Genomic DNA, 474,096 nt, shown 5'->3' with positions numbered 1-474,096 from the left:
GAACAAGTAAAATGTCTAAGAAAAGAGGACTTAGTGCTGAAGAGAAGAGGACTAAGATGTTGGAGATATTTCATAATAGCAAGGACTTCTTTCAGTTGAAGGTATTTATTTTATACTAAATAAATAATAAAATAACATAGTAATAATCATCTTGGATACTTTTCATTCTGTGAAAACTTCATACAAATAAGTGAGTTCTATGAAAAAGCTGGGAATTATTGTCAATATCACCTTCCCCCTTTAATTTTCGAATTACAATAGGCACTATTAATGTTAATTCCATATTTATCCACTAACAAACAAAACTATACCAACTAAACATTTTTAGAAGTAATAGAACAAGTTAACAGAAAATTTATATAGAAAACTATTCTAAGTCTCAATCAATATCAATCATAATCGGGTTTAAATATTTTAATATTTTTTTAGGAGTTGGAAAAAATAGCACCGAAAGAGAAAGGTATCACCATGCAGTCAGTGAAAGAGGTGGTGCAGAGTTTGGTTGATGACCACTTGGTTGACTCGGAGAAGATAGGAACTTCCATTTACTTTTGGTCTTTCCCGAGGTATGGCACTTTGTAAAAAAATTGTCTTAATAATTTTTATAAAGCAATACATTATAGGTGTATGGTTGGCCTTTGTAATAAGTTTTAGTTTAAGTATGAATATTTTGCTTCAATTATTGTGCAAACTCTTTATGTAAAAATATAGATCTAACTTAGCAATAGCGAACTGTATGCTGTTCACTAACTAAATAATGTATGGAATTCAATGTTCTGAAATATTTTTTTTTTGATAGTGGCACCAGTGACCGACAGGAACCAGTAACACATTTTTGGTTTTTATCCATGAAAAAGCTGTGTGACAACACCGACACTGTGCAAGCTGCAAGGACAGGACTGCAATAAGACTGCTTCTTGGATAAAAATAGAAGTGTTGGTTACTGGTTCCTGTCGGTCACTGATGCTATGTTATCTTGGACACGGGACATTTTTAATGAATTAAATCTGTGTTTTCAGCAAAGTCAAGAATGCAAAGAAAAGAAAACTCAATGACATGCAGAATGAGCTTGCAGAATACACAAAGAAACTGAAAAAGACAGAAGAAGCCATTGCAAGTGAATCTGTGAGTATTTAAAAAATATAAAATATCATGATTAAATTGACCTAAACTTTTAAAAGATGTAACAATTAGCTATGTCATTAGTAGCAGGGTCTGCACAGATTGAGCATATGCGCGAGGCGATTTCTTCGTGCACAAAACGGCCAGTGTAGACGTGCCTCGGCCGAGGCGGCGCGCGTGAGGCTCAACTACACTGGCCGTTTTGTGTGCGAGGTAATTGCCTCGCGTGTATGCTCGCTCTGTGTGGACCCGGCTAGTGTCTACATTTTTTAAGTGTATTTGTTTCTACTAAGACCTTTTATTTACTTTCATTTTTAAGACCCAATCCAAACTATAAAGGTAATGTATAAATATAGTTAATATTTTGTTTATTAAAGTTTAATGCTGTTTTGCATAAATGAACTCCAATTCATAGGTTGGGCGTGAAGCAACTGAAGAAAGAACAGCAGTATTGAAATCTTTAGAAGAGATGAAAAAACAGGAAGAGGCTTTAAAGAAAGAATTACAGAAATATAGAGACTCTGATCCCGAGTACATAGCTCAATTAAAGACTGAAATTGAGGTAAGAGCAACATGAATGCCAGCATTGAGGTAAAATTTGCTAAAAAGTCTGATGTTCACTACCTAAGTGCATTTTTATGTTCAGGATTTGAAGACTGCGGCCAACCGATGGACAGAGAACATTTACATTCTGAAATCCTACATGAAGAATACATTTCAGTGTGAAAACGAAGTTATAGATCAAATGTTCAACATTCCTCAGGATTTAGATTACATTGAATAGTTATTTGTTAATGTTATGTTACCTAAATTTATTTGCTTTGGTGTTATATATTTATGTTAATGTTTGGGTCAATCTCGAGTAAGGTTATGATTATCAGAAAAAATACCAACCATTCCACGAGCACTCCTTTCATAACATTCACCATTGTTAATAAATAAATTCCATAATACGGAGAAATCAAATAAGTCGATTGTTTTACTTCTATTGATTATAATTATTTCAGAAAATACTACTGAATGATAGCGTCGTCTCCGATAGACATTTAGACAATAATGAATGACAGATGCCTGCCTGCACTGTCATACTGTCAATGTCATGTCTCAGATGTTCTGTTCCTACCTACGCAATCTACGCATTACCCAAAACCTCCCTTAAACAAATAGAATCAAACCCCCACGGTCAAGACGTCACTCCCAACGCTATTCTAGAACTAAATCCTACAAGTGAATTGTATTTAGCTTTATCTTGTCTTACAGTGATTGATAATTATATTCTGCAATGTTTTTATTGTGCGTCCGTCTGTTTTCTGTTTTGCTTTTAGCGTAAAATGGAATTCCGGCTACTGTCATCTGTGACGCGCTCGTTTGTCGTTGCCCGTTGGTTGTATTGGCATTTAGTTATTCTGTGGTATTGCTTAAGTTTTATTTATTTTGTAATAACAAGGTTTATATTCTTAAATTCAAAGCTATTATAGCTAAATTTACATCGTCAACTAATTACAGAATACAGTGTCGCACGTCATCGTACGGGGTCATCCATTAATTACGTCACACGAATTTCTAGGTTTTTTGACCCCTCCCCCCCTTGTCACATTTGGCAAACCCCTCCCCCCTAGTGTGACGTCACATTTTTTCTACGAAATCGCCAAATCGAATTAAGTAAGTACCTAAGTATTATTAATATTTTATCAAAATATTTTTGACGATATAAATATTAGTAATTTTATAACCCAAAACTGCTTAGGAAAGAAAATTAAAAGAATAAAAACGATTATCGTTTTAAAAACTTGTTATTTAAATGTACAGCGAATAAAATAATCAAAAAAAAAATTCGGTTACTGATGAAGTTAAAGTGACGTCACAAAGTTTGTGTCTCCCCCCTCCCCCATGTCACAATATGTCACATTTTCTGGACCCCCTCCCCCCCCCCTAAACGTGTGACGTAATTAATGGATGACCCCTACTACGTCGACCTAGGACTAAAATATTCGCCAATGTTAGTGAATCGTGACGGTCAACGTTTTGTGTATTCTCTTCTCGGATGGAAAGGTCCCGTCAAGACCTGGCTGGGATAACTAACGGCAGTATGATGTCTGTAGAGGCTCCATTAGTCAAGCAGGAGCCTGACGACGAGAATAACGGGGGCTTGTGCGGTGTGAACGGGACGCCTGATGTATTTACTGACGAAGGTGAGTGGCATTTTACAAGCCTTTGCTTGCAATATATTGCAAGCAAAACAGATTAAACAAAATTAATACAGAAAATAAATTCATTAGTATAGATAAAAAAAACAAGAATTAAGGCTCAAAATATGAGGTTATAGGGAAGTAATTTTTACAATTATTATATCCAACTGTGTTCTATAAAACGTTAATTTAGACTTAATTATTTCAGTGCCCGTTAAAGAAGAGTTGAACACTGAAGACCATGTGAAAGAGGAGCCCACTTGCTCAGACAGCACAGACCCTAGTGCCGCACTGTACGAGGACCACCTTGTTAAGGATGAGCTTGTGCTGGGCCCTGAGCTTTTTCACCAACCTCATGTAGCATCGCTTCCAAGTCAGTTCAACATTTATAAAATTGATCCTAGTAACAGTGCTGCTTTTTTAGGGTTCCATACCCAAAGGGTAAAAACGGGGCCCTATTACTAAGACTCCGCTGTCCATCTGTCCGTCCGTCCATCCGTCTGTCTGTCACCAGGCTGTAACTCATGAATCGTGATAGCTAGACAGTTCAAATTTTCACAGATGATGTATTTCTGTTGCCGCTATAACAACAAATACTAAAAACAGAATTAAATTAAATAATTAAATAGTGAGGCTCCCATACAAGAAATGTGATTTTTTTGCCTATTTTTGCGTAATGGTACGGAATCCTTCGTGCGCGAGTCCAACTCGCACTTGGCTGGTATTTTTATAGTTCAGTAGCTTGTTTCCACAACTTCACCTGCATAGATTAGTATTCCATATACCAAGTAAATTTTACCATCTGTTTCATCCTGGATGTTTCCATCTGAAATTCCAAAAGAGATTCTAGTATTTTTTTTTAAGTAAAATGGTCCGTATTGCTGATGAATCATAAGGCCTCTGATGGAAAGCCACAATTTGTAAAACTAAAGGTTAACCCATTGTATAGTAACATTGTTTGGGTAGATATTTTACAAACTATAAAATATTATAAATTGTCTTGCAGCACTTGAAGCGGGTTCCGCGCAATGGCTGAGCTGCACTGTCAGACTGGAGCGCCTGCTGGTTGACACGGAGCGCCGCACTTGCCGAGTCGGGCGCCGCAACTACAAGCTTCACACCAAGCAACCAAATACTAAATATGAATGCAATGATTGCGGCAAAAAATTCAAATACCTCGCAGTTTATAAGAAACACATACACATTCATTCTTTAACTTCACTTAATTCCCGCAAGAATGTTGAGTCAAACAGAAAAAGTAAGATTAAAAGTGACTATTGTGACATCAACCTTAAAAAATCAGACTTACGAGCTCATGAAGGCATACCTACTATTGAAAAACTTTACAAATGTAAGAATTGCGATTATAACTGTATTCGCAAAGGACACTTGTTAAAACATCAGAAGATACACATTGGTGAAAAGCCATTTAAATGTTCCGAGTGTAATTTTGCGTGCAGTCTGAAAGTCAACCTTGGACGTCACCAACGAACACATACTAGCGAGACACCTTACGGATGTAGATACTGCGGTTTCAAATGCAAGGATAGAACCACGTTAAAAAGTCATGAGATGATACACACGGATGAAAAGCCTTTTAAGTGTAGGTATTGCGATCACAAATGTAGAACGAAAGGAAACTTACGGAGTCACGAGAGAATACACAATAGAGAGAAGCCAAATAAACGAAATTTAAAAATACATGAGATGATACACACAGATGAAAAGCCTTTGGAATGCAAATATTGTGATTACAAATGCAGTAGGAAACAAGACTTACGAATTCACAAACTAGTACACACCATGGAGAAATCGGAGAACTGTAGCTATTGCGATTTCAAGTGTAGAGATAAAAGGAATTTAAAAAGACATGAGAGGATACACGGGGATGCGAAACCCCTTAAATGTGGCAAATGCGATTATAACAGTATTCGGAAAAGGGATTTCCACAAACACCAGAAGACACACACCGGTGGAAATCTATTAAAGTTCAGCTTATGTGATTACAAATCGGATAAAAGAAGTATAAAAATACGGGATATAACACACAGGGATTCCAAGCCTTTTAAATGTAGTGACTCTGATTACAAGAGTACACGAAAAAATGATTTCCGAAAACACCAAGTGACACACATTAATAACCGCTTTCATAAATGTGACTATTGTGATTATACATGTCGTAAGGCATGTAATTTACGCCGTCACCAAATGATACACACCGGCGAGAACCCCTTTGAATGTAAACACTGTGATTTCAAATGCAATCAAAAAACCGTCTTGATTAATCACGAGAAAATACACACTGGGGATAAACCATTCAAATGCAGCTATTGTGATTTCAGATGCAGTGTTAAAACAAACTTACGCAGTCACGAGAAAGTACACACTAGGGAAAAGCCATATCAATGTGATGATTGCGATTTCAAGTGTATAATGAAATCAGATTTACGACTACACCAAATGATACACACGGGTGATAAACCTTTTAAATGTAGTCACTGTACTTATGAATGTTCCAAGAAATGTAATTTAAAGAGACACGAGTTGATTCACAATGAAGAAAAGAGTTTTAAGTGTGGTAACTGCGCGTACGAGTGTAGACAGAAGGCAGCCTTACGCAGACATCAGCAGGCGTACGGTGGACGCTGTTTTCGGCGTGATAAAGCAGATCTCGCTTTATAACATCGCGCGAGTGAAACGAGCTTTACTTTTTGACGTTCTAAAATAAAACTTGCAGTTTATCATTACTATGTCATTGATAGCGTCCATCATATGCCAGCATGGTTCTTAAGTCAATGATGTGAAAATAAAAGTCGCATATATCTCGAATTTAATTTATATGTACAATTATAATTATTTCACATGGAACTTTTTTCCATTAGTCTCTCGATTAGACATACTGTAAGCATGATTTATTCCTACTTAGACAAAATTATACAAAATCACCTTATCCTAGCTTTGAACACTCTTTTACAAGTTGGTAAAAAATCAGGAAACTTATTGTTAAAGAATTTACTTATAACCAGATATTGTTGTCTTGTTAATTTGGCCTTTTCAACAAGATCCACCATTTCTTCGGCAACGATATTTGTGAAACTCGTATTGGACAGTGTCTCCTTAGAATTTTTATGATCTATTAGCAGCTCTCTATGCTCAAAAATGTCTTTGCCGCGACATCTATCACATCCACTAGATGGATCAGATGGACTTGCTATATTTTGTTCGAGTGTGCACTGTTCCATTTTGTAACATGGTAAGCGTATTGTCACGACTTTATTTAACCAATGTGCATATTTTACTAAAACCGTTTTTTTACTACGACTTACTTTGTTCCAATATGCCCTTAAATTCGTGCATAAATTATGTACACACCTTTCTAGACCAGTAAAATCTATGTTCTCGGTATTCTCGAAGTAAGACTTAAGAACTTTAAACATGTGGCGTTTTCGTTTATAATCGGAAGCACCGCGAAGATCTGAGTGCCAAATATTGAAGAAGTGCATCCTAGAAAAGGAACATTCAATAAAAGTACCTGAAAATAATACAAACAATGCATTAGAATATTTTTCAGATTTACTAAACCAGGGTAGGGTAATTCTTCAATACTGGCCACTGTTTAGTAACTGGCTACCTTAAACTAAAAGTGAATTCTATTCACCTATAAACAGAATTCATTTTAGTATAATGTGGCTAGTTAAAATGTCATGAATGTTGCTACATGTGTGATCCTGTAATTGGCTTTCCATCTCTTATTAATTGTGAATACTCTGTATAGATAGCTGTTGGATCTCCATAACATAAATAAATAAATAAATTTTAATATAATAAATAATTTATAATAAGAAAACTTTCAAGAATAAGTACATAGTATTTTGTATTATAGTGCCCACAGATAACAATGGTTCCAATTGCAACACTAGTAATCTATGATATATATTTGTTCTCGTTGTTTTTTGATTCTTGACACAAGTATGGAACTGACAAGAAATAAAAAAATGCATATTAGAGAAGTTTACTGCCACGAGCTATGAGTTCTGAATTCTATAAAACAAGAAATAGTTTTTTTTAGTGATTGCACGTGCACGAGCTAAGTTTTAGTTTGCACGTGCGCATCGTAGTCGTACACGGCGGATTTCGGGCGGGCTTCGGCGTATTTTATTTAAGCAACGATGTCCACATACGGTAAAGTCATGACGTCTACGGCGCTACGTCACTGCGATTCCGCACCACAGCGTATTTTGAGCAGCAGTGTGGAGGGCATGCGATAAAATCGTGACGCTTATAGCACGTCACTGCGATTCCGTACAGTCACCGTATTTTGAGCAATGGTTTTATAGGTACTCATTGCGTTATCATTATTATTGCTGCATTTAAAATTCTATCTAATATACTCACTTTTCTGTCGGAGCAGAACCTCTGGGCCTACCACTACTTCATCTTTAACTTGATGGTCTTCATACAGGCGAGCCCTTGCCATTTCGCTGATGCTAGCAACTGCACTGTTCTTCCAGTCTTTATCCTCATTGCATCTCACTTGTTCAAATTCATTTTTAACATGTTGGTCTTCATACAGGCGAGCCTGTACTTCATCTTTAACTTGATGGTCTTCGTACAGACGAGCCTTTGCCACTTCGCTGATGCTAGCAACTGCACTGTTCATCCAGTCTTTATCCCCATTGCATCTCACTTGTTCAAATTCATTTTTAACATGTTGGTCTTCATACAGGCGAGCCTGTGCTGCTTCGCTGAGGCCAGCAACTATTCTGTTCTTCCAGTCCATATCCCCATTGCATGTTGTGTGTTCAGATATCTCATTCTTTACAATGACTTCTTCTAACTTTATACACTTTGTTTCTGGTGCGAATTCTGCTTCCTCCTTTATATGTACTGTAAATTAATAATTTATTTATTAAAAATAATATATATACCTACAGCGTTACAGACGCTTATGCTTTCATATATCTGTCCCATTGTTCTCTACAAATGGTATTTCTCAACTGATTCACATGGAATTTTGGGAGTATATATAGAATTAATTTGTTAGCCATGTTTAATCAGTTTTAAGCTATGGACTGACAGACTCGGAAAGTCTAGCTCATGAGAGCCACTAGTTTTAGTATCATTATAAAAACAAATCTTAGACGTGCATAGCCATAAGGTGGAAAACTGCAACCAAATAACAATCACAGTACAGTTGGTTCCATAACATACATCCACTTTTCTAGACAATTTGTATGGTAACTTGGGTACTTCAGTTGGGGCATCAACCGTACGTGTGGGTTGGCAGCTACATAAAGGTAACTCACTTAATTAAGTAAGGTAAGTCACTTATTAAACGAAGTCGTATAATATGTGTGTGGCACAGCGCACAGTTGTAGGTGACAGGCGAGGCCTACTTTACCAATGTTACACATAATTGAGATAAGACTAGAATGTATTACTGGTTCACCTAACTCGCCACTCACTTCATGAATGTGTATTTGATGTGCCCTTACTCCCTTACTTGTGTAATAATAGTGAGCCCTTTAATAGTGAACCCAGCATTTAAGTAGTACCTTTATTTGCAGCTTTCATGATGGCGGAACAGCTATCAAACCAGCTAAAGAGCAGGAATGTATCCAATAGATAAAATACTATAAACAACGAGACGAGAAAATGGTAGAAACAAGATTTACAAACAAAAGAATTAAAACAATCCTCGCGAGTCGCGTCAAATAAATACAAGTGAAATACAACAACATGACATGAACGTCAATGTCAAAAACTATGCTAGACGTTCCCATTTACGCATGAAACTACAATCTACACGCTAATGCAGTCTTCGAAACGTCGTAGGTATAGTTGGTCAAACCAATTTGTCAGTCAGTAAGAACCAGAAAAACTATACTCCTCCTTTTCTTTTGGGTGCTAGTAAGACAAGGATAGTATGATTCTCCCTGTCTATGATTGAAATGAGACAGTCCTTAGCTTATTATACAAATTACAATAGAAACAGACCAAGATAACTCTGCATAGGGTTACCAGATGACAGGAATTTTCCTGATATAGATGGTCAAGCAAATCTTGTCAGTAGAAAAAGGCGCGAAATTCAAATTTTCTATGAGATAATATCCCTTCGCGCCTACATTTTTCAAATTTGCCGCCTTTTTCTACTGACAAGATCTGCTTGACCAACTATATATGTCAGGAATTTTAGCCTTTTGTCAGGAATGGGGACGGAACACGAAAATGTCAGGAATTTTTTGCATTGATAAACTTTTTTTTAAAGTACCTTTTTATTTACATAAATTAATCCAAAATCATTGTAAAACATAGAGGTACAATAATATAGAGATGAAACGGGGGAGGGGCCAAACGACCGAACGAGATGCACTTATGGAACTTTCGGTAGGAGTAGCAGAGAAGGCGGTATTATTGCTTACCTTCTATGTTGTAAAAAAATTATAAATGAGATCCACTCAACTTAATAACTTCGTAATTATTAATTAACAAATCTTTACTCAAGCATACATATTTAGATGTTTTAGAAATTGAAATCATGATTGTCTAATATTCGCATTTGCAAAGATAACAATATAATAAGAAGTATCCTCTGCCTCTGTGATTAAAAATAATGTAGGTAAAACATCTTCGGTTCTAGACCCAAAAGAATTGTAATATTTTGTATTGTATTGTATACATATTTCTTATACTTTATTTGTCCTATTTACCAAATGTGTGAATTTTGATTATTATTTGCCTTTTTAACAATACATACTGCCGTCCTAGTCTAAAAGGCAGTTTTTCGACAAAAGCTAGTTTCGAGATAATCGCAAAAAACCAACCCAAACATCTTTCTTGAATTTCTACGAAACGGAAAAACTTTTTCCATTTTTTCTTTTTGTATGTGGTAGGTATATATATGTATTTATTTTAGGTATTTATAGTATGTTTCTAAACAGCTCAGTTTTTTTTATTTTATAAAAAACTTTAGATTAGTATTAGGCTTAAAAATGTGTAGGTCGTACTAGTCAAGAAGGCGGTAAACATGCGTTATGCGGCGTTCTAACTTAGTTACGAAGTAGAAACTAGGTTAAAACGCCGTATATGTCACATGCTGCCTTTTTGCTTAGTAACAATGTATAATTCGCACTCAAGTGCGAATTAAGGTCTTAGGTCATAAGGTCTTTTAACTTAGGATTTCAAAATCCTAAGTTAAAAGACCTTATAGCAGCTATTCGGCCTTTTTGGTTAGTATACTAGGAAAAATTAAGATTTTGTCCAGATTTTCGACTAGCGTGCTAGTGTAAAAAAACGTATACCACCAAAAACACCGAATATACGGTTTTATAGATTAGTATTTATGGAAGAAATGGGAATAAAAAACAGTCACGTAGTTTAAATGTTTTTTTTTTTTTTCTTTTTTTTTGTGTTGTGTTTGTGTTTAATGTTTATTTATATACGAACAAAAAACGCCATACTACTAGGCTATTAATAAAAAAACCCGGGCAAGTGCGAGTCGGACTCGCGCACGAAGGGTTCCGTACCATAATGCAAAAAAAAACGAAAAAAAAAGCAAAAAAAAAACGTTCACCCATCCAAGTACTGACCACTCCCGACGTTGCTTAACTTTGGTCAAAAATCACGTTTGTTGTATTGTTGGACGGACGGACAGCGAAGTCTTAGTAATAGGGTCCCGTTTTACCCTTTGGGTACGGAACCCTAAAAACGAGATCCAGCGATTACTTTTTGGATTATAATCTTAATTACCATACAAAATTAACACATAAATTGGGTTATTCCCACTAGTTACCATCAAGTTTTTACCAGTGGTAACTAATGGGACTTGTTTCCCAGTAGTTACCACTGGTAAAAGGTGGGATATTTTTCCCAGTAGTTACCACTACAATTTTGTTAGGGTTCAATAAAGCCTATTTTTATAGTATTCTACTTATACTGTTTTTATTACTATTGAACTGTAACAACTTGATGGTAACTAGTGGGAATAACCCGATTTATGTGTTAATTTTGTATGGTAATTAAGATTATAATCCAAAAAGTAATCGCTGGACCTCGTTTTTTTTAATAATAGCCTAGTAGTGTAGTGTTTTTTGTTCATATAATGAAAGACATTTAAACTGTACGGTAGAAAAATGCTGGTGGTAACTACTAGGAAAAAAATCCCACCTTTTACCAGTGGTAACTACTGGAAAAAAAATTCCCAGTAGTTACCACAAAACCTAGTTGGTGGTAGCTACTGGGAAGAAAGGTGGGAAATAAATTCCCAGTAGTTACCACTGGTAACAACTTGGTGGTACCTAACTAGTGGGAATAACCCCATAATATGTAACAAATTTTTAAAGTGTACGGTCTTTCTGATTTTATTTGTATCATAGGCTAGATTTACTCGACTCTACTAATGACATTACATGTACTTCTAATGAGCATGAGCAACGAAACTTAAAAGAGTCCGCAATAAGCTCAGCCGAATTTTTACTTCCCATAAAAACGGAGATTCGTACTCATTTTAAAACAATGAACATGGACAAGACGAAACTTATGTCAAATGCCAATGTTGTGCCCATCCCAGTCTCTGTTGGGAACTCGGTACTCGAAGTTGTTGACTCGTACATCTACCTAGGACAAGTAGTCCAATTAGGTAGGTCCAACTTCGAGAAAGAGGTCAACCGCCGAATCCAACTCGGTTGGGCAGCGTTCGGGAAACTACGTAATGTCTTTTCGTCCGACATACCTCAGTGCCTCAAGACGAAAGTCTTTAATCAATGTGTGTTACCAGTGATGACTTACGGCTCCGAAACGTGGTCTTTCACTATCGGCCTCATCTCAAAACTCAAAGTCGCTCAACGAGCTATGGAGAGGGCTATGCTCGGAGTTTCTCTGCGTGATCGAATCAGAAATGAGGAGATCCGTAGACAAACTAAAGTCACCGATATAGCCCACCGGATTAGCAAGCTGAAGTGGCAATGGGCAGGCCATATTGCACGCAGAGAAGATGGCCGATGGGGTCGAAAAGTGCTCGAGTGGAGACCACGGACTAGCAAGCGCAGCGTAGGACGTCCACCCACAAGATGCACAGACGACCTTGTTAAGGCCGCCGGAAGTCGCTGAATGCGGGTCGCTTCCAACCGGTACGAATGGAGGTCCAAGGGGGAGGCCTATGTTAAGCAGTGGACGTCTTATGGCTGAGATGATGATGATGATTAGTCAAAGCGTCGAATGAAAAAAGAAAACTCAAACAACGTTTGCTGTAGAAAAGTACGTATGAACAATTTAACCATCACAAACTACGCTAGAAAGACGTATTTGCTGGCGAGTGTAAGTATTTGCGAGGCAGTTTTAAAGTATATACCTTGATAAAAATGATAATACTCGAAGGTACTAATTGTAAACACTACATGTTATTGATAACATATGATGGTAATGCAATAATAAAGTATTTTTCTTAATTTGGCGTTCGGTCAATATTTCGCGCGCAAAATGCCACCTACGATCGCATACCGGCAGCCACAAGCCTGCGCTTGCGGCTGACGGCTTTTACTTAGCATAAGGGTGTCTTTGGGCGCGCGGGGAGCATGACGAGGGTTAGAGCATATACTGCGTTATAGACTAGTTAGACGCACTTTCAACCATTTTAAAAGTTTGTTTGCATTTAATACGACGTCCATAGAAAATAAGAAGAACGTATAACATTTATACGTTTCTAAAGACTATTATGGTGACGTAAAAAAGTTAAGTGATACTAGGCTTAAATGACGTATGAGACATTTAAACTAAAAAATATATTATACGATTTTTTTATACTAGTATCAGATCTAAAATTTTGCTAAAGATCCTAATCTTAAAGCGCGTATAGCGTCTTTTACGTATTTTTAGCCTAGTTTTTGGCTTATACGTTATTTTAGGCTAGACATAGTGGATAAGATTTTACGCAAACCAGAGCGTAAAAAAACGTATAGCTGCATATACGTTGTTTTAGCCTGGGTTTGTCAAATAGTCACTTTTTAGACTAGGAAAGCTTAGAACATTAGTGCAAATACGGTCTTTTTACGATATTTTTCTCGAAAACTAAGCCACTTATCGGAAAACGGGCCAAAGTGGTCGATGCATCTCGATCTCTACATTACGAATATCACAAAAAGTCAATTTTGGCAAAATGTCGAAAAACTGCCTTTTAGACTATGACGGCAGACAACCCTTGCCTTGTTTAATACCTATACAGTTAAAGTAGAAGAGATAAAAGAGTTCACTCATGGTTCACTCACTTTCTTCAGAAAGTGTATTTGTAACTACTTTTAAGTTATTACTTATTTCGCTTTTACTTAACTGTGACGCGGTGGGCAAAGTTATATTCAAGAGCAAAGTTTTATGTAGTTTTACTTTTACGGTAGAGTATAACAATAACAATGCCTTGTTACCGGAAACACGCATACATATTTCCGGACGGCTCGTATACCTCGATGTTATCTCAGTAAATAATAACGCTTGCTATCATAATAGCTCGGATATGAGGATAGGGGTGACAAGTTTCAGGAAATGGATGTTTCGGTATTGTTAATCTAAAGATCCCTCTCTATTTGAACATCGCCTCCGATTTTGGCGCTTTACACATAATGCTAAATAAATAGTAAGTATATTTCTTTGGGATACCTAATAATTACCTGCATATTTGAGATAGATATACATAAATTGATAATGTACCTATCCTTTTGGATGTCTTTTCCAAATCATTAACACATTTTAAGGAAGACTGAACTTTTATCATGGCAATCTATAATTCTATACTGTATAATAGAGGGTACGTGCATGAATTATAGGCAGTGGCGGATTTGTAAATCTTGGCCGTCATAGGCCCCAGGTCCTGTATTAGCTACTATTAGCCGCCCCTTTCTCTGCACTCATCTTGCTTGCTGCCGCCACTGACTATAGGGGGCAGCACAGAAGCCCTTTGATTATTGGCGCAAAGTGTAAACGGAATTCGATGAAATTTGGCACACAGATAAACCTTTTACTCAAGTGGGGACACGATGCGTTATACTTCGGCTTCATAGACTAAAATGCCTTTAGGTTGTAGGCATACACAATTGCGGGATTTGCAGGGTGGAATCGCGATTTAGTACGTTGATTATCAAACAAATTAATTTTGAAGCTACGCCCTTACGCCGTTTAGCATGGTAATGGTAATGTAGCCATGATAGAGTCAGACCGTGAAAAGTCTGCAGCGATTTTGATATCCCATGCAGATATGACGTATAAATAACACTTACACTGCGTGGGCTATCAAATCCGCTGCAGACTTTTCTTGGTGCGACTCTAGGTAAGTTATCAAGCCTTAACAGACTACCGCACCGCCCCGCGACTTTGGTGCAGTGCGGCGCACGTATCGATAGTGTGTAAAGCCCTATGGATAGTTGCCGTACGTGCGATAACGACGCAGCTATAAGTTAGAGCGAGAAAGAGATAATTATGTTGACCACACCAAAGTCGCGATGCGGTGCGGTAGTCTGTTACGGCGTTTAGCGTGGTAATGGTAGCCATGATAGGATAGGTATAGTTTTAGAGCTGCTTAATTTTGAATTCTCATTAATTTAGGTCTGTTATAAAAGAAATGGCGCCCTTATTGTCCATGATCAAACGATATATTATAGTTGATTGTATATTGCAGTTTTAAACGGTAACTTATGTTATAATTAATAAATGAAAGCTTCATAATGTACACGAATGCTGACAACAATACATAAATTAGTGGCATTTGAAATTAACCCACTAAGATCAAAGAGCCCTTTAGTGAAACTGTCTTTGTTGCCCTTACAGGGATAAGGCGGATATCCGGCATAGCTGTGATAATTAATAACATACCTATTATTCATAACGGGCTTGAGAGTAACCCTCCCTGATTGTTTTCATACAACTAGTACAGTCAATATCAAAGAGGCACTTATACATTTCTTCAACAACCCGTAACTGCGCTACAGGTTATTTCCAATAGTTACCATCCAGTTGCTACCAGTGGTCATCGTCATCATCATAATTTTAAGAGCCTGGCACTTGTCCGTGGAGTAATCGCCATTCAGTTCTTCATGTTCTCTTTAGCCTGGTCCAAAAACGCACGTCTCGGCCTTCTTCTGCCTCTCTTTTTTTCTATTCTTCCTTCATTCAATTATAGTCTTTATGTAGGTAAGTATAATATCGTGCCGTATCAGGTGCCCCAACATGTTTTCCCTTCTGTTTTCAATCGTTTTCAGCAATGTTTTTTTTAGTTAGGTACCAGTGGTAAAACGTGAGAAAAAAATTCTTAGTTTATTAATTTTATCCAATAATCGAACGAAGTACATATTTAACTGTAAAGTACCTAATCCATTCGCAGATTTAATTTGTACTTTATTGTGAAAGATCTAAGATATGTTCTGTATTTTCTGTTCCATGAAAAATTCCATAAAATGTAGGGATCTCGTGAACCGTGAGTAGATACAGGAAGGGACGGTTCGCTTTGAACACTTCGCCGGTCCAAAAACGTTCGCAACAGTCTTGAAGCACCATCAGTGCTGGAAATAATAAGTATACTTTTTATAACATTTACCGTAAAAGTATAAATCTTTGCGCTTTAACATAACTTTTCCCACCGCGTCACAGTTCAGTAAAAGCGAAATAACTTAAAAGTAGTTACAGATACCCTTTCTTTAGAAAGTGTAGTTACAGATAAACTTTCTTCAGAATGTGTATCTGTTACTACTTTTAAGTTATTTCGCTTTTACTAAACTGTGACGCGGTCAACAAAGTTATGTTAAAGGCCAATGTTTTATACGTTTACGGTATTATTAGTTTAAAAGATAGAGTTTAGGGCTTATTAGCCGCCCGACACTTTGTAGGAAAGAAGGAGAGGAACGGTCAATAGATTCTACTGTCCTAGTAATTCTAGTAAAGCGCTTATTACATCCAAATGACATCTATCATTATTCAAGTCCTTTTCTAAAGGCCGGTGCCTAAAAAAAGGATGGATTTCTTTAGAAAGTGACTTGTAAAAGGAAAGATGTAATAAATACCTTTTGATTTGTATAGGTATACCAAGCTAACTCTGCGCCGACTTTGGCGTGACAAAATGTGCAAACGGGGAGGTCCTTAGAAAACAAAAGAAAAATCTGATTCTTAGTTTAAATGTATTTTAATCTGCTAGATAAAGTTTTACATAGTAAATGGAACGAATTATTTAAAAGGAAAGTAGGTAATTTTGAAAGAGTAATAAGTACCTATTAGGGATGTGCCGACTAGTCGCCGACTAGTCGGGAAAGCCGACTATCCGGCCACATTTGTAGTCGGCGATTAGTCGGCGACTAGTCGGCAAAAATGGCCGATTAGTCGGCACTTTATTAGTGAAAGAAAACAGAAAAAAAGAAATAAACAGTCAATATTTGCCATATGTTTTATGTCTATTTTACCAAAATACCTATTCAGGGTGCAGACGAAAACATTTGTTCATATAATTGACCGTTTGATCGTTATCGTATGTTGGTGGGCTAGTGTTTTCCTCTACAGGTCGATCTTAACTGATTCTCGTGTAATTTCATGGCCAAGTTCTATAGTTAAATGATTTTATTATTATTCAGTTTTTGCTTTTTTTTTATGGTGGAGCCATGGGAAACTGTTAATGTTATTGCAAAATTTAGAGACTTATAAACAGGGCACGTTGCTCGTAAAGACGCTGACCACGGGGGATAGGTTCTTAACTGGCGACTATGTACGGGAAATAGAGCCTTCGAAATACCTCCTACAAGTTGTACTGACGGTCTGCTCAGGATCGCAAAATAAAAGAAAGACAGAAATTGAATAAGGATTCTTGTGATCGGTCTTTGAACCTGTAGAGAGCACCTTGTAGCCAAGCTAATATGATGAATAGCGCAACCAAAGGAGCAAAACTATTTCACCTGAAATTATTCGAAACTAATGATCTGGCCGACTAGCCGAATAGTCGGCCGACTAATCGGCCATTCGAGCGCCGATTAGTCGGCTAGTCGGCCAAATCAATAGTCGGTACATCACTAGTACCTATCGTAAAATCAGGTAACTATAAACAACTAAAGTGTCATTCTATAGAACTTGCTAACTATGTAAACAAACCGCCATATTGAAACTGTCACTGCATGATGATTTCAGTATAGCGGTTTGTTTACATAGTTAGCAAGTTCCATAGAATGACACTTTAAGTACAACTATAATCCAGATTTTAACGTTGATTTTTAACGAGCGTTAACATGATTTGTACTTGTTACATTTATTTTGGATACACTAATGCTCTTTCTATATTATATACTCAGCATAATATGAAAAATACTTGTACATAATAATATACATAACATAACATAATAGGTATACAATATTTTGTGAATTTGGACTATAGTTGTAAGTTGTGGACTAAAGTTACCAGATTTTACGATCACAAATTAAATATATTCAGATTTTTCTCAATTTTCTGTTCCATTGTAGATTCCATAAAATATAGGGATGTGGTGAGCTGTGACTGTGAGTAGGTAGAGAAAGGGATGGTCTGCTGTAAACTTCTCGTCGGTCCAAATCCCACAAAGTTCTCGTTCCATAATTTGTGCTGAAATGAATATTATAGTTGTCTAAATCGTTATATAATGAATATTTCAGTTCACTTAACTAGTTTTGAATTTATTTTATACGTATTGTGTGTTATACCTTTTTAAACACCTACCTACTACTTACACCATTTTATTATATAGGTAGGTACAGTCATCTGCAATAATATGTTACACAACGAAGCCCGCAAAAATATCTGACACGATTTTATTTGTAGAGTGATAAGAGCGTGTCACATGTTTTTACGGCCTTCGAAGAGTAACATATTGCAGGCTGTACCTCTTAGGCCAAATTCATCCCTATAACTGATTTATGTCATTTAGCCGTGTCGTTAGATTTTGCTAACAAATTTTAATCTACTCGTGGTTTCAGTATTAGTAGTGGTAGGCAAATACATAAAAAGTCTGAATCTTAGAGCGTTTTCACACTGTCCGATCCGATATCGGATGTAGGAGGATCCTACATCCCCGTAGCCAGGCCGCGGGGGCGCGCCCGGGCGCCGTCTTTAGCGGTCACGGTCACGCACACTACAACAAGCATTATGCCTAGTACACATACGCAAACAAACAAATATTATCGGTCCGACAGCTGACGAGGGGGCTCCGACATGGCTGAATTTATCGGAAGCGCCTTTCCGATATCGGATGTCGGAAGGTGCCTGTGACAAAAACAGCTGCAGGAGAGTGCCATTGGCAGTTAGTCCGCCTTTTATGCGTTATTTATCGTTTTTTAGTAATAATGATTTATTTAATGTATAAATAAATACAGAGAAACACATATATCTTACATTTTACTTCCTTCCAACATCCGATATCGGATCGGACAATGTGAAAACGCTCTTAGTTTAAATGTATATTTATTTATGTAAAAAACAATACTTACATTATAAAATGATTATAAATGGAACTAATTATTTAACAGGCACGGCAATTTCTGGCGGTAGAACACTGTTGTAATGGATATTAGTATAGAAAAAGATATTCTCAATCATACAAGACTAGGTATTATGAATTTTCGTTTCCATGAAAAGCTCCATAAAATACAGGTATCTCGTGAGCCACGAGTAGATAGATGAAGGGGCGGTCAGCGACGAATTCGTCCGTCCAATACGGGGCACAACAGTAACGCTCTCCCATAGAAGCTGGAAACAATAATAAAAGAAAAAATAATACAAAAAGAAATGAAGCACTCGGCAATATTAAATAAATTTAACGGAATCGGAAAGGTAAATTCTGACGGTACAACGCAATATTAATGGGTATTATGATACCTACACGTTACCTTATAATAAAACAAAGTTCCTCGCTGCGTCTGTCTGTATGTATGTAGGTATGTTCGCGATAAACTCAAAAACTACTGAACGGATTTTCTTGTAGTTTTCACCTATCAATAGAGTGATTCTTGAGGAAGCTTCAGGTGTATAATTTGTTAAGGTTTTGTGTAACCCGTGCAAAGCCGGGGCGGGTCGCTAGTTAACTTTAAATAAATCGACTCTCAGCCAAACAACACACACAAGACAATTAGAGCATGTCAGGATGAATTCCCGCTTCCATGAAAAGCTTCATAAAATATAGGAATCTCGTGAGCCGTGAGAAGATAGAGGAAAGGGCGGTCTGCAATGAACCCGTCCGTCCATAACCCCTCGTCATGCTTCCACATTGGCTGTTATATGATGTTATATTATATAACATCGTGTAACAGGGACAGCATCATAGTATTAAATAAATAGTACTGATATTGTTTTATTGTGTTAGTCATCCCTGTCACACAATGTTATATAACATTTTATAACAGCCAATGTGGGAGCACCATAAGGGAAGACAGCCGCATATGTTTACACAAAACGCCAATAAAATGTAAAGACAATACTTAGGTACCTAAGTTATTTTCTAATTTTTCTTATTGTTAAAAATATACCTCTGTCACGGTCACATACAATTTTAAATAATTTAGTTTTAAATTTTTTTTAATTTTGATGCAGCTTCCGTCTACGTAGAAAGTGTACTCGTAATGGCTCCTCTACACGATGGCCCGGCGATGGACTAGCGAGATGCGATGGTTGAGTGCACACACTATGAAATTGGCCACGTGTGGATGCGTACGCACTATCGCGGTGGCCCGCTGACCTTTGATGTGCGGACGAAAAACCGACACCGTGGCTGTCCCATCGCCATCCCGCCGCGCCATAAGCCATCCAATACCACTACCCTCTCTACAGTCTTTACACGCTGGCTCATCTTAGTGGACCAGTATGAGAGCATTGTGAGCAGTATGAGGAGTCATAAGAATAATAAACTTACAGGCTGCTGCCGCTTCCGTGCCCAGTTCGTCCACCGCTATGAAGGCTTTCTGAATGGCTTCGGATACAAACTGTCGATCATTACTTGACAACATGTTGACATCTGACTTTTTTGGATCAAAAATTGCCTTGATACCCATCTGAAATAATAACATTGCGAATGTTTATGGAACTAACATAAATAAATAAATAGTCTTTATCTATTTTTTTGACAATTATTTTAGGGGGGGGGGGGGGTCTATTTTTGTCGTCTTTCTCTTATAATTTTCTTATCTTTCTCTTTCGTGATTTGATTCTCAAATCAGAACATACTTCTCTTACAATAAATAATCAAATATATACCTTAGGTAACAGTTCCTTCAGATTGATCTCAGATTCAACTTTAAACTTAGGCATGATTACTTGAAGTGGTTTCTTTTTTAGACTGTTGACCTCTGCCATCAGATCATACCCGGCTACCAGTTGTTTCATCACATTACTCAGACCCTCGATTTCATCTGGCAGAACTATCACCATACTGGCTTTACCTCCAACGTAGAACATCTGCAATATCTGAAATAGAAGGATGTAAGTACTTAAGTATCAAAAAGAAACTTGGCTATTTTTGACCTTATAATATTTTTTTGTATAAATCACCGTATCAATTGATTACACTCATATTATGCTTAGAGTCAGACCGAGATAAGTCGCAACGATTTTGTCAGCACACGCAGTGTTATTTAAATGTCAAACTTCTATGAAGTTATGACGTAATAACACTTGCACTGCGTGTGCTATCAAAATCGTTGCAGACTTACCTCGGTCTAACTCTATCAGCTTGCCTTCCTTTGACCCAGTAAAAAAAACCCACACTATCAGTTTGATTCAGAACATTCTTTTCACGGATGGATGGATACCTTTGAATAGTCTCATTATAGCCATACATTACGGAAAAGGTAGACTCCAGTAATGGCGGACGAGGAACCAATTTTGGGAAATCATTTTTATACTTATTTTTTTACTTATGTTGAAACAGATTGGAGTAGCTAACAATAAACACATCAGAATTATACAAAAGTAAAGACAGGAGATTACACTTAATATACCGTAAACACTATAACATTGCCCTTTCAATATAGCTTTGCCCAGCGCGTTACAGTCCGTACAAGTGTATCTATGTACTACTTTTAAGTTATTTTATTTCGCTTTTACTGAACTGTGACGCGGTGGGCAAAGTTATGTTGAAAGGGCAAAGTTATAGCGTTTTACGGTATGAGAGGTAAGCGTTGATTGTAGAATACTAGTATGTCAGCAAAAATTGCCTATTCCACATTTTTGAGAGCGTAATTTTTTTTGATGAAGGTTAAAATTATGTCTTAAACTTACTTTAGCCTTTAACTCCGGACTGTGTTTGTAATTAAAAGGTTTACCCTGTAAACTCATGTGTTTAATATCGATTTTCTTGGATTTATTAACGTGAAATACTCTGGTGTATGTATCGTCGGCCTCAAATTGATACTCCCAGAAAGCCTGTAACGGATACCAACGTTATGATTAATATTTACGTTCTATAGCCTCGTGCTGCCCAGTGTACATAGGATGTACACTCAGTTTCGATGGAATGTCAACCTTAATTAAAAATAAAGTAGGTAGCATTTCATTTGTCTCGTAAAATTTTCGAACAATTGAAATTCAACCTAATTGAAAATACGACAAGATTCTAACTTCCTTGGCTATAATTTTGTATGGTGGGCGGCACGAGGAATAAAATATGCATTGAGTATAAGGTATAAGCTTACTATTTTATAATGTAAACGTCGTAGTACAGTCACCTGCAATAATATATTATGTTATTTGGCTCTACAAATAAGATCGTGTCATGGCTCCTCTACACGATGGGCCAGCGCCGGCCACTCCAAGGGACGCATTTATGCGTTAGAGGGAGCAAGTGATATTGCTATCTCATTCTACCGCATGGCTGCGTCCCTTGGAGTGGCCGGCGCTGGCCCATCGTATAGAGGAGCCATCAGCTATTTTTGCGGCCTTTGTTGTGTAACATATTATTGCAGGTGACTGTACTTGACATTTTAATTCCAATAGTTGACAGCCGGTTCGTCACCTCTATTGCTTGGAATTATGACTTGAGGGTGTAACTATTGGAACATTGTCCAGCACTGGGACATTTAGGATTGATTTATTTGAATTTAATATTTGTAGATTCAAATACACATAATGAGGTAGAGTTAGACCAAGAAAAGTCTGCAGCGATTTTGATAGCCCACGCAGTGCAAGTGTTATTTATACGTCATAATGTCATGGAAGTTTGACGTTTAAAATAACACTTGCACTGCGTGGGGTATCAAAATCTCTGCAGACTTTTCTTGGTCTAACTCTAAGAATATTGTAAACAGCATTCTATTAGTAAAAAGCAAGTAGGTATGTAATTGAACATTTTCTTACGTGGAAGTAGATGGCGTTGATGAGTACAAGTCGTGTGTCTTTATCGAGCATGTCGGCAGAAACAATGTCTCTAATTGTGTTGTTGGTTTGATTGTTCACCTGTAATTACATAAAACCAAAATTTAAATACAGTTTACGACTCAAATCGTATTTTACATAATCTAATATTTTTTAATAGCTAGTCTATGACGGCTGATCGGTGATCCTGTAGTGCTTTCCATAGAAAACGAAGCTCCGGAGAACTATTATATAATCTGTGGCTCCGGGAGCTCCGGCCCGGCTACGGCCCGGTTTAATGGCTCCTCTACACGATGGGCCAACGCCAGCCACTCCAAGGGACGCATTTATGCGTTAGAGGGAGCAAGTGATATTGCTATCTCATTCTACCGCATGGCTGCGTCCCTTGGACTGGCCGGCGTTGGCCCATCGTGTAGAGGAGCCATAACGTGAGTCATCCTTTACGCAAGTGTAATACCTATGGTGTCAGGTATGTAGGTTGAATGAAATAACTCCGATACCACAGTTCTACGTGATAATACTTACAAAATGTACGTTTGTTTGCTGGGAACTTACCCATTTATTAATGGCATTCGCAGCATTATCACTTTGGGTAAAATCTATTTGTTCCAAACTGGCTTGGAAGACTTCTTCTGCGTCCTTCTTAAGGGTCACCTTTAGTGCTGCCCCCTGTTTCACGTAGATTTTGTTTGCGATTTTTAACGTAACATCGTTGGATGTTTCATGTTTTGAAGGCTTCGAAGCTAGACTTGTTTTCAGGGATATGAATGTGGAAAAGAGCTGTAAATGTAAAAAATATAAGTTAAAAATTGTAGGTATACGATAGGTAAGTGTAGTAGCTCTATAAGAGCAGTGGCGTATCGTGAACTAATCTAGCCGTGGGCGTAGTCGCATCTGCGAGGCCCTTTTCTTTCACTGTGCCCGAAGGGGCCTCGACGGCCCACTTCGCCCACGCCTAACTACGCCACTGTATAAGAGAAGACCGTCTACAAGCTCTTTCGTCGTTTTTAATTCACTTGCGTTTGTACACATTCACCCACACCGTTAACTGACACTTATGGACAGTTAGGAGTGAGTGGTGCTGTTTGTACCTAAATATTCAACTTACGGCAGGTCGGTAGAGCAGAAGGAGCGAAGCTTCTTTTAGGGGGGTCTGAGCGACGTATTTATGTCGTAGGCCGATCGTAATGTTCCTGTGTAATGTTTTGACGATAGTCACATTAAACCAATACATAGGTATGATAGGTTCGTTAGGTTGCTTCAGATGCCCGAAGGGCAAACTGCCCAGAAATAGGAGCCCCGCGTAGCGGGGCTCCGTCTACTTAGGGAACGAGTCAAAGATTTTTACGTTTCACGATATGCCTAGGAATTTCACGATATGCCTGATCTTACGATCGGCCACCGACATTTATACAAATACGAGAATTATTGTCCTATGACGGTCTCCGGTCTTCGCCACATTAAGCTTACAGGTAGGTGCTTGTCTATTCTATAGGCTCAATCCTCCCAGCCATTTCATGATTGCAAATAAAATAATATTTACCTCGTCTTCATTAGGAATGGCGAGGACTTTGAATATTTCTGCGCGAGATTCGTTGCTGCTGCCGAGGGCCACTAGCGCCAGCACCATCTCCGCGGACAGAGGAGAGCAGATTAAGTTTTTGTTGTTGTCCAGTTCCTAAAAACAGATGTAAAGTAAAGATTGTACTATTTTTCACCAATTTGCACTTTTTTCTGTTTTTTTTTTAAAGAACGCAGAAGCATGATTTGTTTCCAACACTCCGTCTACGATCTTACGGTCTTGGCGTAAGCGATATCTAATATGTATGCTTGAAACATTGGGCCCGGTTCGGATTTTGAAATAGACATCACCAATATACGATAACGATATGTTTAAGATCTATCTACCCTGTCAAATTTGACATTTGCGCGATACTGAAGATACTGTTGAACGATTTCCACAGGATATGACTTAGAGATCCAATTCACATCTTATAGATATCTTACTCTATCTAACGTAATTAAGTGACATTGGTTGCCCGAATTGCGCTGCAAAAGAGAACTAGTCGATATCTAAACTATAACGTATCTAGAATGGATCTAGTACGTGTCGTCTCTTGTGAATATCTTGAAGTTCGAATACGGCAGATTGTTTCAATTTAATTTGTTTTGGATTTATGGATTCCTCAAAGGGGCAAGTTCGCCTTTGTACTTCTACTACTTACTCATTTTATGTTATTTTTTTAACAAGTTAAAAAGTTTAAGTATTAGTACCTACTCATGTACCTACTAGTGTCCGACCGAAGGTTCGGTTTCGGTTTCGGTTTCGGCCAGTTTCGGCCAAAAAAACATGTTTCGGCTGTAGTTTCGGTTTCGGCCAAAAAACGGCCGAACCTTTCGGCCGGGCCGAAACTTACGAAATGGTACTTCGGACTAAGACCAAAAGTTGGGGAATAAGTAGGACAACAATAGTAATAACCTACATATACTGATTCATGTATAGGTACAGAAATTAATTGATTTATTATTATAAAACACAATTCCATTATGAGGGCGCCACTGGACGGTCGACTCAGTCTTAAGAGGCTGTCAATACCTATAACGCGCACACTGTCTAATTTTATCGGAGTGAATGAGATAGCACTGTCGGACGTAGCCGTTGGCCGAGTATCAGCTCGGCCCGAGTCGAACGATGTCTTCGCTCTTATTCACTCACTTATTCAGTCATTTCCTATCTACCTCTAATGGCAAATTTTAAGCGAGGCTAAAGGCTACGCTCAAGTAGTGCCGCAAAGTTGATTTTCTGTACAGTTTATATTTTGCGAGGCTGAAAAGCTGACTATTGTTTAAAATAAAAAAAAAAAACCCTTAAAAGTGTCCCCAGTACAATTTTTCATACGAATGCTCGACCTTAGCCTATTTTTTTAGTCTTTACCTCAATTTACCATTGGTTTGTATTCCACATGTCCTCTACTTCAGCTTAGCCTTCCTCCCTGCGCCGTGCTCGGCCTACGGTCTCGCTTTTTAATACAATGGACATTGGTTGGAGTCTGTGCTCAACTACTTATCCTGAAGCCTGAAGCACGGCTTTGACTTCGCATGAAAGTTTGCCTCACTGGGGCACTTCGGACTTTTAGGCCCAGGTGAAGATCGGTACGCGGTCTTGCGATCATCATCATTCACTTGCCCATTCATTTGGGGTCGGCGCAGTATGTTTTTTTCGTCCATACCTCTCTCTCGCCCGTCATCTCATCATTCACTTGCGTTCGTTTCATATCATCTCTCACACAGTCCATCCACCTTTTTCTCGGTTTTCCACTCCCGCTACTTCCCTTGCGATATTGCTAACAAAAAAATTCGCGCTCGCTGCGCTCGCGTTTTTGGCTGGTTTTTTGGTTGACCCTATATCTAATCTACATGTTAGCTTGACTGATGAGTTAGACCAAGAAAATTCTGCAATGATTTTGATAGCATACGTAGTGCTACTAGTGCAAATGTTATTACTACGTCATAATTTCATAGAAGTTTTGACGTTTAAAATAACACTTGCACTGCGTGTATCAAAATCATTGCAGAATTATCTTGGTCTAACTCCAGTAATTTTCTTAAAATACTGCTTAATTAACATCAATTTCAAGGACATTGGGTGTTGACAGCCCCATAATATATGTGTAAAAGCGGTTTTATGACATTTTTTCAACGATTTTAGCAAGTCAACAAAAGTTTCGGTTTCGGTTTCGGTTTCGGCCGAAACTAGAGCCAAAGCCGAACATTCGGTTTCGGTTTCGGTTTCGGCAAAAAAACATGTTTCGGTCGGACACTAGTACCTACCACCTTTATAACTGGTTTGTGATCTATACATCTATACATATAATAAAGCTGAAGACGGTCGAAAGTCTGTACATGGAAGATATTTGAAAAAAAGTTGGCTGGGGATACTTAGAATCGATAACAGAACACATTCCAAAAGTTTTTAGAATTTTTGTCTGTTTGTCTGTTTATCTGTTTATCTGTTTGTCTGTTTATTTGAACGCGCATCACGTGAAAACGGCTGAACGGATTTTGATGCAAACTTTACTAATCTGTCGAGAACAACCCCGGCCAGGTTATAGGCTATAAAAATTCAACCCCTAAAAGGGGGGGCAGCCACAACACTCGATTGACTTAAGTTTGCCCCTGAATCTTATGGCGCTACTTAGGAAGGAGGGTCAAACTTTTTTCAAATATGTGCTACCACTATAGAGTACCCTGGTAAACTAACAGATGGCGCTGAATTTAATACGTTGTGACATGAAAAATCCACCGAGGTAAGATTTTGCCAAATTAACTCTAAGTTCAGAAGAGGGGGTACGGATATCAACAAAAATAATTGAATAAATATGTTGATTTAATAAATTAATAATACAACAAAATTAAACGACAGTAAATTAATTGCCCCTCATTGCACAGTGCCATAGTTTGGGGAACTGAGTAAACTTTAAGTAATCAAGAAAACTAAAAATGAGTTTACATAGTTACGTAGTGGTAAAATAAACACACATATCAACACGCGTATAATTGCATAATTATTTAAAATTATACATTTTCTCCATCATGAATTATACCTAATCGTAATTACATCGCACCCATATCAAATCCATATTCATATGTAGGTATCGCCTCCTTTATGCACTTAATAATGGCCACGAACGTGGGTACTTCGAAAAAAAAACATTGACCTCTGTCATTTGCAGTGCCGGATTAACCCTTTTAGAGTTTTAAGCAAAATAAGCACTTGCTTAGGGCACCACGTCTAGGGGGCACCAAAACCGTAGGCAAAAAAACGCGCAGGCTGCATCAGCATTGCAGTCGTCGTGGAGTACATGAAACTTTTATACGTGTATAAGTACCCATATAATAACGAAGGGTCGGAGGGATCAAGTAAGAGAGTGAGGGTACGTAAGAACATCTCCAACGTAGGCTTTCGATTTGACCTTACGCGGAGGCCCTTAAAGTCATGGAAAAAAATCTTGCTTTCGGGCTTGCGGCCAGCCAGCGGGATTTTTTTGACATAGGTTACCGATTTTATAGCGAATTTTGCTCTTTTGCACGCCAGATTTGTCGGCCAAGCCGAGTTGCTCCTTAGCCGCGATCCTGAGACCTAACTGTCAAAGTGTTATAAGGGGCCCCGTGAAAGCCGAAAACTAAAAGCATCCTATCAAGTAGCGCTTTCGAGTGAAGCCAAAGAGCAAGCAGTAGAAGAGTCGTGATTACATGCATAGATGCCATAGATTCGACTTCAAGCCACTCTTTTGCAGTTCGGCGTAAGGTCTTATGCGAGGGCTTCTGCCTTATGGCAAAGTTGATCTTCTGCCTTAATTACACATGGGCGTGGATCCAAATCCAAGCTTTCCTCTTTCGCAGCTGGGCCTTCTGCCTTGCTCACTTCACATTCACTTGGTCCATTCCAAGCTCTGCTTTCTTGCATCTTTTCTGTATGAGAACAACCTCGCTGAGACCTCTAAATATCGAGCCCTATGCGAAGCTAGGCTGATAGAAAACTGTCCCATCCCTTCTCTGTATGAAATCCTGGATTCGCGCCTGGTTGGGACTAAAAGTAAAAATGTACAACTGTCTATCAAATTGCGTTTCTATATCGAAAAATTTTCGTGCTCGCTTCGCTCGCGTTTTCAATAACTTTCTAAGATATGGCGACTGCAGCAGCATTACTCTGTTGCAACGTTACTGCTGCAGCACTGTCAATTTTCGTGATAAAATTATGTGACTGATTTCCATACTAAAAGAAAAAATGTACAACTGTCTATCAAATTGCGTTTTTTATATCGAAAAATTTTCGCGCTCGCTTCGCTCGCGTTTTCAATAACGTTATAAAATATTTTAAAGGTGACATTCGGGTGGCGACTGCAGTAGCATTACTCTGTTGCAACGTTACTGCTGCAGCACTGTCAATTTTCGTGATAAACTGATGTGACTGATTTCCATCCTAAAAGGAAAAATATACAACTGTCTATCAAATTGCGTTTTTTATATCGAAAAATTTTCGCGCTCGCTTCGCTCGCGTTTTCAATAACGTTATAAAATATTATAAAGGTGACATTCGGGAGGCGACTGCAGTAGCATTACTCTGTTGCAACGTTACTGCTGCAGTACTGTCAATTTTCGTGATAAACTGATGTGACTGATTTCCATCCTAAAAGGAAAAATATACAACTGTCTATCAAATTGCGTTTTTATATCGAACAATTTTCGCACTTGCTTCGCTCGCGTTTTCAATCACTTTCTAAGATATAGCGACTGCAGCAGCATTACTCTGTTCCAACGTTACTGCTGCAGCACTATCAATTTTCGTGATAAAATTATGTGACTGATTTCCATACTAAAAGAAAAAATGTACAACTGTCTATCAAATTGCGTTTTTTATATCGAAAAGTTTTCGCGCTCGCTTCGCTCGCGTTTTCAATAACATTATAAAATATGATAAAGATGACATTCGGGTGGCGACTGCAGTAGCATTACTCTGTTGCAACGTTACTGCTGCAGCACTGTCAATTTTCGCGATAAACTGATGTGACTGATTTCCATACTAAAAGTAGAAATGTACAACTGTCTATCAAATTGCGTTTTTATATCGAAAAATTTTCGCGCTCGCTTCGCTCGCCTTTTCAATCAGTGTCTAAGATATGGCGACTGCAACAGCATTACTCTGTTGCAACGTTACTGCTGCAGCACTGTCAATTTTTGTGATAAAATTATGTGACTGATTTCCATCCTAAAAGAAAAAAATGTACTACTGTCTATCAAATTGCGTTTTTATATCGAACAATTTTCGGGCTCGCTTCGCTCGCGTTTTCAATTACTTTCTAAGATATAGCGACTGCAGCAGCATTACTCTGTTCCAACGTTACTGCTGCAGCACTATCAATTTTCGTGATAAAATTATGTGACTGATTTCCATACTAAAAGAAAAAATGTACAAATGTCTATCAAATTGCGTTTGTATATCGAAAAGTTTTCGCGCTCACTTCGCTCGCGTTTTCAATCACTTTCTATGATATGGCGACTGCAGCAGCATTACTCTGTTGCAACGTTACTGCTGCAGCACTGTCAATTTTCGTGATAAAATTATGTGACTGATTTCCATACTAAAAGTAAAAATGTACAACTGTCTATCAAATTGCGTTTTTATTACGAAATTTTTTCGCGCTCGCTTCGTTCGCGTTTTCAATAACTTTCCAAGATATGGCGACTGCAGCAGCATTACTCTGTTGCAACGTTACTGCTGCAGCACTGTCAATTTTCGTGATAAAATTATGTGACTGATTTCCATTCACAGCTGTAATGCGGCAATGAACGTCACTCAACTTACCAAAAAAAAATCAATGTATCAAAATCGATGTCCCTAGAGAGAGGGGACCCAAGCACCATGGTCTAGAAATGCTTAGGGCATCAAAATATCTTAATCCGGCACTGGTCGTTTGCGGAGTCAAACGATTTGGGACTCGCATTTTATACGCATTACCATGCCTTCCCGAAAAAAATAGAATCATTCGCGAAAGTCTCGCAACGCATTGAGGTTACAAGGGGCACGTGATCTTCCTCAGGAATCTGAAGAAGACCACGGTGAGTGGCCTGCCTGGCGCTCTAGCCAGGCAGGCCGCTTCGCTTTCGCTCGCGCGCGTGTACCTTGCTGTATCGTCCGATATACATCTACTACTCTGTCGTTTAAATCACGTGTAAAATTAGAATAAAGGCGAAAAAAACTATTAATTTTGGAGTGTAGTTTTATTTAGTGGTACCTAATTGTAAAATATTTTATCTGGACTACAGTCCTCCAGCATATCCATCTGTCAACTTAACTTCAAGTTCCGCCTCCAGGGGAGAGGGAGAGAAATTAGGATTAGAAATTAGCCGCTTACTGACACAGACCGAATTCCACGCGGGCGGAGCCGCGGGCACAGCTAGTATACAATAAATGATTCTATTCTATTCTACCTTTTTAGGTACCTACAAAATAGAAAAGTCTGTTAATTCACTAAAATTCCTGACATTTTCGTCATCATCATCATCAGCCTACTCTCGTCCACTCCTGGACATAGGCCTCTCCTATTGCACGCCATTGAGCACGATTTGCGGCAACTCTGATCCAGCTCTTGCCAGCCGCCATTTTTGACATTTTCGTATTCCGGCCGCATTCCTGACAAACGGCCGAAATTCCTGATATGTCAGGAAAATTCCTGACGTAACCCTAAGTACGGCGAACGGGCGAACCACCTTCCACTCGATCGAACAGAACTCGGACTTTACCACAGAATAATTAATAGTACTACCGTACAGAAAGGAAACTTCCTACAAAAACGAAGTTTGACAGCGGTTCAGGGTCGAATCATGCTGGCCCTTTCTAATATATGACACTATCCCTTTCGGCTATTTAGGGTTGTCAAAAATCAAGTGATTATCTTATCTGTGGTCGTGCACGCAAAAGGAAGTCAAGTGGTGCCAACCCTAATAATTGCTCGGAGCAATGCTGAGCCGAGCGGAGCCGAGTTTGACCGAAGTCAGGAGTTTCGCACCCCTGACTTTACCACAAGGTCGCGGTTCGGTACGCCCGTCTGCCCTCTACAATTCCTAGAGTATTTTCACATGTTACCTCAAGTCGTTACCATCACAATAGTTACCACTTTCGAAAAAATACACTTTGAATGTCCTTGTGGTTAAAACTGGTAGATAAAAGACAGAAAAAAATATTCTATGGACGGGAACTGCACATGTGACACTGAAGTTACAAAGCGCCCATAAGCAACGGTGTCAGCTTAGCCTTCAGTTACGCTTAGGTATAATTACGTCGCCGGTGTTGTTGGTGTATGCACTTGTTACCTTGAAAATGAGACCGATATCGTACACCGCTCGCTTTAATCAAAATAAACTCTATTTCCTAAATAATAAAGTCTACTCACATTGCAGAACCGCGCCGCGAAATTCGCTACGTGAGAAACCGATGTCATCTCTACCACGTATGTTTTTATACTGAGTCACAATTTCTGTCTAGCCTTCTTTTATACCCAATGTCAGAGCAGGCAGGGAAACCCCGAAAAACAACGCATCGGGAAACAACGTCTGGACGAAAACAAGTGAAAGGAGTTTGGAAATGAAACTCAACGCTGTAGTACTTAGAGTCTAATTTAGAATGATAGTAGTAGAGTATGCAATCTTATGCAAAACGCATGCAAAACGTCGCTGGTACCTATTCAAAAAGTAACCTAGTGATACTGAGTTAAAGTCTAATTTCGAAGAAAACCTACCACTGATAAAATGTGTTTACAACCTAAAATATTGCACTGGAACTGGAATCATTGTGGAATTTTTGTGTTGTTGCAAAAATAATATAACTATATAGATGGTCAAGCAAATCTGGTCAGTAGAAAAAGGCGCGAAATTCAAATTGTCTATAAGATGATATCCCTTCGCGCCTACATTTTTCAAATTTGCCGCCGTTTTCTACTGACAAGATCTGCTTGACCATCTATAGTTAGGTAATCATCTTCCTCTCATTTCCCGGTTTTTTGCCACGGCTCATGAGAGACCTTCCAAGTCTTCCAACCCAAAGGGGAAACTAGGTCTTATTGTTTAAATAAAATAAAAAAGAACCAAGAATCAACCAAGTCATTTAATTATCTATGCATTTTTAATTAATTATTGTAGCTTAATACGTTCACTCCAATAGGCGTCCGTTATCTATAACATTGATGCTCCCAGTGATACTGTTAGCCTTATCACTCGCGAGATACAGCACCATGTCAGCTATGTCGCGGCTGACACATATTTTGCCCAGAAGACTGGACTTTTCCCAATTATTCACAATAGCAGCTTCGTCTAAGCCAGCATGGACTAAAATATCGGTTTTCACCGGACCTGGACTGACCGCATTGGCTCTAACTCCACTAGGAGCTAGTTCTTTAGCTAAACCCTTTGTAAGCATGTCCAGAGCAGCTTTCGACATGCAGTAGACAGTCGCATTTGGAAAAAGTTTCTGCCCAGCAACACTGGAAATGTTCACAATGTTGCCTTTAGTTTTGATCAAGTGAGGCACTGCAAGGCTGGTCAAAAGATACACGCTTCTTAGGTTTGTACTGAACACTCTGTCGAAATCGTCCACCCCGTTTTGGATTTTCGTATGTGCTACTATACCAGCGTTGTTCACGAGTACATCGATCTGTCCGAAATGTTTAATAGTTTCTTCTACGATGTTTTTGACTTCAGAATCATTGGTAAGATCAGCTTTGACTATAAGCGGTTTGATGCCTTGAGCTTCGTAGCATTGTTCTGCGACTTTCTTCAGTTTCTCTTCGTTTCTTCCAACGATGACCACTTTAGCTGACAGTTTGGCGAACTGAATTGCCGTATCAGCCCCGATTCCTGAGCTGCCTCCGGTTATTATCACTACTTTGTTTGTAAAATCCATTATAATTGCGGTTACGTAATATTGATCCCGAGTTTACTCACAGTGAACTCGTTGAAAACGGAGACGAACTGAGAGATAATTAATCGCCACTCGCTAATGATACCTATTTATGCGTGCGTGAGCCAGTCAGAATGAGTATTTAAGTAGCAGTAGGTATCTACTTAATTTTATTTACCATGTAAACTTCTCCCGACATTAGGCCCGATTAAATTAAATCTACACGTATGAAAAATGATTTTTAATAAGTTTCTTTCATACTTATGATATTTATAACTATAGATGGTCTTGTCAGTAGAAAAAGGCGGCAAATTTGAAAAATGTAGGCTTGAAGGGATATCGTCTCATAGAAAATTTGAATTTCGCGCCTTTTTCTAGTGACAAGATTTGCTTGACCATCTATACAATATATTACTGCGTAGGTATTTCATTGTTTTGTCTACGTAATAGTTAATAAATTACGAAGAAACACTAACGAGCTTCTACTTTACCTACATTTGATTTACATAGTCTTATCGAGTCTCCAAGTTTTATCAGACAAACATTTAATAGTGCCTATTCTATATTTATTATGTACAACCAACATCATAATATTAAGATAATAACAGTCTCGCAGATATTATTAACAATTTCTACCTGTGTAAACATTACTATTTATAGGATTGGAATAGAAACAGATTATAGCTGGAACAACAAGCGATATTAGATCAGTTAAATCTACTCTTATTACCTTTGCCTCGGGCCGTTTTGGTCATAATGGTATCTAGGGCGCTTAGGCACTCTAAATTCTATAAAATTATCGGTTATTGGTTAATATTATGTAACCGCTAAATAAACCTATAAATAAAAAATGTATTTTAACTTAAGCCCCCCATTCACCCGTCCTACCATTTAGCCGTTTGTAGGACGGCTCGTAGTCCGCAACCCCCATACACAATCCTACCCAACGAGGCGGACTACAAGGTAGGAGTGTGAATGGGGGGCTTTAGGAGGCGAATCAAACAGCGAGCGGGACGCACTATAATTGAAATATGTAATCATTACTTACTTTAAAACCTAATGAAATTTTTGCCATTATCTATTCCATTATCTATTGAAAATTAGATGTTTTATAATAAAATTGTAATATTCTACCATTTAACAAGTGGTAAACTCATGGTAAATGTAAATGTTGAAACAAAGTGTTTACTTTCAACATTTACCACGAGTTTAACACTTGTTACCTAACTTTCTGAACGTACCCTCGCAAACTGTCGTTGTCACTTTGAGTTTGACAAGTTTGACATTCCTTTTCGTGTCAATTCAATAGATTCTTAACGATCTTGGCATTTTTGCAGTTAAACTACTGTATCTGAAAGGGAAATCGCCCTGATTTTTACTAAAATTTAATAAAAAAGTCATCAACAACCATGACTAAACAAGAGAAGTTCTTCGGCCCGTTAACACTGCACCAGAAAAGCGAGAAACCAACGATTTTCAAGGATAACGAGACCCGTGAATGCCAGTGCGTTTTGTGTGAAGAGAAGTTCACGTTGCCTGATGCTGAGAAAGCTTTGCTGACACATTTTTTCATGGAACATAGGCTGGTTATAGCCGACGTGAACCAAATAGCGGACTTGTTTGAATACTTGAGATACTGGCGATTGAGGTTTAGAGGTTAGTTTAGGTCAATTTATTTTTGAAATTGTAAGGTTTTTGTGAGTTTTAATCGACAATAATGTAGTAAGCAGTTCAAGAATGCAATTTATTTATTATTTTGAAAGAGAACCGGTCGATTGCACTTAACTTTTGCAATGAAATGAAATGAAATATTGCAATATTGTATTGGCATAATGATCCTTTTCCAGAAAGGTAGAAGTTTACTCATGAAATTTTTTAAACTTACGTATAACTATGAATAAAATGCTATCCACTAATAAATAAATAAATAAATATTAGAGGACATCTTACACAGATCAACCTAGCCCCAAACTAATAATGGAGTTATTTCTTCTACTTTTTTTATTTAAGTATCTTTAAGTAGTTTCTTATGTTCTGTTACAGATGAAAGTCTTCCTTACTTCTGTACTACAATGTTATTGGACAGCAAACCCGATGGAACAAAATCTAAAGACGAGCAATACTACTTGCTCAGTGATGTTCTACCCGAGGACAAAGAGTTACGCTCAAACTTGCAACAAACTAAACTAGAAAAACTATTACAACGACACCAGTTTGAACGGGAAGATAAAAATTACGAAAAAGAATGCCTATTTTGTAGACATGTCTCTAAAGATACTAGAGCAGGTTATTTGAATCATTTGTTTGAAAAACACAACTTTCATATAGCTAAACCGGACAATCTTATTTTCATAGATGATCTCATAGACACCGTAGCGTCCAAGCTAGATAATCTACAATGTATTTACTGCGAGGGTTCTTTCAAAGACCGGATTATTCTTAAAGAACACATGAGGAAAAAAGGACACAAAAGAATCAATCCGGAAAATAAGGAGTATGATAAATTCTTCATGGTTAATTACATAGGTGATAAACAAATTAAGCATAAATATCAGAAACACCATAATCAGAAACAAAGTCATCAAAGAATACCAAACCCTCCACAGGAAAATGACCGTGATTCCAATGTGGATAGTGATCCAGAGTGGTCAGAATGGACCGAAGAGAACGGCCCACAGATAACTTGTCTCCTTTGCGAGCATACAGAAATGGAATATGAGAACATACTAGACCACATGGAACGTAAACATGATTTTTCATTCACAAAATCTACCGCAGGCTTAGATTTCTACCACAAAATCAAGATAGTCAACTACATTCGACGGCAGATACATTTGAAACAGTGTTTATCATGTGAAACCGTTTTTGATGATTCGTCAAATTTAGAGAAACATTTGAAAGAAATGAAACACTGGGAACTTAAGAAAGAAAAATGGGATCAGCCAGAATATTATTTTCCGACATATGAAGATGATTTGTTCTTGTGCTTTATCCATGATGATGATGAGAGCTGGTGGGACACAGATCAACAGGAATCTGAGAGGACTGATAACAGTTTTTCTGATTCCATTTCTAAAGAGATGGCTATGGCTGTTTTAAATGAGTAAAAGCATCAGTTCAAGTGATAAAATCTATTCATCATCATCATCATCTCGAGCCATAAGACGTCCACTGCTGAACATAGGCCTCCCCCTTGGACCTCCATACGTACCGAGTATCAGTTGGAAGCGACCCGCATCCAGCGTCTTCCTTCCAGATTAAATCTATTATGTTCAGGTAATAAAATCTATCCTCCTAAGGCTCAGCCATACAAATTGAAAATCCAAAACTTGCCATTGAAATTTGAACCTATAGTGTAGGAAATAGAGTTGATTTAGCGTTGGAAAATTGAACGAAACAGACCAATAGCGACTCTGTTCCAATTGAATAGGATTTAAATTTCATCGAACTGAAGAGGTGCTATAGGTAGGACCTTGGACCTTAGGAGGCTATAATTTTTTAAATCATATCAATAAGAGATTTTAATACTAGCACGTTTTTTGAAGTTGGGTGTAATATTAGTGGGGAGACACTCCTCCTTTTGGGCAACTCGGCTCTGTTGGGCTCAGCATTGCTCCAAGCAATTATTAGGGTAGGCACCACTTGATGTCCTTTTGTGTGCACGATAAGATATATAATGATAAGAAATGAAATATAATGTATAGTATTAACTTTTCTTCTGGTCGGAATATGTATGCGTCCTGTAAATAAAATATGTATTACATATATTTTCTATTATATTCGTTTGAAGATGTAACTTAACTACTATTGTCTAATTTCTTAATTCCTGATTTAAATGACCTTACCTTGCTATTGGCTACGTGCGCTACAGAGGCGCCCACTTGGTGGCCATCGGACACAACAGTTATTTACATACCCCCTTATTCATAAACGTCTACTAAACTTGACAAGCCGATAATAATCGTTTGTCCCTTGCCGACGTATTGGTATGATGGAAAGGGACAAACGATTATTATCGGCTTGTCAACTTTAGTAAATGTTTATGAATAAGGCGGTTAAAAGTTAAAAGGTTTCTATTAGGTATAAGTACAGTCGCCGTCTGATATATCGGAGCGGCCAAGGTGTTCACAATATCTGAACACGCGCTCTAACGCCCTGACAATAGAGGCGTGTTCAGTTCTATAAATTTATATTTCACCAAACTTCGAAACGTAATATATAGCCAAAAGGGGTTTGCCTACCAGGCGGCTTAGCACCGTCGCGTTTCTATCCCTTGTCACCATGCCTGTCACGTTCTAACAAGTATGTAAGTGCGAAAGGGACGCGCATAGTGATAGTCGATAAAAATGGAACCGTGCTGAGCCCGCAGTACGGATATGATGGTAGTTCTTGTCTACGTGACAGCGTGATAAAACGGTGACCGTCACTTTTTATCCCACGATGTTAAAAAGTGACAGTTATTTTATCACGTGGATAAAGATGGATAAAGCTATCCATAATACGCCGGCTGGGGCCATTTCGACATGTACAACTGTCAGATTTCGCATCCACGTCAAATCAACAGATGATTTTTTTTGACATTGTACGTAAGTATATAGAAATAGTTTAGTTTAGTTTATTCGTGGCATAAAAAATTGGTAACAGACAAAAGAGAAAAAAAGAAGAACGAAAATTAAAATTTACACTTAACATTACATAACAGAACAAGTAAATAGCCACGAAATGGTCCCGACTCAGCATGGTGTTAGCCTTGATGGGCCAACGCTGGTCTTCCGTCGGGGCCATGGACGAGTGAATCACGGAAACGGAAAGTACACAACATTTAAATAATGAACAGTGGCAAAAAAACAAACGAGTTGGAAATAAATAAATAACAGTAATTCATTAATATTACTTATAAAATAATTACATTTTATGGAAATAAAATAAAAACCAAAAGAAATAATGGCCAAAGACTAAAATGTGAACGCGACCAATTGTGACATAAGTGTCGAGCAGTTGGCGCCATCTGTTACAACACAGCAAGGATTAAAACGCGTTAAGCAAAAACACGTACGTAACAAATATACGTGTTGGAAAGTTTTATAAGCGATAATAATACATACTAACTACAATTAAAGCCTGACAACAGTTTATTTAACCCTGAGATAGTGTCGCTGCAAACAGCTTACGTATGGCAATAATGTGCGTACGTCATGTATAGTCGGGGTAGTGGGCATTGGCTTCATGTTGATATAATGTCAGAAACATTGCTTACAGAAAATTCGGTTCATTCAATTTACCTATTCGTCAATATCTGATTCTAAATATTCAATATATATATATATATATTCTTCGTTTTCTGACTCTGACGAAGTCTGATTTTCATCAGATGTTGTGTCGCTTTCAACCACCAACCTCGATTATAAAACGTTCAGTTTCCAATTCGATTATAGGATTTTTATCGTCGATCTACATAAACCTTAAATGAAATATTAAAGTTTAAGGCGCGGTGTGTAGTAAAATGCGCGTTTTTGTCACCATATTTACAGACTTTTACAAGGATTTCATGCATTATTTTCTAGTATGTATAACTTCAGTCCTTGAACTACGTTATTGCTTGTCAGGAACACGACGGCTCATAATTTTCTCGATAGAATCTTAAGTTGAAAACATGCCTACCACTGTCTTTATTTCCTTATGTTAGAAGTACTACGACGAAAATGTTTATGAAACTTACTTCAGTCGATAGCTTTTAAGTAAATCTTCATTATTGCTTGTCCTTTTATCGAAACGTTAATGTTTTCATTCATCATTTGATGAATTCAACATTTTGCTTACTAAATTACACCCTACGTGGCAATACCTTGCGCCCATTCCTCACGCCAGTACGCCCGTGACCACTGTCGGCGTCGGACCTATGCTAGTTTAGCGAACGTTTCATAAAATGGGTAATCACAGTATAAATATGCAAATATGTTATACACACAATGTTTTTCAACATGCTTACGAAGAAAAGCAAAATAATTCTTAAATACGGTGACATTTCAGACATTCGTCCGTCATATTGTCATTGTATAACAAGTTGGGCAGCAAAGGCACACACCCATCTAACCAATCCGGAATTCAGTCACGATTGATAAATTGTGTAAACATATTTTAAAAGGCTATAAAATTAATCAAATTGAATAATTTTTAAACATAGATATACAGGATTCAAATATTTTAGACTGGTCATATTTTTCATAATATCGATTTCGACTGGCAAATCGTATTACTTTTTGGCAACCGGGTTTTTTAACCTAATTAGACCCCGCTGAATCCGAATTTGCCGGTTGCTTGATCGAATTCTTGACCAGAAGTGAGATATTTGATATTAAAGGACCCTTTTTCTAGTTTTTCGTAAATAACTCTTAAACGGTGGCGCATAGCAAAACATATTCTATTACATAAGTAATCTGCATAAATGCGCGTTTTTGTCACCATATTTACAGACTTTTACAAGGATTTCATGCATTATTTTCTAGTATGTATAACTTCAGTCCTTGAACTACGTTATTGCTTGTCAGGAACACGACGGCTCATAATTTTCTCGATAGAATCTTAAGTTGAAAACATGCCTACCACTGTCTTTATTTCCTTATGTTAGAAGTACTACGACGAAAATGTTTATGAAACTTACTTCAGTCGATAGCTTTTAAGTAAATCTTCATTATTGCTTGTCCTTTTATCGAAACGTTAATGTTTTCATTCATCATTTGATGAATTCAACATTTTGCTTACTAAATTACACCCTACGCGGCAATACCTTGCGCCCATTCCTCACGCCAGTACGCCCGTGACCACTGTCGGCGTCGGACCTATGCTAGTTTAGCGAACGTTTCATAAAATGGGTAATCACAGTATAAATATGCAAATATGTTATACACACAATGTTTTTCAACATGCTTACGAAGAAAAGCAAAATAATTCTTAAATACGGTGACATTTCAGACATTCGTCCGTCATATTGTCATTGTATAACAAGTTGGGCAGCAAAGGCACACACCCATCTAACCAATCCGGAATTCAGTCACGATTGATAAATTGTGTAAACATATTTTAAAAGGCTATAAAATTAATCAAATTGAATAATTTTTAAACATAGATATACAGGATTCAAATATTTTAGACTGGTCATATTTTTCATAATATCGATTTCGACTGGCAAATCGTATTACTTTTTGGCAACCGGGTTTTTTAACCTAATTAGACCCCGCTGAATCCGAATTTGCCGGTTGCTTGATCGAATTCTTGACCAGAAGTGAGATATTTGATATTAAAGGACCCTTTTTCTAGTTTTTCGTAAATAACTCTTAAACGGTGGCGCATAGCAAAACATATTCTATTACATAAGTAATCTGCATAAAATTGCCTACAAGAAAGATTTAGTACAATTTTTTGCTAGGATCAATATTCAAAGAGATATTAACGCGGGAAATTCAATTATAATCACTTCTAAGGTCCCTTTTTTTAGTTTTTCGTAAATAACTCGTAAACGGTGGCCAATATCAAAAAATGTTGTAAAACGTTAATAATCTACACAAAATTTTGTACAAAAAAGATTCAGTACACTTTTCGCAGGGATCAATATTTAAAAAGATAATAAAGAAGGAAAGTTAATTATAATAAATTCTAAGGTTCCTTGTTTGTATTTTTTCGTTAATAATTTGAAAAGTATGACTCATTGCAAAAAAAATCTTATACATAAATAACAACTTACCCGCTGCTTTGTCTTTTTAGGGTTCCGTACCCAAAGGGTAAAACGGGACCCTATTACTAAGACTTCGCTGTCCGTCCGTCCGTCCGTCCGTCCGTCTACCACCAGGCTGTATCTCACGAACCGTGATAGCTAGACAGTTGAAATTTTCACAGATGATGTATTTCTGTTGCCGCTATAACAACAAATACTAAAAACAGAATAAAATAAAGATTTAAGTGGGGCTCCGATACAGCAAACGTGATTTTTGACCAAAGTTGAGCAACGTCGGGCGTGGTCAGTACTTGGATGGGTGACCGTTTTCTTTTTGCATTTTTTTTCCGTTTTTTTTTTGCATTATGGTACGGAACCCTTCGTGCGCGAGTCCGACTCGCACTTGCCCGGTTTTTTTAATATTGATCCTAGCGAAAAGTGTCCTACATGTTTCTTGTAGGAAATTTTATGTTTATTATTTATGTATAAGATTTTTTTTGCTATGAGTCATACTTTTCAAATTATTAACGAAAAAATAAAAACAAGGAACCTTAGAATTTAATATAATTAAAATCTCTCTTTATTATCTTTTTAAATATTGATCCCTGCTAAAAGTGTACTGAATCTTTTTTGTACAAAATTTTGTGTAGATTATTAACGTTTAATAAGATTTTTTTATATTGGCCACCATTTACGAGTTATTTACGAAAAACTAAAAAAGGGACCTTCACCCCCCTCCCCCTACACCCTCAGCACACCCGCTAAGCTCGAGGACATTAAGTATGGTTATCTGGACACCACAAGGTATAACTGTACCAATTTTCAAAATTATACGAATTATTTCCGCAGATTTTTTTTATTTTCTTGAGCTATTAACTAACTCGAATGTCGAAGTAGAAGTGTTTTTTGTCATTACAATCTTTAAATGCTTGACTTTTACTCGTCAATTCAAAATTAGAAAAATAGTAAGTATTACAGTTAGAGTTATAAATTGTTATAATTCTTTCTTGTGAAGACAGCTAATTTTATGTACTTATTGGAGCTATGCATAACTCAATAGTCCCACAAATTATCTTAGATTTGCTAGTCTTCCTTATTTTCACTACCTACTTGCCCGAAATTGACTGCTAGAGTTAGACCAAGTCTGCAACGATTTTGATAGCATAGGCAGTGCAAGTATTATTCATAATTTCATAGAAGATTGACGTTTAAAATAACACTTGCACTGCGTGTGCAATCAAAATCGTTGCAGATTTTTCTTGGTTTAGCTCTATTACATTTTTAATGTCTATTAGTAAGTACTATTTTTTGTCTCATAATAATTTGGTATAATTTGATTAGATTCTCAGTTTGTCGCGGTATACACTTATATTGTATATAATTAATAATTATTTACACTCACCGTCTTACCTACCATTTTAAATTTCATTAAGTACTCATCAAAATTCGAATTTGCTAATAAATCTTATTCAATATTAATTGCCGGAAAAAATCCCGGAACTGACAATTCAGAATACCGATGTCGTCAGAATAAGGACGTAGACGTGCTGCGCGGGAATGGTGCGGTGCGCCGCGCGGGGCGCCCGCCTGCCCGTTCTACCACGCGTCTGCTTCACCCCCTTGAAAATGTAAAACTCGAGTATAAGAGCGCCTTAAACCAAACAACTAACCAGTTCAATAAAACCGCACTATAAAATGTCAATACCGGTCATGTCAACAACCAACTTCAAAACATTGTTTATTGGAATGCTTGTAATCCTTCGTCTTTTTTAAGCTGTAAGTATTTGATTGCATTCACTACAATTTTTTCGCATCTTTGGTATTTTTTTTTTTGCATTTTTGTAATAAAACCGTTTATATTTGAATATATTCGTAGATATTTTCCGTTTGTTTACATCGGTGACATTCGATGACATCCAACGTTCGTTGTCAAAGAGTACTTGTTGCCAGTAAAAGAAATTAGTACCATTGAAAATCCGCAAAATGGCGAGGGTCAAATAAACTGTTGTCAGGCTTTACTAGAACTACGACAAAACATACTGAGAATTAAATTAAGAACTACGTAAAACAATAAAAATGAGTTTGAATGGCAGTTGCGGAAGGGACAGAAAAAGATGGTAAGTACTTATACATACATGAATATTTAAATTTAAGTATTCGAAACTAAATAAGTATTCGAGAACTTATGATTTTTCTCACATCAACGGGACATCAACACGATACGTCAAACGTCGCTTATCGAATGGGGGTCCTGATAATAGCGCTGGGGAGACACTCCTCACTTCGGTCGAACCCGGCTCCGGTCGGCTTCGGCTCAGCATTGCTCCGAGCAATTATTAGGGTTGGCACCACTTGACTTCCTGTTGCGTGCACGACCACAGATAAGATAATCACTTGAATTTTGACAACCCTAAATAGCCGAAAGGGATTAGTGTCATATATTAGAAAGGGATAGCATGATTCGCCCCCTAAACCGCTGTCAAACTTCGGGTTTGTAGGAAGTGTCCTTTCTGTACCTACGGTAGTACTATTATTTATTATGTGATAATAGAGATAATAAATGATATAAAGCGTCATTTGACTATTTAATTTACAGTTTAGTCTACAAATTTCTGTGATCGCTGTAATCCGATAAAAATGACTTGGATGGTCACAACAGTCTTTCAAATTAATGCCCCAACTAGGCAAGTGCCTTCGAAATGAAGTGCGAAAATGTAGAATATAGCAAAAAAGTATATGTAAGTACTTAACTCACTATTTTACTGCCAGTATTCAATTTATATCCTTAGTTTAATCTTTGTACCTAATATAATAAATAAATAAATAAATCAAACATATATAGTCTGTGCGGAAAGAGAAGAGTCCTGAAATGTATGGGATCCAATACATTCTACGACTTTCTCTTTTTGTAAAAGCCGTAACAGACTACCGCACGGGACAGCGACCTTGGTGCGTTCAAAATATCTCTTTCTTGCTCTAACTTATAGCTGTGTCTTTAACGCACGTATAACGACCACCTTACACACTATCGATACGTGTGTCGCACGCACCGCACCAATGTCGCGGGGGTGCGTCCCATGAGATATAACTACATAATATATAATTTCAAAGATGGACACGTGTTTTCATATGCAGATGACACGGTTTTGGTGTTTAAAGGAAATTCTTGGGATAAAGTCTACAGTAGCGCTGAAATTGGCTTAAGCAAAGTATCAAATTGGCTAAAATGTAATCTCCTAACTTTAAACACCACAAAAACAACCTATACCTGCTTTACGAAAACCATAAGCTCTCAACCATCTAATAGCAACACTCTAAAAATACACACGTGTAATCTTATTAATATGACTGATTGTAATTGCACGCAAATAGAAAAAGTTAGCTCTACTAAATACCTTGGCATTATAATTGACCAACGCCTATCATGGCACTCACACATTGAATATGTAAATAATAGAATTAGGAAACTCAACTGGATTTTTAAAACTCTAAGACACGTAGCTTCTAGACCTTTACTCAACCAACTATATACTGCTCTAGCCCAATCTATAATGTGCTACTGTATTGCTGTTTGGGGAGGGGCAGCAAAAACAAAATTCCTTGAAGTAGAGAGAGGACAGAGAAGCTTAATTAAGGTCATGTATTTCAAACCTTACAGATACCCTAATGAGCTTTACAAAATTTCCGAATTACTTTCCATTAGAAAACTATTTGTCCTACAATCAATTTTAAAATTACATAAGGCCTTACCGTACAACCCTAATCTCATAACTACAGGGAGGCGTAAACAAAATGTAGCACCGATACCTCCTACCAAATCACGATTTGCCAAGATTCAGTTCAGTAAAGTTTCAGCTCACCTATATAACAAAATTAATAAAAAACTAGATATCTATCCTTTACAGCTATTTAAATGTAAAAAAGTTGTGACAGATTGGTTAAAAACACAAAGTTATGATGAAATTGAGTCTCTCTTATTATAACACATAACTATAACATATAACATATAACTATATACCCACCAAATATAAAATAGACGTACATTTGCTCACACTCTCACACACACACACACACACACACACACACACACACACACACATTTTTAGGATATTTTGTACTAGATTATAATTTATTCAAAACAAAACTAATTAAATTGTATTAGAAATAGCAGTAGCTAATTAGTTAATATTCCCAATAATAAGTTAATTATATTATTTTTTCTTAGATAACAATATTGTATATTACCTATATTTGTTAATTAAGTTCTAAGCCCTAGATATTATGGAAGAGCGGAGTCTTCTGTCACAAGTATTTTATACTTACTAGAAGACTTCAACCTTTACACCTGTACCCTCTGTGTTAACAAATAAACATTTTTTTCATTTTCATTTTCATTTTTTTTCATATTAATAACGTTCACAAGATATAATGAACGTTTGCTATAACATCAAAATCAATATTTTTATTAGGTATAACGGTCATTTAACATAATACTCATTTTGTATAATGATTTTTTATATAACACTCAAATCCTATAAATTCAGTTTATATAACATACATAACGTATATCGATCATAGTATATACTAGTTTTTAGTATAATGATTATAAAATATAATAGCGTATGATATACTAAAAAGGTTATAACTGCTACCCCTATACAAAACAAGGTGTTGCCAGAAAAGTAGGTTAGGTTAGGTTAAAACTGCGACCCCTACAGAATACAAACTGCTGCTAGAAAAGTAGGTTAGGTTAGAACTGCGACCCCTACAGAAAACAAACTGCTGCATGCTGCCAGAAAAGTAGGTTAGGTTAGGTTAGAACTGCGACCCCTACAGAAAACAAACTGCTACCAGAAAAGTAGTTAGGTTAGGTTAGAACTGCGACCCCTACAGAAAACAAACTGCTGCCAGAAAAGTAGGTTAGGTTAGGTTAGAACTGCGACCCCTACAGAAAACAAACTGCTACCAGAAAAGTAGTTAGGTTAGGTTAGAACTGCGACCCCTACAGAAAACAAACAGTTGCCAAAAAAGTGGGTTAGGTTAGGTTAGAACTGTGACCCCTACAAAAAACAAACTGCTGCCAGAAAAGTAGGTTAGGTTAGGTTAGAACTGCGATCCCTACAGAAAACAAACTGCTGCCAGAAAAGTTAAGCCTAGGTTAGGTTACGTTATTCTATACGAGCATTATGCATTTTGGTGTTAGATGTATTGAGTAATATACATTATAAATCTGAGATATTATGAACGTTATTATACATAATGATCGTTATATACCTACAATGATATTATACTTAAATAATGTTATACTTAACAAAAATAGATATTTTGATGTTATATCTAACGTTCGTTATACACCTTGAACGGTATACAAAACAAACTTATACAATATGAGCGTATATAATATGAATATTATAGTATAAGTTCTTATGTCTTATATTACTTACCCATGTCGCGGTACGGTAGTCTGACACAGCTTTAATAATCACTACATTTTATAAATCAGTAACTACAAGATTAGATACCTGCTTACTAAACAATACAAACAAAGAACAGCTGTCGTAGGTACCTATTATCATGGTACACATCACATCTCCTGCTCCAATGCCATACTTCAGACCGAGACAGTTACGGCACTCCGTAGTATATAAATAGGGGCTTTTAGCTTTTAAATTTCGAAGTGCCTACGTGTTGTCGTAGGTAAGTATGCGTACCTAATGGAAGTACAGTCGAGCTCGTATGTGTTTTTCACTTTACCGTTTTTGCCAGGTGAAGGAAAAATGCATCTTAGACACATATTAATTTCCTGTAGGTAGATAGCCCAAATATGGTAGCGTTCATAGCCTAGAAGGTAAGCAGGGTTGGGCAAAATACTGGCTTCCACGTATTTCAAATACAAATTACAAAATACATTCAAAAAAATACAAACTACTGACATGACATAAATTTATTAATTTCCGCTACCTAAAGGTTGTCTGGAAGAGATCGCTTTTTAGCGATAAGACCGCCTGTTGTTTAACCTCTTCTTCCTGTATTATTTGTATTGTTTTCTGTAATGAGGTGTGCAATAAAGAGTATTTGTATTGTATTGTACATTTTTAAAAGTATTTGAAATACCAAATACAAATTACTTTGGTGACGGGTATTTGAAATACAAAATACAAATTACAGTGTTTAAAATAATGTATTTCAAATACAAAATACTTTTCATTTTTTTGTTTAATCATTTAGTTTTTTAACGAATATCCTTTCCTAAAAACTTATTGGGTCATTGCGCTTGTTTTCGTCCAGCTCTAGTTTTCGTCCACTTGACGAAATTTGAATATAAATCTACATTGCTGCACAAATTTGGACTGATTTCAATCCTTAGCTAAACAATATATCTGTCCACATATAAAAATTATATTTCGCAAATAGTAAATTAACACTGAAATATATTATTTGCTAATCTGTCAAGTGGTCGAAAACTAGAGCATGGACGGAAACTACTGCAATGACCCTATCCCCTGGCTGTTGACGAAAAGTTCCGCGCAGAATAGCTCGCTCGCGCATGTACCTATTTGCCCTCGTACAAGTTGTACATTATATTTAAAAAAAAAACGTTCAATTTTAGGATCATAGAATTTAATAAAATGTATTTCGTAGAAATGTATTTTGATGCTTGAAGTATTTGAAATACAAAATACTAAATACATGTGAGTTCAGTATTTGAAATACCAAATCTATACATATAATAAAGCTGAAGACGGTCGAAAGTCTGTACATGGAAGATATTTGAAAAAAAGTTGGCTAGGGATACTTAGAATCGATAACAGAACACATTCCAAAAGTTTTTAGAATTTTTGTCTGTTTGTCTGTTTATCTGTTTATCTGTTTGTCTGTTTATTTGAACGCGCATCACGTGAAAACGGCTGAACAGATTTTGATGAAAACTTTACTAATCTGTCGAGAAAATCCCCGGCCAGGTTATAGGCTATAAAAATTCAACCCTAAAAAGGGGGGGTAGCCACAATACTCGATTGACTTAAGTTTGCCCCTGAATCGTATGGCGCTACTTAGGAAGGAGGGGCAAACTTTTTTCAAATATGTGCTACCACTATTGAGTACACTGGTAAACTAACAGATGGAGCTGAATTTAATACGTTGTGACATGAATAAGCCACCGAGGAAAGATTTTGCCAAATTAACTCTAAGTTTAGAAGACACGGATATCAACAAAAATAATTGAATAATTATGTTGATTTAATAAATTAATAATATATCGAAAACTGTTCGCGCTCGCTTCGCTCGCGTTTTCAATAACTTTCTAAGATATGGCGACTGCAGCAGCATTACTCTGTTGCAACGTTGCTGCTGCAGCACTGTCAATTTTCGTGATAAAATGATGTGACTGACTTCCATACTAAAAGTAAAAATGTACAACTGTCTAACTGACTATCAAATTGGGTTTTTATATAGAAAAATGTTCGCGCTCGCTTCGCTCGCGTTTCAATAACTTTCTAAGATATGACGACTGCAGCAGCATTACTCTGTTGCAACGTTACTGCTGTAGCACTGTCAATTTTCGTGATAAAATTATGTGACTGATTTCCATACTAAAAGTAAAAATGTACAACTGTCTATCAAATTGCGTTTTTATATCGAAAAATGTTCGCGCTCGCTTCGCTCGCGTTTTTAATCACTTTCTAATATATGGCGACTGCAGCAGCATTACTGTCTTGCAACGTTACTGCTGCAGCACTGTCAATTTTCGTGATAAAATGATGTAACTGATTTCCATACTAAAAGTAAAAATGTGCAATTGTCTATCAAATTGCGTTTTTATATCGAAAAATGTTCGCGCTCGCTTCGCTCGCGTTTCAATAACTTTCTAAGATATGGCGACTGCAGCAGCATTACTCTTGGTTACTGTTGTAGCACTGTCAATTTTCGTGATAAAATTATGTGACTGATTTCCATACTAAAAGTAAAAATGTACAACTGTCTATCAAATTGCGTTTTTATATCGAAAAATGTTCGCGCTCGCTTCGCTCGCGTTTTTAATCACTTTCTAATATATGGCGACTGCAGCAGCATTACTCTGTTGCAACGTTACTGCTGCAGCACTGTCAATTTTCGTGATAAAACTATGTGACTGATTTCCATACTAAAAGTAAAAATGTGCAACTGTCTATCAAATTGCGTTTTTATATCGAAAAATTTTCGCGCTCGCTTCGCTCGCGTTTCAGTAACTTTCTAAGATATGGCGACTGCAGCAGCATTACTCTGTTGCAACGTTGCTGCTGCAGCACTGTCAATTTTCGTGATAAAAAATGATGTGACTGATTTCCATACTAAAAGTAAAAATGTACAACTGTCTATCAAATTGCCTATTTATATCGAAAAAGTTTCGCGCTCGCTTCGCTCGCGTTTTCGATCACTTTCTAAGATATGGCGACTGCAGCAGCATTACTCCGTTGCAACGTTACTGCTGTAGCACTGTCAATTTTCGTGATATAATGATGTGACTGATTTCCATACTAAAAGTAAAAATGTACAACTCTGTCTATCAAATTGCGTTTTTATATCGAAAAATTTTCGCGCTCGCTTCGCTCGCGTTTTCAATCACTTTCTAAGCTATAGCGACTGCACCAGTATTACTCTGTTGCAACGTTATTGCTGCAGCACTGTCAATTTTCGTGATAAAATGATGTGACTGATTTCCATACTAAAAGTAAAAATGTACAACTGTCTATAAAATTGCGTTTTTATATCGAAAAATTTTCGCGCTCGCTTCGCTCGCGTTTTCAATGACATTCTAAGTTGTGATAAAGGTGACATTCGGGTGGCGACTGCAGCAGCATTAGGTCCCCTGTTGCAACGTTACTGCTGCGGCACTGTCAATTGTCGTGATAAAATGATGTGATTAATTTCCATTCTCAGCTGTAATGCGGCAATGAACGTCACTCAATTTACCAAAAAAATTCAATGTAATCTTGATGACCCTAGGAGAGGGGGCACCATGGTCTAGAAATGCTTAGGGTATCAAGATATCTTAATCCGGGACTGGTCGTTTGCGGAGTCAAATGATTTGGGACTCGCATTTTATACGCATTACCATGCACTCCCGAAAACAATCGAATTATTCCCGAAAGTCTCGCAACGCATTGAGGTTACACGGGGCACGTGTCTTCCTCAGGAGTCTGAAGAAGACCACGGTGAGTGGCGGTCTAGCCACAGGCAGGCCGCTTCGCTTTCGCTCGCGCGCTTATACCTTACTGTATCGTCCGATATACACCTACTACCTACTCTGTCGTTTAAATCACGTGTAAAATTTGAATAAGGGCGAAAAAACTATTGACTTTGGAGTGTAGTTTTATTTAGTGGTACCTAATTGTAAAATATTTTATCTGGACTACAGTCCTCTAGCATATCCATTTACCTACTTCAAGTTCCGCCTCCAGGGGTGAGGGAGAGAAATCGGGATTAGAAATTAGCCGCTTACTGACACAGACCGAATTCCACGCGGGCGGAGCCGCGGGCACAGCTAGTACAAAATACTTTTCCAGGTAGTATTTGAAATACAAATACAAAATACTAAAATGTATTTCAAATACGTATTTCAAATACATGTAATTGAAATACTGCCCAACCCTGAAGGTAAGGATGGTATTCCACCTGTCCAATTGCTTGGTACAATGTGTATTTGCGTCTCACATTTTGCTTAATGAGAGAGTGAGACGCGATGGCATTGGACCAAGAAATTGGTCCTTAGGCATGCTACTTTCAAACCGCAGGTTGCGGGTTCGAATTCGAATCTTGACTCGTAGATGATACCGATAAGTTTCTTGGATTTTAGTAATCGGAACAATATTTACTTAAGCACCATCTCTTTCATTGCCTAGTGTGGAGGTCAGTAAATAAAACTGTAGGTATCCATGAGAATAATTTTCTGAAATAAGTACTTATTAGGTATACTTAAAATTTTTTTTAAGGCCTAGTTTCGCCTCCGGATAGAAAGGTCTTATCTTATATATATAATACATACATTAAGTACATTTATACTTATACTAGCTGTGCCCGCGGCTCCGCCCGCGTGGAATTCGGTCTGTGTCAGTAAGCGGCTAATTACTAATCCTAATTTCTCTCCCTCTCCCCTGGAGGCGGAACTTGAAGTAAAGTTCACAGATGGATATGCTAGAGGACTGCAGTCCAGATAAAATATTTTACAATTAGGTACCACTAAATAAAACTACACTCCAAAATCAATAGCTTTTTCGCCCTTATTCAAATTTTACTCGTGATTTAAACGACAAAGTAGTAGATGTATATCGGACGATACAGTAAGGTACACGCGCGCGAGCGAAAGCGAAGCGGCCTGCCTGGCTAGAGCGCCACTCACTGTGGTCTTCTTGAGACTCCTGAGGAAGACCACGTGCCCCTTGTAACCTCAATGCGTTGCGAGACTTTCGCGAATGATTGGATTTTTTTCTGGAAGGCATGGTAATGCGTATTAAATGCGAGTCCCAAATCGTTTGACTCCGCAAACGACCAGTGCCGTTTTGATGCCCTAAGCATTTCTAGACCATGGTGCCCCCTCTCCCTAGGGTCATCGAGATTACATAGAATTTTTTTGGTTAGTTGAGTGACGTTCATTGCCGCATTACAGCGGAGAATGGAAATTAGTCACATCATTTTATCACGAAAATTGACAGTACTGCAGCAGTAACGTTGCAACAGAGTAATGCTGCTGCAGTCGCCATACCTCAGGAAGGTATCGAAAACGCGAGCGAAGCGAGCGCGAAAATTTTTCGATTTAAAAACGCAATTTGATAGACAGTTGTACATTTTTACTTTTAGTATGGAAATCAGTCACATCATTGTATCACGAAAATTGACAGTGCTGCAGCAGTAACGTTGCAATAGAGTAATGCTGCTATAGTAGCCATACCTTAGAAAGTTATTGAAAACGCGAGCGAAGAGAGCGCGAAAATTTTTCGATATAAAAACGCAATTTGGTAAACAGTTGTACATTTTTACTTTTAGTATGGAAATCAGTCATATCATTTTATCACGAAAATTGACAGAGCTGCAGCAGTAACGTTGCAACAGAGTAATGCTGCTGCAGTCGCCATATCTTAGAAAGTGATTGAAAACGCGAGCGAAGCGAGCGCGAAATTTTTTCGATATAAAAACGCAATTTCATAGACAGTTGTACATTTCTACTTTTAGTATGGAAATCAGTCACATCATTTTATCACGCAAATTGACAGTACTGCAGCAGTAACGTTGCAACAGTGTAATGCTACTGCAGTCGCCACCCGAATGTCACCTTTATTTCTCATTATCTTAGAATGTTACTGAAAACGCGAGCGAAGCAAGAGCGAAAATTTTTCGATATAAAAACACAATTTGATAGACAGTTGTACATTTTTATTTTTAGTATGGAAATCAGTCACATCATTTTATCACGAAAATTAACAGTGCTGCAGCAGTAACGTTACAACAGAGTGATTCTGCTGCAGTCGCCACTCGAATGTCACTTTTATCATATCTTATAATGTTATTGCGTAAAAATTGTTCGATATAAAAAACGCAGTTTGATAGACAGTTGTACATTTTAACTTTTAGTCCCAACCAGGCGCGAATCCAGGATTTCATACAGAGAAGGGATGGGACGTTATTAGATGGGTACTTGTACACGTATAAAAGTTTCATGTAGGTACCTACTCCACGACGATTGCAATGCTGATGCAGCCTGCGCTTTTCTTGCCTACGGTTTTGTTGCCCCCTAGACGTGGTGCCCTAAGCAAGTGCTTTTGCCTAAAAGGTTTAATCCGGCACTGCAAATGACAGAGGTCAATGTTTTGTTTTTCCAAAGTACCCACCATGTATGAATATGGATTTGATATGGGTGCGATATAATTACGATTAGGTATAATTCATGATGGAGAAAATTAATAATTTTAAAGAATTATGCAATTATACGCGTCTCGATAATTATGTGTGTTTATTTTACCACTATGTAACTATGTAAACAAATTTTTAGTTTTCTTTATTAATTAATGTTTACTCAGTTCCCCAAAAGACTGTGCAATGAGGGGCAATTAATTTACTGTCGTTTAATTTTGTTGTATTATTAATTTATTAAATCAACATAATTATTCAATTATTTTTGTTGATATCCGTACCCCCTGTTCTAAACTTAGAGTTAATTTGGTAAAATCTTTCCTCGGTGGCTTATTCATGTCACAACGTATTAAATTCAGCGCCATCTGTTAGTTTACCAGGGTACTCAATAGTGCAGTGGTGGGCAAAGTACGGCCCGCGGGCCATCTCCGGCCCGCGTATGGATTTTATCCGGCCCGCCGCCGGTCGTATGAAATAATTAGAATATGGGCTATATGGCATTGGCACGCGATTATCACAAATCAAAATAAAGTTTGGCTACAATTCTGGCCCTCCACTTAAATATCCTAAACTTTCTGGCCCCCCATGAAGAAAGTTTGCCCACCACTGCAATAGTGGTAGCACATATTTGAAAAAAGTTTGCCCCTCCTTCCTAAGTAGCGCCATAAGATTCAGGGGCAAACTTAAGTCAATCGAGTGTTGTGGCTACCCCCCTTTTTAGGGGTTGAATTTTTATAGCCATTTACTGGGCCGGCAATTTTCTCGACAGATTAGTAAAGTTTTCATCGAAATCCGTTCAGCCGTTTTCACGTGATGCGCGTTCAAATAAACAGACAAACAGACAAAAATTCTAAAAACTTTTGGAACGTGTTCTGTTATTGATTCTAAGTATCCCTAGCCAACTTTTTTTCAAATATCTTCCATGTACAGACTTTCGACCGTCTTCAGCTTTATTACATGTATATAGATAGAAGATAAATGTCTATGGAAAAAATGTACAGAGTGCTAAAATGGAGTCGACTGTACGCGTATAGGTTAAACAGCTTGATAAGAACGCACACACACTCAGACATCAGTGTGATATGATATTGATATGGCTCGTTATGAAGATATTTGCACCAATAGTACAGTCGATATGGAATCCTCTAGACTCTCTAGAGATTTCAATCAAATACTTAGGTATCCCAAATGTTTTTACTCATTTTTGGCCTTAAATGTAAATGATCTCATTTTATTTCGATTTAAATTCGTTTTTAGAAGGTTTTTTCTGGATTACGAATAAGAATTAGGAAACGCATAGTCTAATAAAACATGGCCTTCTATTCCCAGAGTGACACAGGCCTACGCCACAATAACATGGCCGCTATATATAGCGCTATCGCATATTATCATATAGCGCTGTCGCACGATGACGTAGGCTTGTGTCACTTAGGTGACCTAGAAAAGACGGGAATGGAGTACCAGGCGGAGTATATTATTATACCATGAGGAAACGTAGGTAGTATAAAAAGACACGTAAAATATCTGTTCAGTATCCTTTATTTACTTCTTGATTAGTATTATATATTTACAGATGTAGTGCATAATTATTTTCCATCGTATTTTCACGGAAACGTACGATAATGTCTTGGTATTTCAGCCAGTCTCGGTACAAAAAGTAATTACTGAGGTTGACTGAAGTAGCATGACAAATACGAACGTTTTCGAGAAAATACGATGGAAAAAATTATGCACTGCATAAGTAGATCTGTACATTAGTACACTTTAGTACAATCTATACTTATAAAATATATGTAACTTCAACATAGAACAGAATTAAGCAGTTATTTTATCTTAACAAGATATATACATCTATACATACACACATACACAAGTGTCACTCTAGGCTAGTATAAATATTTTCACCACACCAGCTCGGAAAGGCTTACTTTGCACTTCAAAAACTGATAGCAAAGATGCATTTTATTCACATGTGATGTGAGGCAAAGTAATCAAATGCAAATTCGTTTTCTTATGTTTGCTGGTAGAATTAACTTTTATATGATTAAAATTTAATAACATTCAGTTAGTATTTTTCTTGTGCTGGTGTGGTGAAATTTTTTGTCTTTCACTAGGTGGCAAAACTACCGCTCCCGCCAAAGAATCATAAGCTCATTCTCACTTCCTCGACACGTGGCAAACTGAGAACAAGCGGGCATCTCGCTCAATTTTGCCCGTTTTTTAGTCAGCCGCATTCGAGGGAAGCCAGTGCTGTCAAACTGGTTTAACTTGACAGACTTTCAGACGACCTATGAGTAACTACTGTTGAAACTCTCGTACACATTGTGAGAACGTGCAAGTTTTGTACACACAAATCACATCGATAGCAGTTTAGAGTCACATGATTGATTGCAAAACTTAGAACGGTTACCTGGAAATTTCGGATTAAAACATTTGCATAATATCGACTATTTGACGTGTATTAATTGCTGGTGACTTCGCGTTAATACCAACATTGGATGAAGGAAACTTTGAGGAACGTAAACAAGGTCTGTAAACAAATAATTTGTACATTTTCGGGTAGTTATAACATTTATTGATTAACCAACCAATACAAAACCACCTGGTTCTGACACTGAACGACCTGACTTTATCCTACATTATTTGATCATGTAATGTTTTCATCTACCTTCAACTGGCTTAAGAAGCCATTTGAGGGTAGATTTTGTTTACTCTTTTTAAAATACCTAAAGATACCGACATGAGATAAGGGGGGGGGGGGGGTAAGACTAACATAGTTTATTTTGCTCGGGGCAAGACAAGCAGTATGGGGATTTGATATTCGCACGCCAGAAAAGGCGTAATATGTAGAACAATTTTGTACCTACTTAACCACTATGTAACCATATTACTGCGAATAAACTATTTGTATTTGTGATTCCATACAAGTGATATTCTTATCCCGGTAATAGTCTTAGCCCAATTTACGTTGATTCAAACTCCATTAATTTGCGTTTCGCACGAATTTGCTACATGAAAACTTAAATTTATACATAATTATGTATCTACATGTTAACATCGGGGTTAGCATTGATTTAGCTGTTCACCAAGTTTATCATAAAAATTATACACACAGGCTAACATTTTCAAATACTTAAAATATACACGGTGTAACAAAAGTAGTAGGGATCCGTTTACCGACACGACATCTTTGTTAATTTTAATGTACCTATTCCTAAAAAACTTATGCCTTTAAGCGCAATCGTACCTATGTTTATAAAATCTATCATACGGAACACAACCGTTAGATAAATATATAAAATATTCAACATAACAGGTACTAATTTATTTCATTTTAAATTACTTAATTCTAATGTTTTGCCTATGTAAGTAAAAAGCAATAAATAAATGAACTTGTCTCAACATATTTTTTTCAATATCACATTTGCATTATGATGGGGGCATATAAATATTCTTCTATATACATTATAAACCGGACATTACAGATAAAAAAGATAAAAGATAAAAAATAGTTTATTCAAGTAGGCATATTACAATGCGCTTATGAACGTCAAATAAACCTTTACCGGCAGGATTGATAAACGTACTTAAAATTAAATAAGTCATACATATTTACAAAGTTAGACCATCAAACATATCTACATACACAATACTTACTTTACACCTACTTATATTTAATTTTAGTACTTACATTTTCTTACTTTATACTTAGTTGTAATATTAAGTAATAAGATAGGAACGAAATACTTTACTTTAGGAAGGCCTTTGAAGATACGAGTGTGTAGCTTTTGGCCGAGGCATTACGTACGTACTAGGTACCTAGTGCTTTTCACGACTTTTTTGCGAGGAAAAGTAGTAGAGTAGTTTCACATACAAAACTTTTACTTGCTCTATTTTCTTCGTATGTATAACTATTTTTAGCAACGAACCTAGTACCAGACATAGATATATGTTACGTAAATGTTCATGCCAAGTTGAATTTAATATAAGTATGTATACACGGGCAAATACTTATACTCGTACATTGAACAATTTAATTGAAGGATAGAAAGGGGGTTTCAATCGATGTGTGGAAGGGCGGCACCGTCGTCGAATCCAAGCCACCTGGCAGTGGACTTAAAGCGGTGGCTTGTGCCTCGGATGCACATGCTGGTGGCGCGTATAACGGCGATACTGATCCTGCATCTCAGCCAGCCCAGTATGGTGCTTAGTGAGCGGTTCCACCGTTGAGATATAGTTTCTGCCATATGTTTGATAAAGGAGGACATTTGGGGTGCATAGACGCTGCCCAGTTTCATGTAATAAGCATACCTATAGTTTTCAAATGAGAGCTTAACTGATGTAATTGTGTATGGGAGTGTTTTTGGCGGGTGACTCTTAATATGCTCTATCTTCTAATTAAAGTAATATGTGGGGCTAATGCACCTGTCTAGCCCGCTACTTAACTGTAGAATAGTTAATAGATTGCCGAAGACCATTAATAACTCGAAACTGCGGTGGCCGTAAGGGACTGACTACCTATAAGTTTAACCCTTAAACAGGCCTGACGCATTTTTTACTTTTTATTACTGATTCGGGTAGGTAATAGCTTAAAAAGAAAAGTAATTTCTTGATTTTTTTTTATTACCCCTAATTCAATAAAAAAAACCCGGTGGTTTTTATATGCCCACTGCTCGTGACCAATGGTGCTACGTGGTCCTTATATGGCCACTGCCTTGTTAGCCATACAGAGTATTTTTAAGGGTAAGTCATGTGCAGTGTGCACATCACATTTACACTTGCGTCACAAAATGCACTAACTGCCAGCACTTTCTTGGCTCGCATGGATGTCGTGGCTCGTAAGATTGACCGTTGAATAAATATTTAATTTAAAAACCAAAGGAAACTATATTACTTTTGTACTATGAGGGTTCATTCATAGTAATGAATCTTGCCCTTAAATGTCATGTAAACTCCCTGCAGGGCAGAGGCCACTTATAAACCACTCGAACTTGCCCCAGACGGGCAGAGGTCTCATACGAACCACAAACTTTTAGATCGAATATTTTATCAGAAAACAATAACTAAGGTAAGTTATGACTTACTACACATTACATTATCTAATAATCTACCATAAAAATATAAAACAAAATGCTTACAGTACTTTTTTTGGGCGTAGCGAACTTATACAGCGGGAGAAACGTATAAAAACTGCCATTTGTTGTCGATTTGAACTTGACAACTAAATTTTCAAAGAAATTTGTTTTGACGCCTGTCATTTTTTTACGTTCCGATATCACCCATTTAATAGACTTTACGGCAATAACATTTTGCGGTCGTTGTATTTACTCAGCTCGCCAAAAAAAAATCATTTGCTATGTGGTACTTATAGATACACAACCTGTTTAAGGGTTAAAGCCCTCAAGTCAGTCATAAATGTTAAAATAGCCAAAGTGAAGTACAAATTTACTTGTTGCATAGGGACCATCTGTGTAGTTAAAACTATATTTATTATGTTATAGAAAATAAGCCCATATAACCATAATATAATACGCCCTTAGGAGATTGCATAATTTTCATATAAGTACTTGAGAAAATTCGACCCATATGCCGCGATGGCCCGGGCGTCCGAGTGGTCTAGGCATCTGCCGCGAATGCTGAGGTCGCTGGTCCGTTTCCAACCCTGGGCACTGGAGGCCTTGGTCACTCACACTCGTATATGACATCTTTTTCAGTTTAAAATAAGCCGTTTTCCACCGACTTTCGAGTGACGAAATCGAGCGATCGAAATTCATAAATCGCCCCCCAGACTAAGTTGTGTTATTTTAAATTCAAGAGGCATAAAAAAAAGGAAATGACTTATGTAATTAAAACAGACGGCCATGATGAAAGCGGGACCATCATACACTTAATCGTGAATATTCTTATGGTATACCTATTTATAATAGAGTACCTAATCTTAGCTGCCGAATTGATTCCGATGAGTACTTATATGGGATTATTTACAGCATTTATGTACAAAAAGTTACATAAGTAGGTATTTAAAAAGTTGTCATGTTTACAATAATTTACAACAGAACTTAGAAATAGTTATATACATTAATCTAATATTTCTAGAAGTTATAGCTTGTTAACATTGCGATTTGTATAGGTATATTTATATATAAGCATATATTATATTTACAATCTATAGGTATAACAGAACTGGATAGCAAATACTAATAGTACTTAGTGTGAATTAGGTTCCCGACGAGAGGACCTTTAGCCTTTTGAACGCCACAGACGGCAATTGACGTCAACGCAAAATCGTGATAACGACGCCAAAGACGGCATTTGACGTCGATCGTTTTTTGGAAAACACCCCACTTATAGGTTGGCATTATTTATTCACAAAACTTTACCCCCGTGGCGTCAGTGGCACGGCAAATGGATGCGCCGTTTGGCGTTCAAAAGGTGCCTTTTAGCGACTCAGTAAAATTATTATAAGTACTTGTGTTTCTTGTAAACGATGAGACTAATGTAAAATAGGATAAGTTGTAATTTCGAAAGATATATCCATATAATGTTCGAGATATTTGCTTTAAACTTTAAACCCTACTACGGTAACTTGTTTAGGGTCAAACCGGGTTTCAACACCTATGCCAGAACCTGACTAAGTTCATACTACCTTACGATACATAAAAATAAAAAACCGGCCAAGTGCGAGTCGGACTCGCGTTCCAAGGGTTCCGTATATTACACAATTTTTAACAATCAGTGCCGGATTAAGATATTTTGATGCCCTAAGCATTTCTAGGTGCCCCCTCTCCCTAGGGTCATCAAGATTACATTGATTTTTTGGTAAATTGAGAGAAGTTCATTGCCGCATTACAGCTGAGAATGGAAATCAGTCACATCATTTTATCACGAAAATTGACAGTGCCGCAGCAGTAATGTTGCAACAGAGTACCTAATGCTGTTGCAGTCGCTACCCGAATGTCACCTTTATCATAGCGTAGAAAGTAATAGAAACGCGAGCGAAGCGAGCGCGGAAATTTTTCGATATAAAAACGCAATATGATAGACAGTTGTACATTTTTACTTTTAGTATGGAAATCAGTCACATCATTTTATCACGGAAGTTGACAGTACTGCAGCAGTAACGTTGCAACAGAGTAATGTTGCTGCAGTCGCCACCCGAATGTCACCTTTATCATATATCCTTATAAAGTAATTGAAAACGCGAGCGAAGCGAGCGCGAAAATTTTTCGATATAAAAACGCAATTTTAATTTTAGTCCCAACCAGGCGCGAATCCAGGATTTCATACAGAGAAGGGATGGGACAGTTTTCTATCAGCCTAGCTTCACATAGGGCTCGATATTTAAGGGTCTCAGCGAGGTTGTTTTCATGCATAAAATATGCAAGAAAGCAGAGAGCTTGGAATTGAATTGGCGAAGTGTGAGAAAGGCAGTAGGCCCAGCTGCGAAAGAGGAAAGCTTGGATTTGGATCCACGCCCAAGTGTAATTAAGGCAGAAGATCAACTTTGCCGTAAGGCAGAAGGCCTCGCATAAGACCTAACGCCGAACCGCAAAAGAGTGGGTTGAAATCGAATCTATGCATGTAATCACGACTCTTCTACTGCTACCGATTGTTTCCCAAAGAATTACGCGCCATTATTTTTGCAAATTAGCTTTTGGACAGCTAAAAAAATCGTGTGGTAAAAACGATGTGTCTGTCCCTAATTTTAAAATTTGTTCACCTTTTTCAACCTGGCATTTTGGTGCCCTCCCTGAACGTGGTGCCGTAAGCACGTGCTTGTTTTGCTTATTGGTTACAAAGTCTTTATTAATTCAACCATTAAAGTCGACGAGTACAAAAAACTTTAAGCTAGCTCTCAATTTAACATTTTTTTTAAACATTATTTTTAATTTGACCTTACAATTACTCGTAAGTAGGTAAGACCGTTAAATATTTAAAATGATTATCTTATCAGAAAATTATCACCAATTACTCTAAGAAAACTACTACTCTAAGTAATCCGGCACTGTTAACAATGTATTTTTTATGTGAAACGTGAGTGAAATCTCTTTAAAAAATCCGTAGGGGTCGGATTAAAAACTGTAATTAAGTCCGACTCACGCTTGACTGTACATTTCTAATAGGTTTTCCTGTCATCTATAGGTATAGACCTATTTTATGTATTTTTTTCAAAATTTTAGACCTAGTAGTTTCGGAGATAAGGGGGGGGGAATGGTCATTTTTTGCCTATTTTCTTGAATAACTTCTAAACTGTTGATTCGAAAATTATAAAAAAAAAGTATTTGAAATCCTTACAATAAGCTCTTTCATTTGATATGTAACATGATATAGTTTGAAAAAATTTTTTTTTCATTTTTTCATTTACCCCCCAAAAGTGGCCCCCATGTTTAAAATTCATTTGTTTACGTTACATGTCCGTATTCGGGTCACAAACTTACATATGTGTACCAAATTTCAACTTGATTGGTCCAGTAGTTCCGGAGAAAATCGGCTGTGACAGACGGACAGACAGACAGACAGACAGACAGACAGACAGACGCACGAGTGATCCTATAAGGGTTCCGTTTTTTCCTTTTGAGGTACGGAACCCTAAAAAAGTACCTAAGTATAATAAAACATCCCGGAAACTATAAAGAGGATGTACAATTGTACAGTGTTCCTGGATTTCTTGGAAAAGGCCGGGACTCTTAGTGCTAACACTTTTATCTGGACGTCCTAAAATAAAATCGGGTTTTCATTTGCCAGTATCTGACTATAGTCTATACTATCCTAGGACATTTTAAAAATCTATAACAAAGCCCGGAAACTATAAAAAGGACAATCTCGGCATTTTCAACATTTATCTGGACCTCCTAAAATCCGCAGGCATGTAAAAGCTCTCGGTACTGCTTTTCGCGTCCACATTGGTTTCCATATGCCGCATATGCGTCCCGTTCTCGTTCTCGCAACACTTAGGGAACGGCGCGAGACTGTCGCTCTTGAAGTAGTTCTTTAACGTGAGGAACGCCTCACGTTATTTTTGAAAATTAAAGTACGATAAGCTGTAATTTCTTAACATTTACTCACTTGGTTAGCTAGTATAAAACCGGGTTTTTATTTGCCAGTATCTGACTATAGTGCATACTATCCTAGGACATTTTAAAAATCTATAATTAAACGTAGCCCGTAAACTATAAAAAGGACAATCTCGGAATTTTCAACGACGTTTATCTGGACCTCCTAAAATCCGCAGGCATGTAAAAGCTTTCGGTGCTGCTTTTCGCATCCACATTGGTTTCTATATGCGTCCCGTTTTCGTTCTCGCAACACTTAGGGAACGGCGCGAGACTGTCGCTCTTGAAGTAGTTCTTGAAGTCGTTCCTCACATTGTTGTTGGCCGGGGGCCGGCCGGTCCTTCCTCAGAGCTTCGAGGAGCCGTTGCTGATGAGACGGATGCTGCTGTCACGGTTGACGCTGGTCCTGGGATAAAAACTTTACATTACTACAAAATATGAGATTTAAACGACCTCCTAGCTAGATGTAGTGCATAATTAATTTTCCATCGTATTTTCACGGAAACGTACGAACATATATGTCTTGGTACTTCAGTCAGTCTCGGTAAAAAGTACTGAGGTTAACTGAAGTAGCGTGACAAATACGAACGTTTACGAGAAAATACGATGGAAAACAATTAGGTATGCACTACATTTGTAGTTAGTAGTGGTTCTGCCTACGAAGAAGATGTTCAGTCTTTCTTGATATTTCTTAACAATAATATTTCCTAACACGATAGAAAAAATCGGCAGTAAATGAAATTGTTTTAACATAAAATGTTTAATTTTGTTATACTTTGTAAATAGTTTTTAAATAAATACCTAAATCGGCATTAACAGATCTTTCTACAAAAACAACTTCTCTCGCATTTAATGGCGAACGAAATTCTTTAAATAAACATCTCACGTTCATTCATCGCAATCCAGAAGATCGAAATTCATTCCCATTCCCATTCAATGCCACAGCACTGCAAAATTGAGTCAATGTATAGAATAAAATGCAAGACAATACCAGGAGATGCAGGTAGGTAAGTATACAATGCAACGTTTCCAATTTAGTCTTCAGCTATTTTCCACTCCGTTAACGGTCCATATGTGGTGGAACCTATTTGAATGCATTGCCTGAGCTCCTATTTCTGCCGTATAAGAATGCAAATTGAAGAAGGCAATGAGTATTGCGAGCCCATTGGTTACTAAGTATTTACTGTACCAGGCTACGAACAAGACAAGACATATTAAATAAGAATTTTTTCACTTGTCATGCTCAAAAAGTGCACCTTTATGTCGTGCATAGACGACATAAAATCGCATTTTATGCTCTAGAGCATAAAAGTAAAATTTTCTTCTAAGACTAAGGTAATCGGTCTCAACAGCCAAACAGTTAAAACATATTGCACAATTTTACTGAGCAACAAAATTGTGTAGATGACAAAACTTGTTATATTATTTTATTTTTGCTACAATTTATTAGAAATCCGTATTTTCTGTCATTAAATTTAGTAAATCACATAAAATAGGAGTCGATTATCGTTCAAAAATGCTCCGAAATGTTTGACTTGGCAGAAAACCAAGCGTCTGAAACTCTGAACACATGTTGAAAATTAAAAATAAAAATTAAAAAGTTAGTTGGCGGGAATTGGTTATGTATTATGTTCTTTCGCTTTACGACAATTTCGTGGTGTAAATTGCCGTGAAAAATATAATTTTCTCGGAATCGAAGTGAAAAGCAGAGTGTACAAGGGCATAAATGTCCATTTTTACCCTCGTCTACTATTTTGGTCTTCGCTTCGCTCAGACCAAAAATTGCCTCGGGTAAAAATGGGTCACTTTATGCCCTTGTTGCACAATCTACTATTACTGTTTCTTTTGACTTTATTTAAACATGCTTTGAGATGGAAATAAGTTTATTTTTCTCCCCATAGCAATTTGCGTGAAAGCGCGATCGCTTAGTTTAGTTGTGTACCTAATCTAGCTAGGGGTAATCATGAGATAATGTTATATCTATTAATATGGTTTAGAGCAACAGGGCAGTGCAGCTAGTGTTCGTACATACTTCACAAACAAATTTTTTTGAAGTGAAAACTTCTTTAGCGGTGCTGTGCTCTTTTTGAGGTGGGAAAAAATTATAAACTCGAGACAGCGTAAGGCGTAAGGCGTCTCTCCTCTCTTTCTACCGCACGGCGAAAATGTATACCTGAGCCTGCTGTTTCGTTTTTATTCACCAAAGAACTTTAGTCATAACGTATCATAATCAGGTCAATTATTTAAAACTGGAGTTTTATATCAAGCAATAAAGCTCAATGTTCTAATCTTGTACGGGCTGAAATACGAGGATCTCACAGTTAATCCAGTAACTTTGTCGAATTTTGTAACCTGGCTCTTTTGCGTCAAATCCGGTAGTTCTGATTTTTTGCAGACTTGTTTATGATGTTGGCCCAATGAATAATCCAAGTTTGTGACTTCGAGCGCCGAACGCAACTTTGTCAAAAATCGAATAAACCGCATTTTTTTTTAGATTTGGGCGATTATAACCCTAAAGTACTAGTTTTTGGTAGTAACTTCCTAGGGCGTTTTTAAAGTAGACTAAATTTGCTACAATAAGAGACTAGAATTGTCTCTGTACATCTAATATTTTCCGAGATAAAGCCTTTCAAAATTTTATAATTTTACATCAGTTCTTAAGCGTAATATAAGGGTTAGGCAGGTAATTTATATGGAATTCATCACCGCCACGTTCTACAAAATATTTATTTTCCTTAAAAAAAATTTTTTTTCGAAATGCACTCATACATTTTTTTATAAGATGCGAGGTCTGCAATGCAAGGTAACTTTACAATTTCTATTCGAATTTTAAACTACAGAATTTCGAATTTTAAACAAGCTCACTGACCAGCAATTTCGGAACTAAAGTTTTTCAATAGAAAGGAGGATGGGTCAATTATACATAGTGCTGCAGACATTTTGGACTAGTCATTGAGTTTTCACTTCTGTCGGTACTCCCGGAGTGCAACCCGTTGTTTTTTTTTTAGGGTTCCGTACCTCAAAAGGAAAAAACGGAACCCTTATAGGATCACTCGTGCGTCTGTCTGTCTGTCTGTCTGTCCGTGTGTCACAGCCGATTTTCTCCGGAACTACTGGACCAATCAAGTTGAAATTTAAGTTTAACATATGTAAGTTTGTGACCCAAATACGGACATGTAAAGTAAACAAATGAATTTTAAACATGGGGGCCACTTTTGGGGGGTAAATGAAAAAATGAAAAAATTTAATTTTTCAAACTATATCATGTTACATATCAAATGAAAGAAATTATTGTAAGGATCTCAAATATATTTTTTTTATAATTTTGGAATTAACAGTTTAGAAGTTATTCAAGAAAATAGGCAAAAAATGACCATTCCCCCCCCTTATCTCCGAAACTACTAAGTCTTAAATTTTAAAAAAAATACATAAAATAGGTCTATACCTATAGATGACAGGAAAACCTATTAGAAATGTACAGTCAAGCGTGAGTCGGACTTAATTACAGTTTTTGATCCGACCCCTACGGATTTTTTAAAGAGATTTCACTCACGTTTCACATAAAAAATACATTGTTAACAGTGCCGGATTACTTAGAGTAGTAGTTTTCTTAGAGTAATTGGTGATAATTATCTTATCAGAAAATCATTTTAAATATTTAACGGTCTTACCTACTTACGAGTAATTGTAAGGTCAAATTAAAAATAATGTTTAAAAAAAAATGTTAAATTGAGAGCTAGCTCAAAGTTTTTTGTACTCGTCGGCTTTAATGGTTGAATTAATAAAGACTTTGTAACCAATAAGCAAAACAAGCACGTGCTTACGGCACCACGTTCAGGGGGGGCACCAAAATGCCAGGATGAAAAAGGTGAACAAATTTTAAAATTATGGACAGACACATCGTTTTTACCACACGATTTTTTTAGCTGTCCAAAAACTAATTTGCAAAAATAATGGCGCGTAATTCTTTGGGAAACAATCGGTAGCAGTAGAAGAGTCGTGATTACATGCATAGATTCGATTTCAACCCACTCTTTTGCGGTTCGGCGTTAGGTCTTATGCGAGGCCTTCTGCCTTACGGCAAAGTTGATCTTCTGCCTTAATTACACTGGGGCGTGGATCCAAATCCAAGCTTTCCTCTTTCGCAGCTGGGCCTACTGCCTTTCTCACACTTCGCCAATTCAATTCCAAGCTCTGCTTTCTTGCATATTTTATGCATGAAAACAACCTCGCTGAGACCCTTAAATATCGAGCCCTATGCGAAGCTAGGCTGATAGAAAACTGTCCCATCCCTTCTCTGTATGAAATCCTGGATTCGCGCCTGGTTGGGACTAAAACTAAAATTGCGTTTTTATATCGAAAAATTTTCGCGCTCGCTTCGCTCGTGTTTTCAATAACTTTATAAGGTATGATAAAGGTGACAATCGGGTGGCGACTGCAGCAACATTACTCTGTTGCAACGTTACTGCTGCAGTACTGTCAACTTCCGTGATAAAATGATGTGACTGATTTCCATACTAAAAGTAAAAATGTACAACTGTCTATCATATTGCGTTTTTATATCGAAAAATTTCCGCGCTCGCTTCGCTCGCGTTTCTATTACTTTCTAAGCTATGATAAAGGTGACATTCGGGTGGCGACTGCAACAGCATTAGGTACTCTGTTGCAACATTACTGCTGCGGCACTGTCAATTTTCGTGATAAAATGATGTGACTGATTTCCATTCTCAGCTGTAATGCGGCAATGAACTTCTCTCAATTTACCAAAAAATCAATGTAATCTTGACGACCCTAGGGAGAGGGGGCACCTAGAAATGCTTAGGGCATCAAAATATCTTAATCCGGCACTGATTGTTAAAAATTGTGTAATATACGGAGCCCTTGGAACGCGAGTCCGACTCGCACTTGGCCGGTTTTTTATTTATTATCACTTCAACTCAATTATATGACGGCTTTAAGATAACTCGCTGTCACCACACATAGGCGCTCCCTTAGGTACTAATTTAGCATAACACTAACGCCTATTTAAATTGTGTTCTACATTTACTTAGTTTACTTATGTATATTCCCCAGGCGATGTGATTTTATATTACAACTTTGAAAGAGATTTACGAAAGGGTTAGCCTAGCGATTAAGTCAATCATGTCGCACCCAAAATATCACTAAGGCCGCCATCTCTCCCTAGATTATTATGTTTTCGTTGAATAGCTAAGCTAATTCAAACTTTTCAAATGAATATTCCGAAGCATCGACAAGGGACGTCGATTCTGATTTCACTATTTGTTAAGGTTTTGATCTTGTTTTATGACCTTGACAATCGCTCACGTTGATAGATCGCCGCGCGCGCCGTAGTTTCGTGACTTTCGTCATAGAGAAATATAGTAAGAATAGAGTGCTCCATACATCAATTTTGGTACCAAAAAGACTATTATCTTCGTAGTTGACATCTAGCATCGAGTAGCGGAATTATCAGTACCGCCATGGTATAATAATATACTCCGCCTGGTACTCCATTCCCGTCTTTTCTAGGTCACCTAACTGACACGGGCCTACGTCATCATGCGACAGCGCTATATGATAATATGCGATAGCGCTATATATAGCGGCCATGTTGTTGTGACGTAGGCCCGTGTCACTCTGGGAATGGAAGACCATGTTTTATTAGACTATGAGTACCGCTACTTGATACTAGGTACATGTCTCGTGAATCGCGAGTCACGAAAATTGTATTGAACAACAACTTACAACTAATCATAATGTGGCATATGACAGGCAAGCCAATATACTGTATGTAGATATAGTATCTGTGATGTCCTGTATATATACTAACCTTAGTTGTAGGACATTAATTTAATGATTTCATACTGTTACTAACACATGTAATGTATTAATGTAATGTAATGTTATAATTTAATTTAATTTAATTTTAATTTTATTTATTTTAATTTTTAATTTTATATGGACCTGTGGGCTCAGCACGGTTCCATTTTTATCGTCTATCACTATGCGCGTCCCTTTCGCACTTACATACTTGTGAGAACGTGACAGGCATGGTGACAAGGGATAAAAACGCGACCGTGCTAAGCCGCCTGGTCTGAAATAAAGTATATTCATTCATTCATTCATTCAATATTAAAGCAGAAGGAGTTGAAAATAGAGTTCCGGTTAATCCGGTTATAATATGTATTAGCTGAAAATTGTTGAGCATTAGAGTTTTCGGTCGGTGCAACATCTATTGTCAAGTAGCAGTACTGATAATTCCGCTACTCGATGCTAGATCTCGACTATGAAAATAATAGTCTTTATGGTACCGAAACTGATGTATGGAGTGAGCACTCTATTCTTACTATATTTCTCTATGCTTTCGTGTATAGGGGAGAGGGGGGTAGCTATCACTGGAGGCAGCTTAGAACATATGAGTTTAAAAATGTATTTTTGATGCAATAATGATCCAAATCCATATTTTGGGCTTGCAACATCGACCCACACAACTGTCACCTGACATATTTGAAGTTTGACAGAACATGAACGAACCAGTAGCTTAGTTCGTTTTCGATGCTACCCGTTAGCGTTATTTGTGCAGATTTGTAAGGTTTCTCAAGCTGTATTTGAAGGAAGTGGTTAGTGACACTTAATTTAATAGATATGTTTTATCTATTATGTTTAGTGACGAAGGATGAATAATCAAAATTTGCAATGTTTCTACAAAATAACGACGTTTATTTTTTTAAGTAGGTGTTGGGGTAGTTATGAAAAAAAAATAGGAGGCAGTTTTGATTAGCTGTCTGTTCAAATCTACCCCGGCCATAAGAAATGTTCATATCTGCCCCGATATTGACTGGCATTTAGTATGTAAATTGAAACCGTAATAATATGTATTTTAGTTATTTTAGTAAATGCTAATAATGCATTTACCTAAATTCCATGAACTAAGTGGTTCTGTACTTAATACGATTAGTCTTGTTTAATATAATATTTATTAGAATTTTGTATTTCAGTACAATATTACAAAATATTAAATTAGTACAATTCAATAAATAATTAAAACATTGCAGTTTATTGATAAAGAACAAGTAAAAATGGTACGGAATTATGAAAAAAGGAGAATCACAGAGAACCAAAATATAATAAATATTAAATACTCATATAATCCGTTGCTGCAACATTATTGAGGTAGTTTTGAACAATGTTATGTTCAAAACTGCCTCAAGGGGGTAGCTTTTGTAAGATTTCAATACTTTTCAAAGGTACCCCCACTGAGGTACCTTTGAACACTCCAAAAAACATTAACGTACAAAACTACCCCATCTTTGTTCTAACTGCAAATTATACGAGTAAAATGTTAACACGATTATTTCTAGTGACAAACTGTGCCAAGTACAGATAAAAAAAACGCGTACATCTCGATATTATTGCCGTTACAGCCCATTTTTCAAATCTGCCCCACGTAAGTTCAAAGCTACCCACTCTTGGGGCAGTATCGAACATTATTCCTTGAGTAGCAAAAATCTAATTTGTACTTTTTTCTTTAGCTTTATATATGTGCAAATGCAGTAATTACATAGGTTAATAATGTAGGTTGTTGTGTAGAGGCTTAAAACTGGATTCAATAGGTAATATTTTGAACTATGACAATTAATGTAAAAAGTGTACCAGGCTACCCCCCTCTCCCCTACTCATTAGTAGTATAGTAGAGGTGTGTACTCGATAGGCATTTCGCTCGCACTTATTGGTGGACGTGCACGTGCAAAACGCGTCTAAGTCGTGTCGTAATAATATCAAACCTATAATAAATTATTAAGGCGCGGTGTATAGTAAAATGCGCTCAAAAAAAATGGTTCCAAAATTGAAACCGTATTTACAGACTTTTACAAGGATTTTTAGTAGGTATATAAGAGCGCCATTAGAATCAGCCTCCCGAATTCTCTTTTGTTCCCAAAGGCAAAGGCAAGCGAAGTTAGAGGCTTTAGTGTCTGTCTGACTTTAATTTGATAATCCGCAAAGTTAAACTAACTATTATTAATTGTTCTTTAAACTTTGAGTAGAAATGATTTCATCGGTCTGAATCTTTTGGTGATTTCGAAGAACTACAATAATAGAGCTTAACAACGAACAAGTTAAATACTTACGTAAATTTTAAAGTGAACTAGAATTTTCGAGTAATTGATAGGTATTTGAACTTGGTGGATGGAACAATCATTTTTAACGTTGCAGACTCAAAGAGCTTCAATAATAAAATAACGACAAATAAGTTAAATACCTACGTAAATTATAAACTGAAAAAGATATCATATATTAACAAAAAGTGAAGATCCCCACCAGTGGTGAAGGTCGTATTTGAACCGGTCTTTAGCTATCTGCGGTACTATCCGGGTAAGACTAGGCGTCTTTGACCAACTCTAAGGGGGTGAGGCGTCTTAAGCCCCCCATTCACACTCCTACCTTGTAGTCCGCCTCGTAGTCCGCCTCATTGGGTAGGATTGTGTATGGGAGTCGCGGACTCCGTGCCGTCCTACAACACCAAGTAGGATGCCTCTTGGGTCCTACAAATCCTGCAAGCCCCGCCCACCGCTGTAGTCCGCCGCGTAGGATTGTGTGTGGGTTGTCGTCCTACGTTGCGGGCTACCGTGTTTGACGTATGATAACAATGCGCGCCATTTTTTTGAACTCCAACAAACAATGGAGGAATAGGCATTGCAACAATTATTACCAATACTTAAGAAATATGGCGAATTTTTAGCAGTTTCTATTCCCACACTCTTTTTTATTTTTATCCAATAACAAGAAAATACATAGCAGAAAAGCTATTTTCTTTTTTTAATTGCACGTAACATTTTCAAGAGTAAGTAGACCGACACTTCTGAGAAACGAAGCAGTACCGGTGATGGACGGCAAAACAGTACCGTGTGTGAGCTATTTCTTGCTCCGTTGTCCTGCAAGGCGTACTACAATATAGGAGGGTGTGTGAGCTATATCCTATGCCGTAGTCCTGCGAGGCGGACTACAAGGTAGGAGTGTGAATGGGGCTTTACTAAGATGGCATATAGTCGAGAAATTGGGACCGGTTTATGGCGTTAGCGCGGATAGCTAAAGACGGCGGCTCTCGTATCCGGCATCCACCACCACTGGAGGGCTTCATTACTTTTTCCTTAAGATATGTAATGTTTCAGTTTATAATTTACATAGCTGGTTAGGTTAGTTCGATACTTACGTCCTAGGCACCATGCTGATGTTGGTCTTCCTGCTGGAGGTAAGTCTCCGGGACGTGGAGAGAGACATGGAGCCCCGAGTACCACGGGCCGAGCCGCCGCGGCACAACAGGTATCTAGAACAAATAATATTTTATGTAATACTAGCGACCCGGCTTCGCACGGGTTAACAAACCTGTGGCCCTAGTGAAAAAGGGTACAAGTCACGCGCAGCTTAGGTGTAAAAGGGCATAAGTGTTACGTGGAACTTACGCCCTTTTACAACTGCGCTGCCTGAGACTTGTACCTTTATTCACTAGGGCCACAGAAACATTCCTCAAGAATCACTTTATTGATAGGTGAAAACCACATGAAAATCCATTAAGTAGTTTTCAGTTTATCGCGATTATACAAACAAACACACAAACAGACAGACGCGGCGGGGGACGTTGTTTTATAAGGTGTAGTGATAATATGTGACGTTCCACGGCAAAAGGTACTTTATGGCGGCTGGCGCTTACGTCGCATAGCGCCGCAATAATATTGGAGCGGCGTTAATAATAGCGTAAGCGCCAACCGCCATAAGGTACCTTTACCCGTCGGACGTAACATATATCGTCAAGGTATCCAATTTTATAAGTAGGTAACATATCAATTTATTCTGTCTCGGCACTACTCAGCAGGGTATAATATTAAAGGGTACCTATTTTAATTAAACTACTGTAGAATAAATTAAGCTGGATTTATTTGCTTCAATGGGTTCGCAATCCGCAACCCCTAGGTTCAGTGTCACTAGTGCCCTACTTGTACTGGTGACATCTTTAACATATTACCAAAGATTGTAATTCCGCATAAGATAAATAAAGTCTAAGGAAAAAACGTGCCTCGGAAATCAAGAAAGTCATTATCGAGTAGATGGTGTCACACCTTTGGCCTATACTCGGCTAGATGGCGTTGACGACACCGTTTGATATTTAACAATTTTAACACATTGAACAGTGAAAGAAGTGGGTCAAAGTCATTATGGCTTTCTAAAAAAAAAAACGTTTATCCATACATATATTCATTTTTTGATATTTTTATACATTTTCAATTTTAGTTTTAATCGAGTGTCGATAGATGGCAGTAAATTTACAGTGACTACAAAATTTACTATGACAATAACTCTATACATACTATCTAATTACCTAGGTAAACGTAGCCATCTAAGTAACACTAGACTAGGCATCCATATATTATGTCCTTGGACTGATGGCAAGCTATTGTGTCACAGTGATAGTAGTCAGACTCGACACGAACGCAAAAAACCGGCCAAGTGAGAGTCGGACTCGCGCACAAAGGGTTCCGTCCCATTACGCAAAAAACGTAAAAAAAACTTTTTATATTGATTTAAACTAACATGATCTTCATTCATACTTTTGTAACTAACACGGGACTTAATCGCGTAAAACTTCCGTCGCGATTAAGTCCCGTGTTAAAATCACTTTTGTTGTATAAGAGTCCCACTTAAATATTTATTTTATTTTGTTTTTAGTATTTGTTGTTATAGCGGCAATAGAAATACATAATCTGTGAAAATTTCAACTGCCTAGCTATCACGGTTCATGCTCTATCTCCTGGTGACAGACAGACAGACGGACAGCGGAGTCTTAGTAATAGGGTCCCGTTTTTACCCTTTGGGTACGGAACCCTAATAACGTTGTTTACGTCATCTGATACAGACGTAGGGTTTTGCTTCCGAGAGTAATGGACACTTTACCACGTACGATATTTGCAATTGTCATACTTTGCCGACGTGCTTGTATCATCATCCCGAAACTACAACGGAAAAAACACTCTAATACTTACAGCCTTAAGACTATGTTACTATGAAGCATGTCTAACATTAACATCTATCAGATTTGCAAAGTGCTCTCTGGCGGGAGTGAAAATGTTTTTCACCTCAGCAGCTCGAACAAGGGTACTTTGCATCTTAAAAACAGTGAGCAAAATGCGATTTTGCTACGCTCGTGAATCTATTATAGAATCTTTCGCTTGCACGGTACTCAAAATAAGCACTCGAAGAAATATCAAACTTTGATATCTTGTTGTACAAATAACTATTGTAAAGATAAAGAGGAACAGATTCCATCGAAATATCGTGGAAAAGTCGACCATATTATGAACGACATACGTGGCATAATGGTTTGAGCTGTCATGTTGGAAAATTGACGGGCTTATAAGTTGTACAGACGTTTTACTCTCATGGGTGTGTCAGGACAAATTAGATACAGTGAAACCTGGTTAATTGGCACCTGGATAAATGGAAAACCTCAATAATTGCAACCAAAAGTCCGGTCCCGGTCCCTTGAGACCAAAAGGCCTCTATAATTAAAAGTTTGGAACCTCTATAATTGCAATTTACATTTTAGTGCTTTTCGTAATTTTGCCTCTGTAATTGACGACATCGCAAGTAAGACCTCTATAATTGACACTGTGCTAAAAAAATCCGTTATGTTTGCTTTTCTTTTTACCTCTATTATTGAAACGAGTCTTACTTATTACCTCTGTAATTGAAATAATGTAGTTGTAGACAGCAGAAACAATATTTTAATAGTTATGATCATTTTATTTATATCTTCATCCAGAATTCAATTTATTTATTGGGTATCTATCACAGCCTGTAGTAGGTGAAATAGTTTTGATTTAATCAAAAACAAAGTATGCTTTTTACATTCTAATAAGACTTTCTTCTACAATTCAAGGGAATTTTTAAACCCAAATGATTAATAAGATAATAAAGTAGTAATTAATGTAGTGCAAAAGTACAAGTATAGACAGAAGCAATATAAAGAACAGAAACCCAGAATTTAAGCGTGTAAATCTACTTTCAATGGTTATTTGCACCTCCATAAAAGAAATTTGTCAGAACGCAACCTCTATTAATGAAAACCTCTATAATTGACACAACGATTTCTTGAACCTCGTTAATTGACACGACCTGCTTAAATGAAAAACCTGGTTAATTGACAAAAAATGGCCGGTCCCTTGAGATTGCAATTATCCAGGTTCCACTGTAATAAGAAACCTCTTACTTACATTAATAGATGTCGTTAATTGCTATGAGAGCGCGAGTGTTACAGAATAGATGTAGTGCATAATTGAAGGGATGTTTACAAAAACAACATACATGAACTGACTACACTGGTTGACACCTGAAACGATTAACAATGTTCTTAAAAAAGTGTCAACCGCTCTAAGCAGTTATGTTGTTTTTGTAAACATCCCTTCAATTATACTCCTTCGTATTTTCTCGGAAACATTCGTGTTTGTCATGTTACTTCAGTCAATCTTAGTAATTTTTGTACCGGCACTGACTGAAATAGCAAGACACGTTCGTACGTTTCCGTGAAAATACGATGGAAAACAATTATGCACTATATCTGAAACACTCGCACTCTCATAGCAATTAACGAGTAATTTTAGTAATATGACCATTAGGTACACAAACAATCATTTATTCAGTGCCTAAGTAGGCTTTAATATCCTTCATAAATAAATAATTATATAGCTCCAAGAAATATGCGTCTAAGTGCCTTGAATCGAAATGAGGCGTTTGTTTTCATTATCGGGAAAACTTTCTCACAAGTTCCTACAAGTTAATTTACTAGTTCTGTTTATAAATAGCTTTGTTGGCTTTATATTCCTACAAATTTTATATTAAGGGAAAAATGAAAAAAAATCACTGCTTCCGGCAAGACTTGATCCTGCGACCTCTGCAACGAGGAAAGGAAAGAATGGAAAGTTTCGCGCGCTTCTGGTAGGCTTCCGTAGTTTAGTTGACTAAGAGCGATGCACGTATTGCAGAGGTCGCAGGTTCAAGTCCTGCCGGAAGTCGCCATATGTTATAATTTTGTGCTGTGAGGCTGAGATATTCAAGTCAATAACAATATACATAGTATCGTATCTGTTGAAGTGCTTCCTGAAAATGCCACTGGTGCAGTAACGGGCAATGGTGTTGACGCAGCTGTTGAGAAACAACCGATTGCAAATACTTCTCTAGTCATTATAGTCCTCACGGGATCAGTGGCGTAGTGTGAACTAATCTAGCCGTGGGCGAAATCACATCTGCGAGGCCTTTTTCTTTCACTGTGCCCGATAGGGCCTCGCGCTAGGCCCCCCTTGGGGCGCGAGGCCGTGGGCGACGGCCCACTTCGCCCACGCCTAGCTACGCTACTGCACGGGATGTGAGGCAATTGATAATCAAATAAATAACAAGAATGATAGTGACGCGCCTATTGAAGTGCTCCCTGAAAATGCCACTTATGCAGCAACGGGCAATGGGGTAAACATGGCTGTTAAGGATAAATCAAAATCCCACGATTCATCATTCGTTGTAATCCTGTGCTGTAAGGATGTAGATAGAGTCAACAATATAACTAATAGTGACGTACCTATTGAAGTGTTTCCTGAAAATGCCACTGGTGCAGTAAAGGGCGATGGGGTTGACGCAGCTGTTGAGGAAGGAGAAGCAGAAGCCGATGATGCGCAGAGCGTGCCACCAGCCGTTGTAGTCCTCCTGGGCTGTAGGGCTGTGGATGAAAAAAATATTAATACACCAGATGAAACGAATTAACTCTTCTAACTTGTTAATCTTTAGAACTAGACTTTTCAGTAGAATCACATAATTAATGTTTTTAGAATGTATCAGCAAATTGACTTAACTGTAAAGCTGCTAAATGTTAGGGACTAATAAAACAATAACTATTATAACAGTAGTTAAAATGGGGAGAGAGCATAAGTTTGTACTTTAAACTTTGAAAGAAGTCGCGGGTAGCACAGTCAAAGGTTTTAATTTCGGACCCATTTTGTAACTTGTCACAGTGTAAATAGTATGAGGTCTCTAGCGACTTTCATATTGATTGTCACTGTGACAAGGTACGAAATGGGTCATAAATTAAAATCTTCGACCGTACAGTCTAGGTCACAACAATCTTTATAAGCCAACGTTTCTAAAATATATTAACACGCCTCTAAGATACTGACAATAAGCTCGTGTAAATATATTTTTGAAACGATAGCTTGTAATTGTGAAGATATATGTGATCTCAAGCGTACCACAACAAATCCAAACTAGCAGTCCGGAAGAAGTTAACTTACTTACGGTTGATATCATAGAAGTTCAGTATAATATTCCGAAACTTCGCGAATTTTAACTTTAGTTCAACTCGTAAAACTTAAACTAATATTGACGTAGGCTACAATGTTACTCATGTCTGACATTACAATTTTGGGCTTGACTAAAATCAAACAACGTAGTGAAGATATATTTAAAAGGGGTAACTCTAATTTTGTTAAAATGTTTATTCAATGTTAATAATCGCTATTGTTACATTTGGAAACTTTTAACGTAATAACGTAATCAATTCATCAGAATCAGCCTACTGGAAGCAAAATTTCAGAATTTGTATTAAATACAATCAAATAGTCTAAAGAGTTAGAATTTTATTGACAATATTCATGAAATTTCATTGTCGCTTCAACTTATTAGATGGTTTAAATTACTTAAGTATTTGGCGATAAGAGGATTGCTAAGTATTCATTGCCTTCCTAGAGTACAAGTACATCAACAATAATATTGTAATGATGAAAATAAGAGACAAGTTCTTTACGTAATTCATCTTGAACTTTACAAATCGCCTTCAATTTCATATCTGTCTGTCACATCTTTCTTTCTGGATCGCATCTAAAGATAAGATGATAGGCAGATTACAATGCGCTTATCGGAAGAATAACGCCCAGTTTAATGATATTATATAGGTAACTATAGACAGGTTATACTCATACATCAGGAGCAAAAAATACTTCCATATTTATTTATTTATTTATACCTACGAAGAAAACTGTATTTTTTTATAATTCGCATTCCATTCATCTTTGTCATATTCGTTGTTAAACATAAGCTTGTCTCTTTCTCTTTCGGTGAGCGGGAGTTCGTTAGCACGTCCACATTTCTTGCTTGCCCAGGTGCGACTAAGGGCAATTTGTACAATTTGTCACAAGGTAAGCGCTTCAATTTTGGAACGCCTATAACATATCTTGAGTTATAATCTATACATATAATAAAGCTGAAGAGGGTCGAAAGTCTGTACATGGAAGATATTCGAAAAAAAGTTGGCTGGGGATACTTAGAATCGATAACAGAACACGTTCCAACGGTTTTTAGAATTTTTGTCTGTTTGTCTGTTTATCTGTTTATCTGTTTGTCTGTTTATTTGAACGCGCATCACGTGAAAACGGCTGAACGGATTTTGATGCAAACTTTACTAATTTGTCGAGAACATCCCCGGCCAGGTTATAGGCTATAAAAATTCAACCCCTAAAAGGGGGGGTAACCACAACACTCGATTGACTTAAGTTTGCCCCTGAATCTTATGGCGCTACTTAGGAAGGAGGGGCAATCTTTTTTCAAATATGTGCTACCACTATAGAGTACCCTGGTAAACTAACAGATATCTTGCTTTCGGGCTTGCGGCCAGCCGATTTTTCCGACATAGGTTACCGATTTTCTAGCGAATTTTGCTCTCTTGCACCCCAGATTTGTCGGCCAAGCCGAGTTGCTCCTTAGCCGCGATCCTGAGACCTAACTGTCAAAGTGTTATAAGGGGCCCCGTGAAAGCCGAAAACTAAAAGAATCCTATCAAGTAGCGCTTTCAAGTGAAGCCAAAGAGCGAGCAGTAGAAGAGTCGTGATTACATGTATAGATTCGATTTCAAGCCACTCTTTTGCAGTTCGGCGTTAGGTCTTATGCGAGGCCTTCTGCCTTACGGCAAAGTTGATCTTCTGCCTTAATTACACTTGGGCGTGGATCCAAATCCAAGCTTTCCTCTTTCGCAGCTGGGCCTTCTGCCTTGCTCACACTTCGCCAATTCAATTCACTTGGTCAATTCCAAGCTCTGTTTTCTTGCATCTTTTCACCTCTCTTGCATCAAACAACCTCGCTGAGACCCTTAAATATCGAGCCCTATGCGAAGCTAGGCTGATAAAAAACTGTCCCATCCCTTCTCTGTATGAAATCCTGGATTCGCGCCTGGTTAGGACTAAAAGTAAAAATTTACAACTGTCTATCAAATTGTGTTTTTTATATCGAAAAATGTTCGCGTTCGCTTCGCTCACGTTTTCAATTACTTTCTAAGATATGACAAAGGTGACATTCGGGTGGCGACTGCAGCAGCATTACTCTGTTGCAACGTTACTGCTGCAGCACTGTAAATTTTCGTGATAAAATGATTTAAGTGATTTCCATACTAAAAGTAAAAATGTACAACTGTCTATCAAATTGTATCTTTTATATCGAAAAATTTTCGCGCTCGCTTCGCTCGCGTTTTCAATTACTTTCTAAGATATGACAAAGGTGACATTCAGGTGGCGACTGCAGCAGCATTACTCTGTTGCTAAGTTACTGCTGCAGCACTGTCAATTTTCGTGATAAAATGATGTAACTGATTTCCATACTAAAAGTAAAAATGTACAACTGTCTATCAACTTGCGCTTTTTATATCGAAAAATTTTCGCGCTCGCTTCGCTCGCGTTTTCAATTTCTTTCTAAGATATGACAAAGATGACATTCAGGTGGCGACTGCAGCAGCATTACTCTGTTGCACAGACCAACCCCTGTAGACCGAGCTTATAGGACGACTCGCGGTCACCACCCGTATGGTGTATAGGTCAAATATAAGATTGTTCGCGCGCCGCTCCGATCAGTTGCGCCCAACGTAACGACCTGTTAGCAGTGTGCACGAGTCTAAGAAAATAAATCGTAAACTATTGAATTCATTGGGAAATCATGGGATATTGCAGCGTAAAATGGTGTGGCAAGTCATCTAAGACATCTACTTACGAAACAGATGGAATAACATCCCACAGGAAAGTCAAATTCATTATTTCATTGAATAATGTTTCTTGTCCGCGGGGTTCATTTTATACTGGTCAGTAAGCAGAGGCGAAGTATGTCCGTCCCTTTTCGTCAACTTGAAAATGCAATGCGCTATCCCTTTCCCTTTCGACTAGTGATGTGACGATGATGGTTTTTCAGTTGCGGAAACTTCGTGCTTCGTCATACCGTATTGTACCATTTTAGACATAATATATAGGAAATATGTTGTGTAAGTTTTTTAGAATCCTCTAGGCCAGCGGAGCAGTTAGGCCGCATGTCACGAGATGGACCTGATGATGAACTTCAAAGAAGTGCGAGGGCACTCGGTGTTGGTTTGTGATAGACATATGTTGTATGGGTTTTTTAGAATCCTCTAGGTGAGCAGTTAGCTCTCATGTCACGAGATGGACCTGATGATGAACTCCAAAGAAGTGCGAGGGAACTCGGTGTTGGTTTGTGATAGACATATGTTGTATGAGTTTTTTAGAATCCTCTAGGTGAGCAGTTAGGTCTCATGTCACGAGATAGACCTGATGATGAACTTCAAAGAAGTGCGAGGGAACTCGGTGTTGGTTTGTGATAGACATATGTTGTATGGGTTTTTTAGAATCCTGTAGGTGAGCAGTTAGGTCTCATGTCTCGAGATGGACCTGATGATGAACTTCAAATAAGTGCGAGAGAACTCGGAGTTGATTTGTAATAGGCATATGTTATTAGTCCATTTGAATATGTTTTCAATACAACCTTCTATGACCTTAATAAAACGGACAAAAGAAAATAATTGTATGAGATTTCGGCGACACTTTTTTCTCGTATCAAAAGAGATTGCGATTCTGAGTGGAAATAATATAAAAATTCTAAACTTTAAAATTCATGTTCTGGGTACTTTAAGCAGAAATGCCCTAATATGTTAAGTAAAAATTTCAGGTACATTGTTAAATTACTTAATGAAATATTAAATTAATCAATATAATTATTAAGTAAGTTTACTCTAAGTAAACTAAATTGGTAACAATTTTACCACAATACATTTCGGTATCACTGGTAGCAGTACCCACTACCTGTAATGAACATGTCCCATCCCTACGCTTGCACGTGTCAGCGCGCCATGTTTGAAACGACCAATCGCAACGCCGTGAGCACCCCTCCCGCACCTCACAGTTTGGTGATTTGCGTCGGGAACAAAATGGCCAATATTAGGTTTCTAGAGGCGGTGTTCTGTGCTCTGTTGCTACGTTACTGCTGCAGCATTGTCAATTTACGTGATGAAATGATGTAACTGATTTCCATACTAAAAGTAAAAATGTACAACTGTCTATCAAATTGCGTTTTTTATAACAAAAATATTCGCGCTCGCTTCGCTCGCGTTTTCAATAACTTTCTAAGATATGATAAAGGTGACATTCGGGTGGCGACTGCAGCAGCATTACTCTGTTGCTAAGTTACTGCTGCAGCACCGTCAATTTTCGTGATAAAATGGTGTAACTGATTTCCATACTAAAAGTAAAAATGTACAACTGTCTATCAAATTGCGTTTTTTATATCAAAAATTTTCGCGCTCGCTTCGCTCGCGTTTTCAATAACTTTCTAAGATATGATAAAGGTGACATTCGGGTGGCGACTGCAATAGCATTACTCTGTTGCAACGTTACTGCTGCAGCACTGTCAATTTTCGTGATAAAATGATGCGACTGATTTCCTTACTAAAAGTAAAAATGTACAACTGTCTATCAACTTGCGTTTTTTATATCGAAAAATTTTCGCGCTCGCTTCGCTCGCGTTTTCAATTACTTTCTAAGATATGACAAAGATGACATTCGGGTGGCGACTGCAGCAGCATTACTCTGTTGCTACGTTACTGCTGCAGCACTGTCAATTTACGTGATAAAATGATGTAACTGATTTTCTTTAGTATGGAAATCAGTTACATCATTTTATAGTAAAAATGTACAACTGTCTATCAACTTGCGTTTTTTATATCGAAAAATTTTCGATATAAAAAACAGTCAGGGAGGGAGACGGGCCACCATGGTCTAGAAATGCTTAGGGCATCAAAATATCTTAATCCGGCACTGGTCGTTTGGGATTGGGAACGATTTGGGACTCGCATTTTATACGCATTTTCATGCCTTCCCAAAAAAAATAGAATCATTCGCGAAAGTCTCGCAACGCATTGAGTTTACAAGGGGCACGTGGTCTTCCTCAGGAGTCTGAAGAAGACCACGGTGAGTGGCGCTCTAGCCAGGGAGGCCGCTTCGCTTTCGCTCGCGCGCGTATACCTTACTGTATCGTCCGATATACACCTACTACTCTGTCGTTAAAATCACGTGTAAAATTTTAATAAGGGCGAAAAAAACTATTGATTTTGGAGTGTACTTTTATTAAGAGGTACCTAACTGTAAAATATTTTATCTGGACTACAGTCCTCTAGCATATCCATCTGTCAACTTTACTTCAAGTTCCGCCTCCAGGGGAGAGGGAGAGAAATTAGGATTAGAAATTAGCCGCTTACTGACACAGACCGAATTCCACGCGGGCGGAGCCGCGGGCACAGCTAGTCTTATAATAAATCATTGCCCCAGTTTGGGCATAGAGAAAAAAAATACATAGAGTGCTCACTCCATACTTCAGTTTTAGTACCAAAAAGACTATTATTTTCATAGTCGACATCTAGCACCGAGTAGCGGAATTATCAGTACTGCTTCTTCTTCTTCTGCGACTTCTGCTTTTAATAATAGTTGCAAATTGTTGTTCAATACAATTTTCGTGAGTCGACACTAGAGAATTCTAGTATCGAGTATTGATAATTCCGCTACTCGATGCTAGATGTCGACTGCGAAAATAATAGTCGATTTGATACCAAAACTGATATATGGAGTGAGCACTCTCTTCTTACTATTTCTCTATGGTTTGGGTAAACTTACCAGTAATAAAACCACATCATGAAGACGTGCGAGGGTAGGAAGCAGGCTGCGAACACCATCACGAAAGCGAGGACTGTCAGCGCCACTTTCCTCCGGGCTCGCATCTGTAAAGACATATTATTTTAAGTCTAAGTAAGTACAGGTACTACAATGCACGTGCAGCATAATATGATTGACAAATTGTGGTGTTGGTGATTCAATCTTAGAGCATTTAATAACCGGAGTAGGTAGCCTTTAAGAGCTTAACCCCTCTGCCGAAAACCTTGCACAATTTTATTGTGCAAACTTTTGTATGGACTGACGTTTATCTGACATGGCTATTTGTACGTTACGTACAAATCATGTAGAAATAGCCATACATTTGACGCGCCCCTCCCCCGCAAAAATCGGCAGACTGTTATGTACAAAAATGACAGCCAAGACGTCTCTAGTTGCTAAATGCTCTAAGGATTCAATTTACGCTGTCATTCAAACTACATATTTTTATTAAGAGCGCTCTTACAAGAAAAGTCGAAATAATGCAAAATTGATGATACTAGTCGACGAAATTCAGGACTTTGCGCTCATTATTAGAAACAATGAGTACTTGTTCCAGTAAAAGCGTCTTCTTATCTTTATAAATGTCGTTGTAAATATTAGAAAAAGGACTTATTAAATTAGTAATGATTTTTTTTCTGATGGTCGTTTCCGAAAAACCCCGTGAAGCACTGAATGGCGAGCTCTTATTTGGAAATGTTGAGAATTTTACTCTGCTAAACCTGGCTATTTTGTATTACTAATACCCTGTACTTTAGGCATATCAAACTATATTTTTCCTACATACCTTTGAGAAAGAGAAAATCAAAGTAAAACGAACTCGATTTTCTCTCCGAAACAAGTGTCAATTCCTACGAAAATCTACTTAATATCGAAGTCATTTTCATACTCAAGCAATCTGCAACGTTTGCTTATACTGTTGGTATACATTAGTGTTTATGAAATTCTACTATAATTTTTTGGCAATTTTTTGAAAACTACTCTATATTACCGATGACGCGCGCTGCGCCAGCTCAGTGCCGCGGCAGAGCTTGTAGAGGCAGGACGTGTGTCGGTCGGCTCCGCACATTTTCAACGGCGACGACGAGGTTTTATATCATTGTGTGCGGCGGGCGCCGTGTAAAACGCTATACTGTGTGCGTGTAAACCGCAACGAGAGACTTTGATCCTAGCACCGTTTTTATAGTATTATAATTTATAATGGTACAGTTTAATAAACTACCGGACAGGATTAAAAATATTTGAAACGACCTGACATTCTATATGTATTTATTTGACTCAAGATAGTACTCAGGGTCTGATGATGGAGCCGGAAGGTGGGCACCGGTACCAATCAACCATGCAACTAAACCACTTTGTGTTTAGGCTCGTTTTATTCATCTCAACAAGATCTTTGACACAAGATAGTACTCAGGGTCTGATGATGGAGCCGGAAGGTGGTCACCGGTACCAATCAACCATGCAACTAAACCACTTCGTGTTTGGGCTCGTTTGATTCGGCTCAACAAGATCTTTGACTTAAGATAGTACTCAGGGTCTGATGATGGAGCCGGAAGGTGGTCACCAGTACCAATCAACAATGCAACTAAACCACTTCGTGTTTAGGCTCGTTTTATTCGTCTCAACAAGATCTTTGACTTAAGATAGTACTCAGGGTCTGATGATGGAGCCGGAAGGTGGTCACCGGTACCAATCAACCATGCAACTAAACCGCTTCGTGTTTGGGCTCGTTTGATTCGTCTCAACAAGATCTTTGGCACAAGATAATACTCAGGGTCTGATGATGGAGCCGGAAGGTAGTCACCGGTACCAATCAACCATGCAACTAAACCACTTCGTGTTTAGGCTCGTTTGATTCGTCTCAACAAGATCTTTGACACAAGATAGTACTCAGGGTCTGATGATGGAGCCGGCAGGTGGTCACCGGTACCAATCAACCATGCCACTAAACCACTTCGTGTTTAGGCTCGTTTTATTCGTTTCTATAAGATCTTTGACACAAGATAGTACTCAGGGTCTGATGTTGGAGCCGGAAGGGGGTCACCGGTACCAATCAACCATGCAACTAAACCACTTCGTGTTTAGGCTCGTTTGATTCGTCTCAACAAGACCTTGGACACAAGATAGTACTCAGGATCTGATGATGGAGCTGGAAGGTGGCCACGGGTACCAGTCTACCATGTAACTGAACCACTTCGTGTTTGGGCTCGTTTGATTTGTCGCAACAAGATCTTTGACACAAGGTAGTACTGAGGGTCTGATGATGGATCCGGAAGGTGGTGACCGGTACCAATCAACCATGCAACTAAACCACTTCGTGTTTGGCTTCGTTCGATTCGTCGCAACAAGATCTTTGACACAAGTTAGTACTCAGGGTCTGATGATGGAGCTGGACTGTGGCCACGGGTACCAGTCTACCATGTAACTGAACCACTTCGTGTTTGGGCTCGTTTGATTTGTCGCAACAAGATCTTTGACACAAGGTAGTACTGAGGGTCTGATGATGGATCCGGAAGGTGGTCACCGGTACCAATCAACCATGCAACTAAACCACTTCGTGTTTGGCTTCGTTCGATTCGTCGCAACAAGATCTTTGACACAAGTTAGTACTCAGGGTCTGATGATGGAGCTGGACTGTGGCCACGGGTACCAGTCTACCATGTAACTGAACCACTTCGTGTTTGGGCTCATTTGATTCGTCGCAATAAGATGTTTGACACAAGATACTACTCAGGGTCTGATGATGGAGCTGATGATGATAGACAGGTACCCGTCGCCACCTTCGCGCTCCATCATCAGACCCTGAGTACTACCTTGTGTCAAAGATCTTGTTGAGATGAATAAAACGTGCCTAAACACGAAATGGTTTAGTTGCATGGTTGATTGGTACCGGTGACCATCTTCCGGCTCCAACATCAGACCCTGAGTACTATCTTGTGTCAAAGATCTTGTTGAAACGAATAAAACGAGCCTAAACACGAAGTGGTTTAGTTGCATGGTTGATTGGTACCGGTGACCACCTTCCAGCTCCATCATCAGACTCTGAGTATCACCTAGTGTCAAAGATCTTGTTGAGACGAATCAAACGATCCTAAACACGATGTGGTTTAGTTGCATGGTTGATTGGTAATGGTACCTTCCAGCTCCATCATCAGACCCTGAGTACTGTCTTGTGCCAAAGACCTTGTTGAGACGAATCAAACGAGCCCAAACACGAAGTTGTTTAGTTACATGATAGACTGGTACCCGTGGCCACCTTCCGGCTCCAACATCAGACCCTGAGTACTATCTTGTGTCAAAGATCTTGTTGAAACGAATAAAACGAGCCTAAACACGAAGTGGTTTAGTTGCATGGTTGATTGGTACCGGTGACCACCTTCCAGCTCCATCATCAGACTCTGAGTATCACATAGTGTCAAAGATCTTGTTGAGACGAATCAAACGATCCTAAACACGATGTGGTTTAGTTGCATGGTTGATTGGTAATGGTACCTTCCAGCTCCATCATCAGACCCTGAGTACTGTCTTGTGCCAAAGATCTTGTTGAGACGAATCAAACGAGCCCAAACACGAAGTTGTTTAGTTACATGATAGACTGGTACCCGTGGCCACCTTCCAGCTCCATCATCAGACCCTGTGTATCTTCAGTGTCAAAGATCTTGTTGAGACGAATCAAACGAGCCTAATCATGTTACTACATGGTTGATTGGTATCCGTGACCACCTTAATCATCATCAGATCCTCAGTACCAGTTCGTTTTTAAACCCTCGTTGATACAAACTTTACAACCTATAGGTACCAAATGCAATGACGAAACATGTAAATAAGCGAGTAGGTACCTATAATTTCTTTCGAGTAATATACCTTCATAAGTACAAGTATGGGGCTATTCATAAATTACGTCGTTTCAAATGGGAGGAGTGGGGGGGGGGGGGTCTGGACATCGGATGATGGTAACATGACGTAGGAGCAAACAGATTCATCCGAAGCTTGATTTTTGGATGATTTGAGGGGTGGGGGGGGGTCAAAAATCGTCAAAAATAGATGACGTAATTTATGAACAGCCCCTATGTACATTTGCACTGCATTTAGTATTTTCGTACTTACCAAATAACAGTTTTAGAACTTTAAAAGTTAATTACAGTTAGTGTTGTTATGGTTGATTTCAATATGCTTCGCGAAGGATCAAGAATGTTTAATCCATCATTGTAGTGCGAGTGTGGTAGAAGGGATCGGCGTACTGAGCTCGCACGGCCTGCCGCAGCGCGTAAAATACCTAAACTCGCTCAACGCCGAAATGTAATAGCGCTCTTAACCCCTGACGCGAAAAGGGGGTATTAGGTATATGTTTGACGTCAATGTCTGTCTGTGTGTCTGTGTGGTATCGTAGTTCTCCAACGATTTCGATGCGTTTTTTTTTACGTGAAAGCGAGTTTCCTTGCGGTGGTTCTTAGCTATGTTTGATAGCAATCGATCGAACATTTGAAGAGTATCAGCACTTTTCCACAATGAATATTTTTGGAATATAGCGTAGGGGTTTCTTTTAGTTTTGAATCAAGCAGATAAGTCTGCAAGCGATACTACAAAATTTTAAATTAAAGGAGAAATTTACCGCTTTTGGCAATAGGTACTCGAACGTTTTGGTATTCCAAACTGAAAAGAAAACGATGCGGTGCGATTGGACCGGAACACGGTTAGTGAACTGAGCTACCGAAGCTTACCAGAAGGGTGTGCGAATCTTCCCATTCCCTATACTAGTGCCTAAATATACTTTAAATTAGACTTGCACAACTTTAACACAAAAAGTCTAAGCGGTTAAATCGTAAACACAATATAAATAAACTTCAACGCTAAAAAAACTAGGTCTATAATTCATAGCATACTTACCTACTTTCTACGTAGGTATTTGATATTTACCGACTGTGCAAAAACACCAACATGTTAAAGTTACGTGGATTGCCGTTTTTCACGATAGGTACATCGCTGTTTTCCAATCAAGTAATCAGTGCTAATGGATTGTAGAAAACACTAGTACACTACAGAGCAATAAAAATAGTTCAGTTTGTATTAGAAGATCTATAATAATAATGCTATTATCAAATCCGTCTGCGGAAAATTCCGTACACGAGCGTTTCTTCAAACAATATTAGTACTATCACGCTCCACGATTATTGCGCCATTTAGGGTCCCAGCAAAATTGGTTGTTCCATACTTACGCTATGGAACCTCCAATTTAGCTAGAACCCTGAATGGCGTAACAATCACGGAGCGTGACTGTAGGCAGGTACATAATATTACACTATTGTCAATTTCATCCATAAGTAGAGATTGCTTTTAGTTCCAGCAGTTGAAACAAATACGCACGTATTTATACGGATTTGGCCGCGTTGACCTTACAAAGTGACTTATTTTCTTTGCTCTCAAGTGTACAATACTTACAACGTACGCCCAGACCTGAGGCAATACATACGCAACACATTAGCAAAATGGGAAACAATAGGTAAGTTCGAGGAGGCCATTCGCTTTATTGTATAAGTTTTGGGTTAGTTGGTTTTGGCTTCGGATGTCAGTTTTAAGGGTTTTGTATCACTGGGTATTCCAATAGAGCAGTGGTTCCCAAAGTTGACTGGGATTTGACATCTGACCCACCTAACAAAAACCAGGCGTGGCTCACTCCGCGATTTCGTCGCTTTACTACAGGTAGCTAAAAGTACATCGGTTCCACACCAATTTTGGGGAAAGCCATAAGCCGCGCGTGGCGCTGTTGCCACCTAGTGGCCATATCTGTGCTGATCGTAACAGACGCGTTTTGTTAGAGAGTGAGTCTTCTGTACCTAGTACTATTATTTATTCTGTGCAAAAACTGCCGAATTCGGGACCCATCTCTTGGCCGGCTTAAAAAGGGGGCATACAATATTATGTATAGGTCACATTGGTAACGCTCAGATTCCATAGTTGTTTCGGGACCCACTTAATTCTTGCTCGCGACCCACCAATGGGTCGCGACCCCATAGTTTGGGAAATGCTCCAATAGGGAGTTCTACGCAAAACTTAACCTTTCAGTGAAAACTACTTGATAATACCTATTTTTTGCCAAGGACTATCAACTGTTTGGAAGATTAAAGCCAACAAAGGTGACGTTTTCAACCACATTGTTGGTTGTCGAAAATGTAAATTAGATGTAACGATCTTAATATTAATTCATGTAGATTAATTTAGGATAATTTATGTTGTAATTTTATATTATGAGAATAGGGGCCCGATTCGGATTTTGAAATAGACATCTATTAGACATCTTTTAGACATCACCAAGATACGATAACGATATGTTTAAGATTTAACCTGTCAAATTTGACATTTGCGTGATTCTGGAGATACTGTTGAACGATTTCCACAGGATATGACTTAGAGATCCAATTCACATCAATAGATATCTTACTCTATCTAACGTAAAAGTGACATTGGTTGCCCGAATTGCGCTGCAAAAGAGAACTAGTTGATATCTAAACTATGACGTATCTAGAATGGATCTAGTACGTGTCGTCTCTTGTGAATATCTTGAAGTTCGAATACGGCAGTAAATATCTAAATCTATACCTTGGTAAAATTTTCATAATTTCAATTCAATGTTCGTATTCATACGAAAACAGACGTAATTACTGCTCATTTCAGATATTTTTTATTACCGGTAGCTCGCTTAGAAAGGCGAATAATAGAAGATCCCTATTCATCAGTTAGGTACATATTTATTTTGCAAATATATAGTCCGTGCCTTTCACAAAAAGATATTCGGCTCATTTACGAAATAAGCTGTATTCAAAACATCATCCATTCAAGCATTTAAATTGGACTACAAACATTATCCAACTCCTATTTAGAATACAAATAAAAACGCGTATAACTCAGACTACATTTAAAAAGTTTTGTTTGAAAACTCAAACAGTGTATAATGGGTACCAAAATACAATTTTATCTCGGGCCAACAATTTTCTGAGGCCGATATTGTTTTAAAAATTTATAAGGTTTTGATCGGTGGAGCGGCAGCGCACGCTCACTCAAGGCAAAGAGAAAAAAGTTCATAAAGTGCTCACTAAATATGTACTCCAGTTTTGGTACCAAAACGACTATTATTTTCGTAGTCTACATCTAGTAGTAGTAGCGGAATTATCAGTACTGCTACTTGACAATAAATGTTGCACCGACCGAAAAGTCTAATGCTCAACAATTTTCAGCTTAACAGATTAACCCGAACTCTATTTTCAACGACTTCTGCTTTTAATACTAGTGTAAATTGGTGTTCAATACAATTTTCGTGAGTCATCGCGACACTAGAGAATTCTAGTATCGAATAGCGGTACTGATAATTCCGCTACTCGATGCTAGAATAATAGTCTTTTTGGTACCAAAACTGATGTACGGAGTGAGCACTCTATTCTTACTAGAGTTCGACCAAGAAAAGTCTGCAGCGCTTTTGATAGCCCACGCAGTGCAAGTGTTATTTTAAACGTCAAACTTCTATGAAATGATGACGTATAAATAACACTCGCACTGAAGCGCTGCAGACTTTTCTTGGTCTAACTTTATATTTCTCTATGCTCAAGGTATCAGAATAAGAGGAAACTCGGCTTGGCTTGACTCCTTGGTGCTGCGTAGACACTGGGGACGTGTGGCCTCGCTCGACATTTTCTATCGTATGTATATCGGGCAATGCTCCGAGGAATTGTTCGGATTAAACCCTGCCGCTTCTTTCCGTCATCGCTCTACACGACAGCATTTCCATCTTCACCCATGAATCCAGTATATAACTGGATCAGGCATGAGGGGTGGAGAGAAATGACCGAACGGGATAGTCTTATGTATCTTTCAGTGGGAGTAGCACCGAACGCGCTATTGTTGTTTGTCCTTGTCACAGTCTCACATTTTTTTTATTCCCCACCGTAAATTTAGTATGGATTATGGTGGGCAACAAATAAATTCGACCAATCATAGTGTCGCATTGCGTATGTTTTGTCCCTCACGGAGGCACGCGTATAGCACATCTATAGGATCCTACCATCTATATCTTCACCACTTAGATGGTTGGCAGTCCTTCACTGTGCGTTTCTCCATAAACTCCCTGTCTTGCACAGCTAAACTGTTGAATGAACTGTCACCTGCAGTATTTCCGGACCGATAGGTATTATGATCTTCAAACCTTCAACAAAAGCGCACTTTCGTCTCATAGTCCGGCAACGCAGTTATAACCCCTTTGGTGTTGCGGATGACCATAGGCTTCGGTTATCGCTTACCATCAGGCGAAACGTCTGCCCGTTTGCCTCTTATATCATGAATAAAACGAAATCCATATCGAATTGTTAAAACAGAATAGGCCCCTGTGTTCTGAAAGTTGAGTTAACATATTTCGGCACTTAAAAATAAAAGTGACTGGAGTGGAGTTTACGAGTATAAATACAGTAAGTAAGAAAAAAGATCAGCAAACAGGATAAATGGTTTCTAAAGTTTTCGGGCTAATATTAGGGCTCCTGTTTTCTGGAATTTAGTTCAACGGCCGATTAAGCTAGGGCGGAATTATATAAAACTGGGGTAGACTTTTTCCGGCTTTAGAAGTTTAATTGATGTCAAAAAGTTTAAGCTTTATCTCGACAGTCTTTTCCACGTATTAATCCCATTTTTTGCATAATTCACAATTTTTAGGGTTCCGTACCCAAAGGGTAAAACGGGACCCTATTACTAAGACTCCGCTGTCCGTCCGTCCATCCGTCCGTCCGTCCGTCCGTCCGTCCGTCCGTCCGTCCGTACGTCCATCCGTCCGTCCGTCCCGCCGTCCGTCCGTCTGTCACCGGGCTGTATCTCAAGAACCGTGATTTTCACAGTTGAAATTTTCACAGATGATGTATTTCTGTTGCCGCTATAACAACAAATACTAAAAACAGAATAAAATAAAGATTTAAGTGGGGCTCCCAATCCCATACAACAAACGTGATTTTTGACCGAAGTTAAGCAACGTCGGGCGGGGTCAGTACTTGGAATGGTGACCGTTTTTTTTGCCGTTTTTTGCATTATGGTACGGAACGGACTCGCACTTGCCCGGTTTTTAGAGCACCGTACAAAACTTTGTTCACGGTGCTCTTATATATGGGATCACTTCGGTCTTGCAAATCGGTTAAATGCGTTTTTCTCAAAGACCGTTTGATGTAGGTACCTGAAATTTGGAATAGTTATGGCAAGTACCATCACTAACACTGTGAATAAGTCGAAACTGCTTATTTCTGATTTTAGGGGGAAATTTAGGGGGTTAGAGGGTTAGGCTGAATTTTATTTTCAATTGTAAGAATCGTGTGAGGTACCATTAGAAAGCTTGCAAAAAATTGAGTCGATGGACTGATTTTGACTTCATTTTAGAATGCAATAGTTTCGATAAAAAATGCATTTAAAGTTGCAAGTTTTCATACAAAAATTTTCACCTCTGTCCTGTCGATTTTCGCGAAAACTATAGCTAACAGGCAGCTGACCAGTCAATATCCAACTAAAACAAGTATGGAGACGGCGGGAAAATTATCAGGTTAACTCTATCTTTATTAGTTTTTAAACTGCAGCCTGATCTTTGGTTGCTTAGGGCTAGCTAACTGATGCTTACACTGGTCATTCATATTAGGAAGTAGTTTTAGTGAGAAAGATCCTTACTTAAAACTTTGGCATTGAAATTTATGACTTATGTCTTTGATACAAAGTTTTATTCTACTTACTTACTTTTGTGAGATATTTCATTTATTTTCTGAATAGCCTACTATAAGTATGAGAGAGTAAAAGATCTGCAAAATGCAACCTTGTAATAAAGCAAATAAGTTTAAATTTTGAACGGGCTTTCCAACCAATAGACTATCGCAGTGTGCTCAGTAAGAATCATATTTATTATTGGAGTTTATCAGTACAAATTTAAATTAAGAATTCCGTTCTTCACTGTCGTTGTGTTTTTTTTTCACATTAGCGCACATAGAGTTATTAAAGCGTATAGAGAGTCATTTAATATTTATTAACAGCTATGGCGTCATCTACCTATAGATTTTACTGAGAGTATCTGATTCGTCGAAACAGTATTCCTTCTCATTAAGTACCATTACATTTATTAATTGTATACAGTATGTATATTTTGGAACAGATCGGTGAGAGCAGCATCTAGATACTGTTCTGTTACGAAAAAATAATTTTGGAAGACCGGGCGCAGCACGGTTCCATTTTTATCGACTATCACTATGCGCGTCCCTTTTGCACTAACATACTTGTTAGAACGTGACAGGCATGGTGACAAGCGATAAAAACGCGACCGTGCTACGCCGCCTGTATTGTATATGACAGTTAAAATTCACAGGTTTTGGAAACAAAGGTAAAGTTGACGAAATATAAAGTAAGCCGATCTTGATCAAACTTGTTTGAGTGACAAAGATGTCAGTTAAGATTTGGTACTCATGAATTCCAGTTCTACTAAAATATTTTTTCTTTTAAAAGCTGACTTACAATAAGTCCAAAATTGTGCGGTAAGTTAGGTTTATATTCAAATTATACGCAATTCTTTGTAGCAACTCCGCCAAGTGGACGGAAACAGGTACTGGACGGCAAACTGACGCAGTTACCCTACTTGTACTAAAACTTAGACATTTATTAATACTTATTTCTGTGACTTATATGAAACATGAGCAAATTGATTAATACTTTACGTTAATTACATTTTGTGTAAAGCCCCCTCCACACTCGTGCGCGAATTGCGGCGCGAAGCCGCGAACGCGAGTGTGGCGTCGATTTTCGTAGACAGCGAAATCGACTCCACACTCACGTTCGCGGCTTCGCCCGCGATTCACGCCCATAGTCTGGAGGGGGCTTCAGAAACAAGCCTAAACGTCAAAAACCGAGAAATGCCGAATCACAGACTTAATTGTAATATTATTCCTTTTTGAGTCGTGCCTGCCCAGTCTACAAGTTTAAAATACAACAATTGCGACTATATCAAAGATTATCATGAGGTCGTATGTATGTCGTAGTCAGATCGTATAATCCGCTGTATTACATTACGGCTAGCCGTTTTCAAAAACAGGGGCGTTTTGAAATGCGGCGGTTCGACGATTAGCCGGATTGTCATTGCGATACGTTCTTCAATAAGGCGGCCTACGTTTAGCCGCATCGTACTACTATTTTAGATTGTAGAGTGACCAGTTCTTTCGGTCGCCTACGTAACCGGAGTTTGACAATGTTTGCAATTTAATTTATTTTTACCATGGTCCCACCGCACTACACGTGTTTCTTTTCCAAAACATTTCCTTCACAACTTAAATAGACGGAGCCCCGCAAGCGGGGCTCCTATTTCTGGGCGGTTTGCCCTTCGGGCATCTGAAGCTACCTAACGAACCTAACCTACTTACCTACCTACGCTTTTTTCCTCAAAGTGTAATGTTTTCACGGACGTCTCACTAAATCAATAGGTAGGTAGGTTAGGTTCGTTAGGTCGCTTCAGATGCCCGAAGGGCAAACCGCTCAGAAATAGGAGCCCCGCGAAGCGGGGCTCCGTCTAGTTAAGTTGCGAAGGAAATGTTTTTTGAAAAGAAACAGTCCGACGAACTCCAGATTTGATGGACACCCCAGCGTTTGTCAGGCAGCGCCACAGGTGTTAAAAATGGGAACTAAAAACTGTCAAAGCGGCGGCTAATGACTCGCTGTATTACATTACGGCTAGCCGTGTTGAAGAACGTATGACGCCGAATACATTCCGGCGGATTCTCATTCAGCCGCATTCAATCCGGCTAATCGTTAAACCGCCGCATTTCAAAACGCCCCTGTTTTTGAAAACGGCTAGCCGTAATGTAATACGGCGGATTATACGATCCGACTGCGACATGTATACCCAGTATTTTTGACTGATTTAGTTTTTCATGCTCGAAGTTGCCTGTCAACTCTGACGTATATAAAATTGTCAACTATTTTGGTGTTTGAAAGAATCAATAATTAGCAAAGTGCCCTGGCAGAAAAAGCCATTCTCACAAAAAAAGAATCAATAATAATGAAAATGTTCAGAAAAGTGGAAGAATATACTTCAATATATTATGGATGCTAGTAAGATGTAAAAAAACCGGGCAAGTGCGAGTCGGACTCGCGCACGAAGGGTTCCGTACCATAATGCAAAAAAAAAACGAAAAAAAGAGCAAAAAAAAACGGTCACCCATCCAAGTACTGACTAGACGTGTGCGCCGATTAATAAATGATCGGCGGCGGCGTTTGCCAAAAAATCGGCGGCGGCGGCGTGTTTTCGGCGTGAAATCGGCGTGACCTTGACTTTCAGGTTTCTTAAGAAAAATCATTAATTTGTTCTTTTTCTTGAAAATTTGATCTATGCAGGTTGCTGGTCAGTGAACTACCTACGTATTATATTTCGAATATGCTGTGAGTAAAATAGGGTTTGTAAATGAATATTCTTCTTCTTACTCGTTCCCTCAATGCTGAGGATCGCGACCACATGCAACATGTCCCCACTGATTGCGGTCATAAGCCAAGTGAACTGCACGGTGCAGGCTGCCGCCACTCGCCTTCTTCATGGCGTCAGACCATCTCTTACGAGCCCCACCCCGAGCGCGTTTACCATTCATTCGCCCCAAGATGATACACTTCTCCATATCATGCATTGATGATCTCATAATGTGTCCGAAAAATCTAAGGGTTCGTTCATGGCATGCTTCGGAGAGCCGTGTGGTAATACTGAGTTCTTCCAAAATAGAGATGTTAGTTCTTCTAGCTGTCCAAGGTATACGCAGCAGTCTTCGCCAACACCATATTTCAAAAGCGTCAATCTTAGCCACATCACAGCTTTTCAGGCTCCAAGTTTCGGCACCGTACATAAATATCGAGAAGACAAGGGCAATGAATATAGGATAGGTATAATAACTTGAATTCCCTAGTGATTGGCTTGCATTAAGAGTTACCTCGTCCCAATGACCTTCGAACCGATTCGTAACTCTCCGTTTTCTCAAGCTTTCCATGACTTATACTATTAAAAATGACGTACTGTAACAAAACAGAACTCCACATATCCTTGAAATTTGCTTGACATGGTGGACTGCTATGGTTTCTTTTTATGGTTTTCTTGTTGTACAAGCACCAGACTCACTGAGACGTATCTTCTTTCTCGTTTTCTCATTGCTGAGGATCGCGACCACATGTAATTTGTCTCTATTTCGTGTGGTAACACGTTCGACCTCTTCATAGCGATCGACCATCTAACACATAAATTTAAATAAAAGTGGAAAAATTACTGTCTTGGGTGAGACTTGAACTCACGGCCTCTGGATCGATACTCCAGCGCTCTGCTATCTGAGCCACCAAGACCTCATCCATAGCCAGCAAATCTTTCCACCATATTACAGGTCAAGGGGACCCTTAGCGACATCTACCGAAAGAGTGTTACACTTCTTAAACGGCTACCGGAGTTCTATGTCAAGGACAGCCTGACAAAGTAATAGGGTCCCGTTTTACCCTTTGGGTACGGAACCCTAACAACAGTTTAGCGGAATGTCAGTTTACGAAATGGTTTGTACAAATTACAGAGAAATTCATAATAATTTGTTTCTACTAGAAATGTGCTTTCACCAAACGTTTTAGATAAACGGTAGGCCTATATTATATAAACGTTCTTGATTTCGGTTGGCCGAAATGGGACTTACGATTTTTCCTCTTTTCACCTCCAAGATGAGGTTGATTGTTAGTGTTAGAAAGCTGTAATTTGTTATGGATATACAATCAACGCGACAAGGTGGTAAATAAAATCTTTAATCTCTAAAAAATATATCTAAGGTAGAAGCTTTATAACTTCTACATTACCTATACTAGCCCAGAGGCCTTTAATAAAAGTCCAAACTCCAAGGTCCCAGAGCTCCCAGACATTACCTTCTTATTTCCTAATCTATCTATCTTCTATACATATAATAAAGCTGAAGAGGGTCGAAAGTCTGTACATGGAAGATATTTGAAAAAAAGTTGGCTGGGATACTTAGAATTGATAACAGAACACGTTCCAACAGTTTTTAGAATTTTTGTCTGTTTGTCTGTTTATCTGTTTATCTGTTTGTCTGTTTATTTGAACGCGCATCACGTGAAAACGGCTGAACGGATTTTGATGAAAACTTTACTAATCTGTCGAGAAAATCCCCGGCCAGGTTATAGGCTATAAAAATTCAACCCCTAAAATGGGGGGTAGCCACAACACTCGATTGACTTAAGTTTGCCCCTGAATCGTATGGCGCTACTTAGGAAGGAGGGGCAAACTTTTTTCAAATATGTGTTAACACTATAGAGTAGCCTGGTAAACTAACAGATGACGCTGAATTTAATTCGATGTGACATAAATAAGCCACCATTCTAAGTTTAGACGACCCCTCTTCTAAAATTTCAATTAATCGTACGGATATCAACAAATTTAATTGAATAATTGTGTTGATTTAATAATACAACAAAATTAAACGACAGTAAATTAATTGCCCCTCATTGCACAGTGCCATCTTTTGGGGAGCTGAGTAAACATTAAGTAACCAAGAAAACTAAAAATGAGTTTACATAGTTACGTAGTGGTAAAATAAACACACATATCAACACACGTATAATTGCATAAAATTATTTAAAATTATTTATTTTCTCCGTCATGAATTATACCTAATCGTAATTATATCGCATCCATATCAAATCCATATTCATACGTATCGCCTCCTTAAGCACTTACCTAATAATGGCCACGAAGGTGGGTACTTTGAAAAAAAAAAACATTGACGTCTGTCATTTGCAGTGCCGGATTTTCTTTTAAGCAAAATAAGCACTTGCTTAGGGCACCATTGTCTAGGGGCACCAAAAATTATCGAAAAATTTACGCGTTCGCTTCGCTCGCGTTTTCAATAACTTTCTAAGATATGATAAATGTGACATTCGGTTGGCGACTGCAGCAGCATTACTCTGCTGCAACGTTAAGTACTGCTGCAGGACTGTCAATTTTCGTGATAAAATAATGTGTCCACACTAAAAATAAAAATGTACACCTGTCTATCAAATTGCGTTTTTTTTATATCGAAAAATTGTCGCGCTCGCTTCGCTCGCGTTTTCAATAACTTTCTAAGGTATGATAAAGGTGACATTCGGGTGGCGACTGCAGCACCATTAGGTAATCTGTTGCAACGTTACTGGTGCGGCACTGTCAATTTTCGTGATAAAATGATGTGACTGATTTCCATACTAAAAGTAAAAATGTACAACTGTCTATCAAAATGCGTTTTTTATATCAAAAAATTTTCGCGCTCGCTTCTCTCGCGTTTTCAATGACTTCCTAACATATGATAAAGGTGACATTCGGGTGGCGACTGCAGCACCATTAGGTAATCTGTTGCAACGTTACTGGTGCGGCACTGTCAATTTTCGTGATAAAATGATGTGACTGATTCGTCTGATTCCCATACTAAAAGTAAAAATGTACAACTGTCTATCAAAATGCGTTTTTTATATCGAAAAATTTTCGCGCTCGCTTCGCTCGCGTTTTCAATAACTTTCTAAGCTATGATAAAAGTGACATTCGGGTGGCGACTGCAGCAGCATTAGGTACTCTGCTGCAACGTTACTGCTGCGGCACTGTCAATTTTCGTGATAAAATGATGTGACTGATTTCCATACTAAAAGTAAAAATGTACAACTGTCTATCAAAATGCGTTTTTTATATCAAAAAATTTTCGCGCTCGCTTCGCTCGCGTTTTCAATGACTTCCTAACATATGATAAAGGTGACATTCAATTTTCGTGACATAATGATGTGACTGATTTCCATACTAAAAGTAAACATGTACAACTGTCTATCTAATTGCGTTTTCTTAAATCGAAAATTTGTCTCGCTCGCTTCGCTCGCGTTTTCAATAACTTTCTAAGATATAATAAAGGTGACATTCGGGTGGCGACTGCAGCAGCATTAGGTACTCTGTTGCAACGTTACTGTTGCGGCACTGTAAATTTTCGTGATAAAATGATGTGACTGATTTCCGTACTAAAAGTAAAAATGTACAACTGTCCATCAAATTGCGTTTTTTTTATAACGAAAAATTTTGGCGCTCGCTTCGCTCGCGTTTTCAATAACTTTCTAAGATATGATAAAGGTGATATTCGGTCAGGGACTGCAGCAGCATTACTCTGTTGCAACGTTACTGCTGCGGCACTGTCAATTTTCGTGATAAAATGATGTGACTGATTTCCGTACTAAAAGTAAAAATGTACAACTGTCTATCAAATTGCGTTTTTTTATATCGAAAAATTTTCGCGCTCGCTTCGCTCGCGTTTTTAATGACTTTCTAACATATGATAAAGGTGACATTCAATTTTCGTGATATAATGATGTGACTGATTTCCATACTAAAAGTAAACATGTACAACTGTCTATCCAATTGCGTTTTCTTAAATCGAAAATTTGTCGCGCTCGCTTCGCTCGCGTTTTCAATAACTTTCTAAGATATGATAAAGGTGACATTCGGGTGGCGACTGCAGCAGCATTAGGTACTCTGTTGCAACGTTACTGTTGCGGCACTGTAAATTTTCGTGATAAAATGATGTGACTGATTTCCGTACTAAAAGTAAAAATGTACAACTGTCTATCTAATTGCGTTTTCTTAAATCGAAAATTTGTCTCGCTCGCTTCGCTCGCGTTTTCAATAACTTTCTAAGATATAATAAAGGTGACATTCGGGTGGCGACTGCAGCAGCATTAGGTACTCTGTTGCAACGTTACTGTTGCGGCACTGTAAATTTTCGTGATAAAATGATGTGACTGATTTCCGTACTAAAAGTAAAAATGTACAACTGTCCATCAAATTGCGTTTTTTTTATAACGAAAAATTTTGGCGCTCGCTTCGCTCGCGTTTTCAATAACTTTCTAAGATATGATAAAGGTGATATTCGGTCAGGGACTGCAGCAGCATTACTCTGTTGCAACGTTACTGCTGCGGCACTGTCAATTTTCGTGATAAAATGATGTGACTGATTTCCGTACTAAAAGTAAAAATGTACAACTGTCTATCAAATTGCGTTGTTTTATATCGAAAAATTTTCGCGCTCGCTTCGCTCGCGTTTTTAATGACTTTCTAACATATGATAAAGGTGACATTCAATTTTCGTGATATAATGATGTGACTGATTTCCATACTAAAAGTAAACATGTACAACTGTCTATCCAATTGCGTTTTCTTAAATCGAAAATTTGTCGCGCTCGCTTCGCTCGCGTTTTCAATAACTTTCTAAGATATGATAAAGGTGACATTCGGGTGGCGACTGCAGCAGCATTAGGTACTCTGTTGCAACGTTACTGCTGCGGCACTATCAATTTTCGTGATAAAATGATGTGACTGATTTCCATACTAAAAGTAAAAATGTACAACTGCTATCAAAATGCGTTTTTTATATCGAAACATTTTCGCGCTCGCTTCGCTCGCGTTTTCAATTACTTTCTATCATATGATAAAGGTGACATTCAATTTTCGTGATATAATGATGTGACTGATTTCCATACTAAAAGTAAACATGTACAACTGTCTATCCAATTGCGTTTTTTTATATCGAAAAATTTTCGCGCTCGCTTCGCTCGCGGTTTCAATAACTTTCTAAGATATGATAAAGGTGACATTCAATTTTCGTGATATAATGATGTGACTGATTTCCATACTAAAAGTAAACATGTACAACTGTCTATCGAATTGCGTTTTTTTACATCGAAAAATTGTCGCGCTCGTTCGCTCGCGTTTTCAATGACTTTCTAACATATGATAAAGGTAGTGATCCAAAGGACTCGAGCCTTTTAGCTCTTTTTTTAGGGCTCGCCTCATCTCTTGACGCCTAAAAGGCTATTTAGCTCTTTAGCCCCCGAGCCTAATTCTATTTAAGAGCCTGGACTCTTGGGGCTTAATAAGGTAGTTGTAAAATACTTTATCCGGACACAGTGGATACAGTCCTCTAGCATATCCATCTGTCAACTTTACTTCAAGTTCCGCCTCCAGGGGAGAGGGAGAGAAAATAGGATTAGAAATTAGCCGCTTACCGACACAGACCGAATTCCACGCGGGCGGAGCCGCGGGCACAGCTAGTAGTGAATAAAATGTACTTATGGGATAAATTAGTATAAGTATCCAAACTTAAAACCACCTAGGGATGTGTCGTACGGTGCTCTGAACACCGTAGTCTTGACTTCGTGCTTGGCCAATTATTTATTTATTGAAACCATGGTAGTGGTATAGTATAGATGTCAAATATAGGTAACATACATTGTTTCACATGAACACTATAGAGGCACCTTACAGGGCACAGCCTTTGAATTGTACTTAGCATTGATTTATTAGGAAATTCATTTGCTTAAGCTTAAGCTTTTATGTCGTTAGATAAGTCTAGATCTAGATTAGTACACCAAAGAGAATAGATAGTATAGAGGGCTCCTGTCATAGTAAATTTTGTAGTCACAGTAAATTTACTGCCATCTATCGACACACCTACAAAAACTCAAAATGAAAACGTATAAAACTATCGAAAATTTTATGTATATGGATAAATGATTTTATTATTTTTATATCATTTTGACCCAAGTTCATTCACTGATACCTATGTGTTAAAATTGTTAAATATAAAACGGTGTCGTCAACGCCATCTAGCCGACCATAGGCCAAAGGTGTGTGCGCCATCTGTCCGAGAATGACTTTTTCTTGATTTCCGAGGCACGTTTTTTTCTTAGACTTTATTCATCTTATACGGAGTTACGAGTACATATGTCTTTGGTACACATGTAATCATGCGAAGTGTACTAAACAACAACTCTCTAAATTAACAATCGGTGTGCCTTATATCTTAGCAATAAGGTCGAATGTCAGTTAACAGACGATGGTACCGTTGGCAGCTGCGTCACCTTGCTATTTGCGTCATTTTAAACACACTGTGCATTTGATCGTACCGACAGCATAGACATCATATTGACAGATTGCGTAGCACTTATCTGCACTGTATGTAGCTGTGTTGAGCGGAGGTGGGAGAGGAAATGGTTTGATGTTATGAATCTTGTATGAATACGAAAATACATAGATGTATGTATTGTGTAAGTGCGGCTTGGTGGCCTAGCCGTTAGAGCGTCCGACTTTCAATCTGGAGGTCGCGGGTTCAAACCCCCGGCTCGTACCAATGTGTTTTTCAGAACTTCCGTACGAAATATCATTTGATATTATTTTAGGTGAAGAAAAACATCGTGAGGGAACCTGACTAATCCCAATAGGGTCTAGTATACCCTCTGGGTTGGAAGGTCAGATGGCAGTCGCTTTCGCAAAAACTAGTGCCTACGGCAATTTTTTTCGTACAAATACAAATACAATTATTTAGCCAATCTGTATAGTTACGTAGAAAAGACGAAAGTGACGTACCAAATATTTTAGATACAAACAAGTAGTGTGAGAGCAATTTTGGGTGACAGTCATGATGAATCGATATGGCCCGACGAGTAAATGAATTTGGCAAAAAATTTGAGTTTATTTTTATTAGTGTCGTTGAGCTCGCTAAGTAACAAAATAAAACGATCTACTGGTAAGTATAGGGAGTATTACTGCAATGTTCTGCCGCCAGAGTGTAGAACTAATTTGTTTAGTAAAGCATAGAGTAACTTATGGGGCTATTCATAAATTACGTCATTTCAAATTAGGGGGGGGGGGGGGTCTGGACATCGGATGACGGTAGCATGAAGTAGGAGGAAATGGGGTCATTTGATGCATGATTTTTGGATGATTATAGGGGGGGGGGGGGGTCCAAAATCGTCAAAAATCGATGACGTAATTTATGGACAGCCCCTATACGAACTAGGCCTTACACAGTTTTTTGGCAAGTTTTCACTATGACATTGATGCACCAAGGCGGTTTGTTTACAGGTGGCCTACCATGAAACGCGACAATCGAAATTTCTTTATCTGCCTCTCTATCGATCGAATAAGCAAAAGTGATAGAGATGCAGAAACCGAACTTTCGATTGTCGTGTTTCACGGTAGGCCATGTGATTGACCTAGTGACGCATGATGTGTCATTGATGTCAATGAGGTTTGTTTACTATGTGCTAGTGGTACCTACCACCTACGCAGAGCTTTGCCTAATATTCCCTATTTAAGCGCCTTAAATAAGTAAATAGTGCTGTCAAGCGATAACGTGACACTTTTAACGATTTTCCCCCATTTCCATTAGTATTCCAAAGGTCTTTCTTGCGCTCGATAAGACTTTTTAAGGATTTCATTGATAAAAGAACCTTTCCATTAAAATGAAGACCTTAAGAACCGTAGTACAATTGGTAGAGATCGGTTGAACACCTTGAATTGTATTGGTTTAAGTGGGTTGCAAAAGTTTGTTGTAAGAGTACCTAATTAAAAGTTTTATTCACCATTAAGAATCGTTTTTTAAGCTATCAATGGTTTTGAATCGGAATATTTAATGGGTAATGCATTAATAAATTAGGTATTTTACTTTCATTAAGGGACATAAAGCTATTTACTAAACTAAAACATAATTAAACTTGTCCGTGAAACAAAATTCAAGACAGTACTGAATTTTGGGTGCACGTTATCAAATGAAATGATATGAGCTGTAATTCAGTAATTTAGTAACTACCCTAGTATATTCGTTTTCTCCATTAATTTCTAAAGACTGGCAAAGCCTAATTATGTATTTATACTGTACTAAAAATGTACCATGTCTATAACGAATCAAAGCGTTTCAGTCTAAAAATGAAATTACTATAACGTTCCATATCTCTGTCCGGGGTTACATCGAATTGACAAGCCTTGGGATATTTTAGGCATCAGGGTCCGCAGCCAACATGCTAATCGATTACGCTCCGTAGCGAACGAAACGCAACTGTCATTGTCGCACTAATATGAAAGAGTGATGGAGAGAGATGACTACGCTATGTTGGCTAAGCACCCAGGTCAATAGGTATAGGTAAATAGAGTGTAGGGCATCCTTAGGTCTTTAAACACGATTCCTAAAGGACTGACTATAGTCTGTATCTTTAGGTACATATTTAAATAAAAGTAAACATACAATTTGTACATTTTCGAGTAGTTATAACATTTATTGGCTAACCAACCAAATACAAAAGCGCCTGGATCTATCACTGAACGACCTGACTTTAACGTACATTATTTGATCATGTAATGTTTTCATCTACCCTCAACTGGCTTAAGGAGCCATTTGAGGGTAGATTTTGTTTACTTTTATTTAAATACCTAAAGATACAGACTAAAGGTATAGACAAATAAGAAATAGTTTCCAGTGAACCAGAAAAAGGGATACCTTCTCCATTGTCAATTCCAGAAGGTTTATTTATATTTTTAACGACGTGTCTACACGACAGTCGTAAACGCGGGTGGGTCGTGTTCGTTTTTCAACAGTTGTGATAACATCAGTGACGTAAGTATTATGTACGTACATCAAAGAAATTTACGTAATAGGATAAAAATATTTTATAGATATTACAGAAAAGTTGTTACAAGTACTTGAATACTTTCTTTTCATAATATTATATATTATTTAAAGTGACCGAGAGGCCGATTCTGATTTAAAATTTTGGTATAAATATGAATAAATATATAAAATTGACTCAAGCACCACAATAACCTCAAGCTTGTGTTGTGGATACTCAGACACCGATATATACTTATACATAATTATAATATACAAATACTTAAATACATAGAAAAACTCAGGAACAAATATCTGTACTCATCACACAAATAAATGTCCTCCAAGCATATTCAGTACTCACAAAAATGCTTGTACCGCACAGTATAAATAGTTGTAAATACACATAAATTATATAAAATACTTTTCTAGTTTTAAGATATTGACATGTAAACTTTACTTTATGTTTATAAATAAAAAATCTGAATCTGAAAGTTCCGCACACTGGTGGAATTTCGCCTTTATAATGCCCAAACAAACCCCGAACGCTAACCATTTTATTGTAATCGATTGGTTTTTAGTAAAATTAGCTTTGGAGCACTTATTCCACATAATCGTTTGGCTCCACTCCAACGCTCTTATAGACCATATGGGCCTGTCTGATATTGCTTGTAGCGTGGTTGCGATTTAGTAGGCGGTTAAAAAGAAAATAAAGTTTATCCGGCAAGGAAATGGTTATTATTTTAACAGTCTATGTAAATGCATAAATAATGCATTTTTTTCTCAGGCGAAGCCACTTGGTGCGATTGTTCCTTAGCCTCCTAAGTCCCTGCGTACATTTTTTTGTACATATTCCAAAATCTATTTTGAACTTGAATTGTGTAATTAAGGGTTCCAATTTCAAAAACAGAACAAATGCTCTGGGACAATCTCTAACTCTAACCTCTGACCTCAGGAGGTTAGGTCAAAAAAAGCTGGTTTGAACTTGACTTTGACTGTCATTTCTTTTTGAAAATTTGACTTTGACTGTCATTTCTTTTGTATTGCTTTAATGCAATGGGACATTTGATCCTCAAAACAAACATCTAGTACGTTATGGGTCTCTATTGTTTCCCAAATAGTTTTAAGTCATAACATTGTTTGTCCGAATTTTCGTTAGTCATTAATTGGTTTTTCTCAGAAACGCGTAACTTTTCAGGATTGCCATAAAACAAACCTAACCTAACCTATCTATAGAATAACCTTACGAAAATCCTGAAAAGTTAGCGGTTTCAGTTTTATGACTAGAGTCAGACCAAGAATAGTCTGCAGCGGATTTGATAGCCCACGTAGTGCAAGTGTTATTTTTAACGTCAAACTTCTATGAAATTATGACGTATAAATGACACTTGCACTGCGTGGGCTATCAAATCCGCTGCAGCCTTTTTCTGGTCCGACTCTAACGATAATATGACAAACAATACATTATGACTTAAAACTTAATGGGAAACAAACGGACCTAGTACAATTATACTTAGATATTATGATAGTAGGTGTATGTGTGTCACATACTCACGTATCTAGTGGGAGGTGAATTGTCGGGGGTTGTTCTTTACGTCATACTCTACACATACGAGTACGTCATCGGGTTTCCTTATGTACATTGAACTTGTTATTCTATTTTTGTTTAGCTTTTTGTTATTAAAAAAACATCAGTAAATAACGCGTCGCAAAGGTCGTTGAACTTTCACATTTGAAGCATTTAATGAGGTAGGTACTTAGTAGGTAATATATTTTGTTTCAATTTCAATTTTATTATTGCCATGTAGGTATACAAATGTACACTTATGTCCGTCAATTATTGCACGTTGTTTCCTTAAAACCATTATATATTTAATTACTTGACTAATACAATACAAGTAATAAATACAATCATCCGATTCATCCTTTTCTTCCAAATAATCTGACACATTATACCTAGTACGATTTTTCTATTCAAATTTGGCAAATTAGGAATTTTGTTGTAGAAATATACTGCTTGTCCAGTAAATGATTTTCGAGCTTTAGCAAGTACCTAGTAAATAAGCGGCACACATCAAGTTTATCTTTGTTTCTTGTGTTCATGTAGACACTGGCTAACCCTAACCTTACTAAGGATTTTTATGTTGTCTACTTAGTAAATTTAACGTAGTTCCACGGTTGGTATGTTTCTAATTGTCGACTCAAAGGATAAACTGGGTATGTTGGTGTCAATGTCAAATCGTGCATTCGAGGGACACCGTTTTATCTCGCTGTCAGGTAGATAATCTAAGAACGACCATCATGTCCGCACTGATTCACCTAAAACTAGAAAAGGGAGCTATAGAAGTGCTTTTTTCCTGATGATTCATACTTTAAGACTGAGGCCAAGTCTTAAAAAATAATACTGTATCTACAATGTAAATCCCGTTTACAACCCAGCATGTTGCTGTACGAATTCTTGGCAGGATCGCAGCCTGCTTTGCCAAAACTATTATGGCTTCTGGTTCATTTTAGGGATCCATAAATGAAACTGTTACTTGTTACCTTTTCTTAAGTTGTTAGCTTAAGAAAACCAATTAAAAAAGAGATTTTGTTTTTAATATTTTTATTCAATCTATTTTTTTATTTATTAATTTATCTTAGTCTAATTAAGTAAATCAATGTTCTAGAAAAAAGTGTTTCTAAATGTAATTTCTTGTCATAACATAAATAATTTTTAAAGAATTTCACCTACTGCTAAAATAATTTTAGGAACGTATATGACGGTTTTCTTTAATAGTAATATTAGTAATGATATGTTTGAACAGTTTCTACCATTAGGAACAGTCCACTATGTTAATGTATTATCTATAAAAAAAAACTTCTTGATTTAATGGAAGCATTAACAGAAAGTACCTACACCTACGCATACAAAAATTAATACCTAAATCGTTTTTTAACGACCATCAACGATGTTACTCAAATTGTATATAAAAATGACACGTCTTCATACTTATACAAATGAACGTTAGATAATAACTTCAACCGAAAAAGGCAGTGCACACACCTCTAAAGTAGATGTCGAACTAAACAAAGCCATTGCGAGTCATATCCGGGGCGCTCCGATCTACTCCTTGCCACTGGCTCCCTGTGCTGTCACGGATTGCCCCGCCAGATCCTAGGAGGAAGGACGCCTTGCTTCGGGAAGTGTCTAAGATCCAAAACAACCGTAACCTACCATGTTACACGGAGTTTTTAAAGCCAACCAAGCAACACCTCAAATCCAGAAATCCTTCGTGTAGCATCGCCAAAAACCTGGTCGATACCCATTTTAATATAAAACACGAGTGGACGAAATCTTGGGGCTTGTTAATGGCAGGGAAACTAGGATATGAAATTACGCCTGGCTCCGTACTGGCCACGGTCGTTGCGCCTATTACAAACACCGCTGTGGGTGGGTGGACTCCCCGGCCTGCGGCTGCGGTGCGGAAGCCCAAACCATCCAGCATATAATCCAAGACTGCCCTATAACGCGCTATGTCGCCGGTCCTCCCGAAGACCTGATCACCCTGAGCGACGAAGCCATAAAGTGGCTGAATGGTCTTAGTGTAGACATCTGATTGTATTTGTTTCTATTTTTATAATATGTTTGCCATACGATTAAAAAAAAAAACCGAAAAAGGAATACTGGCAGTCCGCCAATACCTACTGTAGGTGTGGTTTGAGTTCACAATCATCTTTGCAAGCCAACGTTCCAAAAATATATTTACACTACCTTATTGTCAGTGTCTTATGGTTTCTCTACACGATGGCCCATCATATTGGCCCACTGTGATCGGCCATCATGTTAAACGTGTAGTGAGGGGTGTGGGATGGCTTATGGCGCGGCGATTGGCAATGGGATGGCCGCGGTGTCGGTTTTTCGTCCGCACATCAAAGGTAGTGGGCCAGCGATGGCTGTACGCATCTACACGTGGCGCAATCCACAGTGCGTGCTTGCGAACGCGGTCGAGTGTGGACTTTTGTGCTCAGTATCAATTTTTTTTAATCATTTTCAATCAAACGGTTTTTTTAATCATTTTCATTCAAATATTCATTTTTTTTCGGGAAGTAGGTATCATCAAAAAACTCCTGCAGCTTCAACGCCATTTTTTTTAATTGAAGAATATATTGGTAGGTACGTGGTGTATAGATAAATTTCTGCAACGGCTAATGCTCCCACGTCCATCTTGGCAACCGGATAGATCACAACTGAATGCCGCCATCGTGTAGTTGCGTTCCAACCATCGCATGGCCATCTCGCTGGCCCAGCGGTGGAGCTGCACTGGGCCATTGTGTAGAGGAGCCATTAGGCGTGTAAATATACTTTGGGAACGTTGGCTTGTAAAGATGTTTGTGAAGTCGACTGCACTGTAACTTTTACACGACACGTATTGTCCTCTCTTCCCCAATGGCGTAACAGTGTTGGTTGCCGTAACAGAATGTGACCTTTTATGTGATCGTTGAAAATGTAGCCAATGTAGGTATGTATGGTCGACGTCAAAGATATGTTTACATTTTTCGCCTTATTACAAAGGAGTACGGTGCAAAAGTGTAAAGATATCTTTGACGTCGACGTACAGATAAAATTGCCAAGTGACGCCTTGTTGTAAATAGTTGAAGTGTTGGCAAGAGACATGACAAGTTTGTACAAAGGTCAGACTATCTTTTGAATCTTCGAAAGCTTTGTCGATAATAACCTTTTGTTGAAAGTAGTTTCAATGAAAATACATAGAAATGACACATAATTGTATCATCAGCGTACTTACTGATGGTAGTTATTTACATAGGTAATGATAATACATTATTTCCGATAAGTAACTAGGTTTTTTTCAACTACTTGTCCGGATTGACACGACCTTAGAGTATTTAATAACTGGAGTCGCCTTTAAGACCTTACCCCTTCGAAAACCTTGAAGCACAATTGTGCAAACTTTTGTATGGACCAACGTGACATGGCTATTTGTACGTTACGTATAAATAGCCTACATTTGACGTGCCCCTCCCTCGCAAAAATCCAGCTACTTTTTTTCTTAAAGTATAAAATTAAAATATGAAATTTATACATGGGATACGTTAGTTTACAATTGTCAAATTGGGCCCCTTAATAATAGTGGAATTTCTGCATTCAAATAATAAAAATCAAAATATTGTCTAAATGGACGGAAAATTCTACAAGAGAAAATGTTGCTTTCCATACAGAAGGGTCACAACTTACAAATTGACAAGATCCACCCACCTGTCTCTGCGTGCCCTGCATCTCCCCCGGCATGTTCTGAGTGCTGAGCACCAGATGGCGCGCCATCAGGATGTAGAACAGCGCGATGACGGCCAGCGGTAGCGAGTAGTACACGAGGAAACGGAGGAGCACCATCGTGGGGGGGTACGTCTCGCCCCTACCTTTCCATCACATGGACCATAAGTACCCTTTTCTGATGGAAAGGTCCTTATGTACATGACGTATTATAAGGACCTTTCTCTGATGGAAAGCCACAAATTGCAAATTGCCAATATCCACCCACCTGTCTCTGCGTGCCCTGCATCTCCCCCGGCATGTTTTGCGTGCTCAGCACCAGATGGCGCGCCATCAGTATGTAGAACAGCGCGATGACGGCCAGCGGCAGCGAGTAGTACACCAGGAAACGGAGGAGCACCATCATGGAGGGGTACGTCTCGCCCCAGTCTGGGGGGTATGGGTAGCATACCAGGAACTGGAAAAAAAGATACTTTAAATGTGAATATGTGGAAAAAATCGGCATAGTGGGATAAATACTGCGTCTAAGAGATTCTGAAATTGAATTAAGAGCGAACCGAGTGGTTCGAAAAGTGGAATCTAGAGCGTTGCGAGTGTTTCGAGGCACGAGGCTTAAACAAACTTTGCTCCCGAGTGAAATAAGTTAAATTCAGCGTTGCGGCTTACCGTAGCATTACGCTGAATGGGAGTCCTTTTTAACGTCCATCTTATATATGTCTTGTTTGTAAATTACATGGTTTGGTTTGATGTAAATAAATGCAATTTTTCTTTCTAAAACAAAGTTTTCACCACAACAACACGACTGAAAATACCGATTGTAAAACATTACAAATTGAATCTAAATAAACGTTATTAAATATTTATCATAAAAAAATATCACTTAGCGCCACTTGCACCATCCCACAAACCCGGGGTTAACCGGCTAAACCTGGAGTAGGTACCATGGTTACTAGTACAATTTGAAACTGGGTTAACGGTTTAACGGGTTACCCCGGGTTAGTGGCGCTTAGAAATTAATCTTATTAGCCAGCATGAGGAAAGAACTCAAAATTTTCATTAGACTACTTTGCAACCCTTGTAGATAAAATGTAACTTTCTCATCCGTTTTTAGGGTTCCGTACCCAAAGGGTAAAACGGGACCCTATTACTAAGACTCCGCTGTCCGTCCGTCCGTCCGTCCGTCCGTCCGTCCATCCGTCCGTCTGTCCGTCCGTCTGTCACCAGGCTGTATCTCACGAACCGTGATAGCTAAACAGTTGAAATTTTCACACATGATGTATTTCTGTTGCCGCTATAACAACAAATACTAAAAAGTACGGAACCCTCGGTGGGCGAGTCCGACTCGCACTTGTCCGGTTTTTGAATGACATAGAGAGCTTTAATGTGCTGTACGGATATGATGGTCGTTCTTGTCCACTTGACAGTGTGATAAAACGGTATCCGTCACTTTCAATCGCGCTCTGTTAAAAAGTGACGGATGTTTTGTCACGTGTATAAAGCTATCCATAATAGGCCTGCTGGTGTGATGAAAAATACATTGTGGCGAGATTTCAACCCATAACCATCTGTGTTAATGTACCTAAGTACCTTGTTCTTCTAGTCTAACACCTAATAAATAACCAATGAAAACATACCATTTGACCTTTTAGCAGGATCCATTCGGCAATAAAAGTTTTATGAGCCCAAATGTTTGCAAATACGACTTCTGTCCGGACTTTATCATGGAGTCATTAAATTAACAGCTACTATTTATTAAAACAGTAAAAACGGCCACATTGTGTTTTCTCATGCGGTGTTTACTTGACAGTTCAGGTTTTTATTGAGTTAGAGTTGCATTCACAAATTTAAACGAAGTATTTTTAACACTGTCTGGGTAAATCAGGCTCCAATAAAATGTATTGTGTAACTTTATTACTCTGATGAAAATAACTACAGGTTATCCGTTTTTTGTGAAATCTCTCGATGGAAACATTGAAGCTTGCATTTGTAGTTCAATGTATAAACTCATGGATACTTTAAAATGGACTAACTAACTTTTCATTGGACTAAAATGGACTAATGGACTAAATTTTTAATGGACTTTAACTAGTGCCTACGTCAATTCTTGGGATTAGTTGCCAACCGGACCCCAGGTTCCCATGAGCCGGGACAACGCGAGGATTTTTAAAATGGACATAAAGAAAAACAAATTGAAAGCTGCCTATGTTTTTGCTCCAATAAGGTCGATAGTGTAGAGAGTATGTTTATGTTTTCAAAATAAAAGACTCTATGTAGTTAGGGGCTGTCCATAATTTTTTTGATAAATACGATTTTTGACCCCCCCCCCCCCACCCCTAAAATCATCTAATAAAAATCATGCTTCGAATGACCCCGTTTCCTCCTACGTCATGCTAGCATCATCCGATGTCCAGACCCCCCTCCCCTAATTTGAAATGACGTAATTTATGAATAGCCCCCTACAAAATAATAATTTACGGTAACTTGATACTAACAAAAATATTATAACAGCAAATATTTTAAGTGCTTATTCATGCCTAAGCTTTGACAAATGTTTGACAACATAAAATTTCTACTTCGTTGGCTAATTTGTTGACTTATCCCAGGATCCCTGAATCTAGCCAGGCGTAATGTTCACTTGATATTATTCTAGACCCAAGGGAAATACCAGTCTGATAAATACGAAACATGTGCCATGAGACTCAAGAGCATTATATATTACGCAGCGTACTACGTAGGCGAACAACACGCGAACGCGAAGCGAAGTGATGCGGCGCGGGGTGAATTAATCCGTTGATACCTATAGAAGTGTCCTACGTGTGACGTGGGCGATCTCGTTGCGAACGCGAACGCCTTGGGCCCGCCGCGCCGCGCCGCGTCGTTTTCGCGAATTTCGCGAGTTGTTCGCTTACGAATGACGCAGCGTTATCCTAGCTAGTCCATCTAGGGTCCTAGCGCGGGCTATTTTTCAGTAGAGTATCCCCTTTATTATGAAAAGCTAGGTTACGTAATATTCCTCTTGAAAACGCCTTTATCATTAGATGGAGGAAAATTGGGTTAGCGTGAGTAAATTGATTTTAGTACTTTGTATAGCCTCGTGCCACTCAATCTACATTAGGATGTACACTCAGATTCGATGGAATGTCAACCTTAATTAAAAACAAAGTAGGTAGAATTCATTTGTCTCGTAAAATTTTCGAATAAATGAAATTGAACCTAATTGAAAAAACAACAAGATTCTAACTTCCTTGGCTATAATTTTGTATGGTGGGCGGCACGAGGATAGATGTTTAACTATCTAGCGAATTTCATAGCTTTCGCGGATCATGCTGTCGGTCCCTATACCTCGTTTTTTTAGCATTAGAAAAATGGTAAACAATCTTGACAAGTCTTTTTATTGAAAAAAGCTTTTAAAAAATTAGTAACCATTACTTTATGAAACCAAAAGAATGTAAATATATATCCTTGCTATAAGTACCTAACTGTTATATAATATTTGCTGTAATTTATTTTTCAACAGTCTTTCTTAATAAAAATACACGTCAAGATTGTTTATACTTTATCACCACATCAGCTCGGAAAGGCTTACGTTGCACTTCAAAAACTGATAGCAAAGTTGCATTTTATTCACATGTGAGGCAAAGTAATCTAATGCAAATTTTGAGTTGTTTTCTTATGTTTGCTGGTAGAATTGACTGGTAGAATGATGATTTTGGATGATAAATTACATTGATTTGGATTTGATTTGGTTTGATTTTGTTTGATATTTTCCATTTAATATTTGTTTCGGGTTGGTGTGGTGAAAAATTTTGTATTTCAGTTGGGGGCAAATTTTGTTTAACCCTCGTGCTTTGAAACCCTCGCAACGCTCAAGATTCCATTTTTCGAACCACTCGCTACGCTCGTGGTTCAATTTTGGAATCTTTCGCTTGCTCGGGTATCAATATTATCACGAGCGGTTAAACAACAACTTTGGGCAAAACAAATAACTATTTCTTATGCTAAAAAAAACGCGGTAGGTATAAAGTTTTACACGTGTTCTTTACTAGAGGAAATGTTGTTTCTATTCTCTTGCCTTGTCAATTTTATTATACCCTTGTCACCTCGTGCCACTTTATCTTTATAAAAGATTTCGGATTGAATAATGTTATCGTAGATATTTTATGGAAAATATTTCATTTGTTTGAGTCATTTTTTGTGGTACCTCGTGTTAAAGGAAGCCTTAGGGTTATTCTTTAAAAGTCATATTCAATTGCACCGCAACATGAATTAACCATATCACTAATCGCCCCAAGGCACCTTTATATACCTACAAAACTAACGACCAAGGACCGGAAAACCCCTCTTTACGCTTAATCCTATCAATTCGGTAACCCAATCGATTCGGTTACCGTATCATTCGGTAACCCTATCATACTGTTACCTGATTGTAATGGTAACCTTATTGAAACGGTAACCCTAACCTTTAACCGAGTTAATCTCAAAACCCCATCGCGATAGGGTTTTTGTTAAGGGTTTTTAACAGGTTTTCATTCAGTTATGGTAACCTTTATTATCGGTTGCTTACTGGTTTGCTACATTAAAGTAGTTTTAGTGATGTGCCGTCAGAACTAAAAAAAATACTAAACAATTTGTTTATTTTATTTACTTTATTTATATTTTGTTGATTTTATTGATTTTACTTATTAAATTTATTTAATTTAATTTATTTATTTAATTGATTTAATTTATTGAATTTGTTGAATTTTTTTTTTAATTTATATAATTTATTTAATTTAATTAATTTATTTAACTTATTTCATTTATTTAATTAGTTTAATTTGTTATATTTGTTTAATTAATTTAATTATTTTATTTAATTTATTTAATTTATTTAATTTATTCAATTTATTTAACTTATTTAACTTATTTAACTTATTTAACTTATTTAATTTATTTAATTTATTTAATTTATTTAATTTATTTAATTTATTTAATTTATTTAATTTATTTAATTTATTTAATTTATTTAATTTATTTAATTTATTTAATTTATTTAATTTATTTAATTTATTTAATTTATTTAATTTATTTAATTTATTTAATTTATTTAATTTATTTAATTTATTTAATTTATTTAATTTATTTAATTTATTTAATTTATTTAATTTATTTAATTTATTTAATTTATTTAATTTATTTAATTTATTTAATTTATTTAATTTATTTAATTTATTTAATTTATTTAATTTATTTAATTTATTTAATTTATTTAATTTATTTAATTTATTTAATTTATTTAATTTATTTAATTTATTTAATTTATTTAATTTATTTAATTTATTTAATTTATTTAATTTATTTAATTTATTTAATTTATATAATTTATTTAATTTATATAATTAATTTAATTTATTTAATTTAATTAATTCAATTAATTAATTTAATTTATTTAATTTATTAGACTTATTTAATTTATTTATTTTAGTTATAATATAATAATATTTATAATAAGAACACACCACACAAGTAGGTATAAAGATAAACAAAGGAAAGGCAAAAAAACTTGTTTGTGCTGGAGGCTTCATAGACCGCCCATGCCAACCTCGGTTATTCAATAATAAGTTGAATTTAAGTGTGCGTAAAGATTACAATCGTTTAAACTGGTCAAAAACCTCATAATGAGGTAACTGAATAGACTGGGTTTTTATTTCGGTTACCGGTAACAGAGGTTAACTCGATCTGATACGGTTACCGAATCAAAGTGTTACCTTATTAAGCGGTTACCGTTATGGTAGGGGTTTTTATAAACACCTCTAAAATAACCCTATGAAAAACCCCGGTTAAGGTAACCGGTTCCTGTCCCTGCTAACGACTAATAGCTTTAAAAATATATATCTCTACAATTTGCATTCAAAAATATCAGCTAAGTACATTCCGTGATCTCTAATTGTTTTAATACATAGAGATAACTATAATCTTTCTTTTGTCGTGCTATTGGAGAATACTTTTGACGCAAAATTGCATGGACACGTTATTAATGAATTCATTCATAAATTTGCCAGGCAATTTTGCTACTTAGTGTACATAAATATAAGTCGATATTACCCATTGACATATTATATCTAAGGACGGGCCTTACATACTCGTACACTAAGAATGGTGCTAGTTCAGCGGTGTGACTCACGAATTCGAGCCAATCGTGCAGTCTAACGCAACTAGTTGCGACCAATCGCGCGCGTGATGCGAACTCATCAACCAATCGCGTTGTGGCGTAAGACTGCACGATTGGCTCGAATTCGCGTGCGGCACTGTACTGTCCCCATTCTTATTGCCCGTAAGACCTGTCTTTAGATATATCCTCTAGCCGCCCAGAGACCTATAAAAAGGTCTCCTGTTCCATTCTCATTTGAACCTTATTTTCGAATTTTTCGACATATCAAAATTGCATTTTTCTTGGCAAGTTTTCACGTCTGAGTTGAAGTTTGAGTCAATGATGTTACCTGTGTAGTAGGGTTGACGACAAAGGCTCTCACATACGAGCCCACATAAGCCGGGGTGGCGAGCAGCGCTGCCAGCAACCAGATACCGATCGCTGTGGCCACCGTCAGTCTGGTAGCACGTTTGCTACCACCTGGAACAAAAAAAAACCAATTAAATGACGATCGGTCTGGCCTAGTGGGTGGTGACCCTGCCTGCGTAGCCGATGGTCCTGGGTTCGGTGGATAGAACGAACGTTTGGAAACAATACGTCATCTCTTGCCGATTTAGCGTGAAAGAGTTTAATATTGTAAACAAACTGAACATTTCACTAACAAATTCTTATTTCAACACGCGCAAAATCCTCTCATCACAATAAAACTACCCTTTTAAAAGCTTATAGGTGTTAGCTAACCTGTTTAAACGATATAAAAGTTTTCGTCCGTGCCAAAGCATAAAAGAGTCCATATTCGTAGTTTGTACCTGGATTTGACACCTGATGCGCGATCAATATAAAAGCATAATATTCAACTATTCGGTCCAGTGAATTTTTGAATCGGTTCGCTTGGCCGTGACTAAATAGCGAAGAAAAAATATGACTTCCCCAGTCAAAAAAATAAATTGAATGGTAAGATATTGGACGGTTAGCCTTTTATTTATTGTGTGCAGGTTCATCGACAATCAGTCCCGATTTAAGCTGATTGGTTGACTTATGGTCTATACAGGATGATTTCGGGGTCGTGAGCCAGAACCACTTTTTCTGACTCTGTAAATGATCCACATTATCATATGGTAGTATTTGATTAAAATAGAATTAGTTAAATTTTTCTTATTCTTCAAGTAAAATTAAAGTTATACAAAGTAATTATGGTCACCCTATGACTTTTGACATACGCTGTATGGAAAGCGACGTCACATTGAGTAGGGTGACCAAATTGTATGCAAAAATGTTTTTTCCTACTTGTCATCTGGAAAATAATCATCATTATTGGTGATAAACAATAATTAACAACATCATTAGGCTCAACTTTGAATTCTGTATGATGTCTGGCTCGCTTGCTCCACGACCCCGAAATCACCCTGTATAGTATATAATATATTATTATGGTCGCTGAAATCTGAAACTGATATGACAAGGCTTGGTCACAATATACTTACTTAGGAGACATATCAGTCAGTTAATCGCAAAAGGTGACAGTTCCGAACTGACAGGCTGACATCGTCCGGCGAACTGGTAATCTGTGGACCCCTTAACGAAAGTTCAAGAACCTATTTCAATAGGCTATTAATTACCGTATAGAGTATATAATTCTTCCAGGGAATACAATATTCTTATTTATCCACATTTGTTAGTACCTATCGCATTAATTACTGTTGCCGTCTGCCTGTTCCTTGAACCTTGTATATCTACAATTCTTATTTGTGCGATAAATAGGCAAACAGCGGTGAATTAGCGGCCAATTCCGGTAACTCTATAGGATTTTCTTAGCTTTTATATCGTTCCAGAGTAACAAGGAGGTCGTAATTTACTCTTATTTATTGCTTTGTAGCTCTGTTCAGACAAATGTAAACTACTGGGTTGATGTTCCCTTCACTTCCAGACTATCTATGTCGCCTGACCATTTTTGTATCTATCTGCTGTATAATGACCGCGTGTTGCCTGCTTTATAATATATATTTATGTCTGCCTTATGTATATTCTATTAAGGACCAATGAGTACGCCCGTTTAAGGACATGTCCACTCCATCTATGCTGTCGTTGCATGATATTAAGGTCTTCTACACCGTTCATCTGCGACGCAGAAACCGCCGCTTAAAAAGCAAAAAAAAAGTGTATTTTCTCCATTTAGGCACACATCGAGTAATTGACAAAAGTCAAACGAAAAGTAGAAATATAAGGCGGCCTACAGATAGATGACAGGTGAACACTTCCAATTATTTAAGTTTCGATCGGCATTTTCTACCAACGATTGCCACTTATGTACAGTGAAATTATTCTAACATCATATATTTGACAGTTATGAATTCACCCTTATAGATATAATGCTAAGATCTACCGTTTAACTGATAGCCTTAAAGTCATATATAAGGGTCAATTTGTAACTGTCAAATATGTGATGTTAGAATAATTTCACTGTAGCTAGGTAGGCCCTCTGAAGAGATGAGGTTGCGAAGCGTTAGGAATAATACACCAGGAATCATTAACATCATGTTTAATTTATGACTACAGTGTAAGCAACTGTATAAGAAATAAGAGAAACTTTATTTTGGATAGTATAGTACCTACAGTCGACGTCTAAGACAATGTAAACATGTCATATTTACATTTTTCTCCTTACGAGTATTACAAAGGAGTAAGGTGCAAAAGTTTAGACATATCTTTGACGTCGACTGTACCTATTATGAAATAAATAAATAATCTACATAAATATCCTCGCACTGGGAATTGATTCCTTAAAAACGTTTGCAGTAATAAGTCGGACAAACGCTCTATCCCGAGACGGCAAATTGTATACATTTGGCAGAATCTTATAATTATCTTATATCGCATATCGTTTGATGTTTGCATTAGTATGACGCCGTTAAAAGGTTAAACGTCAGTGCCATAAATTCTATACAGTTGTAGTGTAGTAATTATTTTCCACCGTATTTTCTCGGAAACGTTCGTATTTGTCATGCTACTTCAGTCAACCTCAGTACTTTTTGTACCGAGACTGACTGAAATAGCAAAACACGTTCGTACGTTTCCGTGAAAATACGATAGAAAATAAATTATCCACTACATTTGTAATTCAATTGAAACAGCAATAAGTTTACTGCCCATATATTTAGGGCTGCGAATCAAGCAATAAATGAAATAGATAAGCTTTATTACTGGCCGATACCGATTACGAGTGGTTACTAAACTTGATGAGTAGCTCCGCTAATAAAATATTAACTATCATATATATTCAGCACATTTATAAGCACTGGTCAGCGGCTGGTGGCCTAGCGGCAAGAGCGTGCGGCTTGCAATCCGGAGGTCGCGGGTTCAAAATCGGCCCGGCTCGTACCAATGAGTTTAAATTTCGGAACTTATGTATTTACCAGTCGCTTTTCGGTGAAGGAAAACATCGTGAGGAAACCGGACTAATCCCAATGAGGCCTTGTTTACCCTCTGAGTTGGAAGGTCAGATGGCAGTCGCTTTCGTAAAAAATAGTGCCTACGCCAATTCTTGGGATTAGTTGCCAAGCGGACCGCAGACTCCCATGAGCCGTGGCAAAATGCCGGGACAACGCGAGGAAGATGACGATCTATTAAGCACATTTGTTACATCTCAGAATAGATAATAAAATGACATTTCAATTGGCACATTCACTACCCATAAAAAGTAAGTAATATGAATTTACCTTTGTGCCAATGTTAGACTGAAACAACTGATCGATTGCTCCAATTAGGGTAACCAATCTGTCATTTTCATGACACAAAGTGGCGAATTTTGTGCATTTAAAAATTTATATTACAACACGAAAATCAATATCACATTTTACACACTTACAGAGATACAATATCAGTGAGCTTCTTACATTTATGAATGTTGTTTCCAGATTTAAATATTATCAAGAATATCTTATTTCCTATAGGTATACTCAAAGCATTTATTTTCCTACCCATTTTTTTACTTTGTCACATTGTCAATGAGGTCTCTAGAGACTTTCATATTAATTGACACTGAGACAAGCTGACAAGGTACGAAATGGGTCGAAATTTAAATTCTTTGTGTGTATTAAGCTTATTAAAGCACTAATGAGCGTCCTTTTGTCCCGAAAACAGAACGTTACCTAAAGAAACTAAACTCCATCTAAAAATACATTTGCTCGTTACGGTCGACGTTACTTGAAACGAAACAAGCCGACCTCTATTGACGAAGGCGGTACGTAGGACAAAAGGCTTAATTAATTATGGTAATGATACCTCGTACAAAGGTGCCTCCAATGAAGTTGTGATGTTTTGGGTGGGTGAGGCCGGATTTGATTTTGATTGAAGGATTAGCTTATAAGACACAATGTACATTAGTAGTACTTTATTGCCATACGATTAATACAAATAATTAGTAGTTCCAAAATGTTCCACCCTGTTTAGTAGGTAAATAAGGTTCCGAAAAACTCAACGATTGGTACGAGTCGGGGTTTGAACCCTCAACCTCCGGCGGATTGAAAGTCGCTTCTACTGTATAAGTACCTAATTCTCACAGTATTTACTTAAAGGAAAGCCAAAATGATTAATAATTGACACAATCACCATGTGTCCCTGTAAAACTATGTATATAGCAACATACATGTATAGTGTATACCTACCTGATGTTTATTAGTTTTATTACTTACATTCTGTGAACTATCGACCACCATAATTAACAGTTTAAAAAAGTTCAACGGCATATAAATCCATCTCATCTATACTACCCATCCTCCAAAACACACACATTTTCACATTCATCACCATATCATCATCATCCAACATAACACAACATCAAGTGTTACATTTTATACATACATACATATAATCACGCCTATTTCCCGGAGGGGTAGGCAGAGACCACGGATTTCCACTTGCTACGATCCTGACATACCTGTTTCGCTTCCTTCACTTTCATAACATTCCTTATACACGCTCGCCGGTTTAGAGTGCTCTTGACCTGGCCTTTCTTCAGGATTTCCCCGATCTGATCAGAGAAAGTCCGCCGAGGTCTATTACCCCTTCCAACTCCCACGTCTACTTCTCCCTTATACACTCTCTTTGTTAGCCTTCTTTGACTCATTCTTTCCACGTGTCCAAACCATCTCAACATACCTTTCTCAATTTTATAACAGTTATATATAAAATCTAGCAGACCTTATGTATCCAGCCCATGTCCAGCCCGCAAAACTTCGCGGGGACTGGACCCGAAATTTGAAATGCAAAAAAAAAACATGAGACTGCCGACTGCCGAGATTATACGTGTGTTAATTAATGTGTTACCTCACATTATTACTTAGGTACAGTCACTGAGTCACCTGCAATAATATGTTACTCTCCGAAGGCTGCAAAAATATGTGACACGCTCTTATGGCTCCACAAATAAGATCGTGTCAGATATTTTTGCGGCCTTCGTTTAGTAACATATTATTGCAGGTGACTGTACTTGCTGTATTAGAACTTCCATGGCCCATCGAATTGGGTGTGTTGACAATATTGACACACATGTCAATGCCTACTCTTTGCTGATTGGATGTCCCATTTAATTTCGTTTCATCTAAAATTAATTGTTTCTAGGTTGGTGAACTGTTTTATTTCAAGAGACCAAGGACGGGTGTGAGCCTAAAGTGATCAGTATAGTACTAGCGATCCACCCTGGCTTCGCACAAGTAAACCTTAACAAATTATACATCTAAACCTTCCTCAAGAATTACTTTATTGATAGGTGAAAACTGCATGAAAATCCGTTCAGTAGTTTTTGAGTTTATCGCGAACATACATACAGACGCTAAGGTTTTTGTTTTATAAGGTATAGTGATAGATGTATATCGTAATAGGTATCGAATAAAAGTGTACTAATGTACAAACTATACTTTAGTATTACCTACTTGTTTTGCCGTCCCTAAAAGCTCTTTGACTTTCAAAAACACTGTATCGGTACTATGTAAATGCGCACCATCTGGAAATTCAGATCCTTTCACCTTCAGAACTTAGTTTGTAGTACCAACTTAGTTTGACAGAGGTCGCTCTACGTATACAGGTCTACAGGACGGCTAAGCTTTTTTGTGTTGAACTTTCTTTGGTAAGTACATTATTTTCTCTCTCTTAAACTCCCTTTTAAACTTTAACGTAAAAGACGATTAAAATCTACTTGTGAGGTTTACTTTATTTTTGATGTTTTAGCCCCCCGTACCGCTAGTGTACATTTCATTCCATAGCGTGACGTGACGTGACGTAGTTTGCGTTAAGACGAAACAGGAGCTGAGTTTTAAATATTTTAGGTAAATATACCCGTCTCGCTAACGGAAGCGGCACCTAAAAGTACGATAAGGACAAGGCGAAAAATCCTGCGTAAAAATCTCAAAAATCGAGGTTTCGTACTCCTCTGTTTCCTCCTCCAAAACTTAAACAATCGTAACCAAATTTGGAAATCTAAATGATTATGAAATTATCTGTGTCGGACCGTTTTGCTATTTTGGCTAATTGATATCAGTTTTGAATGCCACGCCTCTCATTGCGGCATAGTCAATTAGGCCATTTGAATAAAACATTGAAAAAATCATTGCTCTAGCTTCAAAAACCACGGAGGAAAACGAGGAGTACGTTTGTATGGAGAAATGACCACTCCCGTTGGCTCTTAAGTCACATTTTGTATGAGATTTTGAGTTTCCAAAACGTCCCGCTTGGCGCGCTGTTCAAAATCCCATACAGATTGAAACTTAACGCAAACGCGTATTACGTCCGTCACGCTAAGTGTCGAATGAAATTTATTACACTAGGGAATCTAGGGGTTGGGAAAACTACTTTTGTATGGTGTAGACAATTACAATTCACATCTTAAAGTTACCTACAGGCATGTTCGAAGTAAAATATGGCTTCAATATATGTGCGAGCGAGATACAAAGATATCAATTCTTAAGGCCGTAACAGACTATCGCACCGCACCGCGACCTTGGAGCGGTTCTAGGAATAGCTCGTACTGGCGTGGGCTTCCACACTATCGCACCGAACCGTCAAAACTGAGTCAAATCAAAATAAACCGAACCGTCAAAATAAATATTATTCATTCATTCATTCATTCAAAACGGTGCGATCCTAGCTTACAGACTGCCGCACACGTGCGCCAGTGTTGCCAAGTGTCCCATATTTCCGTGTTCTTCAACGTATTTTTGCAATGGAATCCTTTAAGATTGAATTTCAATTAATGTGGTTCCGCTTTTTAGAGGTAGATGAAGGGCGTGAGGTAATATAATGCACCTTTAACCATGAAAATCTTAAAAAATCTGTGTCTTTTTAAAGCACTGCTTCCGCATTTTTTTATTTCATCGACTGGCTACATTGCCGTCCACTGTCATAATTTGAAAATGACAGCTGTCAATCGGTGCGATGGAGCTTACACACTAGGAAAAATGGTGCGGAGCGCACCAGTATTATTATTCCACTGTCATAATTTGAAAATGACAGCTGTTAATAGGTGCGATGCTGCTTACACACTAGGGAAATTGGTGCGGAGCAGTATTATTATTACCTGTCAGTTGGTGCGACGTGCAGGCCCACCGCACCGCTATTAATAATAATTATGTGCGATGGAAGCTTACAGACTATCGATAAATGCTCCGCACCGCACCAAGGTCGCGGTCCGGTGCGATAGTCTGTTATCACTTTTACAGTTTGAAATAGGTCTTCTAAGACAGCTAGGCAGAACGTTGTTTACAATCTGAAAATATCTTGTATATTGAAACCAGGGATGTTGCGGATGCAGATTTTGACATCTGCGGATGCGGATATTTAAAGGCTCACATCCGCGGATGCGGATGTGGATGTCAAGATTAGTTAGTTAAAAACGTCAAATATTACATTTTAGTAAATTTATAAAAAAAACGAAACGTTTATTAGTATTTGAGCAAGAATATAGGTGCGTTATATTTAAGAGCCAACGGGAGTGGTCATTTCTCCATACAAACGTACTCCTCGTTTTCCTCCGTGGTTTTTGAAGCTAGAGCAATGATTTTTTCAACACAGATTAATATTGTCAATATCTGTGTCAGACCGTTTTGCTTTTTTTGATATTTTTGTTTTTTAAGGCGCTAGAGCCCTTCATAAATGGCCAAAATGGCCTAATTGACTATGCCGCAATGGGAGGCGTGGCATTCAAAACTGATATCAATTAGCCATAAAAGCAAAACGGTCCGACACAGATAATTTCATAATCATTTAGATTTCCAAATTTGGTTACGATTGGTTAAGTTTTGGAGGAGGAAACAGAGGAGTACGAAACCTCGATTTTAGAGATTTTTACGCAGGATTTTTCGCCTTGTCCTTATCGCACTACTTTTAGGTGCCGCTTCCGTTAGCGATGACGGGTATATTTACCTAAAATATTTAAAATTCAGCTCTTGTTTCGTCTTAATTAACAGTAACTTGGCCGACTTTTCTGGATTTAGACCATTTCGTTATAGGTAATGACGAAATTACCCAGCACTTACGCCGCCGCTAAGACGTGTACCGACTTGTTAGACATCTGCATCCGCATTAAGCTCCGTATCGATTTTATGCGGATGCGGATTTTTAAAAATAATGCCGAAGTTCTGCGGTTGCGGATGCGGATGCGAATATTCGCAACATCCCTGGTGGAAACAATGTAAAGTCAACATGAATCGATGTACGACAAAAATGTACTCTATTTTTGCATCGGTAAAATGAAGTGTAGGTAAACATTTCCTGTGGGCAAAAAGAATAGATAGTATAGAGGGGTCCTGTCATTGTAAATTTTGTAGTCACTGTAAATTTACTGCCATCTATCGACACACGACTAAAACTGAAAATGAAAACGTATAAAGTTATCAAAAAATGTATATATATGGATAAATGATTTTATTATTTTTATATCTTTTTGATCCATGTTCATTCACTGATATCTATGTGTTAAAATTGTTAAATATGAAACGGTGTCGTCACGCCATCTAGCCGAGGATAGGCTAAAGGTGTGTGCGCCATCTATTCGAGAATGACTTTTGCTTGAATTTCGAGGCACGTTTTTTCCTTAGACTTTATTCGTCTTATACGAAGTTACATATGTCTTTGCTGTGGGTATATAGAAATTGTAGACAACATAGATAGAACGTTCTAGCAAAGAGAATAGAGTGTATAGAGGCGGATTGTCAAAGTAAATTATGTGGCCTTTGTAAATTTACTGCCACCTTTCGACAGAAGATTAAACCTGTTAGAACGCCATTTGACTTTGATCATTATTCTTTCACTGATATGTGTTAACTTGTTAAATATTAATCTTAACGCCATCTACTCGAGAGTAGGCCAAAGGTATGGTGCAATCTTTTCGAGCGTTGGCGCCATAACCTTTGGCCTATAGTCGATGAGATGGCGTCAATTTCAATATTTAACAAGTTAACACATATCAGTGAAAGAATAAGGATCAAAGTGAAATGGCGTTCTAATAGTTTTAATGACGACCGGTCTGGCCTAGTGGATAGTGACCCTGTCTGCTAAGCCGATGGTCCTGGGTTCGAATCCCAGTAAGGGCATTTATTTGTGTGATGAACACTAATATTTGTTCCCGAGTCATGGTTGTTTTCTATGTATATAAGTATGTATTTATCTATACAAGTATGTATATCGTCGCCTAGTACCCATAGTACAAGCTTTGCTTAGTTTGGGGCTAGGTTTGATCTGTGTAAGATGTCCCCTAATATTTATTTATTTATTTATTTATTTATTTCATCTTCTGTCGAAAGATGGCAGTAAATGTACTGTAGCTACATAATTTACTTTGACAATCCGCCTCTGTACACTCTATTCTCTTTGCCTGTATATTGAAATTGTAGACAACATAGATAGAACGTCCTAGTTTCGCCATGTGACGACAGAAGCACTCTAGTATAATGCACAGAGTACATTCAAGTGGTGGCTGTCGTTGCTTATCATTGTGACGTTTAGATTGGACTCTTATCTGCCCGCCCTACCGTACGCCCTAGGTACCGCTGGAGAGACGAAGTTCAGAAAGACCTTAGCGAACTCGGCGCCGTCGACTGGACAGAAACGGCTTTGGAGAGAGTAGCATGGCGGTCTTTGGTGTCGGAGGCCAAGATCCACTTCGGGTCGTTGCGCCACAGCAGTAAGTATGTGAGATAGCTGCATTTAATCTTAATAGGAACTACGATCTTTGTTATCAAAGACTACGCCACTTCAAGCAATTTTTGAACTATTTGCATATTTATTAGCACAAAAAATAACATAAAACAGACCAAGAAAATAAATATTTTGTGCTAAATAGTCCTCGCTCAGCTACTTGTCAGATTAGGGGTTTGTACAGTTTTTGCGTACCGTAAAATGGGGTGAGTAGGGAATGCGTGGAGAGTTGGGTTATGAATGGGGAGAGAAGGAATGCCAGGTGGGGTGAGATGGATTTTAAAGGTTACTGCTACCTAAATAATGTAGTCGTATTACAAATGGAGCTATAGTGATATTCATTACAAAAAATAAAACAACGGGTTGCACTCCGGGAGTGCCGACAGAAGTGAAAACTCAATGACTAGTCCAAAATGTCTGCAGCACTATGTATAATTGACCCATCCTCCTTTCTATTGAAAAACTTTAGTTCCGAAATTGCTGGCCAATGAGCTTAAATTTGTAGCGTTAATTGTTTATAATTCGAATAGAAATTGTAAAGTTACCTTGCAGACCTCGCATCTAAATATATTTGGTCATGATATTTTGAGTTTTATTCATCAGTACTAGAGTTCACTTTTATTAGCGATTTCATCAAGATGTAGCTTTATTGAATTATATCGGAGTGATATAAAGTTAGAATGTAACTATGAGATCCTCGTATTTCAGCCCGTACAAGATTAAAACATTGAGCTTTATTGCTTAATATAAAAGTCCAGTTTTGAATAATTGACCTGATTATGATACGTTATGACTAAAGTTCTTTGGTGAATAAAAACGAAACAGCAGGCTCAGGCATACATTTTCGCCGTGCGGTAAAAAGAGAGGGTTACGCCTTACGCCTTACGCTGTCTCGAGTTTAACATTTTTTCCCCACCTCAAAAAGTGCACAGCGCCGCTAAAGAAGTTGTCACTTCACTTCAAAAAATCGAACCAACAATGTTCCAAAATCACCTTTGCATGAAATCCCATCTCACCCCAACTACGAGGTAAGTTATGAAATGGAACTACCCAAAATCATAAAAAACTAAAATACAAACGTCCGGAACATTTATTATGTATACTTATACCATTCAGTTTACATATGCAAAAATAAAATGTTATCGAGGTTTGAATGTCAGTTTTCTCCCTACTCACCCCATTTTACGGTATACAAAAGCTAATCCAGTTCAGTTCGCGCAGAAATGCTATCGCAACTGGTATGTAGCATTGTAGCATAAATGTTGCTCCAGATGCTATGCTATGCACTGTTTGATTTGGAAATTTCAAACTTGTAATTTAATCAACAGCTGCCAATATTCGCAATTCAAATGTGCTCTGCAGAATGCGATTGGGACTGCATATGTGGCGCAATTGCATCGAATTTTGGGCTGAAATAATTTGAGGGCCTACTGCGAACTCCGTTTGACGTATTGCCTCTCTATCGCACTTGTAAATTCGTACGTAAGTGTGACAGGAAGGCCACACGTCGAACGTGGTTCTCTGGCCGATGTTTCGAATAGCTCAAATTAGTGACGGTTTAATGATGGTTGACGTTTCGAGCGTTAACTAGAATGTAATAGAGTGCCCACTTCGCATGACACCCGAATTCACAGATCAAGAATGATGCTTATGCGCGCGGTTGTTGTATGCCACAAACGCAGCGTTAATAGATGTTGCACCGACCGAAAAGTCTAATGTTCAACAATTTTCAGCTAATATTATAACTGGATTAACCGGAACTCTATATTCAACGCCTTCTGCTTTAAATATTAGTTGTAAATTGTTGTTCAATACAATTTTCGTGAGTCGCGACACTCGAGAATTCTAGTATAGTTGAATCATCGAGAGCGTGGAATTGCATATGTAGTAGTATTGTTTGTTTACAGGCATTCTATATTTGAATTTTCTATTTTCTTGTACTATCAGCATACAACCACTACAAATGCAATTCCATCTTCTCGATAATTCAACTATATCAAGTAGCGGTACTGTTAATTCCGCTACTCGATGCTAGATGCCGACTGCGAAAATAATAGTCGTTTTGGTACCAAAACTGATGTATGGAGTGAGCACTATTCTCACTATATTTCTCCATGAACGCGTAGAACAATGTTTGTAGTGTCATTAGATTATAAAATATGATGTAGAATGGCATTGCGTTTAACGCTGCGTTTATCGCATGAAGGTCTACCGCAAAAATCTAAAATTGAAATTTCATTACCTATCTACCTTTCTATTAGTTTCTATTACTCTTGCATGTTCGGGCGATGGACAGTCAGATAAGTTTCCGATTTTCGATTTTTGCGGTAGATCCCCTCCTCTGTCTAGCTCACACTCCTGAGCGGCGTGTGTTTCTGCATCAGTGTGATAACCTCGTAAGCGTGCAATAAATGTTCAGTTCCGATAGATGATAAAGCCTAAATCAACATGAATACCTAATTAATATCGAACTCGTCGTACCTATTTTCGATTATACATAGATAAATATCTCCTTTGCATTGCAAGTAATAGAAGCCCTCAAGAACCGTAATTTTCCTCCTAGTTCCCATGGGTGCACCATATTTTCCGCCGATGGGAGGATCGGCAAATTTATTGTTATAAAAGTTAGGACGGGACACAGGGACGCATTTATTGGCCTGGACCTGATATGGATTCGATATTCCATTAAAATAATTCGATTACTTTTTAAAAGCTTTTATTTAACTTGCCCTGTTAGTATAAAATATATAAATAAATAAAATAATAAATAAATAAATATTAAGGACATTTTTACACAAATTGACTAAGCCCCACGGTAAGCTTAAGAAAGCTTGTGTTGTGGGTACTCAGATAACGATATATATAATATATAAATACTTAAATACATAGAAAACAACCATGACTCAGGAACAAATATCTGTATCATCATACAAATAAATGCCCTTACCAGGACTCGAACCCGGGACCATCGGCTTCATAGGCAGGGTTACTACCCACTAGGTCAAACCGGTCGTCAAAAATAAAAATAAAAATATTAAAGGACTATTTTCAAATCTTGGAAGTAAAATTAGACCCACTTTCCGATTTCCGATTGAGCTGAAATTTGCACACATATGTAAATTGGATGACAATGCAATATTATGATGGCACAGAGCTGATCTGATGATGGAGACAGGAGGTAGCTATGGGAACTCTACTACTTGTGTTTGGGGTTGTTAGAATTGTCTTGATGAGTATCAGTATTAAGATCAAATAATATATCATTATATTTTTATCATTGTTACAAGGCTATTACTTATACTCCAAAACGTAATTCAAGACCAAAAAAAGTAAGGAAATGTTGCCACTGCAATAATTTGTTTGTAAAATAGTAAATTCCTTTTGATAAATAATCACGCTAAGATAATTTATTTATTAGTAATTTTACTCCTACTATTTAAAAAAGTACTTTTATTTACTTAATTTTACTTAAATACAAGACGCACTAGTAAAAAGTAGCAGGGTCAATTTTCAAATAGGCATTTTTTGCTGTCCCAGGGCTAAAACTCGAAGTCCATAAGACTAAAAGACTGGGTATGTATATATTTTCATTAAATGTATTATACGCTTTAAAAATCATGCACAACTGTACCTAAAATATTATTTGTATCTGACAAAATCGCATTTGAAGTTCCAAAAACGGCGAAATTTGCCGTTTTTCGCGTGTCCCAGTGGCGGCATAGCGCAATAAAAAAAATCATAACTTTGGATGTAGGCAACGTATTACAAACAACTTTGTATTTTTATAAAGAGCATTTTCTAGAGAATTGATTTAATCATATTGATAAATTAATGCTTTATTTAGTAAAACAAGGGAAGCCTTTTTATCGCTGTCCCGCGCGGCACCTGTTTTGTTATGACTTAAATATACCCCCTATAATCTTCTTTGTCTATTGAATAACGGTTAGATTAAATTTACGACGCAATAGTGCGGTTAGTTGGGCATTGATTGACATCGAATGTAGACGCGGAAATAGTTTAATTTATTTAAAAACAGGTAAGAATCTCTTTCAATATATTTTGGTACGACTACAAAGACATTTGTATGGACGCTTAATAAGTTGGTACATAGTTGAAATAAAAATGTTTATTTTATAATAATAGTTGCAAATATAGTGTTAAAATATATAGTAAAATAAATAAGTGAATCGGTTTTATTGTGTAGGAAATATCGGTAAAAAATATTATTGGCGACATGTCGCGACATTTGTATGGCGACATTTATACGGCTATTTTGACCGTAGAAATGTCAATTGTGGCATACAAATGTCGACACAGTGTCATACAGATGTCGAGAAGGTGCCATACAAATGTCGTCAGGGTCTTATAAATGCAACAAAAATAATAAATAGTGGCATATACATGTTGATACTGCCATACAATGTCGAAAAAATGCCTTATACATGTCAAAAGAGCCTTACAAATGGCTAAATAGTGCCATACAAATGTCGATCTTTAAACGTCCATATCTAGCTAACTATAAAAAGTACAGAGGTGCCTCGTACAGTATATTTTTTGTTGTTAAGAGCCCTTTCTAAAACCATGATTATAAATCAGATTTTTCAAAAATGAAAAATTGCCATACTAATGTCGAAAAATCACACTCTTCAAAAATTGACCCGGCAACATTTTCTTACTTTTTTTGGTCTTGAATTACTTTTTGCAGTATAGGTGTCATAACTGTCTTGGTACTTAGTTAGGTACTTTCTTATTATTACGAGTCCTTAAGTTATTATTTTTTCTATGTACATATGTCGAGATATAATGTTGCCGAGGAAGACTTCTTCATAATTGTTGTACTTAGCTCTTTTCCTACTGGGTTAACAGTTTAACCGGTTAACCCCGGGTTAGTGGGTTGGTGCAAGTTGCGCTAAGGATGTTATACTTGAGTTTGAGAAAAATAAATTTAATATTTCTGTTAACCTGTTTTTTTCTGTAGCCTACGTCAGACATTTTGTTTTTGTATAATTGAGATAAATAAATAAAATAAATAAATAAACATTATTACACGAATTGACTAAGTCCCACAGTAAGCTCAATAAGGCTTGTGTTGTGGGTACTTAGACAACGATATACAGGGTGATTCAGGAGACGTGAGCAGGACTAACACTGCGCATATCGTTCATTATAAGCAACTGTTTCGTATCAGTATTAGTGAGGTTAACGTTAATTTTCTAGTCGTGTTGAAAAAAAAAAGTTACTTATTAATTTTTTACGACATGCATGGTCACCCTAAAATTAGAATACTAAACTACCGATATCTGTATCAAATTGATTGTCATTACTGTCATCACGGTCTGGTTACTTTTGAAAACTAGTGTCCGACCGAAGGTTCGGTTTCAATTTCGGTTTCGGCCAGTTTCGGCCAAAAAATCATGTTACGGCTGTAGTTTCGGTTTCGGCCAAAAAACGGCCGAACCTTCGGCCCGGCCGAAACTTACGAAATGGTACTTCGTACTATGAAACTAAACTATGTGACAAAGACCAAAAGTTGGGGAATAAGTAGGACAACAATATTAATATGTACCTACATATACTGATTCATGTATAGGTATAGAAATGAATTGGTTAATTATTATTATTAATTGTATAAAACACAATTCCACTAATGAGGGCGCCACTAGACGGTCGACGCAGTCTTAAGAGGCTGTTAATACCTATAACGCGCACACTGTCTAATTGTATCGGAGTAAATGAGATAGCACTGTCGCATGTTACTGGGCCTGGGCAAAGGAATAATAAGAAAACTCATCATCTTCCTCGCGTAATCCCGGAATTTTTGCCACGGCTCATGGGAGCCTGGGGTCAAATTGACAACTAATCCCAAGAATTGGCGTAGGCACTAGCACCCAGAGAGTAAACTAGGCCTTTTCGGGACTAGTCCGGCTTCCTCACGATGTTTTTCCTTCACCGAAAAGAAAATAGTAAATATCAAATGATATTTCGTATATAACTTTCGAAAAACTTATTGGTACGAGCCGGGATTTGTACCTGCGACCTTCGGATTAAAAGTCGCACGATCTTACCGCTAGGCCACCAGCGCTCAAGGAAATATGTATCTCGCTTTTTAATACAATGGACATTGGTTGGAGTCTGTGCTCAACTACTTATCCTGAAGCCTGAAGCACGGCTTTGACTTCGCATGAAAGTTCGCCTCACTGGGGCACTTCGGACGTTTAGGCCCAGGTGAAGATCGGTAGCCGGCCTTGTGATATTGTCAACAAAAAATTCGCGCTCGCTGCGCTCGCGTTTTTGTTTGACCCTGTATCTACATGTTGGCTTGACTGGTGAATGAATAGAGTTAGACCAAGAAAATTCTGCAATCATTTTGATAGCATACGCACTGATTACGCAGTGAAACTAGTGCAAATGTTATTTATACGTCATAATTTCATAGAAGTTTTGACGTTTAAAATAAAATAATCGTTGCAGAATTATCTTGGTCTAACTCTAGTAATTTTCTTAAAAAACTGCTTAAGTAACATCAATTTCAAGGACATTGGGTATTGACAGCCCCATAATATGTGTGTAAAAGCGGTTTTATGACATTTTTTCAACGATTTTAACAAGTCTACAAAAGGTTCGGTTTCGGATTCGGTTTCGGCCGAAACTAGAGCCAATAGGGCTACCGCCAATACCGAAAATCGTCAATTGCGGGCATTTTTCTCTGTCACTCTAATTACGCCGTCATTGGAGTAAAAGAGTAAGATCCCCGCAATTTGCGAATTTCGGTTTTCTCGGTAGCCCCTCAAAGCCGAACATTCGGTTTCGGTTTCGGTTTCGGCAAAAAAACATGTTTCGGTCGGACACTATTGAAAACTCGTATCTCACTCAAGTTTGACAGTTTATTTTCTTCGTAATCAAAATGCCATTACGGTTAAAGAGGTTTTATGTTTATTATTAATTAGGTCCTGTAGGGTGACCATGATTGTTGAAAATTAAATTTGCCCTCACCAAAAAGTAAAAAAAATAGGAAAAAGTGTTGTTGTTTCTACTAAATACGACGGTGATCGATCAATTATCAGTTACTGAGTGTGCAGGATTAGTCCTGCTCACGTCTCATGAATCATCCTGTATATATAATATACATATTTATAAATACTTAAATACATAGAATACACCCATGACTCGGGAACAAATATCTGTGTTCATCACACAAATAAATGCCCTTACCGGGATTCGAACCCAGGACCATCGGCTTCACAGGCGGGGTTACTACCCTCTAGGCCAGACCAGTCGTCGAAGATAAATTTTACTTAAATGTTATAAGTAAATAAGCAGGCAGCATGCACATTGCCTGCCTAGGGACGATAATTTAAGAGTATATTTGAGAAAAACCGGCCAAGTGCGAGTCGGACTCGCACACGAAGGGTTTCCGTACCAATATCTATAAAAACGGTCACCCATCCAAGTACTGGCCCCGCCCTACCTTGCTTAACTTCGGTCAAAAATCACGTTTGTTGTATGGGAGCCCCACTTAAATCTTTATTTTATTCTGTTTTTAGTATTTGTTGTTATAGCGGCAACAGAAATACATCATCTGTGAAAATTTCAACTGTCTAGGTATCACGGTTCGTGAGATACAGCCTGATGACAGACGGACGGACGGACGGACGGACGGACGGACGGACGGACAGCGGAGTCTTAGTAATAGGGTCCCGTTTTAGCCTTTGGGTACGGAACCCTAAAACAGCAATTTAATATTTCAGTCTGCCAAGCAAGGCATCGCTCATTACATTACATCCTGCAAAATTACTATAAAGGTGACGTTCCAATTCAGACTGCACCAGCATTAGTACTGCTGCATTATTGCAACGTAACAATACTGCTGTGGATGTCAAAATGCCGAGCAGCAACATCGATTTAGACATTTGCGGCAGTAATGTTGCGCTGCAATACTGCTGCAGTCGAGACGAGTGCATTAGGCTAACATTCCATTTCTGACCTCAGCTGCACTACTAGTACGAACTCGTCGGTGTTATTGTCAATTCCTATAGCAAAGACATATGTAACTCCGTATAAGATGAATAAAGTCTAAGAAAAAAACGTGCCTCGGAAATCAAGAAAAAGTCATTCTCGGATAGATGGCGCACACACCTTTGGCCCATGGTCGGCTAGATGGCGTTGACGACACCGTTTCATATTTAACAATTTTAACACAAAGGTATGAACATGGGTCAGAATGATATAAAAATGATAAAATCATTTATCCATATATGTACATATATACAATTTTTCGATAGTTTTATACGTTTTCATTTTGAGTTTTAGTCGTGTGTCGATAGATGGCAGTAAATTTACTACGACTACAAAACTTACTATGACAGGACCACTCTATACTATCTATTCTCTTTGCCTATAGTAAAATGGATGGTAGTGCTGCTGTCGTTGGAAATGGACTGTCACCTTTACTATGACAGCGTCAAAACCCAATGTAAATTAAATTTGACGTTTCCTGCAGTAATGTCGCGCTGCAGTACTGCTGCAGTCGACTGCCGCTAATGTCAAAATTTCCTGAAATTTCGACATTTTGCGGCAGCAATGCGGTCGGCAGTAATGTCGCGCTGCAATACTGCAGCAGTAATGCTGGTCCAGTCTGAATTCGAACGTCACCTTTACAGTAATAATTTTGCAGGATTTTGCAGGCTGGCGCAGAGTGAATCCGCATGTCACCTTAAGTTAGACGCCAGAGGCTGCCAAGTAGCAATTTATTTTCCCTGCTCCACTCTAAGGGATCATAATTTCCTCACTGTAATGGATGGAAGACAAATGTGACTTACGAAATTAGGGGCATTTCTGTAAATAAGAGCTGCGGATTCCCTTCGTTTTACACGCGATAAAACTCCTAATTAGTAATGGAATATGACCTAAAATGGCGTACATTTGTCAGAATTTGAGCCTGGCTCTTAACACCAAAGTTCGCAAATTGTGGGCATCTTTCTCTGTCAATCAAATTGCGCCTTAACTGGAGTAAAAGAGAAAGTTGCCCGCAATTTGCGTTTACAAATTTGCGGCGTAAAGTAAATTATTTTTAGAAGTAATCAGTAGGTAAATTATATTTAATTTTTATTTATTACTTTAGGTAACAATTTTATTAAGGTATTGTTTCATTACTTGGGTAAACTTAATAATCTAATTTTCTTGTAGGTTAATTACTTACCACTTCGTACAAATCTTTTAATTCAAAGCTCAAACAATCATCTAAGTTATGATTGGTTTCTGATTAGCAAATTAATTGAATGCCAATAGCATTATCTCTTATCAAAGATGAAATCAGCAGATTTCAAACTGCCTTTGTATAAGACAGAGCAATTTTATCCATATATGTACATATGTATATCCATATATGTATATCCATATATGTCATATATGTATTTTATTATGCATCTTAGAGGATATATATTATATATGTCTTTCCCATCACGGAACAATGGTATTCCGGACCTTTGGGAGGCGTTTGCGGAGCCGAAGCCAACACGTAGAAGCCCTTTTGACACTTTAATGAAATGTAAGGGGTACACCGAGCGGATGCTGCCCTTACCCGTGTCATGGGACGCACGCAGAGGCAGCACCCGCCAGGGTGTAAGGGCTATTGAGAGTTGATGGAATCTAAAATGAACTAGGTTATTAGGTGAAAGCGATGGACTAAGTACTGAGCTATGGGGTAAAAAACCGAACGCCTGCCTAATAAAACGGCATGCAATTTTATTTCCGGCAGACGGTGACTCGCCCTAACAAGATGGGCCCCCACAAAAAGCGACATCTAGGATGGCTCAAGGACAACACCGGTGTGAGCGACTCAGGGGTGTCGAGAGGTGTGCGCCGCTTTCTACACAGTGGCTGTTAACAGCCACTGTGCCAACTCGCGTCTACGTCTTATGCATATTTCACTTCCACCCCTGGAGCTTATAGCTCTAACGACTCCACTCTGGCCGGCCGGCTAAGGCAAGCCAGAGGCTGAGAATCCTGTCCCACCCACCCTCCTTGCGGGTAACAGGACTCCCCAGGAGCACTCGGGTACGTGAGGTCGCTAATCGCCACAAGCTGCCCTGCGTTGACTGATTGCACTGGTAAAACCAGCGGGCGAGGGGGTCGTCACATCCCTACGCCCTATATTATATTATTATTACTTAGAGGATATAACCGAACGGTGTAGCCATTAACAGGCGTTCCCCTCTGTCGAAAATAGGCGGCCAATGGTCATACACATCGCATTGTATGGACTGATGTTTATCTGACATGGCTATTTTTACGTTATGTATACCTACATTTGACATGCCCCTCCCCCGCAAAAATCAGCAGACTGTTTTGTACCGAAAATTACAGATAAGGCGTCTCCGTTTGGCTATATCCTCTAAGTTATGAATAGTGAATAGATTATTCATTATAAAGAGTGATTTCAGGGTCGTAGAACAAGAAAACAAGACATCATACAGAATTCAAATATGAGCCTAATGATGTTGTTAATTATTGTGTATCACCAATAATGATATATGATTATTTTTCAGAAGACAAGTAGCAAAAAACATTTTTGTTTAAAATTTTGTCATAGTTTCTTTATTTATCTAATACCTTTAAACAAGCAATTCTTGTATATTTATTTATATATATATTTCGTGGATCTCGGAAACCGCTCTAACGATTTCGATGAAATTTGCTATATGGGGGTTTTCGGGGGCGATAAATCGATCTAGATATGATCCCTGAGAAAACGCGCATTTTTAAATTTTTATATATTTTCCGAGCAAGGCTCAGTCTTCCAGATATTTTTATTTAAATAGGTAACCCCCCAACCCCCCTCCCCAATCTTAAAAAAAAACGACAAAATTAATTAAGCAGCATTGCTCCATTTTCACTCCATGAGCGTTCCAAACTCAACGATTCCTGTTTGAGTTGGAATCTAGTTCCAAAATGGCGCGTGGGACGGGAGCGTGTTGATTCGGCAAACATACCTAGTTCCGTGATTGAAACATCGTCATTGAAATGGGAATTTTTAGTTTCATTCCTACTTCATTTCAGTGTGGCGCAATACGTACATTTGTTTTGCATCCCTGCAATGCCTTATGCCTTTTTGATGTCCCTACGAACCCGGCAAATTCGCATGGTTAAATTTTTTTCAATGTGACAGTTTTTTTTATGATATAGGAGGAAAACGAGTAAGTAGACGAATCGCAACACCAAAGAGTTGTAAGTACGTGCCAGCCTTTAAGATTACGCTCTTTTCTTGAAAGTTTCAAGGTTGTATCGGTCCGGAAATACCGCTTCATTGTACACTTTATCTTGGTTTACCATACAAAAGTCAGATAACGTCGGAAATATATCTTAGCAGATGAGATTCTATTCCTTGTATATCAGTACGGCTACCACCAGTTTGAGACTGACATATACGTTAACGTCTGCTTAACTTACTTTCTGTATATCTCGCTCGCACTAATATTGCCAGTACGAGCGAGGTGCATAGATAGTAAGTTACGCACACGCTAGCGAATATATATTATCTCAGTGGAGTCAGTGGCACTACTGGCAGGTCAAGCTCGAGGTTAGCGTATAGTTCGTCAGAGAGCTCGACTCGCGCTCGATATGAAGTCGGTATGTAATCGCAATACGTATACGAGATGGAATTATCTTCGTCGCCAGAACACTGGCTAATGAAATTTCAATCTTAATTCTCCGGTTTTCAGTTGAACAATTCGCAAGCGAGTTCGTATTCCATTGATCTTTTGGAAGTTAATTAAAATTGCTTTGTTTCCGCGATTCATCCTTTATTTGAGATTGTATTTATTTAATCACAAGCTTTGAATAATATCAAGGGTTTGTATTGTGTAACTTCGTTGTCGCGTATTCGTTTTATACATTGTATTTAAATTAACCGACAATCTGCGATGTTTAAGAGAGAGACAAAGGGGCAAAATAGCTAGTTTGTAATAGCTACAACCAAATCTGCCCTGCTTATCGTACGTGCAGTACTTGCATGAAAAACATGGTTTAAATAAAGAACTTATTCAAAGAGACCAAGATAAACAATTGCATGACTTTTCAACTGCAGATGTTATTAGCATGCATTTAATGCAGACTAACCAAGTCTACCAAAACCAGCTATGTAATCGGTCCGAAAATCTACAATGCCATCCCAAAGAACCAAATGACATACAAAACGTAGAAAATAATAACTCATTTTATAGGAAATTAAAGAAATGGTTAATTAATAATGCATTTTATGATATTCGTGAATTTTGTGACATTTCATTTGAATTTACCTACTTTAGTAATATTGTTAAATTTATTGTTATTTATTATTCTGTTTAATCTGACATTGTATGATTTGAATGTTTTCCTTTTGCCCATAATCAATGATGGAAAATGTAATTAATAATAAGTGCTAATCTTATCTTTAAAATGTTTTGACGTGTAATGTATCCGTGCATATACGAAATAAATAAATCGTCGGGTGACAAGCGAAAGTAACTAACTAACACCATTGAAATTATTGGACAATAAACCGTGTTACAAGTGTAATAAAGTGCATTGTTACTTTAATTTTTTGATAGTACTTATCACTTTTGCTTGTCACCCGACGAAATATGAAATAACCGGAAATGTAAACATTCACTTTCCATAAATGGGATTATTCAAAATCGGATTATCCATATCATTCCCTTGGCGATTTTTAATTGAACAGCAACACTCATAACTGTACATGGGTGGACCTTATTAAAAAATACATAAGGTCCACCGATGTACAGTTAACAGCGTGGGTGATGGTACTAATTCTGACCAAGTTTTAATTAAAAATGAAATTAGTAGTATAAATGGTCAAGCAAATCTTGTCAGTAGAAAAAGGCCCGAAATTCAAATTTTCTATGGGACGATATCCTTGCGCGCCTACATATTTCAAATTTGCCGCCTTTTTCTACTGACAAGATCTGCTTGATCCCATTGTAATGCTCAGCCAAGGTATGGTCGGACCGGATCGATACAGCAATTGCGAGCACGATGCTTGTTTTATGTATTAAATAATATTTTTTTTTTAATGATAATAATGATTTATTTACATACAATATATATACAGTGGTACTACTAAACGAAATTAATAACTAGCTTAAATCTAAAATAGGCCCTTGAGGCATTGTACCAAGGATGCTGGCGGCATTTCCTCGCTGTATCGCAATGCTGATACGTTGTGCGAGGTAGCCGCCAGCTCTTCGGTCACCAGTTACGTCAACCAGACGCTTCGCGATTTCTGCGAACAACTTATTAAATAATATTAGTTGTAAATAGTCGTTATGTTGTAACTTCTTGCTGTGTAACTTTTCTCTTATTTAACTATTTGTTTACTGTATGTTATTTGATTATTTCTGTCTTTTTTTCTTCTTGTCTGTTACCTCCCGTGATTATTCTCACTTGATGGTCTCATCGGAAGATCAGCGCTGGAAGCCACCAGCAACATGCTGAGATGGGGGCATTTCGTGGCACTTTCATCGTATTTTGTGTTTTCTTTTATATAATGTATTGTACCGATTGTTTGTGCTTACGGTTAAATCAATTGTATTCTATTATATTTAGGGATTGCAAATCCGAATCTATTTTACAAAATCCGGATTTTCGGATAATTTTCACGCCGAAATCCGAACTTCGCATAAAATCCGGATTTAGGGAATGTTTTCTTGGTACCAGGAATAAATAAAAAAAAAACGACTTTCTAATAAGAAATTAGTATTTTTATTTACTGTAATAGTATTATGATCAAATAACAAGTTATATTAATTACACAGTTATATTATATCAATAACAAAAGCAACTTGGAAACAAAAAAATATCTTGTTTAATAATTTTAATTAAGAATCCTACAGTCACAAAGTGTTGTAAAATCTCAGTGGAGATCAAAATTTATTGGGGGTTTTAGCACATCTCCACTGCGGAAGTTGCGGAACCTAAGTCAAAGTCAAAGTCAAAATATTCTTTATTGAGTAGGCTTAGCATTCTTGGCAACAAGCACTTTCGAATCGTCAGTTACAAATATTATCTTATACTAGGCGGGCCCGCAGCTCCGCTCGCGTAAGTGAAATAAAGAGTTTGTCTTAAATTTAGTTAAATACCGATATTATTATGTATTCAACCCTACCAGGGTTTATAACTGTGATAGGGATTTCTTATTTGTAGCCGTTATTTGGATAACTTAATTCGCAAATTTCTCATTGCGAAAAGGCAAGATGGTATTTTTTCATCTACGTAGGTATTTATTTAAACTTGATTCAACAAAAAAAAAATATATTTTTATAAGCCTTGTTGCAAAAACATTTATTAGATTAATTTCCGCCTTAAGACAAATATGGACGACCACCGCCGATAAATCGCCTTTTAATACAAACGTAGGTAGTCCCCATTTCCCTTTCTGGATATTAACATTAGGTACTTACTACGGCTACGGTGACGCAACGACCCAAAGTGAGTCCTAGCCTCCGACACCAGATCACGCCATGTTTCTCGGTCTTGCAATTAGCTCTCGCCAGTCGCCATGGCCGAGGTTGAGCAGGTCTTGAGCAACTACGTCGTTTCAGCGGTACCTAGGACGTCCACTCGGGCGTCTCCCATTTTGTTGTCCCAAGTACGCTCTCTTCACGGCACGGTCCTCTCCCATTATCTCTAAGTGTCCGAGCCACTGAAGCTGCCGCTTTGGTCTCTCAATATTTCGCCACTATATCGTAACACATCCTTATTTCTATGGCAACAAAGTTATATTACGATATTTGGCTGACTGCTGACTGTACATTTGCTTATTTGCAGTAATCAGAACATTTTAACGGTGCAAAAGGCAATTGTATAATAGTTTAACAAAAAATCCGAAAATTCGGATTTGGGTTTAAAAATCCGGATTTAGAAACGGATTGAAAAATTGGCGGATAATCCGGATTTTCGAAGTTCGAATAATCCGGATTGCAATCCCTAATTATATTCTATTTAATTTTAATATAAGCTCATCAATCGAATAGGCATCACTTTTTTATCAATTCGCCAGGGTTCTGAGGTTTTGGCCCTTTGTATTTTTTTTAACAAATTGTTTATAACATTACAATACCTATATTACTAGATCCGAGAATTCCCAATTCCGGTACTGATTTTGTATACCTACATTTGCCGTAAAATACGGTAGCAAAATATTTTGCTGCGCTGCGGCATTTTGTTAATAATTTTGACAAACGGTTGCGTTTGTGTATCAAAGCTGAAGGATAATATTTTGAAGATATTACGTTTTGTTTCAGTTAAATGATTGTAGTTTTAATTTTAATGACATTTTGTAAAATATGTGTGAGTAAGTAAAATATTCTTAAAAAAATTGTCAACGTCCTTTGGACAACCCTGTATAAAGTTACTTATTTTATACAGGGAGCACACCCTACTTAATAGGATAAATCAACATATCTCAAGTCTCATATTGCAATGCATAGGGCACAATATTTGCGTGAGAGGAAGCACGACTAGCACCTCTATCTAGCGATTCATTTACCTCGCAATACGCTACACAAATATTGCTATGAAATACAGATTCTATTTATCGAACAAACTGTTTTGAGAACGTTTTCACCGTAGAACGCATTCACAGTATCATAAGAATTTCACTTTTTAAATCAATGCGAATGACATAGTAAATGTAAATAGGTTTCACAGTGGGGTAGGCAGGAGTCAAGTCGATCGATAGTTTATAGCTAAATTCTTAAAAACAATAGGTATTTTAGGTAATACAATCATCGTTCACTCAATAATAAAAAAAATCCTCCCAGCTCTCCGAAAACTTTGACACGGCCGCTCTGAAAACTTACCTAATTGTTTTTTAAAGCAATTAGAGCACATTTTTCATTGAGCTCTGCCGCACCAAGCTTAAAAACCGGCCAAGTGCGAGTCGGACTCGTACACGAAGGGTTCCGTACCATTATCTATAAAAACGGTCACCCATCCAAGTACTGACCCCGGCCGACGTTGCTTAACTTCGGTCAAAAATCAGGTTTGTTGTATGGGAGCCCCAATTAAATCTTTATTTTATTCTGTTTTTAGTATTTGTTGTTATAGCGGCAACAGAAATACATCATCTGTGAAAATTTCAGCTGTCTAGCTATCACAGATCACGAGATACAGCCTGGTGACAGACGGACGGACGGACAGCGGAGTCTTAGTAATAGGATCCCTCGCAATAAAGTACACATTGATATGCGCGGCCCAGTATTTACTCACTAAAACCACTTCCACACATTAAGATCACATCCAGATCTATGCCAATTTTCCAAATCCCAACGAGTTCGTAAATTGTGTAACACTCACGTGGAATGTATGCTCGTTTGTATGTATGAATCTATTCCCGTTCTGAGGTTAAGCATGTGCAGTGCATGAACATTAAATGGGCTATCAATTCAGTATTGCTTATTTATGTTACACGTTTTATGTGTTGTATTGTATCAATCGATTCAATTTATGACATTATCACGTATGGTACGCGCATAGCGTTGTCTCTCTCAAACTTCGGAGTGAAGTGTGAATTTGACGCAGTGTAACATGTCACCATTTTGTCGGGGCATGAACTATGACCTTGAACGCATTAATCAAAAAATGTATGCATGCATACTTAATTATTATTAATCCTACTTAAATATCAGTGCATTTAATAATTGTGAATGACGCAAATATACACGGTGGCCAAAAAATAAGGGCATTCCCGTTGCCAGGGAGGTTTTGGGATTATACTGAGCAACTTGTACTATTGGACCAACCTCGAATTAGCGAAAAAATTACCCTCCTAAAGAAAATGGAGCAGCCAAAATGTATGCAACAGTCAATTTTTTTTTCGCGATTTCGGGTCTGGTCCCATAGTAAAAGTTGCTCAGTATAATCCCAAAACCTCTGGCAACGGGAATGCACTTATTTTTTGGCACCCTGTATAATATCAAATGACGCAATAATATCAAATAAATAATATAAACTTCCATTTCACCTGACATGGATCCGTGACATACATACAGTGTCAGGGACCAGGGTACACTCGTCTAACTAAACCTGGGATTAGGACCGGCCAGCCATGGACTACCACCAACAGACTACACTGAATGTAAACCCTGACATGTAAAATTATATTTTTATCAATAAAGAATTGAATTGAATTGAATTGAATGAAGAGTCTTGTACACTTTTTCCAAGGGTGAATCCATTTTTTGTCACTCGTTGCGATAGTCATGGTATTTAAAATAATAAGACATAGTTTAACTAGTGTAGGTACCTACATTTTTATGACAGTTATAACGCGTAGATATTACGATATGTTAGGTACCTACAAGATCTGAGAGCCTACCGCGAATCACGTTCGACGTGTTGCCTCCCTGTCACACTTACGTACGAATTTACGAGTGCGACAGAGAGGCAACACGTCGAACGTGGTTCGCGGTAGCCCCTCTGAACCCCTAGTGTTTCATTCGATAGCGTGACGAGTAGCGTATGCGTTTCATCATCATCTCAGCCATAAGACGTCCACTGCTGAACATAGGCCTCCCCCTTGTACCTCCATACGTGCCGGTTGGAAGCGACCCGCATCCAGCGTCTTCCGGCGACCTTAACAAGATCGTCTGTCCATCTTGTGGGTGGACGTCCTACGCTGCGCTTGCTAGTCCGTGGTCTCCACTCGAGCACTTTTCGACCCCATCGGCCATCTTCTCTGCGTGCAATGTGGCCTGTCCATTGCCACTTCAGCTTGCTAATCCGGTGGGCTATGTCGGTGACTTTAGTTCGTCTACGGATCTCCTCATTTCTGATTCGATCACGTAGAGAAACTCCGAGCATAGCCCTCTCCATAGCTCGTTGAGCGACTTTGAGTTTTGAGATGAGGCCTTTAGTGAAAGACCACGTTTCGGAGCCGTAAGTCATCACTGGTAACACACACTGATTAAAGACTTTCGTCTTGAGGCACTGAGGTATGTCGGACGAAAAGACATTACGTAGTTTCCCGAACGCTGCCCAACCGAGTTGGATTCGGCGGTTGACCTCTTTCTCGAAGTTGGACCTACCTAATTGGACTACTTGTCCTAGGTAGATGTACGAGTCAACAACTTCGAGTACCGAGTTCCCAACAGAGACTGGGATAGGCACAACATTGGCATTTGACATAAGTTTCATCTTGTCCATGTTCATTTTCAAGCCCACCCGTTGTGAAACGCGGTTGAGGTCATCGAGCATCATGCTGAGTTCCTCCATCGACTTTGCCATGACTACGATATCGTCGGCAAACCGAAGGTGAGTGATGTATTCGCCGTTGATGTTGATGCCAAGTCCTTCCCATTCCAGGAGCTTGAAGGCGCCATTACGGCAGTAAACAGTTTCGGAGAGATAACGTCTCCCTGCCTTACGCCTCTTCGCAATGGAATCGCCCTCGTGCTCTGCTCCTGTACTCGGACCGACATGGTGGCGTTACTATACAAACACTTCAACACTTCGATGTACCGATAGTCAATATGGCATCGCTGAAGAGACTCAAGCACCGCCCATGTTTCCACCGAATCGAAGGCTTTCTCATAGTCCACAAACGCTAAGCATAATGGCAAGTTATACTCTTCGGTCTTCTGTATAACTTGCCGCAGCGTATGGATGTGGTCTATGGTACTATAGCCTTTTCGGAAACCGGCTTGTTCGGGAGGCTGGAAGTCATCAAGTCTGTGTTCGAGACGGTTCGTGATGACCCTTGAAAACAGCTTATAGACATGGCTCAGAAGCGTGATGGGTCTGTAGTTCTTCAATAGGTTGTTATCACCTTTTTTGAAGAACAGCACCACCTCGCCTCTATTCCATGTTTCAGGCGTTATGCCCTCGGACAATACGGAATTAAAGAGCTTCTGGAGGACTTTAAGTACCGGTGTTCCACCCGCTCTCAGAAGCTCTGAAGTGATTCCGTCTTTGCCCGGCGCCTTGTTGTTCTTAAGCTGCTTCAGGGCCATCCTAATCTCGTACAGACTGATGTCCGGGATATCTTCGGTATAATGTCGGGACAGCTTGGCTCTTGGATCTCCTACCAAGCTGTCAACGGGCTTTGCGATCGAAGTGTATAACAGTTATACATCTTCCCGTTTCAGCTTTGTCAGCTGGCTTTGCCCAATAGACTTGTCCTTTGCGAACACTTTGGAGCCTTGGTGTCGCTCAATAGTCTCTTTAATACGGTTAGTATTAAAGAGACGCAGATCATGTCGCAAGGACTTAGATATACGTCTATTGAGCTGCCTATATGACTCCGCGTCATCGGGAGACTGCAACTGTAGCGAGCGTCGTTCAGCCATGAGGTTTAAGGTTTGCTCGGTCAATTTCTGAGGTCTATCTTTACGGCGGGGTCTAAAAAACTTAGACCCTACTGTGTGGACAGTTTCCACTAGCCCGTCGTTGATTTCGTCCACTGAAGCCAAGTTCTCTAGGCAAGCAAAGCGGTTAGAGAGCTCGAGTTGAAAGCTTTCGGGGTTTTGAACATGGGCTCGAGTAGGTCGGAGCGTAGACTTCATCAGGCTGGACCTTTCAAGTTTAATATTGATATTCAGTGTGCCTCTTACGATTCGGTGATCACTACCGGTCTTTACCCTGTTGATCACAGAGACATCACTGAATATCCGTTTCTTGTCGGTCATGATGAAGTCTATCTCGTTTCTCGTGGAACCGTCAGGACTCATCCAGGTCCATTTCCTGTGAGGCGGCTTCTGGAAGAAAGAGTTCATCATGAAGAGTTCCTCTCTCTCCAGAAAGTCGGCCAGCCTCTGACCCCTAGGGTTCCGTTGCCCATACCCAAATTGCCCCACTCTCAACTCATCCCCGCTTCTCTTGCCCAACTTTGCGTTGAAGTCCCCCATAACAACAGTAAAGTAGGTTTTAGAAGTATGTATGGCCCTACTTACGTCCTCATACATAGCTTCTACTTCATCATCGGAGTGTGACGAAGTCGGTGCGTATACCTGAATGACCTTCAGCGAATATCTTTTGGATATTCTGAGTATTAGGTATACCACCCTGCTCGACACACTGTCGATGGTTATTATGTTGTTTACGAGGGACTTGTGAACGAGAAACCCGACACCACCTTGGGACTGTTGGTCGCCCTCCCGGTGGTAGAGCAAGTTACCAGACTTCAGGGTTGTCGTGTCCTCCCCCTCTCTACGGACTTCGCATAACCCTACAATGTCCCAGTGTAACCTGCTCAGTTCCTCTTCCAGCTCGCAGATCTTTTCGTCAGTCCTCATAGTGCGTATGTTGTGTATTACCAGGGCAAGTCGTCGTCGGGGCGGGTAGCCGGATCTTTGCCGGAGATTCTTAGCACCCCTGACCCCGCTAATGCCCTGACCGCTACCATAGCCAGAGCACCGGGGGTCGCCGGAACCTCGGGGCCATGGTTTTATTGTGCTCATCATGATGGGGGGTGAATGCCATAATCGCCACGCTTGGCAGGCGGGTTGGCGATCGCAGTCGAGTACACCGAATTTGAGGGACGCTGCTGCCCGTCCACCGGTGGTCTTGGACGTAGTTTAAGGACATACCCGGGTCCGGGTCTTTTTTTTTGGTATGGGATTTTGAACAGCGCGCCAAACGTTTTGGCAACTCAAAATCCCATACTAAATGACACTTAACGCGTTTGGGTTGCGTTATTTTCAATAATGTTAATAATATCCAGAGAGAAAAATGAGGACTACTTTTGTGCGAAAAGGCAATTTCGCGCGGGTCCTCCACTTTCGTCTTAAAAGCAAACGTAAAAATCTATTGCTAGTCTAACATATTATTTATTAGGTGCCTACTTGTGTGTGGTCTGTGGGACCGGCAAATCCCCCACGTGAATTGGTAAAATCTACGATTTCCAGGGAGTGCACGAGTGTGAGCTTTGCGATAGGTGACAGGTGGGGTACGCCGAAGTAGGGCGAGATTGATTGGACGAAGGATTTACGCAATAAACAATGTGAAGTATAGGTACTTTTTTCATACAATTTCCATTTCGGAAGAAAACGGTTTCCACTAACTAAATCTTAACATATCACTTTGATTTTGATGCAGGGACCGTTATCGTTACCGGTATAACCAAAAATCTGATATATTTAGATTTTTGGTCATAGAATTCACAATATTCCTTGATATTATTCAATAGTATTTAGATAAACATAATGATTGATCATATTAGCTAAATTAAGTGCAAAAATATAGGTACATAAACAACCGTGATACCAAAATTGAATACCGATTAGTTTCTATGAAAAATATACCGGTATTCGTTCCCTGTTTTGATGTCGATCGCTTCAGCATAATATATTCTAGGTTTATGGATGACTCGCGTTAGACCAGGCCGTGTCCGACCCGGAGCTTCCGGCGCATCATTTTCTATGGAAAGCATCATGTGATCGCCTGTCATGTCATAGAAAAGTCAGCGCCGTAACCTCCGGCCCGGACACGGCGCGGTCTAACGCGAGTCATTCTTTATAGGTTTCGCTGTAAAAAAAAATGCTGTATTGCATACTTTGAAAAACGAAAAACCTATAGGTAAACCTCATTTTTCATTTTTCATTGTGTCAAAAACATACAAAAAAATCATGGAGAGTGGAAAATATTACGAAGTGAAAAAACGTTTTCTATTTTTGTGTTATAATTCCCTCTTAATCATTGAAATGACCGGTGCTAACATTTTGTTTGCCTATACGTGACGTAACAAGCACAATGACATTATTACCATAATGTAAGCTGCTTGTAGCGACACAATCTCAGGGCAAAATAGAATCTTGTCAGGCTTTAAAGTGTTATATTTCGACAAATTCCGCGAAAAAGCAACTTATCGATAACAATATAAATCGGTTTATCGGTAAGCCGACGGGAGCTCGATAATTGACAAATTCGATCACTCCCGGAATGTTATAATGAAATTTCTATGACTTTTAACGCGTGTGTAAGTTTAAATTTCTAGGAACTCGTTGCTAATTTTTTTTTCTTAGTTTATAAGGGCCCCCCTTTTTACTGAGAATATTCTAAGTGAAAGCTATCCAAAAATTAAGAAAAATGAGGTTGACAGGAGATTTAAACACACTACAAATTTAAAACGATACCATATACCTATACATATATAACTGATACCTAAAAAGCAGCTCTAGCACAAAATAACAATCTAACGACGCTTCAAATCTCAGTTTCTGACAGCTCTATCAACAATCCTTCAATGTTTAACCAAAATGTCACATCTTCATATAATTTCCACAGTCATTAAGTCCTTTTGACTTCAGACCGTAGAACCTAATCATGTTAACCCTAAATCAACGCAATTTCAATCTTAGCTCCATATACTTAAAGTCTTTTCTATACTGTTGTATCGTAGCATAAACAAAGCCTGACCAGAGAAAACGGATGCTGTTTATCGACATTTTTATTCGTTTTTCCGATCAAAGTGTTATCGAGACGATGTTTACGAAGTCGGACATCTGGCGTAGATTCCCTTTTGCCTGGTCAAGGCAAAAGTTTCAGCTCACCATTGTTTGAGAGGTAAGTTCATGGTAAGGATATAAAAGGGCAACATAAATTTAAAATTTAAAACCACCACCAACCACCGCTAAAAACCTGTTTTCAAATAAAAAAAACCGCATCCACAGCTACCTGTTTTAGAGCTACGGTGCCACAGAAATGGTGTGTTAAAAATTGCCTACACTAGAATTAATCCGATTTAAGCGCCATATTTTCCTTTACCGATCAGCAACTGATAGACTACCTATATGTACATTCTACGACGCTTCTCTTTTCGTACAGACTCCGTCGTTATGTTGTATCTTCTTGCTGTGTAACTTTTTTCTTATTTAAGTATTTGTTTACTGTATGTTATTTTTTGTCTTTTTCTTCTTGTCTGTTACCTTCTGTGATTCTTCTCACTTAATTGATGGTCTCATCAGAAGATCAGCGCTGGAAGCCACCAGCAACATGCTGAGATGGGGCCATTTCGTGGCACTTTAATGTTATTTTGTGTTTTCTTTTATTTTATATTATGTATTCTATGTTATTATCCGATCACAATGTAAACCAACTAGATATGTAGTAGCGATATGGTAACACCTAACAATTTATAGTATTTGGACGATAGCCCGGACGGATAGTTATTAAACGTACCGACATTAAATACATGTTTGTTGTTCTAGTTATTTATTTAACTTTGCAACACTAAACAACAAACATATACAATACAATAAACATTTATTCTATTCTATTCTATTCTATACTGTGGAAATAGCGGAGTTCATTTCTGAAGTATGCCAGGAGACATCTGTGCAAGCAATAAGAGAGAAATATAATATTATTTACCTACTCTACTAAATATAAACTAATATCAGATTTTAGTATTTTGAAAAAATAATAAAAATAGCAACAAGTTTTTATGGCGTGCAATACGCCGTGGAATGCGGTGATGCAAAAAACCACGGCTACTGGTTCGCTTTTGCCATTTAATCAATATTGTATCAATAACAGCCTGTATCGGGCTTTTAAAATACAGGCTGTGAGAAGAGAAAAAAAAACGATTGAACGATATTGGTATTATAAACTGAAATAGACAGTTTGAACGATGCACGGTTAGTTTCACTAGACTTATATCAAAGAGAATTTAGACTAGAGGAATATTGTAAAAGTAAATTATGTAGTCAGTATATTTACTGCCATCTTTCGACACAAATTATTAAAACTTAGAACGCCATTTGACTTTGATCCTTATTTTTTCACTGATAAGTGTTAGATTTGTTAAATGTCAAAAAGTATCGCCATCTACTCGAGGATAGGCCAAAGGTATTAATTGTATTTATATCGTTAGGCACGTTTTATCGTTCTCAAAAACGGCTCTTCACGAGAACGAAGTTTCAAAGAAATTCACAATTGCTCAAATTCGACAAATTAATGAAACTACATGTCAAATTTCTTCAAATTTCAAATTTTTCACGCGCAAAAAAGTACGCCAAGGTCTAATCCTATTAAAATAAATCCATTACTGGCAAGTTCTTTAATTGAGCCTTATTTTAGTTCCTTAAGCCACGTATAAATCCATTACTGGCAAGTTCTTTAATTGAGCCTTATTTTAGTTCCTTAAGCCACGTATAAAATCTTGAGCTAAATGAAAGCTTGTAAATAACAAAGCGTAGGTCCAAATTAGTCTACATAAAATTAAAATTAGCTCAAGCGAGCATCCGCAGAATCCGTTTAGGAAAAGCTTTTAATCTGCAAATCTCATCATCTTAAAAAGTGGTTCAGCTTTCTGGAAAGCCTAGAATACAAAGTATAGGCAGTATTTCGGAGAGACCAAAAAAAAGTGAGTTAAATTGTAAAATTGGCTTAAAGTTAGTATTACTCAAAAGTTAAAATTCGAATGGAGCTTTAGATAAAAGTCGTGTTTACAAGCGGTTAATTAAAAAAAGGCTAAGAAAATAATGGGACAGTTTAGACAACGCAACGTGCAGACATTAAGAGACAAACATTCTGGCGGATCTTTTAAAACGTCTGTAACAGAGCAAAAAGTAATGTACCTACCTAATTTAATTAATTCTAACACCTGTACGGATATGATGGTCGTTCTTGTCTACGTGACAGCGTGATAAAACGGTGTCCGTCACTTTCTATCCCACGGTGTTAAAAAGTGACAGTTATTTTATCACATGGATAAAGATGGATAAAGTCATCCATAATACGCCGGCTGAGGCTCTACCGTGAATCTGTAAGAGCGATAGAGAAGCAGATAATGAAATTTTATGTATTTCGCGGGCCCTCTGTTTTTACAACTTGAATAAAACATTTACAGAGAGACATACATACATACGTGTGACAATTATTTGATTTTTTTAATTGATTAATTATGTTTTTACAAAAACAATTGACGCATTATTTTCATGTTAGTTGATTGCTTAAAAAATTGTTTTACATCTCACTTCCCTGTAGTAGGCTTTACACGTAGGCGATGCGGTGCAAAAATCCTAAATTCAACCTTGGGCTGTAATTTATTTTTTCATCACACTTGCTACGCGATGCGCGTAAATTATAAATTTAGCCTCCAGGACCACAAAGTTGAATGAATGTAATTTTAATTTATATGTAAAAAAATTATTTCATAATTAAAATAATACATTAACTAAACATAAAACTAATTAAAAACTAAACTTAAATATAAATATAAACTAAATAAGTATAAAAAATTGCCTACTGAAGCCCGTCCCGGGCTGCCCCCGACGCAAAGGTGCCCATCACGCCCAAGTTGAATTCCTAAAATGTTGGATTTGCAAAAAGTTGAATTTGCAGCATGTTGAATGTTAAAATGTTGAATTTGCATAAAGTTGAATTCTCTATAAGTCCAAATTGCATAAAGTTGAATTTGCAGAAAGTTGATTTTGCGGTATGTTGAATCCCAAAATGTTGAATTTGCATAAGATTGAATTTGCGTTACCTATAGGCTGTAGCAAGGGTCCCGAGCGATACTTTAACAGCTGATAGGGTCAATGACCCTAACTGCGATGCAAGTGGAAAAAAAACGAAATTCGAAAAAAAAAGTCACTTTGTAATACTTTGTATGGAGATAGGTGCATTTTCGATCAGCTGTTCCATACAAGGTAAAAAAAATCCAGTTTTAGATTTTTTTCCGCTTCCATAGCAATCAGGGTATTGACCTTGTCGGCTGTTGAAGTATCGTTCGGGTCTTTTGTTACATCCTGTATAGCTTCGGGGCATAAGTTCTAAGACTCCAGTCGCGACTGATGAGCGTTTTCGTAGCATAATGGCAAGCTAATTTTGCTGAAATTACTGAAGTAATGTTACCACATATTTTGTTTAACATTATATATCTTAAAAGAATTCTAGTTATATTTCTGTTCTATGTTATCTAAAGAAGTTTTGCAGTACTTCTTGTTCATCTTTAGTCATCATAAATAGTATAGTATAGGAAGATATACAAACTATATTTAGTTGTGTTTTTGTGAAAGTGAGTAAAGTGTCTTGGATCATTTTAAATTAATACCTATTTGGGCCATTTTTTATAGTTCTCCCCACACTTTTTTATTTGGTCATTTTAATGTGATTTCTTCTTAGAATCGCGGGCTCTTCCGATCCTGATAGGAGAAAGGAAGTGTCCCAAGATTTGTTTTCCATTCCGTTACCATTTTTTCATATTTATAGCGGTAATGGGAAGGACAGTCCGAAAATATATGGAAATTTTTTGGAAATTTTTTTCTCCTATTAGGATCGAAAGAGCTCGCGATTCTGAGTAGAAATCATATAAAAAATACCCATGTTAAAAAAAAGCGTCCAGGAACAGAAAGTTGAATTCCTAAAATGTTGACTTTCCCAGTATGTTGACTTTCCCAGTATGTTGAAAGTATACATTTTGAGAATTCAACTTTTTAATATTTCAAAGTTATAAGAATTCAACATTTTGCGAAACTAAAAAAAAAACAACATTCTGGGAAAGTCAACATTTTGGGATTTCAACATTTTAGGAATTCAACTTTGTGGTCCTGGAGGAAATTTAGATCTAGAGCTGTAATGTACGTCAGAAATTATAGGCAGAAGTTTTTTTTCTTTTTTATTCCCTCACAAGTGTGATGAAAAATATAGTGTGAACCACCGTCACAGGCATAACGAACTCGTGTTAGTTAAGCCCTCGGCTTCGGGCTTCAATTCACACTCGTTCGTAAATTCTTGTTTACTGCCCTTAATACTCAATGTACCTACTATTATTGTAACTACCTATGTTTAGCTATTTAAGAAATGCCTGCGAGCCTCAGAGGGTCGCGCTGTTATTGTATGTCATCATGGTCATTACTTTTAAACCAGTAGCGTGCCTAGGGTTTCGGAGTAAGGCAAGCCGAAAGATATGTTTTCGTAATAAATGTCCAATCTCACTCTTTGGGCTCAAATGAATTTGCTAGCGTATCGCGGCGAGCTATCATAGCACACAGGGCATACTAGGTACTACTATAACTAATAGATAGAATTTTACAAACATATCAGAGGGCCTACCGCGAACACTGAAGTTTGCAAATTGCATGCTTCGTTCTCTGTCACTCTAATTACGCCTTAATTGGAGTAAACCAACAATCCTTGTGTTTTATAAACGGCCGTACAAAATTTTCTCTTAATGCGACTGACTTATCTGAGAATACACAAGTTGGGTGTTGGAAATGATATCTCGTTTTTCTACAAAGTTTAACGATTTTACCTTGTCTTCGTTGAGTAATAAGTGGACGCATCTCATACCGTCACAAGGAACAACTTCATCCATTGTTAACACTTATAAACGTCACAACCACAACAAACAAACAAATCCACATTCACTACCTAATTCAAATTCACTAAAATAAATTGAGCTTTCGTTACTTTCGACTCGACTAAATAATAATAAACTTGAAGTAAACGCGTGCCCGTGCGAACTTATGCAGCTAACTTCACACCAAAAGCCAGGCTTTAAATCGCCTTATGAAATTGCTATACATACCAACAAATAGTTACATCGTTCTATGGCGTTTGTAGGCTTAGACGGCCAAGAGCGGGACGAAAAAGCAAGCCCGGTTGCAAGCCGACGAGTGCGAGCAGGATAGCTAGAATATCCTACGCCTGATTTCTTTCGCGCGGACGAGGCGCCACCACGGCAAAAATTTGCCACACGCTGGCGCCGCGGTCCGCGTGCTTTGGCTTGAATTTAATAATACGTGGATTCATTTGGCGCGCGGTTTAAAAATAATCTATATTAATTATTGATTTTATCACTACGTAATTTCGGTAAGGCAACTAAGGCAAGCCCGGCTTTTAGGCTTGTATGGAAGTACGGCCACTGTTTTAAACAAGTTATGTCAATGCGACACGATATCATAACTCATAACACAATAAACGATAAAAATGTAACCATCATAATACGAGTATTGGTGGAGAAGTAAATTCGAATGTAGGATAAAAGATCATAATCAATTCTTGGTATTCCCTACAGATTTTTTAAGTTTAAATGAGTACAGCATGAACGCTGACAAGGGCGTGGCAACATGTTAGATCAGAACTCAACTCTACTAATTTACTGGTTTCCTATTAAAATAACGAGGCTTTGTGGTTTTCAACGAATAAACATTGCATTTATTTCGAGTTCGAGGAATTATTAACACATAGTATATTCAAGTGGGTAAAATTTCTGCTTAAAATACTTAACTAAAAGCTCAATCTTTAGCAATCGTCATAACTCGACATATTTAAAGTAAATATAATAAAGTAGATGCCTAAGTGGAGGGTACCTATTCCTTCCAGATTCAATTTGGTCGGGGTCGAACCAAAATGGATTAAAGTCAAAGTGTCACAGATAATATGATTGACTTAAATTATGAGATGTTGGCTCGCCCTAGACGGTAAAGAATTTGGTGGCTCACTTAAGCTTTTTGCATAAAAATCACATTGCGTTCATGACTTTGCCAAATGGATAGTCTGTCAGTGAAGATAACTTAGGTATGGGGTAGGTACATATATACACACATGCTCCTCGCTTTACAAGATCTACGATCTGAGATTATGTATGTATGTATGTATGTATAAACTCTTTATTGTACAAAACACAAAACACAAATTTATGGCACAGGATAGGCAGTACAAAGGCGAACTTATCCCTATTAGGTATGTTGGGAGTAAGTATAATATTTTCAAAGTGGGGTTACTTGTTTGAAATTAGTTTATTAACATTAGGTACAGGTCACTTTTGATTCACCGACTTACCTATGAGTATTGTGTATCAAATTTTAACTGAATCGGTCCATTCGTTTCAGGGAAAGTTGACGCAAAAATGTATTATTACACATTTGAAACAATGCTATAAAAACATAAATTTTCATTGCCTTTAAATAATTATAATAAATCTATCTACATATAAACTCACGCGAGGCATGCAGCTTCCGCGAATCCACGATCGCAAAATACCGGTTCGCCGACAACGCCGTCAGCGTGAACACCGAAACGCCGATGCTGACATCTATCTCCGCCTCCGATATGCACCCTATCCCAACACTACTCCATCGTTTGTAGATGACTCGTCAATGCGATGCACGATATGGTTATAGTTACTTTGGATAGCGAAGTTTAAGGCTTATTTCTAAGTTTTCTATAGGTACGGCAACGTACCGATTAAATATGAAAACAGATTCATTGGAAGGTTTTTTGTCAATAAGCGTAACTTACATATAATTTTGCCTAGATAACTATGCCTTTCATTGTGCTATTGTCACTAGGTATCTTGCTTAGTTTAAATAGTAAAATATAGCGTTCAGTACTAGTGTAATTTGCTTATTTATTGCACTTTTGTTTGTACTAATTGTAAAACATCACTCACCCGTGGCATGGAGCTTCCTGAGCGGGTCCACGATCGCGAAATACCGGTCCGCTGACAACGCCGTCAGCGTGAACACGGACACGCCGATGCTGACATCTTTCGCCGCCTCCGACACGCGGCACACCGTCACGCCCCACGGCCAGGATTCCACCGTGTACACGATTGATGTGAATGGCACGCAGGTTATGATCACGAGAAGGTCGGCAAGGGCTAGGGAGAGGATATACCTGTAAAGAAGAAATTTAGTTTTAAAATTAGTGAGTCTTAGTCATCGTATCATAAAATTCGGTCTTTTAAATAATATCTACATGCATTATGAACCATCCGACAAAGTTTATGATACATGTGGTACGATGGTACAGTCAGCAGCAGAAGTTGCTAAGCGGGCGAGGTGTTCAAACTTACCTTGACACGCTCTTATTCTCTTAACAAATAAAGTCGCGTCAAGGTAATTTTGAACACCTGGCCCGCTTAGCAACTTCTGCTGCTGACTGTACGAGTAAGTCATCATCATCCTGGCGTCAATCCCGGCTGTGCCCCCGCGCGGGGCGCGAGGACCCGGGGTCCGCCTTCCGCTTCCTTCGTGACCACTTTGCCCGATCTTCGGCATCCCTGGTAGTGAGTCCGTTGGCACGCATGTCCTCCTTGACGACATCAAGCCATCGCTTCTTGGGCCGGCCTCTTCTTCCCGTACCGGGAGGAGGCGGCATGGCCAGGCATTTGTTACCCACGTAACTTCCCGGTCTGCGCGAGACGTGGCCATACCAACGAAGGCGACACTCTTGCAGTTTGTCTGCAATGTCACGGACGCCAAGACTACCCCGAATGTGGGCGTTTCGGACGCGATCCTTGCGTGAAACTCCGCACATCCACCGTAGCATCTTCATTTCCGTGACACGCAGTTCCTGCTTGTGCCGCTCTAGTAAAGGCCAAGTCTCGCTGCCGTACAGAAGGGCAGGTCTAATGATGGTCTTATAGACCTGTCCCTTCAACTTAATCGGCATTTTGGGGTCACAAATAACCCCAGTCATCTCCCGCCATTTGACCCAAGCAGCGGAAATTCGGGCTTTGACGTCGCTGTCGATGTCCCCGGTAGTGCTAAGTACAGATCCTAGGTACTTAACTTGATCCGTGCGCTCGACCATGTCCACGCCTATGCGGACGGGTAGAGGATCTGTACTATTGCAGGCCATGTACTCTGTCTTCGCCACATTTAGTTTAAGACCGCCGTTTTCCAGCGACCCCCTCCATCTGTTCACACGCTGGACAAGTCGGCCCTTATCAGAGTCTGTCAGCGCGATATCATCAGCATACATGAATAGCCACGGTGGCTGCTCATGGTAGTCTCGGATGCTGGCTGACAGGGCGTCTAATATCACGCTAAACAGAAACGGGCTGAGCACAGAGCCCTGATGTACTCCAACAGTGACAGAGAAGGGGTTGGTGTCACCAACAGCGGTCCTGACTATTGAATCAGAATCGTGGTACATGTCCCGGATAGTGTCAATATAGGCCTCAGGTACAGCCTTGGACCGCAGCGCCCACCAGATCATCTCACGAGGGACACAGTCAAAGGCCTTTTCCATGTCCAGAAACAGGACTGTACGAGTAAGTATCTATAATAAATGTACGGTAAGGCGCCAAGTAAACGAGATTTTCGGAATAATTTAAACCCAGACTTTAACTGGTGCCGCCGACTCCGTTAAATAACGTACTATGTATGTAGTTTTTTCTTCATATGTAATACCTATATTTTTGTATTATGTCAGTGTTGCTATGTTATAGTATCAGGTACGCATGCTGTAGGAAATATTTGGCATACATTTGAATTTATTTGCAACTTTTTAATAAGTAATGAAATGACAGTCAAATATTCTAAAATAATAATATACTAACACGCTAGAAATACTCAAAACGAAAACAACCGTAACAAATTGAGATCAGACATAAGATTCAAATGAACTCTCAAAAACAAATGAATACTTAAGTTAATTAGAAGCCGAATGAGGCTGCGTCAGCGAAATAGAAACGGCCGACGGCCGACCTTTGCCATGCCGTGTTACTAATTAGCTTTGACAGCTGAAACGGGTTAATATTAACTATGCTCTAACGATGCGCGTACTAAAACAAAGGTCTCAATTTGTATTTTATTTTTAAGCTTGCTTTAAAAAATGCTACAAATTTTCTTGGTTAGTTACTCTCAATTTTAAAGATTTTTTAAAATTTATTTGTCCTTATTTATTTTTATTTTATCTTTACGTGTCATGTAAAGTAAACAAACGTGCCGTCAAAGTGTCATTCCAACAATACGATTCATAGACAATCTAGACATAGCGCATTGTAATGTCCGATGTTTTTGAGGTGATCCGTTCGTTACTGCGATTATTGATGAAAATTGTATTAGAAATGATATTTTTCAGTGGTTATTTGGTTGATTTTAATACTTTGTGAGTTTGTTTGAGTATACAATAACATTTTAGGTGATGATTATTGTGTAATTCCAGATAAAAGTGTAATAATGTCTTAAAGTGTTTGTTTACAGGATAGGACAAGTTTAGTAAAGATGAATACACTTTAATTGCCATTTGTATTGTTTGCCTATAGTTGTCTACTAGAGCTAGGGTTATCAGATCCAAATTTGGGATTTCCTGACAAAATTTCTGATTTGCGAATATTTTTCCTGACACTCATATCGGTGACGGGGATACTAACCGTAAGCGATATCTATGTATGCTTGATACATTCTTTAAATTTGAATAATTTTCCTTTTTAGGTACTTAATAGAAAAGTCTGTGTTTTCACTAAAATTCGTGACATTTTCGTATTCCGGCCGCATTCCTGACAAACGGCAGAAATTCCTGACATGCCAGGAAAATTCCTGACATCTGGTAACCCTAACTAGAGCCTGCTATTTTTCGAAATTAAATATTCTCAAGAGTTCACGTTCTGGTGTATGGTGCTAAAATCGAAATACATAAGATTTTCTAAAATGAAAATTATAAAGTTTACTTTGGTAATATAATACGTACCTACCTATTCCTAATTACTTAACTAAAATTGATTTATTTTATTAGAAACTTATATTATATAAAAGAAACATAGATTAGTGACCGCTTTCGTAGGCAAAATGACACTAGATGTCAAACGCAAACGGATATTACTTCGGTCATTTGAGGTTTAATAATTAAAACATGTATTTATAGTATAGCTAGTATAGTATACCTACGTCTAAATTAATTTGAACTAAGAACACAAATTTTTGATATCGTGTAGATAAATACCTACAGTTCGTTTTTTTAGCATTAGAAAGAACTTGAAAGAAGTTAAGCGAATTTGACATGTCTTTTAATTGAAAAACGCTTTTTAAAAATCAAAAACTATTACTTATGAAAGCAGAAGAATATAAATGAACGTATTAGATTCATAATTGTGACATATTTGCTGTAACTTATTTTTAAAATGTGTTTTTCAATTAAAAGACACATCAAGATTGTTTACCTTATTTCTAATGCTAAAAAAAACGAACTATACGCAAAGATTTCTCGAACCATATGCAAATTGAAACCCACACACTATGTCGTTGAGTCGGGGACTAATTTAGATGCCGCTGTAGGATAAATTAATTAGTCATAAGTGCACTCATTGCACAGGATTCATCCTCGTCCCCGTCGGCTGTCCTATTCGAAAACGTAGGAAAGAGATTTGCAAGGAACGCACCCTAAATGCATTGGTATGCGAAAGACTACGCAGCTACGGCGCGATTCGGGAAATGAATTAGAGATTCACTAGATATGAAATAGTAAAGATAGGTATGTAACGTTCCACGACAAAAAGTACCATTGCCCCGGCTGAATATTGGAGCGGCGTTGATAATAGCGTAAGCGCCAGCCGCCATAAGGTACCTTTTGCCGTGGTACGTCAGATATCTTTACTATTTCATATCTAGTAAATCTCTAATTCATTTCCCGAATCGCGCCGTTGCTACTAAACAACGAGAGGCGTAACTGGCGTGCTAGAGCAGCGGCGGAATATATAAAAGACGAACTTATAGACGAAGCTCTTGATTGACCTGATCTGACATGACCGACCCTTATCTGACGCGTATCAATGACAGTTGTTATCCCTTCTTCATATTAGCCCGCCCGCAATTTGAATATTACGAATACATACACAATTTCCCGCTATAAAAAAAGTTCTGATTGGTCACTAAAAGTTGGCTAACATGAAATTCTAAATGTCAAATATCTTACGCGGCATTACAGTATTTGACGTCGTCAAACCGCGCGAGAAAAAAAGTAGCAATTATTTTTAAGTTTTAGTCTTTTGGAATCATTTTTAGGGTTCCGTACCTAAAAAGAAAAAAAGCCCTTATAGGATCACACGTGCGTCTGTCTGTCTGTCTGTCCGACCATCCCCCCCCCCTTTATCTCCTAAACTATTGGGTCTAAAATTTTGAAAAAAAATACACAAAATAGTTCTTTACCTATAGATGACAGGAAAACCTATTAGAAATGTGCAGTCAAGCGTGAGTCGGACTTAATTACTTAGTTTTTGATCCGACCCCTACGGGTTTTTTAAAGACATTGAATACACGTTCCACATAAAAACACATTGTTAAAAATTTTGTAATGTACGGAACCCTTGGAACGCGAGTCCGGCTCGCACTTGACCTGTTTTTTATTAAACCATATGTATACCTATAGTATCTTCGAGCAACACGGAAGGGAGGCGGCATATTCGCACTATTTCCCCTCTGCCGAGGTACAAGATTAGCGCGTCAATCTAATCTAGCGCGGGTAATAAAACTAGTTGCACTTGGATTTTTCACTAGACCGAGTCTAGACGCGCGCGTGAACACTGCTGCACAAAAATGCCTGTTTGCTCGGTTTTTTGTTATAAAAAGAGGTCGGGAACATCAAATTTACAAAAAGAAAGTGTTACATTTCACATGTAATATTTTTTTTTACATATCATACGTTTAATTACATTCAAACACAATTATTATACTTTAGTCTCATGTAATTGTTGGATTTATCGATTTTGCTCGCTCAGTACAAATTGCGGATCGGTCGAGCGACAAATCCGACTTCTCATCTCTCATAATACAATACATACTTCAACGAAAATGTGTTAGTGTGCGTATAGTTCGTTTTTTTTAGCAATAGAATATAAAGTATATACCCTAAGTACTACGTATAATATGTTGCCACGCCCTTGTAGGGTCCATGCTGTACCCAATATATTTTTTTAACACCTTTGTAAACCATGGATGCAATAAATGATTATGATTATGATTATGATTATTATGTTGTGACACTTGTCACTCGTCCGTACACAAAAAGAGATCGAGGTTTGCAAGATTTTGTCTTTGACGTGTGTCATTTTCTATGTATTTGTGTCGTCATTACAGATTGGATTTTGTATGTAAGTGTGTGAGAAGTGCGACTGTGTGCACCTTTCCCCCCGCGAAAAATGGCAGAAAGATTTGTACGGTAAGATATCGCTTGGGCCCCTCCCTTCCGATGTGTCGGAAGCCGGTGTTGCTCGAAGTATAGTATACATATAATAGACATGTAAGTGATTTGAATTCTATGTCGCTCAAAACCAATATAATAAAAAATATTAGACTGATGCCAGGTTTTGCTTAACAACAGCCGTTGTTTTGTTCAAGATTTCTGTGGGATTTCTGCGAGAATCCCCTTTATTGGGACTAATTATGGTAATTGAGCGACTGATTAATCGCATTAGGATTCGGTGACATTGACGTAGCGGTCGGGCTTTGCATAAATGATAACCCTGGAGCTTAGAAACCTGGAGTACTATTTTTAAGCATTGAGTTATTATTACTACAGAGAGGCCATACCAATATCACCGCTGGTTAATACGTAATAAATTAAATAAGTAAAGTAATTACTAGTTAATTTTCCATGTATTTCATGTGTCAGATGTGACACGTCACTATGTAACTATGTATAATGAGTGTAATTTCAGTCAAATCAATACGAAAACAATCACTTTTTAATAGAGTTAGACCAAGAAAAGTCTGCAGTGATTTTGATAGCCCACGCAGTGCAAGTGTCATTTAAAAATACGTCATCCTGCCGTATTCGAACTTCAAGATATTCACAAGAGACGACACGTACTAGATCCATTATAGATACGTTATAGTTTAGATATCAACTAGTTCTCTTTTGAAGCGCAATTCGGGCAACCAATGTCACTTTGACGTTAGATAGAGTAAGATATCTATTAGATGTGAATTGGATCTCTAAGTCATATCTTGTGGAAATCGTTCAAGAGTATCTCCAGGATCGAGCAAATGTCAAATTTGACAGGTTAGATCTTAAACATATCGTTATCGTATCTTGGTGATGTCTAAAAAATATCTAATAGATATCTATTTCAAAATCCGAATCGGGCCCATCATTTCTTAGAAGTTTGTCATCTAAAATAACACTTGCACTGCGTGGGCTATCTAAATCGCTGCAGACTTTTCTTGGTCTAACTCTATTAAAAAGTTATTGTTTTTATATTGATTTCACTGATATTACACTCATTATATACAGTATGTAACTGAACGAAAAGCAATTACTCAAACCCGTTAATGTTTAGGTCCTTCGAGCAACACCGGCTTCCGACACATCGGAAGGGAGGGGCCCAAGCGATATCTCACCGTACAAATCTTTCTGCCATTTTTCGCGGGGGGAAAGGTGCACACAGTCGCACTTCTCACACACTTGCATACAAAATCCAATCTGTAATGACGACACAAATACATAGAAAATGACACATGTCAAAGACAAATCTTGCAAACCTCGATCTCTTTTTGTGTACGGATGAGTGACAAGTGTCACAACACGCACACTAACACATTTTCGCTGAAGTATGTTATTGTATTCTGAGAGATGAGAAGTCGGATTTGTCGCGCGACCGATCCGCAATTTGTACTGAGCGAGCAAAATCGATAAATCCAACAATTACATGAGACTAAAATATAATAATTGTGTTTGAATGTAATTAAACGTATGATATGTAAAAAAAAATTACGTGTGAAATGTAACACTTTCTTTTTGTAAATTTGATGTCCCCGACCTCTTTTTATAACAAAAAACCGAGCAAACAGGCATTTTTGTGCAGCAGTGTTCACGCGCGCGTCTGGACTCGGTCTAGTGAAAAATCCAAGTGCAACTAGTTTTATTACCCGCGCTAGATTAGATTGACGCGCTAATCTTGTACCTCGGCAGAGGGGAAATAGTGCGAATGCCGCCTCCCTTCCGTGTTGCTCGAAGTTTAGGTCATACTGAGCAACTTTTACTATGGGACCAACCCCGAAAACGCGGAAATAAAATTGGATGTTTCATACATTTTGCTGGTCTGATGTTGACATTTCCTATTGGAGAGACATTTTTTTTTTCGCGATTTCGGGGTTGGTCCCGTAGTAAAAGTTGCTTAGTATGACCTAAACATTAACGGGTTTGAGTAATTGCTTTTCGTTCAGTTACCTACTGTATACGTCATACAAAGACAATAATAATTTTTTCCTTTTTTGTGAGTAGATATATACTTACTTGTAGCATGTAGGCACTAACTCCTAAATTGTATGTACCTCTAAATGTAATATACTAACATTTTTATGGACCCCAGTCTGAAATAGAATTGAATGAAATAAATTGAATTGAATATTCCCAGTTAAAATGTGTCTGAATTTTAGTCAGATTTTCTGAACAAGCTTGTTGATGCATACATATTTTGGACAAGTATTTTTCATATCTGCTTACCCCGCTTGCATATAGGGACACGGACGGGTCAGGCCCGGTCTAGCGTGAGTCATCCTTAGCAGGCGGTCCCGGTCGATGGCCTCTCCAGACGACCATTGTAATATGAGAGATTTTTCAATATTTCTCGAGTAACTATTGAGAACGTAGAAACTGGTCTGTGAATGCACTTGGGATTCGAAGTAATATGATGGAACTTGAATACATAATGTAACCAAGAATATACTAGGTACCTACTTACTATAATACATAGACGTATTCTGGTAATATTATGGTCTAATAAGCTAAGGCGATAGTGGAAGATAGCTCAACTACGTACGATGGTAATAATAATTAACTTAATAAGCTAGATGACAAATTTTCATTTATGGTATCAATCAATCAGGTTTGTTTTTAGGATCAAATGTATATATAGGACCCATCAGAAATGATAGTCAAAGTCCGACAGTCGTACTTCACTCGCGAAACGCCCTGATAGTCCATCTTGAAGTATGGACAAAACAAGAAAATTTTGCGTTTTTGTCGGTGAAATATTGTTTTTATGTATATAGTTGCCATACAATCTTTTTTTGGATAAAATGTGAGAAATCGAATGGCATCCTCACTTATTTCGTTTTTGGAAGTTATAAAAAAACTTAAATTTTGAAACTTTCCGGTGCTGTACAGGTCTATTTTTGTATTATTTCCATATATTTTTTAATATCCACAACATTGTGATAAATTGCTTATTTGCAATCTGTTTTACTAGATTTTGTTATAAAATTCAACATGTGTCATCATCCCTATTGCCTCTACTCTACTTACATCACCGATAACGCATACGATTTGAGATACATTGCGGCATTTGATTGATCGATTCAATTATTTGCTCATACCAAAGAGAATAGATAGTATAGAGGGGTCCTGTCATAGTAAATTTTGTAGTCACAGTAAATTTACTGCAATCTATCGACACACGACTAAAACTCAAAATGAAAACGTATAAAATTATCAAAGATATGTATACAGGGTGGAAAGGCACGACGATCCTTCCCGGAAGAATTAGGTCGTTTAAGTGATACAGAGACTATTGGTAATGGTAAGAATCGTTAATTGAGTAAAAAATAAAAATTGCAAAAATACTACTTTTTAACTGTGGTGATAACCCTATAGCATGTGCACATGACGGCTAGATTAAGGATCTCCGTCGGGAAAGCTCGGGACTTTACACTTTTTTCCGATCGTTGACAGTATCGCAATGATGTATGAATGACGCATAAATGTCAATTAAATCAAATGCATGCAAAAATATTACAAACAATTTTATTACTTTCTTAGATAATTACTTTTTTTCCAATATTTAATACTATCTTCTTTTCACATACGGTGTTCAAATGTACCTCCGTGTATTACAACGCCGCCGCAGCCCGTACCCGAGTATGTCGATGCACATGCGATATAGTGTATGCTCTTCGTCATTTATCCTCCGCAGAAAGCACCAATTAGCCTTTGTCTCATTTCGTCCGCAGTTTCACATTCCGTTTGGTTTGGTACACCGTATCTTTTACACAGCCCCACAAATTTAAATAGCCACGAGCATCTAACATTTTTATTTGAAGAATATGACATTCAATAAGTATAGTTCAATGAAAATTTAATTTCAAACATCAGACGTCTTGTCTATTTCCTGCCACGCAAGAAGGTTTGTTAGTTTGGTATTGAAGAAGTATTTATTCTTGATTTATTCTTAGTATTTCATTTTTGCAAGTTCATTTGGTGCAACTAACACAACCTACTTGTTATTTTTAATTATTTTAGGTAGTTTCCAATTATTCGAAAATAATTTTGTGAAACGTGTTAAGAAACTAAAACCTTTTTATCAGTCAAGGAAACCAGAGATATTTATAAGACGATTGCGTACTTTTGAGTGGTTGTCAATGTCACCATTTGAACTGTCGTTGTAAACAATGTTGTGGTTAGTATTATTAATATTAAGGAATAACATAACTATTTCATTCAAGTATTGAACAAGTGGAACCACTAAGAAAGCGAAAATCCTGCAATGATTCTTACCGTGCTGTAAGCAGACCTAAAAATGGTTAGATGGCAACAAATTAGCATAATTTCCTGTCGAATACTGATTGTTTACAAGTAAGTTCATTGACCCTGTCACCTGTTAGGGTTAGAACAAAGTAGTTTTTTGCGTGGATGTTTAAAAGGTCATAATTTAGAAACGGTTACCCATATTAACATAGTTTCTATGGAGAAAATATAGAGCTTAGGCTAAACTATCTCCCATTTCCGGAAAGGATCGTCGTGCCTTTCCACCCTGTATATATGGATAAATGATTTTATTATTTTTATATCATTTTGACCCATGTTCATTCACTGATATTTATGTGTTAAAATTGTTAAATATGAAACGGTGTCATCACGCCATCTAGCTGAGCATAGGCTAAAGGTGTGTGCGCCATCTATCCGAGAATGACTTTTTCTTGATTTCCGAGGCACGTTTGTGGACTTTATTCATCTTATACGAAGTTACATATGTCTTTGCTCATACTTAGCCGGCAATTATCTAAAATCGCATGCCATTTGTTGCAACGTTTGTAGAAGCCTTAAATACATATTAGCGCCACTTGCACTAATCCACTAAGCGCCACTTGCACCATCCCACTAACCGAGGGTTAACCGGTTCAACCTGAAGTTACCATGGTTACCAGTAAGAATTGACACTGGGTTAACGGTTTAACCGCTTAACCCCGGGTTAGTGGGATGGTGCAAATGCGGCTAACCCGGTTAACTGTGAGTCAAAATTGCCCCCTGCACCTTAGGTAAAAATTACAACTTGTTTTTGACACATCAATCAATATCAAAGTTGTGTTATTGACTGTCTATGTGACTGTTCATCGTGTATCGTAGTCGTAAAATATCAACAAAACTTTTTCGACGACTCAACGGTTATTAAATTAACGTGACTACGCATTGGAAACGGTTACTACACGTGACTGCAACGGTTATTACGTGCACGCGTTGAAATATTACTGAGAAATCGAAGTTAAGCACGCGCAAAGCACGTGAAAGAGGATCTCACGTTGTTTCAAACGTTTGTACGCAGTCCGGTAGCTTCAAGCTATGTTCAAACTTTGCAACTGTGTATGGTCGGATGGTTTTACAATGTCGGTATCCACTTGAGAGATTACCTAACGATGAATGGCTTTGTTATCTGTTGTTAAACCAAACCGCTAATTACCTGTGCAAAATGAAATGCAATGACAACAAAAAATTCTAAACAGATAACATCTTTACCGCTTGAAGGATAGAGTTAGGTTTACTAATGTGTTGCAGAAAGTTTTTTGACATATTTTTGTATTACATAATGTTACTTGGCAGAAATATCGTTTGGCAGAATTAACTTTCGCATATATCATTTAGCATACAATCACTTCTAATCATCATAATCATAATCATTTATTGCAGCCATGGTATTATTACAAGGTGTTCCTATTTAAGCCAGTACATATGTCGTAGTCAGATCGTATAATCCGCCGTATTACATTACGGCTAGCCGTTATCAAAAACAGGGGCGTTTTGAAATGCGGCGGTTCGACGATTAGCCGGATTGTCATTGCGATACGTTCTTCAATAAGGCGGCCAACGTTTAGCCGCATCGTACTACTATTTTAGATTGTAGAGTGACCAGTTCTTTCGGTCGCCCACGTAACCGGAGTTTGACAATGTTTGCAATTTAATTTATTTTTACCATGGTCCCACCGCACTACATGTGTTTCTTTTCCAAAACATTTCCTTCACAACTTAAATAGACGGAGCCCCGCAAGCGGGGCTCCTATTTCTGGGCGGTTTGCCCTTCGGGCATCTGAAGCTACCTAACGAACCTAACCTACTTACCTACCTACGCTTTTTTCCCCAAAGTGTAATGTTTTCACGGACGTCTCACTAAATCAATAGGTAGGTAGGTTAGGTTCGTTAGGTAGCTTCAGATGCCCGAAGGGCAAACCGCTCAGAAATAGGAGCCCCGCGAAGCGGGGCTCCGTCTAGTTAAGTTGCGAAAGAAATGTTTTTTGAAAAGAAACAGTCCGACGAACTCCATTTTTGATGGACACCCCAGCGTTTGTCAGGCAGCGCCACGGGTGTTAAAAATGGGAACTAAAAACTGTCAAAGCGGCGGCTAATGACTCGCTGTATTACATTACGGCTAGCCGTGTTGAAGAACGTATGGCGCCGAACACATTCCGGCGGATTCTCATTCAGCCGCATTCAATCCGGCTAATCGTTAAACCGCCGCATTTCAAAACGCCCCTGTTTTTGAAAACGGCTAGCCGTAATGTAATACGGCGGATTATACGATCCGACTGCGACACATACATGGACCCTACTAGGGCGTGGCAATATTTAAAACTATAACTAATCTAAGACTAAGTTGTAACAAACGTAGGATAAAGATAGAATATAACATATTCGGACAATACACATAATAATTATAACAGTTGAGCATCGTCTTTACTAGTATTTGGGCTAACTGTCCATGAACTCTTGTAGAGTATATGGACATTCAATTGTTAGGTAAGATTTTAGTTTGTTTACGAAGGTTGGGTAGTTGGTTATGTTCTTTATGTTCTGAGGTATACGGTTATATATTTTAATTGACATTGAGTAGGGGCCTCTGTTAAACATTTTCAGGTTGGCGGGGATAGCTTGGACTAGTTTGTTACGATGGCGTAGATTATGGATTGGCGGGTTGGGATTTTCAGGATTGTCAAATATTTTTTTATATTTTCGCACAAACTTGCAGGTCTCCAGTATGTATAGTGATGTGAGGGTGAGTATATTTAATTTTGAGAAGTATGGTCTGCAACTTACGTCGTTTCTTATGTTACAGATAACCCTTATACATCTTTTTTGCAGGAGAAATAAATTGTTGATATTTACACTATTGCCCCACAAAATTATTCCATACTGGAGCCAAGATTGGGCAAAAGCATGATATGCGCAGGTAGCGGTCTTTATGTTTGTATTTATAAGTATTTGTCTAAGGGCATAGGCAAATCTCGACAACTTAGTAGAAATTTTTTCAATATGGGCTTTCCAATTAACATTTTCATCGATATTAAATCCGAGGAGGGAGCAAGTGTTTGTAAGTTGTAGTTTGTCATTTCGGTAGGTATAATTAATTTCTAAGGCTAATCTCTGATGTGGTCTGAATTGAATTAGGTTAGTTTTTAGTTCGCAGAGTTTTAAAATCCAGAACCATATTTTGGCATACTGTTGATGTTCATAATAGTCTTTTAAAGTTTTTAAACGAATATTGTTTTCGCAGATAAATGTATTGCATAATATTTAGGTAGCATAAAGTTATCAATTTGAGTCTTCGTCTACGAGGAATGGTGTTCAAGATTTAATAAAACTACCCTTTGTCCTTCGACGGGTCTCAAACTATTTGCATACCAAGTTCCATCTAAATCACTTTAGCGGTTAACGCGTGAAGAGGTAACATACAGACGGATAGAGTTATGATGGAATTGCTGTTTGCTAGTTGTTAAAGTATGTTTATAAGATAATATAATCAGTACCTAACTATAAGGTCCGTCGGGTAAAGATATTATGAAATGAATTTCATAATCTACTGACAGGTATCTCAATGTTATGCTCTATCTAACCTAATCTATTTTTTTTAGCATTTGTTCGTTTTTGTTGAGGTCGCAGTTCTAACCTAACCTACTTTGATTGCAGCCGTTCGTTTTTGTATGAGGTCGCAGTTCTAACCTAACCTAACCTACTTTTCTGGCAGCTATTCGTTTATGTAGGGGATCGCAGTTCTAACCTAACCTAACCTATTTTTCCAGCAGCCGTTCGTGTTTTTATAGGAGGCCGCAGTTCCAACCTCATATAAGCTTCTTTTCTGGCACAGGTTCAATTTTGTTGGGGTCACAGTTCTTACTTAACTTAACCCACTTTTCTGCTAGCAGAAAATATCACTATGCCATAATAAGAGAATGCTGCAGGATGATTATGGTAGATAAAATTAATTATGCTATACTAAAGTCGGCGAAAGTAACCTTCTGCTAAATAATATGCTGCAAAATGTATTGTTTGCGTAGTAATAGTAATGCCAAGCAATAGTTATGCAAAATTATCATTCGACTAAAAATGTTTCTGCGATACATGTTATGCGAAGTGTATTTCTTGACAAACAATATTATGCCAGATGAGGGGAACCCATAGAGTTAAATTACAATAGCAGAAAGCTATTTTAATTTAGAGATATTTGCAATTTTTTGAAGAGAAAGCTTCTTTAGCGGCGCTGTGCAGTTTTTGTGATGGGGAAAAAATGTTAAACTCGTAACAGGTGTCACGTGACCGTAAGACGTAAGACGGACACGTGAACTGATCGAAAAACTGTTACAATGAGTTTTTCTGTATTGATTTAAATGCCATCTAGTGGGTTTCCCTCTAACTGGTACTATAATCGAGTACTAACAGTGATGTGCTTAGGGGTTTCAAGTAATGCGACGAAATAACGCTAGATGGCCTAGTCATTGAGCCTAGGCTAGTCATTGAGTTTTCACTTCTGCCGGCACTCCCGGAGTGCAACCCATTGTTTTTTTTCAAACTATTCCGCTTCTAAAGTTAAGTATGCAAATGCCCAATAATATGATTGAATGTATACTCTTTTCTTACTAAACCTGCATAGTTAAAACAAAAAAAAAATGTGTAATAAAACAACCTTTGACAACTGTATTGGGCCAAGGAACCACTTCGTAAAAATTGGCTGTTCATCTTTTTTTATTTGCTCTGGATACCTAGTTAGTCAGTTGCAAGCCACTTGTCAACTATTGTTAGACAGTAGTATAAATTCTGTGCTTCTGCGTTGTGTTAAGGATGACTCACGCTAGACCGGGCCGGGGCCGGGCCGGAGCTTCCGGCGCTACGTTTTCTATGGTAAGCACCACGTGATACCCAATCAGCCGTCATAGAAAAGGACATGTCGGACGCCTCGACCCGGGCCCGGCCCGGTCTAGCGTGAGTCATCCTTTAATTGTATAACGGACACTACAGATTCTAGCACTCAAAATTTTTATTTCCGCACCCACAACGCCCTCCACAACTTTTTTAATTTAGCTCAATTATGAATGAAAAAATTGGATCCCATTCTCAGCACTGGCAGGGGCCCAACTCTTAATTAAATCTGGTACAGTTCTAGTGATGAAAAAGGGGTCAGAAATTTTGCCGTTTTTATAAAATTAAAGGTCTTAAACTATGTGCTTTATTAAAATACATACACCCTTTTAAAGGTAAGGTAGTATACGGCTTGACATAAATCTGATCATTGGTTATTGTAATTGTGGCCTTAAAATTAATTGCGGGTTATTTTTTGGTAGCTTATGTATAAATTATTTCTATTTGGGGACACCATTCGGTTCAGAGACAACTTTTAATACAGATTGAAAAGGTTGACTGGTAGAGAATGCCGTGTAGCATTAAGTCCGCCTTTTGTCACTGTATATTTTTTACTGTGTTTATTGCACAAAAAAAAAAAAAAAAAAAAAAAAAATAAAGTGACATTCGAATGACGATAACTGCTAAGACGTTGAAACGGGAGCTGTAACTGTAAATTTCCTTTATAAAATGAGTGACGTTCTTAACTGCATTACTGTCGAGACTACAACGCTCAAACCTTCACTCATTGTATAAAGGAAATTGATATTGACAATTTAACAGGCCCGGTGTCAACGCCGGCGCCGCAGCAGTAACGTTACAACCGTACAGATCTTCTTCTTCTTCCTCGCGTTATCCCGGCATTTTTGCCACGGCTCATGGGAGCCTGGGGTCCGCTTGACAACTAATCCCATGATTTGACGTAGGCACTAGTTTTTACGAAAGCGACTGCCATCTGACCTTCCAACCCAGAGGGGAAACTAGGCCTTATTTGGGATTAGTCCGGTTTCCTCACGATGTTTTCCTTCACCGAAAAGCGACTGGTAAATATCAAATGATATTTCGTACATAAGTTCCGAAAAACTCAATTGGTACGAGCCGGGGTTTGAACCCGCGACCTCCAGATTGCAAGTCGCACGCTCTTACCGCTAGGCCACCAGCGCTTCTACACCGTACAGATGTAGAGCATAATTGTTTTCCATCGTACTTTCTCGGAATCGTTCGTATTTGTCAATGCTACTTCGGTCAACCTCAGTAGTTTTTGTACCGAAACTGACTGAAATAACAAGACACGTTCGTACGTTTCCGTGAAAATACGATGGAAAATAATTATGCACTGCTGTGGCCGTGATCGGTCAGGAGAAGAGAGAGAGAGAGAGAGACTTGTTTGTACGATACATGAGTGTACTCTCTGTAGAACTAATTATCTTCAAGTTCTATTTTCATAACAAGCACCAATTAAAACGCAACGGGTTTTAATATTGAAACTTTTGACGAGAATTTAAATAGGACTCGGACCCGTCGAAACACAATGACGTCGCTAACGAGCTTAATTCAGCTTTACAGGAATGATACGATGTCATCCCGCCTTCGGATCTCAAAAACTTTCGCTGACGTGGAGTTGGGAAAGTAGGGTTATTGTTATTACCCTATTGGTCTTGACATCGTTGGTGAAATAATCGCTAATAGAATTGGTCATAATATAATAAATTAACATACTTAATATAATAAAAATAAAATAACCCGCCCCTCCTTATTTAATACAGTCAGAAAAGACCGGTAGTCTATCTCGCGGCGAGATACTGTCGCGCCAATCATGTGCTAGGACTACTGGTTGTTCAAATGTGTTAAAAAAATGAATTGAATTAGTTCACGACTATTGTTTCAAGTTGAAAGCTTAGTACTAAAACTGATGTTACATCTGAGTACTAATATGACGGTATCGTAAAAGGGTCATTCCAAATCTCATTCCCCTGACCATACCCATTCGCAAATTCCCAGGAGATCGTACTACTTACTTACTTGGTTGGTGCGATGACCCAAAATGAGTCTTGGCCTCCAACACAAGAGCACGCCACTTTGCTCGGTCCAGACCGGTATCCCGCCAGCTTTCGCTGACGCCGAGCTCACGGAGATCTGCCTCCACTCTATCTGCCCAACGTTATTTAGGATGACCTACAGGACAGCATCCAGTTGGTCGACCCAAGTAGGCCCTTTTGGCTGCCCGATCTTCACCCATCCTTTCGAGGTGGCCAAGCCAGCGGAGACGATGCGCTTTGGTCTCACCTATTATATTCGGCTCGGCTATCAGATGTTCTATTTCGGCATTCTTAAGAATGCCCAGGAGATCGTATGGCATGTTTTTAGAAAATAGGCAATTACATCAGATATTTGCATCTCATTTTTGGTGACTGTGTAACCCGTGCCAAGTTCCATCTACAACCAAAATTGGTTAGCGGAATCTCTTGGGAATTTGAGAATAGGTATAGCCAGGGGAATGAGATTGGTTGAGGAATGACCCTAAACAATCGACCTATCGAAGCAAGGACTTAAGGTCAACTAGGAATGTACTTTAAATACGTAGTTGAAATTGTATTTACCTATGTACGAGTACCAAATATTTGTTAGACGATGTATAAATATTATTGAATGAATATGAATTCGGAAAGCAATGTAGTTGATGAAAACATATTTTTATTGGTATCTCTTCTATTTCACTTTTTTTTTAGATTGCAATCCCATTTTTAATAATTTGCACGAATATTATATTTCCCACGAGATTTTCTCATTTTCAGCTTGGTAAGATTAAATTAGATCCTTAATAAATCCAATTTCAAAATATCTGCAAAAACTTGTTGCGGGTTTGAAACCCTACCGACTGCGCCACTATTGTAAGTATAAAAATTAAACACCAATCATTATTTATAACTCGTGTTTTGTCTAATAAACGATTATCTTATCTTATCCTAATATCCTCGTAAGACCCAAGGCAGTTTTTACGCTTTTGAATTTGGAACTTTCTTTTATTTCTAGAGTCAGTCCGTGAAAAGTCTGCAGCGATTTTGATAGCCCACGCAGTGCAAGTGTCATTTTAAACGTCAAACTTCTATGAAATTATGACGTATAAATAACACTCACACTGCGTGGGCTATCAAATCTGTGTGCGACTCTATAAGAGTTCATAAATTTTATTTGTACTTGTAGTACGCGGGGACTTACGAGGCTATAGCATCTCACAGTACTAACACTGGCACAAATTACCCCCAATGAAATTTAAATCATTATTAAATGGAACAGTGTCTTTTGTTTTGTTTCATTCGATATTCAAACGACACAAATTAAATTATCACTATCTACACCTTATAAAACTAAGTCCCTCGCCGCGTCTGTCTGTTTGTGTGTTTGTATGTTCACGTTAAACTCAAAAACTACTGAACGGATTTTCATGCTTTTTTCACCTATCATATAGGGTGATTCTTGAGGAAGGATTAGGTGTATAATTTGTTAACCTGTGCGAAGCCAGGGCGGGTCGCCAGGATTTTATAATACCATTGATTCTGACTGGCATTTATTTTTGTACAGTGAGCCGTGAATAATTTCCTTAACCTGACAACTTAGTGAACTCTTTTAATATATAAGACGGACTGTACGTTTGTTTGCCTTAGTCGTGTTATAAAAAAATCTCGCCAGTGCCCGGAAAGCCAATGGAATGCACTACCAATAGTGTGAATGAACGAATCACGAATAAAATATGCGTGGGAGTACTTTCCGCCGCGTGTACCCATATCATACGTCGAAGTAATGTAAACCTTTTAAGCTGTATTATAATGGTAGTGCAACATTGTAGATATTTAATATCGATTGATATTCTAATATATGGCGATGACGTCAAAGGTTTTGATTGCATCTAATGCAATTTGTTAATAAATATGTCAGGTTTGACTTGAATATCTACTTCTCAGCCAAGAGAATAATGCGATGCTTAGAAACAACTTACATAACATGCGGTTCAACTTATCAAATACCTAGTTTGTCCATTTTGTACACTTACACAGTTTATATTTCACAAGTAATGGCTACAAAGAAAAAAAACCGGCCAAGTGCGAGTCGGACTCGCGCACGAGGAGTTTCGTATACCATTACGTAAAAAACGGCAAAAAAAACACTTTTGTTATATGGGAGCTCCACTTAAATATTAATTTTATTCTGTTTTTAGTATTTGTTATTATAGCAGCAACAGAAATACATCATCTGTGAAAATTCCAACTGCCTAGCTATCACGGTTCATGAGATACAGCCTGGTGATAGGCAGACAGAATGATGGACAGCGGAGTCTTAGTAATATTAGGGTCCCGTTTTTACCTTTTGGGTATGGAACCCTAAAAAATAATGACGACGAGGAGAGGTTCAACGATGGTTAAACAAGATAAACGTACTTGTTACGTCCATACGTATAAATGTTCCGCAATACAGATTTCCCCTGAATGTATAGAAGCCCGAATTAGCTTTATCCACTTCAAGGGGCAAAGGTAAAACCATTAATCTTACATCATTATATTAGCTGAAAAATGTTCGCTGGCTGGACGAAGGGCTACTCCAAATAATATATAAGACGACCGTTTTCCTGCGAAATTGTTGGCCCTTCTCGTTGTTGGAGGGTTCGGATCATATTCATTCACAAATACTTATGTATTAAAAACATTTCGCACACAGTCATCATAGTAAATCATTTATTGTGACGACATCGATTAAGAAAATGAGAGCAAAAATTACAAGCAGGAATGATAACGATTATAAGGGCTGATTTAGACGGCGCGCAAACTCGTATGCGATTTTAGTTACATTGCGGACTGTTGATTACGTCCAATTCAACCGACCGATCAAAACCCGCAATGTAATGAAACTCGTATGCGAGTTCTCACATCGTCTAAATGGGCCCTAAGGGTTCATTTAGATGGTACGAAAGCTCGAATGCGAGTTTCATTACATTGCGGTGTGTGATCGGATGTAGCCTCAATAAACTGCAATGTAACGTCTAAAGTGCCGTCTAAATGAGCCCTTACGATTAGCAGCTAAGCAACAACAGGCTTAAATTCTACACACACCGAGTTGTCTTATTTATGGAATACCTAATGTGACAATACCAGGAGGTCATTGCTGTTGGTTACTTGTTTCTGACGCCACAGGTACTTAAGGCCGCTTGGGCGCCCGGTGTTTTCACCGTACAACTGTCCGGGTTTGGCGACGATGTCTTGTTTTCTTGGCTGCAGCTGTCGGTAGCCACATACAAAACTGGACGTAGTCGTGTACCACGGCCTGTTATCCGGCGAAAACATCGGACGTCTACAAGCGGCCTAACGGTAATTATATAAAGTGAACAGAAGCATGAACATGATGGCGTTTGTAGTACAGTCGCCATCAGATATATCGGAGCGGCCAAGGTATTCACAAAATCTGGCGGCTTAGCACGGTCGCGTTTTTATCCCTTGTCACCATGCCTGTCACGTTCTAACAAGTATGTAAGTGCGAAAGGGACGCGCATAGTGATAGTCGATAAAAATGGAACCGTGCTGAGCCCGCTGAACACGCACTCTAACGCCTTGACAATGGAGGCTTGTTCAGATATTTGTGAGCACCTTGGCCGCTCCGATATATCTGATGGCGACTGTACAAACAGCAACACTCTTAACTGACCATCGGTAGACCTTATGCCTTTAGTAATAAGGTTTAAGGTGTAGAGAAGTTATGTCCCTGCCCTTTGCCCTGCCATCAGCCTTTATTGTAAACCACCTGCCGCACCTGCGTCCCATTTCCAATGACACGGATCAGAAAGATGAGCGCGAATATAATTGGCACTGTTGGCACTACGTAGGTAAGTTATAGACCGCTTATAGCAAGTCTGATATCAATTTATGGGTAGGTTACACTAATACTTATTTTCATACTCAAATGCAAATAATTTATGTTATTACTTACGTATTAGGCACATTCCTCATAGCCTTATGCCTCACAAAAACTGCGACCAGCGTCCCATTGCCAACAACACCAATCACAAAGATGAGCGCGAATATGGTCGGCACTATGTAAGTCTCAGGCCGTTGGTAGTAGGGCTGGTAGGGCTCTGAGCCGTTCATCAGCTCTTCCATGGATATGTTGTAGTCTTCCATGGTGCATGTTATCTGGAACAAGGAGAATTGTATTGTTATTTTGTAATTTCTCTCTTTTATTGTGTTGGTTAATGTAATCTGTGTTTAACGTGTGTGTTGTCACTCGTTTAGTTTTAGTTTAGGTGTAGCTTAGTTTTAAGTCAGGTACCCACTGAAAATCAGCGTCATGGCTTGCCGTGGCATTATGCTGAGTGGGGATCCTGTTTAGCATCTAGTTTGTGTAATTTGTGTGTTGTATGTGTTATTTTTTATACTCAATTAAGATGTTAAATAAATGTATTTCTTCTTTTTCTTAATTTTATACTCGTAGTAAGAGGGGGCATGGAGCCAGGAAATTAGAAGGCAACAAAAGATATGACGCATCGCCGTAACTTGCGACAGAAGATATGGCCGTCCGCGGGTTTTTCTCTCAATTACTCGGAAAAATACTTATTTTGCTAATCACATACCCTCGGCAATGTCACAAGCTATATTATTTATACAGACAGGTCATACCCATAACACATTTAAATCAAATTCTTAACTTTTTATTTTACATAGTATTATTCAAACTCGATGGGTACCTAGGTTGACAGGTGACCTCCATATAATTTATAACATAAAAATGCCAAATTTGCCAAAATTATATTGAAATCACTCCAGTCATGCATCGTACCCATCGAATTTGAAAAAATACTATACTATCGGTCAAAAGTGACGTTTCTTCAAACAAAAACGTCAGTATTTTAACAAAATAAATTCTGCAATAGATGACATATCGCATTTCTGCCATGAACTTTTGAAAGTGTCCTTAAACGGCTTAAACGAACCAATTTAGCATTCCCTCGGCGCTAAAACTTTTATCAAGTGTTTGGCCAATTACAGTGTATTTTAGCGTTAAAATTTAAATGTTTATTGGTAGTTATTTATTTATTTATCGTATGGCATTATACACTGTGTTTTTAAATATTAACATGCATATCATAACTTAAATTTAGCATTCCGTAAGTAGTCGATAGCGTCGCTCGTGAGGTCTTTGAAATCCATGGGTGACCCGTCATACTTGGTTATGGGGCATTCGAAAACCATGTGGTGCACGGTTTGTTTAGGGTCTCCGCAGTCGCATTTCTCAGCGTCAGTCCAGCCCCATTTTTTACGCAGGTAGGCGCAGTGACCTATTCCGGTTCTTATACGGTTTAAAGAACACCAGATACGACGGGCCTCTTTGAAACCACGCGGGAATTTACGGGGATCGAGGTGAAATAGATCTGCGGTTTCGTCTTTTGCTGCCCACTCCTCTATCCAGGCGGTTTGGACGTTCCAATCAGTCGAGGGCTCGTGCACGAGTAAGGCTGGTGGATTTCGGGACTTAAGTCTTGGCGATCTGAAAGTTCTTAAGTCTGTATTAATGGGCAGGTCGGGCCTTGCACGAATTTTGTCGACTTCTTTTTGGAGGTGTTGGCGGCGTCGGAGGTGTGGTGGGGCAATGCTGCTGAGAGCCTATTATTTAAGAGTAGTATTATTTAACGATAAGCCATGGGAGCGATAAAATGGGAAGCTGGTTCTAAAAAAATATATATTTGGGGATAATATTATTATTTAGATATCATTCATAACTCAGGAAGAAATATCAGTGAATCTAAGAGTCTTTATTAAGCGTTACCCTCACGATTTTTTTCCATATTTTTCAGACCCATATTTCGAAAGTTCTTTTCTTTCAGAGCGATTATTTCCGAACAACTTCACTATGATTAATGTTGAATAAAAATGATTTTTGAAGACCTCTATTGGTTTTAAAAGACCCATCCAACTGTACCCCAAACCATAGGGTTGTAGCGGAAAAAAAGCGTCCCCATTTCACGTGACATACCTACAGATGTATTGAATAATTGTTTTCCATCGTATTTTCTCAGAAACGTTCGTATTTGTCATGCTACTTCAGTCAGCCTAAGTACTTTTTGTACTGAGACTGACTGAAATAGACTGACTGAAACACGTTCGTACTTTTCCGTGAAAATACGATGGAAAATAATTGATGAAGATGATGATGTTCTCCTAACCGGTTTCGGCCACAGGGACTGTGTGCTCTGGAGAAGACAATTTTTAACTTGTGTTATTAGAGTGTAGCTGATCCACTCTCTGGTGCGCCCTTAGGTGGCTCACATACCCTATCTTCTTGTTAAATACTCGAGCGCATTTTGGGCAAGTCAGCGCAACAATATATAGTTGGAAAATAATTATACACCACATCGGTATCAAATTTTAAATACAGAATCGGCCTAGTACTATAAAACGGGTTTCGTGTTGTCGTACATTTTACGGTTTCCTAGATGTAGTCGTAAAATGGGCCGACTTTTAAAAATGGCTACTGTGTTTTCCTAGGGATTTATTGAACTGATGTTTTTTTAGGCACGGGCTGATTTTTCTATTTTAAACGAATATTTTGAAACGTTAGTAGTCTTCTTTGGCCACTAACGGCGGATATCAACGTCAAGATATATTTTAAATTCATAATATAAATGTAGTGCAAAATTGTTTTCGTATTTGTCATGCTACTTCAGTCAATCTGAGTACTTGTTGTACCGAGACTGACTGAAATAACAAGACACGTTTGTTCCGTGAAAATACGATGGAAAATAATCATGCACTACAACTGCACGCGATATAATCTGTTTGAATGGTTTTATTTCTGTACCTGCCAGCTAACTGAGTATGATTACAAAATCATTCTAATATTGGTTTGATTTCAGTGCACGTTTGAATTGGCCTGAGAGTGTTGCATTATAATGCAACTGATTATTGTATAAAATATTGCTTATGCTGTAGCTAAGCGCAGCAGTCGGCCTCGGCTTGTATTCGGAGGCTTTTTCTAAAGCACCAATAGCTGTGCACCACATATTATGTTGTATCGCGTCGCGACCAATGAGAGGCGCCAAATTTCAAAAACTATTTTAGTAACTGATCGAATATTTCAAATCACTCTTTCATCACTACCACCACTTTCTGCACTTAACCATTTTGGCAAGAACCCTTTGTAAGCCAGTACATATTGGAAGAATATCTGATCAGTTTACTACAAATCGAAGCTTTTTATTTGAGTCGTCGTGATTCTGACCTGCACGGCGGCTTCAGAGTTATTTTCGCATTTATAATATAGTAGTAGGGATGAAAAAAAACGTAACTTACATAGAAAAACCAGTTAGCCAAATGTACTAATGCCAAAGAAAGGGCGCACAAAAGCAAACCACGTGAAGGGTGTGATAAGGACCGTATCATTGACTTACATCCCCCGAGGGCTTATCTTCGGGACTCGGAGGAATGTCGCATACGTGTGTACTGTGAAGGGATAGGGACGTACAGATTACTTAGTAGATGGAGCAAGGATAAGAGCGGTATAGCGTTGGGCTAGGACCACATTAGCACCCCGCGGTGCTAATGTGGTAATAATGCGGTGCGGAGGTGCCCGTCAAGATGCATTGATACCGGTATTATACTTGCCACCGTGCACCAAGTGACGAGTCGGGCAATAAATGTCAGTACCTATTATGCACTAATGCGAATCCCGGTCTATAAGACCGTGCGAGTTACGAGTGCGAAAGAGATAACATGATTCCGATGATTTACGACCTGGATCGCCACTTATTTTTGCGGCAAGTATAGTACGCCCTACGAACCATGTGGCGCGATGTGGGTACAGAATAGATGTGCAATGTGCGACGTGCGTGTTGAAGTTTCCAAAAAGTTGGAAAAGTTCTCAGAAATTTCAGGAAAATTTTACAGGAAGCAAAGGAAACGTTCATTTTGGAAATGGAAAATTTCGATTCCCATACATATTAAGCTTAAGTATTTACTTAAATTAATAAGATAAAAAATAATGAGTAACAGGAACGTAAAACAAAAAAAAACTGTGAGACGATGTTATTTTGAATTAACTAGGAATCTGCGTATCCAATATTTAAAATACTCTCTAAGGGAGGGAAGTCTATGCTAAGGATAGAAATCCTTTGTATTATTATATGGAGGAGAAAGTTATTTGGCTGTAAGAAAAGGTATTCTGTGGAAATCCTTCGTTCAGTGACTCGCCTCGGGGTGGCTTTTGGCAATTTTGTTTTTGCCCGATTGTGCTACGAAATGCTCATAGGTTTATTACACTTCAATAGTGTGTATAAAAACCCGGCAAATTCGCACATTTTTTAGGGTTCCGTACCCAAAGGGTAAAAACGGGACCCTATTACTAAGACTCCGCTGTCCGTCCGTCCATCCGTCCGTCTGTCACCAGGCTGTATCTCATGAACCGTGATAGCTAGGCAGTTGAAATTTTCACAGATGATGTATTTCTGTTGCCGCTATAACAACAAATACTAAAAAGTACGGAACCCTCGGTGGGCGAGTCTGACTCGCACTTGTCCGGTTTTTTAACAATGTTTTTTTTTCTTAAGTCCGACTCACGCTTGACTGCAGACTACTTATAGGTGTTGCTGTAATCAACACGTTAGGTAAAAAAACTATATTGTGTATTATTTTCAAAATTTATGACCCAGCAGTTTCGGAGATAAAGAATAAAATAAATGTTCATTTTTTTATTTATTTTCTTAAATAACTTCTAAGCAATTTTTCTTCAAAATTAACACGATGTAATTAGTTTGCAAAATGTTGTTTTTAACGCTGATATAATCACCTTCCAAATGTCACCTTATTTCTTGTGCAAAGTCTTGTTCAAAGTCAGTGAAGGATGAACCTGCTTACAATAACTTACAGTAAGCTTTTAGCTTATACTTAAAATATTTTCAAGACCAGAACTATAACTCTGTGTCTTTAGGTATTTAAATAAAAGTAAACAAATAATTTGTACATTTTCGTGTACCTAGTTATAACATTTATTGGTTAACCAACCAAATAAAAAATAACCATGGATCAACACCAAATCCATGGCATCAGGACTGAACAGAGCAGGAAAGGTACTAATCTACGAAAAAGGAACAAAACCGAGAGCCTGCATCGTATTTAACAAAAATATTAACTTCTTGCCTGTTACAGAACTATGCAGTGAAGATCAAGTAGCTGCCTACGTCGATCTCAAAGGGAGAGGAGCACTCAAGGTAATAGTCTGCTCCGCCTACCTGCCCGGAGAGAAGCAAGATCCCACAGAAGAACTGACTAAAGTGCTAGAGTACGCTCAGGCACAAAAGGCAGAACTTATTGTGGGATGTGACGCCAACGCCCACCACACCATCTGGGGGAGCACTGGAATTAACAAAAGGGGTGAGTTACTATCCCAATTCATCTTTACTAATTGTCTGCACTTGTTGAATAAGGGCAACACGCCCACCTTCGTAACTAGGGCTAGGCAAGAAGTATTAGATATAACCTTCGCGACTGAAAAGGCGGCAAACTGCCTAGCCGACTGGCGGGTCAGTAGCGAAAACTCAATGTCGGACCACAGACATATTTTGTTCAGTGTTAAAGGCTCTCTAGGTAGGGAACCACTTACACGCAGAAATCCAAAAGAAACGTCATGGGAAGCCTATAAGGCAGACCTCGAAAACCGTCTAAAGGATGTCCCAAAATATGTAAAAACACAAGACTCTCTCAACATGGCAGTTAACTTAATATCAGAAGGCATACGTAGGGCCTACGAACAAGCCTGCCCGCTGAAAGAGGCAAAAACTACTAACACAACGACGTGGTGGAATAAAAAGCTAGAAAACCTTCGCAGGTCCACACGTCGCATATTCAATCACTCGACCACTCCGAATGGGTGGGAAAGGTATGGTAAAGCGTTGACTGAATATAATAAACAAATCAGGAAAGCAAAAAGAAGGTCATGGAGAAGGTTCTGTGAAGAGATTGCCCAAACTCATAAAGGTGCGAGAATTCACAAAATACTCTCCAAGACACCAACCAACTATCTTGGTCTTCTCAAAAGACCAGATGGCTCATTTACGAACACAGAAGAGGAAACTCTGGACTTGCTCAGAGGCACCCACTTCCCCGGTTCGTACTCAACCAGTAATACACAACTATGCGCCCAAAGGAACCCTCGAATCCATAGGGTACGCAATACCGACTGGAATTTGGCAACTAACATCTTTAGACCAAACAAAATTAAATGGGCATTAGGAAAATTCAAACCATTTAAATCAGCGGGAGAAGATGGAGTGTTTCCGGCGCTCTTACAGCAGGGACAAGACCTCCTCCTCCCGCATCTGGCCAGAATATTCCGAGCAAGCTTCGCGTGGGGAATTATACCAGATAAATGGACTCGGGTCAAGGTACGCTTTATACCAAAGGCAGGGAAAAAGGACTACTCACAGCCTAAATCCTTCAGACCAATTAGTCTAACATCGTTCTTACTTAAAACGATGGAAAGAATCATTGATCAGCACATTAGAGCCAATTACCTTGTGGAAAGACCACTAAGTGTAAACCAACATGCTTACCAAAAGGGAAAATCTACGGAGACTGCCCTACTTGACCTGGTTGACAAGGTGCAGAAAACCCTAGAGGATAAGCAAACCGCTCTATGTGCGTTCCTTGATGTCGAGGGTGCTTTCGACAATACGCCCACAGAGACCATACTCAATGGTATGAAATCAAAGGGAGTAGACGAAACCACCACCAGATGGGTACATAGCATGCTCTCGAATAGAGTAGCCACTCTAACCCTCAACACTGTAGAGCATGAATTTTATACCACAAAAGGGTGCCCACAAGGAGGCGTTCTATCCCCACTCTTATGGACCCTAGCAGTGGATCAACTTCTTGCAATTATGTCAGGCCAAGACTATGACACACAAGGATATGCCGACGACCTTGTAGTCATCATCAAAGGCCCATGCCTCCACACGATATCCAACCTAATGCAAGGAGCTCTAAACACCATATTCAAATGGTGTCGAGAAAATGACTTGTCCATTAATCCGAGCAAGACCGTGATAGTACCATTCACACGAAAACGCAAGCTCGAAAAGCTCACAGAACCAAGACTTAATGGACAAATAATATCATTCTCAGACGAGGTCAAGTACCTGGGGGTCACCTTCGACCAAAAGTTAACTTGGAACCCTCACCTGAGGAACATCATACAAAAAGCAAAAATGGCCATGTGGTCATGCTGTCGCATGGCAGGAGCGAGATGGGGCATAAGACCCAAAATTGCTATGTGGTTATACACAGCTGTAGTGAGGCCAATTATCACCTACGCTTCCGCAGTCTGGTGTAACAAAACCAACCAAAAGACGGCAATAGACACATTAAACAGCCTGCAACGCACGGCTTGTTTAACAGCAACAGGCGCCTTCTCCTCGACACCGGGAGCGGCCCTAGATGCACTGCTGGATATTATACCACTCCACTTGCAGGTGCAAAAGGAGGCCAAGCAGTGCGTCTACAGAATCTGCACGCTAAACAGGCCAAAATGGCGCTCTCAAGCATTAACCAAACTAAAGGCCTGGGTTTTTGAAAATAGAACCCTTAGCATGCCCACAGATGACACGCACACTCAATGTCACTTTACCAAACTGTACACAGTAGAAATACCTCCTAGAGACAAATGGACTAACGACCAAATGTTCGTCGAAGAGGGAAGCCTTATTTGGTATACGGATGGTTCCAAGAAAGGCAATGATGTAGGATGTGGGATCTATGGTGAGAGACCTAAGCTCAGAGCTAGCGTCAGCATGGGCACACAGGCCTCAATCTTCCAGGCAGAAGTCTTCGCCATCAACAAATGTGCGGAGATCAACCTGGATAGAAACCTAAGACACCAGCATATCTACATCAACTCAGACAGCCAGGCTGCTCTGCTGGCACTAGAATCTCTTGAGTCAAACTCAAAACTAGTCCAGAACTGTAAATCAAACCCAAATGCACTGGCTTATTCCAACAAAGTCATACTTAGATGGGTACCAGGGCACTCCGACATTAACGGAAACGAAGAAGCGGATGAACTTGCTAGAAAGGGCGCGGACACACCCCTGGTCGGCCCAGAACCGTTTTGTGGAACCACAAAACGGGATGCATATTCTCTGCTCAACAACATAGAAAAAACGAGAGCAATCGATTGGTGGAAGTTCGTAAAAGGACAAGAACACTCGAAAGCTCTAATCAAAGGGTTCAACAGCAAAACTGCTAAGGAGCTTCTAGGGCTCAAAAGACACAAAACTTGTGCGGTGACTAGAATTTTGACTGGACACTGCAAGTTGAACAAACACATGTTTCAAATAGGGAAAAAACAAGATGCGACATGCAGGTTCTGCCAAGAGTCAGAGGAGACTGCTATGCACATCCTCTGCTCCTGCGGACCACTAATGTCCAAAAGAAGTACCTACCTAGGGCGACATATACTGGAACCCTATGAGGTACAGAGCATTACGGCCCAAAGAATCTGGAATTTCCTGGATTCAACGGGCATTAGTAATGAACTTTAAAGGGCCGTCACAATAGATCACAGCTTGGTCGAAGCGACAGTCAAAGGCCCACATAAACATAATAATAATAATAATAGGCGTAGGGATGTGAATAGGCGTAGGGATGTGAATAGGCGTAGGGATGTGACGACCCCATCGCCCGCTGGTTTTACCAGTGCAATCAGTCAACGCAGGGCAGCTTGTGGCGAGCTGTTGGGGATTAGCGACCTCACGTACCCGAGTGCTCCTGGAGAGTTCTGTTACCCGCAAGGAGGGTGGGTGGGACAGGATTCTCTGCCTCTGGCTTGCCTTAGCCGGCCGGCCAGAGTGGAGTCGTTAGAGCTATAAGCTCCAGGGGTGGAAGTGAAATATGCATAAGACGCGAGTTGGCACAGTGGCTGTTAACAGCCACTGGGTAGAAAGCGGCGCACACCTCTCGACACCCCTGAGCCGCTCACACCGGTGTTGCCCTTGAGCCATCCTAGATGTCGCTTTTTGTGGGGGCCCATCTTGTGAGGGCGAGTCACCGTCTGCCGGAAATAAAATTGCATACCGTTTTATTAGGCAGGCGTCCGGTTTTTTACCCCATAGCTCAGTTCTTAGTCCATCGCTTTCACCCAATAACCTAGTTCATTTTAGATTCCATCAACTCTCAATAGTCCTTACATCCTGGCGGGTGCTGCCTCTGCGTGCGTCCCATGACACGGGCAAGGGCAGCCTCCGCTCGGTGTACCCCTTACATTTCATTAAAGTGTCAAAAGGGCCTCTACGTGTTGGCTTCGGCTCCGCGCACGCCTCCCAAAGGTCCGGAACACCATTGTTCCGTGATGGGAAAGACATACAAAATATAATAATAATAACCAACCAAATACAAAACCGTCTGGATCTGTCACTGAACGACCTGACGTTAACCTACATTATTTGATCGTGTAATGTTTTCATCTACCCTCAAGTGGCTTAAGGAGCCATTTGAGGGCAGATTTTGTTTACTTTTATTTAAATACCTAAAGTTACAGACTTTACATTTAAAATGCTACAATATTCAGTGAAATCTGTAAAAAAATTGCAATTACTTTACTTTGTGGCCGTGCGCTACACACGCCGATGGAGTTAGATTCCGTCAGAGACAAGTTATCACTACACCTTAAAATCGATTGCAAGATTTGAAGCACACATATATGTATGTATATACAAAGAAGATACGGGGTCAAGCTAAATAAAACCGTTTAATAAAACCATAGTCTAATAAAACATGGTCTTCCATTCCCAGAGTGACACGGGCCTACGTCACAACAACATGGCCGCTATATATAGCGCTATCGCATATTATCATATAGCGCTGTCGCATGATGACGTAGGCCCGTGTCAGTTAGGTGACCTAGAAAAGACGGGAATGGAGTACCAGGCGGAGTATATTATTATACCATGAATAAAACAAAGTCCCCTGCCGCGTCTCTCCGTTTGTGTGTTTACTGTATGTTCGCGATAAACTCAAAAACTACTGAACGGATTTTTATGCGGTTTCACTTATCAATAGAGTAATTCTTGAGGAGGGTTTAATTGTATAATTTGTTAAGAGTAACCCGTGCGTAGCTGGGGCGGGCCGCTAGACAAAAATAAAGAAACATTATAAGGACAATCTTACACAAACATTGAATAATTTTACGGTTTAGATTCACTTGTTTTTGTGTTTTGTTTGTTTTATCACTTGTTGTTGTGTACGAAATACACGGCCGTCGTGAACGCTGCTCGCACTGTTAGTGCTTGAGAAAGGAGACCTAGGCTCTCCGAAACATGTCGCGCGAGTGACTAAAAACAAGTGAGTCTAAACCGTAAGATTATTCAATCTTACACAAAATGACTTTAGTCCCACAGTAAGCTTAGCAGTAAGGCTTATGTATAAATACTATAAGTAATAGGTGTGGCCTTTAACACGAACAAAAAATTAAACTGTAGGATTTACTCCTCAAACTCACCAACGTTTGTTCAGTGACTATTAGGTTAGACCGGCTACCTCCCGATATTTTCCTTCACCGAAAGCCGACTGGTAAATATCAAATGATATAATATCAATAATATCATACATAAGTTCCGAAAATTCATTGGTACGAGCTTTAAAGGTAGCAGGTAGACGCAAAAGGTGACAGTTCCGAACAACTGACACGCTGATATCGTCCGGCGAACTGGTAATCTGGGGGCCCCTTTAGACCTGTCACTATTTTTTATTGTCTCTGGTTTTTGCTAAGAACAAAGGGATTCCAATTGTGAACTTGTCTGTCGGTTTAATCCGATCTAATTGCAATTTTCCGCTGTTCACTTCTTGTTTATTTATACAAATAGCTTAGGGTGGAATTGCCTATTGTTGGTATGTTTAAATTTGGGAAAAGAAATGTTTATTCTTTTTGATTTGTGTAATTTTGTCAGGTATAAGTAAATTTATTTAATATATGATGTAGACATATCAATCGGTGTAGTCGACGCTATCTGAGGAGCTTAAATTCAAAACCTGATTTGTCACCGTAATGTCAAACTGAGATAAATGGAAAAAAACTATTATTTCGTATTACATTCAGACAACTGAAACTTTGCTCCGTTAATTAAAAAGAATATTGTAGACTACTTCTATTTTAAAATTATTCGGAATATTATAAGTTCCCATACAAATTAACTTAGAATTTTGAGATTTAAAAATGGACAAATCGTGTTTTGCTTGGATATTTTGGATAAAACCTTTTATGCACGAACTCACACAACAACAGCAACAAATCATATTTTGTTCGCAACCCCAGAGGTTTGACGTAAGAAACTTTACATCAAACCAAACTAAAAGTGTTTTCTCCTTAGGTAAAATGGCGGCAAAATAGACTAGCGATTGGCTAAAGTGACAAATCACTTTTTGAATGGCAAATTCTTGTGGACAAAACTCTTTTTGCATATGATCCCGCTATACAACATTATAATACTATAGGAAAATAAGATTTATACACTAAGGAAACATTTTATATAGGTGCTATTTTTTATTTAATGTTCTATAGAGTGATAACATTAACTCAATTTTTTTGTGACAAATCAGGTTTTGAATTTAAGCTCCTCATCTAGCCGATCATAGGGCCAAAGGTGTGGTGCCATTTATCTTATGACTTTTCTTGATTTCTGAGGCACGTTTTTTCCTTAAACTTTAATCATCCTATACGGAGTTACATTATGTCTTTGACTGAACTAAAGCTCCATTCCGGTCACGTCTTTCCCGATATAATCAGGGCAGCGTAATAATACTGAATTTGCCAGTTTGAAATAAACTGCTTATCAATGAAAGACGGTTTTATTGTGAATCGATAAGCCTGACTACAAAGATCGGGCAATAGGATTGCCGGCCGAGTGTGGTAAACGGGTATGCGAGCGAAGCGAAGCAGGCAATTCCCGTTTTGACCTGGGTATATTCTTATTCTCAAACTCGCACTGTACGAACTTTTTTCCTATTATTTTTTCAATGAACTGTGTAACTATAGCGTAGCTTGACGATGTTTGATCGCACATATATAAAACACATTTTTAAAGTAATATAATAATGTTTAGTAATAAAACAAATATTTTATTACTAAACATTACAGTTTCATATGCTACTATTGATAGTGACTAAGTATACCATACCTTTCCGTAATTTGTTAAATGAAGCATAATACCTACTAAGTATAAAACATAAGGCAAGGAATAGCAAAAACCTATTACCTAGTTTCCCGAAACTCATAAATGAATTTCAGTAAACTCCGAAAACTTTCTGTGGAACTGCTGAAAGTTATTTCGAGACCAGTAATTACTTTCTAATGGATATCTTTTCAGGCAGGTAATCCATTCTGTGGTAACTTTCAGCTGGCTAATAAAATAAACGTTCCAAAAGTTGACACTCTTTTCCGACAATTGGCAACTTTTTAGCTATAAATAATGCCAACCATAGAATTGTGCCTAACACATTTGTGGTAGGTACCTCTACCTTCTCTCATTTTGTTTACCTATAAGGAGAAATAGGTTCAGTGAAGGACCCACCGCAAAAAATACCACAGTGAGACACAGACATATTATGTACCTATATACATTGAGGCTCGAAAAAAAGCGCTGTTGGCCTAGCGGTAAGAGCGTGTGACTTTCAATCTGGAGGTCGCGGGTTCAAACCCCGGCTCGTACCAATGAGTTTTTCGGAACTTATGTACGAAATATCATTTGATATTTACCAGTTGCTTTTCGGTGAAGGAAAACATCGTGAGGAAACCGGACTAATCCCAATAAGGCCTAGTTCCCCCTCTGGGTTGGAAGGTCAGGTGGCAGTCGCTTTCGTAAAAACTAGTGCCTACGTCAAATCATGGGATAGTTGTCAAGCGGACCCCAGGCTCCTCCCATGAGCTGTGGCAAAATGCCGGGATAACGCGAGGAAGAAGAAGATACATTGAGGCTCGAAAATAAAACAAAAAATTCACAGATTTCGTGCCTCACACGACTATCGAGCACATTGGAAATGAATCTACGGAATTCGAAAAAATATTGTAGCTGAGCGACGAGAAAGTCTGGATAAGGAAAAAGTTACAAAATAAAACTACAACGTTGAATGATAATTATTTTATTCTTAGAGTAACACAAGTATCCTGCGGGCTCAGCACGGTTCCATTTTTATCGACTATCACTATGCGCGTCCCTTTCGCACTTACATACTTGTTAGAACGTGACAGGCATGGTGACAAGGGATAAAAACGCGACCGTGCTAAGCCTCCTGGACATAACGCATGTGAACAAACAAATTGCAAAATTTCCACACGCGTATCCAAGTTTGAATAATTGTCGCCGTGGCGCATAAGTATAGGTACATATTTCATTTTTCGATTAATAAGCAGGATATATTAATGTTCAAAGTACAAGAAAATTATTACACGGCAAATCCGTAGTCAACTCGAGAAGTGGTGATCGGCAGCGGCCCATTTGCTGCAAGATATGAAATTTTCTTGACAGCAGTTTGACGCGACGAGAGATGACCATAACAGCGTTTGTCTATGTTGCACCAAACCTGAGTTCCAATAGGTACTACCAGGGTTCAGCATCAGCTATCTTGGGTAATGCTCTACCATGTGCTCATCATGACGAATCGGGTGTCCAAAACAGCGTGTGCCTATGTTGCACCAAACTTTGTTATTTTGTGTTTCTCCCTCTCCCTCTCCCTCTCCCTCTCCCTCTCCCTCTCCCTCTCCCTCTCCCTCTCCCTCTCCCTCTCCCTCTCCCTCTCCCTCTCCCTCTCCCTCTCCCTCTCCCTCTCCCTCTCCCTCTCCCTCTCCCTCTCCCTCTCCCTCTCCCTCTCCCTCTCCCTCTCCCTCTCCCTCTCCCTCTCCCTCTCCCTCTCCCTCTCCCTCTCCCTCTCCCTCTCCCTCTCCCTCTCCCTCTCCCTCTCCCTCTCCCTCTCCCTCTCCCTCTCCCTCTCCCTCTCCCTCTCCCTCTCCCTCTCCCTCTCCCTCTCCCTCTCCCTCTCCCTCTCCCTCTCCCTCTCCCTCTCCCTCTCCCTCTCCCTCTCCCTCTCCCTCTCCCTCTCCCTCTCCCTCTCCCTCTCCCTCTCCCTCTCCCTCTCCCTCTCCCTCTCCCTCTCCCTCTCCCTCTCCCTCTCGCTCTCGCTCTCCCTCTCCCTCTCCCTCTCCCTCTCCCTCTCCCTCTCCCTCTCCCTCTCCCTCTCCCTCTCCCTCTCCCTCTCCCTCTCCCTCTCCCTCTCCCTCTCCCTCTCCCTCTCCCTCTCCCTCTCCCTCTCCCTCTCCCTCTCCCTCTCCCTCTCCCTCTCCCTCTCCCTCTCCCTCTCCCTCTCCCTCTCCCTCTCCCTCTCCCTCTCCCTCTCCCTCTCCCTCTCCCTCTCCCTCTCCCTCTCCCTCTCCCTCTCCCTCTCCCTCTCCCTCTCCCTCTCCCTCTCCCTCTCCCTCTCCCTCTCCCTCTCCCTCTCCCTCTCCCTCTCCCTCTCCCTCTCCCTCTCCCTCTCCCTCTCCCTCTCCCTCTCCCTCTCCCTCTCCCTCTCCCTCTCCCTCTCCCTCTCCCTCTCCCTCTCCCTCTCCCTCTCCCTCTCCCTCTCCCTCTCCCTCTCCCTCTCCCTCTCCCTCTCCCTCTCCCTCTCCCTCTCCCTCTCCCTCTCCCTCTCCCTCTCCCTCTCCCTCTCCCTCTCCCTCTCCCTCTCCCTCTCCCTCTCCCTCTCCCTCTCCCTCTCCCTCTCCCTCTCCCTCTCCCTCTCCCTCTCCCTCTCCCTCTCCCTCTCCCTCTCCCTCTCCCTCTCCCTCTCCCTCTCCCTCTCCCTCTCCCTCTCCCTCTCCCTCTCCTCTCCCTCTCCCTCTCCCTCTCCCTCTCCCTCTCCCTCTCCCTCTCCCTCTCCCTCTCCCTCTCCTCTCCCTCTCCTCTGCCTCTGCATGTCTCTATTTCTATTTCCACCACCACAAGAATGCATAGATTGTCGAATAGTGCGTTATCTACGCCCGTCTCAACAGGATAGATAGAGTTAGACCAAGAAAAATCTGCAGCGATTTTGAAAGCCCACGCAGTGCAAGTGTTATTCTGCCGTCATAATCCCGATAATTCACAACAAACACCGATAACGAACTCTGCGAAACATGAAGTCATAAATGTCCTGTGAAAAATGTCGTTCTGACTTTTTGACTATTTTAAGGTTAGGCTACAGGGCAAACCCTTAACCCGATCGTCTTTGTTTTAGGTTCAAATTGTAGCTGACTAAATTGTCCAGAGTCGTTTTTCTCAAATTTTTGATATCATTTTTCGTTTCCAAATTATCGAGCACCAAAATCAAAAATTCGGAAAAAATTGAATTTTATTTTCACTATTTCGACCATAACTTTTTTTGTTTTTGACTTTCTCGAATAATTATTTTTGCACCTTACAGCTCTCGTGATTATGCGTCTTTTGAGCTATTTTTTAATATCATATCTTCACAACTTTCCGAGATATAAGGGGATCGCACTTTTTCGTGAAATCGGACCGTATACTGGAGCGAACGAAAAGACATTTCCAATGTCAAAACAATATTGCACTCTGTTAATTAGTGTATGCATGGGGTCAGCTTAAAAAAATTTACCTTTTTATCGCTGTATTCGAACCCGTGTAAACCTCTTACCATACCTACTTTAATAAAACTACCGCAATTACATGCAGTGGTCGGACTCAATGCGATAGGACGTAGTCTAGGCATCCGATACGAGTTCCATTAAGTATTGGCGCTTACACATTCTGATCACGAGCCGTGCGTGGGATGTACAAGGCACTCGGCATTTATTTTATACTGTGAAAAAAAGGCGTACCTATTCCATTTATAGTAAAATAAAAAAATATTTAGGTATTTACCTAATAAAACAATGAGTTGCAAGTGCAATCAAAAATCTGGTAGAATTTACAAATATTTGTGCAGTAAAATGGGTGAGACCGCCGCTTTTATCAGAAAATTTTATGTAAGTATTTGCAATAACCCAACCAGCTGGATGGTTGAGTTAATCTTTTTGGGCAGAATATAGGTTGTCAGTAATTTTATAATTCAATTTTAAATCGCAAACACATTAAAAAAACTAGCTATCACAGTTCATTAGTTACAGCTTGGTGACAGTCAGACAGAGGGATAGCGGAGTCTTAGTACAAGGGTCCCGTTTTTACCCTTTGGGTACGGAACCCTAAAAACCATTATTTATGGTTTTTTTAATGTTTTTGCGATTTAAAACTGAATTATAAAATTGTTGAAATTTTCACAGATGATGTATTTCTGTTGCTGTATAACAACAAATACTAAAAACAAAATAAAATAAATATTTAAGTGGGGTTCCCATACAACAAACGTTATTTGCTTAATGGTACGGAACCCTTCGTGCGCGAGTTCGACTCGTTACACAATACCACAGACCAGAGTCCGACTCGCACTTGGCCGGTTTTTTAGATTACTTTCACTTGTAAGATTTGATTAATATATAAATGTGTAATATATATACTGAGACTATAATATTATAATACTAGCTGTGCCCGCGGCTCCGCCCGCGTGTAATTCGGTCTGTGTCAGTAAGCGGCTAATTTCTAATCCTATTAATTTCTCTCCCTCTACCCTGGAGGCGGAACTTGAAGTAAAGTTGGCTGATGGATATGCTAGAGGACTGTAGTCCAGATAAAATATTTTACAATTAGGTACCACTAAATAAAACTACACTCCAAAGTCAATAGTTTTTTCGCCCTTATTCAAATTTTACACGTGATTTAAACGACAGAGTAGGTAGTAGGTGTATATCGGACGATACAGTAAGCCGTAAGGTATAAGCGCGCGAGCGAAAGCGAAGCGGCCTGCCTGTGGCTAGACCGCCACTCACCGTGGTCTTCTTCAGACTCCTGAGGAAGACACGTGCCCCTTGTAACCTCAATGCGCGGCGAGACTTTCGGGAATAATTCGATTGTTTTCGGGAATGCATGGTAATGCGTATAAAATGCGAGTCCCAAATCATTTGACTCCGCAAACGACCAGTCCCGGCTTAAGATATCTTGATGCCCTAAGCATTTCTAGACCATGGTGCCCCCTCTCCCTAGGGTCATCAAGATTACATTGAATTTTTTTGGTAAATTGAGTGACGTTCATTGCCGCATTACAGCTGAGAATGGAAATTAATCACATCATTTTATCACGACGATTGACAGTGCAGCTGCTGCAGTCGCCACCCGAATGTCACCTTTATCATATCTTAGAATGTCATTGAAAACGCGAGCGAAGCGAGCGCGAAAATTTTTCAATATAAAAACGCAATTTTATAGACAGTTGTACATTATTACTTTTAGTATGGAAATCAGTCACATCATTTTATCACGAAAATTGACAGTGCTGCAGCAATAACGTTGCAACAGAGTAATACTGCTGCAGTCGCCATAGCTTAGAAAGTGATTGAAAACGCGAGCGAAGCGAGCGCGAAAATTTTTCGATATAAAAACGCAATTTGATAGACAGAGTTGTACATTTTTACTTTTAGTATGGAAATCAGTCACATCATTATATCACGAAAATTGACAGTGCTACAGCAGTAACGTTGCAACGGAGTAATGCTGCTGCAGTCGCCATATCTTAGAAAGTGATCGAAAACGCGAGTGAAGCGAGCGCGAAACTTTTTCGATATAAATAGGCAATTTGATAGAAAGTTGTACATTTTTACTTTTTAGTATGAAAATTAGTCACATCATTTTATCACGAAAATTGACAGTGCTGCAGCAGCAACGTTGCAACAGAGTAATGCTGCTGCAGTCGCCATATTTTAGAAAGTAATTAAAAACGCGAGCGAAGCGAGCGCGAACATTTTTCGATATAAAAACGCAATTTGATAGACAGTTGTACATTTTTACTTTTAGTATGGAAATCAGTCACATAATTTTATCACGAAAATTGACAGTGCTACAGCAGTAACGTTGCAACAGAGTAATGCTGCTGCAGTCGCCATATCTTAGAAAGCAATAGAAAACGCGAGCGAAGCGAGCGCGAAAATTTTTCTATATAAAAACCCAATTTGATAGACAGTTGTACATTTTTACTTTTAGTATGGAAGTCAGTCAGATCATTTTATCACGAAAATTGACAGTGCTGCAGCAGCAACGTTGCAACAGAGTAATGCTGCTGCAGTCGCCATATCTTAGAAAGTTATTGAAAACGCGAGCGAAGCGAGCGCGAACATTTTTCGATATATTATTAATTTATTAAATCAACATAATTATTCAATTATTTTTGTTGATATCCGTGTCTTCTAAACTTAGAGTTAATTTGGCAAAATCTTTCCTCGGTGGCTTATTCATGTCACAACGTATTAAATTCAGCTCCATCTGTTAGTTTACCAGGGTACTCAATAGTGGTAGCACATATTTGAAAAAAGTTTGCCCCTCCTTCCTAAGTAGCGCCATACGATTCAGGGGCAAACTTAAGTCAATCGAGTATTGTGGCTACCCCCCCTTTTTAGGGTTGAATTTTTATATCCTATAACCTGGCCGGGGATTTTCTCGACAGATTAGTAAAGTTTTCATCAAAATCCGTTCAGCCGTTTTCACGTGATGCGCGTTCAAATAAACAGACAAACAGATAAACAGATAAACAGACAAACAGACAAAAATTCTAATAACTTTTGGAACGTGTTCTGTTATCGATTCTAAGTATCCCTAGCCAACTTTTTTTCAAATATCTTCCATGTACAGACTTTCGACCGTCTTCAGCTTTATTATATGTATAGATAATCTATAGACACCAAATCAACATATTATTTACGGATTTTTGTTTAATAAATTATTGAAGGCTGTTTTCTATGAATGTCATGTAATATATCAGTTACTTTTAATCGACTGTTCAAGTTTAAGTAGAAACACATTGTATCATTCATCCCAAATATAAATACGTTTTCAATTCATCCAACTAAAAGGCTTTGAAATCAAGAGACCGAGAAGCTCGGAATGAAAATGAAAATTGAAATAACTGTTTTCCCAAGATCATTAACTTTCGTATTAAGTGAATGGGACAGAGAATGAGATAATTTAACTGGACCAATCCAATTAAATGATATGCAAATATTTAATTGATGGCGCCAACAAGTTACGGTACAGTGAAGTATCCAATTGGTTAAATCGTATTAACCTATAGCCGCCCAGAGGCCTATTAAAAGGTCTCCCGTTCCATTCCAATTTGAATCTTTATTTTGACAAATCAAAATTGCATTTGACTTGGCACGTTTTGACGTCTGGGCAGCTAGAGGTTATGCCGGGGTAAACTTCTCACTCGTAAGACCCACCATACAAAGTTTTCCTATTTTTAATTTGAACCTTGTTGTATAGTAGATTAGGGTGACTTTCGTTTGTTTTAGAAACGATGGAACAAAAGAAATGCAACTAAGTATATTAAGTTTTTGAAAGGTTCGAATTAGATTGAAACAGAATGTACATTTTAATGCACATTGGGCCTTACGAGGTTATACCGAAAATTATTAGGGTTCCGTACCCAAAGGGTAAAAACGGGACCCTATTACTAAGACTCTGCTGTCCGTCTGTCTGTCACCAGGCTATATCTAATGAACCGTGATAGCTAAGTAGTTGAAATTTTCAGAGATGATGTATTTGTGTTGCCGCTATAACAAGAAAATACTATAAAAAGAATATAATAAATTTTTAAATGGGGCTCCCATACAACCAACGTGATTTTTTTTGCCGTTTTTTGCGTAATGGTACGGAACCCTTCGTGCGCGAGTTCGACTCGTTACACAATACCACAGACCTTCTGTGTTTGAAAGGTATGTAATCAGTCAAATGGATTATAAATATTATCGAAATATTAATAACATGTGAGTAACCGGTTTAAAATAATTTCAATATGTCACCGATATGATTGCAGCGGATTATTAACATTTGACACGTTTAAATTTACATAAAAGCATTACAGGCAACGAACCGCGAATAAAATCTGCACTAAATGCAGGTTTTAATAGATATTAACAGCTTCGGAATGAAATTAATGGATGGATGAATGAAAAGCTGCCGGGCGACTAATTAGTTTGATTAAAAGTGTTTCTCGCTAGTATTGTGTACAGAGTTTTTCATCCAAATGGGATAGTTGTGTAACAGGTTTTCTTGTGTTTTTATAGTGTTTCCTTAGCTCTATCCATCCATCCATCCATCCCATCCATCCAAATCCATCCCATCCATCCATCCATCTTCCATCTTTATGCAAATTGACATGTTAATTGTTTTTTAGTTAATTCTATATTATCCTTAGTTCATTAAGTGAATTGTATATATAAATGACAATGTATAACTATTACTGAATAAATGATAATGATATGATATGATATGATATGTTATAACCTCCTGAGTCCCTGAGGCCTTTATAAAGGGTTTAATTCAAATGGAATTTTGAATTAAAATGGAATATAAGAAGGTTCATTATCAGGAAGATAAAAACACAAGAAAACAATGTATTCGATTTTTTAGGAATTTCACAGACATATAGTGTGACAGCAAAGCGTCAAACCCACGAACCCTGATGAAACCACTGATAGTCCATAGCTCTATAAAAACACAAGAAAACCTGTTACAGTTGTAATCTAATCAAATAAAAATATAGATATTTATTTATTTTAAAAGTCTTTTACAATATGACAATAAGGTGGAGACTAATAAATAATACCTGTGCTTATCAGGAAGTCCCGCTCCTCCATAACGATTAATAACTAGTCAAAAACAAAAGAAATTACATTTCTTGAGAACAACGAGGGATTTACTCTAATTCTAATTCATATCTCTTGCACAGCAATTTATTTAGGACTTAGGAAAGTCGATTATAGTGAGCTAGGATTACAGGTAAGTTCGCCATTTGAACCCATCAACACTTGTAGTGCCAATCACCCCATTTCCAATACAAAATGAACCCACCAAGCGGGCCAAAGGCCAAAGGTATGGTGCAATCTTTTCAAGCGATGGCGCCATAACCTTCAGCCTACTCTCGAGTAGATGGCGTTAATATTAATATTTAATAAGTTAACACATATCAGTGAAAGAATAAGGATCAAAGTCAAATGGCGTTCTAACAGTTTTAATCTTCTGTCGAAAGATGGCAGTAAATATACTGTGGCTACATCATTTACCATGACAGTAACTCTCTATACACTCTTTTCTCTTTGCCGGAATTCAAACCCAGAACAACTAGCATCGCTAGCAGGATAAGATAACAAATAACAATCCGCACCGCAACTAAGCCGGTCATTAAATACGACTTTAAACCATAAATCAATCTTGTATTACGTATTTCCCTTTTGGGTTTTCGATGCGAGTCGCGAAACTAATGAGCCAATCAAATTGCGAGGATTAAGCAGAAAACCCGGCCTATCTGCGATCTTTGATGAATTGGTAACAACAAGTCATCCATTTTAGTGAGTGATGGAGTGACTAGCACTTTGAGTACATGTTTGTGATGTTTGTATTTAGGCATGTAGAGGCACAATACAGTTTGAAAATATAATGAATTTACTAAAGTATTTGAACAAATTAAATTATTTCAGAAAAATATTTTAATTTGTTTTTATCAACTAGAAACACTACTATATAAATTATAAACTGAAATAAATGTCATATACTAAGAAAAAGTGACCAAGGCATCTAGTGCCCCAGGCTGGAATCGAGCCAGCGTCCTCTGCTATCGCGGCAGGTGCCTAAACCACTCGGCCACCGGGCCACAGCGGCATAGGTCAAATTTTCCAAGTATATGCACTTCTTACTGAAGGCTTATGGCGCCCCCTGGCCATCTCTAAGGTAGAACAGTATGGTTCGGATCTTTTAACTAGATCACTCATGTGATACCGAGTTAGCGAGAGAGATGGCGCTGCCATCAATACTAAAGTATTTGAACAAATTAAATTATTTCAGAAAAATATTTACTTCACCTATTAATAGAGTGCTTCTTGAGGAAGGGTTAGATGTATCATTAGTTTAGTGTACCTAATCCGTGCAAAGCCGCGGTGGGTCGCTAGTAATTAAGTAAGGTGTGGTTAGACTTCTGTCCATTTGTGCAGCACGAAGCTACAGCGCATAATGTACAGGTTAAACACGGGTAGTTTATCGAGTCTATTCCTGTTGTTTGGCAAACAACTCGCAAGCGACAGCAGATGCTGTAAACAAAGATATTTACAGTCTATTGGTAGGTTTTCAAACGGAGCGGTAACGCATGTTGTTGGAAAAATTGTGTGGACACCATTTGAACCGTTTTTTAGGGTTCCGTATCTCAAACGAAAAAACGGAACCCTTATAGGATCACTCGTGCGTTTGGCTGTCCGTCTGTCACAGCCTTTTTTTTGACGAATAAATATCGTAAATTTTTGATAAAATGGAGGTAGCTTCTCATTCTGGTCGGAATAAATATGAAATCACAATTTTTCTCAAAAAAAGTGACATTACTAAAGTGAGTAAAATTTTATGTAGGTAGTACACAGGGAACCACTGTATACTCTGACAAAAAAGAGTAGAAATTCAAATTAATCTATATAAGAAAACGGGACGCCACTACATTATTGCCACTTTTTAATTTCTACTCTTTTTTGTCAGACTGTACTTACAGTATTATTAATAAAAAGGAAATACATATCACAAAAATATTGCGATAATTTCAAACAAGCTGGATAATAAATTAAGCAAAACATAAATCCCTTTAGATTAGATGATTATTTACAATTATTATCTGTTCAATCACAGGCGCGCACACTGTATCATTCCTATCTCGGGGTTGTAATTAATCTGTATTGTCTGGCCCTTGATAAAGGAAAATTCAGTGAATGTAAATATGATAAATGAGTACCAGGGTAGCCCTAAAATACGTTGACAAAGGATTTTTAGGAATATTTTACGTCTTTAACAAAATTTAACTAGTAGTTCGCCCCGAACTGAGAACTCGCGGTTAACCAAAAATTATATAGCGATTGACTTTGTTGCACCTACTTAGATACTCGTATAGTGCAACATAAACTAATAGAAAATAAACTTTCTATGTAACTGTCACATTTTTGACGTAAAATGCTTACACATGGCAACAATTTAGTATGGACATTTTTGAGTTCCATTTTATTTAATTTCTACTATTTTATGACGCTCTATAGGCGGCAATGGATCAAAGATCGCGTGGATTTATTGCAAGGTCTGTGGAGCCCTTAACAGATAGATTTAAGCACCACCATAGAGATTAAAATAAACTGTATCTGTGCTAAGCCGAAATATTTCCTGTCAAATGTCAAATACATATATTATGTTTATTCTATTTTATTTTTATCTTGCTAATTATTTCAAAATGGTAAATTTAAAAACGATGTTATAAAAGTGTAAGCCGAGCTCTTTCATTTGATACTAAACTCGACCATGTTTCTTGCAAAAAAATGTCCAGAATAGCAAGACCTCTCACAAACAGCTTTATGGCCTTCTAAGCTCTTCTAGCTCAATAACCCCTTGATCGGGCCTGCTCATAATTTAATGACTAAAATATAATGCCCTCGACTACACGTTTACCCAATTTCATTTAAATTAGAATAAATTTACTTAAGTTATTGAGTATCAAACTATCTTCTGACAGTTCAGCTTAAAAATGCGAAATGCCGGGACGTGCCGCTAGCCAGCCGCGTGTTCAAAGTCGAATGTAAGAACTTCGCTTCGCTTCGCTTCGCTTCGCTCGCTCGTTCGATGAATAATAAAATAAAAAGGCACCCTTTAGGTTAGGTTTTTTATAATGTGTTTATATTTATTGTTATTATTTTTTACGTGTTTTTAATTTAATTTTATTTTTATACGCATTTTGTAAGTAACCTAAGCTAAGAGTTAAAATGAATAAAGAGGAAATTAAAAATAAGTAATGGGATAATGGGATAATTGACGACTGGTCGGGCCTAGTGGGTAGTGAGCATGCCTGTGAAGCCGATGGTCCTGGGTTCGAATCCCAGTAAGGGCATTTATTTGTGTGATGAACACAGATATTTATTCCTGAGTCATGACTGTTTTCTATGTACAATAACCTATATAAGTAAGTATGTATTTATCTATATAAGTTTGTATTGTCTTCTTCTTTTATTGAGGTGTATTGTATTGTATTTGTATTGTATAAGTTGATATAAGTATGTATATCGTCGCCTAGCACCCATAGTACAAGCTTTGCTTAGTTTTGAGCTAGGTTGATCTGTGTAAGATGCCCCCTAATATTTATTATTATTTATTTATTAATATCTTCGGTAACTCAAGCGAGTTATACAGTGAGTGATGTCAAAACTAAATTAATTAGTAAAGTCCGAATAGGCCCCCCTCACTCTCCCTATTACTACTGACCCCGAGTATTTACGCAGCCTAAGTCACGTATCAAATCTAACTCATCGGGATGCCGGCACGAAGTGCATTAACTCATAACTCACAGGATTAGTTTATTTCTTGCTACGTCACATTGGATTACCCACGTACCAGGCGGCCTAGCCAAGGTGACGATCGCTTACGATTCGCCATCGAATAGCTTTGTGTCTCTCTATCACATAGTGTGATATCTTCATGTCACATAGTGTGACAGTGACAGTTGCGTTTCGTTCGCTATGCAGCGTAGTCTACGGGGCCAGGCGGACTAGCCAAGGTGACAATCGCTTACGCTTCGCCACCGAGTCGCTTTGTCTCTCTCTATCACTCTTCCATATTAGTGTGACAGTGACAGTTGCGTTTCGTTCGCTAAGATTGGCATGTTGTCTACGGAGCCTGTGTAGATTCCGGACTGAGTACTTGTGAACGAAAATTCTTTTTCACATGAATAATAAAATCTCTGTTCTTCCGTTAAAACCAACACACCGTAACCTCGACACGTCGGACTCCTGGTTGGACCTTATTCTTACGTCATCCGTTGACCATGTGAATAAAGTGGGACAGTTATTAGCCCCAGGTTTTTCTCGGCATGACCTTGTTTATGTTTGCTATAGAGTACGACCTCCTAGACCACAAGCAATCAGTATTAAATTACGCAGCTTTGCACGGTTGGACACTGACGCGCTTATGAGAGACGCGCGCGCGATTGACTGGGTACCCACACTTACGGCGTCAACTGTTGACGAGGCGGTAGTTGCACTTAACACAGCGGTCTTAAAACTGTTTGACACTCACGCGCCCGTTCGTGATGTGAAACTAAAGCGTCCGCCTGCGCCCTGGATTACCCACGCGGTCCGTACTGCGATGACGAGGCGAGATCGTGCATTTCGTAAATATAAACGCGACCGCTGTGATGATAACTGGGATGCTTTTAAAATTGCCAGAAATCGATGCAACAAGATTATTAGGGACGCTAAGCGTAGTCATATTCACAAAAATGTTGTTTCATGTTCACCAGCGGACACCTGGAAATTTCTTAAAACTATTGGCATAGGGAAATCGTCAACTAATTTTAACAATTTCTCATCATTTTCTTTAAACGATTTAAACATGCATTTTTCAAAATCATTTTCGCTAGACCCTGCCACTACATCTAAAAGTATCTCGTACCTCCGTGCCCTACCTTCCTCCTCTCGTTCTACGTTCACTTTCACACCGGCCTCTGATGATGAAATTCGTAAAATAATTAATTCTGTTAAATCAAATGCAATCGGGCATGACGAGCTAAGCAGGATCATGATATTGCGCATCCTTGAATGCATTGTGCCTATTATAACGCATGTTGTCAATCTTTCCATGCTTACAGGTGTTTTTCCTTCCTTGTGGCGTAGTGCTTTCGTAATCCCTCTCCCAAAAGTACCCAACCCTTCATTACTCAAAGAATTTCGCCCAATTTCAATTCTCCCGTTTTTGTCTAAGGTCCTGGAAGCCATAGTGCACAAGCAACTGTCCACTCACATCTCCAATAACCATATTCTTTCGCCATTTCAGTCAGGCTTTCGTTCAGGGCATAGTACAACTACCGCTTTACTTAAGGTTCTTGAAGATGTGCGGCTGGGCATAGAGGAATCCCTTGTCACTGTTCTCGTTTTAATAGATTTTTCGAACGCGTTTAATGCCGTAAATCATGAGCTTCTCCTTGCCGCTCTAGACCATCTCAATATTTCATCATCAGCGGCCGAGTGGTTTGCCTCCTACCTTTGCGGTCGTCGACAGGCCACCCGAGCCAATCGGACACTATCTGATTGGTGCGATCTTTCTTCCGGTGTTCCACAGGGCGGTATACTCTCTCCACTGCTTTTCTCTATTTTTGTTAATTTAATTACCCCCTTCATAAATTGGTCATATCACCTGTACGCCGATGACTTGCAATTGTACACTCAAGTCAAGATCGATGATATAGACGAGGCTGTATTGCGCCTAAATAACGATCTTTCTAGCATAGCATCCTGGTCGAATGATTTCGGGATCGCTGTCAACCCGTCTAAGTGTCAGGCTATCGTTCTTGGGAGCCCACGTTCAGTCTCACTCTCTGACTTCGCACATGTAAGACCGATTCTCTTTGAGGGCACCGTAATACCACTATCATCCCAAGTGAGAAACCTGGGGTTGATCATGGATCGGGGCCTAACTTGGGAGCCACAGGTTTCTGACGTGTGTCGCAGAGTTACAAATACCCTGAGAGCATTGTACAGGTTTAAACATTTCCTGCCGGCCAGTACTAAAACTTTACTCATTCAGGCTCTTGTGCTTCCAGTCATAGATTATAGTGATGTGTGCCTTACCAACCTTTCACAAGGACTCTTAGACAGACTGGATAGACTTTTAAACAGCTGTATTAGATTTATCTTCGGCCTCCGCAAGTACGACCATGTCTCTGCCTTTCGACGGAAACTTAATTGGCTTCGTGTACGGGAACGCAGGTGCCTCAGGGTGCTGTGTATGCTCTACAGTATATTAAACGACCCAGCGATACCGGAGTACCTGCGTTCTAAATTCCAGTTTGTTACCGCACAGCCAGGCCGTGAGCTACGTTCCTCCCGAAAACTAACTCTGTCAGTTCCATTGTATCGCTCCGGATCCATGACCAACTCCTTCACCATGTATGCGATTCGTCTTTGGAATTCCCTCCCTCTCGAGATAAGGCAAAGTCAGACTAAAACTCTGTTTAAATACAAGTTGCGCAGACATCTTTTAGAAAAGTCTCTTAGTTAAGTAAATCTCATAAAAATCTGAAAGCAGGTATATAGATATATATGTATATATTTATATATATATATTGTATTATATGTACACATATGTATATTAGTATTTTATGTATGTAAGTATAAGTAAGTATATTATAGCAGTATGTATATTTGAAATAGTATGTTGTTCAACATAAAATTTATGCTTAATATTAAATTTTTCGTACTTTTAATTTTTCTTGCACCTATTACGACTTGTTCTCTGTTTGGCTCGAGGGTTAACTGGTAGAGAATGCCTTCTGGCATTAAGTTCGCCTTTTGTACAATTTTTACTGTGCAATAAAGTTTAAATAAATAAAAAAATAAATAAAATTACTACAAAAATTGTGAACGAAAGAGAAGTCAAACTAGAGGATAGCATCTCGTTTTGATTCAGGGAGCAATGACGTCATTAGCTTAGTCTTTGGGCAAAAAACGCCCCTGCCCGGAGGTCTCCAGACACGTCAATAAGTTTCTGCGAAATTTCTTTCACTAGTTTTTTGCTGTCTGACGACCAAGGCCCAAATGTCTCAACCGCCAGTGCTACAAATACGTTGTTTTTCAAACATTGTTTTTTATTGAATATTTTAGGAAGTTCAAATCAACTGCGTAGGTAATACTTACGAATATTCCTTATTTTCATCAGAAACTCGATATATTTTCCAACATTGTAGATACCCGATACCAAACAAACTTGGAAATTCATTATCATAAAAGTAAGTTAGTAAGTACGAAACCTTCCTTAGCTCGCATTATCTATTTTGAGCTCTATTTAATTATGAGCAAGGTAGTTTTTTGCGTGTGCTTTGTTGGACTAAGGTTTGAAATTTCTTGGAAACATCTGGGAGTTTGTGATATCATATTACAAGGCCTGGACGGTTATTCTAAAAGCTTACTTAAGCTTGCTTTAGCTCCGTGCAAGCCAGTATAACGACTCGGCCACGACATTGCGCAACTGGCGACGGCGGCGGCGGCAACCATAGGGTGGAGCGATACACAGCGATCGGACCTTTCGTTCCCACCTATAGTTGCCGCCGCCGTCGCCAGTCGCGCAATGTCGTGGCCAAGCCGTGAGGGTGAGTAGAATCGCACATGATGCATAAATCCTTTTAGATTAGATGATTATTTACAATTAATTATTATCTGTTCAATCACAGGCGGCAACACACACACACACTCACACACACACCACAGGCAGGCAGGCAGGGGTTCAATACGAATCCCGAAATCAAGTTGTACTAGAAATAGTAAATTGTTAAGTTGTTAACCAAGGGATTACTGGATTACTGCGGTGCGGTCCCTGTAACTGTCTAGGCAGAGGGCCTATGATGACGGCCGGTGGGGTTGCCATTGCTGGCTGGCGCGGCGACGGCGTGGTGGCCACGAGGATGACCACCTCCATAAAAATCGCTAAGGCAACCAGAGGGGATGGAACCTGGGGTTTTGCCGTCTCCTCCCGGCGTGGAGGTTATCATGAGGGACCACTGGGACCAGTGTGTGGTGTCGCCCTACATTCTCACTTACCTACTGTTCGAAGTAAGTTTTTTTTGTCTTGTATATGACACCGTAAGATTGTGAACCCGTTAGTTTATAATCTAACGTACCTAGGTTAGGTTAGGGTAGATTGTAATCTCCCTACCGTCAGTTTATAATTTAACTAGCGATATTATAAACTGACGAGTGTTTACAATTTTACGGTGACATATACACCTACCTAATGTAATATTATTAATATTTAGTATTTCAACTTATAAAACAGTTTTACTTTGGGAGCTACAAGTAATAGTTATTTGTACAACAAGAGATCAAAGTTTGATATTTCTTCGAGTGCTTATTTTGAGTCCCGTGCAAGCGAAAGATTCTATAATCTAATTTAGAATCTTGAGCGTAGTAAGGGATTCAAAAGCGCACGAGATGTAAATAACTTTGATCTCGTGTAGTACACAAAATTTTTCACCCTAAGCAGTGAGAACATACCTAGAGGGACAGAGATAATATAACCCAAGTATATCGAACTTGTATTAGACCCCTCATGTTGAAATGACATTTGACTATAAAGGTCACTTGAATGTCATTTTGTCTCACTCAGTGAGCAAAATGCGATTTTGCTCACTGAGTGAGACAAAATGACTCAGTGAGCAAAATCGCATTTTGCTCACTGTTTTTAAGAAGCAAAGTACCCTTGTTCGAGCTGCTGAGGTGAAAATTATATTGAGTAACTCGGGGGAATGCTGTTGACTAGGTATATATAATGTAACACATATCTTCAGTAACATTTAGAGTAATTTATATTGTAGTTTGTTTGATTACCCTTAGTTACAACGGAGTTTCGTCATCATCACTGGGAAAATGGTCTCAACTGAATGTTTTGTGAATATCCAGTAAGCAATACAATAGGACATCCAAGTCACGTGGTCGAAACTTGGAATAGTTGGAAACATGATAGTCACAGACTAAGTGTGAGAGACACGGCAGCTGTACAGAATACGGAATTGTACGAATGTGTCATGCTATTTCAGTCAGTCTAGGTTGACTGAACAAATACGAACGCTTCCGAGAAAATACGATGGAAAACAATTATGCACTACATTTGTACCGTAAAGGGTCAACAGAAATCACGGGGTGAATAGAGAAATTTTGAACTTTTTCTTTCAAGTTGTTATATTTAAAAACGTACATCTCTAAAATTAGATTTTTTTAAATGCGTATATAGTAGACTATTTATTCTGTACCTTGATACCAAAAGACCTTAATTAACTTGCCTAAAAGTTAGATTTTTTTGACTCTAAAGTAAGGTCTCGCCTAGGTAAGAAATTAAGCCTGTCTGAACTTTGTTCTAGCGGTAAATGTTTTGACATTAACTAAGTAAAAGTTAGCTAACCTGGTAATATAGTATCTGTAGTATCTAAATAATAAATAATATCACTAATTTTCTCTATAATGAAGCATTATTTTTGCAAAAAACTAATAACAAGCAATTTTACATGATAAAGGGGTCAGTAGACACGCATATGGGGTGAATAGATACGCCATAGGGGGTGATTAGATACAACAAAGGGGTGTAAAGACACGCCTTGAGGGTTAAAAGACACGAAAAAATAATTTTGTGTCAAATAGCTGTTTAAAAGATATATATACCCTTTGCCAATAGAGTATCAACATAATAATATGACAACTAAAACTTAATATTTCTATTTACCCCTTTCTTGTGTCTATCAACCCCGTTTTAAGGATATGGAGAAAACAGGTAATTTTCTTTGATTTTCTCTGAATTGGGTAGGTAAAAATTTATTTCACAAATGCAAAATTGAAGAACTAACCAAGACTCAAAAAATGATATCAAAATTTTTACTTTTATCATCATCATTATCCTTGCCTTATCCCATTTACTTGGGGTCGGCACATCTAACACTCTGGCGCCATTTTTGGCGGTCATTTGTCATATCCGGCGTCAAGCCGTGCGTCAGTAGATCTTTTTTGATGGTCGAAGCCCAGTTTGTCAGCGGTCGGCCCCTTCCCCTTGAGACCCTTTCGGTGGTTACACTCTTTGTAATATGGTCGTCGCTACGGCGTTGGACATGTCCGAACCATCGCAATCTGCTTTCGCGCATTTTGCGCAAAATTTTTACTTTTATCATTTGGATTATTGGCGAAAATCGTCCTTGAAGTTGAAAATCGTGTCTTTTCACCCCGTTTTACGGTACAAGAAGTTGATTGACATTTGTCTGTCTCTCTTCATCAGCAGACAAACTTGATGGTAATTTTATTTTTATTTTATTTAAAAGGTCTGCCAACAGCGGCTACAATGAAACATTGTTAGGTATACTCGTAGGTACATTCGATACGTATCTTAAGTTTATTGCACAGCTAATTATAGGCAAACACCACTTGTGTTAACTTAAAGTTAAATTAAGATTAATAAATTAAATAGTAAACGGAAATACGTTGTAATTCTACGGTTTTACCGATGTGGATGATGAGAAGTTGCTGTGGTTGGCCACAAAGTGGCTGAATGCTTGGCTATATAAATTAAATATAAGACTTTTCTTCGAAAACAAATAGGTTCCAATTTCGGAAAAATTGGTAACACTGTCCACTTTTACGGTGTCTCATCATCATCTTCGAGTTATTCCGGCATTTTTGCCACGGCTCATGCCTGGGAGCCTGAGGTCCGCTTGGCAACTAATCCCGAGAATAGGCGTAGGCACTAGTTTTTACGAAAGCGACTGCAATCTGACCTTCGAACCCAGAGGGTAAACAAGGCCTTATTGGGACCACTTACGCCACTAGGCCACTTTTACGGGGTCTATAAATGTTAAAAGTCTGTGTAGTTAAGAGATTCCGAACAGGAAACCTCCATCGGGTCCCAAGGGCCACTTTGATTAGTCTTCGTATTTAGATTGCCGGGTGCTTAGTTTGATAGCTTTCTAACATGAAGATGTTTAGGTATCGGTTTTAGTCTGTCCTTGATAGACGGATAGAGTCGGAACACGCATGGCTTCGGTTACGGACCTGCATGACCTTTGCAATGATAAAGTATGGAAATGTCATCATGTTAATATTGATACAGGCGGCCTAGCCAAGGTGACAGTCGCTTGCGCTTCGCCATCGAATCACTTTGTGTCTCTCTAACACTCTTCCATGTAAATGTGACAGTGACAGTTGCGTTTCGTTCGCTACGGAGCGTTAGCGATTGGCATGTAGCTCCTAACATTCCGATGTCTAACTATATCTTTGACAGGGACTCAGTCAAGTGGATCCGACAGTACCTACTACTACTACTACTTAATGGCGCAGCGACCCAAAATGAGTCTTGGCCTCCGACACGAGTACACGCCAATTGTCTCGATCCTGTGCCATCTCCCGCCAGTTATCGGCATGGAGATCGCGCAAGTCAGCTTCAACCGCATCGTCCCAGCGATACCTGAGGGCCTACCGCGAACCACATTCGACGTGTTGCCTCTCTGTCGCACTTCTAAAGTCGTACGTAAGTGTGACAGGAAGGCAACACGTCGAACGTGGTTCGCGGTAGGCCCTCAGCAGCGTCCGATCGGCCTCCGCACTACCGGTCGTCCCAGGTATGCCCATTTAGCGCCGCGATCCTCCTCCATTCTCAAAACGTGGCCGAGCCAACGAAGACGGTGAGCCTTTGTCTCGCCTATAATATTGGGTGCCGCCACGAGATCTTCAAATTCGACGTTTTTGCGCAGGCTAAAACTGTAGAAGTAATGTCTGACAGTACCTACCGCTAGTGTAAATTTCATTCGATAGCGTGACGTGATGTACGCGTTTGCGTTAAGTCTTATTTTGTACGGGATTATGAGTTTCCAAAACATCCCGCTTGGCGCGCTGTTCAAAATCCCATTCAAAATGAGACTTACGTTACGTCACGTTATCGAAAAGTTATCATATTACCAAGTTGTTTTAGCATTGTTTTAACCTTGTTAAGCTGTACGTTCTTAATGCAATTTTGTTACAAAGTACAGCATAGTTGAAGTTTAGTCTAAAGTGGATAGTTCACTTCAGAGGATTTATTACCCTGGCATGTTGATGTTGGGCCAACGTCGGCGGCGATTTTAACTTAATTTACATTTTACATTGTCTTATTGTGAACTGGCTGAGATTACTGATGCGAGATGTTCCAGTATTTGATACATACTATAGGTCACAGATCTAAAATGAAGCTTAAGGTGACAGTCCATTTCCAACGACAGCAGCACTACCATTCATTTTACTATGGAAATTGACAATAACCCCGACGCGTTCGTACTAGTAGTGCAGTTACGGTCAAAAATGGAATGTTACCCTTACGCTTAAAGATAATAAATGAAGATCCCCTCCTCGCGTCGGTTTCCTCAATGCTGAGGGTCTTGACCATCTCGTCGAAATAGTTTTGAGCGGACCACTCGGCGCCATACACTTCTATCTGCTGCCTCGTGGAGAGCGTCGTGTACGGTGGTGTCGAGGGTGGTGCGGACCTGGTCAGTCCAACGTATCGGGCTTCTGCCCCTAGGTCTGTTTCCTTCCACTTTGCCAGTGACCACAAATTTTTCGAGATTATCGCTGCTTTTCCTGGCTATGTGTCCGAAGTACTCCAGAATCCTTCGTAGGCAGGTGGTAGAAAGCCTCGTCTGGATCTTGAGCTCAGAATAAATAAATGAAGATAATGATTGAATTAACTGAATAGTAGGTAATTAAGTTACTAAACGTACAATATATTACGGTAGTTTTTTTTTACATAGTTTTAAATCTAGGCTTAATATTTTCACGTTTTATGGCTTCAGGCAAACTATTAAGTATGGAATTATTTTCCTAAGGGTCCTATCCCCGTAGTAGTTATTAATTCTAGGAACGGATAGTTTGCCTGAAGTCACAGCCTTAAAGGGGAAACCCTTAGAAAGTTCCCGTTCAAATTACAAATTATCACATTACATTAAGAAAGAGAATTTTCTCATGAAAATTTCTAGAAATTCTCGGAAATTTTGAGAATATACCGCAACTTGTACATTGCTTAATATTAAGGAGCCCACAGATTACCAGTTCGCCGGACGATATCAGTATGTCAGTTGTTCGGAGCCGTCCAATTTATGCGTTTAACTGACCTCAGGCGGATATCGTCCGGCGAACTGGTAATCTGTGGGGCCGTTTAGAAGTATATTTTATTTTCTAATTACTTAAAAACCGGACAAGTGCGAGTCGGACTCGCCCACCGAGGGTTCCGTACTTTTTTGTATTTGTTGTTATAGCGACAACAAAAATACATCATCTGTGAAAATTTCAACTGTCTAGCTATCACGGTTCGTGAGATACAGCCTGGTGACAGACGGACGGACGGACGGACGGACGGACGGACAGCGGAGTCTTAGTAATAGGGTCCCGTTTTACCCTTTGGGTACGGAACCCTAAAAAAGGTTATTAAAACGCATACCTCTCAAATAACAAATAATAATTTAAGGATTCAGTATACCTGAAATATGCACAGTGAAATGAATAATAGAAACCCAGAAATGATTGCTGACCTCCATGAGAAATATTAAATTTAAATTTGATAGCACACGCGTAGAGTACAATAAAATAAAGAGATACGCCACTCTCGAAACATAAAAAACTTAGATACCGTAAAAAGGTTATGAATGGGGAGAGAAGGTTTGAGAGGGGGGTGAGAAGGGATTTTAAGGCTACTGCTACAAAATAATGTATTCCAATTTAAAATGGAGCTATGGTAATACGCATAATAGATCCAACAATCTTCCAAAATCACCTTTGTATGAAAACCCCTCTCACCCCAAATACGAGGCACTACGGGGTGAGGTGGGTTTTCCTCTTTACCGTCAAAGTTATCAAATGGAACTACCCAAAATAAAATAAAAACTAAAATACAAACGTCCGGAACACTTATTATATACACGATTCAGTTTTCATATGTAAAAATAAAATGGTATCGAGGTTTGAATTTCAGTTTTGACCCTACTCACCCGCCTTGAGGCCATCACATTAGTTGAACTGTAGGCCTTATTATTTCAATCTGGGGACACGGTAGTGCCTCCGCCAAGACGAGCGAAGCGAAGCGCAAGGGCACTAGAGTCGCACCAAACAAAGTCTGCAGCGGATTTGATAGCCCACGCAGTGTAAGTGTTATGTATACGTCATAATTTCATAGAAGTTTGAAGTTTAAAATGACACTTGCACTGCGTGGGCTATCAAAATCGCTGCAGACTTTTTACGGTCTGACTATACCTACCTTTTCTCGAAACGCTACGTCGTTTTTTGCACCCTCTTAAATTGGGTTTGGATTTTGCCAAGGTTGAAGAAGGGATAGGTTTACATGGCGGTCAACATCTGTATCTATTGTATCTGATTGTATAGTGCGGACGTGTTATACTCTGTTTTAAATTGGCTTTTCATTGATTACTTGGCTCGTCTTGTCTGAGCACCCATGGATCTTCTTTTGTCCCATCCATTTGCATACAAAAGTGCAAAAGAGAAGGCGCTAATAGTTCGTCTCGTTAAATGAGGTTGTGATTTAATCTGTGGCAGAGGTCAAACAATACGGTGGCTTGAGAGGTTACCCAAATAATCTGCGGGTCGAGATTCCATTTCAAACGGTCGGATGGAAATTGGCATCTTTTAGTGAAAATACGTCTAAATTTGGGTGGTACGGGAATGGCGAACGTCGAATTTAATTGCTGAGAATAATTAACTATTAATAATTACATAAGGGAAATCCTCGAAAGGAAATGGCGCTGGATCGGACACGTACTCCGTAGGCCGGACAGCCATCTGGCCAAGCAGGGTCTCCGCTGGCATGCGGCCGGCAGTAGGCGGTCGGGGAGGCCTTGTACTACATGGAGGCGATCAGTTGAGAAAGAGGCTGGCTCAACTGGACTCGGCTGGAAAGAGCTGGAAGAAGCCGCTCAGGATCGTGACAAATGGAGAATTCTTCTGCGAGCCCTATGTCCCTAATGAGGGATAACAGGAACGCATCATCATCATCATCAATAATTACATAACTACTTGAAATTGGTGTTCCCATGGCTGTTTGTGACAGTCGGGTTTTATGGTTTAATAGGGTTCCGTACCCAAAGGGTAAAAACGGGACCCTATTACTAAGATTCCACTGTACTGTCCGTCTGTCTGTCTGTCACCAGGCTGTATCTCTTGCACCGTGATAGATCCGTTTTTACAGATGATGTATTTCTCTTGCCGCTATAACAAAAAATACAAAAAAGTACGGAACCCTCGGTAGGCGAGTCCGACTCGCACTTGTCCGGCTTTTTACCCGTATCGCCACCACAAAAGTTAAGTCACAAATTATTTTAATTACAAAACAGACATCATTCGTATTACATTTCTCACTTAATTTTGAACAAAATTTTGACAGTTCCGAACAACTGACAGACCGAGACCGTCCGGCGGACTGTTAATCATTGGGCCCCTTACAGCTCTCAGTGGCTTAGTTCGGTTGCCTTATAATATCATTATTTGTTGAGATAATTGAGTTGAGTCGCAAATTACGTTTGTTCTTGAGATAAAACAGAGTGACTGAACTGGCAATGTTTTACAATCATAATAAGTATAGGTATTCCGTACACGGCGGGAAGAAGTTGATAACTCGAGATATTCTATTGAAGGAATTTGAACTTAAAATAAAACTGCACAAGGTTCCAATTTCTTCATTTTTTTCCGCCGGTTATCATCTTCTTCCCGCCGTGTACGGATTTAAAAGCAATTGGAATTTCTAAACAAGTCACTTTGTATAGGAATTTTAATAAATAACACACTTATTATTTCACAGAGAGAGAATTTGGGTACTTAACTCTCATACCTATTTATTGAGGTATGTACTGTAAAGTGTAAAATGATTCTACTTTGTTCCCCTGTGGGTAATTATGCTCGCACTCTGTAAAATTGTTTGATGTTTATATTATGTATGTACTCAGATAAACTTATATATGTTTAATTTTGTGCCCCTAAATAAACTGTAGATAGGTAAATAATATTTATTATTTAGGTAGATACTTCAATTGGAATAAATGTTAGAGCAGTAGGTATTTCTGTACCTACACTTAAAATTATTTTTATCAGTAAACACAATAGTTAAATCTGTATTACCAAGAATTTTACTACACAAACCGTAACATTTTCATCACATTTCACATTCCCCCGTACACCAAAGCGGCAGTTTAAATGAAAAATCTGCCCTCAAATGAAAAGGTCCTCATACCGAAATATACTTCATAATCATTTCGTTCATAAGGAGAATTTTTATCGCGCCTTTATGGACTAGTGACGTCACGGTAAAATGATGATTACGTCATAAAGAGGCAGTTTTAGGGTTTTATGCGAGAGCAGTGTGTAAATGAGGTTTTTCGCAGTTACTCTTTATGTTCGCGTGAAGTCGAGTACAGGTATGTGAGTGCTCAGTTGAGTTCCATAGAATGACACTTTACGTTGACCCTCGTTACACGCGCATATTGCTGCCACGCCCATGATGCCGGTTGTCAATGTCACTGTGTGAGCTTGACAGCAATATAATTATGCGAGTGCAATAGAGATATCAATAGGCGGCTCAATGTACGAAAATCTATCTGCAAAACGTCTCTGCTTTAATCATACGACTCTAGATATGTCAAGTGAATTTTTCGCTGGCAACAATAAGGGTGTGTGATTGTGAATGTCGTATCAAAACAGTAACAAAACCTTAACAAATTGTAAACTCAGAATCAGTCCCCAGTTTGAATAGATTCGGCCTGATTCGGCAAATGTATTGTTCTCGGGATTTGATCATGTTCATTACTTACGAATTTGGTTCCGATTTACGTGATTTGCGTAGACAATGTATGAATGTATGTGGATATTGGCAACTTGAAAATATATACGATGCTAGATGTTGAACGGCCTAGCCTAGTCGGTAGTGTTCTTGCCTACGAAGGAGGAGGTCCTTGGTTCGAGTCCCGGTAAGGACATTTATTTGTGTTAAACGGGTCAAAATTCTTGCCATTGTCTGTTTCTGACCATTCTATCACGTTTCTATTTTTGTCTTTTATCAAATAAATAAAAAAAGTTGAGTGCTATTGCATGTCTTTCTGACTGTATTAGTTCTTTTGAAAAAAGTTAAGAATTATAACTCTTTTGAGAAAAATTTAAAACTAAATTTCACCCCACACAAAACGCTCCACTCCGTCAGAAAAAAAAGACAACGAAAATAATTTTGTATTCCCAAGTTAAAGTGTATATCTATAAAAGCAAGGATGATTTGAGTATGTATATCGTCGCCTAATACCCATAATACGTAAATTTACAACAACCAATACAATAAAAACTTTTTACAAAAAAAAGCAAACCGACTTCAAAAAGGATAAAATAAAATATTATCCTTTTTGAAGTCTATGCGTTACCAACTGATAAGTTTGAAGTCGGTGCCAAGCCAAATTTTGAAGCGTACCATGATTTTGGTGCGATTCGATAAGAATGTACCTACGTTGGATTGCTTTACACGACGACAATGAACGTACTTTCTGTAGGTACAGTCAACGATAAAAATATGTTTACACTTTTCGCCTTATTACAAAGGAGTAAGGTGCAAAAGTGTAAAAAAATATCTTTGACGTCGATTGTATCTAAGAACACACCTCAGAACACACGATCAAACCTTCTTGGCGCAGTCTGTACCATGTTTGTCGGCACATTAGTGGAAATCCAATTCTTACTAATGCTCGAACAGTCTATAGCACGCAAGTGTGAGATTGGGGCTGAGTAATTTCCCGTCCCTTATCCAGAGGACTACATTTCAAAATATAAAACAATTCAAGAAATTTACCTTCTTGCCAAATTTCACCTGATGGCGGTTCAGTTGTTTAGCTATGAAAAGGCGACAAAGAGGCAGACAGAATTACTTACACATTTGTAATAGTTATTAGTACAATTCTAATGGGATTTATAGTCATAAAGCTGATTATTTTTGACTGGTATTGTTACTACTTGGCTTGGCACCGACTTCAAACATATCAGTTGGTAACGCATAGACTTCAAAAAGGATAATATTTTATTTCATCCTTTTTGAAGTCGGTTTGCTTTTTTTTGTAAAAAGTTTTTATTTTTCCATTTTTAGTTTTAACGCATTGTTAAGAGCGCGACGCATGAATGAAAAACAAGATCATGTTTAACACTAAATTCGTGTACCTATTACTTTAATAAATATGTAATCAGGAATTTTCTCGAGTCCGTCTGGGAAATTATAATTCCTGTCACTACTACACTAAATCCATCTTCCGCCCCGCCACTGACCCAATCCCTCAACGCCCCGATCACTCAACCTCACAGCGCATCAACCCCTGATCCAGGAACCTCTCGACCCTGAACCAGGAATTTTCTCGAGTCCGTCTGGGAAATTATAATTCCTGTCAATTAAATCCATCCGCCCGCCCCGCCACTGACCCAATCCCTCAGCCCCCGATCACTCAACCTCACAGCACATCAACCCCTGATCCAGGAACCCGTCGATCCTGAACCAGCAACCCTTCAACCGCCATTCCCCGACCCCTTAATCCCTGACCCCTTAACAGGTGCCGAAGTAATCGCTGAACATACTTACATTTAAAGAAATCATCATCATTATCATCAAAATAATCATCATCATCAGGTCTACTTCATCAAATTGGTAGTTTTCGGGAGAAAATGCTCGATTTGCTTAAGAAAACGCCCAAAACACCATGCATGTGCCTTTAAAAATTGAGGAGTTCCCTCAATTCCTCATGGATCCCATCATCAGAACAGAACCAAATTAAAATGGGACCAACTCGAAGGTAGCTCCTTTCAAACAAAAAAAGAATTATTCAAATCGGACTACGGATGCCGGAGTAATCGGTGAACGTACATAGCCACAACCGATCACAGAACCTCCTCCTTCTATGAAATTGAAGTCGGTTAAAAATACACGCGAAGGAAGTCGCGGGCAATACTGATCAAACACGCTTGTTTTGTATTTCTAAGAAAAGTTGTTTAATTACTTCAAATTAACGCTTATTTGAATCATAAAATATTTTCGCAGGGAGAACAGCAAATTTAAACTCATTTGACGAAAGTTAACGAAAATCAAATTATTTGACGAAAGTTAACAAAATTTAAATTATTTGACTAAAGTTGGGAAGCTTTTAAAGCAAGAAATACTTCGAGTGTGACAGGCTCTTGTCTACCGCCAATATTAAGGATGACTCACGTCTCACGTTAGACCGGGCCGTGTCCGAGCCGTGTCCGGGCCGGAGCTTCCGGTGCATCGTTTTCTATGGAAAGCATCAATTATTGTCGATTTAAACATGACAACTAAAACGTCAATGACATTTTGTGGTCGTTAAGTATTTACTTATTTATTACCCATACAACCATTTCCAGTCGCCGTTACGACGCGGTGTTGACACATCTTGTGTCGACACCGTCTGTTTCGGTCACAATTCCAGTCGCAGAGTCGTCGCCGTGTCGACACAGTTACCAGAAATGGGGAAGGGTCGACACATGACACAAAGTGACATAAAGTGTGGTCGCCGTGTGCACACATTGTTTCGGGTTTGCGACTACTTTATGCCAAAATCATTCGTTCATTCGTTCATTTTGTTCCTGTCAAATGGAAACTGTCAGATGGAAAAATACTTAAATAAAAATAAGTGACATTAATACGCCATCTCTAAAACGGATTACAAGACGTAATTATATATTGTTTGCATTTATATTACAATAGGACTTAAATTATTATGGGGAATTAAAATGCTCGAGTGATTTGATAAACTAAGTGTAATATAATCAACGCGCCACCACATTGTTTTAGTTTAGCCGGAAATGAAATTGTTTACTTCTCAGTGCCTGTGTTCATAACTATATTATTTGAAGCATTTTTAGTACTTCGATGCGTATACTATACTTAAATAACAGAAATAACGCTTTACATACTACGAAACTTGTTAATTATGATGTATAAATATGGTTTAAGGCTGAGAAATATTGCAGTCACAAAGTAGTTGCAATGTTTCGACTTTGTGTCGACTCTGTGTTGACACATGACACGCGCTGTCAAAAGTAATAACAAAGTTACTGGATTTGCAAATGGCTCCTTGTGTTGATTTGTTTTCAGATATTCTCAAAGTGTAAAAATGCCGTGGTCAGAGATGGGCATTAATCGATTAACTGTTTATTCGACTAATTAATGGAATAAAAAAAGTTAATTCTCAAATTTTAATCGCGATTAGTTTAGTCGACCTAACATAGATTGAAATTGAATTAATCTGAATATTAATCGAATAAATTATCGATTAAATCTCGATTGAAAGTTGACAGGGGGCCATTTTTGTACGTAAAAATAATAGAAATGTCTTGCATGCAGATGGTAGCAAAACACTTTGTCATAAAAGTCGAGATGGGTGTCGATATATAGGTTTTAGGGAGTGCCGATTTCGAAAATAATGACCATTTTGGAATCCGAAATGGCGGCCATGCACTGTGTCATAAAAGTCGTCATGGATGTCGTTTTATACGTTTTAGGGGGCCCCAATTTTGAAAATGATGACCATTTTGGAATCCAAAATGGCGGCCATGCACTATGCCATAGAAGTCGTCATGGGTGTCGTTTTATAGGTTTTGGGGGGCGCAGATTTAGAAAATGATAACCATTTTGGATTCCAAAATGGCGGCCATGCACTATGTCATAAAAGTCGTCATGGGTGTCGTTTTATAGGTTTTAGGGGGCGCAGATTTCGAAAATGATGACCATTTTGGATTCCAAGATGGCGGCCATGCACTATGTCATAAAAGTCGTCATGTATGTCGTTTTATAGGTTTTAGGGGGCCGCGCTTTCGAAAATGATGACCATTTTGGAATCCAAAATGGCGGCCATGCACTATGTCATAAAAGTCGTCATGGGTGTCGTTTTATAGGTTTTGGGGGGCGCAGATTTCGAAAATGATAACATTTTCAATTTAAAAATGGCGGCAATGCACTATGTCATAAAAGTCGTCATGGATATCGTTTTATAGGTTTTAGGGGGCGCAGATTTCGAAAATGATGACTATTTTGGATTCCAAGATGGCGGCCATGCACTATGTCATAAAAGTCGTCATGGATGTCGTTTTATAGGTTTTAGGGGGCGCAGATTTCGAAAATGATAACATTTTCAATTTCAAAATGGCGGCAATGCACTATGTCATAAAAGTCGTCATGGATATCGTTTTATAGGTTTTAGGGGGCGCAGATTTCGAAAATGATGACTATTTTGGATTCCACTTTTATGACAAAATACGTAGCCGCCATCTTGGATTATAAAATGATCATCGTTTTCGAATTCTGCACTCCCTAAAACCTATAAATCGACATCCGTGACGACGCAAGTTATCTTTATTTTCAGATCTAACAAATTGCTACAGAATACAAAGGACAAAAAAAAAGCGAGGAGGTAATGAAACAAGCAAAAATACAGATGATTCCTCGACGCAATTGGGTGATTCTTAAATTGTGTCCAGATTTTTTTTGTCATAAAAGTTTTTATTTTTCACATATTACTCTCACAAGTTCCGTGACATTTCGACCTTGTAATTTTTTAAGTAAATGTTTTTGTTTATCTATGAGGATCTCACTAGAATAGTATAATCAAGGTATGTTTATATTTGATGAATGAAATAGTAACGCAAAAAAAAAATATATTTGTGTCTTATATTCCTGCCGAAGACTTTTATTTTACCTTTTCCTTCTACACAAGTTTGGCCAAGTAATAAGAATTTAGGGCTCTCAATTTTATTTTGACTTCTACAACAGTAAAGCTACGAGGCCATGTTTGGTATCGTTTTCGTATAAATTCGCAGTACCAAATTTAGTTAAGGTATCACATTGAGACCATTCCGAAGTAAAAACATATAAACTTATTAAAATACTTTCTTTTAAACTCCTCTTCACGCTTAAACTGCTGAACAGTTTTAATTTAAATGTGGTACACATATATTTTGAGTCCCGAGACAGGATATAATAAGTTATCTCAAAAATCATCCTTTAAAGGGTGTGAAATGAGGTGTAGGGGGGAATTCAGAATTGACTTCTTGAAGTTAATACTGTTTAAGTTTAGGTTTGAAGTCATGTTTTTTCATCATTTTTAACTAAATCAAAGATGTAGACCATCCCAAATTTCATATAAATCGGTTCAGCGGTTATTGATTTCCCGTACAAATTTCCACGCCACTTTTCACACCTTCAAAAGATGATTTTGGTTATAAGATCTATCCTATGTCCTGTTCCGGGACGCAAACTATTTCTATACCAAATTTCAACGAAATCGGTTCAGCGGTTAAGCGTCAAGAAGAGTTTCAAAAAAACCGGCCAAGTGCGAGTCGGACTCGCATATTAAGGGTTCCGTACATTAAGTCCGACTCGCGTTTGACTGCACATTTCTAATAGGTTTTCCTGTCATCTATAGGTAAAGAACTATTTTGTGTATTCAGACGGACATACATACAGACGCACGAGTGATCCTATAAGGGTTCCGTTTTTTCCTTTTGAGGTACGGAACCCTAAAAAGATTTATTTTTATTTTGTGGAATGGTGTCAATGTGATATCTTAAATGGATTCAGCACCCCAGATTTATACAAAACACGGCCTAGCACCTTCACTGATATAGATATATCAAGATAAAATTGAGAGCCCTAAATAAACTTTCAAGAGCGGATATCTCAAAAACTATTCAACATATCGAAAAAATTGATTGAATAAACTTGTAACAAATTAAATTAACTTTCATTTTGTATAAGTGGCCATGTCGCTGAGATGCATAGTTTCCGAGATATAATCGAAAAACGGGAAAATGGGACCTTCAAAGCCCCCTCTCTCCCCCCCGCTCAAGGGCTACGGCCGGGGACTTTTGATATGTTCACCTCCTAACTTGTCAAACCGAGTTACGGAGTTAAAAATTGTGTTCCGAGCATTTCCCTCTACAACTTTTGGAGCATTCGTTGCCTGAGCTAAGTAGCTTATTGAATTTCTTTAATAACTTTTCTGTAAAAGGTTGACGGGTGTTGGGTGTTTATATGGTTTCGGTCGATTATTATCATTTGCATTGCCCATGATGACTTACTAGAATTACGAGCACACGAGACACTAATAGTAGTTTGACAAACCTTGGTTTTCAAGAGGTATTTTATATTGACATTTGCTGTCACAAATTTGCTGTCAGATTTAGTCGCAAACCGCACGCAAAGTGCACACAAATGTGTCGACACCTTGTTACGGAAAAGTGTAGACACGGCGACGACACTTTGTTTCGAAACAATTCTAGACACATTGTGTGGACTCTGTTACGACACAGCTGACATTTAGTTACCACTTTGTGATTCTGCGACTGGAATGGTTATATGGGTAGCTGATCCAAAAACCGAAATATTTTACGATTTCTAAGCCTCAACGGTCAAAATTAATCCCACAAAGTGTTACACAAATAATGACAAATAGTGGCAAAGCAATTTTATTATGTTAATGTATACGAACGAAGATTAACTGATCCATTCGTATAATTCACACCTGTTATTTGTTGACGTACAAACGTTAATGGTCACGAAAATTATGGTTCTAAAAATGACCACATTATTACAACATAATTGTCGACTAATGTAAGTACACACACGTGCTACGGCGAAGCTCATTATAACTTTGTCTCGCTTTGTAGCGAAAATTGAAGCTTTTCTCTTTGGGATTTTATTTAATGAAATTGAAAGCCTGATAAAATTAAAAGCTCTCCATACCTAATAAATTTAGCTAGTTTTTTTTGAAACACACGGCGTCCGTTCTGCGACAAATAAAATAATTCATTTATTCAGTGCAATGATACCAAATTCTGATTTATATGATAATTTGTTAAGGTTTTGATATTGTGTCATTAGACATCTCACTCGCACTTCTTGGCGCGCATGAGATGGATAATAACATCAATAACAAAGTGTTAATGATAAATCGGTGTTACTGTCCCAGTCTAGGGGTCAAACGGAACGGACGTGGTCTCATCGGAAGATCAGCGCTGGAAGCCACCAGCAACATGCTGAGATGGGGCCATTTCGTGGCACTTTAATCTTATTTTGTGTTTTCTTTTATACTATGTACTGTTCCGATTGTTTGTGCTTACGAATAAATCTATTCTATTCTATTCTATTCTATTCTATTCTAAACGTATTTTAGACAAAGCTCACTCCGTCGGACAATACGATAAAAGTTATCGACTCTAATACATACCGTCGAGCCTGTAACACGAATAAATAATAACTTAAACATACATTGTACTCCTCAAGCGATGACACTTGTTTTTCAATAACTCTCATAAATTATGTGTTTAGACTTCCTATTTTTCATACAAATTATACAGGTTGGCTAAAAAATAACTGCATTACCGTTGCTAGGCAGGTTTTGGGATTATACTGAGCAACTTTTACTAAGGCCCGAAATCACGAAAAAAAAATATGTTTCATATTTTTTGGCTGGTCTATTTTATATAGGAAGGTAAATTTTTTTTTGCGATTTCATGGTTGATTTCATAGTAAAACTTGCTCAGTATAAGCCCAAAACCTCCCTAGTGACGGGAATTCATGCATCAGTTATTTTTTATCCACCGTATATACTACATTCAATGTAAGTTATCATCAGTATAATTGACGTTGCTGGTCACGCTTTAAGGGGCCCACTGATTAACAGTCCGCCGGACGGTATCGGCCTGTCAGTTGTTCGGAACTGTCAAAATTTTGTTCTAACTGACAGGCCGATACCGTCCGGCGGACTGTTAATCAGTGGTCCCCTTTAAACATAACAAAATTCTATACATTGCGTCTTAGAATAAATTTTTAAGCGTGCTAAAATCAAAACACATTTTCAAAAAGTCGCTGAACAAATATTGGTCGGTAGTAGTGGTAGTAAATTCTTTATTGTACAAAAAGTCATATTAAAGATAACATAAAATTAGTAAGAAGTACAAAGGCGAACTTATCCCTTTGAGGGATCTCTTCCAGTTAACGTTTGAGTAGAGTACAGAGCAGTTTGAGGAGTACAGCCTACAGTTTAATTGTATAGTCTTGTTACAGGCCCCAACCGGTATATATCCCGTTTCTAAGATTCTCAAGTACTGAAAAAAATATATCTAGCTTGTAAGGGTGCAATGTAGAAATTAACTTAGGATTCCCTTAACTTTGCAATGCCTACTGTATTGTTCTTTAATAACACAAGGTCTGAGGTCTTCAATTGCTAGTTCATTTTATAAAAATATAAGTAAGTAAGTAAAGTAAATACACTTTATTGCTCCACAAAGAAAAAAAAATACAAAACCAGATTTACAGTGTAAATAAAGGTAGCAACAGGCGGTCTTATCGCTGTAAGCGATCTCTTCCAGACAACCTTGGGGTAGCAGGATATAAAGAATAGAAAACTTTTAAAACAGGTAGTGCACGAAATAAATTACAGGAATAAGAAGATTACCCATTCGATCATATACAATTATATAAAAATAAATATATACCAATAGGTACAACCAAATAGTTTAATATATATCACATACATATATAAATACATAGAAAAATACAAACAATATATATATATATGTTAGCGGCTTTCCAAAAATAAGAGTAATAATACCGCATTCTTATTTACTTGTGTTCATTTATAAAAAGTAAGGTGATTGAACTTCCCAATTTTACTTTAGTTAAAATAATTAAACAATTGTGACGTCACTACCGGTCAGCCCACCTCACCTGACGAACAGGTGGAAGTGGTCGAGATTGGAGGGGCGATGGTCTAATAAAAGGCCTTGCACCTCATTAAAGCGACCATTATTATCTGAGCAACCTTAGGAGTAAGACCTTAACAGCCTATGCTGACAAAAAGTGTCCTAAAAGTGTATTATTGTCATTTATTGTACGATGGTGCTACTAATATTACTGTAAATAGCTAAAGTGCTGATAGTTTAAAAAGTGTGCTGTGTAAAGTTATAAATAAACGATAAATATGAGTATTTTACAACGAAGTTTCTTTTCTACAACGAAGACCTCAGCCTTCCTACTACGAGTTACCACGATTAGCGCTCAAAAGGAAGCCGAGCCCTAACATCAGAAGTGCGCAAGAGAACCTGAAACGCCATGTGGATTGGATGAGCAACAAGTTATATTTGCTGCATACATTAAAACACAATTCAACAACCGAAGAAGAATCAACGTGTTGCCAATTATCGGTGGCCAATTTACGACACGAGCAGTAACTCATTTGGTTAACGTTTTAGTAAATGTTGTTGTACACAATATTATCTGGTGAGACGCTTTCATTTTGACAAATTTTAAGTTTGAATTGATTTATTTTAGAAAAAAAAAAATGCATGTGCGATGAGCGTTGTGATTAAATATACTTAAAGTAACCACAAAAATGGTACTGGGACATCTTAATACTTATCTATACAAAGAAAACTTACTAAAATCATCGCCAGTGGTTGTTATTCTTGTAATGCATTCTAAATTCCGTATAAACACAATAAGTCACACAGTAATCGAGTAATAAAAGCAATCAAAATCTTTCACAACAAAGCAAAAACTAATGATAAAAAGAGATAATGTAACTTTATATCACTACATCGCCAGCCACTCACATTTAAGTAAACATTTAACATGGAATTATGAAGGCACATAGCTCAAACAAGTTATCTACCCACATAATCCTAGAATTGCTAACTTGAATGATAATAGTAAAGTAATACCTATTCAATCTTATTTGTAACCGTGATTACAAGCTTTTTGATTTTTAGGGTTCCGTACCTCAAAAGGAAAAAACGGAACCCTTATAGGATCACTCGTGCGTCTGTCTGTCTGTCTGTCTGTCTGTCTGTCTGTCTGTCCGTCTGTCACAGCCGATTTTCTCCGGAACTACTGGACCAATCAAGTTGAAATTTGGTACACATATGTAAGTTTGTGACCCAAATACGGACATGTAACGTAAACAAATGAATTTTAAACATGGGGGCCACTTTTGGGGGGTAAATGAAAAAATGAAAAAAATTAAGATTTCAAACTATATCATGTTACATATCAAATAAAAGAGCTTATTGTAAGGATCTCAAATATATTTTTTTTATAATTTTCGAATAAACAGTTTAGAAGTTATTCAAGAAAATAGGCAAAAAATGACCATTCCCCCCCCCTTATCTCCGAAACTACTAGGTCTTAAATTAAAAAAAAAATACATAAAATTGGTCTATACCTATAGATGACAGGAAAACCTATTAGAAATGTACAGTCAAGCGTGAGTCGGACTTAATTACAGTTTTTGATCCGACCCCTACGGATTTTTTAAAGAGATTTCACTCACGTTTCACATAAAAAATACATTGTTAACAGTGCCGGATTACTTAGAGTAGTAGTTTTCTTAGAGTAATTGGTGATAATTTTCTGATAAGATAATCATTTTAAATATTTAACGGTCTTACCTACTTACGAGTAATTGTAAGGTCAAATTAAAAATAATGTTTAAAAAAAAATGTTAAATTGAGAGCTAGCTCAAAGTTTTTTGTACTCGTCGACTTTAATGGTTGAATTAATAAAGACTTTGTAACCAATAAGCAAAACAAGCACGTGCTTACGGCACCACGTTCAGGGGGGAGGCACCAAAATGCCAGGTTGAAAAAGGTGAACAAATTTTAAAATTAGGGACAGACACATCGTTTTTACCACACGATTTTTTGCAATAGTACAGATCCTCTACCCGTCCGCATAGGCGTGGACATGGTCGAGCGCACGGATCAAGTTAAGTACCTAGGATCTGTACTTAGCACTACCGGGGACATCGACAGCGACGTCAAAGCCCGAATTTCCGCTGCTTGGGTCAAATGGCGGGAGATGACTGGGGTTATTTGTGACCCCAAAATGCCGATTAAGTTGAAGGGACAGGTCTATAAGACCATCATTAGACCTGCCCTTCTGTACGGCAGCGAGACTTGGCCTTTACTAGAGTGGCACAAGCAGGAACTGCGTGTCACGGAAATGAAGATGCTACGGTGGATGTGCGGAGTTTCACGCAAGGATCGCGTCCGAAACGCCCACATTCGGGGTAGTCTTGGCGTCCGTGACATTGCAGACAAACTGCAAGAGTGTCGCCTTCGTTGGTATGGCCACGTCTCGCGCAGACCGGCAAGTTACGTGGGTAACAAATGCCTGGCCATGCCGCCTCCTCCCGGTACGGAAAGAAGAGGCCGGCCCAAGAAGCGATGGCTTGATGTCGTCAAGGAGGACATGCGTGCCAACGGACTCACTACCAGGGATGCCGAAGATCGGGCAAAGTGGTCACGAAGGAGTCGGAAGGCGGACCCCGGGTCCTCGCGCCCCGCGCGGGGGCACAGCCGGGATTGACGCCAGGATGATGATGATGATGACATCGTTTTTACCACACGATTTTTTTAGCTGTCCAAAAGCTAATTTGCAAAAATAATGGCGCGTAATTCTTTGGGAAACAATCGGTCGCAGTAGAAGAGTCGTGATTACATGCATAGATTCGATTTCAACCCACTCTTTTGCGGTTCGGCGTTAGGTCTTATGCGAGGCCTTCTGCCTTACGGCAAAGTTGATCTTCTGCCTTAATTACACTTGGGCGTGGATCCAAATCCAAGCTTTCCTCTTTCGCAGCTGGGCCTACTGCCTTTCTCACACTTCGCCAATTCAATGCCAAGCTCTGCTTTCTTGCATATTTTATGCATGAAAACAACCTCGCTGAGACCCTTAAATATCGAGCCCTATGCGAAGCTAGGCTGATAGAAAACTGTCCCATCCCTTCTCTGTATGAAATCCTGGATTCGCGCCTGGTTGGGACTAAAACTAAAATTGCGTTTTTATATCGAAAAATTTTCGCGCTCGCTTCGCTCGCGTTTTCAATAACTTTATAAGGTATGATAAAGGTGATATTCGGGTGGCGACTGCAGCAACATTACTGTGTTGCAACGTTACTGCTGCAGTACTGTCAACTTCCGTGATAAAATGATGTGACTGATTTCCATACTAAAAGTAAAAATGTACAACTGTCTATCATATTGCGTTTTTATATCGAAAAATTTCCGCGCTCGCTTCGCTCGCGTTTCTATTACTTTCTAAGCTATGGTAAAGGTGACATTCGGGTGGCGACTGCAACAGCATTAGGTACTCTGTTGCAACATTACTGCTGCGGCACTGTCAATTTTCGTGATAATATGATGTGACTGATTTCTATTCTCAGCTGTAATGCGGCAATGAACTTCTCTCAATTTACCAAAAAATCAATGTAATCTTGATGATCCTAGGGAGAGGGGGCACCTAGAAATGCTTAGGGCATCAAAATATCTTAATCCGGCACTGATTGTTAAAAATTGTGTAATATACGGAACCCTTAGAACGCGAGTCCGACTCGCACTTGGCCGGTTTTTTTTTTATGAATGACATTAAGATAATTTAAAGGACAACTTTTAAACATTTATTTCGAAACCAGTTTTAGAATACATTAAATATGTGGGCGATAAATGGCTGATATTATGATGAGGGTGATGAAGAAATTAAACATATTTTCTTGTTAATAAATATCATTTATTCTATACAACGCTAACAAAATATTTATTCTACGTGAATTAATATATTACGTTTATTAGTAATTCGCCATACTTTACGAGCGAAATCGTTGCATAATTATCAAATTTTTATCGCATATTTTCGAATCAATTTATTAAGTATGAAGTTTGAAAATTAATCCACAATAAGTAACATTTTAATATCAAATTACATAACTGATGCACATTTAGTATACCGCGTAAATCAATATCTCTCAGTAAAATCCATCAGAATACAGCTTGAAAGTCAAACGTTTAAATAAAACGGTACAACCAAAACGTCCGTAGAAATGTCAAAATTCTGCTTATTTTATTTTGCTCAACTACGATCCATTTCACGGTGTAAGTAGCTGTACTGTTGTTAAAAGTTATCACCTCCAAATACATTTACTTTAATATATGGCAATGTTATGAATATCATTATGCATTTCATTCATATATATAAACAAAATTAAAAAAAAATATATAGGTACATGTGATCAGTATTAATCATACTTTATTTGTATGTACTGTAATAACATTAGTTGTACGTTAAGCAAATAATTAATATTTTATTAATAGAAATAACATGTGTGATAAATAGTAGCCTCACATTTCTGTGTTTTGTTGTAGAAGTACGTGTTGTTGTGGCGCCGCCCTGCTTTTGGATTCTAACACACATCAGGATTTACAACAGGAGGAAACCGATTTAAATACAAAGATGCAAAAGAGACATTAATTTACGAGTGTTTAAACTTAACGTTATGTAAGTACGTATTTAAGTAGCAATGATTCAAGTGATCAGAGGAGACATAATGATATGTTGTAGGTACTTGTGATTTATGATTACTTATCTCGTATTAGTCAACTACACTAGGTACTAAATAGTTACTTATCAAGTTACAAATTATCATGAAGCCAATCCAAATCTGACAGATGTCCTTTACATGGTAACACAAAATGACAAATCATAAATCGATTCATTAAGGACAAAGTACAAAACCACAATATTGTCATCTCTTTAAAACAGCCAATATTTTGCTATAATGATACTTATTACAAAAAAAAATGTAGAGACCATTTAATGAAGAATACCGTTTATTACCAATCCAACCACATAATGATTTTTTTTTTGGAAAAACCCTTTAGCATGCCATAGGTAATATTCAGTCATGAATGAAAATATGAAAATTCCACACAAGATAAAAATCCGAACAGAGTGATTGAGTGAATATCGCTTTTTGAACTTTTACTATTGTATAGTTTTTGCAAATTCAATTTAAGATCCTACGTGAACAACTATCTATAAAAACAACCACGTTAAGTAATGTGTGTGCCACTTACTTAGATTCATCAGAAGGATCTAGTCTAGTAACTGGGCTATTGAAAGATTTGAAAGTATAAACAGTTGCCACTTGTTTGGATGGTTCAGAGGGACTACTCCAACAAATGGGCCATTAAAAGGATAAAAGTTGCCACTTATATGGATGGTTCAGAGGGATTAATCCAATAACTGGGCCGTTCAATAAATGGGAACCATAGTCTGCCGGCCACTTGCTGTAACGAATCTGAAGGGCTTCAGTGACTGGGCCGTCCAACTAACTGGTTCCCTAAGCTCAGACTTTATTTTATCTGCCACTTGTTTGGATCGGTCATACAGATTTAGTACAACAACTGGGCTGGTAAATTAACTGAGCATTCCTTATTTTTAAACCGATTACTCGAGCACGAGTTTCGGCTCATCAATTGATCCTTCTCATCCTAAATTCAAGTTAATCTTTGTTTAGCAACGTTCAAGACAGGTTCAACTTCGTGTTTGGTCTTCATGTGTAATATGAGTTAAGAAATAAAGTACAGAAATTTAAATAGTATAAACAATAATACAAACAATTTATCATTCCAAACATCAAAGAAATACTATAGCTTTAATTTGAACTTAAACAAATTAATAACAGCTTCTATTAGAAAATATTTAAAATAGCTTTTATGATAATATAATATTAAATTAAAAGCACTTAAACTACCCCATCGTGCAAATCCATTGTGTAGTGTTGTGTTTCTCTTCTTATTTTTTAAATTGATCATTAACGCTTTTTGGATGAGGTGGAGACTTTAAACCACAGTTTTTTTTTAGTATTCTCATCTCATGTAAAGCTTATGATGCTTACTTAGTCTTTGTTTAGAAGCGTTAAACTTCATGGTTGGTTCTCATATATTAATGAGTTATATTGAATCAATAAATTCCATAAACAAATTATGATCATTTAATCACTTTAGGGTCATTCCACCGTTTCGGGTGTTACACTTGAACTCTTAAAATAAGGTTTTATTCGATATTGTAACAGGAACTAGGAGGTTATAACTATTGATTCATCTACTACTTTGATAATATTTTCTTTTCCTGTACACACATAATTAAAGTATAAGAGCAATAACGAGAGAATCACTAAAAAGTAGCTGTTTCGGGCGTTACAGGAATTGGCCTATACCTTCTGACCATCAGTACCAAAATGCATAATTTAGCGAATTTTGTCAAGTAACCTCCAGTTTTATTTATGTCAAGTAATAATAGTTAGTATAGTCTACTGAAACACTGAAGTAACACTTAGTATCACTTTTCAATTAATTTTAATAAAATAAATTACCTGTTTCGGGTGTTACTCATGGTTCGTTTCGGGTGTTACGAGTACGAAATTAAGACAGATTTATACGAAATTATGGCTCATTTTATTGAAATTATTGTCGTTTTAATAAATTCGATGAAAAACATAAGTAATAAATACTGAATTATTATAAAATACATTAATCTTAACAATAAAAACTGTTTCTCGAAGATATCATAATTATTTTTCTTTCGATGCGAATATTACCGAAAATATTCACTTAATCAAAAAATGGTTGATGGTGACACCTATTCATTTTGAAAGATCTATCCAACGACATCCCACATCACAGGATTAAAGTCGCAAAAAAATTAAAAATATTTTGTACAGGAGCAAACCTAAAAAAAAAATATTTTTGTAGTTTTTGTGTTACTACTTTGTCGCCATGATTGATTTATGTATCCATGCCAAATTGCAGCTTTCTAGCACTAACCATCACGGAGAAAAGCCGGGGAATGACAGGCGGACGATCAACACGTTTCGGGTGTTACACAACTTCAAACTTTAAAACATACGACTAAAGCAGACGCTAAAACAACAACTATTACACATTTGCATAGGTTCACATCATAGCCTTTCTTTGGCAAAACATGTTTGGCTATAGTTAATTACGGGAAAAGTTACACATACTTTTATCTCTTTTTCGTTTCGGGTGTTACTTTGAGACCACAGTCTAGAATACTCTTCTAAACACCGATTAATCCATGCTTTTTAATATTTTTAAAGACAAATTATAAAATTACGATATTTTACCTGAAATAACTGCGGGAAATTTGTAACAGTTTACAGTTACTTTCTTTTTAATTAGTCTTGCCAATATCGCTGTATAAAATTAGTTTTACGCCTATCATTTAAACGTTGCGATCAAGTACATGAAAAATATGTAAAAATTGATTTTTTTCCGGTTTTTTTTTCTGACATGAAGGTTTGGTATGTTTTCTATGGAAATAGGTTAGTGTTGACTTCTTAAACTATTTTTCATTTTTGAACCCTTGGTAGCGTTTATTATGGAATGACCCTTTAGATACCAAAGAACTAATTTTAATAGAATTTCACTTACCTTTAGTAAATAGGAAGTATGCTGCGTAGTGTCACTAAATATAACTAAACCCAAGATTTACAATTCAGCAAATTTAATCAATCGTAATAATCGGTATTAACCGACAAAAGATGTCAAAAAAACTACACTTAGGTACATAAAAACTTAACTAAATGCATTATAAAAGAAGGCAACCGGGAGGTTTTTCTTGGCGCTTCTTTTCCACCAGAGCCTTTCCGAAGCGTCGGTAAACTCATTTTTCCTTTGGCAAAAATAAAAACATACAAAAAAATATTAAAAATAAAAAACCAACATTAATTTAAAGGTACAAGCAAGTAAATTTCTTTTTTAAAGTACTTGTGAATTAAAATGGATTGAAAATAATTAAAACATTCAAACCCCTAGGATCAATTCTATTATTGAATTATCACTTGATGTCAGAATGACCGAAGCAAAAGTCATAAATAGCCGTGTTAGCGGGAACTAAACAATAATTTTATTACACTGTTTAAAATACATTTAATTTTTATTTCCAAGTGTAATTCATTTACAGTTAAATGTAACATTAATCTAAAATCATAAGAAAAAATCATGATCGTACATAAGACAGAAACATTAATTATGTTGAATCTTTGTTAACATAAGTTAAAATAATCGATAATTCATAAAAAAAAAAATAACAATATGATACCTGCTGTATCTGACATACAAATCAAGCAGCCGTTGTAATTGTTTTAAATCAATCTGTACTTTTACTAGTTACAACTTAATTAATACGAACACTAAGTGTCTCTGAGCACGAGCCACTGGTCAGTATGGCCGTGTTAGCGGCTTTCCAAAAATAAGAGTAATAATACCGCATTCTTATTTACTTGTGTTCATTTATAAAAAGTAAGGTGATTGAACTTCCCAATTTTACTTTAGTTAAAATAATTAAACAATTGTGACGTCACTACCGGTCAGCCCACCTCACCTGACGAACAGGTGGAAGTGGTCGAGATTGGAGGGGCGATGGTCTAATAAAAGGCCTTGCACCTCATTAAAGCGACCATTATTATCTGAGCAACCTTAGGAGTAAGACCTTAACAGCCTATGCTGACAAAAAGTGTCCTAAAAGTGTATTATTGTCATTTATTGTACGATGGTGCTACTAATATTACTGTAAATAGCTAAAGTGCTGATAGTTTAAAAAGTGTGCTGTGTAAAGTTATAAATAAACGATAAATATGAGTATTTTACAACGAAGTTTCTTTTCTACAACGAAGACCTCAGCCTTCCTACTACGAGTTACCACGATTAGCGCTCAAAAGGAAGCCGAGCCCTAACATATATATATATATATATATATATATATATATATATATATATATATATATATATATATATATATATATATATATATATATATATACATAATATATACACAGCGGCACATTAAGGAAGAGATAAGTAATGATTCTTTAGAAGGTATACCACTTTATATTTAGTTAACATTTCAGTTACCGAGCTAGATCCTATCCTCGTAGCTGTCATTAGTAGAAGAGGGCGGGGCTAGAAGTCATAGGTGTCAGGCTAGTCTTGTTAAGGCAGCGTTACACATATCACTGTTTAGGTTCCTTTACACTCTACTTTTAAATAAACAAAATTTATTTATCACTCAATTGCACAGAAGAACTTTTACATTGTTCAGTCTTGCGATACTAATACTTAAACTTTCAGTTATTACGCGAACAAATCAAGCATAGGTACTATAAAATTTATATGACCTCTTTTGGGTTCAGTATTTTTTCAGTTTCAGCGAAACCGTAAAAGCGGCAAATATTGGCCATAATACTTTAACGACGCCTGCTTATAACGACCCATAAGGCTCACTTAGTGTCGTTCATTAAAATTTAATTGTAATTAATGTACTTGACGGAAAACTGGCCTTATTGCAGATGTCATAAAGATATTTTAACTGGCCTCAGATGAGCGATTTCACGGTTCGGTTATGGATGACTCACGTTAGACCGGGCCGTGTCCGGGCCTGAGCTTCCGGCGCTAACTTTTCTATGACATGATAGGCGATCACGTGATGCTTTCCATAGAAAGCGATGCGCAGGAAGCTCCGGCCCGTACACGGCCCGGTCTAACGTGAGTATCCTTTATGCATCTATGTATGGCTATTAAGGTACCGTTCGAATCCAGACTACACCAGCATTACTGTTGCAGTAGGTATTACAGTGTGACATTAACGGCGACCGCATTGCTGCTACAAATCGATGTGAACTGCATCGCAACCATAATGTGATTTTCTAGTGTTTAGTTTTAAAATATATTTTTATAATATGTATGCTAGTTTTTAAGTTATTTTACTATTTATGTATGGGCCACTAGTTGCCTGAAATAGATTTTCATTCTCGTCGATCTAGGAACTCAAAACAAAAACGGCCGTTTTAACTTTGGACGCATAGATTGACGACTCCAGCAACATAAAAACTAGTTTGATGTATTCAAAAGGTACTTATATACACAATACAGTACGTAGCGGCCCCCTTTTTTCAATATCTTTCGTTAAATTTAAATAATTACGGTTATTTAGCTGTGGCGCTAGCGTGCACGTTGAAGGGCTCTTAAATAAACCCTCGCCTTCTTCAGCTTCGGGCTTCAACTTGTAAATTGGTACACTTTGTTCGTAAATTCTTGTTAACCGCCCTTCATACACAATGTAATATTATAAAGCATAAAGCATTGTAAAAGATTTTGGATGAGCACTTATAATGTAGTAAATAAAGGTAGTGGACCCCGCAGTAATTCCTCAGCCAGAAAAAACTTTACAGTATGATAAAGTATCAATAAATAAAAAGTATTGTATAAATTTCCAAAGAAAAATAATAATAGAATTAAAGTAAATACCTAAAGTTTTAAATCGTTAATATCTTTTTACGGAAAAATGCTCCGTTCAAACTTTCTTCACCAGACATATTCATGTAACGTATTGCAACAATATATGAAATATCAAAAAAATATCCCAGCAGAAATACCAGTATTAAAAAAATAAAATTTTTTGGCGTGTCTTGGACCGGAAAATTGCTCAGTCTAATTTTTTCACTGGAATGCCATTTTATTGCCGTTTTATACCTACAAAATGAAAATCTAAAAATTTTCCACTCTCAGTTTTTAATAGTTCTATAATGCATACATTTCGATACGCATTTTTTTTGGATTTATTTACCCACTGCGCCAAATTATATTCTAAGATCATATAAGAAGAAAAAAATGACAGAGCAATTTTCCGATCAAAATGAGCGTCAAAAAAATGAAGTATCATAAAAAAATATTCTCATGTTTGACAAAACTTTTAGATTTTTTTCTAGTATCACATACTGATACAAATAACTTATTTTGTAAAATAATTTTGGACTGAGGAATTACTCGGTTCAATATATAATCAGATTTGTGTTTTTACCTAACTTAGGAGTGTTTTTTTTTGGATATTTATAATGTTAGTCTCGGCTCATACTATACAATAACCAAGCTAAATTTCATCGACTGAGAAATTAATGCATGGGTCTCCATACAACAACTTGCTTCATTTACTACACTATTACTAGACTAGAGTCAGTCCATGAAAAGCCTGCAGCCGATTTGATAGCCCACGCAGCGCACGTGTTATTTTAAACGTCAAACTTCTATGAAATTATGACGTATAAATGACACTGCGTGGGCTATCAAATCCGCTGCAGACTTTTCTTGGTCCGACTCTATTCATTTCATCATTGTAGAGCGCAATGTAAAAAGAAAATGAATACCAAGTACTATGTATAGTTGAAATGAACCATCATGATTTCACATCTCTCTTTGCGTCACAATAAAAAAAAAATTACAACAAAAATGTACTCAAGTTAGCTTAAACAAACAAATTTTAGGCAATTATATAAGTTTTAATTGGCTTAAAAGTGTACAAAGTAAAATTATAAAAGAACAATTAACTAAACCAATCCAATTTAAACTTTTTTTAATGAGCTATGCTTTATTACAAGGCCGAACGCTACATAATAATATTTGTTTAACGCAATAGGGAATATTAGGCAAAGCTCTGCGTAGATGGCACCTTTGTGGCACATACAGTAAACAAACCACATTGACACATGGCCTACCGCGAAACAAGAAAATCGAAATTTCGTTATCTAACCTCTCTATCACTCTTGCATATTCGAGCGATAAAGAGGCAGATAACTAAATTTAGATTTTCGCGTTTACCGGTAGGCCCTTGTTAACAAACCGCCTTGATGCATCAATGTCATATTTTATTGTCTGTGAAAACTTGTCAAAAATCAGTTTAAGGCACAGTATGTATAAGTTAGTCTATGAATTTACTGAGTCGGTAGTGCTGCACTCTGGCGACAGAACATTGCAGTAATATCCCCTATTACTGTGAAATAAAGCATACCTATATAGAATAGAATCGATTTATTCGTAAGCACAAACAATCGGAACAGTACATAGTATAAAAGAAAACACAAAATAAGATTAAAGTGCCACGAAATGGCCCCATCTCAGCATGTTGCTGGTGGCTTCCAGCGCTGATCTTCCGATGAGACCATCAAGTGAGAAGAATCACGGAAGGTAACAGACAGGAAGAAAAAAGACAGAAATAACATACAGTAAACAGTTAGTTAAATAAAATATAAACGGTCAAACAACTTTGTCAGTAGAAAAAGGCACGACAAGCCTTCGTGCCTACATTTTTTAAATTTGCCTTTTTTTTCAACTGACGGAAACGGTTTGACAGACTTTATAAGGAAGTCACAGAAAAACTAATAATCTAAAAGTGCAAAAATTCAGGTTACGTGACAAAATGCTATTTTGTATTCGAGGAAGCGTTCTTACAACTAATAAAAATTGTAATGTTCGGATAAAATTTACAAAGTATCCTTAATGATGTCATTAATGATACTTTGAACTTTTATCTTAATTATGTAATTACATGCATGATTTTAAGGGTGAGTAGTTGTTTTTCTTTTATTTGTAAAATCAGAACTGTGCCACTTTGTCACAAATAAAATAAGTGATTTATATTTATGAAGTTTGTATGTATAAATACTTATATTTAAATAATTTACTTATGTATCGGTATGAGTTGTATTTATTATTAAATTTGTTGTTATCTCTGATAAAATAATGACTAATAAGTTATAATTAAGATCAAATATCAGCCATTTAAAACTGTTTGGTATGATTCAAGTTTACAATTTTAATACGGTAGAAGACAAGTAGGGACCTACTCTTATACAGACAATTGAGTTGCCAATTATGAAAACAGTCCAATTATAATACCTTCAACTTGACCACTGACCAAAGTCCAATGCCTACATGCAAAATAAAAATACGGAGCTATATTTGAACTACATACTCAGTTTGAACTAGATTTTATTTTGTTATGAACATCTAAAAAGTTTTAATGCAAGTACATTGAAGGTATTTAAAAGTATTTTCATTCATTCTGACTACCATTTATTTAAGCCTTTTCCATTTTATTATGTCGCATAGCTTTGTCCGAGCATTGGCTAGTGAAAATTCGTTGATAACTATCTTTAAGGACGATTCCGAATAAAAAAAATGGTTCTAATCTTGTTTTGAGACGGACGACTTTAACGAGCGCTTACGAATGATGCGTCCTAAATGCAATGGGGTTGGCCGGTGGAAGTTTTTAGCAGATGGCGCCATCATAGCTTGCCCTGTTAATCCCTAGAATTGTGTCAAATTTTTGTTTTTTTAATATCCTGGATGCCAGCCCTTTAAGCCAAATCTCATAGAAAAAGGGGCAAGTTATGATGGCGCCATCTAGGCAAACCTTTGACAGTTGCCAACCCCATTCTGCACTACTATGCAAATAGCGGTATCTTAAATGAAAATAGAATATCAGTGCCAAACATGTATTACCTTAAAATTCCTAATCTGAAAGTCGCATTTTCTAGTTCATTTGTTTTTGACATAACACCTTTTAGCTTTTGTTGGTAATCAAAACCATACCAAATTGTTTGATAAGATTCAGACTCTTTATTTTGAAACATCGTGCTTATGACATGTAATTAGAGCCCTTGAGGCACCACAGGGACCTTTAGCGAAAACTTATCGAGGGTCGAACGGGGAAAGTTTGTACCCAGTTGCCCAGACCTCAATACATTTTTATAAGCTCTTATTTTAAGTGGTTAGTTTTATTTAATGTTTATTCAACTAATATTATAACAAGTACGAATAATAAAGGCGGTTTGCCTTTGAAATTATATTATAACAAATGAATATAAGACGTTTACATCTGATTACATATTATATTAAAATTGATTCAATGTGGTTACTGGAAATAACTTCGTTGTCGATATTAATTCGATTTTGTAATTAATTTTACCTCCATTTTCAAGTACTACACACTTCATAATTGCTATCCAAATTAAATTAAATATAGTATGCTTCAAACCACCAGACCAACTAACTCCAATTTACTTAATAAAGACGCTTGTTCATTGAACGAATGATTGAATTGTTTAAAGTGAATGGAATGCAGATTCCAATCAGCATATACATTTCACTCGTTTTATATGGCTGTACGGATCAAAGGGAATATAAGGATGTGTATGTGTACTTATAAAATATTAATAAACAAAGGCAAACAGAATTTAGACTAGAGGAATATTGTCAAAGTAAATTTTGTAGTCAGTACATTTACTGCCATCTTTCGACACAAACGATTAATACTTTAGAACGCTATTTGACTTTGATCCTTATTTTTTAAAATTTCAAAAAAATTCAAAATTCAAAATTCTTTATTTCATTAAAAACCATTACATATTTTTAACAATGGCTGGTGTCTCCCTGTAAGTTATTTACAAAATAACATATCCATTCCATATCTAATTTACAATTTATTTAGTATTATATACATAATTAATATGTGTGTGTGTGTGTGTGTGTGTGTGTGTGTGTGTGTGTGTGTGTGTGTGTGTGTGTGTGTGTGTGTATGTGTGTGTGTGTGTGTGTGTGTGTGTGTGTGTGTGTGTATGTGTGTGAGTGTGAGTGTATGCTTGTGTGTCTTGGCTAGGCTACATATCCTAGCAAGTCTTCCACCTGATCGTAATTTTTATCTTCTAACCAATTTATTATCTTATTTTTTACATCGTATTGTAGCTAAATGTTTTTCAGTGATATGTGTTTTTATTTTATTTCATTTTATTTGTGTTCAACTCTTGCTGCTTACAGGTGACCCCAAAACGCTCACATGATAATACAACATAAAATTACCATACAAACAATGTCAACTTACTTAATAAATAACTTGAATGAGTGTTAAATTTGTTAAATGACAAAAAGTATCGCCATCTACTCGAGAGTAGGCCTAAGGTATGGTGCCATCTTTTCGTGCGATGGCGCCATACCTTTGGCCTACTCGCGAGTAGACGGCGATACTTTTAGACAATTAACAAAATTTGACATTTGACAATATTCCTCTATTTCAAATTCTCTTTGACAAAGGTAATGTAAGTATAAACAAATCTCAACTTTAGGGTTTCGAACAACTTCCACTAAACTAATTGCCAATTCAACATGTTATTGCCATTACTCCACTAGCCCCAACCCCTCAACTTTCATCAACAGGTAAAACAGACACAAATTAAAAAGTTTTGCATTATAAGGTTATCTGGGCTAGAGGCTTATTCAGATTCTAAAAATACAATACTTAAAAAATCAGCACCGCACCAATACACCGGCATTATAAACTTTCCAAATGAAATATTATCTTACCTATCCATTTTTCATTATAATTGACGGTGCTTGTCACGCCTTAAACATAATAAAATTCGCAATACATTGCGTCTTAGAATAAACTTTAATGTGTACTACAAATTAAAACACAAGTTATTTTTAAAAGTCGCTGAACAAATGTTGATCAGATTGAGGAGTACAGTCTACAGTTTATTTTTTTGCTTCTGTTATAGGCCACACCCGGTGTAGTCAAATTGCCGTCGCGGGGTGAGGTAATTCCATTCGGGGTGGGGTGGTATGTGGCCATTTTGTTTAATATACTATTACAGTCAAACCAACCTAACTCTGCATGGCATTTATAACGACAAAGAATGAGAATGTTTACATAAATGTTAAATTTATATGATGAAGTTTATGACAGCCCATATTTCGTTGTATTAAAATCAGTGCAGAGTTAGCTTAGACGGACTCTACGTATTCTGTACTCTTGTTTAAAAAAATGTCTAGAGTCAAACCAAGACAAGTCAGCACCGATTTTGATGGCACACGCAGTGCAAGTGTCATTTATACTTCATATTTTTATAGAAGTTTGACGTTTAATATAACACTTGCACTGTGTGTGCTATCATAATCGTTGCAGACTTATCTTGTTCTGACTCTAATATGGTTTGCATTAGGATTAGAATCGTGGATGTGGAAAATTCGAGCTAGATTAATGTTAGAGGAAAATCCATTAACTTTCGTTTCGGTCTATCCATTTTAACTTTATTAAGGCCAAACTTAAATAAACCTGCTGTAAATTTTATGCTACGAATTTTTGCTTATGCAAGGCTGGTTTTAACCAGATGAAGTTAATCCATTCAATAAAAAAAATACTTGAAAATAGTGTTACTACTACCACAGAATAAATAATAGTACTAGGTACAGAAGACTCACTCTCTAACAAAACGCGTCTGTTACGATCAGGACGGATATGGCCGCTAGGTGGCGACAGCGCCACGCGCGGCTTATGGCTAACCACCAAAATTGGTGTGGAACGGATGTACTTTTAGCTACCTGTAGCAAAGCGACGAAATCGTGGCCACGCCTGCTACTACAACGTACTTCACTGGCTCAGTGACCCTAAAAGGTCTTGGCCTCTGACACAAGCGCCACTCTGGCCTATCTGCGCCACTTCACGCCAGTTGGGTATTCCGAGGGTGGACACTTGGACAGGTCTTTTAGGTCAGTTTCAGTATTCTTAATCTACATTTTGTTAGAATAATCTGCAAGGTAACACCTAAATGTTTACTATTGAAAATACTGTCTGAATAATATCATATTTAGAGGTACCATCACGCTCCGGCCGCTCCGCGATTGTTGCGCCATTTATGATCCTAGCTAAATTGGTTGTTCAATACCTACGGCTATAGAATTTCCAATTTAGCAAGAACCTTAAATGGCATAACATTCCCGTGTGGGACCACTGTACATTAAAATCATATAATATATTATCGACAGCATCTTTCTTACACAGAAATAGATATCATACACTAAAGAAAAAGTTGGTTGACTGGTAGAGAATGCCTTAAGGCATTAAGTCCGCTATTTGTACCTAATATATGGGATTTTATTGATAAACACAAAGAAAGAAATAAACAAACATAATAAAACTTAAAAATCTATAGATAAAAAATTTGGCCCAGATCGCCGTCAACGGGCAAGGTACCCAGAAGGCTGGCCGTATTTCCCCGCTGTATGGCGATACTAATACGCTGGGCGAAATAGTGGCCAGCCCTCTGGTCACCAGAAGCCTCTATTAGGCGCGCCGAAAAGTCTTTGTACAGTCGACGCGCACTTGGCCCCCACGGCCCCAAAGTTTCGACACCAAACGCCGCAAATATGTAGCTGCATATTTGCGGCGCCAGCAGAATCTTTGGTGCTTGGAACATGGGACGGTGCCAGGGTATCAACGCAAGTAGCGTCCCAAACTAGCGGCCGACCCATGCTCCAAGGCACCAGTGTCATTCCGTCGGGCCTCTTGCCAGACCTCCCGCTCTCCTCCAGGCCAGACCGCTGGGCTCGAGAACTGCAGGTACTTTATGGCACTAACAGGAGCCCGAAGGATGACATAATTTATACTGGCATGGCGGGGGACCCTGCCAGCGCTTCGAACACATGAGAGGCCATGGTGGCCAAGAATGTCCACCGTGGTGCCACATTGACAGCGATGTGGCTGATTGGTAGATGCCCCTAAACGTAAGCTAGCTGCTAGGCGGAAGGTAGTGTTGTCCAGAAAAGTCCCAATGTTTGGAGAGGGTAGCGCCTGCAGCCACAGATTTGTACCTTCATGTATTGTGCAATAAAGATTAAAATAATAATAAAAAAAAAGAAAAATTTACCAAGTCTTTCCGAGTAATAACTTATATTGCGTTGGGAAAATTTCCGGGAACGAAAATAACCGCAACACTATTCTTACAGATATTGAACGTGAGTTGGGATTGGAAAATGTAAGATTTCTTTTCATAATGGCTTTAAATCCCCGGATAGAGGTGGTGAACGACGGAATAGTATATTACTGCAAAGGTTGGAAAATATTAACCTTTAGCACAGAATAAATATTATTACTAGGTACAGAAGGTTCACTCTCTAACAAACTGCGTCTATTACGAGAGATAAAAGCGCATGCGCGAGCAGACGTCCGTCCCATAGGCAACAACTACTGCTATACACCAAAATTGGTGTGGCCGCATGTACTTGTAGCGACCCCTGCCTTTAGTATGCTTAAGCATTGATCCAGGATACACGGATACATTAAATTTAAGCATGTTAACATTACCTACCTTAGTTCGCGATTTGAAATTTGTACAGACAACATTTGACAGTAGCATACAAAAGGTTAAAAACGAACAAATCGTGGCTGTTTAGAAACACAAACCACCTGAGCCTCTACCATCAGTTTTAACATTGACATAACGCTCACGTCTACGTAATTTACTTTCTGTACATCTCGCTTCCACTATTGCTCGCATATGCGAGTACGAGCGAGATGCATAGAAAGTAAGTTACGTAAACGTGAGCGTTATGTCAATGTCAAAACTGGTGGTAGCCGTACTGGTATACATCATATGAGGAAGCAGGTGTTTTCTAAAAAAAATGTAATTCGAAAAGGGAATATTACGCAAAACTCTGCGTAGAGGGCGTCACTAACTCAATCGCATGGCCTACCGTGAAACACGACAATCAAAAGTTCGGTTTCTGCCTCTATATCACTCTTGCTTATTCGATCGATAGAGAGGCAGATAACGAAATTACGATTTTCGCATTTCGCGGTAGGCCACCTATAAACAAACCGCCTTGATGCATCAATGTATTCAATGTCATAGCAAAAAGAATAGATAGTATAGAGGGGTCCTGTCATTGTAAATTTTGTAGTCACTGTAAATTTATTGCCATCTATCGACACACGACTAAAACTCAAAATGAAAACGTATAAAGTTATCAAAAAATTTATATATATGGATAAATGATTTTATTATTTTTATATCATTTTGATCGATGTTCATTCACTGATATCTATGTGTTAAAATTGTTAAATATGAAACGGTGTCGTCACGCCATCTAGCCGAGGATAGGCTAAAGGTGTGTGCGCCATCTATTCGAGAATGACTTTTACTTGAATTCCGAAGGCACGTTTTGTCCTTAGACTTTATTCGTCTTATACGAAGTTACATATGTCTTTGGTCATAGTAAAAACTTGTCAAAAAATTGTTTAAGGCGTAGTATGTATAAGTTACTCTATGGTTTACTAAACAAATTAGTGCTGCACTCTGGCGGCAGAGCATTGCAGTAATACTCCCTATAAGTAAAACCATAATAAAACCTTTCAGTATCGTGTAATCATGTCAATTGGTCGTTTGAAAAATGCTGATGTTTATTTTCGATTAAATTTTTATGTTTGAAGTCGACTGTACATATTTGAAGTCGATATTGGACTTGTTCAAAATGTTCAATTCAAAACGTTATGTACCTAGGTATTTCAATTCCAACCGTAACGAAAACCAATATCTGCTAAACACGTATTTGCTGGCATCAAATAAATAAATATGAGCAAATACAGCCTCACTCATATCTCATGTGTCATCTTCAAATATATATGTTTACGTTATTTTTTCCGTCGGAATGGAAATTTCGTTGGCTATATAATAAAGGGATTGAATTATGTAAAAATCCTTTATACAAGCTTTTATTTACTTTCACCTGTCCCGTTGTCGGTCTGTAATCAAATCTTGCAAGTTAAATTTGATCCACTTCCCGGTTTCCGCATTGAGCTGAAATTTTGCATGCATGTATAAATCGGATGACAATGCAATATTATAGTACCATCGAGCTGATCTGATGATAGAGACAGGAGGTGGCCATAGGAACTCTGTGATGACACAACGCAACCTAATTGTGTTAGGGGTTTTTAGAATTGTCTCGATGAGTATTAGTTGTCTGTCGTAAGAAAAGTACAGTCAGCGATAAAAGCTTGTACCAAAAATGAAATGTTTGCCAAAAACATATTATTTTGTAGGTAGGTACCACGTAGGTACGGTCGAAAGTAATGACCCATTTGGTACCTTGTCACAGTGACAATCAATATGAAAGTCGCTATTAGAGACCGCATACTATTATCACTGTGACAAGGTAGAAAATGGGTCATATTAAAACTTTGGACTGTACCTAATTGAAGTATTATAATATCATTTATATTGTATCAAAAGGAGAGTAGACAATTTATAAAACAGTCAAGGAAAAAATGCCAAGTAAATGCCTAAATTTATCTCATAATATTTTGCAGATGAAGAAGAATTACTCGTATAGTTTGTCAAAGGACTGTCTCATTTCAAACATAGACTGAGAGAATCATCTATCTTTGTCTTATACTATTAGTACTATAGTTCGTTTTTTTTAGCATTAGAAATAAGGTAAACAATCTTGATGTGTCTTTTAATTAAGAAACACATTTTAAAAATAAGTTACGGCAAATTTGTAACAATTATGAATCTAAGACGATCATTTTAGTAAACATTTATTTACATACAATATATATACAGTGGTACTACTAAACGAAATTAATAACTAGCTTAAATCTAAAATAGGCCCTTGAGGCATTGTACCAAGGATGCTGGCGGCATTTCCTCGCTGTATCGCAATGCTGATACGTTGTGCGAGGTAGCCGCCAGCTCTTCGGTCACCAGTTACGTCAACCAGACGCTTCGCGATTTCTGCGAACAACTTATGCGCGCTGGGACCCCATGGACCTAGAGTTTCAACACCAAATGGTACAAAATGGTACTCTCTACCGAGGCTCTTATATTTGTTACGTTTTAGAATTTCGGCGCTTTCCGCCGCTCCGCCCGCTTTTACAGTAGTCCGTTGGAGGTGGGACGGTGCCAGTGTGTCTACGCAGGTAGCATCCCACACCAACATCCGTCCCAAGCTCCAAGGAACTAAGGACACTCCATCGGGCCTCTTGCCATCATCTCTGATAATGCCAGTCGGCTCAAGAAGAGCAGGCACATTGATGGTGGCAAGAGACCGACGGACTATGTCAGACGATCATTTATATTCTTCTGCTTTCATAAGTAATATTTACTGATTATTAAAAAGCGTTTTTCAATTAAAAGACATGTGAAAATCGCTTACCTTCTTTCAAGTTCTTTCTAATGCTAAAAAAAACGAACTATAGCACCCAAAACAAAAGGATGAGTAGGTATAGTTTTTTTGTTCTTATTTACTGACAAATTTGGTTTGACCAACTATATGTACATTTTTATTATTGATTTTAATTAATTATGTCCGAGACGTTAATTATAAATAAATATATAACCGAGATACATATCCGGTTTTATATTTTTATGCCATCTGTATTAATTTAGAGGTATAATCTCTATACACCTCTCGTTTATTTTTTGTTGGAAAAAAGACAATATAATAAATCTTCATATTTCAGCCCTTTATCGCCCACTGCTGAGCATAGGCCTCTCTTCGAGTACGCCACTTGTCCCGGAGCTAATCTCATCCAGAAGTGACGCGCAATTTTCCGGATGTCGTCCACCCAACGAGCCAGCGGACGCCAGGCGCATTTTTCATCCGAAAGCGGCCACCATTCTGTTAACATTTTAGTCCACCTGCCATCACTCTGCCTAGCAACATGTCCCGCCCAATTCCATAGTTTGGTAATGACGCAACTACGTCATGCACCTTGGTGCGGCGACGGATCTCGACATATAATAAATGCCATTCTTTAGACAACATTTGAAAAGGACTGCCCCGAGGCGAGTAGGCACTAAGGCCCACGCTGCCGCCTTAAGAAAAAAAACCATAAGTGACAATTTTTGCGAAATTGAGTTATTGACACCCTCGAAATCAGGAAGAAAAAGGTGATTTTTCTATCTAGCAGTTATTTCTTTATCTCTAACAGGTCACGATTTAGACAAGCATAACTACACGCCATTTTGGTAAAATTACTGCCTTTTTGAGAAAGAAAAAGCATAAGTATATATTCATAGACAGAAAAGTACTAAATTGACGACTTGTGTTTTTTTCCTTTGTCTTGAATTTGAGCCCAATAATTATTTCACAAGGAGAAAAACCATATATTGGTATTATATAAAATTTCTATGTAAAAAAACCATAAGTTGACAGAGGTGTTCATTCTTGTTAATATAAAATAATGATTAGTCATATCTCTCGGAATCTGAAAAAACATAAGTTGCACGTTATGTTTTTTCTATCTCGTAAGACTCTTCCTTATGCTTTTTCTGCCTGGTGTCGGTTTCAAAAATGTAAACTTGTGCTTTATTTATTAAACGTTGTGGTCAGTTATGCTTTATCAGGCTAGTAGGTAGTCCCCCTCCGGTCCCCTAAAGGACAGATTTCGGCCGTCACTCCTGGTTACTTTACTTCGGAAGAGGTTGCGCATACGACGCACGTATTAATTACTCCTGTGCCTACTTCAAAAAATATTAGAAGTAAATTTAAAAGTGGAAAAATTACTGTCTTGGGTGAGACTTGAACTCACGGCCTCTGGATCCACTTTTAAATTTATTCTAAGCTTAGTAGCATCGTTAGCAGACGTTTCTGCTTGTTAAAAATTAAAATATTAGAAAGTGTTATTTGTGTATACGTGATTGTAATAAGTGTGAAAAATTATTCGTAAGTATACTTATATTTATATCCATGTTACGTTTCTCACCTTGTCGCGTATTCCAGATTTTGCACGCGTATTCAAATGTAAGTACACCTATGCATATCTGGAATTAACATTATCTATTTATTTATATTGGTGTTAAGTAACTTGTCTATTGGGACTGCTGTTGAATAACTACCTAAAACATATTATAACATAACCTAACGACGAATTTAAGGTACAATGGTTTAAAATAACGTGGCTTTAAGTTTCGGTCCTATGTATAAATAAACACGTACAGTTTTACATTGGAAAATGGCTTAATTTTAGTACAGGATACAGCGCCCAAAGTCATGCTTGTTCATGAAACAGGCTTTTCCCAACTATTTATTTTTCATTATGTTTGTTTCATGAGTATCGCTTTGTTGTTATTTTTGTGATTGCATGTTTTGTTATAATAAAATATAATTGATAGTTTTCTGAGTGTTTGAGCTGTATCTAATATTCTAATTCTAACCATATTTTATTCTAAAATTCAAAGGCTGTTTGCGCTTGCTTCTTGGCTGTGTTTTGTTTATCAGATTACTAACAATGCGGCAGTCGTCCAGGAGCAGACGGTTGCTTCTTATGGCCAGAGGTGAAATTCAAGAAAATAATGTCGAGCCACAAACATCAGCAGCATCTCAATAAATTAAGGACTAGTAATTAGTACAATCTACTAGTACCTCATTTCAGTTTTGTATTACATTATGACATTTTAAAGGCCTCTAATAGCATTTTCACTTCTCATGCTCAAAAAGTGCACCTTTATGTCGTGCGTAGACGACATAAAATCGCATTTTATGCTCTAGAGCATAAAGTAAAATCATCTATTACGACCCTTATTGACTTAGCAATAAAGTCCAAATTCTGCCATACAAACTGCCAGCCCTGCCGGCGCGCCCCCGACCGGCGCTCTCCCGATCGGCGTGCCCCGCGCCTCCGACCGGCCCAAGAACAATTTTCTTTAGTCTTGAATAAATACGTTAAAATAACCTAAAAGTATTTGATTTTTTGTATATTTTCCTCGCAATCGAAGTGAAAAGCAGAGTGTACAACAAGGGCATAAATGTCCATTTTTACTCTCGTCTACTATTTTGCGCTCAGACCAAAAAATTGCCTCGGGTAAAAATGGGTCACTTTATGCCCTTGTTGTACAATCTACTATTGTACTTAGGTAGTGCAATCTAATTGTGCAATTTTTTAGTTTCATACTACATTATTAATCAAATATATCTAAAAATATCTCATTTGTTTTCTTTTAATAAATAATCCCGAATCTTCATTGTATTTTTATAAATTCCTTTGACGAGATAAATCATAATTTGATAACATTAACTAAGCAAAAAAAACATAAAGTACATAATTGTACTTTTTTAGCTTCGAGATCGGTCAGTAACATGAGCACAACTCTGTACTTGTATTTTTATTTCTTAGACATCGTAGTGCAAAACTAACACAAAAACCATAAGTACACACTTATGTCATTTAATGTTAGTAAAGATATTTTTATTTTATTTATATCACGAGGCAGTAACTATTTTTTCTAAATAACTTATTTAAATAAATAGATAATCGAATAATTTAAAACGCATAAATATTCTACACTATTACTTTGTTCATTAACAGAAGTTTCATCTTTGTACTTTGAATTTAACCTATTTGAACAGGAGTGCAAAGTTTTTTGGCTTTTTCTCGAAACTTACTTTTTGTCAGTTATGGTTTTTTTTCTTAAGGCGGCAGCACGCTATACTATATAAATAAATAAAATAAAATAAAATATCTTTATTTCAGAATATATATAAAAAAAGAAGTATATATATACATCTATGCCAAATGTCTGGACCATCGTGCTGTTGACCCTTTAATTTTCGTGATTCTTGACATGTATGGGGCACAGGCATTACACCATAGATAACAGATGATATAGCAAGTTTAAAGATATCATCGTTTTTTAAAGAATTAAGCTAGATAAATTTAATATCACTTTATTCACGGTAAGTAACTAAAAATATCCTAGTGTTCTAAGAACAAATTAAATTACTTCCTTATGAAAACATTTTAATTTGTGTTTTTTTTTAAGTAGTAGTTTTCCTTTGTATATGACATTTATTTCGTTTATATCATAGTATCAAAGAATCTGGTCTAATCTTAACAATTAGAAGACTTAAGGGGCCCACTGATTAACAGTCCGCCGGACGGTGTCGGCCTGTCAGTTAGAAAAAAAAATTGACAGTTCCGAACAACTGACAGGCCGATACCGTCCGGCGAACTGTTAATCAGTGGGCCCCTTTAGATTAGAAGACAATGGATAGTCTAATTTGTAAAATATAGTACTCTACTTGTGTTTCCACAATTTCTTGTTTTTAGGATACCTTTAATTACCTCTCTGTATTGCCGGCGATATAATGGTTGGATATGTTTTTTTTTCTCATTTTAATAAATTGTGATAAGAAAGGTACCTTATATCCTGTAACTCTCGTACTTGTTAGAACGTGATAAAGACGATAAAGAGGCGGCCATCGTAGCCCCTGAATCCCGGTTTGGTGAGGTGAAAAGAGGTATACTAGCTACCTTCCCGCTACCTCTCATGACTTGACACGTCAGCCCACTTATTATGCAGCCGCCCCGCGTCAGACGTATTGGCGATTATCGCTAACGCCCTCTGTCGTAAATGCCAGCCTGAACTTATCAACCTTTGGTCTGAATATTTAGCAGCATGGCACACAGACTAATAATAATATTGATTAGTACTCTCACTCAGAAGATTAGGCTACACAAAGTATCTACAGTCGATTTCATAAATATGTACCTATAAATTGTTCACCATAATCAACAAAATGATTTGTGTTAGATTACTCAGTGAATCAACTTTTTCTTTTAACTCGTCGCCATGGTTAAGATCGCCTGGGTCAATTTTTAAATCTTTCATGAAATTTAATCAAATTTTTCAAGTGGGCATATTGCAATGCACTTATGAACGTCAAATAAAGCTACACCGACTCTAACCCTACAGAAAAGATTTAAACCTCTCCTAAATTGAATTAGGGTATCCCAATATGGGACCGGCAAGATGCCAGTCACAGTGTAAGTTAATCAGTCACAGTATCATTACCTTCCTGTTGTGATAACATCGAACCCTGCTTTATCATCACTCCCGGTTTCATCTTCAAAGGTCAACGCACTTAATCAAAGGGTCGCGTTACGGAGATTTAACAGGAAATGTCCCGTATTTCCATCGTTATCGGCACAGGCGAGGGTTCGCCTCAGTGAAACCAGAAATGAGGGGTTGTGAAGGAATAAAGGCTTTGAAGCTGAAATTTATTTAAGCTGTGATAAAAACAAGTCAACTAATGGTTCGAAAATATTTCGCATTCATACTTACTCAAAACATTATACGTCTTTCCGATGTGAGGTGTTCTGCTGCCATGTGCATATATCCTTCTCTGATGGATAGGTTCCTTATCCACATGTAGCGTAAGAACCTTTCTCTGATGGAAAGACACAAATTTGTCAAAATTACACCATTAACACATTCATTGCCACTAAGTGTTACGGGTTACGCTCGTGGCGCGTAGCCGCTACGAACAGTGTGCCCGGTCCACCCGCCCCAGTCGGCGCTGGATGTGTTAATAACACATTGATTTCAAAGCCAAATGATCTTGCTGGACCGTTATTGCTTCTTCTTCCAACTTTCTACTCTACTTCTTATGTGTCGTTTACAGTAGGCCATTGACAGCACGGCAGGGGGAGGGGGGGGGGGGCTCAGGGCAAAGAGCAGGGGCATACTGTAAACTCCATCCTACTCACGCTCCCACATATGATCCTTACCACGGATTTGACACTGTGACTTATTCGCTAAAGACTGGGTAAACTTACTCACAATGCATCTCCTTCGTAAACTGACATTGGTGCAACGAGATGTACTGCGTTTGAGTTGACGCAGTTAGCTTTTAAGGCTGCGTGACATGTTGAGGGTACTGCTGGTTTACCTGCGCTAGATTACCATATAGGCAAATGCTCACCCTTTTTTTTTGACGGAGTGGGAATGCGTTTATACACGGTGTGTCAGGTGTGTGGGACTCGCCGCTCCTTTCCCCTCTCCTGGCAAGAGAGGTTGAGAATTTGGCCCTGTGATGTTCACTTTTACATCATTTATCTAGTTTACTTTAGAGGAATTATATTGTTTGTAGGTAAATAAAACAATTTATTATTCGGTCCATACAGTGCGCCCGTAACACAGTCGCCGCCATAATGCGAATGAATGTTGCCAGCACAACTGCATATTTATTGATGAACACCACAGGCCCTACCCACTAAACCCACTCCGGCGTTTCACCCTCTTTGCCGGTCGTTTCACCCTCTTTGCCAATGCTCGCCTGCGCTCACTAAGGGGCGAGAATAACTCTCAAGTATTCCGAAGAAGATTCTGATTAAAGGTTGGTTTTAATGTATTGGACAGTTATTGCACCAGTTCTTGGATAATTTCTTAGAAAACTTTTATCTTCGACGCATTTCATAAAGGAGTTATAAATTTAGTGGTACGTGTTTTATAAGATCTTTTGGAATCGGATCCTCGATCTGCGGACCGCGTGATAATGTAAGTAGTCTATAAAGGTTGAGTGATTGTGGCTATCTCCTATAGTGAGGTAAAAGTAATGTTTTAGTACTTTCTCTTAGTTATGTTTTATGAGGCAGTATACTATAGTAAGAATCATAGAGTGGAGATTAACGATCAAATTGCATGTAGATGATATAGTACCTTGAAAGACTTGGATATACTTAGTAATAAAACAAGTATATGTCAAGATTATCCATTATTATGACTGTAACATAATACACTTTATATTTATATATCTAACCCTAGTGAAATACTCTCTAAATCCAGCTATGATTTTTATTTGTGATTAGAGTAGTTATTATCAAATACAGGGCAAAAGCTGTTCCAATGAAATATCAAATGACTTCACCTACTTCAAAATAGCATCTAAACAATTATCCAGTTGAATGAAAATCAATCAAAGCTTGAGCAAAGAGAAATTAGACACCATCCATCAGAGCCCGCCCTGAGTGCTTTATGTTGTCGTTAAAGATGTATTTTGTTGTTATTTGTAGTTGAATTTTTCAAACTACGTCACAAATACTTAGTTTTAAGTTTTTGCGACGCTTAGGAGGGAATTTTAATTAAGCTGGTATTATTTTTTCCGTCGGTTACAGCGATAGATATTAACCCTTAAACAGGTTGTGTATCTATAAGTACCACATAGCGAATGATTTTTTTTTGGCGAGCTGAGTAAATACAACGACCGCAAAATGTCATTGCCGTAAAGTCATATGAACCCTCTGCCCGTCTGGGGCACGTTCGAGTGGTTTATAAGTGGCCTCTGCCCTGCAGGGAGTTTACATGACATTTAAGGGTTAAATTCATTACATACTATGAATGAACCCTCATAGTACAAAAGTAATATATTTTCCTTTAGTTTTTAAATTAAATATTTATTCAACGGTCAATCTTACGAGCCACGATATCCATGCGAGCCAAGAAAGTGCTGGCAGTTAGTGCATTTTGTGACGCAAGTGTATAGCTTGGCAAAAAAGAGTAGAAATTAAAAAGTGGCAACACTGTAGTGTCGTCCCGTTTTCATATATAAATTGGTTTGAAAGGGACGACACTACAGTGTTGCCACTTTTTAATTTCTACTCTTTTTTGCCAAGCTGTAAATGTGAATTGCACATGACTTGCCCTTAAAACTGCTCTGTATGGCTAACAAGGCAGTGGCCATATAAGGACCACGTAGCACCATTGGTCACGAGCAGTGGGCATATAAAAACCACCGGGTTTTTTTTACTGAATTAGGGGTAGTAAAAAAAAACAAGAAATTACTTTTCATTTTAAGCTATTACCTACCCGAATCAGTAATCAAAAGTAAAAAATGCGTCAGGCCTGTTTAAGGGTTATTGAAAAAAAAAACAATTCAATTGGGCTCTCTAGGACTTTTCCAGTCGTGCGTGCTAATTTAACCTTAGTAGCCTGAAAATAAATGCTTTGATTGATTGATTGATTGATTGATAAACTATAATTTGATTTGTTTTGTGTATGTATTATTACGTTATGTCATACTAGCTGTGCCCGCGGCTCCGCCCGCGTGGAATTCGGTCTGTGTCAGTAAGCGGCTAATTACTAATCCTAATTTCTCTCCCTCTCCCCTGGAGGCGGAACTTGAAGTAAAGTTCACAGATGGATATGCTAGAGGACTGCAGTCCAGATAAAATATTTTACAATTAGGTACCACTAAATAAAACTACACTCCAAAATCAATAGTTTTTTTCGCCCTTATTCAAATTTTACACGTGATTTAAACGACAGCGACAGAGTAGTAGATGTATATCGGACGATACAGTAAGGTACACGCGCGCGATCGAAAGCGAAGCGGCCTGCCTGGCTAGAGCGCCACTCACTACTCACTGTGGTCTTCTTCAGACTCCTGAGGAAGACCACGTGCCCCTTGTAACCTCAATGCGTTGCAAGACTTTCGCGAATGATTGGATTTTTTTCTGGAAGGCATGGTAATGCGTATTAAATGCGAGTCCCAAATCGTTTGACTCCGCAAACGGCCAGTGCCGTTTTGATGCCCTAAGCATTTCTAGACCATGGTGCCCCCTCTCCCTAGGGTCATCGAGATTACATAGAATTTTTTTGGTTAGTTGAGTGACGTTCATTGCCGCATTACAGCTGAGAATGGAAATTAGTCACATCATTTTATCACGAAAATTGACAGTGCTGCAGCAGTAACGTTGCAACAGAGTAATGCTGCTGCAGTCGCCATATCTTAGGAAGGTATTGAAAACGCGAGCGAAGCGAGCGCGAAAATTTTTCGATTTAAAAACGCAATTTGATAGACAGTTGTACATTTTTACTTTTAGTATGGAAATCAGTCATATCATTTTATCACGAAAATTGACAGTGTTGCAGCCTTGCAGCAGTAACGTTGCAACAAAGTAATGCTGCTGCAGTTGCCATATCTTAGAAAGTAATTGAAAAAGCGAGCGAAGCGAGCGCGAAATTTTTTCGATATAAAAACGCAATTTGATAGACAGTTGTACATTTCTACTTTTAGTATGGAAATCAGTTACATCATTTTATCACGAAAATTGTCAGTACTGCAGCAGCAACGTTGCAACAGAGTAATGCTGCTGCAGTTGCCATATCTTAGAAAGTGATGGAAAACGCGAGCGAAGCGAGCGCGAAATTTTTTCGATATAAAAACGCAATTTGATAGACAGTTGTACATTTCTACTTTTAGTATGGAAATCAGTCACATCATTTTATCACGAAAATTTACAGTGTTGCAGCAGTAACGTTGCAACAAAGTAATGCTGCTGCAGTCGCCATATTTTAGAAAGGTATTGAAAAACCGAGCGAAGCGAGCGCGAACATTTTTCGATATAGAAACGCAATTTGATAGACAGTTGTACATTTCTACTTTTAGTATGGAAATCAGTCACATCATTTTATCACGAAAATTGACAGTACTGCAGCAGTAACGTTGCAACAGAGTAATGCTACTACAGTCGCCACCCGAATGTCACCTTTATTTATCATTATCTTAGAATGTTACTGAAAACGCGAGCGAAGCAAGAGCGAAAATTTTTCGATATAAAAACGCAATTTGATAGACAGTAGTACATTTTTATTTTTAGTATGGAAATCAGTCACATCATTTTATCACGAAAATTAACAGTGCTGCAGCAGTAACGTTACAACAGAGTAATTCTGCTGCAGTCGCCACCCGAATGTCACTTTTATCATATCTTATAACGTAATTGTAAACGCGAGCGAAGCGAGCGCGAAAATTTTTCGATATAAAAAACGCAGTTTGATAGACAGTTGTACATTTTAACTTTTAGTCCCAACCAGGCGCGAATCCAGGACTTCATCCAGGGAAGGGATGGGACGTTATTAGATGGGTACTTGTGCACGTATAAAAGTTTCATGTATCTACCTACTCCACGACGACTGCAATGCTGATGCAGCCTGCGCTTTTTTTTGCCTACGGTTTTGGTGCCCCCTAGACGTGGTGCCCTAAGCAAGTGCTTATTTTGCCTAAAAGGTTTAATCCGGCACTGCAAATGACAGAGGTCAATGTTTTGTTTTTTCAAAGTACCCACCATGTATGAATATGGATTTGATATGGGTGCGATATAATTACGATTAGGTATAATTCATGATGGAGAAAATTTATAATTTTAAAGAATTATGCAATTATACGCGTGTGTGTTTATTTTACCACTATGTAACTATGTAAACTAATTTTTAGTTTTCTTTATTAATTAATGTTTTCTCAGTTCCCCAAAAGACTGTGCAATGAGGGGCAATTAATTTACTGTCGTTTAATTTTGTTGTATTATTAATTTATTAAATCAACATAATTATTCAATAATTTTTGTTGATATCCGTACCCCCTGTTCTAAACTTAGAGTTAATTTGCCAAAATCTTTCCTCGGTGGCTTATTCATGTCACAACGTATTAAATTCAGCGCCATCTGTTAGTTTACCAGGGTACTCAATAGTGGTAGCACATATTTGAAAAAAGTTTGCCCCTCCTTCCTAAGTAGCGCCATAAGATTCAGGGGCAAACTTAAGTCAATCGAGTGTTGTGGCTACCCCCCCTTTTAGGGGTTGAAGTTTTATAGCCTATAACCTGGCCGGCGATTTTCTCGACAGATTAGTAAAGTTTTCATCAAAATGCGTTCAGCCGTTTTCACGTGATGCGCGTTCAAATAAACAGACAAACAGATAAACAGATAAACAGATAAACAGATAAACAGACAAACAGACAAAAATTCTAAAAACTTTTGGAACGTGTTCTGTTATCGATTCTAAGTATCCACAGCCAACTTTTTTTCAAATATCTTCCATGTACAGACTTTCGACCGTCTTCAGCTTTATTATATGTATAGATTACTTATTTTGTTTTATTAGTTTTTTAGGTCTAAAATATATATTTCTGATACAACTACTTCATTAGGGAGCGCTAACTTATTCAGATGAAAGTTAAGTAATGTTTACCAGACTGAAAAACACATTGTGTAAAATTAATATTATGTTCTTATAGACTAAACATACGAAGTTTTTGGATATTTCACCTCGAAAGTTTATTTATTAGACCTCGTAGTTGTTAAGAGCGTATTTGTTTAATTTGTTGTGTCTGTAGACACACAAATATATATACTTAAGCGGAAAAATATTCATAAATATCTGGACACACCTTTTATCGAACCTGTTTAGTCTGGCATACTAAATATGTCACAGTTGGAAAAAAAATCCCCAAAATACTCATCCCTGTTTTTGTCATTATAATATTAGCATAAGAAAACGACAATGTGATTCTTTCTGCCTTTGCTCCACTGAAAAGCAACTCTTGCCAAACTATAGCTTTATTTTCGGGTACCTTGGACGTTCCAATTTACCTTGTACAACCTTAATTTGTATGCCACAAACAAAAGTACTAAGTGAATAAAAAAGATAAATTTCAGTCACGGTTCAAAACCAAAAAGTAGTAAGTATACTGAATTCCATACAATTTTGTGCTTTTTTGGATTAAAAATTAAAAAGGTACGTTAGTGTGACAAGTATAGTGGCACTAAATCTTCGGGCCTTATTTTCGGGCTAATTGTTTTCTTATTTATTAAGGCCACTTAATAATTTATAATGAAAGTGTTTTGCTTTGTAAATTTGTCATTTTTGGCGTTTGATGGCTGTCGTTTTATTAATTGAACTGAAGGTTAATTGTTAATTTAAGGTCAGAATTACGAGGGACTTAGCATTTTATAAAAATATAAACGTTTAAAATTTTTAGTCTGAAATAAGTATCTAAATATTTATTACTAGCTGTGCCCGCGGCTCCGCCCGCGTGTAATTCGGTCTGTGTCAGTAAGCGGCTAATTTCCAATCCTAATTTCTCTCCCTCTCCCCTGGAGGCGGAACTTGAAGTAAAGTTGACATATGGATATGCTAGATGACTGAAGTCCAGATAAAATATTTTACAATTAGGTACCACTAAATAAAACTACACTCCAAAATCAATAGTTTTATTCGCCCTTATTCAAATTTTACACGTGATTTAAACTTAGAGAATATAACCAAAGGGAGTGGTCATTAACAGGCGTTCCCTCTGTCGAAAATAGGCGGCCAATGGTCAACCGACGTTTATCTGACATGGCTATGTTTACGTTACGTAGGTACACATTTGATGTGCCCCTTCCCCGCAAAAAACGCCAGACTATTTTGTACCGAAAATTATAGACATGGCGTCTCCGTTGGTTATATTCTCTAAGGATTTAAACGACAGAGTAGTAGGTGTATATCGAACGATACAGTAAGGTATACGCGCGCGAGCGAAAGCGAAGCGGCCTGCCTGGCTAGAGCGCCACTTACCGTGGTCTTCTTCAGACTCCTGAGGAAGACCACGTGCCCCTTGTAACCTCAATGCGTTGCGAAACTTTCGCGAATGATTGGCGTATAAAATGCGAGTCCCAAATCGTTTGACTCCGCAAACGACCAGTGCCGGATTAAGATATTTTGATGCCCTAATTATTTCTAGACCATGGTCTAGAAACCACCATGCCCCCATGGCCCATGGCCCATTGTGCCCCCTCTCCCTAGGGTCATCAAGATTACATTGATTTTTTTAGGTAAATTGAGTGACGTTCATTGCTGCATTTCAGCTGAGAATGGAAATCAGTTACATCATTTTATCACGAAAATTGACAGTGCCGCAGCAGTAACGTTGCAACAGGTACCTAATGCTGCTGCAGTCGCCACCCAAATGTCACCTTTATCATAAACATCTTAGAATGTAATTGAAAACGCGAGCAAAGTGAGCGCGAAATTTTTTCGATATAAAAACGCAATTTGATAGACAGTTGTACATTTTTACTTTTAGTATGGAAATCAGTCACATCATTTTATCACGAAAATGGAATGTCACCTTTATCATATGTCAGAAAGTTATTGAAAACGCGAGCGAAGCGAGCGCGACAATTTTTCGATATAAAAAAACGCCATTTGATAGACAGTTGTACATTTTTATTTTTAGTACGGAAATCAGTCACATCATTTTATCACGAAAATTGACAGTGCCGCAGCAGTAACGTTGCAACAGAGTACCTAATGCTGCTGCAGTCGCCACCCGAATGTCATCTTTATTATATCTTAGAAAGTTATTGAAAACGCGAGCGAAGCGAGCGCGACAATTTTTCGATATAAAAAAACGCAATTTGATAGACAGTTGTACATTTTTACTTTTAGTGTGGAAATCAGTCACATCATTTTATCACGAAAATTGACAGTGCTGCAGCAGTAACGTTGCAACAGAGTACCTAATGCTGCTGCAGTCGCCACCCGAATGTCATCTTTATCATATCTTAGAAAGTTATTGAAAACGCGAGCGAAGCGAGCGCGACAATTTTTTGATATAAAAAAACGCAATTTGATAGACAGTTGTACATTTTTACTTTTAGTGTGGAAATCAGTCACATCATTTTATCACGAAAATTGACAGTGCTGCAGCAGTAACGTTGCAACAGAGTACCTAATGCTGCTGCAGTCGCCACCCGAATGTCATCTTTATCATATCTTAGAAAGTTATTGAAAACGCGAGCGAAGCGAGCGCGACAATTTTTTGATATAAAAAAACGCAATTTGATAGACAGTTGTACATTTTTACTTTTAGTGTGGAAATCAGTCACATCATTTTATCACGAAAATTGACAGTGCTGCAGCAGTAACGTTGCAGCAGAGTAATGCTGCTGCAGTCGCCAACCGAATGTCACATTTATCATATCTTAGAAACTTATTGAAAACGCGAGCGAAGCGAACGCGTAAATTTTTTAATAATTTTTGGTGACATGGTGCCCTAAGCAGGTGCTTATTTTGCTGAAAAGGGTTAATCCGGCACTGCAAATGACAGAGGTCAATGTTTTTTTTTTCAAAGTACCCACCTTCGTGGCCATTATTAAGTGCTTAAGGAGGCGATACGTATGAATATGGATTTGATATGGATGCGATATAATTACGATTAGGTATAATTGATGACGAAGAAAATAAATAATTTTATGCAATTATACGCGTGTTGATGTGTGTTTATTTTACCACTACGTAACTATGTAAACTCATTTTTAGTTTTCTTGGTTACTTAATGTTTACTCAGCTCCCCAAAAGATGGCACTGTGCAATGAGGGGCTATTAATTTACTGTCGTTTAATTTTGTTGTATTATGAAATCAACACATTATTCAATTAAATTTGTTGATATCCGTACGATTGATTGAAATGTTAGAAGAGGGGTCTTCTAAAGTTAGAGTTAATTTGGCAAAATCCTTCCTCGGTGGCTTATTTATGTCACATCGTATTAAATTTAGCGCCATCTGTTAGTTTACCAGGGTACTCTATACTCTATAGTGTTAGCACATATTTGAAAAAAGTTTGCCCCTCCTTCCTAAGTAGCGCCATACGATTCAGGGGCAAACTTAAATAAATCGAGTGTTGTGGCTACCCCCCCTTTTAGAGGTTGAATTTTTATAGCCTATAACCTGGCCGGGGATTTTCTCGACAGATTAGTAAAGTTTTCATCAAAATCCGTTCAGGCGTTTTCACGTGATGCGCGTTCAAATAAACAGACAAACAGATAAACAGATAAACAGACAAACAGACAAAAATTCTAAAAACTATTGGAACGTGTTCTGTTATCAATTCTAAGTATCCCCAGCCAACTTTTTTTCTAATATCTTCCATGTACAGACTTTCGACCGTCTTCAGCTTTATTATATGTATATAGAATAGATATAGATAGATAGGCTTTGTTTTGTGTTCTTTCTTTTTTAATTAGAACATCAAACGAAACGGGATTCGCATAAAATTTAGCTTTAAAATTACCTTTGACGTTTCAAGGACGGCATTGTCTCGAATAAAGATCTTTCTTCAAGAAATCGTTGAAACCAAACTAATTCCAATAGGTCTAAATTATCCACTTTTGTAAAAATCTGCATCAATTCTTGGCTTTAGTTGCAAAAAATATTCCCAGGGCTCCTAGCTCCTAGCTATTCCCGGGCAGGATTCCTATCCGTTTTTTGAACTCCGCCAAGGTAACTGCTCCAATAACTTACTCAAGTTCCACCAATTAGCCAAGCTATCCTTATTGCTATTATCCTTATTCCTTATTGTTATTAGCTTTTCACAGCATATCCTTGATCCTTTACTTCAAGTATCGTGTCCTTCAAAAATACAGCATCTGACGTCGTTAACTCGTGTACGGACAATTCTGTTGACATGATGGCATATTGAATTCCACGAGAATGTCGCTTACGTAACGCCTTTGCCTGATATGGCAGCTGCTCTATTTTAGCTTCGTAAAGCTCGAGAATATTAATTACCAATTTGCCATTTTTTTGCCAAATCATGATAATATTACCGACGGCCTCCTAGCCTAGTCGGTAGTGACCGTGCCTACGAAGCAGGAGGTCCCGGGTTCGAATCCTGGAAGGGCATTTATTTGTGTGCTTATCACAGATATTTGTTCCCGAGTTATGGATGTTTTCTATGTATATAAGTATTTATATATAATTATATATTGTATAATATCGTCGCCTAGTACCCACAACACAAGCCTTATTGAGCTTACCGTGGGACTAGATTGATCTGTGTAAAATTGTCCTATAATATTTATTTATTTATTACCAGACCCAATATAGCTTTCTCAGCATTTTTAGAAGTATTAGAAGTATACGTATGTACCAACACTACCGTGCAATTCCCCTTCATCTGATAAGTACTTCAGGTTTCTTCCCTGTTATCGACTTATCGTATTAATATTCCCTTGTTTGCATTACCGGTAATATGGGAATGTTCCTATATTCCCGTGCTACAACACTAGTAAACATTAATGGCGGGTGCTGACATGTGTTATTGCATTGGGGGGATATTACGGTACAATGGCTTTTTTCGTGGACAATAATGCGAGGAAGGTTCAGTAGGATTAATGGGCGTCCGGTTTGCATGGAAAATGGGTCTGCAAATATATTATGATTTTTTCTTTTATATTTAAATGCGGGAACATCAATGATACCACGCAATAAGTTACATACAGATAAAATATAATTTATGAACAAAAAGATTATAATAAATTATGAGAAACATTTTATAGGTACCTACTACGTATATATACATTAAAGGTATCGTTTTAATGAAATAGAGTTATTTTTTACGTTCCTAGCGTCTTCTTTTTTTAGTGAAATTTAAATTATACGTACGAAGGCGTTCTTTAGCTCAACGAAGATACTTACCTGTAACAGACAAACATATGGTTAAATCACTCTCAGAATAAATAATAAATATTAAATTCATAATCAATATTAAATTCATAATATATATTGAATTCATAATAAATATTAAATTCATAATAAATATTAGTAATTTATTCAGGTACAGTGATGCGTTGCGACATTACTGCCGCAATTGTCAAAAATCTGGGCAGCAACATCGCTTTTGACGTTTTCAATAGCAGTGTATGCTGCATACTGGTGTACCTAGTCTGAATCCAAGCGGTACCTTTGGGTACCTAACCTATGTACTATTTATAGTTCAGTTTTTAGTTCTTATGGCTTCTGTGCATTGGGACAATTTTGCCAGTATCAAGGTTGGGGGGCCATAAGTTCAATTCCAGGTCTTGATCCAGTCCGTGTAGATGCTTATCGGAGTAGTGATGCCTACGTCAGTCATGTTTCTGAGTTGAAATGTTTCTAAGCGCGCTTTGCAAGAATATTTAGTAAGTGGCAGATACTTTTGGCACATTTACGGTACTACTTATTGATGCTTTTCCTACTTCGAGGCCGCTGTGGTGAAAAAGATTTGTGAACAACATATCGCTATTCTATTACACACATCACTACGTGCATAGAGAAATATATGTTAGGAAAGAGTGCTAACCATACATCAGTTTTCTTGCCAAAACGCGAGTTATTTTCGTAGTCGACATTTAGCGTCAAGTAGCGAATTCATCAGTACTGCTATTAGTTGAGAACAGATGTCGCGACGAAAGAAAAGTCTAATGCTCAACAATTTCCGGCTTATATTAGGAAGTATAACCGGATTAACCGGAACTCTATTTGCAACTCCTTCTGCTTGTAATTAGTTGTAAATTGTTTTAGCAATACATTTTCCGTCAGTCGCGACACACGTGACATCTGGTGCCAAGTATCGGTACTGATAAATATAACTACTTGGCGCTAGATTGGATTACGAAATAACTCTCGTTTTGGTAAGAAAACTGATGTATGAAGTTAGCACTCTTTCCTTATATTTCTCTATGCTACGTGATAACCAAGCAGACCAAGCTCGATTTACTCTTCCAAGTCTACGGCCCATAACAACCATAACTCCCATGTTAGATTACGGCCATTTTACGCCCAAACGAAACTGTAGTCGTAAAAAAATAATTACCTACTCACATTATATTTTATGTTTTATTCGTGTGGGTAGACGAAGCTTTGAGGATGTACTGTTAATTAAGAAAAAGCCTACAAGGATGTTACACTAAACAAAAATATCTTTGGATGTTCGTAAATTTTAGGGAAATTGCTCGAATGAAGTGGAAAAGCATTGACAGACCTTTTTACGACATCCCCTTATTCGTGAAACTTTACAAGCCTCAATTAGTTAATTAATGTTTTATCCCTTACAAATACACAAGTTAAAATGACAGATTAAATCTAACGAATTTTAGCTAATTGAGACTTGTATATAAAATGTCAACCCTGAAAATTTGTGTCTCAAGATTTACAGGCCAATTCGAATGTACACTGGCATAAGAATGATATTTGAATTATATTACATAGTTATTTTGCGTCTCGCCCGCGCCAGTACATGCAAGGACAGTTACGAGCGAAATGTACGATATTTGAATGGCATCCGTAAGATATCAGTCTGATATCAGTGTACTTACATTCGAATTGGCCTGCTTGACGAACGAAAATAATTTAGTTTAAACACATACACAGAAAAACAAAAGGTGTGTCTTAATGTGCCAAAACTGCTCCAAGAAATACCTGTAAGTATTAAGTAATAACTCCTTTTGCTCTGTACCTAAATTGTGAGCATTTGTTTTACAAACTTTTGAAACAAAAAAACAAATTAATAGGGCCTAAATCTTTATATGACCTATTTCCGATATGGCCTTATTACGTTTTACGGGCCTTGAAAGGGTCTCCTTTATTTTACTGCTACCATTTTATCGCTGTTTTATAACTATTTGATACAATCTTGCCTTTAACGTGTTCCTGTATTCATTGGGTATGCAAAATATATTGTACGGTTTAAAGAACAAAATCATACATTATTAACTTTAGGGTACAGGAGGGTTTTTTTTGTTTTTCTATCAGTAATAGTAAGCTTCGTGTATGAAAAAAAATCATAGCTAATGTTTGTTCAATAATTATGTCCAACAACACGAAACGAATCCAAAAATGAGAAATCCACAAATTATTGTAAAGATGTATATCTTATCTTATTACGGCTAAGCCAAAATGTATTGAAAGTCGGGAGACTTTCCCGTCGCCGCCGCTTTTCAGCCGTGTGGGCCGCTTTTTGTATGGGGCGTTATTACTCGCGATGCGCGCGCCACATTCAGGTACTTTTGCAATTTTGAAGTTTCTAGTATAAAATAGATTCCGGCCGGTATCGGCAACGCAACATACAACCCCTCTGGTGTTGCGGGCGTCCATGGGCGTCGGTAATCGCTTCCCATCAGGCGATTTGTCTATTCGTTTGCCTCATATATCATAATTTTTTTTTAAATAGCGCCACCTTCAATGCTGAGGCACGTTGCGTTGATTTAAATTGTTAGTCTTCTATATTTACATATCTCTGGTATCTGGTAGTATGTAGATTGTAGGTACAGACAGATACACGATATTTTATCAGATTTATAGAGGTAAATAAAATAAATTGCGTCTTTATTGAAATTCGTTAGAGACAAAGCAATTACTTTTACGTTATTGATATCGTTTGAGGACGTTTTGATTGAGATATTTTGTATCGAAACGAGATTTTTATTACAAAATAATTTATTAGCAGTAGAAAAACAGGAAATAAAACGTATACTTCATAAAAATATAAGTAGGTCATCATTTACGTAAGAACTCATTCCCACTGACGTCCAGTTTTTTGCGGGTACGGTTTTTTGCAGGATCCAGTTTTCTGTAGTATGCATGCAGGATCCCGCAAACAGAATCCTCGTGTGAAACTTACTATATTAGCACATATACTACTAAAACGGGATCCTGCAAAAAACCGTACCCGCAAAAAACTGGACGTCAGTGGGTAACAGCTCTAATTTGTATCATTATTCGCAATAAAATTTCATCATCTGTCAAGATGTAGGTAGTGACAAATATATACTTACATAAGTCCCACAGTAGTAGATTATCAAATTCGGACTTAGCATCACTTTTATGGGCAACCATTGTGCATTTCATCGCGGTATCAAGTCGGTTCGAAATTTTGCGGTCGGCTCTTCTACCATTATTGAATTGATTTGATTGTAAAAATCGTGAAAGTGTAAATCAGTACTTTAAAAATAAATTGATTTTATTTCAGGCAAGCACCCATATAAAACAAATATTACCTATAAATTTTAAAATGACAAAAGTGTAAAAAAGAAGTTAAAAGTTAAAAGTACAAAATCTGTTAAAACCAAAAATTAAATTTTTTTAAATTACAATTTAAAATAAAATAAAACTATTTCCGGTTCGCATCTTGATGCAAAGACAGCCAAAACCTACATATTGGACTGTTCAGATCTTCACTAATTATGGCAAGGATACAGTTCTCAGAGCTGCGCAGCCTACTCCAAAAGGACGCTACTCTGGACCGAATTACGGCAAAGAAATCGGGGACACGAGCCTCCGCAAACATACTCGACGCACTACACCACCTTGGCAACTTCATCAGGATTCTGAAGGCGTCGTTATATTGAACCCTTAAGGTGTTAATTGCTTTCCTGGTGAAGTTGGTCCAAAGTTGCCCCGTGTAAAAGCTTTGACAGTATGCTCTAAAGAGCGTCACTTTGACCACGTCGGAGCATCTGCCAAACCTGCGCGCGAGCATGTTGCATCTCACTGATAAGGCTCTTCTCTCTCGCTCGATGTCCTTGTCGTCCTTCAGGTTTTCGGTTAGGATATGTCCGAGGTATTTAAACTGCTGCACCCTTCGAACAGGTAATCCGTTTAAAAATACGTCAAGTATCCTCCCCGGACCCTTTCCTGCCTTAAATACAAGGTATTCAGTTTTAATACTGTTATACTTCATTCCGTGAGAAATCGCATATTTCTCACAGTAATGAAGCAACCTCCTGAGGCCCTCAGCCGAGGGGCTGAGGAGCACCATGTCATCCGCATAGCTTAAACTATTAACGCAGACGCCACCTATATGACATCCGACTCTGGTGCTCCTCAGCCCCACAATCAAAATCAGCGATATTGATAAACCGAACGGCTGCATCAAAAGGTCAACAAACAAAATGTTTTATTTGGTTTAATAGAAATTAGTGCTTATTTATAACCATTATAATTATAACCAAGATATCAAACAACAGGAAAATGTACTGTATTCTAAAATTTTGTTTTGAAAATCGTGTAAATTTCATTCGATAACGTGACGTAGGACATACGTGACGTAGGATTTTAAACAGCGTGTCAAGCGGGACGTATTGGAAACTCAAAATCCCATACAAAATTAGACGTAACGCAAACGCGTACGTCACATTACGCTATCGAATGATACATTACATACAATGATGTATATATTTACACTAGGGATGTAGGGGTAGGTACAGGTGTGTCTATTCTGCTGTCAGTTTTAAAAAGCATCCACATCCGAGTCTTCCGAGTTAACTTTTTTTGGAGCAACCCTGTGTAGCACGATGCCATTAGGTAGCTGACCGAATATTGACCATTTTGCACACTATTGCTCCATAGCTGTTCTACAATAGTTAATAGCTGCGGTGAGTGCGCAGAATATTCAAAAACGTGATACGCGATCCCGGGCACGCACAGCCGTCTCAATTACGCTCAGTGAGAGTGAGAGAAACACAAAACCCAGGGCCTTGATTTAATGAGTAATCCCTTTAAAATAATTTTAAAATCACGTGACAATTCTCCTCAATATTATTCATAATCAAGCGATTATAACCCCAAATTAGTTTTCAGTGTGTATTAGCCACAAGGCCACAATCGCAATTGTGTCTCTATATAACATAGGTGGAATTTAATTATAAAGCAATTTCTGTGAACCAGTTTTCATTCTGACATAATTTACGCTAACAATTAGCATATAATTTCAACAAACTAATTAATTTGACGCGAGTTGATTTATGCACTGTTTAAATTTATCTGGGTTTACGTGTGTCTGGTGTTACCTCTTCACACTTAAACCGCTGAGTCGATTTAGATGGAAATAGTTTGAGTTTTGGGAAAAGGCAATATTTTTGTCATCAAAGAAAATATCATTCTAGGCAAACAAAGTCACAGGCGGAATCTAGTTATTATTATTTTCACTTGGACTGCCCTCCAGAACAGAAGAAACCCATAATTTAGTTAAAAAGATTTGCCGTAAGTTCTTAAACGTTCATTGTCTTTTGACCTTTACGAAAATATATGCATAAAAAACCATTTAAAAGTCAAGAAGTTACCCTTAATTTCCTTCGCTTAGCTTTACCCCAATTTGCCCCAATTGAAGAGGATTTGAAATAAAGAGTTACTGTCATGGTAAATTATGTAGCCACAGTATATTTACTGCCATCTTTCGACAGACGATTAAAACTGTTGGAACGCCATTTGACTTTGATCATTATTATTTCATTGATATGTGTTAACTTGTTAAATATTAATATTAACGCCATCTACTCGAGAGTAGGCTGAAGGTTATGGCGCCATCGCTCGAAAAGATTGCCTATAGTCGAGTAGATGGCGTATATATTAATATTTAATAATTTAACACATATCTGTGAAAGAATAAGGATCAAAGTCAAATGGCGTTCAAACAGTTTTATGTGCTGTCGAAAGATGGCAGTAAATTTACAGTGGCTACATAATTTACTTTGACAATCCGTCTCTATACACTCTATTCTCTTTACTCCAATTGAAAAGGATTATTTTTTATTTCCACTGGAGGAAGACCCTGGGTTAAGGGGTAGTTGCACATGATGAAGCGTTATTTAACCTTCTTCACACTAGGTGAGAACTGAGACACCAGCGCGCCGCTCTCCTACCTTCGTCACCGGGCACGAATCGAATGTAAATTTTACACCAATAATACAAATACTGCCCGATTCGAAATTTAAGATACGTCAATTAATAGATCTAGAAACGATAATTATGGATTTGATGTGTCAGTGTCAAAAGTGACGTTTTTGTTTGAAGAAACTTCACATTTGACACTGACATATCTAATCCATATCGTTTCTAGATTTATTTATTGACGTATCTTAAAGTTCGAATCGGGCCATTAGGGTAATACTTATAATAAATACATGTGGGTCAGAACACACTCATCGGTTGGACTACGTCTTGCAAGTCGTCAGGGCGAAGATATTAATCCGGATAAGCCATTTTTATTAAAACTCCTTTCCCAAGCCTTTCCTAGCGACATTAAAAATATATGATGCCGTTTAGCCACAATTCCCGGCGGCTCCTTCTTCCCAGTGTTCCAGGAAATTGGAATTTAAGTGGTTCGTGGTAACTGTCAATGTCATATATGTTTTTTCATTACTTCGCGTGGGTAAGAAACATTGCTAATATGTTACGCAGTTGCTAATATGCCTACTCATGCCTAGTCCTCCATTTCAGATAGGATAGTTAGACAGAAGAAAATATAACGACTAGACGGCGCTCTCGCATAGTTGCCGTGTGAACAATTTCGGAAGTTGCAATACTAATTTTGCTGTCACTACATGTCACTTGATGTCACACATCCTGTCTACGGTATACGGGAAAATTAACGCCGTGTGAACCTAGCCTTTCGGTATTGATAGCCTCTTAATCCTATTATTATTCTCGTCATCTCACACCTTGAAATCTAAATGGTCGCGAAAGATGCGATAGCAGAGAAATTTCATTCCGGCTTCGCCTGTGGAATAAACTCGCTGCCAAGGTGTTCTCGAAGGACCACCACAGTCCATACCACTATTACCACTACTGTTCTTCATAAAGTAATTGTAGGTATAGCTTTCAACAGGGTCGGCAAAGGGCATGTGATACTTCTCATATGCCTGTTCGCCACCAACAAGTTATAAAAAACGCAGTTACCTACACAATAATTACTTAAAGATACATAGGCATTAGATCACTGTCATCTTATATAGCCTTTTGTACAACATCTTGGCTACATAATATATTCATATTGCAACTCTATTGCTAGAATTTTAGATATTAGGTATGTACTTACTAGTAATACTATTAGTATAACAAAGTCTAATCCTAATGTATAATACTTCAATAATCATGTAAATTAAGGTGATTCCAGTGACAATAGCGGATGTATCGAATGATATATGTATTTAATAATATGACCCATACCTATTTGGCTTTGTTAATTCAGAATAACCTTATAATTAATTCAATCAAAAAAAACAGGAGATCCAGTCTTGCGGAAAACTGATATGATTACGTCCGCAGTCAGCGAGAAATATCTGATTTGCATATAGGTACGCGTTGAATCAGTCACCATCAGATATATTAGAGCGGCCGAGGCGCCCACAAATATCTGAAATCACCTCTATTGTCAAGGCGTTAGAGTGCATGTTCAGATATTTTAGAGCACCTCGGCCGCTCCGATATATCTGATGGCGACCGTACCTTACTACGTATCAAGTTATTTATAGGCTTTCCTGAGGTTAACTTATCTAATATAAAACCGAGTAAAAATACCACAAATACCATTCCTTGATGTTTTTATTCGAGTACTTAACGTAAAAAGTGGCAGCGAAGGATATGTCATATGTCAATTTATACCTATTTATTGACATATTATCTCGACAATTTGGTTGACGTATCACGCGAGCCGGATGATTTGAAGGCACTTCGGGAGATTGACATATAATTCGATTCAATGCGGGTTGATGGCTTTTATAAAGAAATGCGTGTATCGGATTTTTATTTAAGGCGACGGTAGCGGTGGGTAAAATTTCAGATTCTGTAAATTTACCCCATTTCACACACAAACGCACTTTACGCACACTACCTCACTTTACTGGGACAGGTCAGTGACCCATCATGTTTTTTTAAGATTGGACTTTTAGTTTAGTATTGACCACTAGCCTCTTTTGAGGGTAAAAGCGTTCCATTAAAAGATGAAAGAGAAACAATGCATTTAATCTTGCTTTCCTTGTCTGTTCATGTCACACGTGACGTACCTATTTAATTCATTTGATTGTTGACTGTTTTACTACCTAATATTGCTTTGTCGAGATACGCGTTTCGTACAATTAAAGCGAATAAAACAAGCTGTCATTAAGTCAGATGTAAAATGTTATTTACTACTCTATACGGTTTTCCATAAGGTGCAAAATCCATTCAATAGGAATTTAAATAAATAAAGTTTCAGCAGGCTGGCAATTCCATTTTGGCGGATAATGCGAAACAGAATAGTTATATCGAACCTGCTTACAAATTTTCACGTGAATCAGTTGAGAAATGTGATCTGCAAAGGAGAACATACAAAAGCATTTTTGCCCAAGCTGAAACGGAGACCTTTGCTAACGCTCGGCCAATGATGGTTTAGGTACACCTATAAAAAATGGTTATCCCTGCTGTAATTTTAATATCTTTATATTTCAACCGGTATAGTTTTACCTTCAAAAATAATCGGTATCGCTAAACAATAGCGGTAGCGGTACCTTACTACTTATACGTTCACGAAATCGGTATCTGCATAACTTATTGTTAGTAAACTAACCTGGAAAATAATCTCAAAATCACCGAAACATTTATGTACAGTCACCTGCAATAATATGTTACGTCATTAGCGCCAAGTTTGCCTCCAGGGAAACTTTGCCCAAAACGACAATTTTAAACAAATTCGTTAATGTAGAAAAATTTATAATAGTTATGGCCACCCTGCTATTTTTAGTAGAAAAAAGGTTATATATCTGACAAAACTATATACCAAACTTGTGCATAACTTGACTTGGGAATTTTGAGCGAGTTGTCTAATATAGGGTATATTTCGGCGGGCAAAAAATTGATAAATAATGAATGCAAGTAGAAAAAATTGAGAACCCTTTGACAAATATTTCCGGGTTTCAGTTTTAACACATGAAGCATAGATTATGTCTATTGAGATTTAAACTAAAAAGGCCTAAATACACAAAAGTTTTAGCGGTGGGCAAAGTAATCCGGTAATTTGGCATCCATACCAACATTGCCCACCACCAAAAACGGATTAGGGTTGTCACTTTCATCTAATTTACCAAGCTTCGCAAGTAAAAGAAGGTTATGTTTGTACACTAAAATAAGTTTATAAATATATACTGTATTTAATTTGTCTTATTATCCTTTATTTAGATGTTTTATCCCGTTAACGAATGAAAAACACAGCTAAAATCATATTTTTGGCCATTAAAGTATTGTAACAGATTTTCTCAAAAGTGACAACCCTAGCCTTTGTAAAATGCTTAGGCGAGCCTTATTTGGAAATGGGCAAAAACGGGTAGGTAACATTGCCCAGCAAATTTAATTAAAAGTTTTTACACTTATCGCTAAGTCATTGACAGGGAATGATAGGATTGCACAAAACCTTTAAGTGACCCTTAGACATCATCATCATACGAGCTATATTTGAATACCAAATTGACGTGGGCAATGTTGGCGAAAACCCCGGATATTTTTTTATTTTTTATTTGCCCGCCCTCTAAAACGCAAAAAAATGGGTAAAAACACGATATTTTTTTTCTTCACATAAACTGATGCGTTTGATCACAATGGACGTGCTGAGCAAAAAAATGTCATATGATGTGATTTTTTTTGAGAAATTCGTGTTTAAAAAAAAAAGCGGGCAAAGTTGGTGATAATGAGTAATGACGGTACCTACTCTTCGAAGGCCGCAAAAATATGTGACATGCTCTTATGGTTCTACAAATAAGATCGTGTCAGATATTTTTGCGGCCTTCGATGTGTAACATAAATTGCAGGTGACTGTACATTTGGAATAATTATTTTATTTAGTTTCAACGAAAGTTTCAAGTTTAGTACGAAAATACTTCAGATATGCAATATGCACAAAATGTAGACCTAATCGAAATAAAACATTGCTTTTTATAGTAAATTTATAAAACATTCGATACATAACAATAACCAGGCCACAGCGCTAATTGGCCTGTAAGCTTCATCTCGGTCTCCAAAGCCGCAAAAACTTGCTAGTACTTAGTGCTGGTCTAGCCGTTATTTTTTCTTGAAGATTTTCAGAGAACAGCACGTACACGCATTATACATATAGACGGAACGAACGGCATAATCATAATAATTTATTCGTCGCAATCCATGGTATTACAGATCTAGGTACAAGACTTACTTATACGAATACGAATTACATAACTCTTCCTGTTAATAGGCAATATTTTAAGATAAAAGTTCTATAATATAATACAATATTACAGTTGTCATCAAAATTCATTGACATACAGAAGTCAAATACGTTTTTAAAATGACGCAAAATGATACCAGCATAATAAAAATTGATCCCAATCAGTAAAGATGAGTCTTTAAACTTTTTTCATTTTAAGCGAGTTTTGAAGGAACATAATACTTAAATTCGACTGTAATCGTATTGTTTTAAGATAGTTTACTGCGGTTTTCAACAATAATGATCCGTAAATAACAGCAAATCAAATTTAAATGAGACGCGAGCTGATATTTATGTACCCTATTTTTTGAAATACAATTTATCTACTGGTATGCTTTCTCGTGTGCGTATATGATTTAATGTCAATATAATTGTCAAAAGCAAGAAAATCAAGCTGTCATTTTCATTTGAAGAAGTACACGTGTGCTCCGGTGTAGCCCCAACGGGCATCTGACTTGAAGAAGAATTTTGAGTGATGTCGTCAATGTATGGAAATTGTTCGAAAGTTTACATTTGAGATTGAATTTCTGTGTTGTCTTTGTGAGTAAAAATATAAATCGATAATAAATTGGTAGCTGAATTATCTAGCTTCCAAAATCATACAAAAATTCCATTACTGTCAAAGACAAAATTGTTTTGCTTCTGTCTCAAACGGAACTCCATATTTTGATTTTTTGATACTTTTAGTGTCGATTTGTAGAGAATAACAGCAAATTAAAAATATAATGGCATGAAGAGTCGGTACACGGTTTCTTCGTGAATAAATTTACGTGTAATTTAATGCAATTATTAAACATTTATTGAACAAATTATGGTTACAAAGTGAGGTCTAAATCGAAAACGTCATATACCGGCCCCTTAATGTTTTTATTTGAGTAACGTAAAAAGTGGCAGCGAAGGATATGTCATATGTCAATTTTTATCTATTTATTGACATATTATCTCGATAATTTGGTTGACGTATCACGCGAGCCGGATGCTTTGAAGGCACTTCGGGAGATTGACATATAATTCGATTCAATGCGGGTTGATGGTCTTTAAAAAGAAATGCGTGTATCGGATTTTTATTTAAGTAAATGGGTATTTTATTGCCACGACTTTTTGAGCGATATAAATACTATATCGTCAACCGGGGTGAATAGGGATGACTTGGGTGAATATGAATAGGGACAAAACTTAAAATGTAATTTACCTGACTATTTCGTAATAACGACTTATACAAATTATATCATACAAACTCAACTGTTGTTTGTCCGTATTCACCCCAGCCATCCCTATACACCCCAGTTGACGGTACCTAGTGTCTATTGTTGCGCTCAAAACGTGCGTGTACGAGTATGTGTGGACATTTAAACTTTTATAAAATAATCCTAAAAGTTTATTAAAAACATTCCTTTTCTAAGAATTTTATTTCAAAAATGAGAAAGAGCATTATAATGACATATAATTTCAGTATTATGATATATTATACGTCCCCGTGAAAATTGTCTATTTAAAATTTAATTTTATTGTGGCTCTTAGATTTAATTTGTGGCTCGTAGTGGTCTATTCGTGGTATCGATTTTTTGTTATTTCAAGCCAACTCAGAATACGTAATAAGCCTGGCTATTCCGCGACTCTCTAACAAGCGACAATGATTAACGAAATGATATTCACGGACTTATTTAATAGACACTAGTCACACTAGAATTAAGCATTGGTAGGTAACTACGATAACATGCATTGTTTAGCACTTTAAACTCTCGCGTTTTTTACACATATTTAATTACACCAACGGGTCTACAACGTCGGAATTAAAGGTAAAAACAATGAAATTATATCGTGGTAGACCCGTTGGTGTAATTAAATATTCAATAGGTTGGATAAGTATTTTTTTTTAAGTTTGCAGTTGTTTTTTGATCATTGCAGTTTGCCGATCGTATCCGGAACACCACGTTGCGTGCAAAATCCCGCATTGCTGACGTCGGCGAGAAGCAGTAGAACACCATAATAGTAAAAAAAAAGTCGTTTATGTACAACAATTGTAAAATTTAAATTAATTTTTATAGCTTGTAAAACAACTTGATGTTTCCGTGGCCTATTTGCTTCATAATTATTTGATAGAAAGCTGAAAGTTTAGTGTATATTGAAGTATGTATATAGTTTCCAGTCTAGCTGTTCTCCACTTCAAGTCGCATTTAAAAAAAAATCGTGAAAGTCCGTGAAATAAAATTTAAAATTATTCATTCGATAATTAATAATTATATTGATTTATTTCTCAGGTTTTGTATTTTTTAAATTTAGTTTTAAAAGCAGTCTCGTTGAGAACTGCAGCTCACAGTGCCACTTTATTGCACACACTTTTACATGTACAGTCGACGTCAAAGATATGTTTACACTTTTCGCCTTATTACAAAGGAGTAAGGTGCAAAAGTGTAAACATATCTATGACGTCGACTGTACCTACCTAACACAATAGCAACAACTTAATAAGAACTATTTATACCGTTGCAATGCACGAAACCTATTCGTGCTAGATTTCGTGATAAGGTCAATTAGATGCTTGATGGCGTTCAAGCTATTTCAGTCATTAAAGTTGTGATAAAGACCTAGGTAGTTTCCGGAGAACCTTGGAAAAGGAAATTAATCACGTACATAGTTATACGACCTGTGTACAGTCGACGTCAAAGATATGTTTACACTTTTCGCCTTATTTCAAGGGAGTGGGAGAGATGCAAAAGTGTCGTTGACGTCGACTGTACCTACCTTTTAAATAATCGATATTTTTTTTATAGCCAGTCAAACCACTTTGTCAGTAGAAAAAGGCGGGAAATTCAAAATTTCTATACGATGATTACCCTTCGCGCCTATATTTTTTAAATTTGCCGCTTTTTTCTACTGACGGAAATGGCTTGACAGACTATGGAAGATACATGTAAGCGCACGAAATTATATATTAATATTTTCACTATGTAAACAACGTCACAGTTTTTTGTAATATAGCCAAGATGTCCCAATATTTGCTATAGGTAAATATCGAATCGCGCCTGTAGGGTTTTTCGATATTCGGAATATATTTCGCATGCAAATCTCGAAGACGATATTCAGGAATTTGTCCCAAGAGCCTGGAATTTGGTTCGACGTTTAATCCGCAAATTACACACAGTGTTAATACCTAAATTCTCCTTGTAATATGTAAGAATGCGTAAAATATACGTTGATATATGTAGGTAATAGGTGTAGAAGTTTGAGTACCTACATAAATATTGCGCGTATGGTCTGAGTATTTTTGTACAATTTTTGTTATTATGCTGGAACCATGATAAATCGAACTTCGATTTGGAAAAAACCTCGTTGTTACGCAAAAACCCGCGAAGTGCGAGTCGGACTCGCGCACGAAGGGTTCCGTACTATTCCGCAAAACACGGCAAAAAAGACACATTTATTGTATGGGAGCCCCACTTGAATATTTTATTCTGTTCTTAGTATTTGTTGTTATAGCGGCAACAGAAATAGGGTAATTCGCAAGTAACTGGCCACTGTTAGTAAATTGGCCACCAAATGAATTCCATTCACCTATAAATAGAATTCATTTTAGTATAAGGTTTCAATAGCTGGCCAGCTTTCAATAACTAAAATTATTCGCCTTATATTAAAATGAATTCTGTTTATAGGTGAATAGAATTCATTTTTAGTTTAGGGCGGCCAGTTACTAAAACCGGCCAGTTACTGGCGATTTACCCTACATCATCTGGGAAAATTTCAACTGCCTGGCTATCACGGTTCATGAGATACGATACAGCCTGGTGACAGACAGACGCACAGACGGACGGACAGACAGACAGACAGACAGACAGACAGACAGACAGACAGACAGACAGACAGACGGACGGACAGACGGACGGACGGACGGACGGACGGACGGACGGACGAACGGACGGACAGCGGAGTCTTAGTAACAGGGTCCCGTTTTTACCCTTTGGGTACGGAACCCTAAAAAATGGACGGCTGATTTTTAAACAAGAAAGCAGTATTAAATCAATCAATTTCACCCAGGCTATCGGATGAAAATTATTTATATGCATTTTAGATTCGATGAACTCTTAATTGTCGGGTACTACCTTTGAGTGCGTCCAGACACAGACAGACAGACAGACAGATTCTGTGTATCTACCCATTTCTATACAGTTGATTAGAATATCAAAAGAGCCTCTACTTGTCGAGTTTGACTCTCCAAACTTCTCTTAAATGTCAAGAATACCTATTTGTGAAGCCCTGTTATAATGTAATCTAGGTTTTAATCTACTTACATTACATCATTAGTAGGGAATGTACCGACTATATAGTCGCCGACTAATCGGGAAAGCCGACTATCCGGCCTCACTTGTAGTCGGCGATTAGTCAGCGACTAGTCGGCAAAAATGGCCGATTAGTCGGCACTTTATAAGTGATTGAAAACCAGGGCAAAAAAAAAATAAACAGCAAATATTTTCATAAGCTTTTCAAGTATTTTACCTACCCAAATTCCTATTTAGGGGGCTTCTGTTGTTCGAAATATTCACCGTGTGATCGCTTTTTTATGCCCGATTTTCCGGTACTCGTATTAAATAATAATACAGCCTTAGGATTTTTTATTTTCTTTTTTAGCATTACTATAATATGATAAATAGTGCGAACGATTGTTTTTTAGTGCATCTGAATCGAACTTAAACCAAACTAATGACCTGGCCGACTAGCCGACTAGTCGGCCGACTAATCGGCCATCCGAGCGCCTATTAGTCGGCTAGTCGGCCAAATCAATAGTTGGTACATCACTTATTAAGTCTCGCTTTGTTAGGTATTCAGCTACTCTTAATATAAACCTGCTAGAACGAAGATATATGAGCTAGACTACTAAATGTAACACTGATATGCCGCAGACAAGGGTAAAAACACGTACAAATGCAAAACCTATGTTAATTTGAACGGGTAACACGAGTGCTCTATTCTTGGTGAAGTGCTTGAGGCGTTCTAGGTGAAGAGAATTAAACTATTGAGGTTAAATGTTCCAGTGCTTGACATGCTAATATTCTGTAGGGTGGTCCAAAATTGCGTTGACAAGATTTTACGGCGGCATATTGTTGATCATTTTAACAAACGTTTGCGTTTGCTATAGGAAAATATTCCAAAGATAAAACTTTTTGATTTAAGTTAAGTGATTGTAGTTTTAATTTTTAATAACATTTTGTAAAAGGCATATAAGTAATTTGTTAAGATAATTTTAATCTTCAGACACTGATATAAAGCCAAATAAAATAAATAAAATAAAATAAATATTATAGGACATTATAACACAAATTGACTAAGTCCCACGGTAAGCTAAATAAGTTGTGTTGTGGGTACTTAGACAACGATATATATAATAAATGTTACATATTTATATATTCTTAAATACATAGAAGACACCCATGACTCTGGAACAAATATCTGTGTTAATCACACAAATAAATGCCCTTACCGGGATTCGAACCCAGGACCATCGGCTTCGCAGGCAGGATCACTAGCCACTAGGCCAGACCGGTCGTCAAATTTATTATTATTACCGACATTGACGGCGCGATTCGGGAAATGAATTAGAGATTCACTAGATATGAAATAGTAAAGATATGTGACGTTCCACGGCAAAAGGTACCTTATGGCGCCGCAATAATATTATTGCGGCGCTATGCGACGTAAGCGCCAGCCGCCAGGTACCTTTTGCCGTGGAACGTCACATATCTTTACTATTTCATATCTAGTGAATCTCTAATTCATTTCGCGAATCGCGCCGTGAATCATTTTACGGTTTAGACTCACTTTTTTTTAGTCACTCGCGACATGTCGCATATCTAGGCTAAGTAGGTAGGCGAGGTAGGTAGGTTAGTATGTCTCACAAAAGTTTAAAATCGATTATTACCAACTTCAAGATAGGTAAACAGCGGGGAACTCGCGCATACATGATTGTAATCTTCTAGATACTGCATTTTCCTCCATCGACGCAGTTATTCCATTTCATTAAACTCTTGTCAAATGCGTTAAATCTTACAATAAGCAGTAGACTATAAACTGTTGCTTCCATTTGATATCAATTACGCTTGAGCGGTTCTGTGTCTGGTATTAACCTCCTGAGTCCCGTTGTCCTTTTCAAAGTACATATAAAACATACAATTATGAACCTTATTCATAACCAAAGGCATCTTAATCTGTGAAGATGTGAAGTCATCAACCCGCATTGGGCCAGCGTGGGGACTATAGCTTAAACCCTCTCGTGCTTGAGAGGAGGCCTGTGGCCAGCAGTGGGACGTATAATTATAGGCTAAATTATTATTTCTTATTAACTTATTTTTTAAGTAGGTCAATCAATATACAATACAAAATCACTCACAAAAACCATCACAGTCAAATATGCATACCCACTGTGCTATAAAATTTGATTGATTTATTGATTGAATAATTTACATCACCACACCTCACTCATTTGACGTAAAAACCAGTTTAGATTGACATTTAGTTTTCCAAATAAACTTCTAAGATAAAGTAAACACAACCGATAGTATATAATATCCATAGACTACTTTTAGTAAACTCCGCATAGTTATCGTTTTAATATCGAAAGTAAAGGAACAAAAACAACAAGATTAAAATATCATTGGAGGTAATTTTTACTAGTATTAGGACAGTGGGACGAAAGGTTAATGCATATTTTATTTATAAAGTAAATAAACTGATATACAGAGTGACCCATTTAGATCGGTCAGTATGGGAAAATCTAAAACTATAAGACATACACAGATCTCTTTTCAGGAACCATGTCATCGATTTTAGTAACAAGAAAAACTGCATTCATACATTTAAAAAAATGTAAGTATGTAAAATGTATTGAAAAAAATGGTGGTCTTTTCGCAATAGTCTTATTTTTATTTTTAATAATGTTCGGGGTTCGATTCCCGAGCTGAGTACACATTTTTTTTTAAATGTATGAATGCAGTTATTCTTGTTACTAAAATCGATGACATGGTTCCTAAGAAGAGATCGGTGTATATCTTATAGTTTCAGGTTTTCCCACACTGGCCGATCTAAATGGGCCACCCTGTATAGAGTAAGCACTCTAGGCTTACTTATTTTTTTATGACTGGGGTGACATTGGATGGTGCATCATTAATGGTCCATGCTCTATCCTGTTATTAACGGGTCTAACGCGATTAAATTTCATTATTTTACCTTTTTTCCGACGTTTCAGCCAGGCCGCGCTAGCTGTGGTCTTCCGTGACATCTAATGCGTAAGTAATCTGTGATGACATTACATCACTCAAATTAACGTGTAGATGCTAATTATATAAATTGATAAGCATTTATTGCCGATATTTTGACGTGTCTTGTATCTGTTAATATCGCATTATCGCACATCTTGTTGCGACATGTTTGCTAATGTGATTGCCAACTACCTAACCAAACCTACCTTCTTAGGGTTCCGTACCCGAAGGGTAGAAACGGGACCCTATTACTTAAGAATCCACTGTCTGTCTGTCACCAGGCTGTATCTCATGAACCGTGATAGCTAGACAATTGAAATGTTCACAGATGATGTATTTCTGTTGCCGCTATAACAACAAATAGGTACTAAAAAGTACGGATCCCTCGGTGGACGAGTTCCACTCGCACTTAAAAAAAACAATAAACTGTTTTATTTTCAGTATCCTCCTAAGGCCCAAGGTTCTACATATAGTACATCGTCAGTTCGATGAAATTTAAATCCTATTCAATTGGAACAGAGTCGCTTTTGCTTTGTTATTTTGAACAGCGCGCCAAGAGAGACGTTTTGGAAACTCAAAATCCCATACAAAATGAGACATGACGCAAACGCGTACGTCACGTCGCACCATCAAATAAAATTTACACTAGTATAGGGGTATACAGCACTAATTTAATATATTAGCACTGCTATTCTTTATCGCTGCTAATTCGTTGCAAAGTTAGTTTAGTCTTATTGTTTTGTTAAATAAATCCTTTCCAAATCAGGCTGCTTAGCCGACGTGCCAATCGTTAACGATCCATAGCGTAGCGTAATCATCTCTCTCTATCACTCTTCCATATTAGTGCAACAGTGATATTCGCGTTTCGCGCGGAGCGCTGGTGGCCTAGCGGTAAGAGCGTGCGACTTTCAATCTGGAGGTCGCGGGTTCGAACCCCGGTTCGTATCATGTAACATGGCAAACCTACATGTACAGCCACCGCGCGCACTGGCCGGTTGGAAATAAAAAACTAAGGGTTTCGCCGTCTTTTGTTTTTTCTTCGTAAATTTTTCCTTTGGAAATGTTGTCGGATATAGCACAATTCTGTAATTATTATTTTAATGCGACTGTATGGTTATAATTAGTGATAAAGTTTAATACTAGGGCTGCCACTAATGCAGGTAAAGTTTGTATAATTGTACATATAGCATTAAGTTTAGGTTTATGTTGAAATTAAACCTAACCCAAGTCTTATTTGTACGAAATGTACGTCACTGGTTCTCGTAACGGAATAAGGCTTGGGTTAGGTTTCGACTACAAGTCTAAGAACGTACGATTGTTCCAGCCCTTCCTTCTACCTTTAAATTGAAGAGCTACTTATTACTGTTGCTGCTTATTATTTGGACGTTTGCTGCTGAAGCTTTTCTTTACCCACGGACCTCGCTGAGCCTGCGTTGCCAAAGCTGATTCCCGCACCCGCGGCCTAAGTTGATCGTACTGTTCGACAAAGAATGGGATTCAAGAACGTTAAGGCCAGTGACGATATTTTATTGGTTTAGATTCAAGTACTGACAGAAATTAGTTTATTTTATTGTACATATTTTCATATTATATTATTTACTATAAAGAACCTAGTTTTCATTTACCGCTCTAGCTAGCCGGTTACAATCAATGAGTATTTTGGAAGCTTTTCGGTGAAGGAAAACATCGTGAGGAAACCGGACGAATCCCAATAATGCCTAGTTTACCCTCTGGGTTGGAAGGTCAGATGGTAGTCGCTTTCGTAAAAACTAGTGCCTACGCCAATGCTTGGGATTAGTTGCCAAGCGGACCCCAGGCTTCCATGAGCCGTGGAAAAATGCCGGGACAACGCGAGGAAGATGAGTGACAGTCGCGTTTCGTTCACCACGGAGCGTTAACGATTGGCATGTTGGCTATGCAGGCTGAACCCTATTTACTAATCTAATCAGCCGGGGTAAATGCCACGAATAATAGTCATCTGGGATTCAATAGCCATTAGAGCCCGTGTAGAACACAGGCTTAGGATTACACGGTCTGTTAGAGATGTATTTAGGTTTACACTAACAGACCCATTCAGCCTACACAAATGGTTGGCAGGAGACCTATTCAGCCTTCTCTTTGATATCATTTGCCGTGGATCTAGAGTTAGACCAATATATTTTATTCTCTTTTTAGTACCTATTTGTTGTTACAGCGGCAACAGAAATACCTACATCATCTGTGAAATTTTCAACTGTCTAGCTGTCACGGTTCATGAGATACAGCCTGGTGACAGACAGACACCCTTCGGGTACGGAACCCTAAAAAGTACCTAAAAATTGGAATTAATATCCGAAATCCAACCAAAAAAACTGGTAATTTCACAACAACATAAGATCTAGACCCGTACCACGAGTCACTGACAGTGTCAACACTGATATAGGTACGCTGACGTCTACGTAATTTACTTTCTATACATCTCGCTCGCACTAATATACCAGTACGAGTGAAATGCATAGAACACGCTAGCGTCTATGTCAGTGCGAAATTGATGGTAGCCGTATAGTGACCTTTTGTATTCGCAAATTAAGTTAATTTCTTTTTAATTTTTAACGAATTTCAAGGAGATTGTTATTGTATACCTAACACAACTTTATAGTAACGTTTTAGGATAATAAAAATATTGTATGCATTCCACAGTGCCTTAGTGTCTCACTGTACTGGTAATACTGTGTAGGTAATCTGTTTGAATAAATAAATAAAAATAATAATATGACTTTCTGCTCTTTCTGCACAGACTTTAAAGGGATAAAAAAAAGAAAAAAAACAAAGGGTTGCACTCCGGGAGTGCCGGCAGAAGTGAAAAAATGACATTGTAATAGTTTTTCGATCAGGTCACGTGTCCGTCTTACGATTTTTCCATCTGTCGAATCTGTCGGTCACGTGACCTGTCGCGAGTTGAACATTTTTTTCATATCTCATGCTCTGAAAGTGGGTCGTTGTTGTTCTAAAAGGTGCGCAGAAAGTGATACGTTTATGCTCTAGCGCAGAAAAGTCGTGTACTCCTCTGCGTCCCCGTCCCACGAACAACTGGGTGGAAACAAAATGGAAAAATAGTGTCTTTATTTCCTCGCCTGTAACAATTGGTAATTGTTTAATTTTACTAATCCCACGTTGATCCTTTTTTTTATAAAAAATGATGAAAGTAAATTATTAAAAACAAATTATTCTTAATTTCTTTCGTTGAATTCTATTTACTCGATTTCATAAGACTCGAACCAAAAGGAATACACCAAAAATATTTTTTTAAACCTTACACTTGCGTAAATGAGCAAAGGCAGAATCTTATACAGCCACAGTTAAACGTTTGTACGATATTAAATTGGTTTTTAAAGTTATTTAGCACTATATTCATAAAAATAAAATAAAATACAAGATAAAAATTTCTTATATTATTAATTACATTGTTATTTAATATTTAAAATACTTTTATTATGTTATTGCGTGGTGCGGCGTACCAAGGTCGCGGTGCGGTCCGGTAGTCTGTGGCGGCTTTTAGAACGAAAAAGTATAAAATTAAAAAGTATGAGGCAATCCCGCTGATTTTCACACTATAATGAACAAATCATTTTAAAATTACTGCAGTTTGTTAAAAAATGTGTGTTTTCGTAAATATTGCAATCTGAATGATTTTCGCTAGGGTTTATTAATCTTCACACATGTAAAGTCTCCGATTGCAAGTAAGTCCTAAGGAAAAAAATCATGGCCGTAGGTATATTGGGTACTTCAATTACTGATTTTGCGAAATTGCCTTGTCTTGTTTGGTTTCCTCGCATTCGATATGAAAAGTAGAGTGTTTAACTCGGGTGAAAGGCACCATTTCCGTCTCGGACTATTGGCGCTCTCACTGCGTTCGAAACTACCTCGACAGAAATGGGTGCCTTTCAACCCTTGGTTAACAATCTACTATTCCCCTTCACAATCCAAGAATATTTTGACATTAATATGTAACTTTATCAATTTGTGTAATTTTTTTTTATGTAAATAATGTTTGATAATTCAATTGTGTATAAATTGCATGATGTAAATTTAAGTTCATTATGTATTATTAATTAGTATAAGTAATATCAAAAAGAATAGATAATATTGTTTGCATGCCAGTATTCATGGCGAGATATATGAGCGCACCTCTACTTCTTGTAATTGTTTAACATCTGTATTAACCATGTCTCTTGCAAATAAATTCATTCAATTCAATTCACAAAAAGTGCACAGCACCGCTAAAGAAGTTTTCACTTCAAAAATTACAATAAACTAATTTTTCTGATAGCCACGTAAATTTAAATGTAAACAGTTCGTGGGTTTCTCCATGTGATCATATCTCGTAATTAACAAACATGTGTTAATAATTCGTATTATTAGGAACTCAGACTGTCTGTATTTTTGTTTTTAATTCTGATGCCATTTATAACTTCATGCTAATTATACTTATCAATATTAAGATAAAGTTCAATGATAATTCATTTAACATTGAAATAAGCCACAAGTCATGCTCTGTCAAGTTAACTTTTGATAGCTTCACGGCTACCACGAGTTGGCATTTGACATTAACGTTAGCGTGCGTGAACTCGATCGCATTCCCTCTCTATCGCACCAATATATCAGCGAGAGCGAGATGGACTCGAAACTCGGACGGAAAGCTACTTAGAAACATCAGAATATTTGTTCGTGAGTTATTGAAATTTTCTATGTAAGTGTTTAAGTATTTATTACAAGATTTTATTTAACCTGTTAGTATGTACCTAAGTTTGTTAGTTAGTGTGGGTCAAATCTTGGAAGCTAAAGACGCACTTTCCGATTTCCGATTGAGCTCAAAATTTTCATACATTATGTAAGTCGGGGGACAATGCAATATTATGGTACCATCGAGCTGATCTGATGATGGAGATGAAGAGGCCATAGGGACTCTGTGATGAAACAACGCAACCTAATTGTGTTTGGGGTTTTTGAATTGTCTCGAGGAGTATTAAATATGTAGCTGTCTGTGGTAAGAAAAGTACAATCCGTGAGAAAAGCTTGTGCCAAGAATGAAATTTTTGGCAAAAACTTATTTATTATACGCAGGTACCTAACTAAGCGTATGTTTTGTCGTATTCCGATAAAATATGTAATTCAATTTTACTTAGTTTCCTAGATGTTCACTGACTCGATTACTCCGGACGGTCGACGGATCTAAAACGATTAGATTATATACGCTTGAGTTCATCGCACCTTTATTACTTAAAGCCTGGTTTCTCAGAATTGAAGATAAGTTGTTAGTCAGACCAAGAAAATCTGCAGCGGATTTGATAGCCCACACAGTGCATGTGTTATTTTAAACGTCAAACTTCTATGAAATTATGACGTATAAAATAACACTTGCACTGCGTGGGCTATCAAATCCGCTGCAGACTTTTCTTGGTCCGACTCTAGCTTATTTTCTCAGGCGTATTTTGATTTTAAAAACGGTTATGAATTAGATCTGGATTATTTATCGATCTGATCTGTCAGTGCCAAAAGTGACGTTTTTGGTTCACAATATTCGATATGGTGCATTGTTATCAAAGATATTTGTAACTCCGTATAAGATAAATAAAGTCTAAGAAAAAAACGTGCCTCGGAAATCAAGAAAAAGTCATTCTCGAATAGATGGCGTCATACCTTTTGGCCTATTCTCGGCTAGATGGCGTCGACGACACCGTTTGATATTTAACAATTTTAACACATATCAGTGAAAGAACATGGGTCAGTATGGAACAATAAAAATTAAAAATCATTTATCCGTATACATATATTATTTTGATTAATTTATACATTTTCAATTTTATTTTAAGTTTTAATCGTGTGTCGATAGATGGCAGTAAATGTACCGTGACTACAAAATTTACTATGGCAATAGCCCTCTATACTATCTATTCACTTTGATTGTTATGCAGAGCCTGTCTCTGGGGTGCATACACAGCGGGAGGAAGTGGTGCGATAATGAACAAAACAACGTCGTCCTTTAAACACTCTATATATTATTATTTTCAAAATGCACAAATGTAAAATCGTCAGGAAGCACATTAACATTAAAATAACTTATAATATTGTGAGAGTAAATCTAATAAGATGTTCACCGTACGATCCGTGATAGCAACGAGAACGTATGACAGGGTACAAGTTGCCAGAGTCAAACATATACTAAAGACACCTATATACGTGCATGTCAATTAAGTAAGTGTGCCAATGGACTTTCCAACATGGATGTCATTGTCGTAATAGTCTGATACGCTCCTTTTTATGCCGACTGTACATAGATAACATAAGTTCCATTGGCTTGGACCCTGTCCCAATAGCTGCCACCTTCAATCTTATTTCCAAGCTGTGGGCTGTCAACTATAGGAATTAGTCTGTCAAACACTAGAACGTTTTCCTTATTCATTTCACAATACAATATAAGCACAAAAAAATGTAAGTTCGCAACTCAAAGGAAAGAATCTCAAAGTTCTAAGAAAAATATAAAGCTAACAAGAAACTAAACAAATATCAATTGAAGCAGAGTTCATAGAAACTATGGACATCTTTACCTAGGCACCGCTGGAGAGACGAAGTGCAAAAAAAAAACCGGGCAAGTGCGAGTCGGACTCGCGCACGAAGGGTTCCGTACCATAATGCAAAAAAAAAACGAAAAAAAAAAGCAAAAAAAAAACGGTCACCCATCCAAGTACTGACCACTCCCGACGTTGCTTAACTTTGGTCAAAAATCACGTTTGTTGTATGGGAGCCCCATTTAAATCTTTATTTTATTCTGTTTTTAGTATTTGTTGTTATAGCGGCAACAGAAATACATCATCTGTGAAAATTTCAACTGTCTAGCTATCACGGTTCGTGAGATACAGCCTGGTGACAGACGGACGGACGGACGGACGGACGGACGGACGGACAGCGAAGTCTTAGTAATAGGGTCCCGTTTTACCCTTTGGGTACGAAACTCTAAAAAAGACCTTAGCGAACTCGGTGCCGTCGACTGGACAGAAACGGTTTTGGACAGAGTAGCATGGCGGTCTATGGTGTCATAGGCCAAGAATCACATCGGGTCGTTGCGTCACAGCAGTAAAGTAGGTAAATAGGTAAGTAAGTATGGAGATATTTAATACCAATCGTGAAATAATAAGTAAAACGTTTTATAATTGAACCCCTAGTGTACATTTCATTCGAAAGCATGACGAGCGTTCGCCTTTGCGATATGTCTATTTTTATAGGTACCTACGGGTTTTTGAACAGCGCGCCAAGTGCGACGTTTTGGAAAATCGAAATGCCATACAAAATGGCACTGAACGCGTTTGCGTACCTACATCACGTCACAAATAAATGTAATAAGTTTTTGAGTGTTAAAAACATTTCCTTTTTTTACCCATGTCTTAAATTATTGACCTCACCTGACCTTAAACTAATTTTGATATCATTCGCCCATGTTGTACAGTGAAACCTGGATAAGTGGGATCTCAAGGGACGAGCAAATTTGTCTCACTTAAAGAGGTTTTCCACTTACACAGGGTCTCAGTTAGCCAGGTATAAATAAATGTATGTCTCATTTATAGAGTGTTCCATTAATAGAGGTCAGAAAAGAGGTTATTTCAGTTATAGAGGTGGTAAATAAGGGGCTATTCATAAATTACGTCATTTCAAATTAGGGGGGGGGGGGGGGGTCTGGACATCGGATGACGGTAGCATGAAGTAGGAGGAAATGGGGTCATTTGAAGCATGATTTTTGGATGATTATAGGGGGGGGGGGGGTCAAAAATCGTAAAAAATCGATGACGTAATTTATGGACAGCCCCTAATGTATTTTGTCAACATTATGTATGAATTGTAATCATCAACAATAAATAATGGTCAAATATTTCTTGTCCTTAAATAGTTTTTTAAGTCTGTTCAAATTTTTATTCGAATTAACTTTGATTGATTCTACTTCTACAAAGGATGGATTTTATTAAATAAAATTAAAAAACGGACTTCATTGCGTCTTAGAACTTAAATAAATGAGAATTAATTTTTGGTTTTTCGTTTCGATAGTTTTAACTACTTACTCAAACTAACTAAATAAAACTTGAAGTCGTTTAGACACAATTAACCGAATGCGGAATTTTCGGTTAGACTAAAGTCCAAGATCTTCAATAAAGTCCAAGTTAGAGAGGTCATAGTTTGACGTTATCTCAGGTACAGAGGTCAACTCCTATAACATTCTAAAAAACAATGAAGCAAATGTAATCTTTTAAATATAGTCTCAGTAAAAGAGGTAAAATACACTCTCTGTCTCAGTAATAGAGGTAAATTTGACTATAAAATCGAAACAACTAATCTCAGTTATAGAGGGTCTGTTTTTTCTCACTAACAGAGGTAATTCAGCGCCAAAGTGCCGGGACCGCACTATGAGTCCCAGCTATAGAGGTTTCCCACTTATCCAGGTCCCACTTAACCAAGTTTCACTGTATATGGAAGATCCGATGATTCCTGGGGGCCGATTTTTGAAATTCGTGCGCTCGATTTCGTCACTCGAAAATCGGCGGAAAACAGTGAAATGCTAATTTTTTAAATACGAGCGATAGTAATTGGGAATCGAGTGGTATTGACCACTCGTTTTCAATTCTATTACTAGAATTTAAATGCCGGGTACTGGAGATATTATTGAACGAAATACACGAAATCGAGCGGTCGGAATTCAAAAATCGGCCCCCTGACCTCTTTTAGGACAGCTAAATAATTGAAAAATATTCTTATGCCATAACACAAACATTTAAAGAAGTATAAAATAATAGCCAGTATCTCTTCATTCTTGTGATTTCAACTGAAACGTGTTTCCAATTATCGCCAAAGGCGATGTCGTCGTTTTGATTTGCAACCAGCAATCATCGTTTCTCCCCCTTTTTGCGGAGGGCAAGAAAAATGGGAAAATTCCAGTCCGTACGCTCCGTGAGAAATTAACAATATTTCCTTCGCTGACTTTTTTGTGGCAGTAGGAAATAGAGTCTTGTCAAATGTATCCGAATCTTGGGACATCGATTATACCTACTTAACATTATCAGACACTGCGAGGCCGCTTGATTGTTTGATTGATTGATTGATTGATTGATTAAACATTGCCATAGCAAGTGCTACCATCTAACGTTCTCGTATGTTTTCTTGTGCATAGTAGGTTCTGCCATCTTGTGAGCTACTTCGGAAGCATAAACTTCACACTTACGCCTCGTGCCAAAAATCTGACGGCTCCCATGCTGCCCCCTATAGTTCATGCAAGCTCATTATACGTTTGCATTTGTTTAACAACCCGCTGCACGCCCAACTTCAGCGTCCACTCCAGGCCTTACACTTAGGGCCAGTCGCACCAACCACGTTTGACAGACTGATCAACGTCACTCAGCAGTAAATAATAAATAATAATAAATAAATAAATAAATATTATAGGACATTTTTTACACAAATTGACCAAGCCCACGGTAAGCTCAAGAAGGCTTGTGGTGTGGGTACTCAGACAACGATATATATTATAAATAAATACTTAAATACATAGAAAACAACCATGACTCGGGAACAAATATCTGTATCATCATACAAATAAATGCCCTTACCAGGATTCGAACCCGGGACCATCGGCTTCATAGGCAAGGTCACTACCCACTAGGCCAGACCGGTCGTCAAACTATGAAACTTTCCATAGAATAAAATTTAGCGAACGTTTTAACGGTGACAGGCGGTTTGGTGCAACTGGCACTTAGGGTCGGTTGCACCAAACTGTTTGTCATCATTAAAGAGTTCGCTAAATTTTATTCTATGGAAAGTTTCATAGTATAGCGCCGCGGCGCGACGGGTGACGTTGATCAGTCTGTCAAGTGCAGATGATGCAACTGGCAACTAACTATATCCTCATTGGCATCCTTTCTATTAAAATTGACGTGTGTGCTTAGGTTTAATTAGTTTTAGGTGTGTGTATTTTTATTTTTAATTTGTACTAGCTTTTGCCCGCGATTTCGACTGCGTGGAATTAGTGACAGCAGCTAAAGTAGGTATAGCGCCTGGATAATGCTAATAGCAATCATTCAATTCGCGCATTGCTTACTTCTATTATTAGGCAATTCATTAACTCTTTCAATTCCACCCCCCTTTCTGCACTCTCTTCAGGGATGATTTCCGACATAAGAAATATCCTATGTCCTTCCCCGGGACTCAAACTATATCTATACCAGATTTCAACTAAATCGGCTCAGATGTTTAAGCGTGAAGAGGTAACAGATAGACAGACAGACAGACACACTTTCGCATTTATAATATTAGTATGGATGTTTTTTGACATGTACCTATTAACCGTATTAAACGATTTGAATTAAATTGAATATTCATATTATGGCTCTCTAACGCTTCTGTCGTTAAAATCGTCTGTTCCTAAAGTGATATCTTAGATGGCCACTGACGAGCCTTCCAACAGTTCAAATAGCGTGGCTGCAATCCAAAATCGGTCCGTGAATGTCAAAAACGTACAATGTTTAATATTAGGATGCCGTCCATATGGATGAATCCATTGTAACGGAATCCATTTGGAAGGCTCGTCAGTGGCCTGCTTAAGAAAATTCAACATGCATAATAAATCTATCATTCACTCTAGTATGTACCTAACGCGGTTATCACAATAATCCACAAGCCTCTCAAGTATGTGAGTGAGACAGCGCTGTGCATGTATGTAGTGATGTCCCGCTCACACAACCAATTTAAAACCGCCCAAGTGTATGTAATAACTCTCTGCCACTTTACTAAAGTGGAATTTTGGGTAGGCTAACAAAATAGTGCAAAAACTCTCGATAAACCATTTTACTATTCGCGAGTAATCCAATATCCGAAAATTTCCGACCCAGGATTATTGAATGAGGTTTTTATATGATTGATATTACTCGGAGGCTAGAGCGTTTTACAAGAGACGAGTTAAATAAAAGGAATGGTAATGCAGTGTATTGGCATCTCGAGTGTTTCTGCTGGGACGTCATTATATTTTATTTTATTTTATTTATTGGAGAAACAACAGAAGTAAGTACAATAATAGTTAATGCTAAGTTATACAGTTCAAAAGATGTGCACCTACCTCCTAAAACGGTCTCACTTAGAAATATAGGGCAAACCTTGGCTTATCGGTGATACTTGGTAATTCGGTGATAATGCATTATTAAATTACGCTGACCTCACAATGCTGAAATGTAAGCAATTAAATCGCTGCCAACCCGATTGCAAGCATCAAAACTGACAGCTGCCAACGATTTTATAGCTCGCATTTCCTCGTGGCGAGAACTGTGTAAGATTATAACGGAGTATCACCGAATCACCAAGTATCACCGATAAGCCAAGGTTTGCCCTACATAATATAGGTAAAGGTATGCTACGGTAAACTTAACTAAACTAACGCACACTAGCGACAAGATGCAATGAAACCAGCTAAATACACATAGAAATTAAGTTGTCTCAGCTAGAATATCAAGAATTTGTTTTTGGAATCGTGCTATTTGTGTTGAAAATGTAACCGCCGTGAATAATTTATTGTAAGTATTGCAAAGGCGGCGCAAAGGTGCGCGGATCCCAGCGTTAGTTGAGCAAGTTGGGATGGCGAACAAGGCACGTTGGGCCAACGCCAACGCCAACGAGGGACGCATTTATGCGTTAGAGGGAGCAAGTAATATTGCTATCTCATTCTACCGCATGGCTGCGTCCCTCGTTGGCGTTGGCGTTGGCCCAACGTGAAGAGGAGCCTTTAGAGCGGGCGGTACTGCGCGAGGGGACCCTAATGCAAATGTTGTCAAGTAGCTCTGAGCAGTCGTACCTGTCATGGCAGATGTTGTGGAGAACCATCATATCAGAACATTCACTGGACAGACGATGACAGACAATGGACAGTCAGAGAGACACTTGATGTCGGGTCATGATGGAGTGCGGACGTGTCAAGTGGTGTTTGTATTGGTTAATGGTCTTGAAGTATAGATATACGAGATACAAGCCTCAATAGCTATTGCTATACCCATTGTACCTAATACTTTTATAACTAACACGGGACTTAACGTTTCGAACGTGACGTGAGTTTCGTGGCGTAAACGTAAGTTTTACGCGATTAAGTCCCGTGTTAGTTATAACAGTATGAGTGAAAATCGTGTTAGTTTAAATCAATATACCGATCTAATAACCTGGAAATTGTTAATTACCGTCCAAAATGTCTGGGACGTACATGGGACAGGGCATACGAAAGATTAATCTGTAATTTTGACTTATGTATTAAGAAAGGGATTAACTAAATGAGGCTTGTAAAGTTTTGTGGATAAGGGGGCTACTTCATCATCATCATTGGCCTGTAACATCAATAAGATGATGGTTTAAACAGCGTCCATATTAAGAGTGCGGCACTTCCGCAAATGACTATTAAGTCCAATGCGAGAGCGGCAGCCGCGACCGCATAGCTGGCAGGAGAATGCCGTGCCCGGTGACGAAGGTGGGAGAGCGGCGCGCTGGTGTCTCAGTTCTCGCCTAATGTGAAGAAGGCTAAACCACGCTTCATCGTGTGCAACTACCCCTTCACCCAGGGTTTTCCTCCATTGGCCGCGATCTTCGGCCTCCCTTTCCCAGTTGGTGGGAACGATCCGGAAGGACAACATGTCTCGCTTTGCGCTATCCTTAAAACGAAGCATTGGTCGCCCAACCGGTCGTTTAGCGTGTGCTATTTCGCTCAGGAGAGTCTTACGTGGCAAACGAGAGGGCTCCATCCTGTGCACGTGCCCCAACCAGCGTAATCGTCTCTGTTTCAAGATTGCTGTGATACTGGGTAAACGTGCGAAAGGGGGCTACTTACACTCCACCGTTTTATGTACATTCGACGTCAAAGATATGTTTACACTTTTTGCCTTATTACAAAGGAGTAAGGTGCAAAAGTGTTAACATATTTTTGACGTCGACTGTACTGTAGTGTGAATTTCATTTGATAGCGTCACGTGCATTGCATTGACTCATTTTGTATCTAAAAGCTATTGAAGCCCCTCTTTTTCAATTATATTTAAACAATACAAAACTCGAAATCTTTGGGTGTTGTGAAAAAAATTTCAAATAAACTTGTCTGGGTGTCTGGCGACTTTCGAGCGGGCGAATATTTCGCTCAGCGGCTAGTCTGGCAATACAGATGCCCCAGGCAACTTTTGGTTTTTAATGTTTTTGCTTGTCATTGTCATCTCGTAAATTTACTTTTGTACGTAATAAAATGCTTATATACTCAAACAAACACAGTTTAAAATACCTAATTAATCAAACAACACAGATTTAAGACTTTTATAACTAGTTTTATTTTGTTTACAGCCCTAAGTCTTAACCTCTAGCCATCCAGACATTAAAACTTGTCAAATGAAATTTTGAGTTGTCCAAATAAAGATCCAAAATAGAATGGAATGGGAGATTTTTTTAGATCTATACCTATACATCAAACCCGGGGTCGCGGCAAACCTCGAAGGCGTTGGCGAGATGACCTCGACTCCTTTGACAGGAACTGGTGGGAGACGGGTCAAAACCGGGATACGTGGAAAGGGGGGAGGGAGGCCTTTGCCCAGCAGTGGGACACTCTAGGCTCATATAAATAAATATAAATAAATAAATAATACCTATACATCCTATATAGCACTATCAATTTGTCCGTGTCACACGTTAACTGCTGCCACACATAGGAATGATTCTTAGGTATTTTTGCTAATAGTTAACACATTGAAATCCTCTGTTCGTAGTCGCTTTACAAAGCGGGAAAATTCTGGGATCGGCACACAAGCGTAGCGCTACGAAAACGTTGACATTGAATGTTTGCCCGATTCGAACTTTAAACGGGCAGTAAGATACGTCAATCAATAGATCTAGAAACGATATGGATTAGATGTGTCAGTGTCAAAAGTGACGTTTTTGTTTGAAGAATCTTCACATTTGTGTTAATTCATTTACTGCCAACGCGAGCTACGAGTGTAGCCGATAACACGGATTTCCCGTTTGTAGCGAAAAGGCGCCTACGAACAAAGAACCCGCCTAGCGGGTCGCTGGCGGTGAATGTGTTAAACATGACTCCCTTTCGCCATCGAGAAATATAAGTAAGACAAGAGTGCTCACTCCATACATCAGTTTTGGCACCATAAATATTAGTATTTTCATAGTCGACATCTAGCATCGAGTAGCGGAATTATGAGTACGTTAAGTAGTAGTAGTAGTACTGTCAAGTGACAATAGATGTAGCACCGACTGGAAAGTCTTATGTTGTTGAGATTAGAGTTTCCGGTCGGTGCTACATCAATTGTCACTTGACGGTACTACTACTACTTAACGTACTGATAATTCCGCTACTCGATGCTAGATGTCGACTATGAAAATACTAATATTTTTGGTGCCAAAACTGATGTATGGAGTGAGCACTCTTATCTTACTTATATTTCTCTATGCCTTCGCTCACAATAGTCACAATGTAATACGGCGGCTTTAGCTCTGATTTCGTTTGCATACGATGATTGATTATAATCATCGTATGCAAATTCACGCCTTTATTTAGGTACTCCTTTTGTGTGATTTCTTTTATCGACACGTTGTAGGTTTTCCAAATGTCACCCTTTTTAGGGTTCCGTACCCAAAGGGTAAAAACGGGACCCTATTATTCCGTCTGTCCGTCTGTCCGTCTGTCCGTCTGTCCGCCTGTCCGCCTGTCCGCCTGTCCGCCTGTCCGTCTGTCCGTCTGTCCGTCTGTCCGTCTGTCCGTCTGTCCGTCTGTCCGTCTGTCCGTCTGTCCGTCTGTCCGTCTGTCCGTCTGTCCGTCTGTCCGTCTGTCCGTCTGTCCGTCTATCCGTCTGTCCGTCTGTCCGTCTGTCCGTCTGTCCGTCTGTCCGTCTGTCCGTCTGTCCGTCTGTCCGTCTGTCCGTCTGTCCGTCTGTCCGTCTGTCCGTCTGTCCGTCTGTCCGTCTGTCCGTCTGTCCGTCTGTCCGTCTGTCCGTCTGTCCGTCTGTCCGTCTGTCCGTCTGTCCGTCTGTCCGTCTGTCCGTCTGTCCGTCTGTCCGTCTGTCCGTCTGTCCGTCTGTCCGTCTGTCCGTCTGTCCGTCTGTCCGTCTGTCCGTCTGTCCGTCTGTCCGTCTGTCCGTCTGTCTGTCTGTCACCAGGCTGTATCTCATGAACCGTGATAGTTGAAATTTCCACAGATGATGTATTTCTGTTGCCACTATAACAACAAATATACCAAAAACTAAATATAATAATTATTTAAGTGGGTTAACCCGGGGTTAACCGGTTAAACCTGGAGTTACCATGGTTACCACTTATGTACTTACCAGTACAATTTGACACTGAATTAACGGCTTAACCGGTTAACCCCGGGATAGTGGGATGGTGCTAGTACCTAATAAAAGTTCTGTAAAATGTTCAATTATTCGTTATTAAATTTATTCTTTTAAACAACTGTACAGGTCCAGACCGCGCGAGGCTTTTGGCGGTCGGAGCCCGGGAAGCCGGTTACTGGCTACATGCCCATCCTTCGCCCAATACTGGTACTTTCTTGGATCCGGCCTCCCTTAGACTGGCGACTGGTTTGCGACTCGGGGTTTCGGTGTGTACGCCACACATATGCTCTTGTGGCACGGACGTGGACCGACTGGGACACCACGGATTATCTTGTCAAAAAAGTGCAGGCCGTTTTTCGAGACATGCGTCGCTTAATGACATAGTCCGTCGGTCTCTTGCCACCATCAATGTGCCTGCTCTTCTTGAGCCGACTGGCATTATCAGAGATGATGGCAAGAGGCCCGATGGAGTGTCCTTAGTTCCTTGGAGCTTGGGACGGATGTTGGTGTGGGATGCTACCTGCGTAGACACACTGGCACCGTCCCACCTCCAACGGACTACTGTAAAAGCGGGCGGAGCGGCGGAAAGCGCCGAAATTCTAAAACGTAACAAATATAAGAGCCTCGGTAGAGAGTACCATTTTGTACCATTTGGTGTTGAAACTCTAGGTCCATGGGGTCCCAGCGCGCATAAGTTGTTCGCAGAAATCGCGAAGCGTCTGGTTGACGTAACTGGTGACCGAAGAGCTGGCGGCTACCTCGCACAACGTATCAGCATTGCGATACAGCGAGGAAATGCCGCCAGCATCCTTGGTACAATGCCTCAAGGGCCTATTTTAGATTTAAGCTAGTTATTAATTTCGTTTAGTAGTACCACTGTATATATATTGTATGTAAATAAATGATTTTTCCCCTTCTATTTATTTTTACTGAGCCCCTAAATGCAAAACAACAATATATTCACTAACTAAATAATTACCTTCTCAAAAGAAAACAATCAGACACCACAAATAAACAAACAAAGATCAAAGAAAACAAATAAACGAGAAAACTTTCGTCGCCTGAGCAATCGTATTGCGTTTCTTGAAAACGCTTTTACGATTACGCTAAATCAGAAGGCCTACCGCGAACCACGTTTGCTTCCCTATCACACTTATGTACGAATTTACAAGTGCGACAGAGAGACAACACGTCGAACGTGGTTCGCGGTAGGCCCTCTGAGATCAGTGTGAATTTGAGGGTCGTAATTTTTTACGGAGAGTAATTTAGGGGTAGCGAAGTCGATTATTTAACTCATCCAATAAAAACCCTACGGCTTCAAGGATGACTCACGCTAGACCGGGCCGGGTCAGCCGTCATAGAAAATGACATGTCGGACGCCCCTGCCCGGGCACGGCCTGGTCTAGCGTGAGTCATCCTTTAATAGTAACGGATAAACAATACACCAAAACTATTTACTACTCTAGAATACTTCTCTACCTAAATATAGAATCTCCAAACATATCTACAGTCCGCGTTCAAAATAATTTGCCACAATCTAATTATTCGACATACATAGATACTGCCATTGCCGAAGCAGGTGCTGCCATCTACCGTTCTCGTACGTTTTCATGTGCATAGTAGGTTCTGCCATCTTGTGGGCTATATCGGCATAAACTTCACATATTTACGCCTCGCACCAAAAATCTGACGGCTCCTGTGCTGTCCCCTATTAGTTCATGCACTCTCCCTACTTAGTAGAGAACGGTAAATAAATACCTACTTTTGAAGATTGTACTGACTGTACTAAACGCTTCCATACATTGAATATTCAATTTAAAGTGAACGACAAAGTCCAACACTTTACCAATCAGAGCTGCCATAGAACTGCATCGCAATAAACGCATTCAGCCATTGTGCAATCAATTGTACGTCTTCAATTGACTATTTGAATTTGAAATGAAAGAGTTTTGCCGGTACTAAGGACGGCTGTTATTGTTATGTTGGATTAGTGAACAAAACTTGACTGTCGGAAGGGTGCGTCAGCTAAAACTGGCACAGAGAGCTATGGAGCGCTCGATGCTTGGGATCTCCTTGCGAGACAGAATTCGGAATGAGGACATTCGCCAACGCACGAAAGTTACCGACATTGCCAAAAGAATTGCGCAACTGAAGTGGGAATGGGCCGGCCATATCTGTCGCAGGGATGACGACCGATGGGGCCAGCGAGTACTATTCTGGAGACCTCGACTGGGAAGCCGCTGGAATGGAAAACCACGAGCCAGATGGTCGGACGACATTAGAAATACGGCAGGGCCGACCTGGCATAGAACCGCCGCATACAACATGGAAATCCATGAAAGAGGCATATGTTCAGCAGTGGACGCAAATATGCCGAGAAGAAGAAGAAGAAGTGAACAAAACTACAGTACTGTCTGCAAATAAGTCTCTATCTATTTTAAAAACGTATTTAATTATTGGCGACCGTACTTAAATACTTGTAAACGATTAAGCACACACAGTCAAGTGTGTGAATACAATGTGTATTACACACAAAATACTCAGACACTGCGTACCATTGTGCCCTTGAAACATATAATTATCGTTAAACATCCCTGGTATAAGTATCAAAATTATGAAAATTTTACAAATTACGGATCATAACGACGAAAGTTGAAGTAATAATCGTCATATTACCACAAATCCGGCAAATTAAGACATAAATTATTAATTTTCATATCGGTTAAGGTACCGTTCACCATTACTGAAGTCTGAAGTCATTACAGCATTACGTGGCATTACTGAAGCAGTATTGAAGCATGACATTATAAGAACAATAGGGTATTATATTGTATTTAAAATAAATTATTTTACACCATGCATGAAATAAAGCACCAGATAATTATTATAAAAACACAGATAGGAGTTATTTTTAAACACAAGTTCTATTTAATAAATCGGATAGAAATATAAAAAGTAGGTGAGTTGACCGTGACGTCACGATGTAATGTTTCATATAAATTCCATATTAGCAAATCGTTTTGACAGTTCTAAAAAAGTAACTGATTTGACTAGTAGGATACCCTATTGACTGTATTACTGCCGCAAATGTCAAAAATCCGGGCAGAAACATCGATTTTGACATTTCCAGCAGCAACGCTGTCGGCAGTAATGTCACACTGCAATACTGCAACAGTGCAGGCACGTGCCAACGTACCGAAGACGGCTGTGCATAAAAGAAACAAAGGCTTTTGTTTAACATATTAGGGGCCGAGCGGAAAAAATCGCCTTAGAAAATTCCTACCTATACCATTTATAATGTTTCCGTACTCGAAGGGTAAAAACGGGACCCTATTACTAAGACCCCGCTGTACGTCTGTCTGTCTGCCTGTCTGTCTGTATGCCCTTTCTGTATCTCATGAACCGTGATAGTTAGGCAGTTGAAATTTTCACAGATGATGTATTTCTGTTACCGCTTTAACAACAAATACTAAAAAACAGAATATATTATAATAAATATTTAAATACAACAAACGTCAGTTTTGCCCGTTTTTGTGTAATGGTACGGAACCCTTCGCGCTCGAGTCCGACTCGCACTTGGCCGGTTTTAATTGGCAATGTTCATTGTTTAAATACCCATGGAATCGAACGTCGAGAATAAAAGTTGAAACAGTACAAAGGCTGATGTCAAAACAAAAGAAAGCAAAAAAACGTTAGAATTCGAAATTCGAAATTCAAATTAAAATCTTCCACGTCGATGGTTTAATCGGACAATTAAAAATAATGATACCAAAAATGCCCGTACTTATATTTTATTTCAATTTGTTAAATTAAGCATTTTTGAGTTATGGATGTAGTCTATGAATTTAAGTATTTTTTTCTAATAGTAGACAACATATTATATAATGTTCTTTTTTAGTTTAATGTAGAATTTGTAGCTTGCTATAAGTAAAATTGTACCCAAAATATTTAATAATATTCAGTAATATTTTATTTTAACAAATGAACCTTCTTGTATGTCCATTAATTCTTAAAAATAAATTTAATTATTCCTCAGTGCCAAAGTACCATCTTACAGCCTGGCAAAAAAAGTAGAAATTAAAAAGTGGCAACACTGTAGTGTCCTCTCTTTCAAATCAATATATATAAAAGTAAGGGACGACACTACAGTGTTGCCACTTTTTAATTTCTACTCTTTTATTTGCCAGGCTGTAAATCATCAAGCTGCAAAATTAATATTTTCTACATCGAAGACTTTATACAGAAACCATTATACTGTCCATTAATTATAGAATTAACTAAGTATTTTACAGAAAAGGACTCATTAACTCGAAAACATGGAGCAAGGCAAAATATTTGCCATTAATTATGATTCATAATATTGTCTACCTAAGCAGAAAATATTTTTCAACTTATACAGGTAAACAAATAATAAAATAGTTCGCGATTAAGGTAATTATCAACTATATTTGATGTATAAAAAACCATTCAAGTAAATATCGAATCATATCAAGTAGATAAAAACCCGGCCAAGTGCGTGTCGAATCACGCATAATGGAGGATTCTGTACAGAACATAGGTTAGTACAAAAAAAAAACATACAAGCAAAAGGGCCTAACCTCTCAGGTTTAGCTGAAGCTAAATAAGTAGTTATTTACGATACAAGTGTGAATAATAGGAAATTCGCAACGAGTGGCGAATTTTCGACGTAGGTAGTTACGTAATATGCTTATTATAGTACAGCGTGTGGTACATTGACGTATATCTAAGAACTGGCCTTACGGGCAATATGAATGGGGCATGAATGGGGCCAGTAAAGCGGTGTGACACCGCTACAACACGATTGGTTGATGAGTTCTCATCAAGCGCGCGATTTGTCGCAACTAGTTGCGTTAGACTGCACGATTGGCTCGAATTCGTGAGTGACACCGCTGAACTAGTACCATTTTTAGTGCCCGTAAGTCCTTAAGATATATGTCAATGGTGTGGTAATGGAGCACCAGATGTACTTTAAAAAAATTACAATTTTACAGTTACCGAACTTCACTTTTCACCTTGCAATCGTTTCAACTCAATGTCTAACCTTCAGTAATAAGCTAGTGTGACAGGGACAAAAGTTTTATATCGTATAAATAACCGCGATCATGCCACCGATGTGGATAACACCCGCTGAGCTAGCTGTAAAAATGTAGATGCACTTTTGTTATTACTAACCACGAAGTTCGACAAACTTAGAGAAGTAGGTGGATAAAACTAGAACTACTCTTTTCCTAAACATAATTCACGTTGCCGATAGATTATAGCAATAATGATAGTAGCAGTTGCAAGTTTGTAATTTCAAGTCAAGCGACCAACTTACTCAAGAGGTGGCTAAAACCAGAACTACAATTTTCTTAAACAAAAGTCACGTCGCAGGAAGATTATAGTGACGCTGACAGCTGCACGAGTAACTTTGTAAATTCAAGTGTGAAGTCGCAAGCTGGTATCTTTGAGGATTATGAAACTGAGTCGAGCTGTTTAAGTAGTCGGTTAAAACGCTGATCTGAGTGGTGATTTTGTTGTGTTAACTTTTGAAAAGCAGACCGATTATATTCCATGTCATTGTTAAAAATGACTAAAAAACAAAAAAAAATAGTGTCCCGTATAAAACTCTGTTCCATGAACTTATGGGATCACTTTGGCCTTGCAAATCGGTTAAATGAGTTTTTCTCAGAGACCGCTTGGACGGAGATATGTAACTAAAATATGAAAAAGTTTAGCAACAAACACTGTAAATCAGTCAATTTATATAAAAATAAAGTAAATTTAAAAAGAAAGTACTTAAATGTTTTCCGGCCAATCATTGTCTGTCTATGGAAATATACTTAGCTTTTAAAAGCATAATGTGATAGGCCACATCTTTGTTTCATATTTGTCTATTGCAAAACTTATCTTAGTGACCTATGGTATTATGTACTATTTCTTTAGTTTATTCTATTTTAGAAACCATTTCGAATATAACAATATAAATTGGTTATTTAACTAATTAATCCTTAATAGATTACAATCTAATTCATCAGTGAGTTTCAATGGTGCCTCAAAATACTAATTTTCAGAAGTCTTAGTACCTAAAGCCACTCGCGAAGCCTTACTTAGAACCTGCATTAAGGATGATTCACGCTAGAAAGATCCGGGCCCGGGCCAAACTTCGTTTTCTATAAAAATCATCACGTGGTCAACTGATCACCGTGCACCGATCACCCATCACAGAAAACGACTCGGCCCGGACTCGGACCATTCGTCCTTTAAGCGCCGCTTACACCATCCCACTAACCCGGGATTAACCGGTTAAACCGGTAATCAGGTGTCAAATTGTACTGGTAACCTTGGTAACTCCAGGATTAACCGGTTAACCCCCGGGTTAGTGAATGGTGCTTGGGTACCAAGTAGTTATATGTAGAAGTCGTAATAAAGACGATCGAAATAGCCCGACCATCGCTAGTGATATCACACAGATTACCTTCAATAGATACCGTTTTATGAAGCATGGGTACTTATTAGTTTTATTGAAAAATCCTAGTAAAGCCGCTATAAATAGCCCGACCATCGTTACTAAGATCAGACTACCTTAATAGACTTTTAAATGCTTTTTAAAGTATGGGTGTTTTCAAGTTTGATAAAGAAATCGTAGTACCTCGTTGAATTTCCTAAACGTCCCGCTTGGCGCGCTGTTCAAAATCCCATATAAAATGAGACTTAACGCAAACGCGTACGTCACGTCACGTAATCTAATGAAATTTAGACTAAGGGCCACTTGCACCATTCGCTAACCCGGGGTTAACCGGTTAAACCATGGTTATTAGTATAATTTGACAACGGTTTAACCGCTTAACCCCAGGTTAGTGGGATGGTGCAAGTGGCGCTAAGTAGAAATGCGCAAAACGCTTCACTGAGTTGAAAAGATTGATTCATATTCATTCGCTCGCAGTGATATATATCACTCATTTCGCTCATTTCGCTCACTTCAGTCAGTGAAGCTGTAGACTAAGTATATTGTTCAAGAGTGAGTAGAGTGAAATGTCAATCAATCAGATACACACAGCCATAAGTGCGACCAAGATGGCGAATCACGCGATACGATCCCGCTATGTTATGCCGACACCCTCCGAATTCCGAACCGCTCCGAAACCTATTTGCATCGTCTCACTCGCTCCTCGCTCGTCACGCTCCGCCAGCACATTTGAATCATGACAAGGGAAAGAGCGCGCAAGGAACATTGAGATACGTGAGCGACTGAGCCAGTTAAATCATGAGTGAGTTGAAGAGTGAGCGAGTTGAATCAAAAGATATAGTTCATCTAAATCACTCACTCGTGAACAACACAACACACAACTAGCGCTAAGGGTACTGAATTGAACTGCAGATTTTATCCAGTGCATTTATCCAATTGGATAAGAAGCTTTTAATGTTTTACATCAACTTAATAGAATCACAGGGCACTGGATAAGTGTTCTATTATTCAAACAGTTTAAGAGACAGCTGCAGAATTCAATGCCGGAGAGGAGATTAATTCATGAAAGATTCACTAGATGTATTCTTTTATTTGTTTATTCAGAGCCCACTGTGTCCCACTGCTGGCCAAAGGCCTCCCCCCTCTTTTTTCACTTGTCTCTGTTTAGTGCTATAACTGGCCAGTCTCTTAAAAAGAAGTCTAAGTTATCCCGCCATCGTGACGAGGTGTACCGGCTTCAGTACGGTTGATATTGATACATTTTCATTATTTCATACCATTTCAAAGTTATTATTTTTGGGGTTTAAGCGTCTGCGACGTCTGAAGTTAATAATTCTTTAAGTTTAGGTTCTAAGTCAAATTTACTATCATTTTCAACTAAATCAAAGATGTAGACATAGATTTCATCGAAATCGGTTCAGCGTTTATTGATTTCCCATACAATCCTACACCTTACCTTTAATTTTTAAGGTTTTTTTTTTGGAATAAAAACTATCCTATGTTCTTCCCCGGGACTCAAACTATCTCTATACCAAATTTTATCTAAATCGGTTCAGCGGTTATTGAATCCCTATACAAATTTCCTCCTCCCTTTTCACATTCTTAAGGGATGATTTTTGAGATTAAAAGTATGCTATGTTATTCCCTGGGACTCAAACTATCTCTGTACCAAATTTTAACTAAATTGGTTTAGCAGTTTAAGCGTGAAGAGGAATTAAAAAAAAAGTCTTTTTTTCATATTTTATGTGTTTTTACTTCGGAATGGTCTCATTATGATATCAGAAATGAATTCGGCACCCCCGATTTATACGAAAACGATACCAAACTTGGCCTAGTAGCTTAAATGATACAAATATCAAGATCAAGTTGAGAGCCCCCCCCCCCCTAAAAATTTACATCAAAAATCTCGGTGGCTCCACTTCTTGAATCCATCCTTGGGTCCTAAGGACCAATCCTGCCAAAAGAAATCTCTTGTTCATGCAACGCCGTATGTTAGGCCTAACATACGGCGTTGTTAAAAATGACATGAGTATAATAATTATACTCATGTCATTATTTAAAAGTATAGAACTAACCTAATAGTAAAAGATCATAACCATAATCATTTATTTGTCGCAATCCATGGTATTACAGCTGGCCTATTATGGATGGATTTATCCACGTGACAAAATATCCATCACTTTTTAACAGAGCGCGAATGAAAGTGATGGATACCGTTTTATCACGCTGTCATGTAGACAAGAATGATCATCTCCATACATGTTCTTAAAATTAAATGAGTACAGTCATGGGTCATGGACCCTACTAGGGCGTGGCAACATGTTTTACGTACTTTTCTAATGCACATAAACAATAGGTAGGTACCTAAGTAGGAACAAACTGAAAATCAATTAAATTCAAATATTTCAAATTTATACATTAAAAATAACTATGTATACTCTGTCAAGCCATTTTTGTCAGTAGAGAAGAGCGGCAAATTGTTCATTGTAAATACACTTATCAACAGAAAATTAAGAGGAACTCAAAAAAAAGTTTAATCAATTGCGAAATTGCTTTCTTAGATGCTGTAACAGTAATTACACTTTTTTTTGCGTTATTCTTAATTTGTTCATGAGTATATAAACGTTACAATACGCCTTTTATTTCCTGTGAACGCGGAGGAATAACGAAGTTTGCTCCACTTATCTCTTGCGGTGCAAGTTTAGTCTAACTTCCCACGTAACTATCCAAGTATTTAGTAGATGCATGCACGCCAGTATCGGTCTAGGAAGTTATTAGTTCATTACTTAACTACACTAGTGGTAGTGTAGACCTCGCGTTAAGCCACAGAATAAATAATAGTACCTACTAGCAAAGACATATGTAACTTCGTATAAGACGAATAAAGTCTAAGGAAAAAACGTGCCTCGGAATTCAAGTAAAAGTCATTCTCGAATAGATGCCGCACACACCTTTAGCCTATCCTCGGCTAGATGGCGTGACGACACCGTTTAATATTTAACAATTTTAACACATAGATATCAGTGAATGAACATGGATCAAAATGATATAAAAATAATAAAATAATTTATCCATTTAAATACATTTTTTGATAACTCTATACGTTTTCATTTTGAGTTTTAGTCGTGTGTCGATAGATGGCAGTAAATTTACAGTGACTACAAAATTTACAATGACAGGACCCCTCTATACTATCTATTCTTTTTGCTACTAGGTATGGACGGTTCACTCTCTAACAAAACGCGTCTATTAGGTACGACAGATGTGACCGCTAGGTGACGCAAGGGCGAGCAGGCGACCATTCCGTAGCGGTGCGCGGCAACTACTATGGCTAGACACCAAAATTGGTGTGGGCCGCATGCACTTGTAGCGACGCGACGATATCGCGGAGTGAGCCACGCCTGGTTAAGCTTAAAAAATTATTAGTTCGTTAAGTCGTTAGGTATCACAGTGAAGTCACATGTGGTCTTATTCGCCATAGACTATATTAGAGCTAAATCTTTTATTTATGCCAATTGAAAAAAATCCAAAAACTGGATCGACAAAAAAAAACTATTTAACCATAGAATCAGGTCCCAAAATACCCTTACCATTCGCAAAGACATATGTAACTTCGTATAAGAAGAAAGTCTAAGGAAAAAACGTGCCTCGGAATTCAAGTGAAAGTCATTCTCGAATAGATGGCGCACACACCTTTAGCCTATCCTCGGCTAGATGGCGTGACGACACCGTTTCATATTTAACAATTTTAACACATAGATATCAGTGAATGAACATGGATCAAAATGATATAAAAATAATAAAATCATTTATCCATATATATACATTTTTTGATAACTTTATACGTTTTCATTTTGAGTTTTAGTCGTGTGTCGATAGATGGCAGTAAATTTACAGTGACTACAAAATTTACAATGACAGGACCCCTCTATACTATCTATTCTTTTTGCCATTCGGGACCTCCTGCTTCGTAGGCAGGGTTACTACCGACTAGGTCGTTACTACTGAGGCGTATTTTATCAAACTAAACAATATATTTTTCTTCAAAAAAATAGACCTTTGTAGGTTGGGCATTCAGAACCGAGACTGATATTAGTCAAAGCCCCCACGGGAACAAAACACTGAAATGGAAAAATGTTTTTTTGTAAACACAAGGTAAAGGATCAAACAGTTCAAGTTACATATTGCCCTGTCAATATCTCCGAAAAGGGTGATATTAAGGGTAGGTACGTGACCCACTAAAGTGATGTCTCAGGAAACACAACAAAGTAAACACGTAAAATATGAAGACAGATATGCCTTCTCGAATACCCAGGGGCAGTGTGCACCGATTTATACCGTGTAGTTCAACTACGAACAAAAATAAAAACGGACAAGTACGAGTCGCCCACGGAAGGTTCCGTACCGTTCCGTAAGACTCCCCTGTCCGTCTGTCTGTCTGTCTGTCTGTCCGTCTGTCTGTCACCAGGCTGTATCTCATGCACCGTGATAGCTAAGCAGTTGAAATTTTTCACAGATGATGTATTTCTGATGCCGCTATAACAACAAATACTGGTTTCACATCATCTGTGAAAATTTCAACTGTCTAGCTATCACGGTTCATGAGATACAGCGAAGTGAGCTAGTGACAGACAGACAGACAGACAGACAGATAGACAGACAGTCGGACAGGGGAGTATTAGTAATATGGTCCCGTTTTTACCCTTTGGTTTCGGAACCCTAAAAATGAGGTTCTTCAAAAAAAGGACAAGAGATCTACCGTAGACCCAGGCGCAATTATTAATATAGATAAATATAACTTCAAACCTCAAACCACAGCCAAAAACACTAGATCCTATTCATAGTGTTGTGTGTTGTGTTCCTGCCGGTGAGGAAGGGTCGACAACGCGCATATAAGTAACACCTCTGGAGTTGCAGACGTTCATAGGCTACGGAGACTGCTTACCATCAGGCTGGCTGCTTGTTTACCAAGTGACGTAGTAAAAAAATGTGGGTGTACAAAGAATCTGATTTCATAATACATTTTGAATTAATTTGCGAAGAAGCCATACAATTGCCAAATGAATTAACATTGTTTATTCGAGAGATGATATCCCAATATTCTAAACTTTTGTTCAAATTGGTTTACATAGATTATATTTTTAATTTTATTAATTATAATTCATGTAATCGAATCTGGTGACGAAGTGAAATTAATTGCAGTCATGGTTTGTAAGAGACAATCACAGTAATATGACTATTAAATCTGATACAATGTTTAAAATATGGCACATATTTATTTAGTTAACTTGAGCGTTATATTTTATATTAATGAAAAGAGTAAAAAAAAAAAAAAACTTAATTGAAGCTACTTTTAAAAACGCATTTTTTTGGATGGAATGTAATATCTAGAAAACAATACAAAAATATTTCATGAAATAATTTGATTTGTGCGTTGTAAATTATCACACTACGATGACAAAGGCGCGGGAAGATTCTACTAAAAAGTTCGAATATGTAGGTATTCTCAGACAGTCTGTCTTTACCACTTACATGTCTTTGGAGTTATTTACATTACACTCCACCTCTTAATGAAGTAATAACCTAATCAATTTGTGGGATCGCTCGCAGTTTAATTACCGTTTTATTTCTCGTTAATTAAAATTCACACGAGCTGTTTGAACTTGCAGCAATTTATTTAAAATTCGAGCAATTTAAATTTCTTTAAAGTTTGTTGGCACCGTTGTGCATTCTTATATTATAAGCAGCAAGTTTCTAGGCAGGCGAGGTGTTTAAAATAATCTGAACATTACTTAACTTATGATTCGGTCAAGTTATGTTCTAATGTATGGGTAAGACTAATAAATTATAGCCAGCATAAAATTAATGTAGTAGTTATGATACCTTTGGTTTACGCACACTAGCGTCCCCTCCCCTCCCCCTGACGCAACCCCACTTTTAACTTGAAAAGGTATGTTTGTTTATTATTATTGGCTATTATTTTAAGTAGGTACAGTTCTACTAACATCAACCATTCCAAACACTTGGCAATTTCAAAGCTATCGCAGATATTTCGAAATTTTGTGCTAAGTATAAAACGTGAAATTTTCTCCGCATCTCTAAATACCGGAGTACCTACATGCCACTTTAGATACTCGACATATTAATTTAGCTGACATTCGATACATAATTCACATTTTCACGTTCCCAAGGCTTCTCGTTAAACAATGTAATCAATTTTAGATACCTGTATACGCGTAATTTATATGTTTAGGTAAATTATTACACAAAATTGCTTTATTCTTGAAACCCAATGAAAACCAAATGAAATCAACAGTATCTTTCGTCATAATTTCATAAAGTATGACTCACGCTTTACTCTGTATCTTTAGGTATTTAAATAAAAGTAAACAAAATCTACACTCATTTGGCTTAAGGAGCCATTTGAGGGTAGATGAAAACATTACATGATCAAATAATGTAGGTTAAAGTCATGGTATAATAATATACTCCGCCTGGTACTCTATTCCGAGATTCGCGTATGACCTAACTGACACGGGCCTACGTCATCATGCTGTTTACAGGTTCTCAAACTTTAAAACGTGGGAGAATTTTAACCAACGGTGAAAATTATTTTAACGGCATTAATTTTAAGTTATTCATGTAGAAACATAGTAAAATAAAACAAATCTAATGTATTAAATTAAACTTTATTTATCTATACAAGACAAACGTTTGAAAAACTAATTCACAGTTACACATCAATTACCAAGCTTACGACGTGAAAAGTTTGGAAAACACTGCGACTGCTGACACTGAGCGAGAAGGAAATAACAATTAACACGCGTTCGACAAGGATGACGGTCAGGGCATGAAGTTATCTAGATCAAATTGTCAAATGTGACAGCGCTATCCTGTGTTGCCAGTAATGTAAACAGAATTACCCGAACGTCTGAAATTTCATTTGTGAATCGGAAGATATTGCTAACGAATAATTAAAAATGACGTGTTATTGTAAAATTTAAGATAAAATACATATAAATGAAAATTATAATATTATAAAGAAATATTTTAACTTATTAACCATAGGTATAATGTACCCATGTAACATGTTATGTTGAAATAAAGTGGCAATGTTATTGTGACGTAGGCCCGTGTCACTCTGGGAATAGAAGACCATGTTTTATTAGACCATGGTTAAAGTCAGGTCGTTCAGTGATCCAGGCGGTTTTGTATTTGGTTGGTTAACCAATAAATGTTATAACTACCCGAAAATTTATAAATTGTTTGTTTACTTTTATCTGTTGAACTGCCCGGGTAGGGGCGAGGCAACTGACACTTCATTTTCTATAACAGGTGACCGGTGATCACGTGATGCTTTATATAGAAAACGAATCGTCGGAATTTAATCAGTACAAATGGCGCAGGAAATATCTTGCTTTAGGTAGATTTGGATGTCAATACCCATATACCTACCTGATTTCTTTAGTTTGGGCTATGTATACCTAGTAGGTATACATACATAGTTCCTGAGTAAGAACAAATATTTTGGCAATTTGAATGATACAACGAGGAAATGCCGCCAACATCCTTGGTATGGCCTCAAGGGCCTATTTTAAATTTAAGCTAGTATGTGGACATTTCTATTTAAAGTTATACCCCCAACTTACATATTAGATTATGGAATTTTTATAATTTTTGCACTCAGAATCACGAGCTCTTTCGATCCTAATACGAGAAAAAAAGTGTCGCCAAAATTTCATACAATTTTTTTTGTCCGTTTTGTTACGGTCATAGGAGGTTGTACCTATAGAAAACCGTAACCAAACGGACCAAAAATTGTGGAGACTTTTTTTCTCAGTAAAAATGGAAAAGTGATTCTGAGTAGAAAATAATATAAAAATTCCCAATTCTAACACAAAATTTTTTGGTAAAACTTTAAATAGAAATTCCCAAATACTACTATTAGTTTAGTACCGCTGTACTTTTATGTAAATAAATGTTTATTCCATTATTCTATTCACTCCAGTTTAGAGATTTGAAACTAGAAGTTGTTCCAAGCTAAGACAAATACTACGAAGTGTATTCAGGCTGCATCTCAAGAGTTCCTAGCGCTGAGGCAAGTATTTGGACAAGAGTGAAGTGGGAAGTTCTAGCAGGTGTGCAGTAGAATTATTCGTGTTCAAAGCCATTAAAGAGGATAGTGAATTGAAATGCTCAAACGAAAAAAACAACGCTAAATATGTTTAACTTCTGAAAAGCTATTTAAGTTTTAGTTCTAACAGGTGTGCAATAGAGTTATTCGTATTCAAAGGGATCTATATCTGAATCCCTAAAGTCTTTTCTCCTATCTTTGCATTCCCTAATATTGTTTGTTATAATGATCAGTTGTCCTAACACTAAAAACCCTAATTTTCTTTTCCCTAACCTAACTTAACCTATCCTAATGTTATTAAGCATATTTTCTTTTTTGCGTGGGTCGCAGTTCTAACCCTAACCTAACCTACTTTTGTGGCAGCAAGTTCTAAAACCTAACCATTTTTCAGAACCTTACATTATGGAAAATAATCGTTATGACAATTAATCGTTAGGGCATGTGCCCATTAGGACAAACCAGTTAGGGCAAGTGACTTTAGGACAAACGTTGTTAGGGATTCAGAATGACACCCTATTCAAAGCCATTAAAACAATAAAATTGAAAAGCTCAAACGAAAAAATAACTCTATCTTTAACTACAGGAAGGATTAAGGATGACTCACGTTAGACCGGGCCGTGTCCGGGCCGGAGCTTCCGGTGCTTACATTTCTATGATATGACAGGCGATCACGTGATGCTTTCCGTAAGAAACGATACGTCGGAAGCTCCGGCCCGGTCTAACGTGAGTCATCCTTTAAGCTCAGCTTAAAAACTAAAGACAATGAATATTTGAGGGTAATAATAATTTATTACTGTGTTTTACAATATTGTTCGTTATATTCGTACTCGAACATGGTAACGGTAAACGTTAACAAGGTATTTAGATTGTAAAATCTGTTCAAGTTTTGATATGGATATGATACGATCGCTCGCACTTGTTGGTACACTGCGAGTCGACGTCAAAAGCGTATCATAACAATATCAAAACTTGAACAAATTATACTCGTAAAACCAAAATTAAGTTCCTATGTTTTACTTACGTCTATGTCAGGATATAGTACATTACGATACAAGTGCGTAAAGCAGGAAATTCGCAACGAGTGGCGGTAAATTTACATCGACACGAGTTGCGAATTACCTTTTCGCACGTGTGTTGTACAACGTTTTACAGTACATATGGCCCTTAAAATTTTTGACATAGGCACGTAATTGTCCTTAATCCCGCCCTAGGGCGGTAAAGTAGCAAGTAATTAATTAAGTAAGTAATTAATTAATTAAGTAAGTAATTAATACTCGTATGTATAAATGTAATTACTTGCTAAAATGTTTCATATTTAAGACTTACATACTTGTTTATATTTATTCAGATTCATTTACCTACGTTAATTTACAAACACATAATATTAAAATAATGTCTACTCCGTAACCAGACACCGTAAAAACGTTTACAAAAAAGTTTTTATCTCTAAGTTCAGAATTTTACACTTCATGGCCTTTGCCCTGCAGTGAGACAACAAAGCAGGCTAGTAAAAAAAATGGCTGTTTAATGGTAGGTAATAGTACATTATTGTCGAGGCTCGGAAGTAGCTACTTGCAGGCTGAGGATTCGTTTTAAACGGACGACCTTGGGAGTCCGTTTAATTGAATCCGAAGCCAGCAAGTAGCCTTCCAGCCGAGTCATATATAGTGCTTTTCTCAAAAATGGTGCAAGAAATATAAATATCATAGAAATATTTTACAAAAGCAACGTTCTTACGTATATATTTTAACAGAAAAAAGTAGAAACAATTGAAAAAATTAGCTTTGCCGCCTTTTTATTTTTTTAATAAAAAAATAGAAGTGTATTTTTCTGCCGAAAATACGCCAACCTATTTGAGATAGCTAAATAGTCGCGGTACTAATCATCTGTTTGGCTGTTTAATGGGCCTGTGCCTTCATTTGATATGGCCATTTCAACTTTTAAAAAGTTTGGAACTCGACAAATAATGGAATTTGTATGCAACATTGCAGTCCCAAAATCGAGACTGCAATGTTTTTAACTTTTTAATTTTTGACTGACCATAAACTACGCGCTTCGCGACCTATTTTTTAAACGGCAAAGTCGACTTTGCCGTCCATTATTGAGAAAAATAATAAAATCGCTAGGGACACGTCTCTTGTAAAATATTTGCGGATTTTTCGCCAGCATGAGATAACGGTAGTCACCACACAAAATGGCGGTACGATATAATATATTGCGTTCTTTTTTTGTGGATAACTAACTTTTTATGACTATTAGCAGCTCAGCTCTTTGTCTATTCAATTTTCTAAATATTCGCACATTTTATTTTATTTTTATATTTAAATGCAGCTAGGTTATTAAGTTCACTAAATTATATCTCTATTCTAGGGAATAAAATGTAATTATATTGACAATACGATATTCGTTTACGGATGATTTACCTAGAATTCGTTTTAACTCAAATTTTGTTTTTAAAAACGTACCTACCTACAGATGTAGTGCACAATTATTTTCCATCGTATTTTCACGGAAACGTACGAACGTGTCTTGCTATTTTAGTCAGTCTCGGTACAAAAGTACTGAGGTTGACTAAAGTAGCATGACAAATACGAACGTTCACGAGAAAATACGATGGAAAACAATTATCCACAGCATCTGTATAGTATTATTGGAGAGCCCGCAACTCTTAATTGAAAACATCCATAATATATAGAAGATAAACTGTATTGTTGACGATCAATTTAATATTCAACAACTCAAACATGAACATGTTTGCTATTCATATGCAACCTAATCCAATTTTGAAAGGATCTACTTCAACTTTTTTGATTAAGTTAGGAGACCTTTTGGAGACTGTGTAAGAAAGACTTTCTAAGTTTCTATCGAACGGGACATTAGTTAATGTTGTTGTTGAAGTCAGGTTATTTATTTATTTAAACTTTATTACACAACATATATACAACAATGTACAAATGGCGGACTTAATGCCAAATTGCATTCTCTACCAGTCAAGATAACTACAATTGGTGTAGAGAGAAAAAAAATGAATAAAAGAAAAGCAAACTAATATACTATATATCAAGTCAGAAGAGTATGATAAGGTTAATTATAGTAAGGTAAATGACTTACTACACATACATTATCTAATAATCTACCAAAAAAATACAACACAAAATAAGTAAGTTATTTTTTTTCGGCGTAGCGTACTTTTATAGCGGGAGAAACGTACAAAACGGCCATTTTTTGTCGATTTGAAATTGACAACTAAAATGTCACGAAATTTGTTTTGACACCTCCCATTTTTGTACGTTCGAAAATCACCCACTTTGTAGACTTTACGGCAATGACATTTTGCGGTCGTTGTATTTACTCTGCTCGACAAAAAAAAACATTTGCTATGTAGTGCCTATAGATATGTCACCGTAAAATTGTAAACACTCGTCAGTTCATAATCTCGCTAGTTAAATTATAAACTGACGGTAGGGAGATTACAATCTAACCTAACCTAACCTACGTTAGATTATAAACTAACGGGTTCACAATCTTACGGTGTCAGATACACTACCTGTTTAAGGGTTAAAACAGTCCTTGAAAAGGTAATGGGTCCTTTCTGAGCCGTCGCTAAGGGGTGGGTTCGTAAAGTCAACATAGTTAAGGACTTCATTCTAAATAATTACATTTAGTGTGGAGTTGTTGTCACTGTGATAAACCGTGTCAGAGAGCCATTAAGGTAAAAAGAAGCGTATAATTATACTATCCTTACTTTAACAACTAATAAGTACCTATTATACATACGGTGCGATTCGGGAAATGAATTAGAGATTAACTAGATACGATATAGTAAAGATATGTGACGTCCCACGGGTAAAGGTACCTTATGGCGGTTGGCGCTTACGCTATTATTAACGCCGCTCCAATATTATTGCGGCGCTATCGACGTAAGCGCCGGCCGCCATAAGGTACCTTTTGCCGTGGAACGTCACATATCTTCACTATTTTATATCTAGTGAATCTCTAATTCATTTCCCGAATCGCGGCGCCAGCCGCCATAAGGTACCTATTGCAGTGGAACGTCACATATCTATACTATTTCATATCTAGTGAGTCTCTAATTCATTTCCCGAATCGAGCCGTTAAATGTGAATGTATCTCTGGGCCCGATTCGTATTTCGAAATAGACATCTATTAGACATCTTTTAGACATCACTAAGATACGATAACGATATGTTTAAGATATAACCTGTCAAATTTGACATTTGCGCGATTCTGGAGATACTGTTGAACGATTTCCACAGGATATGACTTAGAGATCCAATTCACATCTAATAGATATCTTACTCTATCTAACGTAAAAGTGACATTGGTTGCCCGAATTGCGCTGCAAAAGAGAACTAGTTGATATCTAAACTATAACGTATCTAGAAGCGCTGGTGGCCTAGGGGTAAGAGCGTGCGACTTTCAATCCGGAGGTCGCGGGTTCAAACCCCGGCTCCTACCTATGAGTTTTTCGGAACTTATGCACGAAATATCATTTGACATTTACCAGTTGCTTTTCGGTGAAGGAAAACATCGTGAGGAAACCGGACTAATCCCAATAAGGCCTAGTTTCCCCTCTGGGTTGGAAGGTCCGATGGCAGTCGCTTTCGTAAAAACTAGTGCCTACGTCAAATCATGGGATTAGTTGTTAAGCGGACCCCAGGCTCCCATGAGCCGTGGCAAAATGCCGGGATAACGCGAGGAAGAAGAAGAACGTATCTAGAATGGATCTAGTACGTGTCGTCTCTTGTGAATATCTTGAAGTTCGAATACGGCAGTCTCACTGTTACCCGAATAGTTTTAAATCAAATATACTATGAACATGGTTTGAATCCAGGGGAAGGACATGGAATAGTTTTTATCAAGTCGTGGGCATAAACTAATTAGCGCCACTTGCACCATCCCACTAACCCGAGGTTAAGCGGTTAAACCGTTAACCCAGTGTCCAATTGAACTGGTAACAATAGCAACTCCAGGTTTAACAGATTAACCCCGGGTTAGTGGAATGGTGGAAGTGGCGCTTAGTTACACATTGATTGAACATTGCAAGTTAGATAAATCCTTGTAATAACTCCGAAAATGCAAATAAATACTCGATCTCCCTCTTGATTGTTTCTTTGGCTGGAATAATCTTGTTAAATAAAGTTTCGGGTCGGCTTTACATTTCGCATTGTAATATCTTCATAAATATATGAAAATTAACTCCTAACAATCTCTAACAATACAATACAAATCCTCTTTATTGTACAACCTCAATAAATCATTTACAGAGAGACGTACATAATACATAAAGGCAACAAAGGGCGGTCTTATCGCTAAAGAGCGATCTAAACTACAACAACAATCTATTTTTAATCTTTTTGTTTTTGTTTCAAACAATCCTGACGCGGTTCAAAGGATGTCATTAAGGGTTCATGAAAAAAAGACGTACATAATACATGAAGACAGAGGCAACAAAAGGCGGTCTTATCGCTAAAGAGCGATCTACACATCAACAACAAACAACAACAATCAATTTTTTTTTCAAACAATTCTGACGCGGTTCAAACGACGTCATTAAGTGTTCATGAAAAAAGGATCATTAAAATCAAACAAGGAAGAATGTTGCGTGACCGTAAAATATGAATCAAAATGAGGATCCTTTTTTGATGGTTTCTTTAAATAATATTTGAATGTGTTTTTCAAAAGAGAGAAATCCTACAAAAGAGTTTTATATGCAAGAATAATACTTAACTTTTATGTAATAACTATAACACCTAAAAGTGCAAAAAATAATACTAGGAGATCTGGAAGTTGACTGTTCATGTACTCAATTCAACTGCATATTTAGGTATGTTTATATTTATTTTTGTGTGTTTTATTACTTTCAATACTTGTACGTATTATATTTGTTTGTATCTGAATGTCAGGGCTTTTAGAGACAGAATCAATAATGGTGCTGGCAAGAATACAATATACCCGACAATTTAATCAGCCGGCATGTACCTAAATGTAATTTAGGTACATGCCGCCATATGCTAAACTTCTCGTCGTTATGAAATGTGAATAGTTACCATGATTGTGTATATGAACATTTATAATATTATTATACAGGTTGATCAAAGGAAATGGTGAAAATTATTCCAAATCCTAAACGTTGAGTACAGTCAGCAGCAGAAGTTGCTAAGCGGGCGAGGAGGTCGGCCAAAGGCCAAAAATTGCTCGCGTCAAAAATTTTTGCTTCTCATTTTTTGTAATCACAACATTATACCGATTATGCCCATAAACGGATACCTACAATTTTTGTAACATTCTGTATTAATATCACTTACATAAGTCCCTCGATTGAGAATGCTACCGGAGTTTGAAACCCCGACCTTTGCTTTGAAAGCCGTGCGCCATACCGCTCGGATATCTACCGGTATTGACCTGTATCCGTTTCTGAATAATATGGAATCATATGAGCGAACTGTTATGTTCACACAAATTTTATATACCTACAAGACGATATACTCGACCCTCAATCGTAAGTCAATCCTTGTTTACTTGTCGGGATTTCTCAAATCTATCCAAATATTGAGATCTCTTATTATTCGACTGATTTTAATATCAGAATATTGTGCTATATTTGAGTATCAAGTACCAGGAATAGGTAAAATTCGATAGAATTTGCGTAGATATTGATAAGGAAGAGACAACTCCAACTAGGGAACAAATCATATTATTTATGAAATATTTTTTAGATTTGTTTTTGAAGTGAACTTCTTTAGCGGCGCTGTGCACTTTTTGTAATGGGAAAAAAATGTTAAACTCGCGACAGGTCACGTGACCGTAAGATTCGTAAGACGTAAGAAGGACACGTGACCTGATCGAAAAACTGTTACAATGTCATTGAGTTTTCACTTCTGCGGCACTCCCGGAGTGCAACCCGTTTTTTTTAGATTTGATTTTTGAAGTAATGGTCTGAAATAGATGTCATAAACTAAAGATATAGTGACCAAGGCAATTAGCGGGTTCGATTCCCGCCTCGGCCATCGGTGGACTTGGTCACTTTTTCTTAAGTGTATAATCTATTTCAGTTTATAAGAGGGCTAGAGTTGCCAGAGGCTCTTGTACTTCAATTTAATTTAAGGGGGACAAGGAGCAATGGAATCTCATCCAATTCGAATCCAAAGCAGCATAACTGAACAGAATGTATGAAATCCAACATACCTTGATATATACATTACTTATAAGTAAATATAAATACTGATAGACATGATGTGTGACAGTAGACAAGATGGCGCCGGTCGCCGCTGCAAAGGCTGCGTTCATCTTATGATAGGGCCGTGTCGTACGGCTGCGATCGTGGCCCACTAGTGGTCTCGCCAGAAGATCAGCGCTGACTTTCGGGTCAGTATTATGCTGAGGCGAGACCATTTCGTGGTAAACTTTAACTTTCACCGATTTTATGAATAGGTACTTGTAGTTTTTAGTTATACTTTTAAATGTAAAAAAAAATATTTCATAATTAAAATAATACATAAACTAAACATACGTACGTACGTACGTACGTCAAAAGCATAGAGCATTTATTGAATAGGTTCAATACTACTACAGGTACTTTTAAATGTAATTGGGTATAAGTCTAGTGAATCTAACCGTGAATCATTAAACACTGTTTGCCTTGAGTAGAAGAAGAAATTCTTCAACATCAAAGGATCACTTTTTATGAGAATTTTCAAACAAAATTACTCATTTTTATTTTTACGGTTTTTGATTTTTCCAGTTTTGTCATGTTTTTAGGGAAAATAATTAAATCCTTTGTCTTAAAATACCGGACCGAAGTTCAAAGGATAATAAAGTAAGAAGCATTAAGCAGCAAGTAAAATTAGTCAAAGGCAGTAAAATAGGTATTTTTAATAAATAACATGTATATTGTGGCTTCTTTATTCAATATACATTTTTGGCAAGAAAAAAAATGCTGGTACAAGCTTTTATCGCTGACTGTGTTTACACAGGCAACTAATACAAATCGAGACAATTCTAAAAACCCCAAACACGGTGTACTCTTGTTTTGCCGACAAACTTTTCATCGAATATTATTTCATCGACAACGATTCATCGAAACGTTAGTACTAGTAATATTGTTCGGCGTTAATTTGTTTCATATACTATTTATTTCAATTTTTCTTAGTGCGTACAAATACTATTCAACGAATATTACTTGATCGCTAATTCGTTTCAAATTATTTTAATTGGCACAACTACTAAACATTGCAATTCATTTGTTCGACGTATTACTTTAATACATTTTTATATGTCGTACTACACATTTATACATTTTTCTGTTGTAAGAATTTTAGATTTAGGTTATGTTAGAACTGCGACCCCACACAGAAACGAACGGCTATCAAAGTCGGTTTAGGTTAGGTTAGAACTGCGACCCCACACAGAAACAAACGGCTTTCAAAGTAGGTTTAGGTTAGGTTAGAACTGCGATCCCACACAGAAACGAACGGCTATGAAAGTAGGATTAGGTTAGGTTAGAACTGCGATCCCACACAGAAACGAACAGCTTTCAAAGTAGGTTTAGGTTAGGTTAGAACTGCGACCCTACACAGAAATGAAATAAAATTATTGTTACCAATATATTTATAATTTGCCCAACATTTGCCTTGTAAAATTATATCTTCAAAATTAGAGCACATAGCTATAATCGCGCAGAGTGAGCCGACTGACGTGATTGCGTTTAGTTTCGTTAACGAAATATTACAAATTGAAATAATTTTACGCGTAATAAATACAATCCAAAATGAAATAAGAAAACCCGTAAAGAAATACCACGATATAAACTATATACAAAATAACTCAAGTACCAATTAAAAGTCCCCGATTTAAATTTACTAGTATCGATTCTTCGACGCAATAACTTGTCGATGAAATGAAAATACTTGAAACGTTGTCTTCGAAATAACATTCGATCAAATGTCTGTCGGCAATTCAAGGGTAAACCCCCCAAACACATTTAGGTTTCGTTGTTTGATCACAGAGTTCCTATGGCCACCTCCTGTCTCCATCATCAGATCAGCTCGATGGTACCATAATGTTGCATTGTCACAAGACTTACATATGTATGAAAATTTTCAGCTTCATTGGAAGTCGGGAAGCGGGTCAAATTTAACTTGCAAGATTTGACCCATACAAACATATGTAGTTACATAGTACGTGGGCAATACTGAAAATTTCTGGATTCTGATATATGAGACGACTTATTTTTTTTAAGTGGCCAGTCCAGGAATTTTCAGTATGCCCTAAGTACATAGATACATTTCAAGTTAATAAATAGAGCTTTATGTAATAAAGGCGGTAAAGCAGCAAATAAAATCTGATTTGTTCTTAAGTGTCTTTATCCTCTATCGTCCCACGGTCCTAATACCGGTACAAATTACCTCCAATGAAATTGATATCATTATTAAATGTAAGAGAGTTGCTTTTGTTTAGTTTCGTTTGTTTTTAAACGCATCGACAATTATATTTTCTTTTCTAATACCATAATTAAAATTTAAGTGCCATTTTTTATTGTATTGGGCCATTAGAGGTTTAAGATTCTTTATAATAAAATATCAAACCGCCAAAATATTTACCTAATTAAAAAGTAATAATGCTGCTGAATAGGTGCAGATCCCAAAAATTGGTCGTATAAAAGTAGCAATAAGGTATTATGGAACACAGTAATTTTCATTTATATTTGTTAAGAATTATTATTATTTTCTTATTAAAAACATATACCTAATGCATAAAAACTAAGTACAGTCGCCATCAGATATATCGGAGCGGCCAAGGTGCTCACAAATATCGGAACACGCCTCTATTGTCAGGGCGTTAGAGCGCGTGTTCAGATATTGTGAACACCTTGGCCGCTCCGATATATCTGATGGCGACTGTACTACTACTAATAAAAGTTTGTGTTTAATAAATGAATTAAGTACTTACTCAATGAAAACTTTTTCTATGTATTTATTTTTATGCAATTTAAATACTTGCAAAATATTATTATTGCTTATAAAAATTGTTAAATAGTGTTATCACTAAATCAGAAAAAAACACTACCCACACGTAACATTCACCTTAAAACCTAAATAAAAAAAGTTTCAAAAACTTACGCCTAACTGCTCTCTTCAAAAAAACTCCCCACTACACATTAAAGTTACACAACACACACACTTACACTTTTCGTTACAATACTTTTACGATACGAAACTTCATTCACTAGAATTCGAATTTCGAACTTGCGTTCGTAACCGAAAACGCTCCGCCCGGCCGCTCTGTTCTGAAGCCGGCTTTCGACTGCGCGTCTATAGTTAGACGGGAACTTCTGTTCTCATAAGTGCATGCGGTGCAAAGCTATATAAGTGTGCTTTGCTATTAAATTATAGAGAATTTCACGGGTTGAAGAGCTTTCGTGTATTTTAAGTACGTAGTGGTAAGGTGTAGGTATCTTGGTAATTGCGAACATGAACATACATACATAGGTACCTATAACAGGATGGCGCAAAAATACGTTGACATGTTTTTAATGTGCGTATTGTTGATAATTTTAACAAAGCTTTGTGTATCTCAAAGCGAAATGGGTATATTTGTAGATAATAATTATGTTTTGTTTCAGTTTTAAGATTGTAGTTTTAATTTTTAATGACATTTTGTAAAAGGCGTGTAAAGAAGAAAAAGATCATTAAAAAAATGATTTTCTAAGTAATTATTTTTGGGTCAGCCTGTATTGTAGTAATATTTAAGTAATTCCGAAAATAAACTGCTATGCTGGCATTATGACTGATACAAATTATCTCATATCCGGGAATTAACCTTAGGTACCTTTATTACCTACATTATCAAAATTGGAAGATTATGGGGTCAGAGGGTAATTTCCTGATTCCCACCTTGTAGCTCTATAATAATGGCGTTATTCATAAACGTCTGTCAAATCGAACCAACCGTTGATAATCGTCTCTATCCGTCATTTTGACATTTCAATTTGTTAGAAAGAGACAAAATTTGACAGAGGTTTCTAAGAGATTGCTATGTTTTAGGACTGTGGGAACAAGTTTGTATGTATATTATTTAAAACGGCGTATTTTGGTACACATGGGTATGGTACGTATATTTGTATGGGTTCTTATTTATTTATATACAATTGAAATAAAAATGTGTTTCCTTATAATAATAGATGGAAATATGGTGTAAGAATATTGTGTTTAATAAATACTTGAATCGGGTACATAATGTACGAAAGGTGGCAAAAACACATTTTTGGCAACATTTGTACGTCTTTTTTGACCATACAAATTTATTTCGAATGTGGCATACAAATGTTGACACAGTGCCAATTTCGTCTGGGTCTTAAAATGCCAAAAAAATAATAAATAGTGACAATTTTTTTTTATATTCCCATACAATGTTGATAAAATGCCATTATAATACCTACTTGTCAACATCGCCTTACAAATGGCTGAAGAGTGCCATAAAAATGTCGATATTTAAACGTCCATATCAAGCTAACTACATATAAAAAGTAGAGTGGTGCCTAGTAGGTACGCTATATTTTTTGTTGTTGAAAACCCCTCCTGAAATGATTGTGTATCAATAAGAATCTAATTTTCCAAAAAATTAAAAAAAGCCATACAAATGTCGAAAAACACACCTCTAATGTGATAATATATAGAAACTGGTTTTCAGAAAATATAGACACTTTTCGAAATCAACCTCCACGTATTTTTCATGAGCTGAAAATCTAACACCAATTCGGTTGCGAACGCTGGAGAGTGTTCCGTTTTCGTACAGTCGCCATCAGATATATCGGAGCGGCCAAGGTGCTCACAAATATCTGAACACGCCTCTATTGTCAAGGCGTTAGAGTGCGTGTTCAGATATTATTGAGCACCTCGGCAGCTCAAATCTATCTGATGGCGTCTGTACCTTGTTGTTTTCTTTAAACATATGAAAACACCAGTTATTTTAGGCAGAAAACCTAATCGGATCACATAGCTTAAACAACATTGAACCTATTTACTACGGTGCAAGATCCAAAATCAATTGTCAAGAAACACCAATTTCAGGTGTCGCTATTTGTACTCCAACCATATGAATGGACTTCGATTTATTTTCTTACGGAACGCAACGGGACATGTAGCCTGCTAAGAATGATAAACTTTAAGTGGTTGAATTAAGATTTAAATTAAGTTGAAGTCGTTTGACATATGGTTAAAGCGGTCGACACCTCAGGTCGTTTTCCTTAATGAGACAAAGGTTTAATGCTGGAGCGCCAGTTACTGACTTTGAGTTATTTAATTAAGGTGTATGTTCTTTACTTAAGTTACTGTAGTTGGGTGTCTTAGATTTAAATTGAATTATTATTCCATGTCATTTTAATTTTTTGAGTTGATTTTATGACCACCCGGCTCGATTCGGGAAATGAATTAGAGATTCACTAGATATGAAATAGTAAAGATATCTTTACTATATCTTCTTCTACCTAGCGTTATCCCGGCCTTTGCCAGGGTCCGCTTTCCTACTTGCTTTCCTCCACTCTGCGCGGTCCTGGGCGTCGTCTCGTGTGAGCCCGTTCACACTCATATCTGCTTTCACGACATCGAGCCATCGCTTTTTTGGTCTGCCTTGGGGTCGGGGGCCGTCAAGGGCTAGGTTAAGGCATATGTTTCCTACGTAGTCAGCTGGCCTGCGACAAACGTGGCCGAACCACCGGAGGCGACATTCTTGGAGCTTCTCTGCTACGTCACGGACTGCGAGGCTGCCACGGATGTACTCGTTACGGATGCGGTCAGCGCGCGTAACGCCGCACATCCATCGCAGCATCTTCATCTCTGTAACGCGAAGCTCCTGAACGTGCCTTCCAAGAACCGGCCGCGTCTCGGCGCCATAAAGTAGGACTGGACGGATAATACACTTATACACTAGCCCTAAAGTCTAAGCGGTATTCTGCGATAGCAGATGACTCCTGTGACCTCCCGCCATTTAGACCAAGCCGCCTTGATTCGGGCCCGGATGTCGTGATCAATGATCCCGGACTCATGCAGTACTGATCCCAGGTACTTAAACTTGTCCGTTTTCACGGCAGGTTCGTTCCCTATATTAATGGGAGTGGGATCCGTACTTCCGCAGGCCAAGTATTCGGTCTTCGCGACATTTAGCTTCAGACCTCCATTTTCTAGCGACCCCTTCCACTGGTTCAGCTTTCGCTCTAATACCAGCTTGTCTTCGTCTGTCAGTGCGATGTCGTCTGCATACATGAGCAACCACGGCGGTGGGTTTTGTATCTCCGCCGTGACGGCATCAAGCACCACACTGAACAGAAAGGGGCTCAGAGCGGAGCCTTGATGAACACCCACTGTAATCGGGAAGGGTTTTGTGTCGCCAACGGAGGTCCTTACCAGACAAACCGAATCGCGGTATATGTCTCGGATAATGTCAATGTAGACTTGTGGCACGTTCTTCACCTTCAGTGCCCACCAGATCATCTGACGTGTGATACAATCGAAAGCCTTTTGCAGGCCTATGGCATATCTTTACTATATCGTATCTAGTTAATGTCTAATTCATTTCCCGAATCGCGCCGACTGTCAATGTCCGATGCCAGATATTTACAGTTGGGTAAATTGCAAAAAAATGTACGTAGTTAAACGTAGTTACGGATCTTTTAAGTTAATTCCACTGTGTTACGAAAATTTGCTAGGTACTTATGTAAATTGTATTGGACTGTATTTATTGTACTTATTTCATACACATATAAGTCTATAGCATACGCTAACATACTTTCATGCATATAACTTACATAAAAACGGCTTAGTTGTCGTAACACAATGGAATCAATTAACTTCAGACTAATTAAGTACAGGTAAGTATTAATTTTTGTGATAAATCAAAGAGGTTTGCAAACAGATAGGTAATAAAAGAATTAACACTCTTAATAAATAATATCAAGGATGAGTCAGATTTGTTACAGTGACTTAAGAATCAATTGCTTGTCATTAATATCGATAATACTTGAGTCTAAATATTTAATTAATTAATAGAACTGGTACGTTTTTGTCCCCCAAAACCGGGCGAAGATGTTAATTGAACCTTATACAATATACCTACATGGTGTTTTTTTTAACTCCGTTAACTTTGGAGTATGCTAAGTACATTTATGGAAACTGAATTGCATTGTTAATTCTTAATATTTTGTTTAACTTTTTTCTTTTTTCGTAAAAAGCAGGGATGTTGCGGATGCAGATTTTTTGACATCCGCGGATGCGGATGCGGATATTTAAAGCCTCACATCCGCGGATGCGGATGCGGATGCGGATATTTAAAGCCTCACATCCGCGGAAGCGGATGCGGATGTCAAGATTTTATACTTAAAAAACGTCAAATATTACATATTTAGTAATTTTTATTAAAAAAAACGAAACGTTTAGTATTTGAGCTATTTATTTAATAAACAGTAATTTGGCCGACTTTTCGCGATCTAGACGATTTCGTTATACGAATTTCGTCAATATATACTCGTATAACGAAATCGTTACGGCGTTAGCACTTACGGCGCCGCTAAGACGTTCCTGTTACCGACTTGGTCGACATCCGCATCCGCATGAGCTCCGCATCCATTTAATGCGGATGCGGATGCAGATGCGGATGTTGAAAATAATGCGGATGTTCCGCGGATGCGGATGCGGATGCGGATGCGAATATTCGCAACATCCAACACACTGACATTATTATTTAAATTCACCAAACAATTGAAAACTATGACATATCAATGATATTTCGAATACCGATCGTCCGAGATAGTACTTACGTTTAGTAGGAAATGCATGAACTCATACTAAACACTAATCAATATGTAAACAGGCCGTAAGGCAAGTGTACACACTCGTCTCGATTATCTCCAAAATGGAGTTAATTATAATCTGTATCTTTAGGTATTTAAATAAAAGTAAGCAAAATCTACCATCAAATGGCTCCTTAAGCCAGTTGAGGGTAGATGAAAACATTAGGTACATGATCAAATAATCTAGGTGTATAAGTCAGGTCGTTCAGTGACTGATCCAGGCGGTTTTGTATTTGGTTGGTTAACTAATAAATGTTATAACTACCCGAAAATGTACAAATTGTTTGTTTACTTTTATTTAAATATCTAAATATACAAATTATATAATACCGGTTTCTTCAAAGAACCCGGGAAAGAACGGTTTCTCAAGAAAGTTGCTTAAATTAAGCTCAGGAATGCACACTTAAAGTTAACGGACTTTAAAAATAACACCGTGTATAATAAATCCCTACCCACCCTTAATTTTAATCAACGATGTTGATGATAAAATAAATTAAATAGAAATTATTTTAACAATACATGTTTACCTTTTGCTTGTTAAAGCCTTAACCCTATACTTTTGCCAACAAAAACAATTTGCTAAAATGCAAAAGTAGGTTAATATTGTTACTTATATAAAAGACGGAGCGTGTCAGGCCTGATTGTTATTATGGATTTTCAGCCATTTTCCTTACTTTTGTTGATGAAATCTATTTCGATTTATTGCATATTTAAGGCACCATGGCAGAGGTACTTTGCCTTTTTGGTATTATCTATTTATGGTATTATCGATTCGATATTTATCGAACACTTAAGGATCAAACAGATCACTGTGTTATGTCTTTCCTGTAGACATACACAAGAGTTAAGGGCTATAAAGGTTAATTTTCTTATTTAACCCTTATCCACGTGTAAAGGTCCTCCTTTTATTTACAGAACTATGATAAAATCATTACTTACATGCCCACAAGCTGTTAACTATTGCCCACAGGAGAGAAAAATGTACAGTTCGCGCGAACACGCTAGTTTTCTCTCCTGTGGGCAATAGTTAACAGCTTGTGGGCATGTAAGTAATGATTTTATCATAGTTCTGTAAATAAAAGGAGGACCTTTTCACGTGGATAAGGGTTAAATAAGAAAATTAACCTTTATAGCCCTTAACTCTTGTGTATGTCTACAGGAAAGACATAGCACAGTGATCTGTTTGACCCTTAACCTTCCTCAAGAATCACTCTATTGACAAGTGAAAACCGCATGAAAATCCCAGTTTAGTTCCTATTAAAAAATAGTTGTCCCGGAATCCAGGACAATTTACACTTCGATAGCTATAAAAATTGGGAGCAACGAAAAAGCCGGGCTTCACACAGAGCATTTAATGACAACTGATCTAAAAACAAAAGGTAAAACAAAATACCATAAAAACATAGACAAAATGTATAAAAAGTATAAATAACACATAAAACCTCAAATTAGTCCTCGACATCATCCCCCCCGTGTAGCAAGGCTACACAACTTCTTCGTGCAGTCGAGCTAACTTTCTGGCGGGCCTCCTTAATAGGCCCCCTTTTGTGGCCACGTCAGCCACTCTGACAATTCCATCTCTGCCCGGGAACACTTCCACTATACGACCTATAGGCCAAACACCTCTAGGCAGGTCGGGGTCAACTACGAGGACAACGTCGTCTATTTTTAAATTGTAATACTGCCTTCCGTCGTTTCTTCTCGGCTTCAGACTGGGCAGGTATTCTTTGAGCCACCTGGTCCAAAAGTGCTCGGACAGTCGTAGAACTTTTTGCCACTCCTTTCTTGACGAAAATACACCATCGTCTAAAACGGCCGGTAGCTGCTGCGGTGAAGAGGTACCAATCAAGAAATGGGACGGAGTCAGGCTTTCATACTCTCTGTTCTCAGTAACGTAGGTTAATGGCCGCGAGTTTACTAGCGCCTCTGCCTCTAGGAGAAGAGTATGGAGTAGTTCCTCTCTGGGAGCCCTTTCCTTTAGAGTCACAAGGAGTGCTGTCTTAACTGTCTTTACAAGTCTCTCCCAACAACCACCCATGAATGGTGACGCCGGAGGAATGAAGCACCACTCTATGCGTTTGCTGGCAGCAAAGTCTTGCACAGCGTCGCTGTAAAATTCGCACAGCTGTCTGTTGGCTCCAACAAAGCATGTCCCGTTATCCGAAAGTATCTTATTCGGGAGTCCTCGACGTGCAGCAAAACGACGTATGCTCATGATTGCGGAATCTGCTGATAGACTAGCAACAATTTCCAGGTGCACTGCTCGTGTCGTCATGCAGGTAAAGAGGGCTATCCAACGTTTTTCTCGTCGACGGCCGATTGACACTTCGACTGGGCCGAAATAATCTAGCCCGGTGTTTGTGAACGGGCGTTTGTGGTGTTCCAGGCGCACATCTGGTATGTCACCGGTTAGTGGGATGTGGGGCGTTGCTTTACGCTTTATACAGTAGGCACATTTTCGGGAAACCATGCGCACTTCGCTATGGCATCGGAGTATCCAAAATCTTTGTTTAAGCTCGTTAATCACCAGCTCGTTGAAGGCGTGTGCAGCTTCGACGTGGTAGTGCCGTATGAGAAGACGAACAGCTGGGTGACGGCCATCAAGAATAATAGGTGATGCAGTAGCGTAGTCAACGTTCTTCATGTGCTTTATACGACTGTCCAGTCTGAGGAGGCCATCTTCATCAATAATAGGGCAGAGAGGATTCAATTTGCTCGACTTGGGCAAGGGCTTAGCTTCTCGAAGCAAGGTAAATTCTTCGCCGAACAAATCGGTCTGCGTCTGTCGAAGAATGGCAATTTCGGCCTTCTGCATCTCTGCGGCGGACAGTGGTGGAAGCTTAGAAGAAGGGTTAGTTTTGTTTTTGGAATTTGGATTGTCATGTGCCAAAAGGGAACGAAACTTATTGATGCACTGAAATATACGTGCAGTTGTACGAACCAGGCGTAACCATTCACTAAAACGTGAGGGGTCTGGCACAACCGATGAAGGCTTGTCCAGATTGATGAGTCCTACATGCGTCTTAGAGGGTTTTAACTCCTCCAAGACGGATGTAGTTTCAGGTGTCGATGGTTCTTTGGGCCATTCGCTGAACGGCAGTAATAAGAAATCAGGTCCAGAGAACCACCGCGATAAATCGACGTCACGATCTTTTAATCTAGTCGCGTCATCCGCTACATTCAAACCACCTGGTACGAATTTCCAGTTGGTAACTTTGGTGATTTCGGTGATTTCGCCCACACGATTCGCGACAAATGGTTTGAATGTCCGTGCATCACTACGGATCCAACTTAGTACTGTGGTCGAATCAGACCAAAAGTAGATCGCATCAGGTTTTATATCGTGACCGATGCATACCGTATTGGCGAATCGGGAGGCTATCAGGCTAGCTTGGAGTTCAAGTCGTGGTATAGACGTAGGTTTCAAAGGACTCAGTCGGGCCTTTCCACCAATGAGAGACAGCTTTACGGAACCGCTCGTTAATGTAAAGCGCCAATATGCGACGCACGCGTATGCCTCCTCGCTGGCGTCTGCAAATATATGGAGCTGTCTGTCACGAATAATATCATCTGGAAACCCACATCTGTACCAGCGCGGAATTTTGACGCATGTAATCGTAGCAAGTTGTTGAGACCAAGCTCGCCACTTTTGAACGGCTTGTGATTGCAGCTCAGTGTCCCAATCAATACCAGTTCGCCATGTCTGCTGGAATAAAATACGACCTTGAATAACCAGAGGAGTCAAGAGACCGAGGGGGTCGTACACGCACATCAGGTAAGACAATACCTTTCGTTTTGTTAATTTGTCTTAGTCAGGTATGGGAGAACCAGTACGAAAACTAAAGGTATCGCTCTTTGGATGCCATATAAGTCCTAAAGTCCTAACAAAACCTTCAGGCCCTACATGTATATCTTCAACTACAGGAGCTCGTAAGTCTTCTGGTACGGCCGCAAGTGCAGCGGGTACGTTAGAGACCCAACCACGCATCTCCATGCCTGCCGCTTTGTGAACCGTTATTATGTCAGCTGCAAGTTGCGCAGCTTCTTGGACACTGTCAAGACTTCCTAAATAATCATCCATGTAATGATCACGAACGATAGCCTTTGCGGCGGCCGGGTAAGATCTTTGCAATTCCTGAGCGTTACGATTTTTTATGTATAAAGCAGTACAGGGGCTGCATACAGCACCGAAGATAACGGAAGTCATTCTGTATTCTTTTAATTCACAGTGAGGGCCATGCCTCCAAAGAAAACGTAAAGCGTCACGATCTTCCGGCCTAATCCTAATTTGTGGAAACATTTCTTTCACATCAGCTGTCATCGCAACATGACCTTCACGAAAACGGAACAATATGTGTAACAGTGATTGCAGGAGATCAGGCCCCGGGAGCAGGAGTGAATTCAAACTAACTCCCGAAGTCTTTGCGGCTGCGTCATGGACTACGCGCAGCTTTCGTTTTTGAGGGTGTATTACAGGAAAATGGGGTAAATACCAACGTAAACATTTGTGTGTAACGCTTGTGTTTATTTTATCATGGTATGTTTCATTTGGACACTCTTCAGTGTAACCTTTTGACATCATGTTATCGATAAAGGCACAATAATCTTTTTTGAGGTTAGACTCTCGAGCCATGCGCCTTTCCAAACCGTGGAACCTAGAAAGCGCTTGAGGATAACTGTCAGGTGTGTTTGGAATATCATTACGCCATAATAGACCTACTTCGAACCCACCTGATGGCAAACGTTTGCCGGTGGATTCTAAAACCTCTAAAGCGTGTTTATCTTCGTTAGAGTAAACATTTTCAGACTTAGAAATACCTATGACATCAAGGCGAAAATAATCTTTCACAAGTTCGTCCATGGTGGTGTCACTAGCACTATTTTTGCTTGAAATGTGATTTATAAAATAGACGGGTTTAGACCAAATGTTGGATTTGCCGTGTAATACCCAACCTAAAGCTGTACGTGTGGCAATCGGATCGGTTTGGGCACCTTCCCTAAGCTCACGGCAGATAGTGAGATACCAATGTTCTGCGCCAAGCAAGACTTTAGGTGTAGCTTCCGATATTGAAAGAACGTCCGCTAAATCAGCCAAGTGTAAATATTTCGTAATGTCGCTTTGGTTGACAGTTTGTGTGAACAGTGACAATGAGTTTACGGCCTTAGCGTTGTTAACCGTGAACGTTTCAGAACATTGTTTACCTTTTATTGAAAAGCTAACATGTTGGATGGGTCTGTGTACTGACATTCCACAGGCTCCGTCAACTTTGATTGACTGCATGGGGCCAGTCGCTCCAATGTGGCGTGCCACCTCCCAGTCGATCATAGTTGACATGGAACCGTCATCAAGTAACGCATATGTGTCATATTTTCCATGAGGTCCACTTACTTCAATCGGAACGACTCTTAAAAACACTTGAGATTCTGGACTTGACATTTCATCGTTTGAGTGTGATCCAGTGACGTTAGAAATTGTAACAGTTTTATCAATGTTTTTGTGTTCGATAACATCGCAGGAGGAAGACGGAGACTCTCTGGCAGCATTGACTACGTGAGGCGTCGCTGCTGAATGTAGCAATGGGTGATGAAAACGCTCGCACCCGTCGACACCACATCGACCGATCCTGCATGACTTCCACCGATGTGCTTTAGATACCAGACACTTAGAACATATCTTTGCTTCACGCAACCAAATCCATTTGTCATCTAAAGATAGTGACTTAAATTCCTCACACTCCGTAAGTTTATGTTTATTGTTACAGTAATGACATAGTTCATTATTGGTGTTACGCACAGATGTCACATGAATATTTTCACTTCGTGTAGGTTTGTGTGCAAAATTATTGTTGCCGACTGTACTATGTCGCCTACCTGACTCTGATATAATGGCACCATTTCGCCTACCTAAACCTGAAGTAAAGGTGCCGGTTTGCCTACCTAACTCTGGCATAAATGTGCCAGAACGCCTACCTAAATCAGGCATAACAGTGCCAGGTCGTCGGGCGTAATCAGGTATTAAACCGTAACGATTGTGTTTTATAGCCTCAATATCAAGAAACTCAGACAGTAATTGAATTTTAGGCACAGATCGGTCACTTTTGTACGCAAATTCTTTCCACTGACTGTACAATATCGGTGTCAGTTTGGCTAACACACTATGAAACAGCTCTACCGAATAAATATGCTCTATCTGATCTAAGTTTCTAATTACTGCTATACAATTGCGCAATCTACAAGCAAAGTTGGTAAGGTCTCTTTGATCAAAGCTTAGCTTTGGGAGATTCCGCACGAGAGTAATCTCGTGTAGCACGATCATTTCAGGGAGCGCGAACGTCTGCTGCAGCACGTCGAGCACTTGCTCGGGCCGCTCCGCCGTGTACAGCAACGACGACACGCTCTCCAGGGCCGCGCCGCGCAGCGCACCGCTCAAACGCACAAGATTTTCTGTAGGCGTAAACAAATGTTGAGTATCGCGGTAAATGCGTTTAAACATTAACCATTCCGTAGTCTTACCGCTAAAGGGAGTAAGCTGTAGTTTATGCGAGCACCTTTGAGAATAAAAATAAGGCTCGGGCTGATTTGACGGCAACTGACATTGTTTGTTATTTGAGTTGTCAAGCAACGGCATTGATGTCAGTGCCTTATTATTATTGCTCGTAGAGGTTTGCAATAAATTTGAATTGTCATTTATTGGTATTTGAAATGTCACGGGTTTTCTGTAGACATCGCGATGCATTTCATGATTTTCAGGATTAAGATGTACCACTGAGTTTTCATGATTGCGATGCGACGCAATCATACCATTTGTGTTAGGATTTTGACGTGTGGTATCTCGTTCTTGAGAGAAATATGGGTTGATAGGGTTTACATTATTTTGTTGAATATAATTAGGTTCTAAACCTAAGTTTCTCTCGCGAACGTGAACCGTAGTAGAGTCTGCGCCCGTAGGCGGGATATTTATTAGCGCCGCATCAGCGTTGTTGTCAGCGGGACGACGGCTTCTTTGGCTGACGTCGCGGACCCACGATGCAGTACGTGAATAAGATTGACTGACCGTATGAGTGTTGGATCGTCCATCCGCTTCTTGGGTTGCCAGTCTTGCCTCTATTTCGAGCTCTTCCACTTGCTTAGCTTGTTCGAAGAGCTTACGTTCGAAGTCAAGCCGCTGGCGTGCGACCTCCTGGTCGCGGTGTAGTTGCAGTAGCGCCTGCTCACGTTCAAATAGCTGCTGTTCACGCTCCAGGCTGCGACGCGCCAATTGGGCCTCCTCGTTCAACCTCAGTGCCTTTATTGTGGCTGATGAACGAGAAGACGACACACGCGACCTGTTACTGGGAGAAACAACATTAATGTGTTCAGCACTATTTACACGACACTGGCGAGGCGTCTCGGGGGCCTCGGGGTCTTTGGAGACGTAGGGTGCGGGCGTATCAGTGGTACCGGTCGTAACGGTGTCCAACTTTGTGGGCTGACCGGACCCACCCGCAGCCGACGCTCCGGGCTCCTGGGGGCCTTTGAAAACGTGGGGTGCGGGCATAACAGTGGTACCGGCCGAAACGGTGTCCAATCTCGAGGACCGGCCGGCCCCACCCGCAGCCAACGCTCCTGAGTCCGAGCGCGTCTTGCCAGCACTTTTTGCTGGTGTGCTCAGCTGTTTCGTTTTAGAACGCGTGATCATGTTCCGCGAAGGACCAAAATGTCCCGGAATCCAGGACAATTTACACTTCGATAGCTATAAAAATTGGGAGCAACGAAAAAGCCGGGCTTCACACAGAGCATTTAATGACAACTGATCTAAAAACAAAAGGTAAAACAAAATACCATAAAAACATAGACAAAATGTATAAAAAGTATAAATAACACATAAAACCTCAAATTAGTCCTCGACAATAGTTTTAGAGTTTATCGCGAACATACAAACAGACAGATGCGGTGGGGGACTTTATTTTATAAGGTGTAGTGATAGTATAAGATAAGACATAAAAAGAACAGCGGGCACAGACTGGATGCCAGCACCAGGGCTCGGAACCGGTTGTTTTGTAAAACACAAAAGAGCCCAATATTTTTAATTATTTTATGCTCTTTACCTAGGACCATAGACTAGGAATCCTCTAGATGGAGTTTAGAGCAATTATTTCATGCAACCGATGCTGCCAAAAATGCGGGGGTGCGCGGGACGAGGTGAGCGAAATCCCGTGCCGTGATTGGTCCGTTCAAATACACGGACGTCACACAAAGACATTTTCGACTCGAACATGGAGTAAAATTACCGTATGCGTGGCAGAGAGGGTAGCGCGACTATGCTAAGTCTGGAGGATGTTTTTTCTGTGCCTAGGACTGAATCATGTATTTCGTTAACATCGTATTATTGGATTGTGCCAGTAAAAATTAAATAATGAAGCAAAGAACGAAAAAGATCATAATAATACCGGTATTTTTTGTATGAAGAAAAAACCGGTTCTGAGCCTTGGCTCGCACAGGACAGGGACAATGCATCACTGGAAGAGGCCTTTACCCACTAGGAATTCATGAATTAAATATTAATTTTAAGTTTTATTTTCAAATTTATATGCAACCGTTTTTACAAGGGTTTTTGTATGTTATTTTATTTTATTAGTGATAGCAGGCGTGGCTCACTCCGCAATTTCTTTGCTTTGCTACAGTACGTCTACTATCAGTTCTGACATTGACATATACGCTCACGTCTACGTAACTTACTTTCTATGCATCTCACTCGTACTCGCATATTAGTGCAAGCGAGATGTACAGAAAGTAAATTACGTAGACGTCAATGTCAAAACTGGTGGTAGACGTACTGGTACCTAAAAGTACATCCGTTCCACACCAATTTTGGTAACTAGCCATAAGCCGCGCGTGGCGCTGTCGCCACCTAGCGGCCATATCTGTCCTGATCGTAACAGACACGTTTTGTTAGAGAGTGAGTCTTCTGTACCTAGTACTATTATTTATTCTGTGGTGATAGTAGGTAAGAGGTGTTTGGTAGAAGAAATGTTACTTTTGACACTGACAGATCAGATCCATAACTAATCCAGATCTAGTTCATAACCTGTTATTGAAATCAGAATACGCCTGTATGTTTGTAGACTCGATCACAAATTGACAACATACTAAGGTGCCTGATGTGTACTCACAGACAAAACATCCTCCAGACTTAGCATAGTCGCGCTACCCTCTCTGCCACGCATACGGTAATTTTACTCCATGTTCGAGTCGAAAATGTCTTTGTGTGACGTCCGTGTATTTGAACGGACCAATCACGGCACGGGATTTCGCTCACCTCGTCCCGCGCACCCCCGCATTTTTGGCAGCATCGGTTGCATGAAATAATTGCTCTAAACTCCGTCTAGAGGATTCCTAGTCTATGTGTGTACTATACTAAATTATGAATTATAACATAACGATAACATACTCGTCCAATGTTTAGCGTCCAATGTTTTTTTATGTCTGTATGTCTTTGTTTTCTATATGTAATATGTTGTGGCGTTAAATAAATGTATTTTCTTTCTTTCTTTCGTAATGCTATTTATAAATTGTCATATTACATTCATTCAATTTTTATTTTACTGCTAGCTTTGAAAAGAATAATTATCAAATTATAGTTACACATAATGTAATAGCAAATACCTTCAGTTAACGTAAAAATTAAAAAATAATATTTTTGCATCTTTTGCCTAAAGTAGATAATAATATTTACAAGTGCCAGTGCCACTTAACCTTTGCCCCCATTTCCCCTTAAAAAGTAAGACGTAGACAGGCGTAGCTTTACGTGTCCAATCTACGGCGTAGCGCGTAGCCAGTGAGAGTGCTACGAAATTAGCATACACAATGCAAGTCGCTACGTTGTAGCACAATGTATGAAGCGCAATATTATATTTTGCTGTGCCACAGATCACCTACTACCAGACGGAGCAAGCAGGAGACGTATTGTGACTGTAATAAATTGGATTTGTTATGGATGTGATCAGTCAGTGTCAAAAGTGACGTGTCTGATTGAAGAAATGTGACGACTTCCGATTCGAGCGCCATCTTGATAGTCACGCGTCGTGATTAATTCCTTTGTTTTTTGCCCATTATTATTGTTTAAAGTGTAATATCGATAGCTATTATACAGTAAACGAATGTGACAGAGTGCAGTGAATTGAGAATTAATCTTGAAATGCGTTTAACCACCATTTTGGAGTCAACGGCCGGTAGTCCACGTGATACTTGTAAAGTCTGGACCTTACCGTGGACTATCGCTTTACAAGAGCCAATAAAATCACCGTACAGGCGTACATTGTCTTGTACTAACCGAACAAGTTTAGTTGTCGTATTTAGCTCCTAATACCTTGACACTGGCGAAATAGTCCCACTGGACTGAAGTCATAATTTTAAAAGAATGAAGAACGTTTGATACTGACAGATCATATTCAGATCTGACAAAATGCCCCACACATTTTGTCAGATTTGACAATGACCGTCAGTTTTGTGACGATTGCTAATGGTACAGTAAATTAAATTATTCAAAATTTATGCAATTTTTCGTAAAATAAGGGATAAATAAATACGCTGCGTATGAATTGTATTATTACGCTCAGAGCAGACTCCTTCCTGAAATGAAAGTATGCCACTACAATGCCCTAAGTAAGATGAGAACGTACGTAGAGGGGAGTGGGGCACAGAGTATCACGTATCACTTTTTTTTGTAAGAACTGTAGAAAGTTACGCCATGTTAACTTCAATTTGTATCGTTTTCTAATTTCAGCCTAAAATACGAGTAAAAGCGTACGTTCAAGGGGTATTACTGCAATGTTCTGCCGCCAGAGTGCAGCACTAAGCTAGCTAGTAAACCAAAGTCACTTATACATCTCCTTCTTCCTCGCGTCGCGTTATCCCGGCATTTTGCCACGGCTCATGGGAGCCTGAGGTCCGCTTGACAACTAATCCCAGGAATTGACGTAGGCACTAGTTTTTACGAAAGCGACTGCCATCTGACCTTCCAGCCCAGAGGGGAAACTAGGCCTCATTGGGATTAGTTCGGTTTCCTCACGATGTTTTCCTTCACCGAAAAGCGACTGGTAAATATCAAATGATATTTCGTACATAAGTTCCGAAAAACTCATTGGTACGAGCCGGGGGTTGAACCCGCGACCTCCGGATTGCAAATTGCACGCTCTTACTGCTAGGCCACCAGCGCTTACATACACACTAAAGTCACTTATACATACTGTGCCTTAAACTGTTTTTTGACAAGTTTTCACACACAATAAAATAATCGGAATCGGAAAATCGAAATTTAGTTATCTGCCTCTTTATCGCTCGAATATGCAAGAGTGATAGAGATTTTCTTGTTTCGAGGTAAACCCCCAGATTGTGATGGATAGTTGTAGTGGCGCCCCCTACGCAGAGTTTAGTATACTGTAGGTACCTAATCCATCCTCGAAATTGCTTTATACGTAATGTAACAGCTCAGTTGACGATCGCACAAAACTAAGACAATCAGTGTTGCCAACTCGGATTTTGAAAAAATGCTAGGTTAATGTCTAGATTATGCCAAAATTATGCCAACGTTTTTTGAAATATGCTAAAAAAATGCTAAAATGTAACTTGAAAATAGACACTTAAAATAATATGGTGTCTAAAAATATTGACTAAAATGCTGACTGCTGTCCCATCCCAGCAAAATAGCAAAACAGAGATTTGGCTAAATTTATGCAAGTACCTGAATACAAGATGAGAGAAGGCCATTCCAGAAGGGACAATTTTCGCCCAACCTGATTAAATTGTCTGATCAAATCTGCAAAATGGAACTCAAATATGTCAGTCCACGAAAAAATCAGAGGTCAATTTAACTCAATTAAGTTGCCATTTAAAAAAAAATATAAGTACATATATTATAGTCCATCGACGTCCATCCGCCCACAAAAGTCAAAATTCATATGAAAATATGAACCACAAAGGCGATGGCGCATATTGTCGATGCCAAGTTGGTGCAAACTTGGCTTAGACTAAATTATGCTAAAAAATATGCCAGATGCTAAATGGAAAATTTTGGTGCCAAAGCGAGTGAAAATATGCCAGATCTGGCATCATTTATGCCAAGGCAACACTGAAGACAATAGAGCAAACAGCAAAACTTACAAGGGTATATTGAGTATCCGTGCTTGTTGAAACTTGTTACGAGTATCCAGACAATAGTAAACTATCTTATCTTAGAACTACTATATACCCATTGCTTTATACAACTACTAGCGACCCGCCCCGGTTTCGCACGAGTTAACAAATTATACACAAACCTTTCTCAAGAATCACTATTGATAGTAGTGGAGTGTGCTCAAGCCATAAATAGGTCAAATACGGCGTTCACTGAATAAGAGATTTCCTTTGGTAGAATCAATCTTTCAGGCCTATTCGGATTTCGAGATAATCACAACATCTTGAGACGATTTAGAGATCAACTAGATCTACATTAGATATCCACTAGATGTGACTTGGATATCTAAGTCAAAACTTGTCGAAATCGTTCAAGAGGACCTCCAGAATAGCGGAAACGTCAATTTGACATATCTATCTTACAAATATCTTTAAATTTACATTTACATGGCGCTGGCAGCCGCAAGTGGTTGCGTTCAGTTCTACGAGGCCGTGCCGTACAGCTGCGTTCGTGGCCCACCAAAATGGACTCGCCGGAAGACCAGCGCCGACTCTCGGGTCAGCATTATGCTGAGGCGAGCCCATTTCGTGGTAAACAATTTGTAATTATGTTTGTATTAAGCATTTAATTTTACTTTTGTATGTACACTAAGTTTATCACGAAAAATAAATGATTTATGATTTATGATTTATGATTTAAATTATCCGTATCGTAACTTGTTGAAGTCTAGTAGAATTCTAATTCATTTCCCGAATCGAGCCGTTTGTGTTCCTAAAATGTATTTAAGAAGTGGAGCCACCCAGATTATTGATGCAGGTCGGTGGGGGGGTTTTAAGGGTCGGTGACGTCTGAGGTTAATATTTTTTTAAGTATTGGTTCTATGTCAAGTTTAGTATCATTTTCAACTAAATCAAAGATGTAGACATAGGTTTCATCTAAATCGGTTCAGCCGTTATTGATTTCCCATACAATCTTACACCTTCCTTTTCACTTTTGAGAGATTTTTTTTTAATAAAAAGTATCCTATGTTCTTTCCCGGGACTCAAAATATCTCTATACCAAATTTTATCTAAATCGGTTCAGCGGTTATTGGATCCCAATACAAATTTCCACCTCCCTTTTCACACCCTTAAGGGATGATTTTTGAGATTAAAAGTATGCTATGTTATTCCCTGGGACTGAAACTATCTCTGTACCAAATTTTAACTAAATTGGTTTAGCGGTTTAGGCGTGAAGAGGAATAAAAAAAAGTATATTTTTCATATTTTATGTGATTTTACTTCGGAATTATGATATCATAAATGAATTCGGCATCCCAGATTTATACGAAAACGATACCAAACTTGGCATAGTAGCTTAAATGACATAGATATCAAGATCAAGTTGAGAGCCCCCCCCCCCCCCCTAAAAATTTACATCAAAAATCTCGGTGGCTCCACTTCTTAAATCCATCCTTGGGTCCTAAGGACCAATCCTGCCAAAGGAAATCTCTTGTTCACGCAACGCCGTATCCCACCCCCAGCACCTTCCGCTATAGGTGTATTTTTTGAGTTTATCGCGAACATAGTTATTAAAAAAAACATACAAACACACAGACAGACGCGGCGGGGACTTTGTTTTATAAGTTATAAGGTGTATAGTGATGTGTATAACCATATCCCGTCGCTGGCTTAAACCTGGTATATTGTGTTTTTATTATACGATATACAAGGCTAAAATAATTTAGTAATGCACATGTAAAAATGACAAACGATACTTCCCGCCATAACATAATTCCAAATTAAGGACCCATAAAAAGTAAAATAAATCCGCGAATCCGCTTATCCGAGAACGTAATTTTATTGTTCGTTTTATTGTAGGCTTTAGATTGATCTTTGATACCTGAAAGCATTTATTTTCGCGTTTTATTACGGAGACTATACTGAGAATATACCGTAAAAGTATTTAACTTTGCCCTTTAACGCAACTTTGCCCACCGCGTCACAGTTCAGTAAAAGTGAAAAAACTTAAAAGTAGTTACATATACTTTCGGCTCGATTCGGAAAATGAATTAGATTTATACTAGACTTCTACAAGTTACGATATGGATAATTTAAAGGTATTTGTAAGATAGACATGTCAAATTTGACGTTTCGGCGATTCTGGAGGTCCTCTTGAACGATTTCGACAAGTTATGACTTAGATATCCAAGTCGCATCTAGTCGATATCTAATGTAGATCTAGTTGATCTCTAAATCGTCTCTAGATCTTGTGATTATCTCGAAATCCGAATAGGCCTGTTTGACGGTACCTCTTGTATGCTGCCTGTCAAATAATATGATCATTGAAAAAAAGATCTTGACGTTTATAACAATAGATTTAAATTCCCACGCACGGATCCGTGTCTACGCATACGAGGGGTTAAATCTATCAGCTGAGGGCTCCACAGACCTTGCAATAAATCTCACGCGGTTTTTAACCCATTGCCGACTAAAACGTAGGTGCAACAAATTCAATCGTTCTATGTAGTTTTGGCAGACTGCGAGTTCTCAGTTCGGGGCGATCTACCTACCAGTACCGTAAAAGTATAAAACTTTGCCCTTTAACACAACTTTGCCCACCGCGTCACAGTTCAGTAAAAGCGAAATAACTTTAAAGTAGTTACAGATACACTTCTTCAGTTTCTTCAGAAAGTGGGCAAAGTTATAAGTGTACGATCCTTTTTACGTCACATATGACCAATAACATTGGTGGTTATATTTTTTATTTCAACCACTGAATATGCATTAATCTTTAACACCACAATTTTTCTAGGCCTATATTTTCCCTAACATTTTTTCGCTCAATGACGTTTGCCTTCCGATTTTTTTGTTTACGCTCTGTCTCTGACTTGTTCGTTAGCGTTATTAATGATAATGATGCTGACTCAGCGCAATTACCGTTCGCTATAACTCATACATACTAAATATGTTTCTTGTGTTTTGGCTAGTGATTTACGAGTAGGTACTATGAGAGTTTTACTTGCATTATATTGCTAATGCAAGGAGAACTCTCTGAGCTTTTATTTATTAAACAAGGTAGGTATCTGATATTTCACTCTCGGTTCCATAAATAACAATATCTTTTTGACCGAAGCGAAGCGAAGCGAAGGTCTACGTTGACCGAAGCGAAGCGAAGGTCTACGTTTTGACTCGGGCGTTTTGCTTTTGTATGTCCGGATGTTCTCCTCTACAAGTCGCAATTCTTAACCGATTCTCGTAAATTTTGTAACCGAATTCTATGATTCGATAAAAAAAAATTTGTCGAGCCGGTTTTTGAAAATTTTTCAAAATGGAAAAGTTGTGATAGCTCGCGCTTAAACAAATAGTCGTATCGGTATCATAACACTGTATTCTTTTTGAGACATGTTTACACATTAAATGGCCAAAAATTCAGAAAATTTATTTCACTGGTTTCGGAGGTATTGAGATACTTAATTATAACTTGAGAATGAGTAGCTGAATTTCGTCAGCTTATCTAAGAACTATCATGGCGCATTTTGTAAACGTTTGCTTTTTTTGTTGGCACGGAAGGTCTGGGTTCGATCCTCAGGAATTATATGCTGGTATACTTTTTGTATTTTTTTACACTTAAATTTCGTATTGTTTTTTTTTAATTTACTATATTTTTTTATTTTGAAATTATGATTGATCAAGCGCGGGCAAGTTTCATTTTTACAAGCTTCTATATAACTGTTCGAGCCGATATAGTTTGATGTCCTAATTTCCTAAAAGATGTCGCTGTTACAAACTCAAACTAGGTAACGGTATTTCATCGTAGAATATATACATAATATATATATATATATATATATATATATACCGAATCGTGCTATTGCGGTAACTGTCGTGACTATTTCAAAATCAAACAAAGTGACAGTTAGATTAGAACAGAATAGTACGCGTATTAAGTTGTTTGAGCTGCATGTCGACACGAATTTAGTTTTTGTTGTAGGTATGTTCTACCTACTTAGGTACCCAAGTAGCATGGAAGTGTCGGCAACATCAATATATATATATATACATATATATATATGTATACATATACTGTCAAATATGAGAATATATGATTGGTACTGGTAACTTAGCAACTTATTCAAACAATAACTATCCCTAAAAATTGAGCTTTTTGGTCATTTTCAATTTTTAAATTATTCTAAACCGAGTCATACATTTAATACTCGACTACGGCAACGCAAAAGGAGGGTTATGATTTTGACCGGTATGTACTTGTGTATTGTGTGATTTTGACCGGTATGTACTTGTGTGTTGTGTGTTGTGTATGTATGTATGTATTATGTTCATTTGTTTCCTAATAACTTCTAAAGTATTCATTATAATTTGTGAAACGATGTGTCATTCAAATCGTCCGCTGGACATGACTATGTAAGAACAAACACGGTGCTCTCTAGAGGTCATAAAGCCGCGAACCAAAAAAAATACAAATAAGTAATGATGACGTGTTTGTATATCAATCGAAAGGGATTTTAATACATTTCAAATATGTACATATTGTTAGCTTTTGCGCCCGGCTTTGCTTGCATGCCCCCGTAAAACATTAATTTATCGGGTAATTCAAACTACGAATTTACAAGCGCCCTGGATACTATCCGCGCATTACCAGACTACGGCGATACAAGAAGACTTAAGGATGACTCACGCTAGACCGAGCCGTGCCCGGGCCGTGGCGTCCGACACATCATTTTGGATGATGGCTGATCGGTGATCACGTGGTGCGTATCAAAGAAAACGAAGCGCCGGACGCTCCGGCCCGAAACTGCTCCCAGATATAGGTCGGTTAGGGTTATTTTTTTTTGGTGCCCTAAAAACGAATCTGCTCCCAGAGATAGGGAGGTTAGGGTTATTTTTTTTTGATGACCCTAAAAACGAATCTGCTCCCAGAGATAGGTAAGTTTAAAGGGTTATTGGCTGACAGCGTTTGGGGCAATTTTTTCACTTGTAGTTTTTTAGATTATGTTTTAATTTTAGTGTTTTTGATATTTGTTGTATGTGGATTGGACAGCGTTATCGATTAAAGTTCTTAGCCAGAATATTTCGTAACCTTTCGCAAGAATCACTTTTTTTAGATAAAAATCGCATTTAAGGTAACGGCGGCTATTAACGCGGGTATCAAAATCGACGTCTAACACCGCGGTGTTTACAAATACGCATTTTGCAAGCAAACAGATCTATTCCCTAAGAAATAAAGCATACACAAAACAAGCTCATTCATTGGTCTATCGTGCCCAATAGTGTGAATTTGTGTAAGTGTAACAAAAAACTCGCGATTCGTCAGTTTGTGCGACGGCGGCGCAAGAACCGATTATTCCATACAGACGCGTGACGCCACAGGTAAGTGCACTCCAATCTTACTTAGTGTTTTACGTAATAGTTATGGCAAATAAACTAGTGCAATGCCTTTTAAGAGGTTGTGTATTGTTTTCTACACGATTTTGAATTACTTTTAACTTAGTTTATAACCGGTAAATACGTTTAAAATGGAAAATAAAATACAGCGGTGATAGGCGCCAATTACTTCTGTGGTAAGTAATTCCGTGGTATGCCACGGTAATAGAAAAAGTGGTAGTTATGTTATTTACTCTTTAGTTTTGGTACAAATTATCAGTTATTATAATTTCTTTTATTTATTCCAATCTTGATCTATTCACGCTATTAAAGAGCTATTTCCGTGGTATGGAAAGTATTCAACTAACCCTTAATTTTTAAGAAAAACTTCAGCACCGATTTCCTTGTTTCTATGGGAACCCTTAATCTGTCAACTTTTTTTTATTTTGAGATAAAACCTAAAATTTACTTGCCGGTTATGTGATTTTGTCTTTACAAGAAGCTTGTAATATACGTGTTTGATTTGATTTGAAAAACCATCTGTGTTTTATTCTTTTTATGGGTCGGAATTAGGTTTAATCAAACTCCAAATTAAGCCTATTACCGATGGTATGATCAGATTACCCTCGGTGATAGAATGTATAGAAATCTATTACCGACCCAGAGAAATATCGAATGGGTCGGTAATAGGCTCTTAAAGAGTTATCTATTACCGAGTGACTGTTTGGTATTGTATTTTTGGTATTTTTAAACATACTCCTATAGTTTTATTTTTTATTTTTGTATCATTATTAAACTTAATGACACAAAAAGAATATACAGAACCCACGTCGTTATTATTGTTTTAACCGTCGGTATTAGGTTTCGAATTTTGAGTTTGGTTTCTATTAACGAGTGCAGAAAAATCATGCCAATTGTACCCTCGGTAATGAAAGCTCAATTCGCGATAATAGAATCACAGCCTGACCCTTGCCACGGTAATAGAAGATTTGGTCATTTTTGCTTCAAAAAATATTTTAATACATATAATAACCGAAAATGAATCCAAAAACGTGTGAAACGGAAAGTTCATTAAATGCTCTGATGAAAAAAAAAAATTCCTGGCTGTTAGACAGCATTGATACCCTTAATTTTTGGATCTCTTTTGAAAAGTTCCTTAACTACCACGGTAATAGGTGCCTTTACCTTAATTACGATTTACTCACTTCTCGCTTAATAGTTGACAAAATACGGGCCTATAAGGTAGTTGCAAGTTGCAACCACTGTGTGGCGCTGTCGTCGTGCCCAATAAGATAATATGCTCGCGAGGTCTACAGCTCACAGAGCCACTAGTTATATGTTAATTGAAAGTACTACCTACCCTCAAAAATACAGTGACATGACGTACTCCGTTCGAGCGCCAAAATACCTCGTCAGAAATTGATGCCTTTTCATCCCTTATTTTACAATCTACTATTTATACACACTTTTATTGGAAGTAAGCTGAGCGCGCTCCATGTGCCTTTCCCAGCTTCTCTGCTCTCAATAATACGGATTAACGAAATATTTCTAACATTTTTTTTTGTTAGCCTAGTTTGGTGTCCCACTGCTGGGCAAAGGCGTCCCTTCGTTTTCTTCACTCGACCCTGTCATCGGCATTTTCCCACCATTTGGGGTAGAATGCGTCCAAGTCGTCCCGCCATCTCCTTTTCGGTCTGCCTAAACCCCGACCTGCACCGTCCATTGTGTTCCGTGGGTCCCACTTAGTAACCATTTTGGCCCACCTTTCTGGGTGCATGCGACAGACATGTCCAGCCCAGTCCCACTTAAGCTTAGCGGTCTTGACGCCTACATCTACAACTCTAGTTTTGGAGCGTATTAGTTCCGTGTTTCTGATTCGATCAATTCTGCGAACACCTAATATACTACGCTCCATCGCACGCTGGCAAACCTTGAGTTTAGATTTTAGAGACTCAGTTAATGACCAAGTTTGTGCACCGTAGGTTAGGATGGGCAGGATGCACATGTCAAGGAGTTTGCGCTTAAGACACAAGGGAAGGTCGCCCTTCATTAGCGCTTTCATTGGACCAGAAGCTCTTCCAGGCGTTCTCGATACATCTATCAATTTCGATAGACCACCTTTTTATATACTTAATACAATATTTCACAAAACTTTGCTAATGATCGACATTGTTAAAACTTTCTAGCCAGCTGTTTGTATAGGATTAATTACGACTGCGTTTGATACGAGCCAACATGGTATAATAATATACTCCGCCTGGTACTCTATTCCCGTCTTTTCTAGGTCACCTAACTGACACAAGCCTACGTCATCATGCGACAGCGCTATATGATAATATGCGATGGCGCTATATATAGCGGCCATGTTATTGTGACGTAGGCCTGTGTCACTCTGGGAATAGAAGACCATGTTTTATTAGACCATGCGAGCCAATAAAAACACCACACTAACTTAACGTTGCTCATAATTTTCTAAGCTCCTTTTAGGATTCCGCTGGGCGCTAAACGAATAAATAAATAAATAAATAAATTAATATTGAGGACATCTTACACAGATCGACCTAGCCCCAAACTAAGCATAGCTTGTACTATGGGTACTAGGCGACGATATAAACATACTTAAGTATATAGATATATACATACTTATATAAATAGAAAACAACCATGACTCAGGAACAAATATCCGTGTTCATCACACAAATAAATGCCCTTACCGGGATTCGAACCCAGGACCATCGGCTTCGCAGGCAGGGTCACTACCCACTAGGCCAGACCGGTCGTCGTCTGAATGAGACAAAACTATGCAATAAATCAATGATCTATCGCCAGATGAGATCGCCACGTCTATTGCTTGTATCCGGATAGGTGGGCTAACCACCAAGCCATAGCCACCAAGTATATGCCAGTAAAAAATGTGGCAGTGGGCAGAGTAGGCCCAGGAGATGGCGAGACGACGACACCTTTCTTTACAACTGGCCGGAGGAAGCACAAAATTAGGAGTTATGGAGTACCAGCGGAGAGGCCTTGGCCCAGCGATGGGACACTCAAATAGGATGAGAAAAATGTTGTGCATTGGAGCAAACTCATTTTAAAAAGGTCACTTCTTAGGACAATACAATAAATGTTAACGACTCTGGTGTATCCTGTTTTTCTTATTTGAGTCACAATTACTCAGTAAGTAATCAGTACTTAAGTCAGTATCTGCTTAAACAAGAGTTCGAGTAGCGTCTATCATTATATATTATATATGTATGAAATATATAGTAGTAGGTATATTAAAATATATTCTAGTATTTTTATATGTGTATTCTACATGTAGTTTATCAGAATTATTAGTTGTTCAGTTGTTTTCCATTGTTCTAATAAATTCCTTTGTTCTCCTTGCACCAGTTTTACATATCTCTGTTTGGCCAGACGGTTGACTGGTAGAGCATGCCATTAGGCATGAAGTCCGCAATTTGTACATTATTTTTATGTTTTGTGCAATAAAGATTGAATAAATAAAATAAATAAATACTGAAAAAATATATCCCGCCTGTATAAATTAGCTTTAGATTCCCTTTTGTGATGTCGATAGGAATAACGCAAACGAGTTGAGCGTACTATAAAATGTACTTGTAATTTAAAATGCAGGCCAATTTTCTTGGATAACTCTTACGGCATAGACGTATATCTCAGGACTGGCCTTACGGGCAATAAGAATGGGCATGAACGGGGCCAGTACAGCGGTGTGACACCGCTACAACGCGATTGGTTGATGAGTTCGCATCACACGCGCGATTGGTCGCAACTAGTTGCGTTAGACTGCACGATTGGCTCGAATTCGTGAGTGACACCGCTGAAGTAGTACCATTTTTAGTGGCCGTAAGGCCCGTCCTGGGATCTAATACGTCAATGTCTTACGGCTTCTATGCGAACACTTTGATGTTTTCAATATTCTAAAATAACTTCTCTCAGTGCATTTCTTTAAATTCGTCGTTTATCTAACCCCAGGGAAACAAGACATAAACTTCTCCTTGTAACAAAAATAGTATTACAGTGTTTTCTTGATATATTTTGAACAAATATCTGTGGCCCTGGTGAATAAGGTTGCAAGTCTCGGGCAGCGCAGGTGTAAAAGGGTGTAAGTTCCACGTATTACTTATGCCCTTTTAGACTTAAGCTGCGCGAGACTTGTACCCTTTTTCAATAGGTCTACGGATATTTTTGCTGCAATTTCAAGTTGAATCTAAGACTTTTGTAAATATGAAAAGGGATCGTATAAAGAACGGAGCACGAATCTTCGAGAATCTCGAGGGAATTTATCTCCCACTTAAAAACAATACAGTTTCAATGTCCAAATGTCCAAACATGAAATATTTGTTTAAAAAATATTTTTACTTTTAGTAAAGAGCTGGTATGAGGATGCTTCGTTTTCAATAGAAACTACTACCTATATGAAGTGGCTTCCCATAGAAAACTAAGTATCGTACATCTCGGCCCGGACCCGGACCGTTCTAGAGTAATATTTTTACAAAAAGCAATAGTTTAACCAAATGGTAAATAAGTAAGATTTATTACATACCTACTCATATTTTATGTACGGTGCAAGAGGGCAATTCCGATTGAGTGCGAGAACCAGATAGCGAAGAAGATGTTTTTCGTACTCATATGACACATATATGGCTCTCTAGTTAATAATATATTATAAAACCAGGAAGATATTTCGACTAGTTAAAATTTCCGTACAGTCTCTAAAAGATTCCTTCTCATTGATTTACTTGAGTAAATCAACGAGAAGGAATCTTTTAGACACCAAAAATTTAAAACAGTTTATGGTTTAAGAATTTATTTCTCCAAAAGAATTATTAATTCACTTATATCACAGAAATACAAACAAACATTATGTAAATTATTTACAAAGTGCACGAATAACATAAAATATAATCTAAAACTAAACAAAGCAGCGTATTTATTTTAAGAGCCAACGGGAGTGGTCATTTCTCCATACAAACGTACTCCTCGTTTTCCTCCGTGGTTTTTGAAGCTAGAGCAATGATTTTTTCAAAACAGATTAATATTGTCAATATCTGTGTCGGACCGTTTTGCTTTTTTTGAAATTTTTGTTTTTTAAGGCGCTATAGCCCTTCAGAAATGGCCAAAATGGCCTAATTGACTATGCCGCAATGAGAGGCATGGCATTCAAAACTGATATCAATTAGCCAAAAAAGCAAAACGGTTCGACACAGATAATTTCATAATCATTTAGATTTCCAAATTTGGTTACAATTGGTTAAGTTTTGGAGGAGGAAACAGAGGAGTACGAAACCTCGATTTTTGAGATTTTTACGCAGGATTTTTCGCCTTGTCCTTATCGCGCTACTTTTAGGTGCCGCTTCCGTTAGCGAGACGGGTATATTTACCTAAAATATTTAAAACTCAGCTCCTGTTTCGTCTTAAAAGTGGGTATTATACAGTGCGAATCGGCAACTGGTAACAGTACAGTGAAATTGTCACCGCGCGAGCGCGGGCGGACCAGGCTGTCGCGCAGTCCAGCGTAACGTGACCTACAAATAACTAACGTGACCGTTATGTAAACCTGTGTTGTGTACAATAAAGTGATTACTACTACTACTACTACTACTACTACCTACTGCCGTATCCGAACTTCAAGATATTCACAAGAGACGACAAGTACTAGATCCATTCTAGATACGTTATAGTTTAGATATCAACTAGTTCTCTTTTGCAGCGCAATTCGGGCAACCAATGTCACTTTTACGTTAGATAGAGTAAGATATCTATTAGATGTGAATTGGATCTCTAAGTCATATCCTGTGGAAATTGTTCAACAGTATCTCCAGAATCGCGCAAATGTCAAATTTGACAGGTTAGATCTTAAACATATCGTTATCGTATCTTGGTGATGACTAAAAGATGTCTAATAGATGTCTATTTCAAAATCCGAATCAGGCCCTTAGATATCCAAGTCACATCTAGTCGATATCTAATGTAGATCTAGTTGATCTCTAAATCGTCTCAAGATCTTGTGATTATCTCGAAATCCGAATAGGCCTGATATGGCACATATATGGCACTCTAGTTAATAATATACCTAATTATGTATTATAAAACCTGGACGATATTTCGATTAGTTAAAATTCCCGCATTCAAAATTGTCGCCTTACTTACAGGATGAGTAAATCAATGAGATTATTTTAGAGACCAAAAATTTAGAACAGTTTAAATAACATAAAAGTTGGGATGTTTCAACGAACATAATATGCACGCGCGACGATGAATTTAAATAAATTATTTAGTCACTATCAAAGTGGTACTAAGAGTACATAAACAAGTTTAACATTTTCGTTGACGGACTTTATATTTACTACAAAGGACCCGAACGCACGGCTCCGACAAAATTAGCAACTCAAAGTTCCATTCTTCAGTCGACTGACAAATTGCATTGTGCATTGTACCCTGTATATTTAGAAAGCCCAGTACGTAGCCAACATGCCAATCGTTTACGCTTAACATGCCAACTGTCACTGTAGCACTAATATGGAAGAGTAAAGAGACAAAGCGTTTCGCTGTCGTAGCGCAAGCGATTGTCACCTTGGCTAAGCACACTGTACCCTTACTTTGAATTAAGAGAGAGCTGACCCACAATAGGGATGATGACACATGTTGAATTTAATAACAAAACCTAGTAAAATAGATAGCAAATGAGCAATTTATCACAATAATGTGGATTAAAATAATATATGGAAATAATACAAAAATACAGGACCTGAAAGTTCCAAAATTTTAGTTTTTTTTAACTCCCAAGAAGGAAATAAGTAAGAATACCATTCGATTCTTTAAATTTTATCCAAAAAAAGATTGTATAGCAACTATGACATAAACGCAATATTTCACCGACAAAAACGCAATTATTTTGTTTTTTCCATACAGTCCATACTTCAAGATGGACTCTCAGTGACCGTGACGTCACGGTCACTTATCGTTTTGTTAGGGGCGTTTCGCGAGTGAAGTACGATTGTCAGACTTTGACTATCGTTTCTGACTTTTGTATTGCTTTATTGCAATGGGTCCCATATAGACATTTGATCCTAAAAACAAACCTGATCGATTGATATCGTATAAATGAAAATTTGTCATCTAGCCTATTGTAGTTTTTATATTAAATTACACGTTTTAAGAAAGGGCAAATGTCATGACCTCTCTAACCAAAAACTTAAAATGGTAAAATTGGCTTGTTAAAATAAAAATCGCGAACATTATCAAAACTACTCCGAGACCACGGGGACAACGCCGTCCTCGAAACGTCGGAGGTAAATCTTAAAACTTAAATACGCGATTAAGTCCCGTTGTGTAGTTTTGATAATGTTTAATAATCGTGAAAGTTTAAATCAGTGAATCGCGAACATGATTTAGATTTAGATATTTATTCTCATAATATTAAATTACATTATAAATTATGCTAGACTAATCTACACGAATTTATATTATGATCGTCATTCATATTTACATAATATTATTTAATACATACAAATTAAAAAATGTCTTGCAATAATTAATCTTATGTCAACAATTTATCCATTCATGTCAAAACAAAATACGGTAATAACTTAGTACGAGTATCTCTTAATGATCGTCATGTTCTAAATAAAATACTAGGTACATATTACAATACTAGCTGTGCCCGCGGCTCCGCCCGCGTGGAATTCGGTCTGTGTCAGTAAGCGGCTAATTTCTAATCCTAATTTCTCTCCCTCTCCCCTGGAGGCGGAACTTGAAGTAGGTAAAGTTGACAGATGGATATGCTAGAGGACTGTAGTGCAGATAAAATATTTTACAATTAGGTACCACTAAATAAAACTACACTCCAAAGTCAATAGTTTTTTCGCCCTTATTCAAATTTTACACGTGATTTAAACGACAGAGTAGGTAGTAGGTGTATATCGGACGATACAGTAAGCCGTAAGGTATAAGCGCGCGAGCGAAAGCGAAGCGGCCTGCCTGTGGCTAGACCGCCACTCACCGTGGTCTTCTTCAGACTCCTGAGGAAGACACGTGCCCCTTGTAACCTCAATGCGTTGCGAGACTTTCGGGAATAATTCGATTGTTTTCGGGAATGCATGGTAATGCGTATAAAATGCGAGACCCAAATCATTTGACTCCGCAAACGACCAGTCCCGGATTAAGATATCTTGATGCCCTAAGCATTTCTAGACCATGGTGCCCCCTCTCCCTAGGGTCATCAAGATTACATTGAATTTTTTTGGTAAATTGAGTGACGTTCATTGCCGCATTACAGCTGAGAATGGAAATTAATGACATCATTTTATCACGACAATTGACAGTGCCGCAGCAGTAACGTTGCAACAGGGGACCTAATGCTGCAGCAGTCGCCACCCGAATGTCACCTTTATCTAGGGTTGCCAACCGTACTATATTATATAGTATTGTACTATATTTTGGCTCTCTGTACTATATACTTTTGGAAAAATATATAGTACGCTAAAATACTATATTTCCGATTAAACGAATATTACACTCATGTTTAATATTTTATCTGAAAGTACTATATTTTTTTGGAATGTACTATATTTTTATTCCTTATTCTGGAAAATACTATATTGCACCAAAAAAAAGTTGGCAACCCTACCTTTATCACATCTTAGAATGTCATTGAAAACGCGAGCGAAGCGAGCGCGAAAATTTTTCGATATAAAAACGCAATTTTATAGACAGTTGTACATTTTTACTTTTAGTATGGAAATCAGTCACATAATTTTATCACGAAAATTGACAGTGCTGCAGCAATAAGGTTGGAACAGAGTAATACTGCTGCAGTTGCCATAGCTTAGAAAGTGATTGAAAACGCGAGCGAAGCGAGCGCGAAAATATTTCGATATAAAAACGCAATTTGATAGACAGAGTTGTACATTTTTACTTTTAGTATGGAAATCAGTCACATCATTATATCACGAAAATTGACAGTGCTACAGCAGTAACGTTGCAACGGAGTAATGCTGCTGCAGTTGCCATATCTTAGAAAGTGATCGAAAACGCGAGCGAAGCGAGCGCGAAACTTTTTAGATATAAATAGGCAATTTGATAGATAGTTCTACATTTTTACTTTTAGTATGGAAATTAGTCACATCATTTGATCACGAAAATTGACAGTGCTGCAGCAGCAACGTTGCAATAGAGTAATGCTGCTGCAGTCGCCATATCTTAGAAAGTAATTGAAACGCGAGCGCGAAAATTTTTCGATATAAAAACGCAATTTGATAGACAGTTCCACATTTTTACTTTTAGTATGGAAATCAGTCACATCATTTTATCACGAATATTGACAGTGCTGCAGCAGTAACGTTGCAACAGAGTAATGCTGCTGCAGTCGCCATATATTAGAAAGTGATTAAAACGCGAGCGAAGCGAGCGCGAACATTTTTCGATATAAAAACGCAATTTGATAGACAGTTGTACATTTTTACTTTTAGTATGGAAATCAGTCACATAATTTTATCACGAAAATTGACAGTGCTACAGCAGTAACGTTGCAACAGAGTAATGCTGCTGCAGTCGCCATATCTTAGAAAGCAATAGAAAACGCGAGCGAAGCGAGCGCGAAAATTTTTCTATATAAAAACCCAATTTGATAGACAGTTAGACAGTTGTACATTTTTACTTTTAGTATGGAAGTCAGTCAGATCATTTTATCACGAAAATTGACAGTGCTGCAGCAGCAACGTTGCAACAGAGTAATGCTGCTGCAGTCGCCATATCTTAGAAAGTTATTGAAAACGCGAGCGAAGCGAGCGCGAACATTTTTCGATATATTATTAATTTATTAAATCAACATAATTATTCAATTATTTTTGTTGATATCCGTGTCTTCTAAACTTAGAGTTACCTTTGGCAAAATCTTTCTTCGGTGGCTTATTCATGTCACAACGTATTAAATTCAGCTCCATCTGTTAGTTTACCAGGGTACTCAATAGTGGTAGCACATATTTGAAAAAAGTTTGCCCCTCCTTCCTAAGTAGCGCCATACGATTCAGGGGCAAACTTAAGTCAATCGAGTATTGTGGCTACCCCCCCCTTTTTAGGGTTGAATTTTTATAGCCTATAACCTGGCCGGGGATTTTCTCGACAGATTAGTAAAGTTTTCATCAAAATCCGTTCAGCCGTTTTCACGTGATGCGCGTTCAAATAAACAGACAAACAGATAAACAGATAAACAGACAAACAGACAAAAAATCTAAAAACTTTTGGAACGTGTTCTGTTATCGATTCTAAGTATCCCTAGCCAACTTTTTTTCAAATATCTTCCATGTACAGACTTTCGACCGTCTTCAGCTTTATTATATGTATAGATACATAAATCAATAACTGATGTCATGTCTCCTTCAATTTACTTATAGGTATATCGTTAAATATTTCATACACAACTTAATAGTATTCCAATGAGCAGTATCCGATTGTGCAATTGACATCGCCTGTCACGCTACAATTGGTTTTTATTTATAAAATGGTTGTACGTTGCTTTATTTAAATAATTTTTGTACCTATTATATATTAAACAGGTACCTAATATAAAAGTTATTTCACGCTAGTCATATTATTTACTAGTTGCGTTGTCTCAGACCAAGCTAGTACTATCACCCACACTGTTAACTGTACATCGTGGACCTTATGCTTTTTGTAATAAGGTCCACAGATGTACAGTTAAGAGCGTTGCTGTTTGTACCTAAATTATAAATCGAGAACCACTAAAAGTCTAGTTCTACGTATACAGAATCTGCCCCTAATTTTTTTCTCTCCAATGTTTTATGGCATACTTTATTACAGTATCAAGCCTCAAACAGATACGGCGTCTAAATCACCCTTATGGACGAATAAAGGTGCTACGAAAACGTTAACGATGGATATAGCCGAATGTGGCTATAATAAATCTGACGTATAATATTTCGAAGGGCCTTATTCAAGGAAAATCGAGGATTGAAGTTTGCTGATTACGTGATAGTTTTCCTTTAGGGCTTCTTATAAAATACGGAAGAAAAGCACTAACATATAGGAGAAAACTTGTTTCTAAACGTATTTTATAACTTTGTTTTAAAATACGTTTCGGGATTGACATGGTAATACACCTAACTGACACTGATCTGAGCTGCACACGTTTAAACATACAGACATACGGAAATGGCGAAACATTTAGAGTTTTCTTCTGGATCGAAACTTTAAAACATTAAAATAACAATCAGTGACTGCGCTCTAGAATCCAGCGAGCGTGCCTTAAACATGTTTTAGATATAATTATAATTTTGACACGTCAGAGGCATATATTCAAAATAAGGCCCAAATTTTGGCTAATATAGGGCCTAGGCTGAAAAAAAAGAAGGATGTTATGGTTATCTCATTCATAATACAAATAGGTAAAAACTGCAAAAACCGATACTATTTTAACATTTCTAAGCACATTTGGAGCTTACTAGGGTAAATCGTCAATTACTGGCCACCGGCTAATAACTGGCCACCATAAACTAAAAATGAATTCTAATCACGTCTACTTCATGCATCCGGAGAGGTGGGCTAGCTTAGCCACCAAGTGGATGCCGGTAGAGGGACGTGGCCGCGGTAGGCCCAAACGGAGATGGAGAGATGACCTGGGCAGCTTCCTGAACAACTGACCGGAGGAAGCACCAAATCGGGAGTCGTAGAAATTAAGGGGAGAGGCCTTTGCCCAGCAGTGGGACACTCAAATAGGCTAGAAAAAAAATCACCTATTAAACAGAATTCACTTAGTATAAGGTTTGAATAGGTAACTAGCCACCTTATACTAAAATGACCACCACGCCACCAAAAACCCCTATGTGTATATTCATAATATCAGTTAGCTAGTTTAACACATTCAATACCACTAAGTGCTACGGGTTACGCTCGTAGCGCGTAGCCACGGTTTCGTCGTATGTAGCGCGTAGTCGCTACGAACAGTGTACCCGACAGTCGGGTTCTTGGTGTTGAATGTGTTAAGCACAACGTTCAGGGACTACAATGTAGACATTGTTCACGTGCGAACTCTTGAGTACCTAAATATGCAAGTTGCTTGTGCATGAATGGTATTGTGTAAACTCGTCTGAACAGCCTTGAGAGGATTTCAGATAAATGGAAGCAGTGCATCTCATATTACTCATATACAATATCTATGGTACTTAGAACACTTGTTTATGCCAAGTGAATGGATTTTGTATTGTAAGCATCACTGTAATGAATATTCTATACGTGGCCTTATACTGATGAAACCATGTAGTATGCATCTGGCTTTATACTTTTTGGTTATTGCATCTATGGTCATTTTGGTGGATATAGAGAACTGTCAGATTTGGCGGCAGGTTTTTGCCCCGAGGTTATGTCCGATTTGATCTTTTGTAATCTTATAATTAATCCTGTATATCGATGTAATAAAAGAAATGCTACTGGAAGCAGTGGTTTGAGTGCTAAACCCCTTTTACTAAGCATTAAATCTATATATGATTATATCTCAGAAAGCGGGATTATGAATTCAAATGCCCACATAAAGATTGGATGTAATTTACTTTCATCTACTGTGAGAAGAGACGTTGGAATACAATGAGAGTAGATCTCGACGAAAATGAAACTTACGCAACCATCAGCTTCATGGTGATACATCATTAAGAGCCTGTTACATGGTTATGATTGTTATGAAGAAAGGCAAGGTGGTAAGGATGTCATCGTGCATTATTCAGGTGCAATGCAGATGCTCAGTAAAGCTAATAGTTATTAACACTGAGTTATTTAATGACATTTTGTAAGTTGATTGTTTACTATTGTTATTTTTGGATGGACACTGAAAGTTTTCTTTTAATGATGCATGTGGATATAATATTCACCTATATATGTTAAGAGATAACAAAGAAACGAGAATGAATTGGTATCCCAGAGGTCTTTGCTATGATGGAATGATGGGATATAGCTAAGATGAGAGGGAGAACTTAAACTGACAGCGGGCTAAAATTGTAGGAGAGTGGCCCATGATAGTTGTCAATGTAAATATAGGTACTCTAGTCTCTAATCCCGAGAAAAAGAATCTCGATAGGTAGATGTGTATATTGGATAAAAGACACACAGAAATTAATTTTAGATTTGATAGTAAATTGATAGCAAATAAATTATTTATTTAGTAGTTCCGAATATGATAAGTTATTTAATTAGCGTTTTATTTTTGTGTAAATGTTGTCATTAAACAGCTGTACCGATATTCGGAACCTAAGAATAATATTGAAACATGTTTGTTATCGCCTGGTGGTGGGAAGACGCCAAACCAATGTGATTATACATATCCTATGATATACTTATTATGTGTATGTAATATAATTATATTATGAGTGTTTAATTAATAATGTAGTACGTACACCCTTTATTGTAACACCTGTGAGGAGAGAGATATTTAGTAAAGTATACAATTTGATAGGTACATTTTGTAAAATTAACATTATTGCACCTTACAGCTAATGCCAAAGCAGCACAATTTGGAACACATTAACAACATAAAGCATTTTTAACATTATTTATAACAATACAATATACAGCTAAGACACATGTATTCATTATGGTATGCTACTCTTAGGCATCTCTCTTTCTAATATCCTCTTGCACTTTCACATCACTATTCCGGATCGTTTTTATTTGCTAGATAATTTAACGGACAACTATAGTACATTGTAGGAGAGGACGGAAAACCGCTAAAAGATGGACGAGTGAGTTTGAGGGCCGACACGTTGGTGGAGGCCCTCGAATAATACGACTCCATCTTTAGCGTTTCCGGCCGAGGCATTACATAGTGCTTTTCACGACTACTGCGAGGAAATAAGGAAACATTTGGATAACTATAAGTACTAGCCCGCGATTTCTCTGGTAGCAAATTACTAGCCACTGCCTGTGCTGTCTCTTGAATTTCGGTAGGCGTCAGCGTAAGAATATCATTTTCTTCACTAGAAGAACTCATTTTTATAGCGAGCGTAGATACGTGTTTCTTATATTTTATAGTACTATCCAATTCAGTGAGAATTTTCCGATCCCGCCTTTTTTCTTTTTTATCACATTTAAGAGGCGTTTTTATGTTGTTTGCTTCAAACGGACTCTAAACTTAGAAGCGTTTTTGCTAAAAAAACCACAAACAGCTACAAAAGTAAAAAACGCCTTAAGCGTGAATCGAATGAACTGACTGAATGAATGAATAGTTTGACATTTCGTTTTTTTTTTAAACAAGAAATTGGTCCTATAAATAACCTAAATTTATTTTTGAAGGAAAAAGTTGCGCCAAAAAACACCTTTTATTGATTTTTATGTTTTAAATTATACTCATTGCTGTAGCGAACTGTCACCAATGACAGATGATGATAATAATGAAACATTGTATACTCGCGTGCAAAAGTATTGCATCACTTTGCATTTTTTCGTCCGCATCCAATATATTTGTAAACTGGTTAATTTCTCTAAATTATTTTAATGTAATCATGTTCCTTGAAGTTTTAGCTTTACGAAAAGTAAAAAAACATGGAAATCGGCCCAGTATTTTTCAAATTATCGGCATTTTCCCGATTTGTGAGTGGTTTCACGTTATCACGCGCACGAGTTGCGTTACCCTTGACCCTTATAAAACGGGGGTAGAGAAGGGGTTGTTATCAGTCACTTATCAGAAGTCGATCGTTATATATCTCCGCGTATTTTCCCGTGAAAAAGACCTGGAAAAATGGAAACCACTGAAGCTGAAGTCCGCCAAATCATCCAGCCCCTGCAAGCGGGGCGTAGCCAACGTTCAGTAGCTGCCGAGCTGAATTTAAGCCAATCTGCAGTTTGCAGAGTTTACCAGAGGTTCCAGGGGACTGGATCCTTTACTTCAAGACCAAGAAGCGGCCGCAGAGAGTGTACATCAGAGAGGGACGACCGCTTCTTTGTCACAACATCTCTCCGAGATCGACACCAGACCAGCATTGCCATCCAGCAGCGTCTGCGTGAGGTACGAGGAGTGGCTGCCAGTGAGTAGACAATAAGAAGAAGACTTAAGAAAGCGAACTTGACACCCAGGAGGCCCGCAGCGGTGCCCAGATTGCTGGCGCGACACCGTACAGCCTAAAGAGAGTTTACTGAAAATCACAAGGACTGGACCATTGAGCAATGAACCCCAGTTCTCTTCTTGAAAGAGTGCAGAATGTGTTTGAATGGATGTGACCGAAAAGGAAGAGTCTACAGAAGGCCAGAAGAACAGTTCGCTCAATGTTTCTTCTCCGAAAGGGTCGCCTATGGCGGTGGATCCGTAATGTTCTGGGGCGGCATTCGTGCCTGGCGGGGGCCGTGACAGTGGATTGACCGCTGCCAAGTACATCACTGATATCCTGGAGGAACATGTTGTTCCTTATGCCGGTATTTTTGATGAGGGGTTCATCCTAATGCAGGATAATGTCCCGTGTCATACCGCTAGGGCCACCGCAGCCTACCTTCTCGAAGTGGGCATCGACACAATGGACTGGCCAGCGATGAGCCCGGACCTTAACCCCATTGAACACGTGTGGGACTACCTAAAAAGGAGGGTTCGAAAGCGGAATCCTGCCCTGGTCAACGTTGAGGAGTTGAAGGGAGCCTTGCTGGAGGAGTGGGACGCTATTCCTCATGATCACATTAGAAAATTAATTACGTCTATGAAAAACCACTTGGTTTGTGAAAGGAGGCCTGTAGGTGGCAATACCAAGTATTAATTTAATAATAATAAACGATATTGTATTAAAAAAATGACTTTTATTCTCAAGTTTCCGGATTTATTTTTGGAGCATTATGCGACTACTTTCAGTTTTATGATTTTTTATAGTCTTCAGATTCGAAATTTCATTGAATTTACCATTTTTCTAATGCGTTACATTATAAGCTTTCAGTTGATACTAAAATTTTCAGAATCGGGTATAGAATTACAAAGATATTGGGTGCGGACGAAAAAATGCAAAGTGATGCAATACTTTTGCACGCGAGTGTAGTAGTGGTGGTTCAAGTGCTACAGCTATTGCCTACTTTCCAGCTTGGTTTTAGACCATCTATTGCCACATTTCCGAACAGTGGCGTGAAAAATTTAATTATTTATTTCACACCAGCTCGGAAAGGCTTACTTTGCACTTCAAAGACTGAGAGCAAAGTTTCATTTTATTCACAAGTGAGGCAAAGGAATCAAATGCAAATTTTGAGTTGTTTTCTTATGTTTGCTGGTAGAATTGACTTTTAAATCTTAAATATTTAATAAAATTCATTTGTATTTGATTTTGTATGATATTTTTACATTTAATATTTGCTTCGGGTTGGTGTGGTGAAACATTTTGTGTTTCACTTGGGGCAAATTTTGTTTAACCCTCGTGCTTTGAAACCCTCGCAACGCTCAAGATTCCATGTTTCGAATGTTTTACTTGCTCAAGTATCAATATTAGCACGAGCGGTTAAACAACAACTTTGCCCCCTTGTAAAATAAATAACTATTTCAATATAGTCAGCTAAACTGAGGTACAAATTCAAAAACTCACCAGCAGTTTAGCTTCACGACCTTCCAGATGGAAAAACAGCATGCCAATGACTTGAAAATTTGCCTTGTATAACTGACAAAGCAACCTGCCTGTGTGGTGGGAGTGTAGGAGCGAGGGACGTATATGCTAGAAAAGGGCAATACGACCTACGATAGTGTTGCCACTCTCAATTAAAAATGCAATGGATAGTTGTTTGGTCGGATACCGGATATTCGGCCCGACCGTCGGCCAAATATTCGGTATCCGACCGCCGAATCTTCGGCCGGCGGAACAATAAAAAAAATAAAAAATCATTTATTTCAGACCTTGGTTCATACACTTACACCAAAAAACTAATTAACTACAAACTAAATTTAACAATACCTACATTTCGGTTTTTAGGTGCGCATTGTGCAGGTTTTAACCTGTTTCGTGGTGAACATTGGCGCGGACTCATTTCTATGTTCGAAATGAGTAGGTACCTACGCGTGCAAGTGAGTGGATGTTTAAATTGTTTTGAAATAATAAACGAGTAATGTACAATATGACCGTGACTGTTTCTTAAATCCAATTTGTTTACTCTGAAATCAAGCAAAGTTACTATCCGGTATCCGGCCGGGTATATTATTCTGAGGTTCCAAATATCGGTACAGTTGTTTAATTGTTGCTTAATTTGGAGATTGACCCCAATTTCATTTCTGATCAAATCGGTCGATTTGATCATCCCGTCTGGACTTCACTTAACAGCCGTAACACATTACCGCGCCGTTCAGGGTCACGGTGCGCCAAACCATAGCCTGATGTCATGTAGGTATGTATAATGTACTTAGTCCAAAATTATGTTATTTACTAATTATGTTATTTATATGCATTAAACGTTAAATCTGAACCAATTCGATTACTATTCTATAGTGAAACACATTCAGCTTGACTAGAAAAAGCGCGGCAAATTTAAAACATGTATAGCGTTAGGTTTCAATAGCGCTCAGAGACCTGACTTTTATCTCGATATCGTAATTTTCTAGCGACAAATCCATTATCTATACAAAACTGTCGCAAAAATGTTATCGCTTGTATATCGTGGTACAGGATAGGATGGAGCCATATACTTTACTACTTGCTTGCAAGTATCGTAATTAAACAGTGCTAAGTAGTTAAATACGCGCAATGTATTTTTATGTCATAAATAATGTATTTATAATAAATAATAATAATAAAGCTTTTTATTTGTCCATGCAAAAAAATAAATAAATAAATAAATAAGTACATTATTACAATATGACATAGATCATTACGTTGCTTTCAATTTAGCTTAATTTTAAATTTATAATTATTGAGTGTATACATTTACTAAATAGTTAATTTGACATATTAATTGGAATGAATTAATTTCACAAAATAATTAAAATTAATTGGAATTAAAATTAAAATTAGAATTTAGATTAAAATTTTTGACATTATTGTTGAATGGACCCCCTTCGGGTAAAAGCCTCCTCCAAGGTATGCCACTTTTTTCTATCTTTGGCTGTGTTAAGCCAACCTCGGCCTGCTATTGCCGTTATTTCGTCTGCCCATCTAGCATGCGGGTGGCCTCTCGCTCTTTTTCCAGGCGGCCCAGACCAGTCCACTGCTCTCCGAGTCCATCGGTTATCCTCGTACCTAGCGACGTGGCCTGCCCACTTCCATTTGTTCTTTAGCGCGAAAGTTAAGGCGTCGGTAACTTTGGTTTTCTTGCGGATGTCAACATTTCGCACCTTATCTTTGAGCCTTAGTCCCATACTGCTTCTTTCCATTCGTCTTTGTGTGGTCTGAATTTTGTTTCTAGTTTTTGTGTCAAACGTCCACGTTTGACATCCATAAGTGAGACATGGAAGTATTGCCGTGTCCATGACTATTTTCTTAGCTGATGGCGGCAGTTGTGACTTGAAAATTTCTTTGTGGGCCCAATATTTCTTCCACGTAATTGCAACCCTCCGCTCTACCTCTTCTAAGTTTCTATCGGTGTTGAATGATAACTGTTTGCCCAAATATATATTTTTTTCTACGTAATCAAGAGGTGTATTGTTGATTAAAATTGGTGATGTGTGGTGGTTGGTCATTACTTTTGTTTTTTCGAGGTTCATTTCTAAGCCGACTTTTGAACTTGCGTGATCTAATTCATTTATCATTTTGTTTAGTTGTTGTGGGCACTCTGCGAACAGGATGATGTCGTCAGCAAATCTAAGGTGACTCAAAAAGTTCCCATTTATTCTTATGCCACTTCTGGACCATGGTAGGTTACCCATTACTTGTTGTAAGACGGCTATAAATAATTTTGGGGAAACTGGGTCGCCCTGTCTAACTCCTCTCTTAATTTTGATTGCTGTACCGACTCTATCCAGTTTGACTCTACTTGTACTGTTGCTGTAAATATTCTTCAATATATTAATATATTTTTCTTTCATGTTTAGGGATTCCAAAGTTTCCCATATGCTTTTATGTGATATTGAGTCAAAAGCTTTTTTGTAATCTATAAAAGCTATGTATAGGGGCCTCTGGAATTCTAAATATTTTTCTATTACCTGGTCAACGACTTGGAGGTGGTCCGCTGTGCTAAAACCGCTTCTAAATCCGGCCTGCTCGATCGGCTGATGTGCGTCGATGCTTGGTGACATTCTTTCTAGTAGACAGGAAGCAAACAGTTTATAAAGGCAGGACATGAGGCTTATGGGGCGGTAATTTCCTATGTCTGTTGCATCGCCTTTCTTATATAACAATATTATTTCAGATTCCGTCCATTGGTGCGGCACTTTTTCCTCCTCTAGGATTTTATTCCATAGAATAGTGATCGGTGTCAGAAGTAGAGTCCTTGCAATTTTAATATATTATAATGTATTTATTTAATGTTAATTTAGTATTAATTATAGTATGTATATTGTTTTATCCACAAATATGAATAATTGTAGTTAATTTACCAATAAAACATAATTTATACGGCCACAAATAAAATATTAAATGCTTCTAAAGTCTGTTTGGTTATTTCTACATGGAAACGAAGTCATTTCAAATTATAAAAACATTAACTGAACACCTTATTGCCGCCTGCAGTCACCGCTCGCCGCTCAGCTATCCGCTGTCGTTAATACCACGGCCTTACGTTTTATGACACTGAGTCGCGTCAGGGGAGCGACACGGTTCGGTGCGCTTGCGTTCAGTCGAGTTTTGGAATATTACTGCAAATTTTTGTTGTTTGTTAATTTGTTGGTTATTGTTGTTTGTTAATTTGTTGGTTGTGGTGTCGACTTTTATTGCCCTAGTCGCCAAATGATGTTACTAGTGAAATTTTAACCGACACCACACGGTAAAAATAAGTTTAACAATAATTACTTAATTAAAAATCGAATAAAAACGGTATTTCTAATGCATAACTTATATTTTTTGCTATTCAATTAAAGAGTACTAACAAAATCCTAACTCAATTAATTAGTGCAAATATTTTAAGGTTTGCGATTCCTGCTCGGCCTTGCGTCGCAAGGTGCCCGGTACCACTGTATTGCAGCATTAACTAGAAATACTTACTTTGGGGAACATTAGCAACTGTCGTTTTTGATAATTACATTTTAGTGGTGAGGGGTGGTACTTAAATGACCGCTATTGAAACCTAAAGTTTAAACTTATAGGCGCGAAGATTTGATTTCCCTAAGAAAATTTTAATTTCGCGTCTTTTTCTGCTATCAAATTGGGTGTGTGTCAGTATAATAGCCCTATATAATTGGCCTATTATTGTATTAAATTTAACGCGCACGCAAAGACGGAAAGCCTGCAATTACGTAAAATTTACTTTCTTATTTACAGCACTCTTGCCCAGATTAAAGCTGATAATTAGTTCGAATCTAGTCTCCCATATTTTTTACGTTCACTGGTACATATGTTTTGACCGAGTAAATAGTAAATATACTAAATACTTTTTTAAATATTCGCGCTCTGGGCGATGGAAGTTTCATCGTTCCGTCGCCCCGCTCCATGCAACGACCAATCGCGTTAGCTCGCTGGCTCGTGCGCGGCAACTTTAAAGCAACGATAACGTTTTTGATGGTTTTTTGTGTTACGAATCATATTTCAAGCCGATTTTTACAGTATTCGATGAAGGAGAACTCATAATAAAAATCCCATATGATATTGATCTATTACCATTTTTAACCAGGCAATTAATGCACAACCCCATAAAACCTCCCATACGGTATTATTTAGTGTATGATTAAATTGCAACGCTTGTACTTATTGTAATTTGGAAATAATGAGAGAAAAAATAGCCTATTACCATTTTTGAGGACGGAAATATACTGAATTTAATAATAACCGTAGGTTACTTACTTTAAATGTAGGATACAGAATTATTTTTTGTGTGATTCATGCTTAATGTCATAAAGCAAATATTTCTCTATGAGTATAAATTTAAAAAATGTTATTAATATTTTTTACAAACTTTCTGTGATTTTTTATATTTTTAATTTTTTTTTTAAATACCTAAATGTAATATATTTATTTGGATTATGTGTCGACGTAATCACTAGATTTATTATCTGTCCCATACACCGAAAATTTCAGCTATTACTAATTATTTCCATTCCGCCATACTAGCCGAGCGTACCTTTCTTGGCCTGTCTTCTTTGGTTTCCTTCCTTTTGGTTTTTCCTTTTCGGCTGCTCCTGGTGTACTGTGATTCGAAGCTATTCCGCCTTACTTTTATACTAAAATTCAAGAAATAGAGTCACATTACGATAAAGAGACATAAGCAGATTTAATTCGCGGATCTATCAAGCCTCTGATTGGTCGATGACGTAATTCGATTAATTGCGCGTCAATTTTCGCTATCTCTTTACCGTTCCTAGACTCGTATTACAAATACCTAGCTAATTATCGACTTAAAACTATTACAAATAGTTATCTAGGCTCATTAGTCAAAATGATAAACAATAACAGGTGCACTGAACTCAAAGAATTTACAAACAATAGGTCCGTAACACGGAGCCACTACAACGAAAGGACGTTTTATTGCCCGCAGGTTCGCACGGTGTAATAAATCAGTTAAATTGACGCTCTTTAGAGCTTACTGTCAGAATTTCTACACGTGCAGCCTGTGGGTGAAGTTTACACAACGAGCCTATAACGCATTGCGCGTTCAATATAATAACATCTTGAGGATGCTGTTGCGGTTGCCGAAGCACTGTAGTGCGTCCGGCATGTTCGCCGAGGCGCGAATAGATGACTTTTTCGCCATTAGGCGGAAAAGAATCGCCTCCATGCTGAGGCGGGTGCGCGGCAGCAGCAACAGTCTTCTCAGGGTGTTGGCCGAGCGCCTCGACTGCCCGATTACAAAGTTTTGGGTGGAGGTGGCAAATGGGAGAGCTAAATAGAGCATGGCAACCTGCGCTCCTCGTCTCGCAATGGCCACACATCTGCCAAATACTAGTTTTTAGTCATTAGTTTTTATTTTTATATTATAGTTTTCATTCGTTCTTTTATTTTTAGTAATTAACATAGTTTTTAAGTTTAGGGTCAGTTGTTCTACATTGAAACAATCGGACACAGTGTAACTTTGCGATATCTCGGAAACTAGGTGTTACCAGCTAGTGCCGTCTGTCAAGCAAGGGCAGGCTCAGGGACCCCCTGCACCTCCCCAAAACACGAGCGCGCCTCGGAGAAGGAGCACGCTGCTACGAGCATTATTCTGAATTCGTGCAACAAAAGTAAATTTTTTCATTTAAGTTTCGCAATTTTTTACCAAGATATAGACTCGAGTTTGGCGTTTTTTAAGTTTTTGTTATGTTCTATGTGTATTAAAGTTTATTTGGAGCTAAATATTTTTAAATTTCTTTCACTCTTTGGTGCAGTTTTTATTAATTGATTAAAAAAACACCCCCTAGTCTCACAATGAAACATTTTTATGTAGTATACAATGAAACATGATGTTCACTGAACACCAGTACCAGCACACAATGAAACAAACTCATTATTTTTTTAAATAATTAAAACCTATGTGCTAAATTTGTGAAACTAAAATACCATGAAAATTGGTAATAATTTGTCTATCATATGACAAAATATAAGATACTTAACTTTAGGAATGGCTGAGATAGATAGATAGATAGATTTGGCGTATATGTTGAATGTTTCATTGATGGCAAGGTTAAGGACACATGTCTTACATTGAAACAGTCGTGTATAAACACTATGTTGCAAGAAAGTGTATGAAATCAAGCATGGAGATGTTCAAAACCCTCCCGCGTCTACCTAGTTGGCAATCATGCTCCGTGGACATAAAAGACGCCTTTTTCGCAGCATGCCGTACCTGCCGACCAGATTTTCGATTCACAATGAAACTCAGGTGTGTGTACAATGAAACAAGTCTTTCGCTTTTAGATATTTCAGCAATCTTATAATGATTCTATATGTCGGAAACCTTTTAAATAACTAATTTCAGCCTACCACTATTTTCTCCTTTCCTTTCTCATTAATTGAGTGAAAGCATATATGTATTAATGTCACTTATTTATTACACCGTTTCAATGTTTATTAACGATGTTTCATGGTAGACTATAATTATTACATTTGTTTCACTGTAAAAATCAGAGTGTTTCATTGAAAACATGCACAAGTACACAATGAAACAAAACTCATTTTTCAAAAAAAGGCTTATAACACAGGAACTGTTACAGATAAGTAGAAACCGAGAATGCCATATGATAGCCAACGAAATTGTTTATCTTCATACGAAATGTCACACTCATAACTTTAAAAACACCAGAGATAGAAAGGCTTGAACTTTTAGTATTTTATTGATCAACAAGTTACCCTATACCTACTAATAACGCTATGGATCAATGATCTGAAATAAACGATTTTTATTTATTATTATTTTTTATTTTATTACCCGGCTCGCATCTGTCTTTCCTTGCATACATGCACTAGGTCAATGAACCTTATCTTACTAGGTAATTAGGTCAGTGCTCTACAATGTTTACAAACATTGTCATTATCTAACTTCAATAGGTTATGAGATAATTAGAGGAATATGCGTGATTGATATAAATCGCGGTGTGTATCAAATCTCGTATCAAAAATGGTCGACCAATGGTAGCGCTCTATTTCTATCTCGCCCCGATCAAACCTTTTTTATCGTGATTGGCTGTAATTAATCAACCAATTAATGAGTCTACATTAATAGCCTGCTCTAATTGCGCATCTCCCTCTAATTTGCATAGGGATTAAGGATTGTAGGGAATTATTCTTAGTATTTTTACCTAAAAATCTCAAACGAATTAAAACCTATCATGAATCTAGGACCTAAATTACGATCATTACGAATGTTTACATGGCACTTATGTCTATTAACAGTCTAAAGCGTATTTTTCCCTACCTAACAATCAAATCTTTATTTTGAATACAGCCTTAAATATTTGATTATAACAATTAAACTTAAGATCATCTAGGTCGTGTCGTAGCGTCGCTAACAGTACGGCTACCACCAGTTTTGACATTGACATAACGCTCACGTTTACGTAACTTACTTTCTATGCATCTCGCTCGTACTGGCATATTAGTGCAAGCGAGATGTACAGAAAGTAAATTACGTAGACGTGAGCGTTACGTCAACGTCAAAACTGGTGGTAGACGTCCAGGCGGCTTAACACGGTCGCGTTTTTATCCCTTGTCACCATGCCTGTCACGTTCTAACAAGTATGTAAGTGCGAAAGGGACGCGCATAGTGATAGTCGATAAAAATGGAACCGTGCTGAGCCCGCAGGTTTATATTGTAACAAAGATGGATAAATGACAAATACTAATCTGAAATCTCATTACGAATTGCATTTTTGTCTCGTTTAGTGATTGATTCGAAATAGTCAATTGAATAATGAAATAATTGGACACTTATCGACAACATATTGCCTTTCTTGTCTCAAATAAGACACCTATCACTACTACTCCTTATAAAACAAAGTCCCCCGCCGCGTCCGTCTGTGTGTATGTATGTTCGCGATAAACTCAAAATCTACTGAACGGATTTTCATGCGGTTTGCAGTGATTCTTACGAAAGGTTTAGGTGTATAATTTGTTAAAGTTTTGTGTAACCCTTGCGAAGCCGGGCGGGTCGCTAGTATATTTATAATTCTAAACTTGTTTTGGATGAACGTATCTTAAAAACAGTTTACAAAATAAATAGACTCAGTATACCCAAGTGAAAAACAATAAAACATAAAATAAACAAAACTAAAAACTTGTTGTGAAGTTTGTGTTAAAACTGTTCAAACCACAAACAGAAAGTGTTGAAGTGCTGGAAACTTCTCAGTCGTAACGAGGATTTATCTCTGTTGGCAGATCTTTGGGAAATTTTCTTCGCTAATAAGTAAAAGTTGCGAGCTAAGATTTTTCATGACTAATTTTGCAACTTAACATTGCAGTGCGGTATGTTCAGTGCAGCAATTTTATTCATTTTTATTTACTAGCGATCCGCCCCGGCTTCGCACGGGTAGAACCTTATCAAATTATACACTTAAACCTTTCTTAAGAATCACTCTTTTGGTGAAAACCGAATGAAAATCGGTTCAGTAGTTTTTGAGTTTATCGCGAACATACATACACACAAACAGACAGACGCGGCGGGGGACTTTGATTTATAAGGTGTAGTGATATGTACCTATACTTCGGATAATGTTTATTAAGCTCTTTGTAAGCAGTGTGTGGCACAAGAATTATTTTATACTGAATTGTATGCTTGTGCTGCACAGTGCGGCACACTGGTGGACTCCCGCCTTAACAAATATAAATGTAACAATAGTAGATTGTTAACCAAGGGTTGAAAGGCACCCATGACTGTCGAGGTAGTTTGGCGCTCGAACGCAGTGAGAGCGCCAATAGTCCGAGACGGAAATGGTGCCTTTCACCCGAGTTAAACACTCTACTTTTCATATCGAATGCGAGGAAACCAAACAAGACAAGGCAATTTCGCAAAATCAATAACTAGACCTAATAGACCTACGGCCATGATTTTTTTCCTTAGGACTTACTTGCAATCGGAGACTTTACATGTGTGAAGATTAATAACCCCTAGCGAAAATCATTTAGATTGCAATATTCACGAAAACACAAAGTTTTTAACAAACTGCAGTAATTTTAAAATTATGTGTTCATTAAAGTATGAAAAATTTAAAATCAGCGGGATTGCCTCTTACTTTTTAATTTTATACTTTTTCGTTCTAAAAGCCACAACAGACTACCGGACCGCTCCGCGACCTTGGTGCGCCGCACTACGTAATAATACAATAAAAGTATTTTAAATATTAAATGACAATTTAATTAAAAATATAAGAAATTTTTATCTTGTATTTTATTTTATTTTCGTGAATATAGTGCTAAATAACTTTAAAAACCAATTTAATATCGTACAAACGTTTAAATGTGGCTGCATAAGATTTTGCCTTTGCTCATTTACGCAAGTGTACGGTTTAAAAAAATATTTATGGTGTATTCCTTTTGGTTCCCGCTATCTGAAATCGAGTAAATAGAATTCAACGAAAGAAATCAAGAATAATTTGTTTTTAACAATTTACTTACATCATTTTTTATAAACAAAGGATCAACGTGGGATTAGTAAAATTAAACAATTACCAATTGTCCCAGGCGAGGAAATAAAGACATTATTTTTCCATTTTGTTTCCACCCAGTTGTTCGTGGGACGGGGACGCAGAGGAGTACACCACTTTTCTGCGCTAGAGCATAAACGTATCACTTTCTGCGCACCTTTTAGAACAACAACGATCCACTTTCAGAGCATGAGATATGAAAAAATATAACCAATATATTAGGTAGGTAGTCAATAATTTTAATTTCCAAAAAACGAATAGATCGAATTATTTTGATTAAAATTTTCTCCCCAGACACAATAGAATCTTCAAAATCCATTTTTAGGCGTTGTCAGGGTGAATATCAGGTTTATAGCGGTCTCAGGTTGACTTGCTGTCAATTAAAGTTACCCAAAATGTAGTTTGCCTTCAGCTAACATTGGTTTTGGCACCGATCAATAACATTGGATATCAATTTCCTTTTCTGATATCTGTTCTTATCGGCAAAATATTTCCCTTGTTCTCGTTTCCAAGATGTAGGTACCTACGTAATTAATCCATACTAATATATATATAATATTATAAATGCCAAAGTGTGTCTGTCTGTCTGTCTGTTACCTCTTCACGCTTAAACCGCTGAACCGATTTAGTTGAAATTTGGTATGGAGATAGTTTGAGTCCCGAGGAAGGACATAGGGTAGTTTTTATCGCAGAGATCACCCTTTAAGGGGGTGAAAAGGGGGGTGGAAGTTTGTATGGGGAATCGATAAAAAGCAGATTGGATAAAAAATAAGCTACCCAAATTATTAACTCCACGTAGACGAAGTCGCAGGCAAAAGCTAGTGAAATATAAATAAAGGTTATAAATGTAGCATGTTACTTGAGCGTACACAAATCAGTTGTCTCATTAGTTTGATGCTACATAAAACAGCTGTCGTAATGTGACACTGACCATTGTCTCGTTATTAATTAACTGGTCATTCGGTAATTAGATATATTTGGATAGGATTTTCTAGCATACGAAATCCATCTCCCAAACAGTCGATTCTAGTTTACCAATTTGTTACGGGTTTGAACTGGTTTTGATACGACCATGCAGGGATTGGAACCGGTTTTTTGCGAAAACGATGAAATGCTTATTATTGAAAACAAGAAACGAGTGGTATTGACTCCTGACTAGGTAGAATGTAAATGCTTAGTACTTAGGAGACAGTCCGTTCGTTCTAAAATAACTGCCTGATTCGAACTTTAACATAGGTCAATTAATAGATCTAGAAACGATATGGATTAGATATGTCAGTGTCAAAAGTGACTTTTTTGTTTGAAGAACCGTCACATTTGACACTGACATATCTAATCCATATCGTTTCTAGATCTATTAATTGACGTATCTTAAAGTTCAGCAACAAAAATACATCATCTGTGAAAATTTATTTATTATAAAAATAAAATACTATGAAATGTGGGTGTCTTTATCCATTCAGGAGAACAGGGGGCCGATTTATGAACTTCCAGAGCTCGATTTTATCATTCACAAAATTCTTAGAAAACGATGAAATGCTTTTATTGAAAACGAGAAACGAGTGGTATTGACTCCTGACTAGAATGTAAATGCTTAGTAAGTACTTAAGAGACAGTCCGTTCGTTCTAAAATAACTGCCCGATTCGAACTTTAAGATACGTCAATTAATAGATCTAGAAACGATATGGATTAGATATGTCAGTGTTAAAAGTGACTTTTTTGTTTGAAGAACCGTCACATTTGACACTGACATATCTAATCCATATCGTTTCTAGATCTACTAATTGACGTATCTTAAAGTTCGAATCGGGCTGTGAGTAGGTATGTATTGTCTGAATGAAATCATAAATCATATATTTTTTGTCGCGTAGCATCTTTTTACCTACGGCCCAATCCGAACTCTATTAAGATACGTCAAATATTACGTCTAGATACGATATGGATGAGATATGTGTAGTGTCAAAAGAGGCGTTTCTTCAAACAAAAACGTCACTTTTGAAACTGACAATCGTATCTAAATGTAATATTTGACGTATCTTAAAGTTCGAATCGAGCCGCCAGTTATTCTCCCTTTGAGCGTTTCGATAACCTTGTATATAAACTCGTATTTTACTTATAAAGAGAACAAAGACTGCTTACAAGGATGTTTGTCTACAAAATCGTTAAACAAAAAGCGAAAAACCTAACACAACTAAATTTAGCACTATTGGAAAACTCAGTTTCTTTGATCCAAACTGTTATTCAATCACCTCCTAACGACCCAGATGTACAGGCGAGTTTACTATCGAAAAAGTGTTTAACAAATTATTTTTTACAACTAGAATAGGTAAACTATGCTGTAAATTTAAAGTTAAAGGATTCATCGCACGCAAACGTAAGATTGTCGTCAAAAAATCCGAATACGAGTTTTACGATCTCACGAATCATACTTTATGAGTCTTTAAAACTAAATCTCGATGCGTTGTATTGTGAAATAATATGTTTCTCCTCCATTTTGACATCCATTCCCAAAGCATTATAACGCATCAATTGCTTAGAGAAACTATAAACTGAATTTTTGTACTCACTTGTTCTTAAGGATAACGTCATATGTGTGAGGGTTACGGTAGGTATTAAATATTGAGTTGGTACGAAATTGCTGTTGTTTTTCGTTTCTGAATTCGGTGTCTGCAGATCGAGGTGAATAAAATTGACACGTGGAAAAATATTGATTGAATGATTTCGTAGTTTAAAGGCGCGGTTAAAAAGCTGTAAATTTTCTTCTTCAACGAAAATACATCTGAGTTGTAAATTTTATCTCCTGTTGATTTAATCGCATTTGTAAAGGTTAATGTTAGTAATTAAGTATATTCATCCGTAGACAAATATCGACTTACAAATATTTGTATAAACATATTATATGTTAAATAAACATTTACAAAACATTTGGGTAGGCATATAACTTGCCTACCAAAATATTATCGTAGGCAGGAACACTATAGTCTAGGAGCCCTTTAAACATTTTATCATTCATGAATAATACATTATGTTGAATTAAATAGCTTCCATGGGTCATTCTCTGAGAATATGTCTGCGGTTGCGTCTAAATGCCACGGCTGTTTTTGTACATATTGTATGGGTCGCGGCAATAAGACCGCATACATATTTTTTGAGAATGACCATAAGAGTGCGGCTCTTTCGCAAATATTTAACTAGTAAGTCCAATGCGAGAGCGGCAGCAGCGACCGCATAGCAGGCAGGAGAATGCCTGCTATGCTTGTTGCAGTCGTTGGGTGGACAACATTCAGAAGATTGCGGGTCACTTCTGGATGAGACTGGCTCAAGACCGGGACAAGTGACGTACGGTGTCCTGTACGTACTAGTTGCTAGAAGAGAGGCCTAATATGCCCAGCAGTGGCCGATAAATGATGATGATTGATGATGTACCTATGTGTCAATGGCGGCGCGTCCATAAAAGTCAACTCCCACCGGCTTGCCTGTTATTGGACGTTTGAGCAGAGTTGTAAAAAAAGGAGGTAAATATATGTGCAAGCCAAATTAGCCCCGGCTTGCTTATGGATATGTATGACGCGCCGCCACTGCTATGTTTAAACCATTTCAACCACTTTATTATCATGTCCAAGATCTCTCAACAAAGTTTAAGACTGCCAAGTACAAAGGATGCAAGCGGATTGCAACTAACTACTCGTGTACAACTTAGTGGTCTGTGCAACTGAAGCTGGCTTAGAAAACTTTGCCTGACGTGACTTGCGTTCCCTAGGAAGAAAGGTGGAAGGAAAGCAGAAAGGCAACAAGAATAGCTAAATAATTCTAGGAAAGGTAAACTTGAGGGACGGAAAATGGGTGGAGTTTGTAGGAAAATTCCATCCTTATCCGTTTTAAATACTTTTGACAAAATAGAAATGTTAATTTTTGTGTTATCTCGAACCACATCATTAGAGGATATATAGGTAAAGTATTACGGGATTACTTTCAGATTTTTCTATAACAAATTAATATTATAGGTACCTACGAAGAGAGATTTCATAGAAGTGTGGAATTTTATTTCTTTAGGTATTTTAATTTATTTAAAGGTAGTATAAATATTGATCCTACAGGATCTTGATTATTAGATATAAATATTGTGAAAACAAGTAAAATAATGTATAAAAGTAACTAGAACAGTATGAAAACACAGTCTTAGATAATGCAACAGCAGCTGCACTTTGTTGATCGGTCATAAAACATAATGCACTCCATCTTATAAGTTTTGCAGCGTCAGCAGCAGAAGTAGCTAAGCGGGCGAGGTGCTCAAAATTACCTTGACACGCTCTTATTCTCTTAACAATAAAGTCGCGCCAAGATCATTTTGAACACCTGGCCCGCTTAGCTACTTTTGCTGCTGACTGTACAAATCGTAAAACGTAACCCGGGCGCGAACAGAATTTAAAAAATGGTGGAAACAGGAAAGTGCACTAGTTCTTTTTTTGCTATTAAATATCTGAGCTCCACCGCGCATTTTGAGTGCACAGTATACATTTTCAATTACAGGTAGGTACTGTACAAGTGTAGGTAGGTACCTACATAATTAAGAGCCAACAGGAGTGGTCATTCCTCCATACAAACGTAGTCCTCGTTTTCCTCCGTGGTTTTTGAAGCTAGAGCAATGATTTTTTCAACACAGATTAATATTGTCAATATCTGTGTCGGACCGTTTTGCTTTTTTTGATATTTTTGTTTTTTAAGGCGCTAGAGCCCTTCAAAAACGGCCAAAATGGCCTAATAGACTATGCCGCAATGAGAGGCGTGGTATTCAAAACTGATATCAATTAGCCAAAAAAGCAAAACGGTCCGACATAGATAATTTCATAATCATTTAGATTTCCAAATTTGGTTACGATTGGTTAAGTTTTGGGGGAGGAAAAAGAGGACTACGAAACCTCGATTTTTGTCATTTTTACGCAGGATTTTTCGCCTCAGCTGCAGTTGTCCCTATCGCACTAATTTTAGGGGCGGAGTCAAGTTTCTAAATACGTACACAGCCAGAAAAGTGATGGGCAATAGTCGACATTTAATGTCGATAATCTAGTGATGTAAGAAGTTATCGATAAACCGTCTTGTGTGAAAATATCTAGATCCTAAGATACAAGGGGTTTTGGGTTGAGAGTAGGGAACACATTTTTGTAGTTATGATATACAATCTATTATGAACTTTTTGATTCTAATATTTCAAATTAGAAATCAAAATCAAAAATATTTTATTGCATGGTTAAAATGGGTTAACAAAATTTTTAGGTACCTACAGGCACGCTTCGTAATTGTCGAGCAATTTAGGGTCCTAGCTGAATTGGTTGTTCCATACTTACTCGTGCTCTATGGAATGTCCAATTTAGCTAGAACCCTAAATGGCTCAACAATCACGGAGCGTGACAGTACAAATGATTCATGTTCTGTATATCCTGCCCTACAATGGCGTTAATATTTGGTTGTCATGTCTATACTTCGTTTTTAAGCATTATTGAAAAAAAAAAATAGTAAATACTAATATTAACCACTAAGTACATAACTATTACAAAAAAAGCTAAATAATTATACGATTGCATGCTTAAAAAAGACACGTCACCTTCACTCTAATGCTAAACAAACGAAGAATAAGAACTAACAGCGATAAGACCGCCTGTTGCTACCTTTATCTACATTGTAAATCGGTTTTAGGGTTCCGTACCCAAAGGGTAAAACACGGGACCCTATTACTAAGATTCCGCTGTCCATCCGTCCGTCCTTCACCAGGCTGTATCTCACGAACCGTGATAGCTAGACAGTTGAAATTTTCACAGATGATTTATTTCTGTTGCCGCTATAACAACAAATACTAAAAACAGGATAAAATAAAAATTTTAGTGGGGCCTCCCATACAACAAACGTGATTTTTGACCGAAGTTAAGCAACGTCGGGCGGGGTCAGTACTTGGATGGGTGACCGTTTTTATAAATAATGGTACGGAACCCTTCGTGTGCGAGTCCGACTTGCACTTCGCCGGTTTTTTTTTAATTTGTTTTTATGTTTGTGGTGTAATAAAGAATATTTTAGAGTCAGACCAAGAAAAGTCTACAGCAATTTTGATAGCACACGCAGTGCAAGTGTTATTTATATGTCATAATTTCATAGAAGCGACGTTTGAAATAATACTTGCACTGCGTGTTCTATCAAAATCGCTATAGATTTTTCTTGGCCTAACTCTACTTTAAATTACAAAGTAAGGCCTAAATTATAAAATAAGGCCCATCAATGTTTTTTTTTTGTGTTTATTAAACTTGATATTTTGTCTATAGTATTAGCGGACATGGCCTCAAAATTTAAACCCGCTTAAGAATCGGGCCTTATTTCGTGCATTATATACAATACTACCCATTTTTGTGTAGTCATTATTTATACTATAGAAGCATTGTTTGAGTAGCCAATTATTTAAACAGTATTTTTTTAAAGGGCAACGGTGGCAATATTTTAAGGTCTGGATAATAAGATACAGATCTTAATAAGGATATCAATGTAAGTGAGTTACCATGACTACCAAACAAACAAATGTGATAGAATTTGCCAGCTGGCATTGTAACATTCAGACAGTTACCTATGTACCTAATCTGAAATATGAATAAATTAGTAATATTTTAAACAGGAAAGTAAACCGAATTTTGGCCTTTTGCTGGACACAATCACAATAGTCATTTGTTTTACAAGAGGGCAAAGTTTATCGCCACCGGTTGATGCATTTGCAGCACCAATGGTAGAAAATGCAAGCTCATCATCAACTGCATAATCGACGTTTGATATGACTATTGAATCCGAGCTTTTTGATCATGAATCATGATAAAACAAAATTTTAGAAGGTCGCAGAATAGTGGATTTAAAATATTTATTTTCTGTGATCTCAAATATCAGGCACGATCATACAAATTGTACATTTGCTGATCTTGCCTTTGTCATTAAAAGACGTAAGGGTTTACACAGAGAATATATATTTAAGTGTAATATGTGCAAAAAAAGGAAACGATACACTCTGAAGACCCAAAAAGAAAATGTTAGTAAATACTGCTCCTCCCCATGGTTACTTGGTTCCTTATTCAACCTACCTGAAATTAAACGAGTAGGTTAGTAAATTATATCATTTTACATTATAAAGTTAAATGTTTAGGTATCTCAATCACTTACTCACTGGTGGACATGGACGCAAAATTTTTGCCCATCTACTTATACTATCTTATAAAAAATGAAATTTTGAAAGTTAGCACGCTTAAAGTTCGTTTTTTTTGCATTAAGGTAACAGATTTTGACATGTCTTATTAAAAATTACCATTGAAAAATAAGTCATAGCAAATATGTTAGAATTATAAATCATATTAATCATATTAATGAGCAAGAGCACCCTAAACCGGCGAGCGTGTATGAGGAATGTTATGAATGTGAAGGAAGCGAAAGTGGTATGTCAGGATCGTAGCAAGTGGAAATCCGTGGTCTCTGCCTACCCCTCCGGGAAATAGGCGTGATTGTATGTATGTATGTATGTATGTATGTATTAATCATATACTTTTTTATATTCTTTTGCTTTCATAAGTAATATAAACTAATTTTTGAAAGCGTTTTTCAATAATTATTAATAAAAAGACACGTCATGATTGTTTACCTTCTTTCTAATGCTAAAAAATAACGAACTATAATAACCGGGCCTTATTTGGTACAGAACCTTGATTTGATAGGTACATCGGATATTCTGGGCCCCTGAGTTTGTTACGTAAAGGACAAAATGGTGACATGTGGTTAGAGCTGATACTGTTAAACTAGTGGTTCTGTGCGCTAAGTATAAAAAATAAGCTTCAGCGAACTCATTAAGCCTAGAAAAAACCCTACACCCTACTGCCACTTAAGTCAGTCTTGAGTCTTTGAATCAATTTCCGTAGTAGTACTACTACTACTACTAAGGTACTAGGAGGTAATAAGGCCTATAGTAGGTATAATAAGGCCTACCTGAAAAATAATGTTCTTACAACAGTGTAACCGTGTTAGTTATTTGAGTAACATATATGTAAAGTGATACAATTAAAAGCTAACAGCAAACCAGTACATAAATTATATCTTATGTACTTCTTATGAATTACACTCTTAGGTATAAAGGTTTCGGCTAATTACGCTTAATTACTTGAATAAAGGTAGATGAATTGCGTGCGGTCCAATAGGTAACCACAACTCACGGAGTCCAAAACAATAAGCTGATCAGCAAAGTCAAGTAAACAAAGCCAAGTCACAGTAGTAGAAAGATTATCGAGTTCCGTAAACGTAAGCCGGGTCAAAAAATTCAATCGCATCACAGTAAGTAATAAGTGAACGCCTCGTGGCAGTAACGCACGAAAAATAACATTGCAAATTGTCGGCAATGAGGCGCGCGCGGGTGCAAGCGTACGCATCTGTGTGCGTGCATTACACACACAAATACAGTCTCTCACGCCCCGTCAGAGCGACGGGTATATTCAGCTTGAAATCTCAAAATTGACTTTTAGCTCAGCTCCCGTTTCGTCTTAAGTCAATGGACGTAGTCAACGCTATCTTTGAATCTTATTCCATTATACATGGTAGCCAAAAAATAAGTGCATTCCCGTTGCGTTGGTTTTGGGATTATACTGAGCAACTTTTACTATGAGACCAACCCCGAAATCGCGGAAAAAAAATTACCCTCCCATAGAAAATGGACCAGCCATAATGTATGAAATAGCCAAATTTTTTTACGCGATTTCGGGGTTGGTCCCGTAATAAAAGATGCTCAGTATAATCCCAAAACCTTCCTGGCAACGGGAATGCACTTATTTTTTGGCCAACCTAACTGCTATATCGTCGTCTAGTGCCCACAACACAAGCTTTACCGTGGTTTGGTGTGTGTGTGTTTACTGTAGGACTAAGTAGCTCGATTTGTGTAAGATAATGCCATAAATGCAATAATGTTAATTAATTTATCCATTTTATTTAAGTGTATTCCCAAGTAGCATTGCAAGCTGTATATAAGCTGTATTAAAGTTTATTTGTATACTATAAGCTGTACAGTTAGGCTGTACAAAGGCTGTATAAGCGCTTATACAGCCCTTATAAGTAAAAAAAGGGCCCAAATTATACAGCCTTTGGCGTTATTAGAGCTGTAGAGTAGCTGTATAAGCAATACATAAGCTGCATAATAGCTGCATTACAGCTATATTTTGGTGTAACAGGAAACCTTAACACTACAGATAATCTCTTATAAGTACGATATAAGAATATAAGTTTTAAATGAGTTATAAGAAAGAATTACAAAAGAATAATAATCATTTAAGAAACTAAAATGTCTTAATCTTGTTCATTCGTAATATAGTAATGGCGACAATAAAGTGTTATAGTGGATGGTAAAAGTAAAAGTAAATATTATACAGGACTTGAATGGAATATTACATTATTGGTAAGTGCGGATTATTATTTATTGTGAACCTGTGTATCTTTTCTGGCAAAATATTTACGCGCCTGCAAAATAACAAAGAGAAACCATAAGGAAAATATCAAAAATCGGTAAAGTTACTGTTTGTTTTTAAGGTTAGAGTATCAAAAATATTTATAAATATTAATTCTAAGGCTAAACAATTTATTTTAGCTGGTAATCATAACACGGCGTTAGTCTGCTAAATATTTGCGAGTATTTCTTTAATTATATTTTCAAATAGGTTTTTTTTTATTGTAAAATGGCGACAATTTTTAAACAGCCTACAGGATAGTTGGAGAGCATTATAATCTTAGTAGCTGTGCTGTGTAATAAATGGAGTGTCTTTTACAGCTTTTGTAATTAAAACAGCTTTATAATAGAATATTTGTATTCGTTTGGCTGTATTTCGGTTCTCCGTACATAAGTTATAATTCTCTTTAGAGATCCGTATAACAAATAAAAAACCTGTAGGTACTGTAACTGTCATATATTCCTTTAGTTTTATAATACACTTATTTCAGAAATCATTACACTACTATACTTATACGAGTGTAAAATTACGCCAAAAGATTGTTATAAGCGACTCTATCAGTAATACAGAAAAAAGCTGTACTATAGCTGCCATTTATTCATTTGGTTTTATAATATCCTTACAGACAGAAGTTATACAACTACTATTCTTATAGGAGAGTAAGATTACGCCATAAGAAATAGCTTTAAAAAGGGGTTGACAGATACATTTGTACAGCTACAAGTGCCAAGTGATACTACAATACAGCCTGTATACAGCTTTTACGATAAAATTAGCTTGTAGTGTTTCACAACACTTAATGTTTTAAAACGGAGTTGACAGATACTTTTGTACAGCTAAAAGTGCCAAGTGTTACTACAATACAGCCTGTATACAGCTTTTACGATAGAATTAGCTTGTAGTCTCTCACAACACTTTTAGTTTAATAGTAGAATTTTTATATTCTGATAAAGCACCCCATGCTTCCGCAGAATCCTTTATAATGATTTTATACAGCTTGAGCTGTATAATATCTGTAAAGTACCTTTTATACAGCTTAAATCTTTTCTGACACTCTTATACGCCCCTTAAATCACTCTAAGTTCTTAATTCGCTGCTATATTGATGTTGCCGACACTTCCATGCTACTTGGGTTGCCACTCTCTCATAGCTTTATTTCAGATAAACTAATTAATATGTGTTAAAGTTACATTTGCACTGCTTTTCCATGACACCCATTTAAATTTTTATTTAACTTATTGAGATAAGACAACTGAACATCTAATAGCAAATTCTTGAACGGTAGTCGATTAAATTCATTCTAAATTCAACCATCTCGCACTTAATTTAGTTTAACGCTAGTAGAATGAGGTTAGAACCGAGCTAGAATCCAATACGTTTTCTATCTTATTTTAATTAGATTTTGATAAAATTTAATAAAGTGGTTTACATGGACAAAAAAAATAGATTATTGGAAATTTCGCGCACTGGTAGATAGTAAAATGATCTTATTTTATCTTAATTTTCGAAGTCATACCAATGTGTTCATTGTGACCCATTATTTAATTTACCGACGCCACAGAGGGAAACGCAAACTGATAGATTTTACGCGCACCATACAGTTCTATTTTTAAAATACTGCCAAACAAGTAAATACTTTAAACATTAAAGCTTTTTCATCTTGAGTGTAAAGTAATTTGTTAATATAATTATTTTTTGTTTTTTATTGTAGGACGTATTACAATCTATAAATTGTAAATACAGATGTAAATTACAATGAAAAAATCAACGATGATCAACTCTGGCTAACGTGGGACCCGAACCCACATCCTTGGATTCCCGGTCCAATGCATTACCAATTCCGCCAGCTATCCGTCAATCAATAACGCGAATCATGATGGTAATGGTGAATCGTTGATTTTTCATTATGATTGACATCTGTATTTATTTACAATTTATATGTAGATTGTAATGTAAATTGCTGCAATTAAGTTAGGATACAACTTTAAGATACTTTTAAGCGATAAATTTCATTTTAATTGGATTTGTAATGTTTTAGAATTAGTATTTTCCTCGCGTTGGTGTCGTGAAAAATGTTAGATCGACGTCAAAGTTAATTCACCTCTCGTCCCTTGAAATTCTTTTCTATTTTGCAATCTGTCGCTTGTTAAATATTAATTAGCACGAGTATACAACAACTTTGCTCCCTTGTTAAACAAATTAACTTTTACACTGAAGTCAGTTTCTTCATTAAGAACACGCGAGTTGAATTATTTCAACGTCAATAATTTTAAGCAAGTTTGAATGGATGATGGGTCAAACCGAGAGTTCTGCGTGACTTTGAAGTACAGTAAACTCTGTTACGCGTTTCCAAGAGAACTTTATACAAATACTGGTAGCAATTGACTTTAAATAACTAAAAGGTTCGGGTTGTCCTGACCGGAATTGCTGTTTTAGTTCAATTATAAACTTCTATTTAGATCAAATATAAAGGGATCCGGTTGAGAACGACTAATGTACTTACCTAGATATACACGGTGGGTAAAAAATCATTGCATTCGCGAAAAATAATCCATCCCTCCCATAGTAAATGGACTAGCCAAAGTGACATTTGGGGTTGGTCCCATAGTCATTTCTCAGTATAATCCCAAAACCTCCCTGGCAACGGGAATGCAGTTATTTTTAGCCACCCTGTATAAGCGCATGTTCTTGTATCTAATTGAATACTAGATTTAGATTTATCCATTTCATAATACAGATTACATTATTAATTGCAGGCGTGTCAATCTACAAGAATTCATATTCGACCAATACTAGTAAAATTTCTCAAAGTTTTGTTTATTCTAGCGGGCAAAGGACCCTTCACAATTTCACATAGCATGATCCATTATACTCTTGTTCATTTTAAAAATAGTTTCGAAATATAATTTCCTTCACGTAACTAGCCGTGTAGTTACTAATTAGTTTGTAAGTCACCTGAGTTATCAAAGCTTTAAAGAACTTTCGGAAAAGATATATTATACAAGTCTTCAAGCGCTAACATCGTCTTTAAACCCAGACATGTTGTGGGTTCAGTGACATTCTTGTGTAGGTATTTCTAATAAACTGTCGCAAACAAGAAGAAATTGCATGTTTAACACGTTGGTTGCCCACCATGCTTCACCTAAAGTGTTGCTCCCACGCCCCATACAAATTGAGTGGTCCCACCGTTGATGCGGCCACACAGAGAAGATTATGTGATCCCACTGGTGATGCTCATGGCTACACAGAGAAGATCACGTGATCCCACCGGTGATGCTCATGGCAGCTAGCGTGTTAATACAACATATAAGAATATTAAAGTACAGTAGACATCAATAGTGGTGGATGAAACAACGAACTCTAGAATTATTTTCAAAATTTTGTTTTAATCTCCTTAAATTTTAAAACATTAATACTTATTGCTTTTTTAGGGTTCCGTACCCAAAGAGTAAAACGGGACCCTATTACTAAGACTTCGCTGTCCGTCCGTCCGTCCGTCCGTCCGTCTGTCACCAGGCTGTATCTCACGAACCGTGATAGTTGAAATTTTCACAGATGATGTAGGTAGGTATTTCTGTTGCCGCTATAACAACAAATACTAAAAACAGAATAAAATAAAGATTTAAATGGGGCTCCCATACAACAAACGTGATTTTTAACCAAAGTTAAGCAACGTCGGGAGTGGTCAGTACTTGGATGGGTGACCGTTTTTTTTTTGTTTTTTTTTTTTTTTTTTTGTTATATGGTACGGAACCCTTCGTGCGCTTGCCCGACTCGCACTTGCCCAATTTTTTTTTTTCAAATAGCTAGAAATATATATCTCTACAGTTTGCGTTCAAAAGTATCTGTAACTGACTGATTTTATTATGCTACATAAAGAGAAATACCTACCTACTTTTATTAATTTATCCATGGTATAATAATATACTCCGGGTACTCTCTTCCCGTCTTTTCTAGGTCACCTAACTGACACAAGCCTACGTCATCATGTGACAGCGCTATATGATAATATGCGATAGCGCTATATATAGCGGCCATGTTATTATGAAGTAGGCCTGTGTCACTCTGGGAAGAGAAAACCATGTTTTATTAGACTATGAATTTATCAGAGAACGGTAGACTCTTTTGACGCGTAGTCTGAGGGCCTACCGCGGAAACCGAAACTAGCAAATTGCGGGGATCTTTCTCTTTTACTCCAAAGGCGTAATTAGAGTGACAGAGAAAGATGCCCGCAATTAGCGAACTTCGATTTTCGCGGTTATAGCCCTGATCCGCCACTTTGGATGCTGCCTGATCATAGATAGAAAAAAAATATTGGAAAATAAAAATCCAGTTAAATAAAGTCATCTACTTAAATATAATAAGCATGTATTGACGAAAAAGTCAAGGGCCGTCTTTTTTTTTCAAGGCTGTACTCATTTTCATTAGTAACGGAACATTGACTAGGAGTTTTTTTTCTAATGTTTTGTTCTGGTTTGCCAAAACGCTACACTGCCTTATTCGCTCCATAAAATAATAAAAAATTCACGGTGTTGATTTATATATCCTGCAGTAAAAGTGTTGAAAAATTTATTAAAGGCATTAAAAACACACTTTTGAGCCGGTATTACCTACATACTTTTGAATGAATAAATACTAAAGCTTTTATTTATTCTTTACCGTTTACATAAATGGGTAAAAAATTTATATTACACATTCTAACATATTAAGCAATCAAATTTAAATAACGCACATTTTTAACATATACTTAATTAGGAAAACTCACACACAACCATAATAAAAATGAATAAATAACATTTTTTTACAGAATAATATAGAGGGGCGTTTTATATAAGTGCAATTATAATCATCTAAAGAACGGATCATTAAAATTACTTTATCCTAGTTAATTTTTAGCAATTTTTAGTAATAAAAATGCAATATTGTTTCATAATACTTTGTCAATATTGCCTATAATTCCATACATAGCTTGCATAGAAAAAAAACCTTGAAAAAGTTTGTCTATTTCTAATAATGGCCTCTTCCTCCATCGATCATTTCTTTTGGCAATGTTTGACATAGTAGGCAATGCTGAGGAAGTTTACGATTCTTATAACTAGGCACATGATTATTCTTTGGTGTTAAAACTTTATACCTACCGATCAGTCTACCGATATTCTTTTTTTTTCAATAGAAAAAAATATGATTACGTAAGTACCTATCTTGAATAAGTAGAGGGGAGATTTTTCTACATTATTACAGGTGTGCATCCAAAGCAGAAACATTTTCTAAGGTCAATATTACGTATTCAATTCTACAGATGCTAGAATCACCCATTAAATACGTCACACAGCCTTGATAAATGTAAACAAAATGGCGGCTGCAATGCCCTAGCGGCAGCTTGACGCTAACGCCTGCATTTAATCATGGTTTAAAGCTTGTTTAATTAATGGTTACACCAGCCCTTGCTGTATGCTATCATAAATTAATTTACCCTGTATGAATTTACAGTCTTCAGCAACAGCGACGAGGTCAAGAAAGCTGTTACCTCAACAGTTTTGTAATTTTTAATCTGTACTAACCCGTGTGGGTGTCAAACCCGTTATGAAACACAGTTTTGTGAATAAAAATGTGTAATGCTAGCTCCAATGACAAATAATTTGTGAGACTAACTTAATTTCGATTTTTGTTTCACATTTTATAGTCACGGAATACAAACTCTTTTTGACGTGATAACGTCTTATAAATCGATGAACACCGGTAGCATGCACGAAAAAGTGTCACGGTGTGGACAGATCTCCATGGTAACGTTGTGCACAAATCTCTATGGTAACGTTACAGCCACGTTTTCTTATGACAACCATATTTTTTCTATTTTTCTACTATTCATCACGTACACTCAGCATCAATAGTAGCGGATGAAACAAAGCGCCAAAAGTATCTGACATCGCAAATAACTTTTCCAAATAGAGATACATTTCTAAAATTCACGTTCAAGCTTATACATACACTTTTTGAATAATACCTATTTATAAGAGTTATACGTCTTATTTATAACTAATGTCTAAAGGGGCCCACTGATTACCAGTCCGCCGGACAATATCGGCCTGTCAGTTAAAAGCAAAATTTGACAGCTCCAAACAACTGACAGGCTGATGTTGTCCGGCGAACTGGTAATCTGTGGGTCAAAAGTATTTAAGTATCAAGTAAACAAATGTAATACCTACTTATAAATTCGTCCAAGATCATTCAAAGCATTAATTCGACGAAAATTACTGTTAATTTAGAGGATTAAACTTAGTTATAGTTTATGTTCTACTTAGTTATTCTATCTGCTTAAATACCTGTGAGTAATTCAATTTTGGGTGAATTCTAGATTTAAAGGAGATGAATTGAAAGTTTAAACTTTCAATTCATCTCCTTTGCAAACTTATTTATTTAAGAGAAATTAATTTCATTACAATTACAAATTGCAAACTTATTTATTTTAGAGAAATTAATTTCTCTAGAGAAATAATTGCTCTAAATTTGTATTGTTATACATAATTACCAAAAGTATTACAATAGGTACCTACACATATTTAACAAAATATCATTAATAACTACAATCACTTAATAAAACGTATTAACTTCAAAATCTCCTTTAGCCTTGATATACAAACGCAAATATTTGTTAAAATATTTAATAATATGCCGCAGTAAAAATTTACAAACTATGTTTAAGCCAACCTGTAGCAGGATATAATTAATATTATGTAGGTATGAGTGAATTACAAAAAAAATGCACGTAATTAAGTGCAGTTAAGAAGCTGTGATTAGTCTTAACTTAATTGATTCATTTGTGTTACGAAAATTAACTATATAAATTGTATTGTATTCATTGTACTTAATTCGTACACATATAACTCTATAGCATACCTACGCTAACACACTTTCATGCATCTAACTTAAATAGAAATGGCTTAACTGTGGTAACACAATGGAATCAATTAACTTTAGACTAATTACAGGTCCTTAACTACGAGAATGTAATTTTTTTGCAATTGGCTTGTATATTACATAACGTCATACATCGCGTTGTATTCGTCGGAGACTCAGAAACAATAAGTGCCACTGACGACACTTTGCCCACATTTTCTTTTTGATTGAATACTGGTCAACAAGGGAGTAATATAAAATCACTGTCCAAAGTTTTTATTGCGGTCAAGCGATATGTTACCAAAGATTCCTTTTTTCACACCGTATCTTTCCCATGTAATGTTAAGAAATAATGAACTTTATTCTCTGAGTCATGATGTCCTTTTCAGAATAACGCGGTTAATTCAAATGCGATATTGTGAAAGGAAATGTGTGTAGACGTATTTTTCTCTTTACAGTTGATCTGTTTTGTTTTTTGTTGAGAAAACGTTTTGGAAGGCATGATTGATGTTTATGAAAAAACTAGCCAATCGCAAGCCGGACCACGGGCCCTGTAGGGTTTCGTATAAATAATTTCGCCGAAATAATTTTTAGCTTGTAAGATTTTACTATTGTACCTATGTATGTTAGTTTGTAAGGTATGTATTTATGGGCCTTAGTTGCCTGATAATAAATGATATTTGATTTGATTTAAAATACAATAAACAAAGGCTACACAAAAAGTTTACAAACAAAAGAGCGTATATTTTTGTTTGTGTCCCTCTCTCTCTCTTAACATACGCAAGAAAGATAGGAGATCTTACTTTCTTGCCTATATTGAGGACAGCATGGCAGTTTTTCGACGATAACACCAAAATATTTTTTTTTCATTTAAAAGAAATTATCGTAATAATTTTTCTGAAAAACAAAATGCTTTAGATGTATGGAATGCATCCCAATCTTAAAAAAAACTTCATCTTTACATTAGAAATTACAAATCATAGCGAGATTTTTGAGTGTAATGGCTATGAGTCAAAGCTTAGTTTCACACATACACACACACACTACAAACACACAAACACACACATACACCACACACACACACACACACACACACACACACACACACACACTACACACAAACACACACACACACACACTACACACACACACACACACACACACACACACACACACACACACACACACACACACACACACACACACACTACACACACACACACACACATAGACTAGTTTCTAAACTTAACTTTTTGGATACGGAACCCTAAAAACGCTCCGAATATTGGGCTCTAGAAATAAATATATTTCTATACATTTCTTAGACTATATATATTTTTATGCTTGTATTTTAGCAATCAACCGTAAAACTGAACCATAGGGGATCCGTAGAAATCTGGGTTCCTTAAGGATAAGTCGTGATCACCTGAAAATGAGCTAATGCCTATTATAACATTTCTTAATAAACCTATATTATACTAGCTGTGCCCGCGGCTCCGCCCGCGTGGAATTCGGTCTGTGTCAGTAAGCGGCTAATTACTAATCCTAATTTCTCTCCGAGGCGGAACTTGAAGTAAAGTTGACAGATGGATATGCTAGAGGACTGCAGTCTAGATAAAATATTTTACAATTAGGTACCACTAAATAAAACTACACTCCAAAATCAATAGATTTTTTTGCTCTTATTCAAATTTTACACGTGATTTAAACGCACGACAGAGTAGTAGATGTATATCGGACGATACAGTTAAGGTATACGCGCGCGAGCGAAAGCGAAGCGGCCTGCCTGGCTAGAGCGCTACTCACTGTGGTCTTCTTCAGACTCCTGAGGAAGACCACGTGCCCCTTGTAACCTCAATGCGTTGCGAGACTTTCGCGAATGATTGGATTTTTTTCTGGAAAGCATGGTAATGCGTATTAAATGCGAGTCCCAAATCGTTTGACTCCGCAAACGACCAGTGCCGTTTTGATGCCCTAAGCATTTGTAGACCATGGTGCCCCCTCTCCCTAGGGCCAAAATTGACAGTGCTGCAGCAGTAACGTTGCAACAGAGTAATGTTAAAAAACGCGAGCGAAGCGAGCGCGAAAATTTTTCGATATAAAAACGCAATTTGATAGACAGTTGTACATTTTTACTTTTAGTATGGAAATCAGTCACATCATTTTATCACGAAAATTGACAGTGCTGCAGCAGTAACGTTGCAACAGAGTAATGCTGCTGCAGTCGCTATACCTTAGAAAGTGATTGAAAACGCGAACGAAGCGAGCGCGAAAATCTTTCGATATAAAAACGCAATTTGATAGACAGTTGTAAATTTTTACTTTTAGTATGGAAATCAGTCACATCATTTTATCACGAAAATTGGCAGTGTTGCAGCAGTAACGTTGCAACAGAGTAATGCTGCTGCAGTCGCCATACCTTACAAAGTTATTGAAAACGCGAGCGAAGCTAGCGCGAAAATTTTTCGATATAAAAACGCAATTTGATAGACAGTTGTACATTTTTACTTTTAGTATGGAAATCAGTCACATAATTTTATTACGAAAATTGACAGTGCTGCAGCAGTAACGTTGCAACAGAGTAATGCTGCTACAGTAGCCATACCTTAGAAAGTAATTGAAAACGCGAACAAAGCGAGCGCGAAAATTTTTCGATATAAAAACGCAATTTGATAGACAGTTGTACATTTCTACTTTTAGCATGGAAATCAGTCACATCATTTTATCACGAAAATTGATAGTGTTGCAGCAGTAACGTTGCAATCGAGTAATGCTGTTGCAGTCGCCATACCTTAGAAAGTGATAGAAAACGCGAGCGAAGCGAGCGCGAAAATTTTTCGATATAAAAACGCAATTTGATAGACAGTTGTACATTTTTACTTTTAGTATGGAAATCAGTGACATCATTTCATCACGAAAATTGACAGTGTTGCAGCAGTAACGTTGCAACAGAGTAATGCTGCTGCAGTCGCTATACCTCAGAAAGGTATTGAAACCGCGAGCGAAACGAGCGCGAAAATTTTTCGATATAAAAACGCAATTTGATAGACAGTTGTAAATTTTTACCTTTAGTATGGAAATCAGTCACATCATTTTATCACGAAAATTGACAGTACTGCAGCAGTAACGTTGCAACAGAGTAATGCTGCTGCAGTCGCTATACCTTAGAAAGTGATTGAAAACGCGAACGAAGCGAGCGCGAAAATCTTTCGATATAAAAACGCAATTTGATAGACAGTTGTAAATTTTTACTTTTAGTATGGAAATCAGTCACATCATTTTATCACGAAAATTGGCAGTGTTGCAGCAGTAACGTTGCAACAGAGTAATGCTGCTGCAGTCGCCATACCTTACAAAGTTATTGAAAACGCGAGCGAAGCTAGCGCGAAAATTTTTCGATATAAAAACGCAATTTGATAGACAGTTGTACATTTTTACTTTTAGTATGGAAATCAGTCACATAATTTTATTACGAAAATTGACAGTGCTGCAGCAGTAACGTTGCAACAGAGTAATGCTGCTACAGTAGCCATACCTTAGAAAGTAATTGAAAACGCGAACAAAGCGAGCGCGAAAATTTTTCGATATAAAAACGCAATTTGATAGACAGTTGTACATTTCTACTTTTAGCATGGAAATCAGTCACATCATTTTATCACGAAAATTGACAGTGTTGCAGCAGTAACGTTGCAATCGAGTAATGCTGTTGCAGTCGCCATACCTTAGAAAGTGATAGAAAACGCGAGCGAAGCGAGCGCGAAAATTTTTCGATATAAAAACGCAATTTGATAGACAGTTGTACATTTTTACTTTTAGTATGGAAATCAGTGACATCATTTCATCACGAAAATTGACAGTGTTGCAGCAGTAACGTTGCAACAGAGTAATGCTGCTGCAGTCGCTATACCTCAGAAAGGTATTGAAACCGCGAGCGAAACGAGCGCGTAAATTTTTCGATATAAAAACGCAATTTGATAGACAGTTGTAAATTTTTACCTTTAGTATGGAAATCAGTCACATCATTTTATCACGAAAATTGACAGTACTGCAGCAGTAACGTTGCAACAGAGTAATGCTGCTGCAGTCGCCATACCTTACAAAGTTATTGAAAACGCGAACAAAGCGAGCGCGAAAATTTTTCGATATAAAAACGCAATTTGATAGACAGTTGTACATTTCTACTTTTAGCATGGAAATCAGTCACATCATTTTATCACGTAATTGACAGTGTTGCAGCAGTAACGTTGCAATCGAGTAATGCTGTTGCAGTCGCCATACCTTAGAAAGTGACAGAAAACGCGAGCGAAGCGAGCGCGAAAATTTTTCGATATAAAAACGCAATTTGATAGACAGTTGTACATTTTTACTTTTAGTATGGAAATCAGTGACATCATTTCATCACGAAAATTGACAGTGTTGCAGCAGTAACGTTGCAACAGAGTAATGCTGCTGCAGTCGCTATACCTCAGAAAGGTATTGAAACCGCGAGCGAAACGAGCGCGAAAATTTTTCGATATAAAAACGCAATTTGATAGACAGTTGTACATTTTTACTTTTAGTATGGAAATCAGTTACATCATTTTATCACGAAAATTTACAGTGCTGCAGCAGTAACGTTGCAACAGAGTAATGCTGCTGCAGTCAATGTTTTTTTTTTTCAAAGTACCCACCTTGTATGAATATGGATTTGATATGGGTGCGATATAATTACGATTAGGTATAATTCACGATGGAGAAAATTAATAATTTTAAATAATTATGCAATTATACGCGTGTGGATAATTATGTGTGTTTTACCACTATGTAACTATGTAAACTCATTTTTAGTTTTCTTTATTAATTAATGTTTACTCAGTTCCCCAAAAGACTGTGCAATGAGGGGCAATTAATTTACTGTCGTTTAATTTTGTTGTATTATTAATTTATTAAATCAACATAATTATTCAATTATTTTTGTTGATATCCGTACCCCCTGTTCTAAACTTAGAGTTAATTTGGCAAAATCTTTCCTCGGTAGCTTATTCATGTCACAACGTACTAAATTCAGCGCCATCTGTTAGTTTACCAGGGTACTCAATAGTGGTAGCACATATTTGAACCAAGTTTGCCCCTCCTTCCTAAGTAGCGCCATTAGATTCAGGGGCAAACTTAAGTCAATCGACTGTTGTGGCTATCCCCCCTTTTAGATGTTGAATTTTTATAGCCTATAACCTGGCCGGGGATTTTCTCGACAGATAAGTAAAGTTTTCATCAAAATCCGTTCAGCCGTTTTCACGTGATGCGCGTTCAAATAAACAGACAAACAGATAAACAGATAAACAGACAAACAGACAAAAATTCTAAAAACTTTTGGAACGTGTTCTGTTATCGATTCTAAGTATCCCCAGCCAACTTTTTTTCAAATATCTTCCATGTACAGACTTTCGACCGTCTTCAGCTTTATTATATGTATAGATTATACTACTTATTAACACTCTCATGTAACCAACAAAATAATAAGCCCCATTCTACCATATGGATCGGATATATCCGTGTCAAAAGTGACGTTTTTGTGTGAAGAAACGTCACTTTTGACACTGACATATACGATCAATGTCATATCTTGACGGTACGGGTAGGTACAGTCAACGGTAAAAATAGGGGTGTAGACAACTTACTTAAAAATATGTCCCATAGTTCTTAATTCACTGACATAAGAGTTATGGGACATATTTTTGAGATGATTTGTACACCCATATTTTTACCGTTGACTGTACTTACTTATTTACAATCGGAGAGTAGAATATGATCTGTTTATTTGTTTTCATTTAACCTATAAGACCTTGTAACCTAAATTTAAATCATAATAATATTGTCCAAAATAAAATGGAAAGCGAAGTATAATAGATTTATTTGATAATAGACTGGTCACATTAAATATTTGCTAAAATACAGGTAAACACAGAAATTTGGATTTTGTAAACAACTGTAAGTATTAATTCTATTATAATGTTTATTTCATAACTAAAATAACACATAATCTAAACATAAAGCTCATTAAAAACTAAACTTAAATATAAATATAAACGAAATATTCAATTGAAATATGGGGCATTATCTATGAAAAGGGACCTTATTGTCGATGGCGCTTGCGCCGCACAGCGTCGCGCGGCATTGTAATTATATCAGAGCATCGTTAATAATGGCGTAAGCGCCATCGACAATAAGGTCCCTTTTCATAGTTAACGTCACATATGAGCAAACAAATTGCTAGGTACCCAAACTGTGATTGTATTCATTAAACATTTTTGAAAATTGAACAATACCCAACATTAAGAGAAATCAAGTTTTTTAGGGGTCATAATTTATTCTACAAAAGATTGTATGTATATTCTGTACCTATACATATTTAGCAGAGATCTGAGGCGCAGAAAACCAGGTAAATTTACCTAATAAGTACAAGGTTTATTTTCAAGTTTACGTGAGAACTGACATTACACACTGACACTAAATTAAAAACACATGATCCGATCAAGGAAAGAAGAAAAAATAACAGTAAATAAATACAAAATGTCACAAAAAATACAATCATTGAAATTTATAATAGTGCATCACAAATGTCATTATTTAGGAAATTATTAAACAAAACAAAATAAACAAATAGGTTCTAATTTAAACATTTGTTTTGGTTTTGATATGAAAGCGATCGTCTTGGTATACACCTGTGGTCCCGCAAAATAGGCGCCAGCAGTTTCGATAAATAACACATTAACGTAATATCTCAATTTAATAGTTCAAAATACCTATAAAGTTCACTAGCGACCCGCCCCGGCTTCGCACGGGTAAACTTAACAAATTATACACCTCAACCTTCCTCAAGAATCACTCCATTGATAACTGAAAACCGTATGAAAATCCGTTAAGTAGTTTTTGAGTTTATCATACAAACACACAAACAGACAGACGCGGCGGGGGACTTAGGTTTTATAAGATCGTAAATCAAGTAAATATCACAGTTATTACTCGATATAAGGGCATAAGAAAATGGAGTGACCCAGTGTCAACTATCTGTGTTTCCATTTTTTACCCTACTTTGATTTGTTTATGGTACTTTTCAAATAAATAACAAACAGTTTACGCATTGACATGCAATCTTTTATTTGTAAAACATTTCCTTTCCCACTTCCATCCAATCTGTTAAGTGAAATCTGTAATAACGGACGACATTCAAAAACGAATAAAAGAAAGCAAACAAGGGGAGCCTAAATTATTTTCACTTTTGTGAAAGAAAGCATCTACAGAGAACATAGATTAAACAAAACTTGGACTCAATTCTGTCGACGTAAAAATCGAAATTAAAAAAACCGGCTAATTGCCAGTCGGACTCGCGCACGAAGGGTTCCATACCATTACGCAGAAAACTGCAAAAAAAAATCACGTTTGTTGTATGGGGCACTTAAATATTAATTTTATTTTGTTTTTAGTATTTGTTGTAATAGCGGCAACAGAGATACACTATCTGTGAAAATTTCAACTGTTAGCTATCACGGTTCATGAGTTACAGCCTGGTGACAGACACACGGACGGACGGACGGACAGACGGACAGCTGAGTCTTAGTAATAGGGTCCCGTTTTTACCCTTTGGGTACGGAACCCTAAAAAGTATAATAGTCAGGTAACGGCATTCACTCTCGTTTTCGTAGAATTTGCAATATTTAGAATAGGATAAAAAGTTAAGTTATTAGATCAAATAATGAAAGGTTAAAATTGGTTTAGTTCAGTGCTTAATTAACTAACCCGTTTTTAAACCGGGTTTACACAATTTCCCGTGCAAAAAGTAGGTGTAGCGTAAAACAAATTAACCGTACCGCAAAAGCCTTTGCTGGCAAAACACTAACCGCATCTTTCCTGTAAATTGCAATGAAAATATTAATTACATTGGTGCACTTTAATAACGCGTTAAGCCGTGCCCGCTGTGAAGGAAATTAAAAATGAAAATAAATAGTAATATTGCGAACACGGTAGTTTACTGAGAGTTGATGGCCAGGCGTGAAATCTCCTTAGTAACACGGATGTATTGCGATTTGGAAGGACAAATTAAAAAACTACATTGCAGTAGAGAGTGATAATATGTACATAATGCTACTACGAGCATGGTATAATAATATACTCCGCCTGGTACTCTATTCCCGTCTTTTCTAGGTCACCTAACTGACACAAGCCTACGTCATCATGCGACAGCGCTATATGATAATATGCGATAGCGCTATATATAGCGGCCATGTTATTGTGACGAAGGCCCGTGTCACTCTGGGAATAGAAGACCATGTTTTATTCGACCATGACTACGAGTAGTTACGGTTTATTGTGTAGCTTATTTTTTGTGTATTGTGTGTGAATTTTCTGTTATCCTTACTTCATTTTTATATTTAATACTTATTTACCTACCAAATAGCTCCTTCTCAGGACCTGGACTTTGCTTGCATAGAATGATTTTCGTGATAAATACTATCCTATGGCCTTCCCCGGGATTAAAACTATCTCAAACTGAGTTCCAGGCTTAATAATAATAATTTTATCTTGAAAACTAGTGATTTATAGGTAAACTGCGGTTGGATCTTCTTCTCAAAAGTTTGCCGACCCCTTCTCTATTCCTAGGAATATCTTCCTACAAAATAAAATCACTGCCACCATCCATACCAGGCACCATACCATACCATATACCAGGTATTGCTAGTGCGACATGGTGAAGGGGGTTGCGCGAACTTCGAGTCAACAATAATTATTAGAGAGGCCGCACAGGCCCGAGAAAAGTGGCGCTTTCTTTTGTCGGAGACCAAGTCTCATTTTGGATCGCTGAGCCAACGGAGTAGGCAAGAGTAAGTATATACCAACCAAATATTGTTTCATATTGCACTTGAAATCCCACGACCCGACTGTGAGTTTCCGATAACAATTCAATACCAATAAAACCTATAAAAATACATACTTTTACGTACGTACCAGAGAGTAGTAAATTAATGAAGACTGTTAACCTCAATACAAAGGCCGCGTGCTTCGTTATTGTTCTAGGAGCCGCTATTTAATAATTTAAAGGGGCCCACTGATTAACAGTCTGCCGGACGGTATCGGCCTGTCAGTTGTTCGGAACCGTCAAAATTTTGTTCTAACTGACAGGCCGATACCGTCCGGCGGACTGTTAATCAGTGGGCCCCTTTAAACACAGTTGCGCGGCCCGGTCGAGGGGCCAGTAGGTAGTATGACAGATTTTGGACTTTAGCAGGAAAGCAATAATTGGCAGGAAACGGCCCAGGAAAGTGGTATCCTCTTCTTTCGGAGGCCATGACCCTTTTTGGGCCGCTGAGCTACATTAGGTAGATGTAGTTAGTTCCTAAAATGCATTTTTTATACTTTTGTGACAGCAATCAAGCAAGCCGAGTTTTTCTGTTTCAAGGTTCTATTTATGAAGTGACGTGACAGGTTCCTTAAGCAAGAAGCTAAAATAAAAATTTGTGGCATCTACACCAATAAGTATGCGTGGCACGCGATGTTGCATGGAAGTTATCAGTCTTATTTTATTTCCTAGTCTCTGCTTCACTATGGAATGGTGGCATTTTAAATTGCATGAGGAGCATGGGGCTTATTGTTTCAGAGGTGGAAGCCAATGGTCTTAAAATAACAGGCAGTAAACCTGTCAAAATAAATAAGGGGAAGGGAAATGTTTTTCGTTGATACTTTTTTAATTAAGCTTAAGTAAATACCCATTCAAATGTTGGGTTGTGTTATGATATGATGAATGTGAATAGATTTTTTTTCTGTGTAACAACTTAAATCCATACCTAAGGTCTATAGACCAATAGTGGGACCGGATTTTTGCACTAAAAGTTTTGATAATTCTAAAGATGAAAAAGTGATACTTATCTGACATGGGACATATTTTTAAGCATATTTGTAAAATATGACTAAAAGTTAGAACGAGCGTTAGATATAAATTAGGTATTTATATATTTTTAGTAATGATTTTTTAATATTGAATTAAAGTGCAATGTTTAAGTTCCATCGTTTATAATATGTATGACGCTTTATAATGTAAAATTATTAGAAATTTTTTTAACGTGCTTCTTAGTCAAACTACAAATTAGCTTATTATTTTGTCGATATTGAATTAAAGTTTAATAAATCCACAACAACATATCTAAATTCTTAAGTTAATAGGCAAGCTAAAAATTTAGAAGAATAAGATATATGCTTTAGAATTAATATGCGTTTTTTGTCCTATAATATCTAATATTGAATTAGAGTCTGTAAAAATAAGTCTATTACTATAAAATAATATACGCAGCCATATTATGGAAAATAAGAAATTTCGGTGTGTAGCTTGCATTGTAATAGTAAAATATATTTAAAAAGGCGCGAAATTCATACATACGCCGCGCTGGTCCGTCAGTGTCGCCGGCGCGGCGCCCGAGACCCTATCATAGCCTACCTATACCTCGCCCCTCGCCTCGCCCCACCTGCCGCTCACAGCACTGTCTGTCTTTTCTTATCATTCATTTGTTTGTTTACTGTGGACATATATAAATTAGATGCGGACATTACGTGAAATTAAAGGGGTCCCTTTGTTTCCCATAAAGTTTTAAGTCATAATGTATTATTTGTCATATAAGAACCTTCGGGCTCTCGAATTAAGGTTTATTTTTGAATGGCCTTAGTAGCAGTTTGATAGCGTTGACTCGGCTCGGAGAGTTGGCGAATTGGCGATTCATTCGCCGAGTTAGCGGATCGGATACCAAGTTATCAGTTAGTTTAGTGGCCTAGTTGATTAGGAAGAACATTTGAATTTCGAAATTGTAATAAAAATGTACATGATATTAACAACTATTTTTTACCATAGTTTGTCAAAGGACTGTCTCATTTCAAACATAGAGAGAATCATCATACTATCTTTGACTTACACTAGTACTAGCACCGAAAAGAAAAGGATGAATATAGTTTTTTGTTTTTATTTACTGACAAATTGGTTTGACCGACTATACCTATTTCTGGTTCCTATTGTCATGTCCTGTCCTATTCAACGTCAATATCATATTATGTATATTATAAACCAACTGCTCAATATTACACGTATACATATTGAATATACAATAAGGTAAGTGACCTCACCTTATTGTATATTCCGTGTCGGCCGTATATGCCTATATACAGCCCACCTTAAATTAAAATGTTTTTTTTTTAATAAACAGGATATTAAGTATGAAAAACTCACTCAAATAGGTATCTTATTTATTGAAGTTTCTTCATTATACCAAAATAGTTATAAAAATATTACGATACTCTTGGAAAATATACCTTTTATAAAAGTCCTATTGTGGGCCTTATTGAACACTAGCAGGGTATTACTTAATCCCGCAAAAAATAATAATTTTGACAGTAGACAATAACAGATTTTATTGTTTTTAACTTAAGAGTTATACATATACAAATAACAATATTTGGTACTTCACAACAAGAGGATATTTATAATAAGTTAAAAATAATTCTTTTGGGCCTTATTAACTAAAGATATAAAAATTGTCTAGTTTACGCGAAAATAGTAGGTAACTAAAGTCACTAAACATAAAGCTTTATTATTATTATGTTTTAACATCTGGGGGCACGGCAGTGCCCCCGCCAAGACGAGCAAAGCGCAAGGGCACTATCTACCTTTTCTCGAAGCGCTTCGTCGTTTTTTGGAACCCTCATAACTTGGGGTTGGATTATACTAGATAAACAAAGTTCTCGGACTTATTAAGCATATCAATTGCATAGCTCTTATACTTTAGATTTTATTCATATGTAAAAACTTCGATTTCGTCACTGACTCACTCACTTGATGATTATCAATACCTTTAGGGTACTTCCTGAAGTCCTCTAAGAAGCTGAAATTTGATATGTAAGATAGTTTTAGTACACAAACAACAAATAAATTCAAAAACTTGAATTTTTTAATCCTTAAGGGGATGATGAGGGGGTTTAATCTTGTATGGGGAATCAATAATCGCTGAACCGATTTAGTTGAAATTTGGTATGTAGATAGGTATTGTTATGGGGAAGGATATAGAATAGATTTCAATCTCAAAGTTTACCCTTACGGGCTGAAGGCAGATTTCAACCCCAAAGTTTACCCTTACGGGGTGAAGGGTTTATATGGGGAATCAGTAAGAAGTACATTGTGTAACAGATGCCCCCAGATACTTATTTCAGGATTTTTAATAGTAAATCACCCCCAACCCTTTAAATTAGGGGATGGAAGATTGTCATAAGCAACTTACAAAAAGAAGTGAAATCACACCAAAAACATTTTGATGTAAAATGTTGCCCAGACGAAACCATAAGGCTCGCACTGTCAAAAAGTTATCAGATCTCTTGCCAAGCTTCTAACTCTACAAGCCCTAACTTCACTAGCTCTACACCTTAGTCAAAGTATGTAGCTCGGCCGTTTCGTTTCTACAATAACTATTGTATGTATAATAAAAAAACCGCCCAAGTGCAAGTCGGACTCGCGTTCCAAGGGTTCCGTACATTACACAATTTTTAACAATATGTTTTTTAGTGAAAAGTGAGTAAAATGTCTTTTAAAAACCCGTAGGGATCGGATCAAAAACTAAGTACTTAAGTCCGACTCACGCCACAGATTATACAATAGTTCTTACGAACTGATACTTATCTCTCAAACAAAACGCAAGTACCTACCGTTTTGATACCTACACAAAAATACAATGGAGTGACCTTCAACGCGCCGCTCCCCGTACCGCGCGCACCGGCACAACGCTAGGGTTGCTGACGCTTAGAAATGATAAATAAATACCCACTTAAACAGAGGAGTGAAATAAAAGGAAAGCTAAATCTTAAATTATACCTAATATTCCGATTATGCTTTAGTGTTTGCGAAATAGTCATTTTAAAAGGTCATATGTCCCTGCAGTAACCGCAGTGTTTACGCCGTTTTATAAACCGCGCAATAATCCCAGCAATAATTAGTTTTAAAACTTCGTGTAATTTAAAACCAGATAGAGATTAATGTTACATAGTAAAGAAAAATAATAGAAACCCCATGAATAAAGGTAATTAATTATAAGTTAACCAGAGCAAAAATGAGTAGGCACTTTCCGGTGTAAACTTACTGTCGTTAAAATAAACATTTACCAAAATAAATTAAAAATTTACTACCTATTTCAAATAGATAGATATCTAAATCTATACATTTGTCACACATATTAAACATTACATGTTTAATTAAAGAAATTCAATAGTAGGTAGGTACCTACTACCCGCGCGATTCGAACTTTAAGATATCGCGCCGTTAGACTTCACTAGATATGAAATAGTAAAGATATGTGACGTTCCACGGCAAAAGGTACCTTATGGCGGCTGGCGCTTACGCTTATTATTATCGCCACTCCAATATTCAGTCGGGGCAATGGTACCTTTTGCCGTGGAACGTCACATATCTTTACTATTTCTTATCTAGTGCATCTCTAATTCATTTCCCGAATCCCGCCGTCCGTGTAACTATCGTAAAAATTGACAGTGCGGCGCGCGGTGACGTGCGTACGTGAGCGCGTGTGGCAACCAACTGGCTTGCTTTTCTACCGTGAACGGGAGCAGATTCGTAGGTATTAATCCGAGCTCGCGCAGAGAGTTCCATAGGCCTGCTCACGCTTAGCTCCACATTTCTAATAGGTTTTCCTGTCATCTATAGGTAAAGAGCTAATATGTGTATTTTTTTCATAATAAAAAGACCCAATAGTTTCGGAGATAAGGGTAATGTTAATTTTTTGCCTGTTTTCTTAAATAACTTCTAAACTATTTATTTTAAAATTATGAAAAAAATATATTTGAGATTCTAATTCTAAAATGAGCCCCTTCTAATAGGTTTTCCTGTCATCTATAGGTAAAGAGCTAATATGTGTATTTTTTTCATAATAAAAAGACCCAGTAGTTTCGGAGATAAGGGTAATGTTAATTTTTTGCCTGTTTTCTTAAATAACTTCTAAACTATTTATTTTAAAATTATGAAAAAAATATATTTGAGATTCTAATTCTAAAATGAGCCCCTTCATTTGATATATAACAAAGATATAGTTTTTTTTCTTCTATTTATCATTCATCTCAAAAGTGACCCCTTTATTTAAATTTATATTACATTTACTTTACATGTATGTCTTTGGGTTATAGACAAGTTTCGACTTATTAGTCCAGTAGTTTCGGAGCAAATAGGCTGTGACAGACGGACAGCCAGACACACGAGTGATCCTATAAGGGTTCAGTTTTATTCCTTTTGAGGTACGGAACCCTAAAAATAATGATTATAATAAGTTTTTCACCTTATGCCCATGTGGCGGTAGCAAAACAGCCAAGCCACATATTTTGACTAAGGTGTAGAGTTAGTGAAGGGGCTTGTAGAGTTTGAAGCTTGGCTCGACAAGAGATCTGATAACTTTTTAACAGTGCGAGTCTTAGGCTTATGGTTTCGTCTTAGCAACATTTTACATGAAAATGTTTTTGGTGGGATAATTTTTTACAGTATAAATATTTCTTCGTAACAGTTAGTATTATCTTTTAACATGATTTTTACTGTACATCTGGGCCCTATTTCACCAACGTGACAGGTGCGACATTTGTCGACATCACTGTTACTGACGTCACAGGCCTTTATAGGCTACGGTAACCGCTTACCATCAGACGAGCGGTGTGGTTGTTTGCCACCAACCAGTGTTGGGCGTAATTAATTACTCGTGTAATTTAATTACATGTAATTAATTACTCGTGTAATTTAATTACATGTAATTAATTACTCGTGTAATTTAATTACATGTGATTAATTACTCGTGTAATTTAATTACATGTAATTAAAATGTTTGTAATTTAATTACATAAAATTTAATTACATGTAATTAATTTTTCTGTGTAATTTGCAATTGTGATTACATTAATTAGTAATTAAATTACTCAATTACTTTTCATTTACCTTTTTAATAATATGCAAATATGAACAAATTTACTTGTAGTAATTATAAAGAAAAACTTTTATGAATTCCATTATACGCTGGATAACGTTATAACATATTCTTTATCCCTGGAATCATACCTTTACAGGGTACTATGTGACAAACCACGTTGAATATGGCGGTCGGCGCTTACGTCGCGTAGCACCGCATTAGTTTGCACGATGCACATCCCTGGTGCGCCGGGTGCGGGCCAGCCCCAACCCTATCCTGTGTGTGATAGCGGACAGACTTGACTGCCCGTATATGAGACACTGCTGCGAAATGCATGTTTCCAGCAGTGTATATATATTGTAATAGTTAATTAGGTACTAACATTAGGAACGTAAGTCTACTAACAAATCTGTATGAGTCCATAGTTGCTCGAAATAAATATTTTTCATTTCATTTTCATTTCATTAGTTAATAGGGCGCCGGTAATAATGACGTAAGCGCCGACCTAAGGTGCCTTTCGGGTTGGACTGTAGCAAAGGGGGGGCTGGGACTTGGACAATTGTCACAAGAAATACGACAGTTGTCACGAAATTCCGACACAGAACTCATTTACTGTCATGAATTACCGAAAGTTCTTTGAAATCTTGTGTCAATTGTCATCATTATCATCATAAACAAGAAAGATACCTGTTTTTTGCCGATATAATAAAGTTTTTTTTAATAATACAATGATAGTGACAAACAGGAATAAGGCCCGTCCAATGGTAAGCTATAACCGTAGCCCATGGATGCCTGTGACGTCAGCAACAATGTCACTTTGGTGAAATAGGGCCCTGGTGCTACATTACGACACCGGTGCTATAATAAGCACATTAAAACACTCCCTTTGGCCGTGTTTTAAAATTCGTCATTTGTTGCAAAATTTCAATTTTTCGCACTTCTATCGTAAATAACTACCTATGTATTAATAAAAAAAGTTACCTATATAAGTAAGTAGTTACTGCCTTTAACAAGTATAAGTGTCTAAATGTTATTAGACTTTTTGATTCTTTAAAACGTCTTTAGGTCAATAAAGCAAGTGAAAAATTATTAGAGTTAGACCAAGAAAAGTCTGCAGCGATTTGGACAGCCCACGCAGTGAAGGTGTTATTTATAAGTCATAATTTCATAGAAGTTTCTTCAAATCGGCCTTATTAATGAGAGATTAAAAATATTCAAAATTATCTAAAAATATTTTAATCTATTATTTCATCTCATACGTTCAATAAGGCCCGGGACTGGACCTTTTTACCTGCACTGACAGTGGATCTTCTTAGCAACAAGTACAAATTCAGAATAATAGGGAGCAACTGCTATTTTTGAATGCTGGGCCTTGTTACCCGCCGGGCCTCATATGCCTGCACCTCACCTACCTTATTTATTTGTTTTACAAGGGGAAAATTTGTTGATTAATCATGCTAATATTGATACCCAAACAAGAGAAACATACTAAAATTGAACCACAAGCGTAGCGAGTGGTTCGTAAAGTTGAACCTCGAGCGTAGTGAAGGTTTCAAGGGACGAGGGTTAAATAAAATTTTCACTACATCAGCTCGTAAAGGCCCTCTTGATTGTTCGAAACGGATAAGAAGAGTGGCATTTAATTTGATGCAAATTTTGAGTTGTTTCCGTAGGTATACTCGTAAAGCTCAGTTGGTTGGTAAAATTGACTTTAAAATGATAAATATTGAATAACGTTAGTTTGAAATTGATTTAAATGATAAAGTAAATATTATCGGAGATATATATATCGGATATCGCTCTTAAACAAAAAATATATGTCGCTAGTCATTTATAACCTAAAAGCGCCAAATTACGCAAAATTATATTGAAATGACACCTGTCTACTTATTGAATTTGAAGAATACTTTAACAAGGGTGGTTATCTGTATGACAATGCACCTAAAATAATTTTCAAATGTATCTATTATTTCTATACTTAACACGATAACGAATTCTACGTAAACCAAACCGCGGGCAATCCCTAGTACATATAGAAATAAATAAGTGTAGGTAAGTTTCCATTAGTGTACCTACTATTAACAATATAACTATTTACCATTGATAATAATTTTATAAACGTTTTGCGTATTTTTTACGGGCACCGCGCTAATCGCTAGCCCGCCACCGTCGATCGCTGCCTCCTGCCACGGCGCACAGCGCGGCGCGCGAAAACGCCGCGCGTTTGAAATGTAACTCAATATAAGCGCGGAATGCATACTTACGTATCAGTATTTAGTGTCGCCGTGATTTTATATTTCTAATATTTTGTGTGGGAACTAAGATCTTTATTATGACCGTGTAATATTAACTCTACAAACTTTAATTCAATATTGGCTATACTGCTTAACCAGAAATCAATATCTAGACAAGCACATTGTCTACATTTCTAATTTTTTACAAGTATACTAAGTTGATAGATAATATCGTAATTTTACAATATCAGCTACTTTAATTCTTTATTGACAAAGTAATTCGTGTTTTTACGTTCACCAGAAAGCAGCTGTTCCAGATTTCTAAAAACCGAATATTGTGAATAAATTAAAGTGTTATTGAACATGTCACAGTTTTTTGTAACTTTAATTTTATATTTACATAGTTATTTAGCAAAATTGAAATATTTAAATATGGCCGAACGCTCCACCTATAATTTTCTTATATTTTACATAAATGTTATTTAACATGCATGCAATAACATATCAAAAAAGAAAAAACTTTAATGTTATCAAAACCCATTTTTGTTCCACCGCTGGTCTACTAATTAAATTAAATTTTCAATTAACACTACAAATTGTGCTTAATTGTTATTTAGAAAACAAATTATACATTATGATTATGTTATCTCTGACCAAAATCTGAGGGGTGAATATGTAGGTCATACTGAAAAATTTTTACTATGGGGCCAACCCCGTAATCGCGAAAAAAATCAGCTGTGCTATGATTCACGACGAATAAAAGGGACAGCAGATTTTTTGTCTCGATTTCGGGGTTGGCCCCATGGGCTGATTTAGACGGCGCGCGAACTCGCATGAGATTTTAGTTACATTGCGGACAATGGGTTACGTCCAATTCAACCGATCGATCGAAACCCGCAATGCAATGAAACTCGCATGCGAGTTCGCACGCCGTGTAAATCAGCCTAACTCGTATCTCGCATGCGAGTTTCATTACATTGCGGTTTTTGATCGTTCGGTTGAATTGAATTGGACGTAACCATCAGTCCGCAATGTAACTAAAATCGCATGCGAGTTCGTGCGCCGTTTAAGTCAGCCCTAAAGTTGTTCAGTATGAACTACATGTATTCACCCCTCAGAGTTTGATCAGAGACAACAAAATCACCTTGTATATGGAACGCTTTAATGGTTTGTTTCGCACTATCTCAATATTTTTTATTGACAACAATTCATATGACCTTTTAAACAGGCATTTTTCTTGCAGAAACTTCTAGATCCACGTTCTAAAGTAATAATGTGTAATTACCGATGTGTGGGATATGTTGCCAGTTAGTTTTAACTCAATTTTATGGCCCATTAAGTTCCCCTGATGCCATTATTGAACTAACTACAGAATTCTATGTAAACTAATAAATAACTGTTATTTAACTATAAAACTCTCGTGAGACGAGAACATAATTAATATAATTTTAAACGGGTTACTCGCGTATTTTGGTCAAAAAACTAGAGATGCAATGGATAGTTGTTTGGCCGGATGTTCGGCCTGACCATCAGCTGAATATTCGGTATCCGGCCGCCGAATATTCGGCCGGCCGAACTATAGGCTATAAACTATAGGAACTATACTTGTGCAGGTTTTGACCTGTTTCGTAGTGAACGTTCGCTACGGACTCATTTTTAGGTTCGAAAACTTAAAAATGAGTGCGCGTGCAAATCTGTTTCTTAAATCCAATTTATTTTCTCCGAAATCAAGCTAAGTCACTATGCGGTATCCGGCCGGATGGTAGGTCACTATCCGGTATCCGGCCGGATAATAAAATAGGGGCCAGATAGGCCGGATACCGATAGTAACCAAATATCCGGTGCATCTCTACCAAAAACGCTTAATATATTTCGATCCGTTATCCTTAACAGATGCACTCGCTATCTTAACAGACACGCACTTTTTCTTTCTCTATCCTGATACTGTACCTATTTGTGTGTGTGTATGTGTGTAATGTCTGACACCCTTTAATGAAAAAGGATATTAAGAAACTACAAGGTTTTAGCGATTTCCTCGAGGCGCGGATAACAAACGATTCGCTTAATGGATGGTATTACGTTGCACCGTATCTCTTTCAGTTAATTAACTACTGAGGTTATACAACACGCTGAGAAAACATCTTATGCGTTATCCTCATGGGGGGATGGAGGAGTAATAAATAGTACTGATTTTTATCCATTTTATTCCATGTTTTTGTTCAGGATGCATATTTGAATAAATAGGAATCAAATCAAATTATTTTTATATTTTGATTTGTGTTTTTTATGTAACTTATGAACACTAATAGGTACTGTATAAAAATGTGCTTTTCGAGAAATGTTAGTCTGTTAGACAACGAAATATAAGTAAATTACGAGATGTACACTGAGTAAAAATAATTTCAAGAAAACACAAATGTTAATATGTCAAGAGCGGCATTCGAACTGTAAAAATCATATCTTGTTTAAATATTGATTTTTCAATGATAGAGTTTCACTAAATTCATACCAATATCAAATCAAGTTAAGATTTTAAAGTTCCAGTACCCTAATAACATACATTGCATATGCACTCTAATTCACCCAACAAGGCCTTTAGTGGCAACAGCCAAACTACTTAACCGCGCTCAGCCCGTGCCAAGTCTACAGACACAAATGATGAAAATTGCTTACTTTATACAGGAAGTATTTTTGAGGGATTTGTTCCCATAAGTCATAAGCCATGTCCCAGCGCCTCATTGACACCTCAGGTGACCGGAGGGCTGGCAGCTACCTCGGCCAGAGGATAAGCCTGGCCATCCAAAACGGTAACGCTGCCAGCCTTCTGGGCACCATAACGCATGAAGGTGACCAGTACGGTTACCATCAGTTTGTCACTGACATAAACGCCGTCGAGAACGTAATTTACTTTCTATACATCTCGCTCGTACTCGCATATTAGTGCAAACGGGATGTATAGAAAGTAAATTACGTTCTCGACGGCGTTTATGTCAGTGACAAACTGATGGTAACCGTACTGAGGAGCATTTTTTACTTATAAGTTAAGTTTAAGATTTGTTATATTTTAGTTTTAATTTTAACGTTTAGTTCTTTTTTAGGGTTCCGTACCCAAAGGGTAAAACCGGACCCTATTACTAAGACTCCGCTGTCCGTCCGTCCGTCCGTCTGTCACCAGGCTGTATCTCACGAACCGTGATAGCTAGACAGTTGAAATTCACAGATGATGTATTACTGTTGCCGCTATAACAACAAATACTAAAAAGTACGGAACCCTCGGTGGGCGAGTCCGACTCGCACTTGTCCGGTTTTTTCTGTTTGTTATTAATAAAGTTAGGCTATATCATGTGAACCGATTTAAAAAAAAAGTGACTTCACAAACCAGTCAAGTCATAAGCCTGTCGGATTAGGCCCTAACTTTGAATGAATTTTTGCTTAGGGGTCCTAAGCGATTTCTTTAGAAAAAATTTAAGTGTCGGTCGGTCCGGGCCGTTATAGCGTGAGTCATACTTTAATACGAATAGGTGATCCCTCTGTTTCCTAGAGTGACTCGTGTCATACATTATTAAGTGGTACCTCTGTTATAGTTTTGTTACAATTCCGTTTTACGTAACAGAACATCACAAAGCGAATACTAATGAGGGCTAAGGCGATTCTTAAACTTGGCTTTCTTTAAGTGCCTAGTGCAAGTTAAGGCTAAAGTACTAGAGATAGTTATGAATAGTTTTAAGAATAACTATTTTAGGGTTCCGTAGTATCGGACTCGCGCACGAAGGGTTCCGTACCATAATGCAAAAAACGGCAATAAAAAAAACGGTCACCCATCCAAGTATTGACCCCGCCCGAAGTTGCTTAACTTCGGTCAAAAATCTCGTTTGTTGTATGGGGGCCCCAATTAAATCTTTATTTTGAACTGTTTTTAGTATTTGTTGTTATAGCGGCAACAGAAATACATCATCTGTGAAAATTTCAACTGTCTATGACGGACGGACAGCGGAATCTTAGTAATAGGGTCCCGTTTTACCCTTTGGGTACGGAACCCTAACAACGGGACCCAATTACTAAGACTCCACTGTCCGTCTGTCTGTCTGTCACCAGGCTCTATATAAAGAGCCGCGATAGCTACACAGTTTACATTTTCAGAGATATTTCTGTTGCCGCTTCAACAACAAATACTAATATGTACGGAACCCTCAGGGGGCGAGTCCGACTCGCACTTGTCCGGTTTTTATTTAGATATCGTTAGAGGTTTTTAAGAACAATTAACGTTGATTTTATACCAACAAGTAGAAGAAAACATTGCCTTTCTTCAAATTAATGTAACGGTTTTCAACCACCTGATTTTACACAAACATGTTACGCAGTAAAAACCAGCAATTTCAAATCATATATATATAACTCTAATTGTCGTGTTACATAACTACTTGCTTTTACTGTTGAATGACAGAATATAATCTAATTATCAGTTGTAACTTCTGATTCACGTCACGACCTTATAAGATATTAATCGGATATGTCGTATCTTTAGCAAATTTTTGACGTATCTTAAAGTTCGAATCGGGCCCTCAGTCACAACCCGAATGTAACTCATCCTAAAGCGCGCATGAGATGTGAGCAAAACAAGGAAACATTTTCTATTGAAAACATTTTAATCAGTGAGATTTTGAGCGAATTTTAGAACTGTTTGTGTTCCAGTTGGCTGGAACAATCGGGCCGTACGTCATTCGAGGAAATTAAAAACGTCCACTCTACGGCGCTAAGTGAAAAGGTCGGCACAGTGGAGCTTTTGGATACAGTATGAATGAGTTAATTTATTAATCCATACTAATATTATAAAGGCGAAAGTGTGTCTGTCTGTCTGTCTGTTACCTCGTCACGCTTAAGCCGCTGAACCGATTTAGTTGAAATTTGGTATAGAGATTAGTTTGAGTCCCGGGGAAGGACATAGGATAGTTTTTATGTCGGAAATCATCCCTGAAGAGAGTGCAAAGGGGGGTGGAATTGAAAGAGTTAATGAATTGCCTAATAATTGAAGTAAGCAATGCGCGAATTGAATGATTGCTATTAGCATTATCCAGGCGCTATACCTACTTTAGCTGCTGTCGCTAATTCCACGCAGTCGAAGTCGCGGGCAAAAGCTAGTAAGCTTATATTTATTCCTGTTTTTTGCACACATTTTTTTATGATATAAGAGGCGAACGAGCAGACAAATTACCTGATGGTAAGCAATTACTGTCGCCCATGGACACAGTGCATTGCCGGCCTTTAAGATGGGAGATCTTTTCTTAAGGATCTGTAGGTCTTCGGTCCGAAAATACCGCAGGCGACAGTTCATTCCACAGTTTAGCTGTGCGAGGCAGGAAGTTTCCGGAGAAACGCACAGTTGAGGACTGCCAACTAAACCATCTAAGTGGTGAAGATGGAAATTTTGTTGCGCAGAGCCCCGTTTTACATGCGGTAGAAATATGTATAGAACGAGGCCTCCATCTCGACGCAGCGCCATGGAGTCAGGCTGATCGCTTATTTAGCAAAAAAAAATCAGTTTATTTTTACTTTATTCGCCTTATTTTTTAAATAAAAACCGGCCAAGTGCCAGTTGGACTCGCGCACGAAGGGTTCCGTACCATTACGCAAAAACGGCAAAAGAATCACGTTTCTTGTATGAGAGCCCCACTTAAATATTTATTTTATTCTGATTTTAGTATTTGTTGTTATAGCGGCAACAGAAATACATTATCTGTGAAACTTTCAACGGTCTAGCTATCACAGTTCATGAACGACAGTCTGGTGACAGGCAGACAGACAGACGGACAGTGGAGTCTTAGTAATAGGGTCCCGTTTTTACCCTTTGGGTACGGAATCCTAAACACAGTTGTTACCTACTGTTTCGTTATACATCTACTGTCATCGGGTGTGTCGTATCTTGACAGCGATTTTGTTATGAAATATCGCAAAAAAAATCTGATTGCAACCGAGATTAACATCCGGCTTAGCACTCCCGGTTATTGCTTTGTATATAGCTTTATAATTATAATAATAAATCAGCCTGTATAATAAACTGTTGTGCACAGACGTCCTCTCGTGTAGAAGAGAAATTGGACTGCCCACGCTGCCCAAAGGGAGTTAGCTTTTTATTTAATTTTTAGGGTTCCGTACCCAAAGGGTTAAAACGGGACCCTATTACTAAGACTCCACTGTCCGCCAGTCTGTCTGTCCGCCTGTCAGTCTCCAGGCTGTATCTCATGAACCGTGAAAGCTAGACAGTTGAAATTTTCACAGATGATGTACCTATTTCTGAGGGGCTACCGCGAAAACCGAAATTCGCAAATTGCGGGGATCTTACTCTTCTACTCCAATGAAGGCGTAATTAGAGTGACAGAGAAAAATGCCCGCAATTGACGATTTTCGGTATTGGCGGTAGCCCTACTGTTGCCGCTATAACAATAAATACTAAAAAGTGCGGAACCCTCGATCGGTTTTTTTTAAAGTAAAATAATATAAATAAGGAAGTAATTTGGGTAATTGAGCGATAGGTACCTGAAGTTTTTGTAATTTGAGAAAACCTTACTTCAAAAGTTTGTTCTTTTGCTCCTTCTCCAGGAGAACTTTTCCTTGTAATTACCCAAGATTTTTAGGGTTCCGTACCCAAAGGGTAAATCGGGACCCTATTACTAAGACTCCGCTGTCCGTCCGTCCGTCCGTCCGTCCGTCTGTCACCAGGCTGTATCTCACGAACCGTGATAGCTAGACAGTTGAAATTTTCACAGATGATGTATTTCTGTTGCCGCTATAACAATAAATACTAAAAAGTACGGAACCCTCGGTGGGCGAGTCCGACTCGCACTTGTCCGGTTTTTTATGTTATGACATATTTTTCGGGCTCAATGCGTATACAAGCAAAAAAATTATGAGCAGTATTTTTTTATTGAAAATAAAAAATGTGTTTAATCAATCAATAAAAATATTTATTGGCATAAATGCCTAAGGGTACAAAACAGGTGCTATTTATAAAAAGTTTTCAATCAATCTTAAGATTTTTTTAAAGTCATTACCTAGTAGGTACCTACTTACTTTACTCGCCTCTTTTTTAAGTAAGTACCTAAAGATTCCATCTATGAAATAATAAGAGCGGTCATAATGTCTTATTTTACTTAGATCGTCGCTTTCACAACACATAATACATAGTTTATTTGTATTAATATAACTGATAAAGATAACATTATATTTGCAGACTTGTATATGTTTCTCTTGGCTCGTAAAAGGAATATCACATTTATTTAGGCAAAGTGAAAACGTTTCGAATAACCTTTCAAACTCTCATTATCTCATTTCAAACGCACCTTTAAATAATAAATAAAATGAAATGTCAAGCGTCGTTAAGGCCAATTAGGGATGATTTTGCTGAGTAACGGAACATTTTAAGCCAAATTAATGTAATCATCGTATGTTAGGTTAATTTTAACATTAAAAACTCGTATACCACTCGAGTTTATTGCTAAAAATTAAACTCTGAGTTCATACGCGCATAGCTCATTTTTAAATAAAACACACAAATGTAAATATACATTTTAAATATTCCGTGTGCATTTATTTCCTTTTAGCGCGCCCTTATCATGAGTTGTCACAAATTTTATTTAGGGTTGTCACAAATGATATGAATTTGACATATTAATACTTACCTGTCATATACTGAAAGGATGTCAGTCATTTCGGCTGACAGTGATAATATTTAAAAGGATAGGGAATCACTGGCCTAAACAAATCATAGTATACTAAACATGTGCATCACATAATCGTATACCGGGTGTGGCCTGTAATATGAGCATAAAATTAAACAGTATGCTGTACTCCTCATACTGACCAACATTTGTTCAGCGACTTTTAAAAATAACGTGGGTTTGATTTTTAATACACTTTAAAGTTTATTCTAAGACGCAATGTATTGCGAATTTTGTTATGTTTAAGGCGTGACAAGCAACGTCAATCACAATGATATGGCGTGGCGATGGCGTCCATTGAAGATAATATTTATTTTGTATGAAAAATAGGGAGTCTAAATACTTCATCATTATTAAAAGTTGTTGAACAAAAGTGTCACCGTTTGAGGAGTACAATCTATGTCATTATTTACTCATGTTGTCATGTTGTATTTATTTGCTCATGTTACAGGCCACACCCGGTATAACGAAAAAGGTGCTTGGATTTTTATATTTTTCCATTTCCTGTTTCAAAACTCGATTAAAAATATGTCCTTTTAAATATTTTTTCAAATGTGTACGTACATTTATCAACATTTTGAAAATATCTTTATTTTCAAAATATTGATAACTATCACATTTAGATTTAGATTTATTTTATAACTACCTAACTATTAACTTTTATATAACTTTACTAATGTAGAACTATTTACTTTGTGTTTTTTTTTATATTATTGTTTCCTAAAATTCCGAACGCCTCAAAATATTTGTACCTACATTTTCACGTTAACAAAAGTTTACGGGAGCTGAATAATTTTTAATTTATATGCCGGTAGTTGATTTTCTGACCCTTGAGGGTCCAATTTGAGGGAACAATCAAACAAATTAAACTTTCGTAATCAATTCCGAGGTAACAGCCCTAAATAAATAATCGAAATTAGGTTGTTTAAATTATCCGGATAGAAAAAAAATTAACATATCCTTGTTTAATAAAACCACATAAATTATTATAAACAAGCACAAAAACAAAGAATAAAAAAACCAAGCATAATCTAATAAAATGAAGCAAAAAGTTATTAAAAGGTATGTATTTTGTTGTGATATGATACCTATGCATTTTTTTTAAGTACGATTTTTTTAAGTTCTGTAATTACGAATAAAATTACAATAGTACCTATTATGAATCGCTTCAAAAGTTATAGGTAAAAAAAACCACCTGTGTCCACTGACAAAGTATGATGGTCTTGTGGGAAATTTTACCTACTTAGAAAAATAATAGGTTTAGATCGTAAACTAAGTAAATATATAGTGTATTGAAGAACAGAATAGAAATAATTTATTCGTAAGAACAAACACAAAATAAAAAAATATACAAAACAGAAAACTATAGAAAGGAGAAAGTGCCACAGAATAGTGTCATCTCAACATGATGCTGGCCTCTTTCAGCGCTAATCTTCCGATAATAACTGCATTAATTTAAAAATAATTCTCAGTGCAGAAATGTTTTCCATCGTATTTTCTCGGAAACGTTCGTATTTGTCATGTCATGCTACTTCAGTCAACTTCAGTACATTTAGTTCCGAGACTGACTGAAATAACAACGTTGGTAAGTACGTTTCCGTGAAAATACGATATGAAATAATTATGCACTACATCTGTACAACCCTAGCTTAATCCGTATACAAATCTAGATAAAAAACAAAAACTCCCTCCACCTGACATCTTTTAATAAAATATTAGACAGGAAGAACATGCAAATCTGATCCGTCGTCTCCTAAACTGAAGACTTAAGTATTTAATTTTCGAGAATATGAGATGGGTCTTATATGTAAAAGGCTCAGGTGTATCTTAACAAGGTATTTGGGAAAGTAAGCACGTTTCCATAAGAACAGTTTTGAAATGAGTCTTCTTTTTTAGAATGGATAGAAAATTTTACATAGAATCAGTAAACTTTAACTTTGACCCTAAAATTCCTCTATTTGACTGAGACACATCTCTTCAGTAACATTTTTTTATTTTTAGGGCAAATGGAAAAAACGGAACCCTTATACGATCACTCGTGCGTGTGTCTGTCTGTCCGTCTGTCACAGCCTATTTTCTCGGAAACTACTGGACCAATTAAGTTGAAATTTGGTACACATATGTAAATTAGTAACCCAAAGATGGACATGTTTTTTTTATTTTTTTATTTGAAATCATAATACAGTCGAAACCAAAGCACTGTAGGGGAGACCGAGGTGAGTTGTGACAGAGGAGAGTTGTGACATTGTCGATTTTTTGGAATCTACTTAACTGTTAGCTAGCTCGCAACAGTGTGCGTTTGTTAGCTCGTAACTTGAACTAACAAACGCGCATTATTGCGATCTAGTTTTTAGTTAATAGATTCCAAAAAATCGATGATGTCACAATTCTCCTCTGTCACAACTCACCTCGGTCTCCCCTACACATCAGATTATAGAATATGTAATGTATTTACACAATTTAGGAACATATCACATTCAGTCATTCGTTAAATCACAATTTTATGCAATTAGTATTTAAATGTGCATGGAATCATTTACCTCAACTCTCTACAGAATAAATTTGTATAGATCAAGGGGTCTCTATTTTTTTCCCATAAAGTTTTAAGTCATAATGTATTGTTTGTCCACATTTTCGTTAGTCATAATTTGGTGTTTCTCAGAAACGCGTAAGTTTTTAAGTTGCGATAAAACAAACCTAACCTATCTATAGGATAACCTTACGAAAATCCTGTAATATTAATGGATTCAGAATTATAACTAATGATAATCTGACAATCATTACATTATGAATTTCAATAATTATGTCAAACAAAGGGATCCGTAGATCAAATCATATCTTACGTCGTATAAGAAAAAAATGTTTTTAATAGATAACGACCCAATCTAGATTAGAATCTAGCTGAATGGAACATTGATGGAATGGTCATTTGCGTCGTCTACAATGTACGTCTATGATCCTAATACCCACAGAAATTCTTACGAGGCATTTTCCGAATTACCTCATATAAAGGTTATTTGATAAAATGTCATAGAGTATTTTATTTTATTATTGTTCTACGAGTCAATACCAACTAAGTTCAATATTTTGATTCGATGTGTGATAAGGTATTTGAGGGTTTATCACAGATATTTGTTTCTTGAGTTATGGATTTTTTCTATGTAGGTACCTATTTAAGATAAGAGGCGATAAGAGGTTGACAAACCTTCGATTCGCGGACGACATCGTACTCTTCTCAACATCGGCGACCGAACTGCAATGTATGCTACAGGAACTTAGCAACGCAAGCCTTGAGGTTGGTCTAACGATGAATAGATCCAAAACCCTGTTAATGACCAACAGCAAGAAGCACAGGGTGACGGTGGATGGTAACATTTTGCAATATGTCGACGAGTATACCTATCTGGGCCAGATAGTCTCCTTCACAGATCGCCAGGACAAGGAGATCGATAGAAGGTTCGAAAACGCCTGGAGGAGCTTCTGGTCCATGAAGGAACTCATGAAGGGTAAACTCCCAATTGCACTGAAGCGCAAGCTCGTCGACATGTGCATCTTGCCCATCCTCACCTATGGTGCCCAAACCTGGTCACTAACTGAGGCTCAGAAATCCCGGCTCAAGGTTTGCCAAAGGGCAATGGAGCGAAGTATCCTGGGTGTCCGAAGATCTGACAGGGTGAGGAACACAGAGCTTCGCTCCAAAACCCGAGTCGTTGATGTTGGGGTGAAGACCGCCAGGCTAAAGTGGGACTGGGCTGGACATGTCTGCCGGATGCATGATGACAGATGGGCCAAAATAAATAAAATAAATAAATAATAAATCATTTTTTTTTACACACACATGGGCTAGTAAAAAAAAAAGGTACCTATTTAAGTATTTTTCATCACACTCGTTCAGTAAATGTGGAATTGCACGCAGGTTTAGCGGGAGTTATAGAAAAAGCGTTCTCCCTAGGGAGTTATGAAGTGTCTAGTGCCATAATTAAGAGTTTTTTGTCTTTATACTTAATTTTTGTATCGCAAGTGTGATGGAAAACATTGTGTGTAACTCGGGGCGTAATAATATTGCAAAACTCGAGTCTATAAATCGCGACGGCTTGCCGGAACTTACTCTCGTTTGCAATATTCAACTTACGCCCCATGTTGCACAATTTATCTCTATATTTTTCTGTGCAGTGATGTTTATGTGCGGGCTGTCTAGTTTGAGTCTAGTACCGTAAAATGGGGTGAGTAGGGTCAAAACTGAAATTCAAACCTCGATAACATTTTATTTTTACATATGAAAACTGAATGGTGCATATAATAAGTGTTCCGGACGTTTGTATTTTAGTTTTTATTTTATTTTGGGTAGTTCCATTTCATAACTTTGACGATAAAGAGGAAAACCCACCTCACCCCGGGCGTAGTGCCTCGTATTTGGGGTGAGAGGGGTTTTCATACAAAGGTGATTTTGGAAGATTGTTGGATCGATTTTTTTTTATTATGCGTATTACTATAGGTCCATTTTAAATCAGGGACCGTTACCGGTATTCTGACTACCGGTTTTAATTGAGGTATAACCGGTTATATTGAATTTCGGTATTTATTTCGCTAAAGCTCCGAATAGAGGTATAACAATACCGGTATTCAAGAATATTATTGATTTAGCCAGTTGACAACGAATACCTCAATTTGATATTTTATTCCTAAAGCCATTACCGGTAATCCTGTCACTGTCAGTGTCAACATACTCGAATGTTTATTTCTGCAAAAATGTGTGCTGTTTTGACGTATCGTTTAAATGTAAGAATATTTTGCACTTTGAAAGATTAGGTAATTTGATATAATGCGACAAAGAGGTTATTTATTCGGTTGTAAATTTTCTATGAAGGCCGGTGCGTTTTTTTTATACAGGACGTTAATAGAGTTAGACCAAGACAAGTCTGCAACGATTTTGATAGCACACGCAGTTATTTTGTTATTTACGATACAAGTGCCAAAAAGTAGGAAATTCGCAAAGAGTGGCGATAAATTAAAACACGACCGAATGGATTGTACAATTTTTACAGTACATATAGCCCTTTAAATTTTCGACAAACGCACGTACCTACACAATACGTACGTTTGTCGAAAATTGAACCTACCATATACCATTACCATATGTCATATGTACCTACTGAAAAACATCGCACAATACACGTGCGAAAAGATAATTCGCAACTGGTGTCGAATAAATTTTCGATTAAATCTCGATTAAAAGTAGACAGGGGGTCATTTTTGTATGAAAAAGAAGGAAGTGCCGGTTTCGAAAATGATGACCATTTTGGAATCCAAGATGTCTGCCGTGCACTTTGACATAAAAGTCGTCATGGGTGTCCTTTTATAGGTTTCAGGGAGTGCCGGTTTCGAAAATGATGACAGTTTTGGAATCCAACATGTCTGCCGTGCACTTTGACATAAAAGTCGTCATGGGTGTCGTTTTATAGGTTTCAGGGAGTGCCGGTTTCGAAAATGATGTCAGTTTTGGAATCCAACATGTCCGCCGTGCACTTTGACATAAAAGTCGTCATGGGTGTCGTTTTATAGGTTTTACGGTGTGCCGGTTTCGAAAATGATGACAATTTTGGAATCCAACATGTCTGCCGTGCACTTTGACATAAAAGTCGTCATGGGTGTCGTTTTATAGGTTTCAGGGAGTGCCGATTTCGAAAATGATGTCAGTTTTGGAATCCAACATGTCCGCCGTGCACTTTGACATAAAAGTCATCATGGGTGTCGTTTTATTGGTTTCAGGGAGTGCCGGTTTCGAAAATGATGACGGTTTTGGAATCCAACATGTCTGCCGTGCACTTTGGCATAAAAGTCGTCATGGGTGTCGTTTTATAGGTTTCAGGGAGTGCCGGTTTCGAAAATGATGACAGTTTTGGAATCCAACATGTCTGCAGTGCACTTTGACATAAAAGTCATCATGGATGTCGTTTTTCTATGGGAAGGAAAATAATGATTATTTGGCATGGATGAAAAACCTATTCTTGCCAAGTTTTAAGTAAATATACCCATGAAAACAAAATTTGGTAACGCTATTCGTATGTTCACGAACATATTTTAATAATATAATTATTCATCCGGTTAACAAATCAGTAAAGGTCGACCATGACCGAATTATGTATTAACAAAAGCACTCAAAAAACATGTGTTTTATCAATATCAGAACAAGCAAATATCCACTTTATTTATTACCTTTTTTATAAGTCTTATTTTTTTCTAGCATAAGAACATTACGAACCTTCTCTTTACAATAACAAACACAAAAAAAATTGCGAAATTGGTCCATCCGTTCACGCGTGATGCCGGGACCAAGTGAAATAGGGATTAAGTTTTATATAGATAGATGACATTGAGGCATTATTTAGAGTACCTGTCCTACACGTAAAGTGGAATTGTAATTTTTTGTTGGCTTCAACCCTTATCTTACTTACATTTATTTTTTTGTAATAAAGATACTACCTCTCTGATAAAATAGAAGCTTAGTTTCTCAATTGGTTCTGTCAAATTATACAGACATTATAGAAAATTGACATAATTTTCTTTCCGATAATAGAATTTACGAATTTTAAAAAACATGGCACTATTGTTTGATAAAGAAGAATACCGTCAGTTCAAGGTACAACTAAGTGCAAGGATGGAATATATAAGCTTCGAAAAGGAAATGGCAATCAAAAATAAATCAAACATTATTAAATTAATCGTTTTATAACATAAGTTGAATTTAAATTATTTGTTAATCGTACAGTGCCGATTTACTGCCTCTGCTTATTGAACTTTCGGGAAAGATGCTTGCGATTTCTGTTCAAACTCATCAACAACTTTATTTTTGATGATATTTGGGAGGAGGTCATGGTGGCCTTTCGCCAATTTCGAGTAAAAGGTATTCATACAACTATAATCTTGTTTATCTATCGGACTTATGTACCCAAATCATATTTAATAAACAAAACTAGAAACTATGTGTAAACTCTACGGTGTTTTTTTAACTTCTTTAATTTCAAAGACACCGGTATTCTAATTAAGTCCATTTCTAATATAACGTTTTTTTCAAAAACCTGTCATCATTTTCGAATTCTGCACTCCCTGAAACCTATAAAACGACACCCATGACGACTTTTATGTCAAAGTGCACGGCAGACATGTTGGATTCCAAAACTGTCATCATTTTCGAAACCGGCACCCCCTGAAACCTATAAAACGACACCCATGACGACTTTAATGTCAAAGTGCACGACAGACATGTTGAACTCCAAAACTGTCATCATTTTCGAAACCGGCACTCCCTGAAACCTATAAAACGTCACCCATGACGACTTTTATGTCAAAGTGCACGGCAGACATGTTGGATTCCAAAACTGTCATCATTTTCGAAACCGGCACCCCCTGAAACCTATAAAACGACACCCATGACGACTTTTATGTCAAAGTGAACGCAGACATGTCGGATTCCAAAACTGTCATCATTTTCGAAACCGGCACTCCCTGAAACCTATAAAACGACACCCATGACGACTTTTATGTCAAAGTGCACGGCAGACATGTTGGATTCCAAAACTGTCATCATTTTCGAAATCTGCACTCCTTAAAACCTATAAATCTACATCCATGACCACTTTTATGACAAAGTGCACGCCAGACATCTTGGATTCTAAAATGGTCATCATTTTCGAATTCTGCACTAGGGATAAGACCTATAAATCGACATCCGTGACGCCTTTTATGACAAAGTGCACGGCAGACATCTTGGATTCCAAATTGGTCATCATATTCGAATTCTGCACTCCCTAAAACCTATAAATCAACATCCGTGACGACTTTTAAGACAATGTGCACGGCGGATATCTTGGATTCCAAAACCGTCATCATTTTCGAAACCGGTACTCCCTGAAACCAATAAAACGACACCCATGATGACTTTTATGTCAAAGTGCACGGCGGACATGTTGGATTCCAAAACTGACATCATTTTCGAAACCGGCACTCCCTGAAACCTATAAAACGACACCCATGACGACTTTTATGTCAATGTGCACGGCGGACATCTTGGATTCCAAAATGGTCATCACAGTAGAATCGTTAATATTTTCGAAGTTAGGGTATGATTTTGACAGTAGGTTTTACATAAAACTGACGTGACATTATTTTTTCTTTAGACGCAGTAGAATCTAAGTAGCGAATTTTCTTTAATATGCTAGATAAACATAAAAAATAATGACAAAATACTATGAACTCTAACTACTAGAAATAAAGTTGAATTTTACTAACGTACATATATTTATGTATTTATTCTATTTGAAATTGACAGAACCCCTACCGTATTTAACCTTAATAAGGTCTACTGTCCTTAAAATTGGGTATGAAATTACAAGCAAACATCAGCCTAAACGAATTAAGTATTGGATGACATGCTAATGACAGCCCAATAGCGGGTTTGAATACCGGTATTTCATTATGTAAATAGTGTGCGCATAGGGATAAAGACAAAAGCGGAATGACAACAATACCTCTAATTCGAATAGAGGTATTACATTTTAACCACTATTCGTTTGACACTTTTTTACAGGTATTTATTAAAACCGGTTGTACGGTCCCTGTTTTAAATTATAATACTTACATTATTTTTGTAACAGTAGCCTTAAAATCCCTTCTCACCCCCTTCTCAAACCTTCTCTCCCCATTCATAACCCACCTCTCCCCGCGAAACCTACTCACCCCGTTTTACGGTAAATAAAGAAAACTGACAGCCCCTGACTTGAACTGACCCTTACACACAACCGTGTGAATCGTGGCATTATGCATAAGGTAAGTAGGTGGGGCATATAAGGCCCACCTTAATTAACTGAAATATTTTCAGAAATAATGAGGATATTATGAAAAACTTACTGAATATAGGTTTCTCATTTAGGTAGTTAAGTTTCTTCAGATATCACAATAATTATTAAAATAATATAAATAAAATTATAGAGATATTTAGTATTTAGTTTTAGTTGTTAGTTTTAGGTTTTGTGTAAGTATTGTTTTAAAATGACCTGTCATTTGAAGTTAACTAATAAATATAAACCACTAACAAATTAATAACCAAAGAAATTCTTAGTATGGATTTTTATGACGATTTCTTCTGTAATGAAATACAATATACCTACTTTTTCATACAAAATATATCGTCCTCTTGACAAATTCAAGTTTTTAAAAAGTACTATATTGGGTCTTTTTGAACACTAGCAGGGTAATAAGGCCAGCAATAAACATTGTGATAGTATAAGCAGGTTTTAAAAGTCTTTAACTTTAAAATTATGTAGGTACATAAAACAATATTTTATATCTTCGCAACAGGAGGATATTTTTAACTAAATATTCCGCTTTGGGCCTTATAATACTAAAGGGCAAAGAAATCATCTATTTTTCTCTAAAATAGTACTTAAGCTAAAAATAGAATTAAACCTGTATATTATCTTCACATTTAAACACAAAACCCAACCTGAATTTGTGCTTACGCAGTCGGGTAAAAAAGAGGAAAAGCTTCCGTACGCCCATTAGCAGATGCAGGAACACGCTATTTCGGGGTTTTATACGAGATGAGAGTCCGACCATCCATCAACGCCTTACTGGACTAGCCAGGTGTAGGTAGTCCGATCAACAAAGACTATTAACAACATAAGTCAGCTAGTAATCTTATAGTTCTGTTCTGACGCCTAGAGACATTTACACCTCTAAATATTATACATAGATATTTTTGTGTTTTTGTATCTGTATGTTTTTTATATTAATATTATACTTTTATGTAATTCGACATTAAGAGACCATATCTCTAAGTAATTGTAATACGTTAGTTTGAATTGGTAGTTGCAGTTAGTTGTATTTTATAAAATTGTTGATGTATTGTTATTATTTTTGCTTGTATGTAAGTTCAATGTTGACGTGTAAAAGTGCCCTTGTGGCCTATTTGCTGAATAAATGTTGAAGTTTGAAGTTTACAATTACCAAAGCGTCACGTGTAGGTACGATCAATAACTTAATTTCAGTAGGTACCAGTTCCTAACTTGTCACAGTGACAATTAAATAGTTGAGGTCCCTAGCGACTTTCATATTGATTGTCACTGTGACAAGGTACGAAATGGTACTAAACTTAAATTATTTGACTGTACTTAAGTAATTACGAACACAAAAGTACTGTATGCTATTCTTCAACCGTGCGAGTTTGGGACCGGCGCCGGGCATTCCGCCTCAGCACAGGCTGAGACTGTTACGCTTTGCACGGTATTTTTTCTTGTGTACTTATCTACCTACCTATATTATGTGGCAACAAACGATTATAATTGTTATTCATTTTGTTGCCCTACGGCAACCAAAAAAATACACCCTATTTGGTCAAGATTTCTCCTGATACCTATGTTATTTCGTTTGGGAAAATATCCAAATACTTTTTCTTTTATTTCGCCTTTTGGCTATAGTACAAAGTACTCATATTGAGGAGTGGTCATTCTTTCTGTATATTATAGCATCTTGAGCGATTCGAGATACCTAAAGCCATATTCAGATTTGACAACTTTTTACAGTTTTGATTGTATTTTGATACGACCTTGAAGTCCTTGAAGAATGAAGTAAAACTTCAAGTTCAAAACTTCAACATTTATTCAGCAAATAGGCCACAAGGGCACTTTTACACGTCAATATTGAATTTACATACAATCAAAAATAATAACAATACATCAACAATTATATAAAATACAACTAACTGCAACTACCAATTCAAACTAACGTATTACAATTACTTAGAGATGTATATGGTACCTTAATGACGAATTACATAAAAAAACTATAATAATAATATGTGCTCGTTGACATCACCATCCCCCATGGTGAGAATCTCGTGAAGGCCGAGAAGGACAAGTCCAGTAAGTACCTAGACTTGGCTCACGAGATAACCGCCATGTTGATTCGACGATCATTGTCCCAATAGTCGTTTCAGTGAACGGTCTAATAGCGAAGAGTCTCGACCAACATCTTGAGAGACTCTCGCTAGGTGGTTGGATCATGCAGAAGGCGGTGGTCTTGGACACGGCGCGGATAGTCCGCCGGTTCCTCTCTCTGCGGCCCTAACCACCGGTAGCTTGGGCCTTGCCCCGCTGCTGGCGGCACCCTAGGTTAGGTTTTTTATAATGTGTTTATATGTATTTTTTATCGTTTTGTAAGTGTTTTTATATTTTACTTTTATATTCATATTATAAATAACCTAACTTGAGATGAAAAATAAATAAAGATAATATAAAAAAAATACAGATACAAAAACACAAAAAAACTCTAAGTATAATATTTAGAGGTGTAAATGTAATTATGTATAGTTTATCAAATTATCCTTAGAGGTGTATAGGGTCTCCAAGAGTCAAAATCCCGTATAACACATGTCCTGTATAATTAACCAAAGTCGAGCATAAGATATGCGCTTACCGCTAAACGCCACTTGCACCATTCCATTGACCCGGGGTTAACCGGTTTAACCTGGAGTTACCATGGCTACCAGTACACTTTTGACACTAGGTTAACGGTTTAACCGCTTAACCTCGCGAGTTAGTGGGATGGCGCTAAGACGATCGTCTAGGAACTCTAGGATGACCTTAATGGCTTTGATACGAATCAAAACCTGAATTGTTGATAAATCTGAATTGATTTCCTAGTAAATATAAATACTACCCAAGTAGCATGGAAGTGTCGGCAACATCAATATAGCAGCCAATTAAGAACTTAGAGTGATTTAAGGGACGTATAAGAGTGTCAGAAAAGATTTAAGCTGTATAAAAGGTACTTTACAGACATTATACAGCTCAAGCTGTATAAAATCATTATAAAGGATTCTGCGGAAGCATGGGGTGCTTTATCAGAATATAAAAAATCTACTATAAAACTAAAAGTGTTGTGAGAGACTACAAGCTAATTCTATCGTAAAAGCTGTATACAGGCTGTATTGTAGTAACACTTGGCACTTTTAGCTGTACAAAAGTATCTGTCAACTCCGTTTTAAAACATTAAGTGTTGTGAAACACTACAAGCTAATTTTATCGTAAAAGCTGTATACAGGCTGTATTGTAGTATCACTTGGCACTTGTAGCTGTACAAATGTATCTGTCAACCCCGTTTTAAAGCTATTTCTTATGGCGTAATCTTACTCTCCTATAAGAATAGTAGTTGTATAACTTCTGTCTGTAAGGGTATTATAAAACCAAATGAATAAATGGCAGCTATAGTTCAGCTTTTTTCTGTATTACTGATAGAGTCGCTTATAACAATCTTTTGGCGTAATTTTACACTCGTATAAGTATAGTAGTGTAATGATTTCTGAAAATAAGTGTATTATAAAACTAAAGGAATATATGACAGTTACAGTACAGGTTTTTTATTTGTTATACGGATCTCTAAAGAGAATTATAACTTATGTACGGAGAACTGAAATACAGCCAAACGAATACAAATATTCTATTATAAAGCTGTTTTAATTACAAAAGCTGTAAAAGACACTCCATTTATTACAGAGCACAGCTACTAAGATTATAATGCTCTCCAACTATCCTGTAGGCTGTTTAAAAATTGTCGCCATTTTACAATAAAAAAAAAAACGTATTTGTAAATATAATTAAAGAAATACTTGCAAATATTTAGCAGACTAACGCCGTGTTATGATTACCAGCTAAAATAAATTGTTTAGCCTTAGAATTAATATTTATAAATATTTTTGATACTCTAACCTTAAAAACAAACAGTAACTTTACCGATTTTTGATATTTTCCTTATGGTTTCTCTTTGTTATTTTGCAGGCGCGTAAATATTTTGCCAGAAAAGATACACAGGTTCACAATAAATAATAATCCGCACTTACCAATAATGTAATATTCCATTCAAGTCCTGTATAATATTTACTTTTACCATCCACTATAACACTTTATTGTCGCCATTACTATATTACGAATGAACAAGATTAAGACATTTTAGTTTTTTAAATGATTATTATTCTCTTGTAATTCTTTCTTATAACTCATTTAAAACTTATATTCTTATATAGTACTTATAAGAGATTATCTGTAGTGTTAAGGTTTCCTGTTACACCGAAATATAGCTGTAATGCAGCTATTATGCAGCTTATGTATTGCTTATACAGCTACTCTACAGCTCTAATAACGCCAAAGGCTGTATAATTTGGGCCCTTTTTTTACTTATAAGGGCTGTATAAGCGCTTATACAGCCTTTGTACAGCCTAACTGTACAGCTTATAGTATACAAATAAACTTTAATACAGCTTATATACAGCTTGCAATGCTACTTGGGTAGGCAGTAAATAGGTGATTTCGGGGGTAGGAATTATTGATGAGGCGCGCTCAGCTGGAGGTCTAATTTTCCACTTGCATTCACTCCACGAGATTCTGACTAGACAGCTATTTACGCACGAAATGTATGCGGGTTTTCGTAGTTTCTTACCTGAGTAAAAAGATTTATGCTTAAAGGTATGCTTGGTGCTTGGAATATGGGACGGTGCAGGGTATCAACGCATGTATCGTCTCCGCCCCAAACTAACGATTCATGCTCCAAGCAAAGAAATATGTAATGTAACACTCTATTCTCTTTGCTCCTAGGCACCAGTGTCATTATGTTGTAGTTCGATAAAGTAAAAAAAGATTCAGGAGATTATGTCGTATCCAAATTCAAAGAGTAGGTAACTTGACGAAATATAAAGTGAGCCGATCTTGTTCAAACTGGCCGAGAAATGGGCTCACTTATTTCATCAACCTTACATGTAAAAGAAATCTGGAAGATAAGTTAGGTAGGTACCGCGACAAAAAACAACTAACTAGATGATGGTTCGGATAATTTATTCTTCAATTCATGAGGTCCATAAATAGTCATGTGTAGTAAATATTGATTCGCAGTTTGACCTCGAAATGATCCTCAACTTCTATCGCAGGCAGTTTTCGGGGCACGTCAGGACGCTGGGTATCGTGCAAGTGCATTCACAATTCGTGAGTTGGTGTTTAACTTTCTCTCCAGGAATGCAACCAGTTGCATGTTCTGTAAAAAGCAGTAATTACAGCCTATTAACGACCTTCTAGCCTAGTCGGTAATGACCCTGCCTACGAAGCAGGAGGTCCCGGGTTAGAATCCTGTTTCGTCTGTTCATAACAAATATTTGTTCCTGAGTTATGGAGTTAATCTATATAAAAAACAGACTTTATTCAAAAACTTCTATAAAATTATGACGTATATATAACACTTTCACTGCGTGTTCTATCAAAATAGTTGCAGACTTACGTCGGTCTAACTCTAACAACCGGTGACTATCATTTGCCCATATCCGTCATTTTGATGTCGGCAGAACACACTAATTACGTCAATTAAAAGACCTAGAAACGATATGGATTAGATATGTCAGTGTCAAATGTGAAGTGTCTTCAAACAGAAACGTCACTTTTGACACTGACACATCTAATTTATATCGTTTCTAGATCTATTTATTGACGTATCTTAAAGTTCAAATCGGGCGGTTAATATTTTATGTTAAATATCGATGTGTTATGTGGTTAATAAGCATGTTTTTACAATATTTTTAAGCTTAACACCGTGGAGTAAAATCAAACTTTTATAGAAGGCCTTGTTTATAACCTTCACAGGTTTAGGTTGGAAATGCTTCAGTATTATTACAAAAACGTTGGGGCAAAACGGGCATAACGGGATAGTATCCCGTTTTGCCCTTTTTTGCGTTTGAATCAGATTGATAATTTTAAACGTACCTCGTAACTTCTTGAATGCTAGTCTTTTGGCCGGATTGCTTGACAGTTTCACGTCTCCATGTACGCATCTTATAAAGGTACAGCTTTGTATATTTGGTTTGTAGCAAAAGCAATAGTTGCAGTCGATCTTGAAATGTGTTCCAGGAACACATGTGTGCGCTGGATTTCGATCTGGAAGCACACAATTTACTTTAAAGTAATTTGACCCACATTAGGGGATTAAGTACATACTCTCCCTTTTTAAATGGGATGTTATTTTTACTCAAAATCTCTAAATAACTCTTACTTGTTTACTTCCTTAGAAGATTTTTACTAAAAGTGCTCCCATTTTTTTATTGGGGATATTTAACGTTAGATTTACTCAAATCCTCTTTTTTCGGGTTCCGTACCCAAAGGGCAAAAACGGGACCCTATTACTAAGACTGAATAACAACTAATACTAAAAACAGAAATTATACATACCTATTAAATATATTAAAAACGGGTCACTCACGTATTTTAAGTCGAAAAACGCTCGACATGTTTCTCGACTTAAAATACGTGGGTGACCCGTTTTTAATATATTTAATATGTCTGTGTCTCACGGAAGTTTTGTTATTAAAATTATACATACCCATGTCATACGTATTGGATAATGAAACATTTTTCTCAAGATCCCTCGATATAACGAAAGCTCTAAAAATCTGGGTACAAATGATAAGTAGGAAAACATTTTGCTGGAGGTTTAATTGTGTGTTACCCATGCTTAAAACCTTATCATGTAAATAATCCTAGCAACGTACCTATTGAAAATGTTACCGTGTCGCATATTAATTAAAACAATGAAAAAAAAATCTATTTTGCCAAAAACATGAATTTAAATTAGCCCATGTTATTATCTTCCGGGTTTTTTCTTATAAATTAAATTACCTTTCATGTCTTCAAAAGGATCTACAGGATTTACATTTTCAGCTTCAATTATATCCCCATTTACGGGATCATTTGTCATGGCGTTATTTACTGCGTCATCATCTGCCACCGCATCATTATTTGCCGCGGCTACATCTCCGCCAGCGTCATCTGCAACCCTTGCGTCATCATCTGCCACCGCATCATTATTTGCCGCGGCTACATCTCCGCCAGCGTCATCTGCGACCCCTGCGTCATCATCTGCCACCGCATCATTATTTGCAGCGGCTACATCTCCGCCAGTGTCATCTGCGACCCCTGCGTCATCATCGACCCCTTCATCAGCGTCATCAGGGATTGCAGGGGCATAGTCTTCTTCACTCCGTACAAAGTCTAATGAGATGACCAGAACTAGAAGCTGAAATGAGTTTACTAAATTAGTGACATGGCGACTGATAGAATCAAATAATTTAAACACGCATGAAAAAATTATACAAAAAATATAAACGAATAATGTCATGTCATCTCAGCATGAACATCATGTCATTTTAACATTTCTGACGTAACCCAAACATAACCCAGAACTAGCCAGTACGGATATGATGGTCATTCTTGTCTACTTGACAGCGTGATAAAACGGTGTCCGTCACTTTCTAACCCACGGTGTTAAAAAGTGACAGTTGTTTTATCACGTGGATAAAGATGGATAAAGCCATCCATAATACGACGGCTGCTCAACTTTATGACACAGGAATGATTAAGCTTAGTTTTACGTATACTAGTAACCCGCCTGAACGTAAAACTAGACATTTTTGCTACTCAACTGAGACGATTGTCACAAAAGGTATTTTCAATTCACAAACTCCCTGATCAAACTTCTTAACATTTATTTTAATAGAATGTGCTTTATAAAAACATACTTAAATAAGATGATTAAACAATTTAATTCTGTTACTTACCAAAATATTTAACTTTCCAAAATGCATGTTTACCAGAAACCCCAATCAAAACCCGATTAACTTTACAAATGAAACACTTACAACATTATTCCCTCAATTTTAAACGCCATAGCAATCTTAATTCAATCGAATCAATTAAATTTCTTAATTAAAATCAGTTTTGCCTTTAGATTCGCACGTCAAGTTCCGATCATCGTAATTTGAAAAGTCTTCCTATAATGAAGGACTATTTTCATTGGTAAGGGTGGCGAATGATGATTTAAAACTTCATTCACTTGGTATGATTTCCAATACATATACTTAGGGTAGGTGTGTTAGTTTTCGTCCAGCTCTAGTTTTCGTCCACTTGACGAAATTGGAATATAAACCTACATTAGTGCACAAATTTGTACGTATTGCAATCCTTAACGTCAAAACATAGATATAGAAAATTAAAAATATAAATATATTATTTGCGAATCTGTCATGTGGACGAAAACTAGACCATGGACGGAAACTAGCGCAATGACCCTACTTATCTCGCTTGTATGTATATACTTAGCAGCAAAAGTGAATGAATGAATTTCATCTAAAATGTGTCCAATGTCCATGCAATTTTGCAATTCGCTGTACCTAGTAATAAGAGCCTGCCTGCTGTAGGCGCTGTGCCTAGTAACCGGACAAGTGCGAGTCGGACTCGCCCACCGAGGGTTCCGTGCTTTTTAGTATTTGTTGTTATAGCGGCAACAGAAATACACCATTTGTATAAAATTAAATTTCAACTGTCTAGCTATCACGGTTCATGAGATACACCCTGGTGACAGACAGACGGACAGTGGAGTCTTAGTAATAGGGTCCCGTTTTCACCCTTTGGGTACGGAATCCTACAAAAAGAGAAAAACAACATGAAAGTCAAATCAAATTTAAAAAATGCGCTCTTATACCAATTACCCAAGTTTTGAGTTGCATTTAGCGTGGGTAGTGGTAATTTTACGTCACAATAATTGTAGAGGGTAGCCCAGAAATACATTGAAAATAGTACATTACGATATATGCGAAAAGTAGGAAATTCGCAACGAGTGGCGATAAATTGAAACACGGCCGAAGGGAGTGTTTTAAATCGACACGAGTTGCGTCAGTAAATCCGATATTTCGAGTAAAAACAAAATATTGCTTGCTGAATTTTTTTTTTTTTTCAAGGAAAAATAAGAGTCGAATATTTTAGTCCCATGAAGTTGTGTTTATTATGGCTTAAACTATAACTACCCTAATTTTGCGGTCATATCAAAAATAGGGCACGTTAAGTTCGAAGGCAGGTTTTAGGGCACGTCAGGACGCTGGGTATGGTACAACTGCACTCACAATTTCCGATTTTTATCGTCTCTCCAGGAATGCAACCAGTTGCACGGTCTGTAAAATAAAGCACAGCTTAACAAACAACTTCACATTTGAAAAACATTTTGAAAACTTATCCAACGACATCTCACATAGGATTGAAGTGAAAAAATCAACCCCATTTTACTTGTATATGTAAAAAAATGCCATCAGTTTGAACGGCTACTATTTGTAACAAGGGAAAACGCTTTAACTTAAATTACTTCACAGTACGTCTGGTGCTCCATTACGACACCCTGTGCATAATAAGCACATTACGTAACTACGTCAAAAAATTTAAAAGGCCATATTTACTGTAAAGAGGGACTCGGGAGGGGAAGACCAAGGAAGAGTTATATGAGCCAAGTATTTAAAGGAGCATGTAGGGGCCGTGTCGTACCAGGACACTAAGGGGCTGGCTTTGGACCGACCAAGGTGGAGACAACGTGCTCACGCTGCACCGACAAGAGCCCAGCTCTTAAATTGAAAAATTTACTGTAAAACTTTGTACGATACACGTGCGAATATTACCTATCGCAACTCGTGTCGATTTTAAGGTTAGGTCGTGTTTTAAAATTCGCCATTCGTTGCGAATTTAGGTACTAGTTTTCGCACTTGTATCTTAAATAACTATTTTACGACAGAAAAGATAACGATACGTACCGCGTAACTTCTTGAATGCTAGTCTTTTGGCCGGATTGCTTGACAATGTCTCCATACCTACCAATCCAGCGCAGTTAACTAGGGTACAGCCTTGTATATGTGAATTGTAGCAAAAGCAAATGTTGCAGTCGACCTTGATGTATGTTCCTCCTACACATGTTTTCCCCCCAACGTCGCTCGATACTGCACCTAGAAGCACACAATTTAATTAGGTAATTTGAGCCACTTTAGGGATTAAGCAGGTACTCCAATTTTTTATTTTTTTAACTAGGCTATTACGGTATCCCACTGCTGGGCAAAGGTCTCTCCCCTTGTCTTCCACGACTCCCGACATAGTGCCTTAAATAATAAATAAAATAAATATTTACTTATGAAATATAATTTTTCCTAAGTACCTATTCATTAAATAGGTATGTTAAATCTACTCAAAATCACGATTTTTCAATCCTATTTATTTACTTGCTTACTATAAAATAAGTTTTTGGCAAAAATTTCATTTTTGGTACAAGCTTTTATTGCTGACTGTACGTTTCTTTCCACAGGCAACTAATAGGTACTCATCGAGACAATTCTAAAAACCCCAAACACAATTAGGTTGCATTTTTTTATCACCGAGTTCCTATGGCCACCTCCTGTCTTCGTCATCAGATCAGCTCGATGGTACCATAATATGGCATTGTCATTCGACTTGTATGCAAATTTTCAGCTTCATTGGAAGTCGGAAAGTGGGTCAAATTGAGCTTGCAAAATTTGACCCGTACAAACATAGTTACATAAATACATACATAGGTACATTGGAAGTTAAATAAAAGCTTGTAAAAACCTACCGTCGTGTTGCCTTTTCCATTACGTTCATAATTCATTTATTTATTGCTTTTGTGGGTTTACGTTCATGTTCTAATACGGAAAAATTATTTACTGTATTTATGTATTACCTTGAAATTTAAGACATTTTTACTCAAAACCCCTCAAAAGATTGAAATCTGATCTGAGGTTTAATTACGTGCCAATGCATAAATCTTTGTCATGTATATAATCTTAGCCAGCATATTGACATGACATTGTAATTGAAAATGTTGTTACCATTTATCATTACCTATATAATAGATTTATTCTGTCAAACACATTAATCTAAAATTAGCCCGTAGGTAGGTTTCGGACTCAGCAGGCTTCAAAAGTCAGTTTTATTTTTCTGACGACTCTCATAACCATCATCATTCATCTCATCCAGCAGTCATTACCTTCATCATAGTTTACGCCTTCAGCTTCAATTAAATCTGCATTTACTGCGCCATTTGTCATCGCATCATCATTTACTGCGTCGTCTTCTGCCACCGCATCATCATTTGCAGCAGCTAAATCTCCGCCAGCATCGTCTGCGACCCCTGCGTCATCATCGACTCCTTCATCAGCGTCATCATTGATTGCATCGTCATATTCGTCACTCCTTACAAAGTCTAATGAGAAGACCAGAACTAGTAGCTGAAATAAGTTTATTAAATTAGTGTTTTCCTATCGGCTATAAAAAGCTTTTCCCTATCGGCTATAGCCGGATACGCGTCGATATATCTGGGGAGACCCTTACTTACCAAAATGTAAAATTTTCCGAAATGCATGTTTATCAAAAACCTCAATCTTAGCTCTAATAACCTTTACAACTGAAACCCTTGCAGCCTAATTCAATCAATTTAAATGGCATTAACGGTCTTAATTCTAGCGAATCAATTAATTTTCTTTTTAATTTCTTAATTAAAATCAGGTTTGCCTTTCGACTCGCACGTACGTGAAAAATTTGTTCAGCTATAACAGTTCCGATCATCGTCATTTGTGTCTGTCCGTAGTGAGCAATAGGCTAGACTGTCGTTTTCAGAAGCACTGGATCTAGCTTCATGTTGCTTCTACTCAACATAAAATTACAATTACAAAATAAATAAAACATTAAATAAATTAAAATTGAATAAATAAATTAAATTGTAATAGTAATTTTATGTTGTGTAACGTTTTGTTATTTGTGTTATTAATTTATGTTTTGTTTTGTTATCATAATTTAAATACCATGTAGATATTAATTGTACCTGTACTAACACATTATAGACCACAGTCTGAAATAAATATTTCAATTTCAATTTGAAAAGTCTTTAAAGATGGGCAGTACCGCAGTATGTATTACTAGGTATGGGTGACGAATGCTGATTTAAAACTACATTGATTTTTTATTTTCAATACGTCATGCTTCTACACCTAGCTGCAAAAGTTCATGGCCACTGTATGAATGAATTCCATTTATTATGTGTCCATAAAAATTCACAGGTCACTGTATCTACCTCATCATCATCATCATCATATCAGCCAGAGGACGTCCACTGCTGGACATAGGCCTCCCCCAAAGAGTGCCACAATGACCGGTCCTGCGCCACCCGCATCCAGCGGACTCCCGCGACCTTTACCAGGTCGTCAGTCCACCTTGTGGGGGTCTACCCACGCTGCGCCTTCCGGTACGTGGTCGCCACTCGAGAACCTTTCCGCCCCAACGGCCATCGGTTCTACGGGCAATGTGCCCCGCCCACTGCCACTTAAGTTTAGCGATTCGGAGGGCTAAATACATCGGTTACTTTGGTTCTGCTGCGGATGGCCTCATTCTGATGCGATCACGCAGAGAGACTCCAAGCATAGCCCTCTCCATTGCCCTTTGGGTGACTTTGAGCCTTCTTACCTATATCTTCTTATCTGTATCTACCTATCTATATTAATATGAAATCCATACAGTAAGGTGAGTCACATAAAAAAATCCATATTGGCACGCTTCTAAATCAATTTTATTGCACAGGTGTTCAGTTGCACTCATTTTACGTCACAAAAATTGTACTGCAAGTTTGACTACGATTCTCTACCCATGAGTTGACAGCTGGACTAGGTATGAAGGCCTCCATAAACGTATTGACGTTTATGGAGGCCTTTATACCTACGTAATAATAGGCTAGATGACAAATTTTTATTTACGATATCAATCGATCAGGTTTGTTTTTAGGATCAAACGTCTCTATGGGACCTATTATTGCAATAAAGCATTACAAAAGTCAGAAATGATAGTCAAAGTCTGTCAATCGGACTTAAGTCGCGAAACGCCCCTAACAAAACGATAAGTGACCGTGACGTCAAGGTCACTGCTTGAGAGTCCATCTTGAAGTATGGACTGAATGGAAAAAACGAGATAATTGCGTTTTTGTCGGTGAAATATTGCGTTTATGTACATAGTTGCGATACAATCTTTTTTTGGATAAAATTTAAGGAATCGAATGGTATCTGTAATAAAACCAACACGTCCGTCAGTACGCCATTTATTTGCGAACAACCCGAATACCCACATACCATATTTATCAAAGATTATAACTACCTACATTACACTCCTCTACGCTAATTTTATGCACTAATATTCTAAGGAACCTTTTAACCGCCATCTATTGAGCTGGAGACGAATGTTATCTCAGAAAAATAAAGTTACATTAGATAAACTAGTTTAAAATAATTTAGCACTAGGCAGTTAAAGGGTTTAACAGTTTTTACATTCTAAATTTTATAATTAGGTTTATTTAATCTACATTGACGGATTGGGCGAGCCCGGGCAGGTGTAGAAGCATGAGGCGAAGCAAACTGCCACTCCGGTGAAGCCGGAGAGGCGCAGTCAGAGCTGGCGGTGTGCGCCGTGCCGCGCGACTCGTCCACGGAGGCCGCCGACGTCTCCGCCCGAACCCTCACCGGTGTTGTCGGTGTCTCCACCGATACCGAACGATGCCCTTGAGAATCTGTGCCGAGTGTCTCGGATGGTTCTATTGCCGTCGTGGTAGCTGCCAGAGATAGCCTACCGTTAACTGACCGTTTCCGCAATTGATCGATATGCCTGTGTACGGTTTCACCATCATCACCTAACACTTTATAATTGCTCGGCCCTAGAACATCTACTATTCGACCCGGAAACCATTTTTCTCCCTTCAAGTACTTCCTATACCAGACCTGGTCCTGCATATCTACACTCCTACTCACTCCTTCCGCCGCCTCCTGCTGCCGGTGCTGCGCGCGCCGCACGTGTCCCTCCCTGTCCGGTTTAATTGTATCTAAGCGCGTGCGCAACCGTCTACCTAAAAGAAGCGTAGCCGGGGATTCGCCAGTAGTGGAGTGTTCTACATTCCGGTAATGTATCAAAAAGGCCCATAATGCCCGCTCCACGTTCTGGTTTTCTTGCAATGCCTTACGGATCACCCGCTTTAATGTCCTAACTGAATTTTCAGCTAACCCGTTCGACGCCGGGTGGTACGGAGCTGTAAATATATGTTCAATGCCACTGTCGTAGTTTGTAGTGGTTTTTTCCAATAAAAATGATCAAATTATGCACTATACTTTTATTTTAAACTATATAGAACATTACACAGTACATGTTAGGATAATTAGCGAAAAGAAAAATAAATGAGTAAATTAACGTCCGTTCGGTATGACTCGCATTCGGATCTCTGGTTGGTGGGGTCCCTGCCCCGCGCGCCCTCACCCCGAGCGCTCGGTACTTGTCGGCAACATCCTCCACCCCAGTGCTGCTTAGCAGCACTCACCATCTATTGGTATACGGGCTACGCGTGCAGCCGATCGGGTAAGTACACCACTCTTGGTTTTAATCCTAACGGCTCTTACTCGGCCGTCTTTGCCTGGCAACAGCTGTTCTACTAATCCTTTTGGCCAGGCGCAGCGAGGTCCATCTGGGTCTACAATTAGGACGAGGTCTCCCACTTGTAAGGGCCTCACTTCTTGTGTCCATTTTTTACGTGGTAGCAAGTCCGGGAGAATTTCTTTCACCCATCTTCTCCAGTATAAGTCGGCCAGCCGTTGGGCGATTCTCCACTGCTTTTTCAGGAAATATTCAGAGTCATTGTAAGCGCCAAGGTGGGGTAAGACAGAAGAAGATCCAAGCAGAAAATGGTTAGGCGTTAAAGTTTCTGTGCTTCCAGGTTCTACGGAGACGTGCGTTAGTGGCCGGCTGTTTACTATGCTTTCGACCTCTGCCAAAAATGTACACAGGGTCTCTTCTCGAGGGGCTCTCTCTTTCAGCACGATCTTCATGCATTCTTTAACGGTTCTGATCTGCCTTTCCCACGCTCCACCCCAATGTGGACTTCCGGGTGGGATAAATATCCATTTAGTCCCATAGTTCAATGACTCTCGCTTAAGGTACTCCTGGTCCAACTCCTGAATTGACTTTCGTAGTTCTGCATCAGCTCCTCGAAGATTGGTACCGTTGTCAGAGTATAGGTACTGCGGCCAGCCGCGTCGTGCTCCCATTCGTCTGAGAGCCATTATAAATGAATCTGAGGTAAGTGAGTTCACTAATTCGATGTGTACTGCCCTCACAGTTAAACATGTAAACAAAACTCCGTACCTCTTTTGTCTACCTCTTCCCACAGTAACTTCTAAAGGCCCGAAGAGGTCAACGCCAGTGTAGGTAAAGGCGCGCTGATGATGAGCAACGCGGGCAGGCGGTAAGTCTCCCATTCGTGGGATTTCTTGTTTACATTTCCTTATTCTACATAGCATACATTTTTTTGTAACATTTTTAACTGTCGGTCGTAATCTTAATATCCAATGCTTTTGTTTCAGGTTATTAACAACAGTTTCCTGGTTCCCGTGGGCTGCGAGAACGTGGTGATGCTTCACTAGCAGCCTCGCTATGTAGTCTCGTCCGTCCAAGATCGAAGGTCGTTTTATTTCAGGTCCGACTTCAGCAGCGGCGTCTATGCGGCCCCCGAGGCGTAGGACTTCGTGTTCGTCGAGGTACGGCGATAAGGTAAGTAATCTACTTGTTTTAGGTAAGTATAATCTATTTTTCAGTTTCAGGATTTCTTCGGAGAACGTCTGCGCTTGAGAATATTTTATAAGTAACCTTTCAGCCTTCTCCATTACAGCGCCGTCCTCTTCATTCATATGTTTACATTTGTTTATAAACTTTAGCATTATAAAAGTAGCCCTGAGTAATCGTAACCACGATGAAAACCTTGTAGGCTCAGGTATAGGTATGTTTTCCTTATTGCACGACGTCATCGTCATAACACATTCTAACTCGTCATTGTTTACGTCGGCATTCAAAATGTTTTGCGGCCACTCGTTCTCACTTTTTTGTAAAAATGCAGGTCCCTGGATCCACTCGGTAGGCAACACACAACGGTCGTATGATTCTCTGGTAGGTATATCGGCGACATTCAGATGCGTAGGTACATATCTCCACTCGCTCGCGTGTGATAAATCATCTATTTCACCAAGCCGGTTCGCAATGTAAGGTTTGTATGTACGCGCGTTGTTTCGTATCCAGTACAGAACCACTGTGGCGTCACACCAAAATATACGACGATCTGGTTTTATTCTGTGTTCCTTAATTATTGTTTCGGCTAATCGAGCTGCCATAACTGCCGAATTCAATTCTAAACGAGGCACAGTCGATTTCTTCAGGCCTGCAATACGACATTTACTGACTATAAATGCCGTGCGAACTGTGTTGTTTTCTTGCCAGCGCCAGTATGCTACTGCGCACATAACTTTCATTGACGAGTCGCAAAATAAATGAAGTTGTAGATCTTTATAACTATTCATAGTTATTAAATCTTGTTTTTGTGCAGGCGCATCGCCGCCCGCTGCACTGATAACAGGTACTAACCGCGTCCCGCTCGCTCTCGCGGTATCTGTGGATGTCTCGCTCTCTCTTGTAGACGCTGTTACCATCTCGCTCGCACTTGGAGACTCTGTGACTCTCTCGTTCGCACTTGTAGCGGCATGATGATAATATCTAGGTAGACGTATCTTGCGCATCAATTCTAATTGATTTATCCATTTTAGCCATTTTTCGTAGACGACGTCAGGTACTTGTTCATCCCAAGTAACGCCTAAATGCCACGTTAATTGAACAATTAATCTTCCATTTATGGTGAAAGGCGCTAAAAATCCATACACGTCAAAAATCGACATTACTACTCGTAAAATGTCTCTTTTTGTAGGCCTTTCTTTCCCGTGGATTATATTTTCAGATAACTTTTTCAGTGATACATCGAACCCGAGCGTATCTTCAGTGGGATTCCACAACAATCCAAGTGTTCGCTCGCCCTCATACTGTTGTCCGACTTTGAACGTTACTGCACTGTTACCGAAAGTCTCTTTTGGAATGCTGTTGATGACGGTTTGACTGTTGCTATTCCAATTGCGTATATGAAAATCGCCTTGCGCATGTATATAGGTGACGTCACGGACTAGCTTCATTGCAGTTTCTTCATCAGGTAAGCTGTCGATGTAGTCGTCGACGTAGTGTTGCGTGTATATAGCATTAGCCGCCTCCGGATATGTAGATTCGAAGCGTCGCACATTTTTATTTTTGATGAATTGTGCTATGAACGGCGCACAATTGGCTCCGAATATGAGTGACGTCATCAGGTAGGTATCTATAGGATCTTCGGGCTTATCTCGGTATAGAAAGCGTAGGGCTTGCTGATCTTCGGGTTTTATTTTAACTCTGAGAAACATATCCTTGATATCGCCAGAGATCGCGACCTTGTTTTCGCGGAATCGCCACATGATTCCTATTAACGGTACTAGTAGGTCGGGACCTTTATGTAGGTAGCTATTTAGACTAAACCCTTTTGTTTTAGCTGACCCATCAAAAACCAGACGGAGGCTCTTCTTATTTGGATTATCCACGCCATGAGTAGGTAAGTACCAAGTTCTAGTAGATGTGACTGGATTCTTCAGTTTCTCAGCGTATTTATTGTCCAACAAATGTTGTATGCGTTCTTTATACCTTCGTGCATACTCTTCACTCCTTTTCATTTTTAGCTCAACTCCTTTCAGTCGTGATAATGCATTTGGATACGAGTCGACGGTGACACAGTGAGGATCCTTCCAAGGTAAGCCGACTTGCCATTGGCCATCGATAAGTTCAGAGGTTTGTTCCAGGTGCTCCTGGGCCAGTACGTCCTCCGAGTTCTGCCGAGGGTTAGCAGATATGCCCATTGAATCGATGGAGAAAGATCGACGTATGTCTTCTTGCAGTTCACGTAGAATTTGATTATTTTCAGTTGCAATATCTTGCTCATAGTTATGACTAAGATGTAATGAAGTATGTATTTCCCTTTGTTTCATTACAGTTGCACGTTGACACGGACCGTGCACGCACCAGCCCAGCGGGGTACGAGTCGCATAGGGTTCATTTTGGCCGCCCTCCACGACCTCTAGTGGTACATGCAAGTGGTAGTTGTCTTGTCCAATAAGAATTTCAGGTTTCTGATTTTGAGCACACAAGTAGTTTTTTATACGGTCTAGGTACTTGTAGTTACCGCACTTAACAAGTCCTATGTTTTGTACAGGTAAGTCCAGATTGTTTGTACTACGCGCGGTTAAGTTGAACATTGTCCCGGCACTATTAGATATCGAGCAATCGATCAGCTGTGTTTCGCACTTCAGTTCTGAATTGACCCAAGCGCCGCGCACATTTAAACACTGACGGCGCCCGCGCAGCCCCGCGCGCTCCGCGAGTTCCGTGCTTATGAAAGACACGCTGCTTCCATCATCAAGCATACCGGTCGTTTTAATTTTACCGTTAGGTCCATGAAGGTATATCGGCACGACTTTTAACAGCACTTCGCGCTGGTTAACGTTTATATGCGTAACAGTTTCAGTTTGAGCACTAGTGTCCGACACTTCTACAACGTTATAAGGAGTCGAACGCGAACTTTGACCCGATACGTAATGCAGGAGCCGGTGGTGAGCCTGCCCGCACCCCTCCACGTCACACGCCGCGGCCGTGCACGATTGTCTATCACGATGCGATAATAAACACTTATAACACAAACCGAATCGCTTCACATACTGCCAACGGTCCTTGCGTAGTGATTTTTTAAACTTTTTGCATTCTGGTAAATTATGATTTCCTACGCGGCAAAAGCGGCACTTATCAGTACTGTCCGTTTGCGCACTTTGCACTAAAATAGTTTGCGGTTTATAGTCACTGTTTTCACTATAGTTTTTACGTTTATAGTCTGATCGCACTTGCATAAGAGAAGCACTGCAGGTTGACACTTTCATAGCTTCCTCGTGGAGAAACTCGGAGAGGATATCAAGTTTAGATTTAGTTCCTTCTTTAATTAGCGCGTAACTGTAGTCATTCCACTTGGGTAGCAACACCGTAGGTAGCTTAGATAAGATAATGCCGACTATGCTCATTTCTTGCAGGTACTCTCCGCGACCTAAGGCACGAACAGCTGTGACGTAATTTTTTATCTTCACGGAAAACGTAACTATTTCTTTGTGGTATTCCGGTGGCAGAGCGTGTAGTTTTTTAATTTCTATTAACATACGCGATATTATTAATTCCGGATTTCCAAATTGTAACTCAAGAGTTGACATTAGAGTTTCAGTTGATGTGCCACTAATAAGCAGCGCGTTTACAGATTCTTTGGCGGGACCACGTAGGCACTTTCTTAAACGCCACATATTTTCAATATCGCTGAAACTACACACTCTGATCGATTCTTCGAAAGCTTGTTTGAATTGTAACCACTCCATTGGTTCACCGTAGAACAAAGGCAGTTCCTTCGGGGTGCTGATGCGGCTCAGCAGTCTTGCGTTTTGGTTATTGTTGGATGCAGATACGGTGGCCAATTCCTTCAGGGCGCTGGCTAACTCCTGAACTGGCAACTCAGTGCCGGCGACTACTGCTGCCGACGAACACAGCGCGCCCGGGTTATTTCCAGTTTCGGGGACGTGTTGTGACTCCAGTTCCAGCTGGCTGCGCTCGACCCACCTGGCAACATCACTTTTAACCGACTGATGGTCTTGTTCTGACGGTTCAGATTCTTCAGATGGACTGTATTCATCAAGGTTGGCGAGATCTACTTGTAGTTTTTTGTCTATCAAGTCCATTTGTATGCGAGCCTTTGCTTCAGCTGCTTCCAGCTCCAGCTTCTTCCTTTGTGCCACAATAGATGACGACGATGACCTTTTAGAACCATGGTAGCTGGTTTTGCGAGAATGATGACTTAGCGGCTTCGCGATCTTTCTTTGTTCGGAATGTTCGGATTTTATATGACTACCCGTTTCTAAAATAATAGTCTTGTCGATCGGTTTCTTTGGTTCTTCATCTTTTACAGGTGTCTGCGGCTGCTGGATTGAAGCCTGTTTACGTTCTTCTTCTTTTCTTTCCATTTCACGTCTTGTAGTACTACGTGTGTTGACCATCTTTGGTGTATGGAACATCAAATCCGGCTTCGAAGACCACTTTGTCGTAGTTTGTAGTGGTTTTTTCCAATAAAAATGGTCAAATTATGCACTATACTTTTTATTTAAACTATATAGAACAATACACAGTACATTTTAGGATAATTAGCGAAAAGAAAAATAAATGAGTAAATTAACGTCCGTTCGGTATGACTCGCATTCGGATCTCTGGTTGGTGGGGTCCCTGCCCCGCGCGCCCTCACCCCGAGCGCTCGGTACTTGTCGGCAACAGCCACAATACTTTGTAAAATCCTCGAGTTCCTTTGAAGTGAATTGCTTGCCGTTATCACTGACTATTTGTTTAGGAATGCCGAACCTACTGAACAATTCGCACAGCCGATCTATTAACCCTCCTGCTGTAGTATTAGTGACATTAAAAACCTCTATCCACTTAAACATCGCATCCACTACGACTAAATACGTTTTGCCCCCTATAGGGCCCATGTAGTCCAAATGGAGACGTGACCAGGGTCGGTGAGGCCAAGTCCACATGCGCGGCGTGTGCCGCGACGGTGCGTCGGCGTGTGCCGCGCACACCACGCACGCGCGGCACACGCGCTCCACGGCCTCGTCTATTCCCGCCCACCACACGTAACTGCGGGCGAGCGCCTTTGATTTGACGATTCCCATATGGGGCTCATGAATCATAGTTAATATTTTATCTGTACACTTTTCCGGTACCACCAGCCTAGGACCCCACATGACACACCCTAGTTCCTCGTACAGCTCGTTCTTCCTATTAAAGTGTGGCTGTAAATTCGAAATCTCACATGACTCTGGCCAGCCATCCCTAATGTAGCTTAAAACCTTAGACAGTAATGGGTCACGTGCGGTCTCTCTTTTAATTTCATTATAATCCAGCAAGAGGGCTTGTTGAACAAAGTGCAAATAAGTTTGTTCCGGCGCCGATAATTTGTCTTGACCCTTGTTACTAACAGGTAATCGCGAAAAACCGTCCGCGCCGTTATTATCCGTTCGCACATATTCTATATCAAACGAGTAGGCCGATAAAATAATTGCCCATCGCTGCATACGACTAGCTACCATCGTCGGTATACCGGTATTGGGTCCGAAGATTGACACTAGCGGTTTATGGTCTGTACGTAAAGTAAAATGCCGACCATATAAATACTGGTGAAATTTATTCATACAAAATATGATAGCTAGTGCCTCCCGATGTATTTGTGAATAGTTCCGCTCGGCGTCATTGAGAGTGCGCGAAGCGTAGGCAACGGGCCGCTCGCGGCCGTCCGGGCCCGGCTGAGTCAGCACGCCGGCCACGCCGCGTGAGCTCGCGTCACAGGTAACAAACAGCTGTTTCTTAGGATCATAATGAGCAAGTACCTCCGCACTGGCTAAAATTGCCTTAATTTCTTTAAAAGATCGTTCACAATCTGGAGACCAAAACCATTGTTTTTCCTTTTTAAGAAGTTCATATAGTGGAACTAACTTCACACTCATATTTTTAATAAATTTCCCATAGAAATTAATAATACCTAAGAAGGAACGGAGCTCTGTGACATTACTTGGCCTAGGTACCCGAAGTACCGCCTCCACCTTGGCCGGGTCAGTTTTTATACCATCCTTACTTATTATGTACCCGAGATACTGAACTTCGTCTACTAAAAATACGCATTTGCTACTTTTTAGTTTTAAACCGGCCTTATGTAACCTGCTGAACACCGCTTCTAAGGCCGCTAAATGTTCTTCTTTAGTTTTACCCCCAATGATCACGTCATCCAAAAATATCTCTACATTAGGTATACCTTTCAGCAAATTACACATTATACGTTGGAATATTCCCGGACTGGACGATAACCCGTACACTAGTCGGTTATACCTATATAGACCGCGGTGCGTATTTATAACGGTATATTTTTTTGAGTCATCCAGCTCGATCTGGTTATAGGCTTGGGATAAGTCTATTTTAGAAAAGTAGCACGCTCCGCTAAGGCTTACCATTAAATCATCAATTTTAGGCAAGGGATATCGATCAATTAGCAAAACCGGATTCAGTGTAGATTTGTAGTCGGCACATATTCTCAACGAACCGTCAGCTTTATTCACCGGCACCAGCGGCGAGGCCCAGTCGGAGCAGTCCACGGCCTCGATGACGCCGTCCCGCAGCATGGCGTCCAGCTCGGCGTCAACCCGCTCGCGCAGCGCGTACGCCAGCGGCCGCGCGCGGCGGAACACCGGCGCCGCCCCCTCGCGCACGCGCAGCGTTGCCTGCCCGCCATTGTACCGCCCGAGCCCGCCGCTAAACAATTCTTTATATCTGCAAAGTAAATTATTTATTTCATTAGACATTTTTAGCTCATCAGTCTTTATATTGTTACAATTGCTGAACTCGGGTATCTTAATATTTAACTCAGCTAACCACTGTCTCCCTAGCAGCGAGGTAGTGCCTCCGTCAATAACAAACAACTCTAAATATTTCTCCCGCTTATCATAACTAACTTTTGGCTTAATAACGCCTATCGGCTTGACCTTTGCCCCGTTATAAAACTTTAGTATTAACCAGCCATTTTCGAGCGGATAGTGACTTAAAAGTTCCTTATAAGTTTTGCTACTAATACACGATACCGCCGAGCCTGTGTCTATCTCCATTTATAGTAAGATATGAGAGTCTACAGTGATAGGTACACTCACCGGTCCGTAGTCACTTAAACACAAATGGTGAAAGTCCTCAGTGGTTGACTCCTCCCGATCCGAGCTCTCCGCTTGGCCATAATGCAGTCTTCCTGAAGGGGCGCTTCCCCCGCGACTGCCCTCACTACGGCTCGAGCACACTCGTCGCAAATGCCCCCTGCGACGGCACAAACTGCAGATATAATCTCTGAACCGACAATTGGTGTAGTCGTGGGCTGTCGAACCACAGCCTTTACAGTCCTGGTGGGACCCTCTGCCGCCTGGAGTGTAGGCGGTGCCGGCGCCATGACCGCCGTTCTCCGCGATGGTGTGCGATCTTGTCCCGCTTCCCCGCGCTGTGCTACCAAGGCTCCTGCCGCGCCCGCCGCCCGTGGCCCGCGACCCTCGCACCTGGTTTCCGCGCGCCCCTCCTGGCGCCAGAGCATGTACCGTAGCTGATACCGTCGGCCCCGCACCGCTCGCCCCGGTGCCCGACGATGGTTCTACTGCTGCCGCGTCTCTTTCCGCTGCCTCCAAGGACGTCGCAATCCGGATCGCGTTTGCATATGTTAGCGTATCTTCCTCTGAAAATACCCGCTGACGTATGATGTCACTGCGCAGACCACATACAAACTGGTCACGAAGGTTTTCATTAAGGGTAGCTTCGAATTTGCACTCCCTGGCCAGTTTCTTCAATTCCGCCACGTAAGTGGCAATATTTTCGCCATTGTGTTGTCGACGTTGTCTAAAACGATATCTTTCGGCCAAGACTGATGGCGTTGGTTGTAAATGATGACGTAATAGATCAACAGCTTCTTTGTAAGTGACCTCCGACGGATTTTTGGGGCTTGCCAGGTTCACAAGTAGCTCGTACGCCCCGTTTCCCATCACAGCAATCATAGTCGGCAATTTTAATTCATCTTTTATCTCGTTTACAAGGAAAAACATTTCCAAACGGTCCACATATGACGACCACGTTCCGTCCGTCACGTCGAACTCGCTCATTTTCCCGATCGGCATTGTTTATGTTGTTATTTTTACCGCGTATCACTTATAGCACTCAGTTTTACGTAAATTTAGCAATAACACTGTATATAATGATTAAATCCCAACTCGTAAGCCACTGTAATAAAACCAACACGTCCGTCAGTACGCCATTTATTTGCGAACAACCCGAATACCCACATACCATATTTATCAAAGATTATAACTACCTACATTACAGTATCCTTACTTATTTCCTTCTTGGAAGTTAAAAAAAAACTTAAACTTTGGAACTTTCAGGTCCTGTATTTTTGTATTATTTCCATGTATTATTTTAATATCCATGTCGTAGGCCGATCGTAAGATCAGGCAGATCGTAATGTTCCTGTGTAATGTTTTGACGACAGTCACATTAAACCAATACATAGGTAGGATAGGTTCGTTAGGTTGCTTCAGATGCCCGAAGGGCAAACTGCCCAGAAATAGGAGCCCCGCGTAGCAGGAACGAGTCAAAGATTTTCACGTTTCACGATATGCCTAGGAATTTCACGATATGCCTGATCTTACGATCGGCCGCCGACATCCACATTATTGTGATAAATTGCTCATTTGCTATCTATTTTACTAGGTTTTGTTATAAAATTCAACATGTGTCATCATCCCTATTAAAAGACCCACGTTCGACGTGTTGCTTCCCTGTCACACTTAGGTACGTACAAATTTACAAGTGCGACAGAGAGGCAACACGTCGAACGTGGTTCGCGGTAAGCCCTCTGTTCAGTGAACAAACAAATGTCTCCGAAACAAATGCCGATGTCATGGGTTTTTTTAATTTCCTTGTTGTTCCGTGTCACGTTACAAAAGGAGAAGACACATTCAATTAAATATTGTGTACTGTGTCAAGCTCGGAGTGTCAACTGTCAAGCCATTTCCGTCAGTAGAAAAGAGCGGCAAATTTAAAAAATGTAGACGCGAAGAGTTATCGTCGCATAGAAAATTTGAATTTCGCGCATTTATCTACTTACATGCTTGTTTGACCGACTATACATTGTTTTTATGTGAAATGTTAAAAAAGATGTCCACAAGGTTGACAAAATACAAATAAGTACAAATGTTTTAACAGTTTTAAATGATTCACGATTAGTTTCACTAGACTTATATCGACGGGGATATGAACCGTGATTACCTTTTGTATTGTTTTCGAGCTCCCGATATTTCGACACAGTTACATGCATATTGTTTACGGGTAACTGATGATATAGGTATCAGGAGCTCGAAAACAATACAAAAGGTACCTAATCACGGTTCATATCCCGGTCGATATAAGTCTACAAATGTTTTAGTTCCAAAATGCATCCTTTTGATTACCATTTACGTAACGTCTGTAACTTTGCTAAAATAAAATGCAAAATGCAAGGTCATTGGCCCCACAACGAAGCAATTTCGCAGCGACGTCTCGTGGCTTGACCGAGCAACTGAAGAATGCCCTATTAGGAGCTCGGAATTTGTTCATTCAGTCCGAATTTTTCCCCTATTCCAAGTTGATACAACTTATTTATATGCAGTAAGAACACTATAAAACTCCCGTGAGACTCAATCATATTTAAATTATTTTAAACGGGTCGGGGGCGAGTCGTTGCTCCGTGAAGTGGATCCTAGCAAATTGGATCGAAACATGTCGAGCTATTCGACTTAATAATACGTGAGTGACCCGTTTAAAATAATTTTAATATGTAGTAAGGACACTAGTACCTAATACCTAGGTAAAACACTCGGGAATTAGTGATAAGTACTTAAGTAGTTCAAAATGGACCTGGGTCATTTCTAGGTAGATACAGGTGCTGTTGCATTTATAAATAATACGCGTGTGTTACGTAGTGTTCCGTGTGTAACGTGTGTTATCGAGAGTTATAATTTCCCGTGTGTTAAGGTATAATTTTTGTGAGCCTTACCCAGATAGCCATATAAAGTACCACCACTAACACTGTATATTAAGTCAAAACCGGTTATGTCGTCGACAAAGCTAAAAAGGACAAGAAACTGGTGATTGCTGTTTCCTTAGACATCAAGGCTGCGTTCGACAATGCATGGTGGCCAGCCATCTTCAAACGTCTCAAGCACCTAAGATGCCCCAAAAATATATATGAAATCCTCCTTAGCTACCTGACTGACAGAGGGGTACAACTTGCATTTGCGGACTGCCTCGTGGAAAAAGCAACCACCAGAGGGTGCATACAGGGGTCTGTCGTTGGCCCGGTTTTGTGGAACCTAATCCTGGACGACCTATTGGTAATTAATTGGCCAGCTGGCTGCCATATACAAGCATACGCCGACGACATACTCCTTGTGTGCACCTCCAAAACGATCCCTGAACTAGAGCGTGTTACTAATTCCGCACTACAGATGGTTGAGGACTGGGGGAACAGCGTCAAGCTTAACTTCGGCCATGAAAAAACTCGGATGATAGGATTTACTCAAAGGGCAAAACTCGCCAAAATAGTTATGGGAACACACCAAGTGACTTTTACTTCCTCTATGAAATTGTTAGGGATAACTATTGATGAGAAGCTAAGATTTACATCTCACGCTCTAACCACGATGGAGAAAGTCAAAAAGCTCTTCTACAAACTGCAGACTTTCATCAGACCAACATGGGGCGTGCATCCAGAAAACATTCGCACCATTTATGAGCACGTTGTAGAGCCTATTATGACCTACTTGGCTTCGGTATGGAAAACGGCACTCAAGTACAAATATGTAAACGGGAAACTATTATCCCTACAGAGGCTCTTTGCAATCAAGTGCATACGTGGGTTCAGGACACTGAGCATGCCTCTCTCCATAACCTTAGCTAAATTAACACCACTACCCGCCAAGGTCACATATGTGGCAGAAATAGAACTCACTAGAATCTACGGCCACGCATCATTTCTGCCGGATGACCTACGAATAGAATCGCCCGTAACACCTGGGGCCCTTCTTCACCCTGTGCATAGGCAAAGAATAGAGTATCAATTACTCAACACACAGGAAGAGCTTGTTGAGGCGATTAGTAGCCACAGTGATCCATCTACCTCATCTCGAATCTGGCATATTTACACCGACGGCAGTCAGACTGATGACAAGGTTGGGTCAGCCTTTGTCATCATAAAACCTAATACCCCAAACAACCCGATTGTCAAAAAGCTGAAGCTTCATAACTGCTGCTCTGTCTTTCAGGCAGAACTGCTAGCCATCAAGGAAGGCCTCCGATTTGCACTCGAGGGACCGGCACACCCCCACAAAATTCTCGTGTTTAGTGACAGCAGAGCGGGGTTGACCGAACTAGCAAACCCCAACAGCTACAATAACCTTGTAAACCACATACATAAACTGATCGAAAGACACAAAGAACACACCACAGTACAGTTTTTCTGGGTCAAAGCTCACTGTGGTATCCTGGGCAATTAGCTAGCCGATACCGCAGCCAAGTCCGCAACCAAACTGCACCGTACACCTGATTACTCCAATGTCCCTATCAGCTATATTAAACTAAAACTTAAAACTAAACTCGCGGAAGAGAAGGCACTGTTGTACAATAACCCAAACCACTGTAAATACACAAAAACATTATTTCCCACTCACGAACAGCTAATAGACTACGTCAACAAAAATTCACCTACCTTTGCAACAACGCAATATCTCAGCAACCACGGGTTTCATAAGGTTTACCTCTTAAGATTTAAAATCGTAAATAACGACCACTGTCCCTGCGACCCTCCAGAACAAATCAAACAAACATTGGAAACCTTATTAAATGAATGCCCAAGGTTTGCAGCTAAACGAATTAATCACGTTATAACATGTCAAAACTTAAACATAGACCCTAGCAATATACAAGAAATCCTCAGTAAAGAATCAACAACCGAAAGCTTTCACGAGTTCCTTGAGTATATAGTTAAAAATCTGAAAAAATTCAACGGTACCTAATCATAATCACCAAATAGACAATACTGCAAACCTTGATATACCTTACCTTTTCCTTGCTTATCCAAATTACTCTTCGCAGTGCATAGAGTTGATCACACGATCGCTTCTTGCACTCATGCACTGTAAACACATAGGTACACTCAACACACACATAACACTTCACAACTCATCACGTACTCACGTACAATGTGTGTGTGTGTGCGCTGCAAGATAGACGTGTTGTGTAGAGTTCTTGGCTATTTTTATTGGATATCCCTATAAAATGGCTAAAACAGACTTTAAGAGTTCACTTGACGAAGCAAAGAAAACGCTAGAGTCGTTGGCTGAAAAAATTGGTGTGCAAACAGTGCTTATTTATGAGCAAAATGACAAAATTATAGCTCAACAAAAGCTTATCGAAAAGCAAAAGGAGGTACTCGAAAAAATTATATCGTGTCTCGATACAGCCAATGTATCGATGTGTGCATCGGTTAAACCGGTAGCCGACAAGAGTAGCGAGGACTTATCGGCAGCTCCAATTGGAAGGAAGAGCATAATACCAACTACTACCACAGTGACCGATCGCGCTCGAAGAGCAGCCGATCGTGCAAGTAAGACGACAACTACCAATAAGGTCCAGCCACGACAAAAACCGTCATCGCTGTCAACGGTGAGTGCAAAGAAGACAACGACACCGCATACCGCACGCGCGCAAGAGCAGGCTGCAACAACTGCACCTCCGGTGACGTCACAATTAGATGTTGGGCCACAAAATCAACCTGAGTTGGCACAGCACAAACACAAAGATAGCGCACCTACGACATTACGACCTACCGAAATGAATTCGCCCGAGGTAACTGACAGTGAAGAGGACGACAAAGCTGGTACATGGCAACATCCCCGGCGCAAAAAGCGAAAATCTAAATCAGCTGTGATTACTGGAGTTGGCAAAGAAAACAACACTCTGCAAGCCGCAGAGCGATTCAAATACATACAAGCCTGGAACTTCCAGCCAGACACTTCACCAGAGCAAGTTGTCACCTTTTTAAATAAGATACACGAATCGAAGGAATATACCGTCGAAAAAAGGGACATAAAAACAAACCGGCACGCATCTTTCATAATTGGCTTCCCCGAAAGCGCATACGACCGGTTGAAATCGCCGACTTCGTGGCCACACGGCATACGCGTCTCCGACTGGTTTCGCGTCCGTCCCCGCGCCGAGCGGGGCCCCACCACCGAGCTGCCCGCCATCGCCACAGTGCTTCAGTGACTGCGCGCCTGCGCGCGCGTCCACTTCACACACACGGGATGAGAATGCGTCGAATGCGCCGATTATTGTATGCCACCAAAACATACAATCACTTAATAACAAATCGGAAAAGTTGGAAGTATTACTTAGTGCCGACCTTAAATGCGATGTATTAGCCATTACCGAACATTGGCTCTCGGACGTAAACTTAAAGTGCATTAATGTAGACAAATATATTCTGGTGTCGTCCTTTTGTCGTAAGCAATCACTTCACGGTGGGTCTTGTATATATGTCAAAAATAATATCAAAGCAGTAAACATACCCGAAATTGTTGACTTATCTAAAGAACTAGTTTGTGAACTATCTGCTGTTTGTTTGGTAGATTCCAATCTCATTGTGATTTGTCTATATCGGACTAATTTAATTCCTACGAAAGATTTTCTGACCCACTTAGAATGTGTGCTCGAGAAAGTAGCGGAACTTAATAAAAACTTTATCATTATAGGTGATATGAACATAAATTGTATCGGAGAAAAAACTGTAGACTGTAGAAATCTAGAGGACATATTGGTAGCCCATGATTGTAGGAATGAAGTTACGTTCCCCACGCGAGTTAGTTCTCACTCGTCCACGGCACTCGACCACGCATATACTAATGTGGAGGCAGGTCTGATAACAGCATCTCCTGTAGTGACTAATATCAGTGATCACTACGCAGTGCGTTTAAACGTGACAAATGAATTTAGGAAACCTGTTGCACCGTCTCGTTTAGTCAGAAATTACTCTGAAATAAATCGCGTCAATTTCATATCTGCGTTGGAAAGTATGAACTGGGCGAGTTTTGTGTCAAATAATGGTCATACAGCTGAAGTCTTGTCAGCTCAGTTGAACAATACTTTATCTAATAGAATAAATACTTGTTTCCCATTAAAAAAAAAGAATTTCCGCTCGAAAAATACCGACTCATGGATCACACAAGACATATTAAACATTAAATCTTTACTATTTGATTGCCTTAACTTGGAACGTAAGTTTCCATCTAATAATTCGTTAATAAATTACATACAAAAATTGAATATCGAATATAAGCACGCAATACATGAACGTAAAACGCAATTTTACTCATCCCAGATGGCCATGACACAAAACTCGTGCAGAACTATGTGGCATATAGTAAATAAAGAAAGGGGGAAAAATGTACGGCTGCCTGTAGACTTCACAGAACTTGTGGTGGATTCAAATGGCGTAAAATATAGTACAAAAAAAGAAGCGGTAGATGCTATGAATGCTAGGTTCGTGGGTGCCGCGATGGCGTGCGGAGCCCCCCGCGCTGACCTTGACCGAGTCCGCGATCAGCTGAACACAACGAGCGCCCCTGCAGACCGCTCCATAAGACTGATGCCTTTCACTTGTGATGAAGTCTACACCATAATAACGTCCCGAATACCCCATAAAACAAGTAAAGACATTTATGGCGTATCCATGGATCTGTTGAATGCTGTCGCCGGTACTTTATCTCCGGTACTCACGCACTTGTATAATTTATGCCTAAGAGATGGATCATACCCAAAATCCCTAAAAATAAGTAAGGTCTCTCCCCTTTTCAAAGGGAAAGGAAAAAGAGAATGTGAGGATGCGTACCGGCCAGTGTCTATCATTCCGTGCGTTGCTAAGGTGCTGGAAAATGGGTTGTGTCAGCGACTGACAGCATTCTTAAATGAGACAAATACATTGTCTGACCGCCAATATGCGTACAGGTCCGGCCGCTGCACTACCGACCTAGCGCGTGAAGCCATACATAAGGTCATGGATGCCCTGGAGAGGAAACAGCAAGTTGCGATGCTATGCTGTGACCTCTCCAAAGCATTCGATGTGGCCGACCACGACATCATTGCCGCCAAGTTGCTACATTACGGCATACGCGGCAAAGCTCATTCCCTCCTCACTGATGCGTTGCGTGGCCGGTCCCAAGTTGTGGTGGCGGATGGAGGATTAGCTAAGTCCGATCCGCTAACTACATCTGAAGGAGTTGCCCAGGGATCGTCGATTTCTAATATTTTGTTTTCCCTGCTACTGAATGACCTGCCCGAAGCAATGACAACAGCCGACATTCTAATGTATGCAGATGATGTTGCAGGTGTTATAACGGCGCCAAATTTGGATGACCTGGAGACCTGTCTCAACGACGCCGCGAACCAGTTATCTCGGTGGTTTAGTCTGAACGGCCTAGCGCTCAATTTAACCAAGACTCATTTTATCCATTTTCAAGTCGGTGGCCGCACACCGAGATCACTAAAGGTTCAAGCTGGCGGCGTATGTTTGGAGCAGGTAGAATCTACCACATTCTTGCACTGTTAAAAATTATGTAATTTTACATGCAAAAAAATTACATAATCCTGTAAAATTCCCGAAAAATCTGGGAAATTTACGGAAAAATATGACATTTTACGTAATTCTCGTAAAAATTTACGAGAATTACGTAAAATGTCATATTTTTCCGTAAATTTCCCAGATTTTTCTGGAATTTTACAGGATTATGTAATTTTTTTGCATGTAAAATTACATAATTTAATTTAAAATTACATAATTTTTAACAGTGTGGGGTTCGAAGTAGACCGGAAGCTGTCCTGGGCTCCCCATATAGATAAGCTATGTGGGAAGCTAGGCGGAGCATGCTTCGCACTGCGCCGCCTCGCTCGAGTCGTGCCGAGGCATGTAGTACGGACGTGCTACTTTGCAACCATCCACTCGCTTCTGCAGTACGGCACAGAGCTGTGGGGGCGCGCCGCGGACTGGCAACGAGCATTCCGACTCCAAAAAAGAGCCGTGCGCGCGGTGATGCAGCTGTCTCAAGACACCTCCGTAAGGACCTACTTCAAGGAGCTTGGTATACTAACCGTGCCGTCAGTAATAATATTACAGATTGCCACCTATGCTTATAAAAATATGTGCCATTTTAAAAAACGCGCTGATTCAGCCCGCGAGCTTCGTCACCCGAACATGCTGTTGCCGGTAAAGCGACGACTCGCGAGATCGGGGAAGCTAACTCGCGTGATGTGCCCGACTGTATATAACAAGTTGCCAGTGTCAATCACCTCGGCTCCGTCTCTAGCTTGTTTTAAAAATAAATTAAAAAGTTGGCTTCTCGAACACACATTTTACAGTATTGACGAATATTTAAAACTTAAATTATGAGTTTATACCTAGAGTATAATTAATTATATTAATGATTATCGCCTATATTATTAATTAATTTTATTCAATATTGTTTGTAAATAAGTGACATGTAATATTAATATTATACAATAAATGATTATGATTATGATTATGATTATGATTACTCTACACTACGAAATCAAATCTTTCCCGGATCACACAACTACACACCCAGAAAAGTTTCTGGGAACAAACACTTTACAGGGTGGAGGGGTTTAGTCCGTAGGCGGCTGGGAGGAAAATCTCCAACGCAGCCGAGTCGGGCATGCTGCCGGATACCGGGCGGGCAGTATCCAATGAGGATTACCTCCACCTCTGACAAAAGGGGAAAACTCAATTTATTATCATATTTTGTAAGAATACCAATAAAATACTTGCAAAAAATGTAATTGACGTAATGAGTTTATTTTACGTAACAAAACTTTCCTCGTCCTTCCTTAATTTTTCTTCATTCCTTCTTTACTTCTTTCATTCTACGTGCAGTTGTTACGATAAAAAAAAATCGCTTTTGGTATAGGTACAGTGAGTCTTCTGATCATAAAAATATTATCTGTTCTGTTTCGAAGAAAAGCTCAACTGACGAGTTGACTGTTAATATTAATATGAGCCATAATTACTTATTACAACTTCTTTGCGAATGGTCTCAGTGGTAGAACTATAATAATTCTATTTCATTATAACATTGTTACAATGTAAACTTTCTTTAATATAGGTACCTATGTATTTTCACTTCAATAAACTACCAACTGTTTTTCCACTTTGAGGTTCACTTTATTTCGTTTTTGTTTGATATATTTCTTTTACTTGTAAGTGAACATGTTTGTTTCAATGCCGAATAACATACACGTGCCATAAGAACGTTGTCTTCTTATAATAAGCTTTATTTCAGTTAAAATACAGCCTTGAGGCGCAAAAAAGCTTATAAATGCGTACACAGTGCCTCTTTGAAGCCTTTTTACGTTGAGAGCTGGTTGAGAGTAATGTTTTCGTTCCATTTATTATAGACATATAATTACTTTTGGAAAAAATTATGATAACAAAATAAGCATATAAGTTTAACGTACTATTGAAACTGTATATTTTTGATTGATGTTATAATAAAATTCTCCGAAAGAATTTTCCATTAATATTTGTGAATATAAGGAACAAAAATCACAGAAAATAATGTATTCTGGAATCGTTTGTATTGTCATAAAAGTCATAAACACCAATTGCCTTAGAGTTGTTTTAGGGTTCCGTACCCAAAGGGTAAAAACGGGACCCTGTTACTTACAATTTAAGACTCCACTGTCCGTCTGTCGGTCACCAGGCTGTATCTCATGAACCGTGAGAGCTAGACATAGACAGTTGTAATTTTCACAGACGATGTATTTCTGTTGCAGGTATAACAACAAATACAAAAAACAGAATAAAATAAATATTGAATTGGGGCATCGTATCAGCAAGCGAGATTTTTTTGCCGTTTTTTGCGTAATGGTACATAACCCTTCGTGCGCGAGTCCGACTCGCACTTGGCCGGTTTTTTCGACGTATCGACACATTTTAATTATGGAATCCGTCCCTTTTCGAGTGAATGGCGTCATTTTCCCTTCACCATTCGCGGAGGTCGTGGTGTCGCACATTCGAGAATGCAAAATCAGCCGGAATACGGTAATGAATGGGGAATAAAACGCTTGCAAAGCGTTTCTATTCCACTTTTGTACAAAACAACGATGTGTCGTCGAAGCATAGCTAACGATTTAAGGTCTTGGGTTAAATGCGTCTTTTGAAGATTTCTTCCAAACGCAACATATTATAACTATCGGCGCGATTTGGGAAATGAATTAGAGATTAACTAAATACGATATAGTAAAGATATGTGACGTCCCACGGGTAAAGGTACCTTATGGCGGTTGGCGCTTACGCTATTATTAACGCCGCTCCAATATTATTGCGGCACTATGCGACGTAAGCGACGGCCGCCATAAGGTACTTTTTGCCGTGGAACGTCACATATCTTTACTATTTCATATCTAGTGCATCTCTAATTCATCTCCCGAATCGCGCCGTCTTATAGCCGTCTACACTAAAAGTTCAGGGATCACACTTCGAACAAGGAGGGTTGCAATAGTTCTAAAATGTTACATTTAGAAGAAACGTTTAAAAGACGCATTTACCTCAAGCAAAGACATATGTAACTTCGTATAAGATGAATAAAGTCTAAGGAAAAAACGTGCCTCGGAAATCAAGAAAAAGTCATTCTCGGATAGATGGCGCACACACCTTTGGCCTATGCTCGGCTAGATGGCGTGACGACACCGTTTCATATTTAACAATTTTAACACATAGATATCAGTGAATGAACATGGGTCAAAATGATATAAAAATAATAAAATAATTTATCCATATATAAACATTTTTTTGATAATTTTATACGTTTTCATTTTGAGTTTTAGTCGTGTGTCGATAGATGGCAGTAAATTTACTGTGACTACAAAATTTACTATGACAGGACCCCTCTATACTATCTATTCTCTTTGCCTAAAGTGACGCATTTACTCCGGTTGACCCTAACAATTATTTGTCATGATTTTGATCTCATTTCGATACGACCTTGAAGATCACTCACGCTGATCTGTGCATGCGAAATGAGAAAGTTGTGTCATACCAAGCCGATCAAAAGGTACGCGCCAAGAAACCCAATTTACCCAAAAGAAATCTCGAAATATGCTAATTTAACCGCACGTGGTGAATTATGAGAGAAATGTGGAGTTTCCCCTGACATTTTATCGTAAGCGGCTTGAGATCATGAAAAAATTAAAAAAGTTTTAGCCCGCGTAGCTGCCAAGTTAAATAAAACTTTTCTGCCCCAGGCTTGTCCTGTTTCGTTATTTGAATAGGTTACTGAAGAGCAAAACGTCGTACAGATTTCTGCGCTGTTTCTTATAAAATTAAATAACTAAAACTAAACCTAACTAAAAAATAAATATCTCTAAAACCTACCCTTCAAAGCCTAGGCCCCTCGGCAAGGTGCCCATCGCGCAGGCAGCATTCCCGCGCTGTATAGCGATGGCAATCCTTTGCGCGAGAAAGCTGCCTGCGCGAGAGTCCCCATCAGTTGCCTCCCTTAACCTTACCAAGCTCGTTAAGCCCACGCGCTCCTCTACCCCACGGCCCAAGTGTGTCGACGCCAAAAGCTGAAGAGCATATATCGTCGGGTGACAAGCAAAAGTCACTAAGTACCACCACAAGTTCATAGCCAGAGTGAACCATATTAGTACTAAAAGAAGGTCGATTTTTGTTTAAATTTTTTTTAGTAATTAGTGACTTGCTTGTCACCTGACGATATTTTAGAGTAACATAAAAGTTGTTGGTGATGATGGAATAGTTTACGCATTAATACGCAACTCTCACGGGACTGAACTGAACAGTTATGAACGCTGAAGAAAACCAAAATACCAAAAATAACTTAATTCGAAAATTGTCTACTTATCGGCGTGTCTGTCACTTGAATAAGTAATTCATGAGTGATAAGGATGGACAATTAGAGATACATATTTCTCGCGCGCGTTATCCCGACTTTTTGCCACGGCTCATGAGAACCTGGGCAGGGGGGTGTCACTACGCAGTTTAGGTACATTTGGCCGGCGCGCCGCCCGGGCCGGCAGGTGTATGGCAGTGGGCTGCCGCTCGACCGCACGACACGATAGTCGTATCACGTGGCGCTCGCGCAAAGAAGATTCACCGTTCGTGCGCGGTTATAAGTTTCAATTTTGTTGCAGGCGGCGAGTTTAGGTATAATTTTATACCTAAATCTGACTTTTGTGAAGGAGTGAATTTTCTGTACGGTAGTACTATTAGTTATTTTGTGACCTGGGGTCCGCTTGGCAACTGATCCCAAGGCTATCGAAAATGATTACCGTAGTGCGAGTAGTTAACTACGCACTACGGTACTATTAAAAAAAACTACCGACTGAAATTAATTTGTTTTGATTTAGAAAATTATTAAGCAAATTAATTTGATAACGTTAGACCTACCTTATTGCCCGGTTCACATTATTCCAGTAGCATTCTAGTCCAGCAATCCAATCCAGTGCTGGAATGCTACTGGAATAATGTGAACCGACACTGGAATGCACTGGAATGTACCCATTCCAGTGAGCATTCCAGTCCAGTGACTGGAGAGACCGTCAACTTGTCATTCCAGCTCACCCAATCCAAGCTACTCTTAAAAGACTGGAATAATGTAAACGATACGCTCCAGTCCAGCACTGGACTGGATTAGCCCGCTGGATCACTGGACTGGAATAATGTGAACCGGGCATATAGGTATGATATATGTAGGTATTGTAGGTAAGCTTATTTTACTCGTTAAAGAAATAAGTACCTACCTAGTTGAATTTTATAGGATTATTTCGCATTCGCACCCACATTGTTTCGGGAATAGATAGATAGCTGTTCCCCAAATATATTAGGTCATTACCTATGAAATTGGCGTTTTGTTCGGAGAATTTCAACGAAACACGAATTTCCATACAATTAATTTTGCGGATATTTTTTTGATGGCTAATTCAAACCAAACAAAATTTTTCCAGTAATTTTTGACACCTTTAAGGTATGTTTTCAATATCTCCATTTCTTGAAAATTGGTACCATTAGAAAAATATAAGTAATTTTAATACTCGAACCGACAGCACATGAAAAGACCTATTTTCAAGGCTTAATTCTGAACACTTAACAATAAAAAATAACAATTAATTGTATGTAAAATCGTTGTTTATTGAGTGCACTGTAGTTTTATTGTAATTGTGTATGTACTTTTGTAAAAAAAAAAAACTAGGATCAGACTTATATCTATGAACAAAAACGCCAATTTCATAGGTAAGGACCTAATATTATATATGTATTTACGTTTAAGTTCCTCCGTTCAAAATATGAAATATTCGCAGACATAATTAATGCACTTAACGTTCCTACGTATAGTAGCAAAATAAAGACACTTCTGCAAAAAGGTAAATCGTGAAAAATTACGACATTGTATAGGTACAAAATGGTCGCGTACTGTGCGTTTTAAGAGGAATTTCCTCCCGCGGACGCTCCGGCTGTGGAATTAGCTCCCTTCCGAGGTTTTCCAGAGGGTCTACAGTAGGTATGGCGTTCTTCAAATAAGGAGTGTACAGGTTTTTAAAAGGTCGGCAACGCGCATGTAACACTTCTGGAGTTGCAGGCGTCCATAGGCTACGGTGACTGCTTACCATCAGGCGGGTCGTATACTTGTGCCACCGATGTGGTATTAAAAAAAACCTCTGAGACAGTATGAAACGTAACCTAGAATACGAAATGTGATATCTAAAAAGCCAATTTCAATGCTAATTCTAGCATGTTATTTATTCATACAGTTGTGCCTTTTACCGAGATGATTATCCTTACATTGCGTAGGCAATTTATCTATTTTCAGGGCAATTATAGACCTGAGTGGTACACGTGGACTTTGAATAATATATTAGGGCAAACAATTGATAGTTGTCAATGATCTTCGCCCGTTTAAGCGACGTCTATCGGTCTATCTTCTTATAAATACATTCTCATTTTTGAACTACTCATATACAAATGTATAATAAAACCGATATGGACTTATGGAATACAGCTATGGGGATCAGCCAGCAACTCAAACTTAGAAATACTTCAAAGATTCCAAAACAAAACGCTAAGAATGATCACGTATTGGTTAGAAATAGTGAAATACATGAATACACAGAAATACCAACTATAAAACAAGAGGTAAACGAATACTGCAAAAAGTACAAGGAAAGACTTCAAAACCACTGCAATGAAATTAGCCAGAAACCTGTTAAACGAACAAGGCTACATACCGAGGCTAAAAAGATGGCACATTCTAGGGCTAGACCAGAGATTATAAGCCCCCACGTAAACTGGTGATGGTGCTCAGTGGAACACTACCCTAAATAGCAATAATAATAAAAAGAATCAAACCATCTGATTATGGCTAGAACAGCCGATTGCAGATTTAAGTTGAAAAGAAAAAAAATTATAAGTTTTACACAAGATTTATTGCTGACTGTACTTTTAAACAGGCAGCTAATACTCATCGAGATAATTCGAACAAACCCAAACCAAAGAATAGGTAAATAATAGTACTACCGTGCAGAAAGGACACTTCCTACAAAACCGAAGTTTGACAGCGATTCAGGGATGAATCATACTATCCCTTTGTAATGTATGGCACTATCCTTTTCGGCTATTTAGGGTTGTCAAAATTCAAGTCATAACTTATATGTGGTCGTGCACGCAAGAGCAATGCTGAGCCGAACAGAGCCGAGATTATTGATTAATATTATACTAATCAAATCCAAATGAACGCTATTGCTTATAGGCCTGTATATTTATTTCTAAAAATCATAATTTAAAAGTAAATTCTATCAGCCAACATGATGAGTTAACTCAAAATTTGCATTAACTGAGTTTGCCACTCTTGTGGACAATATTCAACTTTTCCGTCAGTTTTTGAAGAATAAAGAGAGCCTATGTAATGAAAATAATGGAGATGCTGATGACAACACAATGTTTACCATATTAATCAAGTTTAAATCCGCCCGCGCCAAAGAAGTCTGTTTTTCATAAATCTGCCATAACTCTTTTAAATTAAAAAAAATCACACCAAAAGCTTGTTTTTATGCGGACGTTTAATACCGGATGATTGATGTAGGCAAGATTTGGTCCGGATAATCGTGTTTTGTCACTTTTTATGTAAAATGACCTTTTTTAATAGGCGGTATATTGTTTAAATTTTCTATTCGATAGGACTAAGCTTGCTAATAGTTACTTGTGATAAGTTAGTTATTCTGAAATTCTATATATGAAAGTGAAAAGTCATGCATTCGAATCCCGGTAAGGCTATTTATGACTATTACGTGTTGTTCTTGGCAAGTTATTGGATATTTCGTATGAATATAAAACCCAATTCAGTAAATCTAAAATTATAAAACCAAATGCCACAATGTAACGACAATCGCATGCAACTCATGCAAATAGGTACCTATCTGCCGAATCCTACGACAGAACCGGTGACGCAGCAAAAAACTGTACTGGTGTGTCGCCAAAATTATTTTTGTTTTAAAGAAAATATAGTCGGTGAAGCCATTTCCGTCAGTAGAAAAAAGCGGCAAATTTATAAAATGTAGGTGCGAAGGGTGATCGTCCCAAAGAAAACTTGAATTTCGCGCCTTTTTCTACTGACAAAGTAGTTTGGCCGGGTATATTTATGAACTCGGGTATATAATGTGGACCTATGGACCTATGGACTTTTGTTGCCAGACAATACATGATTTTTGTGAGAATTCGAGACACTCCTGCTAGTCTGATAGGTACATATTTCTCTTCAATATTGCGGCAATTTTCCACTTCAAGGCAAATAGCAAAAACCATTATAAGTTTGCTTATCGGCGTTCGACAGGCTTCGGAAGTTTTTCTCCGTAAGTAAATACTTAGTTGCAAGATTCCAAGAAAACTTTTTTAAGCAAGAAAATTCGCTACGAAGCTATTTTATTCGAACTTAGTAGTTTTGATATTTAGATATAATAAAATTGTTGCATTAAAACCCTCGTATGCGGAGACACGTATCCGTGCGTGGGTAAATATAGTATTAAGTTATAAGGAAGTGGTATTTTACCTTCATAGTAAAAGAGCAAAAATAACATAATTATTTACTAAAGTCAATGCCTCATTATACTCAGGAGGTATCCACTGTTAATAGGTTTTCAAAGAGCCTTTAATGTTCTTAAAATATTTCATCTACTAATATACTTAGAGTTATTTTCCGAATAATTTTTAACAAAGCGCTTTAATTACAGTTGGATAAACATCAAGATTCCAAATTAATGGAGATGGAAGAAGACGTGCTTCAATTATTTAACTGGAAGCGGTATTCTAATTATTATTTTTAAAGGGGCCCACAGATTACCAGGACCACTCCATGAATGTACAAGAAGGGCTATCAGTACGGGAAGAATGGCGACGGATTGTGAAGCTTGCTACCGGCCCTGATATATTATGACCACCACGACCACTCTGACTAGAGTATGAAGACAAAGAAGAAGATTACCAGTTCGCCGAACGATATCAGCCTGTCAGTTGTTCAGAGCTATCAAATTTTGCGCTTAACAGGCTTTACACTTCTAAATATTATAGTTTTTTTTTGTGTTTTGTATCTGTATTTTGTATGTAATTCGACATTAAGAGACCATATAAGTACATCTTTTAGTAATTGTAATACGTTAGATTGAATTGTTAGTTTTATTTTATAAAATTGTTGATATTATTATTTTTGCTTGTATGTAAATTCAATGTTGACGTGTAAAAGTGCCCTTGTGGCCTATTTGCTGAATAAATGTTGATGTTTGATGTTTTGTTTGGCTGATATCGTCCGGCCAACTGGTAATCAGTGGGCCCCTTATGATTTTGATATTGATATGATAGAATTGCTCACGCGATGTATCAATCAAAATTTTCAAGTAGGTATTATATCCAATTATTTGGATATTATATCCAAATTATTTTCGTAAAGAAATATACGGCATTAAAAACGTCAAGTTTCTTTTTATGTAATTGGGAACGCTTAGAATTTGAAATATATCGACAAAAATTACATTCAAGCAAGATTTATTTTGATGGAAGAAAGGAAAATAAAATATATTTATGATAATAGGCATGTATTTAAACAGACATTTAGCACTAACCCTTTTCAATATCTCTAACAATATGTGTTTAAGTAATACAAGCATAATGTGTAATGAAATGAATGAAATATGTACCTACATACAAGACAATTAAGGCTGGCAAAGTGAATGTTTTTAGTTTTATATACTTAGTCAGTATTTTAACCTAGGTAGGCACATAATTTTGGCAATAAATTAATGAAGAACTACCCAAAAGATAAATATACCTAATAAAAGGCTAATCAATACTTGTTTTTCATCAACCGGATTTATTGCATTTATGATTTGTTTGGAAAGCTTTTTGTGTCACCAGCTAAATATATATTAAGTCCATTGCCGCACTCACTTCAAACTTCTCATTTTACACATACTATTTATTACTTTTAGGGGTATCCATTAATTCTCCTATTAATAAATTCTGCATTTCATTCCTAATTATCAACTTCCTTAATGGATCTAAGCTTCTCAAGTATGGTACCAAAGACAACGCAAAATGCAAGTCATCATCTACTTCTCGAGGTGATCTTGCAGCGTGAGATCCTTCACTTTGCAACTGCCTTGGGTAATATGTCCTTATTCTCCTTTGGCATAATCTTTTCCTAGGAACTTCATTTGTCTCCGTCGTCACTAAATTTGAATCAGAAGTGTCTTCTTGGACTTCTAGGGCTAATAAAGGATCTAAGAAGCGATCCCCTTCAATATCTCTCTCAATATCTTCATCTAAATCTGGATCTCTTTTTATAATGATGCTGATATCAGATTCTCTTTCTCCATTGAAATCATTCACATATCCGTCTTGGCTGTCTTCAAGTCTGTTATCATCGGAAGGATTCCAATAAACATTGTCTTTAAGGAATGTAAGTAACTCGTAGTATGCCCACTTCCCGTTGTATTTGTCTATTATTGGGATTCCGTCGTCCCCTATCGGATTCTTTTTTACTTCTCTTGAGAATTGGTCTCGTAGGTTCCTCCATTTCATCTTGATTTGGTCCTCTGAAACAATAAGAAATGGTATAAAAATGGTACAAATAAACTTGGCTCTAATACTAAACTGATCGTCAGATATACACCATGGTATAATAATATACTCCGCCTGGTACTCCATTCCGAGATTCGCGTATGACCTAACTGACACGCGCCTACGTCATCATGCTGTTTACAGGTTCTCAAACTTTGAAATGTGGGAGAATTTTAACCAACGGTGAAAATTATTTTAACGGCATTAATTTTAAGTTATTCATGTAGAAACATAGTAAAATAAAACAAATCTAATGTATTAAATTAAATTTTATTTATCTATACAAGACAAACGTTTAAAAAACTAATTCACAGTTACACATTAATTACCAAGCTTACGACGTGAAAAGTTTGGAAAACACTGCGACTGCTGACACTGAGCGAGAAGGAAATAACAATTAACACGCGTTCGACAAGGATGACGGTCAGGGCATGAAGTTATCTAGATCCGAATTGTCAAATGTCCACAGAGCTATCCTGTGTTGCCAGTAGTATAAACAGAATTACCCGAAAGTCTGAAATTTCTTTCGTGAATCGGAAGATATTGCTAACGAGTAATTAAAAATGACGTGTTATTGTAAAATTTAAGCTAAAATACATATAAATGAACATTATAAAATTATAAAGAAATATTTTATTTTATTAACCATAGGTATAATGTACCCATGTAACATGTTATGTTGAAATAAAGTGGCAATGTTATTGTGACGTAATCGCGTGTCACTATGGGAATGGAAGACCATGTTTTATTAGACCATGATATACACCGTGTTTTTTTTGATTTCCGTTAATTTCAAGGGTGCATACCTGAGCTTAAATCAAGTAACTTTCCCAAAGACACCGATATTCTAATTAACTCCATTTCGAAGATAATCAATATTTTATTTTTTTCCTATAAGGCCTCTACAAGCTTGTACACTTGCCTTAAGGCCGGTTTACATATTGATTAGTGTTTAGAATGAGTTCATACATTTGCTACTAAACTTAAGTAAAATCTCGGTCGATCGATGTTCGAATTGACATTGATATGTCACAGATTTCAATTGTTTGGTTTAGTTAAATGCTTCGAGCAACACGGAAGGGAGGCGGCATTCGCACTATTTCCCCTCTGCCGAGGTACAAGATTCGCGCGTCAATCTAATCTAGCGCGGGTAATAAAACTATTTGCACTTGGATTTTTCACTAGACCGAGTCCAGACGCGCGCGTGAACACTGCTGCACAAAAATGCCTGTTTGCTCGGTTTTTTGTTATAAAAAGAGGTCGGGGGACATCAAATTTACAAAATTAAAGTGTTATATTTCACATGTAATATTTTTTTTTACATATCGTCGTTGAGAATGCTAAATCCGGTATGTGCGCGATTTTAATCAAATTAATTAATACCTTATGTATTTTGTTGCTAGGTAACTATTTGTCAATCAAAAATCGAGCACATAACGGATTTGGCATTCTCAACGACGATATCATACGTTTAATTACATTCAAACACAATTATTATATTTTAGTCTCATGTAATTGTTGGATTTATCGATTTTGCTCGCTCAGTACAAATTGTGGATCGGTCGAGCGACAAATCCGACTTCTCATCTCTCAGAATGACAGCGTTTTACACAAAAAATAAAACGCTAATTAAATAACTTACCATATTCGGAACCTAATAATAATATTGAGAATGGCAACACTGCGTAGTCGGTCATATTGTCCTTTTCTAGCATATACGTCCTTCTCTCTCCCACACTCCCACCACTCAGGCAGGTTGCTTTGACAGTTAAACAAGGCAATTTTTCAAGTCATTGTCTCAAAATTATTCATATTTACACCAGGCAGGATTAAAACTTTAAGTTCCGAATATGGTAAGTTATTTAATTAGCGTTTTATTTTTTGTGTAAAACGCTGTCATTAAACAACTGTACCGATATTCGGAACCTAATAATAATATTGAGACGTGTTTGTTATCGCCTGGTGGTGGGAAGACGCCAAGCCAATGTGATTATACATGTAGTTATTATGTATATGTAATATTATTATATTACGAGTGTTTAATTAATTATGTAGTACACCCTTTATTTTAACACTTGTGAGGAGAGAGGTATTTAGTAAAGCATACATTTTGATATAAAATTATATTATGATACTAACTTTACATTTTATATATGTACTTAATGTAGGTACTTATAAATTTTCAAAGAGGATAAGTGAGTCACCACAAGGGTGCTATACTTAATTATATGTATGTGAAACTAGGTAAAAGAAGATGAGATTTTAAGTCAGTCTACTCTTCAAGGAGCATACAACATCTGTGATAAGGAGTGATGTAATTAAAATATGAAGAGATAAGAATTATTTATAAAGTACTCGAGTAGTTTTTATTTATAACTCCCAATTATTAACAAATTTGATAATAATTATCTAGTAAAGTAAGGAGTTGCAGGAATATAACAAGGACAAGACCTTTCTTATTTCCAAAATCTCTCGGGATTAAGTAGACGAATATTGTACATATTCGTTATATCACTATCACTACCCACAAAGTTAGTATTGGGTACCTACTTACTAAAATGTCATAGGGAATTATTGAACTCCTTTCATGACTGTGAGCCAATGTGAGCTATATACTTGGTTATAGCTATAAAATGCATTTAATCCTTTGTACGCTTTACTAACGCGAATGCGAGCTAATGTACCTAAACAAACCTTACTTAAAATTGTGAAGGTTACTTTGAGAGCTTAAGCCATAACATAACACTCATGTTGGCACGACTAGTAATGATAATGACGCTTTTTGGTGCTCTTGGCGTTCAAATGGTTAATATAGAAATGCCACAGAACCTTATCAATGATATTTGTATAGGTGCAGGCTCATTCTGATTATATTCATGTTTAGCTATCATCAAGTGACCTAAATTGTACTCATTAATTTCTATATATGCAGTAAGTTTACCTTATCTGGTGCCTACTAGTAGACATAAGCTTGATTGGTTCTGAACGCTTAAGTGGCTTAATTTATGTAAAGCATTTATAGACATTGCATAGTTCTGAATATTCAGTTTCCTCTTTCCAGTGTGTAAATTATTAAGAATAAGGTACTTAATTCGAAACCTTAGCTCATCGCATGTGTTTTAACCAAAATGCAGATTTGTGTGTTTATTTAGTGATTTTACATTATTTGCAATAACTGTGCGGAACCATGGGGTCCCCGACCTTTTGCCGGGCACCCGTGGGCCCAAAGCCAACAGGGCAGAGGCCCTTTAAGAGGGACCTATTTCATCCAATGCTAGAGTCAACACTTTGTCGAATTTATTTGATATTTATGTATACTTATCCTCCTTATGAACTAAGGATAACTGTAACTTTTCGATATCAAATATACGCAGAATTGTCAATTATTATATATTCTGAAATTATAATATTACTGGATTTGGGCCAGTGTGCTTTTGTATACTATATCTCTGGCCTACGATATAGGCTAGTCTATTAACATCCCGCCTCCTGGAAGGCAGTATACAGACTTCTTAGATATATATTCACGGTAGCGCTAAGTGTGTGGACCTAGTTTTCCGACACTTGACTGCATGAGATTATTGTGAACATTTTTTCAGGTCTCGAGCAAGAAGGGTACCTAGATAGGTTGAGGTCCTTAAATTGTGGATTTGGTAGGAGCAAGACACAGACGGGGTGTAAATTAATTAATCCACCATGTTTCAAGAGATTTTTGTCAGACAGACTAACACTTTGGCAGAGTTTTGCTAACATATAATAAATGACTGCATTTGTTTGGGTGTACATGTTCCACATCAAAGGCATATTTATATATTTCAATCTATTTTTAAAAAGTTCGCGTTTCAAAATAGTTTCGCCTTTTCGCAAGGCGTGCTCCTGTTTCCCTATTTTATTGTGCAAAGCGAACAGTATCACAATGTTATAATTATGTATAAATAGAGAACTAGAGGGTCATGCCCTAGACGTGACCGCCCAGAAGTTGTGCTAGAACCGTTCGTGCAAACCATTCAGTCACTGTTTTTAAAAACCTTTTTGTAGTGGGTACATTCCACGGTCTTAAATTTGTTAAACGTGTAGTATCAAACTATGACAAGTCATGATAAGTGAATTAAGTGATAACAGTATCTAGTCGGTGCATAGAAGCACTTGCCCTTGAGGTTAGGGCATGGGTAGTTTAAAATAAACTTAATCCGTGCATAGAAGCACTTACGATACAGGTGGTTTAAAACTTCCTGGGTCACAATACAGACACAAGGTGTAAAATACATAATTGATAAACGCCCGTCAGGCCAGTTTTGTATATTTTATTTCAAACATGCTTGTGCAGCACCGCCAGCACATGATAATTTCCCTATACCATGGCAGTCAGGGATATAATAGTTAAATAGGTAGGTAACCTTGGTCATGTCGTGTACATAGGTAGATACTCGTAACTTAACGTAACATGTTAACTGAAAGTCTAGTGCTCTCGAGGCAAATATAATTTATGCAACTGTGAGCTGCTCTTACATTGAGATTATATGTGACGTTCCACGGGAAAAGGTACCTTATGAGGGTTTCTAGTTTCGGAGATATGAAATGTTTTGTAAAGAGGTGAAAAAATGCTCAATTTTTTTTTATTGTGTGATCTGAAACCTTAATGCGTAACGTTTGTTTACCTGTTTTTATTTTTGTTATAAGTTAGTTATAAGCCTAGTAATGTCGTCTCAGAGTTTAGTAGAAAAGGTACCTTATGGAAAAAAGATTGAAAATTCCCAAAAAAACTAGTCAATACGGGAAAAGAAGTTTGGTAGAGAACTGTATTAGCATTCTGCAAAACTAATTTGATAATTTCAGTTCTGGTTGGGGCGCCTCGCAAATATTATAACCGTACATAGACCGACATCACAAATCCAAGTAGCCTGCTATTATACCAAAGTTACTCTCGTCAAGTCTTTCTTAACTAGAATAATCTTCATTTGGTTTGGTCGCATGCAGTAAATCAGCCATTGGTTTGCTGAAAAATGCCAATACCCGACGCATTACCTTATGGAATATCTGAGGTCATTGAACCTCAATGCCGCTTATCTTCAATAGCAACCGAAATATATTATTGATAAGAAATAGACGATTTATACCATCTTAACCCCAAAATATTATTAGTTTATCCTAACTGTTCCATCATCATCATGCCTCATCATGTAACTTAATCACAAGGTACCTTTTCATTACATACAAATTAAAGGTCTTTTTTAAGATTATTATGACGAAGAACTAATTAAATTTGGGGCAGTTTAATGTAAATTAATATTTTCTATTCATAAAAGATAAACTGTAATATGATTGATATTTTGTAGTGATGTATTATTAGATTTATTTCCATAAGGTACCTTTTCGTAAATGTATGGAGCAAATACTGTTATTGTTATGTAAGTTTAAAGTGGCATAAGGGGTTAAATATAGTATTTAGTTGGGGTTTTAGGATTTATTTCATTTGAATGACAGAATTTCTTTCATATGTGCTCAGAAAAATTGATTGTGTGTCACATTAAAAGTAAAAATATTCAAGTTTGTGATTTTATATGAAAAAGTCAGAAAATACATTTTCACCTCTAAATCGGTATTGTTTTTTGCTTAAACTGTCTGTCAGTGTCGTTTTCTAATAGATAGAATTTAAATCTTGAGAGCTCATTGCAATCAATCGTGAAAATGAAATAAAACTTTATTTTCAAGAGATTGGCTAGTATACACATAAATCAGTCGATATCAAAAGTTTCTATTTGCATTACAGAACAAGTCGCAATATTTTTTTAATCTCACATATATAAGGTATTATTATTTGTAGTCAACTATGTAACTTACTTCAGGAACATAGTTTTTTAGGCGGCTAAACTTAAAACTTCTCTATCGTAAAGTTGCTAATTTCACAACATTATTTTCAAAAAATCATATCTCTGTAACTACGCAACCTAGAAGGTTGATCTTTTGTGTTATCGATAGCTTATTTATTGTAGATTACTGGGGTATGCATAACTCCATACCCGCCATAAGGTACCTTTGACCGTGGGACGTCACATATGTATTTATTTCTAGTCTGCCTTAGCAGGCCTAGACTTCAAAGGTTTTTTTTTTTTTTTTTTTTTTTAGATATTCATAGGGCCGTTAATCGGACCCTTTGTACACCTTGAGCAGGCTGTTTGTTTCACACAATGAGAAATATAATTTGAATTATATTGTAAACATAGCTTATTTCAGAATGGAACCGTAAGCACTGTCGTGAGCTTACATAGTCTGATTAAATTAGAGTCCACAGATTGTCTGGACCTTGGTGGATTGACCACTCCTGATTCTAATTATCAATTTTCTGCCTGGACTTATAATCGAAATTAGGTGACTAAATCTCTTAGTATTCTCTATGCCGCCCAAGTTATGAGGCTAAGCGTCTCCAGACCACAATTTTATATTAGGGTGCAAAGATTTTTTCATCTTTAAAAGAAAAAATGAGTCGAAATAGGCCTAGAATCTTAGGTTACTTTATACCTTATAATTTTAGAAATGTAATGTAAATGGAAAGCAATTTTCACTTTTACCACAGTTAATTAGCCCAATTTTGGGCTTAGCCAATAGGGTGTTTGGGACCCTTTTAGAATAGATTGGTAAACAAAAATGAAATCTAATAACAAAGCCTTGCCTATTTCGACTGATTTTGTTAGAACCCTTTTTACTTTCTTAAAAGGAGATATTTACAAATTCATTTTTGTAATATTTTTCTGATTGTGGCTTACTTGCTCGCATGTGTTATGACCATATCATTTATATTTCTGTGAATATGTCTGACATGCCTTGCGCAGGCTTACATAGGTTATAATATTATCATCAATAACTTGACGTCAGTTTGTGAATGAATCAAAGATTCTTTGGCACACCTTACGCAGGTGGAGACATGGCAGGCTTGCGCAGCCTTAGATACGTACATAATATATTGGTTTCATCACAAATAACTTGACGTTAGTTTGTGAACGAATAAAAGATTTTCTTAGGCACACCTTACGCAGGTGGAACCATAACAGACGTAGGTTTAATTAAGAATATCATTCAAATCGAATACCCTGAGTTTATGGGTAATATTCCCTTAGTTGCGGGTTCCTTGCTCGACAAGGTGAAAGGCTTTATGCAGGCTTTTACAGGCACTTTTAGAAAGTGTCATTCACGGTGACGCGCAGATTTGTCAAAACTAAACTTTAACTCTTCAGTTAACTAATATAATTTGACAATATGAACCAAACCATGCGTCTTCGTCAATGAATCAATCTAAAGATTCCCGTATCGTTAATGCCAAGTGTACTATTTATGTAGGTAGGTAGGTAGGCTTAAGAATTGACCCTCTTGTATGTAGTTACGTAACGAATTAATAATCAAGTTATTCAAATCCAAAATAACACAAGCACATATAGCAACTACATGTAAGAGTTATTTTCCTTAACCTTTTAAGCTGTAAGTACCTGCTAAGTTATTTATTTAAGTAGGTACCTACATTTTAACCTACCTACATTTTAACATTTTTTTCAAAATTAAATATCTAGTTGGAGAGATATAAGTTGGTAGATCAAGAGTGAAATACTTCACGATTTCGCATGTCATTCTTGCGCAGAGCCATGCTAATCTCTCTCTATGTCTAGTCAGATTTAAGTTTATGTACTGCCGAAGTACTCACTTTCCACAAAAATAAATGCAATGTTTGCGATGTAGGTTTGTTCGTTACCTTGTGTCCCTCAGAGCGGAAATAGAAGCCACGCGAAGGCGGGGCTTCGTCGACTCCTAAGCGGGTACACTTATTTATCAGCAATTTAATTCACAAAAAAAATAATTTTGCAATATTATATTAACCCGGAACGGGATAAAAAGACAAATTGCTGATAAATACTTGGGCAGATAAAACCTACACGTCTATAAACTTCTACCTCAATACATAGGTTCTACTTAACACGTATTAACTATCCGATCCTTTCGTATTCGAAAACACAAATCACTTGAAAACTGAAGGGTATGCCTCCACACATCACCATTTAAGTATTATAATTTCAACCGTTATTATACACACACAAAGATTTAAACTAACAAGACTCGGAAGAGACTTAATGTAGGTATAAAATTAAATTCTAATGGTGACACGTGCACGCTTTACCAGCTCGATGTGTTTTCTAACATATGTGTTTTAGTATTTTCATTGGCATAGCCACGGTGCGCGCAGGCAGCCTTTGAAAACACTTGCACATCACTATTCCGGATCGTTTTTATTTGCTAGATAGTTTATCGGACAACTAAATTTAAATATTTATTTCGAACGGCAAAAACCGTTAGAAACTGTTTTTCAATATAGTCAGCTAAACTGGGGTACAAATTCAAAAACTCACCAGCAGTTTAGCTTCACGACCTTCCAGATGGAAAAACAGCAAGCCAATGACTTGAAAAATTGCCTTGTTTAACTGTCAAAGCAACCTGCCTGAGTGGTGGGAGTGTGGGAGAGAGAAGGACGTATATGCTAGAAAAGGACAATATGACCGACTACGCAGTGTTGCCATTCTCAATATTATTATTAGGTTCCGAATATCGGTACAGTTGTTTAATACAATAACATACTTCAACGAAAATGTGTTAGTGTGCGTGTTGTGACACTTGTCACTCGTCCGTACACAAAAAGAGATCGAGGTTTGCAAGATTTGTCTATGACGTGTGTCATTTTCTATGTATTTGTGTCGTCATTACAGATTGGATTTTGTATGTAAGTGTGTGAGAAGTGCGACTGTGTGCACCTTTCCCCCCGCGAAAAATGGCAGAAAGCTTTGTACGGTGAGATATCGCTTGGGCCCCTCCCTTCCGATGTGTCGGAAGCCGGTGTTGCTCGAAGGTTAAATGTAATGCCCGTGTTACAACAACGCTATATGCTACATTTAATTACTTTTTAATATTATTTTTTCTGAAAAAAAAAGCAAAAAAAAATTTTTTTTTTTCAAAATTAACTATGCCATTTAGTTTTCTTAAACGTACTTAACCATACCCCGAAGTTAACGGAATTCAATAAAAACACGGTGTAGAAGTTTTTGTGGCATAAACGAGTGTTTGAGAAAATGAAACATCGATAAATCTGTTATCGATAGGTCTGTAACAGATTAATAATTAAAAGATGTAACTTCTACTTACTGTAAATTAAATTACGACAAATATTAAGAACGCAAATCAATTACAAACTGATACGTAATTTCTTTATTACTATATTTAGTGTACTTAAAAATAAAAACGTAAACTGTTGTATTATACTATACTATATACAGTCCCAAAAGAATAGAAAACTAACAAAATATCAAAGAAGATATCGAACGTGTTGCGTACTTCGCGGTAGCTATGTTATTATGTACAGTGTTATAAATATCTATGATAAAGTTAAGGTAACATCGATAACAGACATGTCGATATTTCATTTTGTCAGTCAGTTTATTTTGCCACTTTAACTTCTATGTCTGCTAATAGTAAACGTAGGTATATTTATGGGAAGTGAAGTGAAGTAGTATATGGGAAAAGCAACGATGATTGCGTTTATTGATACACGAACTGCCTATCTGTGATTAGTCTGTTTATTTGTGTTCCTAATTATTGTCACACAATTTTCTTGTTTATAGATCCATTATCTCCTAATTTACTGTATGATATCTGTGTTTGGCGCAAATAATATTTTGGTCTGGGAAATCCATTTGATATTTATTTCGCATACAACATGTGACTGAAATACTTTATTCAGAATCTAGGCAGGACCTAACCTTACCTACACCATAAATATAACATCTCTTAGAGTTTGTGAGCAAGAAAATAAAATTACCTATTATGTTGTATAATTCCAATAAAAGTAGTGAATAATATCGTTATATTTAAAACACGATAATACACATTCACATTACTGTGACTAACATAATATAATTATAACATTCGATAAATTGACGTGATTGGCTTCTAATGGCTTTCGGGGTGCCGATACTAGATAATTATTTATTATAATTAATTAATTTATGTAGGTACCTAATGTCTTCCTAGCCTAAGTAGCGCAAGGAATCCTTGATTACCTAAGTACTAAGCATTAATAATTAATTTTGTAAATGCCACAACATAGGAGACACATTACGTCGAGATAATATGTATTTATGGCTTCAGTTATATTTTTATAAGTATTGTTGTTTTTGTAATTCTTGAGCGGACGATCTAGAGAAGTAGGTAGGTACTTAACTATGTCATTCAACATCGACGTCAGAAGTTTACAAAGCAAATCAAAATTTTGACGCAGTTTTGACTTATTTGCAATATTAGTAGTGGTAATTGCTATAACTGTTCCAAACTTTAGGTATCTACGTCAAACGGTCTCTGAGAAAAAGGCATTTAACTGATTTGCAGGACTGAAGTGATCCCATAAGTGTACCGTGAATCCGTGAACAAAGTTTAGCACGGAACACTAAAAACTGACAAAAAGTTGCATAACATCACATTCTGACATCAATAAACAAAATCGTACATGAATATTTATGCGTAAAAAAGCTTTTTTCTATCTCATGAACTTCATACAAAAACTATTGACCCAATATCGCTATCCAAAAAGGGCTTTGATGGAATGAACCATGTGCGTTTCAGGGTGATTCCATTCTGCTCAAAATTTGTACACGTCATCAGAAAGAGTTACAACACTTTTATAAAAATAAAAACTTTCAGTTATCCCCTCGTACCTATTTTGTCTTCCACTCTTTCGCCTTTACTGTAGATCTACAGAAAATAGACTGCCTACTTTATTTCGTGGCAAACAACATTTTATATTATTCACTAGGCAATCAATTTCCTCAGGAAAACTAAATGTAGCACTTACTTACCTAATTAGGATGTCTCTAAACGAATTGATAGCCCCATTATATGAACTACCGTGTAAAGTTCACATTAAAATGTTAGCTACGAATTGTGTTCAAGTAGGTACAGTAAGCATCAATAATAGCGGATGAAACAACGTTCCAAAATCTGCCACCCTGCGGGCTCAGCACGGTTCCATTTTTATCGACTATCACTATGCGCGTCCCTTTCGCACTTACATACTTGTTAGAACGTGGCAGGCATGGTGACAAGGGATAAAAACGCGACCGTGCTAAGCCGCCTGGAATTCTTTATTACTTATTTTTATTAGAGAACTGTAAACTTTTGACGTGTACCTAGTCGGAATCGGAACTCGGATCCGTTACTTTTGATGCAAATTGTAGGTACATAGAAGTATTTTTACATTTGTATTTATTATGTAAAGTGTCGCTAAGTTTGTTTATAACTACGATTAAAACAGTATGGATAGTCGAGTTTGGCTATGAATACAAATCAAGTAAGTTTCTATAGTGTAAACGTTCCCTAATCGCAAGTAACGTTCGTAAATGTAAACACTGGTTTGATATCAATAATAGACGTCCTTTATTTTAAAAATATTACTTTTGGCGTTAGAAAATAAGAATTAAGACGAAATCAAAATAAAAACACGACAACATCGCCGAAGCAAAGCTAATGTAAATGCGCCTGCTAAAATATATTAGCAATACGTCAGAGTCAAGGAATGCTCATTACATATTGCGTTGGCGCTATCAAATCGCTGATGCGTCACTTCATTTCCTCAAAATGATTTATTTTAATAACTCGTTGCACGTTGCACATAACAAAAATAACCGTCAGCATATTACATTTCTATAAACTAACAAACAACACGATGTTTTAAAGACTCTTGAATGTAAAAACGTAAAACAATTTCACTTAAACAGTGTTAACATGACTTGCGAACACACTTAAAATTCAACCTTACCGCATTGCACTAAGATTAGAGTTAACATAATGAAATATAACCTTACTCACTGTTTTTGCCAATAACTGCTGCCACTTCATCCCAAACTCTGTCGATCACTGCTCGATTTTTGTGCAACTCATGCTTCTTATCCCACAGGATTGGCCGAGTTTTGACTTCGCGAATAAGCGAATCAACGACATGTTTTGCTTCCATCGCCATGACTGATAGGAGCGACAGGCGGGGCGCGACTAGCGACGCGACGTTGCGGCTTGCGGCGCCAACGAGGGGCGACTGCGACGTTGCCGTGTTGTGCTACAAGGTCGGTCGATAAGTCGCGTTGCTATGTCGGGTCGCGCGTCGCGCTGTCTTTTTGAGGTTGCGTGTTGCCATGGACATAGTCAGCAAAAAATGCTAAGCAGGTGAGGTGTTCAAAATTATCTAAGCGGAACTTTATAGTTCATTGACGGCCCGATTCTAATTTGAGACGTCAATTAATAGATCTGGAAACGATATGGATTAGATGTGTCAGTGTCAAAAGTGACGTATTTGTTTGAAGAAACGTCACATTTGACACTGACATATCTAATCCATATCGTTTCTAGATCTATTAATTGACGTATCTTAAAGTTAGAATCGGCCCGTGAGTTGAACGTATGCAAGGTGTATTCGTGTAATTTAGAAGAGATTAAAATTTCATGTCGGGTTAAAAATGAGCTCTAATATGATGGAGTTATGGGTGATTTTCGGAATTAGCCGACAGTTTGAAGTAGTCTGAATTATCCGAATACACTTTAGATCATTTTGACAACCTCAACCGCCTAGCCACGTCTGTTTGTAAATATGCATAGGTACTTAGGGGTTGTGCACAAATCACGCGAGGTGTTTTCGGCTACTTTTTGACCCCCCCTCCCCCTTGGTGATATTTTGTGAGGTTTTTGGCTACCCCCGCTCCCCCACATAACCTCACGTGTATTTTTTTGAAATTTTTCTATCCGACCGGTCAAGGCCACGCGCTCCAAAATTTCGTAAAATAGACTCGCTATTTTGAAGTGCGGAGCGAAGATTTATGTTTAACGAAAGCGAGAAAAAGTATCTACCTACTCATGTGGTAGGTATTTTTTCTTAGTTTCGTTCACTGTAGAAAAATACACGTGAGGTCTCCTTATGCCCCCCCTCCCCCAACGTGACCCCTACCGAACTATCGAACCTCGCGTGATTTATGCACAAGCCCTTATTAATTGACCGAGCGTTAGAGAATGTCGTCAATTCAATGGCAAAACGAAGTAATTTTTTTTATTTGTAAATTTTTAAGCTTATGGCGAGGTCTACAGCTCACAGAGCCACAGTCGCCATCAGATATATCGGAGCGGCCAATGTGCTCACAAATATCTGAACACGCCTCTATTGTCAGGGCGTTAGAGTGCGTGTTCATATATTTTTGAGCACCTCGACAGCTCAGATCTATCTGATAGCGACTGTACATAAAGGTAGATGTTTGACACTTCAGCAGCTGGTAGGCATAGGCACCTAACCTAGGAGGGGAGGGGTTGCGGGTAACAAAAAATATGTGAGACTGTGACATGGACAAACAATAATAGCGCTTTCTCTGCTACTCCTACTGAAAGATACGTAAGACTATCCCGTTCTGTCAGTTATCCCCACCACTCATGCCCAATCCAGTTTAATAATAGATTTTAAGGTATAGTCATGAATTATCTCAGGTGAATTTATCGGGCTCGGACCCTAATCTGTTAAACAAAAGGTATTGTTTCCTTTATGCAGTGGTTACACTACTTACTGCTAATAGCCCCGACATAAGTAACGGGAACAAGCCCGTTTAAAAAGCAAACTTACCATTCTATTTATATGGTTCAAATTCATGAAACAGCCCATAACGGAGATAACACGTTTCGTTATCTCCAAAAACAATACCACCCTGATTGTTCTCTGAATGAGCTGTCACATGAATTTGAACCTTAATACTATCACGATAGTTGCTTTTTAAAGGATATGGTTGCTTTGGCATGTGCTGTAGACCGCTCTTAAAAGAAACAAAGGCTTTTGGTTAACGGATTAGCACCCGAACCCGAAAAAATCATCTGAGATAATTCATACTATAGGTATTGTTAGTGACTGCAATGATACTAGGCAGGTTAGATAGACAGGTACCAAAATACCACAATCATTTCCAGTGAATTGTTTTTAAAGACCGGTGTTTTTGTTGGCAAACATACAACTTATCACCAGTAGCTGTTCTCCTAATTTCAACTTTAAATGTACAGCACTTAAGTTCAATTTCAAAGATCCGCCAAAGTTCTCACATTGTCGACTCATATCCACATTTTAGACTTTAAATGCTCATTGGTAAGGTTCACTTTCAAGCAACTAGAGATCTTCATTTGTTATTGTGGTTTCCCGATGCATAGGTTTTTGGAATTTTTGGGTATTCCCTTCGTTTCGATTGGGGATAAAAGAGATGGACTGACAACATGCAGTCAGTCTTAAATTATACGCCAAATAGAATAAACACATAATAATTATAAGGTGGTAAAGATGACATCGATTTGTCACGTGGCGAATTTCGCGGCGCGTTTTTGCAATGTGAGTCACTTTTATCGGTCGCTTTCACGGTCACGTGCGAGTATTTATGTTTTTATCTGTTGACGGATGGATGGTTAATTATGTATTGATGAAAATATTTTCGTTTATATTAAAGTGATAGAATGAGTCACTTTTATCGGTCGCTTTCATGGTCACGTGCGAGTATTTATGTTTTTATCTGTTGACGGATGGATGGTTAATTATGTATTGATGAAAATATTTTCGTTTATATTAAAGTGATAGAATGAGTCACTTTTATCGGTCGCTTTCATGGTCACGTGCGAGTATTTATGTTTTTATCTGTTGACGGATGGATGGTTAATTATGTATTGATGAAAATATTTTCGTTTATATTAAAGTGATAGAATGAGTCACTTTTATCGGTCGCTTTCATGGTCACGTGCGAGTATTTATGTTTTTATCTGTTGACGGATGGATGGTTAATTATGTATTGATGAAAATATTTTCGTTTATATTAAAGTGATAGGTCGAATAACTTAAACTGTATCCCCTACCCAAGGGTGGACTGTGTATTTTTTTGTTAAATAGTAAGCATACTTAAGGATAACTCACGTTAGACCGGGCCGTATCCGGGCCAGAGCTTCCGGAGCTTCGTTTTCTATGGAAAGCATCACGTGATCACCGTCATCTGTCATAGAAAAGTAAGCGCCGGAAGCTCCGGCCCGGACACGGCCCGGTCTAACGTGAGTCATCCTTTACTTACAGTAAACAATTGAATGAGTTCAAGTTTCAAGTTTCAAGTTTTTTATTGTATGTAAGAATCAGGTTACATTGTAGGTGGAATATACATACATCTCAATGGGGTTGGCCGGTGGAAGTTTTTAGCAGATGGCGCCATCATATCTTGCCCTGTCAATCCCTAGAATTGTGTCAAATTTTTGTTTTTTTAATACCCTGGATGCCAGCCCTTTAAGAAAAAAGGGGCAAGCTATGATGGCGCCATCTATGCAAACCTTTGACAGTTGCCAACCCCATTGCAGCTACGGCTGTTATGCCTAAAAATATTACGTTCTTGATTTTGTCCTAACTCTTCTGCATCACAATGTGGAAAATCTCCTTTTTCTGTATCACAATGCAACATTACTGTTATTTTTGACGGTGCTGGCACTAGTGACTCGCAGCAGCAACAAATCTCGCGCAGAAACATTCAAGGCCCTCGACATCCCTAATGAAGATAATGTAAATATGTGACGTTATCTATGAAAAGGGACCTTATTGTCGATGGCGCTTACGCCATTATTAACAATGCTCCGATGTATACAAATATAGGATAATATATGTTGCCTAGTACCTAAGCAATTGTGATCGCCTGGGAAAATTAATTCGATGTTCGAGTAATGACCCAGAACCGCGTGCCGCGTAATGGTATTAGGAATCGAACCCTGATACCTTCAGTCTCGTTACTAACACGGAATTAATCAACTAACCCTATGTTAAGAGGGACAGATTAAAGGGTTAATATAGTGGTTTAACCTTAACACGAGGGCTTAATCAATTAAACCTGTTGTTGTAAATCCATATACCGGGTGTGGCCTGTAACACGAGCAAATAATTAAAACATAGATTGTACTCCTCAAACGGTGACACTTTTGTTCAACGTCTTTAAAAAATTATGAAAAATGTAGACTCCATATTTTTCATACAAAATAAATATTATCTTCAATGGACGCCATGGCCACGCCATATCATTGTGATTGACGTTGCTTGTCACGCCTTAAACATAACAGAATTCGCAATACATTGCGTCTTAGAATAAACTTTAAAGTGTATTAAAAATCAAACCACAAGTTATTTTTAAAAGTCGCTGAACAAATGTTGGTCAGTATGAGGAGTACAGCCTACAGTTTAAATCAATTTTTTAACAAGCAGATACGTCTGCGAGCGATATTCCAAATTTTATATTAAAGGAAAAAATGGAAAAATTTACGCTTCCGGCAGGACTTGAACCCGCATCCTCCACAATCCTAAAGCCTACAGTTTAATTTTTTGCTCATATTACAGGCCACACCCGGTATAATGTACGGCCTCAGTTTCTTTTAAAAGACCCACAGATTACCAGTTCGCCGGACGATAACAGCCTGTCAGTTAAACGCAAAAGGTGACAGGGCTATAACCGCGAAAATCGAAGTTCACAAATTGCGGGCATTTTCCTCTGTCATTCTAATGTAAACCTTCATTGGAGAAAAAGAGAAAGATCCCCACAATTAGCGGATTTCGGTTTTCGCGGTAGGCCCCCAGTTCCGAACAACAGGCTGATATCGTCCGGCGAACTGGTAATCAGTGGGTGTAGCGATTAAAACAATATTTGAACAAAACATTTAATATAACTGAACACATGTTGTTGTCAAAATGGTCCCAATGTGTATATACTTTACTGATAGGTAAATCACTAAAGATCAAGCCAAGAAAAAAAATATTTTCGTCGTTAACGCAACGCTAATATTAATGTAATTATCCAACAGTGTAAATTCAGTTAAAACTCTGCTAAACTTCCGCTCAAGCGCGCCTGAGGCTAGACCTAGACACCCTAGGTAGTGGACACCCCTTTGAATATGTTATATGTTAGAAATTCTACTGTGTGTGCACACTAGTAGTGTGTGCACACACTACGTTCCGTAGGTAGGTACATAACATAATTAGGCTACACTACTTAGAGATGAGCACTCAACATGTCCGAAACACAGGATTTAAGCAAATTATTAAGGTTAGTGATGTGACTAAGTCTCATACTCCATCAAACTCTATCACAGTGCAAACTCGACCTTATTAACTCACATTTATAGACGGGTCTATCGCGAATTTAGCTGGCACCACGACCAGTGAAACCTGCCCCGAAACGTCGGTAAATACAGGTAATAAAATAAATTCGCGATAGACCCGTCTATAAATGTGAGTTAATATGTGTTCAAAACGCGAAAGTTTTAAATATTATATGTGACGTTATCAATGAAAAGGGACCTTATTGTCGATGGCGCTTACGCCATTATTAACAATGCTCCGCTATAAATACAATGGCGCGCGACGCAGACGACGACGCAGTGCGGCGCGCGGCGTAAACGCCGTCGACAATAAGGTCCCTTTTCATTGATAATGCCCCATATAAGCTCGACCTTGTTTGTGTGACGCTCAACACGATTTCAGACCGAATATCTCAGTAAACACAAATCTTCTGATTTTGGTCAACAGCATTTCGGAACATCTTGATAGAGGTATCCAGGTTGAT

The 474,096-nt window shown here is 37.9% G+C and overlaps 11 protein-coding genes, 2 long non-coding RNA genes and 1 other non-coding gene across 18 annotated transcripts in view; 5 read left to right on the top strand and 9 right to left on the bottom strand.

The window, feature by feature from the left end:
- Window positions 1-2,159, bottom strand: part of LOC134797785 (general transcription factor IIH subunit 5) — a 2,406-nt gene extending 247 nt beyond the window's left edge. Inside the window, exon 1 of the mRNA XM_063770153.1 lies at window positions 2,017-2,159. Within this exon, the coding sequence (XP_063626223.1) occupies window positions 2,017-2,051 (35 nt within the window). The 5' untranslated portion in view covers window positions 2,052-2,159. The remainder of the gene's footprint in view (window positions 1-2,016) is intronic.
- Window positions 12-1,979, top strand: LOC134797796 (meiotic nuclear division protein 1 homolog). Its single transcript, XM_063770164.1, has 5 exons — window positions 12-101; window positions 430-566; window positions 1,020-1,125; window positions 1,538-1,684; window positions 1,769-1,979. Exons 1-5 carry the CDS (start codon window positions 12-14, stop codon window positions 1,904-1,906), a joined length of 618 nt encoding a protein of 205 aa, XP_063626234.1. The 3' UTR covers window positions 1,907-1,979.
- Window positions 2,160-3,127: 968 nt separating the features above from the next.
- Window positions 3,128-6,075, top strand: LOC134797284 (zinc finger protein 665-like). Its single transcript, XM_063769511.1, has 3 exons — window positions 3,128-3,314; window positions 3,520-3,684; window positions 4,318-6,075. Exons 1-3 carry the CDS (start codon window positions 3,167-3,169, stop codon window positions 5,991-5,993), a joined length of 1,989 nt encoding a protein of 662 aa, XP_063625581.1. The 5' UTR covers window positions 3,128-3,166; the 3' UTR covers window positions 5,994-6,075.
- Window positions 6,076-6,253: 178 nt separating this feature from the next.
- LOC134797285 (uncharacterized) lies at window positions 6,254-9,013 on the bottom strand. Its single transcript, XM_063769512.1, has 3 exons — window positions 8,867-9,013; window positions 7,707-8,198; window positions 6,254-6,843 (listed from the first exon to the last, which is right to left on the bottom strand). Exons 1-3 carry the CDS (start codon window positions 8,883-8,885, stop codon window positions 6,254-6,256), a joined length of 1,101 nt encoding a protein of 366 aa, XP_063625582.1. The 5' UTR covers window positions 8,886-9,013.
- Window positions 9,014-15,674: 6,661 nt separating this feature from the next.
- On the bottom strand, window positions 15,675-31,696 carry LOC134797747 (serine protease inhibitor 3/4-like). Of its 3 annotated transcripts, none has more exons than XM_063770106.1 (8): window positions 31,617-31,696; window positions 24,206-24,340; window positions 23,218-23,442; window positions 22,645-22,743; window positions 21,571-21,714; window positions 20,548-20,757; window positions 20,207-20,345; window positions 15,675-15,853 (listed from the first exon to the last, which is right to left on the bottom strand). In XM_063770106.1, the coding sequence occupies exons 1-8, from the start codon at window positions 31,662-31,664 to the stop codon at window positions 15,690-15,692; spliced, it is 1,164 nt and encodes a 387-aa protein (XP_063626176.1). In that variant the 5' UTR covers window positions 31,665-31,696; the 3' UTR covers window positions 15,675-15,689. The 3 variants fall into 3 exon arrangements, with proteins under 3 accessions (XP_063626176.1, XP_063626177.1, XP_063626178.1); XM_063770107.1 differs by lacking the exon at window positions 15,675-15,853 and adding an exon at window positions 17,502-17,907; XM_063770108.1 differs by lacking the exon at window positions 15,675-15,853 and adding an exon at window positions 18,909-19,047.
- Window positions 31,697-32,332: 636 nt separating this feature from the next.
- Window positions 32,333-33,186, bottom strand: LOC134797283 (uncharacterized oxidoreductase TM_0325-like). Its single transcript, XM_063769510.1, has one exon. It carries the CDS (start codon window positions 33,119-33,121, stop codon window positions 32,372-32,374), a length of 750 nt encoding a protein of 249 aa, XP_063625580.1. The 5' UTR covers window positions 33,122-33,186; the 3' UTR covers window positions 32,333-32,371.
- A 1,245-nt stretch (window positions 33,187-34,431) lies between these two features.
- On the top strand, window positions 34,432-36,745 carry LOC134797718 (zinc finger protein 277). Its single transcript, XM_063770069.1, has 2 exons — window positions 34,432-34,774; window positions 35,162-36,745. Exons 1-2 carry the CDS (start codon window positions 34,528-34,530, stop codon window positions 36,223-36,225), a joined length of 1,311 nt encoding a protein of 436 aa, XP_063626139.1. The 5' UTR covers window positions 34,432-34,527; the 3' UTR covers window positions 36,226-36,745.
- Window positions 36,746-61,806: 25,061 nt separating this feature from the next.
- On the bottom strand, window positions 61,807-316,119 carry LOC134797750 (neuropeptide CCHamide-1 receptor-like). 2 transcript variants are annotated; one of them, XM_063770109.1, is made up of 9 exons: window positions 315,977-316,119; window positions 174,968-175,170; window positions 154,281-154,507; window positions 115,050-115,180; window positions 108,839-109,027; window positions 81,796-81,899; window positions 75,390-75,527; window positions 70,980-71,093; window positions 61,807-62,174 (listed from the first exon to the last, which is right to left on the bottom strand). In XM_063770109.1, exons 2-9 carry the CDS (start codon window positions 175,156-175,158, stop codon window positions 62,114-62,116), a joined length of 1,155 nt encoding a protein of 384 aa, XP_063626179.1. In that variant the 5' UTR covers window positions 175,159-175,170; window positions 315,977-316,119; the 3' UTR covers window positions 61,807-62,113. The 2 variants fall into 2 exon arrangements, with proteins under 2 accessions (XP_063626179.1, XP_063626180.1); XM_063770110.1 differs by lacking the exon at window positions 315,977-316,119 and having other exon boundaries at window positions 174,968-175,202.
- On the top strand, window positions 273,963-427,848 carry LOC134797799 (uncharacterized). The gene is made up of 3 exons (XR_010145106.1): window positions 273,963-273,996; window positions 340,849-340,996; window positions 427,695-427,848. It is a non-coding gene; the product is annotated as an uncharacterized LOC134797799 (long non-coding RNA).
- LOC134797282 (uncharacterized) lies at window positions 386,797-389,705 on the bottom strand. The gene is made up of 3 exons (XR_010145063.1): window positions 389,120-389,705; window positions 388,642-388,915; window positions 386,797-388,194 (listed from the first exon to the last, which is right to left on the bottom strand). It is a non-coding gene; the product is annotated as an uncharacterized LOC134797282 (long non-coding RNA).
- On the bottom strand, window positions 419,566-426,091 carry LOC134797771 (uncharacterized). Of its 2 annotated transcripts, XR_010145104.1 has the most exons (7): window positions 425,954-426,091; window positions 425,606-425,846; window positions 424,365-424,553; window positions 422,349-423,737; window positions 421,411-421,807; window positions 420,502-420,672; window positions 419,566-419,782 (listed from the first exon to the last, which is right to left on the bottom strand). XR_010145104.1 is itself a non-coding variant. In XM_063770135.1 (4 exons), the coding sequence occupies exons 1-4, from the start codon at window positions 422,373-422,375 to the stop codon at window positions 419,670-419,672; spliced, it is 708 nt and encodes a 235-aa protein (XP_063626205.1). In that variant the 5' UTR covers window positions 422,376-422,548; the 3' UTR covers window positions 419,566-419,669. The 2 variants fall into 2 exon arrangements, 1 of the variants encoding a protein (XP_063626205.1); XM_063770135.1 differs by lacking the exons at window positions 424,365-424,553; window positions 425,606-425,846; window positions 425,954-426,091 and having other exon boundaries at window positions 422,349-422,548.
- A 13,025-nt stretch (window positions 427,849-440,873) lies between the features above and the next one.
- On the top strand, window positions 440,874-441,725 carry LOC134797368 (uncharacterized). Its single transcript, XM_063769590.1, has one exon. The coding sequence runs from the start codon at window positions 440,874-440,876 to the stop codon at window positions 441,723-441,725; it is 852 nt and encodes a 283-aa protein (XP_063625660.1).
- A 14,036-nt stretch (window positions 441,726-455,761) lies between these two features.
- Window positions 455,762-468,601, bottom strand: LOC134797766 (transcription factor Adf-1-like). Its single transcript, XM_063770130.1, has 2 exons — window positions 468,320-468,601; window positions 455,762-456,399 (listed from the first exon to the last, which is right to left on the bottom strand). The coding sequence occupies exons 1-2, from the start codon at window positions 468,468-468,470 to the stop codon at window positions 455,777-455,779; spliced, it is 774 nt and encodes a 257-aa protein (XP_063626200.1). The 5' UTR covers window positions 468,471-468,601; the 3' UTR covers window positions 455,762-455,776.
- LOC134797825 (U6 spliceosomal RNA) lies at window positions 464,010-464,113 on the bottom strand. The gene has a single exon (XR_010145115.1). It is a non-coding gene; the product is annotated as a U6 spliceosomal RNA (small nuclear RNA).
- Window positions 468,602-474,096: the final 5,495 nt, after the last annotated feature.

This window comes from Cydia splendana, chromosome 15 (genome assembly GCF_910591565.1).
Source record: "Cydia splendana chromosome 15, ilCydSple1.2, whole genome shotgun sequence".
In the NCBI taxonomy this organism is placed as follows: domain Eukaryota; kingdom Metazoa; phylum Arthropoda; class Insecta; order Lepidoptera; family Tortricidae; genus Cydia; species Cydia splendana.
The sequence above is the reverse complement of the archived record's forward strand: the minus strand, read 5'-3'. Positions and strand labels throughout refer to the sequence as shown.

Coding starts and splice junctions, on each gene's coding strand:
- LOC134797796 (XM_063770164.1), top strand. CDS start 12: ATGTCTAAGAAAAGAGGACTTAGTGCTGAAGAGAAGAGGACTAAGATG. Junction 102..429: donor AGGACTTCTTTCAGTTGAAG/GTATTTATTTTA, acceptor ATATTTTTTTAG/GAGTTGGAAAAAATAGCACC. Junction 1,685..1,768: donor AATTAAAGACTGAAATTGAG/GTAAGAGCAACA, acceptor TTTTATGTTCAG/GATTTGAAGACTGCGGCCAA.
- LOC134797285 (XM_063769512.1), bottom strand. Junction 6,844..7,706: donor GGTTCTGCTCCGACAGAAAA/GTGAGTATATTA, acceptor TATTATTTTCAG/GTACTTTTATTGAATGTTCC.
- LOC134797368 (XM_063769590.1), top strand. CDS start 440,874: ATGGAGAAAGTCAAAAAGCTCTTCTACAAACTGCAGACTTTCATCAGA.
- LOC134797771 (XM_063770135.1), bottom strand. CDS start 422,375: ATGCATTTTGGAAAGTTAAATATTTTG. Junction 421,808..422,348: donor TTGGAAAGTTAAATATTTTG/GTAAGTAACAGA, acceptor AACTCATTTCAG/CTTCTAGTTCTGGTCATCTC. Junction 419,783..420,501: donor AGCATTCAAGAAGTTACGAG/GTACGTTTAAAA, acceptor TGCTTTTTACAG/AACATGCAACTGGTTGCATT.
- LOC134797750 (XM_063770109.1), bottom strand. CDS start 175,158: ATGGAAGACTACAACATATCCATGGAAGAGCTGATGAACGGCTCAGAG. Junction 115,181..154,280: donor CAGGAAGCTCCATGCCACGG/GTGAGTGATGTT, acceptor TTTTTGTTCCAG/GTGGTAGCAAACGTGCTACC. Junction 62,175..70,979: donor ATCAGCATGGTGCCTAGGAC/GTAAGTATCGAA, acceptor TTTTTATCCCAG/GACCAGCGTCAACCGTGACA.
- LOC134797747 (XM_063770106.1), bottom strand. CDS start 31,664: ATGACATCGGTTTCTCACGTAGCGAATTTCGCGGCGCGGTTCTGCAAT. Junction 22,744..23,217: donor CGAATGCCATTAATAAATGG/GTAAGTTCCCAG, acceptor ATGTAATTACAG/GTGAACAATCAAACCAACAA. Junction 20,346..20,547: donor TGAAGGAACTGTTACCTAAG/GTATATATTTGA, acceptor TTATTATTTCAG/ATGGGTATCAAGGCAATTTT.
- LOC134797283 (XM_063769510.1), bottom strand. CDS start 33,121: ATGGATTTTACAAACAAAGTAGTGATAATAACCGGAGGCAGCTCAGGA.
- LOC134797718 (XM_063770069.1), top strand. CDS start 34,528: ATGACTAAACAAGAGAAGTTCTTCGGCCCGTTAACACTGCACCAGAAA. Junction 34,775..35,161: donor CTGGCGATTGAGGTTTAGAG/GTTAGTTTAGGT, acceptor GTTCTGTTACAG/ATGAAAGTCTTCCTTACTTC.
- LOC134797284 (XM_063769511.1), top strand. CDS start 3,167: ATGGAAAGGTCCCGTCAAGACCTGGCTGGGATAACTAACGGCAGTATG. Junction 3,315..3,519: donor TGATGTATTTACTGACGAAG/GTGAGTGGCATT, acceptor TAATTATTTCAG/TGCCCGTTAAAGAAGAGTTG. Junction 3,685..4,317: donor TCATGTAGCATCGCTTCCAA/GTCAGTTCAACA, acceptor ATTGTCTTGCAG/CACTTGAAGCGGGTTCCGCG.
- LOC134797766 (XM_063770130.1), bottom strand. CDS start 468,470: ATGGCGATGGAAGCAAAACATGTCGTTGATTCGCTTATTCGCGAAGTC. Junction 456,400..468,319: donor AGCAGTTATTGGCAAAAACA/GTGAGTAAGGTT, acceptor TTATTGTTTCAG/AGGACCAAATCAAGATGAAA.